Source organism: Podarcis melisellensis (assembly GCF_964234715.1).
Source record: "Podarcis melisellensis genome assembly, chromosome: 3".
NCBI classification, from domain to species: domain Eukaryota; kingdom Metazoa; phylum Chordata; class Lepidosauria; order Squamata; family Lacertidae; genus Podarcis; species Podarcis melisellensis.
In genome coordinates, this window is record NC_138530.1 from 80,582,609 (window position 1) to 81,117,331 (window position 534,723).

Consider the following 534,723-nt stretch of genomic DNA (forward strand, 5'->3'; position numbering starts at 1 on the left):
CTAGGTATTTTCAAGACAATGTGGCTTTTGCTGTCATTAAACAGTGGATTAGGCCTATAATTATGCAGCCACTGAAACTGATTAAACTTGGGCAGAGTTGCAGTTGGGTAATCTTAGGCTCTGGAGTTAATAGTCGTATGGAGGGCTGTGTGGTATTTCACTTATTTCGAAGTGCAGAAACTAATTCCTGCTGCATTTGGGGATTCTAATTTTTGTCTGAGTGAGCCAGAAGCACTTCTAAGTCCTGCCTGGTTAGGCAGCACTGACTGCAGTCATAAGCATAGTTTCTTGGAAGTATGTGCCAACACAGCTTATTTTTGAAGAAACTTGTTTAAAATCAGAATATTCATTTGGTCCAGCTTTTGTTCACCCCTTTCCTACTCTTTATATTTTACAATCCTGTCATCTGTTTGGCAATTGTATCGAACTTTTGTGGGCAGCATATCCCCAGAAGATTAGCAAAATTGTGACTAGTAAACCTTATTGTTGCAACCAAAATAACTCTGACTTGCTATAGGAAAAAAGCATTTTCTTCCTACAATGAAAAAGTGCCTGCTAAAAGTTCTGGAAGTAACAGACATGGACAAGCTGATATGTATGGTTTCATCAGATAAATGGACTGATAGATTGGACTTAACTTTCTTACTTAGTATTAAAATCAAAATACTTTGTCAACCAGATTGGAGTTCTTTGGGCAACATCCACATCTTCTACAGTGGTACCTCGGGTTAAGTACTTAATTCGTTCCTGAGGTCCGTTCTTAACCAGAAACTGTTCTTAACCTGAAGCACCGCTTTAGCTAATGGGGCCTCCTGCTGCTGCTGTGCCGCCGGAGCACGATTTCTGTTCTCATCCTGAAGCAAAGTTCTTAACCCGAGGTAATACTTCTGGGTTAGCGGAGTCTGTAACCTGAAGCGTATGTAACCTGAAGCGTATGTAACCCAAGGTACCACTGTATTTGTGTGATGAAACTTTGCTCTCCTCTCCCTTGCAGTACCCCCCCTTAAAATCTGTTCCAGAGGGTCCCCCAACCCTCTGAAACAGATTTTGGGAGGCTGAGGGCCTACAGAGGGAGAAAGAAGCAATCTATTCCACTGGTGGATGGACAGCTTTGGGTTTCCCCCTTTGTATTTATGAAAATATCTCTCTGTTGTGTGCTGCCCTCCCCTTTAAGCATTAACTTCTGCTAAAATACCTCAGGACTCTTGCTTGCTTTTGGTCTAAACCTCTAGTGGAGTTATAGGGCTTCTACTTGGTGATTCCAGCTACCTGGTGTGCATATAAAATGCAGAACAACTCATTTATATTTCCCACCCCAATATAATTATTTAGCATGATTTACTAAATATTCACTTTGAATGCTGAGCAAAAATAAGAAGCCTTCTTTGATTCTCATGAGCTTACCAAGAGCAACTGCAACAAGCCCAAGTTGAGCTACATGCTGAATATATACGTTTCACAGGCATTGTTAAAATGCTCAGCTTTCTAGAAACTTGAGCAGAAATCTCAATAGTCTTAATGTCTTCCCTACTTGCCTATGACAATTTTATTACATTATACATTATCCCATTCAAGATTTCCCCTCACAGTACTTTGGTGAAAGGAATAACACTAACAGATTATTAGGTTTATACATTAAGCTCATACAAAACACAATGGATCTTTCCTATCCATATTTAATTGTGCAAGAGAGCAATGATGCATTAATAAGGAAGAAATAAACAAAAAATAATACCTATGTTTCCTAGTTGAATAATTTACCTGATGCTTAGCAATAAGTTGATTCTGATGACAACATTGTGGTAATATTTTCCCATTTAATCAGTGAATGACTAGAAAATCTGTAATTGTTACTGTCAAGGGAAGGATTCTGGTTAGTGGGCCCTTATTATCCGTCCAACTAAGAACAGAGGAGCCCTTCAATGGCAGCTATACAGTTACGGATAAAGGTCTAAGAAGAAGAAGAAGAGTTTGGATTTGATATCCCACCTTTCACTCCCTTTAAGGAGTCTCAAAGCGGCTAACATTCTCCTTTCCCTTCCTCCCCCCACAACAAACACTCTGTGAGGTGAGTGGGGCTGAGAGACTTCAAAGAAGTGTGACAGCCCAAGGTCACCCAGCAGCAGCATGTGGAGGAGTGGAGACACGAACCCGGTTCCCCAGATTACGAGACTACCGCTCTTAACCACTACACCACACTGGCTCACCACTAAGGGCCATGGCTCAATGGTAGGGCATCTATTTGCATGCTAAAAGTCCCTGGTTCAATCCTTGGCATCTCTAGGTAGGGCTTGGAGAGACTTCTATCCTGAAACCCTGGAGAGCAGTTGCTAGTTAGTGTAGACAATGCTGAATTAGATGGACCTTTGTTTTCTGAGTTGACACACCTTTGATTCTCTGGCAAAGTAATGGAACACCAAGTAGTTTGGATCCCCAAAAGAGTGAAGCTACACAAGTAGCCTCCACTTCATTTACTAGCATACTATCTAGAATAAGGTTACCAGATGTCCCCATTTCCCGGGGACAGTCCCTGGATTTACAAATCAGTTCCCATACAAAATCCATTGAAGTTGAAAAGTGTCCCTGGATTCATTCAAAAAAATCTGGTAACCTTAATCTAGAACTGTGTGTGTAGCTTCTCAAGCTTTAACTACAGACTCATAGTCTCTTCCTGTTCTTTCATATCAACAATCTAGTTTTCAACCAGATTGTACATAAAGCCTCCTGCACTCTTAAATCAACACTTCTATCCACGGTAGGTCACCATTTAATTAAGGCCTCTAAACAAAATAAATATTCTCAGTGCTGGGGATATTGTGCTATTAATTATACACATTGGGTTCATGTTTAGTTTTTCCCACTAGTATTATATAACATCTTCAAGACTGCTGGGTTCCTTAATGGGAGAGAGATTATACATGACTGCTTTCTTACGCTGAAAATGGGCTAACCCCACGTCCTGCAGGATTACAACATTCAAATTATGTTAATTTAATTAAAAGGACAGTGTTAGGTACTTTAGGACCCAAGTGCAGACTTTGTTAATGTAGTACCATCATTTAATCAATCTGATTACATCATCTTCTAACAACTGGGCAACTGAGACTGTATGCATTGTTATGGGGTTAGGGTTGGACTAGATGTCCTCTTTGGATCTCAAATAGCCTTGTGATTCTTGACTGTAATATTGGGGCCGGGTGGTTAATAGAACCAGAAAGACCAGAAGACAATATCTTTATCATTCTGGCAAATGGCCAAGCATCCTCCTTTTGTTAGGGATATTGGGGGCCTTTAACAAAGGCCAGAGACTGTTAGGGAAGGGGGCATGTCTTTCTCTCTTCTCTTGAGGAATATTGTGGTCCAGGTGTCTGTGTGACGAAAATGAAGACAGAGTTCAGACTGACAGCAAGACAGACTAGGGAGTTGAGGAAGCACTGAGCTTTGGGGATATTTCTTAGGGTGTTTAAGCCAATATTACCAAATGCCAATAACCCACCAGTGAGCTCAATCAGTGGAAACAAAAACCAGAAGGTAGTATCCAGTATCTTAGCACAGTAGACCCACTGAAATGAAAGGACCATAAATTAGTCATTGCAATGGGTCTGCTCTGAGTAGGATTTGCATTGAATACAACCCAGTCTAGACACTGAACTCCTGAAATCTCTCACCACTCAAAGAATTGGTGTGAATGCATTACAGTATGATCATAATACTGGTAAAACAAGCAACAGCCATTTCTGGACTGCAATGGCCTGGCCACTGTCATCCTTGCACTGGTAACCTCCAGGGAGAATTACTTCAGTGTGCTCAGTATAGGATACAAAAAAAGAAATCCTTTGGTCTGCAGTGCTCCTCAAGACAAGGCTCAGCAGGGATGTTGAAAAGAAGCCTAAGCCCACACAATACAACCGTATACAACCAGAATATTGGGGGAAGGTGTCAAAGTGGCCTTGACATGCGACTTGACTGCTGCCAGGCAGGAAAGGTTTAGGCCTTTAAATGCTATTCTGCAACTAAAATTATTCATACAGCCAAAGAGGGATTCACTATAGTTTATGGATGGGCTCTACATAGTATATACATTGACCTCAATCTGGCTCTGTGTGTAGTGGCAACCTTGCATGTGCAGAGCTGATGTTTTCAGAATGCAAACCATAGGAAACCCCCTGGGACATTGCCAGATACTGCTGGGTGCAAGCACAATATCCTGTTTCAGATTGAGATGCACAAGGAGTGCCCAGGAAGCTCAATCGGAGTCCAAGCAGGACCATGGTCAGCTCAGTGTGGAGCTGGGTAGATGCAGGCTAGCTAGATGCACATTAACCAAGAATTTGTAGATTGTACTCCAACAAAATATGGAATTGAGTGAGACATATGTCAGGGGGAGCCAATGTAGTGCTGCCCAGATGCTGGGCATCATTCTCCATCAGCCCCAGCCAGCATGGCCAGAGGTCAAGGCTGATGGGAGCTGTAGTACTGTATGTCAAAACAAATTCAATACCTTACTATGCAAATACAGTAATCACAATACACAAAGCGCAACAGGCTGAATAATAATAACTGTAAACTGTATTGTTTATTCTTGTAAGTTCTTGTATAACACAATCCTTAGGTAAAAATAGAAAAGTCCTCAAGGTAACGAGAACAACACAGCTGATGTAGACTGATGTAGAATAAACAATAAGAAAATATAAGAAAAGACGAGAGTTGGACCATAAAGAAGGATGATCGCCGAAGAATTGATGCTTTTGAATTACGGTGTTGGAGGAGACTCTTGAGAGTCCCATGGACAGCAAGAAGATCAAACCTTTCCATTCTTAAGGAAATCAGCCCTGAGTGCTCAATGGAAGGACAGATCTTTAAGCTGAGGCTCTAACACTTTGGCCACCTCATGAGAAGAGAAGACTCCCTGGAAAAGACCCTGATGTTGGGAAAGATGGAGGGCACAAGGAGAAGGGGATGACAGAGGATGAGATGGTTGGACAGCGTTCTCAAGGCTACCAGCATGAGTTTCACCAAACTGCAGGAGGCAGTGGAAGACAGGAGTGCCTGGCGTGCTCTGGTCCATGGGGTCACAAAGAGTCAGACACGACTAAATGACTAAACAACAACAAGAAAAGATGAAATGTATTAATACTGGAATTAGTTTCATAGGTTATATACCATACATATGAACTGTATATGTTGCACATACTGGGCTAGACCTTTACGTTAGGAAATAACCAATAACATGTTTACAGTTGTTATTATTATTCAGCCTGTTGCGCTTTGTGTATTGTGGGAGCCGTAGTACAACAGGGGGACCATATTGGCTACTCCTGGCCTAAGTAGTCCTGTTATCAGGATGGTGTCTCCAGTTCTGCCCCCTTTGAGAAAATTCTTGGTACCCTCTTCCACAGCCACTGGCTCCTGTCGACCCTGGACATAGTGTGATTGCAGAGAAGGGCCCTTCTGAGGAGCAATCCTCCAAGGAGAGAGATAAGGCTATCTTTTCAGCCAGCAACCCATGCAGATAGTCATTGCTCCCCTGTGGCAGGCTTCTGGGCTGGTTCCTACACCTACAGTGGTACCTTGGGTTACAAACACCTCGGGGAACAGACTCCACTACCTCGGGTTAAGAACTTCGCCCCAGGATGAGAACAGAAATCACAAGGTGGCGGCAGCAGGAGGCACCAGAGGTACCACTGTACTCTTCTCCAGCCTCAGTGTTCTCAGATTGGTCCTCTAATAGTAGTGGGTTTGACTGCTGTACAGATGGCTCCGTGGATCCACTGAACTGTATGACATTATAGGTATGCATGACCGTGTTGTACACTAATAAAGGACATTGTTGCTGGAGATGTTACTGCAAAAAATATATACAATGTCCAACCCAGAATTATTCTACAGAAGCATTAGTTGATTGAGCTCATTTCAAAAACTTGCTTCCTCTAATTTCTAATGCTTCTCTCTCTTTTTTTCTATTCACTCCCCATTTTTCTTTTCCAATTTTTTGTTCTGTCCTCTTTTCTTCCACGTATGCAGGGAACAAAAACTTGGTGAATCCTACATATGGCAGGAAATGCTTTCCTGCCTATTTTTCAGAATGGGTTTCACATCCACATTTGATGTGTTCTTCCACTTATGCACATTTTTCCCCATGTGCAGAGCTAGCTGCACATGGAGCATGTCCATGGTATTTGTATTCTGGGAGTGTAAACCTACACAACAGTATTTTAAGTATCTCTGACATGACATCAGCTGAAGTCAGCAAAACTGCTGTTTTGATATATATTGTATGGCCACGTTCACACCATACTTTTACAGGACTATGGCACCACTTTAAATAATTATGTCTTCCCACAAAGAATGCTGGGAAGTGTGGCTTGTTAGGGGGGTCTGAGGGTTCTTAGGAGACCCCTATTTCCCCCTCAGAGCTACAATTCCCAGAGTTCCCTAGGGGTCTCAGGCCCCCCCCATAACAACTCTCAGGCCCCCCCCTAACAAATGACAGCCCCCAGAATTCTTTGGGGAAGCCATGACTGTTTAAAATGGTATTGTAGTCCCTTGTATGGTGTGAATGTGGCCTATGTTTCTTGTTGCTTTTTATGACTAAATAATCTGAGTATTAGAAATGATATATAAAAGGAGGGCACAATGGATGTAATATTAATCACATGGAAAGTTTGTCAAATACCAGTTTGCAACTCCACCTCACCCTTTCTGCTTCTTTTGGCAATTAGGAGGCAAATGTATCAATGTGACATGAAAAGGATTAACTGAAAAAAGGTGCAGCTGCAGGTCAAACAAAAACCACCAGAGCAATGAATGATACGAGAATCAAATGGCTTCTGATATCTGATATGCACCAGCCATCCTAAGCATCAATGGACAATTTATTCCAGGGAAATATATCAGTGGCACTGCCCAACTGTCACTGACTCAGCCATTTAAATCTTTCCTGATATTGAAATAATCCATCCCAATAAATCTAGTTAAATTGTTTTAGATAAGGGCTGCAAACTAATGACTATTGTCTAGTGAGTTTCCAAAAGCAATAGACTTGATGATGAGATAAATGCTGCTATGCCTCTCCAGAGGAAGGAGCAGGAATATATAGGCTCAGTTTGACTGGCATTACAACCGTAATGAATAATAGCTATGGCTCTGTGGGGAAACTGGAAGACAGACTGAATACGAGACACAGCAAATGCACGACAGTGCCATCCAACTGTGTGTAGTTTAATAGCGGAACTCGTTGGCATTTTCTGAGGGGAACAAAAAGCCACAACCCCTTCTCCTTCACCAAACATACATGTAGGGAACACAGGTGATTAACTGGAGAAACAAAAAGATATCTCATTCTCCAGTGGGTTTTTAAAAAAGAAAATATTGCTATTTTTGATATCATTTTGAGCATGAGCAGTTCTTTTTTTGGGGGGGGATGGGGACTAGGGAGAACAACCACTGCAGAAAGCTCTACAAAGGGGTGGGAAACCATCTTTGTTCATCCTGATTCCTGAGGGCTGCATTTCCTTCTGGGCAAACTTCTGAGGGTCACATGTCAATGGCGGATGGGGCCAGAGTCAAAAGTAGAAGAGCCACAAATATAATTTTTACCTATGTATCTTAGGCTAGTTGCTACAGATACTCATACACCCCTCTCTATCTTGCAAGAGTCATTGTCAGAGTTCAAGGATGCATTCTCCCCCTCATGAAATTGTTGTTGTTGTTTAGTCATTTAGTCGTGTCCACTCTTCGTGACCCCATGGACCAGAGAACGCCAGGCACCTCTGTCCTCCACTGCCTCCCGCAGTTAGATATGCCCAATAGAATATGTTGTGGCATGTGCTTGGTTGAGGCGCATGTGTGGTGCCCGCAACAGTTTCTCCTGTATACGCAAATGTGGCCACCGGTTGGCAAGTTCTCCACTACGGATTGCAGATTGCAGCAAGGTTTAGGAGGAAGAGAGGCAGAGTATTGAGACTGTTAGAGGAAGCGAAGGTGGGGTGGGGTGGAGGACAGCCTAGGAAAAGGGGCTGAGGAAGTGAGTAACCCAAAAGCAGCCTTCTCTGCTCTGGTGCCCTCCAGGTGCCCCCCCCCAGCTCCCACCAGTCCCAGCCAGTATGGTCAGGGAAGATGGAAGTAGTTGTTCAAAAACATCAGGAGGCCAGAAGGTTGGGGGAGGCAAGCTCAAAGGAACATAGAGGAAACTAGAGGGAGAAAATACCTTGTAGTCTAGTTGGCCTCTCAGCAGTTGTTCGGGGGGGGGGGGGATAACAGCAAGCGACACTTTGTATTTGGGAAGATGCCAGCACAAATACATTATATAGTGTAATAGTATATAAGGAGACATTAAGTAGATAATGTAGAACAAACAACATGCTGCAAAGGGGAATACGGCTTCAGAAGATTTATCGTAACTATGGTATTTCTGATACATATAACTGCACCTTAGATCTGAATGGTAATGCAGTGGACTTAATGCGTACTACACACTCCATTTGATATTTTCAGCGCCATTATCAAAAAGGATGTAATTTCTCTAATGGTTATTTGGCGCCATCTATAGACTGATAACGAAACAGTATCCCTTTGCTGTAAATTATATGCAGCCATTGTGACTTTTAGAAATCATGTGCCAAACTGTATCAAAAACGTTAGGGTTGTATCTACCTACATTCTACTCAGAGTAGACCCGCTGAAATTTACAGACTGAAGTTAAGTCATTTCCATGAATTCCAGTGTGTCTACTCTGAGTAGCCTAGCACTGGATTACGATTACAACCCATAACCAGGCTAGAAAGGGCCCCTGAACTCTGATAATGTTTCTTGCTTGTCTGGATGGGAAAAAGAGAGGAATGTGTGAGTAAATTAACATTTGTTGCTCTACACAATTTTGCTTCTGGCCCTGCCCACCACTGGCATGTGGTTTCTAGAATATGACCCTTGGGGTGAAAAGGGTTTCCAACCCCTTGTGTGCTGGAATGCAGCCTAATATATATATATATATTTGCAGGGCTGACATTTTGAAGAACTGTGGATTTTAGGCTGTGACTGTGCTACCTGCTAATCCTATACATGCATAGGATTGCACTGAGGAGAATTTAGGCACTCCCATGCTGTCACAATTGATATATACACCAATAGACAGCTAGATAGACAAAGATAGAGATATAGAGATATAGAGATATAGAGATAGATATACAGATGATACAGATACAGATGATATAGATACAGATGATATAGATAGATATAGATATAGATATATGAGAGGGATGTCTTAGCTGTCAATAAAAATCCCAAGATTAACTTGTCCAGAGTATTTCAAAGGGAAGAAATATGATAAGAAATCCCATTATCTGAAACACAATTAGCCATTTAATTTCTAAACAGCCCTTCATCCGAGAATCACAGGGTGGTTTACAATATAAAAACACCAAATTACATACCATAGTAACAAACAATACCTTCCCACACACAGTTTAAACAGCCATAGATTAACCAAAGGCCTGGCAGAAGAGGAATGTTTCTGCTTGGCGCCTAAAGATATGCAACGAAGGCACCAGTCGAGCTCCCTTGGGGAGAGCATTCCACAAGTGGGGAGCCACCATAACAAAACCAATTGCCATCTGTTTTAGTATCTTAAATTATTCAAAGTACTTTATATAAAGAACCAGGGTGACCTACCTCACAGGGTTGTTATGAGGATTAAATAGGTAGGTAGAGAACCATATGTGCCACCCTTGGTCTGCCTGGAGGAAAGGTGGGATATAAATGTGATAGATAAATAGATGCATCATCTCAGTAACCCGTAGAACAACCCCACAAGGCAGATGACATTTATTATATGTGGAACCTATAATAAAATGTTGCACCTCTGCCTATTTAGGGTCTACTTGGTCATTCCCTCCTGTTAGAACATTCCATTCCACTCCTCTTCCCTTTCTAGTGTTCCATTTTTCTTTTCAAACTCTCATTCTACATTGTGTAGCTGCTGAGCATGCTAAATCTTCTATTGGCTGGGCTTTTTTTGGTGGTGGGGTAGAGTTCCATCTTCACAACTTGGAGTCCTGAATACCTTGGAGTTCTATAAAGCATGGGAATAGTTCCCTATTGTTTTTCAGTGGCCCCATTCTGAATACTCACCACCACCTGAGCAATGAGGTAAAGGTAAAGGGACCCCTGACCATTAGGTCCAGTCGTGGCCGACTCTGGGGTTACGGCGCTCATCTCCCTTTATTGGCCAAGGGCTTCCAGGTCATGTGGCCAGCATGACTAAGCTGCTTCTGGCGAACCAGAGCAGCGCATGGAAACGCCATTTACCTTCCCGCTGGAGCGGTACCTATTTATCTACTTGCACTTTGAGGTGCTTTCGAACTGCTAGGTTGGCAGGAGCAGGGACCGAGCAACGGGAGCTCACCCTGTCACGGGGATTCGAACCGCCGAACTTCTGATCGGTGGACAGGCCAATAGAGTGAAGCCAGCCATGAGCTGGACACTGTCACCAAGCTAAATGGGGAACATAAGAAGGGCCCTGCTGAATCAGGCCAAGGCCTGTTTGTAGCCCTCCAGGTTTTGTTGGGCTTTGCATCGGCCCCTTCTAGCACAGCCAATGGTCCGAAATGAGAGGAGCTGCAGTCCAACAATATCTGGAGGGCAACATGCTTCCCACCCCGATACAAATGCTGTTGCAGTATGGAGCTTGGGCATGTAGAGCTTCTCCCAGCTAACCCTGAAACCACAGAGACCTATATAGGAACATAGGAAGCTGCCCCACACTGAGCCAGACCATTAGCTTAGGGATGAGGAAACTTTGGCCCTCCAGATGTTGTTGAACTACATCTCCCATCAACCCCAGACAGCATGGCTAATAGACTAAGGGGAGTTGTAGTCCAGGACATCTGGAGGGCCAAAGATTCCCCACCCTGGAACACGTCCATCTGCCTTGCTATAAACTACCTTGACTGACATCAGCTCTCCAGGGTTTGGAGCAGGGATCTCTCCCAGTTCTACATAGAGATACCAGGGATTGAACCTGGAAGCTTCTGCATGCAGAGCAGATGCCATGGCCCTTCCCAGTTTTGCATATGTGTGCACCCTTCACAAATGGCAAGAGTGCTTACTGTATTTCTATTCCACATACAAAACAATTGCATGAGTTCCTTCCATCTTAGAAATGGGCTTTCTTTTGTACAGATTAATTCAAGCACCCTGTCTCTGGAAGATGCCACTTTGGGTGAAGATGCTTCTTTTTGTGCAAATGGATTTTTTCTCTGTCCAAAAAAGAGAGGCACATTTGCAGACATGCAACATTTAAATGTGACTCTATTAAACAAAAGTAGCCCACAGCCAGAAGCTGCTCTGCTGGCAAAGCATCGAAATTCAGCTTTGCTAGTATGCCAGTATCTGAATTTAAAGCAGTAGTCAACTGTACTGAAGCGAAAGAGTCTATCATTTCATTTGGCTCTCTGACAAAGATGCAGTCATAAATGAAGTCTAGAATCATCCGGTTTATTATTCCTGTTTGTTTCTGCCAATGATGTCCTTTTTCTGCAGCACTCACACTGTGGCTCTCAAGTCCTGAATGCATATCTTTTAAAGATAACGAATGATGCCATCCTGTATGGCAATTTCCTCTCTTATTCCCCTCTGAAATTTAGGGGGAAAGAGTAAGATGACTTATACATCAGCTGACTTATGCATCCAGCAACGATTTGAGTACTGGGCTAGGGAGATATTTGTCACAAGTGTGTTATAATTAGAACAAGCCACACAGATGTGCTTCAATATGGGTGAGCAATTCTGACTTCAGAAATCATAGTTAGCATGATATACCAAATCCTTCACTACAGATCCTTTTGTTGTGCCGTAATGTTCTTCACTGCTGGGAAAAGAGCCATACAGCTCCTTCTTCAAAGGTTATAAAGCACAGGAAAATAGGAATCTGCCTTACACCGAGGCAGACCAATGCTCTTTTTAGCTCAGTACTGTCTACACTGACTGGCAGTGATTCTTCAAGGCAGCGTTTTCTCCCAGTCCTACCTGGAGATGCTGGGGATTGTACCTGGGACCTTTCTGCATGCAAGACTGATGCTCTATCACTGAGCTACAGCCTTCTGCAAGTCAGGTATGGGGAGTTTGTTGCCCTCCTGGTGTTGGACTACAACTCAAGTAATCCATGATCCTTAGCCATGCTGGATGAGGCAGATTCCCCATGCCTACTATGAGGCCTCAGCCCTGCAGGTGTACTTCAGCACATGTGAACACAAACATGCACACATGCACAACTTTGCCCCTTAGTCCTGAAAGAGGAGTTAATTGCAGCTATATAGGAAGCTAGCCAACCTAGCAGTTCGAAAGCATGTCAAAGTGCAAGTAGATAAATAGGTACCGCTCTGGTGGGAAGGTAAACAGTGTTTCTGTGAACTGCTCTGGTTTGCCAGAAGCGGCTTAGTCATGCTGGCCACATGACCCAGAAGCTGTACACCAGCTCCCTCGGCCAATAAAGCGAGATGAGCGCCGCAACCTCAGAGTCGGTCATGACTTTACCTTTACCTTTTTATATAGGAAGCAGGGATGTGGGTGGTCTAAACCACTGAACCTCTTGAGCTTGCCGATCAGAAGGTTGGTGGTTCAAATCCCTGCAACGGGGTGAGCTCCCATTGCTCTGTCCCAGCTCCTGCCAACCTAGATAGCAAGCACAGGGTATCAAAAAGGGACTCTGCACTTTTGAATTTGCCACTGCACTACTGAGTCAAACCATTGGCTTAATGCTAGCTCAGCACTGTTTACAAACAATGCAAACCCAAGCGCTACCCTCCATCTCCAGGATTTCAGCCCTACCTGGAGATGCCAGGAACTTTTACATTGCTCTGTTACTGTACAGGCATCTCCCCACTTACACGCATTTAACTCACACACAGCGCCGGGTAGTAATTAAATAAACTGATTTAAACTATATATAAAGTGCAAAAAGGGCCTCAAAACAGCAGGAAAACTGCGAAAATGACGGGAAAACAGCAGGAAAACAGCTAGCAATCCTAGGAGCCTTTGCAACTGCAACCCCATGAGGTTTATAAGGTGTTTACAGGCCTTTTAGATGGTGTTCCCCACTATATGCAATTTCACGTAAATGTGCGGTAACCCCGGGAATGTAACCCCTGTATAAGTGGGGAGATGCTTGTACTATGCCTCTTCCCCATACCATAAGGATTAAGTGTGCGCTACCAGCTTGGAGAGAAACTGCTTCTGGTAACTTTAAGTTTCTGCATCTATCTCTCTCTGTGTCTCTCCCCCCCCCCCCCCCAGCAAATACTTTACAAAGCCAAATGCTCAGCCAATGGCAAATAGTACTTATTGACTTAACTAAAATGGTGCCCATTTACCCCAGCTTAGAATCCTTTTTTTCAAGCAAGATGCATCCGCGAAAGATAAACTTACAAATCCATTAAAGAAACAAGTCAGTGATGTTAAGGAACACACGAGCTTTGAACTGTTTCCTAATCAGTATTTGAGTTGTAGCGATTTCCCAGTTAATTATTAGACCCTTTTTATTAAAGGTTTGTTACACAGGGGACATACAAGCTCTTTTCCTTTTAATTTTTTTTTTAAGCACACAGCCATTTCCCCTAGCGGCATTTCCTAGTGGCATTCACTTTCAAAATCTGTTCTTGAAGCTTTCCAGCAACAGATTTTTTGCAGTGTATGTTCTCTCCTGGCCTCTAGCTCAGGGTTCAAACCAGCCATTTTCTCCAAGTATGTAGGCCATTTTATCCCTTTCTTATTACCACTCTACATTCCATGCTAACCAAGCATGTTCAGTCCTTATCGGGCTGCTTTTGGTGGGGATGGGTCAGTTGCCACGATTTTAAAAAATAACTATGTTTATGGAGAACGAATGCTGATATTTCCCTCTTCTCAAATTTGGTTGCAATCCTTGTGGTACTCACCACCTGTATTTTTTATTGCAAGGGGAGAATGTAAATCCTTACTGATAACCAGTTAAATAGGAAGCTTTTCCTGGGGGATTCTGTCTGAACATTCAGCTGGAATGTGTTGACTCAGGCACCGCCACAGACTGTGTGTGTGTGTATGCGCACGCACACGTGACTTTGGAATAAAACAGTATTTGGATCATTCTTGCTTTCCACGAGCCAACTGTTGCAAGGTCTTCAAGGCATATAGTGGGGTGGGGAGAGAAACCCAGATAGAATGTAAATTACACAACTAAAAAGATTTTCTCACTTGTTATTAATTGAATCACTGTATCACCTTTGTTCTAGCATCAAAGTCAGGTTGCGTAAATATGTGTCAGATGAGTGGGATGGCTTTTTAAACTGACAGCTGGGGTTTAGTAGAACATCGCAATTATGGCTTTGCTTGTCTCTTCATCCAACTGGTGAAGGAACTAGTCCAAGCTATAGCTGTTTTTACAGCCTTTGTACTTTGCAAATGGTTTTACTCACTGAACGGTCTTCATTCATGAGTTTATCTGCATTTAAACTGGTGGAGATAGAGAAACACCAGAGTGGGCTGTAGCATTTTGATACCCCCACAATGCATAATCACTTGGAATCACACAAACAAACTTTCTGATTAGCTTAACAGAAAATGAATAATAAATATAGCAACAATAAACATCATCATAATAGTGTGATTTTAAAGGAAAGATGTAATTGAAGGATGTACCAGTTTAATGGAGATTCCACAGATCTGCACAGATTCAGTTTCTAGCAACAGATTTGTCCCATATGCTTAGGAAATGCCCAGTCATTCTGGGTAAAAATTAAACAGACTCTCTGTTCCTGACAAAATTAAACAGAATCCATCTTGTGTAATTTTGGATAAGATAAGATGAAAAATGATAAGAAGAGGTCCCCACTCTGGTTCCCAGATGCTGAACTTGCTGATTTAATAGAGCTCTACTGCAGAAACATATTCTGTCAGATGTTACCGCAATTCATTCCCCTGAAACACCCGCTCCCTCCCAGTCAACAACAAATCCTGCCAACTGAAGCAAGCCGGTGCTCCATACCTGAGACAGGAGCTAACTGGCAACTCTTAATAATTGAAAGGTTGGTTATCCCATAAATGAATAGGATGGCGACAAAGGAATCTCAAAATAGCATGACAGTGAACCAACATTACACAACTGGTCATTGAGCTTGAATTTTACAACACATATGCCTCATCTGTGTTGGCCGCTATGCAGGTGATGCCCCCATAAATTATTTACATTTACAGTTATTTGCAGCTGAGGGTACAATCTATACTGGAGTTATGTCGGCTGAAGGGCTTTACGCTGGGCTGCTGGCAAGGCAACTACACTGGTGGAATCAGGAGCAAATAGGACCATACTAGGTTTCCAGGAAGTGTTTGCTCTCCATCCTAGTAGAAAGCAGAAGGAAAAGGGGACAGGAGCAAAGGAGAAGGAACAAGGAGGGGATAAAGGAAGAGGAAGGGGGGAAGATACAGACCATGAAGGGGAAATGGGCTGCCCCATTGGGGATTGGAACCAGGAAAGGAAGGAGCAGAAAGAAGTCTGGTAATCCCAGTGCTAAAATATTACAAAAGACAAAAAAAGGACATACTCCTTCTGTCTTTTACGCTGCAAATAATGGGTTGTCTTAAAATTTGGCTACATCAATCTGTCAAAAACAACTCCCATTACTGGCCAAGCAGAGTGAGGCATTTGGTTTAACTCATTCATTTGGCATTCCATTTGGTTGCAACACTTGTTTGCTTATAATGCAATAACTCAGGTGCACATTGAGATATCAGAATGAAGTTCAAAACACACGTTCAGGTCATAACTACATTTTAAGTCCAAATACTGGCTTGTACAGAATTGATTGTAATGAGGCATTTGAAGGGGGGTTTCTTAGTATATGCTTGATGACATAGACCTGTGAAGACAACGTATGTGGTTTTTCAAAATGGCTCTTGAGTGGGATAGATGTGTTCCCCACTCTGATTTTCAAAGTCAAATATATTAAAGGTCTATTTAGAAATCTTCCTTTTATTCAGTTAACATAGCTGAAAACAATTTAAAAAACAATGTAATTCTGTTGATAAACTATCCTTATTAGCTACAGGATTCCCCATGCAGAAATGATTGCAGTTTTATCATAAACAAGGGTCATAGCTGTCAATGTTTCCCCTTTTTAAAGGGAAATGCCCTTATTCCGAATAGGATTCCTCGCAAGGAAAGGGAAAAGTTGACAGCTATGACAAGAGTATCAACCATAACAAGCCCCACTCAGATAATAGCCAGACTTCCAAGACCACAATGCAAAGAATTATTTGTATACAACTGTTTGTGGCATCCTTCATGTCCTTTCCAGTCATTGGCTGAGCTGCTGTGATTTCACAGTATGTTAATGATCATTCTAACAACTGTGGCAGAATATGACCTGTAGATTACTTATACAGGGTCTTATTTGGGGCTGCACCATTACAGCAGTTGCCAACATTCACATTTTGAAGCCCCTGAAGACGTATATGCTTTGTAGGGGATTAATGCAATGTGGGCAACTGTATCATGATGATGATATTTATTACACACACACATGCACATACACATACACTTTATGTATCAGAAGATCTCCAGGCAGTGTACAACATTAAAAACAAATCACAAAACATCAATGATAAAAACATAATAAAAGCATACTGACAAACAGCCTAATAATAAAATAGCCATCATAATAACAGTCCTTTCCCAAACACTATATATTTCCTACAGTATTGTTATGATTATTTTAAAATGTTATTTGATGTTATAATTTGTATATTGCAATGCTCTCGGCAATTTAGATCTGTTAGCTGCCCTAATGGCATCACAGATCACTGAAGGACATGTTAGAAATATACATAATAAAGACATATAAATGCATACATATTGCAAATTACAAAATGCATGCTAAATCATTAGGAAAGAGATCAATGCCTTTTTACAAATCAATGGTGTACGGTTCCAAGTGTGGCACTCAAGGACTTAACTGGTAGGATGTTCTGTTTCTTACTGTATTTTTAATATACTGTTACATGCTACCTCACTCTCTAAGCCAGGCATGGCCAAACTTGGCCCTCCAGCTGTTTTGGGACTACAATTCCCATCATCCGTGGCCACTGGTCCTATTAGCTAGGGATGGTGGGAGTTGTAGTCCCAAAACAGCTGGAGGAGCAAGTTTGGCCATGCCTGCTCTAAGCGGTGTGAGATTCCAGGGGTTCATTGTGGAAATGAGCCACAACAGAGACTGTGGTGGCTTTATGATATATGGTTTATTTATATATGGTCTTGCTTCTCCCATAGCCACAGCTTTGGATTCAAACAGAAATCAAACATTGTTCTGACACTCTCTCCAGCTTGCCATTTCTCTTCTGGCCCACATTATTGCAACTTCCAACTCCTAACTCAGGCTTTGTCCTTCTAACCATATATGAGTTGAAGAAGGAACACCACCATTTGCCCATCTCTCACAAAGCCCCCTTCCCTTTCCCCACCTTTAATGGCCCATCACCAAAGCTATCACCTCAACAAAGGAAGCTAGCCTGCCTTAACACTTGCTGGATCCAGGAGTTAGAAGAGTTCCACACACAGCCTACCGTACTTCCTGCCCCGCAAACTCAGAACAATTCATATGTATTTCTCTTAATTGTGCTCTTACTCCTAGGTGCAAATGGCTTCAAGACTTTTTATAGTGTGGAGTAATGTAGAAATTTAATAAACCAGACCTAATCAGCTGCTGGTGGTGGGAAAACCTGCCTTTTCCATCCCAGCACTAGAAGAACAGCCTCATGTTCTAGCTTTGCACTTCTCAGCGGAATAGGATTTTTCTTTGCAATGTGACTTCACCTCACACCTCGGCTCCTGCTCATTATAAGGACTGGTATTTTGCTAGTTTGTAAAATTAAGAGGCCACTGCAACTGTAAAATAATTCAACATTTACTGTTATCTTATAAGCAAGCTATACATCCTGAAACCAAGAACTCTAGAACTGAAGGATACCATCTCTGGATTAAATTCAAAGTGACTATTCAAGAGCAAAATTGTTTTGGGATTCTCAGACAACATTAGGGGGCCTATCCAGGAAAAAGTAAGCAAATATAAACCACTGCAACTGGTACCAGACTGACTCAGGTCTATTTAATAACGTGACTAATGAGATGCATCCACATCTTTCCAACATGCCTCCCTTCTGCAGCACTGCTTCACTCATGACTTACGAGCTCTTATTGCTGCTCAATTTGTCATTACAGGGAAAGATGAAATGTAGCATCATGATAGTGCAATTTCAGTTTCTGAGTTCTTAAAATACAGCAATTTTCTGAGTTTAACTACAATTGCAGGTGATTACAAAAGCAAAGACGTTTGAAAATAATGAGGAACTCTGTCATTATTATAATGCAATTTGAAGTACAACTTAAGTGGCTAGAAAGCATTTATAGTTGCACTGGAAGTTATAATTTGAAGCTGTTTCATATGAGAAGTATTTATGAACATACCTGCAGCGCCATTCTAAGCACCTTTACCCAGTCTGAAGCGATTCCCATGGAGCTCAATGAGTCCTATAGCAAGCAGCACACTTAGGACTGCAGCTTTATGTTAATTGTTCATCCATCTGGTTCCACAGCTAATAATGTTTATCTGTAATGGCAACAAAGAAGATGAAATGTGAAGGAGCCTGGTAGAGTCAGGCAAATCAGATATTAGCTCTTTATTTTTATTTTATTAAAGATTTTCTTGATTTACAAAAGTGTGTGCAAGGTCTCTCTTGTATTTCCCCCATGTAACTTTTTTTACAAATCAATTTCATTTGTTGAGACATTAGGAAGAAAAGGGGGAAAGAGGTGGAAGGGGGGGGGAAGATGGTTGGGGTTGGGTGGCATGTTTCTATTTTACTTACTATATGTAGCGTTTGGTGTTAGCGTTGCTTGTGCAGGTTCTTTGCTGTTCACTTGTGTTCCTTTGGCTCTTTACAAAATGGTTTGATAATATGCTAACTTAATTAGAAATAATACAGTCCAAAGGGGAGAGATCTTGCTATATTTTCACATATTTGAAGTGAAAGGTACCCCCAAACAAAAATACAGGTATGCTGAATAACACCGATGTACGTATATAGTAAAACTATTGGGCTGGTGGTGGGGAAGAAAGAGGGGCGCCGCCACCCCGGTTTCTCAACAGTCAGCAGCTGCCCTTCCCACGACTGGGCGCGCGCTTTTTTTCCAAGGCGGGGAGATTCCCACCGCGCGGCCCGCGAGGGGTGTCCCTTTTAAGAGCGCGGGGGGGTGTTGGGGGGGGGAAGGCCTTATCCGGTTCTTACGGCCCCCTAGAGGGCTGTCCGCTTCGTCTGCTCCGAGTCACCTGACTCCGAAGAAGCCACAAACCTGCGAGGCCCCGTGAGGAACGAGCAAGAAGAGCCGGCAAGAAAAGGCAAGGAGGGAGCGAGGTGTGTGTGCGCGCGCAGACACACACACACACACGAGAGAGAGCGCGCGTCGGGGGTTGCGTATTGCACGCATACATGCATCCTAGCAGTGGCACCACAGGGAAGGTTTGTGGCCGCAACCGGGGATTAGGCAACCGGGGATTAGGCTAGAAATAGCGGTGGCGGCGGCGGGCGTGGAGAGCTCCCCCGGCACCCGCTCCGGCCTTAGCGCATCCCTGCTCTCCCTGCACCTGAGGGCGCGGCGGCGTGTGCGCCCAGGGCGCGCCTTTCCCGCGCTCTGGAGCAAAGGGGGCCGCCGGTGCGGACTGAGGGGGGCTCAGCGCAGCTGCGAGCGGGCGGGGGCGAGAGAGGTTAGCGTGTTGGGTGGAGGAGGAGAGACCGTGGCCTCCTCGCGAGCAGGAGGCAGCGCCAGCAGCACCGCGAGGGGCAGAGCAGAGGCGCGGCAGTCGCCAGAAGGACGCGGACGCACTTGACAGGTCTGCTGCTGCTGCCGCTGCCGCCTCGGGCACTTCCACATTCTCCGGGGAGGGGACGGGGAGAGCAGGCCTGGCTGGGCGCTGCTTGGTAATCCCCGAGGCGAGGTGGGGGGACGGGAGGGAGGGAGAGAGAGATGCAGATATGCAAGACTACTAGCCAAACGCCGCCGCCTCTGCTGTCGTTCCTCTCCCCCCCCCCCGGAAAAAGGGGAGGGTTGCATTGCAGAGGGCGAGGAGAAGGAGACAAGCGGCTTGGAGAGGGTAGGGGGGAGAGGAGGGGGAGCGGGGTGTGAAAGATCGCCGGGGTGGGGTGGTTTGGGGTTGGGAACCGGCGGCCTGCGGTTGTCTTCAAGACAGAGCTGGCTGGGGGAAAGGCACCGAGAGGGCATAACATGGCGCAATGATATGATAATCTCCCACCAGAGAGAGAGAGAGGTAGAAACGCAGGGAGGAAGGCGAGAGAATCCCGTTGCTGCAGTAAGAAGCCCCGCCAGCAGCAGGAGGGAGCGGTGGGGACAGGGCCGTGTTGGAGACTGGCTAGATAATTCAGTTCCTGGGCCCTCTTGGGGCTCTGTCAGGAAGGCCCAGGGCTGGGAGATCTCCTGTGAGGTTGCGGGGAGGGGAGGGAGAAAGCTTCATTTATTCCCCACCCCCCATAAACAAGAGAGATGAGATACATAGTGGTTTGCAGGAACCGCCATCATACTCAAGGGAGGCAGGCAAGGGAAAGGACACCCCCCCACACACACACCCTAGGAATTCATATACAGTATTATTATGTGGGCATATTTCTGTTTCGTCTACAATGCCCCCAGAATCTCTCGGATATAGTTGCAATGCAAACACTTACACAACAGAGGAGGTGGCATGGGAGGAAGGAGGGAACCTGGAATGAGCCAGGATTTAGAAATCAGCTTTCGCTAGTTAAATAATTATCCATATATATAGATATCCTTTAAAAAAAGATTATCCTCCCCTCAGTTGTTTTTCTTTCCCCCTCCCCCTTGTAGAAGTGGTAGCAGTCCTAGAATTAGCCGAAGATGTCGGGTCAGACGCTGACAGATCGCATCGCAGCTGCTCAGTACAGCGTTACAGGATCAGCTGTAGCTAGAGCCGTCTGCAAAGCAACCACACATGAAGTGATGGGGCCCAAGAAAAAACACCTGGACTGTAAGCATCTTTTTATATAAGTGGTTCGCGTGTGGAGGGCTAGGGAATCTGTGTGGTTCTGTGCTCCTGGGGTCCATTGCCCTCTGGGTAATCAGTTTCTTCTGCCATTAGAATTAAATGAAGTGCTTAAAAAATGAACTTTTTATTGTAGCAATATAACACCTCAGAAATGACTTAGTCCCCTTATTTTGCTTCATTTTGACCTTCAGGTTTTAGGACAGGTGCATGTATCAGAGAGAAAAGGCCTGTGACTACTTGGAAACTGCTAAAGTATTCTGGCCATGCTTTGGGCGAATGAGTTTAGATGAGGGTGGATGTTGACTTGAGTTGCTGTAATGTGGAGATTATCTCTACAGAGAGGTTGGTTTGATCGTGGCAAAACTGAATGATTCTTGTTCATTGTAATGGTTCCATTGTGTATCGTTAATGAAGGGTAGGAAAGATGAAAATTTTAAAGTATGTCACATGCACCACTCATCCGAAATGAAATCGCTGTAGTGCTCTTAGTTGTGTTATTTTGTGCAGCCATCCTTAATTGTGTTAGATCTTCATTCTGCACTCATTTGGCCTTCATTCTATATTGCAGGGAGTGGTAGTCAAAATGGCTAGACCATGGTTGGGCCATCTAATCCTACTTTATGGCCCTCATATTACAGTTTGTAATCCTAAATACTGAGCAGCAAAGGACAGAGTAGTTCTGATCTTCTGTACTCAACACAGCAAAATAGAAACTTAAACAACACCAGTAGAAATGAGAAGGTCCACAGACATCAACCTGCACACAACATCTCTAGGAACTCCTCCCATCACCCATCCGTAATGAAGTTGCTCATCAGTACTGCCATAGAACCCACACAGAGAAGGCACCAACAATATATGTGAATGGAAGGGATGCCATGATGACATCACAGGGCCCTGTTACATCTTCCTGTGCACATTGCACAGGTGCATTCTGTAACTGCTGGCTGGGACTGATGGGAGCTGTGGTCCAAGACATTTGGGGGGCACCAGGTTAATGAAGGCTGGGTTAGGAGGACAAGCAAGCACACACACCTGCAGCCACAAGTTCTAGTACAGGGTCAGGAGTTCAGATGCCTTGGCAGCTGGTGGCAGACTGCAGATAACTCTTTTAAGAGGGACAATGTCATGGTTAAATGTGTCCCATTCCGTTCACACTTGCCACTCTCTATAGGGCTGAAGGAGGTAGGATCTGTAGAGCACAAGCTTCTCAGGGCAAAATATTCTGTTGCTGAGATGGATAAGTGTTATGACTCTGCACTTCCTTCTTTATTGTTGATTTTGCATAGCTGTCTGTGCAGGCCCTTCCTTTAAGTAATGAGCTGTGATAGAAAGAGAGCACTGTACACAAAGTTTTCCAGGTGTACATTTGTATCCAAGCAGGTCTCACTATTTGAACACAATGCATTCTCCAGGATTTGTTTGTTAGGTGAGTGTTCTTTTAATGAGAAGATGATTTCTTCCATTGATTCTTATGGGGGAATTTTATCATGCATTCCAACCATGGAATTCTGACCCCAAAATGACAAACAAAACAAAAAACAAAAACAAAATTGGGAAACCCAGGACAACCCTCTGAAAAAAGCTTTGTCTGATCTCTCCCACTCCCCACCATGGTTTCTGGTGAAACACCTGCTGCAAACCAGCAAAACATAAGGCTGCTTATTTGTTTACAGTACTACACATAAGTTTGGCTGTTTGGATATCTGAATCTGTGGTGTGTATAATGAGGTTTGGGTACTAATTCCTCATGTCAATGTTTCAATAACATGTGAATGTTTCAATAATAAGTGTTTGGATAGTGGGACCTGTGTGTGTTTTGATTCTTTGGGCAGAATAACATAAAACTTGTGTGCCATGCTTGTTATGTGATTGGTATTCATTTGCTAGGGCTCATATAAGTATACTGTTGTTGTTGTTATTATTATTATTATTAATTATTATTATTATAATAATTTTGTTATTATGGTAATCTGTCTTCCACAAATGTCACAAGGCTATGTAGAAAATATGATAAAAATGGCTGAAACAGCATAGAAAATGGCAGAAGCTGAAATTAAAAACAATACAAAGCAGAGAGCCATTCATCCAGCTGGGAAAGCTTGTCAGAACAAAAAATGACTTTTTTTCTGGAAAGTGCAGATAGAGGGTGTCTGTTGCATATTGACAGGAATGCTGTTTGACAGAACAGGGGGCAGCCACATTGAAAGCCCTGCTCTGGGTTATTGTGGAGTGGACTATTGTGAAGTAGATACATAGAAAGATGCCTTATGCCAAGTCAGGACCATTGGTTTCTCTAAATCGGCGTTTCCCAAACTTGCAGTCACTGGCAGCCAGAGTGGACAGTATGGATTTAGAGCAGTGTTTCCCAAACTTGGGTCTGCAGCAGTTTTTTGGACTACAGCTCCCATCATCCCTAGCTAGAAGGACCAGTGGTCAGAGATGATGGGAATTGTAGTCCAAAAACAGCTAGAGACCCACATTTGGGCTCTAAATCCATACTGTCCACTCTGGCTGCCAGTGACTCTCCAAGTTTTGAGGTAGACTTACCTGGAGATGGCAGGGTTTAAACCTGGGATCTCCTGCATGTAAGGCATGCGCTTGGCTCCTGAGCTACAGCTGTTCCCTGTGCCACATTCTGTTCTCTAATATGGGATGGGTGAGGGAAATAGGGGTTTGCATGCCTATTTCTGGGTCTCCATTGACTTGAAGTGTGTTTTCTTGTGGTGCTGATAGCATTATGAAATCTCTAGAGGTGAGACTAAATTATGCATTTTCCTAGAATAGTACAACACTTCTCACCATGCCCCTGACTCCAGCCAGACTTTCTCTGTGCAGCATAGGGTTATGCTGGTGTAAATTCACTATAGCATCGCCTTCTCTGGGTGCAGCAGAATATGCAGTAGCAATCCTATCCTCACTTAGCAGAATAGGATTGCACTGTTACTCTTTGGCATCCAACTGGGTTTTGTTTAGCTCCCTTGATGTAATCACTTTGTATAGTAAAGTTGCATAGTTTAATGATTAGCCTGACATTGTTTAAAAACCTAAAAAGCAGGGGCATAGTAGAAATAGTGACCACATCCTCTTTTTTTGCACCTGCAGATCTGTTTAGAGACAGAGGTAATTGAAATTGCCAGCTGACAACCTTATAGGCAGTGATTGATGCATTGGGACTTAACCTTTCCTGGCTATTGTCTGACTATCAGACCACATTTCACGGTAACTACATTATATTAGGAATCCAAAAGGCAGGATAATGTAATCTTTTAAGCAACTCCATCTAGCCTTATTGTTGTGACCTTTTTAACATATAAACATGCAAACATGGTGACATGTGAAGTTGTTAAGTTTCCATCCCTAATCTTCTTGGCCTAATATGTGAAGATAATAAGCTTCTCCCACCCAACCATTCACACATGTTTGCTGTGATTTTTAATTGGAAAGAAATTTTACTGAATTCAGTGAAGAATGTGAGTAATAATGCCTAGATGTGTAGCCTTAGAAATACTGAGATGGGTGAGTGGCAATGCTGTTGGCCCAGGGATACATATTCCCACTTCAACAGTTACCTTACGAGAGATGGTGCCCCCGGGTTTCTCCGTCCTCCACCAGTCGCGGACTGTGGGCCGGGGGGGAGGGGTGGCATTATTAATCCGGGAAGATTGTCCTTTCAGGGCTCTGCCATCGCCATTGATCCCCGGCATTGAATGTGTTGGCCTAGTGTGGGGCTCCGAGGAGAGCTTGGCTGTCTGGCTGGTGTACCGGCCACCTAGCGCACCAGCAGCCACCCTGTCAGGCCTATTGGAGGCAGTGGCCGGCTGGGCCTTGGAGTTCCCTAACCTATTGATATTGGGGGACTTCAACATCCATGCTGATGCCACTCCCTCCTCACAGGCTCTGGACCTGGTGTCTTCCATGGCGACACTAGAGCTCTCCCAGTTTGTTTCGGACCCCACACATCAAGCAGGCCACATGCTGGATTTGATCTTTGGCATAGGTATAGATGTGATCATGTCTCCTTCGATGAAGGTGCCATGGTCTGATCACTATGCTATGAAAGCCAGGATTGACTTTCCACCCCCACCCTGCTTAGGTGGTGAGCCGATTTGGGTTCGCCCGCGGAGGCTGATGGACCCTGATAGATTCCGCCAAGCCTTGCGGGACCTTGCTCCCCCTGGCAACTCATTGACTGAGCTTGTTGAGGGCTGGAATATCCAGCTCCTGGCAGCCATCGATGAGATCGCACCTAAGCGCCCTCTGCGACCCCGCAGAAACCGGGCTCCCTGGTTTACTGAGGAGCTCCGGAAAATGAAGTGGGACATCAGACGGCTAGAGCGAGTATGGCGGGGTGCCCGCGACAGAGCCTCAAGAACATCTTATAGGGCTTTTAGGAAAACCTACGAGATGGCGGTGAAGGCTGCTAAGAAGTCTTACTTCTCGGCCTCCATTGCATCCGCTAGCTCTTGCCCGGCGCAATTATTTAGTATAATCAGGTCTTTAACGTCCCTTGAGGGACAGCCAAATTTAAATAACAATTTGACACACAGCTGTGAGGCATTTGCGAGCATTTTGCGGAGAAGGTCTTGTTGCTCCGCCATGACCTCCCTGCCAATTTGGATACAATAAAGGAACTGGAGGCCCCTCGACTGTCCTCTGGTCCAGTATTGGACCACTTCGACCGGATATCCCCAGCCGATGTAGACAGACTCCTCCGAGCTGGAAAGCCCACCACCTGTCCTCTCGACCCGTGCCTGTCTTGGTTGATTAGAGCGTGTCCAGACGAGGTGGGGCACTCCTGGGGGATATCATCAATTTGTCCCTTGGCACCGGGACATTCCCAGGGGAACTGAAGGAGGCAGTGGTGCGCCCGCTCTTAAAGGAAACATCGTTAGATCCTTTTACCACCCGGTTTTGAATCTTCCATTCCTGGGTAAGGTGATTGAGAGAGCGGTTGCTGAACAGCTTGGTGGGTTTCTGGATGAAACATCGGCTCTGGATCCATTCCAGTCCGGCTTCCGCGCTGGTCATGGGACCGAAACGGCTCTGGTTGCCCTGGAGTACAGGATCAGGTTTAAGGTGCTGGTTTTAACCTTTAAAGCCCTATACGGCCTAGGACCCTCGTACCTACAGGACCGCCTCTCCTGGTATGCCCCACAGAGAAACTTACGGTCTTCAAATAAAAACATCTTGAAGGTCCCAGGCCACAGAGAGGTTAGGCTGGCCTCAACTAGAGCCAGGGCTTTTTTAGCCGTGGCTCCGATCTGGTGGAACGCTCTGTCACAAGAGACTAGGGCCCTGTGGGACTTGACATCTTTCCACAAGGCCTGCAAGACAGAGCTGTTCCACCAGGCCTTTGGCCAGGGCACAGCCTGACTCCCTCCCTCGGCAATCTTCGCGGAGCTCTGGCCCAATGGTTGCCAGTGGCTTGAATTAATTAATTTTATAATGAATGATTTTAGAGTGTTGCTTGTGCTGCACTTTTGTACGGTTTTATTGTTGTTAGCCGCCCTGAGCCCGGCTTTGGCTGGGGAGGGCAGGATATAAATAAAATTTATTATTATTATTATTATTATTATTATTATTATTATTTCATCTGCATTAAATAAATTAAGATGTATGTACTGAAGATTCATGTAATCAGTTACTGCTGTAGATGTTGGCCATGAGATTTTTGGGGTGGGGAGCAATATACTTATGGAGAAATGAGATTAACTTTGTAAGTAAGAAGCACCAGGCAGAACTGTAATCAAGTTATGGGGAAATTTATGTATGCTCTTGAACAAACTCCTCTGTTTTGTAATAGCAAAAAGGAGAAAGACTGGGGAGAGGCATTTGGAGAATAATATTGGTGTTAGGGATCTTGGAGCTTGCACACTGCTCTTTAAGGCACAGGAGTCAAAATTGGGAGAAACTACAAAGGTAGCCTTCCAATAACAGTAAGGTGGCAGCACCATTGGGGGTTCAGGTGTGAACAGTGGCAAGGAGCAGGGAACAGTACAGTATAGTGAAATAGGACAGGGGCTAAGAACTCTCGGCCAGCCACCACATTGCTGAGCTTATGGGGCCACAGTCGATGCCTCTTGAGACCCCAGAATGCCTCACAAGAGAATGATGTGTCTACATTGTGATTCCAAAAATGTAAAATGATTTTATTTTTCCTTGTAATCTAGTCACTGTCTCCTCCTCTTTTTTTTTTTGCTATCCTGCTCATTTTTGCCTTCAAAGGCCATTTTTATTTGCTTTTCTCTTTCCCTTGTTTCCTTTTTTCTTGATATACCAGGTTGTTTGATGTATAATGGCCTTGGCTACAAAGTGTAATAATGTGGTATTAATTAAAAAGGTGGGGAAGGAAAAAGTATGATGCCTCTAGGAGCAAATGTGACTTAAAATGCTTACCTTGAAGAGGCTTACCTGGTTCTGCCTTTACGAGCAACAGAATATGGGACAGAGTGGGGAGGTTCAAGATATTGTGAATGCCCTGACTTCAAAGGGAAAGTAAACCGAGATTCTCTGATAAGTGGAATGTGGTGTCTTCCATTTCTAGATGCTTGAGCAACATCTGTCCTGCTATAGTATGGATAGTGAAGCATCTCAAGAGACCTGCTTTGCAACCTAGGGGAAGTTTTTTTCTTTTTTAATGGTACCTGTCTATTTAATAGTCCTAAATCATATAGCATATTTCCTTATTAGAAATATGGGGAAAGATGCTATATGACTAAGGGCTATTAAAAGTGGCTGAATGTGATAGTTCAGAAAAGCACCAATGCCACTGGGGAAAGGGACAGACATGTTTAAACTTAGAGTGGTGATGGGAAATCTGAGACTTGCATTCCTCCCCTCCCCTTTTTACGTAAACACAAGCATGGTCCTAAATGTGCATATAGTAATTTGTGACCCTCTACAACTTTTTTATGTGTGCCCTAGTTTTTGTTTTTGCATTCCATGGTTTGGAACATGTTTCTCGGAAAACAATCCTTCAGAAGTTGAATTTTAATGGTTGCTGGCTGTTGTGCTGGAGAAGGCAAGTAAATAATAGAATGAATGTACATGTGGCAGAAGGCACACTACTGGGACTTCCACAGTAACTCTCCAGAGATAAGCACTTCCCTTGTAGAGGAAAGAAATGAGAGCAAAGCAAATAGGCTGTTAGGCTAGCATTTTATGAATGGTTTACTGTGGGGATGAGCACGATTAATTCAACTAGGTAGATCCCCCCTTTTATTTTTTTCAAAAAGAAGAGTTTGGATTTGATATCCTGCTTTATCACTACCCTAAGGAGTCTCAAAGCGGCTAACATTCTCCTTTCCCTTCCTCCCCCACAACAAACACTCTGTGAGGTGAGTGAGGCTGAGATACTTCAGAGAAGTGTGACTGGCCCAAGGTCACCCAGCAGCTGCATGTGGAGGAGCAGAGACGCGAACCCGGTTCCCCAGATTATGAGTCCACCGCTCTTAACCAAAAGTAACTGAAGGCAACTTACAAAAATATAGCAAATAGTTTAAGAGCAACATAAAGCAAAATCAGAGCAAAAGCTAAAAATGTACCCATATTTATACAAAAAGGGAGGATGAGGACACCCCCACTTAAGGAGACCACAGGTAATTAAAAGGCCTGCTGGAAAAGGAATGTTTTTGCCTGGCGCCTAAAGATAGGTACTGATGATGCCTGACATGCCTCCCTAAGTGGGGATCTGCCAATGAGAAGGCCTGTCAAAACTGTCCACAGCTCCCTCAGAGGGAGCACATGATGAATGCAGCGTCCGTGCTGGTTCGTGTGGGGAAAATGAGCCACATAAGGCTTTATAGGTCAAAGCCAGTGCCTTTAATCGAGAGCACAAAATTATTAGAAGCCACTGTGGTTATGCTGGAATGGATGTGATATGTTCAGATCATCTTGCATTGGTAAACAATCTGGCTGCTGAATCTGACCAGCTGAAGTTTCCAAACTACCCTCTAAGGCAGACAGAGATGGATTTAAGGGAGCGTGGCCAGTTTGCTGGCACTGGGCACTGAGTTGAGAAGGTGCCCCAGTGGGCATCATAACAGTGAAGAACAGTGGAAGGCAAGAGGCAGTGGGGTGCCTATGTGTAAGTAGTAATAGAACCTAGATGTCTGAAGGGTGATATGTTCATATCATCATTAAGATATCTCAAAATAGAAAACTCTTTAGCAGTGTGGATCCAAGACACGACGCACATTTTTGCCCTGGTGTGGAAACAGAGCCACAGTATGTACCCCTGTTGAATTTCTATTTTGAATCATTCCCACTGTTCTCTTTCCCTATTGCAAGTGGAATCAACAAACTATGAGCCTTGGCTTGCTGTGATGACTAAACTGGTGCTCATGATTTGTTTTTCTCCAAATAAACCACAATCTGGAGTGAAGGTTTCTTACTGGCTTCCTGGTTGTGACTTGTTTGGGAGAAACAAACCTTGGGCACTGGTTCAGATATCATGGTAAGTCAAGGTTTGTGGTTTGTTGCTCCTGCTGTTGCTTGGAGAGGAGTGTAGCAGGAAGGATTTAGCAGTTTTCTTGTTTGTTGCTTACCATGTCATCTTCATGATAATGATTGCTTATCTTCAGAAGAAGTCATAAGCTTGTTGCCCCTGGATTTACAAATGGTGGTGGCAGAGTGATCAATAATAATGTGTGGAGGTTTTTTTTGTTGGTTTGTTTTTGTTTTTTAAGATGCTGAATTCAAATTGCTTCGTAAGATATTTGGTCAGGGCTAAATTATTGAGATGGCCACTGAAGCAGTATGAGTAGATAATATCAGTGATTCAGATAGCACTTTGAGAATGATCACCTGCATTCTTTCTCTGTATGCTGTCTGCAAGAAGGAAAGAGGAGGAGGAGGAGGAGGAGGAGGAAGTTGGAGGTTAACTACAGTTTGAGGAGCATTTTAAACATTAAGGAACAGTTTAGTCAACATGATTTCAGTAGTGCATGTAATTTCAGAAATGACATGGTCTGGGAGTGCCCCCCAAATTCTACAATGTATTCGTTGGTCTGCATCCAGATACAAATGAAAAACATATATGTGTGTGCATGCAGCTTCTCACACTCTCAAACTTCTAATTCATAAAATCTTTAGAAGCAGTATGAGAGATGCTTTTAAAAGATTATAGTGAAAAAAAGCTCCACATATGCACAGAAACAAGCTTTCTAGACTCGGGTCTGGACTTTAATGTTCTAAGCGGAATGTGAAGCTAATTGCAATCCTAAGCATGTTTACCCTGACGTAAGTTCCACTATTCTCCATAGGACTTGTTTCCTAGCTGGTGTGCTTAGGATTGTAGCTGAAATTCACCATCTATGAAGAACTTTCTGGTAGTCCTGGGAACAAGCTTTAAATTCTGTTTGCAGCCAATCTGAAATTTGCAACTCTCCATAAATTATACAAATGGAGTAAATTTGCAAAAGGTAATTTAATTGATGGTCCTTAGAGGTTTAATTTGATATAGGTCAGAATTTTAGAGGCAAGAGGTGCAAACCATTATTTGAGGAGGTATCATTTGTCCCATAAATGAAACCCAGTTCTTGGGTTCATTCTTTGTCACAGGAAAGAGTGACCAAGAAGTAGACTCAAGGCTTGGGCTGTGCAGTTCTAGAAAGCACTTGTTGGCCTGTTTTGGAGTATGTCTCGGCTTACTAAACAGTGAGATGCATGGTCTTAATTTCCTGTTGGGTCTGAATTGGAAAACCAGAATAATTCAGGATATCAAATATAATCTAAAGTTGATGTTTAAGATACTGACTTGTTTCAGTCTTGGGAAGCATAGTTTCCCAATTTATACATAATAGGAAACTTTGGTTAACTGTGGCACACTGGGAAGGGGTAGTGCAAGGATGAAATGCATACACAAGGCTCTTAAACTGAAATACATACAGCAATTTAATTCAGTTGGAAAGAAAGTAAACAGTCTAGGATACAGTTCTGGTGTGCAAGCTGGGGGGAGAGAGATGCCCATATTATCTACCGCTTCAGTAGATGGAATGGGTATTGCCAGCAGGAGCTAGCTCAGTGATTAACTTCCTTCCACATGAATAAATGGTTAATATTCATTACTATAAAACATGGCAATTGTAGAATGGTAGAACCTGCCATTCTCTGAAACTGGGCAACTAGCCCTCCGTAGATAAGGATCCTGAAAAGCAAGGGGTCCTGTGTGTTGTGTGGCATGCAGGAGCACAGTGTTCATCCAGAGGCACCTGTAAAACACTTGATCTCCTTTGGTAGTTCTCTGCTCCTTCCATCCTTAATTATGAGTGTTTCACATTTTTGTCCCACAAGACTACCTTTCACATTGGTTCCACTGTGGGGGGCTGCAGTGCATAGATGACGGGTTTCTAGAAGGGACCAAAATTGGCTTAAAAGTAATAAGTACACTTGGTGCCAAGTGTATTTAATGTAGTGTGGGACGCCATCCTAACTGAAGAGGGAGCCTCCAGGTTGCCAGCCAAAAGCAGGGCATAGGATTGATACATGAAATAATGCAGTTGGCAGGAAAGGTCAGCATAAGGAGGCTTAGGAGAAGCTTTGCTAAACAAGGGAGCCTGGCTGATGTAGGCATTAGGCACTAAATAATAGCATGCACCAAGCAATACAGCCTTTTTGTAGCTCTCATGTTGGTTTAGCATGGAAGGGGCAGCTTCCTTGCATGAATTATTGAGAGAGAGTGCTACTGAAAGTGATAATTTGACAATATAAGTACCATGTGTTTGGGGTTCAAGACATGTTTCAGTCATGACACTTTAGGCTGTAATGGAAACTTGGCTGTCCCTCATAAATATGAGGTATGGCATCTAGGAAGAAAACCTAAGTAGAAAATTTCTGGGAAGCCTTTTTGTTTTAACAACTAAAATGCCAGTACGGTAATCAAGTTGTCATTTTCAGAATTTGAAGAGTTGCTTTAGAGGCCATAATCTCAATGGTTATAGTTTAATGGATAACTGTGTGTGAACACCTGCTAATAATACTTGAAAGTTCTTTCTGTGTACAAATGTGGAAGCATGCATGGAGCAGTTGGGTCCAGTTGCATTTCCCCGATTTTAGGAAAGAAGGGGCAGAAATGGATGACATCTCAACCGGGTACAAGCTTTAAACATCTGGTTTCTTGAAAAACTTTCAAGACTAAGAGAAGGCCCTTGTCTGTTTTGTATAAAGAACTCAAGTGCATTCTTTAAGGAACAAAATTTAAAAAATCCTTCCAGTAGCACCTTAGACACCAACTAGGTTTGTTATTAGTATGAACTTTCGTGTGCATGCACACTTCTTCAGATACACTGAAACAGAAGTCACCAGACCCTTATATATAGTGAGAGGGTGGGGAGGGGTATTACTCAGAAGGGTGGTGGGAATGGGTGATTGGCTGATAGGTGTGGTAAACCTGTTGATGACTGTTAAAGACTGCAATTGGTCTTACAAGGAAAAGCAAGGGGTGAGATGGCTTAAATTAGCTTTATCAAGTATAATGAGATAAGAATCCAATGTCTCTATTCAGACCAGTTCTCTCCATGGTTTTAAGTTTGGTAATAAGTTGCAGTTCAGCAACTTCTCTTTACCAATAACAAACTTAGTTGGTCTCTAAGGATCTTGTCTTAGATCAGGCAGTGATCATGTAACCTGGCAATTTTAAGAGTAGACTGTGGTAATAAGTTCTACATTTGAAAAGTGTTTACATGTGAGTTGCTATTGGTACATATGGTTTGAAGCCTTCATTGCTGAACTCCTGCACTTCTAGGTGCAATGCATGGTGTCAGTTGTGGCCTTTGTAGCCCTAAATGCGTTAGACTTTGTAGATTTGGAAGGACATATCTGTTGATAAGACTTTAATTTGGTTGACCTTGGGATTAAGTAAACTTTGATTCCAAAATCATTGTCCTGTGTCCACGCATACAAAAGCCTAGATTGTCTTAAATAGTGCTTACACTGCAGTAGTGTAATCTTCCAATTTCCTTCAACAAGCAGGGGGAACTGTATGCTTCTAGTGCTTAATACTTCTCCTGTTCTTTGGTTGTCTATAGATAACAACAACTTGTATTTCTGAACTCTTCTAGGGTGCTTATAATATGTAATTCAATTATCAAGTGGATTAATTTTTATTTCATGGAGACCTAGAATAGGTGGAGTAGCATCATCATTAGTAGCAGCATCATTAGTAACACCAACTAAGTCAGATTTTTGCAGTTAGCCACTTGCCTCATTATTTTATCTGGAACATTAGTTTGGGCAAGCATAGCTCACCAAGGTGCCTCACGCTATTATAAAAACAAAAACAAATCTTATCTCAAAACAATCAAAACTGACAAAGGCAGCAACATTCACAGATATTAAAAGGCCAGTTAAAAACAGGTTATCAAAAGGAGGTTCAGAAAAGATGAGCTTGTCAGCGAGTCTAGTTCTAGTCCATGCATTGGCAATGAAAGCAGTGCATGTTGTGCTCTGTTCTTGCATATAGCTGAACTCTTGACTATAAGTGTGGTTCGGATATGTATCTGAACTGTTAAGTCAGGCTCAAAGTGAGGCAAGGCTGAGAGAACAAACTGGTGCAGTGCAACGTGTTGTACTACTTTTGCATTCTTCAAGTTCAAACTATGTCCTACCACTACCACCATCTTCTGGCTTCAGTGGCAGGGCCTAGGGACAAGACAGAATGATAAGTGTCCAGCATGGGGACCTGATGGTAGACTGCTGCTCCTTGAATGAGTCCTTATGAGCTCTCTGACTTTAGATCTTGTTTGCAAGCATCACAGTCCTGACGCTCTTTGAAAAAGATGCTTCATACAAATCATTAAAGATGAATATTGTGTATGTCACCTTTTCACCATCTCTTACAAATCTTTCCTGCTGGGGATGGCCACAAGGGGTCTGCAGAAACTAGGCTGCCTGGGGAGTAGAGGTCTTGATCATTGTAAGGCCTTTGCTGTTACTTACAGTATAAAATGTTGGAATACTGCCAGTATAATTTTAGAGAGAATAAATGGGCTGCCAGGTAGTTGCTGGTGTCATAATATGTTAAATAATTGTCATAATAGCTAATCTACTGTGTAGGCTTTCTGGTCTAGCTACTTTACATATTGAAAAGAAGAAACCCCGTCCCCATCAAATTTAGTCCTAAAGCGCACTACTTAATGTTCTTGCTTTTGTCAAATGACTGCTCCAACCAAGTAATGCTGCTACTTTTGTAAATGTGAAGTAAAAACAGAAAGTACCAGAAGTACTTTGTATAAGTTCTCAATCTCTTTTTACATTAACCCTGCAAGTTAGGCTGGTATTGTCATCTACATATTACAGAAGAAATTTTCTGTGACAAAGGTCGGCTAATAAGGGTCAGTTTGTATAAGGAGCAGAACCAAGTGTTTAAGCTTTTCCTGGACTGTACTTTTTCAATAGGGCTGAGGTTGCATGTTAGCATACTTATCTCATGGAAAGAAACTCTTCATGTCAGATAATTAGTATTCCAGCAAGAAAGCTGTGCTGAATCCTTTTCACTAACATACCATTTCTGCATGAGGGAGTTTTTTCCATGGCGTTAGCTGGTAGTAGAGAATCTCTTCTGTCCCTCCCAACTTGCAGTCTGAAGTTGGGACAGTCATAAATATGTTTTGCCACTTGATTCTGTGTAATGTATAGACTGCTTTTCATAACTCAGTGATACTTAAACTGAAACCTATGTGGCTCATGGTGCATTAGTTTAACCAGCACACCAATTCTCACTCTAAAAATGGTAGACTCTTCTTCTACTGGCAGAAGAGTATTTTACATAGACCTTATGGACTTGTAGAAAATGGGGCACAGTTATTACTTTGAAAACTATAAGTGAAATATTAGCAAGACATGACTCTGTTCAGAGACCTGAAAGCCAATCAGTAACTAGCTGCAGGTGACTTAACTGTTTTGGACCTTGAGGCGTTTTGCATTTTGCACTTCTTCAAGCATAACTCATCAGTGTAGCCCCTGTTTTTTGCTTCAAGTGTTTTACAGTGCTTATTAAAGGGTGCACAAATTTTCAGGTGAAAATAACATTTCATTCTAGGTCTGATAGTTTACCTACTTAGATCTGCATAGGCGATGTGCTGCTAACTAGCCAAAACAAAAATAGAGTGGAAACAAATGCCAACACTAAAAATAGAAGCACTGTTTGTCAAAAATATATTAGAGTAAATGTGTGACACTGTTTCCATAAATTTACCTGTGTAAATTTACAGTGTTTAAATGAATATTTAAGCAGCATGAATATCTAAAGCAAATTAGGCAGGAAAACCAGAATATTATTCCTTCAAAAGGCAGTTATAATTTTCTTTTACAAGAATATTCACTAAATGTCCACTTAAATTGTGTTTTATCTTAAATTCCCTGAGGTGTTCAATGCAAGTGTTTAAAGTAGCATTCTGGTGTTTGTGAATAGCAAACAGCATTTATGTTCCTGCAATTAGGGGTCTGACCTTTGTGGCCCCTCTTCTCACATGCTTCCATACATATATGCCTGCCACACTTGTACTATTGCTGTTCTTTCATAGCTGCTCCTATAGCAGCTGAAGTTCTGCTGTTTTCTTCTGGCTTTAAAGACGTTCACATAGAATTAGATGGTGAGAATGGACCAGACATTTGTTTACATAGGCCCTGTATGAGTATTGTCTTCAGATAGCTGGTGAGCTAGTTGTTCTTAAAATTCAGAACTTAATACAGTGGACAGCTCCTGTGGCTGACTTAATAAGACAGCGTGCCTTTAATGACTGCAGGAGCTGTTTTTAAGCTATGAGTGCAACAATTAGAGCCCTTACTTTCCTAAATCTTCCCTACTAATTATGCAGCAGACCCTTGGTAATGATGGTAACGAGATCACATTTAGAGCAGATTGCACAATATTTCATCACTGTTAGCCAAGAAACTGCAGTGAAACAGAATGTCCTTTTTTAAAGACCTAAAATTGCCATTTGAGACTGTGTAATTAAGAGACCTCTGGTTATGAACTTAATTCGTTCCAGAGGTCCGTTCTTAACCTGAAACTGTTCTTAACCTGAGGTACCACTTTAGCTAATGGGGCCTCCCGCTGCTGCTGTGCCGCCAGCGCACAATTTCTGTTCTCATCCTGAGGCAAAGTTTGTAACCAGAGGTACTACTTCCGGGTTAGCAGAGTCTGTAACCCGAAGTGTTTGTAACCCAAGGTGTTTGTAACCCAAGGTACCACTGTATTGGTATGGGGAAAAAGATGTGAGGCACCTTCCTTTAGCTCCAGATGTTAGTAAGTGTCACTAGAATAAAATTATGGTAATGAAGGTGCATATTTAGTTGTTTGTTTTAATTCCTATTTCACAATAACATGTTACTCACCTAGTTCTTGCGATTAGGATATCAGTACATTTAAATCTGCTGTGTGGCAACTTCCTTTTCTTTTACAAATAGCCTAGTGAACAATCACACCCCTGTTGTCTCATCTACTTAATTTTAAAATTTACTATATTTACATAAGGGTTGCCAAATAACATTTGCTTTGGGCATCACACACAAATGAAATGATAAAATACAATTAGAATAAATAATAAAACAGAAATATCAGAAAATAAACTGCCAGCTTAAAAATTAGAGAGATGACTAAACCAAGGTGATTAAAAAAGAACTAGCACAAATAGTGGTTCAAAACGGTAAGATCATTTACCCCCTTTGGCATGGGAGTAATGAAAAGGTCCCAAAATGACCATAAAGAAGGTACTAGCCAATCCTCTCTGAATTAGAGGGATGTCTGTAATGCTTCCATTACGGTATATTGCTACATCTTTGCACCCTTACATTTGAAGGGTCACAGTTGTGAACTTGTTTGTATTCCTTGAGCAATATTATTGTTTTGTTTTCATTGGGTTGTTGTAAGCTGCTTTGAGTATTTCTGTTTTGGACTAGTGCCAAATTAAAGAAATTCTAATTTGTGTCTTAATTTGTGTATGTCTGTCTCTGGGAGGCTGAAAACAAGTTAAGCTTTTTGGGAGTAGGTGTGCCTGAGAAGAAACTTCCGTCACTAAGCCAGAGGGATGCAAAGTAGGTTAGACTAGAAACAACAACAGCGACAAGGACTGTGACCCCTAATCTCTGAGCACTGGTAGAAATGGAGAAGTACACTTAAGCTTACCACCACAAAGCAAAATACAGAAAAAGCATAAGAAAGAAACAGACTAGTGAGTGGCACTTTGTCGAGGTCAGCTGAGGTGACACAAAGCTATGCTTCAGCATTTAATGTGCTGGCTGCTGCTAGAGGCTTGAAAATTCCCATGCTGCTTCTCGTTTGCTCTGCTAGGGAAGAAGTATAAATGAAGAGTACAGTGACAATTTACATTCATGTGCCTTGTTCAAATATGGAGCTGAATTTCTTTCACCAACATCAATTCAGCCTGCCCCCTCTCCATTCTCTTGCTTACATATCTATGCCTACTTCTGTAACTGAAAAAAAAGATGTCATGTTAGTCCCAGAAATTGAGACTTAAATAAATAATTGCTGCAGCATTTCTCAAACTGGACATGGAGACCTTTTGAATGCAAGATTGCTCAAAAGTAGCTCAGCAACCTTCTCTGGAAGTTTAATTAATGACTGAATCCTGTTTTGGGATCTGTCAATGAAAAGCTAGACAAGCAATGTGTTGTGAGGACAGAACCATGGTGTATCTCTATCTGAGCTGCAGTTCCTGTGCATCTGCCAGTGCCTCTTGGCTATTACGTTGTTAGTTTCCTGAGTTAAAACATGAATCTCTTTGGTCAAGGTAGGGATAGGGACTCTTGCAACATTAGCAGAACAAATTTCACTGCCCTTAATAACTTGGAGAGACTGTCATGGGGGTAATTCTTTCCCTTGGCATTTCTGTTTGGCATTTCTAGATCAGTATGTGGGAGGAGTTGGTCTGGATCGCCTTAGGTTATGTTTTGTAAAGAAAAGTGACTAATAAATGATGATGATGATACAATCGTTGTGTTTTCTGGGGTATATTCTGCAGGTATAGCTGCAGCAAATAGCAATTGGACCGTGATGGATAGACTGGCTTTGTGCCCATTGGTTTATTTGGCTAATAATAGTGAAACTATTTATGCATTGGATGCTAAATTTGGCAAATGATACAGTGCCCAGTACATGGGTAAAGCTGCCTGAAATGTAGAAAATGGAAGGATTTTGACTTCATTTTAATTTTAGTCTAGCTTCAAAATCATGTCACTTTCCCCCTCTTCTTGCCCAAACTTGCGGAGTTAGAAATATAAATGCTTAATTCTGGGATGAATTCCCATCTTATTCACCTTCATAGTAATGTAGTGCAAGGAGGGAAGTTAGTTGTAAGTGAAGGGGGTGATAACTGTAAATAATTGTGCTTCATGTCCTCTGACTTCATACCACAGGTAAGTCAGCTGAGACTCATCTTTCAAAAGCAGGTCAATAGAGGCAATGGCAAAGGAAGGGATATTGGATCTTGTCCTCACAAATTAGGAATGAGGAGAGACTTGCTGGACAAGTGAGTGGAAGTGACTGGTGGAAGGGATACTAGGGGGAATGGTTAAGGAACACATCTCTGGCAAACACAGATTTCAGAACCCTGAAATGGCAAATAAAAAGAAAGATCCACAGCAAATAGAAGGAAAAGGAGGGAGCCTTTTGAAGTGCCTAGAAGGCAATTTGCGTCTTTTAAGCTTCAGTTATTATACCTCAACATGATTTGAATTGTGGACAGGGTTATTCCTCTTTCAGGCCCAGATCGTGCTTGTAAAGAACCACTCCCATTTATAGTCTCTGGCTAGCAGTAGTAGGCAGTCCAGAGGAAAGTTGGTTTCCTATCTTAATTGTTTCTGTAGTGATTGATCTTGGGTAATAAATATATTTTTGTTTTGATAAGCTTTCCTAGCTGGATTAAAAGGGCTTTGCCTTACATTTCATTTTGTATTTGTTTTTAAACCCATCTACTGTTTTAGAAAATATTTTTAGCTGTTTTATGGTATGTTTGCACATCCCCTTGTGACAATCATGTGTGAAAGGCAAACAATTATTTAGGAGGTTGCTCTAAATAAAGTCCAAGTATAGTAGTGAAATTGAGTGACTGTTACATCACTAAACTGCAATGGCATGGTCTTTAACAGTAACAAAACTGAAAGTTTCTGTATTTATCATTCTCCCTTTCCCAAAATAGATCTTATCCAAGCCACAAATGAGACAAATGTCAATATTCCTCAAATGGCTGATACACTCTTTGAGAGAGCAACAAACAGTAGTTGGGTGGTTGTGTTCAAAGCCTTAGTTGCAACGCATCATCTAATGGTTCATGGCAATGAGGTAAGTGCACAAAATTTTCTTAAAGCTATCCTTCACTCAAGCTTTTAGGAGAGGACTTCCAAGGAGGCCAAATCAAATAGTTGCATGAACTCCCACTTAAAGGGGCTTCCCTGTCCTTCCAAAGGAGCCCTGCATAGTGCCAGAGAAGCAGGGTTTCTGGTAACATCCTGGCTCCCACTTGGATCTTGGACTCTTGACTCAGTTGTTGGGATTAAAAGCTTTATTCCAAAATTCACTACAGTAAAAATATTATAGGAATAAATGCTGAGACAGATACTTATAAAGAAAATGGCAATACTCATGCCTGTACCAATTTTGCCCAGAAAGAGCCATTTTAGTTCTAGGTTCAGGGGTTTCCATGACACCAGCCAAAATCTTTGCACTGTTCTGGCCATGTGAAAAATGTGATGCATTGCTGTGTTTAGGGTTAAATTGCACAATTGACCATATGCATATTGGAACCTTATTTATATGAGTAGTGACATTTTAGAATATGTTCTTATCTCTGCATTGTTAAGCACACACAAAACCCCTGGATGGTCTGATTAAGTCTTTTTAGTGTAGAAGAAAGCAGTGCAGACTTTAGTTTTGAGCACTGGGCCATCTGTATCCACTCCAGGCAGAATTATTCAAATTGGCAAGAGATGTGTAAGGCATGGCATTTATTATAATATGATTATCATGGGTTTTCACCTAGAAGGAAACATGCTTGTGGGTTTGTCATGAAATAGTGAGAGGATGATGTTGAAGGACATATACAACTAATAATATCCTTTCCTCCCTTCCTCCTAGAGGTTTATTCAGTATTTGGCATCTAGAAACACACTGTTCAATCTCAGCAATTTTTTGGACAAAAGTGGATCACATGGTAAGAACCCTTTGCTGATAATGTTTGCCTGGTACAGTATATGTGCAATCGTTTAGGCAGAAATGCGTCCCTTCCCCCCCTGTGAAATATATTGGCAGAGGACAAGTGCCTTGTTTTCTTTATAGGAACTCTTTTTAATATAGCAGAAAGGAAAAGGAAACGTGTGCTATTTGGAGGAGGGATAAGGCAAGAATAAAAAAGGAAAGAAAATGAAGAGAACATGTTACGATGGAAGGACTTATTTAAGCTCGTGTAATTTCAGTGCTCTGTTCTTTCCCCAAAGGTGTCACAAGAAACCTTGTATGGGGATTGCGTACTTGAAAGCCTGGAACCATACACTTAAGCACTAAGCTCCTAATATTATCTGCTGCTTTATAATAACTTCTTTCTGATTCCTTGCATCATCTTAAGCCAAAAATCCATCCCTAAGAGCACACAGTTGTACTGTATGTAGGCAAAAATTAAAATCTCAGAACAGCAGAAGGAGTAGCCACTGGTGGTTGCTATCTGTCCTCCGTCCAGGATGAAGTTCTCATCCAGAATAGGAAGGTTACATTATCAAAGCAACATCTCTCCACCCCCTTCATCCCGCCCCCCTCTTGGCTTCTCTACCACAAGAAGAACTGAGACTTACAGCTTTTCACACCCAAAGCTCAAATTTGGCAAGTTATTGTCTTGATGGCTTTACAGTGGAATTCTGGGTAAACATGAAACTTAATTGCTTTTCTCTTAATCCTTTTATTTAAGCTTGTGGTAGTATATGAATTTTAATACTTTTGGGGGATAGGGTACACATGCAGCCAAGTTGTGCAATTTGATTTGTCTGCATCCTTTTCTTTGCCTGTCCATATCTTTTTGTTGTGTCTCCCCATGTCTGTTGCAGTTTGTGAGGACAGGGACATGTCTATGCCGCATCTGTAAGGCAGCATGTACACTGATGGTGCTACAGTATATAAAGAATAAATAGCAGGCAAATCTGCTTTCCACTAATGACTTCTGCCTGCACATAATGGAAGCTTTCAGATGTGCTATATGATAATGGCAGCGATCACATGAGAGTGGTAGAGGTTTTGTTTTACCATTTTTGGGGAGCCTAGGGTGCTTGATTTTTACTGGAATGATTCTTCAGTAAATCCTTAAGTCCTAAGAATAACAATTCTGGGAGCTGTCAAACAGGACTAATTAGACACTGGGCATGCCCATCTTTTATATGTGAAATATAGATGGAGAATATTAATGAGATTCAAGGCTGAAACATTCCTGAAATGCCTAGATGTTAAGAAGGTAACAGCTTTCCATGTAGCAGGGGGGATTCAGATTGAAGTTTAAAGAGGTATTTTGGCCCCAATATATGTTCAGCCTTGCTTGGAGCTTAGTCTCCAAATGCCTCAGCATGTTTAGTTTGCCCCTTTTCTAGATCAGTTTGTAGAACACATTAAAGCAGAAAGATATTTCTTTATACTATCAAACTGCAAAGTAGATCTGGATAGAACATTTTTTACTTCGGATTTTTCCAGCACAGCCTCTTAAATTCTGTTATTTGATTTGGTTGCATTTGGGATCCAATAGGCTGAATGTATTTCCATCTTCACTGTTTTCTAGACCAGGGTGCCTGTGAATATTTGTTATGAAGAGCTTATTTTAAAGCGCATTGCAATCTGTTTATCAAAACTACCTGTAGCTTCAAAATGATAGCAGAACAGGGTAACATGGTATTGGAAGATGGCAAGATGAGTGGAGCAGTAAAATTAATGAATAAGCAAGGTATGCTGTTGGCCACCATGGCTTATAAATATATCAGATTATATTTATCCAAAGGTCAGTTTGAACACCATTTTTCAGTTATTTCCAGTCACCCAAAAGAACAAACATATATATCACTGTAGATTACAGTAAGCCCACAACTTGCATGGGGGTTACGTTCCAGGGATCATGCCTAAAGCAAAAATCGTTGATAGCCAAAGCCCATTGAGTTCAATGGCAGGTGGGATTGCCAAAATCATTGTTCTCAGAACTCTGCCCCCTTCTTAATTTTTTAATATATTTTTTGCCACACAAGTAAAGCTGAATGTGCAGAAGTTAAATGTGTGTAAATTGCAGGCTTACTGTACTTTGCTTGGCACCTACATATATAGCTAGGCAGGTACATGTAGGGATTCTCTTACGTAGGTTTAAGTGAGATGAATTATTTTGCAGAATGTCACTGAAATCCATCAGGATGTCATCGTTTAATAAAATAAATCATTGAGTTAAAGATATAGCATTTGCAACCTCTCTCAATCCATTAGTAAAAGATTAAAAGGATTTTAAAAAAAATCAAAAAATTATGACATATTTTCTTCCTTGCTAGGATATGACATGTCCACGTTTATCAGGCGCTACAGTAGATACTTGAATGAAAAAGCATTTTCCTACCGGCAAATGGCATTTGATTTTGCAAGAGTGAAGAAAGGGTAAGCTTATCTAATATAAATACTGATGGTTCCTACAAGTATTGTTGGTTGCAATATATGTTGCTTTAACTGCTACTATTGCTGAAAGTGATTTAATAATGAAATTATAGCACTAGAATGTATATAGTGAGTGTTCTGGTATGCAAGTAGGTTTTTTTAGTTTTTGCAAATCTGCTGTAGGATCTGAAGCGGAGGGGGAGAGACTATTTCTACTTCTGATCAGCAGGTGAAATCTAGTGCTTCTGTCCTACAGTGGTTGCTTTATATATTGCAGGGATATCCACTGGCTTAAGAAAAGAGGAACTGATTTTCTCTAGTTCCTCCTTCCCACTTCAGCCCCCAGAAAATATTTCCTGGAGGGTTGGAAGAATCTCCAGAATAAGTCAAGGGGAAAGGAGGAATGTAAGAAGATCACTTCCCATTATCTTAACATAAGTGGATGCCTCTGCTGGATCACAATCTGTTTCGTATCTATTTATAAACCATACACATATTACTAGTAAAAGTATTTGAAAATGGGAAAGCTGCTGCATAAATTGCATAAATGAATACTGTTGTGGGTTTATTTGATTTCCAAATGCAATTGAACATGAGAAGAAATTTTGTGGTTGTCCTAGTATAGTTGGGGCTTCCTTTATATGGAACATTCTGTATTTTAACCTTGTAGAATAAACTGGGCTAAAAATAAAGGTTTGTATCTAGTGCTCTATACATGTAGCTCTGCTAGCAAAATGGAACATTTGTTTCCTTTGCTGCTCTCGAAATGTGCTCTAGGGTGTCGTCCAAAGCTAATTTTGAAGGCATGCATGAGGCTGTAGGGAATAGGAGAGGAAGAGGAAGCTCTGTTGCATGCATAGAAGTCTGTTGCACCAATGGAGGCACATCACTGAATATGGCCCAAATTGTCTACACTGGGAAATGTTTCCCTGCTTCTATGCCTTTAGTGACCTTGTCTCATCTCTAGTCTCATTATGTGTCCTGCTGATATATTAATACTGTAGAGAGGAGGTAGAAATGTGAGTTTGCTCCTTTCAGCAGCATGTTACGTATGGCCCTTAGTCCAAGTTTGTATTGGTTGTTGCAAAGCTACCAGGCAGTGTGTTTTTATTATTATCCTGTATTATCCTTATTATCCTGTAATGATCCCCTTGCTCTAGCCTGAGTCCCCAAAGATAATTCAAGGAGTTAATCAGAATGTGATGCCTGTTGAAAGTAGAAAAGGGACCAATAGTATATGGCTTAAAATATTCCAGAATTCATTATGGGGCAACCTTACAGGGCTCACATAATTTGTGTGACCCCTACAGGCACTTTGCTTTTCCCTTCCCCATTATATCTGGAAGTGCAGAATCCTTTTATGGCACATAAAGAATGTATCTTCAAATAAATGTTTAATGCAATAGAGAGAAAATATAAGCAATTTTTTTAAAAAACAACAACACTATGGGTGTCTTTAATCTGAAACACAGAACATCTGTACATGGTTGGATGTTCCGCTGTACTGCATCTTTTCCCATTATCTGTGGATTAATAGAATATTTAAAAATAGTGCATTATTCTCCACAGAGTGAAATTACAGTGTAAAACACAGTGCATGCTTGATTTAATCAGTGATGTAAAGGTTTGACCTTAATGAATCTTCAGTACTTCAGGTAAGTAGTTGAGACATTGGAGTGTGCTTTGTGGAAAAGCAAGTACTATCAGAGAAATATTGGAGCTACTATTTGTCTATAGAAGCAGGGTTTGATGACCAAAATCAGGATCATTTTTCCTACCCTGCCATCTTTTTTCAGCACTACATGTTTCTCTCATTCTATAATAAGGTGCCTCCTAATTAAACCTTTTCCTAGAATGAAATACTATCCACTTTAATTTGAATCTCAGTCTTCACTCTAAAGCAGGGAAACCCCAAGCTTGGATCTCCAGCTGTTTTTTTGACTACATTCCCTTCATCCCTGACCACTGGTCCTGCTAGCTAGGGATGATGGGAGTTGTAGTCTAAAAACAGCTGGAGACCCAAGTTTTGGAAACCCTGCTGTAAAGCTTTAATTTTGTTATTAGTTACCAAATAACACTTATGAGATTTTTTGGGTTGTAGCTTGATTTTTTTTCTTCCAGGGCGGAGGGTGTAATGAGGACAATGGTTCCAGAAAAATTACTGAAGAGTATGCCAATATTACAAGGACAAATAGATGCACTTCTTGAATTTGATGTATGTATTTACAGTTTTCTAAATACTTTTATGATAAAAGGAAAACACTTCCAACTTTAGATCACTGTAGAAACATAATATAACTTCAAACCTTATGAACTCGTACTGACTTCTTATTTCTTTTGGCAAGCTTCTCCAAGGTGCAGAAAGAATGTGGCAGAAAATTGTGAATTGAACCGTACTGAATAACATTTTTGCATTTAACTGAAGGTCCATAACAAAACTTGGTCTTCCAATCACTAGCAGCACATACACGTACATACACACAAAGTGTGCATTGTTCACAATTGTGCAAGATCATGCTGAGGATTGTTTGTCGGTGCATTTTCCCTTTTGCATCATTGTATTTTCCAACAGTTGAGAGAGATAGAATTTGGATATTTCTGAGAGGCAGAAATGAAGTTTTTCTCCAGCTCCTGTTGTTTCCTTGAAATGAGATGAACCTTGGTACTTTAAATTTGCTTCAGATTTGTCTGGAGTTTCACACATAATTTGTATATTCTGTTTATATGCATGAAACAGATTTCAGTCCTGCGTGCGCCTGAACAATGTACATATTCAATAGTATTTAACTTTGTTCTAAGATATGACATAGCTCCAACATTTCAAATCACAATTAACAACCATGGGTTCTAATTTTTATGTAGGTTCATCCAAATGAGCTGACAAATGGTGTTATAAATGCTGCATTTATGCTTCTGTTCAAAGATCTCATCAAGCTTTTCGCTTGTTACAATGATGGAGTTATTAACTTGTTAGGTAAGTAACTTGTAGCATGTTTTTAACGTTACATTGCTCCAAGAGAATAGTAGTTCTGCAGCTTAGTCTTGTTAAGAGAGGAAGAAGCCATCTTATTTTCCAAGCGCATGATTCTCTCACATTCAGCTGTGTTCTTTTCTATGTTATTACACACCACCCCAAATTCCAAAAGCGTTGCAAGGTTCCAGGGGTTCCAGGCACATACCCAGCGTTGTGTTTCCTTTGGGAACAGCAGAGGCTAGTGTCTTTAAGAAATATGGTTTATCAATACATATTTTCACTTGGAAACCCCCCAAGTGTTTCTCTCATTGCCCCTCTCATAGCTTCAGCAAACTTGGATCCAAAGCAGCAGTTAGTCATAGCTGCTGGTCTCATCAGGAGGTTTGGGCTGGGTGTTCATCAGTATGCAGATGATACCCAGCTCTACCTCTCTTTTAAATCAGAACCAGTGAAGGCGGTGAAGGTCCTGTGTGAGTGTCTGGAAGCTGTTGGAGGATGGATGGCAGCTAACAGATTGAGGTTGAATCCTGAGAAGACAGAAGTACTGTTTTTGGGGGACAGGAGGCGGGCAGGTGTGGAGGATTCCCTGGTCCTGAATGGGGTAACTGTGCCCCTGAAGGACCAGGTGCGCAGCCTGGGAGTCATTTTGGACTCACAGCTGTCCATGGAGGCACAGGTCAAATCTGTATCCAGGGCAGCTGTTTACCAGCTCCATCTGGTAGGTAAGCTGAGACCCTATCTGCCTGCAGACTGTCTCGCCAGAGTGGTACATGCTCTGGTTATCTCCCGCTTGGATTACTGCAATGCGCTCTACGTGGGGCTACCTTTGAAGGTGACCCGGAAACTACAACTAATCCAGAATGTGGCAGCTAGACTGGTGACTGGGAGCGGCCGCCGAGACCATATCACACCGGTCTTGAAAGACCTACATTGGCTCCCAGTACGTTTCCGAGCACAATTCAAAGTATTGGTGCTGACCTTTAAAGCCCTAAACGGCCTCGGTCCAGTATACCTGAAGGAGCGTCTCCACCCCCATCGTTCTGCCCGGACACTGAGGTCCAACTCCGAGGGCCTTCTGGCGGTTCCCTCACTGCGAGAGGCCAAGTTACAGGGAACCAGGCAGAGGGCCTTCTCGGTAGCGGTGCATGGAGTTCCGGAACAGTGAGAGATTGGGCATGGAAAGTCTGCAGCAGGACAGGGAAAGCCAAGGAATTGAGCAGGGCTGCTGAGCATATGCAGAAGTGCTTTTCTGCTTGTGCAATAATACATCTGCAGATGAAGACCTGGTATCAATAATGTAAAAGTTTTGTGGGTTAAAAATGAATGTGTCATTTATTCCAGAGAAATTCTTTGAAATGAAGAAGGGACAATGCAAAGATGCTCTTGAAATTTACAAGCGGTTTCTGACTAGAATGACAAGAGTATCAGAATTCCTCAAAGTTGCAGAGGTAAGTGAATCTTCCACTGTGGCATGTTGGTTGTTATGGTTGCTATCTAGGCATGTGATTCCCCCCACAATTATCTACTTGAGTTGTTGTTTAGACACACTCTTTGTATGTGTTTAGATCAAACGCCACGTCCATAAATAAACTACATTGTGTAAAATTTCTTTGACATTTATTGAATTTTGTGGAAAGTGATAGTTGTTCAGGATGTCACCAAAATGCAAATAAAATAACATTAGTCTCTGCTTTGGCCTTCTACAGTATATTCATGTTATACCAGTTAAGATGATAGTAGTAGACCAGCAGCCTGCTGGTGGGAATAGCTGCTGCATCATTATCTTTCTGACAGAAGTATCCCAAGTTAGGGAAAACCCATCTTTAAATAAATATGAGTTCTTCAATTTGAGGCATTCATGGAGCGGGTCAGAAGGACACAGCCTGGGACCAGCTCTGTGCACAAACGTTTTGCTGCTTCCATCTGTGTTTGAGAGAAGTTCTCCATCCAGAGTTGCTGTTCTGTAGGACAATGAATGTATTGCATATTTCTACAAATATGCATTAATTTTAAAGCACCTGGATGTGGATATTACAAATGGAGCTTCAAAGTGAGTTAAAATCACAGTTCAGATGCAGTAGTCAAATTGAGCAATTTAGTATTTCTGGACTTGTTAAGCATAAACAAAAGAACATTTCTGAATTATTATTTTTTCATTGTCCACAGCAAATTGGAATTGATAAAGGAGACATTCCTGATCTTACACAAGTAAGTTCCTAAATTATATTTAGCTTGGCAGTTGGTTTAACAATAGCAAAAATGACCTCTGTTCATTTAGCATGCAACCTAATGGCGTTACTCTTATTTTAAACATCAGCATATGCCTCCTGAAAACAGCAACTATTTTGACAGATGTCAATCCGCTTTTTGTTCCCAGAAGAGGACTTCATTTTTAAGGCCACATTTAATTAAGAGATAAGCAATGAAAAGACTGCATGTTTCTTCTCCCTTCCAGAGGTGCAGATTGATCCCAGAAGCTGAGAGTGTGAGTAATGCATCTGGGAGAGGAAATTCTTAAGTACTGAATCCATGCTTTGACCTAGTCCATGACATCACTTTCACTAGGTTACCTTTTGTCTCTAGACAAGAGACAAGTTTAGGGCTGCCATAATACGACTAAAGATAAGGTGATAAATTACTAGAAGCCAGAGAGCTAGTGTACTGGTCAAGAATTCGAGTTAAATCTCTATTCCCTGGATGACCACAGGAAAGCCTATCTCTCAGCTCCCATCTGTAATGTGGAGTAACATTGGCTTGCCTTACAGAATTGCTGCAAACATTTATGTGAGAATACATGTGGACCACATTTTAAAGGCCTAGGAAGTATGCTGCTAAGTCGTTACACAGAAATGTAATCAAGGGATCGAACACTTAAAAACATTATTGTGGCATCCCTATCCTTGAGATTAATCATTAAGACTCTTGCATATAAATGAGATTGCTTTACCTTCAACTGCACAGCAGCATGACCTCTGTTAGTTGACCTCCCAGATAATTAAACAGTTGGTCTGTTAGAACAGGGTGCTGTGATTACAAAGACCCAGCATGGATTTCTCAAAAATAAGTCATGCCAGATGAATCTCATTTCTTTTTTTGATAGTTACAAGTTGGGTGGATCAGGGGAATGCCATGGACTTAGTATGTCTTAATTTCTGTAAGGCTTTTGACACAGTCCTCCATGACATTCTTGTGGAGAAGCTGATAAAATGTGGGCTAGATTCATATCTGGTTAACTCAGCGAACCCAAAGAGTGCTCACTAATGGTTCTTCATCATCCTGGAAAAAAGTGACAAGTGGGGTGCTTCAGGGTTCTGTTCTGGATCTGTTGTTGTTCAATGTCTTTATAAACAACTTGGATGACACCAAACTGGGAGGGGTAGCTAATGCCACAGAAGGCAGAACTGGGATTCAATATGACCATAACAGATTGGAAAGCTGGTCCAAACTAGCAAAATGAATTTCAAAAGGGACAAATGTAAGGCTCTACATTTAGGCAGGAAGAACCAGCTTGCCAGTAGTACATGTGAAAAGGATCTAGGGGTCTTGTAGGCCAGTGTTTCCCAACCTTTGGCCTCCAGCTGTTTTTGGACTACAACTCCCATCATCCCTAACTAGCAAGACCCAGTGGTCAGGGATGATGGGAATTGTAGTCCCTAAACAGGTGGAGACCAAAGGTTGGGAAACACTGTTGTAGGCCACAGGTTTAACATGAGTCAACAGTGTGATGCAGCAGCGAGAAAAGCTAATGCTATTCTAGGCTGCTATCCTTAATAGAAGGATAATGTCCTGATCAATGGAACCACTGTATTCTAGTATTTGTCAGACCACACCTGGAGTACTGTGTCCAGTTCTGGGCACCACAATTTACAAAGGATATGGACAAGCTGGAATGTGTGTTGAAGAGGGCAACCAAGATGAACAAGGGTCTGGAAAGCAAGCTTTAGGAGGAGCAATTGAGGGAGTTGGATATGTTTAGCCTGGATAAAAGGAGACTGAGAGGAGATAGGAGAGCCATCTTCAAATATCTTAAAGTGCAGTGTGACAGGATGCGGAGGATGGAGCAAGCTTGTTTTCTGCTTCTCCGGAGGCTAGGACCCAAACCAATGGCTTCAAGTTACAAGAAACGAGATTCCAACTACATAAGGAAGAACTTTCTGACAGTAAGAGCTGTTTGACAGTGGAATGGACTCCTTCGGAAGGTGGTGGACTCTCCTTCGTTGCTCAATAAGCATTCCTGTGCTTCTGTAGGCTCTTGCAGCCCTTTGGAAGATTGCCTTAATAAAACTCATGACAGTTCAGTTAGGGGTGCTGGAATGCTGTTGGTTTTCCATTCTTGTAAACTTTTTGAGGATTTACTAATAAGAGAGCTGACAAGTTGATCATGCTCTTTGGAGCATGATCAATTCAAATATTTTATTGCACACACCAGTGTGTGTCCTCTGAAGAAAAGCAATATGTTGGCTAATCCCCAGCCTCATTGAAACAGTGTATGATATGGCAGAGTAAGAGATAAAAAAGAGTAAAAAATATACTTTTTTCTGCTGAAGCTTGTGTTTTTTTTACAGAAAAGCTATTTTAATATCCGGGGGTGGAGGGAACTTTAAATATAGCTCAGCAGAAGGAGTACCTTGAGACTGTCTTCCTTCATACCAAAGGTCTCTTGCTTAGCATTGTTTAATTTATAGATTGATGATGATGTTGTTGTTTACAATACTGCACCTGCAGATGAGGACTAACCCCTGAACCTACTTACCTGATTTATTTTTTCCTCTATGGTGTTTTCTCCCTACACATGCCCAGGTGATGTGTGCTTTCATAAAACAGAAAATATGCAAATGGCCTAGTCATATGTGAAAGTCCAATGAGAATTATTGTGCGGGTTAATATAAGTTGGTGCCTCTATGCTAGTCAAGATAGGGACAGCACAACTTTCAGTACTAGTCAGTAGCTAACTGAGCCTGGATATAGGGAAATTATATTCAGCTGCTCTTTGTGAGTCATTATTGATAGTTACATTATTGGTAAGTTACATGGTTCTCACAAGTATTCAAAGGGTTAATCTTCAATGGTTTTGCTCAGATTCCTGGTGTACATTTGGGGTGAAAAGTTAGCAAGGCGGTGATGTTTTGTCTGCCATTCTAGGCATCATTTCTATGAAGTATAGCCACCCAGCTTGCATTTTCTTGTCTTGACATTATCTTTCCTTGAGTAGTGCTGAGCTATGGCAGAGGAGTGCAAGTGGAGAAGCCAATGAGAGTAAAATTGAAACAGAGCCAAATTAAGGAGAGTGGATGGGATTTCCAACGTGAAAAACAGTGGATAAGAATCTATTATTTTTTTTAGTCATCGCCATCAGTGATTGAGCTGCACAAGCTACCAGCTTGTTTCTGGGCTCAAATTCAAAAACTGATCTTAACCTTTTAAGGCTGAAATGGTCTGGCTTCAGAAATGTTATGGGCCACATTCTTTGGTGCTCTGAACCTACTCTGGCATTCTGTTCAGAAGCTGAGGTCCTGTTCATTATTCCCCTCACCCAGTGTGTGAAGTTCAGTATGTTGGAATGCAAGAGAACATCTGCCCAGTCTCTGAAATGTCTTCCATAGAGAGGCTTGTGTTGACACCTTGCTTAGTCTTTTGACAGTCAACTGATTTTATTGATCCAGTTCTTGAAACTTTATTTTCACCACTTAAAATGACCTTGTTTCTTTATTTATATTAATATTTTTAAATTGAAAAACCATATAAAAGTTTTAAGGGGCCCCTTTAAAAGAGGGACACTACATTTGAACATAATACAAAGGCTATAATGACAGTCTCTTAAAATCACTTCTGTCTGAAAACATTTGCTGTTTTTCAGATAATTATAAGCCAAGGCTTGCTTTAGCCATAGTTTATTCAGTCAACCATGAGTGGTCATATCACAGATAAGCAAACAAGCAACAGTTTGTTCCTCCAGAACTTGTTTTGTTTTCTAGCTGGTCTTGCCTTGTACTTCTGTAGCTTGGTGAGTTTGTGCAATGATGTGACCAAACAAACCATGTTTAAACAAGGTTGTTGGCCATGGTTACTTTTCCTTGGTTTCAATAAACAATAAACTTCCATAATTGGGAACTCCAAAGGCAATTAACATCATGCCTATTCATAAAATCTGGTGTCACCCTTCTTTCTTAGCTGCTTGCCCATACTGCATTGTCAGGGAGATTATAAAGTTTTGGAATATGTTCCCAGGTAGTATAAAGGCCTAGTGCAATTGCAAATTGACATGCTTTAATTGTTTATAGCAACCAGTCAATTTGCATGCTTGTTTGGAAAATAGATGAATGAGGAGACTCGATTTAAATCATGCCGCCTTCTGGGTGACTGCATATTAATTCGTTGCATTTAGTGAGATGTGGAACACATTTTGTGGCTGTGAACTCAACATCCTAAAGATGTTCCTTGCTCCATTAACTACATTCGCAGTTTATGGTGGTGGCTAGAAATACTAATTAACTCTATCGCTAAGAGGAGGATTTGTTCTTGCTATCAAGTACTTTATTTGAGATTAGTACTTGGTATCATTAGTACTATGCAGGACATGGAGTGTTATTACTACAATGCATTCTAAGTGGAGATTATATTCTAAAAACCATTTTAGAGAAGGCTGTCATTAGTGCACTAAGAGATGAGATTGCACCTTTAGTGTAAGCCCCATTAATTTCACATTTTATAATAAGCATCTTATGGATATGTCCTTTGCTAACAGCAGAAGAGAGTTACATGTTTTTCCCCCCCTAGAATTAGCCTGGGCTGTTAGTGTTCCTAAGCCAGCTGTATCATCCTCACTCTTGCCCTTTGTTCCTTAATTATCTACAACCCAGGAAAAGCCAGAACCAATAGCACTGCTTCACACACCGTATTTATGTGAATCTAATGCACACTTCAGTTTTCAAAACCTTGAAACCAAAAAAGTATTTGCTGTGCCAGCAGTATTATTCAGGCTTGCAATCGAATCTAATGCACCATCAAATACTGTATTTTTCTGTCTATAAGACGCCCCATGCATAAGACGCCCCTATTTTTAGGGACTTGGATTTAAGAAAATGGGGGGAGATGGTCCAGAGTATAAGACGCCCCCTAATTTTTGACATTATTTTTTAGGAAAAAAACCTAGCCTTTTCCTTATACTTGGAAAAATATGGTATAATGTGCACCCTAATTTTCACAACGTAATTTGGCCAAAAAAAGTGCGTATTACATTCAAGTAAATTTGGTATTACAGATTAGAAGCAAGTAAGATGCTAAATTTGTTAACATATATATCTAATGCTTTCTCTTTTAGCAACATTTGAAGTTGACTTTTGAGGTTTGGGCAACTGCTTATAAACTAAAGCACTGCCCTGTGAAACAGTTCATCTGTTATATTGTAGAAGCCTCTGTTTAGGGTTAAGACTGTTAATCTCAAAGGATTTAGGGCTCTATGCATTGCTAATATAGTCCAAACAGCAAGTTTTTGCACATTGTTCCGGGTAACCTGCTTAATTTCTGTGTAAATCTATTTTATGTATGTAAAAAAAAACCCTTAGGTGTTGCTGACCAGAGTTCTATGTGATCTGAAAACCAGTGGTGATAATGAAAAGTCCCCATTTAAAGACTATACAATTGATGAACCGGTAATCTTGATAAAATATGGCTTGCATCCACTTCTGTACCTCTGAAGTTTTCTTCTTTCATCAGTGACTTTGTGGAAATCTGCTTATCTAGGCACTATTTTTATCCTGGAGGAGCTAAGGACACTGTTAGTCATTCTTACTGTACTTACCTTTCCTTTCTCATTGTAACAACAGCAAGCGCATGTTGGGAACTCTCTCTTAAAAAATAATATTGGAGGGATCAAAGGGGGGGAATCAATCAATCGATCAAATTGCATTATTCTGTAACTGCAGAACTAATACTTGTTTCAAACTTTTATCTCATTTTTTAAACTTCACTTTAGAATGTAAAATACTATATTCCCAGCCTTTTTTTAAAAAAAAAAAAAACAGGAAGAAGAAGAAGCAGCCTGGTTTCTGGTCTGGAAAAAATAATTATGTACTACTTCTGGGAAATATTTGGACCTGCAGCATAAACACAGTATTTATAGCAGAGACAAAATGCCTGCCATCTCTTGATAATACAGCCTAATGTGTGTTATTGCACTGTGAATCCCTCTCTCATATCACTGGTCAATGTTGGGAGAGCTGTGGCATGATGACAACATTTCATGCATTATATTAATGTTACAGAAACAAGAGATTAAAGACAGGGAGCAGCTGCACTTTCTGTCCATTTTTGTAATATGTAGTTCTGACCTATGTTACAGTTCTACTTGTGTGGAGGACTGGGGAAAATTTGGTTAAGCTAATTAGGTTGAATGCAGAAACTCTAGTTATGCATGCAAGTATCTATTTTAGATTTATTGGCAACTTTGACCTGTGAATGCCTGTGCTGTTGTTAATTTCTAATGCACGATGACTCATACTTTCGTTTTCTGACTAATAATAAAAACAATATTCAATGTACTCTAACCAAAGAATAATAGTTTCAATAGCAGCATGGAAGTGGTGTTCCTTTCTCAAAGATGTGTTTTGGAATTAAGATGATGGCATGTAAATGCATGTAACTGGTTATGACTAGTTCCGAGAAGAGATGGAGTTCATGTTGGACTTCCCAAGCTGCTGCTCTTTAGTTTTAAATAAGTAACTTCTTTTCCTTATCTATCTTAGGCTCCCAGTAGTCTTATGGAGACTCTTGAACAACATCTAAACAGTTTGGAAGGAAAGAAACCTGGAAACAGGTATGCAGAAAGGTGATAGAGCTGTATGTGACGTTGTTACACTGCAACTCTAATCCTATCAGCTTGGTTATCTGTACCTAAATACCCTTGTTATATTCAGACTTCACCAAAACCAGCACCTAGTTCTTCCTCATAAGAGAGCACCCCAGCCTAGCAAACAGAGCATAAGACCTGCCCATGATTACTTTATTTAGATTTGGGGTTATAGGATGTTAGGATAGCTCCAACATAAAACTGTGGCAGCAGAGCAGGGCAGTTGCTGAGGAGCTGCCCTGGCTTGTTTTGTCTCTTCCACTGTAACTCACCTGGGCTATCCACACCACTCACTCGTCTTCCCGGATGGCCTGTTGTTCTGTTCTCACTCTGCAATTCATGTGACTACCTTACCTTTTAATTTATATAGGAAGATATATAGATACACACAAATACCCTTTTGTCTAAAGAATTATTATTATGTATTAAATTTGTATACCACCCTTCATCCATAGATCCCAGGGTGGTTCCCAGCATAAATTGTAAGCTACACAAATGTAATGAAAATTATTCTCCGTTTTTTGGCACCTTCCTCTTAGCAGCCACCCAAAAATTATGCTATCCATGTCCTAAATTGAAAACACGGGTCTCCAGTATGTACTCTTGATGTGTCGTATTGCACAGTGTTTCTTGCGAAGCAGGACGTTCTGAATTTCATCATGCAAGCATAATGCAATCCAGTTAAAGATTATAGTTACTTGATTTAGATTACAACCCTACGCAAATTTTGGAGTAAGTCCAGTTGAATTCAGTAGGGCTTCTGAATGTACATGCTTAGGGTCAGGATGCATGTTTGCCACAGGCATTACATGTGTTGGATGAGGATAATGGATACCAAGCTTCAAGTCCCTGCTCAACTGTGAAGCTTGCTGTGCCTCACAAGACTTGTTAGGATAAAATGGGGAAGGGGGAGGGCGAGAGCCATGTCTGCCACCTTGAGCTTCTTAGAGGAAAGATGGGATATAAATGTAATAAATAAATAAATAACAATTACTAAGCATATTAATATTTCTCAGCTGTATGTATACCATGCATGTTCAGTAACAGTTTCCTAGTGTCTTGACCAAACACATATCTAGGCTATTTGTTTATCAAGCTGTTAATTAAGCTGTAATTAACAAATGTTTCTTTACATGTGCCTCCCTTTTGTTTTGTTTATGTACATGGCTGTTTTGCAACTTAGTGAGGGGTAAGTAAATATACACACTAATGTTATGCATGTATATATTATACAGCATGTGTCTCTTCTAGCATCTCTTAGTGAAGAGATAGGCCTTGCTTAACTTTAATTGTGTGATACAGACCTAGAACTGTGTTCAAAAATGAAATGCCTATGAATAACACTTTGAAACAGAAAGAAACACTTTGATTTTCATAATTAAAAATGCATTTCTGAACTAAAAGGATAGTAAATTATGTATTTCAATTCAAAGTCTTGTAGACTGGTGTGGGTTCAGTTTTAGTTGAGAAGGGCAGACTGAATTAGGAACACACATTTTATAAAATGAGAAGGGCAGACTGAATTAGGAATACACATTATTTTATAAAATGTTGATTCTTATGTGTTCTTACTGGAAATGAAAAAGTATGAAATACTGTATTTCTTTTTTAACAGAGTGGGTAACTTCTGTTAAATTTTAAGTTACCTTTTGATTCAAAATATCAATGTCAATTACATTGAATTTAGCTAATGCAAATTTGATTTAACTAGGCATATACCATTCAGCTGGGACGCGGATGGCACTGTAGTCTAAACCACAGAGCCTAGGACTTGCCGATCAGAAGGTCGGTGGTTCGAATCCCCATGACAGGGTGAGCTCCTGTTGCTCAGTCCCAGCTCCTGCCCACCTAGCAGTTAGAAAGCACGTCAAAGTGCAAGTAGATAAATAGGTATCACTCTGGTGGGAAGGTAAACGGTGTTTACGTGTGTTGCTCTGGTTTGCCAGAAGCAGCTTAGTCATGCTGGCCACATGACCCATAAGCTATCTTTGGACAAATGACAGCTTCCTCGGCCTATAGAGCGAGATGAGCGCGCAACCCCAGAGTTGTCCGCAACTGGACCTAACGGTCAGGGGGTACCTTTACCTTTTATACCATTCAGCTAAAGTCTTCACTGGGCTGATGGTTCTGGTTTTTAATGAGTTTCTGATAAATGCTGTTTAGATTAATTTGGAGAATTTGCTCAGGTGAACAATCGATAGAAATTTTGCAGGAAATCCCATGAAGGTGTCTGACATATCCCACGTTAATGATCAAAACAACTCCTTTTATGTCTGCTTTAGCAATGCATAGAGTAATATGCAAACAAGGAACCTCAGTTATACTAAAAAGGTTTTTTAAAATATATACAGTGCTACCTCGGGTTAAGTACTTAATTCGTTCCGGAGGTCCGTTCTTAACATGAAGCACCACTTTAGCTAATGGGGCCTCCTGCTGCCGCCACGCTGCCGGAGCACGATTTCTGTTCCTATCCTGAAGCAAAGTTCTTAACCTGAAGCACTATTTCTGGGTTAGCAGAGTCTGTAACCTGAAGCGTATGTAAGCCGAGGTACCACTGTATTTCCTAAGTAGTATTGAAACATAAGAAGCTGCCGCCTTATTTACAGAGGCAGATCAATAGCCCATGTTGCCCATAATTGTTTCCTTTGACACCTAGTGGCCCCATAAAGGGTCAGGTAGAGGTTTTGTCACTGCTATCTGAGGCTCCATACATGCTGTATGTTTAAAGCACATTCAAAACACATTTCCACCCTCTCAAAGGATTCTGGGCACTGTAGTTTGTTATGGATTGCTGGGAATTTAACACTGTGAGGGTTAAACTACAGTTCCCAAGATTCTTTGGGAGAAAGCTGTGTGCTTTAAAAGTATGCAGATGTGATTCTTTAACTGAAGGAAGCTGGGACTTTCTATATGCAGAGGAAATGTGCTTAACCACTGAGTCATAGCATCTCTTTGTACATTTCATTGACTGCATCTGATATTCAGGGAGAGTATTAACCAATCTTCAACTAAAGTTTTACAGACCTGAATTTTCATTTAATTCCTAAGCTTTTAGAATAGAAGGTATTATTGTTCTTTGCTATAGACTGTGGCATTATACTCCAGCCTTCAAGTCTGCTTAAGATATTCCTAGTGTATTGCATTCAAAAATTTTCTTACATTAATTCTTCTAGCTCTGGCGCTCCTTCACCCTTGGGCAAGGTAAACATTTTAATGTTATAATAGCTAGATAGAGTTACTCTCTTAACACAAGTGTTTAAGAAATGTAAAAGATTTGTTAGAAGCCCAACTGTATCTTGATTGATGTGCTAATTCTGTGTGCAGGAGGATTTTACATGAATGAGTAATCAAACCCAGACGTCTATAGCTGCATCTTCTCTCTTTCCCACAAACTTAAGTAGTGACTCTATTTACACATTTATTTGGATCATGTGGTAAAGGAAAATCAGGTGCTTTTATAGGCATTTGCAAAATTGGTGTTTTGTATTTATTTACTATAATTTATATTCTACCTTTCTGTCTCAAATATATATACTTGAGGTGGCTTCTAGAGAACTAAAACAATAAAATCAAACACAGCAATATAGCAGTGTATAAATATTTTTATAAATAAATGTTGTTGGGCTCCAACTCTTATCAGCCCCAGCCAGCATGGGCAATGTCCAGGGATGATAAGAACTGAGAGGGCCCAGGGACATCTGAAGGAAATCGGGTTGGCCTTTTAGCATGCCTTTTGTAAGGCATGCTAATAATTCTTGCTACCAATCTACCCAATTAATGACCCTGTAACTTTTTATGTTCCTCATCCCTTATTTAAAACTGGAATTAGAATGGCTATTATAGAATCCTCTGGTATTAGAAAGCTCATTTTAGTGACAGTTTGTAGATTTTTGTTGCTGTTGGGCAGTTCAGCAGCTTCGCATCTGAGTCTTTAAAGAACCTTCCATTGTTTGCCAGACCTGGTAACATGTTACAGTGGTACCTCGGGTTAAGTACTTCATTTGTTCTGGAGGTCCGTAATTAACCTGAAACCGTTCTTAACCTGAAGCACCACTTTAGCTAATGGGGCCTCCCGCTGCTGCCACGCCACCGGAGCACAATTTCTGTTCTTATCCTGAAGCAAAGTTCTTAACCTGAAGCACTATTTCTGGGTTAGCGAAGTCTGTAACCTGAAGCGTATGTAACCTGAAGCGTATGTAACCCGAGGTACCACTGTATTTTTAAATTTGTCAGTTAGCCCTAAAACTTCATCCTCTTGTCACCTGTTTCACTCTGTTTTTGAGAATCCGCACCTGAGAGAAACAGTTCAGGAATAGCTATAAACTCCCCAACAACTGGTACAGTGCAAACAATTCATTCAGCTTCTCTTCAATCTCCCTATCCTTTTCTAGTAGAACTTTCATACCATTGTCATCTACATCCCTGGTTACTTACCTTCTTCTGTTTAAAGCCATTTTTATTATTTTGTCTTAATACTTCTGGCAAGATATGCTTTCTCTGTATGTTTGTTTTAGACTTCGTACTCTTTGCGTTCTCTTTTGGACAGATGATCATTATTTAAGGGAAGGTTTCTTGCCTTTGATAACTCCCTTGGTTTTGCTTGTTGCCCTGCACTGACGTCCTCTTGAACTTATTTTTATTTGTTGGGCCTTTTCATATCATGGTGTTTAAAAAGTTGCAAGAATACTGCTGAGATTCAACTCCCCTTGCACTTCCTTTTTACTAATCCACTCATTTATAGGACGTTTCCTCTTCTAAAATGTAAATGTGAATATGTTGGATTTCTAGGACAGCTTCCCATTCAAACCACAGATTGGGTGCAATGAGGACATTGCAGTAAACTGTATTTAATAATTTTATCATTCATAAGCTAACTAATTGTGCCCACTTAGCTCCGCTTTGCTAGCACCGGGAAGAAACATTGTGTTCCTTTGCTTTTGCTTTTGCATTTTATCCATGGATTGTGTCTATTTTGCTCCCCAGAAAACAGTTTGTGTCCACCGTTTGTTCTTCGTTTACTTATTGTGACATATCTGAGCAGAACAAACTACAACCTCTGCTGTTAAGTTGGATCATGATTTGTTTCTACTCAGCACTAGTGGAAAGGAGTGAAAAGGGTGTGATTGGTTTGTGCACAGTAAAGTATTAATTATGGTTTACTGTGAATAGCTGAGATCCCTGTTCCAGAAGGCTATGACAATCTTGCACCAGGTTCAGGTTGGATCTCAGGATTAAGTCTAGACCTGCCTCTTCCTTCTGAGTAGGTTTTATTACCAATTTACAGCACAGTCATTTATCTTACCTAGAAATGTTGCAACTGGAACAGTTATAGATTAGGTTCTATTTCATACATCATGCAAATCTTGCCTTTATGTTTCTTTCTAAATTCTGGTGTCAAAAGCCCTATTCTCTGAAACCATACACCTGAACACAAAGAACAAACTATTCCAAGTCTCAGAAATGTCAAGTTGTTTTTTATACTTATAACAGTTTTGTCTGCAGAACTATTTGATAAGGGCACAGTTTCATATCAGATGAATGCAGTTGTCACATTCTAAATGTGAACCTGGAAAATAATGGCGTTTTCCTGCAAGGATTGAAGTGGGAGTTTAGTTTCCTCTGCCTCTGTTGAAGCTATTGTTGTTGGTTTTTTTTAAAAAATAATAATTTCTAAGCCATCAAATAGGGTGCCTAGTGTCTGGGGGCCATATCTTAAGTTCCTCCTAGACTGAAGATATACAAAGTGTTTTAGAAAAAACAACAACACTTGAGTACATGGAAGGGGGTGGGGGAAAAGATTTTACCCGTGGCCTTCAGCAGCAGAGGAACACCGTTGCCTTGAAGACACGCTGATGGAATCTTTTCCTAGATGGATGTTGGCAGGCTTCCAGCTTCTGTCATGGCAGTGAAATCTGAGATCTTGGTTAGCCACTGATCCCCAGATAGTATTGAGCCACTGTGAACTAGAGACCTAAAATTCAAAGGCCTTTTAACTCGCTGTTAATAAAGTAACTTCTGTATCTACTGAATTTGGCACTTTTCTTTTTAACACATGCTTATGATTCCTCTTTATGGGCTAATGATAGAGGAAGTGAAAGTTTGAGATGGACCTCTTTATTGGGAGAGGATTTAATCATGTTACGCTGCAAGCCTATTCACGCTTACCTAGTAGTAAGCCCCATTGAACTTCAGTGGGTTTACTTCTGAGCAGACATGCACAGGACTACACTGTTGACCTCTTTTTTTACATTGAAATACTAAAGATGCTTTTAAGATAGCAGCTGCTGAAAAATTAAGTGCATGTTGTGTACTTATGAGTTTTTCTTGTCCAGTCTTCTCCAGCCACAACTGTTACGTCTCCCAATTCCACCCCGGCAAAAAGTATTGATACATCTCCTCCAGTTGATCTCTTTGCAACATCATCTACAGCGGCTCCAGTCAGGTTAGTTAAGCAACAAATAAAAATACATACTCATTTATTTATTTTTATTTTTTAAAGTTGTGTTTAAAGAGTGATGATATGGGTAAAGTTGTCTTTTTCGATATATACAGGCAACGACCAACATGTCAGTGGAGTGCTCTTTCCTGTTCTGGCCCCTTTTCCACCAACTTCTGGGTTGCGGAGATGTGCGGATGCATGGTCATGAGCCAATTGGATGCACATAGATTGGTCATTGCCTGTATTTTATAAGTTCTCTACTTCTTTCACACTGTTGGAAAGACCATCTTAAGCTCATTGTGGGCAAGCTATTTCATAGTACCCAAAGTATGAGTGTGCACAACTCTTAATGCATGCGTCTGACACACACACACACACACACACACACACACACACATATGCAGTGCTATCTCCCAATGTCTTGCTTCTAGTTCCACAAGGCACTGATCAGGACAGAGGGATAGCGAAGTCTTCACAAGACTAGTACACCATTTCAAAACTACACCTACAGCTTTCATCCTAAAATTCTTTTCTGTCTTATTTCTGCAACAGTGCTTCGAAACCCTCCAGTGATCTTCTAGACCTTCTGCCAGACGTTACATCTACTACTGCGCAAGCAGCTTCAGCAGCTTCAGCTGGAGCAACTTCATGGGGAGGTAAAAACCTTCTGATCACAGACCTCTGAAAACTCCTTTTAGAATAATCCTTGACCCCTGAGCATTGACTGCACTCTGGCTGTGTTCCTACATCACACTAAACCATGGTTTACAAAACTGTGCATAAGCTGTAAGGAGCCTTGCACACACACACTCCGCCCCACTTCTTCTCACACAGCTAGAAGGAGAAGCATTTCCTCCAGTTTCCTTCAGTGTTGGATTGTCATAGCATGGGAACCTGGGATCACAATGCACCACTAACTCATTATTTTCTGGTCTATTGCTTCAGACCATTGGTTGTGAAACTGGTTTTCTTAAAATGACCATAGTGTGAAGCAACCTTTCCTAACCTGGTTCCCCCAATCAGTGTGGTCATAGGCCAGGAGTGATGGGATTTGTAGCCCAACAACATCTGGAGGGCACTAGCTTGGGGAAGGCTGGTGTAAACCGTAATCTTGGATTTTCGGGCAACAACAAGCCAGCTTTAAAGGAAGTAAATGTTGCCAATGTCATTGTCTTGCATACGCAGGATGGGAGAGCACATAAGCCTAAGACTTGTTGCAGCTCCTGGATACCATGTTAGACCATGGTCTAGCATGACATGGATCAGTTCTGCTTTCATGGTGTGCAGCACTGGAAACCTGTCAGAACTGTTATTCTGGGGGGGAAATGCTGAGCCACTGATTACTAGGAAAGGTTTTGGAGTATCTGGAGAAGGGCCTTGACTCACTCCCCTCCTCCCTTAATAAGTGACAAGAATCCTTCTTGGAACTAGCCAGCACAAGGGCTATATGTTGTGTGTGGTGGCATTTAACAAACCAAACCTTACTATTTTAAGAGTGGGCAGAAGGCCACATTAATTTTCCAACCCCTTGGATGAACACCAGTCACTTGCTGCTACTTCAGGTTTCTAGTTTGATATTGCATGTCAGAGTGTTGGGGGAGAGGGATGTAGCTCCCGAAGCTTCTGTGTTTGACCTGTCCCAGGTGGATCACGTGGCACATAGAAATATTAGTAGTGGCCAATTGGGCGGGGTATTGATAGGTAAAAGACTTTTGCCACCACTGGGTAACAGGTGTAGGAAGAGGTTTCTCATGCCAATGGGTGTCTTACGACATCACTTGGCATTGAATCCATTAGGTCTGCACCTGCACATGATATCCCTGGTAAGGGCGTGCAGTCATCCTTCTACATGGATCGTTGCTTATAAAAGAAATCCTGAAATAGTGCTAGATGTTCTCACTGGTATCTCAAACCATTTTTTAGAACCAATAGGTCCTTTGGAAATGAATATGGATAGTGTCACCATTTGAGAGAAGCATTCACTACTGTTTTTGGTAGCTTTTTTCTTTTCTTTTTAAAGAACACTATAGCAGCAGCATTTGCATGGTAAGGTCTATGGGATATTAAAAATCTGCCAAAAAAACCCACCCCCAAAAAACCACTTGATTTTGTTTTCATTTTAACAAGGAACTTTGAGAAAGCTCAGACTAGGAGGTCTGGATTCAGCCTATCTGTTCAAAGTTTTCATTATTTCATAGTGAATCCTGTTTCACAAAGAAAACCATGTTTTGAAAGCTTTCATTTTGGCAAATGTACAGCGAATGAGTGTGGTTGAATCCAAGGTGGGTCTCTATTTCTGCTGATCTCTGCATAGCCATTAGTGTAATAAAACGCGGATCCTGAAATGTGTTCTCATTTTACGTGTGACTTGCCCTATAACAAGAGCACTATATCCCTAGCTATGTTGAGCTTTAATTCTCTCCTTCTGTAGAAGGAATGTGACATTTAAACCCCGAATGCCTTAAATTGTCATTAAATATGCAGTACTCTGGAACCACAGTGGAGGCTGCCAGAACTCAGAAAACCTTCTTACATCTACTGAGAATATTAAACCTTGGGCTATATGAGCACCCAAAACAGGCAGGAGATGCAGAACTTAGGTATCACCTTAAAGGAGTGTAGATTTATAATACAGCCAATTTATTGCTGGGCAGGGAGTGTCTTGTTCAACTGTGTGAATTGAAATATAAATTGTGTTTATTTGATCTATGCTCATGCTGCTTCTTAATGACTTCCAGAACAGCAGCCATGTTCGTCTACTTGCAGCAAAAACTACCAAGAGTCTTGTAGCAACTTTTAAAAATGCTTAACAATTAATTATAGCATAAGCTTTTGTAGATTAGGGTCTGCTTCAGATTAAACGTGGTCCCTCTCTGGAAGTTGTTGTCCAGATGGAAGGCACCATTTATCAGTATAGAGCAGAAATCTAATCAATCTCATTTAGCTGATGAAGTGGACTTCAGTCCATGAAAGCTGGTAGCATAATAAATCAGTCTTTTAAGGTGCTACAAAGCTCTTTTTTGTTGTCGTCGTTGCTTCTAACTGGAATTTTAGGTCTGAAACATGAAAGTGGTTTCTAGTCATACCTATCAATTAAAAGCTGCCATTCTTGTCATGGTGATAAACTGGCTAGCAGATTATTGCGTCCACCCACTTGTGTAAGGGAAGGTCCACTTCACGGTGGAGCATTGCCTTGCACTGTTCACCTCTTCATCTCCCCTGTGCCCCCAAAAGGTTGGGCACTTACAGGGGCACTGGGGGAGTTTTTGGAGAAAGAGAGGCAGTAGGCATGCTGCCTAAGAGGAAAATTTAAAGTGAAACAACTTCTCCCCGGTTTAATCTACACCCAAAGTCAAGGCTGCACACTTTATGGCTTGGTATGCCCAGTGCAGCCCAGCAGATATACATTGTGGTCACCAAAGGTTCAAGGTTGTTTTTTCTTGTGTGGAATTGGAAAGCAGAGTTTCAGTGATGCACATGGCAGATAATACACACCTACACTGCAGTCTGTCTTACAGTGGAGCACCTATTGTTGTGACCTCTTGTTAAGCTTTCTTCTCTGTGCCTCTGATGCAGAGAGAAGAGACGTGTTTGGTCAGCAGCATGTTTTCTTCTGTTTGCTGGCTGGGGTTGATAGGAGCTGGAATCCAACAAAAAACCAGAGAGTACCACATTTCCTAGTGCATCACTGCTTACTCAGACTGCGGAATAGTTAGTGGTATGAGGAAACATCTGTATTGCCTACTTTTTCTTACATTTGCATCATTTCTATGACATGGCTTACTGAGTCAGAGTTTGACTAAGCAAGTTCTAAAAATCCAGGGCTTGTTCTTTAACTCTTTGCTCATTAACCATGAGCTATAGCCAAGAACAATAAACCTAGCTGTCTGCTTTTGTCCATTTAGACGGGAAGGGTCATTTCCAATTTGAGTCTTTCAAAGCTAACTCTGGTATCTAAAAGATTATGACTTAAAAGCCTGGGTTTCTTTGGGGGGAGGGGCAGAGCAGGGTCGGGACAGGCCTGAACTGTACACTTTCAATAATTTTTTTATATATGTTGCACTTGGCTTGATCAGTACTTGCACCCATCAACCTTCGCTGCCTGTTGGATAGTAACACTTTTGTGTCATTTCATGATGGACTCTTCGAATGTACTGTAGTTGGGTGAAGTGGTATTCATCTTCCCAAGGGTGTTGAAAAATGAAATGGTACATGGGGGATGATGCATCAGATGAGTCCAGATTATTTTTAAAGATGAAATGTGGTTGGATGAAGCTGTGGTAGAAATGGTTTCAGAGAAGTCTCGGCCACTTAAGTCTTTGTTTTTAGGAGCTTTGGAAAAAAGAAAGCAGACTGCATCCTATAAAACCATATGCAAGGTACCTGTGGCATGTCTGGAGTTAGAGCAGCGTCCTGTTGATTTGAAATAGTCCCACGCTGGCAGAGAATGACTTCTGGATAGCATGCATGTTGGCCCTGGCAGTTATTATTAACTCTTATTTCTTTACATTGCTATCTTCTAATGGACAATGCTGCAGACCTCTTGGGAGAGGGTGAGTAATGCTTGATTTCTAACCCCAGTTCCTCCAAATTGTTAATACACAATTAGCCTAGTCCTGCCATTTCACTCTTTTTTTGCAATGTAGTGTTAGTTTGTTTTCCCCTTCTCCCTTTCTCTCTCTTCTGCTCACTATTTCCGTTTGATCTTCATATATGGACTTGTAGACGGTCTGGCTGGGCTTTCCGGTGTTAGTTCTGAGCCGCAGATTTCAGATCCGTTTGCAACAGAGCCCACTCCAGCTGCTGCAGCTGCTGCTGCTACTACTACTACTGAAATAGCACCTGCTTCTGCTACATCTACAGCTGCCGCTGCTCCTACTTCTGCTGAAGTGGATCTCTTTGGAGGTTAGTTTCGTCACTGAGGTTTTTCCTCCCTCTCCCTCTCTCTCTCCCTCTCTCTCTCTAAAAAAAGAGAGAGAGAGAATGAGAAAACATTGTTGAAACCCATTGATTTTCATAGACTCGCTGCAGAACTGACAAAATGTAATACGTATACCTGGAAGCTTCAGGATAGCCCAATTTGCATATTAAGTTTTCCAAAGGCAAGGTTGCTTTTGGGAGTGATCACCATGGAAACTTGAAGTTGGGCCAAGGGATGACAAACACACAATATTAAGTTGCTTATATCGCTCTCTCTGCAAATAGCCATGGGAGATAGGAAGACCAGGCCACAGAGGAGTGGGATTCAACCCTTTTCTCCATGCTGTGGTCCTGACAAAAATCACCCCACCTCTGAAGCTGCTACTGCTATGGGAGCAAAGCTCCCTTGGTAGGCAGCATGTAGCTGCTATGAATAATGCTTGGGGAGAGAAAGGGAAGTGATAACACTGAAACTAGTTACTATCAAGCTTATTGTGGAGATTGCACAAGCTTTCCATGTTTGGGACTCTACCACAGACCCGCTGTTGACACAGTAACAGCAGCTGCTGCTACTAGTTCTGTAAATCCTATGGCTTGTATCCTAGTCTTGACACAGGATAAGTTTCATGCTAAAATGCTTGCACAGCAGGAAGAGGTATCATTGGTTTATTCCTCTCGTGCAACATCCCAAAGGCTGATGGAGTGAGAGGGAGGCTCAGCTATTCTGTTACCTCATTTTGCTATCTGCTAATCTATATTTCAAAGTAGGGCTAGGCGATATCTGGTTTTCAACATTGAGATATATCACCAGCCAAACATTGTGATATATTGATATCACAATAAGGATAAGGATGGAACGATAAATACAGATAGAACTATGTGGAGGTGAAAAGTTGAAGGTTTGTTTGTTTTTTTAAAGCAAGCTTTTCAGAAGAAGTACACACACACAAACACACACAAAGCATTGTGCAAAAAGAACAAATGGCTGATTAGGAGGTTGCTCATTTGAGCAAAACATGATACATACAGGAGCTAGGAAATTGTGTGCCATTTTCATCAATATTTTGATGTGGCTTTAATATAAAGCTTCTTAATTACTTTGTCAAATCAGAACTTTTGAAAATTGAAATGTTCTTGGTTAATTATTGGACAACTGCCATACAGTTTGCTGTAATGTGTTGAATGGAGACTACACAACTTCAGGGCAATGAGAACTTGGCAGATTCCATTTCCTGTTGCTCTTCTCTTCTTCTTTTGCTCTTCAGTAGTGTGAAATCAGCTTTAGCTTGGTTCTGTTGCAGTTCAGATGCATGTCAACGTGAGCTTTTTAGAATAGCTGGCATCAGTAACTTTTTGTGTGTGTGAAGATGTATATTTTTAACATGAAAATGCCATGCCTAAGTTAACTGCATGTAAAGCTTTTGTGTTCGGACAAATTGTAACTTAAAACATTTCCTTCCTTTTTAGGGGTTGCATGGTACAGTATTCAGATTTAGGAATGCTAGTTTGCAATTCATAACCCTCCTCTCTTTAATGTCCCCACAGCCATGGTTTCTTCAGTTCCTCCTCTTCTACCCTAGTCACTTTGCCTACCCATCCATTCACAGATGATGGATTAGGCTGGATTCTTGTATTGCCGTAGAGCAGTCTACAGTGGGTGATAGTACCATGAAGGGGAAGGTGGGAAGCAGCTGCCTCCTTCTTCACCATTATACTTAGGAAGTATCAAATCCAAAACCAGATGGGCAATGGAAGTCTTTGATGCTTGGTTTGTATCAAGACTTTAAATTAAATTGAAAACAATTTGAAATGGGACTTGTCCTCTGTCATTCATTCTGCATGGCGGCAGCAGTGGCGCTGCTTACAAAGGCTATCCAGATGGCACACCTCCTCTCTTTCTGTCACTGTGGAATTGGCAGTTGGGGAGGAAATGGTACCACTGTCAGTTGCTCTGTTGCAATCATCAAATGATCCAGATCATGTAGACAGAAGCCTTCACACATACAGTTATATGCATGTAGACTCCTTTCTTGCAGACACATTTATGTGCAGGTGCCAGGGACTTGGGCTAGTCAGCATGTGGGCAGAGCCAATTGGCACACCCACTCCTGTGACTTATAGAATGCATTAGTGTATCTCCCTGGATACAGCTAATAAGTTCCCCATACAGACGTACCTTGGATCCCAAACGCCCTGAAACTTGGACATTTTGGCTCCAGAACGCCGCAAACCCGGAAGTGATTGTTCCAGTTTGCGAACATTCTTTTGGAATCTGAACGTCTGGTGCAGCTACCAGTTGGCTGCAGAAGCTTCCTGCAGCCAATCAGAAGCTGCTATTTGGTTTTTGAACATTTTGGAAGTCAAACAGGCTTTTGGAACGGATTCTGTTCGACTTCCAAGGTACGACTGTATTAGATTAATCCTGATAATGGAAAACAGTCTAGGTTAGAAAATCCCACACTACTGCTGGATTATGACTGTAGAAATTTTTAGAGTAATTTCCATTATTGCACAAAGGCATTATTAGATACCCATGGTGTATGGATGATAGTATGTAAGAAAAGGGTGTCAAACTGCTTAGGACAGTATAACCAAAAACTGTAATTATATAATTCTAAGAAGATGCTATATGCTCGGTGTAAGATTATGATTATTATTTTTCTAGTAATTCATCTCCTTAGGGCGTAGGCTGTATATGTTGGAATATCAGTGTAATTCAAGACACGTTGCAAGAGCTATTTAGAGCAAGTGAACATCACTATTGCATTCCTATTGCCATAAAATCAGGAATTGTTGCAGTTTATTGTACAAATAGTTGAAGCCTGCTGGCACAGTTTGTTTCCTAAATCTTAAGAAATGCCCCAGATTTAGAATTATTGTTCAGATACGTATGAGAGAGCTTGACAGAATAGGACAACGTTAATGTCTTAATTACAATTTTTTATCCTAATTGTATACAGTCCATTATTTTGGTCCATTATTTTTTAAAAAACCTTATTTTGGTTGTTACATGAGCATGCTATTCAGAACCCTTATACAATGAATATATGGTCGCGATTCGCTATCCTGCATATCTTGCCTGTGACCCTCAGGCTGTCTCTGCATCCTCACCTACTACAAGTTGATTGAGCAAACAAAACTACCTGCAACAAAAAACCCAAAAAACTCAGGTGGGGCCTTCCCCGCCAACACCCTTGCCTTTCCAGTTTGTATAAGGGAATCTTTTCTATGCCATTTTTAACCTGGTTCTTTTTTTTTTTTTTACTATATTTTCTTCTTCTTTTAATCCTTCTTTAATTTCTGTTCCTAAAACTGCATTCAAGATGCCTTTGCAGCTTCTCCTGGTGAAGCCCCTGCAGCAGCTGAAGGGGCAGCAGCACCAGCTACCCCAACCCCTGTAGCAGCAGCTCTTGATGCATGCTCAGGAAATGGTGGGTTCCATCTCATTAGCTAGTCCGTCATTGTCGTGTTTGTCGTACTGTTGAAATAAACTACATGGCAGTATGTTTGTCTCTCTCTATTTCTCTCTCTCTCTCTCCCCCACCACCCTATGACTTCCTTTAATCTTTTCTCCAACAGCTTGGGAGGTAGTTCTAATCTATCAAGCAGCCCCCCCCACATCTGTAGACCCCCCCCCCAGAGCATGTGTAGAGAAAATGTGGTTAATTTTTTTCTTTTCCAGTGAAGTTCCCCCCACCCCCTTTTTAACTGAAACATCCTAACAATGCCGAACGTTAAAGGTCAGTCAGTGGGTTTCTTCCTGTGGTTGCTACCGTAACGTTATGACAGAGTTACTATAACTTTAGAAGCTTAAAAAAACCAAAACCTTATTTTTTAGGGGTGGGGGTGGGGAAAGCAGTGTTTATTTACCCCTTGGTAAAGATGGTGGAGGCTTAGCTAATGATCTCTTGTGTTTTGTGTTTATGCATAATATACTATATATTTTTCTCTCTCTCTGTGTGTGTGTGTGTGTGTGGTTTTAATCCACACTCTGTGTGGTTTCTCCCCATCTCCCTCCCTACTGATCCCATGTATATATTGTGCCCTTTCCTTTTACAAGACCCCTTTGCCCCATCTGAAGGCAGTGCAGAGGCTGCTCCAGAGCTGGACCTCTTTGCTATGAAGCCCACCGAGACCAGCGTTCCTGTAGTTACCCCTACAACTAGTGCAGCCGCTTCAGTTCCCGCAACTACTCCTACTCCAGCTGCTGCCGTGGCCCCTCCAACCCCTGCTACTACTGCTACTACTACGGCCACTGCCACTACCACTACTGCTACCACGTCTGCTACTACCACTACCACCACCACCACTTCCTCCTCCGCTCCTACTCCTGCTCTAGATATCTTTGGTGGTAATTTGTTTTTAACTCTTTTTTGTTAATTAAAAAAGAATGTTTCTGGGGGAATTGATCCTGGATGTACAGCATATGCAAACAATCTTTTGCACATGTACTGTTTGTGACAATTGGAAAGAAACAAAAAATTCCATGTTGGAGCTGCAAAAACTGCCAAGTCTTGTCTCCCAGAAATGAGTTAAAGACATGTGTGTTCTTGATCTTAGATTTGTTTGAGTCTGCACCCGCTGATGCCTCTGCAGCACCTAAGCCAGATGCTACTCCTAGCATAGACCTGTTTGGTACAGGTAAAGAATAGTACTATCCTTTCCCTTAAAAACCCAAACTCCTCCTTCTCTTAATTGCTTTTCTATTTTGACCAGTATTTTGTGTGAAGCATCTCTCTCTGTTTTCAATCTTCATTTGTTTTCTACTGGGTTTTTCTTTGTCTTCTGCAAGATGCTTTTTCTTCTCCACCAACTGGAGCTTCTCCTGTGCCTGAGAGTTCTCTAACTGGTGATCTCTTATCTGGTGAGTGTGCCTGTTGCTTTCTCTCACATGACTTATCACAACCCTTCCTTTGTTTCAATACAACTCAGTTTGAGCTGCTGAAGAGTCAGTGGTTACTTTCTTCATCGATACAAAGCTGATCTCTCCTCTGTATGCATTTTCGTCAAAGTTTGAAGCAACTTGTGCAACAACATTTCCCAGAGTACTTGGAAAATTATTTCCAGGAAGTCCCATTGGGTTTGAATCTTACCACCTGCTATGTGTGGCAAGGACAATAAAGGTTGCAAGGAAGTCTGGAGAACAAAGAAGTGGCAGTGCTAAGCAGGCTCCATAGAGACCTGGAACTCAATAGAACTCCTGATTTAGTGGGCATGCTTAAGATCATACTGCAGATAAGTAGTAGTGGTAGCATTCCCTTGGTACAGGGAATTTTGGGGGAAGGACTTGTATATGCAAAATTCTCCCTATGATAAAAAGTACTTTTTGGGTCAGTGAGTTGATTTCATAGATGAGACATTATCACAAGATGTTAGCGGAGTGATAAAATATATTTAAAATCCTTATGGGTATCAAGGAAAAATAATGTATGATAAAGTTTGTATGTATAGAAGATAAATAGAAATGGTCAAGGAACTGTGTATGTGTGTGTGGTGTTAAAATAGTTGCACTGCTTGCAAAATGCTTATTTAAAGTACTATAGTGGAAAGAACTAACTTTTGGATACTGCATGAGAAATGTAAAGGGAACACGTGTGCTGATATCTCAGAAGTCAATGTTTATTTACTGTGTTTTCATGGATCCAAGGTAGTTGGATCTCATCACTCCTGATTTGCTTATACTAAATATATCATGCTTACTGCAGTGGATGCATTTGCAGCACCATCGTCCCTGCCCACTGCCTCCCCAGCTAAAGTGGAGTCTTCAGGTGTGATTGACCTGTTTGGTGGTGGGTATTGTTCCTTCTCACCATTAGAGAACTTCACATTTCATTTCATTTCAGTTCCATTTCATTTTTCTTCACTAGAAATTAAAGTTCCTTAACAGTTTTGTTTGTTACAGTTTTTATGTTGTTACTGAATATGCATTTAAACTGTTTGTTATAAAATAAACCATTACCCCCTTTTTATTTATTCCATCATCTCTCCTGATTTCAGCAACATTTCATGCATGGAATTGCTTTCTTGCTTAAATAACTTGAATTATTACATTCTTCACCTACAGTGTGTATAGAGTGCTTTGCAGTGATGCTTTTATATTGCTTGTGTGGTTTCTATTTCCAGCTGCCTAATATCTTTAAGTAACTAGTAAGGAATGGAGTTGAGAAACTTTTGTTGATGTGTTTTCAAATGGGAGAGATATGTCAGTTGATCCCACTTCTGTGGAATTTGATACAAAAGGGCAAAATTGTGGAAGCTTATCATATTTTACAAATTTGAGAATCTGAATTTGACTGTACCTTAATTATGCTTTTTCCATTCAATGCCTGGAAAATATTTCCCTCTAAAATATTTGCATACATGTGTTTATTTTCTGTACAATCAAGCTTTCCGTCAGTTTGCCAATGATGGCAGGGAGGGAGAGTTTTTTTTTGCAGAAAGCTGAGCTTCCATTTAGACAGAAATGGTGAACCTATGGCCCTCCAGCTGTTACTGGACCAGACTCCCATCATCCCTAACTACTAGCAATGTCGGCTGGGGCTGATGGGAGTTGGAGTCCAACAACATCTGGAATGCCACAGGTTTCTCCTTCCTTCAGTAGACTGTACCTAAGTGATTTGCTTCAGATCAGCGAATGCAAACTGGTAATTCAGTAGGGTGGTATAGGATAGCTTTCTTTTGCTTTCTTCTGGAAGAGCTGTGATCAAAACTTACTAATATCCTTGGTGGTGGTTTTTCTACAGCCATGAAAAATGGCACTTGTCTTGTTTTGGTAGTCCAGGGTTGTGTGATTTGCCCCAAACTTGTACATTAACCTACTCATTGTTTAAACCCTCTTGCCTTTTATTGCTGTCTCATGGAAATACCTATAGATGCTTTTGGAAGTAGTGCTCCTGAACCCCAGCCTGCAACCCAAGCTGCTTCTAGCTCCTCTGCTTCCGCCGACCTATTGGCTGGTAATGAAAAACAATTATGTGCCATTCTTAACATCATGGTGGTAGTTTTTTAAAAAAATATTTTTAAATATTTCTTTACTTGAGCGCAGGTATTGGGTGATCGCTTACAGAAGCAGCAAGCTTCACTCCATTTGGTGTATTAGAAAACATGACTCTGAGCCAGGGGTGGGGAACATTAGGCCTCTGCAGTGCTAAATTCCTTCAGGGTAAGGGAAGTGGTTGAGGACCACCTGCTCAAGTGGGTGGAGTCAAAACACACACCACCTCTGTCTGTCATGTTCTCTCTCTCTCTCTCTCTCTCTCTCACACACACACACGTAGAAACATCTTAGCTTGCCTTTCTTGGAACGCATTGAAAAGAGGAAGTCATTTTTTTCAGTGCTAAAAGCTTAGCTGTAACTCAGTAGAATTTCACAGGGAAGTAGGAAGTAATGTGATGTGAGAAACCTGATATGGAGGCCTAGTAAGCCACTTTCAATCTACAGGCCAGAGATTTCTCACCACTGTTCTAAGCCAATAGAATTGTGTTGCTGCTAGTTCTGTTTAGCCAGTCAGGATGAAGAAGATATTTTTCTGTTCTACTGATGCAAAGCAAAGTATTTGCAGAGACATCATTTTGACGCTTTTCGTTAGCCTAAATTTATTCAATGAAACGTTTAATTAAATGAACTAGAGATTAATATCCTAAGAGTCCGCATGGTGCCATAGTTAGCATTAGACTAAGACCAGGGAGATCTTTTGGTTAAAATTCCCACTCTCTGATCATGGCACCACCTCCACTCACGCAGCACAGTATGTGTCACCCAGTTGTTCAGATCAAACGTGGTACATGTGCTTACAGGATTTTTGATGTTGCCCCAAATTCCTTGAAGTAAAAATGGGATAAAATGTATTTGAATGAAACAGAGAACATTAAACAACAACAAAAAGCCCTGACCTGAGAGAGGTTTGGCTGATTTGAGGCACACAAAATTAGGGGACGTAGTTATTTGCCTAAGATGAATGTCCAGAACAGAATTGTCTGTATTTGCACGCCTCTAAAGAGAACACAAGAAATGCTATTCCAAGGGTGCCTTCCTGACAAGAACAATATTTCATCAAAGCCAACCTATCATGTTTATAGTATGGAGGCATCCTTTTCTTGTGGAGGCAGTTCCACCTGGTCCTCTAAAACGTATTGTAGAAAGCCCTTTCCCACAATGCATCCATTTCACGGGCTGCTCAGTAGCAATGCTCTCTGTTACTCATTATTAGTAGCAATGCCATTAGTAAGTAGCACGTTTACACCATAGATGCAATTGTGCTTGCTTTTTTGTGACTTTGATTAGGCTTCAGCAATAACATAAGTAAAGGCAGAGCTTTTAAAGCATGAAAGCGGAGGTGCCAAACATTTAGTTCTTGATTCATGCAGCGGCAGATATAAAAAGTTGGAAGTGTAGAGAAATCCAGGCCCTGGGTCTGAATGTGTCCCTTCAGGCCTCTCTAGCTGCCCCCCAGAATTCTCCCTAAGGAACACCTCTCAATGGACCCAATAGACGTTCTCCTTGAGGGCTTTTGCACAGCCAGATAGTGCCCTTGAACTCTGATAGCATCTCTTGCTTCCCTGGTTGAAGGATAGAGAGGGGTGTGTTTAAGGTGTATAGAAACTAGCCTACTGTACAAAGCTAAAATCTGCATCCATTTCTCTGCCCACCACTAGCAGGTCTCCCCTGGAAGGCTGCCCAGAGGATAATGCAGCCCTTGGGTTGAAGGTGGTTTTCCACCCCTGCTTTGGCTTCTAGTTCTTGACGGCTTTTGTGGCTTTATCAGACCCTTAGTAATAAGACTGACTTAAGCCTTCTTAGCTGTATTATTTTGCCTTGCAGCCCAAAGGAAGCACATTACTGCTTCAGCCCTCTTCTCTTGCCTACTGCCAATTGTTTATTTTGCTCAAGTTAATGCAATGAGTGAAAATGGGGTTTATAATTGAAATGTGTGCACAAATATACCCTCCAGCTTAGATAATTGCTAACTAACTCATGGCTGCTACGCAGATGACGATGTTTACGAATTTCTCAGAACTAATGCACTAGAAGGGCAGTAAAAGGAGTAGCAAAATATTGGAGTGCTCTCTGATTCAGAAAATGTACCTTGATAGTACAGTACACAAATATGTCAAAAGAGCAGCATAGCCATGTGTACCATAATGTGTCCGATGAGATCATATGTCCTTCACTGCATTATTCCTAGCTTGGGACACTTGCAGGCTCCAAACAATGAATAAAGCTGGTCTATATATTTCGCAAGTGATTATATAATTATTAGAGTTTCTTTTTCCCTCTAATGTAGAATCACAGCAAATGGTCAAAAGTAACTTTTGAGTTGTTGGCAGTAAGTGTGCAAGCTCTTACATCAAACCTTATCTCAGCTCTAAATTGATCTTGCAGCAATTAAGTACCGAAGGGAAGGAAATGATACAGCAAGCCACTTTGATCCCTGATAGTTTGATCAGGACAAGAGGGGTTTTTTTAGTATTAAGTCCTACCATAAAGTGTTCTGAGAGGATGGATGTGCAACAGTCCCCAGTTGTTCTGCTATGTAAAGCAAGAAATAGTACCATGTATCCAAAAACTTGCTTCGCCCCTTAAGAGTATCCAGATCTGTGTGTGCTGGCCAGCTTTTAGTAGTTATCTAATTACTTTCTCATTTCTCCCTCTTTCATTTTTCCGCAGGTTTTGGGGGTTCTTTTATTGCTCCTTCTCCTTCACCTTCCCCTGTTACTCCAGCTCAGGCTAATATACTACAGCCCAATTTTGAAGCTGCTTTTGGAGCATCACCCTCACCTTCTCCTGGCGGCACTTCCTTTGATCCCTCAGGTGAGTTGGGGTGTTTTGTTTCTGTGAATTTCCAGAACAAAATGCTGATTTCATTTATGAGATGAGATGCTGTTACAACTCTACCTGATGTGCAAAAGGGCATTCAGAAGGATTTCTTTGGAGGCTTAAAAATTTCCTGCCTTGTGCTCCTTTGAAATGGGTAAACGTTTAGCGCAGTGTAAATGGAAGCAAAGTTCCTGTCACGCAGTTGTCTTTCGTAGGGTTTAAACACAGATCAAACCAAAGTCCTCTCTTTGCATGTGCATGTTTGTTTAAAGGAAACTCCTGAAACTGCAGACACTTTGTACTGTTTATTCAGTATATGGATGTGTGGTCTTGCTATTTTTGCTGAGCCTTTTCCAAGCGTGCATGGCACAAAAATGTTAGATATAATGGACTTCCAGGGTGTTCTTCCCTTGACATAAAGCTTAACCTTTCATCACTGCTCTGTCGTTTTCTGTTTGTATCTCTTTCATTCTATACTTTCATGCTGGGGCCTTGCTACAAATTTGCAATTTGGGTGAGTTCTGCAACAGAATAAATAAAAACAAAATATTTTAGTATTGCTTTGCTTTATTTGATCGCTTGTCGGAGCATAGTGCAAGTTGGCTTACTAACATTGGCATGCACATCTGATGTGAATAGGTGTACTCACCATGTAATGTTGGTCTGGCTTAGAAATTGCTACCTAATTAGGTATAATGGGATGAGATCCTCTGGGTTGTGGTATACTTTTCCAAATGTGATATTTGAGCTGGAAAAGTTAGGCCAATCCATGGCAATATTATATTCTTTCTGATACCTTCTAAAGCAAAACTTTTAAAGGAAAAAATATAACCCACTATCGTAGCTTGTAGATGTCAGAAATGAAATGCTTTTGTGGTTTGGAAAACTTACTGTGCAGTTAGTTTTCCAATGGACGTCACAATAGGCTTATTGATACTTCTGTCCCAGGAATTCTTACTACAAGTTATCTTCTCTGGCTTTCTTACCCTTGTTTAATGTTGAGCAGGTTTTATGTTTTCCAATTTTCTTTGCACCCACAACTATCCATTCTTCCTGACACACTTAATGTGTACTGTTACAAGAACTACCTAGACAATCCCAAGGAGAATTGGCCAGATGTTTGCCATAAAGTATGCTGAGATAGAAATTGGAGGTCAAAAATACTTGTTATAGAGAAAATTCAAGGAGATATTCTGAAACTTCCCATGTTTGCCTGCCAGAAGCAATAAAACCATTGCCATATGGTGTCCCTAATTTTCTCTTCGCCATATGTAAAAACTAAATGTGGGGTAGTTCAGATGTTTTTGAAAGGAGAAAGATTAAAAAGTTGGCTACAGAGAATTAAACTTGGGGATATCATAGTTATTGAATGTAGTTTATGAAAAGACTATCTGATGGCAATTCCTTCCACATCTGCAATTCTGCAGCAATCACAATTCATTTCAGTAGTTACCTAACTCCATGCTTTCTTTTCTGGTCTTAGAAAGCTGATTGGCAAGTGGACTGTGATACCTTGAATTCATACACAAATAGAGGCCTACTGTCTAGTTCAGTTGTTCTTCTCACCACAGGGAAAAATGAAGGGATGGAGTGTGCAAGCCTGAGACCTACTCCTAACCTCTCCCAAGGACTATCCTGGGGGAAAACAGTGTCCAGACAGATGCCCTGTTTGACATTTAAGAATGTAACAAAGACCCCATAGAAGATTCTTGTAGTATAATAATACGTGGTCTTGTCTTGATATTTTTTTAAAAACAACAACCCATAACTTCATTTCTCTTTCCATCTGAATTCATGGTAATGGTATTGGAAGCTAAGCAGTGTTGAAATGCAGGGTATTCTACATCTTAAGAGGTTTCCAAGGTAAAATACTAGTCATCATTTGGATCTCTTCAGATTATTCATTAGAATAAATTATATACAGGATTAGAGTAAGATTCAGTGTGTTAGCCAGATAGCTTGCATGCATGCCTTCCATTGGCATTACATTAACATTAAATCTATGTGATGGTGGTACTCAGATCTGTAGTGATTGTATGTGTTACAAAGTTCATGGTTTGACCATTTTGGATGTCAGTTGCCTCGACCCATGTTAACCCAGGCCGTGCTTTACAAAAGATTGGTGCCCTAAACTACTGCTCTTTTTTAATCTACAGTGTTTGATGGCTTAGGTGACCTCCTTATGCCAACTATGGTGCCATCTGGTCAACCGCTCTCTGCTTCAGGAATAGCTGCCTCTTCTACTTCAGCTGCAACCAAAGGCATTGGAAGTGATCTTGATTCCTCTCTCGCAAACTTAGTAGGGAGTAAGTTTGGGAAACTTCAGTGCTTGGAAGTGGGTTTCGCTTTGTTTTTTTCGGTGACCCATGGTGTATCATACTAATCAGTTGGACATGATTTACACTCATTGTGCGTCTGTTGTGTATCTCTTCAATAGTTATTGAAGAAGGATGTGTTTCTTCCCCTATAGGAAGACAAAGTGATGAGGTTTTCATTTTCTGTGTGACAGGAAATTCCTGTTCTCGTCCTGAACTTGTGACACTGAAGCATATACAACACTTTTTATATTGCTGAGTTGGCTCAATTCTACAAGTTAAGCAAATCACTTGAAGACATTTTTTTTAAAAACTAGATAGTAAATGGAAGAATAATAGTTCAAATAAAATTACTCACATTCCTAAGAGTAGCGTTTAAAGTGAGAAGTAGAAAATTAAATTTGTGGTTACATGGATGGCCAGTAAATGCTACCTAAAATAAGCATTGATTTCTGGCTTTACCTTATGCTTCAGAGATTAACACTCAGATGACAGTAATAAAGGCCATGTGTTTGCATGAAGATGCCCAGAACAGATAGGATTATGAAATTGCATCTCAGTGTTGCATCTGTCCTTGAATACTGTGAGAGTTTGATATATTGTGCGTTATTTTCATTTCAGTCACTTTTATATAGCTGAATAAATGCTGCTTAAGTCTGTTGACCCTTAATGATTCAATGAGCTCAAAATTGCATTCATTAGTCAGTGGTTTCATTAAGTCAAGAATGGAGAACCTGTGGCCTTCCAAATGTTGAATCCCCTTTCCAATCATTCCTGACCACTAGTCATGATAACTGGAAATGTTGGGAGTCCAACACCATCTAGAGGAGAGTTTATCAAACGTGCATCTCCACCTGTATTTGTACTACAAGCTAGGAGGACCAGTGGTCAGGGATGATGGAAATTGTGGTCCAAACCTCGATCTAGAGAGTCGCTGGTTCCTCAGAACTGCTGCTAGATGGCAACTGAACCAATTCTCCAACTCATAAAGCTGTCTTATACCATGTTCCTATGTATCAAATGATCAGGCATATTTTGGTCGTTGTAAGAACTGTTGAAATAGATGTTGATATTTTTATATGCAAGTTGGGCAAAACTGTTTTCAAATTACCTTTCCATCTTTGCAGATCTTGGAATTTCTGGTACAACATCAAAGAAGTAAGTAGCTAGTAAAATCAAAATTCCAGACATGAATATACTGTACTTTTTACTGACTGACTTTGCATTTGTGGTGCTTCTATTTATTAGTAGTATTTTTAATGAAACTTCTGCTTCCGCTTCCCTATAAACAGTGGCGGAGCTTTATGCTCTGGCACTGGGGAGCGGAGAGCAGGGCTGGTGCGTGTCCTGGGGGTGGGGCGCACCAGCCGCAGGGGCAAGGCGCCCGGGGAGGGGGGGGCAGCCACAATGGCACCCTACTGGGATTGCGCTGCTGGGGGCGGTGCACTCCCCTCACACTCCTCTTGGTTATGTATTCTTTTAAATCCATTCTTTGGAAAGATGACAAAAATAGAATGGTTCTTTCAGTAAAAACCTGGTCTCTTATGACAGAATGGACTGCTAGTACTTCTCTCCACAGTTTCATAAGTGAAAGCTTTATGAATTGCTGTATTTTCCATTGCATACTGAGGATTAAGGAACATTGTACAGGCATACCTCAGAGGTGTTGCGGGTTTGGTTCCAGACCACCACAATAAAGCTAATATTGTAATAAAGCGAGTCACACACACACAAAGTTGTTTCCCAGTGCAGGTAAAAGTTATGCTTGCATTACACTGTGGTCTATTAAGCCAGGCCCCCAAGGCTGCAGGGGGGGGGGAGGGAGGGAAAGCTGACTCCAGCGCTATGCCAGCTGCACTCCCATGGCCAGAAAGTGGCAGCGGTAGCAGGAGGCTTCCTTCCACTGGAAGTGGCAGCCTGCCTACAGCTGCACCTGTCTCCTTTTAAGGAGCAATATCTGCAATAAAATGCAAAGTGAAGCACAATAAAATGAGGTATACCTGTATTTCATTTTGTAATCTAAAAGCCAGTAGTAGTGCAAATCTAAACATTGCTTTTGTTCCAGCCCAAAATATTGCACTATTTCCAGTTCTGTCCCTTAGCTGGTTGGTTGGTTGATTGATTAGCATTCAAAATCATTGTCTGTTTTAGGGGAGATCTTCAGTGGAACGCAGGAGAGAGGAAGTTGACAGGAGGAGCCAATTGGCAACCCAAAGTAGCACCTGCAACATGGTCAACTGGCGTTCCTCCAAGTGGCCCAATGGTATGTAGTGTTGTTGATACTTCTTATTTTTAGTGAAATGCATATGAATTGATCAGCCGTTTCAATAGACTCTGCCACAAGCAAGAGCTTTGTCACCCTAGAAAACCATTATTACGGGCTGGATTGTCTGAAGTCTGTTTACGCTAACGTTAGAAAGTTTAGGAAATGTATATCCCATCCTACTATTGTTTAAATTATGTAGTTATCTTATCATTTGTTCCGGGAGCATAACACTTCCTTAGTGTTTGAATGAAAGCATGTTTTCAATTTATGCCTCCTGTACCTTTAGTATAAATGCTTTTGTTCACTATACCCAACCTTACTTCAGAGAATAATCCAGAGTGCTAACAAACCATGGGAAACTAGAATATTTGTTGAAAACACTGTTGTTAATAGTGTTGCTGGTTGTTGTGAAATAATCCACCACCTTGGGACAGCAGTCTGAAATATAAAAGCTTTCAAATTAAACAAGAAAATATTCAGCCAATATTCTAAAACAGTAAAGAGACAGGGCCTGGCAAATCTCAATTTATTATGTGGGGTAGGCACCATTCCATAGAAAGCTCTGCCTCTGGTTGCTGCCCACTGCCTGACTAGCCTCACAGGGCTGCATAATCTGAAACAGAGTGTCCAGTGATGATCTGGGGAAGAACATATGGGAGAAACCGTTTGTTGTGGTCCCCTGCCCCCAAGTCATTTAAGGCTATAAAGCCCCTTGAATTGAGCCAGGAAATGAACTGGCAGCCAGTGCAGTAAAAACAAGATAAGCATGGTGTGATCAAAATGCCTAGCTACAGTATCCTAGTGCCACATTTTGCACCTCTTGCCATCACATGGCGACAGTATGGCCAGTTCAAGACCCAGCATGTTTCAGAGTTCTAGATTGTGGCAGTTTAGTGGAAAGGGGTTGCACACAAGGCGGGAACTGGGGCCAAAGTCACTGTGTTCGGATCTGGCTATGAGCCTGTCTGCTAGAGAAACAAGTGAATAACGTAGAGAAGTTGAATATTTTCAAAGGTAGCTCTGAATAAACCCAGAACTTTGTAACATTCGACAAACTAAATTGATGACTGTATGTTAGGTTTTTTTTAAATTGTATAACTGTAAATCCTTGAGGGGCAGGGGTACCTTTACCTTTACCTTTAAATCCTTGAGACTTACGTGAAAGGCGAGTTAACAAGGAAGAGGAGGATAATTGCTAGATGACAGCTTTTAATACAATTAATCTGTCCTGTGTTGATTTAACTTTGGCAGGATGTGGAAATGGCAGGATGGGCTTCTGTAACGAGTGTTGAACAGTGACTTAATGTTGGAAGTGAGTGTGTGCGTGCGTTCATATCTATATAATCTGTAATAAGTGTCTGGTGTTTGTTATTCTGGTTTCTAGACAGGATCTGGAGCTCCAGCAGGTGCTGCCCCTCCTACATCAGGTGCCCCCCCTGCACAGCCTGCACCAGGATTTGGAATGGTGAGTGACATTTAATAATAGAGATTGCATTTGATCAGTCATTTTCTTAAAAAACAAAACAAAAAAACAATGACAGGAAGGATTGCCACCACCTGTCACTTAACCTTTGCTTCCTTTTTAAGTTGCTTATGGCCAAGACTTGTATATTTTGCCCTTTTTTAAAAAAAAAAGTCAGCATTCAGCAGGAGGAAAAACAGAAGTCAGCCCACATTACCGTTTTTGTAACCTTGCTTAACTTGGATATTTTGCATGCTTCTGGAAGGAGCAAGAAAACTATGCAGAACTCTGAAGCTCTGCCCCAGGAATCTTTCCTCAGTCCTGCCTTCTTAGTTTTCATCAGACATTTGTCACACACTGAAGTTTATCATTTGAACCTTGAAGAGCAGGAACATGTTCCCTTTAAAAAAGGATACATCTGATGCCAATCGATGCACCGAACACCCATTTCTATGCTTGTCACTGCACAATACACAGTGCACTGCATAAGGAGTTTGCTGGGGTTTGCTAACAGATTACAAAGGGTGTTGGTCTTCATCTGGTTGGTTAGGACTCAGTAATGGATTACAGCCTGATCTAAGGTGGCAGCACTACCACCATACAGATAGATAGATAGTAGTAGTAGTAGTAGTAGAAGAAGAGGAAGAAGAAGAAAATAAGTCCCACAATGCATGCTTGGGTTAAAGGTGAGTCCCAGGTCTGAAAAAGTTGACAACTACTGGCAATAGAGCATACAACCTACCTGAAGTGTGCATTGTTGTTGTTGAGATTTGATTTTTGTATAGTTGAAATCTGGCACACTCATTGCACTGTGCATACCTGAAAGGATAGAGGCTAGCAGTACCTGTCTTGCCAAGATGTTGTCAGCCAGCTAAGACTCAAGCTTGCCTTGTTTGTACTGCATGCATCCTTCATTGTTCTCTTAATACTTCCCAGCAACCTCCTGGATCAGGTGTCCCAATGATGCCACAGCAGCCGGTTATGTACGGACAGCCTATGATGAGGCCGCCATTTGGAGCAGCTGCAGCAGCTGGTGCACAAGTAAGGGCTAGCCATTTCTCTCTAGAAGGTCTTTATTATTATTATTTTTTGAGCAGCTTAGCTTTTATGTCTCCTCTTTCGTCCTGTGACCCTCTCCTGTATTTTCAGCAATTTACCTTTTAAACTCCTTTGAGTGTTTTAAACATTTAAATTATTACAGTCGTACCTTGGAAGTCGAATGGAATCCGTTCTGGAAGTCTGTTCAACTTCCAAAACGTTTGGAAACCAAAGCTCGGCTTCTTGATTGGCTGCAGGAAGCTCCTGCAGCCAGTGGGAAGCCTTGTCGGATGTTTGGCTTCCAAAAAAAGTTCAAAAACTGGAACACTCACTTCCGAGTTTTGATCGTTCGGGAGCCGGAACATTCGACTCCCAAGACTCCCCACGGTACGACTGTATTACAATATATTTTGGCTTCCATGCAGAGCAGTTGCATTTCTGCAGTAATACAAAATGCTTGCATGCCACTTTCCTTTAGCAGAAGAAAATGGGTTTATCGCATCCATTTTCTTTTGTGATTGTAGTTGCTATCCTCAATACAAGTTAGGTAAATAAATCATCAAGTAAAAAATATATAAATAGTAAAATGCATTAGTTTGTACTCAACATCATCAAACTGGAGAAGATAAAGTTCCTTTCTAAACAAAACAGCGTTCTGGGTCAGGGAGCTCCATGAAGCAGGTGCCATGTTGGAAAAGGCCCTGCCATCCTCCTAGATTATACTTCTATTACAAGGGAGCACTAAAGCAGGATCTCTGTTCCAACGGCTGGATTAAATGTAAACTACTGAAAACTTCTTCTGTTGGATATAAACCACTATCTCCTCATTTGTCTTCAAACTTACCTGCCAGTACTGACTGCAGGAAGCACAACTTAAGTGCAGAAGTATACCCACTACAGTGTGTTCCATCCCTAGATATGCTTAACTTAAAATGTGTCTAAAGTAAGTTACATCTGTGGGACAGGTGTAACATTGGAATGGTTTTCATCTTCAATCTATTGCATCTTAATTTTGTTCGTAGGTGAATCCTAATATTTATCTTACCGTTGTCCTTATACTCTGCTCTTCTCTTCTCTCTCTTTTTTTGTTTGTGTGTTTGTTTCATGCTCTTCTTGACTGATGGGAAACCCGTTAAGCTCTCTCCAAGTCCTACACCTGCCACTCAGAGTCCCAAAAAACCACCAACAAAGGACCCATTAGCGGATCTTAACATCAAGGATTTCTTATGAACTGTTTAAGGTATAGGATTGCCGGACCTATTTACTTACTTGAGCTTTCTTTTCTGGCATTTGCTTAGGTGACTGAAGTCAAATAACTAATTTTTCCTAAGTTTGGAAGGTTTGAGCAGTGGGCTTCCAAATATTACTGGTTTCTTGTGCATCAGCAACATTTGGTGTCCCCATGCCTCTCGCCTTCCTTCCCAAGTCATTGTTTATGTTAGATCTTACAATGATTTATGTGGAAATTATTCAGTTTGGCTGTGTATTTTTTTGATGTTTTATTTATTGTTTATGACTACTTTTGTTATGTTGTAAATGTATTTTTTCATGTTGTAAGCCGCCTTGACCATGGTTTGAACTATGGAAAGGCGGCATACAAATAAAAATTATGTTTGTATCCTGGTAATGCCAGATCATGAAACTAATTCAAATGCTTGTTGCTTAGTTTTTCTCTTTTGCTCTCTCTCTCTCTCCCCCCCCCTCCCAACTTCCACAGCTGTAGTTTTCTGTCAGGATAACTGAAGATGCAAGCTTGGAATCTACAAACAAGACTTTTGTTGCTCGGAGTTGTCCAAGTGAGCCACCACTACCAAACCCAGTGCTTACAGATTTCTCTCCTACTTCCAAAACGTGTAGCACAGCTGTGAAAGTGAACATTAGGAATGTGTACTATCTTAGTTGTTATCCCTCCTCTCTCTCTCTCTCTTTCTCAGTTTGTGTACTTGGGTTATTATTTATGTGTTTTACAACTTTAACAATGGATGTATGTTTCTGATGCCTTCTTAGTGCTTTTCTGAACCTATCCAATAGGGGCAGACTATGCAGCTGTTGTGTGGTGAGCCATTTGGAGCGATGTGTCTGTGTTTCTGGAGGTCTCCGTGTAAATAACTTTGGCAAACCTTCTAAAAATTTTCCCTTTTGAAGTCCAGTTTCTCTTGTATATCTGTTATACAAAATAATAGTGTAATGATACCAAGGTAGTAAGAAAAAAAACACTCTCAATCCTACAAACTCTTTTTGTGTGGAAAATGTCCCCCCCCCCCCAAATGCAGGATTCTGAATTTGTTGTGGAATATGTTTTATTTTTGTGGCACTGTACATGTTAAAGATAATTTTAAAAAGTAATATAAAAGAGAGCTCCCATTTAATACATCTTCTTTCAAGTTGATTTGCAAAGAATTTTTTTCAAAAAAATATATATTGAACATACCTTATCAAATTTATTTTAAAATATTTAAGGGACTTTTGTTTCCCATTTTAAAACCAGCTTATTTATCAGCTCTTATTTTAAATGCACTGAAAATAAGTAAAGGGCAAGTTCCTTGCCATGTTGCTAAGAGTGGGGGGGAAATCCTAGCTGGGCAGACATTTTAAGGATTGTCAGGTTAATTAGGTCGCTCAGTGTATCTGTTGGCAAATCATGAATAATTTTTATTTTATTTTTTATTTAGCTTTTATGTACATCAGTTAGTTTGGTGCTTTTCTGTACGAGCCTTGGACTAGTAGTGTTTTTTCCATTCCCATACACCGCTGTGTATCTTCCGTACTGTCTGTGATTAGAGGTTGCACTAAACTGGAAAACTGCACCCTTTACTGTAAACAGAGAAAAAAATTGTGTTCCTTTAAACGTTTTAGTTTGTTCTCTCATACTGTTTGTGCTGATGGCTTGGCTTAAGATTTTTGACTCCTTAATAAGGTCACTGTTGATCAGTGTTACAAGTGGCTTGGCAGCTCTTTGTAAAAGCATATTAGGTTGGAAAGATGTTCACCTAAGTCTTTCAAATTAACTATTTAATCAATATATGGTACCATTTTTAAAAAAGTGGTTGTATCTGAACTTATTGTGGGGATAACATACACTGTAATGACAGAGAGTTAGAGAGAGAGAATTTCAAAGTGGGTTTTCTTTGTATTTTGATTTGAGGAAAATCCCAGTGCATGTGTACCCTCTGAGATGCAATAAAACACCTTGATCAAAGTAAATTAAAACACAAAAGTTGTGTCCTTTGATTGTTGCTCTGACTTCGCCATTTGGTGCTTCTCGTAGGGACACAATAGCTGCTGACTACAGTTTGACATGCTTGTTCAGAGCAGGAGAGAGAGGTCTTGCTCTTTGAGTCTGCTGGCATTTTAAATCTGACAGCTGCTAGAGAATTCTCCAGCCTACTAAAGCAATTGTGACTGGCAGTACAACCATATGCCTTTTTTGCTCAGAAGTCAGTCTTGCTGTATTCAATGAGGCTTACTCCCAGGAAAGTGAACCAGAAGAAGGTAAGAAGGTGAGGAAAAGGGAGGTATATGAGCAATAGTGAGAGAGAGTGTGATCTATGGATGCATGGGGTGTGTTTTGAGAGTGAGAAGGAGCAACTATGGATTTGAGGGGCTGGGTCTGACCCAAATCCACTCTAGCTCGTGGATCACAAGGTTCTGTCACAAAAAAGTCCCATAAGCCCCCACCATCACCCCCCTTAAAACCCCGCACCTTGGTCTATAATAGTACCAGAGAATACAGTGGTACTTCGGGTTAAGCACTTACCATATTTTTTGCTCTATAAGACGCACCAAACCACAAGACGCACCTAGTTTTCGGAGGAGGAAAAATATTCTGAATCTCAGAAGCCAGAACAGCAAGAGGGATCGCTGCACAGTGAAAGCAGCAATCCCTCTTGCTGTTCTGGCTTCTGGGATAGCTGCACAGCCTGCATTCGCTCCATAAGACGCACACACATTTCCCCTTACTTTTTAGGAGGGAAAAAGTGAGTCTTGCAGAGCAAAAAGTACGGTAATTCATTCCAGAGATCCGTTCTTAACCTGAAACTGTTCTTAACCTGAAGCACCACTTTAACTAATGGGGCCTTCCGCTGCTGCCGCGCCGCCGGAGCACGATTTCTGTTCTCATCCTGAAGCAAAGTTCTTAACCTGAGGTACTATTTGTCAAACAATAGGATCAATACGGACCGTCGTGAATGACCTGTGAATGTAGCTTCAAAAACTAGCACTGGATATGAAGTAAGTGGTAATGTGAACATACCCATAGTGACCAGAATTATATATACATAGCTATTGTTCAGTCATACAATATATTATACAGACATTATGAGATCGATTGTTTTTGATGCCTTGCCAGTAGCAGCCACATATTGAGTCAACACTTCCATTGCACTCTCCACCACAACCCCAAGATACCTTTCCTGATTAGTCTCACTGCTAGCTCAGACCTCCCCCCTTCCTCTTCTCTGTGTATAAAATCGGGGTGGGGGTTAGCCCCATGTGCATCACTGCTCATCTCTTAAAGTATGAACACATCAAAAGATGTAGTCCCAATACAGATCCTTGGATGAACCCCAATTCTATCTTCTGCTTTGAGAAGTCTGCATTTATTCCTACTCCCTGCTTCCTGTTATTTAACTAGTGAGCAATCCATAAGAGGACTTCTATATTTATCCTATGACTTTTAAATTCACTCAGGAATCTTTAGTGAAGGACTTTAAAGTCCGGGTAAAGAGTATCCACCGGTTCGATCTCATCCATATGCTTGTTGACATTCCTAAAGGTTAGTGAGATGGGTCGTTTTATCTTAGCACTTTTCACCAAAGCTTTCCTTAAACAATATTTTTCATCAAAACAGGCCTGTAATTGCCTGGATCCCTTTTTGAAAATCGGCTGCTTTCCAGTCCTCTGGTGCAGAGGAGAATGTAGCATCAGAAGCTGCCATTCTATTCAATTGAATGATCCAGTAATGCGCGTCTCAGGCAGAATTTAATTTCTAGGTAAGTAGCTAAGGCAGCAACTCATTTTCAAGTGGGAAATTTTCTATAGGGTATAGATTATTTCACACATTCAAGTGAGAGATTATGTGACTGTAGTAACTATTGGTCACCATAGTGTTGCGGATATTTCTGCGTAAAGCTAAGCCATGCACAGAAATGGGAGAGTCAGTGAGCAGGAAGATTCCCAGGCCTGTGCTTAAGAACCCCATAGTCCAGGCTGTACCGTAAGAGGAGTTATTGGAGAAGAGGTGGGTTTGGCTATCCTCAGGGTGAGTCTGAAAATTGTATTTTCAGGCTGGTGATTTGGGGACAATTTTGGGCCTTGAAGACTTAGTTTAATGCTCAAAATTAAACAGGTCTGTTCAGGAACAAATCCCCTTAATTTTGGTGAGCCTTGGTTTCTAAGTACAGACACCTATGATTGACACCTTAATCTCGATTTTTCTAAATAATTCTGCACTGCTGGGCTATGTAAAAATCAAAGGGAAAAGTTATTTGTGTACGTGTTAGGTGAAGGATACTGTGGAGTTCTTGGACATTTAATCCCCTTGGTCAAGTCTGGACATGTTTAGGTTGCATTATTGGGAATTACTGCAAAGTGTTGAGAGCGGACCTTCTTAGCATACTTCTATTTTAATCTTGAGATAGGTTTTCAAGATACAGCTGGAGTAGTGTTTCTAAAAGTCTGGCTCCCAATGTGCTCCTGGTTCAGTCATGTAATGAGGGGCTCCCCCCTTTTCCTGGGCTTTTCACCCAGTCAACAGAAAACCATCGCGGTTGTGATGCCCCTTTAAAAGACTGGCTCCCTCCCTCTTGTCTTTTCCTTCCCTGTATGGTACTCTGTTTATTGTGTGCTTATGCGTATATTGACATTAAAAATGAAACATAAAATATAAACTTGCTGGCTGACTTGTTCTGGCGTTTTCTGCTGTAGAGAACTTGAAAGGGGGGTTAGTTTAAGTGGACAAGTGGTCCTGTTTCAAAATGTTTGAGAAGCAGTGAGCTCAGGACAGGCTTTTGGATCTAAGGCTGCCCTCTGCTGGCTATATGGATAATAAAAAATACCTAACACAGTTAAGGTGTGAATCTCCAGGTTCCTGGTTCAATATTAATCCTGATTTGCTTGCCCAAAGCTAATGGTTACAAAAAGGGGTGTGTCAACACGAGGGCCTTAGGCTGCTCTTTCCATGTGTGTGTTTGTGTGTCTTTGTGTACATAAGCACTTTCCATTTATGCCTCCCAAATCTTTTTTGATGGTTTCCTATTGACATTAGTGGCTGGTGTTTGAGGGGATATATTTCTGTGGTGTGGTATGGTGCGTTGTCACCTCCCCTAAATTAGTATTTCCTCCACCCACAAACATGTGCACAACCTTTTTAAAAAAAAGCTACCCCAAAACATGTTTTTTTTCTTTCTGAAATTCAAAGTTTTCACTCTATTAGATTTTCACAGGATCATAGAATTTCAGGGTTGGAAGGGTCCCCAAGTGCCATCCAGTCCAGTCCCCTGCAATGCATGAACTGCAGCCAAAGAATCCCAGACCTCTGCCCAAATCCTTCCACCACTCTCCAAGAGAGCCCCCCCATCACCAGCTCTCAGTGAAAGAACCTTCCCGTGTTCAGCCAGAATCTCCGCTTCCCCCTGGACCTAGTTTCACCCCTGCCATAAACTATAATACCACACTAAAAGAACTAAAAGAACAGTAAATAATAATTTTTAAATGTGTGCGTATTGCTCCAAGTCAGGAAACCTGAACTGAACAGGGAGAAAGTGTGGGACAACACTTCAGTGAGGAGGATGTTATGTGGACACCATGGGAAAAAAGAGAGACATGAGCAACTTCAAATCCACATTAAACTCTAGTGTGGATGAGCCCTAAGTCTGGTTTTTCTTGAGTACAGCAATACCTCGGGTTACGAACTTAATTCGTTCTGGAGGTCTGTTCTTAACCTGAAACCGTTCTTAACCTGAGGTACTACATTAGCTAATGGGGCCTCCTGCTGCCGCCACGCCACCAGAGCACGATTTTGTCGCGTATTCTACGCGAAGCTTTCAGCAGAGACGCTAAGAGTTCCAGGTTTGTCCAGTTCTGTCTTTTTTAATGTGAGCTATTTACACAGGCATGTACAAAAGAAACAGTCCATACAGAGTACTTACAAACGAATACTCTCCTCCACCACAGCTCTACAGCACAACCACCATACAGGACAACCACCACACCAACCACACCCACTGTTACACAGGCTCTCCTTTTAAAGCAGGTGATACCAATTACACTCCTGCTGAGTCACTCTGACCCAGCAGAGTATTGCATCATCCTGAAGCCTGCAGGCTTATCCAGTATCCTGCAAATCCCAACACTCCTCCTTAAGTCAAAGGCTTGAGACCTAATAATTCTCTTAAGTCTCGAAATTTAGGAGCATCCAAACATTTTGTATACAAATCTGCCACATTACATTTTGTGTTACAGTGCTGTACCTTTAACACATTTCTTTCCAAAGCATTTTTCACATTTCCGTATCTTATAGCTATATGTTTGCTCTTGCTTTTAAAGTTCTGTTGGTTAGCAAGCTGTTGTGCAGCCATGTTGTCACTTAGCACAGTGATTGGCATTTCAGAAGGTATTCCAAGCTCTTTTGTTAGGCAAGCAAACCATTCTATTTGTGATACACATTCACTTATGGCTGAGTACTCTGCTTCACAAGTACTTGTGGCAACAAATGTTTGTTTCTGGGATTTCCACTGAACCAGGGCATTTCCAATATATATGGCATAGCCAGTGGTAGACTTTCCATTTTCTCTGTCCCCCCAGCTGGCATCAGCGTATGCATACACTTGCTGATCACATCCTGTATCCAGCACCAGTTTGTAATCTTTTGTGCCTTTCAGATACCTTAGGATTCTTTTAAGTGCTAGCCAATCTCTCTGAGCCGGGTCTGCACTTCTTTGGCTTAACATGTGCACTGCCAATGTTATGTCAGGTCTTGTCCAACAACTTAAATATAACAGAGAACCCAACAGAGAATGAAACGCTGTTGCATTCTCACATTTTTGCCCTTCTGGTTCATTTTTGTACTGGGTAGTTATGGGAGTATCAACCTCATTTGCCCTCTCCATTCCATATGTCTTTAATAATTTTTCAATTTTTTCCTTCTGACTCAGAGAGTAGACGCCCTCTTCATTTCTCTGAACTTCTACTCCTAAGTAATTCTGAATCTCTCCCAAATACTTCAGTTTGTATTTGTTACCTAGGCTGTTCATAAACCAAGACACTTGCTTTTGTGCAGTTGTTATCAGACAGATATCGTCAACATACAAAAGTAAATAACAAACACTTCCTTGCACCACTGCTGAATATAAACAGGAATCAGCCAGGCTTTGTTTGAATCCCATCTTTTTCAAAGTTGTGTCTATGCATTCATGCCATAGACGTGCACTTTGGTGCAACCCGTATAGTGCCCTTTGCAGCTTTAACACCATGCTGTCTTTTTCCAGCTCATAACCTGGTATTTGCTGTAAATACACCTCGGCGTCTATAGGAGCATTTAAATATGCTGAGGCAACATCAAAATGATTAACTTTTAACCCTCTCAGACTTGCCATTGCTAAAACTGATTTTACTGTTTCAGCCTTTGCTGTTGGGGCAAACACTTCATCATAATGTATCATTTTCCTTTGTGTAAAGCCCCTTGCCACCAACCTGGCTTTCCTCTGACAACTACCATCAGCCAGCTTTTTCACTTTAAAAACCCACTTACAGCTTATGGGCTTTTTACCTTCAGGCAATTCTGTAGGGACAAACACATTGTTGTTTAGCAGAGAGTTATACTCTGCCTGCATTGCCTTTAACCACGCCTCTTTCTCTAGAGTAGGTAACTCTTGCACTTCTTCAAAGTTTTCTGGCTCAGTTACACAAACCTGGTTTATGGTGGCTGGGAACCCATAACGGTCTGGAGGCTGACCTTTATTACTTCTTGCAGACCTCCTTGGTTCATTAATCTCATCCCTTGGACTACCTTCAGGACTGCTTTTGGGGTGGATTGACTCTGTAGATCTACCTCCTCCTGTCCCTGTTGCACTTTCTTTTCTCCCCTGCTCCATACTAGCAGCTGGAGAAAAATGCTCAACCTTTACCTCCTCCCTTTCAGTTTCTCTGGGAGAGTTGCCAATTCTCAGCTTTGTTTCAACTGCCTTATCAGGTATGCTCGGCAGTAAAACTTTTTCTGGCAGCAGGTTTGCATGTATCTTGGGCCAATTTCTTTGCTCATTAAAGCTGGCTGATCGACTATAACTCAAAAGATTTTTATCATCTTCAAACCTGTAAGCTTTCGTACCACTTTCATACCCAAGAAATAGCAACTGCTGTGCCCTTTTCCCACCTTTTCTTCGGTTCTTTACAGGTATGTCAACCCATGCCTTTGTCCCAAAGATTCTCAAATGTTGCAAACTGGGACTTTTGTTATAGAGAATTTTATAGGGTATGTCATCTAGTACCCTTGACCACAAGCGATTCCCAATATAATTTGCGGTCTTAATACTCTCAGCCCAGTACTTAATTGGGAGATTTGCATCTGCTAGCAATGCTTTCATTTGTGTCTGCAAGACACCTCCCCTACGTTCTGCTACTCCGTTCTCCTGAGGCGTCGCCACATTGGTAAGCCTATGTTTGATCCCTTGGGAACGCAACCAGTTTCTTAGGGAGCTTGCCATAAACTCTCCTCCCCTGTCTGACTGAATAGAGCACACCTTTTCGCCAAGTTGCCGTTCTACCCTTCTTACCCAGAACTTCAAAGTTTGGGCAACGTCAGACTTTTGCTTCAATGGATAGACCCAGCCAAATCTAGAATAGTCATCCACTAGGATCAAGCAGTACTTGTTATGGGAGACACTTGGTGGAAAAGGACCAGTTACATCAGCATGAATCAACTCCAGTGGTTTCTTGGTTTCTCTCTGGCTTGCTCTTGCTACTGGGCAAGCCCTGCTTTTAACCTCCTTGCAGATATTACAGTCTAAGTAATTATCACAACTTTTTATGTTTTTCATCCCCCCACACAACTCCAATGTTTTGTTTAGCACCTTATAGCTAGCATGAGCCAGACGCCTGTGCAGGAGATGAATACACATATCATGGGTTGGGACATTTTGCACATTAGCAACCTTAGACTCACACTGCAGTACATACATATTAGCTCTAAGGTTAGCATTTGCCAACACTGCCCCATTTTGCTTTATCTGGCACTGGTCTCCCACAAAGTTTACTTCAAAGCCTGCTTTTGCCAAGTCAGGAATGCTTAGGAGATTGTTTTGCAAACTAGGCACACACAACACATTCCTGAATGTGTGTCCCAGTTGTGGGAACACAACCTCCCCCTCACAAACCACATTAGCTTTCTGGCCCGTAGCAAGACTTACATGTTTTTTGTTTGAAGCCCTAGCATCAGTTAGCAGTCCTTTTCTTTTACAAAAGGTTTGAGAAGCTCCACTGTCCAGAACCCACAGCTCTTCATTTTCTTGACCATCTGCAGACACCCAAGCGGTAGACTCTCTCTGCTGCCTCTTGTGCTTCTGCTGTTTTTGTTGTTTTCTCGGGCAGTCCCGCAGCAGATGTCCATTGGAGTTGCAGCAAAAACACCTTTTTACTTTGTTGACCACCGGCTGGTCTGCAGCAGCTCCTCCTGGCTGTTTCTCCGGCTCCCGACACCTCTGCTCTTCCCGGCTGTTGTTCCCTCTGGGATGCTCCAACAGCTGGGCTGAGGTCATCTTTCGCTCTGCACGCCTGTCCTCCTCTGCATACAACCGTCCGGTAACATATTCCAGAGTCAGCTTATCAGTCTCTACAGACTCGAGGGAGTTGACCAGCATATCATAGCTGTCATCAAGGGAACTCAGGACTATAAAGACTTTGTCCTCTTCCCCCACAGGCCTCCCTCTTAAGGCTAGCTCCTGGAAACAGCCTGTTAGGAATTTTAGGTGGTTTACCAGGGAGTCCCCCGGTTTCTTCCGACACCGGTACAGTCTCCTGGTCAGTGTTATCAGTGAGCCAGCTGTCTCTCGCACATGGACAGCCTTGAGCGCATTCCACGCCTCACTTGCCGTCACCTTATCAGCTATGTAGACTAGCTGGCTGTCGTCCACTCCAAGGATGATCGTAGCCAAAGCTTTCTCATCCTTTTCTAGCTGGGCCTCTGCTAGTGCCAGCTTTTCGTCGTCGTCCTCATCTTCCTCAGGGGGCTGCGGTGGAGTTTCCACCACCTTCCACAGTCCCTCACGCTTGAGGAAGTGTTGCATGCGGACCGACCAGATGCTGTAGTTAGTGGCCGTCAGCTTCTCCAGCAACACGCCAGTTCTGGACTGCTCCATCCCTGCAGCTCACCTCCAGCACCCACGGCTAGATATCTGCCACCTGTACTCTTGCGCAGCGGAAGCGTGCTGGGCCCATAACCCTGTCGCGTATTCTACGCGAAGCTTTCAGCAGAGACGCTAAGAGTTCCAGGTTTGTCCAGTTCTGTCTTTTTTAATGTGAGCTATTTACACAGGCATGTACAAAAGAAACAGTCCATACAGAGTACTTACAAACGAATACTCTCCTCCACCACAGCTCTACAGCACAACCACCATACAGGACAACCACCACACCAACCACACCCACTGTTACACAGGCTCTCCTTTTAAAGCAGGTGATACCAATTACACTCCTGCTGAGTCACTCTGACCCAGCAGAGTATTGCATCATCCTGAAGCCTGCAGGCTTATCCAGTATCCTGCAAATCCCAACAGATTTCTGTTCTCATCCTGAGGTAAAGTTCTTGACCCAGGGTACTACTTCCAGGTTAGCGGAGTCTATAACCCGATGTGTTTGTAACCCGAGGTACCACTGTATTCATTCTGATGTGTTTATGGAGTAGTTATACTAAGCATACATTTTGATTTGCTTGTGAGGTGTTTACATATCTTCTTGTTCATTATTTATTCACCCAGCACATATTAATGTAAGTAATTCATCTTGTCACCTTCTTGATTTCAAAAGGCTGTGGTATTTTGTTTGAAAGTGGATTTGTCTCTCTCCAGGGCAACAGAGCGTTCCTCCTACTTTAACTGCACAAACCTAAATTTCCAGTATGCGTTTGAATCCCCGCCACAAAGCAGTGACAGCCTCGAGGCAATCTGTATGTTGTGACTCTGTCTGTGCTTCTGTTTTACCAATGATTTTCTTCACAATACTAGAGTTACAAGAAATTCTGGAGCCAGCAGGTGGCAGTCTGGAACTTGCCTTGAAACCGAAGCTGCATATAGACAGAGCCTAATAACTCAACCCTACATGTAAATGTGAATGCAGTGGTACCTCTGAATGCGAACGGGTTCTGTTCCGGAGCCCCGTTCGCATCCTGAAGCGAACGCAACCCGCGTCTGTGTGGGTCGCGATGCGCCGCATCCACACATGTGCGTGACGTCATTTTGAGTGTGGAAGTAATGCGCTCTATTACTTCTGGGTCGCTGCGGAGCACAACCCGAAAATGCTTAACCTGAAGCTACTTCAACCCAAGGTATGACTGTATGTTTGCAGACTTTGTTTTAGTTGTTGTGTGCTAAACTCAAACCTCAGTTCTGCCCATGCTTGGATGACTGGTGGAAATCTGGTTATCTTGAAAAGATACGTAAAACTAAAATTGGAATCAAGATGTTACTTTGTGGTATTCTGCAAGAGAAATCCCAAGAACTTTGACAAGCAAGAGCACTAAGTCTAGCAAAGCGATAGGGAGGTATTACCATCTTTCTCCTTACCCTACGAAGACCTAGCTCAGCCTTCCCCCATCTGGTGCCCTTCAGATGTTTGGGATTTCATCTTCCATCAGCCCAAGGCAGTATGGCCAATTGTCAGGGATAACGGAAATTGTGGTCCAAAAATATCTGAAGGGCACCAGGTTGGATGATCTAGATGATCCATGAGCCACATTTCATTGTCTTGATCCAGCTAGGGGTTGTGTGCAGAAGTATATTTCTATACATGCATCAAAAAGAAGAGGGCCATTTTCAGTTATGCTCCATCCTGTGAAAAGCTCTCCCAAGTAAGGCCTGCCTGGTGCCAACACTAACAACTTACTTTCCTCTTCACTGGGGTATTTGCTGGTATTTCAAAAGGATTTGAAGCTGATTGTAAGTTGCCTAGAGACTGCCCTGTGTTAGATGACAAACAGATTTAAATCACCATCCTAATACAGGGGTTACATACGCTTCAAGTTACATACGCTTCAGGTTACAGACTCTGCTAACCCAGAAATAGTGCTTCAGGTTAAGAACTTTGCTTCAGGATGAGAACAGAAATTGTGCTGCGGCAGCAGGAGGCCCCATTAGCTAAAGTGGTGCTTCAGGTTAAGAACAGTTTCAGGTTAAATACGGACCTCTGGAACAAATTAAGTACTTAACCTGAGATACCACTGTAATCAATTAATAGGTGATCATCAGCTAAGTTGCTCAATAATTTCAAAGTCACTTAAGGACTTCCATTTGCTCAAAGGGGGTTTTCTTTTCACCCTCTCTTCCACACACATTACCTGAAATTGGCTTCATCATAAAGAGGAAGCAGGGAAACCAGAGCTTGCTGTTCCTGCCTCCTTTGGAGCACTGATAAGGGTGGCCCTTGGGTGTTGTAGTTTTTTCAAGGGCAACAGCAGTAGCTCTGAACAGCTGCTTAGGTGGAGAGATTAGTATTCCTGTTACTGAAGGCTGGTTTATAAATTGCTTGAAGGAATATGTTTGGTCCCTCATCATCCTTTCTCCTATTCCTCAAGTGCTACCACGATTTATCTTAGGTGGGCCATATGCATACAATCCCAACAAGAAAGTATTTTATTGCGTTATAACTCTGAGGTCACATCCACACCACATGTTTAAAGTGCAGTTAATTCACACGACTTCCCTCCCCAAGAATTCTGGGAACTGCAGTTTACAGCTCACAGAGCTACAACAGCAGCATGCTTAGCAAACTACCGTTCCCATGATTCTTTGGGGGAAGTCATGTGCTTTAAATGTCTGGATCTGGATCTGGATCTGAAACCAGCACAATTTCACCCAAGGTTTTTGGCCTGAAGTAAAAAGCGGGATTTTGTGAACCTGACACACAAAAACCAGATTTACTGTGCTATTTCATTATTCGGGCATCTAAGACGCAGCCTTTATAGCAGATTGGATTTTTCACCAAACAGTTGGTTTAAGTGTTGTGGCAAGAGTCCATATAACTTAGCTGTTTGTATATATCTCAGGATCTTTTGGACCTCATGTGCCTTTTGCTCATAAGTTAATATTATGGTTTACTTTTATCCTACCCTGTAATTTTAGTATGGTTTTCAATTTTTAAAAAAGTTTTTTTTTTTGGACTTTGCCAACAGCTAAAAGATGGATTAGGTTTGTTTTGAGGTATTTTTAAAAGCTGTTAAAGAACACATGAAATTCGCCAACATATTACTTACAAGCTTATAATTGTCAATTCTTTTTTTGGGAAGGGGCGTGTTTGCTGCAATGTGAGGACATCAAATATAGTCCTTGCTGTCCTTGCTGTCTCGTGTACTGTTCACATTCAAAGACAATTTGGTAGGCAGGGATGTTTGAACATGTGTCTGGATGGGAATAGTTTCCTTCCCTCTTTACCCTTTGACTGCTGTTTTTAACATATTCTGTGTTTTAGTGGTGGCACATTGTTGCTGCTGTTATAATGTTATTTGCGTAGCTAACAGCACCTAATAAAAAAATCACACCATTTGCTCCCAGAGCAAGCAGGAGAGGTTCTTGGAAAACAACCTATCCTTTCCTCTTCTGTAGAACGAGAACCCATGTTGTGCCCTTCAGACATTGTTGGACTACAAGTCCCATCAGCCACTGCCAGTAAGGTCAATGGTCAGGGGTAAAGGTATTCCAGCCACATCTGGAGGGCACCACTTTAGCTTCTCCTGAACTATACAAACAAGGGTAAAAACCAGAGGATTCAAAATACATAGGCCAGCAATATAGGTAGAAGCCATGTCATATGCAAGTTCTAACAAAATAAACTAAACAATGTGAGAAGTTGCCATGTGGATATTTCTGTATGTATGTATGTCAAAAGTGTGCTACAGGGTAGTTTACAATAGAAAGACGATGTAATGACTCAACCATGCTTTGAAGGTAGCATAAAAACCAGCCCTAACTCCTATTAAAATGAGCATGGCAAGCTGTATTGATTAAAATCATGTAGGCATCTGAAAGTGTGTTTGATGGTTCAGAGGGCTTTGAGACATGCTTACATTTATAATTACGCCCAAATGAAACTAAGCAATATTGGTCACTATTTTGAAGTTTGAAAATATTAGGAATGCCATGTTCAGAGTGTCAGACATTCTTTATGTAATCCTTGTCCCTAAGTGATAGTAAGTGGTCTGAAGGTGTGGACATGTGTAGTGCTTTGTGTTGTCATGGTCAGATCACCATCGTGAAATTTGGAATGGTTGTGGGAATTCGCTCAGCAAAGATAACATGCCCATTTGAATGGTGTGCATCCGGTGACTAATGGATTGCTCTGGTCTACCCATGAGGCAAGGTGAAGCAAACAGCCTTAGGCTACAGGATCCTCAGGGGCAGCAGATCCCATCTTTATTCCTCACCTTGTTCCTGATGTCAATTTTCACTCACCTCTTCTCCCCTGGTGGTGCCAAAATGTCTTGGATCGGCACTGCTCTGGGGATTTTCCAGCAGAGAAAGCAGTAATCCTGTCAAAGCCCTGGTCTCACTGTAGGACATTGAGATGAGATGGGAAGTTGACATAATTGCTTCTGAACATCTTCTCCAGCACTGTGTAGTCTTATCGTCTCCCTGGTATTCTGGGAGGCTGTGGGTTATGAAACTTACAGATATCCGACGACTGCAGCAGAAATTTACCCTTTAGGTGAGTGCCAACCATACTATCTATTTTTAAGAAATAAATAGGGGGTGGTAAATAACATTGTTTATGAACAAAGCTTAAATTACTGAGGCATATTCCTTGAAAGTACTTTCTGAATCTATATAGGGTTCAGATCATAGGAAAAGGATCGCGCTGCTATAAAACTATCAACAGATCCTTGCTTTCTGAATTATGCATGTGTTCTTCAGTTGTATCACTTAACATATTCTTTTTGAAATTACATTGTCTCTCAGGATGTCCATGGATAGTTCCAGACTCTAGCAGAAAAGTTAGCCTCCAAATATAGCCCCAAAAGCAGACTCCAAAATGAATTTGGCCCTGGGTTCTGCAGATGTCGCCTTGCCAGCTTGCAGCTGCTAAGAAGAGCTGTCCACTGTGGTCTTGACACAAGCAAAGTACATGGCTGCACCCAGCTGTTAGAAAGCCATGTCATTTTCAGTCCAAAGCAGCCTATAACTGATGTGGTTAGAGGGGCAGACGCAGGGCCCACTTAGACTTAGCCACTTGTCACGTGCCTACAATGTTGTCTCCACCTTGTATGTTAAAATTAAAGGCTGGCTTTTCCACTTTGGGATGAGTACTTCAATCTGCTGCCATCTGAGTTGCTTTCACTGACTTGGTACAGATGTAATGCTTTCCGAGATTACCGAACCATGGTTTGGTGACAGGGAGAGCCTTGTGGGCTTGGAAGTTCCATCCTTTCTTCCCTTTTGTGCAAAAAAATGATGCTTTAACAAGACTGGGATTTATTTGACTGGACTAACCAGAGAATGAAACTAGGGAACAGTCACCATAACCATACAATCAGAGGTGGATTTAGGGGGCATGTGATGGTTCCCTCAGTGGCGTGCAGTCATTTCACCTCTGCACATACAACCCTGAGATTCTTTCGTATGAGACCTTCAGGGCAGGGTAGCCGACTAAATCTCAGTATTGCACAACAGGTGAAAGAAATATGTTAAAATTTAAGTGACTTGTGGGATCTGTAAGCTGCTCAGAGCCAGTCCATATCTTTGCCATGATTCACATACAGAAGGCATAGCTGGAAGTGAAGCAAAGTTGCTTGGCACTGGGGGTGAGATAGCTCCAGGACATGTCCCTACCTGAAGGTTGCAGCAAGAGGAGCAATAAACAATTGGGAAGTGGCCTGGTCACTGCATCCATCTGGGAAGTGACTTCCTGTCTGATCTTTGCAGAGGTTAATTCCTGTTTGAGAAGTCAAGTGTGCTAGCTTGCCTTCCTCCACCACCGTAATCCATGACTAGGAGGGATATATTCTGAAGTAGGGAGTCTGCTGCACTCGTTTAGGCTTCAGAACGTGGACACTGAAAGGGTCTAAATTGCACAAGGAGCCTACACAATTACAAAAAGCTCCCCACTGCAGAAGTTGTGCCACCAATCTGTGGAGGGTTAAGGGAACAGCAATAAGGGAAGAAGGAAGGTAGAGCTAGCATGCTTGTCTTCACTCTTCACCTTTGCACAAGGCATTTAGGATATCCAAACAGGGCTTCGGAGACCTCTTGTTGATACAGACTACCCTACCTGTCTCTGTTGCACCCAACCTCAACTGCACAGGAGGCAGGCCTGACAATGTGGCTTCCCATTGAGAACCAAGCCTCTGTTGGTAGAAACAAATGGTTTCTCATGAGTTCTCCTTCCAGTTTATGAAGGAGCTGCTTATGCCTGCTTATGTCTGTTGTCAATATTGACTATTGTCGTATTGGAGGTTCTCTTCCTTTCTGCTGTATGTTTTTAGTAACAGTTTAGTAACAGCACAATGGGCCTAGCAGTGTAAAGGTTTGAAGTCTGAGGCATTTTATTGGTATATAGAAATGAAGGGTAGCCATTTAATGCCTGTTCTGGAACCTGTTTAGTTTCTTTTATTATTTATGCCAAAGTTTCTTTCTTTTTTTAATCACTCCTCTCCTCAGAAACCAGATCCAGATGTGGAGTAGGCTTCGGTGAGTAATCTAGAGCTGCCTTTGGCAAGCGTGTTCTGTACAGAAGTTTTCACAAGATTTATGTAAATCTAGAAAAAATAAACCAGCCAGTTTAAAGCCACCCCTTTTAAGCATTTATGAGGTCAGAGTAGACTCTCTGTGTACTGCTATTTCCCCATACAAAATGCTTAATCAATGCCCTTATAGTTCCATTAAATCTCTAGTTTTTTGCTGCCAAAAGCAGCAAGCTCTAAGGGATCAGGCGAGGTAAAGGCTAGTTAGTGTCAGAGGGCTGCCATTCTTTTCACTCTGTATTTAACAGCTGCATGACAGGCAGAAATCCAGCATCTGAACTTCCTCCCGCCAATGCATAATTGGATCAAAAATATTTCCTATAAACACACACAAACTTTCACATTCCCACACACACACCCACCCACCAAACTTTCAGTGCAAAATTAAAAATGTACAATAAAAATGTGCCTAAAATGGACACAAAATCCTGGCAAAATAGATTCTTATTTGAATCTACAGTATTTAAACATGCATTTTTATATTTACAGTACATGTTTGGATTAATATAATTCCTTGCCAGTTAATTCAAGGGAATTAAGACAGTCTTAATGTTCTGGTTAAGGCTCTAGACCATAATAATGAAATTTGTCTATGGATAAATGCATATCTACCAGTAAGAGAATGGCACCTTCAGACTGTACGGTCTGTGTCCATACCCCATTCCACCACTACACAAAAAAGAATATATTTCAAGCCTAAAGCATCAGTCTCATCTATGGTAAACTAATGCAGTTGCCTTCAGTAACACTGTGTAAACCTGTATACAGTATTTTTAACTCTTGACAAAGAAGAAAGATCAGAAAGGGGAAAGGCTTCTTTTCACTGATGAGTTTTTTTGTTTCTCTCAAATTAGACCTAATATTAATGAGCTTACCTGACAAAAACAAGCTCACACCTGTCACTGAGTTTGTAAATATACGTAGAGGCTCATTTATAATTATATTTTGGGAATAATTCACGTTCTTATGTGGCTGCATTGTTTTATACTTTCTGGGTGCCCCATTATAAAGCAGTTGTGTTCTTTGTTACAAATCCAACACTGCTGCGAGTTGTTTCTTTTTTGTTTCCCAGGGCATTTCTTAGCAATAAAATGTTCGGTGTGGTGCAAGCATATTTTTTATTCTGAAAGTGTGGCCCAGAGAGAAAGGTTTGAGAATCACATCTCTATGATTTCTTCCTGAAATGGCTGCAGCCAACCAGCAAAAGGGAGAAAAAGGCAAAACTGATTTGTTGAGATCTCTCCTGCTCCCTGATTTGTCTGATCTCTCTCCCCTTCCCCTTTCCCTTCTCTCCCTGCGTAGTTTCTGCCTGGAAATGGTTGCTGCCAACCAATGTAGTTACAAACAAGTAAGGAGGTATGGAAGTGGGAAAACTTGAGTTGTTTGGATATCTGAATCTGTGGCGTCTATAGAGAGATTTGGACATAATGGGAAGGCAGACAGTGGGACCTGTGTGTGAATTTTACATTGGTATAATAGGCTAATTTATGCACCACCACCTCAAATCTCCATCCTTCAAGCAAGCAAGATACGCTATCAGAGATCTCCCACTCAGGCAAAAACACTCAAGCAGGACAGGTGAGGGAGTATGGCATAGAGCATGGGTAGGCAAACTAAGGCCCGGGGGCTGGATCAGCCCCAATTGCCTTCTAAATCTGGCCCGCAGACGGTCCGGGAATCAGCGTGTTTTTACATGAGTAGAATGTGTCCTTTTATTTAAAATGCATCTCTGGGTTATTTGTGGGGCAAAGGAATTCATTCCCTCCCCCCAAAAAATATAGTCCGGCCCCCCACAAAGTCTGAGGGAGAGTAGAGCAGTCCCTGCTGAAAAAGTTTGCTGACCCCTGGCCTAGAGAGAGTCCTGAGGGCCAGACAAAGGGATCTGAAGGGCCGCTCTTGAGTAATCCATGATGGTGAAACGAGTTGGCAGAATTGTGTTGACCTAGTTGGAAGCTAACATTTTCCCTTCTGCACTTTATCTGCACTTTATCCAGCATTTGTAGGAAACTTGTATGGGAAATAGAACTTTATCTTAGTGCAGGATGCAGATAATGCTTCCACGTCGCCACATATTATCATGCAGCATCGGTGATTTCAGCCTGTCTGCATGTTGAAAGCTTGCGTCACTTGGCCTTTAATCCTGATATACACAGTTGGCTGTGCTGCAGCAAGTTATTATTGTTGAATATTTAAAATGGAAAGTTTGTCTTTTGCAGAAGATTATGCAGGAAATAAGTCTTTAAATTAAGCAGTGATAAAAGTGGGAGACCGATTTGTACTTTCAAATAGATGTCTGAATATAGGGTAGACAGAGGCCCAGGACGAAAACATGGCTCCATAGTCAGTAATGCATCAATTCCTAATAACCTCAGCGGCAATTTGCTTTTGGCACAGAACTAATTATTAAAAGCATTGAGTTGCTAATCAGAAATGTTATGTAGGCTTTCAGCGTGTTTTTTTCTGGATTTTTACTGGGATAGAAGGATAGCTTCCACTAGATCAAACTATTTATCCACTTTGGCTCATTATTATCTAACTGGCAACAACTCTCCAGGGGCTCAGGTGTTTCATATCCCTGGCTCAGTGGTGGCTGGTCCATTAGGGAAACTACAAAGTGAAATGGCTAGCAATTTTTTAACCCCCACACTGCTCCAAATGTCAAGGCTGCACTGTTTCCTGTCGCACACATCCATCTAGAGAGTCTTGGATACTTTTATGTCAATCTCCCATTCTCAGGCAGTCAACAATATGCACCACACAGACAATATCAGTCCAAAAGAATTGTTGTGTCTTGGAGGGTCCCATCCATCTGTCCTGGGGCCTAAAGGTTTATTTGTATCTTACCAGCAATTTGCCCTACTCTGCAGTTTTCTTCTCCCTCATGTTTTCATTATGTGAACCCAACTAATGTGGATAGCTTGTGTGTGTTGCAAGAAAATAAATCGGGGCTTTTAAAAAAACATATAAAATGTGCGATAAATTCCTCCCTGCTACCCTCATGAATCCACCCCCCCCCCCAAAAAATATATATTTTAATGGTTGTTTCTAGAATATAATAGAACTGTGAGTCAGGTACTCCATTTCTCACCAGGTGGCCAGGCTAAAACTTCCACTTTGTGTGCTCTGCAGCTTTAAGAATGAGTGCCTAATACTGCAGGGGAAATTAATTTAAAATAATTAAAAATGTTTCCATATAAACGCTGTGAACTTTGATAACAGATTTTAATTTTGTCTGGGATGCTTTCAAATGCACTTTTCAATAATAGAAACGATTAAAAAAAGTGGATTTGCAAGTCAATGCCAAATTTAATATCCCCAAATAATTATATACACAAATGGTGTTTTAATAATATCTCATTCACACAATATAGAGATGATTTGTAAAAATTTTGGCCATCAATATATATTTTAATAGTCATTTATTTTTTAAAAAAAATCTTCGTTCTTCCACACTGGTGGGGAAAAAAAATGATCAATACAAGTTAAAAACTGAATTACTGTAATGCTAATAAAAACCAAGCTTATATGGGCCTGGAGTATGCATCTTAATGTTACATATTAAACAGCATCCTGACAACCAGCTTTGTCACAAAGAACTTTCACATACACTAGTACATTTGAAGCAGGAAGCTCAGCTGATATAATTTTTTTAAAGCTACTGAAATGTGTAAATTTGCAATACTTAAGCTCATGTTAAATACTTTTCTAGTAAAAGTCGAGGTTCAGAAATGAACATGAACCCAGTTGATTTATTGCTATATAATAAGTCACATAATGTATTTACATAAGAATTTAACCTACATTTTCCAAAAGGTTGAAACATGACTCAGCAAACAATTGTCTGCTTTTGGTAATTCTTGATGCTGAGAATTAACACAACTACCCAACCCACAAACCCATCTGAGGAAAAGATAGTCTGTTGGATAGTCCCAATTCAATAGTCATCTCAACTATGTGTAAAGGCTTCCCCATTCACTTCAATGAATGGGCCAGAGTTTTGTATTGAAGAAAAGAGAGCTGCCCTACTCTCTAGTAAGGTGAATGGGGGCTGCCCTCACTCTCAAGTGCATATGGCCTCTTGGGCCTATAATCCCATTTTTTTTAAGACAACCTTATTCATCTTTGGTGTGTTTAGCTCTTTTTAACCATTGTTTTCAAAACTTGAATTAGTAGTTGTCATTGTTGCCTCTTGTCAAAAGTAACATCACTTGATGCTGATGATTATATTTTTAAGGCACTGATTTGTTCAAAATAGTGACAGGTTAAAACAAATACACATCTAATAATCTCACTTTTGCATATCTTCTAAAACTGAATTTACAGGCATTAAATTGTACTCATATGGTTCCTTTCCCCCCACAAACAGAAGACATGCTACATTCATTAAGTTCCACTTTGCTATTTTAGAATTCAAGGAAAAGGAATTTGTGGGTTTTGCATATGATCTAAACTAGGCCAACTTGGCAGAGGCATTTCAATGTGAAGAGGTATTGTCTACAGTAATAAGGGTTATGGGAGAGCTTTGTTTCTTGTCTTATCCCAGTGTTTCACAATTGGATTCTCCTTCAGATACTGTACAATAATGGGCATGAAACCTGTGTAACAGGAAGAATAGAAAACATACTGGAGCAGAACCCTGAGACAAGTAAATAAGTTGAAAACAAAACAATCACATAGTTTAATAGTACCAGTTAATAGAGAAGACGCTTCTCCTTAAAAATGCAAGCAAACGGAAAGAGCCATTAGTTTCTGTTCCATAATATGAATGACTCGAATTTACCACAATTTAAAAACAATAAATACAGTAATACAATATGGGGCTTTAAGTGCACGGTCAATTTAAACAACTCAGTCGAAAAGAAATTCTGCTAAATGCTGTGTAAATGTTTTCAGCATATCAGAAAAATGCTGGTTTCAAGTTCAAATAAAGTCAGATGCAGGTCATTGTACGTTCAGCATTTATTTTTGCAGGTTCTTCACTTCATAGCACTGTCAGATACTAGAGCTGATCTTGCACCGGGTGCCATTAGCCCTGTGCACAATTGTCATTGTTCCCATGTATCCAGAGGCAAATCTGGGCATATTTGGCAGGAGTAATTCGAACGGCCACATTGTAATCCTGCTCTTCCCCATTGACATCCACCCACTGGTGACCAGAATAAATGGCAATAATTTTGCGCTTCCACTTCTTCTTGTTGGGCTCTTTAAGGCGAAGGTAGATCCCCGATCCAGTAGAGCCAGACTCGGCATCACAATACTGGTAGAAGAGATCGCTGGATTCCTCAGATACGCTGCAAAACCGATAGACCAGTTGGCCAGATCGGTCAGTGTCGTATCCGGAAAAGTGGATCATGCTTCCAGGCATTGTTTTGCTAGCTGGGCTAATGCCCAGCTCCATGTATTTCTTCTTGTGAGGACGCTTGAGCTCCAGGACTGCGTAGTCGTAATCCACTGCAACATCTCCAGTTATGCCCCTCAGCCAGCCTTTGGGGATCTGTGTGCTTTTAACTCTGGTCCACTGGAAGGAAGGCTTACGCTCAGATTTCCTCTCATTCAACCCAGATGCCTTTTGTTTCCTGCCAGCTCTCTTGCTGGGACCTTGTTCCAGCTGTTTGGCATCAGTGTGGTGGTCCTCGACCTCTGACACTTCCCTCTTGCTCCTCTTGGCTCCCCTGCGTCTCTTGCCGTCCCCTTTGGATTTCAGCCTCAGCAACCCCACCCTCAGCTTCTTGCTGCCTTTGATGTAATCAGTGCCATCGTGCACACAGTGAGCAGCAGTGAGGACGTGCTTTGGTGAAATCAGGATGCCGCTGCAGCCCGTGGAGATCTTTACAGCGGTGTTGAAAGGGAAGTTGGTCAGGAAGCGCGTGTCGGAAATGCTGAACCTGCTGTCAGTGCCGTAGACCTGCCTCTTTCTCCTGGAGCGCACCTTGGCGGTGGTGTTTGCCACTGGGTCAAGATCCGCTCCCAAGACATTCACCTCAGTCAGGGTCCGTGTGCCGTTCTCAAAGACAGTCTCGTAGGAGAGGAGCTCCTTCAAGTCTGACAGGCGTGGCACCGGGAGAGTCCTTTGGCATTCAATCCCACACACTCCACTCAGCTCCAATTTGGCATTTGCTTCAAATTTAGGAGTGTCGAGGAGGAAAGTTTTTTCTTTCACTATCTGTGGTACTTTTCTTAACTGCCAGCTGAAATCTTGTTCTGCATCTATTCCATTCATGAGGCTCCAGACAGGAGTGGAAAACAGCAGTAACAGAAGAGCACGGTCCATTATGTCTCTTGGTTTTCTGTTAAAAACAAAACACAAGAAGTGTTTGTTTAAATGTTGTAGCGTCAGAGATGTTTCCATTTAAAGGATGACATAAGTATTATACTATTTTTGTAGCATGGTTAAGATATTTAAAAATAGCAACAGCACTCTTAAAAAGACAATAAACTGAATACTGTATGTAGGACAAGGTACTCAGACCACAATCATTATCTTTCTCTATTTATAGATCTTTGCAATTGTGTCCTGTATTTGTTTATAGAAACATTTAACAATATTGTCATTAATTTGGCTAGCAAAAGCCAGGAAGATTCATGAAAATATTTTTCTTTCTGTTCACTCTGCTTTTAACCACTTGACTTTGAAACTATGATAAATCGTTAAGTTCCTACAGAGCTTAAATTCCAGCCCTGCTCCCCCACACACAAAACAACCCTTTGCATGTTGCCTGAAAATGGCAGATTAGGGACATCTATGCAGCTCCACACTGCATTTCTATCTACCTAAAGGCCAAACTAGATGAGATATTACTTGGAAGATCTGTCACAGTTATCTTAACTTCTAGGGATCAATGACATGCTTGATCTATATGGCAAGGGGGTGGGAATTGCTTCTCACAGGAATAAATACCCCTGTTAATAACCTTCACTACAATCTGGCATGATTTTCAAGCAATGACTCCCTGATGCCATGCCTTCCTTGCCTAACTTCCCTCATTTTATTTCCTTTCCTTTTTCTATGCTAGGCTGCTTTGCTTAGGAATCTTGTGGAATCCTATTGTCTCCTCCCTTTATAGACACACACTCATGGAGACCCTTCCTTCCTTCCTTTTTACATCACACCAATGTTAATTACTTTCGGGTGTGAGGTCAAAAGCATTTCTTTTCCACTAGGCCTTTAACTGAGCAGCACCGGCCAATATTGCTTTTAATTTTATCTGCAGTAACCCATCCCACAACTGTTTTATGGTGAAGGGCAGGATATATATATTTTTAATGAATAGATGAATACCAAGGTATTTTCATGGACTAGGTGGGCCTCTGAGGGCCATATGCAGCACTTTGACAGGCAAGTGGAGCTGCTTGACAGTCGGTGGGGAAGGACTTAATGGGGGGGGGGATGGGACATCTTCTTTCAACTTTCTGTCCCGCCCACCCACACTTTAATCTGTCCCCTCCCCAGCTGCATTGGCAGTGCTGGAGAACACAAGCTTTAATGTGCATTCCCCAGCAATCCCAACATAGCTAAAATAGTTGTTGCCACATTGCCTATCAGGATGGGAACAGTAATGGCTAGTCATCTGGGCAGTAGGGGAAAGTGGACAGGGTTCCCTGGCACTTAGTGGGCCTACAGAGAGCTGGATGGTGCTTCCCATAGGTGGACTAAGAACATCTCAAGATATAAATGAAAGATAGGTTGTTTTGTAATAAAGTATGCTACAGTACAGTGGTTAGTACATAAACTGGTGGCATGAAAGGATAACTGGGCCTAGAGGACATACTAATGTTTACTATTGGTAGTGCCTAGAGTTGTCAACTTAAATGGGGTATTTACCGTATATCTTCACTGTTTCATTTGAACTTGGAGCACTAGTAATTTGTGATGTAAAAGAAAAATCAATGTTTTTAAAAAGAACAACTTCCCTGACTGGGCATCTAAGTACCATTCTTATCACTAGTGATCAGGTGAATAATTATTTGCAAGCCTGACCCAGGCATTCCAAGGAAGTTAAGGAAGGAGAAAACCCAAGGTATCCTGAAGTCAAGTAGCATTCTTAATAACTTAGAGTAAATCATGCCCACGCCTGCTGAATGCCAGTGAACTGTGTAAATGGAACAAACATGACTTTTTACAGGTTGAATTTGATGCATTACAATATTAACAAATGCAGTGACTTCTGCCATTTGGAAAACAGAGCCTGCTTTCCTCTCCCACTTTATACATTCACCACTATGGAAGCCTCAGACATGTGTGGAAATGGCAGTACCTCTAATTATACTTTAAGAGTTAGGCATTTAAGGACATGCATCTGGTTAGACTCTATGGTTCAATATTGTAATTAAAGTGCAGATCAGGATAAAGAGCTCCCTTTTGTTGTTATTATATATACCAGAGTTCAAAAAGGGCTGAAGTCTACATTAAAGGTTTTTTAAAAATAATAATTGTTTTCAGAATTAAAGGCTAAAGAAAAGGTGAAAAAGATGCAAAAGATGTGGCTCAAGTTCTAAAATAAAGAATAAGGAAGATAGTAGCTATTATTGAAATGTGGGTTTGATGATAGTTTAATTCTATGGCTTTTAAATTACCTGGACTATTTTCCTGGAATAGCAATACAATCCAGAAATGGTTTGTGTAGCTACAGCAGTTAGCAAAATCCCTTCTTCAAAACATATCTGTTAGTGCAGCAGGCCTAAGGATCTTGCTATGTGAATCGGGGTGTACACATGTCTTTATTTGATGGTAATCCACATGACAAGACAGGCCTCTGCAGGTAGATCTCTTGTAGCAAGGACACAGCAGTCAGTTGTGAAGCAACTCAGCTTCCCTCCCCCAGTCCAGTGAGTGGTGTTTAAATATTAGGCAGGGCAGGAGATCATTTTAACAAACAGCAGATCCATTCCCGCCCTCTCTCCATGCCCTACTAAAGACTCCACTTCCAACAATGTCAGCAAGGAGGAAGTTGTGGGCAAAGAAAAATGCCTCTATCCCTCTATCCGCAGGCACCAGGTCTAGGGGGCTCTGGGTGCCAGGGCACCCACAATGCAGGACTCCAACACAACTTCCGGTTTCTACCAGAAGTTGCATCAGAACACTGACGCGACCTCCCAGACCACGTTGGAGGCCCTTCCAATTGCGTTGGAGGTCTTGCGAGGCTTCAGATGTGACCTCTGAGACCCCATGAGGTCTCAGAAGCATTGCTGATGTCGCAGGCGTCACTGGGCACCCATAACCTGCGCCCCAAGTCAGAACCCCTGCCTATATCCTTGCCTTAAGCACGGAGGTCCAGCGCCGAGGGCCTTCTGGCGATTCCCTCACTGAGAGAAGCCAAGTTACAGGGAACCAGGCAGAGGGCCTTATTGGTAGTGGCATCCGCCCTGTGGAATGCCCTCCCACCAGATGTCAAAGAGAACAACAACTACCAGACTTTTGGAAGACATCTGAAGGCAGCCCTGTTTAGGGAAGCTTTTAATGTTTGATGTATCACAGTATTTTAATATTCTTTTGGAAGCCGCCCAGAGTGGCTGGGGAAGCCCAGCCAGATGGGCGGGGTATAAATAATTTATTATTATTATTATTATTATTATTATTATTATTATTATTATTATTTGCAGAAAATGACATGGAAAGGAGTGGGGATTTGAACTACAGTATACCAGTCCCTGTGGGACGTGGGTAGTGCTGTGGGTTAAACCACAGAGCCTAGGACTTGCTGATCAGAAGGTCGGCGCTTCAAATCCCTGCAACGGGGTGAGCTCCCACTGCTCGGTCCCAGCTCCTGCCCACCTAGCAGTTCAAAAGCACATCAAAGTGCAAGTAGATAAATAGGTACCGCTCTGGCGGGAAGGTAAACAGCGTTTCCGTGTGCTGCTCTGGTTCACCAGAAGCAGCTTAGTCCTGCTGGCCACATGAACCGGAAGCTGTACGCCGGCTCCCTCGGCTAATAAAGCAAAATGAGTGCTGCAACCCCAGAGTCGGTCACGACTGGACCTAATGGTCAGGGGTCCCTTTACCTTTATACCAGTCCCTAGTCCAATGCTCCAACCACTGTTCTGCACTGGCTCTAATCCTCACACAAACTTTACTCCAGAAGCAGCAGCAGGAACTTAAAGGTAACAAAAGTAAAGGTCCCCTGCAGCACTGGGTGCTCCATCCAGCTGGAAGAGCAGCTAGGTCTGCACCATACAGAACAGTTTCAAACTTCTGAACTACCCCCAAGTTCTTCCTAATGGGGGTGATCCTATTTGATTGGGGTTGTTAAGGGTTTATTTTCCCTTAGAAGGTTTTTATAGTAAAACAGGCTGAGTGTTGCAACTCTTTGAAACCAGCCCTGACACTGCCACAAAGACCACACCAGCTTCTTGTATTGCGTTGCGGTCTGTTAAATATATATTCCCTGCTTACAGCAAACTCAGAAAGGTAACTTGCAATTAGCTTCTGGCTGTTTGGTACATGTGATTTAATGGAGACTCTTAGTGTTCCTCAGCTGCTCTAGCTGTAGCTCCTGCCTCCCTCTTTGGCCCTCCTGAGTTCTCCTTCGTTTGGCCCCAAGAATGGAAGGAAAAAGCACCCAGATCTTCCTCCTCCTCCTCCTCAGCCTTGTCTCCCAGAAGCAAAGCCCTGAGCAGTGTCTTTCTTTGTCTCACACCCACACTTGCCATATCAAACAAGCACAATCTTTTGGAGAGTTCCTTAGCTTCTTGCTGAACCTCCTAGACTTTGTGCTGCCATGGCAATGGGGCCAGAGCTCACCTTGCCACTCACTTGACTCTGGTTTGCAGGTAGAGTGATTATACGCCCCATTCCACCGAACATAGTCCTCTGGTTGGAGGGCTGCCAGGAGGATAGTCCTCTTTTTCATGGCATCCTCTATATGAAGGGCTGCCCAGCCCGAGCCTGGTTTAAAAATAAAGAACCATAAGAAGAGAGACTGTCGGCCTTGAAGCTGGCCATCAACATTTGATACCTTGACAACAGACTGAGCTCATCTGGACATAACCTTCCCCACTGTCTTCCCCCATATTTCCACTTAATTTTCAGTCATTATTTCTAAATTTCAATCTGTACATATCAATTTGCATGAGCATATTATATGCAAATCTGCACCTGCTCTTTTTTTGTCATGCCTTTCCTCTCTTTTGGCAGTGGCCACTATAAGTAGAGGAATGCACAGCTTCTTAAAAGGGACCACACATGTATTCCTGCCCAGTTGTGGGCATTTTGATGGTGAAGCATCTGGATCAGCCCCACATGAATGGACAGAGATATGATATTGAAAGTTTTGCATGCTAGTAAATATTTAGTAGTTTATTATTAAAAAGTAATCATGGAACTTATTCTCCTTTGCAGTTCATCATCTGGAAACATTATAAGACTTCTACTTAAGGCAGACTGGGAATACATTAGAGGTAAACTGGGAGCAGGCTGCTAGTGTTTAATTTAAGATGTTTAACTAGATTATAAATTTGACAGTGTCTCTTATATTTGCTTTTCAGCCTATTCTTACTGGTTTTGACCCCTCCTGAAGGCTGAGTTGACTAAGAACTACAGTAAATAAATACTGCTTTTCTTCCTTTTAACTTTCCTTTCATATTTTTAAACATGCAAGTATGCTTGTGGTGCTGCCACCAGAGGGCAGAAAAATCTAGACATATCCAATAATAGACTTTATGAATTCCCTAGAAGGCTGAAACTTTTATTTTTTAGACTCTTACTGTACTTCATTTGAGTATACTATTACTGGAATATGGTATTCTCTTCCAGGTTAGCTTCTTGTCCCACATAGCTTGCTGTGTTGTTTTCTTTTAGGGGGCTACACTTCTTATTTTATATTTTGAAAAATGCTTAGCACACTTCAGACTATTCCACCCCCCCCCCAATGAAAGTACCATCTTATTTTTTCAGAAACTTACTGTAATATTGTTATAGGATGGCAGCTGCCTCCCTTAGGATAGGTGTGAAAATCCCTTCATCTTAAAAAAATAAATATTTATATACTGCCTACTGTAATTGGTTATGGTGCTACCCTATTCCAAGATCTTTGGGGAATTTCTCTGTCATATTATATAAATTTGCTCAATACACAAGAGCTCAGTACACAAAACACTTTACCTAGGTTTGCCCTTGGAAGATGGCATAAAGGTGTCGTGTTCTTTATAGCCACTCCAGTAGCCTAACTATACCTGATTCTCCTTTTATATTAGGGTACCTAATACTTGAAGGGACATGGGTGGTGCTGTGGGTTAAACCACAAGAGCCTAGGACTTGCCAACCAGAAGGTCGGCAGTTCGAATCCCCGCAACGGGGTGAGCTCCCGTTGCTCGGTCCCTGCTCCTGCCAACCTAGCAGTTTGAAAGCACCTCAAAGTGCAAGTAAATAAATAGGTACCGCTCTGGCAGGAAGGTAAACGGTGTTTCCGTGCGCTGCTCTGGTTCACCAGAAGCGGCTTAGTCATGCTGGCCACATGTCCTGGAAGCTGTATGCCGGCTCCCTCGGCCAATAAAGCGAGATGAGCGCCACAACCCTAGAGTTGGCCACAACTGGACCTAATGGTCAGGGGTCCCTTTACCTACCTAATACTTGAGTTTCCAGGTTACTGTGTTCCAACCCTTCCTTAGAATTTACATTCCATATTACAGCCCACTCTCATAAAACTACTAAGACTATACAGTGGTCCAGAGTATTCATAATTCTAAGCCAACCTATGACTCAGCAAGAACAAACAAGTATGCTGGTAACCAGAGTGAAAATCACAGTTTCTACACTCCTCCTCTAGTCCTGTGATCACTGCACTACCCACCCAGACCTAATCCAAGGTTTGGTTTGGTTATGTGTAAACTTGGGCCTGTGATAGTATGGACTATAACCAAGGTTTGTTCTTGGATTACCACTTGCAGTTGAAGGTGACAAACCAGATTCATATATAATACTTGTCCAAACATGACTCAGCTCTGTATAGCATGGTAGCAACAAGGCCAGAAGAGGAGCAAAGTGGCCGCAAACGTCTGGGCGCCCACTTGCTTGCTCTTGGTTTGGCTTAGCGTTATGTGCAAGCGAGGCTAAATTATTCTTTCTGCAAATTATCTTTGATGCCTACACTGCAAAACAACCTCAAAAGCACACCAAGTAGGTGGCAAGAAGATTTTGGGTTGTAAGCACCAGAATTCTACTCAGTTTCATATACATCACCTATGCACGAAGACACATTTTAGCACACACTGTTATTTTAAGGAATCAGTAGAATGGTACCTGTCACCAGACAACCACTCTTTTGACAGGCTTATGCATATAGTACTGCTAAATTCATGGCATGTTTTAGAGAGGAAGCATTAAACACTGAAGTCTGTACCAGAAGGTGTACTTTTTATAGTTTACAAGGTTATTTGCAGGGAATTCCTGGATCTTAAAAGCCTTCAAGAAAATTCAGTTACTTCCCTCCCTCCTTAACAACTTATGTTCCAAGTATAATAAGAGTGGTGAGTTTCCAAAACAGTGGCTCAAAAGCCACAGGAACCTTGTGCATGGGTCATCAGTGTCCAGTTATAAGCATATGCTACAGAGGCTGAAGGGGCAGGCATGGAAATTGCAACCAAACTCTCAGTTATGCAGTTGACAGGTGAGTCCCAAAGGAAGATGAATTTCCATTAGCAGATCCCTGAAAAAGTCTGAAACCACTGCAAGAAGAGAAAGAGTTGCTGTTGGCAAAGAAACTGTTATTTCTCTGTTTCTGGTGACGGCTTCATTACGTTCTTAAGGTTAGTGCTGTCAGCGCTAATCTCCTTACACTTTGCAATGTAAGAAGACCTGTGATGAAGTCTCTAAGGAGCATCCTTCATAGGTTACGAAGTAACTTTCTCTTCTAAATTCTTCCGCCTGCATCCACGGGAAGTAACATACAGCTGGGTAGTTGTTGAATTATTTACGATCCAAATGCTCATTTGTACATTATCTACTCATTTGTAAATCTTTATTACCAGCTCTATTAGAATAAAATATAGGAGACATATATAAAACATGGCACAACTGGACCCATTTTGAGGACTTCTTCAACTTTTGGAACACCATACTGTATAACCAAGTGTCGGTACCTAAGCACGAAGCTTATAAAAATGACCTTGCAAGAAGACATAAATAGATGGAAATTGGCTTTAACAATTCATATAATTCATTCTGCTTAGTGTTCTTTGAACTTGCAGAAACCACAACTCATTCCAGCCAAAGGCTCTAAGGAGATACACAGCCTCACATTTACTCTCTATTACAGACTAATCAAAATCCCTTTGTCATTTTTATTTAAGTGTAACCGCTCTTTAGGGTTTTCTCCCCCTCTTTCAGCTTCTCCATCTCTTTCTCCTGAGCTCATTTCATTTATTTAAACAAGGCTTCCGAGGCCGAAAATCAAATAAGTAACCTTAGTCAAGAGACTTTTGTGATTCCAACACACAGCTTGTCAGTGCTAGAAGCAGCAATCTGGATAAAATTAGTGTCAGTTTTCCAAAAAGGAAAGACATGGCTAGTTCTGCGGCTGGTTCTGCATTTAAAAGCTGGCTATTCCAGAGCAGCAAAATCGCTTGCAAGGACAAAGTTGCACAGTAGACACTTAAATCAAGGCTTTTTGGCTGTCAACTGCGCAAATTGTAGCTATTGATAAAAATTAGTGCCTCTCTCTTTACTTATGCATAAACCCAACTTAGGAGCACATGCAATATATACAGCTCCCAGGCTTTCCCCCTGCTGCAGTCTAAGGGCAAACTTTTAAATTCCTGCTCACTCTCCTCCCCATCGCCCTCTTAGGAGTCACAGAGCGATGCTCTCCGTTCCTAGAATGCTGTCCAGCAGCATCCGCTGAACATAAAGGATTGATGTCTAGCTCAGAGCCGCCACTCATTTGGGCAAACTCTAGCACTGCCATGAAGCGGAACTTTGATGTGTCTTTGAAACGTCCCTATTAATTTGCTGGAGGGTGGAGGGAGCTTTTAAATTAACAGTTTGCTCCTAGGCATATTGACTAGAATTCGATGGCACACAGAAGAAAGTGTGCATGGATGGGACTGCAACATCATTTGCTGATGTGCAATTTCATGGTATCCCCCGAAGATCTGGAAACCCCCACCTCCACCCCCCTTTTATTAAATATTGCTTCCCGATCAAGATCAAGTGTATATCCGTTTCACCATTGGCTCCAACAAAATCAAGAACTCATTCACCGTTAGTATCAACACAGAGAGACCATCCACACAAACGCAGCCCCAGAAGGTGTGCCAGTGCCAACGGGTTTAATCCGAAGCGAAATCCCTTTCGGCTCAGCGGGGCTTCCCTCCCTGCCAGGTGTCGCTTTGGGGATTCCACGCAGGAGGAACCGCTAACCTCGCCTTTCAGGTGCTGCAAAGAGCAACACGCCCTTGAAACGGAGCCCGGGCCATCGCCATACCTGCCCCGCTCGCCAAGCCTCTTGCCACGACGGTGCTCTTCGCGAGCCAACCCTGCAGCGAGCCTCTTCTGGAAGCCCAAAGCAGAAAGCCCAGGAAGCTGGAAAGGACTTTCAGCCCTCAACGGAGGCAGCAGCAGCAGCAGCCTCTCAGCTCTGGACGAGGCTCCTGACTGCAGGCGGCGGAGAGGGAGCCGCCAGGGTCTTTCCCTGCCGGGTGGGCGGGGAAGGGACGCGCCAAAGGAGGGGGAAGAAAGGCGGCCTGGAGGGAGGAGGCGCGGGAGAAAGAGGCGGGAGGACGGGCCGCGACCGCCAGCCGTGAAGGGGCAGCAGTTGCTGAGGGAGCAACAGGCTGAGAGGGGCACATTCCTCCCATACCAGCTCGAAGCCAGAAGAGGACAGGCGTGGCCCGCGCTTGCCGCGCCCGGCCCGCTTGGCGATGTTGCTCGAGGGTCACGAGGAACAGGGGGCGCCGTTTGGCGCGGGGCAAGATCGGTGGTGGTTGCCGACCCCCCCCCCCCCCGCGCCTCAAAAAGAGAAAAGTATTCCATCAAAATATCAGTCATATAATTTCCTTATGTTAAAAGTAACTTTCATTATTGTTGCCCGTAAACGACAAATGGCATTTTTATTACTGTGATTATATCTCTCCTTTCCTCCAAGAAGCTGAACGTGGCTCCTACTCCGCCTCTCCATTTCATCCTCACAACAAACCAGGGTGTGGAAGGTTGGTTGCTATATTTCAAAGTTGTTGAGCTAGGGTCCCCCCCCCAAGTTGTTGAGCTTTTTTTAGTTTTGGCCCCCCAAATGAAGTTTTTGAGCTATTTTAAAGGAAGGTCGCAAAAAATGACACTGCCAACATAGGTTGCCATACATCTGGATTGTCCTGAACATTTTATAAGAATTTTTGCCCAGACACTGCTTCCTAATGCAATATTCCAGATATGTCCAGGAAATTCCTCAATGTCACCCAGTGAGCTTCGTGGTTGAATAGATAGATGGACTCTGGTTGAACTCGGTGCTGGGATACCTTAAAGATCAGCAAATCATCTAGACCGCAATCTTACCTGAGAATAAGCCTAACAGAAATCAGTGGGACCTGCTAAAAAGAAGTTTTGCATAGAATTGAACTGTTTAAAGCTGAAGGGGAAAAGTGGTTTCCTATCCTTATATGCATGTCCTAACCTTTCTTGGTGAAGGGAAATATATTGAAAGCACACCTTTGCTCTTCAAAAGGCACTGAAGGCAGACAAGAAGTGAGTGGACAACCCAACGTGAAAAATGGAGTGTGAACGGTTGCCAAGTCCGTTGCCAGTATGGTCAGATTCTGCACACGGAATGTGACTGCATAGACAGCAAAAGGTACTGGGGAACAGGGCTGGCCCACATACTAGGCAAGGTGTGGCAACCGTCTCAGACGGCAGGATCCACAGGGGCAGCAGAGCCAGCCTCTAAGCAATGCATTGGTCATTGCTGCTTACTGCCACAGTTGCAGTGACGGTTGTGGCATGCTCTTTGGAGGCCAGATCTGCCTCCTCCTTAGCAACAACCTCTTCAGTGTTGCCTCTATAGGTGACACTGCTGGTCTCCTCCCACCCCTAGGGAGGAAAAGGCATGGGCTGCTCTCTGAGGTCTCCTGGGCTCTGCACTCTCCTGGTGTGATTCAGAGCAGACCCCTTTCTCCTCCTTTGATTCGCACTTCAACCATCAGGTGAGGTTGATTTGATTTCCCACTTTGTTCCCTATGTAGCTCTTGATTCCCAGCTTGTTCCTGGTATAGATCTTCACTCAAACTCTAATTCCCTAGCAGGTTGGTGCCATTTTGTGATTTGCCTGAGGTGTCAAAATGTCTTGAGCCAGCCCTGACTGGGGGCCTCCCTCATCTCTCTAAGTGACACCCCTGTCAACAGGGTTTCATTTGGAACGAGGTCCTTGTAAACAGTTTTTAATGTCAGAGCCAAGCTCAGCCTTGTAACATTTACAGGGCAGAACTGTGTTTTCCCCTCAGTAACCACAACCCACAAAGGGCCTTGTCACATCTGCTAAATAAGTCCCTAATGACAAGCTGGAATATTGAATTGGGATGAAGCTATGTTAAGCCATTTTAGGAGTATGGCTGAAGTGGTTTGAACACATATTCACAGCCTTAAAAATAAATGGCTTGCATTGCTAAAAATTATGCCCAAACCACCATCGATTTCCTTCTTGTGTTATATCCCAAATCAACAGTATCCATGCAGGTCACAAGCAGCGCAAGAAGCATAAATGCACTTTTTGAATATAATGTGAAAATGGAATCATATCACCATGTATTGGCTATCCAATGGGATGGAAGCCATTAAAAATCATATCCTTTGATTAGCAAGTTCCATCCTCTTGTTTTTACTTAGCGTATTCCAAGACTGATCTCTAGCTTCTGTTAAATATATTCTCAACACCCACACTATGCTTTATCTTAGCTTCGCTTGCATTTCACATTCATTGTTAATGTAGTGTTTTCTACAAGATTTTGTTATCAGTATTAGTATTATTAGTATTGGTATTATCAGTTTTAGCTTGATAGCAGACTCATCTAAGTGAGCCAAGCAGAATCCTCTCCAAGTGACATTCAGGGGAAAAATATGGCTGAGGTATGGCAGATAGGCAAAAAAAATTAAAATCATTTGCAATAGTATCTCTTTTGTCACCCATACACCCAAAAAGACACCAAAAATGAGTCACATGGAGATGGCTAAGCTGTAGACCAGGGATGGGGAACTGTAGCTTTCCGGGTGTTCTTGGACTTCAACACATATCAGCTCCAGCCAGCACAGCCTATGGTCAGGGATGAAGGGAACTGTAGTTCAATGACATCTGGAGGGCTATAGGTTCCCCATCCGTGCTATAGACAAATGATGTAGAGGCAGCAGCTTCAGTAAATGTTCTCTGCTTTTCTTTATCCTCACAGCTAGATGTTAGCTGAGTCCAGCACAGTAGAAGAGACAATTAGGCTCTTTTACTTGCTGTCTTATATTTGGTATTCTGTACACTTGAAGTTCAGTAATATGAAGCGACAGAATTTCCTCCATGTCTTTTCTATAATGCGATAAAACACAAGAAGTGTTAAACAACAAAACCATCACAATGAAGAGTTTCCAAACTAAACAAGGAAAGAAAGGAAAACATGTTAAAACACAGTGGTTGTGTTTTGGAAGTATCTGCTATGTTTTGTTATTTCTGTTGTGGGTTACTGACATTTTTTGGTTAACATCTCTTCACTGATGATACAAGAGTGCATAGTGAGTCATTCTTCCAAGTCAAGCTCATATATCTTTCTTGTTTTTGAGTGCCATAAGACTTACATAAGCTTCCATTATAAAACTGGCTGTGTAAATGGGAAGATAGTATGTAGTGGTCTCACCTTTATTGAAGAGCAGGGACATACCTCTCCATGCAATTTAGTTATAGTATCGCACACCACCCCATTCTCTGAGCAGTGCAAGATTCCAAGGGTTCCAGGAGTTTACCCAGGGTCTAGTTTCCGTGGAATGAGGGACAGCAGAGACTGTGGTGTCTTTATTATATATGGTTTATTTACACTTGAGCCTATGATAGAAGGGCTCACAGCATTAATACCCCAGAAGGTCTTGCTTCTCCCAGAAATCAAGCATGTCTCCCAATCTCATGCTTCTGCCGCCTTCTAGCTCAGCTCTCACACACCACTCCAGCTATTATCCTTCTCACTACCTGCCAGGTGAGGGAGGGAGCCCATCCATTGTCTCTCCGACCCAAAGCCATTTCCTTTGTTACCTTAACAACTCATACATAGGGACCATTAACTCACCAAAAAAAACTGGCCTGGCTATTCCAACAATTGAATCATAGAACCATAGAATTGTAAAGTTGGAAGGGACCCCCCCCCCCGAGCTTGTCTAGTTCAACCCCCTCCAATAAAGGAAAAAACCTCCAATAAAGGAAAGTCCACAAACTGCTTTAGATTTTAACCCTTGCTGGATCCAGGAATTAGAAGGGACTCCCTGACCTGCGCCCCCCTCCAAAGGGAAAAAAAAATAGATTATTGTATTACATGTAATGTTTTACAATCTTTTTAATAAGTTAATTTATAAAGTTACCTGTTCTGTGGCCGAGTGACTGATGTAATAGGAGGTATCTTGGTCCCCTTTGCTTCTGCCAGTGCCTAGTAATTCCATCTGTCATTTTTATATTAAAAAAACACAGTCCTGCCTTCATAGAACTTACATCCAAATAAGCATATGTAAGATTGCACTTTTATTCAAGGAGTAGCTAACCTGACATTATGCTAACATATATGTAAAAAAGAATAAAGTGTATGGTCATTGAGTATCATGATTCAGGAACAAGTAATTGTTTCTCAGTTTTGCATTTATAATCCATCTCCCCAAATGCTTGGGAATGGAGCAATGTGTTAAAAGGAAGCATGCCAAAAGGTTTTCAGGGAAGCAGATCAGAGGTTGGTATTAAACGTAAGTTTTACTTGGAATAGATCCATTGAAATTAATGGACCTAACTTAGTCATGCCCATACATTTCAGTGTGTCTACTCTGAGTAAATCTTAGCGAAATACTATCCCATGAATATACTAGTTAAGGTCATCCTCACCCCGGCCTTAAAATTGCTTCTTATCACGCCATGAATAGCTATCAAATAGAGGGGCACACGGTTGTGTTCTGGTTTCACCAGGAATACGCAACATACAGTAGTGCTTGCTATAAATATCTAATTGCCACTGGAATCCTTCCAGCATCCAAACCTAATTCCTTTGAAAGTAATTTTATCTCACTAGAAAGTGAATGAACCCTCATGCTATTTTAACATGCCCCCTGAAATTGATCTGACACTAATAAACAGACATTTGCTTTGTAGTGCATTTACACAAGCTGGTTATCTTTTCAGATCACCTAAAGAAACACAACCAAACAATTCACTCCAAAAAAACAAACAAAAACCTATTAACTTTCTCCTAACATTCTTCTTGTTTATTGCTTGGGACCTACACATGTTAATGTTCATGCTAGAAAAACCCATGCTACAAAAGCCACAGCGTAAAATAGCTCTCGGTTTTAAATTAACATGTGGACATTTGGTTTGAATTTTTAGTTACCATACTCCTATTTTGTTTTTAATAATTGTTTGGTTAGTGGCTCCCATGCTAAGACAACTTGCAAACAGAATTTCCGTCCTTTTTTCCACAAGCTTTAAATGTTTGGTATATACCCAGTTATATTTCCTTGGGAGCAGTGTTGTATTATTGATAAACTTAAAGGTTATTAATTGTAAATGTAAATCACCTAGAGATGTTTTGTATTGGGCAATAAATAAGCATTATTATTATTATTATTATTATTATTATTATTATCATTATCAATATTATTTAGGGGCGAATTCAACGTCACACACTTCTGAGTGTTTCATCAGCAAGCATTTCTACTTGCCAGATTGAACAATCCCCCACTTTCCCCGCCATGCCTTGCTCAGTGGGGGGCGGGGAGGTTTTCCTGACCCTCCAGAGCAGATTGGAGGGAGAGGAAGAAGATGAAGCCCACTGTGCTACCAGGAGCCCTTGCACTGGCTTCTGCTAGTGCACCACATTAGTTGAATCTAGACTAATAATAAGCTCTGTATTTAGGATTGCAGTCTTTAAGTCTTTTCAAATAACTCTTTAGCCCAAAGGACAAAATATTTTACCTGGTTCTTAAATACATAGGATTCAGAGCCAAGGAGTCACACCTTAGGGAGCATCTTCCAAAGCTGGGGTGCTACAAATTAAAATGCTTGTATTCGTCCTCTGCACCCCACTTGCCTCAACAAATGTGGGGGACTCAGAGGTGATGCTCCAATGTTTATCTTAATATTTGGGTTGATTGTTGTAAGAGATCATTTGGGATCATTACTCTCAAGTTAGTGGGCATAGGATTGCAGCTACATTAAGTTGCAGAAGCTGTCTGTGATATTTTTTTAAAAAACAAGGTATTATTAATGTGACAATACTAGTACATTCAGATAAAGTTCACATATATTTTTTGTTTTTTTACCTCATAATCCTCTTCTTTGTATGTTTTGCTTGCATTTCTTTATGTATGTATTACATTTATATTCCACCTTTTGTCCAAGTTGCTCAGTGTGGTGTGTCTGGTTCTCCTTTTCCTCATTTGATCCTCTCTAAAACTCTGTGGGGTAGATTAAGCTACAAGATAGTAATTGGCTCCAAGTGACCTAGTGAGCTTCATGGCTGAGTGCAAATTAGAACCCCGAACTCCCAGGTCTTAGTCCAGTGCTCTTATCTCTGGCTCTGTTTGCTTGTTGCTGTGCAATAAAAGTTGTATTAAATGCAATACTTCTCTTCTAAACAATCAGAATACAGTTTTGCAGCATGGATTTCAATGTTGTTGGCATGTTCCATGAATCTTTAATGACAGCACTGAGGAATTATCTTAATTGTGACGGTGGATGGTTGTTGTTGAATTTTTTGACAGAACAAAGTATGAAACAAACAATGGTAAAATTACAAATTGCAGATATAGTCAAAGGTGTCAGACGAGGTTCAAAGAATCAATCCAAAATGGAGAGTGATCAGAAGGAGGCAGAAGTGTCTTCTCCCTAAGATTTGCATGAGAAATAAATAGAAACCAAACCTCTTCAAGCTTGTACAGTATCTGCATTTTTCTCCCCAGCTTGCCTGCATTCTTGGTTTAACCTATCATCTAGTGCCAATTGCCAAACTCTGATGAAGCAGGTTTTAACTGAAAAAAACTTTCCAGTGTTAGGCAATCAATAGTTTTCAGAGCAACAGTATCAAGGAACATACTGATGTAAAATCAGGCATTTCAAGTTGTTCCCATGGAAGACTTGTGGCTATTATGCCTCCTTAAAGGATTTCAAAGTCTTCAAAATTCAACATGACCTTTTCCTACCACTACCACCCAGATTATTAAACTTGCATATTTAGGGTTGTATTCAGTGGCTGTGTAAGTGATAAGAAGCTTATACAACTGATCTTCCTCTTTCCCTTGCCTCCATGGCCCTCCTGAAGCCCCTGAAGACACACACCAGAGGATGGGGGCTTCCTTAGCATTGGGGTGTGTCATACAAGTCTGTGGTTGGGCAGTGGGAGGGGACAATCACCTGAATTTTGTGCACGTGAAAAATAGAAAGATCCAGCTACCTTCTGTTCATATAACCATTGGATACAACCCACAAACACTTAAAATAAGCATAATTTTCAGTAATTAATGCAAACCCAGATTCTCCATACTATTATGTGTTTAGTATCTCAAGAATCCAATTTGATCCTAGGTTTAATAGCATCAGTTTGATTGGATGCATGTTGTGATATTAAAAACAAACTTGGTACACAATTGAAATTCTGCACATACATCTTGATTCTAAACACATTTGCCCCAATATAGAATTCCATGTGTGCATTAATGCAAACAAGTAATACTTGCATGAGGGAAGACTATGTTTACCTCAGTGGAGAATAAAGATAAATTTGACAAGATAAATGATTGTACCTCCTTTTTGAGAGCCTCTTCAAATATCTGATAACATATAGGAATCCAATACTGGCCATATATATATATATATATATATATGTGTGTGTGTGTGTGTGTGTGTGTGTGTGTGTGTGTGATAAAATATTTAGTAACCTGATTTAAGTCTTCACTTATAACTTTGCTTCTATATTACAAATGCAACTTACACTGGAGCTTTTTAATTTTATTTTTTTCTGCAATAGAAGGGTGTTGAATATTGGCCATCCTAACAGCATAGTTGAGTGCTTAGCACTGTGTTAAAGAAATGAAATACTGTATTGGATTCTCTTTTCTTTTATGTATTCTTATATGTTTTCATGAGAACCTTTTATGGTACACATCTTTCAAACTGAATTCATTGTGTTCTCATATGGCTGATTGATAATAGCAGGAAAAGTGTAGCTCATTCTTCTTTCCACATGTTTTCCTTTGAGGCAACCCATACATTTCATAGTAGATATTGAAGTGAAGGAATATAACATATTGGTCATTTAAGCAGCTATGCTTTGTCCTTTTTTTGTACTATTTCTAACCCAACTGAAGAAAAGTATATTTACTGTTGCTGTTAATTGTCTGTGGTGAGACATCCCACTTTCTATACTTAATATGTGAGGAGTCCATCTTCTATTTAATTCTGCTGATTCGCCGTGTGTGGAAGGATTCCTACCTTACACAACTGTACATAAATTCAAAACCTAACTGCTGCTATCATATATATATCCTGTTTGCTAAAATGTTAATCTATAGCCTAGTACCAGTGGTATTTTAGACGTGGTGCAAAACCAGGCAGGCAGGCTTTTAAAATAAAATAAACGTAACAATATGTTCTTTATTATAAATTATGAGTGTGAAATAAGGTAAAAACTATACTATTGCTGTAGACTTGGTTTCCTTGAGTCAGGCTTTCAGGAAGTTCTCACTTTGGTCAGCTCCAGAAGATCCTTTGCCTTCTCCATTCTTGCCATTGTTCCTTCCCTCTTTTGCACAGTGAAGATTTGTAGGGGGCTTCTACACATATGTATCAGTGCTCCCATCAGAGTAGAAGCCCCCTGAAGGCCTTCACCATGCAATGAGGAGAAGTTCAAAGACTGGGGATGTGGCGAGAACAATGAGCTCAAGAATGTAGGGAATGAGATTTTTGTGCACGCCCAAGCACTGTTGCACACATCAGCATTTGCATGTTCATGCAAACACCTGAACATGCCTCATGTAGGACCCTCCCGGATGACTCTAGCTGGGCCTGAGCAATAATTGGATCCGATGTTTCTAGTTAAATCCTAAGAGTGTATATCTGTGAGTTGTTGTTGTTTAGTCGTGACCCCATGGACCAGAGCACGCCAGGCACACCTGTCTTCCACTGCCTCCCGCAGTTTGGTCAAACTCATGCTGGTAACCTCGAAAACACTATCCAACCATCTCGTCCTCTGTCGCCCCCTTCTCCTTGTGCCCGCCATCTTTCCCAACATCAGGGTCTTTTCCAGGGAGTCTTCTCTTTTCATGAGGTGGCCAAAGTACTGGAGCCTCAGCTTCACGATCTGTCCTTCCAGTGAGCACTCAGGGCTGATTTCCTTCAGAATTGAGAGGTTTGATCTTCTTGCAGTCCATGGGACTCTCAAGAGTCTCCTCCAGCACCATAATTCAAAAGTATCTGTGAGTGGGGAGGCACAAATCAGGTGTTTCTAACACCAGAACAATGCCATTGAAGTCAGTGGGATCCCTCCAGTAAAAGTGGCTTTAATACTTAAACCCTAACTTAACAAATGAGAAACAGTTGCCTTGAGTTCACTATGATTATCTTTGAACAAAGCAAACTCGGATAGGGCAGCCTCTTAACACTGCAACAGAGGTTTAAGAATCACATTGGTAGACCACCCCGTGTAACATTAATGTTTCCTGCGGGGTTTGTTATGTAGAATTTCCCTCATAATTCCTTTATGGGTCTAAATTAGGAGACACAGACATAGATTAAATGAATTCCAGGGCCTAAGAGAAGGCTGTTTACACACATTCCTTTCTCTCCCACGTGCAGCATGAAGAAAGAAAAGAATATCCCAACTCTACATTCTGAACAACTTCATATTGTAGTTTTTCAGCAAAGCGACAAGGAAGGCCAGACTCAGTGGAATTAGACCAGCATGAAATGAGTGGCTTAACAGGTTTGAGGAAAACATACTTTTATGAGTGAAAACAATTGTTTTAAAGCTACAAGTGCAGCAAAATCAAGACAGCTGCCCAACACAAACAAGTCACATTATAAGTCAGGTTTTATTCTTGTTTTTTTAATTTGCTTTGCCCTACCTCCCCTCAAGACCATACACAACGATTAAAAATACAGATCAAATTTAAAAATACAAAACCATAAAACAGTTCAACAACTGAGATACTCCAAATGTCTGCATCTCCACCCCCCCACTGTCACAGCTGGCTGGTACTGTACTATGTTAGCAACTTGGAAATTTTCACAAAACCAGTCCTATGTTAGGTAGGAGAGAAGGCAGTGACTGATTTATGCTAACAGAGACTTTGTTCGGGAGTCTGTCAAAGCAACAATCTACTATTGGGGTGCGGAGGTCAGAGAAAATCTACAACACCCCTGATAGTGGGCCGCTCATTGATGGATTTTTATATGTTTCATGTCTAGGCATATTAGCGCTTGCAGTTATTTTGATACTTTGGAAAGCCAAAAGATGTGCTCATATTAAGATTCCTGTCTGCGTTGAATAAAGACTACCACAGGTAGAAATGCAAATTTCCTAATACCGTACTGTGGAAACTTCAGTTCTTACCCTGTGAAGAATTTCAGATATGCCTAAGGCTACCCTCACAAGTCTTTGCATTAGAGTCTGGACTGTGGAGCCAAACAACTGGGAAAAGCTCCTCCTCTGTTGTTTTGCCAGGAGAGTTGAGTCATAACTGTGCTAACAAATAAAGTATGTTCAGAAAATTATCACATCACATTTCACCTCCTTAATACAACATTGGACATATCTTGTGTCTCATAAAACACAAGTAAATTTTCCATCATTAATATTATGGGGCCACAGGAATAAATTTTTGCGTGCAATCCTCTTATCAGTGACCTTTTGGGGGGTCACAGAACTAGTAAGGCCATTTAGAACCCCACCCTTTCCAAGACAGAGAACATCTTGTAGCTGGTTGTAGCATCACAACAGTAACAGTTATTACTATATTAACTGCTGGCCTTAATTTATCTAGTACAAACCTCTGCATGTCCACTCAGAAATAAATCCCATTGAGTTCAATTGGATTTACTCCCAGGTAAGTGTTTTAGGAGTTCAATCTAAAAGTTTAAATTGCAGATTTTGCACTCTAATTTTATCAGTCCTTTGGGAATTAATTTTCAAATTCTCAAATGTATTTTGCTGGCAATCCTAGACACACTTACTGGAGAGTAAGGCCTATTAAATTTAGAGGAACTTACTTCTGAGAAAGTATATTTAGGATTACAATGTCTATCTTTTATTTGTTGGCATTTATTGCACCCCTAAAGATTGTAGTGCTTAAACTATTTCTCACATCTATTAGAATATCTTTTTACTGTGGCTTAAATTTTAAAAAGCATTTCATGTTTTAATTTTTTTTTAAAAATCCTCTGTCTTGTGGAAAACGCTCATTGTTCTTGAGCAAAGGCATTGGTATAGGGAGCTCAGGCAAAGAAAGCTGTGCGCTACAAAACAGTGTTGTGCACTGTTGCTGATACTGCTTAAAGTTCTGCTTATACATGGTTTACACTTGAAATCAATGGGCTGTAAGAAGCCAAACTAGAGGAAAGATTACGGTCATTCTGAATAGGGAATGCACTTCTCCTTCACTGCCAAAATTAACAATCTGGTACATGTAACAATGGCTCAAGACAACTTGAAAAGAAGTCGCAGCTTTGTTAGATGCAGTTGTCTTGAAAATCAGACTTAGGCTATATACACGTTATCAGTTTATCAAGTAGGGCAGGCATGGCCAAACATGGCCCTCCAGCTGTTTTTGGACTACAACTCCTATAATCCCTAGATCAGTGTTTCCCAACCGGTGTTCCGCGGCACACTAGTGTGCCGCGAGACGTTGCCTGGTGTGCCGTGGGAGGGAGGCGGGTGAGTCGGGCGGCGAGAGGCGGGGCGGCGGCGAGGAGAGGCCGCCCAGCGCGGGGCTCTCGCCGTCTGCCTGCCTGGCTGCCTGCGTGGCGCTGACGTCACGGGGCTGTAACGTGCCCCACATAGGCACACGCGGGGCGGCGAGCGAGCTCCCTCCCACATCCCATCGCCGGCTCTGCACCAGGCGGTAGAGCTCGGCGAAGTCGCGCGCTGGAAGGCCAGCAGCGCGCGCGCCTTGGCCAGGCTCTCGCCCGCCTGCGCCTCCAGGCACGGCGCCTCGGCGTCGGGCGGCAGCGAGCCCAGGAAGCGGCCCAGCCGGCCGGGGTCGCCCGCCTCCAGCAGCGCCTCGCACCCGCACGAGACCTGCTCCGCCGAGAAGCGCGGCGAGCGCGGAGGATTGGGCGCAGCGGAGGCCAGCCCCGCGCTTAGAGAGGGCGCAGCAGCCGTCGCCAAACCCGATCCTCCTCCTCCTGCTCCGCCGCCGTCCTCTGGCTCTCGGCTGGGAGGAGCCTGCGGCGACGGGGCAGCCGCCGAAGTTGGCAGAAGTTGGCGCGCCTCCTCGGCAGCGCCTTCGTCCTCCTCCTCCTGCCTCTGCTCTCCTCCGGCCGGGGGGCTCGGCGGGGCCCGCGGGGAAGGAGGCCATGTTCGCGGCGCGCGGGATTGCGGCCCCCCTCGCCCGCCTCCGGCCCGCTCCCCTCCCCCTGCGCGCTGCCCTAGCCATGCGGGTCTCCTCCCCCTGCGCCGCCATCCCCTTTCCACATCCTAGGAGCCGCGGTCCGCCTACCGCCCCCGGGCCGCGGCGCGGCTCCCAGCCCGGGCTGGCCTCCGCCTCCTGGGACGCGCGGCCACCCCCGCGGCCCCCCAAACTTCGGAGCAACTCTCCAGACGCTTCTCCCCCGCCTCGGTCTCCCTCCTTTCCACTTCTCTTCCCCCCTTCCTTCCCTCTTTCTTTCTCTTTCTCTCCCACCCGCCTTTCCTTCTATTAACTTTCCTTTCCCCTCCCTTCGTCCTTCCTACTTTTACTCCTGGGCTCCTCCCCCCTTTGCGCAGCCACAAATCAATCTCTCTCTCTTTTTTCCCCTCTCTCTCTTCTTTGCTCAGACGCAAAAAAGCGCCGCTTTTTGGAAATCCGGACTGCTGTCCCCACTGAAACGATACTTTAAAAAAGGAAGAACCCACTGGCTCTTATTTCTGTTTAAAGCAGTAGATCCCAAACTCTTTTGGCCCACTGCCCCCTTGGTTCCACATCCCCCAGTGTCCCCTATGCTTACTCTATAGAAAGCATTACAGGGGTTAACGCGGCTCGCTAAGGAAGATATTAATAGAATTCTGCATTTGGGGGGAGACCCTAACAGTCATCTACCATTACCTTCTATGCTGTTACTATTTTTTTATTTTTTTTTTACATAAGTAAAAAGTGACCTTTCCCCATCTGGCATGGTGGTGTGCCTCGAGATTTTTTTCATGAAACAAGTGTGCCTTTGCCCAAAAAAGGTTGGGAAACACTGCCCTAGATAACAGGGCCAGTGGTCAGGGATGGTGGGAATTGTAGTCCCAAAATATCTGGAGAGCCAAGTTTGGCCATGCCTGAAGTAGGGCATACTTTTTCTCAATTTGGATTGAAGTTGCTTTGGGGGAAAACACAGCAAAGGCAGTATTTTCTGAGAAACAACGGGATAGATACAGGACAGCTATGGATTGTGGCCAGTGTGTATACACTGCTTCCCGAACCAATGGTGGGAACACATTGGAGTGTGTACATAGCCTTGGATTTAAAAAACAAAGAGAAGCAGAGTAATGTTAGCTTCACATATGTAATGAAATAATGGCTTTCTACTCTTAAATAAATTAGCAGTAGCCTTTGCTCACGTTCATTTCAGCGTCTTCAGAAAAATCACTTTCCTTGATGCTCTGCAATATGTAAATATATTCAAAATATAAAATGGCCGAGCCATTGATTTTGTGATTCAGATAACAGCAAAACATAGGATTACAGCTTGTTTTTGACAGTGCTCTGTGAACCTTTAACAGCTGCCTGATAGGGAAAAGAATTCAGCTGATGAAACTTTTCCCCTGGCTGCATCTTCATGCTGGGAAAGGCATTTTTGTCTGTCACGCCGGCTCTTAAGGACACAAGACCCCTGCCAGGAAAAAAGAGAGTTGCTCTTTTTACAAGGAAGCTGTTAAATTGTTTGGTACCCATAAAGAAATAAGCGATATCATTTCATGGTAACTTAAAAAACACACACACATCATCAGGTGCTATGTGACCTGGTGAGGATTATATCATTGCTGTTTGCTTGTCTAATCAACCTGTCGTGAAATAGATGCACTGGAGACTTACCCCACAATGCTTAATTTACTTCCTTGAGCTGTGCAAAAGAGTACTAAGAAGCAGGCCTTTGGTGATTTCCACATGAGTGGGGGCTGCAGAGACCAGTGTGTTAGCTGCATCCCCATTGCCATTCTAAGCACCCTCAATGAGTTGGGTGGCAAACCTCTGAAGTGGAGAGCCTTCCATGAAGACATGGGTTTTAGAACTCTGATTTTCCGGGGTTTTTTATTTGTTAACTTAAGAATGTATATGCAATAAACACATATTTGGCCTCAAAACAGCAAAAGAGGAGTGGGGATATGTTCCCAGTTGCTTCTACCATGTTTCTTGCAGAGAAACTCAGCTAGCTTGTGTTATTGTCCCTTTAAGGTGGCTAGTATGAGACATTACCAGAGGATGGGGGGAGGTTGTGGGAGATGGTTCCTGTCAGTCTACATCAGGGAGTAAGGAAGCTGCAGAGCATGTGTGGTGCTGAAGCTGATTTTATATAGCATCACCTGCAGGGCACAACCTCTTCCTCCAGCACAGTCAGTAGCTAAGAGAACTCTACAGAAGAGACAAGGCCTGTGGTGTATCGACTGGAAATGTTCCAGGCCTAAGCTGTAAGTAAAAGCTCTAGAGCTCCTCAGCATCACCAGCAGGGGGAGTTACATAGTGTTCAGAGGAAAGAAGAGCATCATGATGTCATGACTAAGGGTTTGCTCAGGACTTCTGTTGTATTTAGTACAGTCGTACCTTGGAAGTCAAACGGAATCCGTTCCAGAAGTCCATTTGACTTCCAAAACATTCAGAAACTAAGACGTGGCTTCTGATTGGCTGCAGGAAGGTCCTGCAGCCAATCAGAAGCCACAGAAGCCCCGTCAGACATTCCAAAGAACGTTCACAAACCGAAACACTCACTTCTGTGTTTGCGGCGTTCGGGAACCAAAATGTTTGAGTCGCAAGGCATTCGTCAACCAGGGTATGACTGTATACATAGTAACTGCTGCACTTTCATGTTTGAACTGGAAATAATTTCCACAGTGTCTGATAAAAGTACATCATGTTTGCATATGTGATGTGTCTCTAGCCTCTTGAAGAAGTAATTTTGTGACTTCATTATTAAAGCAGTTAAAAAGAATTTGGAGCACAAGAGTGAGACCAGACAGTGTCATTGACATCATTCCCACTCCTCCAAGAGGAAGAACTGGGTAATAACATGAGCTGTGAAGCCAGAGTCAGTCCAAGTTACACTTGCATCATCATGTGTACATTTCCCACTTAAACTTGAGTAGCTTTTAATACTTGACTTAAAAGTGTGAAGCTTTATTTAATCAGCTCTAATCAATGCACAAATACATGCTGGACCAAACTTTGCATTGAAAGGACTGGCTTTCGATAGGACTGCAGCAAGTCATAAATTTCTAGAGTTGGAAGTGACTCCGAGGGTTTTCTAGTCCAGTCACCTGCAATGCAGGAATTATGGTCACAGCTGTCCCTGGGTGGGCTCGAACCACCAACCTTCTGGTTAACAGCCAGACACAATGGTCCATTGTGCCACAGGAGGGTAAACGGATTAAAGTTCTCCTCCCTATTTGTTGCAATTCTAGTCATCATCACCTGCCTGTCCTGCATATGCTATTTGCATGTTTAAATGTGCATGGAAATGCAAATACACATCATGATGATTAGTCCAACAGAACATGCACCCTGGCTCTAATAATCGTTTAGCTTCTACGTGGCCCTCTTCATGTAATCAATTTGTGTGTAAATTCAGCATGAAGAGTAAGGTTCTTCTGAGATTCTAAATAATATGGGGATTCTCCACAAATGCATGTTCAGAAATAATAAACCCGCATCCCGATTCAGAAATACACCCTCCATGGTGCTAAGGAGATAGCTTAGCTCACTTATCCCTAACCATGAATTGGTTTTATGTATCAGTAGAACATCTGAAAATGGCTTATATTTCTGTTCATTTAGCTTCCTTTCTGAAAGCAGATTAGCCCTGCTTCCAGTTACTGCATATATGCTTTTCCTTCTATTTTAAGATAGCCAGTTCCCACATCCCCAAGTTAAATAGCATGGTGCAATTATTGAGAAGGAAGGACAAGGCTTTGCTACCAGCAATTGATGCAGTATGGAGATGATGCCCATGGCAAACATATGCCACATTTTTACCCCACAGATTACATTCAACAGGCATCTGGGTATTTTGCATACTTTTATGAAGTGCCACATTCTTCAGGGTTTTCCTATGTATTACACCATGTTTCTTAGCTCTGTCCCAAATGAAATGGATCCTATGTGCTCTCTTAAAAGTCAGTGAGAAAACCGATTTAAATGGAAGCAAAAACATAGCCTAGTGCTGAAGGGTTTTGCATTTCTACTTTGTTAGGCAGCCAAGCAGCTCCTTTATAAAATCTAGACATTTTACTAAATTGTTCAAGTCTGCCAAAAAAAAAAAAAAGTATAAGAGCTGGAACTTCTCTAACTTTACAAGTGAAAACTATGTGTGAAATATTTAATGGTGTTGGAATACAAGAGTACATCAAAACATTCAGACTATCTAGGGGATCAGGTTTCTAAAAAGCTGAAATATAAAGGCATAATTCTATGTAATTAGACCACTGACTGGTATTAATTGCTGGAACAATATAGGTCTTTATAGTCACAATGTTACACCTCATAACTGGAAGTTCTGTTGATAAAATGGTATCATTAGGAAATAAAACCATTTGGCAGGTGTTTCCTGGAAAACTGCTGTGTTGGAAATATTGCCAAGGGAAAACAAACTATTTGGAATCCTGTAGTAGAATAAATGTATCTGCTAGAATTTAGAGAAAGATGTTGGCCTGGTTTGCAGGCAATGCTGCACCTCGTTCTCATGCTATATGGGTGAGCATTCATAGGCTTAAAGGAAGCATCAGGCTTGCATGAATCCCCCTTCCTCCTCTTCGTCTGTTGCCAGTGAATTTTGCAATGATAAATCAATGCAACTGTTTCATTCTGATCCTTGGATAGTAGTTTTCAACTAAATCTTTGTGCAGCCAGAATGATTTCCACTTGTGCAATGAAATTCCTGCCTGCTTGCCAACATGCATGCTGTACACCATGCCCAAAACTACTCCAGAGGATTGGGGGAAAGCAAAATTTAGGGGGCACATAGGGGCAGGAGAGGAGGACTTAGTGAACACGTGGGCTTCTGAAGGGGAGCTTTCAGGCACTTTGTTCCTCCATTATCTTTTTTACTCCTGCACTGTGCCAGAGTTTGGTTCAGCATATTGTCTGAACCCTGAGCTCATGCTTAAGGTCTCTCCCTGCTAACCATCAGTTCTAGCCAAGATTTATTGAAGATATGAAAAATAAAAATTGCCCCACGGTATTGTCAACGGTTCAAAATGTATTCCAGCAGCTTCAGTGTGCGAAACATCTGGCTGTGGCCTGCACACTGACTTAATGCACAATCCACCTATATTTACACCAAGTTCATGAGAGCCAAGATGTAAATATTTCCCACTCAGGAGATGTAGGCTGCAATAACACCTAGGTGTAAGACTACTGAGCTACTTGAGTGTGTGTGTGTGTGTGTGTGTGTATGTGTATATATATATATATATCTTTAAGATGGTGCTGTTAATGGGGAAAGCATGAAGGAGGAGATGTGCCCAGTGGGGAATAAGAACTTTCAATAAACGTTTTAACAAGACATCCCCAAATAGCAAAAACAAGGATAAAATAGGCATGATATATCAGGGACCAGCTCCAGAAAACATAAATGTCCCTGGTAAATGAGAACAATTTGAACATACCAGAAGATTTGAAGCCAAATGTAGTCTTGGTAAGTTACCACTGAGAATTCAATCTAGAATTTATGTTTAAGTAATAACTGGACCAGATCCTAAAAATTCAGTGCCAAAGGAGCATTCCTATGTCCAACCAAAGGTGTAGAATTTATGCCCGGTTTTGTATGAGTGCAAGCTATTCTTTATTCTAAACAGAAGTTATGTCACAATTTAGAAATGCATTTTGTCATAGCAATTTGTGATGTGTTGTTTAGAATAAAGCAAGCGAGACTCAAAGTAGGATAAACATTACACATAATGATGTGTTGTATTTTTCAAACACTGGTTTTAGTGCTACTAGCATGAAGACATGCAATGGACAATCCTTAAAATGTTGCTGTGGGGCTGCAATCCAAAGTATACTTGCTTGGAAGTGAGATGTAGCTCTGATTGGGCTACAGTTTGGGCCCAATATATTTTGCATCTCAAGCAGCTGCATTACACCATCCAAGAGGGGCATCCCAGAATCCCATGCACTGTCACACTGGAGTGTGATTATTTTCAAACATTGTGTGCCCATGCATGTGTTGCAGCATCCTTTGAGTCTTGGGTACATCTCTTGGATCAATTGCTTTTTTGCTGCTCAGAGTGAGAGACTGGGTTGACATGTTCTCTGCGTTTCAAAGTTGCTTAATGCCGGTCTGTGTGAGAGACTGACCCAGTAGAGAGTACAGCTCTACCTGGGTGAGACACAGGGAGGGTGCAGTTATGCTGCTGTGTATATATTGTCCTAGTTAGAGGTAGGAGAATGATCTGGTTGTAAAATTGTCCTTTATGCATTTTTATAGACCAGACATTTGTGTTGTCATAAATGGTTGGGTGAGGATCATCTATTTAGGATCACCCTATTGCTAAGGGTGTATCTGGGAAAAGTCCTCCCCCCCCCCCGTGTGTGTGTGGGGGGGGGTAGAGGGGAAATGTGAGTGCAGCTTCTGTTTCAATTATTTTATGTAGTTGCCAGGGATGCTGCTTATTAGAGTTTGATTGTATTTTTGTATTTGTAATGGTTTTACGCTGCTTTAAATTTTGTTTTGTTTTGTTTTAATGTAGCCTTCATTGGTAATGGTTTATTTTGATATTTTGTAATGCTTTATTGGGGACGCGGGTGGCGCTGTGGGTTAAAGCCTCAGCGCCTAGGGCTTGCCGATCGAAAGGTCGGCGGTTCGAATCCCCACGGCGGGGTGCGCTCCCGCTGCTCGGTCCCAGCGCCTGCCAACCTAGCAGTTCGAAAGCACCCTCGGGTGCAAGTAGATAAATAGGGACCGCTTTCTAGCGGGAAGGTAAACGGCGTTTCCGTGTGCAGCTCTGGCTCGCCAGAGCAGCGATGTCACGCTGGCCACGTGACCCGGAAGTGTCTTCGGACAGCGCTGGCCCCTGGCCTCTTGAGTGAGATGGGCGCACAACCCCAGAGTCTGGCAAGACTGGCCCGTACGGGCAGGGGTACCTTTACCTTTTTACTAATGCTTTATTTGTTGTTTTAAGTTGGGTTGTAAACTGCTTTGAGATTATAAATTTTAAATGTAAAGTGGTGTAGAAATGCTTTAAAATGAAGCAGCTTTATAGAAGTCCCTAAAAATGTTGCTGCTTCAAGAAGCCACTTGGATTTATTGGACAGCTGAGCCAATCCTGGATGATTTTGCCTAACATTACGGGCCTAGCATAGCCCAGAAGAGAAGGCTGGAGTAAATATGTGCCATTTGCTTGCACCTTCCAGTGGGCTGGCGGGAGGGAAAAAACCACGTGTTTAGCTTCAAGTGTAGCAACTCAATTTAGAGAGCGAGAGCCAAAAAAAGCACAAACTGTAAGGTCAAATTCAGTCCATGCTGTGTAAGAGTGTGTAGTTGTATGTGTGGCTGCCATTGACTATAATGAAACTTGTGTAGACAAATTGTGAAAGCTGAAAACTATAGACAAGCTGGCCCCCAAAACCTTTATAGCGTGCCTTTTGTGAAAAAGCTTCTAAGCTCTGGAATGTGTTGCAGCCAAAAGGACTTTCCGTTCTCATAACCTGCTTAAACTGCTGCACATGCAGTTAGCTTAAATACGGTAATGCTATACTGCAGTTGCATATATACAGGCTAGGCAAGCACTTTCCAAGAAAATTTGTTATTGTTGATGCTGTGCTGTAACTATCCAAGTGAGGCAGATCTGTTTCAGTTCACACTTGCGTTGGGAACCTATAATGTGTTTTTAAAAGCAGAAACATTTCCAGCTTTAGATAATTTTTTTCAGTAAAGTGGGCCACATTGCTTGCCTAGTTTATTGTGACTAGTAAAATCTAATTGGAACTTTAATGTTAAAGAAATCACACATTGTTCTATATGGGTCATTTTTACCCTATGTTGTTGTTTTTAACAACACTTTGTAGCATTCCATTGTAGTGGTTTAGCATCTCTTTAAAACTTGAGGGTTGTCAGTGGGCCAGTTTTACCAAAGGCAAACAATTTTTTATTTTTGCAGGTCAGATGCTTTCAGCAGAGGTCCAATGCTAGATAGTAAAAAGTTTAAAATGTTAGCATATTCTAAAACATACAGTGGTACCTCGTGTTAAGAACTTAATTCGTTCTGGAGGTCCGTTCTTAACCTGAAACTGTTCTTAACCTGAGGTACCACTTTAGCTAAAGGGGCCTCCCACTGCCACCGCGCCACCACCACGTGATTTATGTTCTCATCCTGAAGTAAAGTTCTTAACCCGAGGTACTATTTCTGGGTTAGCAGAGTCTGTAACCTTTTCTTTTCTTTTGAAGAATCTCCACCAATGAAAGTTACAAGCAGCAGAAATGGATACTGCAAAGCAGTGCTCCCTTACGATCATCTTCTTAGAGCTGGGGTCTGCAAGGTTTATTTTGCCTGGGCCAGATTGGTCCTGCGGAGATCCTTCTGTGGGCCAGATCGCATGTACGCGACTTTTGTCATCTGCGTAGATGTGATTTTCGGCACAGTGGAAGCAAGAATGGGCAGCTCAGTTCGGGGGCGGCTCATGGGCCAGTCAAAGACCTCTGCAGGCCGCTTCCGGCCCATGGGCCTTAGGTTGCTGACCCCTGTCTTAGAGCATTAGGATCTAGAGGATAACAGTCTCCTGACAGAGAAAGAATACGATATTAGCACTGACCATATGGCTTACTTACAAACAAACAAACAATGCTTTTTTATATATAAAAAAGGTGTGTACTGGTTAAAAATAAATTAAAAAGCAATAATTCCAACAGAGACAGCCTAAATGCCATTAAAAGCAGGATATAAATAAATATTATGAATATTTTCTCTGAGTGGATAAAAAAACTCCACCTGTGGTGCTGAAAAGATCACAGAGAAGGGGCCAGGTGGTCCTTCCTTAAAGAGGCTGATCCTGGGAGGAAGTTCAAGAAAGCCAAGGTAGGAAGCTGTGCTGGTTTGTTGTGGAATTGGAAGGTAACTGCTCTTGGGTGAGAGCTTTAGGTGGGGGTCAAATCTGAACCTTTTTGGGAGGGAGGAAAGGTTCGACTGACTAGTTCTAGTGCCTCTAGGCAGAGAGCTCAAATGGCTGGTGAGTATCTTGTCTCCTCACCAACAAGAGAGAATTGGTTAGATCCTTTTTATATGTATACTGCATTTGTACTGTGGTGAGAAACCAGTGCATTTGTGATTTTTTTTATCATTGGTCGGGTTCAGAGAAAATGTACCGGCGTTCTTATGGTTGGTGGTGGTGCTGCCATCTCCAGGGTTGACAAGATATGGCACTTGCAGCCTAGTGGTGTTGCTGTGGAATGCCAGGCCTGCCTGCCACAATGAAGCATTACTCATTCCGGATTTCCTTGTGGATGAGGGCCTGCACTTCTCATTTCTGTTGACAACACAGGGACAGACCAGCATAAAATTTTATTTTTTATTTTAGTTGGCAATTATACTTAAGAACTTGAGAGTACAAAAAGTCCATGTGCCTTGGGATCTGGCAGCTCCCGCTGTAAAATATAATCACCATAAATATTTTGGTAACATTTGTCTTGTTCTCTCAGGACAAATGCAAAGTTACCATACCGTGAGCCTGGAAATAGCCCTCTGAAGAATATAGTGTTCGATATATTGGGGCAGGGAACCTGTGTCCCTCAGGGTTGCTGGACTACAACTCCCATAAGCTTCAACCAGCAAAGGAGGGTCATGGATTCTCCAGCCTGGGTTTAGAAATGGCTGGTGGGCATTGGGAGTTCAACAACACCTGGAGGGCCACTGCTTTAGAAACACTGAACTATGTGCAATTTTATAATATATATTATACTAACAGGAAGTGCTCAGCGCTGCCCAGAAATTCAAAGAAACCTAAAAATATTGTGATTTTTAAATGGATAGTGTAATTTGTGAGTTTTAGGCCTGTGTGTGTGAACACATGCATACCCCCCCCACCCCCTGCACAGAGACTGCCACCTTCACCATGGGAACTCTCATGTAGAGTTTAGAGATGATATCTCAAGAGGCATTCAAATTAGTGCAGGTTCGAACAGTCATGCTAAATTGGGCAACAGTATATTCAGAGCTGTCCAAATTGACACAAGCTGAAACCATCATGACAAATTTAGTGATATCCATCTCAGGAACCCTCGTGCGGAGTTTGGTAATGATCTCTCAAGCGGTGGCCAAACCTATAGAGAAGATGCAGACAAACCACTTTGCAAAATATATAGTAGATAATAAATACAATACAGATGTTATTAGTATTACAGTATTTTAGCCATGATGTGCCATAAAACACACACACTTGGCAACTGGATTTCTCACATAAGCAGTCCCACCAACACAGATCTAGAATCATGCAGGAGATTAAACACACACAAATCACTATAGCTCAACTAGGAAAAAAAGTTTGAGTATTATTTGCATTGCATTTGTTTAACACAAATAATTACACCTTGTGAAAGCTGCTTGTACTGCACATATGCCTCAGTTAAATATGTTGGTTGAGAAATAAATGTTTAAAGTAACTAAAGGTTGCCTGTGCACTGATGGTATGTTCCCACACAGATTTGCATGGAGGTGTGCTTTTTCTTCCATGTGTACAAATACAGGGCAGCTCTAGAGGTCTCCACGCCCTGTATCTTGGCCAACTTCTGGTTTATTTCCTTTACAACCCCATTAATATGTTCTCCTGGGCCTCCTTAGAAGAGTTGGAAATTATCTCAACTAGCATTAATGTGTTTTCTTGATTCAGCTATGCATGGAAATTTAAATTCTCTTGAAATGAATTTGATTTCAACCACTTCACTCATTATCTTGCCTACATCATTCAGCATGGGTGTTCTATTTACATACAGTTTAAAATGAAAGGTTGTGTATCTCAACAGCGGTGGCAGGATCTGTAATCCCTGTGGTACATTTTTAAACTCCAGAGATACTGTGTGCTCTTGATATGTTAGGAAGTCTTTGCACATAGTATAATGAGGTTGCTTTTTTCACCATTTGGGGGCCAGTTTGCCATTTCTCTGTGGTCATTGGCATTGGCTTCATGAGTTCCCACAAGTACATCAAGAAACATTAAGTGTGAACTGGGTTGCACATGGATACCCACAAGCAAACTGGGATGAACACAAGATTTTCATTGTCAATAACTGCCCCATAAACAAATAAAAATAAAGACCACACCCTTTCAAATGACATACTTATTGAACAGTCAAATTTATGCAGAAGTTAGATTAGATCCAGTCTTTATTGAGCATACATTTTGATTTGTTTGATATAACCGTGAGCATTCCTTTGCTTGCAGGTTGCTTACATGTCTTCATGTTAGTCATTTGCTGATCCCACACTTTCCAATTCATCTCTCTGTCACTTTCCCAACTGCAAAAAGTCAACTTTTATTTAAAAGTGGATTTGTTGTGTTGGGCGATAAAGTCCTTTATGCACTTGCTTCTGTCCCTGCAAAATACTGAAAGGCTGGACACAATTCTAGTCTACCACTGCTAATATTTGTGTAAGCAAATTAGGATGAATGCTGAATAAACAGGTTGTCTGGAGCAGCTCTGTAAAGTGACACTTACCCATGCCACCTTCCACATTAGCTTGACCAGAGACAATTGTGCAATTGAAATAGCAGCTTTGTCATGGCCTTTGGCTAGTACATTAAAATCTTATTTACAGATATAAAATAGCATACACAATTTGTGTCATGGACATGTGCCCTAACTCCTTTAAGTACTTAGCAATACTCCTGTACACACGAATAAAGACTCTTTTTGTGTACAAAGGCTACTTCCTGATCAGCAGCTCTCAAGGCAAACATCTGTTTAAAACTTAGCAGTTTGGATATCTGCTGTAGGAACTACTAATAGGGAAATGTCAAAAATAACTTCAGTTTATGGTAAGGTTACCAGATTTTTTTCAATGAATCTGTGGGCACTTTTCAACTTCAATTGATTTTGTATGGGGACTGATTAGTAGAAATGGGGACATCTGATAACCTTGGTGTATGATGCAAGCCTGTGCCTCTCCATTGCACAAAACACTTGAAATTTTTTCTATCTGTAATCCTGGGTGTAGCCTCTTGAGGTGCAGAACTCAGTACATTACAAATTGCTTTCCACCATGGAATTATTACATGTTTGTGAAATACTTCAAATAGGAACAGTGTTAGCCAAGTGCCAGTTGTTAGGTTTGGATAAGGTTGTGTATGGTCATAGGTTTCTTGATATTGCAACACTGCTAATCTGCTCAGTTCAATTGCTCAGCTGATGGGTGAAGCTTTTCACAGTGTTGAGAAAAGGATTATCACCAGCTAGTGTCTCCAAATCAAGCTGCAGATTCCGTTTTTTAAAGAGTGGTCAATCCATGGGATTACTAAGACTCTACAGGTGCAAGCCTATGCACACTTACAATTGAGTTCTGTACCTTCTGGGTAAAACATGGATAGCATCAAATTGCAGATTACATAGGTAGTAGTAGTAGTAGTAACAACAACAACAACAAAAATTATTTATACCCCGCCCTCCCCAGCCAAGGCCGGGCTGAGGACAGCTAACAACCAATAATAAAAACAAGTTGATTGAAATACAACTTTAAAAACGTGATTAAAATACAGCCTCAGCATGGGAGGAGAAAGGAAAAAAGAGGGGGAGGGAATCAAATGGCCAAAGGCCAGGCGGAACAACTCTGTCTTGCAGGCCCTGCGGAAAGAGATCAGATCCTGCAGGGCCCTGTTCTCATGAGACAGAGCGTTCCACCAGGCTGGAGCCAGTGTTGAAAAGGCCCTGGCTCTGGTTGAGGCTAAGCTAATTTTCTTAGGGCCTGGGACCTCTAGGGTGTTACTATTTATGGACCTTAAGGTCCTCCGTGGGGCATACCGGGAGAGGCGGTCCCGTAGGTACGAGGGTCCTAGGCCGTGAATAATAATAGTCCTAATAATAATAATAATAATAATAATAATAATAGTACCCCAACCATCTGACTGGCTTGCCCCAGCTACTCTGGGCGGCTTCCAGCACATACAAAAACATAATAAAACATTAAACATTTAAAACCTCCCTATACAGGGCTGACTTCAGATGTCTTCTAAAGGTTGTTACTTATCTCCTTGATGGAAGGGCATTTCACAAGGTGGGCACCACTACCGAAAAGGTCTTCTGCCTGGTAAGGAAACCATGCACTTACTGGGTGCCACTACAGAACATAGCAAATTTTTGGCTCCTGAGCTGTCCTCATAAGCAAAACAACTAGAGGTACATATTCAGTTTAGTAATGGTTTCATCCCTCTCAAATGATGCAGATAAATAAGTCAGTTAAAACACATACATAGGGTGGGAGCAGGTTAAACATAGATCAAGGATAAAAAGTAGAAGGCCTTGTCCTTTTTTCAGTGAGCTACCCTATGAAAAAGGTTTTAAAGGGAAAGCAGGGTGGGGATTTTCCCTTCTAGTTTCCTCTCATTTTTGTTAGCTTTAAAAAGAATTCTGCTTGTCCTTTTAAACCCTTTTCACAGTTAGATGTTTTTAAACTCCTATATCTTCTGCAGCTTGATCCTATGCCTATTTACTTAGCTTGTGCGAGTTTCTTGGAAAGTAATCCTCTGGTCCAGTATGAAGTAATCCAGTTGAAATCCCCTTCTGCCTTATATTGTCTCGGGGGGGGGGGCGGGGAGCAACCCAGGGTTCATATTCCACACTAAGAATTTCAGGTGGTCATACACTGGAGCGAAGGAGGTGGGTGCCTTACCTCTGGGTGTGCAAGATTCTGGGAACAAATGTCACTGTAGAATAGAGGCCTTGAACCATAAAACAGCAGTGCATGCAAAATTACTGACAAGAAGCATGTAAAGGACAAATGGAAGAGTTGTATTGTTATGCTCCTGCCAATTCTCTGAATGGTGAGAAATTCAGGCGTTGCCAGGGTTACAGCCAACGGTGATTTAAGTGGAAGGGGAAGTTGCGCTTTGGCAAGGGTTTCTGGGAAGAAGCAGGAAGTGGGCTAAACACCATGCGGGGCTGAGGAAGCCATCACCACGAGGTACGGGCAGTATATTGATTGATGTGCTTGTGGAGCTGGGCTGGCTGCTCTCAGGAAGGCAACAAAGGACTCTCTTGTGATGTGAATGCTCTGGACCTCTCCATCTAGATGCAGCTGTAAATATGTGTTAATTAACCATTGGCCTGATCCACAAGGCTATAATTACGTTATGTTATTACTGAGTATTCTTTTCATGTGCTAGTTTACACATCACATTACGTATCAAAGGATTATCCAGATTATGGGTGTGCAGTAAACAAATATATTAAATGTCATAAGAAATGTATCTGCATGTGCATGACTGGTACTAGAAGCTGAAGATCTCTATACTCTTATCTTTGTTAGCTGATGTTATTTTGGAGCGCAAAGAGAGCAAAACCTAATTTGGGAGTTTGCAAAAGCAGGTCATAATACTGAGTGACCATAAACAACCATTAATCCTATGGTTATTTACCACAGCGTACATGATACCATATGAGAAGCAAGACCCAAGTGTATGGCAGGATGGTTTTTATCCACTTGCACCCAAGCAAAATACTGTATGGAAACCAGGTGTCATAAAATGCCTTTGGAAACCAGTTTTCAATACCAAGTAAACAAGTAAGTCATCATGGGGGTAAATGGTTATCAGTAACCATTTTGGAGACCTATTTTTATCTTGTTCCATATAATGGAAATTGTACTGCCAAAGTAGCAAGACAAGCTCCCCCTCCCCTTGTCAGCTGGTAGTCGCGTTTCCTTCAAAACAAGGCAAACAAGATGAACCAGCACAGCTATTTGGCAGAAAAAGGCATCCAAATCCTGATTGAGCAGCCTCAGGATTGCATAAGAATGACTTTTAGTTTAAAGTCATTGGACTCCTTAACTATGAAGCGAGATAGTATCACAGCAAAACAAACAAAACCCCAAACCTACAAATAACTCACTAAATAATAATAATAAAACAAAAAAAAGTGTGGGGGTGGATCTAAGTCTCTACTTAATTCACTTAATTTGGAAGTAAACCACAACTGAGTTCAGTCCTTCTTTGTAAATGGTATTTAAAGTTGAAATATAAATTATTATTTCTTTAAAACACTTCTAGGGTGAGGTAAGGCAAAGAACATGCCTATTTTTGGTAGCCTCCATGCTACTTTATTTCTTTTCAAGTATTTATTCTTGATACAAGCAAGTGCAACTTTATTTCTTTTCGAGTATTTATTCTTTACAAGCAAATGCAAACAATATTACTCAAGTATTGTCCTTTAGGTGGCTAGAATATGTAGAATACATATCCTGACTTGCTTCATTATGAAAGTTTATATTTTAGTAAGTATAGACTTTCAGCTTCACTGACATAATAAGGTCAACACAGAAAGATTAAAGACATTGAACACTGCTCAAATTAAAAGTCCAAAGGAATGTTGTAAAGGTCTTGTACAAATCTTGCTCTTAAAGAAGACAAATGGATTGTTGTTTTACAAGGACCATTTCCCATGAAACCCATTTCTTTTATTTATTTATTTATTTTAAATATAACCTGTTCTGAAAAAGTTGCATGAAACATAATATGAAAGCATGATTTTAGGGTTGCTACATTATATAATTAATAGAACTATTGTTTATCATGCCTAATGCAAAGTGGCTAAATATTAAAAAGCAAAACATTCTACAAGCACGACTCTATGGCCAACTCAGGATTATTCATCTCTCCAGTGACTGCCTACACAGTCCCACAGATTTAACTCATCCTAATTTCTCTTTGTTTCCATCTTGATGTGGGGGAAGGTTATTCCACAGCCATGCAACAAATAATAATCAAGAGGATGTTGCATTTGAAAAGATCTGCTATACTGCTCTTAGGAAAAGCAGTTGTCCCATTCTGAATTCCATTATTTCTACTATCCTTTTATTGCTAGTAACCCTGTGAAACTTGGGTGAGTCTTCACAGTGCCCTTACCTCTGAAAGCAGAGGCACTTGGGGCAAAGCCTAACCTGCAGACCACAGCTGCTATGGGAACTCACACAGGGAGATACGGTCTGAAAACTGTAGGCCAAGATCGTATGGGATAGCCATTTCTTTTCTATGAGAAAAAAAATTAGGAGAAAGGAAAAGTAGTTTAATCTCAGGGGACCTTTTTAGGCTGTCACTAGAGAAGTGTGGTTTGAGTTTTGGAAAAGTGGTATTTTTCTAAAACGTAGGCAGAAGTGTAAGGAACATCTGCTTTCCTTTGCATTCAACTTTGTCTGGAAAATGGTCAGTAGCAGTAACAGTATCTCATGCTTTTCATTTTGCGCCTGTCAGCCATGCTAACTGCCTGATACAACGCCCCCTTTAATAATAAAAAAGTCTATAGTTTTTAGACATGGAATAGTGAGTGCAATCCTACACATGACTACTTAGAAGAAAGTCCCATGGAGTTCAATAAGACTTGCTCCCAGGTAAGCATGCAGCCTCAGAAATGTGCCAGCCTACTAGCTTTCTTGTGGCTAAAGTACCCTCAAGGTGCCTTACTGGTGGTGCAACACTGGTGAGTCGGGAGGTCTCAATTCTGGTTCCTGATATATCATCTGCTTCCCTAATTCTGGGCCTTGCAGTAGCTTAACATAGCACCTTTGAGGATATTTGGTGATGTTGGGTATGGTTTCTTCTTACTTTATGTAACCACTTTTTAACATTAGCTCCCCTGAGGAAGATTAGCTTTTATTGCTATTATATATTACACTTGAATTGACATTGCAGGATTAATAATGTAGAAGCCATTATTCAGATGAAATCTATGTAGACAAATTCCTGGACCTATTAGGAATGCAGGTGAATACCAAAGGGGCTGCTCAGGACAGCTGTGGTCTGGGTCTGCAGATATATTTGTGCAGAACTGTGCAAAATTGTCTGAAAACACTGTCATAAAAAAGAGAAAACACTTTGCTTTATTATACTTAAAGGTTAAAGTCTGTACAATGTGCTGATGCAGGAAATGTTTGATAGCATATGAACAACAGTGCAAAGAACTTGATATGGTCAGCTGCCTTTGATTTTCATGGCTCAATGGATAAGCAGCAACATTTCTGGGTACAACAGGAATGGGGGGAGTCCATAACCCTCCAGATGTTGCTGGACTACAAATCCCATAAGTCCTTGACCTATGTCTGTGTTGGCTTGGGATGATGGGATCTCATGTCCAAGAACATCTGGAGGGCCACAGGTTTCCCATTCCTGGAATTCAAGATTCAATTACTGCATCTGATGATTGCACAAGATTGTTTCCAGCTGTCTGCTGCTTTCCTCATGCTGCAGATACAAACCATTTGCTGCTACTGTCAGTGGACTGTCAGTGATGAGAGTGGGCACTCACACTGTCCTTGTGTGGCCTGAGCGTGTCAGGCTTGCTGGTCATTTTCAGAAGCACCGCTGTCACTGGGACAAACAGCTCTCCTGAAGCATTCTTAGTGTCTCACGTTGCTGCCAATGCTGTTCTCTTAAGAAAGCTGCCAAACAGGTAAGACACTTTATAAAAATGCAAATCTATTCTGTAGAAATGCTCGATCCATCAATACTCTCCTCCTTTGCTAATGCTAATCAGAAAAACTAGAGATTAATTGCTCAATTTACACAGAAACATCATTGTACCATTATGAAAGTGTATTTACAGGCAATTCATAAAGGACCAATGTTTTCCACATTCAGGGTGTGAATAAAAGCCAGTTAATTATCATTAAAGTACATTGCTCTGTCTCAAAATACTTCTGTGCTGAATGCTGTAAGATTCCGGATAGTCAAAAGCAAGTACTTCTTTGCACTGTACATAGTTATTAAACTATGGATCCACCCCCACCCCCTTATGAAGCAGTGATAGCTAGAAATTTGAATGGCTTTAGAAAAGGATTAGACCAATTCATGGAAGAGAAGGCTACTAATGGCTACACAACATGATGCATAAATTCATGATGCTGGGAATCACAAGTTGAAAGAGATTGTGGAGTGGGGTGAGGATGCACGGTTGTTGTTGTTTTTTGCCAGTATCCACATTTCCTCACCCCCAATTTAATTTGATTTGGAAAAATCTGTTAAAAAACAACTGATGCTGCTGTTTTTGTGATATTTAATTGATAGTTAACAGGGTCCTGTGTGGAAGCCCATAATATCTGAACAGATCTTTCAGATACCACAGAACAGATGTTGGCAACTGTTGTTTTTTTAAATGATCTGATTTTTCACAGCAGTTGGCACCAGCATAGTGGGGCCCTGGGTGTCACAGCACCCATGAAGGAGGCAGATACCCACAAATTCCGGTGCCAGGGCTATGCACTGGCACCCATGGGGCCAAGTTGGCACTCCTGTTAACCAGCATTAAATGGGGTGTGTGCGTGCGCTACCATTTTGATACCTTTGATGTGGCATTGATGCTGAAAAACAAATAAAGAAGCAAACTTGCATGATCCCACAAGAAGCGCCAGTCTAGGAGACTCCTCTCTCCCCAAGTAGGAGCTACATGAAGGGGCTGACCCTGGAACCTTCTGCCTGCAAACCGTGCTCCCAGCGCATGCTGTTGGCATTGACCTCATGTGGCCGGAATCAAAACCCCTGCCTGAGATGGGCCTAGCCCCGGCGAGGCCTCGCCACTTGATTTCGGTGCATGTCCAAAAAGAGGGCCAGCAGCAGTGCGTTGCCATAAACGGGCGAGGAGGTGGATGGGAGGGAGAGAGGCCTCCTTTACCACACACCCTCACAGGCTACGACTGTCTTTCTGAGCTGACCCGACCCGATTTGCCTTACAGCCCCCCACGCCCAGCCTCCCCCGCGCCCTCAGCGTGACTCAGCGGCTTTCCGTGCCCCGCTGACCCCTGCGAGGAGGCGGCTTGTGAAGGCAATTCTTCTCCTCCTCCTTCCTCCTCCTCTCCCTCACAGCCTGTCCTCCCAAGAGGCGTCCGCAGGCACAGGAGGAGGTAGCAGCAGCAGCAGCCACAAGTGAGCGCCCAGCACGAGCAACAGGCGTCACCACCAACCGCCCGGCCAACCGCCTTTCCTTCCCGCTGACTGACTGACCCCAGGGATGGAAGGCGCCGCCGCCGCCAGGAGTCCCCCCCGTGAGGGGGAAGACCTGCCCCCCGTGTGGACCCAGAAGAGGGGCTGCGAGGTGTTGAGGGACCCCTCTCTCAATAAGGTACCTTGAATGGAGTCGGCCTGTGTGGGGTGTGTGTGTGTCGGAGGGTCGCTTAACGAGGCGAGGCGCGAAAAAGCCGTGAGGGGACCGGTGTCAACTTACACATCCTCCCGCCACCCCACACCCTTTATGCACGAGATAAATATATATATTTCCCCCTCTCCCTCGGAAGTGAATCGTGCCCGGTTCAGTGGGCTGGGCTTCCCAGGCAGTTTGCAGGGCTTGCAAACGCAGCGCCGGGAAGTTTTTGCCGGCGGAGGGAGGTTTGTTGGTGTTGTTGTTTTCCCCCCTCCACGCTCGCTCTCCCTCTCCGTCGCTGTAACCGAGCCGGTTGGCCTTTTCTGCCTTGGCTCCGCCCCAGCGCTCGGCTCTCGCCTTTTCCTGCAGCCGTAGGGAGAGGAAGCGAAGCGGGGCAGCAAAACACCCTCCTCTCTCCGCGCGCGAAAGCCCAAACCCACGCTGGAGTCCCCGGGGAGTTTTATGCCGAGTTATTCGTCCCTTTAATCTTTTCACTCCCCATCTCATGTTCAAATGCAAGCTGGACATGGCGCGGTGCTGCTATTTGCTTATGCCTTATAATCTGTGCAAACACACACACTCGTACACACACACACACAACACACATACAAAAACACACGGGTCAAAAAGTTTCATAATTGTCTACACTCGCGCAGGGTTGCCAACTGGTCCAACAGCAACCACCCCAGTTTGCTTCTCTGTCCTTGACAGGTTTATGATAGGCGCTGCAATCAGAGGGAGATGGTTTTCTGGCAGAGCAAACTGCTGTTCAAGGGACAGCCACTTCAGACATTAAAGAGGTGTCTGCCCTGACCCTTAGGACACAAGCACCTTGTTCCTTTCCTACAGCCAAGCTGTTTGGGCCACTGGCCATAACGTGATTTCCTCATGTGGAGCAGCAGTTTGGCTCTAGTCAGCTGTCTGTTCCTGGCAGTAAAAATTGATTTTTTCAGCAAAATCTGCGAGTGCCTTGGTCATGATCAAGTGGTGCTATTGCCTTTCCAGAGTCAGACCACACTATTTAATAAGAGACACACATTAAAAAATCCCTGTGCCATTTCTCTCCATTACCTACTGCCGTCCAGGCAACACTCTGTATAGTGGCTCCAGCTCCACCAGCCTATTGGATATGAATGGTCACAGTTGTCGGGTAAGTTCTAAGCTTGTTCTAAGCTGAACAAGTTACAGAAAGAGAATTGTTTTAAAGATGTATGGGGTATGTTGTTTTAAATATACATGGAGTGTGAAATCACTAAAGGGACATGCTTCTCTCATATCCTTATTTTTGGGTGCATGTGTGCAAAGAGAAGAGTATGAAATGCACAGAAGCAGAAGCGTAGGACGTTACAAAAGGAAGAGAGAATCAAGTCCAACTTAGCTGTTTTATCAATCAAGAAGTTAAATATCTTTTCAAAGGTCTTAAACTTGTCTAAAACATTTAGAAAAGCACCATAAAGGAAATTAATACTCAGGAAAAGATGGGTAACAGCACATGGTGGATTGTAAAAAAAGGGGTGAGGAAGAAAAGAAATATATTCCATTGAATAGAAGTCTCTATGGAGTACTTTGGGGAGTTACCTTGGGGCCAGTTTTGTGCATTACTTCAAGGTGGTGGGATGTAGGATTATCAGCATAGTCTCTGCATGTTTTCTTGGAAGTCAGTAGTTCAGCTAGAGTTTTAGACCCTCGACTTACTAGTCTTATGTCCCCCTTCTGTTTTTAGACAGCTATGTGCATGGCTTTTGGAAGGGCTAGAACTGAAGCTCAGTGGTAGAGAGTCTGCTGGCATGCTGAAGGTCCAAGGTTCTTTTGTTTCAGATTGAACTGGGAATGTCTCCTCTCTGAAACCCTGGAGAGCTGCTTCCAGTTAGAGTAGACGATAGCAAGCTAGATGGACTAATGATCTGACTTGGTGTAAGGCAGTTTCCTATGTTCCTAATGGATGGCAAAATGAGTTGTGAAGCACAGATTTCGTACCCCCATTCTATGCTTTACAACTGCTTCTAAAGTCCAAATATGTTAGAACCAACCAAACAAAAGTTTATCAACCCTGATAAGAAAGATATACTTTGAGCATGTGCAGATTTGCATGGTAATCTCAAACCATAGCACTATCATGACTATAGGGACAGACTGGTGGTGAGGTTGGAGTCATGCAGTTGCGCTGACAGGACCTCCTCTGACCAATGAAAAGTTTTTTCTTATTTCACAACAATTATATACCGCTTGATCGTAATAAAACCTCAAACCAGTTTACTTTTTCCATGGGGATGCCTAATATAATATAGTTAATATAATAGAATATAGAATAGGACAGAATAAAATAGTAAGTGCTGTTTAGAATGTGGTTCTGCAATTCAGTACTGTCTATAACATCACTGGGAATGAATGGCAGTCTCTCATCCTCAAAATCTGTGCCATTTGATAAACACTTGGAATCTTCTCTATTTTATTTATACCTGTGTGCTGCCCCCACACCTTCCATTTGAAAAGGGTGGGAGTACAAGTTCCTCTTGTAGAGAGTTTTTAGCCCTCTGTGCATTTCATAGATATTACACAGGGCCAACCTTATTGTTAGGCAGAGTGTAGCAACTGTCTCAGGCAACTGATTTTAGTGTCATGAAAAGATGGCTAATTTTTAATTTGATTTATTATTACAGTACTATATTTTTACTGCAAGGAAAAGGCATTTCTAGAATTTTCCATCTTGGGTGCCAAAATAACTTGACTGGTTGACTGGGGCGTGAAACCATTTGCTGCTTGGGCTTATGCAGCAAATGCCTTGGGCAAGCGGTGTCTAGTTTGGATTAGAGCTGGCTCTACTATGGCAGTTAAGATAAAATCAGATGTTGCTGTTTTCTAGAAAAGACCTCTGTTTAAGATCCAAGAGTTACCATTTTAGCTATTTGTTGTGGGTTCATTAACTCGTGACAAAGGAAAGAACATTGGGTACTGGTTGTTCCCAAGAAGATAATGAGCTGCCAGTCATTTAGCCCTGACTGAGGGTTTTGGAGGGTAAGGAAAAGTAGAAATAACAAACCAGTATCCAGTAGAAAATTGATGAACCGGCCATTAAAAAAAATTCTCTTAAAAAAGTAGATGGTTTAAAACTCTTGATCTAAGAAGTAAACGGAATTCTATTTATGTGTAGTTTAATATGGGAAGCTATTGCATGAAAAGGAGTCATTTCAGCTAAAAGTCTTTGTGAAAAGCACACCTGCAGAGTTGCTCTGTTAGACTGGAGGACAGTTATGAAATTCTGGGCCCTGTTTAATTTTTGTTTGTAGAAGTGATTTATTTGACATACCGTACTTTTCCGTCTATAAGACGCCCTCATGTATAAGATGCTCCCTATTTTGGGGGGCTCAAATTTAAGAAAATGGGGGGACGCAAGCAAAATTGCCGAAGCGGCATCCAATCCAAAGCAGCCCTTGCCGCATCTGCTAATAACCCACCCATTTGACAAAGCAGCAGCCAATCCAAAGCAGCCATTGCCGCATCCACAAATAATTGATTGACAGCCCTGAAGGAGGTGAGGAAGGGGCACTGGGTGGGAGGGGGTAGGGATCCAGAAAGGCTGGCCTGGGGGCAGGGAGAGAAGCCAACTGGCTCCTCAGAGAGAGAACTTTTGCCTCCCTTTCTGCCCCCCCCAACTCTCCCTTCACGCACCCTGCATGCTCGTCCCTCCAATGGCAATGGGTAGATCACTGCCAGTTTTTTAAACTGGGTAGTAGATTGCAGCCTGGTCTGTTGCTTTCATTTTATGGATCAATGGTCTCGTTAGATAGTAAAATTCATGTTAATTGCTGTTTTAGGGGTTGTTTTTAATTGTCTGGAACGGATTAATCCATTTTGCATTACTTTCTATGGGAAAGCGCACCTTGGTTTTGGAATGCTTTGGTTTTGGAACAGACTTCCAGAACAGATTAAGTCTGAGAACCAAGGTACCACTGTATAAGTTACAGGTGCCTTAAAATCTGTGGACCTTACCTTGGGATAAGTCCTCTTCAAATGTTTTGCTAAAACATTACTGCCTCTTACAATTCCACATTAACTTGTGAAGTTGTTATTTACTGGATTATTATAGTGCCATCTCTTTGTAGGCCCCATTATTAGGGTCAAATTACATATTCATAGTAACCATATGTAATATTGACTACAAGACTGCTTTTCCAAAGTGGTCTCAGACAGGGAAGTAAACAAGAAGCCTGAGTGTGAGCAGGTGGTTAGACCTTTCTGACTTGCTGCTTTCCCCTTGAAATCTCCCCTTTTACCTTTTTTTTGCTTGGAAGTTTCAGGCTGGATCCACAGCAGTTGTAAAAGTGCCTGAGGGGGAAGTGGAAAAGGTGAACATAAGGCTAGTGTTCCCTGTACTGTAGATGTGTTGGCCTTAATATGATTATCAGGATTGGAGTATAGGAAGTAGCCTATTTTCTCATTTTTTCTTTCTTCTAAGACCCTCCCTAGGATCTTCATATACTGATTAATCTCTACTTTCTCTGTTTATCTTTGCTAGCTGCCAGGTTGAGATAAACAATTTTTCTAGGTTTTGTTTAAGACTTTACCTTTTTTTTTTTAAATGGAGGATGAAGGTATCCATACTTTATGATGTATTTCATATGAAATATGAGAATAGCATCTATCTACAGTACTGTGTATCTGTCCTAAGGTAACATGAGCGGCAGCCCTTGGTTGAACTTAGGGGGAGGCGTGGTCAGGGTTTTTGTTTTTTAAAAATTTGGGAAAGGTTTACAGAGTCTGACAATCCCAGGTCTAGACAGAATGTCAATATGTAAACCAAAAGCTCTGCAGAGTGGGACCTAATCTTCTTAACCTCTTTGTAAAATGCCTATTTTTCAGGAGGAATCTAAAAGTTAGATATGCTGAGCTGGCTCATGCTTCTTCAGGCAGGAAGGGAGCCTGGCCTTCAGTAATTTCTTAAGATAGAAAAAGTTCAAGGAGAACTCTATTTCCTTTTGGGAATACTGTAACAGGAAAGTAGTGTGATACTGCTTCAATAAAATGCTGTTGAAGTGGTATTGTAGCTTCTGTTTCTTTTGTTTTTTTTTATAAATATTTTATTAGGTTTTTAATAAACAAATTTCCACTTTCAAATACAAACTTCCATAGATCCAATGGACTCCCCCCATCTCCCGAGCACTGCATTCCCTGTGTAACCAAAACCTCAGCAATTTGTTAACTTATTTTATACATAACAATATATCTTCCATTTTATCGTGTTATCTGATGTAAACATTTCAGTACAATTGCATTAATTTTTAATTTCCACACAATAAAAATATTTCATTATCTCACTTCTGTCTTATAGTGTCTTATTTATCAATTCAGAGATTTGCCGATACTGAAGCTATACCTTCCTAGAAAGGAGCATTTTTTAACATTCATACAACTTATAATGCTTTTTCAAGTAGTCCTTAAAATTTTCCCAAACTTCCTCCGTTTCTTCTTCTCCCGAGTCTCGAATTCTGCCAGTCATTTCAGCCAACTCCATATAGTCCATCAGCTGCGTCTGCCATTCTTCCAATGTGGGTAGATTTTGTGTCTTCCAGTGCTTTGCCAACAAAATCCTCGCTGCTGTAGTAGCGTACATAAAGAAAGTTCTATCTTTCTTGACCATCCTCTGGTCTACCATGCCCAGAAGGAAGGCCTCCGGTTTCTTAGGTAAGGTGAATCTCAGCACCTTTTTTAGTTCATTATGTATCATTTCCCAGAAGGCCTTCACTTTCGGGCAGATCCACCAGAGGTGTAAAAATGTCCCTTCCTCTTCCTTACATTTCCAACATTTATTATCGGACAGGTGATATATCTTTGCAAGCTTGACTGGGGTCATGTACCACCGGTATATCATTTTCATAATGTTTTCCTTCAAGGCAGTACATGCCGTGAATTTCATTCCGGTGTTCCATAACCTTTCCCAGTCTTCAAACATAATGTTATGCCCCAAGTCCTGTGCCCACTTTATCATAGAGGATTTGACAATCTCATCCTGTGTGTTCCATTTAAGCAACAAGTTATACATTCTCGAAATTAGCTTAGATTTTGGCTCAAGCAACTCTGTTTCTAGTTTCGATTTTTCCTCCTGAAAACCCACTTTTTTGTCTGCTTTAAAAACTTCCTGGATTTGAGCATAGTGCAACCAATCTCGCACCTTGTTTTTTAACTTTTCCATACTCTGTAGCCTCCATTTATCTCCAATTTTTTCAATTATTTCCCAATATTTAGGCCAGTGGGCCTCCATATTGAGTCTTTTACGTGCTTTGGCCTCCATCGGTGAGAGCCACCTCGGAGTTTTACTCTCCAATAAGTCTTTATATTTTGACCAGACCATGAAAATTGCCCTTCTGACAATATGGTTTTTGAACAATTTATGAACTTTAACCTTGTCATACCACAGATATGCATGCCACCCAAAAGCATTATCAAATCCCTCCAGGTCAAGGACATCGGTGTTCTCCAATAAAATCCAATCCTTCAACCAGCAGAGGGCTGCTGCTTCATAATATAACCTCAAGTCCGGCAGGGCAAACCCCCCTCTTTCTTTCGCATCTGTTAGTATTTTAAACTTTATTCGGGGCTTTTTGCCCTGCCAGACAAATTTAGATAAATCCCTCTGCCATCTTCCAAAACATTCCACCTTGTCCACGATCTGGAGGGCCTGAAACAGAAATAACATTTTCGGCAATACATTCATCTTTATAGCAGCTATTCTACCCAACAAGGAAAGTTTCAGTCTTGACCATGTTTCCAAGTCTCTTTTGATCTCTGACCAACATTTCTCATAATTGTCCTTAAACAAATTCAAATTTTTGGAGGTCAAGTGCACCGTAGCTTCTGTTTCTTTTGGAGGTGAGTGCTTATTTTATGTCTCTCCTGAAAATGTTTCAGAGCAGGGGTACAAAAAATTAAAACTTTGCATGGGCCACTGTGCATGTTTTATTTCAGTTATTGTATTATGTGTGAAGGAGAGAAAAAGCAAAACAAACCTAACCTTCTAGATTTTCTTAATGAATGTAAAATAATGACTTTTACTCTTTGAGGATCATCCGCCTATACCCTGTTCAAGGTCATAGTTAGTAAGAAAGTGCAATTTCAGTTTCTATCTCAGTTTTGGTTTTCTGTTTTCATCATTCACAAGGGTGTGAAATGGGCCATGAATTATTGTTGCTACAGCTACAATTGATGCTACAGATTCCAGTATTACTGAAGCTCTAAAATTGGGATGCAGTTAAGGAACTTTGCAAATGTTGCTATTGGCCATGCTGGCTGGGGCTGATGGCAGGTGCAGTCCAAAAACAACATATGGAGGGCCACAGGTTCATAAGAAACAAAATCCCAAAATACCTTACTGAAATAATACTGAAATAATACTGAAAAGATGTGTGTGAGGTGCAATAAACACCAAAAGCACTATATAAATGCTCAGTGTTTTATTCACACTGTAAACATGCTACAAAAAGTCATAACACAGGCAGAAGGCTAGTAAAAATGGTTGTGGTCATACAATTTTTGTGTAAAATGTCTTAACGTTTTGAGGTGCATGTAGGAAAGCAGGAAGAAGAAGGCTAGCAATAATAACTTGCAGACAACTGTCTGGGAGTGCTCTTACCCAAATGTGACATCTAGTTTTGCCAGATATATGTGTAAGACTAGTATCTGACCCATCCTACGATTAAATATTGCTTCTCTCCTGTATCTTAATCACAGGGAACTGGAAAAACTGAGTAATAATTGAGTTTCCTCTTCTTAAGAACTGCCCCCAGCGGTGGCCCTGATGGCCACAACACTCCTTTGTTGTATTGCCACTACATAAGGTCAGCTAAGGATGAGGAATGATTCTCACACTTTCTGACTGTCCACTACCTGGAACTTGTTTGGCTATTACTTTGCCCATGCCCTAGCTGCTTCTACAAGGCATGTTTCCAATCATACATTATATTTGGTCTTGTGAAAATTGTGTGTATGAAAATTAGTTTGTTGATAAATTATCAACATTATTTCATTTTTTGAACGATAAAATTAGTGATTATATGCCATCATATTCTCTGTTTATGTCTAATAAATTACTCTAGGTTTGTTAAGATGCTACTGCATCTGAATTTTTAAGAATGCGGTAGAATGTGTAGTATTGGTTTTTAATTATTTGTGTGTGTACATATACATTGTGAATTTTAAAAATCGAATAGAATAATGAGCTACAATAACTCATGCTTCTTATGTTGTCCTGTAATACACTACAAGTTTGTAATTTGTGGGGTGATGACACCATGTTTTCTCCATGTGTGTAGACATGGAAGGATGGACTATTTGAGTGACACAGACTAGAAGAGTTGGAGAGTACTGTCTGACAGCTTTGAGAAAAACTGAGAATAAGCCTTGGTTTTTCTCATTTGTTTCCCTATGCTGTTTAAAACAATATTACCAAAGTGGCCAGGAATTTGTTCTATGTGATTGCGGACTGACCTAGATTCCGGATGCCTGCATCTCAAACAGCCTTCAGTTTCCTGAAGTGGCTTTATTCTCTAAATAATTTTGACATAGTTTTTAGATGCCACTTGGGTCTTCAATATGGTAAATCATACCAGATATAAAACGGCTGAGAAACTATATTCCAACATGTGACAACAGCTACCACTTATATAACAATAACCATTTATTCCAACTAGTTAATAATCTGACCAATTTATTCCTACTTAGACCCCTTGAAGTAATTTGGTGTGTGTGAGGGGTAATTAAATAGTACTAAAAAGGGCCAATTTTACATTTTATTTTTTCTATCCACAGAACAGGAAAATCCAAATGAAAGTGGGGTATCTGTGCAGTCTGCCACTTAGATGAGGACATAATGTGCATGTCATGATAAACATGCACACAAAACAATTTTTCCATTCTAAATTGCCACATGTACACAACCTAAACACCAAAAGTCCCTTAAAAAGGCAAAAAGAAGGGACTGGCCACTCTTTTAAAAATATAATCATTTTCTAGGCAAGGGCACCCGTGAATCCTTACAAGTAGCTGTTTGAGATTTAGGGGTCTGCCACTTTTCTTGCCCACCTCTCTGGCTGCAGCAAGTAGAACCTTAATTCTACTACACAACAAGAGGTAAGCAAAAGTACAGAAAGCAGAAAAAACTGCCCTGCAAAATATCTTGAGCCATTTCAGTTTGAAAGAAGGGTGTCACAGAGCTCAAGTGGCATACATGATTTCCTTACCTCCAATTTTATCTTTACAACAACCAGCAATAAACAGCCCAGCAATTTCCAGCAATCTTCTTGGGTGAGCAGAGACTTGAAATTAGGCTGTAAAAGTACAAATCCAAAAAATTAGCCACTAGAACATACTGCTGCTGCTGCAGCAGCAGCAGCAGCAGCAGCAGCAGCAGCAGCAGCAGCACAGTTTCACTACAGACACTAAACAACACACACACACACACAATGATGTATTTCAAGATTTTAAAAAAACTGTACAATAGTCAAAGATATTAAATGTGAAAAGATTGGCTACATAGCTAATATATTTCTCTACACATTGCAACATCTACATGCTAACAGAAACTAGAATTCCCACTAAATCAGAGATAGCCAAATTGGTGCTCTCCACCAGTTGTTTGACTCCAATGAACTCCAGCCAGCATGTTAGCGGTAATGAGAAATTAATCCCTGTTCTGCTTTCGAACTGCTAGGTGGGCAGGAGCTGGGACCGAAAGACGGGAGCTCACCCCGCCGTGGGGATTCGAACCGCCGACCATACGATCGGCAAGTCCTAGGCACTGAGATTTTACCCACACCCACAGTGCCACCCGCGTCTACTATCCAACAATACAGTACGTCTGACCTATGGTATAGACACACCTTCAAACATGGCTCTTAGGCTGGAGCCAAGCTTTTTATGGGTTCCCTCGCCCTTTCATAACAGTTTCTAACTAGTTCTCTTAGTGGTGCAGCAATAAAACTGCTAGCACATTTGCAAAGCTAAGCAGGGTCCAGTATGGTTTCAAATTGGATGGTGCACCGCATGATGAGATGCCTGCATTGCGGGGGGTTGGACTAGATGCCCCTGGGGTCCCTTCCAACCCAACAATTCTATGATTTTATGACTTTTCTTTGCAAACATCTGTTTATTTCAACGAAACACTTAACATTAGAAAACTTTACCCACTTCAAAAAATCATCATAAAAACTGAATGATATTCTCTTCTCTGTTTAACAGCACTGGGGGAAATGGCTAAATAATATTTTATGAACTGAAGATACACCATTTAGATTAACAGCTCCATTGCTTATTTAGTTACTTATCTAATAAGAAAGCTTATATCCTGCCTTTCCACTGCCAAAGCATTCTCAAAGTTGGTAGACAACTTTCGTTCAAAATAATAGTCTTTCAACTTTTTTAGTTCTTTGTCAACTCTCAGAAGATATAATAGGATGATCTAACTTTAAGATATTCTAGGCGCCTGCTTGCCCCACATCATCTTACTAAGAATGGCAGGACTGGGAGATTTAAAGAGTCATACAGTTGGAAGAGATTCAATGCTATCAAGTCTGATCCCCTTTTGTGATATTAACATTGACTACACAGACGGTAGCTGACTTTAATGAGCTGTGCCAAAATAGAGGTCAGAAAACGCTGGGACCAAAGATTACAACTATGCTTTAAAAATAAAAAAATAAAAATCAGCACACTGTGGGGCAAAATAAAAACAGAATGCTCAAGAAAGAGCAAGGGGTGGCCAGGGGAATTGGATTTACTATGGAAGGAGAAAAAGATTGGACCAGATCTGTTGTTAATAAAATATTTCTGAAACTAAATGTAAATGGAATACAGTGGTACCTCGGGGTTACATACACTTCAGGTTACATATGCTTCAGGTTACAGACTCCGCTAACCCAGAAATAGTACCTCAGGTTAAGAAGTTTGCTTCAGGATGAGAACAAAAATTGTGCTCCGGCGGCATGGCAGCAGTGGGAGGCCCCATTAGCTAAAGTGGTGCTTCAGGTTAAGAACAGTTTCAGGTTAAGAATGGACCTCCGGAACGAATTAAGTACTTAACCCGAGGTACCATTGTAGTAGTTCAGCTCTGCAAATCTATCCAGCCATTTCTCCACTTCTATGTTGTTTCCACCAGACAACAGTGACTAAGAGACTGATCTATGAATCAGGACACCACTAGTATCATCACTAGGTGGTATTATACAAGACATTCACTCAGCCTTATTCCACCTTCTGTGATAGAGTGGTATTAATTCCGATTTAATTTACAGGGACATTAAAAGTTCTAAATAAAGCATTAGCATTATTCTTTTCTTGCTCCATGTGGCCACTGCTGGCAATGAAGAAACTCATATGGAACTGCTGTAATATGTGATACACATAGGACACAAATATAATATGTTAGTTTATGCATTACAGCTGTGTCACAAATCTTATAAAAACTATTCAGAAACAAGATGTGCTATTATCTCCCAGTATATGACATTTATAACTTTGTTGCTATCAGTTACGAAACATGAATTTGTCTCTAATTTATATGGCCTTCTTTATATAGCTGTTCATGTTGATGACAAACCTTTTATTTCTGATGGAAATCAGAGGCTAAGAGAGTATGTCTTGTCCAGATTATTGAAAGGATTTATGGCTAAACTGGAATTTCAGTCCTGGTGCAAGTCCTAGTTTCTTTCAACTGAACTAGATTGCTTTTCATTATTTTAAACATATCTCATAAGGAGGACATAATCATATGGAAGAATTACATAATATACCATAAACAGGAATTTGTCAATGTGGAAAATGGGTTTACTGTTTTTCTACCCAAACTGCAGTAAAATTTCTTTTATACGTGCAATTGAAAAAGAAGGATTGGTGATCAGCAGAAATTTGTCAGGTGGCGAAAGAGAAGGCTTTCTGAGCAGTGACTCCAGCTCCAGCACCTAGGGAACGCTCTTCCCAAAGACTTTTGCCCCCCCCCCCCATGAATATCTTTTTAGTGCCGGGCAAAGATTATTCTCTATTCAGGTTGTGAAATCTTTTTAGCTCTTTAATTTTTACTGGTGATTATGCCTGGGCTGACGGAGAAGGCAGGTTTGATTATTGTGTAATCAATTGTAGTGCCTCAGTTGATTATATGATAAATAAATAGAAATATTTATAAATTTATTTCATAACATTTATATAGCACTTAATCGTAGAAAAAACCCTCAATGCAGTTTACAAAAAAGAGTAAACAATAACATTATCACTGAAAAAATTCCAACCATAATTTAAAACATACAGAAAGTTAAAACTATGATAGAATAGACTAAAATAAATTTAAACTCCTACAGATTCTTTCAAAACACCTGGATAGGCTTGTCTAAATGGGAATGTCTTCCGGAACCACCAGAAAGAATACAGTGAAGGTGCCTGCCTGATATCAATAGGCATGGACTTCCAAATTGCTGTTGCTATATGCAGTTTGTTCTTGTTTAATTGCACTGTCTGCTTTTATTGATATATGGTGATGAATGAATAAATACTGAGTAAATAAATTCAATGAGTAAAACCAATACAGAGATATGTGTAACTGGAAAGAATTAAGGCAGCGTAGATTTTCCCTGCTAGTTTTAAAAATACACTTCAGGATAGGTTTATGGGAGACTGCAGAAAGAGCTACTCTGGCAATGGAGTTCTTCAGTTTTTTTATATTGCAGATCCCAAAATACTTCTTGGACCCTTGCCTGATTCACTGTCAACCAAGCAGATTTTTAGACCCCCCTGATGGTTAGTTTTTGGGGCCCTTATAAGAGACGGACAACTCCTTCTCCATCAAGACATTTCACGAGGTGTAAGAGCCAATAAAACAAAAAACATCTCTTACATATGTAAATGTTTGATCTACTATTGAACTTTTGGTGATGCTTATAATATATGTTCAGTACTTTGTGTCGTAATACAGGAATGTACACTGTTAAGTAAGGTTTTAATCTGGTCTAACAGAACAGATAATAAATCCAATTAGTATACTCTCAAATTAGAAATGCTGCATAGTTACAAATACCTTTCCAATCTGCTGTTAGTCTATGCTTTCCTTGATTGCCCTTATTTTGTCCTCTTAAAACAGACTAAAAATTGATTTTTGTACTAATTGCCCTTCCTTTAGCTCCTATGTGTTTATTCCATTAAGTTAAACATCCTCTAGTGATTCAGGAAAAATGGCAAGGTCTTAAATGAAAATAAAAGCTTGATGAGGCTTGGTGCTAACTTAATACTTAGAACTATGGCTGGTCTGAAACATAGTGGACTGTTTTGAACAACTTGTTGAGCCAAACTGTGGCTAATCATGAATATGTAGGGTCCAAGAGAAGAGATTGTGTTCCCTTTGCTCAAACCTGGTTGTACTACTCCTATGTTGTGCTGTGCTAAGCCATGATTTGTGTTGTGTGAACCCAGGTTCATGATTTAACTTTCCCAGACAAACCAGGAACTGTAAACCATAGGACAAACACATTGTTCATGGTTAGTGTGGAGAGAGCTAAACATTGAGCCTGGACTCTAGACTCTAGCATGCTTGCTTGTTCATACTTTTTCATAGTTGGTGTTACTTGTGAACCAGGCCCTTGTGAGCCAGTTAGTTCATCTTTTGATTTATTTGTTTCTCAAAGTTTTACAGCAGTATAGCCATCTGATTCTATGATAATTGAGATACATCAGATAGTTTCAGTTGGTAGAGATTCCTTATTATTAATTCTGATGTCCACTGTTGCTATTTTTTATAATAGACCTTGATTTCCAGACAGTACAACAAACAAGAAGAAAACCAGGCAGCACTTATGAAAATAGTGAATCAGCTGATTTGATTTCAGCAAAAAAACACTGCACATGGAGATTATTAGTGTGAACATAAAGCAGATTTGGCCTTTAAAAGATGTCTGGAACTAGTCCATGAGCAGCTCCTGAGGGATGCTTACAGATAAACCTTTCTCTCACCACATGTGTTGGATGAGATGTTTACTAGTTGGATGAGAGCTGAGAACTGGAAGAGATGAAATTTTAATTATTATTTTTACCTTGACTTCAGTTTCTGGACTTGTACCATGTGCCCTTTAAAAATGTTCAGATTCCTTATATTAAAAAATAGATTAAAGAAGCAAATGATAATAATTTGTGAGCAACTACAGTAGCTTGTTATATCATTATAGAGAACTTATATTGCTGTGGAGTCTTAACATTTAATATTTTATTTGTTTACATTCCTTACTGTGGTTTTCAATTAAATTAAGCATTATAAATATGACACATAAATGTGAATTTGTCCCCTGCATATAATCTACCAAGGCTGCTATTAGAATAAACTTTTAACCTGGCCAGTTGTACAGTTTTCAGTTTGGCATTTATCTGCCGATCTGTATTCCAGATTCTGAACAGAGACATATAACATCAGCAACTATATGGGAAGTGTTGAGACTATGCTTGTGTACACATCACCACCTTTAAGCACAGTGAATAACGTGTTTCAAATGCATTTGTATGTCATTGTACACATTGGCATGGTTGATGTGTTTCTTAGTTGCCTGCTGTCTGTCCACACTCGTGGGCAGAGAGGGTGTGTGGCTATGGCCGTAGCCAGAGGGGGCAAGGAGGGGCAGCTGTCCTCCCAATGAATAAAAATCAATATAAATAAATAGCTAACTGAGGTTCTGTCACCCTTAACAAAAGGCCTGCCCACCCCCAACAAAAATCCTGGCCATGCCCATGGGTGTGATTTATATTTTCAAATTGGATTGAAACTTGTTTGGTGGAAAACACATCAAATGCAGTATTTCTCAAACTACAGGATAGATGTGGATTGAATTTGTGGCCAATGTGTGTACATAATTTCACAAACCAGCTGTGGGAGCGCACTGGGTACACATTGAAATGGGCATGTGTACCATAATTGTGTGTGTGTACCATATTTTTTAAACAAGACCACTCACCCATGGTAAGTTTGTTTCATTTGAAAAGGCTTGGTACACAGAGTACTACAGGCCACCAAAGTAAATGCTGCTATTTGTTAGATTTATGAAATACACCTCTGCCCCACGAGGACTATAATCTTTTTCTAAGCTAGTAATAGTATAATTCTTGCATTACATTTCGACTTCACATCTGGAACCTGGTTAAATACGTAAGGCAAGTAACCCCCAGTGTAATGTTACCCAGAGCATGTTCTCATAGGTGATTTTTACAATGGTTGTTGCTAAGTAGAAATATTTCTTGTTGAACATGTTTTTCTGGATAGAAAAGTGTAAACGAACTCCACATAATATAACAATTCTTACTGTGAAACAGATAGACGTATGTGACATTATTCTTTGCTTCAATAGAAACATGTTTGAAGTGTTGTGATCTCCAATTTTTCTTCTTAGAGAAACTTACAAGACAAGTATTTCAAAAATACAAAAATGTGTCATTTTTGTAGGGTCAGGGCTCCACAACTTCCCATGTCAAATTGCCAATGTCAGCAATGTTCCCCCCCCCCCAATCCCATTTCAGGCAATCTGCCCTCTGTGGTGGAGAAGTGGAGGAGTCTGTTTTCCTTTGCACTAGAGAGGCAAAAGCAGCATGAAGACTCATGCTGCTCTTACTTTCTGCTTTTCCAAATCCCCATGAAAAAGGAAACCAGCACACAGGACTTGGGGAAAGGGCAGGGTCTTGTTTTATACCAGACAAAGATGATTCCAAGGGCTAACAGATGCTCCCTTGCAAATGTTTCTTGCTACTGCAGCTTTCTGTCACAATATGTTATAGCCCTATACAGTATTGCACTAATGAAAGTCTCCCTCCCTTTAATAATGGTCTGCAATTCTTTTGCCTCCTTTCCCCCCAAAATGTTTTCTAGGTCCAGGCTCTGTACATGACCCCAGAATAATTTCAGGCAGTCTAATTTCAAAAGCCCTCTACAAGTAATCAGTTCAGACCTTTGGTGAGAGTGTTCTGTCCCTGCCCTTGCAATGTGCTGAATGAGGAGATTATACTTAAAGTTCCTCTTTCTATGACTGCTCTAAGCTTTGCCTTGGATACCTTGCTAAAGATAACACAGGTCATCCAGTATTATCTGCTGTGAAACACACAAATTGTCAAGGGCTTCTATTTGCAGATTTCCTTTTATATTTCTTAGTTCAACCTTTCTGGCCTTTAAAAAATATTGCAAATGCCTTCTATGCATGCAGGCATTTCATAGCTAAGGATAAGCATCTAGGACAGTGTGTGACTGGAATATTAAGCTGTAACTCCTTCTTAAATATGGATATTTAAAATATTGACTATTTAAAAGTGGTTTTAAGCTGTCCTGTATTCCTTCGGAATGCGTGGAGGAACCCTTGAAATAAGGAAACACTCTGTTTTGAATACTTAGTTCAGAGAAGACAGAGGCCCCAACTTGGAACTTAAATATTTACCAAGGCAGTTTTCATTTTCATTCAAATGGAATCCTGTTTTGTTCTTCCCTTTCATTATTCTCTCTCATCATAGCAGATAAATTAAAAATAAGCAAGGTGTATATTTGCATGTTTGAAGATTCTGAGTTTATGACAAGCTGAACCATATTACAGTGGTGCCTCTAGATGCGAACGGGATCTGTTCCGGAGCCCCGTTCACATCTAGAAGCAAACGTAACCAGTGATGGCACGTCTGCGCACGCGTGTGTCGCTTTTTGCAGTTTCTGCACATGCGCATGACATCATTTTGAGTGCGCATGCGCAAGTGGCAAAACCCGAAAGTAACGTGCTCTGTTACTTCCGGGTTGCAGCGGAGCGCAACTTGAACGCGCTCATCCCGAAACACATTCAACCCGAGGTATGACTGTATAGATTTCAACAGGTTACCCTATCGAGAACAGCTGTTTATAGACAGATAATGGTGTGACCATGAGGAAGTTGACCAGGGAAACAGGATTGCATGCTCCAGACTTGAATAAGGTCAAGCCACTCACCAACTGGAATATCTGCATTTTGTCCCTTGTTGGTGAGAGGCTTTAAAAACTTCAGCACTGGTTCTGTGATATCAGGGACTCTTGGGGATAGCACCCTCAGTGGGCCCACTTAACCTGGAAGAGACAGACCTGCAAACTGATAATCTTAGGCTATATCTGATCTTCTTGAGTGCTCTGTACAAAGGGGAAATCGTTGCACTGTTTGAGTGGTGGGCTCTCTGCTGGTCTTGAAAAACATTCACCGCCAGTGGGGCCAAAAAAGCTTCATATATGGCTAATACATCTTTCTTTTCAGAGCTCACCAAGGCCTTGCCCAGAACCTGCTTTCAGGCCATTGCTAAACCCTGGGATATGGAAAGAACAGTTTGTGCAAAGTGCCTTCCCCACATTACTAAGTATACACAGCTCACTCCTTTGTGCAGGCTTAGGCCCCACATCCATTCCTTTTAACAAACTAGCAGTTACTAAACATAACATTAACACTGGTAGCTGGATATAAGAATAGCTACATTGTTATGTTGTGTTGATTATTAGTCTTCTGGTTTAACAGCTTTCTACATAATCTGAGATTTTAGGATTGAGTCACACTGTCATAGTTACAAAAAATATTATGGTCCTGATGTTCAAGGAGCCCTTCTACACCATTGGTTGGAGCCTGGCACTGATAATGCCAAGGTTGCAGGTTTGATGCCCGTAAGGGACAACTGCATATTCCTGCATTACAGGGGGTTGGACTAGGTGATCCTTAGGGTCCCTTCCAACTCTATGATTCTTTGATTCTACCTATGGCCCCTGGGGGTCACTAAGACAGTCACTCATGTCGTGCTTACCAGTCTTCACAATACCTGCTGTTAATACTGCTAGGTTAAAGAGATCTGAAGAGTAGGAACCTGCCTCTTTTTCAAGGATGGCTAACATATGACTACGACTCCCACAATCTCTTTCCATTGACCATGCTGGTTCATGGGGCTTGGAGTCCCGTAACATCAGCTAGCTCTATATTTTTAGTTGTGTATATCAACACAAGACACATAACCTAGTTTATCCTAAATTGTGTCAGTCTTTAAGGTGCCATAAGATTCTTTTTTTTTGCTGCAGCTGATAAATGTGTGACTACCTCTTTTGAATTTGTCATTATTGTAGTTGATGTACCCAAGTAGCACCATTAAACTCTTGGCAGAATCAAATATTTTGTTATCATGTACCAACATGCCTTCCTAGGAACAGAAAATACCTCAAAGTTCTAATTTCAACTTGTTTATGTTCCTCTTTTCTCTATTACTCAAATAGCCTTTGGAAATAAACATTTTTGAAAATTCAAGGGTTCCCCCAGGTTTCTACTTCCAAAGTTTTTGTTTATGTTGAAAATAGCTGCAGTCTTGGAAATCATAATCAACTTATGATAAAGAACACAAAGATTGAGAGGGATATGTGGTAATGTAATGATTTCCATTTTGCTTTCCAATAAATAGTATAGAAGCCAAGATACTAGCTTACAGCTTTATTCTCACATCAGTGGTAGCTTTCTGTATCCCGTTTATTTTGTCTGTATTTCGTAGGATGTTGCTTGTCTTGCACAAACTGTTTGCACCCTGATTGGCAAATTGTATTGGCAGATTTGCTTGTGGCAGAGGCTATAGAGCAACTAGTTTCACGACATCCTTATGTTATCTTTTCATCCTAAGCATGTAATACTGATGTATAAAGACTCAGGTTGGGCTGTTGGTCCCTTTTATAGGCAATATAAATGGTTTGTGGTTCAGATACTAAGCATCATCTTCTGCAACAACTTCAAACTCAGGGATGAAATATAAAGTTGAATCTATCTTGTAAAAAATATAGGAACCTGATTTGGTTTCTCTGTGTTGTAAAGGCTTTCTGTGAGCAAAACTTTGCTTCTGCAAAAAGAAACGCCTTCCATTCCATTCAAAGAACAAAACATTTAGATCCAACTTACTGTGTTTAGAGAATTCCACAAAAAGTACACTTTTTAAAAATTCAGAATTGTTTTTATTTGAATTTCTCCTCCACCCGACCCTACTCCAAAAAAGTTTTGTACATTTGTAACGATAAATTTCTACTGTTGATATAAATGTGACATGTTAGTCATGGTGTGACTTGTTCGACAGACTTCAGTGGGAGTGACAGACAGCTAACTTAGTCTAGATCCGACCCATTTATTCTTTTGTTTCATATGTAAAATGCTCTTTTGCTTCAGTTGCTGCTGTGCTCTTGGAAAGGTTGTTGTAGAATTTCTGTCTTTCAGCCCAGTTATCTTGTTTTATATCTTAACCATAATTTGTATTTTTTTAAAATTTTCCATAATTTTCAGTGTCAGAATATTACTTTATGCTTAAATCAGGAATCATGTCTTATAAAAGATTGATGAATATGTGACTGTGGAGAGCACTTTAACCATGTAGGTTGTCATGCTGTTGTTGGTTCTGTACATTTTATGGATGCAAGTTTCTAGTGAAATATGAATGTTACACAAGTCACTTTTAAATAGTTTAATTGTATTTGTATATGTAGTATTTGTTTACCAGAAGACTTCCATAAATATGTTTTCTTTAGTTGCTGACCAAATCTAATTTATGTACAATGTAGGTGGCTTGGAATGTTCAGTGCCCACTCGTACGTTGAGCACTTCAGTCTATGGGAAGTAGAATTGGAGAAGAAATGCTAGATTAGAGAGAGAATATAATTGTCTTTTTCATAAAAGTGTGCCTATTGACCATTGCTGTATTAAAATGATGCTTTTAAAATGGCAAAAAAATGAGGCAGTGTGGGGATATATTTAATTGTGTTTTTACATATTTATGCACAGTAGTTAGTTTCTAGAAGGGCCAAAACTTGGTTTGAGGAGGTCCTGAGTAAGATGCCTTCTGAGGGAACCCTGGACCAACCTGGTGGGCTCTCTGCATTACCCTAGTGACAATGTGAATGTTTTTGTATCAAACTAGTATATATTTTATTGAATGACATTGTATACATTGCAACAGCCTTTGGCTATAAGCAGTAAACTTGACTGACTGACTGGCATTAGCCTAGTGGCTCAGTTTCCAGGTTTGTCAGAGGTGGTGGTGGGCTGTGATTCTTGTTTTGGTTTTTTTGCTCATTTTTACTATGGCTGTGGTGTATTGCAAAGCACTGGCCAAGACTGCAGTCACCCACTTACTACTTTCCCTCAGAATGCACTGACGATGTAGGGCCTAGAGGCATTCTGGGAAAAATTGAGAAAGGGAATGAAGGGAATGGAGCAATGCTTTTTAGGACTGAACCTTTGCCGATTCCCTCTCATGTGTCCTGTTCCAGACAAGCTGTTTATTGAGCATTTATCATGACTTGTGTCCCCATTATTTGCTTGTAGATTATGTGATGTTGCTGTTTATATAACATTTCTTCATTGCTCTGAGGCTATATAATGCCACCTGATGTTGTTGTTATTCCACACTTTCCTATCAGTTTTCTTATTACCACTTTTTAAAAAAGCGGGTTTGTTGCACAAGGGCATCAAATCCACTTTAATTGCACAGCCTAAATTTGCTGGTATATTAATTTCCAGTGACAGTCTGGAAGCAGCCAAGTTCATATAATCTCTCAATAGGTAGTAAAGCATTCATCAAACTTTGTAAGAAGAAAATTCATACTATTTACACATACATTTTTATGCAGAGTCTCAGAAGCAAAAGCAATGTATATCTCAAGTTCCCCATATTCATTAAAAATGTGATGATGTGAAAGTAAAAAATGTGCAGGCCAAGTAATAAGGTGCTCCCATTCCATATACAGTACAGTATGTAGATTTAAAGTCTGTCTGGAGCTGACTAAAATAATTGAACACTAGACATAAGAACTGCAGTGATATGTGGAAAATATGTTCACCTCTGAGACCTCTGAATATTTTTTAATAACATGATTTGGCTGCCTGTGGTGCGAACCTCTGTCATACTCCAGGAGTTAAAATATAATTTCCTAAAAGAGTTTTAAAAATTATGTTATTATTAAAACTATGCTAAATAATTTTAATATCTGAAATTTTCACATTCTTTCCATTTTCAATATTTGGTCATCTTTGGGATGCTTGAAAAAAACATGAAATAAAAGATAAGAAAACTATTTTGATATTCCAGATGTTTTGTATTAATATGAATGTTTTTCTCAATTGTCTTGCTACAGCAACCTTAAGCCAGTAGTTTATTCTAAAACTAGGATTTAAAAAAAATGTTTTTGAGAATATTGGTCTTCATCTTACATGTTACAACATGCAAAAGATTTGTGCAACCATAGCTAAAGTGGATCTCTGCAGCAGCCTAATCTTCTCCAAAGGAATAAAAAGAGGGAGGGAGAAACTGTATGCTTACAATTTGATCAGGGGTTCTCAAAATTCTTGTAGTTCAGAAAAGTGATGGAAAAATACATTGAAAATGGTGAGATGAATGAATGACTAACAGGAACACATGTGAACGTCCTGCAAGGAAATCAGAATAAATGCAGGATAAATGATCTTTGTCGTATAACATCCAAACAAACAAATCAAAATGAATGGCCAATAAAACTGGCAGTAATCTATTCTCTGCACAAGCTTTGTGAAAGGAAATCAGTATGACTCCTCAATAAACAGGAGTCATTAGTAATCACCTGCCCATAGAGACTACAGTATTTTTAAAAGTAAAATTTGCAGTGTTCCATCTCACTGGGCAAAAATCCCTTTTTGTAACTCAGATTCTATCATACATTGTTTTGGAAAACAAATGTAACTATCTATATTCCATTATTTCTTGTGCTCTGGAAACATTGTGAATGATGTATGTGAGTGTATTCAGTTCTGAATTAGAGCCTGACAAGCAGCATCCGTGCAGCAGGTCAATTATGCATAGGTATTGCAGCTTTATGTAGTGAAAGCAGGGTAGGATTGTATGCACTTTTCCATGGTACCTTGACAGTTTCTGTCTGGCATACAACATATGTACCTGCTTTACAATAGAAAGGGTAAAATCTTTACAGGTAGGTGTCAGCTGTGTTTTATAATAGATCTTTTATATCTTAGAGTTTCATTATATTATCTGGACACATTTAAACTGCAAAAAGGATCCATTTCTATAAGTTTGGAGGAAACATTTTTATACAGTGTTAAGGGGGGAAATATAGGTACTTTTGAAAGGATGTATTATAAGCTCATATCATGAAGCAAGTTTAATAATATTTAAAAATTTGTTGGCTTCAGATTTTTAAAACTTGGGCGTATATAGAGATGCATGTATGTTGTGTATTGTGGTTCTCTCTAACAAACTATCATTGTATTTTAAATGTATCTTCTTTTCAATAAACACTTTTCTCCTCTCTGTAAAGGGTCTGGCTTTCACCCTGCAAGAGAGACAACAGCTGAATATTCATGGACTGCTACCTCCTTGTTTTCTTAGTCAAGAAATTCAAGTTTTAAGGGTTCTTAGAAACTTTGAAAGACAAGCATCTGACCTGGACAGGTAAAGTCTTGAATCATTTTTAAGGGAATCAGATATTTGTTTTTTAAAAGTGCTTTTAGGGAAAATATGACAAATGCTGACATTCAACCAGTTATACCGTATTGGCCTGAATATAAGCTGCACTTTCCCCCCCCAAAAAAATTTCAACCATGAAAAGTTAAAGTGTGGCTTATATTTGCAACCATATAAAAATTATCCAGTATGTAGCCAGGAGCTTGGAGCAAAAAGTGCCAGGAGTGTGGCGTAGTCCCCTGTCATCTCCCCCAAGGCCAGGAACGGAGAGAGTGAGGAAGGTGGAAAGCCTGCTGGCAACACAGTGCAGCCCCCCTCCCCGCCCAGTATGCAGCCAGGAGCGCGGGGCAAACAGCTCCAGGAACACGGCAAAGCAGCGTAGTACCAAGGCCAGAAAGGGAGAGAGTGAGGAAGGGGGCGGCTTATATTTGGGTATTGACTCCCCCCTCCCTAAGGTTTAAATGTACAGCTTATATTCAGGTGTGACGTATATTTGGGCCAATACGGTAAATTTCTTCATACTTCTGTTATCCATATTGGCCTCATGTGCAACTGAGAGATGACACCCTTTGTTTATAGTTTGTACAAATATAATGCAAGATAAATTAAAGAGGTCTTCACTTTCTGCACATTTACAAAAACAGCCTCTCTTTGGTCAGCATAGCTAAACAAGGATTGATACAATTTATTGGGTGTTCATCTCAACACCTGAGCTCACACAAAAGAACTTAAACCAGGGGTCAGCAACCTTTTTCTATATTTTGGACTATATTTTGGTGGGGGGGGGGAATGAACGAGTTCCTATGGCCCACAAATAACTCAGAGATGCATTTTAAATAAAATGACACATTCTACTCATGTAAAAACACACTGATTCCCGGACTGTCCATGGGCCGGATTGAGAAGGCGATTGGGCCGCATCCGGCCCACAGACCTTGGGTTGCCGACCCGTGACTTAAACAATGATTTATGCTGCCATAATTACCAGGTGGTTGACAGTGTGATCTACATATACAGACATTTGATTTACAAATCACAGTGGCCAGTGTCCTCATGTTAACTTGATAATTATGCAATTCTTCAGCACAATGGACTGTTTGAGGAGGTTGAAAAGAGCAACATGATAGGAACAGAGAGAAGCACTGCATGCTTGGGCATTTTCCAGAGTGTGCTGAGCACCTCTTTCTGAACAAGAACACTACTCTGAGCATGGAATTGTATGTGCACAAACAGCCGCTCACCCTGATTTGTAGCCAATTATATTGTAATTTATGTCTAAACATTGATAATTTTGTTGAGGGGTTGACAGAACTGGTGTTTGCACTAAAAAATTAAAGCACCATTTGAAAAATATGTGTGAAATGCTTAATTATGGAATAAAAAAGCATGTATTGGCTTGTTTGGAGGTGTTTTTAATATTGCTAGTATAAATGTAAGAAATATAGGCATGTAAAATCTTTGACATGCCTGTAAAGGGTACATCCTGATGCACACTCCAGTGTCTGTCTGCACTGCAGTGTTTTCAGTGGAATACACTCTTTGTCACACATACAAGGGCACATTTCATTGTATGTACTGCAGTGCAGATATAGCATCCACAATGGATATGGAAGTGCATCTTATTTACTCTGTGCTCAATTCTATGTGAAGCTGTTTCCCTTTAGCTTAATTGACAGGCTACACCAGTTTTGCATTAAGCTGCTCACTGCTCTCTGCTGCCATCATTTGGTAGGAGTTTTGGAGTAACATGCATATGTAACTATTGGTTCCTGTGGTTTTGAAGGGGATGATGTTTCCCACAAGTTCCTTCATACCCCCACCCACCCACTGGGAGTAGGAGAGGCCTGACCCCTCCTCTTTTTCTCCATGCAGCGCATCAGCTTTACTAGTAGAGGGTCTTTATGATATATGCACAGCACCAGTACGGAACCATTTAAATTAAGAGTCAGGTTTGCTTCTGTTCTTAACATGAAGGATTATATCCACTTGTGGCAGCCTGCTTGTTCAACAGTGGTTTCATAAATGGGAATTTTTGGTTTAGTGAACCAACCAAATCCAGTGGGAGTTTTGTGCTTGTGAAAGATGTTGCACGACCACTTGGCACAACTCGTATAATTATATTTGGTGGCAGTTAAGCTGGGCACAACAACTTCAAGTCTCAACCTTCTTGTGCTAACATTGTGTTGGATGTCACTTTATTTCTGTAGTTGCTTGCTTATTTTTTATTTGGTGGCAGATGAGATATGGGACAAAAATCCAAACTTTTCTTGCATTTATATTTTTAAAGGGTATTCCCTAAAAAAGCAAGCAGACAAGAAAAAAGAATTCCACTAGTCTTTTCCACATACTTTGCTGAAAAGATCACTTTTGCAGGATCTGCAGTCCCAGTTTTTTTCCTAAAGAAATGCATAGGAGAATGAAATATTATTAGGGGTTTAAATAGAAGCAGCTGGTTTTGGAAAATGAAGAAATAAAACGAAAGTGGGCAACTGTTCAGAAAAAGACTGTGTTTCAGCCCTCTCCTCTGGCTGCTATGCATGCCTGAACTGTCTGGCATAGTCTGCATTAGGTTATGCATAATACATTCTCCACCTGTCATTTTCCTATAGAAATGAAATGGTGTGTCCAAAAGGTTCATCCAGAAAAACTATATATCGTTCAGAATGAAAGATTATTAACTTGGTTGCTTTAGAGAGGGAAACCCTCCTGGATTTCAAATGTGTCTAAGACAGAGATGGAGGGGAGGGAAAAGTATTCATTGGACATGAAATAATGCACGTCTGGCAAACAATTCTGAAAATACCTAGGAAAAAATGAATGTGCAAAATGTTAGTTATTTTCCCATTTGATGGATAAAATGTTTATAATGGAAATTTTACACTGCAATTATATACCTTTATTATCTGACATGTCTGGCCAGTGTCCAAATGGGCTTCTGCATTTGCAGTGGATATGATATGAAAGGCACAGAAATACAAGCAGCATCCTTGTTGAACATAAATGGGTTTGGGTCTGATCATTTTCTGATGGGGGACCACATGAGAAGCCTGTGTACTCGTCATCTTAAATTCTCTTGGAGAAAGGTGGGAGAAAATGTAATCAATGAATAAAGCAAATGAAAAAGAAGCTTTAGAGGACCTTCCTTTAGGTCACAGCTGCCAAGTACTGCTAACAGGTTGCTTCAGAAAGTCTCAGGACCTTTTGGAGCAACTTCTCCAGCAGCCTGAAGATCTGATGGTGATGTATGGTGGGGGAGGGGAGGAGGTCAGGGTAAGCAGAAGCTCCATTATGACTACTGAAAAGTGCTTGTGTGTGCACTGGGATCTTTGGAACCATTTTTTATTGTCTCTTTTTCTCCAAAGCATTTCTGTTTGAAACTGAATGGACTTAAGTATTAGTTGGGGGAGGGGGAGGTAAAAAAAGAGGTAGCAGAATCATCATAGCAACCTTCTCAAACTTAACAGAGCAGTAGACACAGACAAATTATAGTTTCCAGGGGTGGCTAACCTGTGGCCTTCCATATATTGTGGGACTGCAACTGCTACCAGCTCCAGCCAACATGGCTAGGGGTCAAGGATGATGGGAGCTGGGATTCCAGCAACGTTTGGAAGGCCAAACCACTTTCCAAACTACTGGTGAGCCACCCTTGGTTTATTAGAGTATATAATTGTGTAACAATTTGCATTCAAACTAGTGTTATTATTTATTTTCTGTCACCAAAGATATACTGTAAGGGGAATAAATTAAAGATAATAAAAATAATAAAATTGTTATGCCACATAATGTCACATTTCTTGAGGCTTTTATTTCAATATGTGTTTTTTTCATTTCAAGTCTGGTGGTGATATGGTATAGTTTATGTGCCTTGAACTTGAAAGAGACATCCTTTCAGAGATGAAAAATAGCTTTAATTGAAAAAATACCTATGTATATCTAATTCACTTTTGGTCTACATCTAGATGACTGTATAATTATATAATTCATTTTTCACAGATATATTCTGCTGATGAGCCTTCAGGATCGAAATGAAAAACTATTCTATAAAGTGCTGACTTCTGATATTGAAAGATTTATGCCTATTGTTTATACTCCCACTGTGGGTCTGGCATGCCAACAATATGGTATAGCATTTCGGAGGCCAAGGTATGTAAGGCTATCCTTCACATACAAGTAATTGTATCTTTCTTCCTTTTGGCTGGTTTCTGCTCCCCCCGCCACAGCATAGTTGAGTGTAATCCAAAACTGGAATCATTAGGATAATTCAAACTACATTAAGTGTACTTTTAGCATAGGTAAACTGTAATTTGTATTGCACTACAAAAATAAACTGGTACTTCAGTGTTTTAATCATTCCTATTTTTTTTAAACATTGCCTAATTGAACTAGACTTGTTGAAGGACCAATATTGTATGTTAATAAAAGGTAAAATAAAATATCCAACATTGATTTGATAATTTGAAAAATGTTAGCACTGTTAATGACAAGGGTGGATTACAGTTTCAAAATAAAAATTACAAAGGTCTGATTTTTGTAATTTATTTTTCTGTAAAAATGTTGAAAGGAGAACTCTTAAAATCACTTTAAGATGCTATTATTGCCCTTGGCAACATCAGGCAGCCTCTGCAGTTCACATTTATTTTCCTTCCAGTTGTGTTGGTAGCCAAGTTTTTTCTTTCTTTCATTTTATCAGAGTTTTCTCATAGTATATTTATACAGTATCACTGTTTACAGTGATTCCCTTGGTTCTCTTTTAAGGGGCTATAAACTCCACTACTGAAATGTTTGAGCAACACAATGCGTAAAATGCTCAGAAGTCAATATTTTTAGACTTCATCTTAAAGGGAAAGATCTGCTGCTGTTTATAAGTTTATAATCACTTCTGAAAATAAGTGAATTCATAATACTAATCGTAATTGTAATTCCTTATTCTAATCAGGGTTTTATAATTGTTGTATTAATGCTAGAAATATGAGGGAAACAACCCTACAAAGCACCCTTTCATTTTTGACTCTCTGATTGGTAACCTGAATCAGTTGAATTCCAGTGATGTGTGTGATATTATTGTGTTAAAATAATTTGCATAATTTGCACTATATTGTCCTGGATAAATATGTATTATTGTTTTAAATGCTGTGATAGCAATAATTTGATAGTTGGGTGAATGAGGGCAGGGCTTTGGAACATTTTATGCTTCTTTGAGAAGAAAAAAAGTGCCACATGGAGCAGGCACTTTCCAGCACTGAAAAATATTTTGGTTAAGAACACCTTTCTGCCCCACATCACTGATCAAGGGAAAGGAGTGCCGAGATCCAGGCCAGCTCTGCGAGCTTGTGTTTCTGGAAGTGGCAGGCTCCCAACATTCTGTGCATTATTGGCCTTGGAAGGAGCAGGAAGCCTAGGAGGAAGCACTTTCCTGGTCCATCTGATCCAGAATTGGATAGGACCTTGGAGACAGTCAGATTTCCACCCCATGATCAGGATCTAGATGTGGTGTGAAATAGCTAGTGCTTTTCTCATCCTCTTTTTGAAGTCACCGGCTCTCATTTGTCTCCTTCTTTGAGTAAAATATCTTCCATTGAACCTTATGATGTTAAACTACCCACAGCCACTATATCTCCACCATTATGTTGATTTGCACAGAGACAACATATTTCAGGCTAAACTCCCATGCCAGTCCTGATAGTGAGAGGATTGCAAAAGGCTGTGCTTTCTGCCAGTGCTTTTTTCCCCCAGCTGGAACTTGGTTCTGGCAGCTCTCAGATGGGTGCCATTGCCATTATAAGAGAACAAGGGAGGCGTTCATGGTGAGTTTTGGCACCTCTTTTTTCTTGTAAAATAGCACTGCTGTCTGCTCCAAGGAAATGACTGCTGTGGAGCAAGTACTCAGATATCTGAGGTCATCAGAGTAGAGCATGATTGTATATTTCTAAGAGGCCAGTGGACTTTTCCTTTCCCAGGGCTACCTCCTGTGCTTAACTAGGATTGTTATTATTTATTATTACTTTTATATCCCATCTCTCCTCCAAGGAGCTCAAGGTGGTGTACATGATTCTTCTCCATCTCCATTTTATCCTCATAATAGCCCTGCGAATTAGGTCAGGTCAGCATCATGCTGTGCAAATCTGTCTATTGTGTACAGTTGTACACTGAGTTTTTATATAATCAAGTATGGTGTGTTATGTTGTTCAAAATGTGAATGAAGCTGCATATGTAGTGTTTAACTGAAAATATAGGTTAGTTACTAGCATGTTTTTGAGCATTTAGCTTTATTGAGGGCTTTTGACATAATAGAATTTATTTCCAGCTTTTGCCTCATGCCCATATTATTTTTTAAATATCATTCCCCCCTTCTCACGAACCTGTTTTAACTGTCCATCCCATAAACCAGTACTGTATAATAAAACTGAAGTCCCTCCTCAGCATTATTTAATTACCTCCGAATAGAGTAAATTGATGTTACCAAATGGGCATAATAGGTCGTCTAGATTTTTCTTTAAGTCTTATTTGAAGGGGGGGACCCCATCTTACTAAAATGGAAACATAAGCCATTTCCTTTCTGTATTAGTGTTTCAGGAAAATAGTGTAAAATATAGTATAAAAATTACAGAATAGCATAGTTATGTCATTAGAAAGCCTCTAACTTGGGGATTGCTGTGGTATTTCTGGTATTAGTATCCCAGCAGATCCACAACTCTTTATAGATTTTTGCATTGGTAACTTATCTGATATTGAGATAATTCCTGCTTTCCCTGTGTTTCATTAAAAAATGATTATATCACAAATCAACAATAAACTTAGGTATTTTCCCCCATCTACCGGTATGCAATAATTACAGTTTTGAAAACTACATATGTGTTGTGTTTTGAGCCAAATTTTCCAAACCCAACAAATGACAAGAGGTGTAATGTTACACTAGATTTCAGTTACATTCCCTTGCTTGTTAAGCTTTTTTTTTTTTTAACCCATTTAGGCCAGGTCATAAAATATTTGTAATTCTTTACAATTTTGCTGTACTCAGTCTGGCACAAATGCAGTTGTGATCTAATGAAATGAAATCTGCTAGGGAAGCAGGCCCACCCCCCACTACCATTTCATTTATGGGACACAATCTGTCTCCATGCAGGAACAGCAAAGTCCTGCTGTCTTCACTTCGTTCCTGGTCTGCATGTCACCACTGTGACAGGCCATTACAGGGAATGGGAAGCCTGCTCCAAGCTTCTGTTCACCTGACACTGTCACTGATCAGACACCTTGGGACCCACACCAGAAGGTATTCCAAGTAGCCTAACAGAGAGTGGGGGTCCTAACTGTTGTTGGGCAAGTTCAGGGCTCTTCTTACTTGAATGGGCAGTCTGGTTTAAAGATAAAAAAGAGGACTGTCCTATACAAAATAAGATGCGTAACCACTAAAATTGGGTCATAAAGGAATATGGAACGTGTTCACATGCATCCCATTCTCTCTAATATTTTAGTGTGTTGTACATATAAGAGGGAAAACAGGCCTCTGTTGTGTCTCTTAAGTTTCTTCCCTGCCACAGGTATTCAATAGTTCTTCCTCTCAAATGGTTTAAAGATGTAGGCGTAACACTTAACTTAATTAAATATCCTTACAGGATGTTAGATTTGTAGCTTCCTGACTTGTCTCTCCAAAGCTGCTAGACAAAATTATAGACGCAGACTTCTGCACTAGATTCTTTCCATCCAATGTTTTTTGATATACTATTTATTTTATGTTCTTGAATGGCAGTGAATTCTTAGATATGAAACATGCAGTAAATACATCAAAGACAAACTTTGTTTTGTTCACAATGTGGTTTGCATACGTAGCTTTATTTTAACACTATAAAAGATCCTCATAGGAGTGCATCTAACATTATTGTTCTGTGATTTCCTTTAGCTTTCTTTTTCTTTTTAAGTTGTAAACCTGCAAGAAGGGGACCATAATCACTGCTGTACACTACCCAGTGAATAATGATGCCTTTAACATAAAATATACTGATAGCAGTTGCATCTTAAAGGTTTGTGTGGGGGAGTTTGGCAGGACACTTTCACATGTGTTCTTTTCAGCTCCTTTCTCGTGTTGTTAAGCAAGGAAATGTAAGATCAGAAGCAGCTTTCTTGTATTTTAATTTTTCTAGATGTTAATATACATGCATTTCTTTGACTAAAGAAAGATACAGGTATTTAATTTCATCTCTATCAAGAGCCAGACCAGTAGTACTGAACTTGTCCCAATATTTGGCTGTACTCTAATAACTGTGACTGTGTACTGTTAGAATATTTAACTTTATCTCCTGGCTGTATATTTTTGTGTATCCTGTTGTAAGGTGCTTCTATAGTTTACTAGCAATCACAGCTTGATTTCTGCAAGCATGAATGCATTTCTGACTACTGCAAATCCATCTTTCTCCCAATACCATATTCTGAGCCTGGTGTGTGAACAAGGGACTCCCACAGTCCTTCATTTCCCCATGTATAGCTTTTTCCTTGTTTTCTGCCAAGTGCTAGCCAGTATTATGAGGCAGATTTTGTGTTCCAAGTTTTGAGTGAAAGGTATAAGATGCTTTATTTTAAGATCCCCCCCATTGTGTCTTGGACTATTTATGAACCACATTTTAAATTTCTATGTTTTGTGAGAGAACTATATCAATACCTGACTATGGCCTCCTCACCCTGGAAATATTCACTGAGAGCTTTGTATTTTGTCAATTCTGTTTTTACTTTGAAAGCATCTTTCAATGTGAATGCTCCCATTGATAATCACTAGGTAGGTATTACATGATACCTCAACAGGTCAGTAGCCTTAAAATTTCTCATAACGCACAAGTTCAACAGTACAAACTATTTCCCTCCCAGTATACAATGCACTACCTCTGTTTCTGTGTGTGGTCTACTATATAGAGTTCCCACAGCTGTTGGTTTCAGCATCTTGATTGTCAGTAATGACATGATTTTTAAAAATACACAGTTCTCTGGTTACAAACCAGAAATCTCACGGACTCTCTGTCACAGTGAACGAGCTTTCATAGTACAACCTGGGTATATTTCAAACACAAATAACTGATTTTGTTCCAATTAACGTTCTACATGATTTGTTTAAAGGAGATTAAAGCCAGTTGTACCACCAAAGTGTTAGTGTGCACCTGTCAAACAACATATCCTTTGTGTCTATAAATTGATGCTGGTCTCGCAGAAAGCTATACTTCCTAATTTCAGTGGTACGAAGGGGGGAGGGGGATGTCAGCTAACCTAAAATACAGTCTTGTCAGTATTGAGAAATATAAGCCAAGTTTTTGTTGTATAAGCAAATACTTGCTGGTAATTCATGCTCAAAGGTATATCCTGCTAATAGTCTAAAAAGTAGTAGTATAGCAGCTTCTTAGGAGTACAGGCAACTTTCCTCTTATGCTTAGCCCCCCCTGCCTAACAGCTGACACATGGGGTAATGCAGCCACCACCGCTTTGTAGCATCAGCAAAGCCCAGCTGCCCCTCAGGCTTGCAAGAAGATCCTTCCCACAAGTCCAGCCCCTGCACTGCAGGAATCTTTTGCCCAATGTGGGGCTCGAACCCATGACCTTGAGATGAAGAGTTGTGATTATTTTTATGATATAAAATGGAAGTCGAAAGCAACCACGTATCCACCAGTTCCTGGGTTGTAGGTTATTTTTGTTCACTCAAGTACACACTTAAGGGCAGCTAGCTTGTGGATAGTAGTTAAACCTACAAGTTGAGCTATGTTCCCTTCCAGAGAAATTGTCATGTTGCCATTAGGTAAAATGCTTCTGCTGCTCTGTTTATGTAACTGGAAATTATATAGAAAAACTTTTGCTGAGAAAAGTCAGGAGGAAAGAAACCTATAGAGTTTCTTTTGGACTTCTTTGGGGAAAGTGTTGATGATGGGCAAGATCAGTTTGAATAACGTATGAGTGAGCATTTCTTTCTGAAGTGAGTAAAACCTTTGCCTCTATAATCTTTTGCATAGCGGCAGATATTCTGCCTGAGGAAAACCAAGCATATTCCTACACCTGATAGAATGACCTTCTTGAACTTGCCTCTCTTGATATGCCAATAAAACGTGATTGTCTCCATGGCATAATCAACTGATACTGGCACACATTTTATGTGTACCTCAATATTATGGAGCAGGTGAACAGCACTAGTGGATCCTACTTAAACTTCTATATAAAAATGGTTGGAAATAGCTGGGGTGATTTACTACCACCACCACCACCACACAATTTTTGACATCAGTGCAAAGGAACTCCAGAGGAGATGTTGTGTGTTTTCTATGTGAATATATGATTCTTGCAAAATTCCTTTTAGATTCCTATATACTAATCGTGGACTTAGAACTTCGTATGAGTGCAGATGCTCATGTAGCTAAAATGACATGATCTTTGTGCAAGAGGGAGGGTATTTGAAGGCTTGGAGGAAGTCACAGGTTTACAAAAGTACAAAAATATTTTGGGAAAAACACCTGAAGGAGAAGAAAACCCAAGAATGCCCTAAAAGGACTGAGCATCCATTATGACCACAGGATGGTGGCTGGCTGTTGGAGGCCTGAGCATGTGTGTGTATGTGTGTGTATGAAAACTGGAGGAGTGAAATGTACCGGTAATATCCTGGAAAAGGGCCTGGTTGAATGACTGAAACTCTGAACAGGAGGCACTCTACATTTCAGCATATATATATATATATATATTTGCTTTCGTAGATTTTCACGGGTACAGGAATGCAGGTTTTGGTGTCCTCGGGTGTCTTCCCGTGTAAAAGTTGGGGTGTCTAGGCGACGTTTCGACGAGGTCTCACTCGTCATCTTCAGGCTGGTGCTTTCGGCTTCTTGTTACTGGAACAGAGCAGGATCTCAGTGTTTGAGTTCCTATAAATACTGTTGAGGGGGTGTGGTGTATAGCCTCCAATGTTCTGGGCAGAGAGGAAGTTCCCAGGCTAGTGTGCCTTTTCTTCTTTTGTTCCTTAATTACTTGAGGGATATCTTGAGTGATTTCTTGAGTGATATCCTGAGTACCACTTAGGTGGGTCATTAGGTGTGGATTAGTTGCTAAAGTCTTTGTGTCTTGACCTCTTGAACTTTGTGAAGAGTTTTTCTGAGAAGATGGCTGTACTGCACTTAGTTGTGCTCTGGCTTGGCTTCGTGTATAGGGGCGAGCTGTGGTTTTGTGGCCTGTGTCAGCCAGATCTGTGTAGGGATTGCAGGGGGGTGCAGCATCCGGAGGTGCCACCATGGTTTGGCTACTGGATGGTGTCTGTAATTTATCTGTGGAGAGGGTCTGGGTTTGGGTCTGGTGTGGTTGATTGGTGATGGCGTTCTGTGTGCCTCTGGATCTGGTGTCAGTTTTTGTGGGGAGGGCTAATTTCCAGATGTCTGGCAAGCGGGATGTGTCGTCACGCTTGTTCATGTTGTGAGGGTGTTTCTCTATCTCGATGGCTTCCATGATTATTCTCTTGTGGTGATGTTCCATGTTAAAGAGCAATTTGGAATCTGCAAAATTAATTTCGTGTCCTGTTTCTTTCATGTGTTGGAAAAGAGAGGAAGTTTTTTCTTCTTTTTTGACGGCATTCTTGTGTTCTGCGATACGTGCATTTATTCGTCTGTTTGTTTGTCCAATGTACGTGGCTGGGCAGACTTTGCAGGGTATTTCATAGACCCCTTGGTTTTCCAACTGGATTTTATCCTTGGGGTTTCTGAGGATATTGGCTATTTTTTGGTTGGTGCAAAAGGCTGTTTTGATATTGTGTTTATGGAGGATTTTGCTAATTTTATCTGTAGTGCCCTTGATATAAGGAAGGAGGGCCATGCCATTGTTTTCTTCTGTGTCTTGGTTTTTGGGGGGTGTTTCTTTTTGGATTAGCTTCGTAACCCTGTTTTGCTGGTATCCATTGGCAATTAACACATTTGAGAGATTCTGTAACTCAGTTGTCAAGTGGTCTTTGTCAGCCAGGCGTTTGGTTCTGGAGATGAGAGTCTTGGCTACGGAGTTTATTTGTGCAGGGTGGTGGTGTGATTGTGCATGTAAGTAGCGGTTGGTGTGTGTTTTTTTCCGGTAGATAGTGTGTCCTAGGGAGCCATCAGGTTTTTTGTAGATTAGGACGTCAAGGAAGGGAAGTTGGTTGTTGGCTTCTATTTCCATAGTGAATTGTATTTTGGGGTGTAGGCTGTTGAGATGTGTGAGGAAGCTATCCAGTTTTTCCTTCCCGTGTGGCCAAATTACAAAGGTGTCGTCAACATATCTGAGCCAAAGTTTGGGTTTGTGTTCTGACTTGTCTAAAGCATTGGTTTCAAAGTGTTCCATGTACAGGTTTGCGATGACCGGTGAGAGGGGTGATCCCATAGGTGCTCCTTCTATCTGTTTGTATCTTTGTCCATTGTGGATGAAGTACGTGTTGGTTAGGCAGTGGTTGGTCAGGTCCAAGATGTATTCGGGGGGATTGTATTTGTTTTGAATGGCTGTCAAGGCTTCATTAATGGGTACTTGTGTGAAGAGAGATACAACATCGAAGCTCACAAGTAGGTCATTAGGATGTAGGTTTTGCTTCTTTATTGTTTCTATGAACTGGAAGGAGTTTGGAACGTGTGAAGAGATGGATTCTGCATAGGGCTGAAGTTGCTTGGCGAGAAATTTAGCGAGATTTTGTAGAGGTGAGCCTATGGAGCTGACTATTGGTCTGAGTGGTGTTCCTTCTTTGTGTATCTTGGGGAGGCCGTAGAGTTTGGGGCATCTGGATGATTTTTCTCTGGGGATGATTCTTAGCTGGATTTCTTCACTGATAGGAGAGGCTTTTATTTTGGATTTGGTGGTTTTTTCAGATAGGTGGTGGGATCTGTTTTTATAGGTTGGTAGGTAGGATCTTGGAGTAGGTTTGATAGTTTTGCTTGGTAGTCCGATGTGTTCATCACAACAGTGGCATTACCTTTGTCTGCTGGGAGAATGATTATGTTGTTGTCTTTCCTCAGGTTGGTGAGTGCTTTCTGTTCTTCTTTGTGTAAATTGCTTCTGGGTGGTTTGCTGGAGCAGAGGATGTTGGTGACTTCAAGTCTGATTTTATTGGCTTCATCTGGGTTGATTTTGGTTAGGCTAGCTTCGACTCCGCATATGATGTTTTCCGTGGGGATGCGTCTCGGGGCGACTGCAAAGTTGAAACCTTTGGAGAGTACTTTGGTTTCAGTTGTGGTGAGGATCCTGTCTGATATGTTATGTACTGTTTGTTTCATGGGTTGTTGTGGAGGGTGGCTGGGCTTCTGGCGTTTCTCTAGTTTGTGGAGTTTGTTGGTGTGTGTGTCTGTCTTATGTGAGGTCTCCGTTTCAGCTCTCCAGACGGCTAGTTGTTTGCATTTGTCCCAGAGTGCAGGGTGGATTTTGTTACAGAGTTTGAGGTGAAGAGTGAGCAGATCTTTGTTGGTTTGGTTTAGTAGGTATCTTTTCTTGTGTAGTTCGTTTCTGATTAGGGATAGTTCAGTTCGTTTCAGGATCCTTTCGGTAGCTGGGGTTTTAGAATGGAATTTAAGTTGGAAGCATGTGGGAATTAAGTTGTTGTCTCGGCAGTTGCGTAGGAACAAGAGATCACATAAGATGGTGGCTCTTCGGACTTCTAGTTTCTCGTAGGTTCTTGTCAGCTGGAAGGTTTCCTCCCCGTAGAGGTGAGATATTTGCTTTCGTAGATTTTCACGGGTACAGGAATGCAGGTTTTGGTGTCCTCGGGTGTCTTCCCGTGTAAAAGTTGGGGTGTCTAGGCGACGTTTCGACGAGGTCTCACTCGTCATCTTCAGGCTGGTGCTTTCGGCTTCTTGTTACTGAAACAGAGCAGGATCTCAGTGTTTGAGTTCCTATAAATACTGTTGAGGGGGTGTGGTGTATAGCCTCCAATGTTCTGGGCAGAGAGGAAGTTCCCAGGCTAGTGTGCCTTTTCTTCTTTTGTTCCTTAATTACTTGAGGGATATCTTGAGTGATTTCTTGAGTGACATCCTGAGTACCACTTAGGTGGGTCATTAGGTGTGGATTAGTTGCTAAACCCCAAGGATAAAATCCAGAAACCCCAAGGATAAAATCCAGTTGGAAAACCAAGGGGTCTATGAAATACCCTGCAAAGTCTGCCCAGCCACGTACATTGGACAAACAAACAGACGAATAAATGCACGTATCGCAGAACACAAGAATGCCGTCAAAAAAGAAGAAAAAACTTCCTCTCTTTTCCAACACATGAAAGAAACAGGACACGAAATTAATTTTGCAGATTCCAAATTGCTCTTTAACATGGAACATCACCACAAGAGAATAATCATGGAAGCCATCGAGATAGAGAAACACCCTCACAACATGAACAAGCGTGACGACACATCCTGCTTGCCAGACATCTGGAAATTAGCCCTCCCCACAAAAACTGACACCAGATCCAGAGGCACACAGAACGCTATCACCAATCAACCACACCAGACCCAAACCCAGACCCTCTCCACAGATAAATTACAGACACCATCCAGTAGCCAAACCATGGTGGCACCTCCGGATGCTGCACCCCCCTGCAATCCCTACACAGATCTGGCTGACACAGGCCACAAAACCACAGCTCGCCCCTATACACGAAGCCAAGCCAGAGCACAACTAAGTGCAGTACAGCCATCTTCTCAGAAAAACTCTTCACAAAGTTCAAGAGGTCAAGACACAAAGACTTTAGCAACTAATCCACACCTAATGACCCACCTAAGTGGTACTCAGGATATCACTCAAGAAATCACTCAAGATATCCCTCAAGTAATTAAGGAACAAAAGAAGAAAAGGCACACTAGCCTGGGAACTTCCTCTCTGCCCAGAACATTGGAGGCTATACACCACACCCCCTCAACAGTATTTATAGGAACTCAAACACTGAGATCCTGCTCTGTTTCAGTAACAAGAAGCCGAAAGCACCAGCCTGAAGATGACGAGTGAGACCTCGTCGAAACGTCGCCTAGACACCCCAACTTTTACACGGGAAGACACCCGAGGACACCAAAACCTGCATTCCTGTACCCGTGAAAATCTACGAAAGCATATATATATATATATATATATATATATGGTGCCTCATTTAGCTGCACATTAATGATATTGCTATTGTAGAATTGTGCAATAGTTTGAGCTGGCAGAGTATAGAAGAGAAGAATCTGTGTTTAACCATGTATCTGGTCTGAAAAATGCAAAAATACTAGCTGTTTTAACTGAAATCTCCAATGTGCAAGAAATGCTGTCATGTGTGGGACAATTCTTGTTGCCTTATTAAAAGGTTATCTTTTCCATAAATCAAGTTGGGGGGAGAAAAGAATTCCCCTATAAAATAGCAGCTCTTTGAGGGAGTCTCCCCATCACCACCTTTTTCAAGCTGCAAGTTTAGGTGTGAGAAAGTTCAATGGAACGTTTTCGTTAAGATGCCAAAAACAACTTCTTTGCCCCGTCTGTGGAACACCCAGGTGTTTCAAGTTTATTAGCAAGCTCAGTGTAAGGAAAAATCATGACCAAGTATTCCATTGCTTAGTTTTGGAAACTTCTGAAAAGCGAGGAGGCTAAACATTAGGATTGCATTTCCATTTGTAATATGGAAAGCAAGTTCAATTATTTGCACCAACGAAATCTTGAGCAATAATTGGAAATCAGCAGGGCAGGGGGAAACTATCATCATTTGGAACTTAAACTACTGAAGAAAATATATTCTATTTTAGAACAATCCTTAAATTTTATATTTAATACCTTCTGCATTTACTGAGTGTGAATCTGTAGACTGTAAACCAAAAGATAGAGCATGTTCTGCCATCCCTTCCCTGTTGAATTCTGCTAAGATCAGTAGCAGATATGTGGTTCACAAACTTCCTCTCCTAGAAAGAGGGATTTCTATTGTGTTTTGTAGGAGGTGATCCTATGTTCAAATAAATGTGGTATCTTTCAGTTAGGGAATCACCTTATATACATGAAAGTGGTGTCTGAATTAAAGGCTAGTATCTGTTCCTTATCATACTGCACACAAAAGTGAGGGAGAATTGCATCTTGGACTGATGAATGAGTGCAGTATAATTTGTTAAGCTTGATCTATGTTGTCTTGTTTAATGTATCCTTGCCATTGGATGAGACCCCATGTAGTGCAATGTAGCATCATGCAATGGGGCTTCTCCTTCCTCTCTTCCCTACTACAGCCTCCACTTGCTCCACCCAAACAACTTGGGGAGAGTGGGGACCCTCTGGAGGAGATTTTGGGGACATGTGGGGAGGGAAGAATAATGGAAAGACCTGTTGCACAAGTGGATTTCTGTTGCATAAGTGGGCAATCATATTTTAATGTCACCCTGCATTCTGAGAAGCCTAGCAAGGTAGCATGACTTTTGGGATGAATCATGTGGCTAGGTCTCTCTCACCCTCCCCGAAAAGGCAATTTGGGAATGCTTGTGTGCATTTTGCATAAATTATTGCATCAAAATACATAGGCCTGGTTTGCATGTCACATTAAATCATGGTTAAGATAAAACTATGGTTTAATGTGAACAAGTGGCATGCTTAGGATTGCATCGTTAGAATATAATTACAAATCAAGTAAAAACACTGCATGAGGCGTCTTTGTTAAAGGGATAAGGAACCTATGGCTCTCCAGATTTTGGACTCCAACTCCCATCATCCATGACAACTGTCCATGTTGACAAGGGTTAACAGGAGTTTGAGTTGAATATTTGGAGGGCTACAGCTTCCTTATCTCAGCTCTTTTATTTCCCTTTTTGTTTTCTGATATTTTGTTGCACCTGGTTATAGGGGATGATCATGTGTGATGGTTGATATTTTTCAGTTTTCATCAAACGTTTGTGGTAGGTACAGATGAAGACTATACAGAGAGAGATGTTTGGAAATTTATTTGGAAAAGTATGGAGTATAAGTACATTATATTCTCTAATGAATTAGGGTTGATTTTTTATTGACTCTGGGCCAGATAAAGTCCAGATGCTTAGTCCTTTCAAATGTTACCTTAGGAATTCATCCAATTTCTTTTTTAAAATTTCCATGGCAAGGTTTTGACAGTCTATTAGGTCAATGACTCACTAATATATTTTAATGAAGTCATAATTAAAATATACTCTGTGTGATAGCCAGCATAAAAATCAGCAATAAAATGAAATAATTTATACAATTTATAGAGTTTTCTACCTGCTCATGTTACACATATTAGGTGGATAAGGGGAATTATGTGAAGGAAGCAGGACAGCAAAATCTTGAATATTCATCAGTGGCTCAGTGTGATTCCAGAAGACTGAATATTTTATAAATGCCTCTGAAGGAGCAGTAGTTGGTGGATGGCATCCTGAATAGATTAGTAATTTTACTGTGACTTAAAAATAAAAATGAAGGCAACTGATGGGATGGCATTAAATTGTGAATGTAGATAAAAGTTCATGTTTTTGTCCTGACATATTTCCTGCCATGCTGACATATTGTCTCTGTAATAATATGTCATCATGGGGTGTCCTTAACACTGTCAAGCATAAAGTTTAGGACTGATTTATTTCTATAACTTTTTACATATGCTAAGTGTTACATACACTACACAGCTGTCCCCATGCATGCTGTTGTGAACTCTGTCATTCATATTTCAGAAGGAATAATCCATAAGGCAAGCAATGGAGAGAAGCTCTTCCTTAGACTGCCCCTCTTACCCTTATGCCAGACTGGGCTAGGTCAAGTAGCAGAGGCAACAGGAATAAGGTGGTTGGCTATGTCAACATACTTCTGGGCAAACTTCAAATGATCTCCAAGGCCAGTTTGTAACACATTACAATGCAAAATGAAACAGGACCCATCCAGCAGCCCTTGTTCCATTTGCTTTTGATGGCAGAGCCCAGAGGTTCCTTCTCTGTGCTTTTGTAGTTTCAGGATAACTTCTTTGCTTGTATCATTGCCACAGCTTACATTGTTATACAGTGGTACCTCTGGTTACTAACTTAATTCGTTCTGGAGGTCTGTTCTTAACCTGAAACTGTTCTTAACCTGAGGTACCACTTTAGCTAATGGGGCCTCCCGCTGCTGCCGTGCTATTTCCGTTCTCATCCTGAGGTAAAGTTCTCAACCTGAGGTACTACTTCTGGGTTAGCAGAGTCTGTAACCTGAAGTGACTGTAACTCGAGGTGTCTGTAACCTGAGGTACCACTGTACAGGAGAAAGAGCTAATTCAACAGAATGCTGTTCCGGAGTCCTTTATCTGCTACTCTATCCCCATGTTCTTATTTGCCAGTGGGGTCTTTTTGCTGTCCCTGTTCAGCCTTCCAATAGTGTCCTAACTTCCAAGATTATCCACTCAGGCCCTCAGCAGCACATAGAGTTCTGGATTCAGCTGTCAGCACATTCTCAGACTCTCACTCCAGGGGTTGCCCCAGGTCCTCAGCAGCTTGGAAGATTTCCAATGAGCCTCTGTAGTAGAGAAAGGTCCTAGCAATCTGGGCCAAACTCCAAGACCTGTCAGCACTAGTTCCTGCAACCTCTCTTAATAGCCTCACCCCCTCCTTCCTGAAAAAGCAAGCATCAGAGTCTGTCTTTGTTGTTTTCTAAAGACAAATGTCCCCCTACCTTAACATCATGAGTCTAGATGTCCCAAGGAAGCCCCTGCTCCTCAATCTGTCTGATTTCCTTTATCTCCAGTCACCCCACAGTCAGTGTTTACTTTGTGCCTGCCTCTGGGAGCTCATATTCTAATAGAGTTCAATTGCAAACAGGTTGTCTGAGTCTGTCCATTATGGAATGGCTTTGCCAGTTAATAATGAATAGTTAGTATAGTATTCACTGTTTTCATGTACCAAGTTTACTATTTTGAAACAGATTGGTCTTTCCAGTATTGCTTGGGGGTTCCAGTACTTTGTCTCTGTGTCCATCTTGCTTATTGCCACTGATGAGCAAACAAAAGAGATGGACTGTTCTAAACCTTCCTCATAATTATGTCACATACCACAGCTTTGCAATTTAAAAATTAATCAAACACAAAGTGTTGTTTGTCTGGTGCCCAGGTTTGATGCTACTGGAACAAAATGTAATAACAGTGTTTGACCCAAAAGTGATCAGACTTGTTTAATTTGGAGCTCAAATGTTATTTCTAAAATATATTGAAAAATATGTTTTTACTTAAATTGCAAAGTAGGCTTTTTTGTTTTGTTTTCTGTGTTAAAATAAATGTAAACCACAGCTAGCAACTGAATTAATACTGTGATTGTGAGTTACTTCCACAATGATGTTAACAATACAAAATACACTGCAGTGGTACCTCGGGTTACAGACGCTTCAGGTTATAGACACTTCAGGTTACAGACTCCGCTAACCCAGAAATAGTACCTCGGGTTAAGAACTTTGCTTCAGGATGAGAACAGAAATCGTGTGGCGGCAGCAGGAGGCCCCATTAACTAAAGTGGTACCTCAGCATAAGAACAGTTTCAGGTTAAGAACGGACCTCCAGAACGAATTAAGTTCTTAACCCAAGGTACCACTGTACTTGCCTCTGGCTTTAATTTGGAACTCTTGCTACTGGAGCGTGGCTTTGCGGCTCTGCCCCACCACAGTGGCTGCTACTGCTAAACCAGAATTGGAGATCATAGTGTGAAATGGGTTTGGAGGCAAAATATAGCTTGACTATTGCATCTGAAGTTCTAAACCAACATGTGTATGCTACAGGGAATGTTCACAGTTCTTCTTTTGATTCAATCCTAAAAATATGTACTCTTCAGTGAACAGTAGAACAGGTTTCTTAGTAAATATGTTTAGGTTTGAAGACTAGTAGCCCTATCCTATGTATTATTACTGTCAAGTGGACTGACATTATTTAGCTTTCAGTGGACTGATTTCTTCATTTTTATTGCATCATGGGATCCATTTTCTTGTGGCTGGGTTGTATGCTGTGTAGGAGCCAGATGGAAAAGGCAAATTACTTTGTTACTTCTCTCAGCAGTAATGCCTTCCTGGTAATGCATAAATCAGACTCAAGTTCTAGAGGTGCCAGAAAGAAAGGTTCCAAGGATATTTCAACATCACTGATGTCCTGCTCCTTTTTTAGTGCAATTTTTGTATTAGGAGATCTACCACAGCATAATGTGCAAGAGCAGTTATCTTCTCTCTATGCCAAGATTGTTTTTTCCTTCTCATGTCAAAATGAATTGATTACAATGATCTGCTGACAAGCACAAATAACTACAAGTGACCCCCAACCATGCCATAAAAGTATTAATACCAATAGATAGAAGAAGATAATTGATTAGAAACAAAACTAAGGGTAAAAAATACACTGGAAAATGATAAATTATCATCAGTTTATCATCACCTTCCATGTAAATGACCTAATTGGCTCATTTTGAGGTTGTTTGTTTTTTAAATTCCAGCCTGAAAAGTCTTCTCCAGATAGAATTACTTCTTAGCAGAGAAATTGCAGATTGCTTTAAAGGCTAATGCAGGCTAAAATGTTACAGGAGCCACCTGGGATTCTCTTTTCCCAAGAGCTGCCCAAACCTGAGTTGTTAATCTAGAGGACAGAACAATTTTACTTCCAGTGGAATATTCTGAAAATAATCTAAAAACAACAAAGAATCCTATAACACTTTAAGGATTAACAAGTTTATTAAGGCATGTTTTTGTGGACTAGAATCCATTTCATGAGAAACAAGATGTGTTTTGTGTGTTTATGATAGATACATGTAATCTCCAAGTTAGGAGCCAGCGACAGAGCATAGATTATAAGAAGCATTTATGAGTGGAGGCAAATGTGGCTTGACAATCTTGATGTTTGATATCAAATTTTCAAAAATAGTTATTATATTGTGGCAATTTTTGATCCTGAGACAATAAGACACTTAACTTTCCTCCCCCACAAGTGTATACCTTGTCCTGTTTGAAGTTGTGACTCCAGTGAGCACCAACTGATGCTATGGATTTTTTTGTTTGAAAAATTTATTGTATTTGGGAAACTGTTAGATACTACAAGAACATAGGAAACTGCCCTATACCAAGTCAGACCATTGAGCCATCTAGCATAGACTTCTCCATAGGGTCTTGTACAGAAGTTTTTTCTAGCCCTACTTGGAGATGTTGGGTATCAAACCTGAGATCTTCTGTGCAAAGCACATGCTCTGCCAACACTGAGCTATGGCTTTCTTGCCTTTCATAACTACGGTACAGTGGTACCTCCAGTTTGTGGACGGGATCCATTCTGGAGCTCCGGTCGGATCCTGAGGTTTCTGCAACTGGAGGTGCCTGTTCTGCGCACACATGCGGCACCATAGAGTGCTTCTGTGCATACATGTGCGCCGAAACTCGGAAATATACTTCCGAGTTTGCCTCGTGCATATCCCGAAGGGTACGTAACAAGAGGGGCACATAAGTAGAGGTACCACTGTATTTCTAATAGCTATTTTTTCATCACATTTCTTATACAGTAGTACCTTGGTTCCCAAACGGCTTAGTTGACGAACAAATTGGCTCCTGAACGCTGCAAACCTGGAAGTAAGTGTTCTGGTTTGTGAACGTTTATTGGAAGCCAAATGTCGGTTTTGGCTGTTGGCATGGTTTCTGGGGCCAATCAGCCAATCAGAAGCCATGCCTTGGTTTTTGAACGTTTTGGAAGTCAAACGGACTTCCAGAACAGAGTGATTTAAAGAACCAAGGTAAATATTTTTTCCTTACTAGCATCCAAGCAATTTTTGTGTGTGGATGATGATGATGATGATGATGATTTTATTTATACCCTGCCCATCTGGCTGGGTTTCCTCAGCCACTCTGGGTGGCTCATAGCATTTATAAAAACATAGTAAAACATCAAACATTAAAATCTTTACTTGATCCTTGGAATGTTGTATCTAACATGATTATCTCATCTCTAGCACATTTTAATTCTAATGCCAGCTTGAACGTTTTCCTAGCTAAATGGGTTGCATTGTTTTAACCTCTTTTCATAAAATAGATTTTCAATTACTGGGAGGATATATTTCATATTTTACATAAAAGAAAAGTTTTTCTTTATACTTGTTTGGGTTTGAATTCAACTAACTTAGGTGCCCGAAGCAGGACACTGTATTTCATATAATACCTCAGTAGTGTCTGGGCAGTGTGATTCCCCCCCCCCTTTAATTCTAGAAAAACCTAATAATTTCATTGTAACAATGTGGGTTAGAAATCAGGGTGGAGGGGTCATGAGAAGTTTAATTTTAAACACCCAATAAAATCTTATGTATGGAAGTGAGAGCTGGACCATAAAGAAGGCTGATCGCCGAAGAATTGATGCTTTTGAATTATGGTGCTGGAGGAGACTCTTGAGAGTCCCATGGACTGCAAGAAGATCAAACCTCTCCATACTGAAGGAAATCAACCCTGAGTGCTCACTGGAAGGACAGATTGTGAAGCTGAGGCTCCAGTACTTTGGCCACCTCATGAGAAGAGAAGACTCCCTGGAGAAGACCCTGATGTTGGGAAAGATGGGGGGCACAAGGAGAAGGCGGCGACAGAGGACGAGATGGTTGGATAGTGTTTTCGAGGCTACCAGCATGAGTTTGACCAAACTGCGGGAGGCAGTGGAGGACAGAGGTGCCTGGCGTTCTCTGGTCCATGGGGTCACGAAGAGTCGGACACGACTAAACGACTAAACAACAACAACAAAAATCTTATGAATTTTAGAAGATCCTGCGGTAAATACTCACATTATGATGCTGTAATGATAAATTGTATTTATTGCTGTGACTTACTTAGACAGTCTAAGAAGATGCATGGGAATATTCCCATGAGAATGTCATGAACACAAACTTAGCCTAATATGGTTTGGGTTCTCCATTTCTGGCACAAGGCTGAAATAAGGCTGCAAATATTAGTATCCTACAAAAAACAACAGAAGTGTTACTACCTTGCTAAGATATTAATGGCTAGCACTTTCATGGACCCCCTTTTAAAAATTGGTATTACATTTGCTACTTTCCAGTCCTTGGGTATATTTTTGTTAGAAGACCAGCAATTTCAGATTTGAATTCTTTAAGAACTATTTAAGTGGATCCTGTCTAGACACAGTCATTGGTATCAAAAACCCAGAGAGTTTGCAAGAGAATCAGCAGCATTCCCCCATCTCACTCCTGACAAACACATATAAATAGCTTTAAAAATACATACTGTATAATGAAGATAAGGTCAAATTCAGGTTCCTGTATCTGGAAAAATCATGATAAAAGTTATATTTAGGCTGCAATCCTATACTCGTTTACCTAATAGTAAGTCCCATGGACATCAATAGGGTTTATTTCTGAGGAGTCATATAATGGATTGCATTGTTAGCCTACTAACTGCACTGTAGAATTTATGGAAATACGTGTGAGCATTTATATTTTTACAATGAATCACCTACATTTCCCCCTTCATTTAAACTGGACCCCATATTTCCCATATGCATACATCCTGTTATATATTTATCTGTTGAGTTAAGTTTGTTATCAAAACACTAGGTTAACTGAAGTCATGGTCTTTTCTATTACAGTGCAGGGGTCCCCTTGTTTTTTTTTCTGGTTGTATAAAATTCATTGCATTTTGCATACCGGGTTACAATCACTCTTAACTTTAGTTAGTTTTTAATGTTGATAAAAAGTCTCCAAAGTTGGAACTCTTGCTATTTCAGCTTTCCTGTATACAGATGTATACAGTTATTAGTTTGGTTCACAGAACACATTTCCAGATTGTTCTTAGGAGTTGTATTTGCCACACTTATTTGCAATCTGTGAACTTTTTAAAAAGAAAGGTAAGAATTTTGAGTTTTAAATGATATCGCATAGCTATTCATGCCAGTTTGGGTGGGGGAAAGAAAAATAAATTGAATTGTCTTTTATTTTCCCTGTCGCTTCTGAGCCTCCCACCTACTGCTGAGTAGGGGTGTGGCTAGGCCTGTTTTTAAAAACTGTGTCCTGCTCACTGTTTTGCATTGCCTTCCTTGCTTCTTGCCACTCTCTAATCTTGTTTTTGTGGGATGAGAGGAAGTTTCAGAATCATATTGGCTCTCCCCTCCAGAAGAGTGGCATTGCTTTTTAGGGTTTCTCCATGTCACCAAGTGCCATGGGCTAGTTTGCTCTTGTAGCAAAGTTGTTCCTAAGTGCAACACATTATGGGAATAAATGATGTCCATTCACATATGTAAAAGTAAAGGGGTAGACTTTTGGGGTACGGGCTGAACCTATTTCTCTTCTGGTGATCTCAGTGCCTGAAGTAAGAAGCAAATATTGCCTTAGCTATGTCTCAGATTACAGTTTCTTTTATGTTGTCCATGGAACTCAATGAAATTCACAGGGAACCATGCCATCCTTAGTCTGTGTAACCCCATCCTGGGCTCCATTTTTTGGTCATGCTGTGGGAAGGAATGTTGGGAACTTGTGTTTCGTCTGTAGCCTATTGTCATGATGTGTGGGTATCTGTATAGGAAGAACAGGTAGACATGAAATGCATTTCTGTGTGATCTGCACAGTCACATCCCTGCTACAGAATTCCTGACATTGTTAGGCTGGGCTATCCCATGCATACTGACCTTACTGCAGTAGTGTCCCTGCTTGCTATGTCTTGCTTTTCCACATAGGAGTGCCAACCACTCACTTATATGGGAGAAACAAAATAAATAAATTCCTTCCAGTAGCACCTTAGAGACCAACTAAGTATGTTATTGGCATGAGCTTTCGTGTGCATGCACACTTCTTCAGATATGGGAGAAACAACCTAGATGTACATCTGTCTAAATTCATCCTCTGACTCTAGTGATATTCTGTGGAACCCCCCCCCCCCCCGTGACAATCAAGTCTGCCTAGCCATATTCTCGGTTCTTGGTTGTTTGTGTTTCCAGCATGTGTACATTGTGTATGTGTGCATATGATACCAATGATTTTAAAAGGGAAAGCTTCATGTCTGAAAAGGCTAGTTTTAAATTTAAATCATTTTCTTACAGAGGACTCTTCATCACTCCCCATGATCGAGGACATGTTGGAACACTGCTTAAAGCATGGCCTGAAGCTGTCATCAAGGTAGGTTCTTTAGCTACAAGTAATATGTGTCAGGTCTCTGGATGACTAAAATGATAATATAAGCCAGAGCTGAACTATATGATTAGCAGAATGATCTGGTGTAGATTGTGAGTAGGTAGAGGACTGTATATTTGAATACCACCAAACAAAGTATTAATCCAAATGTATGTTATGAATCATTGGAAGTAAATTGAAAATCTAATCTATTACAAGTTTGCCACAAGTCCCTTACTACTACACATGAAATATTCATAAAAAGTGGCCACCTCGAATAGTACATAGTTACTGATCTATGCAGAATACTAGTTTGCACAGTAGTCATTTTACTGTGGTTTTTTATGCCTTAAATCTTTAACATGGACTCCCTCACTTTTTTTCTTTTCACTATTGGAATTGAGGTCACTGTAGTATTTACACATTTGATAACTATTTATTTGTTTATTTAAAATATTTATATACCACTCTTCACCTAAATGATACTAGTGTGGTTTACAATATATATACCTAATGCAATAAAAGCCATGTATTATAATATTGAAAAACATAATAAAATTCAAACCACTGTAGCCAGTAGTTAGAACCAAGCAAGGAATTAAGAGCCAGCAACACTTGGGTGAAAAGTTGAGTTAAACAGGCACTAAAAACTCATCAAATTTGTTGCCTGCCTTATTTTAGAGGGAAGGGAATTCCACAGGCCTGGCATCACGATGGGAAACTCTGTCCCCCAGGATGCTGCATAATTTGCCTCAGCAGGCAGTGGTACAACCAACAGAGCTTCCTATGAATATCTCAGCACGTGGGAAGACATGTATGGGAGCAGGCATTCTTTCAGATATCCAGGCACCAAGTTGTTGTAGAGGGGCATATGTGTTGTCTTCAATTTGGCTTGGTAGCAGTTTGGCAGCCAGTGCATTTCCTTCAAGACTGGTGTAATATGATCATGGTAGTTGCCCCACTTGGCAGCCTAGCTTACCTCAGTTTGAACCAGCTTCAAGAGAAGCTGTGCATAGAGCATATTACAGTAATCCAATCTTTAGGTTACCAACATGTGGGGTCATTGTTGCTAGGCCACAGTGGTAGCTGCTTGGCACACCAGCCAAAGCTTATAAAATGTTCTGCTAGCCACTGAATTCATTTGTGCCTCCAGCTACATTAACTAGTGCATCTTTCCATGTTCTGGCTACTGGGAGGTGGTAGTGACAATAGCCAATGGGACTTACACCTCTTTCCAACTTATATGTTGTTTCCTTGTGGGGCCAGAACAGAATAGAACAGAAAATTTTATATGGAATGCAGCACCGAATACTTGATTTTTAAATAACTATGACTGCATTCCTCAAGAATTTAGCAGAAGAAAAATTCATTAAAAGAAACTGAAACTGTAGCACATAAAGAGCACAGAGATTGTAATTTCCTGGGCCTTAATGGGCCTGGTCCCCTTCTTTTTCACCAGTAACGACGTCTAATGGCTTCTCTGATATTTAAGCAATTTTCTTGTTCACATCATCTTATACAGTTTTTAAAAGGTTTATCCAGAAGACAAACCCAGACTTCTTTTGTCAGCAAAACAATCCTTACATTGGAAAATATGAGTTGCTAGACCATTACAGTGTAATTATTCAGACTTGCTATAGCAGTATGTTAGTCATGCATTGGTGCAAGTGTTTAGGATCAGGGTGCCAAGCTTTCTTTCTATTTCAATCACAGAAGCTGATTCAGTATCAGTGTTTGAGCAATTAATTAAGAGTATCTGATTTTGGGGTGGGGACGACTGTTCAATTAAAAATGCTGCACCAATTACTTGGGCAGAAGTTTTTTATAAATAGAAATAGAAACAAATGGCAGATACTGATTTAAAAGAGGCATTCTGGCCAGAATACCTTTTCCAACATTACTTTGCTGCAGCACATATTTGCATCACCTAAGAATACTGAAAAATGTTAACCAGCGGTTCCACTTCCATTCACAGAATTCTCTTTTGTCTACTGGAGGATTCTTCAAGTGGAAGGGGAAGTTGTGCCTGCAGCCTCTTGTGCCCCCCCCCAATATCTGCACTAGGGGAGTAGAGAACCATCTAGAATAACGTGGAGGTGGCCCAGGCTTAGGGGTCTGCAAGAGGAAGGGAAAATGGTGAAAATCGCCTTCTCCTTTCCATTTGTGGAAACCTCTGTTAGATCAAAGACCCATGAATGGCAGGGCAAATTCATTTTTTTATGGCATTTCTATCCCACCTTTTTTCTTTAACATGCAACTCAGAACATGGGATTCTCTGACAGTTTCTCTTCAAGACATTGACCAGACCTAGATCTGCGTAACTCAGTGTCCCCCCCCCCCCCACTTTGCATCTATTTGTTTCTCATATGCAAATATAATGGACACATTAATCAACTACGCCTCTTGCAGTTACAATAAACTAAAGATTTGTTTGCTCAGATAACAGCCCTAGAAAAAATGTAACACACCAAAGCAGTATGGAATGCTTTGCCACTGTTCTTAATTTGAATCAACCTATTTATGAACGGACATGAAAAGAGCTTAGGACACGTTTCCAATTTTACACTGCTTATACTACTTTCCCTCTAGGCTATTGTGGTGACTGATGGAGAACGTATTCTTGGCCTTGGAGACCTTGGTTGTTATGGAATGGGCATCCCAGTGGGCAAACTAGCACTTTACACAGCATGCGGAGGAATGAAACCCCAGGAGTGTCTGCCTGTTATGCTTGATGTGGGAACTGACAATGAGGTAACTGTTGTTTCATGCTGTCATGAACATTTGATATATTTCAAGGAAGAAATGGACAAAACTGTGTAATAGTATTTGCCTGTTCAGCTGAAAGGGTATGGTTAACATTCTTTCCCAGGAAAAAAGAATTCTCACTTATTGCATGACAGTAGTTCTGATGTATATTTTAAACATTCTATTACAGTCCAGGCAATCAGTCTGTCTTCGTAGACTAGCCATTCTTCAACTTGGGTCTCCAGATGTTGTTGAACTACAAATCCCATCATGCCTTACCTCAGCTTGGGTTGGTGGGGTTGTACTCCAATAATACTTGGAAAACCAATGTTGAAGAACACTGTCCTAATGCAAATTTAGAGGCTTTTGCTGCAGCAGTGCCCTGAGCAAGCTCCATGGGATACGGAGTGCAACACAAGGGAAGATACAATGTTTTGTCAAAGTCAAGTGTGCCAAGGACAAGTTGGGACTGGTGATGGCACACCTGCAAAATTCTCCTTCATAGTGTGCCTGCAGTAGTTTAGTGCATTAGTATTTGGGATGGGCTTAGCTCCTGGCACAAGAGGAAGGCTCAAGGAATGTCTTGTGCAAATAATAGGAAAGCAGCACTGCATTCTATACTCTAGTTCCATCCATGTAGTTCCTGTACTGAAAATAAATTTTCTAGCTGTTGCTGGTATTAGTAGTGACCTTATAATTTTATGAGCGGCACATTAGGAAACACTAGTTTGGATCCTAAGAACTGCAAATGTAGTTCTCACAGAATGGGATTTCCTTGCTGTTTCTTTTGGCTACTCCAAAAAATTGCACCTGAAGATTGTGGAATGCTTCCAGAATGGCATGCAATGTGGTGTATCAGGGCCTTCAACAAAATAGGGAGGTTGGTGGAAATGAGAGACATCCTCTAGCGCAAGCAGAAGAACTATTCACACTAAGATTTTACCGGATACAGACCACTGTATATGTGCAGTAATATTATATTACTCTTGCTTGAAACATTTGTGAAGGTTATTTAACCTTAAAATCTGTCCTCATGATTGTATCCATTAAAAGAAAAATCCCCATGATTAGGAATGCCTGGGTACATGGCAATTTCTGTAAAGTGGGGAATGATGTACATTATTGCAGAGCAAAACTTATGGAAATGATTTGTATAAGGCTGTTTTAATAAACTCAGTTGTAGAAGGGGAATAGTGGAAATAGGATGTGATGAAATATTTTGGATGGTTTAAACAATGTAGTGATGAAAAGGAATGCAAAAAACATCAAATGCTTTTGAAAACAGATCTGACCATTTACTGTCATTGTTCCAGAAAATAAGGAAAAATATAAAATTGCATGCAGTGGATTTCCCAGCCATTAAGACAGAGAGAGTCTTGGAATTCAATTTGAAACAGGGAACAGATCATTACAGTATGTTAGCCTGCTGTCACTGAAGCAGATAGTCTTAGAAGAGACTGAATTTATTAAAGCTAGTTGGGAATTTCCTGATGGAAACTATTTTGATTTCTTAAAAATACTGTGTTTCATCGAAACTGGAATGTTGCAATCTTATTATGCTGTGAAATGGAACTTCCAGTGGCAGGCAGAGCTGTCTAATTCCTAGTCAAAGGCTGCAAGCTTCAAGACTGTTTCTACACAGTTTCTTTCACAGGGTTCCGATTATATTTTATTAGATCTTCCCAAGCCACAGACAAGTCCATACAGATAATTGTTATTTTAGTAGGAACAAAATGTTTCTGCACCGGAGCTTCTAGCTAGAGCTGGACATACATGAATCACCTTCTCTAGGTGGTAGATTACATAAGAGGAGCAATTTATCTGCCTCCAGCCTCCATGTACATAATTATTACTTCCAGCACAGGATGTGTGAAGAGACCTCCGGCTCTAGGGTGGTATATAAATTCAATAAATAATAAAAATAATTATGTGTGAAAGTATTGAAAGGCAGCCTAGACCTGTTTCATGAATGTTGGATTTGGACCGAAAGCACCAAATCAAAAGTATTTCTGTGTGGAAGCAGCCAGTAAGATTTGAGGCCAGGTAGCAACTGTGCACCTGTTTGGATAACGTGAAGAAAAACCTAGCCACAAGGGACTTAAAGATTCAGGTGTAATGCAGTATTCTTTTTCTACTCCCAAGTCATAAAGGTTATGCAAAACACTGCCTTGCTTCAAATGCTGCATTACAAACAACTTTTTGTCTTCTGAAAATTAGTATAGGGATCAAATGGAGAATTTCTTTTTGAAATCTCTGTGCTCAAGGGGAGAGGTTTTGGTAGTATGTATTACCTCTTTCTTGGAGGCTGAGCTGGTATTAGAATTTAAAACATAAGAGTTGCAATGGGACTCAGCATACCAAATTTCATTCCAGTATCTCAGTTGGAAGAGTTATTGCATTACAGCCAAATAACTGTAGAATCAAATGGAATGCCAAGTGGGCATGTTCAGCCAACAATTTTGATTGAACTTGGAAGTTTTGGTCAGAAGGCAGTTGAGAGACAGTAGTCTTGTAAACAATCATCTCAAGTAAGAGAGTGCATGTGTATTTTTCAAACTTAGGACTTTATAACTCAGACAGCTGTAGTAGTAGTAGTAGTAGTAATTAAATAATAATAATAATAATAATAATAATAATAATAATAATAATAATAATAACAACAACAACAACAACAACAACAATATCATTATTTATACCCCACCCATCTGGCTGGGTTTCAGATATTAAAAACTTCCCGATATAGGATGTCTTCCAAAAGCTGCCTTCAGATGTCTTCCAGAAGTTATGTAGTTCTTTATCTCCTTATCTCCCCACACCCTGTCCCCCTAAAACAGTACTTCTGTTTTATAAGGATTCAACCTCAATCCATTAACCTCCATCCACTCTCCAACCGCCTCCAGACACTCACATAGGATATTCACTGCCTTCACTGGTTCCAATTTAAGAAAGAAGTAGAGCTGGGTATCATCCGCATCCTGGTGAACACGAAGCCTAAACCCCCTGATGTTCTCTCCCAGCAGCTTCATATAGATGTTGAAAAGCATGGGGGAGAGGATGGAACCCTGAGGTATCCCACATGTGAAAGCCCAGGGGACTGAACACTCATCCCCCAACATCACTTTTTGGACACGACCTAGGAGGAAGGAGCAGAACCACTGTATAACAGTGCCCTCAACTCCCAACCCTTCTGGCCGGTCCAGAATGATACCATGGTCAACGGTATCAAAAGCCACTGGGAGATCCAGCAGAACTAGGAAACAGCTTTCACCTTTGTCCCTAGCCCACTGGAGATCATCGACCAGCGCAACCAAGGCAGTTTCAGTCCCATAATGAGGCTTGAATCCTGATGGGAAGGGATCCAAATGGAATCCTGATGGGAAGGGATCCTCCAAGCATGCTTGGTATTGTTCAGCAATTGCCCACACAACCACCTTGCCCAAGAATGGAAGGTTTGAGATTGGGCAATAGTTGGCAGGTCTAAATATGTTTTTTTTAAGAAGCTGCTGCTTTCAGCAGGTCTGGAAAGACTCCTGCACAGAGGGAAGCATTCATCATCCCGTGGAGCCCATTGCTCAGCCCTTCTCAGCTTGCTTTTATGAGCCAGGGTGGGTAAGGGTCAAGGAGACAGGTGGTCAGTTTCACTCCTCAAAGCAGCCATGCCCTCGGAGGTAACAGATTAGAATTGATCCCATGCAACTTGACTAGTCAGGACTCTAGCACTCTCCCACCCCAGCCCTACTCCCACAGTCTACCTCTTTCCGAATCTGAGCAACTTTAACTGCAAAGAAGTTTGCAAAATCATTGCAGGAAATCTTAGGGTCCTCATCAGGCAAAGGTGGTTCCATTAGATTGTGAGCCACCTGAGAGAGTCTCCTGCTGCTGTTTTCTGCAGATGCAATAGATGCGGCAAAGAAGATGTTCTTCTTGGTAGGCTCAACTTTGAGCTCTAACCCATGTTTGCTCGGATTCAGAATGAGTTTTCCGCCACTGGTGTTCTAGCCATCTCAGCGATTGTTTCATCTCCCTCAGCTCTGGGGCAAACCACAGGGCCGTCAGGACTCCATGCAATTGGAGAGGGCACTTCGGAGCCAGACAGTAAATAGCCCTGGCTATCTCTGTATTCCAGTGGGCCACCAGGGAATCAGCTGAGAGGCAATCAACATGGGATAAAACATCCCCAACCACTCTCTGGAAAGCATTTGGATCCATTAAGTGTTGGAGATGGACCATTTGAATCCGTCCCACCTCCCTGTGAAGAAGAAGTTGCTCCAGGAAGTCATCTGATCATAGCACTTCTTGTATTTCACTTTTACTTAATGTCAGATCACCCATGTCTATAAAGCTGAACACCAGGGCTAAGGCATGTCTGAGGCTATGGGTCGGGCCAAACTTATTCAGGGACAGCCCCTTGGAGGCCATTCTTTCCAAGAAGTCCCAAGCAGCCCCTTGTAAGGTGGTGTCGGCATGGATGTTAAAATTCCCTAGGACAACCAAACCAGGAGAACAATCACCATGACCTGAAGCATCTCAGGCCGGGAATCCGTGGTGCAGCGGGGAGGTCAGTACACCAATAGGAATTCTATACTGCCCCTGTTGCCCAACTTCCAGAACATGCACTCTGAAAACTGAGTCTCCCCAATAGGATGCCTGGTGCAAAGTAAAGACTTCCTAAAGATCACTGTAAAGACTGTTCATGGAAGACAATCTTACTCAGCTACGAGTGATCACCAAAGAAGAAGAAGAAGCTCCTTCACCCACTGCGCTAGGATTGGAGTGTTAAGATGCCACCCTCCAAGACCCCTCACTAGCTGAGTCAAGTAAACAACGACCCCAAGTTTGGATTGTGGTTTGCTTCTCCTGTGCACTAGGAGACAGGAGCAAAGGGGGTGCAATAAGCACATTTATGGTAAACCATTAACAGTAGTTCATGGTGATGTCCAAATACATTTTACTGTTGTTTCCTCATGGGACTGACAGATAAAATTGATGTTAAAGATAGCTGTTATTTTCTTTAGAAAATAGTGTATAATTTATATAAATTAAACTTCACAAAATTTGGAACTTCTTAATGTAATGCAGTCTTCATACCATGTATGTCCAAATACATTTTTTACATTGAATTAGGTCAGAGTGTTCATAAACCCAAGAGTGAATCGTTCCAAAGAAGAAGAAAAATAAAAGGATATAAAATTACAATGAGTGTTATCCAATTGTGAATGTACTGAGTAAAATAGTACATGGAAATGCCAGTGCACATATTACCTGGAATGTGTTTTATTACACATGTGTGCAGCAGGGAAATGTAGACTTTAAATGCTTCCCTAATGTATTCTCTCTCTCTCTCTCTCTCTCTCTCTCTCTCTCACTCTCACTCTCACTCTCACTCTCTCTCTCACACACACACACACACACACCCCTCTGAGATTGCTGGCTTTGTGTTTTATTTAAACAAGACAATATTTATAAAGAATCTACATGTTCTAGAAATGTGGCAAATAAAACATGTGTGAATATTATCAAGTCAATGCACGGCCTGCACTGTTATCCCTTCCCCTCATTGTAGGACTTGTACCGTGATACTCATATCTGTATGCATGACTGAGATGGTGCAGTTTTGAAATAAAGTGCAGGTATAGCTGTGGATTGGTATGGATATGCCACTTCCCACACTCTTGTTTGTGGGTGTAGCAAGTATTCTGTTAGGCCTGTTTAACACAATGCTTTTAGCTTAAGCGAACTACTAGATGTGGCTGCTGGAAGCATTTTATATTGAGGAGCCTTCAAAATGATAAACAGCAGAAGGCTGCTGTAGTATGAGGTGTCACTGGACCATTTCCATGCACAGACGCTGCAGTATTCTAGGGATGGGAAGCAGGAACCTATCATGGGGACCTCTAAAATGAAGAACCAGATACATACTACAAGCTGCCACGTGTTTTAATCTGGTTTTAGCTTTTTAGTCATTTTAATTGCTTTTGAACATTTCAAATACTTGTTTTAACTATTTTTTCTGATAATTTTGTTGTCTTATTTTTTTTATAAACCACTTTGAGGTTTTATTATAATCAGGCAGTATATAAATGCTGTTGAAATAAACAAGAACAAAAATAATAAATAACATACTTCAAATCCTTTTAAGCAGTTTTCACCCAAGAGACCATTCCTTCCCTTTGAAAATCTTCCTTTGTATGAAATACATGTGGAATAAAATGGAAAGCATATAGTTTTTGTAGAAAAAATATACTAGAGCAAAAACTATGATCCAGGAGGTTTCTATATTTTTAAACTAATACAACTTGTCATTTATATAGCAATAGCAGACGCAGTATATCAACAATGCGTATAACAGGTGTGCAAAGTATTCTCCTGTTGCAGAGGGGGTTTAGTGGACTAAGGTTTCGAAAATAGTGGCTTGACAGAAGCCACATACTGAGTTGATAACTAAAATGACATTTCAACCAGGGTTTCCCAGATTATGCTGAAAATTTAGCCACTGTTCCACACCACCTCTCAAACTACTGTAGCAACATATTATCACTACATTTGAGGCTTCATATGGAGCAGACTGAAGTGATAGACTACTAAGGTGGTATAATAGATTATGCCATTTCAGACTTCAGGTGGCAGATAACACTGTTAATGTTTGTTGATAGAAACCTACTACAAATAAAAAACCAGCACAGCTGCAAATAGAATGGCTATTCATGCACCACCCCAAAAGACAAAAATGCATCACTAGAAAATCAGCACAAAGGGGGACACAAAGGTGCATAAAATTCACATCTGCTAATTTCTGTATAGATATAAATTCAGAAATAATTACTGTAATTTAAATAGTAATATAATACATCTCATAATAATGGAAAAGGCTTCAGCCAGCTATCCTGTGTGCCTGCTCAGTCTGCTGTTTAGGTGTTAGCTGTGGATGAACAACTGTAAGGCCCCATTTAATTCATCTGTGTGTGCAGACCAGGCTACTGTTTAGGAATAGTTATTTATACTTGCCACATGCCAGCATAATGACAAAATTGGTAGGCGGTTTCTAACTTTCAGCTGCATTATCTACATTATGCTAATACTATTTGTTGCTAACATAGAAGACCTTTGGCTGACTTACTTTGTTAGCTGCTAACTTGGCAACTGATTATTTTCAGTAAACTGCCAGAGATTTTACAAATTCTTCTTGATGTTTATTAATCTCTTATTTTTGATGCTCTTTTTTGAAGAGCTCTCAAACATTCACAACTGTAATGCAGTAAATGGCAATTTCTGTATTTCTTTTAGCTCAGGGGTATCGGGAACTTAGAAGCTTAGTGATAAATCTAGATTAAACAACATGCATATGTATCAGTTTCATGTTAACTCTACTATAACAGCCAGCCTTTTATGAGCAAAAATGTAGCACTGAAAACAGTCTTTGAGCAAGTTTGGTTTGCCTTTTTTTTTAAGCATCAAAGTATGTCCTATGAATTCATAGCTTTCAACTTCTCAACTACTGTAAGTCTAATGTAACTTACAGCGCATTGCTGCTAAAGCATATAAAAAGCGATCAAACAGAAAAGGGCAAATAACTGAAACTGCAGATCTCTGAATGGAAAAGTCAAATTCAGTAGCAACAGATCCTGCTGTTTTAAAGCAACATTGACCAAAATATAGTTTACTTTCAAGGAAGACAACTTGTGTAAATCTATATCATAAAATTAATATATTATCAGAATTTTTTCCATGGCCACCTGGTCATGGCCAGGTCTGCTTCACCTTTATACCTTGCATGTTGATTGCATTATCTGGGCTTGACAAGGCATGTTACCCACACCTACTCACTGAGCTAGCAGGCTCCACCTGGGCTGTAAACGGAATGTAATTAGAGTAAAGGAAATGTGTGTGTGTGTGTTCTATCACACAGGAACACACCCATGTGTCATGTCCAGTACTTGCCTTAGACTAGTGAATTCCTAGAAAGAATCAAGACACCTTGAGTCAGACAGTGGTCGTTGGGCCCAATCTGTACTGAATGCCTCAGCATGAGCTGGTGACCTTTTTGTCTTGGGCTCTGATCTTCATGATGTATATAAGGTAATTTTTTTTTACAAATCTGCCCTAAATGAGAGTTCATGTAGTAGTGAAAAATACCCATACCGCTGTATACCTAGCAGAAATCTGAGTGAGGCATGTGAGCATGAGAGCATCTTGACATCTGCCCAGACTGTGTATATGTGGTGGACATAGGGAACATATGGTTGTGGTGGGCTATGCCCAGTCTGCATGGCGTAGCTCACAGCATGCATAGAAACCTGGATAGCACTTCCTTGTGTCATCATTGCAGCAAGATTGTGAATGAAATCTGCCTGCCCAGGAGCATCTAGTGTACAGCAAAATTATTTAGATTTTGGTTAGTTGGGTTGCTGTACTAATGTGCCAGAACCCTCAGATTTTGAGAAGCAACTCAAGATGTAATAAAATGTTAGGTGTGCCGATAGATGGCTGTAAAGATTTGGAAGTTGGGCCTATTTTGAGCCACAGGCTTGCAGTGGGCATTGGAAAGTTAGCTTCACATCAGCACAACTCTGAAACATATTGGCAGCTTTCATGAGAAGATTCAAAGGGGACTTGTGTTCTCAGGTTTTCCACAGAAACAGCAAGAGTACTCATGTTGCTTCAATTACTTTGGCAGTACTTTACAGGCAATGTACAGTAAATGTTGGAAGTCTCCACTACTAAATTCAAGTCCAACTACTTATCAAAGTACTTATACCTGGCAGGAGCCTCAGCTGGACTGTAAGCTGGCCATCCTAAAATCACTCACAGTTCTATTGGTTACAAAAACTATTTAGGATTTGGACCACTGAAATCAATGGGTCTGCTATTCATGAAATGTTTATAAGTTTAGCTTTTAGAGTCTGACACCAGAAAGTTGTCAACACTTTAGTGTGAATAAATGAGCACATTTCCTAAATGCTTTCCTGGAGCTTGGCTTCAGTGCATTTTGTTCTTTCTCTAGAAAAATAGACCACTAGAAAAGCAACATGGGAAGAAAAGGGACTAAAGTTTGTAGTTCAGTAGTAGGAATAGTTGGAACCTGGGGCTGTCTGACCTAATTAGCATTGAAACCATGAGTGTCTTTGTTGCTGCTGCTGCTGCTGCTAAGACAGTGCCAAGAACCAGGAACATATAGAACATTGCTAGGTTAGGTAAATCTGCCCCCGTGAGGTCATGTCAGCTGCTACCAGGTGAGATGCAGCAGTAAACCTCTGGAGTGGGGTGTGATACTTGCTTAGAGAAGATACTGCATTGAAATCCCAACTCATACAGTGGGAATTGTGAATCTAAGTAGTATGAGATTGTGAGGAAACATGAGTATTTGATATTGTTGGCATAGGATTGTATATCAGAGTTCTGTGACCTTGTAAATACATGATACTGGTTCAGAAGAAGTATATTTTGACAATATTTGGCTCTGGTTGCTACTATCAAGATTCACTGTTCAAACCATCTGTGTGTTTTAGTTTAAAGTGTGCCATATATTTTCAGTTATTCAACTTTAAACGAGAGCAATAGAAAGAGGGCCTTTGTTACAGCTATCCTAAGTCTTGATTTGAAATAGTAGCTGCTAGTTGGCGGCAGCTTTAGCTCTGAGAAGCAGATTTATTAAAGACAATGCATTGGAATACTCAAAAAGGAAAAAAACCAAAAACTTTACTCCATAGTTTATCCTGTACTAACTACTAGAGCAACAGATACTGCCATGAATACTGAGACTATGAGTAGGGACAGAATACATATTTGTGTCTTCTTAAACTGACTTGTCGTAGTTAAGGGAGAGGTTATTTTTCCTTGTTAAATAGTATAGCCAGATTATTTTCTAGATCACTTTTTGAAAGAGGGACGAGCAAGACTTATTGCGGACAGCTTATTGCTGATGCAACAGCTCCATGATATACCTACAGATTTAGCCTGTTAGTTCCACGCTCCTCGTGGGACAGCCCCCTTATCAGTGCTTTTCTACTAGAAAAACAGGGTTCTGGTACTCACCATGAAATTATTCAAGTAAGTGCCACACTTTTAACCAGTGCTTATCTTTTAGAAAAACAAGGTGCTGATACTGTGTACCCTTGAGTACCCCTAGAATAAAGCCCAGCTCCTTGCGCTGCGTGAACAGGAATTCCCCAAGTCTTACTGCATTCTAGCCCTTGCAGTGGCTTCAGAAATGAAGGGCAGGTCATTGCATGTTAGCCTGGTACCCAACATGGCAGTTTTGCTAAGTTGTGGAGAAGGTAGGTTGAAGGTTTGCACCTGCACCTTGCTCTCTGCTGCCATGGGAATATTTATTGGTAGCCTGAGGGCAGCACTGATACACAACTTGCCCAGTTGCAGTCTGGATGATGAAAATGACCCCTTGCTATTTTTCTGAAAGGCAGAGTGTATCACTGCAATGGGAAGAGATTGTCGCCAGCTTGTTCATGAAGTTGCAAGTGATGTTTGAAATAGCTATAATGCATCCATACTTGCTGATGGTTAGGCTTCAATAACAGTAAAAATGCCAGAACAGAAAATGCATTGGCTTCTTGGAATGTTCTTTGCCTGAACATTAGCTCAGTTTTGACTTTAGCTCAGTTTTGACGTGAGCAGATAAATGCTTGTGTTGTGTTTTTTTTAATGCTATGGGTACTGCACATATTGGGATCTGTAAATTATAAGGTATGATTTGACATCCGCAACTCAAAGCCAGCCGTTATGCTGAAGAAAGAACATAATATGTACTCTGTAATTGGCATCTTCATTTTTTCCTTCCTCTATCACTATTTGAAAGGCGTTTCTGATCTACAAAATTTGACTTTATAATTTTGTGAATTTAACTTTTACTTCATCATCTAAGAATGGCAGAAAATGATCCCACACATTACGCTTTCAGTAATTTTGCCTTTATAGGTTAATATATGTATGTATCTATATTCTAATCTTGTTCATTCTCATGCTACAGGCATATCTACTGTACAAACGTGTATCAGTTTTTTACTTTCAAAACTTCTCACAAAGAATCTTGGGAATTGTAGTTTGATGAGGTGCTGAGAATTCTTATTAGAGATCAATCACTCCCCATAATTCTCTGGAAGGATGTGACTATAAACCAGTTAGGCAAAGCAATCCTACTTGGACAGGGGAGGAAGAGTTAAAGGCGGACAATCTGCCCAATCCAAACCTCTGTTTAGTTTGTGCTGGCAGGGCAGAAGGAGGGTGTGGAGAGGCAATTTTCCTTTATTCAAAATCCCCCCTCCATTGGTTGCAGTGCCCAAGGGCTCACCCCAGGGCTGGCATACTTTTCTTCCAGTGCTCTGAAACATCTTCTTTCTACTGTTGTAACATTGATATCTAAGGAGGGGCAGCCACGGAGGCTTCTGTTGCTGCAAGAAGGAAGCCTTTGTGGATGGTCCTCTTGCTCTTCCCACAGAATTCCTTCTCTATCCATGAAAAAGGAGAGCCACAAAATTCTATGACCGCTGGGACAACTTCCCTAGGACCATAGAATTGTGCCCTTAATTTCCAGTTTAGAGATGCCAATACAGTCTTCATTTTTGGATTAGAAACACTCAAATGATAACTTGTCTGATATTCTTACCTTATTGGTTTTTATTTTATTTTTTAACAGGAGTTGCTAAAAGATCCTTTGTATATTGGGTTGAAACATAAACGAATCAGAGGCCAAGCTTATGATGATCTTCTTGATGAATTTATGCAAGCTGTGACTTCCCGGTAACTGATTTTATTTGTGTATTTTACATTGTTGAATGCTTCTGAACTTCATGGTACTCAAGGAGGACTAATTAAGAAGAGATGACACGTTTCCCTTTTTTGCAGTTCTTAAAAACTTTATAAAATGCAGTTCAAGTTCATATATTTATAATGATGAGCTGCCATAAGTTTACTCATGCAGAATGGCAAAAAGTTGGTGGAGGAAGACATAGCTATTCTTACTATACTGTATAAAACACTTAATTTACATTGAAGAAAACCAGAATGAGATGAGGCATTCATTTCTGATGAATTCCATTGCCACAGCGCTGTAGAACATAGGGATCTGTCATTATGTGAAATGGCCAGACCCTGTGCGCTACACAACCAAATAAGGATCATTTCACATGTTGCCAAGTTCCTGGAAGGCACTATTCTGTAGGGATTTGTGGGAAAACCATACGTAAATCACACGGAGAGATGGTTGTGCATGTTGAGCTTTCCACTGCGTAGAATCAGGGTGGACCTGCTTTAGGGAATTCATGACTGATGAGAGCTTTGCTCACATGTACACACGAATAAATGAATGAATAAATAAATAAATAAACAAATTTCAATCATTACATGTTGCAGGTTCCCTACAAACTACACAGAAGGCTTGTATAGAGCTTTAAAAAAACCAAACATATTATGCATATTTAAGTCTATAGGTGAAGGATTGCTGTTCCAATGCTATAAAACAATCCTGAACAGCACACAGTTTCAGCAGCTGGAATCAATATTAGAGTTGTGCCATACCCTGGCCCAGACATTTCAGGTATTACTTTGCTCCCCGCCCTCCACCCCAAGAGAGGCAGTTGTTGTTCTAGCTCCTTTTCCGGGGACGGAGGGAGTCAGAAATTTATGTGAGTGATGAGGTTTAGTACTTAATAACATTACAAGGTGTGTTCTTCCTTGCTAACTTAAAACAAAAAACAAAACAAAACAAAGTCCTTGCCTGGTATTGCAGCTACCCTTGGTTCCTAGAATATGATTTGACACCCCCATGTATAAGACAACCCCCTTTTTTGGGGGGACTCCGATTTAAGAAAATTGTGGGAGATGGCCCCAGGACAGCGGCTTAGAGACAATAAATAACAATAATATAATAGAACATCACAAATACAGCACAAATCATATATGATTTAAATCAGGGAATGCCTGTGGAAGGACATTACATCATGAACTCCTCATGAGCATTCCTTTTAACTTAATTGTAATAATAATTGTGCTTCTCTCAGGAATTCCACAAGCAGACTTCCTGGCTGCCTACGCTTTGACATCCTCCCATGGATATTCCAGAAAGTGCAGGCAACCAAGGAGGCTTCCGAGTGCCACACAAGGACTGTTTTTTAAAAAGTTAACAAGGAAAAATATACTGTTGATTTGTGTTCATAGACTGATAAAGATGAAAAGAGACATAAAAGCCATTTTGCAGAACTGTTGCCTTCCTCTCACTTTGAGACAGGATTAGTAATTTCCATCCTCAACATATTATAGTATGCCTTAAGTATTGAGTGATCTAGACGAATGCTGCCCATAGCACAAAGGGCATGTTTAGTTAAAAACCAGATGGCTCAATCAAGCATGCTCCATGGAACATAAAAAGTAAAATAAAATTGCTCATGAGTAGAAATCTTATGATCTTTGGCCTGGAATTCTTAGCACATAGTTCATGCTTAACTGAGAGGGTTCAAAAATTTTTAGACAGAAGACCTAAGCTTTACTATGGTTCCACACTGTGGCATTTACTTTGCAGTGGGAAGTAACATCAAAAATTGATCACAGTTTCAGTTTCCAATTTTTAAGTATACAATATCTCATTTATTATATGTATTCTTTCATAAAAGCACAAAAATATACAATATCTCATTTATTATATCTATTCTTTCATAAAAGGACAAAAATGCAGAGTTATTTTAAGCAGGACTGCATAAAATGTAACTATCATATTTTTAACAAAGTTTCTCTGTTTTACTTCCCTTGAATCAAGGCCAAAGTATACATTATATGCAGCCATGTGTATCTTTTCTCCAGCATTTTCTTCTTTTAAACAGAAAGCCTCCTGGATGAAAAACAGGGGTTTTCTTTGAAGGGGGGGGGGAGTGGGCAAGTGACCAGAAGAAAAAGGGTTAAGAAGCCTCTCCCATTATGTCCCTCCATGGAGAAACTCACAGTCTTAGAGGCTGGTTTCTGGATTCCAACCCCCCCCCCCCCATTATTATTATTAAAGAAAATGTTGTATAAAAATACATGTGGCTGTGTATAACATGTACTTTGTCCTTCAGCTGAAATAAGACACACACACACCTACTCTCGTACCCTTTTCTTAAATGCGTACTATTCATTGAGACTATATTATAGCTTTAATGTTGTTACTCTTTGACACCAATCAGATCTGAAATTTTTACATCTGTTTAGGTGTTCAAAATTTAGTTGTGCTGACATTCTATGCATATAACATGTGCAAAATCATTTTTCCTTAACTTTTATGGGCTCTGATGATCAAAGTGCTGGTTTCCATTCTTTGCAGCAGATCATGTGACATAGGCTTGGCTGCAGATTTAAGTCAAAATAATTAAATTAGTTGATCTAAATGATGCGACTTCTTATGCAAACCATGAGTAAGGGACACTCTGTGCTGGTTGAGCTGTACAACCATAGTCTATAGTAGATCCAACTTCACTGTAGTACCACTTTACCTATCCTACATAACCCCACAAGCCTCATTTCTACAGCAAAAGTTGCCAGTATCCCTTCTTCATGAACCTTTCAGTGATACCTGGCTCCTAGGCTTGATAGCTTAGTACTACTTAGCTAAGCAACTCATTTTGGATGTTGCACACTTGATTTCTTGCATGCCTTTTTTAGTCAACACTATCATTCTTTACCTATTCCTAGTTCTAATGCCATGTTTTGACTTTGGTTAAACCCAAAAGGCACAGGTAAAAATCAAATTTCAAGTGTCAGTGCAAATCCCATGTAAAAGTAATCTTAGGGTATGATCTGTTCACAGGCTCTGGATGTGAGCTTGCAGAGAATTATCAAAAGTGCAGATTTCTAGGAGAGTTGGGTCATATTTTTTTCTTGTTAGAAGGTTGCAATAAGTAAGTAAGTAAGCAAGCAAGCAAGTAAAGAAGGAAGGAAGGAAGGAAGGAAGGAAGGAAGGAAGGAAGGAAGGAAGGAAGGAAGGTTGGTTCCATTGCAGGGGAGTGTTTGAATATTTGATTCTCATTAGATGAACAGGTTATTCACCCTTACTTTGCAGCATTCTTCCTCAAAGATAACCGAATTTCTGAAACTTTGCATCTTTCTCCACTGTGCTCTCAAACTGCTGTTTGAATCTCAACTTTGAATTCTTTTCTTCTTTTTGATTAAGGACAAGACTATTCTATAGGCACATAATTTAAATAGAAAAGGTACAGATTTTGGAATGGTGGCTTTGTTTAACATTTCATTAGAATTATTACAGGACTTGCCATTAATTTATTCATTTGGCACAGTCTTTTACTTCAGCAAGGGAATGTATTGGCAAAAAATCAGCTAACGTGACTCTTACTGGAAATTGTGAAGGAGTGGTTGGGCCGCACAGCACTTTCAAAAGCAATATTTAAATACTATTAAATTCTAGAGTTCTCTGTTTAATCAGATCTTGGGGCCATTCTGTATTCATGGTTACCATAAGCCCCATGGACTGATTTTTATCCAAGGAAATTATCCTGCAAGTTACTCCTTTGATTATAATCACCATGTTGGAAGAGCCAATTCTCTTGCCTACTTGCAAACCTAGCCATCATGAATATGGTGAGACTTCATGAATGGGATGGAATTATTAAACAGTAGACATTCAAGGTTCTAAAGCAGATCTAAATAAGTTTGGTTTCATATGTACTAGGAGTTGTAAATATACCTCTGTCCATTTCATCTTACCTGGTGAAGTTGACTTTTGATTCAGGCTGTAACTACACAGATTACACAGTCAATCCCACAGGACTGTGTTTTTCCTATTTCAGCAAAGTATTTGCTGTGTGAAATTGGTGTGGTAAAATCACCTCATGACAACAATTTTGCCAGATTAGGTTGGAGGACATTCTGTTGTGAGGATGATGCCTTCTGTGGGACTTGATAGCCTTTCTCATGGTAGTCCAGGAGAAGAATTTATCATGCCCTTCAGATCCACCCTGCCTATGGCTGTGTTTGATTGTCCCCCCCTCTCATTAAAATCCCTTTATCTAAGCCCTTTCTAATGATCTGTTAGTGTCCCCCCCCCCCACTCCTTCCATCCTCTGCTGTATGTCTCTCTGTGTTGGGATATCTGGGTTTTTCTCTCTGTCTCCCTTCCCTTGCCACTGTGATTTTTCATGCATGGCTGTTGTCCCTGTGGCTTCCTTCTTCAGCTTTATACTGGCCAATCTCAGATGGTGCTAGGCATTAGCTAGTATTGTCAGTGGTGGCATGAATACCGCCCCCCACCCAGTCCTTGGGTTTCTTCCACACTGAGGGGGTATTTTCCCAAAAAACTCCAGGGGGAAGAAGGTGTAATCCTCTTTCATTATTACACTATATCAGTTTGGGCTGATGATTCAACACAAGTAGTGCTGTCTGTGACAAAAATGTTTGACATTTGTTTTTCATTGCAGCAGCTGTAATATGTCACATTATTATTACTGACTCTCAGGACTAGGTTTTTCATTTGTGCTCCCTGCTTCTCTCAAAATTATTTGCTGTGTTAGTCTTTATGCATCCTTTAGCAACCAAGCAAGACATTTATCATAAATGAATGACAAGGAACATACATGGCAATTTAGAAAATGGCTAGCACAGCAAAATATATATACACAGAACATCCCCAAGCTGTGCATTATGGGATGAACAAGCCAAGCAGTTGTGCAATATTTTGTCTTTGACAAATTTAGCTGCCTAGTGTGCTTTCCAGCTAGAGGTTTTTTTTTAAGTGCAAGCAGATAAGTAGCCATTGACGTGTCTAAACAACGGGTGCATTTACACTTAAAGGTAAAGGTAAAGGTACCCCTGCCCGTACGGGCCAGTCTTGACAGACTCTGGGGTTGTGCGCCCATCTCACTTAAGAGGCCAGGGGCCAGCGCTGTCCGGAGACACTTCCGGGTCACATGGCATTTACACTTAGAGAGTACTAATTGCAGATGACACAGTATGGGGGTTCATGTGCATTGAATAGTTGTATGGAACAGGGGTGGGCAGTCTTCAAGTTTATGTTTCAATTTTTTAAAACTAGAACCCCAAGGTTAATGTTATGGAACCAGGTGCCAAAAGAGTGGCTCAGAGGTGTATATTATACCCTCCAAGTGTCCTGTTTTAAGTGGGACATTGCAGATTGACAGAAGCCTCCCAGGCTTCTGATCCGAATCTGGGATGTGTGCCAGAGCATGGGACCAAAAGACAAGCAATTATTGGTTCTGTGCTATGGCAAGAATCTATGGGCTCACACCAGAGTGTGGGACCAAAAACAGGAAACAACTTAGGTTGACCTTGCCACTCTTCCTCCTTTGCGGTGCCAAAGGAGGAGTCTGTGTCATCCCCTAAGCTGTGCCAGTTGGTGCAGCGTCTCCTGAGGCAACAGAGACTGCAGAGGAGGAGGAGGCTAGTGGACAAAGGTAGGAGGGGGGAGGGAGGGGGCAAGTGGGTGAGCAATGAGGTCAGCGGGATGGAGGTATGGTATGTGTAATAGATTATTTGAATCATTGAATTGTACAGTTGGAAGGGACATTGAGGATCATCTAGTCAAGTCCCCTGCAATGCAAGAATATGCAGCTGTCCCAGGATCAAGCTTGGACCTTGGGGATCAAGCTTGCAACCTTGGCACCATACATGGTTAGGATGACCTGTGTACATATTCAGCCCAGAAACTGAGTGTTCAGTTTCACATACAAATTATAGTTTGTCCCCTGTTTTCTTTATTCCAGTGGCTTAATTTAGGGAGAAACAATGCTCTTTTTCTTCTTGCTGTGGTTAAGCAAGTGAGAAGCCCTTTGGTGATATATTGCAAATCACTCAGAGATCTGCTTGTGGGTTTTGACTGATGTTCTGCCTGCCCTGGGTGAAGAAGAGGGAATTGGGGGCAGGAGGATGAAGAAAACTATTACAGGTTCTTGGGAAGATGGAATAAAAGATTGGTTTAAATTAAGTTACCAGGCAGCCTTCGCAGTGATGCAGAGTCTTTCTTCTAATAGGTCAGATAATTACTTGGCTGAGAAAAGGATAGCTTGATTTCTGAACTGCAAGAGTTAATTAATTATTTGACTGATTTATTCCCTAGCTGTGCTTGGCATCTGTAATATTCATGACACTTTTTAGAAAATCCACACATCGTTCCCAGCTTCTGCATTTATAATCACTGTGATTTATGCACAACTGTAAAGTAGATTAGATTGGAAACACTGGAAAATGAACTGTAGTCATCATCATGCCTGCTACACTATATATACTTGGGTAACTGACACTTCATTTGACATCCACTCTGAAGCCAGCTCTAAGTTAAGTCTATAAAAAGCCCACATACTGTCTTTAGCGATTGTGTTTCATAAATAAAGCTTCCTGGTTCCTTAATATGAAGTTGTTTAAATTGAAAGAGCACTAAATTTTTAAGGCTCTAGTCCTGAACATGCTTACTAGGGAGTAAATTCCATTGAACTCAGTAGTTCCATTGAACTTACTTGGAGTAAACATACATAGGAATCCACCAAATACTAGAATTGCGTATGACTGGTGCCCACATAGCACAGTACTGTTAAGAAATTAAGTATGGACCTAGTTACAGAAATTAAGTATGGACCTAGTTAACTGTCAGAACTTGAAATCAGAATTTGAGGTGGGTTTGCAAACTCTGGTTAATATGGAACCTAGTTAGCACTGTCCATGGTGGAGGTTTAATGCTACACAATGCTGCAGGTAGACTAGTAAATTAAGAGAGAATTCAAAGTACACAGCAAACACAGGAGCACTCAATCCCATATACTGCTCCCAGGAGCTTGCCATTTTAAGACGGGCAGTATAATTCTTGCTTCATTTTTTTTTAAATGTTGTCTTTTCTCAGCATTTTCACTAGTGGCTGCCCCATGCTTTGTCTATGTGAAATTATTGTGTGTGAACATGAGAACTGAAAGGTGAAGTGGTTCAGTTATATTTTTATTAAAAGCAAATTTGGGTTAAAGAAAGGTTTGTTCAGACTGGGGGCAGGGGAAGCAAATTTGGGCTCCGTGACACTGATGCAGAGGTCCTATGTTTCTTCCTTCATAATACCAATAGTTCCATTCAGCAGTTAGAACAATATTGGTGCCTATTATTTAACTGATCTTACCAGAGGGAAATTATGGCTTTGTCTCCTACACAGTATAGTGTATCATCCCCTACACGAAAGCAAAGTATTGCATTAAGTTTTTTAAAAGGAACTTACTGTGGGTTAAACTACAGAGCCCAGGACTTGCCGATCAGACTTGCCAGTTCAAATCCCCACGACGGGGTGAGCTCCCGTTGCTCGGTCCCTGCTCCTGCCAACCTAGCAGTTCGAAAGCACCTCAAAGTGCAAGTAGATAAATAGGTACTGCTCTGGCGGGAAGGTAAACGGCGTTTCCGCGCGTTGCTCTGGTTCGCCAGAAGCGGCTTAGTCATGCTGGCCACATGACCCGGAAGCTGTATGCCAGCTCCCTCGGCCAATAAAGCGAGATGAAAGCCGCAACCCCAGAGTTGGCCACGACTGGACCTAATGGTCAGGGGTCCCTTTACCTTTACCTTTTAAAGTTAGTATATTTTGGTAATAACAACAGAAATCTCACTTAACTGCCTGTACTTGTTTTATCACTGATGGATAACTTCAAAGTTAGTAAAGCAAGTTAGTAGCCTTTCCCTATTGCCAGTTTTATCATACTTTGAGCAGCAACTGGAAAAACGAGTAAATATATATAGGGTTTGATCTATACAGATTTTAATAAGAAAGCAAGTTAAGAAATTAAGAGTAGCGGACATATGGAAATACTTCGCAAAGCAAATCCATCTGGAAAAACCAAAATATTCTTTTTAGAAACGAATTGAAGAGTCCTATACAATTTAAACTGCTTCTTTACATTATAATTGCTGTGTCTGTGATCATAACATTCCTTTTTTTTGTCTAAGTCAGTTATAATAACTTGCATAAGAAAACTGCCAAAGCTCATTCTTTATTACTTATATTCTGAAAAATAAAGTTGTAATTCCATTATTTTAAAGGCTTTAAAAAAAAATTATACAATGCAATTTGTATGAAAGCTACAATTTGAAAAAAGAAAGAGATACTGACAAATTCAGTTGTTTCTTTGGGCTGCTTTCACCCTCAACAACTTCTCTTTAAGTCCTGATGTGGAAAATTTACAAGGATCCCTGCCCACTGCTCATCTTCCACCAACAATAAATTACACCTTGTGACCCAGCACTTGCAACTCCCCTCCCACAGCATCCCAGTTCATACTTTGAGAAGAACCTAGGCCAGGGGTCACCAGCCTTTTTAGATCCACGGGCACATTTGCGAACTGCAGAAAGGGTCATGGGCACCATATAAACAATGCAATCTAGCACACACTGCAACCTATTCTATTGGCTACAAAACAATGCGTCTTTCAAGCCAAATTTCATCAGGAGAAGGAAAGCTTGCAAGTGTTAGGGAAGGCCTCTGCGGGTGCAGGTGTGCCTGCAGGCATTGTGTTGGCAACCCCTGACCTCAGCACTAACACCAAATTTCACCATATGTACATGGTTGTAAGAGTCCTGAAATAAAAGCATGCATTAAACTATGCGCTGCCAATTATTACTTTCATCTTCTCTTGTACTTCCAGCTGTATAGAAAATCCATCTTTTTCTTAATTGTATAGTGAAAATCAATGTTTATGGCGCTGGTCTTGTCCTTTGACATTTGCTGCTTTCAGTAGCCTTTTCATGGCAGTATTTTGTGTTCCCTTTTATTGTTATTTTATTTTTTTATTATATTCCATCTTTTAATACTAGCTAGTTTCTCCAATGCAGCATACAATCATTTTAAAATACAAATATGGTCTACTTAGTTAAACTTGTAAACATGCTAGAGAAAGGAGATAGCATGGGAATATATTTATTGAGCAATTAAGGGTTAATGGAATGACAGAATACATGACAAAGTGTGTTCCTATTCTATGAAATTAGTGATGGCATATTTTGTGGCGGTCTTTTGAAGTTAAAGCACAAGAAATTTGTTCTCCTACTGGTGGTGGTGCTATAGTCATTTTTAGGTTGCATTCCTTATATTACTAGTACACTGAATGTTTGTTGTTGCTTTAGTCCAGGGGTCAGCAAACTTTTTCAGCAGGGGGCTGGTCCACTGTCCCTCAGACCTTGTGTGGGGCTGGACTATATTTTGGGGGGGGGGGGAAATGAATGAATTCCTATGCTCCACAAATAACTCAGAGATGCATTTTAAATAAAAGGACACATTCTACTCATGTAAAAGCACGCTGATGCCCAGACCGTCCATGGGCCACATTTAGAAGGCGATTGGGCCGGATCCGGCCCCCAAGCCTTAGTTTGCCTACCCATGCTTTAGTGTATTCTATTTAATTCATTATCATGTTCACTGTTTCTTTTCTCCTTGTATTAATATTTTCTGTAAGACTGTTTATATGGATGACAAAAAGAAAATGATAAATGAATCAAGAAAAATGTGCTGCTTTCTCCTATATTAAGTAATTTTATAGGGTCAGGCAGGCCTTGATAGCACTGCAGAATAATTATCAGGGTGAGATTGGGAGGAAGGAGACACAGCACTTGCTGACATTGCTAATTTTGCTGTATAAAAAGACTCAAGGCTACTTTTTCACTGCAGTGTTTGAAAGTTCCCAACTTATTTTACCGAGCAATACTACAGTCATCATACTGGTAAAGGGTTAGCATCTTCTGGGCTGAAGCCAAACTGACTACTCAGCATTGGACTTTTTTTTAAAAAGAGCTTGCCAAGAGACCACAGAAGCTGTAAATTATGGATGGAAAATATTTTTAAAGGACAGTATTTGCAGACTAAATTTACCAAGTGCAGCTGGTTTGCTATATTTTCCAAATCAGATTTAAAAATATGATCCAGCTGCTTGCATTTTGCAATTAGCTAACATCCCGACATTATGTCAAAAATCCTAAACTGACTTCCTGGCTTACTAGACGCAGGGGACAGTAGGCATTAGCCTGGAGTCAGTGGTAAGTTGAACTTTACAATATTTGGGGAGGAATTCAACACCTCACAAAGTTGAAGCCCCTTAGCAGTGTACAAGTTGCACTAGCAGAATGGCTTATGCAACAAAAGGGCAGGACCCCTGCATGGTTCTTGTGGTTGCGCAACACATTGCTGTAATTTGGATGCTTCCTCTTGCACAGTAAATTTCTGCCAGTGCAAGTGTTGTGCTGAATTTCATATTGTGCAGCTATTGTTCTCAACTTCAAACTGGTAGTCAAGGAACATTGAATCCGGACCTTTGTACCAGAACACAAATGCATAGGTTCCTTCACATGCTCATTTTTGTTTAGTATACAGATCTCATGAGAAACTAGTTGAGATATCTTGTATTGGAATGCCCATTTCATATTTTAATTAATGTTCTGTTCTAGCAGGGTAACTATGTCATTCCATTAAGCTACTAAGGACTTTTTTACCTAGCCAATCTATTTTCACCAAGTGATGCAAGTTGGTCAAATCTTTCACATGGAACTTGAAGCTCAGAAAGCAAAAGGCAATTCATCTTAACATAATACAGAGTCAGAATTGTGGGTCTTCCAAGATTCCATTTAGACCAATCACTGCACTGACACAGGGACCTGTTGTGCCTATGTAGAGTAGTACTTCAACTACTAGAATAATACTACCTAGACTTGGTCTGCTTCTAGGGAACCATCTGATCGGAAAGCAGGAAGGACCCAATAAGTGCAGTGGCTCAAGCATGTCTGCCATTGTTCCTTCCCTTCTCAGTTCCCTACCAGTTCTGCATAGGATTGATCTTTATTTGGGCTTTCCAAGATCATTCCAGTGGAAAGTGTGCTGCTTAAATACTTGAACACTTGTAATCAAATAATCCAAATGCCAGAAAAAATATGGGCTTTGGTAATATTCTAACTTTGACATTCTACAGAAGTGATAGGCTACAAATTCAGGGCTTTGCCAAAAGAGACAAATAACAAACAAATAACATTTTACTTCATGAAGTTAAATATTTTCCTTTAATTTGGCTCCAGTATTATAATAAATCAGCATAATCTGAAAGCCCAATTCAAGATCAAAGCCTTATTGCACACTGAATACCGTTTACTGAATACTATTGTGCACTGAATAGTTTACTTTTTTCATGGTAACCAGTTTATCTTAAGACTGATTAGCTGTATTTTCTTAATGACAACACAGAACAGCAAGCATATTTAATCATATATATAAAGTTTCTAATGAACCTTGTAGGTATGAGAAACAGCTTTTCCCAAAATCATGTTGTGATTTCCAAGGGTGAACTTTATTTTGGCTTTCAAATTAATTTTTTTCCATGAGCGTTCACCAATGTCTAATGTAAAAGAGAAACATATAAATCAGCCAGTGTGTGTCCTAAATCAACTTTACTTTCAACTTAAATTCTGCAATAGTGACTTTATACATAACCTATAACTTGCCCTTTCATTTGCGAGGTGATACTTGGAAGGGACAAATGGTGGCTTTCACTTAACCTTAGTCAATTAAGTTTGAAACATGATTGCTATTTACATTATAGGCTCAGGAAATGACCAATGAGGGAAGCAGCTTTATTTAATTTGTTTCATTCCATGTCAAGTCTTTGTAATAAGTTTAACTTAGCTAACTCCAATGAGGTTGGAAATATTAAGAGGAGACGAGCAACCGTTCCTACCTACATCTACCCCTGACTGGTGCACAAGCAAGGCTGGATTCCAGATACCTGGTTTTCTGATTGGTACCCAGTTCAAGAACATGCTTCTTCTCATTTTCACCATGTTACAGCATATGTTAAATGTGTTGACCTTAACTGTACCTTAACTGTGTTGACCTTAACTGACCTTAACTTAACTATCTACACTGACATGAACCCAGGTTCCCATCTTTACCAAGGATTAGGGTTAAAAGCGAAGACAGAAGTGCCTGGTGTGCTCTGGTCTATGGGGTCACGAAGAGTTGGACACGACTAAACGACTAAACAACAAGGGTTAAAAGCATACATTTTAAACACATTCAAAGCACATGACTATCCCCATAGAATCCTGGGTACTGTAGTTTTGTAAAGGAGGTGGAAATTGTAGCTCTGTGAGGGGAATACTACAGTCCCCAGGTGTGTTAGGGAGAAAGTCATGTGTTTTAAATGTATGATGTGAATCTACCTGCTGTTTCATTGGGTAATGTGTTATGTGGCTATAAATGCTGATGTAATAGTTATAAAAGTGATAATTCCAGATGTAATGCTGGAATGTGGTGAGCCTTATAAGTTTGAGGAGTGGGGAACAGTGGAGGCAGTTTGTGTTCCAGTGTCTACCTCCAAAACTTGATCTCAGTACAGATGCCTTACTTGCCAAGTGGTATAGTTTTCTACCTCTGGTGCGCTTGGTCTTTTCCATCGATGAAAATGTGGCAACCTTCAACCAATCGAAAAAGTAGCACTAAGTTTCTGTTTCCCAAGAAAATGTTTTTTGTTACATATTCCCTGAGAACCTTGTTGGCCCTTCTGGTTTCTGTTCTGCTGGATTACTTTTGGTTTCTGTTATTGGCCTCCCCCTTGGCCCTCAGAAAGGGTTGGGTTCAGCAGTACCCGCGAGCTGCTCACCTGATCACAAAAAGGCACTACAACTCTTTTGTTTATATTATCAGTGTATTTTTAGGGTTTCGAAATCATGTAACATTTGCAGAAGCATAATAATTAGATCAGAATAAGCAGCATAATTCTGAGCTGCCCACTGGCCCAGAAAGGCTTTCCTCCAAGAAAGTGCAGGCACTCTCAATAGAAGTACTCTCAGAGATCACTCTAAGCCTCTTGTTGACTGGCTGGATGTGCATCTGTTTGTGTACATTGAAATAAATAGGTTTCAGATTCTTCCCCGTGGACACCCATGAGTGGAGAAAGAGAAAAGCTGTCACAATCTTCTCTTTAGCACCCTGAATGTGCACACATTCATGGTAAGCCATGGTTTGACCTAGTGTTACATATGAACAACCTCTTTCTCTCTCTTTGTGTGTGTATATGTATGTGTATGTATATTTATACTAAAAAAAATATTTTGAAATAAGTCTTCACTACATAGCAATAAAACAAATCATTAACTAGGGGTGAACTACAGCAACCACAAAATAAGACAAACCAGGCACAATCATTCAAATTACTTCAGGTTACCATATTTTGAAAAGCAAAACACATTCTACTTGTAACTATGGATCACTGTGATGACTCTACCCAGGAAAAAGAGGACATATGACAATCCTACATGCCAAATGTATTAAATAAACAAGCAAACTTACCCACATTAACCATATGGTAGCTTGGTTAGCTTGGTCATCTGTACTGACAAATTCTTCCCTTATTTTTTTTTCTACTGGAGGCTATGGTGCATGGTGTGTTTCAGCAGCTTTTCCTTTGTGCAAAGGCTGTTGCTCTGTAAGTAGGGAACAGAGGCAGAAAGTAAATGGTTCCACAGTCCACCAGTTTAATGGTTAGAAGATAATGGTTACTGTACAATGTGGATGATTTGGCAGTTTGCACATCCAGGACAGGCTGTTCATCTGTGATAAGAGTCAACTTGTTCCCTGTTTGTGGAATTCTATTTCGAGCAAGGTTCACCTGGTGCCTTCATTATATATTTTTAGGCACCAGGAGAAAACATTCTTCTTCAACCAGGCCTTTTCTACAGCCTTTTAAATGTGTCTGTGGATGGGGGGGGCATTATTGTTTTGCTGTTTTGTTTTACTTACTTACGTGTTTTTAGCCTGTGAACTGCCCTGAGATCTTATGATGAAGGGCAGTATATAAATCTAATAATAATAATAATAAGATACTTGTTGAGTCAACATCTAATTGGGGTTACTGATTAGCCACATTTCACGTCATAAGCAATAGTGAGTAACCAAGAATTCAACTGTCTTCAGGGTGAATTCTAAATTGATTGCATTGAATTAGCCTTGCTTAGTGCAAAATGCAAAGATTTTCCATTCCATGTGCTAATAAGAGCTGTGGGTGCTCGGAAAGGCACTAATCACTGGCACCATGGGGTTAATAAGCGTTTGGCTAAAATAGTTGAAAAGGTTACTCTCTTAGTTGATATGTTTGTTCAGTTGAGACTTGTTGGCAGATGATTTAAGTAAAGCAACAGAGGCTGTGTCAAATAACTGTATTTCACAGAACACATGGCATGATGAAACTCAACATAGCCTGTGCTCCAAAGAAAACTGCAATGACTAGCTTTAATTTTAAATGGGTGCTGCCATAGCTTAATCTGCAACAAAAAACAACAACTGTTTAAAAACATTTGAAGGGTGTGGGCTTTTGTTCAGGTTTTTTGTTTGAGTGGAAGATTCATCCTGAGAAAAGCATGCCTTTTAAGTTGTTAAATACTGCCACTTTTATGTGGGGGGATGTTGTAATGCTGTAGTGTTCATGAGGAAAATATGTGCTTACATTTAGCTGTTCAATCCCTTCTTAAGGAGTTAGTAGAACTGTGATATATTGGGAGTGGTGCAGTATATATAGAACTTCTATGGTGTCAGAGATTTTTGGCTATTTGCTGATTGAATAATGTTGTGCATGTATTTTGTGTCTTATCTGTATATGTACACATATAGTTGGGACAATGAAAAATGTGTTTGCTCTTGTTATTGATAGTAATAGGCAGACCCTCTCCTGCGCTATGTTCTGCTTAGAAGTGATCCAGTGGAAAAATAGCCTAGTGGATGTCTAGTGGAGTACATCTAAACTCAATCCATTTTTTAAATGAATTAGATTTGAATTGGCGAGGCCCTAGAGATATCCTCTCACTTGTATAGGTACATGTTTGAGTCGCTTTCTTCCAAAGAATAAAACGTCAAATAAAATAATAATCACGGGTCCATTTTCTGTCTTTTTGTATTCTGATCTGTTGTAAATCATGAATAGGAACAATAATGAATTCAGAGTTAGGTACTGAATATAATGATAGAATGACAACACGGCTGTATTTTTCCGCTTAACTCAGTATGATCCCTGAGCCTTTAGATGAAGGCTTTAGATGTCACTGAAGATTTATATACACAATCTCAGTGTGAAGTTTTTTCTTCCCTAGAGAGTGGAAGATTTTGGAACAGTAAGCATGTCTGGTATGTTGTGGTCTTTAATGTTTCAGTTTGTTCTAACAACTGCTCCCGTCCTACCTGACAAGTAGCACAGAAACTGAACCAAGATGTCCCGGAGGCTGCTTTGATTATAACTTGCATCTTCTCCTCAAACATGAGGAAGTGAAATAGGTGCAAAAAGGAGTTCATTGAAATTTTCTTTTGTTTTTATTCCTGGTTAGAACTGACCCCAGAATAATACAGAAGTGGGGGGGGGCGTAATTGGCTGAATACAAAGGACTCAGCAAGATGTTATCTTTGTCGTTTATTTTAGAGCAAAGTGATTAATACATTGCATGTGAGAAAGAGAAGGCCAGACATCTTTCCACAGACATCTGTTTATAATTTAAATACTGCAAGATATCTAAAAACACACACTGTATGGTGATTCTGACTCAGATCTGTAGCCACATACCCTGCTGTCCAAAGGATTGCTCCTATACTATTTTTTTCTTCTTGTATGTTCCCAGTGTCTTGTGTTTGGTTGACAAGTGATTCCCACCCCCATAAAGGCTCCCAATGAAAAAGTATAATGAAAACCTTGAGAATTTCTGTAGTTCTGCTGTAACTCTTTAATCACGTGACTACACTGGCTAACTTTAAAGTGCCAGCAGAACTTTGTGCAGGAGTTTGTGTGTGTGTGTGAGAGAGAGAGAGCGAGAGAGCGTGTGTGAGAGAGAGATGGCCCCTTGAATTGTCAATCATGTAGCCATTTGTATATTCTGTTCCTTTCTTCGGATTTCCTCTTTTTTAGCTACTACAATGGTACCTCCATTTACAAACATAATTAGTTCCAGAGGTCCGTTCTTAAGCCGAAACTGTTCTTAAACGTAGGCGCGTTTTCCCTAATGGGGCCTCCTCCGTTCGGATTCCGTTTGTCTTCCGGGGCAAAGTTTGCTAGCCGGAACACCTACTTCCAGTTTTGCGGAGGTCATTCCCCAAAGTGTTTGTTAACAGGACTGTTCTTAGACCGAGGTACCACTGTATTGTCTAATGACAGATAGTATTATCTCTACATATATACCTCAACAAATACATATTGTAGTAACACTGCTGTACAACTTGCAGGTACAATTGCCCAAGTCAGCTGTTTAAATTTAATCTACATGGTTCAGGGTATTGAAACTGCGCTTATGGAACTGATTTGTTCCCATTGCAATTAATTATCTTCCTTTGAATCTGTAAGTGCTTACTTTGGATATCTCTGAAGGGCTGTTACTTGCAAAATATTACCTCCTCTCTACTGAAATAAATAAAACATTTTTAGTCAAAACCTATATTTTGAACAGCTTTATCTCTGCACAGCTTTGTCCAGATGAGATCTAAGACAGCAATACTTTACTGATTTTTGTAACTGTTATCACATTGTTAAAAATAGGACTGCGAGGGCAAAATGTTAAAAACATCTATGTATCTATGAAGTTTAAAATGTTAAAAACAGGGAATCTCAGCTAGTGATTACATTCTTAAATAAGGAATATCTATTAGGTTACATAGGGTTTTAGCATCCTGAAATAAGGAATGTCCATTAGGTACCATGGACTAATACTGGTCAAGAACTAAAAGACACCCCCTTGAAATATGTAACACCTTTAAGAGCCTTCGTTTGCTTCTTATTTAATGCCAGGATAGTATCCATATAACTTAAACCTAAATAGTTTCATGCACATTGCCGGTTTTGCATCACTTTTATCTCATATTGTAAGATCTGGTTTCCCCTTATGCCGGCAGGGTTGCAAGGTACAAAGAACATGTTGGCATATGTACATATGTTCTGGGAACCAGTTGTAATGAAGATTGGTATAATTGTTGGCAAATAGGCTACTCTGGATGATAAGATAAGTCTTTTATCCATTTTTGTTCATGCCAATGCTGATCTTACTTCTCAACGTTCAATTCTATATCAGTTGGTTGCTACTCATCTAGTGATCTCTCAAGGGTGGAAGGATGCATCTTGTTATTTTGTGGATCTATGGTTTAAAAACGTCATGTTCATTGTTGTTTCCGAAAAACTAACTCATAAAATATGTGTCTCCAGGACTGATGCAGAACCCTCTGACTTTGCTTCTTCTTAGAGTTCCATTTGGTTTATATGAGCAAACCATCTCATGGTTGGCACGTTCCCATTAAATAGGAGTTTATTTGGCAACATTCATGAAGATTTGGTATGTTTGGTACAAATATGAACCTTGTATTTCACTATAGAATATATTTTATGTCACACATTTTTTTTAGGCTTTGAATGATTATTATGATTACTATTTTATTATCTTGTAATTTTATTTGTCTTGTTCTTTGGCTGTTTTTAAGTACAGATAAGGTACTTAAGTACAGATAAAGTACCCACAAAATCAGCATTTAGCAGCCATCACCCCTTTGGAACCTTCTTCTTTGTTAAGGCTGCTTTTAAGGAAAGGGCTGGTCTTGTGATATTTAAAAAAAAATAAAGAAAAAAATTAATATCCACACTGCAAAAATCATACCTGCTTTTGCCAAGTATTTAACACTTATATGGAATGAGAAAGTCAGTGAACAATTTTTATACATCTTACATCTACAGAATTTTTATGGGGCTCGGTAATCTTCTGTTGAGCTCAAAGTTGAGAATGGGGTACCTAGTGAGGCAGCCCCCGGTGCTACTTTGCCAAAAGCCAAGTCAGCTAAGCCACCATCACTGTCATGTTAAATGAGGATGGGAGGTGACATTTAGGCACATCTCACGGTCCAGGTTTTTAGAAAATTGCTGGTCTGTAATAAAATAAAATAAAGGCCCTTGCTCTCTTGGTTTTTAGTTTGCTAGGAAGCATACCAGATTCTAATAATATCCAGTAATTGTTACTACTTTCATTCTGTTCCAGAAGCAGAGGGATGTTTAAATGCTTTCTAGGTGAAGGCACAACAATTTCAGCAATATAAAATTGGCTAGATTCCTAGTTTTGCATTGAAAAGTAATAAAGCATGAGATACTGAGTGGAATCGTATGTCAGTAAAATTGTTCTACCTGAACAGTGTTGGAAGATTTTCACATCTACTAGACTGAATGCACTTCCAAGATCTCATTAACTCAATCCCTAGGGACAAGCCTTTCTGGACAGATAGATACAGTTACTACACATCTTTCCAGACCACAGTAGGGAGGAGGCATTTTAATCAAGATGTTTCCTTACTATTGTCTTTGATAATTTGAATCTGTGTTTGGAACAGTGGTACATTTTAAGCAGATTAAAATTAGCTAAGGCTGCAACTCTATACACTCTTTCCTGGAAGTAAAGCCCCACTGGAATGCCCTGGGACTTGCTTCTGAGGGAAAAAATGCATAAGGATTGTACTGTGAATGGCCATTCTGCTCATTGCCTATAAACAAAGCAAATGAGATGTAGGGGAAATAAATAACTGAATTCTTTCACTGGTATCATTGTAAAACTATTCTGAAATTGAGTAAATTATTGCTCATAACAGTATTAAGATTCTGGCGACAAAGCAGATAGCCTAATTAGCTCAGTAATTGGTTCCCTGAATGGTACTGCTGGAAAGTTCTGAGCTGCCTATAATTCCACCTTTGGAAACAAAGGATATCAAATACTACCATGTTCCGCTCCCTGTGGGGGGCTCGGGAGGGGATCTTTTTGTATTTTTGAAAACAGGCAAAAGATAAGAGTATGTTTTCAGTGCTTTGGGGGAAAATATATTCTATAAACATTTTGAAATAGAGACGCCCCAAAGATTATAATTTTATTTTATGCAACTGCAGTCATTAACCCTCCCCCTGCCCCATTTTCTTAGCACAAAGGAAAACTAGATGACTGAGATTTCTAAACCTATACTTGAGCCTCAACATTACATTACTTGATATAGTGAAGTCACACATGCTTGCTGTTAGACACATAATGAAATATTTACTATTATGTATACAAACATTGATTGATTTTATTATTTAAGATATATTATGATTGTATAAAATGGATCCAAGTGCTACATTTTGCAAGCTAGACATGGCATGGTTTTCTAATTTTAACACATAGTCCATATGTATGTACTCTCTCAGAATGCCTGATATAAATTGTTAGCTTGCTTCAATTAATTCCCAATTTAGTAGGCCTTGTGCAGATGCCACAACCTTCATCAAGAGCTTTTCAAGGCTTCTCCCCCCTTCTGAAACAAACCCCATTCCCTTTTCATTGTTAATGGTTCAGCTGCTTTCAAGCTCTGATTGTAAATCCATAGAGCCAACAAAAGTTGGCTTAGCTTAATAGCTAACTGTGATTTGTGGTTGTCCTGACACTCCCCGCCTCACACTTCTTGTAGCTTGTACAAAGAATTTGGAAGGCTTGCTTTTTGTGCATTTGTGCTGTGCTTTTTGCCCTAGACAATAAGACACTTTTTTGCCTCTGTGAAAGCAAAAAAGGCCCAAAACAAACAAACAAACACCACCCTGTTTCTCCTCTCATAGAGAAAGGGTATTTTCCTTTGCCATTGCATTAGGCTGCTTCAAGAAAAGCCCATCATGGAGGCAGCAAAACCATTTCTCTTGTTCTCCAAGAACTCTGCAGTTCACAAAGAATTCAGGACAAGGAATGGGTCTTTGGGTTAGGAGTCTGGGGCAAGATAGTGACCAAAGGGGATAAGGATGGTTCCTAATCTCTTTACCATGATGAAAAGGTTGGGACATATAACAGCTACACCTAGGTGGAGATTCTACAGCATGTCTGCTCCATTCACATAAAAAGCATAGGAAACATATGCAAGAAGAAGAGAAGGCTGTAGGGAAAGGGACACGCTCGCTACTAGATTTATTTATTAAATAAATACTTGCTGCATTCCACTGCTTTAACCAATTTTATGCTCGTCTGTTATTGGTGAGGGAAAACTTCTCAAAACAGTGGAACATAGTGAGGTATGGAGATGGAGGGCTGGGGTTCTCTTTCCTCCCTCATATACTTCTTTGTGTACAGGGTAGACTTCCCACCGCTTTACATGTGAACGGAGAAGTATCTAGGTTGGCTGTAGGCCTTGTGAAAGAAAAATTAAAATATGTCAGTTCTGAAGCTGACAAACACACCTTCCTTAATTAGACAGTTTTCCTTTCTTCCTATCTAGTCTAACCTGTAGCTAGAGGTAGTCATGGTCACTGAGAGAAAGAGAAGGATGGGACTGCTTTTACCACATATGCAAATCAGTCCTACTGTCGGAAGAAGAGTAGATTGCCTCCAGAACACTGAGCTGGATACAAGTGGGGTTTTGCTTGGGTGAAGTACCTGGGTTGTGTCGTCCCCACCTTTGAGTGTGACAAATTTTGGTTAAACACTGAGGTATCTATGACAACTTCTAAGAAATATTTCATGTATAGGTTTTGATTTACTAATCCGCACTTTTAGAAAACAATCTTAACATTCAGAGTCTTCATACAATATGTAGATATGTTTGGCTTGTGTCCAGAAACATAATACTGGAGGAACGTATTTTTATCCTGCTCTGATGGTCTCAAGGGCTTACATTAATAAGAAATTACTTGTCTGAATCATAAGTTAAAATTCAATACTTTTCAAAATAAGGGATGGCAATTAATCCAAAACAAATAAGCACCTTGGGTGAAAACGAAGTAAGTCATGCTGTGAGTAGACCCATTGATCTAAATAGGTCTATTCTGAGTATGATTATTATTGGATATTACCCTTTATCTATTGCAGGCATGTTTTATTTTAAAATAAATAATGTAAACATATAAGGGGATTAATCTTCAAATAAGGACAATATGTTTTAAGTGGCAAATATGAAACAATATACTTATAGTTTGATCCATAATAAATGGGTCAAGAGTGCATCTTTTCTTAAGTTTTTAATTCTTGTAGATGCAGTATCAGAATAGTCTTAAGAAAATGAAAAGGAAAGAAATTGGCTGGCTATTACGCCTGATATTCCTAATCTTAAGGCTATAGTTTTATCTGATATTTTGAGATGTCTAATTCTAGTCTTCAGGTTACTTAGCTTTGGATGTCACCATAACTGACTTTGGCAGTCTCCTGCTTAAGTCTGCCAAACCTGCAGTTTAGTCCCATGGCTGTATGCCAAGGAGCGGTCGAGCCACCCTTTGTGAGGTCTGCTGGCCATGCAGAATACAAGAAGGCAAATTCACAGGTTGATAAGTAAAACCTTAAGCTTACTAAAGGGTGGTTTGTTTGTTTTTAGTAAGCCTGACTGTACCTTATTCACAGCTGATATAACTGTTACAATTTAGCTTGGTCTGTTTAAAAAATCAGTACTGTATGGTAGTACTGTAAAATACTTAACAATAACAATCTCCATTTTGAGGATACAACTACCTTCTTTAATTTCCATGGACTTTGCAGGAGAACTGATACACAATACCTTTGCCAAGTCATATTGTGGCGGTGGAGAAAAGGAAGGCATAGAGAATGCATGCAATCCCAGAAATCCAGACTGCTTGTGCAACTTTTACACGGGAAGACACCCGAGGACACCAAAACCTGCATTCCTGTACCCGTGAAAATCTACGAAAGCAAATATATATATATATATATATATATATATATATATGACATGTTTATAACCGTTGTTATTAAGAACTTATTTTGCTCAAGAGATAATAAGCTAATTGCAAGTGCCTCTAGCTCGGAAATCCTGAAAACCAAGGTTTCCTCAGTTAAAATCTTATTTTCTGAATATCATACTGTTTACAAAGAACATATGGTGCTTATTTAATATTTTTCTTAAGCCAAAATTGACTTCACTGTAGCTCTGCTGTCTTTCAGCATCATAGCCCAAAATTGTATTGTGATAAAGGAATGAAATAATAATTATTAATATAGTATTGAAAGAAGGAACTTTACAAGAGATTTAGAAGGTCCTTGCCAAAACAGATTATAAAAAACAAAATAAAACAAAATGAATAGATATTGCATTAGTACTTGGATCATAGCAGTAACAAAAAACTGAGAAAGGAAGCAAAAAGGACTGAAGTAGAGAAGGGAATATAGAGTAGACTTGTGCAAATAATGGTACTTCTTAGTATAGATGGTAAAAGGAATGCCTATGAAGTGCCTTCTATTATATATCTACAATACCATTTACATAATGAAATGTGAACTTCTCCTAAGGCTATTTAAAGCTGTGAGGAGAAACCACACATCTTCACAATGTCTCATGTATGGCTTTTAATGCTTGCTGTGTATAACAGTGCTGATTGCTATGTTGAGGTATAGCATAGTGTATATCCTGTGTTCTGAGTGAAAGTTACAAAATTTCCTGTTTTCAGATTTTTCTTCTTCATAATTTGAATTACTTGGACAATGTGTCCACAACATTTCAAGTTTCTGTTGTGAAAATGTATAAAGTTGCTTGAACCCAGAGAAGTGTGAGCATTGTTCCACACATTGAACAGGGTTTTGGCTTGTCTCTTTTCCGCTGCAACAGTGTGTGATGTGATGAGAGAGGAATTTGTGGAAATGGGGATCCCTCCTTGAACAAACTGAAGTGCCTTCTATTAAATATCTACATATTATCTCCAGCCGTACATGCTAGGGGAGTGCACTGGATTTGGACAAAGGCTTAAGACAAGTTGGAATGTATTTGTGGAAAACTGAGCACATCTGAGGTTAAAAAGGAGCTTTACGAAGCTGCACAATTCAAAGCAAAGACCCCTGAAGTGTTTCGTCCATCCAGGTATCAAATAAATGCTGTGGACAGTATACAAAAAAAAACACCCTCTTAAGTTTACTATGTATATAAGGAAGATGTTGGAATGTGAGGTAAGAGGGAGAATCCAACTTTAGGAAAATACCAGGATCAGGAAGGTGCAGAGGGAGTTCCTACATAACTTGCAATCAAGGTGATTTATTTTATCTGGTCCTGTGCTTTGGGGTCCAAATATGATCAGTGCACACCCCTAATACATACACACTTAAAAATGTAAAATTTAGAATAGAAGACAAGAAGTTAGTCATGAAACAGTTCTGGGTGTAGTTCATTGCTAGCACATGTGTGCTGTGTGCAGAAAGGTTCTGGACATCTCCAGTTAAAGCATGCCATGTAAAATATAGCTATGATTGCCAAAATATTAATATTAATCAGGCTGGGGAAGGTATCTGCGTGAGACCTTGGAAAGTTTAGTATTGAATTTGCTGAAACAATGATTTGACTTGGTGTATAGCAGCAACTTATGTTTAAGAGAGAAATTATGGTTATGTTTAATAAAAGAGATAAGGGGCTTAACAAGAAGAGAACCGGATGAATGAAGACCCTGCATTGAAGAAAATAGAAATAATAGATGGGGGAAAATATCCTGGACTTTTATTACTGAGATTCTTTAGTAATAGCAAACCCCTCAAAACATGGGGTGGTGGACTAAAATTGATTCATTGAAATCTCAGTGAACCTGAAGGAAGCAGGAGATCACAGCACCAGATGGGAAAGAGGACAACAATTATGACTAAGCAGCAGTGAGGATCAGGGAATCCAGATGTTCTATGACTCATACCGCTTCCTAGGCTTTGGGGCAGCAGAAATCCAATTATTGGTAGCAGCTTAGAACACTACTTCGTAATGGAAAAAATTATATTGCAAACTGACCCAAGTTTATGGTGGAAAGAGCTCATTGTTATAGGGATGGTTAGCTCTAGGCAGAGGCTCAGTGAGGAGGAGTTGCTAGGGTAAGTACATCAGTAATCCCAAGGGCAAAGAGGGTAAGTGTTTCTTAGAACAAGGATGGCTACTCCCCAGTTTGCAGAGTTTTCTGGCAAAATATTTTGTTTGTTGGCAAAATAATAATCATATTACTACTACTACTGGACACAGTGGTGGGGTGGGTGGAGCTCAGAGGCCTGCTAGGCATGTAAATTGCCTGATCTCATCATCAGGTTGTTAATTTGTTGACTGGAGAGGGATCAATAGCCCTCTCCCTAACTCATCTGCACCAATCAGCTAAGAAGGAGGGAACTATGTGTCTGTGTGTATGCCTTGTTGGGAGATTCTATTCCACCTTTCGTTGCAGACGTGGGATTGTTGCGTGCCACATGTCTGTTTATATTCCAGCACAGATTGCTGGGTCCCATGAGCGGAACTTACGCTCTGTATATTGCTTTTGTTTTGAATCTCTCTCCGAGAAGACTGCAAGGAGAGACGACATGTTTCTTTGTTCTGATTTATGTAAAATAAATCCATAGTTTTAGTACGTATCCACAGCCTCAGCCTCTTCTGTTGTGCAGTTACACTGCTACGTATAGTGTGCTCAAGGCAGCAAGCTTGAGTCGCTGATTTACGTTAGAGCCAGAGGTCTATGAATCTGCGCAGCGTGACGGCTGAGAGGGGACGATCCAGCTGGGGGCTAGCCAGCTGGCCTTTCAACCCCTGGATGCCGACATGCCTGCCTTGTGTGTGTGCATCTACATGTGTGAGTGTAGGGTGGCCATACCCACTTTTAGACCCACCCACTGCTGGTGTGCAGCCTCCAGAACATCAGGAATATCAAAATACCTAAAGTTGGTCCTATGTGTTAGAGAATGTGCCCCTCAAACATGGATTTTATTGTTTTATACTGTTTTAGGCAGCAAAGATAGTCACAGTGGGAGAGAAACTGAACAGACTAAATTCAAGGTTAAGATTTTCAAAACATTTTGATTTGAAATTCAGAGAAATGTTTATGTATTCTTGCTTGGTTAAACTAACTGGTTACCTTTTATGGCACTGTGAAAAAGGGGGTTTCATTCACAGATATTGCTCCATAAAACGTATGGGAAATCTGCATACCAGGAAAGTACTCTAAGTTGATAGTTCTGTATAAATGGAATGTAGTGGGGCTTATTCCAGAATAAATGTACATAATATTGAGCTGTGATCCAAAAAGTATGAGAAAAGTGGAAACTGTTTGATTCTTTACACTTCCAGTCTACTATATATTTTAGAAAGTTGTCTGTCCTCTCTGTATTTGGGCACCTGTTAAGATATTGTAACCAAATGTTTGTTCCTGAGATGAAGGAGCAGGATTTTGTCTGTCTTCAGATATACAATGGGACACCATTTCAATAAAGATGTCAGACAGCACTGATTTTAACCACTGCACAGATTTTTTGGTTTCTTAGAGTTCTTGAGCAGTGCTGGGTATGAGGCTGCTAATGCTTTAATAACACCCACATTTTTATTTCAAGGAATAATTCACAGTTATGTAATACAGATCTTATAACATTACTAGCATTTTTAGAAGATTATGTGACATTTATTTCTCCCCAGCATACTCAAGTAATAGTAAAATTATAGAGTGCCTCTAATATTCTTGGAAGAGTTTAACTTTTTTGGTTTGACCCTTCCAAGAAGCCATTGTGCTGCAAATTTTTAAAAGGCAGAGTGACGTCGATGTTATTTCAATCTATTTATTATAAGATGCCTTTCTATCTCTTCATTATAGCATAAGTAGATGTTGGAAAGTGCAGGTCTGCTAATTTGGGCTCTATACTATTTTTGTTATCTGGTGGTACCATGTTATTTAATTATGAGTGGTGAAAAGCATCACAAAATGTAAAAAAACAAAACCAGATGAGGATAATTTGTTGAGAAGTGCTGAAATGGCATGACAGCTGAAGAGCCATACAAATATTTTGGGAAAAACCTCGATTCAGAAGCTAATTTGAGGCCTGCTTTAGATATTAATTGAAAGCTCTAACTTTTTGGTTATACATGCATTTCCTCTGAAGCAAAAACAGATTGCTAAAGGTTACGGTAAATGTTGTCTTGGTTGTTAGCTCCATAGGGAAAGTACCCATGCCATTAGTAGATTGTAGCCTTAGAACTCAGTCTACTGAGTGTTGACACTGCAAGATTTATTAACTGCTGTAAGACCTACTGGGATGTGGGACTAATTAGATTGTACTGTTCCCTAAACCATCTTTACAGTGTTATTTAATATAGGAGGGTGTGGATGATTATACTGGAATAAAATATGTGTATAACCAGTGAATGTAGCATTTCTTCCCCATATAAAAGTAATAGTATAATGTGTGGGACATTTTGAGTGAGAAGGATTGCTAGTATATCTCATGATGCTGTAGGCATAATGGGACTGTGTGTTAATGTACGTATCTACATAGGTGCTATTTCAAGTGATTGTATATCATAGGTTCCAGCTTTGTTTCCTCATCTGTATAACTATAATAGCATAGGTTGTTCCTCCACAGAAATAAAATCCATGCAAATGATTAACAGATCTATGTAGAGGATTAATAAGAATAACCAATTTTGCTTTTAATCCAATCTGAAAGCAGTAACAGAGTTTGTTTGGTGATTTTCAAATAGATCTAGCTGCAGTAGGTGACCTAAGCCAATGATCTTTCAATTTTAATCCTAGTTATTGCAGGTCCAGATACCATATTCTTTCTAGGAAAAGGTGCAAGAAGTTAATTGAAATGAGTAGGAATGTTTTAAAGCACTTCTTGAAAATTAATAATAAGGGAGACAGAGCTCACTAGGAAGGCAGTCCACAAACTCATTGCTCAACTATAGCATAAGGCAGGTGACCAGCATATTACAACTTAAGTTTGTTATTTCTGTTTTAAGTTTATGATATTTTGTATCCCTAGGTATGGCAGAAACTGCCTCATTCAGTTTGAGGATTTTGCTAATACAAATGCATTCCGTCTTCTGAATAAATATCGCAACCTATACTGCACTTTCAACGATGACATTCAAGGTAATAAAATATATCTATTGTTCTAATTAAAAAGAAAAACTGTCAACTTTAATAATTTTGTATGTAAATAAAATATATATCCAGTTAGGTTATTCAGTTGTGCTTGAGGAGATTCATAGAATGACCATTTAAGGTCAGAGGCCATCATTAGTTTGGTTGAGGGATGGTATAACTGCTTGCAATGTCATTGAAATATTGTGTCCAAGTAATATTGTGGGATTTTTTGTTTGTTTTTATTCTAAGAATATATGTGCTGGTACAGCAAGATTAAGGATTAGATTGTTAGTCACATATTCCTTCTCTGCTTCAACATTTTAAAGCCTAACTCGTGTTAATTTTGTGTGTTTGGGATTTCTCCAGTTTTAGTTAAGATGTGAAAAAGGCTGAAATAAAATGACCTACCCAGCTCAGATGTAGAAGACATTCTTCTACAGATCCTGGGTGATGACACAGTAAAAGAGCAACACGAAGGTTGCACATAGGTTAATGAGCACTTGAGGAAATTGCAATGTCCCAAACTCTGGCAATAAAAGTAGCATCAATTTAGTGATGTGTGACAGATGTGCACACTAAGACATCTTTGATAACTTTCTTTTGCAGACAGTGGACTGCACAGTGTCTGGAAATCAAGATACTTTAAATGTGTTACAAAGTATAAATGGATACTGAGGAGTCATGCCTATTCTTACAGCTCAGTCATGAGGAGAGAATAATGATTATTGTTTGGGAAAATGTGGGTTGTATTCAACAACAACTACAACTGTGGATTGTATTCAACTTGTGCAAGTGCAACGGAACTTCCCCTCCTTTTCCTCTCCCTGTGTGGACACCAAAGCTGCTCTGAGGGTTCCTTCAACGCACTGGAGCAGATCTGAAATGTGTGGGGCGTGTGTAAGGGAGACAGGGGGGGGGAATCCTGTTGCACTTAATTTTTGTACAGGCAGTGATTTAGTTGGCTATAAACCTAAAATACCCATATACACTGCATTTCCCATTCTACTGCGCAAAATGCAATAAATACTGCAACCCCATGTGGAGGGCCAATCATGTGGGTCTTTCAAGAGCAATGGGGAAGATGCATTGATTGGTTCTGCCCACAAGGTTGCAATATCTACACAATTTCCTTACTGGCATGAGATCTCTCACAAAAGGAAAGTGGCTCCCACGTGACTGCAAATGTGTGAAAGGAACTGGAATGATTTGCTTTGAACAGTAGAGACCCAGATTTGAATTTGTGCCCAAGGACTAAAGCTTGAGCAAATTGTTGCCTCACAGCATAACTTTTGTGCAAGAAGGTTGTGCAAATAAGTATTGCTCAGCAACTTTGAACATAGAGAAGTACCATGGAAAAAGCTATTTGTCTAATCCTATATACAAATGGACTTGAATGCTATTGCTAGCAGAAACAACTGTGCCTAGACAATTGCATGTTGGTGGTGGTGGCAGCAGCTTTCTCTCACCTCTGCCTCAAATATGCTTATCTTCATTTGCATATTTGTGTATGCTGGAGGGGCTGGAGTATAGAGATTTGCTACAGCAAATGTATGCCTGGTAATAAGTGAACAAGGCAACAGAACCAGATTGTCTGGGGATATCTGATGTTTCCAGTCTGCTTCTCCTGGTATTTATTAAGTGGTGAATGGCAGTGTCTGGTCCCGGCAAAAGAACTGATTAAGTTTGAAAGGTTTGTTTGGGAGGAATTCAATATCATGCAGTTACAAAGCTTCCCTCAGTGCAGGCATTTCTGCTTCCTCGATGGAACAATCTCCCCTCTCCTCACCCTATGTGCTGTTCTGGTGGTTCTCCCACCAGAACCAATTTCTGAAGATGCAGGGAACACATGAGGGGAGTGGGGAAAGCCCAATTATGCTAGCTAAGTCCTTGTGCAGGCTTCCACTAATGGAACCAGTTAGTTAGTTAGTTAGTTTATTTTATTTAAACTCCACCTTTCCTCGTATGAGCTCAAGGTGGTATAAATAGTTTTCCTCTCATTATTTTTTAAGTAAAATATCTATACTATTATTACAGAACAATTCTATACATCAATTAGGCAAGGATGCCCACACCTGTGCTGGTGGAAAAGCCACTATATACAGGCTCAGCTTAGGAGGGAAGAGGAAAGCTGTGTGGTGTAGTGGCTAGAGTGCTGGTTTGGGACTGGGGTACCCCAGGTTCAGATTCCCACTCATTCATGAAGCTCACTAAGGGACATGGGCCACCAGTCTCCATCTTTCAGCCTGATCTGCCTCCTGGGGTTGATATGTAAATTAACACACCACATAGTTCCCCAGAGAGGAAAGGTGGGATAAATCAATATCCCAAAATGGTGCATCCTTGGGAAAACAATCAAAACCCACTAATCAAGTATTGTGCTAACCACTGCTGTTTTTCTAGAAAAAGAGGGTGCCAGAACTCACTATGAACACCTCCCTTGTTCTCTTAGAATGGCAAGGATGCCCACCTGAGAGGTGATGGAACTGAGTTCCCATAAGTTCCCCCTGTAAAAAATGCCCTGGTGCTTGTGATGATGCTTGCATGCCACTCACTGATAGAGAGAGCCAGTGAATGACAGTGATTCCCCACCCTCCAGCATACCACCTGACACCACCACATATATAGCAAAGCCACAACAATGCAGTCCATCAGCCTTGGTTGTACTACAGGCAGGGTTTGGGTGCTCTTCACAATTACTGTATGGCAGCACAACACATGAAAAGAAAGAAATGGAGCCCACGCAACACAGCACTCAGGTAGTTGCATCTGCAGAAAGCTCACATAACCCTTTAATAACAAGGGTTAAAGACCTACCAAGGAAGGGGAAGCCAAGCAGTCAAAGGGAATGGTCAGGATATGGAACAAGGGGCACCAGCACATACTGATAGCAGCATTCTCTAGTGACTCATTGCACAAGGTACAAATTTGGGAAGCATGAGATGAGAAACTGAGACCTGCTGGGGGAAGAGGCAACATGCTGCCACTCGCTTTTTGCATGCTTGGTCAAAAAACCAAAAACAAAACCCACACACATAACTCACAACGCCATGTCAGAGACAAAAGAGAACAGTAGGAGGAATAATTTTGACAGCGGAAGAGCTCCACCAACATAATATGGTGGTGTCATATCTTGCATTCTGTCATGTAGCTAGGCTTCCATTAAATTCCTCTGATTCCTCTGCCAAAAGAGTTTATGCATAGGATTGCACTATTAATCTCTCCCGCTACCGGTTGCAATAATTATTGGCTGTGTAGTGTGTTAATTTCATTTTCAAGCAGAAAAAGTTTGATAGCCAAGATGAACAATGTTTTTTGTTTCTTGCCAACTCTCATAGTGCTTACTGTTGATACAAGTTTTGCTTGCTTTAGAATTACAATATTTGTCTTTTAGGAATGAACCTGAAGACACAATTAGGTTGTTTTATATAAACTGTTTGCTATTAATAGTAGTCATATGGATTTTTGTGTGCTAGTAAAATGTTTACTGCAAATGTTGAATTCTTTGGCTTGCCTGCTCAGCTGTTTTTATTTCCCAGGCTCTTGTCTCATAACTTATTTTCAGTGTTTCTTACATCTGTCTTTCAAAGTGTGCAGATTGCAAGACTATGCCATGGCCAACAGCATTCATTGCCCAATATACTGAGTAGTGACAGACAGAGCAATCCAAGGTTCCAGAAGAGACTAAAGGAGTGGAATCAAGCAGTGAATCCACTGCCATGTCTGAAGCCCTGCTATTCTTGCTGCCTAGGGTAGAAGGGGAGGGCAATTTTACAGTTTTTGCCTCTATTTGCTCCAGGCTACTGGAAATGGTGCTCACTTTGGAAGCATCAACAGCTCTGCTCCACACTGCTCCTGTTTTGCAGCCTTGTGATAGTTACTGCCATTGGGAACACCACTGGTAGTAGTGTGTGCTCTGCTACAATTTTGGTGGATGTATTGGGGGATGCCCTGTAGAGATGGAGCCCTGGCCAGCAGAATCTGGTGGAGCAACAGGTTGACCTCATCCTAACCCCACCCTGTGGCGTGGATCAGGGGTTACAATGACTCTGTTATTGTAGCTAGTTGGATGCATGTCTCCTAAGAAACTTGACATTCTTATCTCAAAGGGCATTGGAAACTATTACAGTCATACCTCGGGTTGAAGTAGCTTCAAGTTAAGTATTTTCGGGTTGCGCTCCGTGGCAACCCGGAAGTAACAGAGTGTGTTACTTCTGGGTTTCGCTGCTCGCGCATGCGCAGACACTCAAAATGATGTTACGCGCATGCGCGGAAGCGGTGAAACGCGACATGCGCAGTCGCATCTTACGTTTACTTCAGGATGCGAACGGGGCTCCGGAACGGATCCTGTTCGTATCCAGAGGTACCACTGTATTTGCTTTTACTTTAGCCACTGATTCTACTTTAGCTCCTTAATTTTAAACATTTTTATTTAATTTAATATTATTGTACAATAATAAGGACTAAAGAATAGTAATAGAAAAAGAGGGGTCATAACAGATAGCAATAATACATTGTGATAGAGAGTTAAATGAATGTAAATGAATTACATCGTCTGCTACTTTTGAGAGGGAAGAAGGCAACTGAGAGCAGGGAAATTGCACGGGGAAGGGGGTGTTTAACGCTTTCCTATCAACTATTTTCTGCACTTTAAGTCGTTCTTCACCAGCAGATTTTCCCACTGTGAGGTTCCAGGTCCATGCTTGCAAGGGAAAACAGAGTTGAGAGAAAGCTCTTTGCAGAATTGTGTTCATTGTGCTGTATCTGTTGAATTAAATTAACATGAAAGCAGTACTTTTATGAAAGCAGTGGCCAGATGACGTATATGACAAATTAAAGAGCAAAGTGATCTGCCATGTCAGACATTTATAGCTTTTTAATAAAACCTAAAATAAGGTTTGCCAAGGACACTGTGACACCTGTACTCTTAGAAGGGAGTCTACTGCCCCATGAGGCTTAACAAGAATCCAGGTTGTTTCCACTGAGCATGAGATTTTATTACAGAGCCACTCCCATCCTTTAGCCAGAAGCAGCTAAAAATTCAGCAAGGTAAATGCAAAACTACTATGGTGAGGAGATGGAAGACCCACTTTAAACATCTGCTACTGTTGCAACATTCAATCTACATGTTTCCTTTTTTTAAAAAAAGGACAATGATGAAGCACATAGCCTACCATCAAAAACATATCGAACATTCTTGGGAGTAGAGGGGAGATGTTAAAATGTGTGTGTTTGGTTGAGTTGTTTCCTGTCCCGCACTTCAGTGGGCTGTATACTTTGTGCACACTCACACTTGTGATAGGGGTGTTATAATCACTTGCTACTGGTAATGCAGCTGATATCCATTAGGTCCATGAGACCTTTGCACATTTATACTCCACTGACAGTTGTAGTTGCTGTGCTACTTAAATTTTAAGTCGGGTGGGGAGGATGTTATTTGTGTGCAGAAGAAACACAATAGCTCTATGACAAAAGTGTGAGCTAGAGAGGAGCAAGATGTTTGAACCCCAAAGTAACTTAGTAGAAATTTCATGGTTCTTGTATTATTCTTTTTTAAATAATCCTCCAGAGACTGCTTAGTAAGGCTTTAGCATTCTTAATTTTTACAGCATGTCATTGCCAGTTTGTGGCATGTATAACTTTAATCTGGTCTACGTTGTTTATACTGAAAACAACTGGGAATATTCACTGCCCAGGTGTCACACATGGAAGTGAGGGAATTCTGTGTTGAAGATCACAATGGTCTAGAGAAGCAGATTTTGCCTACTAAGCATTTGAAATGTATGTTAACAGAAATCTTATGATTGCCTTAGGTACGCGGGTGGCGCTGTGGGTTAAAGCCTCAGCACCTAGGGCTTGCCGATCAAAAGGTTGGTGGTTCGAATCCCCGCGGCGGGCTGCGCTCCCGTTGCTCGGTCCCAGCGCCTGTCAACCTAGCAGTTCGAAAGTACCTCCGGGTGCAAGTAGATAAATAGGGACCGCTTACTAGCGGGAAGGTAAACGGCGTTTCCGTGTGCGGCTCTGGCTCGCCAGATGCAGCTTTGTCACGCTGGCCACGTGACCCGGAAGTGTCTCCGGACAGTGCTGGCCCCTGGCCTCTTAAGTGAGATGGGCGCACAACCCCAGAGTCTGTCAAGACTGGCCCGTACGGGCAGGGGTACCTTTACCTTTACCTTTATGATTGCCTTGTTGTCCCCATTCCTCCTCCTTTTAAAACAAAATAAGGTTTTTGACTAGAAGTCAAATTTCTTCATGACGTGTGGTTTATAGAACACTTTCTTACATGTTATGCAGTTTGCATAACCTTATTTAAGGACATATTTAGTAATATTTTATTTAATGTGTTATTTTGATGTGGACATCAGCCTTGTGGGAATAATATGTAACTAGTAATTCAATTATCATAATATGTAAAATATATAATTCTCCAATAAATACAGTATACAGTAAAATACCAAACGTTTGATGTGTGTGTGTGTGTGTGTGCATGTGTGTAAAAGAGAGAGAGAGAGAGAGAGAGAGAGAGAGAGAGAGAGATTACTTTAAATACATTTGGATTCAGTTACAAGTTACTTCATCCTTTAATTCTTATCAAAACAGTGTGTTTTCTCCATTGTTTTTACAGTAAGATATTGTTTCACAATGGGATTACTGTTATTTTATGAGTTGGACCATATTGAAACTATTTCTTGTGTACATCAACTTTCCAGATATCTTTCCAGTGTATGTGCCCTCTAGCATTCTTTCTATTCCATTATGTAATATTACCCTACACCATAAGCTCAAATCAACATTTTAATGCCATTACAATAATTTTGTAGCCTTTGTAAGACGACTTCCACATGTTTTGTGCCCTGAGGACACCTCTTCTAATTTCAACAGGTGTGCTATTGAAATCTATTAAAATAAGTCTTTTAAAAGGAAGTCGAATACATAATTTCAGATTGTTATTACATTGTAGTAGTATAATTAAACAAACGTTAATTTAACCTTGCTGTGTTTGGTACTCATCCTGCGCTTAAAAAAAATATCAATGTGTTGCAATTTAGTAGCAGAGGTTAACATAGCCATTAAGAACAGGATTATATTTTTAAAAATCACAAAGGGGTGGGTACTTGTTGGTAATCATTAGCAATGACACAAGTTAATTTTAAATTTGATGAAGTAAGTTCCATTTTATTTTTCAGGAACAGCATCAGTGGCTGTTGCAGGACTTCTGGCTGCTCTACGGATTACTGGCAACAAACTGTCAGATCACACAATACTGTTCCAGGGAGCAGGCGAAGTAATACACCATTTATCCAATTATTATTTTTCCTGTTATTTAACTTATTTTTAAAAGTGAAGGTACATATAGCAGGTGGTGCTGTGGTCTAAACAATTGAGCCTCTCAGACCTGCTGATCGTAAGGTTGGCAGTTTGAGTCTTCATGACAGGGTGAGCTCCCGTTGGTCTGTCCCAGCTCCTGCCAGCCTAGCTGTTTGAAAGCATGGTAGCACGAGCAGATAAATGGGTACTGCTGCAGCGGGAAGGTAAATGGTGTTTCCATGCGCTCTGGCTTCCGTCACAGTGTCCCATTGCACCAAAAGCAGTTCAGTCATGTTGGCCACATGACACGGAAAGCTGTCTGTGGATAAATGTCAGCTCCCTCAGCCTGAATGTGAGATATACGCCACACCCCAAAGTCAAATTAGACTGGACTTAATCATCCAGGGGTCCTTTACCTTTACATATAGCTTTACTATTGACTAAGGCTAAAAGCACCTAATAAAGTTATATTCCTGAAGCTAAACAGGTCTGAGTGTCTGGATGGGGGTTTGCCTGGGTGGGAACCCTATGTACACCACCTTCCAGGATGAAAGAAAGGAACAACAGATGCATAACAATAAACAAATAAGCTGGCCAGTTAGTACAGTGATACCACGGGTTACGTTTCAGGTTACAGACATTGCTAACCCAGAAATAGTGCTTCAGGTTAAGCACTTTGCTTCAGGATGAGAACAGAAATCGTGCTCCGGCGCTGCGGCAGCAGTAGGAGGCTCCAAGTACAGACCTCCGGAATGAATTAAGTACTTAACCTGAGGTACCACTGTATATAGAACCCAAAGGCTCCATTGAAGCATTTCCTTGTTAAAGATTAACTCTGATACAAGCATTTGGCCCTTGCTGCCCATTCAACCCCCTCGCTTCACCCCCCCCATCATCATCATCATCATTTTTTGGTATGAAAATAACTTCAGTTTAAAATTTATAGATTGTGTGTATTAAGTTTTCTTCTTCACATTCACATACAATACATCCCCTTGCAGTTACCTTCAGTCCTTCCCGTCATAATATTTGAAGACTATCACCCAAAAGAATCAATTTATTAACCAGATGCAAGGTCAATTAGTAAAAAACAATAATGACTACCACCACACAAAAAAATATTTTTCATGGCATAAAGCAATTGGTAATCTAGTGTTACCTTCATATAGGTTTAGAGCACTGAAAAGCATATCTATATTGTCTGAAGTTCTCAGTCCTGCTTTTCCTTTCCCCTACCTGAGATTTGTTGTTGTTATTGCTGCTGTTGTTATGATGATCAAGAACTGTATGCAAGATGGAAACTAAATGGCTATTGTCCTTTGAGCCTTACCATTATATGTAGATAGATAGATGTCAGTCTTATTGAGTAGCCTGGGAGCTTTATGACTCAACAGAGTTGTCAGATATTGTTTATGTCTACTTGTGATCTTTAATGTTGTATTCATCCTTTGGAATTTTTGGAGCCTGCTACGTGTATGGCACATAACCTTTTTAGAATGTGGCGGGAGGAGGTCCATTGGGTGCCATGTCACAGTTATTCTAGGACATCTGTTTGAAGAAACATGCTTCTTGCCTAGTCCAGCTTTCTGTCATAACTTACATGATAACTTTCTAGCATGTCTCCAGAGATGCCATTTTCATTGGACACAGAATCAGAGAAACAGTAAGCGGTTGTTTCAAATTTAACAGAAATGAATTATTCAGGCATCATGTTTGCTTCTCACTCTTCCTCATATATATCTCCTATATCGGGGTACCAAACTGTGGTCTGTGGACCACCAGAGGTACAGGAGTTTTTTAAGGCAGGCTGTTTCTACAGTTATCATTGTTACTGTGGCTAATAGGTTCTAAAAGTGTAAAGATAAGCTATACAACTTGAATTTCATGACCTAATTATTTTTTCTCTCCTTTTTCTTGTTAAGGCAGCTCTGGGGATCGCCAATCTGATTCTTATGGCCATGGAAAAGGATGGGACACCGAAAAAGGAAGCCATAAAAAAGATATGGATGGTTGATTCCAAAGGATTAATTGTAAAGGTGATGCAGATTTTTCCTTATTCTACAAATGCTATTTGAAGTATTCTACTTTTTCTCTACATTATTGGTTGAAACAAAATATATTGGTATCAATCTATATGTTCTTAGGTCTCAGCGATGTCTTCTTTTACTTACACTTACATGTGTTAGAGGTGGCTAAGTAACCGAGTAAAAGTGAAACTGGGTCAGTTTTTTTTGGAAATATAATTATCCCCATAATTTCCTTAGGTGATATTATTTGACCCTAATTCAGATTTTTTTCAGCAAGCAGACTAACATAAAACACTAAGGGGAGTGTTGAACTTTGTTTTTATCTTCCGTGAACATGTCAATTTATGTGTGTTCAGCAATGTAAATCATATTGTGTTGTATCAAATGTTAGTCATGCTCAGAGAAGACCCATGAAAATTAATGGGCATGGTTAACCTAGGTCCATTCATTTCTATGGGTCTAGTCTGAATAGAACTTAGTTTGATACAGTCCCTTGAGTTTACAGTAAACACGAAGTTATTTATCAAAAGGAGAAAAGAAATGCTCATATAATAGAGAATTCCTTGGGCCACCAGATGCCATCATGATACAACTCGGAGAAAAAGATGTGGCTGATAGGAAGGGCATCACCCTCATATTGGCAGGAACCACAGATCTCGTTGCCCTGTGGGCAACACACCCTAGTTTGACCATCTTCTGGTCTGAGAACCTGGAGCAACACCACTGGTGAGGTGCAGCACTGCCTGTACATGTCAGCCAGTCATGGGAGAAAGTTAACTGAGCTATGTCCTGCATAGCACAGTTGGGTGGTCATATCACATGCCACCCTGGTAACACATTTAATAAACTGGACTTATACCAGCCTGACAGAGTATACTTATCACCAAGTGGCAATGAGGCCTGGCTGATGGATATTTACTGGGGCCTATGGGCTTGGTTGCAGATGTGATTGGTTTGTTGTTAAGCTGGCAGGGAGGGGCTTACTCAGATGGCAGAAAAAGGTATTGGGTTGGATCCATAGTCCAAGTGCAGGAGAGCCTGTCTGGTGGTCCAGACAGGGGGCTATCGGACTATAGAACATCCTACTGGCATCCTGGTGGGACCGTCCCATTTGATTTGTGTCATGGGGAGACACAGGATCGACCCTGAAGGAGCAATCAATCAGCAGGTGGGTTGATTGATTCAGGATGCATACCCACTGACTATGCCATAGCCTACTATATCAGTAATAAAAAAAAGTTACAGCCAATTTCAGTCCCATAATATTGTCTTGTCATCATTTCTATCATTATAAGATCACCACTCACATCACCAGCCTGCTGGGCTTAGGCCCACAAACATGAAGTTATTTATCAAAAGGAGAAAATAAATGCTGATATAAGAGATAATTTCCTGCTGATATTTTCCTTTATGTTTGCCAGACTTCTACTTAAAGTTCAGCTGTGTTGCCTCAAATAACTCTATTGCATAGTGATGGAGAGGAGATCATGCCCTTCCTACATGCTGTGGTTTGCTATGGTATCAGCAGTGGTTAGAAATTCAAAGCTGCTGGGTGACTACATCAGTTACTTTTACCTCATTTCTTCCCCGTGCCAGAGCTAAGACAGAAACATATATTGCAAGAACCAAAATAAAAGTGGTCAGTTATGTTATAGTTTTGAGATTCTTAAAATTAACAAGAAAAACAAAATAATACAGCTGATTTATTCAACTTCTTCATATGCTGTTTGCATAGTTTTTTATGTTTGGACTTAGTGAAAAGAAACTTTGATTTGCTATTGTATTCTCATCCTTCCCTCAGTTGATGTCTTTCTCTTGTCACCATGTGTGTATAAATGCATTCTACTCCCCTGGGTCTTTAATGCCTGGTGGATTGGAATAGTGAGACTTGAAGTGGAGTGTGCTTTCACATAAAACTGTAAAGTTTAAAGAAGCTTTATGATGCAGTTGAGGAACCCTTGTATAGTTGGCCTCACATGGTCACTGAGGTTGTGTGCATTGATTTTGTGCAATCACTATAACTTCTGGCTAGATGGATGACGTTGCATATTAATGTTATTATAATATTCCTGGAGTTGGATGAGTTTCTCTATCCAAAAAGAGGCTGGGATGTTTGTTGTTGTTTCCTCCACAGTTCTATGCAGTCGTTAATATTACATGGCCCATATCTCTACCAAAGAGTTAAGGTAAAGGTAAAGGGACCCCTGACCGGTAAGTCCAGTCGTGGATGACTCTGGGGTTGCAGCGCTCATGTCGCTTTACTGGCCAAGGGAGCTGGTGTTTGTCCGCAGAAAGCTTCCGGGTCATGTGGCCAGCATGACTAAGCTGCTTCTGGTGAACCAGAGCAGCGCTACCAAAGAGAGTAGCATGTAAATACAGGAAATCCCAGCAGATAATATTACTTTTCTCCTAATTTATTTGTCTCTAGATAAGTCTGAATTAAAGGAAGCAGAAAGTATCGAATGTTTCTTTCTGTCTATCATTCTCATTTATATTTTGCCTTTTCGCTAAATAGTTTAAAGTGGCATGCATGGGATTATCACATTTAATCCTCACAGTAATCTTGTGAGGTAGTTTAAGCAGAGTTAGTGATGTGACCAAGGACATGCAGTCAGCATCATGGCTAAGCATGGACTCTAAGCCAAATCTTCCCTAATTCAACATCAATCCAGAGTGTGTGACGAATGCAGTTTGCCATCACCCACAGCCAACAGTGTGGGATGCAGATATGGGAGTGAGTGCTGATGACCTGTTGTCAGTGGAAGAGGAGACTTGAAAGACATGGATAGTTAGATGGGCAGGATGTGTAGGGACAGCTGTTTTGCCATATGATTTTGGAGGGCAACCAGTTTGTATGGGGAAGGGGATTTAGACAGTAAACAGTTTGGAACTGTTGCGGTGGAGCTGGCAATTAGATAAAGTGGCAGTGGAGGTGGTATTTTTAAAAAGTAACCACTAGCATCTTCCAGAATCAAAGTAAATGTTTTTTCTGTGACAAAGTTGGTTGAGGCCCCTAAACATCTGCTATTTTGAGAATCTGGCCTTTCAGCCCAGTTGAATTCACTTTTCAGGGAAAGGGGATGAGAGTAATCAAGTGGCTTAAATGTGCCCGAGCGTCATTGGATTGCATTCTTGTGGTCAGGCTGTTAAAAAATAGATGCCATGTTTTTAAATTGATTATAAAAGAATCAAAGTGGAATGGAATGGGAAATGGTAATAAAAAAGGAAATACCTAAGGCATGCACCAAGGTGGTATGGTTGGGAAAGTTTCTTTGCCTGAAAGTAATCAGAATTTGGTGAAACTTAACGAAGTTAGCAAAGGGAGAAACAAATGGATTCAGCCTTAGAGATACGGCAGGGGAGACTTATATGCATAGTTAAAATAGATTAGCAGTTTTTAAATTTAAATTATTTTGCACTGTGATAGATAAGATTTGTGCTAACTATAGTATAACTAGAAAAAAGACCTTTTTGCATTTTTACATTTATAAATTAACTGTGTTTTATGCTAGTTTTTTGTTTTTGTTTTTTAACTAATGTTTTATGTATTTTCTTAAAATCCCAGTGACACCTGCTGGAGTATTTAAAAACAGCACTGTACTTAGTAGCCTAGTAATTTTCCCCTGAAATTGGCCTTCATGAGTATGTCAGAAGGGGACCAAAGGTACTGTGGTCTGGAGGGACTATGAATTTTTCATTTTGGTCACAAAGGGGGCCAGGTACAAGTTTCTCAGAATAGTTCTGTGGTAGCAATACTAAGAAAATTTTTATAACCATTTATTAATTAAAGGTAAAGGTAAAGGTACCCCTGCCCGTACGGGCCAGTCTTGACAGACTCTGGGGTTGTGCGCCCATCTCACTTAAGAGGCCAGGGGCCAGCGCTGTCCGGAGACACTTCAGGGTCATGTGGCCAGTGTGACAAAGCTGCATCTGGCGAGCCAGAGCCGCACACGGAAACGCCGTTTACCTTCCCGCTGGTAAGCGGTCCCTATTTATCTACTTGCACCCGGAGGTGCTTTCGAACTGCTAGGTTGGCAGGCGCTGGGACCGAGCAACGGGAGCGCACCCCGCCGCAGGGATTCGAACTGCCGACCTTTTGATCGGCAAGTCCTAGGCGCTGAGGCTTTAACCCACAGCGCCACCTGCGTCCCTGCGCCACCTGCGTTTATTAATTACATGAGTACATATTTATATCAGCTGAAAACCCAGTATTCATTCTCTAAAGAAAACTTTATAAGAGAAGAGGGGGATGAACGATAGCTATCCCCAAATAAATCAAGGGTGAGTTGAAAGAAGCTGGCATGGTCTAGCATACAGCAACATATTTATTGCTAGCCACGTGACAGATCTATGCTATGTCTTGTGGTCACCCTGAACCATATACTGCTGGTGATAATATATTGCTTTCCATTATATAAATACCAAGACTTGTGGTTACCGACCAGGGAAGTGAAGAAGAAAGAGAACAAATGCAGTGAGGTAATTTGTACCAAAGCACAAACCTGGGAACGTGTGTTTATAATAGATTTTCTAAATGGAAAAATGTAGTTGTGTTATGACAGCTTTTAAAACCCTTCTTCTCTTTATTCATTCTGGACTTACACAGGTCCCTGTATATACATTATTATACTTTTGCCTAATTTTGGGGGTGGGGTGGGGCAGGGAACCACAACACCAAACCATATAATTTGCCACAAAACGTCAAAATAGGCATTTGAAGTAGATGCCCTTCAGTTGTATGCACTTTTGCATATTTATTGGACAGTAGTTCTTCAGTTTGAATCATGATGGCTCTAGGGGGCTGCTTTTGTAACTTCCACCCCCTTCAGATTCAGAAGTGAGCTCTCACTGACATAGAGCTTTGCTGTGGTTGCTTAGGAAGGCCCACCTTCTGGAGGCACAAAAAGCATGCCTTTTCCCACAATGCCATTTAAGGGCTCCTGTTCTATGTAATGTAAGTGATAACTGGCTCTTCTTGAGTGCTGAATTCCAGTTCCTTCACACAGCTGCAGTTACTCCAGGTTTGAGACCTGGAATGGTGCATATCACCCCTGCTAGCCAGCTTATGGTGGGAAATACTATACTCATGTTTTTGAATTTCAGAAATCTAGCATACCTATTATCAGTTAAAATGCATTCCTTTTATGTACTCAGTTGACCATGTTCCTGTTCTACCGTTCCATGCCACACTCACTAATAGCAATGGACCTCAAATCTTAAAACCCACCTTCTGCCTGCTATTCCTCTCAGAAAAGAAAATTCTCTCCATAAACATCCTAGCTAGGCTGCTGATAGGCATTTTAAGACCACCTAGTTTTAGAGAGAAAATCTTGGCTTTATTATATGCCCTTCTCTAAATTCCGTACAATTTCCTCTACTTGAAGCTTGGAAAAGGATAGACAAGCCTCTTGTGAGCTGTGTAATTAATTACTGGAGAAGTGCAAGCTGTTTCTAGTCCTTCATTCTGTATATTAATTGATTGAGGGGGCCAGGTGCCAACTTTACCAATCAGTGGAATACAAGAGGCAGTTTGCATTTTTCATTTGTCAGTAGTTTCTGTTGGTGGGCAAATGGGGATACCCATTCACAACCATTTAAGAGAGTTTTGATGCAAGATCACTAAGCAGATAAGACATTCAAACAAGTTAAGGTATTTCAGGGTAACATCGCTCATGAATTTTGATCAGAAGGTTTGGTTTCCCCCCCCCCTGAAAATGAGTGCAACTACCTTCTCCCCAGATCTAATGCATTTTCACCAAATGGACTTTGGAAGGTTTTCTCACACAGGTGTATGATAACGATTTCCCAGAAGTTGTATGAACACATCTCTCTCAAAAATCCTATCTATTGTTCCAAAGAGGTACAAAAATGCTTAGTAAAACCTACCTGCTCTTAATTGGGGGAAGTGTAATATACTATCAGAGAATGGTTGTAGCAGGTTTTGGCACGTGGCCGGTATTGACTCGTAAGATGAGAGAAGATAGGTGTGCTTTTGAGGACAAGTTGAGTCCTTTCATTGAGACAAAAAACACAGAATGGATGCAAATCTATATTTCTAATAAATTAATTCTCTTTTTAAACTTAGGGCCGTGCCTCACTAACAGCTGAGAAAGAACAGTTTGCCCATCAACATGAAGAGATGAAAAATCTAGAAGATATTGTTAACAGTTTAAGGCCAACTGCTCTTATAGGTAACACTTACATCTCTATTTGTCCAACCACCTATACTACCTTTGCCTCTTTGTTTTATTGTGTGATATAGACGCTGTGAATATGCATGCAATGTATAAAAATAGGTTTTGAGTATGTATTATTCTTACTAATTGAATTTGTATATTGTCCTTCATCCAAAGATCACAGGACAGTCATCTAACCCCCAAAAACCATCCTCAGGAAGCGATGTTAGCAGTTATAAAATAGCTTTGTTTTGTTTCCTTCAGAGGTTGAAACCAGGTGAAGCTCTAGAAAATTTTGAACTGTAGTGTAAGTAATGGATAAGCGATGCATTACGTCAGGAAGAACTCATAGCTTTAGGTCAATGTATACCTTTTTAATCCACTCCCGGGGTTATGTCCTTCCTCTCATTTGCTGCCTGAGGCATAATATAATCAGAATAGTGTGTAATTTATCCTTCCCCCATCTTTAAATTCTTTTCCAATAACTGCATTATGAATAAAAACGTGCACATTTGCCTGAATGTAGTTACATTGTTTTGTAGTGAATGGAATTTAGAAGGGATTATTCTGTATGCTTTTTCTGTGAATGAAATTTAAGAGGGATTATTCTGTACCCTATTTTGTACAGGATACCTTACAGAATAATCACTACTAAATTCCATTTACTGAAAAAGGGTATAAACAGTTACATTCAGGTAGCTGTGTATATTCAAAACGTAATGTATAGCATTGAGTGTGGAACATGAAAAGAGTTTATATAAATACCATGTTTATCTGCTGTGTATCTGCTGTGTAGCAAGAAAGACTGATCAAATTTGAGATTATTTTTTTCTGTATGGATGATTAATTGTTAAAAAATCTCTCCTTGCATGACGGGGATTGCTTTGTTGTCTGATACTTTCCCAAGGTTTTTTTTAAAACAAGTCTCAGCAAATGCCATATATGGAGTCTTGCTAGACACCGTTCAGGAAGACGACTTGTTATTGTTGGACCAGAAACAATTATTTTAATAAAAGTAGCCATAAAGAATAAGTGAAATTATGTTTTCTAATTTATTATACCCTCTGGCTAGAAAAGGTTGACATTCTTATGATTAACAGTCTAGAAGCAAAATTGACATAAACTCTACAAAATGTAAATCAAATGCCAGTACTTTTTGTTTAGACCAATTAGCCAATAAAAATTATAGGAGCCAGACTTTGAACTATACTTTCTTTGAGAGGCCTAAGATATCAGAAGAAAAACAGGAAGATTATATGTTAAACTGCAGCTCTTTAAGACTCAAGCATCTATCTGTTCGTACAGCTTAATGCAACTCAATTGAATATGTGTCAATATTACAACTACTTAAGATCCTGAAGTGTCTCATTCTGGGCTGGAAATATCTCAAGCACCAGCTTCATTGAAATGAAATGCCACAGTGGCACATTTCCTTTGCATATGAGTGCAACAGCACAGGTTATGGTGGATTTTGCCTTTTGTCTATGAATCAAAACAGTTACTTCATCCAAATTTCCCATTGTCTTCCTCAGGAGTTGCTGCTATTGGTGGTGCATTTACAAAAAAGATTATCCAGGATATGGCTTCCTTCAACCAGAGGCCAATTATTTTTGCTCTCAGTAACCCAACTAGCAAAGCAGAATGCTCTGCTGAGGACTGCTACACTCTAACCGAAGTAAGGAAAGAACCTTGATTGATATTGAATGGGTTGTACTTAATGAACGTTATTTTAGCAGCAAGGTAGAATAATTAGATTCTTGACTTATATGTTAAAAATGAAAGTTTCTAACCCCTCATGCTTTGTGGGCAATATTTAAAAAACAAACCTTGTTTGTTTGTACTCATGACACCTCGCTTCAAACCTCACCCAGGAGCTCCAAGGGGAAATGGAGTGGCTAACCTTTTTTGGCCAGCCTTCTGGAGGCCACATGCCAACAGTTTGTGTGCCTACTCCACACTTTACATCAGGTGTGGTGACCCCACACACTCTTGCATGTACACATAGACAGACATACATGCGGCACATACCCTGCCACAGGTACACAGAGGGCTTAGAGAGAAGACATGGCTGAAGGTGGGGGTGGCAGGTAGTTTCCTCATCCTTTTTGCTATTACATCTCTAAATTGGCAGAGGTGCATGGGACCAAGGAGCTTTCAATCCATTGGATCCAAAGCTGCCATTGCACCAAGCTGCCATTGCTCCACCCATAAAATATCTCATTTTGGGGGGTTATATCTTGCTATTGCTTCTGCTGCTGGCTTCTTTTTACCTGGTTCCAGATGGAGCCTCCACTGTAGCAGAGCTCCCCCAAACTGGTGGCATTTCTTCTTGTTAGAGGAGAGGCACAAACCCATTGCTCTGATCCTCTCCAGCCATCAACCTGGGGATGTTGGAGCAGCAGGACTGTTCTCTAAGCCATATAACTTGTCTTTTAACTGGTCCATTGACTTGGGAGGACGTAGCTGGAATGAAATGATGTATAATCTAAATCCCGCTGCATATGAATTGCAGTCTTTATACTTTCTCTTTGGGTCAAGTACTTTCCCCTTGGAATTTCTCTACTGATGCAGGACAAATTTATAATTCTATAAATAGAAAACAAATATTAAGCATGTCCTATTTGCCTACTGAAATGTATACATTGGAGTGAATGCAGGAATGAAACAGGAATGCAAATATTTTAAAAAATATGGTTACAATGGGCAGCTCCACCTGGTAACCAGAGCTAAAAATATACTGAAATACCTAATCATCCAGCAAAATGTATAAAGCAGGCCATTATAAATCTACATGACACCAAGCTAAATGATATTCTTTTGAATAACTATATAGTGTTCTTGTTTGTATTCCATGCATATTTGCAGTTCTGTAAGTTAAACAAGGATCCTTCTGTTTAAAAGTTAAATATAATCATGTAGGCTGCAATCCTATACCTGTTTACCTGGGAGCAAGCCCAACTGATCTGAAAGGGAGTTATGTCTGAGTAGACATGCATAGAATTGCATTGTGAATCCTTTTAAGAAGGATGACAAATAAGCATTTACAGACCTTATCTTCCAATGCTGGCAGTTTCATGCACATTGGACTAACTATTTTACTTGTTTCACTCAAACCTCAGCAGATAGCAAGTTAGCAAAGAAGGGCTGTTGGATTTGTATTTGTTTCATGCCACTTTTTACCTTAGCAGGTAGAAGCTGTGGCCACGAACTGCATTAGAGATTATGATGGCATCACTGTGAACTATTACGGTTTTTCCTAGAAGAGCGGTTATTTATACAACCCCCCCCCCATTTTATGCATGTTCAGTATGTGAGCAACTTGCACACACATTCATCGTGTCAAACCCAGAAGCAACCCAGAAACATCACAAAAACGGGTAGAATGGATGGGGGTGGGAACAGGATATTTGCAGACTTCTTCAATTGTGTTTCAGATATACACAATTACAATTAAATGTGTGGTGCCTTGGAACGTAACCCCCACATAAATGAGGGGTTGCCTTTATATATATCTCACATAGTCATAATGTGAGTCTCAGTTTTGCATACTTGCATTTATGTGGATGGCTGAAACTAGTTCTGAAGATACTAAATTCCAATTCTTCCTAAACTGAAAAGTAAAGTAATAGATATCATATGAAATAGACATAATGCCATTTTGTTATCATATGTCTCAGCAAGATATCAGACACAAAGAGACATTATGATACAAAAGTCTACTGGGTTCAGATTGGTTTGGAACTTGCCTTCATGCTGACAATGCACCGACCGGAGAGAGACATACAGTGGTACCTCGGGATGTGAACGGGATCCGTTCTGGAGCCCCGTTCATATCCCAAAGCGAACGTAACCCGTGTCTGCGCATGCGCGGGCCACGTTTTGGCACTTCTGCGCATGCGTGTGACGTCATTTTGACGGTCTGCGCATGCGCATGTGACGAAACCCGGAAGTAACACGCTCCGTTACTTCCGGGTCGCCGCGGAGCGCAACCCGAATTTGCCTAACCCGAAGCGTATTCATCCCGAGGTATGACTGTAGTTAGAATTGCAAAATTCTTGTTTTGTGACTTTTGTGTAGGTTTCTGGTATACTGTAGTTACTTTATGAAAACACTTTTTTATAGATATAGATGTAGGTTCTGATTTTCCTCCATCTACTAACATTTGCAAAACATTTGTTTTAGGGACGTGGCATTTTTGCAAGTGGAAGCCCTTTTGATCGTGTCACTCTTCCAGATGGACGCACATTTTTTCCTGGACAGGGTAACAATGCTTATGTGTTTCCAGGAGTTGCCCTTGGAGTTGTTGCATGTGGAATAAGACATATAAGTGAAGAAATTTTCCTCACAACTGCAGAGGTACTGACTGTTATATACCTGATAATGTCTGCCCCGAAAAAGACATGTATGGCACATCAGTTAATGATAGCATGTTGTTGTAGGGCCTTCAGACTGGTAGTTTGGGGTGAGGGACCTCAGCCTGAGGACTGAATGTGCCCCCCCCCATCCTGACTCTCAGAATCTGGCCCTCAGAACTCTCTCCAGACCACACCATCTTCCCTGGCCACACACACCTGAATACTGTCTGAAACAGTGAAACTGATACTTTCTGTGTAATGGTCGCAGTGTAAGGTAATGAGACAGGAATTCATCAGAAATCTGATGGATTAAACCAGCGCTGAAACAAAAGCAGTACTTCTCCTATTACATAGACTGAATGTGTATTGAGGGACACATGCCTATGGTTAATATACCAAAGCCTCTGAGTCCTAATTTTGGTGATTCTCTTACATTGTTTTGAGGGAGGAAAGAGTACTGTTGAACCTTTTATTTATTTCAGAATGTAAAATCATGCAGAACTGTGAATTTCTTCTAGCAGAGAATTGGCAGCAATTGCTCTAGCAAGTAATTTGTTGCTGTTCTCTCTCTCTCTCTGTGTGTGTGTGTGTGTGTGTGTGTGCGTGTGTGTTTGTTTGTTTAAAGAATGGCAAGATTTCCTCACAGAAACCCCAGGTGTTACAATTTTCCATCAAGGTGTTTTTCCCTAGGGAACCATTTGGACCTTCCATGTGCCAAAATCCGGAATAAGCTCAGACTCTCTCCACTAGCTTTGACCAGCCAAGATGGGCAGTGATCCTTCACATAGGAGGTGACTGAGGATAAGTTGGTTAATTTTATCCTCATGGCTAAAACCTTTCCCTGTAATTTCAGTTGGATATGGCAAGTCTTAATTCTCTGCCCTAAACTGCCATGTCTATTTTAAAAGACATGGCTTCTTAAACTTTCTAGAATGGGCTCATATGTATAGTTTGTAAAGTACTTTGGAAACTTCTTAAATGAAAGGTGGAGCATGCAAAGCCTCTCAAATGTCAAAATTGAGAGGAAGTCAGCAAAAATTGGTTTCTTTTACAGACTCTTTTAGCAGGAGTGGAAAGTACTAGAAATGATAGCGATACTTTAAAATAACTTCTTCAGGCAGACATCTGTTGATGGTGACACTGAGTGCAGATTTTGCCATCTAGGTCTTTAGTTAAATGTTAAGGTTATGCACTTAACTGTGAGTGAACCCCATTAAACTCAGTGGGATTTATTTCAAAGTAGGCATGCTTAAGATTACAGTGTTCACATATGTCTGCCCTGCACATACTCTCCTAATGACTCAAAGTCTGATTCATAGTCATATTGAAGCTACAAGAACACTTACGTCTGCTCTCAATTATGCTCTGTAAACTTTAGTGTCAAGTAATGGGTTTGACAATTGTGTCTGACCTGTGAAGAAGTATCAGGGGCAACTCAGTCTGATGGGTGGGATAAAGTATGAATGTATGAATGAATGAATGAATGAATGAATGAATGAAGCATTTTATCTCTTCACACAATGCATAATTGAGAGCAGGAGATGCTACCTGAATAATCCTGGCACCATAGGAATACCCATGCTTTCCAGATAGCAAACTTGAATGTATTTTTTAGTATGAGAATCTTTTGTAACCTAGCTTGAGATCCCTGGGATGAATGGCTTTTGGAACGGGCAGATTCACTGGCTGAAGTCCCACATCTGGCTAAATTGGAGATTCTCCAATCTAAGTCCTTCATCCTGGACTCAGCCAAGGCTCAGCAGCTCAACTGGGACTCAGCTGGTTGAACCAAGGCCCTGAAAAGGGGCAGGAGCAGGACAGGATGGGGGAGACCCACCCCATTCCAAACTCTGTTCTGCTCAATCATGCAACCTAGCAACCCAGTGGAAATTACACTAGCAAAAAGGGTAGTGCAAATCAAACTATTTTAAAGGCTTGCTTTCCCTCTGCCAGGCTAAGGAGTAGACCTGCTCCTGAAAAGAGTTTGGAATAGCGGTAAATTACATTGGCATGATTTACTCCAGCATAAATTATGCTGGCTTCCGATAGTTTGGATTTCTCTACCCATCTTGATCAGGTCCATGGAAAAACAAAAGAAGAAACAATATAAAACCAGCCTGTACAATGGATCTTAACCAAGGAATCTTTTAAAAAGATAACCTCTTGCCATGGCCTTGCTAGAGGAAGAGTCAGTAATGAACAGGGATAGGAAAAGTTTGAACATGAGTACCTATTTGTAACTGGGGGTATGTGCACACTGTGTGATCATGTGGATTCAGTGCTGGATGCAAGCACCTTTTTGGGGTGCTGTGCACATGACATCATCCTCATGTTGTCTCTGCCCCATACTACATGTCAATCGAAAGCACTCTCTGCTGTAACAGCTATAATCCAGTTTGTGTCGATAATGCACTTCACAAGCATATGTGCCTTCATGTGTACACAGAGGACACTTCCTCAGGTCACTTCTTACTGGGGCAGAGCTACTGGTATTGTGGAGCTGTGACTTGTCTGTGAATAAAATAGACAAAAGGAAGCAGTACAGTAACTTAGCCAGCTTTCTGTTCCAGTATATATCTTCTGTATGTCAAATACACACACACACACACACACACAGAGAGAGAGAGAGAGAGAGAGAGAGAGAGAGAAAAGGTCTGTGAAAAACACTAATAGAAGGAAGAGGAAGAGAGAACACTATTTCACTCTAGTTTGAAAACATTCCCAACTATGTGTACGTAGCAGTTTGCCATACTTCAATATGGATAGTAGCTGCTACTTTAGATGACGTTATCATGCAAAGGTGTGTACAACTGCAAACTGCTACGTACAGAAGTGCACTATGAAAAAAACTCATGTGCTTTTACAAAGGCTAAATGTGTACATAGCCTATGGGTCTCTTAATTTGTCACCTGTCCCTTTAAAACTGATTTTTTAAACAATAAAAACACAGTTTAGTCATTGTAAAAACAGCAAGTCCTGCTTTCAGGTGTTCTTACTTGCATGCCAAGCAGAGTTCAGCATTGATTTATGGATAGTAAATCTAGGGCCCTGTAGACTATAATGCCATAATTGTAGGCAATTTTAATGTGATGACAAGCGGCATTCTTCTAAGCCTGATGAAGCAAAAGTAAAATGTCAAAGGATTATGAGCTGGTAAATTATTATTGCGACTGCCCATGCTATGCTTTAGTCATTCCAGAGATCACCCTATTAACTTTTCAATGATAGAATATGTTATCAGAAGGGCAAGGTGTTCACTCTTGGACAGTATCCATGGAAAATCGAGTAGGTATTGTCTCATTATAGTGAAACTAACAGCACAATAAATTAACATGTTTATAATTTGAAGTTTAGTTGCACTGAACATGATGTTGTCCTACCATTAAATGTACACTTGGTGGGCACAGTAAGAAGAGTGTTATCTGCTATCTTTCAAGATTTGTCTGCATCTTTAAAAGTATGGCTGAAACACTGGCCAGGAGCCAGATCCTTAAAAGTTGGGGAATCTACCAATGAAAAGTGTGTGTGTGATCAGAAATTCCACTTGCCTAGCACCATCTTTCATGAATTCATGTAGCAATTTACTGCCTGCCTCTAATCTTCTCCTTTTTTTTAATATGATTATAAAGGAAAGTAAGAAAAATATTTCTCCAGTTCAGAAATTCTTATTATTCAACCCTGCCACAGAGCAGGCACCATCCTTATGTTGGCTTTTCATTATATGGTAATGGATGTTGCCACCTTTTTATGCCTAAATGTATGCAACTTGATGAAAATCAGTACATGTCACGCAGCAGTATGATTCCCTTTGCACCAGTATGCAAATGTAACTATGAGTCCTGACCTGTGAGGGGTAAGAAATCCTAGGAAAAAGCAATCCTACTGATTTGCCGCAGGAAAAACAAACAGGTTTATATCTCCTTTTCTTTTAGCTCCCCCTTGTGGATTCATAAATAATAAATGATTATACTATAATGATTGCCAGTAGCTTATTTCGCCATTCCCTTAAAAAAAGAAAGGAAAAAAAAGACACACAATCTTTATCGCCTATTAAGCCTGCCTTGTAAATTAGCCCAAAATAATAGCCTGGGGGGTGTCTCACAGAGGAGAGGGAGAGCCCTGTCTTTTCTGCATTAGCCTGTTACATTTCTAGGCTTGGGTGCAGAGGAGAAACAGAGGGCTCTGCCTTGCGCACCTGAATGTAATTCCTTGCTGTCTATGGCTCCCAGGCTGCAAGTCTCTGTTAAGAGGAGGTGGGAAGTACAACTTTCATAGTACTAGGCAATTCTTTCTCAGAGTAAAAATTCTGCTGCTTGTTTGGGTATTGATGCATTATGTCCTGACATATGGTAACTTTGCTTTTCCTCATCTTTTGCTCATCTTACTTGTACTAGCTACTCTGGTTTGTTAGAATTTTATTCTATTTTAGCTTTTTTAGCGTTAACAGTGGTACCTGATTATTTTTGTACTTTGATTGTAATGTCTTGTTCCTGCTTTTCAAGAGTGTTTGTGTGTGTGTGTAATCTCAAAAGTATCCCTGAAAGAAAAATAACACTGAAGGAAAATCAGGATCATAGAACTATCTATTATAGGATCAAATCTGAGAATAAAACTGTATATTTTAAATTCTCAACACTAACCACCTCATAGTTTGCGAAGCTTTCCTGCAGATCTTCTCTTGCCAGTCAGTTCTTGGCATCTCTTCCATCGTGTGTCTGTCATCACTGCTTGCGCCAAAGGCAAGGTGGCTCCTCCAGTTCCTTGGGAATTACTTAGATGTGGATTAGAAGTAAAATAGGGGAGATTGTCTCCGTTTTATAACCTTATTTAACTGGTGGGGTCAAGCACTCTGTCAAGCAGATTCCAGTCACTGTCTACATATTTGTTGTGGTGGTTAATGATTTCCCACAGTACTTTCTGTGTCCAAAGTGCTTTGCTATTTCTGTCTTCTTAGCTCGGTGTCCTATCTAAATAAATAACCACGACAGACAAGTATAATCCCACTTCCACCCATGCTGCATACATTGGCCCTCCACTCATGAGTATTGGTTTCTATATGTCTCAAACTTAATCTCTTTTAACTCTCTAATAGATTTTCAAATGTAGGTTCTCAGGATGCATGTAGCATGATTACTGAGAAGCATTTTGTATGCTCTGGAAAATTGCTATATAAATGCTGAGTAAGACTAAGAATGTCTTTTTAACACCCCCCATGCCTATGACTAATTATTTACTAGTTCCATCCTTTTCCTTGTGTGCCCTATCAGAGACCTTTTTAAAAGAGGTGTGCTCATGAGGGCTTTCTGGGTGATGAACATGGTTCTGTTTGACTTATCCTATGCTCCCATTTCATTACTGAAGCGGGATTTGGTAAGTCCAGAAGTTTATTTCTGTGAACACGTTCATATGAAATTTGAAAAAAGCTGCCCACAGTGCAGATTTGAGGGGGTGCTGGACAAAGTGCCCTCTGGTGGGCTCCTTCCCCTTTGGTGGGACCTGTAGGGTTTGCTTTGTGACTTCAGCAGACACAGGGTGCCAAGCAATGCAGAGTGGCTGGATCTTGTTGCCGTTAAAATTCCCCAGTGCCCTGGAGCAATGCTGTCAGAAGCATTGTGGGAAATTAAAATGGTGGCTTAGAGAACAGGGCTCGGGAAAATAAAGAGAGGGGACAGCTGCTTAGGGTCCTGGAACTTGCCTGAGGATGTGGCTGCTGCTGCTGCTGGCCATAGAAAAATGGTTGCATACATCCAATTTTTGGCTGTGGGTTTTCAGATAAAAATACCTGTTTAATGAGAGCTTAAAAGAACATGTCTTATGTTTTCTTCCTAGGTCATATGTCAACAGGTCTCAGATAAACATTTAGAGGAGGGCCGTTTGTATCCGCCTTTAGTTTCAATTCGAGATGTCTCTCTGAAAATTGCTGTGAAAGTAAGTACATTTTACATTTCCTAATTAAGAATAGACTTATTATGTTTTGTCAAAGACTGAAGGTGGATTTCATTATTTAATACATTTATATTTTCACCTTCTTCCAAGGATCTCAAGATAGGAATCAGTTTTCTCTCTTCCTTCCCCCTTTATCCTCAGAACAGCCCTATGAATTAGGTTGAGAGGAAGTGACTGGCATAGTCATTTGGTGAGCTCCATGGCTGACTGGCAAGTTGAACCCAAGCCGTCCTAGGCCAATATTCCACTACACTGCATGGCATATATGATTTCCCTGATGGGGTGAATAGCAGTTGCAGGGGTTTGGAAAAATGTCACTGGAGGAAAGGTTAACCAGTCCAAATTCACGAAAATGGAAAGGGACAGCAGACCATGGCTGAAACTCTAGTTTGGTCCTTGTGTAGTTGTGTCCTTGATCTTTCACCCTCTGGGCCTCATTTCCTTTTTATCTCCCAGGAGGTTGGTTTATTTTTATTGCTGAGCTGGATAGAGATAATCTTTCATGTAAAGATCAGTCTTTGTTGTCAGTAAGCTTCTAATCATGAACTCATTCCCTCAGGCTTATGTAGTAATTGGTTCCAACTGCATGTAGAAAGAGTTGTCATATTTCATCTCTCTTCAAGTTTATAATATATATATATATTATAGATGTTAAAACACACTTATGCAAGTTTCTCTGCGTAAATTCTCCAGCATTCTTTGTTTGGCAATAACGTTTGTGAACAGCTCTAGAAAATTTGTTTCGTTATAGGAATAATTTTGTTTAAGTTAGAAACAATAGTCAGTATAATTGATGGGTTTGTATTATCCATCTAGCTTCTAGTCTCCTGGTTTTTATCTGAATTGGAAATATTTAACTTGTAATACTCTCCAGCCTAATAACGCAAAAAGACACACTAGAAACACTAACATTTGACTTCATCTCACCTTCATATGTAACACAGAAATATTTACAAGAACATATTCAGATATATTTTAGTAACCTACATTTATAGGGATATGTTCTTAGATGTGAGAAAATGAATGCTTATTAACATGTATATGGAAAAGAAATGAGTATGCAACAAACTCCCATCAGTATTTCTGATCTAGAGTATTGGCGCTGTACCAATTGGAGGCAATTTCCTTCTCTATAAATTTAGCAGTTCTGATTAATTTTGAAAGCAAATTTCAGAGCAGAATATGTTGGGTTGATGAACTGGCATGACAGGATTGAAGATTTTCTCTTAAGTCAGCTCATGTTTGGTTTCTTAGGCTTTCCAAAATCATTTTGGCTACAATAAATATGTTTTGGTAAATTTATCAAGGTGCAGAGAATTGAATGCTTTCATACCTTGCTGTAGGGGGAAAGTATCCATTCTACTTTTTAAAAATGTACTTACAATGGATCCAAACTTGCCCCTTGTTTACAAAGAAACCTGTGCCTTGTGCATTAGAGATCTTTTTGCTAGAGTCACTATGAGGTATACTCTTAAGCATGGGTAGGCAAACTAAGGCCCGGGGGCTGGATCCAGACCAATCGCCTTCTAAATCCGGCCCGTGAATCAGCGTGTTTTTACATAAGTAGAATGTGTCCTTTTATTTAAAATGCATCTCTGGGTTATTTGTGGCGCCTGCCTGGTGTTTTTACACAAGTAGGTGTGCTTTTATTTAAAATGCATCTCTGGGTTATTTGTGTGGCATAGAAATTCGTTCATTCTCCCCCACCCCCCCAAAAATATAGTCCGGCCCCCATAAGGTCTGAGGGACAGTGGACCGGCTCCCTGCTGAAAAAGTTTGCTGACCCCTGCTCTTAAACATACTCTCTTAGAAATATGTCCCAAGGAAATCAGTGGCAGTTACGTCCACAGGCGGGGGTGGTGAGGACTGGGCTATAAAGAGCCAGTTCACACATTATATTACCATTTTTCATCTAGAAAATGAGGCATGTGACCATGGCAAACATGTATTCAAACACTTATCATATGTGAACACTCATCAGAAAGCCCAAATTAACAGCAGCTCCCTGTTGAGAATGCATTCTGTTACAAACGTGGGGTTGTTTCTCCAAGTGTGAAATACAATCCAACCAAGAAAAAGAATCTAAAGCAGAATTCATTTCAAGATGTATATTTTGCCAATCTCTTCCAGAAAATTGGGTGCATATTTTCATCTTTTCATGGCTAGATTATAGCTTCATTGGTATCAGTCTGATAAGAATCTGATACTTGATATCCAAAAATTGAACTTTCTTCATTATACACTATGCTACCTCTCAGGTCAATGTAGAAGTCTAACAATGAGGGATTTGTCTTGCTCTCTCAGATTGCAGAGAATGCCTACAGCAACAACACAGCCACTTTCCACCCTGAGCCAGAAGACAAGGAAGCATTCATCCGCTCCCAGATTTATAGCACTGACTATGAAAGCTTTCTGACAGACTCTTACACCTGGCCCCAAGAAGCCATGAAAATACAGACTGGGAACTTTTAACAGAAAGACAGCAGCACTGCAACAATACTGGAAGCACTCAGATATTTGGTAGCTTTCAACTTTTGTCAAATCATAGCACAATTTGTCAGAACTCAGGATATATTTCTTTTCTTTTCTAGCAGCACTGAATACTTTCTAAAGCCATGAAATTTTGGTAGAATTGTTACACTTCTTTCACTTTAAGCTAATTAATTAAGCTAAAATAGCACATGCCTAAGAGAATAAAAATCAATTTAGGCAGTTTTTAAATATTTCTTTTGAAGGGACTCTGCTAAATTTACTACAGAGCAGTACTGTAGAAGCACATTTACAATGTACTTTTCATATACTTAGACATCTGTATGAAATTATGGTCATATATTACAGTTCTGTGCTTAAGTTCAGATGAATTTTTTTTGCAAACAAATGACAAAGCAATATATCATCAGTATGATAAGTTTAAAAGCGTCTCAGCTATTTCTTTTAATATTTTTCTGGTGACACCTATAGAAAAAGCAAGATAAAAAGCTAAGTACTTCTAACTATAGGTTTTTTCATGCCAGATCAAATGTTCCTAATCAAGGAAAAGTAGTTTGAGTCAGTAGTTTGCTAGGCATGTGCACATTCTTAACAGAGAAGCCATCCGGTAAACCAATGACAAAGAGGCATCAGTCAGGAAGGTTACTGGATGTTCCGTAGCGTAACTACTCATGCCTTAGTGAATGAGCATGTGAAATATGCAATGTCTGGTACAACATCCTAAAGAGGTGCTCATGTATCTTCTAATATATAGCCTTTGTACAGTTTGGGCCTGAGATAACAAAAAAAAATTTGTGTGTGAACTTGCTACTACTTTGTGGCTCAGCTTCAATATCTGCAAACTTTAGTTAATGGTGCTGGAAATTATTTGTATTTGAAATGCTAGAGCACAGATGGACAACCTGTCTCCTACAACCTTGTCCCCAATGCATCCTTGGCATCTACTGTGAGCTACCAGTGGTGAAACGGATTACTCAATTCCTGCCCCAACTGTTTCCTTTCCTTCATTTCTAGGCTGGAAAAAAAGGAGCCTCTTTCCCTTCACCCACCTTGGAAGGAAAACCAAAAGGAAGGTGTGTGAATGGGGGAGATGGTGATACAAGGGAAATGGGGAGTGAATGAATTGCTGAGAGTGCATGTTTGTGAGAAAAGGGATGGAACTGATGATGGCTTAAGGAAGGACATAAAAAAGAGGTGTGCCCACTCACTTTGGCCCTGGCCACTGCTAGTGCCCTCAACCATTTCCCCCTTCACCTCAAAAATATTGTCCACTCCTTCCCTAGACACCTTAGATTGTGGGGAACAATGCCTATCAGGATTGGACTTAGATGCGGCATTCATCTGGCTCAGTACAAATCAAGCTCCCTTACTCTTGCAGCCAAATTGAGAAGTTTTGCTCTGAACAAAATTACAAACTGATGTGCTAACTGTTCAAATACTAAACAAAGATTCTGTACATGCCCTTTTAAGTTACTTGTCACATTCACTCATCCATACTTTTATTTTCTTGCGGCAAATTCATAGATGGATTTCATTTCTATTAACAGAGACAAGAAAATTAAAAACATAGCTTATTGTTAGTTGTCAGAACATTTGCCTTCAATGCCAAACAAGATCTGAAATACATGTTCACTTTGATGACCCTTAAGGAATTCTAGGAACTGTCCAAGGTCCATGTGATAGTCATTTCTCAGGCCGTAGTCACCATGGGCTTGAAACTGTAAATCTTCAAAAGTCTGAAAGAGACGCAGGTTATCCCCATTTCCGTCAATCTCTCTATTCTCGACATGTTTGCAGGAAATGTGTTTCCAGTTGGGATATCTAATAATGTGCCAAAATTCTTCACAGTTTTCTTTGACACCTTCCACACAAATGATTCCAGGCTTGCCAGTTAGGCAGAAACCAGTCAGATTTAATTTCTTTGCACAATCAAAAATCTTTTTCCTTAGTTCTTGTCTATAGATGTGGTGGCTGTAAATCCACATCCGGCTGAATAACGTTTTAACTACGCTCTCCCTTGGCACATTTTCGCAGTGGAGTTTGCTGTTTTCTAAGTAGCTTATGCTGTTGTCTCGCAACCATTGCACAGCAGCACATACACAAAGTTCTCCTGGCTCCAAAGAAGCAATGTAAGAAGCGAGATCCTTGTTGAGCTGCAGTTGTTGCTGCCTGTCTACAGCACTTGATCTTGCAAAAAGGTGTGGTGGCACCTGGGGGTAGTCATGAGGTAGGGCTACCTGCAAATTTACTCTTGCCTAAAATTAAAAAGCACACACATGTTCACAAAACTTTCCAGTCTTCAGTGACTGCTTTGCATGCAGCACATCACAGTACAGTCATACCTCTTGTTACCTTTGCTTCAGGTTGCGTCCCAAGGCAAACCGGAAGTACCAGAAAGGGTTACTTCCGGGTTTCACCGCATGTGCAGATGCGCAAAATGACGCCACGCGCAGAAGCAGTGAATCGCGACCTGCGCAGACGCGGGCTGTGTTTTGCTCATGTTGCGAACGAGGATCTGGAACGGATCCCATTCACAACCAGAGGTACCACTGTATTGTAATTTAATACAGAAGTGACTAAATGAAGCATGAATGGCTAAGGCTAACTCCAGCTGTGGGCATGCAATATAGTACACTGGCTTAAGTTGATATATTGGCTCAATACAATACATGTTGGCTTTATGGAAGGTAGAAATGCACAAATATTTAATAATTAAGTAAAATATTATGTTTTTTAAAAGCAAAGAAAAACATCCCAACCCAAAACAGATTATCTCACCTTTGGTTCATCAATAGTAACGGCAACTGAATATTCAATTATATGTCGTAGATTTTCACTTGTATTGTTCAGATATTTCTGAGCATTAAGGAAATTATTTTCATCCTGAAGAGTTATTTCTCCTTTATCAGGAAACATAGAAAAAAGCATTTCTAATTCTGCCATTTGAAGTTCAAGTCTTTCTTTTATTATGCTGGACATTGTTACAGATGTGAAGTCAGCCACCTGCAGGTGGGAGAGATCGTATCAATAATGTTGTTCTTATGTCTGCTAATATTCTCTCCCACCCACCCCACAATACAGATTGTAAAGTAATTGATAAAAGTCGTCCAAGCCGGAACAAAATAGTTTTGAACAAATGAAACACTCCTTTAACTTTGTGATAACAATGAAGCCTATAATCCTCAACAAGATTTAGGTTTTGGGTCCAAGGAGTTCAAAGAGACTAGTTGCACAAATAAAACCAAGGCCATAAATGCATCCAGTTCTAACATTAAGAAACACATGAAGTGAATTACAATGGATATGAAGAATCCCAACAAGATGTGGAAGCAGCTGAAGAGCTAGTGCTAATATTATTATTGATTCATGCATTCAATTTTGCACGGGTCATAAAATTACAAACATTAATGACTATCCAGTTTCCACAGTGAAAATCATATCCATGCAAAGTATCCTGAGTGTTCTGTTTGCAGTGGAAACACATTGTACTTTTAAGTGGTTCTCTTACTGCTTTCTCTTCCTTCTTAATGTATTGTCTTTGGCTGGAAGCTAAATAACAGTTGCTGGCCAGGTTTGCACAAAATGGTAAGTCAAACTATGGCACATTGGGATCTCATGAATGTGCAGGTTCTTGGAGATGAGCTTGCGGCCACTTTGCTCCTACCTGTTCATTTTTGCTGCCAAGTAAACAAACCTAGGCTACAGATTGTGCTTAGTGAGGAGGGAGGTTAACAGCGAGTCCCAGTTCAGATGACACACTAACCAAAACCTTGGCTTAGCTCTGTACACTGTGGCAGTATGCCTCTGAATGCCACTTTCTAGGAATCATTAGAGAGTAGAGTGTGTTACACTCAGGTCCTTTGGGGCTTTCCATAGGCATCTGGTTGCCCTCTAAACAGACAGGATGTTGGACTAGATGGGCCAATGGCCTGGTCCAACAGGCTCTTTTGTTTTAAGTAAAAAGGACCAGGAAAGAGCAAAGCAGCTGTAAGCTTATATCCAGCAGCTGGTGCCTAGTTAAAGACGTCTTGGTTTGAAGCATTGTTAGGAACTCAGATATATAAACTAGGCGCCAAATGGCTCCTTAAACCAAGGTTACTGTCGCCTAAAGGGAATGTCTAGTTGCTATTTTTGGGCAAGACGGCTCTAGTCTTATTTTTCAAATGATGGATTGACTGTGATGGCTTATCAGTTAAACATATGGCTAGTTCATATGGTGACCTTCAGCTAGGTTAAGAATTTTGAGAACTTAAAGAAAAATCACTTGATCCAGGGACAGTCCACATATATATTGGTCTATTCCTACCTCTTTTTCTCAATGGCGGCATGGACCATTCATAACATAAGGATATTCTTCACAACCGTGAGCAGGGTGGTGGGGTAAGTGAAGACAAACTTTAACAGTTAACTACAACGTTGATCACTGCTCTTGCTCAGGCTGCACAGGAAAAGCATTTTGGTTCCTGAAATTAATTCTGATTGTGCAGATAAAATATAACTGATTCAATGATTCCCAGACATGCATCTCCAAATGGTGAAGATGTCAGGTGGCATCCTTCACTTGGTTGCGAACGGCTGATAGTCAGGTACAAAAGGCACCTGGCAAATTTCGAACACTGGTTAGAAGATATTAACATCCACATTTGAACAACATATGCCTCAAATACCACTTTCAAGGTGGGCTCCCCAAACCAGAGAAGTCAACTGATGGGTTTTCACCTTAACTCCTCTGTAATGTATTGTAAGCTGCTCACATTTGTTCTGAGAGTCCAATACAAACAATGAATGTTCCATAGAGGCTCAGCTAGAGCGCTCTCCAGGCAGGTTTGACTCAGTTTTGTCAGGCTATCATATGTGGCTATAACTTGCAAATCCCACCCAGTGAGTTGTGATGCAAGCACATCATCACATAGTAGGCAGATGTTCTGTAGAAGGTAGGTGGGACCAAACAATAGCAGATGAAAACTAATGTACCACTTGCTTTTGTCAGCAATTCCCCCCACCCAGCTGTATGATCTTACTGTTTTTATGTGGCAGTTCCAGTTGCAATTTAAAAATGTAAGATTTGCCCTTCTGGGTCAGATCAAAAGTCCATCTAATTTAGGAATGGGAGTATGTAGCCTTTGAGGTGTTGTTGGACCAAGTCTCATCAGCCCTAGTCAACCTAGCCATGGTCAGCAACAACAGATGTTTAGTTCTGCAACAACTGGAAGGCCCCAGGTTACCAATCCCTGATCTAATGAAAATTCTCCCTGCTGGTGAACAACCAAATGTCTCAAGAAGTACAATACAATGTATTCACCTCTCTTTTAGACCTCACAGTAATATGCAGGGTTAGTAATCTATACCGTGTCCAGTTTAGAGTACCCCGCCCCTTCTTCACCTTAGATCCAACATGTATACAATCCGTACAACTGCATACATGAATAGTTCAGGTGTACACTTGTAGTTATTAAAATATAACATTCAACTCACACCAACTGTATACCTTTATGCGCTACAGTGGAGCTGTACAAAAATGATCAAGGGCACACTTTCAGACAAAAACGTGTACGCACGTATACACAGCTTGGAACGTTCAGCTTAACGTGTGAACAAGGTTCCAAAGCGGAGAAATCAAGTGGTGCACACTGGGCACAGTCCCCAAACGGCTAAGCAGCAGGCTGCCCTCTCTTGAAAGCCCTTGCCGTGGGATAATAATAATTGCTGAAGCCAGGCAAGAGGCTCCACCAGCGGTATCTGAGAGCGGGAGGCACCGGCAAATCCTCCAGCGGCCATTACCCGCCCTTACAGCCATCGGTGCGGAATTAAAATGGCTCCGCCCCCTCCCTCCAATAAACACGTGGCGGAGGACATTGCGAAGCCCATCGAAAGGAACCGGCCGCCAGATCTCTCAACACCGGGAGCAAAGCCAATCAGCCCACGCTCTTAGGGACGAAGAGAGTGATTGGCTCGCTCCTTCAGAGGCAAAGGGAGCGCAGCGTCACGCGGCGGGGACCCTCCGAACCAACGTACCTCTTGGAAGGCCCGCGCATGCGAACGACCACGCCCCCTCGCGCGCATGGAAACACCTGAGCAGCCACGTGATCCCAGGAGGCGAAATGTTGGCGGCGCGAGCGCCTTTCTTGGGCATGCGCGTCGCTAAAGGAGGGCTTGGGCTTCGCACGCGCGAAGGGAGCCTCAGTGGCAGACGCAGCGGAAGGAGGTTTGAATTCAAATTCTATATGAACCGCGTTGCCTGCGGTTAAGATACGTTACTGTTTCATTTTATTTTTTCACCCTGAGCTCACTGGGAGGCGGGGCCTGTTCGTTTTAAGTCTTGCCGCTTCCTAGAGGGGACAAGTAGGCCCTCCCCGAGCACAGCCTTACTTCTGAGGAAGCCCGCTTAAGGACTGGCCAAAGCTGCCCCGGCCGAAGCTCGCGGGCGGGCCTGGCAGGGCAGTCGCGCTCTCTCTCCTGCCAAAGGCCCACCTGCCGGCTGGAAACCGCGAGAGGGGAGAGGGCCCTTGGGCTCCGATCCTGCTTGCGCGCTTCCCACAGGCCTAATCCAGCGGGGCTGCTCTCGGTGTCCTTATGGCGCCGCGCGCACGCCGCTTTCTAGACCGCTATAGCAGCGCGCGGTGCAGCTGCACGTCTGCCAAGGCGGATCCAGCCAAGCTCGGGAGACGAGATTTTTGCCACGCTCAGCTGAGGAAGAAGGAAGCCCCGCTCGAATGCCACGAGTCCAGTGAGCCCGAGTTGCGCGACGAGGCTGCGCGGGTGGAAGCGGCTCCACCCCGCCCAGCGCTCGCTTCGCCCGGCCCAATGGGAGGCGGAGACGCCCGAAGCCCCGCCCCTGCGGCTGCCGGCGAATGTGATAGGCGCAGCCGGCGAGCGAGGCTGCTTCGGAGCTTCCCGGAAGGGCGAGTTGGATGCTTCCGAGGAACAGCCACGTCCGCTCGCAGAACTCCTCCAGGGCGTTGCAGGTCGGTAAGTGGGGTGGCTTCGTTTGTTTGGGCTTGTTCAGGGCGGTAAAAAGAAAGGTGTGTCCCCAGACTGGGTGAGTGGGCGTTAAAACGGTAGATGCCGTTTAGCCTAAGCAAGAGTTAAGTAATGCACTTTGGGGTAAGTATATTTGCTAGGTCTTCTGAGCTGGCAGTGACCGACCAGGAAGGAGTTGTTGGGCTTGCAAGTGTGAAGCCCCCCGCAGCGTGCAGGTGGTATGAAAAAAAGAGAATTCCATATTACAGATCATTATAAAAGTCTATAGTGTGATAGTACTTGGAATACTGTGTACCACATCTCAAAAAAAATAAATGATACCATAGTCCTGGAAAGGGTTAAGGAAAGGGCTTTCAAAATTATCAAGGGGCAGGAACAACAACTCTCTGAGGAAAGGTTGCAGTTTTTGAGGTTTCTTGTTTAGTTGGGGGGGGGGACTAGTGGTGTAGGATTGAAGTGCAAAGCCACCCTCTGGTGTCACTGCTGCTTACATGGACATAGGTGGGTGGGGCACAATGGAAGCAAGGTTGGTTTTGTCGGGATGTACCAGCTAGATGGTCATCATGACTACTAGAGTCATAGGCTTTTTAAAACTAGCTTGTTTAATTCCTCCAGGTGGGCCAACTACCCTTTCTACACACTCTTCCATTGCTTAAGGTAGTTGCATATTGCATTCCATGTAAATACATCCCTTGGTGGTTCGTGATAAGAAATTGCAATACTGTAAAATACAAAGTAAACCTACAGTTAAAGCAAAGGTACCTCCAATATCACCACAACTACAACTAATCACTCTGAAATAATCAGTGTTGGAATACAGATGCTGTTGATGTTGCATTTAGGAGTGTGAAAACAGAAAGTTAACTCTGTCTTGTAACCAATTTCTTCCAACCCCTGATACTTTGGACTGGTTAGTCTGAGATAGTGGGATAGTTAATTCAGTGTGCTAGTCTATGTGCAAGCCAGGAGTTGTTGTTGTTTAGTCGTTTAGTCGTGTCCGACTCTTCGTGACCCCGTGGACCAGAGCACGCCAGGCACTCCTGTCTTCCACTGCCTCCCGCAGTTTGGTCAAACTTATGCTGGTAGCTTCAAGAACACTGTCCAGCCATCTCGTCCTCTGTCGTCCCCTTCTCCTTGTGCCCTCCGTCTTTCCCAACAACCTGATGCTGTTGTGCTATCACTTCCACCATCCCTGACCATTAGCCATGTTGACTGGGACTGATGGGAGTTGGATTTCATTATCATCACCATCATAGTAATAATAATTTTATTATTTATACCTTGCCCATCTGGCTGGGTTTCTGTAGACACTCTGGGCGGTTTCCAGCAAAATATAAAAACATAAGCAAATGTCAAACATTAAAACTTCCTGATACAGGGCTGCCTTCATCTGGAAGACATCACTGGTATAAGCAAGTAATTGTACTTCTGTGCACACACGCCCTCTCTCTGTTTTTAAACTTCCTCATCTCACATAACTTATTCTGGTGTAAGTTAAATCCTATTATCTCCCCATCCTCCTGGTTTTGGTATTGCTGTCACAATACAATACTGTCACATTACAGTATTGCTGTAATGTTAATCATAGCTGTATCAATTTATTCTGCCTCTTACAGAGATGGATTTTGAAGCAGTTGCAAAGTACTCAAAGCTCCATGCCAAACCTCCAGGACTTACCCTTCAGTATGGAACAGCTGGTTTCCGTACCAAGGCAGAGGACCTTGATCACACAATGTTTTGCATGGGCTTGCTGGCCGTATTGAGATCCAAGCAGAAAAAATCCACCATTGGTGTTATGGTTACAGCCTCTCACAACCCTGAAGTAAGTGAATGAATATTTCAGATAGGAAAAAAGAAATTGAGCTACAGATTAAGGGGGTGGGGGGTGCTATACGGGTGCTGTGACTTAACCATTATCAATATGGTGGAATCTCTACTTACAACCATAATCCGTTCCGGAGGTCTGGTCATAACTAGAAACGTACATAAATAGAGGTGCACTTTTCCATAGAAAGTAATGGAAAAGTGAATTGATCCGTTCTAGATGATGAAAAACACCCCCTAAACAGCAATTTAACAAAGATCTTACTGTCTAACGAGACCATAGATCCATAAAATGAAGGCAATAATCAATGTACTGTACTATAAAATAAATAAGACAGTATTGTAGATGAAAAAAGTTAACTTTTTTCTTATGTGCACTGAGGGTGGGCGGGCTTACCTGACTACAAGCTGGGGGTGGGGCAAGGGTCAGTAAAGAGCTGATTCACTTCGGCCAGGGTCACTTTTTTTTTCTTGCCAGGCCAGGTTCTTCTCTGGACTTCCTCAGGTTAGTTCTTTGGCAGGATTTGGGGCTGCAGTGCGCCCTGCTGTGCCTCTTGCAGGCTGCACCTCTTCCACAGCTTCATGGATGGGATGGGGGCCCTCTCCCCAGCAGCAGAGGCCTCAGCACTGCTCCGCAGCCAGTGGGGTGAGCTCCGGCAAACTGGAGGTCTCTCCCTGGCGGTGGATGCCCCACAGCTGTTCCGGGCTGCCGGCAAGGCGAGCTCCGGGCTGCTGGCAAGGCCTCTGTTCGTAGCTAGAGGAAAGTTCATAAGTCAAAGCACCTACTGAAGGTCGTAACTGGAATTGTATGTAAGTATAGCCGTACGTAAGTCGAGATTCCACTGTATGCTTTTAGAACTGTAGAACTAAAAGGATCATTTAGGCTGATTGCTCTTTTCCGAAAGTCAAGATAGCCTATGTTTAAAGAAGCTTTTACATTGATGTCTTGTCTTTTTCCAAGGAAGACAATGGTGTGAAGTTGATTGACCCATTGGGTGAAATGTTGGCACCTATCTGGGAAGAGCACGCCACACACTTGGCCAATGCAGAAGAACATGAATTGCAGGGAGTGCTGACTGACATCTGCCAGAAGGAAGCTGTAGACCTTCAGCAGGAGGCCTTCATTGTTATTGGCAGAGACACCAGGTAAAAATAAACCTGATAGACATCTTGGGAGTGACTAGGTAATATACACATTAACTCTTCCTGTATATTTTTTCAAAAATGTAGGTATCAGGGCAAAACTTTTTCAAGGCCAATATATGAATTAAACCACAATATAAAGCTAAGATATTAAAATAAATACATAATTAAAATATATCAGATATTAAAATATACTGCACTAAAAAACCAGCTGTTAAATAACAGTTGGAAAGAAAAATGTTTTCAGGGTTTGTTTAAAGGCCAATAAAGTAGAGGTCGCTAAGGGAGGGAATTCCACAAACGTAGAGCAATAGTAGAAAAGTCCCTGTCTTGTGCACCTCCAATCTAATGATGCCTGTCGGTCTTTCCATGGATGTTCCCCATACAACATTTTAAACATTTCTATTGGATAATGCAGCCACCTTGCTGAAGCCAAGCAGATTTGGGCCGGTCGTGGTTTGGATAGGAGACCTGTGTAAGGAGTTCTGTCGTGGAAGGAAAGTGCAATATAAATGTCCTAAAGAAATATAATTAACAAATATAGCATAAGGCAAATATTTTTAAGTTGCTAGGAAAGTTCCGAGTATGTCCTATCACATCCCTATTTCTTTGGCTGTTGTGATTTATTCCCTCTAGAGACGTAGATCTCACTTGTGTCCTGCATGTTGATATTGTTTGTCTGTTCATGTGTCAAGAATGAATTGGGGTAAACTGGTGTGCTTGGATAGCATTTCAACAAAAGTAACCTTATTCCTGTGTCTTGCATCCAGATCTAGCAGTAAGAAGCTTTCACAATCAGTGATTGATGGCGTGTCTGCTCTTGGAGGTCAATACCAAGGTATGCCCTGTGCTTGCTTATTTAAGGATTGATGATGTTCCCCTTAGATCCATAGTGCTTGATAGGAAACAAATCAGTGATGACGTATTTCATTTAAAGCATTTTTAAAAAATCTCTCCTTTCTGCACCTTTACTTGAGCAAATGTAATAAGGTACTGTGAAATATGTCCCTGAAGCTTAATAGTGTCAATCCTTGACCAGTGTGTATGCTTTAAACTAGATTATGGCTTGGTAACAACACCACAACTACACTACATGGTCTGCTGTCGAAACACTCATGGGAGTTATGGGACTGCAACCGTGGAAGGTTACTACCAGAAACTCTCCAAGGCTTTTGTGGAGCTTACAATGCAGGTGAAAGAGCTGTTTTTTCAAGTCTTGGCTTGCATTCTTGAATATACTTAATGTAATAGTCCTAAGACGCCCCCCCCCTCTGCCCATATGAACTTCCTATGAAGAATGGCAACAGACTCTTCATATGAGTGTCAACTCTATGCTGTTACGTTGCTGTGGACAAAGAGCAGGGCCTTTATAGTGTTGGCTTAAGTTCTTTAAATGCTTGCCCTAGAACAGTTTGCTGTTGCTGGACCTTTCTTTCTTTTAGGATAATATTTTGATTTAAGCAAGCTTTTAATGCCATAGAAGTTAAAGGTGATCAACTGTGATTTTGTATATAAATTATTCAAAATGGTATTGGCTTTATGAGGAAAATTGGGATGTAAACCCTATGGAAAACAGTGGGACTTTTTTTAACAGTAACCATGATTAAGGTTGAGCTTTTAGCATTTCATTCATGTAGACAACTGAACAGGTTTATAACTTTAAAGTATATGATAGTTTGCTTTAGCAGAAAGAAATGAGCGGTAGCAACAAAAGTTTTAAGAAAACAAGAGGCAGCCTAAAACTAGCAGTAGGAAAATATATATTACATATTGCTGCCATCATTGTAATAGTAAAGGTAAAGGTACCCCTGCCCATACGGGCCAGTCTTGACAGACTCTGGGGTTGTGCGCCCATCTCACTTAAGAGGCCAGGGGCCAGCGCTGTCCGAAGACACTTCCGGGTCACGTGGCCAGCGTGACATCGCTGCTCTGGCGAGCCAGAGCCGCACACGGAAACGCCGTTTACCTTCCCGCTGGTAAGCGGTCCCTATTTATCTACTTGCACCCGGAGGTGCTTTCGAACTGCTAGGTTGGCAGGCGCTGGGACCGAGCAGCGGGAGCGCACCCCGCAGAAGGGATTCGAACCGCCGACCTTTCAATCGGCAAGTCCTAGGCGCGGAGGCTTTAACCCACAGCGCCACCTGCGTCCCTATCATTGTAATAGGGCAGAGCAAAATGTGTTTTGCTCCTGATAAAGATGAAACATTGAAATAATTGAAGGCTGGTCCAGTAGAACAAATTGGGGGGGGGGCACTGCTGCACCACCTTCTGTGTACCCTCAGCCTCTGCCTACAGTCAATCCAGCAGATGGTACTACCTGTGAGTTTCCTCCTCCTTAATCTCACTGTCGCCTGTGTAGAACAGAGCAGGGAGGAGGATAGGGACAAAACAAATTAGCTAACTCTATTTGCCACCTACTGCTGGATCACTCTCCCTTCAGCCCTACCAGTCCCAATGGGCTCTAGTAGTCACTGGTTGAAATAGAGAGGAAGTTGTTCCAGAATCTACACATTCAAACACCAATTTGAGTCCTGTTTTTCTTTTCATTTGTGTTTACTTTGTTTTGGCTGTCTGCTTCAGAACACAGTCAGCGTTGCATATGAGCAGGTGGTAGGAGTTCAGAGACAACTGTTAAAGGACCCTTTTTTGCTTTCTTGCCTGCAGGCTACCAGCCAAAGGGATGGCCACATTTGCCTGAAGGTAGATTGTGCAAATGGCATAGGTGCTCTCAAACTCAAAGAAATGGAACGCTATCTTCCAAGCTGCTTCGTAATACACTTCAGCAATGATGGGACTAAAGGAGAACTCAATCACCAATGTGGTGCCGATTTTGTAAAAGTTCATCAGAAGCCTCCTGTGGGTATGTAATGACAAATGTATATTCCCTAATTACACTTTCGTGTTTTTTTAAAAGTCTGTCTCAATATTAACTTAGAACAGAGAACCCTAAAGTTCTATGATGACATCACCTCATCATAGTATCATTCTTTTCTACTAATACATTCAATCTTAAACCAGCTCTGGGCTAATCCCCGGACTAATTGTCTCTGGAAGTTTGGAGAGGTAGGAGGGTTTCTCATTCATTTATTTTTTGCCTTCCACACACTTGTCTTGGGTCGTTGTATGATATACATTTAAAAGAGTTTAAACAATCCAGAAAATTAGATATTTTGCAACAGTACAGAGTAGACACCCATGCCAGAGATTGATTAATGAAGCTGGGAAAGCTTGTCAGCTTTATTGACACGATCAAACTGCTTCCCTGTTTTCTCAGGCAGACACCTATCCAAAACTCAGCTTGTCTCACTTTGGGTGATGGAGATGTTAATATATGCTTAGATAGTTGGATACCAAGGCATATGAGTTCTTTAATAATAATGGAACACACTTCCTAATTCTGTCTGTCTAGCTAAGACTAGATGAGACTATTTTGCAGATACACCTTCTGCATTTGTAATGTATAATGTAATGTATATTTTGAAGTTTCACTTTCTCATGCTGAGCCCTTCTCTATCTATTTTTTATATACTGTATTTTTCACCCTATAGGGCGCACCTAGTTTGGGGGGGGGAATAAAGAAAAAAAATTATTCCCCCCCGGGGCTGAGGTGGGGGAAGCCCGAGCTTCCCCAGCCCCCAGAACAGGCTGCTATCCACAAGCCTGGGGAGCCCGGCGGGAACTGGGGCTGGGCTCCATAGGCTTGTGAATATCTGCCCGAAGCCCGGGGCGCGCTGCTCAGCGCGCCCCAGGCTTCAGGATGCAGGCTACTATCTGCAAGTCTAGGGAGTCCAATCCTTTCCACTATTAGTCTTCTTCCCTTCCTGTTTTATTTCTAGCTATCCTCTGTTCCCTCTCGTCACCCTTGGGGGTGGGGAGCCTTAATGTCTGTGCCTATAACCATACTCAGCTTAGGGACACTGCTCACAGACTCAGTCCGTATCATTAGCACTTTGGCTCTTTTATAAATAAAAGATTTTAAAGAACAAGTGGGAAACTAGATGGTACTGTGAGGAAATCCTAACAAAATGGGTAGTTCATTTCTGTCTGTTTCTGCTATCCTATTTAATCTGTAGGTTGCTCTGAAACATATTAAGAACACTGAATGCCTTGACTTTTTAAGTGTCAGTATTCCTGAGGCCAAACAATTATTTTTTGTATTTACTTTGTTTACTCTGCTTGTTAGGACTGGAAATGAAGCCTGGTGAGAGATGCTGCTCGTTCGATGGTGATGCTGACCGAATTGTTTACTACTATAATGACACTGCTGGCCATTTTCATCTTCTTGATGGAGATAAAATAGCAACTCTAATTAGCACTTTTCTTAAGGAACTTCTGGTTAAGGTAATGGAATTATTTCACTTGCTGCATGGTTAAATTGAGGAAATTAACAGTAGAAAACATAATTAGCTGGAACTTTTAACAGTGTATGATAGTGTCAATAATGCAAATAATTCACTGAGCGGTTCTTTGGCTCATTCCCACCCCTTTTTTTGGAACAGTTTGGGTTTTTTAAATGAAATTAGATCAGGGAAAAATAAAAGTAATTGCAGCTATTTAACATAGTGGTTTTTAAAGGCAATTGTCTTTAAGTAGAAGGGATTTTTGGAATACTTGCCATCATCAGTTTTGGGCTGGGATATCAAGTGTACTCTTGACTTTCACCAGTAGCATGCTTGCCCTGTTTTTAAGTGTGTGAGTTCTGAAAGTTTGTGAAGAACACGTCCTATCCCAATGTGAAATGTTAACATGTCTTTGCCAACTGGAATTTAGGAACATCCAAGGCAGAGATTTTTTAATAATAATAATAATAATAATAATAATAATAATAATAATAATAATATTATAATAATAATGGTTTCATACGGTGTTTTCATGAAGATCTGATTATGTGAATAGCATGCTTCTCTTCCTTCAGGCTGGGCAGACCTTATCATTTGCAGTCATACAAACAGCCTATGCCAATGGGAGCTCTACACGTTATTTGGAAGAAACCATGAAGGTACTAATTCAACGCTTGCATGCCCTGCCATCTAACATCTGTGCTTAAAAATAATGTAAAAACCGTCCAAGCCTAATCACACATGGTTCCGTGGGAAACAACAACAATGCAAGTGAATCTTTTAGTAACCAAGACTTGTGTGCAATTGCCCTAACCTAGAGGAGGAGATGTTACAGAGTTCCACCTTTTTCTCCAAAACAGTAATTAAAATAATAATTTATTCTGGCCCTCATATTAAGAGCTTTGGAATCCATGGAGATTAGTTGTGTGAAATAGCTGGCCAGTGGTGCCATCAGGGTTGGAGTTCAGGGGTCCAGGACCCCTCTGCAGAATGAACAGGAGGGCCCCTAAATGCAGCAGGGTTGGCTTAACCTATTTTGAAATAAATGACATAATACACATTACCAATTATGAAGCCATTAGACCAGTAAGTCTGAAGTTTAAAATTACCTGGTTACTGTTGTGTATAACATTTTTCAAAGTAGCATTCCCACCAATTTTTTGGTCAGACATGTGGGTTTTAGTTATGATACAAGCAGGAAAAGCTTGCTTTTAAGGTGCAGCCCTACAGCTCCATCCCACCACAAATGGTTCGCTTGGTCTTCCTCTCCTAGGTGCCTGTCCACTGTGCAAAAACAGGAGTGAAACACTTGCATCACAAGGCCCAGGAATTTGACATTGGAGTTTATTTTGAAGCAAATGGTCATGGCACGGTAAGCGTTTTGCACTTGTAATCTCTCTCTCTCTCTCTGTTCCTTTTTGTTTGTAATAAACTTCATCCTCAACCTCAAGAAGAGTAAATAAAATTCATTGTGTCCCCTATCTAAACTCATAACTGTTCCAGCAGCTCCTTGCCCACACTGCTGTAATATTCTCTGATCCTTTCTCCTCTTTTCTCATATCCCATCCCAGTTATTCTGGGATAAAGAACCCAGAATGAGTTTCAGCCCTTAATTTGTTTACTAATTCCGAAAGTCAGTCAGAGGCTGAAGTAAGTGAAAGAGCTTGGCTTTTGCCTAGCTTTTGCTGCACTTAGCATGGGGATAAGAGAGTTTGTAGTCTTAGGATGGGTCACCTTTTTCTGTCAGGAGCCACATGCTGATCGTGGGTGGGGCTATTCACTGTTCTCTCTTTTTGCAACCTCTTGCTTTAAAAGGATTAGCCTTATCATCCACAAATTTGTCTGTCAATGGATGCTAGCCACAATGTCTATATTCTTTCTCTACTTTCCGAGGCAGTATGCCACTGAATGCCAGTTGCTGGGACACACAAGTGAGGAGAGTGCTTTGGGTTCAGGTCCTAGTTGCAGGCTTCCAATAGACACCTGGTTGGCCTCTGGGAGAACAGGATGCTGGGCCAGATGGGGTTTGACCTGATCTTAGCAGATCTCTTCATATGTTCTTATATCCCCTCGGCCATCCCTTCTCGGCCTGTCTGTCTCTCTCTTTCTTCCTCCCAGCCTAGCAGGCTACTACTGGGGAGAGCCAGGTCACTTTTGTCCAAGGTCTGAACTGATCACTTGGAGACTGATGTTGAAATTAGCTTGAGGGCTGCATAAAACTAGGCAGAGGCAAGTAACTAATAGCCAGGTTGTTGCTTACAATGGGTGGCATTCAAAATTCCTAGAAAAATACTGGCTTGGTTCCAGAACCTGAGCACCACATTCCAGGGAGACACTATAGGATGTTGGGAGGGAACTTTTGCCCTGTTCATGAGCTTCTCAGAAATAAGATTTGGCCGACTGCTATTGGAAATGGAAGCTAGACTGCATGGAGCTTTGCAGACCCTACCTTTAGGGATATGTTTAGTCGTTTAGTCATGTCCGACTCTTCGTGACCCATGGACCAGAGCATGCCAGGCACCCCTGCCCTCCACTGCCTCCCGCAGTTTGGTCAGACTCATGTTTGTAGCTTCGAGAACACTGTCCAACCATCTCGTCCTCTGTCGTCCCTTCTCCTTGTGCCCTCCATCTTTTCCAACATCAGGGTCTTTTCCAGGGAGTCTTCTCTTCTCATGAGGTGGCCAAAGTATTGGAGCCTCAACTTCATGATCTGTCCTTCAGTGAGCACTCAGGGCTGATTTCCTTAAGAATGGATACGTTTGATCTTCTTGCAGTCTATGGGACTCTCAAGAGTCTCCTCCAGCACCATAATTCAAAAGCATCAATTCTTCGGCGATCAGCCTTCTTTATGGTCCAGCTCTCACTTCCATACATCACTACTGGGAAAACCATGGCTTTAACTATACGGACCTTTGTTGGCAAGGTGATGTCTCTGCTTTTTAAGATGCTGTCTAGGTTTGCCATCGCCTTTCTCCCAAGGAGCAGGCGTCTTTTAATTTTGTGACTGCTGTCACCATCTGCAGTAATCATGGAGCCCAAAAAAGTAAAATCTTTCACTGCTTCCATTTCTTCCCCTTCTATTTGCCAGGAGGTGATGGGACCAGTGGCCATGATCTTCGTTTTTTTGATGTTGAGCTTCAGACCATATTTTGCGCTCTCCTCTTTCACCCTCATTAAAAGGTTCTTTAATTCCTCCTCACTTTCTGACATCAAGGTTGTGTCATCTGCATATCTGAGGTTGTTGATATTTCTTCCGGCGATCTTAATTCCGGCTTGGGATTCATCCAGTCCAGCCTTTCGCATGATGAATTCTGCATATAAGTTAAATATCCAGGGAGACAATATACAGCCTTGCCATACTCCTTTCCCAATTTTTAACCAATCAGTTGTTCCATATCCAGTTCTAACTGTAGCTTCTTGTCCCACATAGAGATTTCTCAGGAGGCAGATGAGGTGATCAGGCACTCCCATTTCTTTAAGAACTTGCCATAGTTTGCTGTGGTCGACACAGTCAAAGGCTTTAGTCAATGAAGCAGAAGTAGATGTCTTTCTGGAACTCTCTAGCTTTCTCCATAATCCAGCGCATGTTTGCAATTTGGTCTCTGGTTCCTCTGCCCCTTCGAAATCCAACTTGCACTTCTGGGAGTTCTCGATCCACATACTGCTTAAGCCTGCCTTGTAGAATTTTAAGCATAACCTTGCTAGCGTGTGAAATGAGTGCAATTGTGCGGTAGTTGGAGCATTCTTTGGCACTGCCCTTCTTTGGGATTGGGATGTAGACTGATCTTCTCCAATCCTCTGGCCACTGCTGAGTTTTCCAAATTTGCTGGCATATTGAGTGTAGCACCTTGACAGCATCATTGTTTAAAATTTTAAATAGTTCAGCTGGAATATCACTTCCACTGGCCTTGTTATTTGCAGTGCTTTCTAAGGCCCATTTGACTTCATTCTCCAGGATGTCTGGCTCAAGGTCAGCAACCACACTACCTGGGGTGTACGAGACATCCATTTCTTTCTGGTATAATTCCTCTGTGTATTCTTGCCACCTCTTCTTGATGTCTTCTGCTTCTGTTAGGTCCTTTCCACTTTTGTCTTTTATTATGGTAATCTTTGTACGAAATGTTCCTTTCATATCTCCAATTTTCTTGAACAGATCTCTGGTTTTTCCCATTCTATTGTTTTCCTCTATTTCTTTGCATTGCTCTTTTAAGAAGGGATAGGACTTTTAGGGATAGGAGCCTTTATTTCTCATAGGGTATGAATAAAATCTAGTGTACTCCCTTGTGTCCCAATCATATGCTCATCATTTGGGGGGAGTACCAGTCTTTCTTTCAAAGCATCAGTGATACACCACTGTCACCATGTGGTAATTGGGAGATGGTGGTGACAGTGGCCATGCTGCATTCCCTCAGACTGTCGAATATGTTCCTCCTTCCAGGTACTGTTTAGTAAAGCTGCAGAACAGAAAATAAGATACCAGGCGAAGGAGGAAAAAAACAACCAAAAAAGAGAAGCTGCAAAGATGCTTGAAAATACTATTGACTTGATAAATCAGGTAGGAATGTTGACAAAGAGTTAAAGTTTGTCTTTAAATTTCTTAATACCAAGAGTTTCAAAGAGGTTACATGATGACACCTCTGTGTTGAAAAAGAGAGCAAATTACCATTGGGAAACTAATAATCTGGGATACATCTGCATCATGTAACTGGCAGCACCATTATTTCCTGATGGGAAAATGTCACCACAGGGTGAGATGTCTCCGTGGACTCTCCAGTCTACATGTTTGTGCTGGTGGGATTGTCAACTGGGGATAGAAGAACCAGCTGACAAGGCATGCAAGTGTACTCAAGGTGTTCTACTTTGATTGTTGCTTGTTATAATTTAGAGCAGAAGTGCTCACATAGTCAGGTACCTCCTCTTTGAATTCTTGCTCCATCCCTAGTGACAGATTGAATCTGATAATAATGGGTTAGTTATCTGACCTGTAAAATGACTGTGGGGGATGGAGGCTTATTTTATGGTTTCCAAGAGCCAGATAATGTGTTTGTATTTCCAAATCCCTTTGCTTTACACTGTGAGATTGGGGGGGGGGGTGCTCCCTTACCCTGCTTTGAACATTGATATATTCTGGGGCAGAAGGTAGCTTAGTGGAGAGTACTGGGACAAGTCAAGGGCTTTAGGCATTGCCTTTTGTCTAATTACATTGGTGGTGGTAGCTGCTTCCTGGTGCCAACACAAACACCCTTCAGTTTAACTTATGGCCTCTTCTCTTAAGCAGCTTCTTTACCTACTATTGGCTTGTCTTAGTTTTTGTTTTATTGTGTATTTTGTGTTCTCATTTTGTACTTTTATGTTGTGAACCACCCTGTGATCTTCAGATGAAGAGCAGTAGACAAATTTAATAAATAATATTTTTTTAAAGGATGTAGGCCATGTGGCAGTTTTTAGGCTCATTGAGTGTGAGAATCCAGATTATTAACTGGAATCAAGGCTGCCTCTGCCATACTGGTTTTATTTACTGGTTTTCTCTCCTTTCTTCTTTTTTGCTGTCTATGCCAGACGATTGGTGATGCTGTCTCAGACATGCTGGTGATTGAAGCCATCTTAGTGTTGAAGAATCTCACAGTACAACAGTGGGACTCCATGTACACAGATCTTCCCAGCCGGCAACTCAAAGTGAAGGTTAGTGGGAAGTCAGTGGTGGACAGAAATGCTACTGGTTGCAGCAGTGGTTCATTTCAGTGAGCTACAAACTTGCTTGCTTTCCCAACTTGCCTGCAAACACAAATTACTGTGTTGGGTCAGAGACAAGGAGGGTCTTTTTCATCCCCGTGGGTCTTCCTTGTTTGTTGGGCAGTCGTTGAGATGCTGTAGCATGCTGTCAGCTCTCTGTTGCCAGGAGATGGGCAGGATCCATGCTGGCCTGAGGAAGCCCAGATCCAGTGCTTTCTGGCTGCCTCAGGCTTTTTTAGTCCTCTCTGGCTGGCTTATTAGTATTTCATGGCATGTGAGCTTAAGCCAGAGACGACACTATCGATAACTGCACCTTTTTGAAAATGGGTGTCTGCTACTTTACTGCACAGAATCTCCCTCCTTAGTGGAAGTTTTATTTATAAAAGACTCAGGATAACCCTTTTTTAAAAAAAAAACAGAATACCCCAACTACTGTTCACTGTAACAATAACCCATTAACTTTCTGGCCCTGTGTTGGCTTTGGACAACACATTGCAGGTTCAAGGGCATTTCTGACAACGTACAGTGGTACCTCAGGTTAGACGCTTCAGGTTACAGACTCCTCTAACCCAGAAATAGTGCTTTAAGTTAAGAACTTTGCTTCAGGATGAGAACAGAAATCGTGCTTCGGCGGCGCGGCAGCAGCGGGAGGCCCCATTAGCTACAGTGGTGCTTCAGGTTAAGAATAATTTCAGGTTAAGAACGGACCTTTGGAATGAATTAAGTGCTTAACCCGAGGTACCACTGGAAATTGGCTTTTGGAAGCCTTCCTGTAAGCATGCATGTCTGGAATAGTTGCACTGGGTGACCAAAGGCTAAATTAACTAGAGTTTTTCCAATGAACCAAAACTTTGCACAATGTGTCATTAACCTTGAAATTGGGGTGTAATGTTGGTCCTCACTGCCTCCACACACCCTTTCTTAGTTATGTATTCACATAGAATTGAGTTTCATCACAGCACAGACCGGAGCTATAAAACATTCCTGGTGCCTGGGATATTCCAATGTGTGCATGTTAGTGCAACTCTCACAAGAGGTCAAGATCTGGGAGAGTGAGATAGAAACCTTGGCATAACCCAGCAGTTTCAGTGACTGACAAACACAAAATGTGATTTAGGTCTAGTTATGTATAAGTGGGAAGAGACAATCATTGACAGCCAAAAATTGAAAAATGTAGATGGAGAATTGTGCAGGAATGTCAATATCTTATGGGCCTTGCAGAGCACTCAATACAAATCCGTATCAAAACTAGGTCTGTGTTCTCTCTCTCCTCTTAGTGTTGCAAAATTTGCAGGTAAAATTAGAGCTTTTAACAAGTCAGATTGTATCACTTCCTTTACTTGGACTTGTAGGTTGCTGACAGACGTGTAATTAACACTACGGATGCTGAAAGGCGAGCAGTTACACCCCCAGGGCTGCAGGAGAGAATTGATGAGCTCACCCAGAGGTTTAAATTGGCTCGAGCTTTCGTTCGCCCATCTGGAACAGAAGACATCATCAGAGTCTATGCTGAAGCAGACACACAGGTCAGAACCAAAGTAATTCATATCCTTAACGCAGTGTGGTAGAGAATAATTTTGAATCCAGATAGTAGGTTCCCACCCACCACCATGCAAACTTTGTTTGCAAACACTGATTATTACATTTATATACAGCCAAAGGTTAAGCAATTAGCAGCTTGGGCACAATCTGACTTCAAGAGCATATTCCCCTTTTGCACCTCCAAATTATCAACTAAGTGTCCTCCCTAGTCTTTTTACTTAGGGGAGACATGGATATTCTTCTTCATGTACACCCTCTTCTTAGGAGTTTCCAACATGGGGATAAAATAGTATGTAGAATGGGTCTTTTGTGTGTTCCTCATTCCATCCTCTGCATAAAACAGTTGGAAGAAGCAAGAGGGAAGAGAGACAGAAAGCTTTTGTCTCCTATGGTCTTCGAAGATGGGGAAAAAACTCAAAGGAGGACCATAGTAGTTTGCTTGGAAGAAATCTCTGCTTGCACTTCCTCTACTTCTCCTTTTTCTTACTTTTGAAGTTTCTTTGGCCCAAATTAAATACGATGTTGAATGCATTTAATCTGCAGTTAACTCGCACATTCTTTAAAAAAGTGAGTCCCTCTTTTGTGTAATTGTTGCCATCTAGAAGCTGGAAAAATTGGTTAATCTTAGCTGCACTCAGTGTCTTAGATAGGTACCTTAAAATTATAGGATCACTATAGCAGCCTCGGTTTCTGGGTACAGCTGTCCAAAGCATCCACACTATGAAGAAATGACTGAGTGTTCACTTGGATTGCAATCTCTTTATGCTGCAATTATTCTTCTTTCCAGGAAAATGCAGATAAACTTGCACATGAAGTTAGCCTGGCTGTCTACCATATAGCTGGAGGAGTTGGAGAACAGCCCAAGGCTGTAGTATAATGAAGTACCATCCTTCAAGGTAAGTCATAAACCATACCTTCCTGCTTTTGCTTTACTAAATGAAATGCAAAATTAATTTATAATTAAAAGCAGTTCCTTTAGAAGTGAGTTAACTCCTCATTGTCATTTCTGTTAACTTTATTAGGTCACTGTAGTTCTTAAGTAATTTTTAAATTAAAGGTACTAAATTGAATTTTGACAACTATATTGTTGGACAAGCAAAGCTTTTCAATTTTTCATAGTTAGGCAGCATTCATCTGCCCCTTGCAAGAAAGCATGTGTGAATAAGTGTCCTCTTTGCTCCTGCTAGTAGTAGCGAGGGAAGGACTTTTTAAAAATTTAACATGCAAAAACTTTGAACCATATATTTAGGAGTAATGTAGTTGTAATTCTATATAGAAGGGTCACTTAATTGAAAATGTGGAACAGGAAGTTGCCATGGCAGAGACAATGTTAATTGAGAGGAGTGAATGTTGGGAGCAGTGCGGAGTCACAGAACTGCTCTGATAGCCAGCACTTTATCATGCTTTCGATTAGAAAAGTGGCTCCCTGTAAGATGCTGCATAGATATCTAGACAAAAAATAAGACACAGCTAGAAAAAATGTGCAACTTGTATTGGTAATTTTCTTAAAGACATACCTCAAGATGACAAAACAAATGTACATTTAATAGTAGGCACCATAATCGATATGAGCCAGCGATATTTCAACTTGATTCAGGCCACATCCAGAACTTATTTACAGGTATTTAAATTAAATACACCCTGAAGTATACATTACATACAAAGTATGAAAAAGGAAACTATACACACTGGAAGGATGGAGTGGTTTCATTTGAAGTTACATTACTTAAGATAAACATTTTACCATGTACACTTCATGTTTTTATGACACCTTCCAGAAAGTCCTTCTCAACCATTTCTTCAATTTTTTGTCTTGCTTTGCTGGAGAATGTCTTTTGACTTTCCATTTTTATGTCCTTGGTAGGGAAAGAATTTGGGTAAAGCATGGGGCTCCCTGAATGACCAATGCTTCTGCTGGTGATTTTGCTGTTAAATACCTGGCTCAGGACGTTGAAGAAAGGCAGAAGCTGTTCAATGCTGCGAACAGCACAGATGGTCAGGAGCAAACTGCCAGGTTCCCAGTTTAGTGTTTTCCCTGAGCTGTCCTCCTCTGGGTTTTTCTGTTAATATGTGGGGGAGGGGGGAATAGAGGAGAGGAGAATTTCAAGACAAAGCAGTGTTGTAGGAGACTTCAACAATTAGCACACTTACATCACCCAGGCCTAGTAGTGACCAGTGTATGTCAGTCATGGGAGAAGCAGTCACTCCACCCCCATGGATAGGCAGTTTCTTTAAACTTTTCTGCTGAGGGTGCGTAGCTGCCCACACTCCTCAGCAGAGAAGTTTAAAGAAACTGCTGCCTTTGCACAGGGGGGACAGCAAGCTACCTCTTTCTCCTGGGAGGAGGAGACAACCCTCCGCCCCATGCCAAGGCGGCAGCTGCTGGAGGTGGTGGCTTCACTCTGTGCCTTGTGAGGCCAGGGCTCTGTGTACCAGGCACTGGAGGATGTGGCAGCTTTTTCCACCTGGCCTTGACAGGCAGAAGCTGCGCATGGTGATGCTAATCCTTGCTGCGTGGCTGGCAGCTGTCTTCTTCCTCCCTGCCTCTGTTCTGACATGATATACCACCAGCTAAGCTTTGCAATATGGTGGTATATTACGATGTTGCAAAGCAGATATCTCCCAGCCCTAGGCTACTAGGCCTGGGTGATGTATCAATACGTCACCCCAGACCAGATCATGAGGGGGGTATATTGCAAGTAAAACCACCACCGCTGTCGAGTCCCTCTGGCCTGGAAACCACAGGAGGAGGAATAAGCTTCATTGGCAAGTCACTGGAGTCAATGCAGCTTGTTCGTCCCTCAGCCACCTGTACAGGCAGGCGGCTTTTTTAAACTGCTCCACTGAGGGGCACAACTGCCCGAGTCCTCAACATGCTGGAGACAAGTACATGGCATTCTCCTGGACTTTTGATCAAGAGGCTGAAGACACTATGTGCACAGATGACATAAGTTGGCTTGAAGGCTGAACCCCACCTCTGATAGGTGTTGTTGCCAGTTTAAACTAGCTAAAGCCACACATGGTTTTAAGCTCCTGTTGGATTAGAGCTTAAATGTGTAGTAGTAATAATTTATAAAAAGAGAAATGAAATACCTTTGCTCTCTTTCGCAGCAGTTTTGCTAATCGTACTACGTATGGTTTGAATTCCCTTTGGTGTGTGCCTTGTCTTCGCACCTCCAACCCTGAATCATCAGAAGCTTCTGGAATAAAGGCCCAGCGATACCTGTTAAAGAAAAAGAGGACAAAGTCATCACATTCAGCAAGTTATATTTGGCAAGAACACACCAGCCCTCCCTAGTTGAGTCAATTTATATCCAGGCATGTCTTGATGTAGCCAAAATCTGCTAAGAAAAACCAAGATCCATGGGAGTAAAATTAGATGCATAAAAAGCAATTTGTTTCACAGAACCCACTTCTAAGAAGAAATATTTTGAAAGCATTGTTTGCTCTGCCCACCCCTTTCTGATTCCCTTTTGTATATATTTGCCAAATGGTAATAAAACACACCCCTGCCATACGTATTGGGACACAGTCTTGGGCACCCTGACAGAAGTATTCTGTGAAACATGATAGCACATGGGCTGATGTTGGACACATTTTCACTGCCATAACACAAGGTGAGGTGGCAGAAGGCCGTAAAAGCACCTGCCTTGACAGTCCATAAAGAAATACTTGCCGCTCAAAGAGAAGCATCACTCTAAATATGAAGGTTTTCTCACAATGAAGTGTTTCTACGGCACACTTGGATTTGAATGAGATGAAGTGTACTTACATCTGAAACTGAGGAAGATTTTCAGAGGGCAATGCCAAGGCTAAATCCAGAAATTTACAAGCTGACAAATAAAGATTTAACCATCTCTGACTGTTGTAGGATGTCGAGAATCCATTGCCTCCAGTGTATGTAGTTTCTAGGCCAGCAACAGATGGTCCTGAAGTTCTACAATTCAAATGAATTTACTACAGGTTATTCTTAATCAGTTATGTCCACACTTCACAAATAAATGCTCTTCTTTTAGCGTATACTTTAAATGAACTGGAAGAATTCTCTATGAGGATAACTTTTATATTACCCTTCTGAAAACACCAAACAATTTTAACAAGATAGCTGCAGCTAGTGGTTCTAAATTACACTTCTGCTTTGTTCGTATAATTTAGCGTAAATAGTACTGATAAAGAAGCAAGACCAAAGTCTGATTTACTTTTACAATATAGGGTCCTGTCTGACTAATTTGATCTTTGTGAACTGATTGCCGTATTAAACATGAACTGGAATGGAAAAAAATGTACTGCTGCTTATTGGCACCGATTATGTTCCTGTTTTCATAGCAAGACTGGGGGGAAAACCTTCCAAATGAATAATATAAAATAATTGGACTATCAGCCAGTATATTTCAACTATTATGCAAATAAAATGAGAGAAGAGAAATTGACATTACCTTGAGATATCTTCATCAGCTGTGAGTTCCTGTTCCATCAATAAAAATACTTGGACCTGAAGTTTGTTTGTTTTATTTAAAAAAAAACACAACACACCAAATTTTAAAAACAGTATTAACAAATGGACATTCCAATCCTATCCCCCTTACACATTGACAGTGATGTGGTGGTAGTAGTATGCATGTGAACAAACACCTGATCTTCTCCACTCAATTATTGTCCTCCTTCCAGGCTAATGATCAGGTGGAAAAGATCCATGCAGGTTGCTCAAAACATGTGACTTCAGTATCCTTATGCATGACATAGCATGTAAGCTTGCACCCCAGCAATGATATATGCCCATCATCACTAATGGCTGGAAATCGCATCCTAGCAACATCCGAAGGGCACTGTGTTGGCTAACCTTGGGCTATAGAGAGATTGAATTATTGGCTTTTTTTAATATATAAAAAAAGCTTCCCCATGTTCCAAAGTCAGTTGCAACTCACCAATTCTGTGATCATGGTAGGCCAAAGCGAGGTAAGATGCTGTGGAGACATTCTCAAGAGCAGAACTCGGAAAAAGAGGAACACTTGGGAGTGAAGAGTGGGCACTTGCGGCAGGCGGAGACTTTCTACCAGCCTTTCTGAAACAGAAAAATCAACACAGATTTGGTAGCTCAAAAATCTGCAGCCCAGTTAATGAAAAAACAACCGATTAATAGTATGAGCTTTAGTTGACTTGTATTTAGGAAAGCTACGCTAAACTCATGCGCACACAAACCTCCCCTCAATGTAGAATATTAGAAGTGCTGGGGGAAGGAGGGAGAGATGTACCAGTTTTCAAGTAAACAGTTCACAGTGTTTCTAAGAGACAATCATAACAGCCAATGGTATGATCCAGAGGTTAGCAGGATTTTTTTTGTATGCTTTGTTCTGCTGGCTCCAAATTATGTGCCAATGCACAGAGCAGAAGATTTAACTACTGTTTAAATCAGGGGTGGGGAGTCCTTGGCCCTCCACATACTAATAAACTCCAACTCCCATGTGGCCCAGCTAGCATGACTGGTTGGCATGCTTCCGTCTTGAGAGACAATGGGAGTGTGCCTCCAGAGGTGAAGACAAACCACCGCATTAGCAACACTGAAGTGACCTCCCTGGGGTGCAAGCTAATGGTAAGGAATGATGAGAGTTGTAGTCCAACATCTGGAGGACTGCAAATTCCCCATCTGTGATTAAAGTGGAAACTGCGGGAGGTCAATGATAATAGTTAAGCAAAGGACACTTGTATTAACTTTACCCCTACAAGGGAAATGGTAAAATTCTTATTCACCTTGTATATCTGGAAGGTATTTCTGGTATTGGTCCACTTCACTGCTAAAAATGGCAAAGGCCAGCCTCTTCAGAAGCATAGCACGCTGTTCCAGTTCTACATCCCGATTGGCAAACAGATTGAGTGAACTGCTCTGGGCCACAGCCACACGTGCTAAAGAAGGAATCATGCAGCAGAGAAGGTGCTTTTAGTGAAGACAGAAGTTCTTGGCTCAGAGACAGGAGTAGTTCAAAACAGGCACAGGACTCCAGGTTGGAAAAGGCTGATTTAAAGTATGTTATTAAAATCGCTAGTCGAGTGCCATAAATCAGTGCCCAGATTGTATTCTGCACTTTAAACATATATGCCAGGTACCACATACACTACATGGATCCTATTTATGAGCTAATTGCACTGTCTGTGTGCATTTCTCTTAAGAAGGCCCATCTAGTCCAGCATCCTGCTTCTCACAGTGGCCAATGAGATGCCCAAAGCAGGACATGAGAGCCACAGCACTCTCCCACTGTTCCCTATATTCATGAGAGCAAGGGAACTATTCATAGGATAGACCTGGCACTAACACTCACACTTCAGCAGTCACTTAGTCTTGGTGTTCAATACTCTAGAATTTTCTCTGAATATACTTTTTAAAAAGTGATTTTACATTCTTTTTTTTCAAAAAAAGGGATGCAACGCATTCCGAGTTAAGACGCACTCTTGTGGGCTATTTGGCAGGTGGATCTTGCATACAAACAACAAAGCCCTAGGTCAAGGCAGAGAGAGCAAGGAAAAATTCAAGATATTAACGTAACAAACATTAAATTTACAAAACAGAAACAAAATTAATGTATCAAAATTACTCCAATAGCAAAGTCAATGAAAAAGTATCAATCATGTCTATGCTGTCTTCGCCAAAAAAAACAAGCTTTCTTGGCTTAGATTAGTTGTGATTTGGACCATTATGCCAGGCATCCCCAACCTTCGGCCCTCCAGATGTTTTGGACTACAATTCCCATCATCCCTGACCACTGGTCCTGTTAGCTAGGGACCATGGGAGTTGTAGGCCAAAACATCTGGAGGGCCGCAGGTTGGGGATGCCTGCATTATGCAAACACCAGAAGAATCAACCTTTACAACATGATGGCTAATATTATTAAAATGGATTCCACACATGCAAGTGTCTGTGGATCTTGTACAAAGAGTTAAAAGCCAGAACTCACTCATCAGATCTCTGAACGTGGTTTTGTCATGTGTCATCAAATTATCCATGATTGCTCTCCAACTAAAAAAGAATTTAAAATTATATTGTCATTGCAACTAAACGCATGGCATTTTATTTTGGTTTAAATAAAAAGGGAAAGTGTCAAAAGTTTGACGCCCCTTTCACAATTCTGCTCTGTACGTCAGAATAAGATCCCGCAGTATATGAATGGTACAGATCCGTAAGAACCAAGCAGCTGCCTTTGTTGACCAAGGGAGTCTTGGGGTTAGGGGGTGGGGAGAATATAAAGAAAAGAGACAAGAACTTGAGAAGAACGCTGCAGGATCAGGCAAAATGAAATCTAGTGCAACATCCTGTTTTCACAGTGGCCAACCAGTGCCTAGGAAGTCCACAAGAAGGAACTGAGTGCAACAGCACTCTCCCCAGCAAGTGAACTGGTATTCTGAGGCATACTGTCTCCAACAATGGTTGCAGAATATAGTCACTGGTAGCCCTTATCAAGCTTGAACCAAGGCTATTTGAGAAGCTCTTTCTGGAATCAGCAACCACACTATCCAAGCTATGGGTAGATGTGCATGGAATTGAGTAGAGGCAGTGGATGTGCAGAACCAACAAATTGTGGGAACTTGGAGAAACAAGCTCTGTAAGAACTGGAGAGAAAATAGCAGAGGAACGAAGTTCAGCTGTACCTTATGCAGAAGGCATCAGGTTTCACCACTAGGATCTGCAGGTGGGGTTGGTGAAAGAGCTGCCTGAAACCCTGTTGTGAAGTTGCTATATAGTGTAGACCTCACAGCCATCAGAAGATTATACAAGCAAATGAGAGTATCTAGTCATCTGGAAAGTGCAGATTGCTAGAATTTTGTCAGTATGCTGTCTTAAGACTGGGGAGCTGATGTGGTGCCTTCTAGACATTGCTGGCCTTAACTCCCATCATCCCTGAACATCAGCCATGCTGGCTGGGGCTGAGAGGAGTTGAAGACCCAAAACATCTGGAAGGCCCCATGTTGACAACTGTCTTGGGGAAACAATTCTATTCCCTCTGCCCCTTGGTACTAAAATCAAACAGGAGCAACAAAAAGCCTTACTGATTAACACAGGAAGCATCCATTTGAAAGAAACTGGAATCCATAAAGAGGTCAAAAGCTTCCTTTTTCCACGCTCTCCTTGTGTACTGATAGCCGCTCAGGCTGCTCAATAGCTGAACACACGCTCGGTAGCTGGGCGCGTTATGGGCACTGGAACAAGGAAATAAATCCAATTCAAAAAGATTACAAGTAAGAAAAACCCTGCACAAAAACAGTCAGAATGCATCACCTTTAAATCAATTTGAAATTATTTTTGCTTGGATCCCAAAACCAGATCCTGGCCTACAGCTGCCCACTGAATGCCCCATCCCCTTCAAATGCTGCTCCTGGATGTTAGTAAACCCTCCAGAGCAGACTTTAGCACCACGCAAGGGGGTGCACCTAAAAGGAAAATTCATTATTAGAAAATCACCACCCTCTTCTGTGCACATGCATAATCACAACCATGATGGTACTATTGATGTGGTTAGTCAACACCTCCCATCAGCAATGTTGGCTGCTGGCCTTGTTGGTTGGGACTGATGGGAACTGGAAGTTGAATGATATCTGGAGGGCTACTCTTTCTTTGCCTCCGTACTGGATGAAGCATTTAGAGCTTAATTTGTCAGAAACATGCCTTATTCATTCAAGCAGCTCTGTGTCATCTGTAGCCTGAAAAGTCCTCCTTCTTCAACAACTAGCCTGAAGCAAAGAGCTGGAAAAACCAAGGCATCTTACACCAGAAAGTTACGCCACATAAAGAGCAAGCCTGGTAATGCAAATCTAAGTGGCTGAAGTGAGTTACACCTCTGGCGGGGAGGTCAGCAGAGACTGTCAGCCACACAGATAAAATTCCTGCCATTGGTATTGCACAGCACAGAATGTTAACACTGTGATAGGCTCAGCGATGAAGCTTTTGTTTGGTGAAGCTTTTGACAGAAACTGACTTGAGTTACTATAATATCAAGGGCTAGTCCTGAACACTATCTGCGAAATACAGAGTTACTGTGCAAAATCGGAATTTAGGCTGCTGAAATGCAAAATGTCTCACAAATGCCAACAAGCAGGAAACGTTGGGGACTACAGATTGCTACTTTTGCTACCAAACTCTTTCAATAGTCAACATGAGTTCATACACATGCACTCAGAAGAGCAGTTGGGGAAGTGGCAAAAAAGACTACTAGGGGAGCAAGGATGTAATCATTGCCAGATAGGACCTTAATCTACTATGAAGGGAAGTGGGGCAGATGAATGGGATAGCAGGAAATATCTGGCGTGGGGGAGCACCAGTCTTGGAGTCGTTCCTGCAGATTAGGGCCATATGTCACTGCAAGTATTAGGGCTTCTTATATATAATTGCTCATTTCAAGACTGCAGAGAAGGACCACATTCAAACAACAGAATCTCATTTTAATAGGCAGAGATATAGATGAGCCTATGGCACAGCCTTTTCACAAGAGCCAGCAAACAAACCAGAATGTATATAGTTAACTAACATGAATTATAGCTGTTTTGTTCAAGCCTGGAAACTATGGCAGACAGCTTTTGAACACGTCAGGATATTAAGCTATTAAGTTGGCTAAGTATCTTGGCTTGTTCTGAAGCAGTTAATCATCATTTCCTTGTTTGGGAAACTTGTTCAGAGAGTACTTTATGTAAACTGTAATGGTAAGTTCAATGAAAGTGTACATCATAGTTAAAATAAGTTGTACATGTGATTGTAGAGGTACCTGTGATTGCGAAGATAAGGCACAACATAGTGCATTATATTTACAAGAAGTGGAATAACTCGCTCTTTTTCATCACTGTAGAAAACCATATCCAAAAGATGAGCCAAGACCTACAAGAGAAGAGAAATATTGAAAATGTCAATTTTCTGCCCTTACAATCTTTAAGGACTTCTGCTTAAAATATATAAATACTGTACTATATATCCTTTCAATGGATGACTGCCCAGCTTCCAGCTATATTCATTATTTTCAAAACGTCACAAAGAAAACATCATTTAACAAGTTCTCTTTTAAATATCATCTTACCAAAACTAAATGGTTGTTTAAAAAAATCCACAAATTCCTTAAGTATAGCACCATAAAATATAGATGATTTTTCTTCATTCTCTCAAAAGCAGATAAGAATTGTATACTGACAAATGTGCTGCATTCCATAGCAGAGAAATCCTGTCCGAGACTGAGCACATGAACATGACTGTTTTAATACCAAATCAACTTCCAAATGTAATGTGTGCTTTTGTGTGTGTGTGTGTGTGTGTGTGTGTGTGTGTGTGTGTGTGTGGAGCCAACAGCTATATTATCTTTCAGCACAATTTTGTTTCTGCTAAAAAGGAAAAAATATACCCCAAAGTACATGCATGGACAATTCCCTTCTCTACTATTTCCAGCGACATGGGCTTGGATGAAGATTTGCAAGGCAATCCTAACATGTCTTCTCAAAAGTAAGTTCTATTGAATTCAATGATGCTTACTCCAAGATAAGTGGGGTTAGGATCTTAAGTCATGCTTATAGTAGGCCCATTAAGAGCAACGGGGCGTAAATTAGCCACAACAAAATTCAGTCCCACTGAATGGTAGCTTTGTGCTAGCAAAAGCCCTTCTGTGAGCCTAAGACGGCACGCCACTTATACTGCTCCAAAAGATCCCCGGAACCTAAGGAGAAGCTTTTGGGAAGCACCAGAGCCTGCCCTGCATAGATAATTGAAAATCAGGTTCCTTGCTTTTCACTAGTGCAGGTGTGAGGAACCTCAGGTCCAGGGGCCAGGTGTGGCCACCAGGCTTCTCACTGCTCAAAAATATGTGCTTTCTTGTACATCTGAATATTCACCTGCTACCAAAATTCCAGAAGTGCAAGTGTGGTGAAATAATGCTCTGTTCTTTTCTGTGTTAACTCTTATATTTATATACAAACAAATATCTTAAAGTCTAATAAAAAGGGGGGAAACTTACTTCTGACAGCAGCGTTAAGGCATGGACACTATAAACGGATGGAGTTATGCTTGAGGTTTCCAAAGCTGGAGACAACATATCTGAACATTATTTTTTTTGAGGGGGTGGGGAACAAAAAATGAAGACATGAATCCATGTGTCAGTATCTGTCAAGCCGTTTTAAAAGAAGCCACAGGTCTTTAAATATGCAGTACATCAAACAAGTTAGCACTGGGATGCATGCTGCGAGATAAAATCCCACCAGTTTCCCTTTTCCCACCTGAAATTTGACTAAATATATCTGCATTCAACTATTGATATTTTAAATCCTGCAAAATCCTGTGATATTAAGCTGAGCTAAAATCTCAACAAGTTGTCTTAATTATTTTGCATAGAATGGATGCTTGTGGTTCAATTAAAATAAAGAATCATTATAAAATCAAAGAGAAATACTGTTTACGTAGGCTGTGTTCATATGCAACACAGACAGAGCAATTCAAACTCTGTCAGGCTGGGGTGGGTTTGGAATGAGCAGAGGTGTTCCTCTACCCAACTCTCCTAGACCAACCAGCTGACTGCCAAACATGAAAGTGAGATCCCAAGACGGTCTCAATGTGGTCATGCAATGGCATTGGGGGAATTTATCCTGTTCTCACCCTATCTTATAATGTGGCCACAAGCAGCAGGGCTGCAGATGCGGCAGTGGCCCCAACTGGAGGGCAGAATGGGAGATAAGGTATAATCCTAAACCATAAACAAGGGGCAAGGAATCTTAGCTCAGCAGGTGAAGATCCTTATCTGCACATGCCCTGCAGACCACATTGGACAGGTAGGTGGCACAGTCACCTGTCAGTCAGCTGGCATCATAAATCTTTAAAATGCACACCCCCCCAAAAAAAAATTGGTTTCAATAAAAACTGCCTGGAAATGCCATTCAACGTGATTTTTTTAAAGGGCTGTGTGACCATTATTCTGGTTGCTGGATTGGACAAACAGATATAGGACACGGTTTCTTATCTAGCCAGGGATACACAGGTAGAGAGGTTTGCAGCCCTCAGCTAGATGTAAAATGAATTTAAATAGCAGGAGCCTTGCTCAGCTGCAGCAGTGGGGCATGGACAAGACGCATGCCTCATCAGGCTGGTTTGGAGAAGTCAGGCTCACCTGTCCCTCAGATGATGGACAGGTGGCTGTAGCTTGCACAAAACAGCCCTGTTACGGTTATGTTAGAATAAGGCCCTCAGGGCAAAAGTGTTTCCCCATCTCTGCTCTACTGTTATCATCAACAGAAGCAATTTTGGATACTGATTAAATATGCTGGGCGGAGGAAGGGTGGGGGGCAGGCAATCACCTTCAACATCAGACTCCAAATTGTTTCCATCAACCATTATCTTGGGGGATGGTTTAACTTCCAAATTGCGCCTTAGCCACGTAGTCTGTTCCAGGGACGAGCCAGCGATGGCTCCAATGGCATCCACTATTTTGTGGGTTACATCCTGAAAGAGGCAAGGGAAAGAAATGCAAGGTGATGAAAAGAGTCTTGTGCATAAAGAGAAATAGTAATTGATTTTTCTTGCATGGTCGATTTCTGCATGAGGGTGATGGAGAGCATGCATAAGGCAGTGCCGCGGTGCAAGAGGTCACTTGATCAGTGTATTCAGAGTGCTCAGAGTTTATACAAAGGTCAATGGCGCAAGGATTGCACCCGCCCCTTTGAGGAAACCTGTGCAATGGGAACATGCAAAAGGATCCTGATGCATTGATGTGTCAGGATTGCGCAACAGATTGGGAGAATGAAAAGAGTGACAATGGGAGGGGCCTATCAGATGAGGATAAACAGCCAGCATGGCAACAGACAAGCGGGTGTCAGATCAGCTCCCCATAAGTAGTGACTGGCCAAAGGTAATCCAGAAACAGCTGAGGTGGCCTCATTTGCTGGTTCACTTCAGATAGCAAAACATGGCACATCTAAGCAACAACACCATCAGATTCAAGGTTCACATGTTAAACATGGAACTCGCACCACACATTTCCTAGAAATTAAGTGTACAAAAATCTGACTGAAATCAGAGAGCATTTTTTAAACTAGTTCAATAATTAAACTGATCTCTTCTAAAGAATGTATCCCTTCTAAAGAATTGGAAAGCAACCCAGGTAAAACCCAGCTTCAGTGTACTACACAACAAAATATTACAATTACGAAGGTGCTTTCCTTTTATTTTATTTTTTAAAAAGCACATTTGTACTCAGAAGTAACTAAGGACATAAATTTCTTACCTGAAGATCACGCTGGTCTTTCTTATTATCCAGATTTGGGTTTTTCATTATAAACTCATTTAAAACGCTTTTAAAAAAAAGAAGAAATAAACTTTCATATGATGGCTTGAATAGAACAGATGGACCAAATATTTAAACAAAGGGGACAACAACTGCAGAAATGCAAAGATGCTCAAGACTATCTACATGCAAAGAAGGACGAGCCTAATTTCCCATGTTGGCTGCATCTCTCTTGTCATTGGAGGCAACTCCAAAAGGTCACGCAATTTTGGGAAGAGGCTTCTCAAGGGCAAGTGGCAGGGCAGGTGAAGGGAGATTGTTTGAAGAGGAAAGGGAAGCCTTCTGGGAAATCCAGTTACTAAGCAGAAGATCCTTATGTAGCAGTTCGGATTTCACTCCATGTATTTATCCAAATGATAAAACAAGTGACTGTTGATACTTTCCACAGCAATGTATACCAACGCTGTGGTTATCAATGCATTGAAACAAAATATGTGGAGTTATCACCTATTATACCAAATGCATCAAAACAACACGGGGGTTGCATGAGGTTATGGTGATATTATGGACGAGGCAAGCTGACACAAGGGTTTAGGTCTGGCATAACAAAGTTTTGGATTACAACAAAATAATATTTTAGCAGATTCCTGCAGATTTTTAGGTCATCTCTACATGCACACACCAAAATGGGCAGTGGTGGTCCAAAATGGTGCAAGCTTGGTGTTTTTGAGCCATGTTTCATATTAATAAGAATAATTTTAATCAAAAGACAAGATTAGGTTTGTTAATTCTGATCAGAGAACTCTCATGCCCACATGCTGTTTGATAAAGGTTGTCATCTTCTGATAAAAAATGCTCCTCTATAAAAGAGCTCTGGTTCATAACACATTGTGCACTGAGCTTGCACTGTTCTGGATTTCCTTCCCTGTTCTGATGTTGAGAGCGCTTTAAATACATGTTTAACTCTCACATTCAAATACATGGGATCTGAACTGAACGAGGCCCCAATAAATTACTGTGGTGCAGTCAAGGTTTGCTCACTGTCGCCTACGTAAAGCTGTGCTGATGGTTCTTTTTTAGAGCCAGTTACAGGGGTTGGGTTACACATGACATTTGCTGGATTTCAGCCTTGCTTGCGAAGGCCAAGCTACCTCTCCAAACGTGAAGTAGCAACATGTCCCCCAAATGCAAGAGATCAACTTCTCTCTTAAAATCATCATGGTACTCCCTATCACTCATCAAGAATGTTTTAAGGTCTCTGAAAAATGATCTTGGCATTTCTCAGTAGGAAAAATTGATGGTGCTCATGCAAACAAAATAGCTCACCCAAGTATGAGAAATTGCCCTGGAGCTGGAAGGCCAAGTTGTATGGAATCCTTCAGAAGCAGCAATAATGAGGCCCAGCTGTCGACTACATTGGACACTGGGATTCTGCAAGGGGGGGGGGGAGAGAGGGGGTCATATGGGTTTCCAAACACCATTAGAGTACTTCTTCACGCTACAGCCTAGTATCAAACAAATGGGATAAACACTGAAAGCTAACACTGGTGTTTTCTCTCAGTGAACGACCCAACAGGTAAGATAAAAGAACTCTAGAGGAAATGGGACACCAGAAAATAACCCTGCAGATTTTCCAACTTGAGAAAGAGATTAATTTCCCAAAAGCTGGAAATAGGTTCCAGCTTCTCTTCTGACACTTTTAACCTTAAGTTCTCAAAACCTGCTTTAAAAAACTGAATGGAACCACTGCACAAAGCACACAGCAAACACCTCATCTGGTGACACAGGAGAAAAGAAAAGTCCCCATAACCACTCACTGTCTTACCTCTGAATGTACGCAAAGAAAAACTGCAGCATGCAGACTTCCAATGAAAGGTGCTTCTAGAAAGATTTAGAAGCAAAGTATTAAAAGAAAACGGTTATATTTTTTTCCCAAGGCCACCAAAGTGCATCAAAAGCCAGGAATCAAAATAATAAAGTAAACCTTGCTCAATTTAACAAACAGTGATTGCTTGACAGAGTGCTACATACAGTCTTTCTTAAGGTTTTCCCCTAAATATATTTCCTTGGTTTCTAAGCTTAACTGGAGCTTGGAATGCCAGTTGCGGTAATCTATGATAAGGAGAGGTGGGTTTGGAACTCAGCCCATTTCAAGTTACCATTGTTCCTGGCATTTGAGAACTGGGTGTGTGTGTGCAAAATGGGGAAATTTAGAGCCACCAACTTTTTTAATGGAAGCTGGAAATAATGTTCCTATCAAAGGGTTGCACCCAGGTATGTTATATTCTGAGTAAACCTGCTGCAATCAATGGGCTTAAGTAAGTCAACTCAATTTATCTTTTAGGTTCAGAACTGCCATCTATTTTCATTTCCAAAATTAAATGAGGTTGTGTCCACAACTATCTAGCGTGAGTTATTACAGTAATCAAAGCAAACTGATTAATTTAGTTACTCATAAAGAAGCAATCCAACACATTTCACCTGTTTTAATTGAATGCATTGGATATGTATGTTTGTTTGTTTGTTTTACAGTCACAAACGCCAGCTCCCTCGGCCTCTAAAGCGAGATGAGCGCCGCAACCCCAGAGTAGTCTGTGGCTGGATTTAACTACCAGGAGTCCTTTACCTTTAACGTTTGTCAAACACAGCCTAGCCATCGTAACATCAACTTCTTTTGTTGGAAAATGCAAGCTTAAGTTCTTTCCATACCTTGTCCTTGGCTATTGCTGGTGGTTGCTTCAAGACTTCTTTCACTGTTTGCATAACAGTCTCAGTTCTCATAACGCTGATAGAACGAACCAGCTCCACTAACAGAAGCTGTTCTTCACTAGCTGTAGGAATGACCTAAAAAGTATTATACATTGCTATTGAGTCCAGCACTGAAGTCCTGACAGTTTCAAAATTACATGGGTCGTATTGTGTGGCCCTGCACAATGTTCCATGGACTCCACCTCCATTTTGCATTGGCTCCACCCACCTCTGGCATGGAGTTCCCAGATAGTTAGCTACAAGAGAAAATGGCGTTTAGGCTGAAAAGGATACCCCTCCTTTCCTCTAGGACATCTGATCAATGAAACTTACCGGGCTGACTGACAGGTTCCCCACTTGCCTTCCCAGGGATACAAAGCACCTGGCCCCCAAGAACCTCAATCTGGACCTTAATACTTTAAGCCATTTGAAAAGAAGATGGGAATTATTTTCAAATGGCTGCATTACTTAACATACCTTAGTCCTTGAAGTGTTTTTGTGTTGCCTCCTTTCATTCCACACAAATGCAATAGCTGCCATAAAATGAACGCCGTGATTCATTGAGATAGGGCCCAGCAATTCAAGAATCTGCTGCCTCAGGTTCTGAAATTTAAAGATCATCCTCATTATCAAACTATGCACCCAGAGTATTTTGCTACTGTCCATTGACTGCAAAGATATGGAAATGCAACCTAAATAATTCCTTAAATTTAGTGGGTTTTTTTTTTTTAAGGTTGCTTTTGTTCCTCAAACAAAACAATGTATAACATGACAAGTAACGTTTAGTTAAGAACACTAGTTGTATCTGTTTTACTGTAAAGCATGTTTTCTTCTTTACTCATCACTGGAATTCTCCCTTTTTGTTTACTGTGTGATCTTACACAGTCATTCCACTGGAGGCTGCGTGTGGCCGGTGGTTGCCAGATATGCTCCTTGTTTGTGTATTTAAAAAAGAGAAATCACAGTGCTTGAAACTTTTCTTTTGCCTGTTATAAACTGTTCCTGTCTTTCACAATCTGTGTCAGTTTTTCCATCAATTCAAAAGTCCAAGTTTGTTGGTACCATTCAGAGAAATTGTTGTCACCTAAATCTATCTTCAAGCTATTGTCAAACATGCTGCTTACCGTATTTTGCACCCCATAGGACGCACCGGCCCATAGGACGCACCTAGTTTTTTGGGGGGGAAATAAAGAAAAACATTTTTATTCCCCCCCCCCAGGTGCAGGGCTGGAAGAACCAGGTCGGGGAACAGAAGGAGGGCGCGCTCCGCCTCCCCGCTGTCCCTCGAGCTTGTGGGGCTGGCGATAGGGAGAAGTGCGCTGAGCCCAGGACTGGAGGCAGCTCTGCGCGGCCATCGGGAGCCGGGCGGGACTTCGCGCCCCGCTCCCGATGGCCACGCAGAGCTGCGCTGAGCCTGGGACTGTAGGCAGCTCTGCGCGGCCATTGGGAGCCAGGTGGGACTTCGCGCCCTGCTCCCGATGGCCACGCAGAGCTGCGCTGAGCCCGGGACTGCAGGCAGCTCTGCGCGGCCATCGGAGCCGGTCTCCCGAGGGTTGCGCAGAGCTTCCTGAAGCCTGGAGAGCAAGAGGGGTCGGTGCGCACCGACCCCTCTCGCTCTCCAGGCTTCAGCGAAAGCCTGCATTCACCCCATAGGACGCACACACATTTCCCCTTCATTTTTGGAGGGGGAAAAGTGCGTCTTATAGGGCGAAAAATACGGTAATTTAAGTAAGTTCTTATTTGTAACATTTTGACTTCTGTCATCAAATATGGATAATGCCATCCTGAGATCTAAGTCTAGCATCAGATAAGTCTCATTTCATATATCCATTTATACAGAATTCCTATATCATCTCACATGACCACCACATTTGAAAGTAAGTACCTGAAAACTTAATATATGTTACAATCACCTAGAAACTGAAAGAACTACAGCTGAATATCTGGTAGAGAAATGCCCTGCCTTTGAAACAACAGAAAATAGGATGCCTGCATATGATACAAAGAGACACCCTGGGATTATTTTCTGTAGGAACAGCTAAGCGGTATATATTTTTTGAGGGAAGTTAGTGCTGGTTTGTTTGAAGTGTGAACAAAAGCAAGTGTTAACAAAAAAGAGAGTAATGGGCTAGATCTTGGGTAGGCAAACTAAGGCCTGGGGGCCAGATCTGGCCCAATCGCCTTCTAAATCCAGCCTGCGGACAGCCAGGGAATCAGTGTGTTTTTACATGAGTAGAATGTGTGCTTTTATTCAAAATGCATCTCTGGGTTATTTGTGGGGCATAGGAATTCGTTCATCCCCCCCCCCAAAAAAATATAGTCCGGCCACCGACAAGGTCTGAGGGAAAGTGGACCGGCCCCCTGCTGAAAAAGTTTGCTGACCCCTGGGCTAGATCTTTCATGCTGAAATGCTGTTAACAAATAAAGAATTTGTTTCTTCATTTGTAGCTTCTATCATAACAGAATTCCCCTCAGCTTATTCAATTCCCGAATAAATATTATCATTGGAGAATGTAAGTGATGATGATATGAAATGAAATAGGGCTTGCAAGGGATACCTTCCCACTGCAAACAGAAGTAGAATAAAATCTGTGGATGTTTGGTATCAGTGGCTAAGGCTGGATATGGGGGAATTTTATGAGGAACTTGGAGTCAGAGTTTGCCCTCTGTTAACCTGCAAGGTTGCTGGTGGTTCTTTAGGTTCTGTGCTGGTGATTTACTAAACACTTTGTAGGTTACATTCAAACAGACACAACTCCATCTAGTCTGACAAAGTCATACACACAGTACGCAGACACACACAGCACCATTCATGCTCTTCTGACCTTTGTTGATCCAAGATTAATGGTGGTAATGGATGCAGCAGCTGCAGCAGCTGTTTTCTCTGAAGAGTCTGCCTGGTGCAGGATGCTCCACAGAAGAGTCACAGATGACATGATCATGTGAAGGATAGACAAGATCCCACTGCGTGCTTCTAGCATATGCTTTTGGTCTACAGTCACCAGAAGCTGGTACCAAGAAGAGCAAAATATATCAATTACTCTCAGTGATACAGGAAAGTGCCTACCTCCTCCACACATGTACAATTCTGCCCTTTCTCACTTTGGGTCTCTCCTCTCCCTCTTAGTGTGCACTGAGTCGAAGGCTTAGAACTTTAAAATAGAGGCTTAACACTAATAGTTTCCTATGCTTCATGGCAGTGGGTATACTAGGGCCGACCCTATCATTAAGCACCTGCACATCAAAAAGGGGTAGTAAATTGGCATTCATTTCATTTATTATTATAGTGTTTTTATTTCCAGGGATGGAGAGATGCTTGTGTCACTTTCAGCCTCAGGTGCCAAAATAACTTGACAACCATGGGTACTATATTCCTCGTCCTCAGGTGGGCGCCAAGTCCTGCTCTACATCAAGAAGCAAATGTATTGGGCTGGCCCTGGGGGCTGTACCCAGAATTAGCGCTGCTGTTAAACCAACCCAATGCACATGAGTTGTAAGGAAACCATGCAATGTGCAGACTTACTGGGTGCCACTACAGATCACAGCAAATTATGGGCTCCTAAACTGTTCTCATAAGCAAAGGATCTATAGCAGGGTTTCCTAAACTTAGGGTTCCAGTTGGTTTTGGACTACAACTCCCATCATCCCTAGCTAGCAGGACCAGTGGTCAGGAATGATGGGAACTGCAGTCCAAAAACAGCTGGAGACCCAGCTTTGGGAAACCCTGATCTAGAGGTATAGTCAATTCAATAATGGTGTCCTCCCTCTCAAATGACAAAAATAAATGTTACAGTTAAAACACATGCATAGACGAAGACACGGTCAAATCCTTGAACATGCTTACCTGATGATACTGTGCAGTTGGATCCAGCAAGCAATAGTGAATAACAGTTGTGATGCCTTCCAGCAGAGTGAGCATCATATCTGGTGGAGTAACTGATGCCATCCAAAGGGGCCTAAAACACAACATTGAATTTGTTGCAATTTTCAAGGGAACAAATTAAACATTTAAAAAAATGGCCAAGAGAAAGAGAGACACATGCCTGCTGCTGGATAATCCTGTTTCGTATCTGTACTGCTGAATCAGGTTGTCCAGGTTCCGGCAAAGCTGGAGGGTCACAGAAACCACCACTCTTTGGAGCACCTTCCCCATGTAAGGCAGGGAAGCAGTAATGAGTCCTATCCACTGGGGATGCATTTTACAGGCACAGTGCTGGTGCAACGCTCTTATCACGGCACAGAGAAACATGCCTTGGGAGGTGATTGGCTGAGAGTGCAAATACTGAAGGGAAGTCATTGGCTGCTGGGGGTTGATGTGCTCCAAGTCCGTCACAACAAAGTCAAAGCCTGCCTCGTTCTCCTCGGGCACAGTCATCACTCTGTGCTCCAGGACAATGAGCCGCTGGAGGACTTTCAAGAGCTGCGACTGCAGGGTGCTGCCGTTGTCCAGCTCGTCCTCGGAGAAATTGATGAGGCTGTCTTCAGAGTAGCCTTCCTCAATGGCCACCATATTTTTCCCAGCGACCTTCTCGCTGTGCCACTTCTGGGCGCTGAAGATGGAGGAGAGCAAACAGTGCAGAACCACTTTCTGCACCTTGCATTTGGACAGCATGTCCGAGATGAAGCTGGGAAAGCCCTTTGTGGAACTCTCCACCACTTTGGACAGCTCGGCGAAGAGAAGGGTCAAAATCTCAATGCTCATCATCTGCATGTTGCGGTTCCCTATCAGGTCTTGCGGGGAGACTTTCACGTGGGTTGGATAGTGGCTCCGCATGTAGTACAAGCACAGAGAAATGAGGATCTCTATGTACATGGAGCTACGGAAATTATGGTTTGAGTCCACTGGGATATGGCTGTAGAAGTCTTTGCCCATAACCGATATGCGATGTCTGGCCAAAAGATTCTGAAGTAAGGACAGCTGTGGGGTATAGGCATTGTTGACGCTGGTGGTGGAGATGGCATTCACAAAAGCGGAAGGGTTTGTTTTCAAGATGGCTTTAATGGCAGAGAAAGCATAGAGAGTCCTTGAGGAGTCATACACCTGAAGGTACAACAGCACATGCTGGTATAAAGGATGGATATTAAAGTGGGGCGACTTTCGCATTCCTGGTGACCCTGCGTCACTCTCGATTTCCGAGATCTCTCCCTCTCCGCAGCTGTACCAATTTTCCAAGTCGAGGCCATCGGTGAAGAAAACACTGGTTTGTTTAAGCTTCTCGGCTTGCGCCTTCTTCTTCTCGTCGTCTTTCTTCTTGGCTATTTTGACTTTAGGCTTTGCTCCTGGCTGCTTACCGGACTCTTTCACGATGGTTTCTTTCTCTGATGTTTTTTCAGGGAATTTCCCTTTAAAGCTGAACTGGATGCTGCTGTGACTTCTCTGCCTAGACTTGGTTTCCGCTGATGCGGAAATCGGGTCACAGAGACTCTGCTCGCTTACTGAGATGCAAGGAGAGGAATTGTTTCTGGAGATTTCATTGGAAATGCTGTCCAGTCCTGTCTCGGTCGAGGCAGATAGCAATTGAGAACTGTCGTTGCTAAGCAAACTGCTCTGGCTGTCTTGAATGTTTGGGTCTTCAGTTTTAGCAGCCTCTTCGGAGGGATCCAAAGCATTTAGCTTAGTGGAGGCATCTTCTGAATACAGGTAATGCTTACCTGGTTCGATATCTTCTCCAAGCCCGCTGACAACCTTGCATATCAAGTCAGTGACCACCTGCTGGACAATTTCATCCGGTGAATCTCCCCTCAAATGCTGAGAACTGTCTGTTGCCATCAGGCTTTCAGCTTCTGCCTCAAAGCTTAGGTTATCCCCAGCAGATGACTGGGAACAGCCAGAGTCCGAACTCTGCATTATTTCTATCTGATGGTCAGGAAGATCAAAATCAGATGCAACCATAGGAAGCGTTTCACTGCTGGTACTCAGTAGGGAGATCCTGTCACTTAATGGGTTGACTGTAAGACTGAAGTTCTCCATTTCATCCATGCCAAGTTGCTTCTCGTTGTTCTCTTTAGCAGTAATGTCTTGTTCCTGACTTACCGGCATGTGGGCAAATGCTTAAAAGAAAAAGGGAATTTAGATGTGATGTTTTTCTTCAGATACTGAACAATTAGTTCCCTAAATCACGTAACATTCCTTCCTTGCTAAAGCAGCTTTACAGACGGTTCACTCTGATCGTTTACAAGTTAATATACAAGAGTCCTATTCAGAGGCTGTATAAATTACATTTAGGTAGCTATCCCTCAGTTAACTCTAAATGCTCTGTAGATGGGTTTACAGACCCAACAGAGCTCTGGATCAGGGCCGACCTGTGTTGCAAATATGAGCAATTACTAACAGAAGTACAAAAAGCACTCAATGCGTATTTTAAAAAAATGTTCTAAATCTGCAAAGCAAAGCATTTGACCTCTGATTAAATGTTGCTATTGGACTTTGGCATCTGTAATTGATCAAAAAGTCAGAAGATAATGTATGGGGGGAATATACAGACAATGTGCTTGGTTTATGGTTTAATCAGGTTCTCATCTGGCATGTCCACATTAAGTTAGAGAATAAATTACATTGTGGAGTAGTGCATTGTGGATGAGTAATAAACAGAAAACAATCCATACCAGAATTAATTTTTAAAGGGTTGGTTTAGTAAAACACAGAAATTATAACCTGATGACCAGATCTATCATAAATGTAACTGAATAACTTCCCAATTCATAACATATATACTTGAACTAAATTCCTCTTGATAAACAAGCTTATCAATAATCCATTAATTCTAAAAATAAGTTAAGACTCTTAGACTAGATGACAGTCCACAAAATAGGAAAGAAATAATGTTTAGAGAAGACAGTATCTGCTTCGGCTTGTGGCATTATTACCATTATTGGCGAGTCCCTTCTAAACCAATACAGTGGTACCTCAGGTTAAGTACTTAATTCGTTCCGGAGGTCCATTCTTAACCTGAAACTGTTCTTAACCTGAAGAACCACTTTAGCTAATGGCGCCTCTTGCTGCCGCTGCACCACCAGAGCACAATTTCTGTTCTCATCCTGAAGCAAAGTTCTTAACCCAAGGTAATATTTCTGGGTTAGCGGAGTCTGTAACCTGAAGCGTCTGTAACCTGAAGCGTCTGTAACCCAAGGTACCACTGTATGATGTCTAAATTGAGATGCTTCAAGAAAATGGTATCAGGACAGAATATTACCAGAGCACTCCTTTCATACCATTCTAGACTCCACGCCATCCTCTCCGGGATCAGTAATGGCATGGACAGCATTGGCCCAGCTACTAATTCATGGATATATTCCATTTGTGATATGACCCCATATGGAAGTGCAGGCAACCCCCGATTTGCTTGGGGGTTGCATTCTGGGTCATCGCACGAGATGGCGGAGTGTATGTATGCCCGCCCTACTCTAGGTCCGACCATGCTGTGCACGCCTTGAATGTGCACAAAATTGTCATTGTCTGTATGATGGAGTATTGTAAAGGCATATTAGTAAGGCAGATATGTGAAATTAGGGTTTTTAAACACAGTACTTACAATCACCACAGTTAAATTTCTGCATAAAATTATTTTCATTTTCATCCTCAGGATAACAAGATGGTTTATTCCAGTAGCATTCAGCCTGTACTCTCTGGACAGAAATACGCTGAGTTTTTGGGTGGAGGAGCAACAGAAGCAAAGGTTCAAGGACTCTTGCAATGTCGTGACGTTGGAGCACTTGATTTAACCAGGCCTGACCGACTGACCAGGTAGAACCATCCAAACTGTTAAGGCTGTCCAGCATGATAAACAAGGACCTGAGCGTGGGGAAAAAAATCCAAATAAAAACCATAATGGTTATAACTATGGGCATCCGCCGGTAGTTTCTTCAGCTGGGGAAACCTGGCTGAACAACTTGACAGACACTTCATCTACTGCATAATGGGAGGACTCTGCAGAGGTCTAAGAGATGGGCTATCTTTCCATTTGGAATTGGGAGGGGGGGGGCTGCCTTCTAGGTCAGAAAGTGATATGGCTCTTCCTGGGTAGAGACAATTAAACTCTGAATATCTTTGAATCCAACCAACCTGTCAAATGAGCGACCATACGATGAGGACTTGTTAATATGGAGGTCTCTGGTGAGGTGCCATAGCACTGCAAACTTGGCATGAGCTTCTGTCCTGATTTTCTGCAAAACAGACAGACAGATAACATGGTTAAACAATTCACTGAAGGAAGTATGGAGGGAAGTGGCAATCTAAATCAGAGCCAAGTCGGAACACATGGAAACGGTATAATCAAGTGATTGCTGCGGTTAAATCACAAGCTAGCTTTTGGTTCACAATTTTCCTTTTTGTACCTTTCCCTCAGTACAGTATCAGAATAGGAAAGCAGAAATAAGAGGGCAGAGCAGAATGAAGTTTGTTATTTATTTAGTGCCATCCAAGACTAAAGACACTACCTGAACAAAATTAGAGGAAGAGCAAGCCTGGTTGCAAAGAACCACACTGGAAAGGAGGAGCTATTTTTTATTATTATTATTATTATTATTATTATTAATTAAGACACTACTGTTAGGAAGGAAGGTTGCCTGCTTAAGAATTGCACTGTTCCTCACCAACAACACCGTGAGGCTCCCATGTCTTGCATTTTACCTGCATAATCTGCAATGATAATATAGGATTCTAAAATAGTTTCACTGCCTCAATTCCCAAATTGAGCACACCTCAAAAGAGCGTAATACATGTGAGCCAGTATTTACCTTGTCTCTGTGGGTCAACTGTTGACTGATAACATCCTCACAAATGCTAGATGACGGAACTAGATTGTGCAACTGGAAAAAAAGCTCCACACTCTTCTGGTGATGTTGAGGTGTTCCATCACCCAACTGGTCCCATAGTGTTAATGCCACATGCTTTGGAAAGGAACACAGGAGAAATACACACAGACACAGTTATAGCTGTCTTATCAGTGAACAGCTGGGGGAGATGCCTAGGTGTAGCCCAGCTGATGTAGAAAAACACTGAGATCCAAATGTGATGTGGGTGCTCCTCTACAATGGGAAGGCACTTCCGCTTTTACAAGGTTTTCCCCACTTTCTGCCAAGTCTATCCTCTTGCTTCCACCCCCAACACATCCTATATTCTTCCACAGGGTCCTCTACCCCTCAAAAGTGGCTTTTCAGGGGGTTGTGGGGGGAGATTAGCATGAAAAAGCTTCACTGTTCAAGCAGAGTTCCACCCATGATTTTTTGGGTCCAAGCCTTTATAAGGCCCAGAAAGAAATTTCTGTAAAATGCAATAACAACATCTGTTTTAACAGCAGTTTCATTGCAAACCGCATAGTGCCACAGCAGCAGCAAAGCCCCTTGTGCTGGGTTTCTCAAGCGCCCCATAACTAGCTGGCTGTCAAGACACTGGGAAAGTGCTGTGCAGTGGACTTTGACAGGGGTGGGGTGCTGCTGCGCTCATGTCCTGCTGGCAGGCTTCCAAAGGGCCACTGTGAGAACAGGATGCTGGACAAAATGGACCATTGGCCTGATTCAGAAGGCTGTTCTTATGCTCTTATCAGGATTGTAGGTAAAATGCTTAACAAGTAGTGTAGTGAGTAATGAGCTTCAGAGCAATGTATTAAGTTTCATTTAATCCAAAGCAGTGATAACAGTCTCGTAAGGTGCAAAGTTTGGGTGCAGTACTTAGAAATTAAGTACCTCTGAAGTTCAGAAGTGGGTCAGCAGGTGGACAGAACTGCTGTGCTAGTTTCCCAGTAGGCAGATCACTGCTGGAAGGTGGAAGGGTGAGGTATTAGGAAGGTCAGTGTGGTGCTAACACATTGGCAGGAGCACCAGACTGCCTCGCTGGTGCATTTGCACCATGCCACCCTCCCTGCTGCCTCATGAATATGCAACAACAACCCACCTGCTGGGATGCTAGCATAGTAGCTGTGCCCCACTTGTCAAGCTTCTGCATAAGTCCTGCCAAAAATCAATAGAATTTAAGGACATAACCTTGTCTAGATACAATTTTTTAAAAAAGAATTCAAAGTTTCTGAACAAGCCAACTTCAAACCATAGGTTATGAAGCTGGCTTACTTTCCCAGCTAGAACTTGCTTTATAGCACCACCTAACAACTAATCAGGCTTTGTAGAAAGTGAAAATAAACGCTGCAGTGGTTCTTCAGCCTGGCACATTTTTATCATTACGGAAGCTGTATTACTGTACCTTGAAAAAATCTGTCTTTTCAGCCATGTATCGGAGGTTGCCTTGAGTGAGAGGAGGTCTGATCACAACAGCCACTCTTCCTTGGTTTGGACTCAGAGGCTGTGGCGCGTCCACACTATTCAGATTTTCTCCAGTGACAACAGCAACGGACTGAGTCAATCCCACTAAGTCCATTATTAAAGAAATAGTGACACCTTGGATGCTGAAATCACTGGCTTGTCTGCAAGCACCCATAAGAGTCTGGAGCCACAAGGGGGGCTGCTCTTCTTCACAATCTGAAAGGAAAGGGCTGCTATTAAAAAAAAGCAGTTCCTCTTATATTGGAAAATTATATTTATTCCCACCCACCGCCCCTCCATCTTGCATATCTACTGTACCACCATCAGCTACTTCAAATAGGTTAAACTCTAATGGGAAAAGTAGAATGGGCGGGGGAGAAAGACTTTGCAGAAATGTATCACAGTTTACTTTGCATGTCTAGCTGGGCTTTTGATGGCCTATCTTCAAACAGCAGACCAGCCCTGTGCTACACCAGACAGGTAGGCTGCTTTTGAAAATCAGTGTTCAAAAGCAGTTTCAGATGTAGTATGGAGAGGCTGCTTTTTGATATTTTAATTTTTAAAAATCCTGATGCGTATATGCAGTAAGCACTTGGGCATACTGAAATGGATCACGGCCCCCATCTAAATTTGTAACGGATCTCAAGGGATCATGACAAGCAACCATATCACACAGATAATGTTGAACGGGAGGAATGAGAGATTAATTGCCATCTAAAAATGATAAAAGGAATGAAGGGAAGCAGTAATACAAATATGGTCCCCATCCTAGAACTAAGATGTACGCCTGATTTGCACACATGGGGTTGTATCCAACTAAGTAATACTCAAGTAGACTGACTGAATCAGAAGACATGACTTAAACAAGTCCATTGATTTCAATGGGTTTATTGTGTGCAACGCATGGACTGTTCCATTTATTTCAATGGAGATATCAGATCTGAATGTGCCTGCTGATCTGCAGACTCCACTGAAAGCAGAGGTTGAAGGTTCATGGGCTAAGTACACGCATCAGAATTCCCAAGCTTAAATGAATTAATTGCCCTCCAACCATGAATTAGCTGCTTTCCACAATCATCCCTTCTATTCCTGCTTCTTTATCTATATGCAACATATATATATAGGTCCTTAGGCATGACAACTATAATCTGTGCTAAAAAAACCCAAAAACACCTGACATGAAACTGAACATCAAAAAGGTGGCAAGATATAGTAGGAATAGCCAATGTCACATCCTCCAGATTTTGCTGGGCTACAACTCCCATCAACCTCAGCCAGCAAGGTCAATGGTTGGGGGTGATGGGAGTTGTAGTCCAACAACATCTGGAGGGAGTAGAATAATAAACCCAAACTCTAATAGTTGGGTAGTTAAGCACTTATGAAAGATGGAGTAGCAACTGCACAGCATCCGTGTCACATGTTAATGATATGGCTATTATTTCAACTACGTAAACCTCAGGTTGGCTGTGGGGGTGTGTCAGTAACCTCACACGGATTGTACAAAAGTGCTTCACAGTGGGCCCCTTGGGATGAGGTCTTGGGGAACAGAAGCTCAGAACCTTACACTGCACATGAAGAAGATTCTCAGGCTCAACCCCCAACATCTCTAGCTAATAGGACCAGGAGGTGGGAAAGGCCCAGCTACACCTGAGACCCTGCAGAGCCAGTGCCAGTGTGAGCAGACAGCACAGGGATTGATTGACAAATAATCTGACCTGGGGTAAGGCAGTTTCAATGCTTCCATATGAGACTTTGGATTTCAGAAAACAAAGCTTCAGAAGCCCCAGAGGAAATGAATGCCTGTTCTTTGAGACTAACTGACACAGAATACTACTACTGGCCCCCCAACCTTCTTTTGAAAGATGAGATACTTTGTATGCCTCAACAAAGCTGTGAAGTTTTCATATGTATTAGGTACTCAATACAGGAGCTTATTAACTGCAAACAACCATATCACACAGCAGATGTGAAGTGTAAGAATAACCTACACCAAAAATACACTGGAAGTGCATCAATTTACATCTGATGTATCCCAATGTCAAACATACATACTGATAGGAATTAAGCAGGATTGGTTTCCAAGTCTGAAGCAAATCCATTCCAACAATTACCCAAATCAAAACCCAGTATACCTCCCATCAAGCCCTTTTTTTACTAGGAACCATTTCTTTAAATAATAATAATAATAAAGAATAGGAGAACTGGGTTTGTGCACAACGAGAGAAAGAGAAACAAAAGGTAGTCAAAACTGGTTTTACAAAAAGTGAAAGATCAAACCTGAAAGGAAGTTTTAATGGGGAGGAGATTAAAATGTAGGAAATTACTCACCAATATCTGTCTGCTCAGCATGTATTTCTGATGTGTGGTTTCCCTCTGCAATGTAAACTGGAAAACTTGAGCACTCAAGGAAGAGCTGACATGCAGCAATGAAGGCAGAGAGGTATTCTTTTGGCGATGTCTTCTTAGTGGTCCTTTTCCCTTTAGCTGCATCCCCTTGTGACTCTCTGGTACACTGTGCAGCCTCTCCTTTCCCCCTGACGAGGTCCTCCTGAAGCTCAGCCGCTAAGGGCCGAGACAAGGAGTTGCTTGGAATGATGTACAGGTTGATAAATCTGGTTAAAAACTGCTGGACATACTCCAAACAGCACTGCATTGCAGTCTTCTGAACTGTTGTTGTCTTCCCACTTCGAGATCCTGTCCTCTGGGCCATCTTGGAAGACGGCTGAACAATCGTTTCCTCGGAACCCAGAGTGGAGACTGTCTCAGTCTCTGAAGAAGTGCTGCCTATAATGGGGAGGCCAGTTGTTCCAGACCCCCCACTCAGCATCCTGTCAATGTCATCAGTCGTATCTGCCTGATACTGCACAAACTCGGTAAAGCCACTTTCAGAGGACCGGCTGCTTGGAGGATTTTCACCATCTTCAAACACATCGTTTGGGTTCTCTGCAGAAACTGGTGGCATCTAATTGAGACAAGAGTAAGGAAGGAGCAAGAGCTGAATAAAATCAGAGGTGGAAAGCAAACCATGTCACCGAGAAGGCCCCATTCCTAGTAACGACTTGTCTCATTTCACTTGGCAGGTGCACACAGAGCAGAGCCTCTGATCTTATGGATCAGCTCTTTTACACTTCCAGAGAAACAAACAAACAAACAAAAATATGCATGTATATTCCTAACTTATTAAACCTTTCTGTGTTCCTGGTGCACATGGCACACGAAACTATCTTTTTTCTAATATAAAGGCCGCAAGGTGCATATGTAGCAGCCAGTCCATTCTTGAAGTAGGCCACAGGTTTTAAAGCAACAGAATGGGAGCTAAGCTTATAGCAACCGTTTCAAAAGTTGGAGCTGTTTATTTTTTAAAACAAAAAGTATTTTCTGGATTACCTTTCTTTCTTCCCATTCTTTGACGATGCTGTGCCTACTCGGAAACTGCAAGGCACCGTCAGTACCAGCAGACAACAGCGGAGGCTGAACTTTGCTAAGAATCTTTGAGCAGAGTTTCAAGGAATCCGCCAGCTCAGACAAGTGCAAAGTCTGCAGGTGGCTGGTCAAAGCAGAGATCATCCTGAGAAGCAGCTGAGGCAGATGTTCCGTTTGTATTTCAATATAGGTCTCCTAGCAACAAAATACAGTTAGAACTGGTACCAGTGGCTTCTGTAATTTATCCTTTCTACGGACTTTAGCTACAAGTTTTAAAAGTTCTATTTTTATGAAATTTGAAAAAAAGAAAGGAAATGAAGACTTGGTTAAAAAGCAACAACTTTTAAACACGGGGTGATAGCTAATTCTGTTTGTCCACTAGCAGGGAGGACTGCCAGTGGCGCAACGGTGGCTTCTCCTTCCTCTCCTACTCCCTACAGACTCCCAGTCTGCTTTTGAGGGGTGGGAGACATCTTGGATCAGATGGCAGGGGGAGCATGGAGTGCTGCAAAAGGGAGGAGAAGAGGAAGGGGAAACTAGCTTGGCACAACACTGGGTATCACTCATGTTACACGTATGAATTTATAATATTAAATCTTGATCACTTAACAAATTCAGTCACAATATGCAGGGGATAGTCATGCTGTGGGAAGATGGGTTTTATGGGGATGTTTAGAGAACCTCTGCTGCTATTTGCTAAATACAGACCTGTGTATATCTGTGTATCTATCTATCATGTGCATAGAAGCCAACTCTTAGGGGCCAGGGAGGCTTTGCCCCCCCCTAAAATATTTGAAGTGGCTGAGCCCCACCCAAGTTGATGGGCATTGCCATTCAAATGGTGTGCATGCACCATGTCATGTGATCAATTATGTGGGGCAGGGCATATCTGCCCCCCCTTTTTATTCAAGTTGGCACCCCTAAGCATGCCTACTTATCTGTATTTATAAATGAACAGGTTGCATGTATGTTCAAGCACGGAAGAGTAAGCAGCACATTCTTTAAAATATTTCAGGAAGGATGGTTATTCTCCCTGCTCTTTAATCTACATTTGACACAGTTGTTATAACAGCAAAGAAAGCAATATCCGGGGAACTGCATTAAGCTGTAGTGATTTGCGGGCTTGGAAAACGTGATAAAACTCCCAAAAGAAGTGCAACTTGGTGTGTCTGATGAAAGTGAGAAACAAATGTTGCATTTATTGTGTAAAAAAACGGTTGTTTGAAAACACTCTAAAACTACAAACTGATAACAAATCCACAGAGGGCAATCAAATATTCACGATTCTTTCACATTTAATATTACCAAGATATATACTGTCAGAAACATGTAAACGGATCACTTTTAATCAAAAGAGGAAAACAGTCTGAATGTCATACCTGACAAAGCACTCTCATACTTCTAGTAGGCTTTGAAATGAGAAAGCAAAGAGTTTGAAGACAAAGGAGAGATAACAGGAGGCAAAAAAACCAAAACATTTCTAAGAGCCTTCATTAAGATATACAATGTTGATAGAGAAATATGATTGCGGCATGCATAAAAAACAACTGCTATCTAACAAGTTTAATGAAAGCACAGCGCCACATATCCTGCTGTCAATTAGCATAGTAATAGACAAAAGAGGAGGGATGCAAGAGAAAGAGGTGGGGCTGAGCCCACAATCAAATAATAAACAGAAGAATGATCTCTGTGTGATAAAATCTCATTCTTAAAATTAAGACCCTACTGCAAGGGGAATGTCTTCTCCTCAGGGGAGTCTTCCAGGGGCCACGTGACTATGAGGGGGCCGAGGCCAGACGGAAAAGTGGGAAGAGCAATGTAGAAGAGTTTTAGCTCTGCAAGGTTAGCTAGTTTCTATACACACCAAGACATCCCTGTCTATCGTCCATCTAGACAAGCAAGAGTCATCGGAGTTGAAGACATTTCAACCATGCAAACACAAGCAAGGAGGGGCATGGCCTGGGGAGAGTTGCAAGAGCCAGACAGAAAGGACCAGAGGGCTGCATTTGGCCCCCCAGGCTCCCCACCCAGGCCCTATCATATCAATTTTGAAGCAATGCCTGCCCACTTTGCTGGATTAAAGACCTCTTTCATGCCACCTGGAGGGTTACCTAGCTTAGAAAACCACAGAGTAGTGGGAGGAGAACCAAGTTGTGAGCAGTAGAAATCTTACCAAAGATACTATATCCAACAAAAAATCAACTAGTAGGCAGAAATTGGTAAGGGGGAGTTCAGCAGGTTCACTACCACCTCCAGGCACAGTCTGTAGTCGGGCATGCAGTGTCCTCCTATGAATTCAAAGCATAATTTATTCATTGGTAGCAGTGTGGCTGTGTAACTAGTAATATTAGCAGGATATTCGGCCCTGCCGAAATCACTGAACTGCAACTCCCATTAACTTCAGCCAGCCTGGCCAACTGTCAGGGATGATGGGAGTTGTTGTCTAGCGAAATCTGGAGGGCCACAGGTTCTACATCCATCAGATAGATTAATTACCAGAGACAGATATGTAGCACCGCACATATCCTCAAAGTAATGATTTGCAACAGAATCAGCTCACGCATTCAGCTGCAAGTCACCTGGCACTGAATCATAAGACAACACACATGCACATGGAAACTGACACCAAGAGTAAAGTAACAATCTATGTATAGAGAGATTCCTCTTTCTAAAAGATCTATACAGCACACTTTGACAACTTAGAATCACAGTATACAGTTTTTTAAAAAAAACATAAGTGTATCAACTCAATTGTGCTCCTCTACCAGGACACAACAGTATACAAAACATCTTCAGCGAAATATAACTTACCTACAACATTCTTCAAACCAACGGGCAATGTAATCCCACATATAGTAAGGCTCAAAAGAATTGAACAGAAGATTGGCAGTTTTAATCAGCTCTGCTGTTTTCTTATTTTCCCTCAGTTTGCTGAAATAAAAATGTAACAACAGTATTCAGAAGAAAAGTACTTCTCCATTTGCAATCTTGCTCCAAGCCTACTTCCTGATTTCCCTCACAGCAGCCTCCCCCTTTGTTACTACATTTTCCCACCTTTATCCCCCCTCCTGCAATCCTACTGCCTCTTTTTTTTTTTTGCTATCATTGCCATAGAGAGGCAAAACCTCTGAATCTGGAATCGTTCAAAGCAATAGACAAGCTGGAGCTGCTCTGAATGAGCTGCAGAGATAAGAGAGAAGCCCATCCATTGCAAAGTCTGTGTTACTGGCTACCAAGCAAGGAGAACCTAAATCTGCAGTGCAGAAGCCTTTGAGCACAAGTCTTTCTGTGGCTAACTACAGGATAGTCTTTTTGAGCCGACATAACTACTGAATTGTGACCAGTATCAGGCTAGGCATTCACATCAACAGCAGAAAGAGAAAAAGGTCTTCTTCCTCCTCTGCTTTAACACTTTACTTGGGCTCCCTTTTCAATATTAAATCATCATCATAATCCGTTTCCACTGGCTTAGCACGTATTCTGAGAATTTCATGGATAGTAGGTGCTCACTGATTAATCACTAATGGGAAATATATATGTAAACTGGAAGGGGGGAATTATGTTTGTTTTTGTACTTATTTTTACCATGTACTCTGTGTTTTTTATATTGTATTTTATGAACCCCCCAGAGATGCAGAGCAGTATATAAATTTAATTAAAAACAAGAAACTAATTATATCCCAGTGTTGTCCTGTGGATAGCATGTTGGACTAGGACCTGGGAGGCTAGAGTTCAAATCTCCACTCAGCTGTAAAATTTATAGGGAAGTAACCTTGAGTGTGTCACCATCTCTCAACCTAAATATCTCACAGGGCAGGTGCACAAATAAATTGGAGAGGGGAAGAAGCATGTATCCTGCCATGAGCTCCTTGCAGGGAAGGTGGGATATAAATGTAACAAGAAATAAATATGCTACTTATAGCATGCACATTTTGTGAATGCTCTTCTTAAAAATACTCGCTCAGGTTGGGTATTTTAAAGGTAAAGGTACCCCTGACCATTAGGTCCAGTCGCGGAGGACTCTGGGGTTGCGCCAGCGTTTGTCCGCAGACAGTTTCTGGCTCATGCGGCCAGCATGACCATGCTGCTTCTGGCGAAACCAGAGCAGCGCAAAGAAATTCCGTTTACCTTCCCGCCGGAGCGGTACCTATTTATCTATTTGCACTGGCATGCTTTCGAACTGCTAGGTGGGCAGGAGCTGGGATGGAGCAATGGGAGCTCATCGCGTTGTGGGCATTCAAACTGCCGACCCTCTGATCGGCAAGCCCTAGACTTTCAGTATCTGATCCAATCCCTGACCCGCATGACATAGCAAATTTATATTGCAACGTCCCACATTCTCAATATACCGTATTTTTCGCTCTATTGGACGCACTGGACCATAGGAGGGGGAGAACAGGAAATTTTTTTTTCTTGTTCTCCCCATCTAAGTCAAGGTGCGTTCTGTGCGTTCAAGGTGCATTCACTCCAGTGGCGTAGCGTGGATTGTCAGCACCCGGGGCAAGGCAAGTAATTTGCACCCCCTAACCCGTGGATTTGCGCCCCCTAACCTGTGGATTTGCGCCCCCTAACCCCCAGATGTTGCGCCCGGTGCGGCCGGCCCCCCCTGCACCCCCCACGCTACGCCACTGATTCACCCGAAGCCTCCGGAGGCTTTGGGTTCCTTTTGACCTGCTCTTTGGGGCTGGTGGGGCGGGGGGGAGCACTGCTTTCCCCCACCGCCAGCCCCAAAGAACAGGTCAGGGAACAGCAGGAAGGCGGCGCTCCGCCTCCCCACTGTCCCCCAAGCTTGTGGGGCTGGCGGTGGGGAGAAGCACTGCTTTCCCCACCACCAGCCTCCAAACCAGGTCGGGTTTGGAGGCTTCTATCCGCAAGCCTGGGGAGCCCAGCGGGAACTCCCGCCGGGCTCCCCAGGCTTGCGGATATCTGCCAGAAGCCCAGGGCGCGCTGCTCAGCACGCCCCAGGCTTCGGGATGAAGGCTGCTATCCGCAAGCCTTGGGAGCCCAGCGGGCACTTCCGCCGAGCTCCCAAGGCTTGCGGATAGCTTCCTGAAGCCTGGAGAGCGAGAGGGGTCAGTGCACACCAACCCCTCTCGCTCTCCAGGCTTCAGCGAAAGCCTGCATTCGCTCCATAGGACGCACACACATTTCCCCTTCATTTTTGGAGGGGAAAAAGTGCGTCCTATAGAGCGAAAAATACGGTAATTTTGCACAAAAGGCTGCTGCTCAAGAAACTGGGCTGTTGGAAGGAATTTCTCTTTTTTCCTCTCGACATAGCCACCTGCTTAGCTGAGCATGGTCCTTGCGGAAGGAGGAGTCCACCTGCAGATCCAGCTCTGCTTTGCATTGAGTATATAATGTCCTAAATACTTCAATCAGTACATCCTCTAATATTACAGGTCCTAAAAGGAACAAGAGGAAAAAAACATCAATTATATTTAGAATTCCACTGGCTAGTATCTGAATTCATTTTATCTGCAGTTATGCCAATTGTACAATTCAAGAATGCACAACAAAAGACACACAACTTTATCCATGCTTTCTATTTGGCTGAAACACGTTAAAAGCACACTGAAAACTGTTGGAAAGGATGACGCTGCTACCACTAATTTAAGAAGGAATGTGATCTCCTGGCACTGCCAGTACAACGTAGTAACGCGTTTTCTACGGCTGTGTTGATTTCATTAAAACTTAATATGTGCATGCTGTCATTAAAGATTTAGGCTATGATCTTAACCTGAAAGACATCGTAGCAAGCTTGTTTTAAGACTGCGTCTGACCTTTCAACTGCAAGTGAAAAAGGCGAAGTGCATTTATTTCAAAAACTGTTGCTCAATTCATTCCCAGTGCCTGTTTTCTTTACATTGTCAGAATTGAGAAATTCTGGGCTTGCAATCTGACCTCAAACATGCCTGCTGACATATGTAGCAGCTACACTACAGTAACTCTTGTGTTATACTCTGCAATTCTGTTCAAGTGCAATTCTAACCACTTCTGAGGAGCATTTCTATCCCATCAAAGCAGCACCCTCTCTTTCTCCTGTGGTAATGCAACACTGCATTACCAAAACTCTGCGATAATGAGATAGTGGGTGATTTTTAGAACAGAGTAAAGGAGGTACAGCTGCATGGATCACAGACTGCTGTTTTAACTGTTACTAAGTTTTATTATAGCTGTTCAGATAGGCATATGAGAGAAGTTCAAGGTTACTCTTACTTATGGTGCATGCCTCATTTCATCATATGAAGTACTTTAGAATGTCTGGGATGCTTGTTTGTTCTTTTGCCCTCTGTTACTACTATATGAACTGTTACTTATTTAACAACAGACACCCCCCTCCATTGGCATGCAAGGACATTCATATAGCTACCTAGCTCAGGTTTGTCCAGTAAACTGATAAGAATCCGAAAAGGCTTCAGATCCTGCGTCAATGTGCTCTCCTCTCCACACACGTTGATCTGCAAAATTCCCACCATTGCCTGTAAGAAACAACACATTAGAATCAAGAAGTGAGATAAGAGTTTAGACTACAGTGACCAAAGCACCAGTAAGAAACCATTCATGGTGCTACTACCTGAAACGCTAACCTAGTTCTACAAAACATTACCCTTCCCCCTACTCTTCAGTGGGAGCAGCCCCTGGATCTAACTCCCTTTCATTCCCTGAAGAGGCTTTCAGTTTGTGAAAGGGACATTCTGGATCCAGTCCACAGTCTTCTCTCAAGTGTATTCCTGGCGTGTGCCATTAAGATTAAGACAAGGTAAGGCCACAACTATGGATCAGAAATTACTGGAAGTGTGAATGTACATTTGTCCGCCTGTCTGCCACATCTGGGTTCCCCATGCCATCATTTGAGCATCCTCTATCTAACCATTCTCCTCACCCTTCACAAAATCAAGTTAATTTTTGAAACAAATATGAATTACCAATGCATGTCGGAGCCAAAATTGCTATAAGGAAAAAAAATACCAGAAGACCAGGGGTGGGGGCGAAATACACTGAGTGTACTTAAAAGGACTTCTTCCTGTAATAACACTGCTTTGAATGATAATTGCTTGCATTTAAAAGTTATAATGCTACTGCTTTTAGAAGAAGAGTTGAAGAGAACTTTCTGGTTCCTTGCATAGTCAACCAAACTGCTTGCTTCCCAAAAATGGTACTAGCTTTGAACAAAATGCTCCCCTAGTATTTGCAAATGTGTAGTCTACTCCCAGTCTCACATTTTGCACAACACAATAAATCCTTTCAATATGGGTCAAAAGGTGCCCCACAAAACAGGCTGGGATTGGAGCCAGCTAATCAGGTGGCATGTTTGCCATTAGCAAGAGGAACCCCTATAGAAAAACTGGACAGCTTGTGATCTACCAAGCTGAACAGAGCCTACCAGCCATTTTTGAGAACCTACAAGGGACACACAAACAAGATATCGAAAGCATGACTACCTGAACTAGCATTTCCTTAGAGAAAGTATTGAAGTAGTATGTAGCATGTTCTTCAGGATTGCTATGCCTTGTGCTTCTAGGTCCTATAATGGCACCGTTGTTATCAAAACCTTCAAGCAAAAGGAAAAGGAAAAAGCATATGGCAAATTAACACAGTGTTTAAATAAGTTGGTAAAGAAGAACAAACAGTGAGAACAATGGCTTAGTTCTGATAACTTACCATTTTGCCGTCCAAATATTGTTGGCAAGAGGAAAGACCATTTTAAATTTAATTTAATAAAAGGCAACTGGTGACACAAAGAGCAAAACATCAAGCTACTTTCACTTCTACAGGAATTCTGGATGATGAATGCCACACTTAATTTTTCCAGTGATGGGAGGAAATATAAATGTAGACTTTACAAGAATTCAACTATAGTCATGGCACTTTTGAATGTTTACATTGGTTCACATGCATCATTTCATTCTAATAATTACAACCATCCTGTAAGGTAGGTCACTCTGCATTGCTGAGACCGAGAATGGCGACATGCCTAAAGGCTACTTGGCAAGCTCAGAGCTGGGCTGAGATTTCCACTAGGGAGATCCTGATTCACAGTTCAGTCTCTCAGGCTGCAATCCTAAACATACTAACTTCTGAGTAAACAAGCATAAAACTGCACTGTTAAGCATTACATCACATCAGTCTGTGGCCAGTCTGCATCAAAGAAGTGGAAATCTTGTTGTTAATAAAAAGACAATCTGGCTTCTGTATGCATATTTGAATCTGAGTTTTATTATTATAAAGCTAAGAAAACATTACCTACTAGCGCAAGGTTGGGTTATGAAATAATGTGCATTTTATAGCTGATTTCTATAGGCTATCCCAATTTGTGCTGAATGGTCTAGGTGGCAAATTTATTTATTACTTATATCCCAATGAATGGCTCAACGCTCTTCAATTGTAGTCTCAGATAAAGTACATTACAACAGTCTAGCCTGGAGGTTACAAAGGCTGGTTATCATAGCAACCAGGCTATCCTTTGCTAGATACAGTTGTCAACCGGGCCATAAAAGATGCTCTGGAAAATCCAGGAGCAATGTTGTGTCTCTGGTAGCATGCCCAAACTCCACACCCAAATTCTCCTTTAGGGGAAGCAGGAACCCATCTGGAACAGGAAAACCACGACTCTCGTGTCAAGCAGGCCCCCTTCTATTAACATCACCATCTTGTCTGCATTAAGTCTGACAAGGAGGAACAGAGCCAAGGACACTAATGAAGCTTACTCATTCTCACAATTTTTGAACAGCCTCTCCAAGAAGTTACATGTAGATCAGGGGTTGTCAATGGGATACCCTCTAGAGGTTGTTGAACTACAACTCCCATCACCCCGACCAATGAGCATGCCAGCTAGGGCAGGTGGAACAACTGGTCCAGGAACATGTGAAGGGTAGCATGTCAGCCATCTCTGATGTAGGTGATGAAAATGATGCCAAGACAATGCAGAACCACACAAGGCAAATTCCAAGAGCTGGAGCAGCAGTTCCCCAGTACCAAGTTTTATTCTCTAAAATGGCCGACACGGCTAGAGCTTGCCGATCGGAAGGTTGGTGGTTCGAATCCCCACAACGGGGTGAGCTCCCATTGTTCGGTCCCAGCTCCTGCCAACCTAGCAGTTCGAAAGCACGTCAAAGTGCAAGTAGATAAATAGGTACCGCTCCTATGGGAAGGTAAACGGCGTTTTTGTGCGCTGCTCTGGTTTACCAGAAGCGGCTTAGTCATGCTGGCTGTACACCGGCTCCCTCGGCCAGTAAAGCGAGATGAGCGCAGCAACCCCAGAGTCGTCTGCAATTGGACCTAACGGTCAGGGGTCCCTTTACCTTTATGGCAGAAATTTATACAGCATGTATGTATGTATATACGTATGTATGCATTTAGCTAGATGTGCTGGCGGAGATAAGCTGCTGGTTCAGTTACTGTTACTATTGATGTTTTAAATGGCATTTTTAGGTGTGCACTTAAAAAAAAAAGTTCCCTGCTTCAAAACTTCTTGTGAATTGAAAAGCAGATTATAAACTACAAATAAATTATAAATTTTCTGTATCTTTAGTCAGCCATAACACAACAGCAATAGCTACAGAAACATTCAAAATGTTCCGCAACAAACTTTAGTCCAAAATAAAACCGCACATACTAAAATGAAGGGGGGGGGTTTACAATGTTACAGTTACAATGAGGTACCAGCTGATTTTATAAAAATATAAATCCAGCACCTACCTAGAAGCCAGGCATAAAGCCTTCTATTGAGTGACATGTCTCTGCGCAGGACTACATGAAGAGATGCTGACAGAATTCTGATCATGTCTGGGCGCGTCGCCTAAAATTGGGAATGTTACATTTAAACAACAAACTGCAGCAGGTGTTACACTCAAGAGTTTTGTTGTATAGGAGGAAAAATATTTTTATTCACATCCCAGTACCTGTGGATTCATGCAGGCTGAGATCTGGAATCTGACAAAAAAAATCTAGGCTGCCTGTTTAAAATCAACCCCTTCTAATTGGCTTGTGCCTTTGCCGGCACCAGCAGAAAACAACCACATCTCTCCCTGCAGCCTATACCTAGTTTCAGGCGATTTAATCTGATGAAGTACACCAAAAGCAAACCCTAACATTTACATTGCAAAGATAATAAGATAATCAGTAGGGAGAAAGAAATCATGTTTTCCCCTGAACACACAACTTTAATGCAGAGTTAAATGTTGATCACTACATTGATCTAATATAAGCAAGAAAATGATCAAAGATATCAGAGGCAGTCTGGGCTGACCAATCTATTTTTAAGACCAATAAATAGCTTATATTCACTTGCTTACCTTCACAACTTTGCTGACACAGAATACAAGCCAGCTAATTACCAAGTTTCAGTCAATGCCAAGTAACGCTACTCGTTTGCAAAAGTTGTATATTGCTATTTCAATAACGTATTCCTGAGAGTTGCTGATATAATGCATGAACTCAAATGGTCTGCTCTAGTCATCTCTTCTCAAATTCAGAGCTCTGATATACATTTCCATCTGTGTGTGCAACTACCACACACATTACGTTACACACAGTAACAATGGTCTTAAACAATGCAGTTATTTGAACTAAGACATAAATTTCCAAATACAGCATTTCTTTAGCTTTCAAAGGCGACGAAAAAAACTTGATCAAAGAACAAAACTTTTCCTATGTTGTTATTTTAATACCAGGAAACATGATTAAATACCACAAGGGCCAAAATCATCTAGCAAAATCATGGCAGCAAAAAAAGCACTACCACCACCACAACACACAGTCTTTTTAGCCTCTCCTATCCAGCGGCCTCCTATGATGGCTGAAAAGCCACTAACCAAATCCAGGGGTACTTTCAGGACTCCTTGCAGGATTAGGGATTGCCACCAGAAAGAAAAATTGGCATTGTATGCATGAAGGGAACCCTCTGGAGTGAGTATTTAAGAGATCTTTTGGCTGGAGAGTTAATCTCTTACACCGGAACATGTTATTATTCACATCTTGGGGAGTCTTTTAAGAAATGTTGGTTGAAGACTGAACCCATGGGTAATACGCATATGCAACAGAGTGATTCGCAGAATACTCATTCAGCAGTGTTTTACCTGACTCATGTGGAATGGAAAACAGAAAAGTATCAGGTCCAGCGTGCTTCTCTGTACTAGTACACTGGAATCCTGCACTGAGGATAATACGCATATGCAACAGAGTGATTCGCAGAATACTCATTCAGCAGTGTTTTACCTGACTCATGTGGAATGGAAAACAGAAAAGTATCAGGTCCAGCGTGCTTCTCTGTACTAGTACACTGGAATCCTGCACTGAGGTGCTTACTGCTTCCACCTGAAATAAAATTACCATTAGTATAGGCATAATCAGCAATGTTGGGTTATTTTTATACACATGCACACAAACATCACAGACTTCTTTAACTAGAGGTCCAGTTAGGATGATTCTCTCCCTAAGCACATCAGCATAAGCATGACTGTGCCTTCATTTCCTCCACAGAATCTGGACATTGGCTTTTACACATGTTCATCCTATGTCTGAATGCCCAGTAGTCTTGGAGGGAAGGAAGAGGCACACCAAGCAAGCAAGCAAATGAGACACAATGCTCAGAGATTGTGAACTTATCTCTGAGGAATCTGACCTGATCTGAGTCAATATCAAGCAACATGGAAAGAACGTAAGTAATGTAGGGCTTGTAGGAATAAAATTACGAAAACACTTGGAAAATAATAGATAATATCAGATACTCAGTCCTATAATACCATGGCATCTCACAGAGTAAATACCAGGAAATCTAACTATTTCTCCACACAAACCCGGTACTCCAAATTTAAACACATTTTAGATATACTTGGCCATAGCTACGCTGTGAAAAAAATATTGAATGCTATTTTAGGAAACAAAACACAGACCTTCAGAAACAAGATTTTAAAAATGTTGATCTCATAAGTGCTAAGTGACTTAAAAAGTATCAAGGATTACTTGGCTTTTCAAGCAAAGTTCTCCAGCCAACGTTAAGCTCTTTTAAGTCCTACCAATTTCAATGAGAAATGCTTAATCCTCTCTCTGTGCCTTTAAAATGTGCTTAACTTTAAAGCAGGCTCGTTGGTTTGGTCTGATGGGCAAAGACATGCCATACTTTGAAAGTATTCTCATCATTTATATCAGCATTTTTAAAATACTTCTAACATGCAGATTTTTTGCAAGTTCATCGGCTGCTAGAAAGTAAACAGGATGTATTTTCTTACACAATAGCTATTTCAAAAGGTGATGAAGATAATAAACTGAAACTTTACCGACTCTTACCATCAGTTCAATGTCACTGCCTATTATATAAAGCTGGTCTTCCATTGAAAGCTTCCTGTTTAGATGGGAGAGGACATAAGTAATGCCAGGCAACCGAACAGCAGGACTAGTGAGAAGACTACCCCAGAGTGCACTGTAGAAAGCTGATTGGTCCACTGCGGCCGCTACCTTCTCCAGCAGAGTGTTGGTTCTGTGGCATGAGCAACAAGAGCGTGTGGAAGTAAAACAGCAAATAAAAAATCTGGAAGGCTCAGAAATCTGGGTTGATAATACCTGACTTACCTCAATTAAAACAGAAGGCCATTAAAAGAAAAAAACAACAGCTTGGTCATAGTTATACCTGCCACATTATATTTAAATTTCTTTCTTGGTGGTTTTAAATTGTTTTCACTGCTGTGCTTATACTGGTTTCAGTTTCAGTTTTGTACTGGAAAGTTTTGACTCTCTTGACTTACCCTTTCAACTTCCTTTTTTCAATACCCTCATTTTATAAAGGCTCTTTCTTTTGAAGTCAAATGCGACTTCAGATGTGTTTGATTCTCTTGGCAACTGTCCACTCACATCTATGTTGACGGTGATAACACTATGGTCACTTTACCTAGCAGTTCAACAATGGTTACATCTCAAACTGGGTCCCAGGAACAACTGACGATAAAGTACAGGGTTGCCATTCCTTTCACCTGTTCTCTAACAGACTGTTCTAAGGCAGTTCTTTAGCGTATCTAGAAATTTTACCTCTTTATTGTGACTGGAACATGGATGTGAGGGTAACTGAAGTCACCAATTACTATAGAACTTCCTCTTTTGGATGCTTCCTTGATTTCATTCTCCACCTCAGGAGATGACAAAACATCCCCAGTGCTAACATATTCTTAGGGGTCCAATACAGCAATTCTGTGGCAGAGTCTGGAAAGTCTGTGCTTTGAGAATGCCTAGTTTCTTGGACTATATACTATTTTGTGTACAGAGTGCCACCACCTCCACCTCTTCTCTGCCCTACCTATAGAGTTTGCATCGAGGGACAACCAGTTAAGATTAGCATCTTAGAAATTTTCATAGTGCAGAAGATTTTATAACAATGGTATTACATTAGCCCATAGCCTTACCTCTCATAATACTCTGAACCTTCCTCCAAGCCAGGAAGTATCCCAGTTAACAATCCTTGCAAGCCCGGTTTCAACGTTTTGCCCAAAGGAAGGTAATAAACTTCATACAGACTGAGTAATGCTGGTTTGACAGACATAGCAGCATTGGCAAGAAGAGGGAAAAGCCCAGAACTGTTTTGGAAAAAAACAGAGAGATACAAAAGGGTACTGAGAGGCTGGACTGGTTTATATGGATAATTTTCAACATATGAGGATAACCAACTAACAAAGAGAAAGGCTGCTTAATCTATACATTCTCCGGATCCATCTCACAGACTAGTAAGTTTTCCTAAAGAACATCACCGTTTCCCAAGAGATCCTACCCAACAAAGAGGCTTGTTTTGAATGAGACACTATACATTGAGTAATGGAATATGTGTCACATTTGTAGAGATTATCCAGTGAAACATGAAAATGCAAAGCTACAGTTTAAAAACATAGCTAAAAAGCTGAAAACCATTCATGCCTTTATCAATAAGCATGCTATTGCCACTCCATTCAAATTGAGCATCTTTACTCCTGAATTCAATCCTTGCCCTCCACATTCTGGTTATACTGGGATTCAGTGCTTCTGCCCTCTAAGAGGGCACTGACAAAGCAAAAGTGCAATACAAACAAGAAATGTTTTAGAAACATATGCTCAGAGTAGATATGTATCTCCTTTCATGCCCATCTTATTTGGTAACCAGATCCTCATAATCAATAGATAAGAGGTTTCAAAGACTTCCGGTTATGTCCATCTCATGTTTTTCATTTTATTATCACCTATGTGTGTACGTGTTTCTGTGTGTTCTGCAAAGCCTTTATTATTCTACTCCTCTAAAATGATTCCAATTTGGATAAATATATTGATAGCCTACGAATTTGTCTACAACTATGTCACACACCTCAACAAATAGCTTTGCTTCTTATCATTTATACTACCAAAGATAATTTAGCTTTCTCTGTTTTTGTTTCATATCTCCTAAATGGGCAAAACAATCCTAAATGGACCTGGATAGCAGAGAGGTGGAGCCATTGTCACATCCAAAGCCCTGCCACTTGTACTAGCCAGGATGGAAGGTGGTGGTAGTTTTTTCCTTCATATTTGCCGCGCCAACTCCAAGTTATCACAGCAGAGGCGCCCACAGCTGGCTATGTCCTGTCCCTAATCAGGGAATTAGGAATGCACTGCAAGTTAATTTGCCTTTAATTTTCTACTATAACATTAGCAACAGCCCACACTGTTAAATTTATTTACATTCTGACCCAAGTGAAATGTACTACAGGATTTATACTGTTGACTTACTCAAATAAAAACAATTCTTGATTACAGCAAGCTAACGCTCAGAATACAATATAAAGGCCATTCTTTTTACCTGTATAGGAAGAGATCTTTGGCCAGACGCTTGGGCCCAATGATTTTGAAGATGATCTCATACGTCTCAAGGGCCTTCCGGTGCACCCCGCCTGGCAAGGCAGGGTGAAGGCATTGGGCAAGGCGCTTGCCTATGGTCAGCTTTTTTGGTACCACTTGGTACTTCGCATTGTTTTGAAGAACCTGACAGAAAACATTGCAAGACATTCTAAGCCCAATTTCTGACAGACAGCAGTTTACAGAACTGATCGATTTGAAAGTTTCTGAATCCATTCCACTTAGCAGAACGTGATGCATTAGGAAAACCACCCTCATGCAGAATCCTAAACTTCTGATGTAACAAACTGACCTGCTTTATTAACTTGCTGCCTTATCTACATTACAAAATTCACTCACAAGAAGCCACAGCAGGTTAAAACAGGGGTTGGATCCGTGTGGCCCATTCAATACTGCTGGGCTCCAATTCCCATCATCCCTGACTGCTGTCCAGGCTGGATGGGGAAGATGGGAGCTGAAGTCCAACAACATGAGGCGGCCACAAGTTCCCCATTCAAAAGTTAAAGGCTCCTTTATTTTTCAGGCAATTAAGGTGTGTTTTATCGGTCAAAGCAAGCACACACCTTGTATGGCATAAACTAACACTTCGGTTATTTAAATCAGTAGGCATGCAACACTTCTAGGGAGTGATGAAGAATCTTGATTTACATACATTCAATTTTATTATTGTTTATTAATATATGTACCAAAATGCTTCCTCTAGTAAGAGAAAATGCTCCGTTTTAAAAGGGACATTTCCCCCCTCCACAGAATAAGGTTCTTAGAATGTGCACTCCTTGTGCCAGTAGCCAGACAGATGTAACAACAGTGACTTTTTAAAAACAGTGGCAAGTGTCAATCTCCTGACATCATTATGACAGGGTGTTCCACCCTCCTTCCCTTCATAATAACTCATCCCATAACCTTTATCTGGTGTGTAGCCTACAGTAAGTAATAACCTGATAATTAAAATGATCTCACAGTCCACTCCTTTTTTAAATAGTTTGGCAGGGGAAATCTAGATTCCAAATGCTTTATACTTAATTATTTCAATTCCCCTCTCAAAACTTTGTATGCATTTCACCCAAGCTTTCTAAGTCTTCTCATACCTTGTTAAGCTTTCCAAGGGATGAGATTAAATCAGCCCATTCACTGGAGTACTCGAAGCTTTTTAGAGCCTTGTCGACAGCTGCTACATAGTTCCTGTACTTGGAATCACCCAGTAGCTCCAGCTCCTCCGCATTCATCCTCCCGCAGAGTCCCACTAGAGACCAGATTGTAATTCATGTAAAGTTGTGAGCTGAAAAAGATGGAGCAACATGTTTTCCCTAATCCACAACTTTTAACTACTGTTGCATTCAGACAGTTAAGCAAATATATATGGCCATGATATGGTAACATGAAGTCTGTAAAAAATACTATCAAATTTCTGTTTTTGAGAAAGATACTAGTGAAGCTCATTTTGTTTTTAAAGAAATCTGGTGAGCTCATAAATAGTGATCCAATACACCAAGTAGATAAACAGTCTACATTTTATGTGAAGAGAATCTCATTAATTTTATACAATTTTAAGGCACAATTTGTGATTCCTCTTTTGGGGCTTGCCGTATTTGACAAATCTCTTCCTTCAGCAGTTCCAGGCAGACAACCTGAAAAGGAAGGAAGTTTCTGAAGCCTCTGATAGGCAACTGAAAGTGGCTTGGGCACTGCTTTTAGCTTGATGGGTCGCAAGTTGTGGAAACGTGCACTAAATCAAACTCCCAAGGGCAATGTATGCTCACGTTGCTAACTCAACCAATCAGATCTTTTCTCTTTCTCCAGTTCCTGGCATAAAACTCCTTTCAAATTTATAAAACAAGTTAGATGCTGCCAAAGTTTTCCTTTGCTTTTCTACCAAAGCTGCAACCAACTAAAGAACACTTCCAAAACAGATGTTGCAAAAACTAATTTTACACCTTGGTAATAATACTCAGATTAGCATTTGGAAAGCGCGAAACAGATTTAATTATGTAGCTATGAAGAACAAAAAGGTCGCATACGTATCCAAAAACACACGAGGCCCCAAATCTTCATTTGGTAATGCTAAAGATGAGTTCATGAGGTCAAGGAAACTCTAAGATGCAATAAAACATCCTGAATCACACTTAGCTGATAAAAGCTTTTTAGTTTTGAACTATGCTCCCTCAGAGGCCTCTCAGGTGCGTGCAGGACCTCCTCCCCCCACCTGAAATTCAGCTCGATAAAGCACTCGACTGCAGCCAACAGCGTATGTTTCAGTAGAATGCTTGGTGGCAAGTGTGTGTGTGGCTTCACTGGTTTGCAACTGTGCCCACAGCCCCCCAAAGGTCAAAGACTCCTGGCTTACATTATTTCCATCCGAGGGCATTCATAATTTGGGCATTGCAGCAACTAGCTCAATCAACACTGTGGAATCTTTCTCAATACTTGGTATTCCCTTCCACCCTGAACTGTAATTTTATAGTTATTGGGGACAGGGAAGCGGGCATAAACATATTGCTCCTACCCACAATTGTCTCTTTCTCACACATACAGTGACGAATTGGCCACCTAATGTCACAAACCATGGGCATTTTTTTAGCTATAACACAAAACGGTCCCTAAGCGAGGTACTCTACTCCCACTTTCCAGGAACGAATGCAGGTATTTACTTCTATGGGAGAAATTTCTGAGACTTTGTTAGCCTGGGCAGTGAACCCGATCTTTAGAAACTGGGAACACCCCAGGGACAGAATGTAAAGCAGGTTTTGCCATCTCTACTCCACCTTGAAAATGGCGGGCAGTTGTAGATTATGTCAGGGCAGACAAAAGGAAGTATTTTTTCCCCACACTGTGCGTAATTAATTTATGGAATTTGTTGCCACAAGGTGATGCAATGATCATTGGCTTAGATGGCTTTAAAAGGGGATTAGACAAATTCATGGACCGATATGGACTTCCTGTGCTCAGAGATAGCATGTCACTCCTTAGTACTTCAGAACATCATCTTTAAAGAAAGGAACTTTAATAATCTTCAAAAAACGAAATCATAAACAGAAGTATCTAGTGCAGAAACTGGTCTTCCAACTTTCCTTTCAGTAGCTCCAAAAAAAAAAACATTCAGCAAATGAAAGGTGTTATGTGGAGAAAGTTACTTTATCACACCTATGAGAATACAAAATAGAGAGGATTAAAAATAACAATGGTTCTTGCACTTTTTAAAATTTTATATACGGAAGATTAACCACATGGTATTATCCTCTTCATGGGTTGCCAGCTGGGGGAAAATGATTTCACTGTTACTTTACCAAAGACCTTGGAAAATTAATTTTTCTGCTTGTCATTTCAAAGCCTACACTGGAAAATTCAGCTTTCTTTCTATAAAGAACATTCCACTGACCTTAAGGCCTATGTCTGATCAAGCAGCAGGAAACAAAGTTTGGTACCCTCGATGCAGAACTAAAGAAAAAAGCTTCACAATACAAAACCTTGTTGTTTCAGTAAATGCAACATTGGACAGAGAGAAAACTAAGGAGAACACAGATGCATTGCATTTCCCCCCTAGCAAGGTAATGGTAATAGCTTTGAGGCTGCACAAATGGACTGCCTGCTCCAAGTCAGTAGCATAGCCCAATAAGCAAATGTTGAACTCTTGCCCTTGCCATGTCTGTCCCATAATCCATACATAGGAGCTAATCACTGGCCCATCTTAAGCTGTAGCATGACTGATGCTGTGAGCATTAGGGCTCATATAGCACATTCATTCCATGGAAGTCATTAAACAAAATGTTTCTGCTTTTGTCCTTTGGGGGATCTTTCCCATTACTCACATTTCCTTAAAGCTTAGCAATATAGGCCTGCATCCAGTCTTGGTCATACTTAGAGAAGACCCACTGAAATCAATGGGGCTTCAATCAATGACAAACTTAAGTTCAGTGATTTCAGTGTGCCGACTCCAAGCACAACTATCATTGCAAATCTAAGCCTACTACCTGGACGGAAGCCCTACTGAATTCAACAGAATCTACAACTAATCTGATACGGTCAGGATGTGCTTCAAGTCTGGATTCAAACCCATGTTTCTTAAAAATTAATGTTCCTTACTAAGGTTCTATATCTTCTGTTAGACTCATGATCCAATGAAAGACTGGCTATTCACACCATGAAGGAAATGAGCTTTATATGGACTTTGTGTATGGACGATTGCATTTATATGGACTGCTGCACATAATGTAGGAATGCATATTTTTTGGGTCTGTCCTTTTGACACTTATAGGATTAATTTGTGATCCTTGCTCTGCCCTGGGACTCACTTGGGAAGAGGGAACTCCACTGTGTATATGAGAGCTGGCATGTCCCTTGTCTCAAGGGCTCTATGGCTTCCTGTAGCCTGCAGGACAGAGCTTATGACTCGCAGGGCAGGTAGACAAAGTATTTATCTAGCCTGGAGGCAGGCAGTTCAAGGAGGAACTCACAACATCAAAAGACTTTTGTATGCCTGTGAGACAAAAGGTGGCAAAGAAATGTATACTGGGATTGCACAGGGGGCAACAGAGGAGTGTTGAGAGTTGGCTCTAGGATATATAATTAGACAGAGGGAGAAAGGTTCATGTTTAACCCTTGTTTGTTTATTCATTTGCTATACTGGGGAAATTGTTGGTTTTCTCTAACTTTTACATATACCATTTCTTAAAAATATTTTTTCCCCATCTTTGTATACTTTTTACCTTGCTCATAAACCTGTTGTGGCCTTTTATTTTAACACCCCCACACCTAGAAGCCATACATTAAGAAGCTTCAGGCGGACCCAAGGAAGGTTTGTAGGCTGATTAATAAAGGGCAGTCAGGTAGAACTACGGTAATTCCCCTTTATCTAGTGGCAGCAAACTTTTTAAAGGGGAAGTGCTGGCTGAACAGAAGGGTACACTCTGTGTTAGCGGCCAGGTCTCTTCCTTCAGACAGCACGGGGGGCGGGGCAGGGTAGTTAGGAAGTGACCCGTCACAAAACCCATCTATCCAGTTGTGCAAGAAATTGTCAACAGTCTACCTTTCAGACAAAATGTTGTCAATTCTAGTTACAGTGTTTATGTACAAATTCTCATTGCCTAATACTATGATTATCATTTTTATAGTTCTATTTCTATTGTGTTGTTGAATATTTCACAGTCATAGTTTTGTTCCTGTTGTAAATCCTATTGAAGCAGATAAATAAATGTGTATCCACACACTGGCGAGTATTTTGTAAAGCTACAAGCTTTCCTGGAAGTCTTATACCCTGGAAACGAAAGAGCCAAAAATATATGTTAAAAAGTAGACACCACAGTGTATTTCCTAAGAACTTACTCCATCAACCATCTTTATGATTCTTGAGTATGGAATAAAACAATGTTTTCAGTACTTATACTTGTAAGTAAATCCTAATGAGTTCAGTGAGGCTTACCTATGATTATGTGAATATATGAGTGCAGCCTCATGTACATTATTTAATCCTCGCAGCATGTAAATTGGGTTAGTACTTTTATTCCCATACTGTATTGAAGATAGTAGGTTTATACTGAGAGGGAGTAGCTTGCCTAAAGCCACATTTAGAGTCAAACTTGGGGAGTCCTGTACAGTAACAGCCCATGGATAACTCACCATCAAAGCATCTAATGCCCAATATTTCTGTTTAGTTACTGTACTTTCCTCATCAGCTAAAGGCAAACAATGCTACATTCTTCAAATGAATACAGCAGGGACATGAAGACAACAGGGTTTTTCAGAAAACTGGAATACCAGATCAAACAACGGACTTTCTGTACCCAGTATTTTCTAACTGAATATGAGTGGGTATAATTTTAGTATGCCTTTGATTTTTTAAACATAACAGCTTACGCCTGCCTTCTTTGCTATTAACAAAGCTGCAGATTTTATAAAACATTTGTTTGTGACAATTACTCTTAATTACACAATAATCAAATAGTGCATATTATCAATCCAAATAATTTGGTGTTTTTTTATTGCACAGTTTCTTCTGTTCTGACAAAAGTGTAATTATTTTTGCAAATCAGGAAATATTTAAGATTTGCTTGCTAACCATTTCTACTTTGAAAAATATTTATCTGAAGAATTTATAAACCACACATTTTAAAATATTGTGAGGGTATACAAAACAAAGAAACAAAGAAATAACAAATACAAAGTTAAAGCACTAAGACTGCATTAAATTCACCTGTAAAGTCAGCAGGAACAATATCCTACAAAGCTACCCTGAAAAAGGTAGGGGGGAGAGTATAAAAAACAAAAGGTTGGCACCATCCTAATTTCTGGGTGGAGTGCATTCCAAAGTCTTAGGTGCTTCTTAAATGAATACGACACACAGTGCACAATTGTTGCACTTACAGCTTAACTACTCTCATGCCAGATCCCTCAAGTAGTACTACAATTAGACACAGCCCTATTTATAACACAAGTTAGGAGGATAATGCCCCTTTATTAAACACAGCTTTCTTTCACCCATATCAATATATATATTCAAAGGCAAATTCCATCATAAAGTCCAAAGTGAGGATAAGGGTCCATCAAGAGCAACCAAAAACTTAACAACACACATTTAATATTGGAAAGCCTCCAATATACTCCACCATGGGAGTAAATGTTATTGTTACTTTCCGCATAGCTGCCAGCAACGCAAGGGAAGAATGCTGCCACTCTTTCAAAATGGCACCAGGCTGGGTAGTATTAGTTGCAAAGCCTCCTCAATAGTCAGAGGATACAAAATATGCAATTGTGATGTGGCCAACCACCTCAGTCATGTATTTTCCCCTGTCCTTTGACACAGGCAAGAGTATCTTTGCCTCCCTTCTCCTTTCATGCACCCCAGTTGCTAATATTCCCTGCCTGATTCAAGATGCAGGTAAACAACAGCAGGGAGCTGAGGTGCCTATGTGGAGGACTGTGACAAAGAACCTGTGGCTTTGCATGCTGGGAAAAACCCTTTGTATCCATTCTTGCTCAGTTCAAATCACAGTCCCACTGAGAACTCTAGAAGCTCTACAAGATATCAGAGTTGAAACATTAACTAAAGTGAAAGGAGCAATTGCTATTCTAGGAATTGCTGTGAAGAACCTCAAGGGATGAAATTTCCTTGTTTATTTTTCCCTTTCTCTAGGCATCCTGTCAGATTAAGAAGCCTTCAGTACTTGACTCAGCTTGTTTGGCTTCTTCAGCAATTGTACTCTGGAATGTCCTGTGTTGATGATCTTTAGAAAATGACAAACAGCATTTGAAAATTACTCATATAAGATGCGGCTAGGGTAGGGGGTAGGCTTTGGGGACAAAGAACCACTTCGATAGTGTGAAATGTCTGATGCAAGGGACCCCGATTTCTTTCATTTTGTGCTTTATTCTCTATAAAAACAAGTCTTCCTTCCTTCCTATTATTTTATAATTAGCAAATTCAACCAGCATCCTGTAACAGATGCTCTATCACTGAATTACAGCATTTGAAGGATTTTAAAGCAATTATTTCTAAATCCAAGGAAAGGGTCTTAATTGTTACTGTTCACAATCTATAGCCCAAGCATCATTTAACTTTTTTGAAAAATTAAGGAAAAGATACCCACATTTAAAACTACAGAAGCTTAATAATAGTATAATGTGCTGCTGATAAAGCACTTATACAATATGTTATTTATTTAGCATCCATTATGGTATTTCCATTATACGTATATAAAATTGAAGCTGCACTCCTGCGTGCACTTACCAAGGAGCAAGCCCCATCAAACATGAAAGTGCTTACTTCCACAAATTGCATTGTGGGAGACAGTAATCTGCTCAGTGATATCCAAATTGACAAACCACTGGCTCAATGCATGAGCTTCTAGTGCCTCTCCTTGGGACAGAAGATAGAAAGATGTGTAGATACCATTGTCAACCACTGCACTTTACAAGAGGCAAAGAAAATTGCTTACTAATGCAGTTTAGAATTACTAATCTACATAAACATAGCACAGAGAGAACAGAAAAAAGCCAATTTATTAGTTACTCAGATCTGCAAGTGGACTTTGAAAGACAATGTAGAAAGGGGTTACTAATCTGCATTGTCTTATGTGCTAAAAACCACACTTAACTGCAGCAGATTGAATTTGAAGAAGGGACACGAAGAAAAGGATGAGTACAATCCTATGCTTGTTTACTCAGAAATAAGTCTGACTGTATTAGAGCCTGCTCCTTTATGTGTGTGCAGCTTGAACAAGTGAAAGAAAGTAGAGAATGCAAAATGCCAACTATTAGAAGGTCACATCATACTCTAGCAGCTAAATCAAATACAGTGGTACCTCGGGTTAAGTACATAATTTGTTCCAGAGGTCCGTTCTTAACCTGAAGCACCACTTTAGCTAATGGGGCCTCCCGCTGCCGCTGCACGATTTCTGTTCTCATCCTGAAGCAAAGTTCTTAACCCAAGGTATTATTTCAGGGTTAGCGGAGTCTGTAACCTGAAGCTTATGTAACCCGAGGTACCACTGTAACCATTAACTCCTGTTCATTATTCACAGTAACTGGGGTTGGAGATGCATGATTCTGAAGGGTGGATTAGTTTATCCTTTAACAGAAGTTTTTAACAGTATCAAGACTCTAAAGGGGCGGGGCAGAGAGCTACAGGTGGCCGTTATTTAAAATAAATGAGCTCAGAGTGCAAAGGTGTGGTGTGTGCGCAGCAGGCAGATGATGAATTCTCACTCTTCCCCACCCCCTCATAACAAAATATAAGAAGACTGAGAGGATGTCAGGGAAGAGACATCCCCCTGTCTTCACACAACCAGGATGGCTAAGACATTGGCAATGAGGAGGCTAAAGGTGAACTAGTCAACATTTAGTGCACCTTGTGACTGCATCTGATAAAGATGGGAGAGGAACAAGAGAGGCACAAGAGATAATGATGGCTCTTTCTGATGGGCCCTGCTCCATTTATTTTCAGGCCCCCCCAATGGAGGGGGGGCTGTCATAAGGGAACGGGAGATAGAAGGAAACATCAGTGGCACAGGAGAAACTGACCCATAAGCATATTTGGAGACATAAAAGACCAGGAGGCATCTCCACGCACCCCTCCCCACCCACCCTATACTTCTGAATCTCGCCCCCAAGGAGGTGAGGGAGGAGACCCTCCAATAAGGGGTGCCCCCCTACCCCCCAACCTTAACGCTTATATACCCCCCCCGTCACAACCAGGCACCGAAAACGCGGAAAGCAGAAAAGGGTTGGGGGAGGGCGCGTCGCAGGGGGAAAGGGGTTACCTTGGCGTCCCAAGCCGGAAGAGCCCCCGCCGCCTAAACACACCGGAGAGGGCACTGACAGCTCCCAGCATGCAGCGCGGCCGCCTTCCTTCCGCCCTCCCTCCGGCTCGCTTCTCCTTGCGCAACAGCGCCACCTGCCGGCTCTCCAGAACGTTCCACCGCTGGAATCCTACCCCCCTCGCCTCGGCTTCCGCGCGCGCCGGAGAGTTCGCCCTCGGCGCTGCGCGTGCATCTTTCCGGGCCTCGGCCCTGTCTGTATCCGCACTCGCCAAGCGGGCAGTAAAGCCCCTCGGCCACGCGTCTTTCTTCGAGGAAGCCTGTCTTTATTAAATTTGTCGGCCGCTTTATCTTGCCCAAGGCGACTTACAACGACCCAAAAAACATGGGCATAGCCAGGGGGGCAGCAGCGCCCCCTCCCAATCAAGTAAATAAAAATACTTTACTAATTCTGTCGCAGATAACTCTGTTCTGCACCCCTCCCACACACACATAAAGCCTGCCCCCACTAAAATCCTGCCTACGCCCATGCCAAACAAACAAACCCCGCAGAAAGCCATTAAAACCAAGGGGAAAAGAGAAATACAATGAAATTCTGCCACCAGCAGATATATGGGCCCTGTATACGCGCACAAAGCAATTCTTGCCCTGTTCTGGAATCCAAGTGAGGGAATAGGAAGCGGCCCCTCTGTGTTTGCCTGCGCGACGAATGTCTCAGAGGGTGCAATTAAATGTATATCTGTCTCCAACAGAAGCGAGCCAATTACCCCTGGGTCCCGACTTCCGAAGCTCGTAACCGAAGCATAAAGGCGTTTGTCCTTGACTTCTGGTAGTCGAAGGCACGCTGCTTCCATACCTGGAGGCTCTGCATCAGGGCGTGCCTCCAGACGCTGACGACTCCAACTCCCACCAGCCCGATGGTCAGGGATATGAACACCTGGAGGGCCGCGAGTCCCCCATCTCGCTTAACAGCCATCACTAATAATACGCAGTTTGTGAATTAAGGCTCTGCTATCCACTAAGGACGCTTAGGTTGCAATCATATATACACACACACCTGGGATTAAGTCCCATAAAAGTTTTGCACCACTTTGTAGGAAATGTATACTTTTTTGTGCGTTCTGCAATTTTCCAAAGGAGACGTACTAGTATACACGTATAGGATTTCATTGTAAACCCGCAGTTATATTTTGAAATTGTTATTATGGCCTTAAGGCAATAAACCTTTTTGATTGTAAGCCTGGAACCCTGTATGAGCCAACCTCGGAGTAGGCCCAATGGTATCCAACGGAACTTAATTCTAAGTAGATCTGCAATCTCCTCCCCCAAGGCCACAGAGATTTTTTTTCCCTTCAGAGTCAAAAGACCGAGCCCTTTAAAAGAAACAAAAGGCCTCTTTGGATTGCAAGGTGGGACACTTGCTTGCAACGAGAGCTGGACTAAGAAATCCACACACCATTTTAAGCGGCATCTTAGGCTTGCTCCGAGCTATCAGTCCCAAATGACGCCACGTGGCGCACAAACGATTCCAAAAACGCAACCTTCCTGAGCCCGTTCAATTCGAAATCGGAGAAAAACCTGAGAAATCCTTTCTTCGAAGCTGAGCAATTGGAGGGTGAGCAATCGCAGCTACAAGTTTGCACACAAGAAGAAGGGACGCCGGCTCTTCTGTATCCTTAAAGCCAGCCACTGGTTGCCTGGCGATGGAGAGGGCGCTGTTGCGAAGACGGAGACTTTCTCTTTGCCGGTAGAGGCCGGTTTCGCTTAAGCGCTTCCTGGGCTGAGTTTGGCGTTTCCCCTCCTCCTCCTCCCCCACGTGGATCCGCTCCCCGGGCAGATCTGAATTTCGCCGCGGATACAATATTTGGATGTCCCCAACCCAGGATCTCAGTGGCACGCGCTGGCTTAATGGACGAGGTCGCAGTGTTTTTGGAAATCAGGCAGGGGACGCAGAGTGGGCTGCTGATTATCCGGTATTTATTTTAACTCTTTCCAACGCCCCCTTCCCGTTTTAAGAGAAGTGCATCTATTTTGCGATAGCCTCCTTTTCTCCCATGCAATTCGAGGCAGCCGCCGTAGGGTCTCTGTGCAATCTTCTACCCAGACACCGATTAGATCTAGGTTAGTTTCCGCCGCAGTGGCAATGGGAAGGTTCAAAGATACTTCACCCTCCTTCTCTCCCAGCCCTCTTTCTCCCTTCCTTCAGCTGGTTAAACCTCCCCTCCTCTGCCTCAACGATGATGAGGTTGATTGGCCCCATACTACTGCTAAGCTTTCCCCTTCAGAATTGTGGTAGGGAAAGTGTGACCATTTTCACTCCTTGCATCCCCCTTTGTGCTGATCAGCTGACTGGAGAACAGCTGAGAGTGCTTAAAAGGATGCCTGACTGCAGAAAAAGGCACTCCTCTGCAGAAAGGTTGGGATATGAATTTAATTAATAATAAATATTTATCATGTGCCTCCCCTTTCTTCCTGCTGCTTGGCTGACCAGTGGGAAGATAGTTGTGGGTCATGTGAGGTTAGGCAGTGGGCTTGAAGCTGCCCATGGAGTGCAGATTGCACATTTCTGAGCAAGAAATAAGGGAGAAAGGAATGTTTCTTATTAAGTATGTCTGTTGACCATAGACTGTGCATATTTCCCAGATAATTTACATAATGCAGTCAAGATATGTACCTTCTCTAAGACCTGTTGGGGATTATGCATTTTGCCTGGGAAATGTGAACAATTCCCACTTTGTGAGAGGATTATGTGCACATTGTCCATGAGGCCTAGTGAATGCATTATGGTCAGCTATTGTGCTCATTAATCACTCAGTTTATATTCCCCTTAATATATACTGTGCTTCCCAATTCAGGACTGCACTACATACATCTGATGATATAGTCTCCAGCCCATGCACGTTTAAGACACAAAGCTCTGTAAACTTTAAGGTGTAAGTTGTACTACAATACAGTGGTACCTTGGGTTACAGACACTTCGTGTTACGCGTTTTCAGGTTACGGATGTGCCAAAACCAGGAAGTACTGGAACACGTTACTTCTGGGTTTTGGCGCAGAAGTGCTAAACCGCACTTTGTGCATGTGCAGAAGCACCAAATCACGTCATGTGCATGCACAGGTGCGGCGCTGCGGGTTGCAAACGTGCCTCCCGCACGGATCATGTTCACAACCCGAGGTTCCACTGTAAACTAATCTGGCTACTCCTCTAGAATTTGCCATGTGGGTTTTAGTGACTTTATTGCAAGGTCAGGAAGTTCATGATATCAGAATACTAGGGAAACTACATTAAGACAAGTTTAGGTTTGTGGTGTAAACGTCTTCCTTGGTGATGTCATATGCTGGGCTCATGTGGAACCCTGGTTCAGAAATTCTCCAAGAGTTTGGTAAACAGACCCTCATTGGCACAGTGGCCCTGATCAGATGGAGCACCCGTGTGGCTTCAACAGGAAGAGAACTTTTGAGGACAGCAGCTCACTGGGCATCCAGGTTCCTTATGATCAGCTTCCCAGCCTGGACATCAGTTAAGTGTGACCCCTGGCTGCACACCACCTCCTTTTGAAACTTGGATCCTCAAACTCCTTCCATTAGTTTTTCTCTTTCTCTGGCTCAACCAGGACTCAAGATTGTCCCTGTGTGGCTAGCCACCTCCCTTTGTAGGAAATTTTGATGCCCCATCAAGATGGACAGTTGTGTCTGTTTTCTTTCTGACTTGTCAGGGCACCCTGCAGGGAGGGGAAGCTGCAAGTCTTTTCTGCCTGCAGGCTCTCCTCCCATCTACTTCTGCTAGCAAGCCCTGTCCCTTGTGAAACTGATATGGCATCACAGAAGGTATGTGGCACATTATGTGGCCATAATGAGTTTTTAGTGGCACTCTGTCCACACATACACACAAATAGCGAGTGACTAAAGTGCTCTTACGTGCAGGCAATAGGAATCCGAGATACGTGTTCTCAGTAGTGCTGTGTCTCACTGATATGTAATTGCTTCTTAATATTTATCGTTCAGACCTCTGGTTAAGACAATTGTTATTCTCCCAGACATTTTAATGAGTTGCATTTCATGGAACCTAAGGGTATGTTAAACAATGGAAATTGAATTTTTCACTTTGCTGTTCAAATCAATTGTTATTTAATTGTGTGTGTGGCTGGTTTTTCATTGTTTGGTGATTTATTATATATTTGGGGATATTCAGTGGTGTTTGTCTGCCAGCAGGATGGGCATCATTTGCAGAACAGATTCCCCCTCCCCTCTGCTTGCCCCTCAAATGTCCTCTGGGAACACCCTGAAGCAGATTTGAGAATGGCATGGCCTGGAGGTGGGGTTAGGAGAGGAAGGGGCAGTCTGTCCCGTTAATGTTAGATAATGTCTGTGGTTGCTTTCTTCTTTTTAATTTGCATTGTGTACATTTATGAAAGGCATATAAAAAATCAGGCTTTCCCAGGCCTATTAGTTTGTCCTTCAAAATCTGCTTTGAGTGGAAAATAATCGGTCTCTCTTAATCATCTTCAGCCAACTAAAGCCAGAAAGCTGGCCCATGGATATTACTGTGATGCCGTCATTGCTAGAGCTAAAAAATGATGAACACAGCAAGACCATCAACCTTCCACCAGAGGTCAGGATTGTTCCTTCTTCCTGTCGAGGACTGCAGTATGTGCTTGGGGATGGATTACATATGAGACTGCTAGTTCAAGCAGGTTTCAATAATACAAGTAAGAGTGACTTATATATGTATATTTATCACCAGCGTTCTGTCTAAAGTTGTAAAGCAAGTAGATCAAACTGTGAAGGATTAAGTATGTTTTCTAGAAAAACGGCAACTGAACCAAAAATAAAAAAGTGAGATGTGGGGATGGTTTAACTTTTAGCTGTGAGATTTGCCTGAACTGACTTCACAATTGGGCAGCTTCCCTTTTTTTCTTTCGTTAACTCCAGCTTGGATTTAACTGGATTTACTCCCTTTGCTGTGTCCTAATGAAAACAAAAGTTAGTAACAAACCTCCCTTCACAGGCAGAATGAATGCATGGCAAAGTAGCATTGCAGGATTAAAATAAGAATTTTCTATTAGCTTGCCTAGTTTTTTGAGTCCTTTTGAGATATAAGTCTGCCCTCAGATTGTGTGTTTTGCTAAGTTGAACTGAATGCTGTTTCTGAAATTTTGTCAGTTCACAATGCCCCATGTCTTTGAATTATTTTTATTTTCCTTCAGTAATGTTGGCTACAGTACATTCCCATAGTTAAGCTTAGCTTAGTCCCACTGAAATCCATGGGATTTAGGCTGAAATTCTATACCCACTTATCTAGGAGTAAAAGGTAAAGGTAAAGGTACCCCTGCCCGTACGGGCCAGTCTTGACAGACTCTGGGGTTGTGCGCCCATCTCACTTAAGAGGCCAGGGGCCAGCGCTGTCCGGAGACACTTCCGGGTCACATGGCCAGTGTGACATCGCTGCTCTGGTGAGCCAGAGCTGCACACGGAAACGCCGTTTACCTTCCCGCTGGTAAGCGGTCCCTATTTATCTACTTGCACCCGGAAGTGCTTTCGAACTGCTAGGTTGGCAGGCGCTGGGACCGAGCAGCGGGAGCGCACCCCGCAGCAGGGATTCAAACCGCCGACCTTTCAATCAGCAAGTCCTAGGCGCTGAGGCTTTAACCCACAGCGCCACCTGTGTCCCTATCTAGGAGTAAGTCTCCCTTAAATGAGTAGGATGCACTGTAAGTAAGCGTATTCAGCTTTGGACTGTTCCTTTCATGTAAGTGTAGATCCTGCAGTTTCTAAATGTCTTCCGGGGTGAATCTGGATCGTAATATTGCTTGCTTTTTAATGCTTAAAGTTATGTGGATTGCATTATTCAATATTCTTTCAGAACTGGTACCAGCTCTGGGTGACATCCTTAAAACCAAAAAGAATTGTACCTTTTACTGCCAGTCTTGCCGCGAGAGCGTAATAAACAACCGGTAAGTGCTGTACTCCCATTACAGTTTGCCTCTGGATGAATGGGTTTGCATAGAGCTTAAACGAACAAGTGAAGACTTCTAGAGAACACTAGTTTGTACTGACCAGGACAGAAAAACGTGTAGCTGTAGTGGTAAAATAAATTATTGGATTAGGTCGTTAGGCCAGGGGTGGGGAACTTTGGCCTCTCTTTCTCTGGCTCCTGGATCTCTCCCCACATCCCACTGGCCGCATTTTGCACTCCAAATCTTTGCCTGAGTAGAATGTGTCTTTGAATTCTGATAGTGCCTGTTACATGTCTGCATAGACCAGGGTGTCCAGGTTTTTTTTTGGACTACAACTCCCATCATCCCTAGCTAACGGGACCAGTGGTCAGGGATGATGGGAATTGTAGTCCAGCAACAGCTGGAGACCCAAGCTTGGGAAACCCTGACATAGACGATAGAGGGTGGATGGACAATTGAGACTAGCCAAATTTACAAAGGTAAAATTTATATTCCTTGCACTTTATGCCTCTGGCTCTGACTGCCACTGGCATGTGGTCCCAAGAAGTTTGCTCAGGAATAAATGTGGCCCTCAGACTGAAAAACTCAGCCCCCATGTTAGGACTCTGCTTCAGAAATTTGGAGATCTAGGAATTTATGACTTTTCTTTCTAATCTGTGTCAGTTATGAATAGCTCATTGTTCTCCCTGTCTTCTCCTCCCCTTATTGTTTCATTTTAACACAATTTCTTTTTGTTTGTTACATTTTTAATGATCCTCTACCTCTCTGAGAGCCTTCTGGCTGAAGAGCATGATATTAGATTTCAAAATAAGCAAATCACGTCTTTACGCCTAAGGAACAGCTCTGGAAAGCTAGCTGGCTGTTTTGTGATTTTTAGTTGACCTCAACAACGGTATTTATTGGAATACTTTTCCTCCTTGGTTTTTTAGTCACGGGCCACTGCAGTGCCATCCATTGCTTTGTTTACTACCCGTGTGTGGCCACATCTGCCCTATACATTTAAACACAATGATACCACTTTAGGGATGCGGGTGGCGCAGTAGGTTAAACGACAGTGCCTAGGACTTGCCAATCAGAAGGTCGGCGGTTCGAATCCCCGTGACGGGGTGAGCTCCCGCTGCTCAGTCCCAGCTCCTGCCAACCTAGCAGTTTGAAAGCACGTCAAAGTGCAAGTAGATAAATAGGTACCGCTCCGGCGGGAAGGTAAACGGCGTTTCCGTGTGCTGCTTTGGTTCACCAGAAGCAGCTTGGTCATGCTGGCCACATGAACCGGAAGCTGTACGCCGGCTCCCTCGGCCAATATAGCAAGATGAGCGCTGCAACCCCAGAGTCGGCCACAACTGGACCTAATGGTCAGGGGTCCCTTTACCTTTACCTTATACCACTTTAAACAACCATGGCTTCCCCCTAGGAACCCAGGGAACTGTAGTTTGTGAAGAGTCCTGTGAGTTGTTAGGATACCTCTATCCCCCTCACAGAACCACAGTTCTCGGGGTGGCCCAACAATCCTTCTTCCTAGGGAATTCTGGGAAGGGAATAGGGATTTCCTAACAACTCATAGCACCCTTAACAAATTACAGTTCTCAGGATTCTTTAGGTGAAGAATAATCATGCTTAAAATGTACGTTATGGATGTGACCTATGTTCCACGCTCTCTTGGTATCACAGTAGTGTGAGAGAGATTTTTTTCTTTCTTTCTCCCATATAGCTTGCTGAGAGGCCATGGCTGGTTTTCCCTAATCGGGTACGACCAAGGCTGTATTGGCACATGACTGGCAGGGAAGGGAACAATGCTTTTCATGGTATTGCTTCTGCCATTCAGTAGCTCTCTGAGATCTGAGCCAAGTGGCATTTAAACTAATTTTCCTCTGCTAACTTTTCTGACGTTGACCCTTCCTCATTAATCCCAAATATCACTGCACATTTGCAGTGCGGGTACGCTGAAAAATGAAATGCAGGTGTCATCTGTTTAAGCTTCAGCTTACTGCATTACATTTTGTGTCGAGTATTATTTTTCTAGCATACACAGAAGGCTTGGTTATTAAGCTAGGGAAATATATTGCTCCAGGGTCCAAGCACATCCACAGGATTGAGTGCCTTTTGCTTTATTTTACTGTCTGACAGAAATGGATTTGTAAATGCTTTTTTGCAAAAATAAAGAAGCTACACAAGATTGCAGAAGCAAGTACTGAAGGGATTAAACAAGACATTGAAATTAATGTTTTGTAACTATCACACTCTGTCTTTTAAGTGTGTGTGTGTGTGTGTGTGTGTGTGTGTGTTGGTATACCTATAAGGTACATTCTTAGGTCTGATATGAGTCTGGTTTGATGTGTGTCATTAACATCTACCTAACTTATTATGTAGACGCTCATCAGGCAGAGGATGGCAGGGGCACAGGAGTTCTGCTCCAAACACTGTTACATTAACTCCTTCCTGAATATCAGCCAAATAATTGCATTCTTGCCAGGCTCAATCTGTGCTGCATGAAATCTAAGACTATTCAGTGGCATGTAGTTTTAAGCCATGATTATTTCAACCATGGCTTAGTGTTGGGTGGGGATGGGGAGGCAATCTTCCTCCTTTAGCACAAGATCAGAGTGTCAGAAGTGGTATGAGAGACCTGCCATTTCTTGCAATGTTTACATTACATCACCACCCCCTGCCCTGGTCACTGGTCAGATTGGATTTTGCAAGACTCTGAAGAAGAAGAAAAAAACAAAATAAGCTCTAATAGTGCAGTTGGCACTGCTGGAATTAATGGGTGGTATTCCACTATTTTTTGTGGTAGCGTAAGTCCCCCCTCTCCTTGCCCCGTGCCATTCCCAACTGCTCTGGAGGGTTGGGGGAAACCCCAGACAGATTTTGGAAGCATGTGAAGGGAGGCAGGGGAAGAAATATTTGCTCTGATGTTCATTCACTTAAGTGTTATATTGAATACAACCCAGAATATGTAATATTTCAGAAGGCACCTATTGACTATGAAAGAGCTAATGAAGTTTAATATATTTTTCTCTCCCACCCTATCCTCCCAACTTCCTCAGACTGTCAAGTTTTTTCTTTATTTTTAGTTTTTGTATACACTTACCTGCATGACCACATTAAGCAGCACTTTTGAAGGAAAAATAAAATAATGTTAAGTCTACTGAATTCCCCACAGCAATGCCTCCACCATTTCCAGAACATTTTCTTAATTTCTAAGCTTTTGACCAGAATGTTCTTCTGCCCATGTTCAAAAAGAGCTTCTTTTCTTCTATTAACATTTCCTTCAGGAGTGAAGGTGACTCCCACCCAGAATCTACTTACTAACCTATATAGGCAATCTCACCTTTCTAGAACTGTGTTAGCCAAGGGCAGAGTTGGGGTACCTGTGACCTTCCAGATCTTGTTGGAGTCCAACTAACATCAACCCAGGCCAGCTTGTAGACCAACAACATCTGGATGGCATCATGATGACTCCTGCTTTATCAAAATGACTTGTCCACACACTAAGTCTAATTGGTCTGTGTCATAACAACTAACCCTTTCACTTTCATCCCTTTCAGGACGTTTCTCAGAGTTCTTTCCCTTCCCGGTGAGAACTGGGGGGATTTGGTGGAGGAATGGTGTTGTCACCCCAACCCTTTCAACGACAGCATGCTTCGGCCACAAAATGGAGACTGTTTCCTTGGGCACAATTATTTCCTGATTAGTTCAGGAAGTGAGCCAACTGGGCCAAGTTCTGAAATCCCTCATTCAGAATCCCTGGGTGCTACATCTAGAAGCAGTGACGCTGTCTTGGTGAGTACACTGGAGAAATAATAATGGACAAGCGTACATTTGACATTTGTTTTGGTTGTTAGAGGATTGGTAGAATCATAGATCTGAGTTGGAAGGGACCCTGAGGATCATCTAGTCCAACCATCTGCAATGCAGGAATATGCAGCTGTCCCTTATGGGGATTGAACCCATGACTTGGTGTTATCAGCACCATCCTCTTAAGCAACTGAGCTATTAGAGAGCATGCATAAGAGCCCAGGTTTGTTTCCGTAGTATCAGCAATGAAAACAGGCACAGGCAACCAGCTTCTCTTTGCGTATTTTTGCAATTAGCACTCTCTATTAAACGTACTTAAACCGTCCCTGTGATTGGAAACCCTGGCAGGCCAAGGTTTGACAGGGTTTACAGCACCTTCCGATCTTCCTGCTAATTATGTCAAGATCTCAAAATCTCTCCCTCCATCCCTAGGTTTAACCTTTCACATGTTCAGGTGAACATTGCCTTGGTAATTGTAATATTAAAAAGTAAATATTAAAAAGCAACCATCACAGAGAGAGCGAGAGCACCATAGGACGGCTCTTCCACATCACCTGAAGCAGTACTTTTCAGTGGAGCAGTTCACTCATTCTTCTGACACTCCACATGTAATACATTTTTGAATAATGAGCTGTTGAAGTATGCACTTGTGTGTTAAAAAAGCCAAAATAGCAGCCGGTCCTTTATTCTCTCTCTCCCCCCCCCCCCCACCTTACCTCTCTCTTCCTCTCTCTTTCTGTCTGGACCCAGTACATGACAACTCTTCTGCAAATCATCGTTTAATACAATTTTTAAACACCCTGAGGTCACACAGCATTCTAGCAGCTATCTCTAGGGGGAAGTATTTTCTTCCTGACTATGTCAAGGACCTTTTGGAGCAGAAGCACAGAAAAGATATTAAGAGAGTAGATTGCCAGGAGCTGAAAGTTGTCAACACAAGATACATTGATTTAATTTGTGTGGCAAAAAGTATTGCCACTTTTGTCCAAACCGGTGAAAACACTCTCAGCTCATTCCTCTTCTGCTACCTTATGTACTTCTAAGCAAAAGGGAAACATACATTGGGTGTGTAGCAATTGAACCTGGAATCTCCTACAGTCCTAGCCTTGTCTGCACAGAAGTAAGTCTCATTGAATTCACTGGGGCTTACTTCTACCTTTGTAGAGTTAGTATTGCTGCCTTTAAGTGCTTTGAATATTTAAGGAAGTGTGGGGGAAGGAGAGGGAGGAAAGTCCCAATATGCAAGTGGAAGTCCTCCCTCTGATGGACTGCATTGGGTGAATCCCACCCTGAGAAATTATATCCCCATTGCCACCCCTCACCAATTTGATAAAATACCAACAAATGAAGGTTGGTTTATATATATATATGGATATATATATATATATATATATATATATATATATATATATATTCCAATGCTTTCAATGTGTTTAACAGCTGATCCCTAGTGTTCTGTCTTTGGGATGGTCTTGACCAGACTTCCTCAACCTCGGCCCTCCAGATGTTTTGAGACTACAATTCACATCATCCCGGACCACTGGTCCTGCTAGCTAGGGATCATGGGAGTTGTAGGCCAAAAACATCTGGAGGGCCAAGGTTGAGAAAGCCTGGTCTTGACACAAATTTGTAACAGCTGGGACCAAGTGCAATAATTTTTAAAAGGTCGACTGGACTGATTAGTCTTTCTGGATTGGCAATAGTCTCCCTTAATGTGAATACGATAACTGAGGTTTGAAATCAAAATGAAGCCATTTGTTCTGGGATGCAAAGTGCAATCAAAAGCTTGAGTGAAGTTGTTTCAATAGACTTAACTTGGCCACTACAACAAGGTCCTGTACCCAGAAAGACTTTGTATTTGTGGTCAACCTCAGGTGGAAGACATCACTCATTATCTCTTGGCCTGCCCCTTACATAGAGACCCAAGAGACAGCTTTCTGAAACCTTTCTTCACACAAGCAAGCAGGTGAACCAGGCAGAAATAGTTCCATTTCCTTTGAGTGACAATAATAGCTTCCCAAAACACAGAGTGACCCTCTGTTCGCTGACTGCAAAATAAATCAGGATAAAGGAGTTCGACAAAATCTCTATAAATTGTTGTGGTGATTCAGAGGTGAAATCAAGCTGGGTTTGTTGGTGTGTCTGGTAACCTCTCTCTTACATCATGGATGATGGCTTATATTATGGGTGTATGTTCTGTATTATTAATACTATTGCCATATGTTTGTCATGGCCATTGGCTAGAACAGTAAACGTACGAGGTTAATAAACTTAACTCTTTGCTTTGATTGTGGCATAACATTTTAAAAATTCAAGTGTGTGTTTGTTTGTGTGTCAGTCTCTCTCAGTCTGTAAATGTTGCTTCTTTGCCCTACAGAATTCAAAGGCAAATAGAAGAGTAATTTGCAGACGCTGCAAGACATTGTTGGGAGAGGTTCACTCCTCAGGTACGGAGTATGTGAACAAAGAATCCCTGGGCTGTTTCAATCACTTGCAGCTTGAGGATGTTTTTGTGTGCTGCACCAGTTATAAAAACACTGTGTGACATCCAGTGATGGCCACCCATTTGTACAATAGAAATCTTGGGCTGTGGCACGGCACTACTAGTTTCCTCTTCTCCCTGCCCTGCCCAAATCTGCTCTGCAGGGTCCTCCAACACTCTGGAGCAGTTTTTTGGGGGGTAAGCAGAGTTTTCAAGAGGATGAGCGAAGGGGAGAAGCCCCGTTGCGTGTGCAGATAAGTTTGGTTAGATGTCACCATTATTCATAGTGATTTGCAGGCCAGTTTGGGAGAGGTTTTTTTTAATAGTATCAATCTGCTATTGGGATCCAATAGTCCCATTTAATGTCCTGTGTGGAAATGAAATTAATTATTTCAAAATGAACTCCAGTTTAATGTAAATTTTTTTTGGTAACTTATTTGTTCATTTGTGGCTTAGTTAAACATTTAAAATAAAATAAAAATAGAAAAGCAAGCAAATGTGAAACACTACAGGTCTACAGACCCTTTAATGGTTGAGAATCACATGGAGCATGAGGTGGTTCAGGACTTGTATAAAAATAATCTACAAAAATTCAAATGGCTGCTGGTGTCTACAGCAGCCGCTGGCTTGGGAGGATATATGAAACTTAAGACCTTTTCAAATATGTAACATGCAACTATTTTTAAATATGCTTTGATAACTGTTTTGATTTCTTCTGTTCTTTGTTTTTTGTTGTTGAAAGTGTTTTTGAAAAATTAGAGAGTTTGGATGTGAATATTTTAAATAACTTGAAATATTCAGTGGTTTATCAGTCAGTCTTGTCATGTGTTGTTTTTAGTCAGACCTACTCCAGCAGTCTGACATGAAATTTTAGCGGGCAAAGCTTGATCCAGATCTATGGACCAGACTCAAAATGGTTGCAATTTTTTGAGCAAGAGGGCAGTTTACATCTGAAGTCGCCTTCCCATTTGAATACACTCCCTCTCCTTGTAGTATAGGTGTGGTTTATGTATTAGTTATTTGTCCCACGCCTGTGACTCAGTAAGGCTTCAGCTCTGAGATTAATTCTGCATTTGGTAAATATAGTACAGATACTTATATTATTTTTACTTCTAGGTGCCACAAAATACTATTTCACTGAACTGTTTGTTCAGCCATCTGAAGAAGGTTTTGACATGGTACCAAGGTGTGAAAGAATTCTGCATTTTTAAGCTTTTCAACAGTTCTGCCTTTGTTTCATTTTTTCCTATACATTTCATGAAATATAACACACATTTAATGGTATTTGAAACCATGTTAATTAAGTGCATTCCTTGCTTTTTCTGTTCTTTCTCCTGCTAAGAAGTGTTGATTAGACTGTGGCATTAGCAAATGGAATTCTTGAAGTCAAAAGTCATCTGGCTGATTAAAGGATGCCAGTTTCTATGGTACTCTGTAGCCATCAAACTTCACAAAAATTTTAAAAGGTGCTTATATTTCTTCCCAGTAGAAGGAAATGTGCATTCTTCTTCCTTAAACCAAAAGTCCATTCCAGAAGCCTGAAGTATATCTAATCATGTATGGATAATCTATTCAGGGAGAAAAGGAAAAGAGAATATTTTTTATCCTCCCCTCTGTTTGCCCAGACAGATGTGATATGTGGTATTAGACACATTATGGCTTGAGTTGTTTGTGTGCTACTCAATCTCTTAGATTGGACTTCAGCTGTTGAATGCACTCTTTTGGCACATGTGTCTCCTCTCCATGTATCTTCCTTATAGATGATGAACTTATATGTTCAGGTCACACGCTAATCTGCTGTATTCTCTTGGTTTATCATCCTGCTACACCAGGTGTGGAGACCTTTGGCCTTCCAGATGTTGCTTAACTGCAATTCCCATTAGCAAGCATGGCTAATGGCCAAGGATAGTTGGAGTTCGGCAACATCTGGTGGGCCAAAGGGGTTTCCCCACACCTGTTCTACACTATCATTATAAGGCATAGTGCAAAGCCAAATTCACAATGTTACCGAAACAGTTAATACTTGCATCCCCCCCCCCCGACTGCTTTTCCTAGTATTCCTACTGGTTACCCTGCCCTTGAAAACCACTATTATTATCCTTGCAATGCCCTTGTAACATCCCAGTTTATGATGTGCTTAACACAGTATTAATAATCCCCAGCCTGAGCATTGGTTTGCTGTTGTAGCAAGTTTTAGGGTTAATCAGTGGCAAATTATGCAAACTTAAAAGTTGCTGTAATTAATTTCTGCCATGAAACATATAATTGCCAATTACAAGCTGATACTTGACCATCTTTTTCTAACCTGCACAGCAATCAGTTTCAATTAGAGCTTTCTTCCTTTTTTTAATTGGAGGGATGGCTTTTAAATAAAACATTTTTGAACAAATTTCATCAGCTGTACCTGTGCTGCAACTACCATAAAGTGCTGCAACTACCTTGCATTGTGATGACTATTATATGGATTGGTTTCTCTCTTTATGGAGGTGGAAGATTTTTCAGCACATGTTGTGTATGCACTATGCCAGGAGTCAGAAATTTAGAGATAGGAGAGAATAAGGATATGCTGAAGAGACAGTAGAGATTTGTGTTTATATGTTAGTCCTGAAAAGGGCCATAAGCTCATTTGGACAGGGTTGAGGTCTGGCATGTACATATAGTCAGGCTCACATTATAAGATGCTGGGGATTATTTGTCTTGAACCTTCTGGGATGCAGTACTGTATTAGATCAGGTGTGACATTTTATTGTATAGTGGGGGTGGGAATCATTGCTAAGGAAGAAGGTACAGAAATCTGGTTGATTACTACATGTAAAGAACCTTAAACTGCTTTTGTTTATGTATTGCAGAATAGTTAATGGGCCAGTTTTACCTCAACAAGGCATCTTGAACAGGACACTGTTTTATTCCTGCCCTTTGCATTCTTCATGCTTTGATGATACTTCCATGTCCTTCCCCCTCCCCTTTTTTTACTACTCTTGCTGTTTCTGCTGTCCAAAGCCCTACTAAATTTTGTGTGATTGGGGCTGAAAGGTACCTCTTCCATAGGTAACAATGGCACTGGAAAATGCAAATGTCTCATTTTTCAACAAGCCTTGCCCTGATTTTTTTCTCTCTTTTTACGTACTCATTTGCTTTTCACGCAATGGCAGTCATATTAAGCTATCTTTGCTTTTCAAAAAACAGGTCTCCCTTTATACAAAGTGTTGTTGCCCAGTGCCTTGAAGAGCTTTCTTTTGCTAGAAGCACATTTAGGTTCAGCATACAAGGAACTGATGGGACAACCTACATCTTGGTAAGTTGCAGACCTGTTAACTTTTTATACTGTGATATCCTACGACTTGGCTCCAAATCTTTCCATGCTGTTTAGCTTGCTCACCCTTGCTAAGTAGACTTTGTTAATTCTTCTAACAGTTAACAGTGCAGTCTGATGCACAGTCTACTCAGAAGTAGATCTGAGGGACAGTTAATCCCAGTTAACTGTCCATAGGATTGCACTCAAAGGCTGCAACCCTATGCCTGCTTACCTGAGAGTAAGTCCCATTGAACTGAATGGGATTTACTTCTGGGCAGACTGCATTCAGTGCCACTGATCCTCTTTAAGGGGCGAGTAGATATGTAGGGTTGAATTGTAGTTGCAGTTACAGAAATTCCAAAATGCAATTGAAATTATTGGCACAATTGCATTGTGTAAGGGAAGTCAGGACTTCATTCACCATTTGCCATGGAGTGTCCATTGTTACAGCACTTCCAGAATTTGTCTTCTATGGTAAATGGACAGGATTTGCATGGGCAGTTTCCTAGATTTGGGATCTAGGGCTGCAGCCATAGGGCCCAACTACTTTGGTGATGAGAAGCTGTCTATAAACAAATAATAAACTATAAATACACATACCTGAAGTAAATTCCATTTAACTTTGTAGGACTTACTTCTAGGTACACATGAATCATAATCATGGGAATGCTGGATTTGAAGTTTCATTGCCCTTTAACTCCATGTTTATAAGTGTGCTTCTGTCTGCGTATGCAAAAAAGTTAACCAGTCAGTGAAATGAACATAGCAAGAGGGCAGCCCGATTGTTCAAGGAGTCCTGGAGCAACTTTCCTATGAGGAAAGCTTACAGTGTTTGGGACTTCTTAATTAAGAAAGGTGAGTAGGTGGGGGCAGGGTGGGGCCAGGCACGAGAAAACTCTACAAGATTATACATGGTGTGGAGAAAGTAGTTAGAGAGATGTTTTGCTCCCTCATAGTACTAGAAACTGGGGTTATCCAGTGAAGCTGAATGCTAGAAGATTCAGAACAGACATAAAGAAGCAGTTCTTCACACAGCGTGTTCTTGAAACTATGGAATTTGCTGCCACTAGATGTAGCAATGGCCATTAACTTGGACAGCTTTAAATTGAGATTAGACAGATTTGTGGAGGACAAGACTATGAATGGCTGCTGGTCATGATGCCGCTGAATGCCAGTTGACAGGCAGCGTGAGTGGGAAGAATGCTGTTGTGCTCATGCTCTTCTTGTGGGCTCCCTGTAGGCATTCGGCTGGCTACCATGAGAACAGGACCTGGCCTAACTGGGCTTTCGTCTGACACAGCTGGCCTGCTCTTATGTTCTTAAACGGACTGGACCCCCACCCCACCCCTTTTAAAAAAACAAAACAAAACCCACAACTTGTAGGTTTGTCTCTTCATTCACAGATGTGGCTACTAAATTCTGACACGCTGCTGGTGGAATCTTCAGGAACACCGGCCTGCAGTAATATTTTTACAGTGTTTGAACATGATATGTCGTCTGATTTGAGGCCGTTAAAGAGTCAGAAGGCTATCAAAGTCCTTTACCATCCCTGTGTGAAAAGCAGAAATAAGGAGTAAGTACCTGCTGTTTATGTGGCTTCTATTAAAACACCGTAGCAGGTTATTATTTTATTGCCATTGTTCAAATCGCCAGTGTTTTTATTTAAGCCAGTGAATTCTAATACAGAAAGGTTTTATTTCACCTATTTGAAATGGGATGAAGCAAAGCCATCATAATGTTTGACTACAAAACAAGATATTGCACTATTTTATATAATACAGTGTGGGTATAATTGCGGTATGAGGATATCTGTCTATATTCTGCTGATGGCTTTAACTGATGATAGAGCAGAATTTGTTTTAGTACTTGCCCTGTTAAGGAATATGGGCTTCTTTAGTGTGCTTACTTTTTCATCTGTTGGCTTCCTGATCCTGGCTTTTATTTTGCAATATATAAGCAGTATGACGTTATAAAACATCTGTTCACCCCCCCCCCCAAATGCCATAAGGACATGTGAGAGCTAGCTTCACCCCTTGCCACCCTTATTTTAATATTCTGTTGGGAGCCGCTCAGAGTGGCTGGGGAGGCCCAGCCAGATGGGCGGGGGGTAAGTAGTAAATTATCATCATCATCATCATCATTATTCACACAGCCATGTCTCTAAAGGTCCATGCATTTAGCTGGTACATGAACATTTTTTCTGATAAGGTTGATTCCTTCCATATATTCTCAATGTAAAAGAAACATAGTTTCTCTTTGAAGTTATAGTCATTCACTTTTTATTAATTCCACATGTTTTAATGATTCCAAAGGTATTTTCTTCAGCAAGGAATTTTGTACAGGTGGGAAAACTTCATTTTTCATGAATAATTCCCATAAATGGAAGCAGAGTTCTTAGACTTAAAAGTAGCCAGGGAGAATAAAGGTGGGAATGACTTTATGCACATACTGATATTTATGTGTTAAGTATAAAGAAATCCTGTATGCTTAAACAGTGTTTTAATGAGTAGTGTGTAATGTACGATGTACGTTTGTAATGTGTTTGGTGAGGGAAGTCTTCTGCCTGGTCAGGTGAAAATTTGTTTAACCGTCATTTAGGGACCTTAAGTGACAGCTGAAGAGGGGTTGGAGATAGAACTCTCTGTGTGCAAATGAAGGATAGAAAGTATTCGAACCACAGTTCATGGCTCAGTTGGTAGAGCACGAGACTTGATCTCAGGGTTATGGGTTTGAGCCCCACATTGGGCAAAAGGGTTCCTGCATTGCCAGAGTTGGACTAGACGACCCTCGAGATCTCTTCCAACTCTACAACTCTATGATTCTATATTCTGATTGGTGGCTGCAGGTTTAGAATTCTTAGTTAGACAATGTGATTGGCTGGGGTTGGACTAGAGGGGCCAGAAGAAGTGTATATATGACCAGGTGCTGGTCAACAGTAGTTAGCTATTGGTTAGCCAGCCCGTGCTGGTCAGAGGGAGATGAGGGGAGAACCCTGCCTACAGCAGTAAGGGAGAAGTGGGGGGAGCCAGTTTAGAAAGCAAAGCTTTGGTATCCTGTAGGAGAGCCAAAGGACGAGAACAAGGCAGCAAAAACAGACCTGCATTTCAATAGGTCAGTAGGGTTGAAGCAGAGCTAATGCTTTTTGTGGTAAAGAACCAATTTACATGCTAATGCTTTTGTAGCTTTTGAAGCAGCAGATGCAATGGGGTGCCTTTAAATTTGTAGGACTGTTGGTTGACAGGGTTTTCTTTTATAAACACACCACCTGCACTCCATACCCCGGATGAAGTACTTTCTAGTTCATTTGTTTGCTCTTTTAAAACTTAAAGGGACATTTTAAAAGAAGCTTGTGTAGAATATGTGGTGCTGAATGGCTTGCTTTCTTCATAATTTTAAACAGATTGGCAAGTCTCTTGATGCACAGACCACATAATAGCAAGGGCATTTTTGTCTCCTCGGAGAGACTGAATGAGGACATAAGGCAGGAGGCTACTGTGGTGTAACTAGCATGGGGTTAGACTAGAGTGATGAGGTTCAATATGGGAAACTCATATTCAAATCCTGACTTAGTCACTGAAGCTCAGCAAGTGGTTTTGGACATTCACACTCTCTCAGGTTATCCTACATTACAAGTCTAAAATAAACTCCATGTTCACAAGCTCTTTTTGGGAAAGACAGGATACAAACATCATCAATATTTTTTCCAGCTTGTTTGGATAGGGCCAAAGGCAAAAACTGTGATACAAAGAAACTGAGAGAAACCACTTCTTTGTTTTTTGAGTGCCTTTACTCGAGATACATTTAATCACTTGCTTTAGGCTTCACTCCCTTCTAAAATAGAATCTTAAGTCCTCCGGTATAGAAGCTGGTGAACTGAATCATCAGTTTGTTCTTGATTGGTTTTTGTGTGTGTGTGACCTTTAAGTTTTTTGCTGTTAAAACCAAGAAACCCAAATTGAAACCCTGATTGCTTAATCATTTTAAGGAAGGTTTAGCTTTAAAACCATATAAAATTTTATTTTCAGTCATGCAGAGTACACTTGAGCATGGTAGCATATAAAGCTATGTTCTCATTCCTCTTTGTCGGTTGTATTTTGGTAGAGCTCAGTTGCAGTATAATAAGTTAGCTATCTGTTGTACTCCCTATCCATATCCAACTGAGGACATCTGAGCAACACCAGAATATTGCTCCGAGCTATGCAAAAATCAAAACAAAAAAGCAGTATGAGGTAAAGTTTGGTCCCACCACAACAATTTATTTTCTATCATGCAGCAGGCTCTTTGGATCTCGGCCCAGTACTTCTGGGTAATTTACATTTGCTCTCAGTTCTTAGCTTCTGCCTCATAGAAGTGTTTACTTGGCTGTTGAAGCTGCTTTGGGGTAGCTTGGGGACTTCTGTGGATTATCTTTATCCGTAATAGTCTTGGAGCACAATCTTTAACACCTGCTCTCAGAAGTAAACTCCGTTTGAAGTTGGTTGGACTTAACTTCCAAATAGTGTGTTTAGAATCATGGGCAGGTTGGGCCAAGTGACTCATGTTCACATGCAGATTATTCTGAGTTTACTCTTGTGTTCCTTTCACTGATGCCCACAGGTATAGATTGTAAACACACATCATCAATGTTCAGCACACTCATCAATGTGTATTTGCTTTAGACTCAAGGCTGGTCATGGAACTGTATTAGGAGCAAAGCTGCCTCACTTCTTAAACTTCTATCAGTCCCTTATACCCTGTTCTTCCCCCAAAGAGCTCAGAATAGCTGACATATAGTTGCCAGGCAATTCTGCACTGAGGTCGTTCTTTGGCTCAGAGTTGATTGGCTTTAGAAGTAGAACTACAGCATGTGCCTTCAGATCATTCTCTGAGGGGGTTGTTGCTTTAATTAAGTTACACCATTTCCCCTTTCTTAGTGCTTTTCTTTCCCTCATAATTATCTTGGCCAATGAAGAATCATGTAGTGAAGATAACAATGTTAAGACACCAGCTTGAGTTTCCTCAACTTGGTGCCCTTTGGATTTTGTTGCACCACAACACGTTATCCCTGACCATCATCCATGTGGCTTGGGAGGTGGGAATTGGGAGTCCAAAATCTGGATAGTACCAGGTTCGGGGAAGGCTGTACTAGTTAATCAATTACACCTGGGATCACTTAAATGAATTAATCTGGTTTTGGGTGATGTGGTGATATAGTCCCTTTAAGATTAGCTTGCGGGTTGCATGGGAATTTGTTTGAATCCCTGGAATAAGCCTAAACACAGATGCCTCTCATTAAGTCCTCAAGGCCAGTTTTGAATGGTAATTAAAGACACATACTTATTTCATTGAGCGGAAGAGGTGAACGCACGTAGTCAGTGTTCCCTTAAAACCTGGGCTGCAGTGACCATAACAAGCTCTCAGCATGGACGGTCAGTGACTGTTTGAACCTTAGAAGATACCGTATTTTTCTGTGTATAACATGCCCCCTATTTTGGGGGACTCAAAATTAAGAAAATGGGGGGAGAGTGCCCCCGTGTATAAGACCCCTTAGTAAAAAAAAACCTTGTCTTATACACAGAAAAGTACAGTATTTTGCTTTGTTGCTCAGCCTGCTTTTTACAGAGTTTTATTTTAATAAAGTTTCTTGTATGTTTTTATGGAAATTGGTCTCACTTGAGTTTCTAAACCTTCGATCTTGAATACATATTCAAAGTGGGTCATTCATTACAGATGAGTACAGGGGTTCCTGAATTATGTCAGCCAATCAGGGAGGTTGTTTGGGGCCATGCTTACTAGACAGACAAACATTCGTTGTTCTTTTAGCAGTAATCCATTAAAAGATTTCTGAAAGTGGTGACATAATAAACCACTTCTTACTGGCTCCGCCCTAGCTTGGATAGCATTGGTTGCTTTGACTCATTTTGTACTTTAACTAGCAGCCACTCTTTTGTGTCCAACTCATGGAGGTACACAAATGAAACCAGTTATGAGAAACATGTGACCTTTCAGATGTTGCTGGACTACAGTACCCATAATCCCTTGCCATCATTCTACCCATCATCCTTGCTGACTAGAGCTGATGGGTGTTGGAGTCTAATAACATCTGGAGGGCCACATGTTGTGCACCAATGGTTTATACACTGCAAGTATATGGAAAAAAAGATCTGTTTAATAATGGGTATTCTGTAGCTGCATAATGAAGGAAGTGGGGCCCTGGCCATCAAACTTGTCTCTTTCACTGCACAGCTATTTGCCCATAATGAAGCTGCTTCCAGAGACCCATTTTCTGCAGTACTGTGTACCATCAAACTCAATGACAAATCTTACATTTATTGCCCGTTATTATTGAGATACCTTATTAAGAAGGGAGTGTGGGCTTTTTGTTGTTCTTGGTGTTTGTATATCTCCCCGCGGTTAGTAATCACTTTCTGTAATTTGAAATATTATTGTGGATTTCATATATCAAGCTCTTAATCCATTGAAAGGCATAACTGATCTCCTGAAACATTATGTACTCAAAAGACAGAATTAGATGCTCTAATTAGAGTTCTGATACTTGTATCCCCCACCCCCAATCCCCTTTTTATATTGTCAAGAAGTTCGTTTGCACCATTAGTAGAAATTGCAAGACAAGACATCTCTTGGGTAATGGTGGGATAATAAATCCCTTAGTAATGTAGCTGTCAGAATATTTTTTTAAAAAATCATTTTAATTTTCATTCCAAATGCTAAGCTAACAAGGAAAGACTTGGGAAATAATGACTGTCTTCTAGTGGACAAGAGTACTATCAAAATACACAAGGACAAGTGAAAGTTAAGTTGGTTTTCTGGAGTTTTGTACATGGCAGACAAGTTCCCTCACCACAGCTGAAAGCTAGTTTTTGATGCAAGTTTTGTGCCTGTTTGATTAATGTGGGATGGGAGGGGGCGCTGCTTGGACAGAGCATTTTAGGCTATGGTTTTCTTGGATTATACCATGTCAGGCTATTGCAGAGGTGTGAGAAGTGTTTCCCTCCCCACCCCCCATTCTGAGAACTGTTTTTTCTTATATAGAACCTGTTGGGGACTATAAGTGGTGAGTGATACCAAAGGTGGAAAAACTGGGCAGAACAACAAAGGGGACTCTTGTTTTTGTACATTGGACTGTATTTTAGCTGCACAGAAGTTACCCCACTCCAAATTAAAGGCCCTTTGAAGTCTAAAGTAATAGGACAGGCTTTGCCTGGTCCTTTTGAAGATTATAATGGAGAGAACTCCATTATCCTCCAATATAGAGGACTATATTGTGGAAAGTGTCCCACAATTTTGATGTCATGCCTGGAAAAGCCCTCTGTCTCTCTCTTTTGATTCTCTAAAGATGGTGGCATGGTGAAGATCTTAATTGATAGCAGGTGAGAGAAGGCAGCATTTCTCCCTTCAGAAGCCCTAGTCTCAGACCATATAGCTTTGAAGCCCAAACCATCAACTTGAACTGAACGCCAGAATGAACTGGTAGTTAGCGAAGATACCAGCATAATATGATTGGGGTGCTCAGTTGCAATTAGCAACATGACTTCTGCATTTTGAACCAGCTGCAGCGTCCAGATTCTGCTCAACAGCAGCCCCATGTACAACACATTGCAGTAATCTGCCTAGGCTGAAATCTCTTGAGGTGCTAGTTTTTTACATGCAAGGAGAGGAGTATGTGCAAATGTGTGAATATTAAAGCATGTGCTCTCCCTTCCCACAACTCAAAGTAGTTCAGTCCATAAAAGCTAAACCACTGAAATATAAACTGGCCCTTTGGCATTTTGTTACCCAAGGGCAATGGGCTGAGTGTTGCAGGATGGGAGAAGTTTATACCCTTCATATTAGAAAACTCTGTTGAGGTTTTATTTGCCTCAGAGATGAGAGAAATGTGATTGCGATTTACATAAGTAAAATGGCTAAGCTCCCTGATAGTCGGACATTGCCTTTGTAATTTTGTTTACTTAAAAATGAGATTATTATGTCTGAAAATAATGTGTCATTAGCCACAGCCTGCAATGATTTATCATAATTGGCTGCTTTACATCCATTTGAAATAGCTAGGCACATGAATTTTCCCTAAGGCTACATTAGTCAGCGTGAGCTCAAACTGCTAGGTTGACATTTTTTCCTCTCCAAACTCATACGTGAGTGTAAAAATTTTATGAGGCAACTTTAACAAGGCCCTTTGGGATTTGGGATTATTTGTCTTAAGTTCTTATTAAAGACAAAAAAAAAAGTTTCCTTCACTATGTTTTCCAGGTAAAGCTAAGCTCCTTTTTCAGAGGCTAGACTGTTTAGGAATAAATAAGATTTGACAGAGAGAATCGGGAATCAAGGACAGGAGGTTTTCTTCTGTGCTAAATGTATTTTGCCAAGAGAAATGTTAACTGTGACAACATATCCCAGGTTTCTAAGGCTATTTCTCTAGATTAGAAGGTTTGTAGAAGAGAAAACTGCTTTTTTCCCCCCTGCCAGGAAATAGTGAGTTCTGATAAGTGAAAAGTGATGCGCATTGAGGAAAAATTGTCCCCATTACATGCATACAACAATGGATTTGAACAAGCAACTACTACTCAAGAAAGCAATGCTGGAATCACGATAAGCTCTGAAAAGGCTATCTAACGGAGTTGCCAAAAAAGGGAAAAGCTACAAAGGAATATATTTTTCTTTCTCTGTAAGGAAAAGTTAAAAATAATACATCTGTTATCCTACTGCCGCTGTATAAAGGACTGTGTACCCACACCTTTTTGGGTTTCTATCCAGTCCTGGTCATTCTATGGTGCAGCTCTAACATTGTTCCAAACCGTGGTTAAGGAAGCTTAAGTATTTTTTGGCATAAATTTGAATTAGCAAACCATGGTTTTGGGTCATCCAGCAAACCTAGATTTGCAAGTGGGTTTGTAAACCATGACTTGGGTTAATTCATGAGACCTAGTTATAGCCTCTCTGAAGCCAGCTGCACCATAACATCAGAAGTCTTGAACAGATGGCCAGTGAAAGAAGACATGGAGCACTAAACCATGACTTGCCTTTACTTTTGGAATGTCAAGCCATTGTATGCGTCCTAAACAACGGGTACCACAAACTGGTATGGAGTTTTTATCAGAAGATATATAATCTTACTAAAGAAAAGCCTAAATGAATTAGAAATCTGTTTTAGAAACGAGATAGCTCAAAAGAGGCAGCAACTGAATTACAAAAAATAGAGACCATCTTTATGTATCTCACTTTCGTTAGTTTCATTTAAGAAAAAGCAGCTTGGGTAGGTGGGGATCAGAAGGCTGAATCACTTGTTCTATGGCTTTTCCTCTTTTCTTTGTAGCCTATTCATAGCCAAAGGTTTATTATTTATACCCAAATTTTGAGTACAACGTGGTGCATATCTCCCAAAAGTAGTGCATTTAAATAACATTTATTATTTAAATAAAAGGGGAAGGGCTGTATTTCAGTGGCAGACAACATGCTTAGCATACATAAGGCAAGGGTTCAGTTCCCATCACCTCCAGTTTTTAAAAAAGAATCCAGTAACAGGAGAGAACAATTTCTGCCAGAAACTATGCAGAGCAGTTCCTGATCCGAAAGGACAATATTGGGGTTGATGGATCTGGCATAGGTCAGTTTCCTATGATTTAAAAGAAATGACAGTTCTATAAAATCCAAATAGACTGCCCTAGACTGTGTATTCACTAAACAGATTTAACCTACCCAAATCTTAAAGCTATATAAGTATCTAGCATTACCTCATTAACATCTACTGAGGTTTATAATGGGAATATTATTAGATGACTACATGGTTTAGTTGAATATATATTCTTTGGCTGGATTTTAGGTTCTCTTATCAATATCAAACTCTACTGGTGATGTGTTGGTATCGAGCAATCAGTGTTCACTCTGGTTTTAAACTGCATTGTGTTCTCATCTCTTTCTGTGGAAGATAATGTCCCTTTAGAATGTTTCCAAGCTAATATGAAGATATTCCTCACTGGGATGTATTAGCAGTCACAGTAGAGTAAGACTGTTTATGCTTTTTGTATGCTATATAGAAGCTACTGAAATAGCAAGGAATGTATTCTGGAATTTATTGAAAATAAGTACACCAGCCTTGATTAGCATAGAAAAGTGACAATTGGGTAATAACATTAGCTGGTCCTAATAAAGGTATCTGCTGAATGCATATAAAGAGCTGTAAACTCCTGGTTCTATTTAATGTTTCATGAATAGTATTCTTATTACTGTATTATGAAGCAACATGTGACCCTAATGAGATGAAGGATGGCCTATAAATTTTGGAATCAAATGAAAACAAAAATGTCACAAGCATGATCCCATTTCCCCCAAAGCCTTATTCAGTCTGGATATGAACCAATCTATTAAAAAAAATAGAAAAAACTAATTATTTAACTAAAATTAATCTCCAGCTTTGTTAATGTATCTAAGTACTTCTTGATGGGAGCAAGCCCTTTATCTCAGTAACTCATTATGAAACTTGCATTATTTTTTTTACTTGGCAAGATGCAATCCAGGAATTCCCCAACCATTTTTGGGAGGCACATTTGGAAAACGAAAGCTGTTGTGGGCCCCACAAAATGCCCATTTCAATAAAAATAAAAATTAGTGATGTTCGGATGTACCTCTGAAGTACACCATATGAAACCTCCTGCCATAATAACAGAGATAAAAACCAGGCAACCCCCATTGTCCTACTAAACCAACAATCCTCAATTAAAAAGAGGTGCAGGCCAGATCCAACCTGTTATAGCTGCCACAGTATAGCACCTGGGAATAAGCTCTATTGAACTCAAACAGACTTCCTTCTATAGGATCCTTGTATAGGATTTCCTTGATAAGTCTTCATAGCTCCTGCTGCAGACTGTGTGAAACTTTCATTCTGCACACTTCCGACCCCCAATCACATTTTTGTTGGTTTGTTTTGTGTGCTTGCTTAACATCCAGCCAGAAAAACAGTTCTGGTGAACTGCTACTATATTGTGAGAGTTGTTTCTTTGGGGTTTTCTTCTAATAAACCAGTATGGCTACCTTACATTTTTGGTTACTAACTTGGGCAGATTTCATCTGAAAGACCATGCAACAATATTTATTATATATTATTATATAATTCATTATATAATGAAGAATTATTTAATTCTTCAAGTTGAAGGGTTCAGGTAGCAGGCAAAGAAGAAAAAGATCCATAATTCTGCACAGTTGTTAGAAATCCCTTTAGGCTACAAGCTTTTCCAGGAGAGGTGAATTTTATAAAGTCAGTATTCGCTTATTTTCAGCCATGGCTATTGTGTCGTGCTTAAGCCCACCCTCCAAAAACAAACCCACAACACATCTCCTATAATGGGATCCTATTCATCAGTGTTTTCTTACTACATCCTTTGAAAGGCAGTGCAGTGAGCTGCTATTGAAAGATACTTTTTAAAAAATCCTATATCACTCTGTAGGGAATTGTATATTTAGGGCAGGCTGCCAGACTGTAAGAAACACAAAAGAACAGGCATGGTTTAGTGACTAAACTTCAGTCAAATGCTCCCAACATATAAACTCATATAACTGCCACACTTTGAAGTATTGCTATTATTTTATAGACTTATATCCTTCCTGTCAAGGGAGGCTACCTATGCAGTAGCAAAATACAATAAAAATGCAAATGGAAAAAAGTTCCAAACATTGGCATTAAAATAACAGAAGCAGGAAAATGTGTTAAAAGACACATCCATAAAATAATTCAAATGCAGATGGAACTTAAGGATCTGCTAGAGTATCCAGTTGGCAGAAGAATGAAGTTGCTTCAGTAGCAGTTGTTGCTGTAAGTCTCTGTGGCCCCAGAAGATTATGGGGTAGAGTTGTCTCATGGCTACAGGAAGTTATGATTGCCTTTTTCTGCACATAGCAGACCCTTCACATGACAGTAGGCTGTCCATCAGCTGCTTGTTATTTTGACATTTATCACCAGGATCATGCCATTATGACAGTCTGGTGACTTGAGATTATGGCACATGCAGAAGCTGTGGACAAGGTTTGAGAAGAGTGGGTTGGTCAGTTGCCCTCTGCCTCCAAATAATCCTGAGGTATTTGCATCAGGCTATTTGCATACTAGGAATAAAATACTGCTATTTATATTGAGATGTTCTCAAAAGGACTTCATAGTCACATAACATTTCTTTAGTGACCCTACCTTAAGATATGCTAGTATATTTACGTCCACATTGCAGATCAGGGTCTGAGATAGAGAAATAGTATTTTGCTCACGGCTACTAACAGAATCAGTGGCTTAGTGGAAATTTGAACCAAGGATGGTTTTTTTCATAGCTAATGTTCTTGCCAGCAATCAGTGTGCCAACTGCTTGATGTTTTATGTTCATGTTTTCATCCATGGTTATTGAAGTACCTCACAGAAATGCAAGCAAATGCTGCTTTGAAGTCAGAAGTGTTTCATACAACTGCCACGAACTCTATGGCAGTCCTAAGCGTGGGGTGCATTGTTAAACTGTGTGTTGATTCTAGGTACTGCACAGTTGCTCAGATCTCAACCAAGTAATCCGAATGCTTTCCATTTGCTTCTCTTTGCAGTGACTGTGATTCTGAGTAATCTATATTTATTACTCATCTTTCTGCCGTCCATTAGAATATGAATTTCATGAAGCTGTGGTTGAAGTGCGATAGACTGGCCGTTGTTCAGTGAACGGAGCAATTAAAAATGAAAGAAAACCCCCTTCAAGTACTTGCAAAGCCATTTTTTTCCTGAGAGCTATTTGGGTCTCCTTTTAATGAGACGCGCTCTGACTCACTGCTGAGAATGTTGTAGATTGCATTGTGCTCTGGACCTGAATAAGTAGCTTTTTGCATTCAGTTGGTATTAATAAGCAACTGCAACCAACTTCTCTTTATGCTTTAGAAAAAAACTGCACCTCTGCATTTCCATCCCCTACAACAGAACTTTCCAAACTGTGTGCCACAAAATGTTAGTGTGTAGGTTTGTCATGTGAATGCTCCCCAAGCTCCTCCTGGGTCTGGAAAGGGGTTAGTTTAACCTTGGGTCTGCTAGTAAAACTGAATTACTGTGTCACAGTATGTTTAAAAAGTGTGCCACCAACATGTAAAGTTTAGAAAGCTCTGCCCTACAGAATCCCCATATGAAAGCTGATGGAACTTCAGATATGATATTTGCATGTTTGTAAGCAAAAGGTACTGTACAGTTATTGGAACTTTGAATTTCCAGCATAATAATTAAACAACACTTCTGATTGTTTTCCAGCCTAGTTGATTCATGGGAAAGTGATATGGGAGTACATTCTCTAACATTTCCATCCAAAACCTGCTTGGAATTGCTGCTGATATTGTCTCAGAGTAATGCTTCGCTGCCACCTTCCCTTCGCTGGATGAATTCTTTCCAGGTAAAGAAATGATGGCCTTTCCCATAATGTACCAAACATTAAGAAGAGTATAGAATCCAGACCATTGTCCAAAACCATAGGTTAACAAACCTGAATATCAAACTACAGTTTGATCCTTGTTTGGTAATCTGGTTTGTTAAATAATTATAGTTTGTGCAACCCCTAGTTTGGCTTATATGGATGAAGTAGAAAACTGGTTTGTTACAAGGGCATCTATGCAAAAACAAACAAACAAAGAAACCCAAAACTACATCCATTTACTGATTGTGAGTTTATGGAGTCATTTATCTGATTTGAGATGAATGTGTTTACTGTTCCAAGCATAGATAACGTCTTCCTATTCTATTGGGCATTAAGAAGCTACGTGGTTATAATCAATTTTGGTGCCTATATTGATATGTCTGCAAAACGGGGCCTCTTCTGGCCTTATCTGGATATAGTGTTTTCTCCTGTGACTGAGTGTGAGCCATGTCCCTGCTGCTATCTCCTGCTATATTGCTTGTTTCCAGTTAATACACAGAAAGCGGCATCTTGATGAGTCAGACCATTGATCCCCCTATCCCAGTATTGTTTATAGTGACCAGCAATGGCTCCTCAGGGTTCTGAGAGGACATTTCCACCCCTACCTGGATATGCCAAGGATTGATCCTGGATTCTTACATGTGGAAAGCAGATGATCTGCTGCTGAGTTGTAGCCTTTGCCCTTAACTGCAGTCTTCAGCTAGTTTCTTGTTTTTACTTTGTTCACAGCCCTGGGCTTTTTGTGGGGGGGGGGGAGCTGCCATATTTTGGTGATGCTGTTGAAAGTGGCTGGGATCCAAATGGTGCAACCTCTGTAAAGTTAATTCCTGAAACAGTAGACCCCCCCCCCAGTCATGCTGTTTTTTGAGGCATCCTTAAATTTCAAAAACAGCAAAACAGCTGGATCTTTTCTTTCTTTCTTAAAAAAAATTCCAAGTCACCCTCTACCACTATGTATACTAGGGAAGCAATCAGTCTCCTGAATAAACTTGTACATTAAATCCAAACCAGTACAATTGTACCTTGGAAGTCGAATGGAATCCATTCTGGAAGTCTGTTCGACTTCCAAAGCATTTGACTTCCAAATCACAGGTGCTCCTGCAGCCATTCAGAAGCTGCAGAAGCCCCGTTGGACGTTCGGCTTCCAAAAGAATGTTCGAAAACCGGAACAGTCACTTCCGGGTTTGTGATGTTTGAAAGCCAAAATGTTCGAGAACTAGGCTGTTTGAAAACCAAGGTACGACTGTATTTGCAATTCAGCCCCTACCATCCCTTCACTTAGTAGCACCTTCATTTGTCTACTCCTTGCTTCCTTTTTCCCTCAAGCTTACTTTTCCTTCCCCTTCCATTGTTCCTGGTTTTCAGACCTGATTCCTGCTATGCTACTTACTTTGTATCTTTCCTTCAGCATATCTCTTGACTCAGTGCTCTTTAGTGTCACTTTTCAAGTTCTCAGCCTGCCCCTCAAAGCCATTCACTTCCCTAAGGAAGTTGCAATCTCAAATTAGCCTTTTTGCACAGTAAAGGACTGCAGAAATATTATGATGCTTTTGTTTCCTGAGTACTTAGAATGTTCACAAACATTCTGTACCACCGAATCTGCTCAGCCAGTTGATGTCAGAGCCTTCAGTACCACAGGTTCAGGACCATAGAAATTTCTAATGAGAAAAGAAATCCAAGATACACACACACACACACACACACACACACACACACACACACCCTAGGTCATATAATCTCTAACCTTCAGTGTGGAGTATTTATTGATAAGTTTTTATGCTCCATCCTTCCTCCAGATAAGAGCACAGGGTGACTTACAAAACAACATATAATATAAACAAAAATATAAAATATTTCATTTAACAAGATTTATGTACTGTTATACCAACAAAAAAACCTCAAAACAGTTTACACCAAACAATATAATATACTCATTGAAAATACTCATAAAATCAAAGTATTAAAAGCAAGTCAACACAAAATTGTATCAAAATAAAAATACAAACTAGCCAGCGATTTTAAAACACATATGTATCTTAAAATTGCATGTTAAAATAAAACAGAATAAAACCATGCATTCATTATGAAAATAGTGTAATAATAAGCCAACATCATCAGTTTGCCTTTCTTGATCACTCTCCTTCCAACGTGGTGTTAAACATCACAAGTCGTGATCCTCAGTGTGCTCTGCCATGATTAGCCTCTTTTACTTCAGTGGATCATTGGCATGCAAAGTGCTTACCATCTTCAGTGTTTATCTTCATTCTACACATATGACTGGGTACTCTATTATACTAGTAGAGAAATACCCTTTGTGTTGATGTGGAGGTTGCATGTGTGGAGGCTGGGTTTGTCAGATCTGAGAAGACTTTTCCCAAATGCCCTCACCTTCAGGGACAAGGACGGTGGCATCTGGCAAAGGGGGCCTTCTCAGAGATGGTGATTATCTATGGAAGATTCTTCCCCAAGAAGTTAGGGTGGCACCAGCACTGGTGTCTCAGGTGCTAGGCTGAAATGTATTTATTCAACAAGTTTTTAGCAGATATTTCATTGTGTCAATGCTGGTTATTACTCTTTACACTTTACGTTTTAATCTACCTCAGTTTTCTGTTTCAGGAATAAATTATTTTTACAACCTTCTTATAAACGTTTTATTGTTCCATTTTACTATCTTACGTTGTGAGTCACATTGAAAACTGGGAAAGTAGAAAAGCAGCATATAAATTCATGAAACTATATATAGTGGTACCTCTAGATACGCATTCCTCTAGCTGCGTACCTTTCAGAATACGAACATGGCAAACCGGGAAGTATTTTTCAGTGTTTCACCATGCGTGCATGTGCAGAGGCGCTCTACGCGCTGCGCACATGTGTAGAAGCGGTGCTCCGGTTGTGAATTCCTTGGGATGCGGCCGGACTTCTGGAATGGATCCCGTTCGCAACCGGAGGTACCACTGTATCTGTGTCTTTAAAAGTAAAATCCAGTACACCACACTTAGGATTAAACACTCTGGCAACAACATGGCTTGCTATAATCTAATATATAAAGTGAAAGTTGACCTTTGGACTACATTGGCTTCATATCTGTCGCTTGACTGAGCTTATGCACATGTAAGTTGTGAGCCTTGCTAGCTTTAAAGAGTGACAAAAATAGTTTTTAGAACATGCTCTCCTCCTCTTCTCTCTCTCTCCCCACCCCCAGTTTCAGGCACCCATAAAACAAAACTATGGTCTACTTAATTCCAGCAATCCTTGTTTTACTTCGCAACCTTCAGAATTGATGTCTGGTGGATATTAAAGCAAAATACTTGCTTTTCCACAACAGCAGCGCTGAGAGAAGTGTGGTAAATGGCATAATGTATCATCATAAAGATTCAGTATCTTAAGAAGTTGTGTGGCTTGGGTTTTGTTTCTGTTACTTCCTGTGTTCCTAGAGATAAGAAGAGCCAAGATAATGTTAGCAAATCACCAGCAGAGATTGCTTGTACCTTGGAAGTGCTTCTCTCTATAATCACTTTTGTACCAGAAGCTCAGTTTTGTGCCAGAAGCTCAATTCTCTTGAACCATTACCTTACCCTGAACAGCTTATTAAATGTATATGGGGCTGGTTAATAGAACTTGTAAGTTTCTGTTCATTTTGTCTGCTTTGAACAGAATAGTGATTTATAACTTTTAAAAAATTAATAGTGGTGATGGATAGTGGTGGTATTTAGCCTGTAACTGGGAGGAAGAACTATCCAGTTGTAAAGTACCAGAATTGTTTTTGGTTTTTTTAAACCCCACTATGTGCAGAGAGTTTTGGGTGGCTAGTTTTAACAGGACTTTGCTCACTACCCTGTTTTTTCCAAATGTACTTAATATATTCAAGGAAGACAGCCAGTGGCATCAAGTTAGGTTTGGACGTGGGTCCTGTGTCACAAGTCACATCAGTTGAAAGTGATCCCATGAGTGTAGAAGCCAGCATTTCAGAAGGAAAAGAAGGGCCCTCAGTAATCAGCATTGTCATTTCTGACAGTACTGATCACCAGTTTGGTAGGGGAGAAGAAGAGTCCAGCCATCTTCTCCTATAACCACCCAAAAGGTGAACAATATTCACAGAAATAACTTGCCCTGATGGGTGGTTCAGTGGAGATTTGGGGAGATTTATTGTCTGCACAAAATACTTCAGATTGGGGCCAATGCCTCAAGCACATGCAGACAGCACTTCTGTCTTTACTAGGATTTACATTAAGGGTGCTTTGAGGTGAGTGACTAGGGATGCCAAGGCTAGCGCTAGCTTGAACTGGAGAGAAGTTCCACAAAAATGTGCTGTGACATGAGAAACTGTTTTATGAAATTTGCAGCTCTCAGAGTAAAATGTTTTAAAGGAATAATGTGCACGTTAGTAATTATCCACCACTTGCTTTAAGCAGGGCTGGATAACATATAGAAGTTGCTGAACCACAACTTTAATCCACCGTGGCTGTTGGCCATGCTGGGATTGATGGAAGTCCTAGATCAGCAACATCTGGGGAGACACAGGCTAAACAGCTCTGATCAAATTAAACAAAGTAGACACTGTAATAAAATGTATCTGATGTACAGGGATGCAATCTTATTGAACTCTGGCTTTGTTTTCATAGCTGGACAAATACTGTTGAAGATGCTTGGTATTTCAAAAGAGGGGGCATGACCTAATTGGAAAGTTACATTCAGCATATGAAAATCCTTTACTTTATCACCAGATTTGCTCAGCATCCCATTCAAATGATGATCATCTGGTGGTAGGAAAACCGAGTGGCGCTGACATTCATTCAGAGAGGAAATGTACAAAATTACCGGGGCTCGCAGCCCATTACAAGATGTGGTTGTGAAACAGAAAAGCAATTTGGATGTGATGAAGTGTACTAGAGTGGAGAAGAGAAGTTATTAAGCTTGTCTTGTATTTGCCAATTGAAGTGTGAGAGGTGTTTTTGAGTGTGTTGCGGCCTTCCCTTCAAGAGGCCTTCAGCCAAATCCATAGTAGTTGTCTGTACTCTGAAATCAAAGCCCTTCATTTCATCATATTGATACTGGTGACTGTCTCATGTTCCAATCAAGCTATCCTTTTTTAAACAAATTATCCCAATAATTGGCTGATTAGACCCAGAGACATAATGATATAAAGCATCCATGGGATTAAGTGTACTCACTATAGAGAAGAGAGAGGTCTCACCACCTTGCTAGAAGTACGTTGGCAGGTTCTGTGGGGCCAGCTTGAGTGCGGTAGCTGAGCAGGCCCCACCACAAGTGCCTTAGGCTTTCAGATGGAATAAAGGGGGAGAATTGCAGCTCCAAAGTTGCCATGGACTCTTGGTTCTTAGTAACCACTTGCCCAATCAGAAATCATTTGGAGAAGGCACTGCTGTTGCTGCATCTTGTTTTGTTAATCTGTGAAACTATTCTGTCCTACCTTTTGGTCCTCAAAAGGGCATCCCCATTCAGTAAGCTTGGAAGATCATCAATTTTGCAACAGAATTCTTAGGTTACTATGTGCAGCTGTTTTTCTTCAAATTCTAAACTTTTCAGTGTGGAGCTCAAACTGTATATTTCATACCATTCTGGAGAACTACTGTCATTTAGTGTGGACTGTACTGACCTTGATAGATAGACCTGTGGTCTGACTCGGGATACGGCAGCTTACTCTCTGCCCCACCACCTCCACATGTGCAAGTGAAAAAGCAGTATGGACAGTGGATTAGGATGTGAAAACGATCAGAGGGGAAAGGATTAATCAGCTTTTCTTGGTGTGTGTTTTTTTAAAATGCAGAAGAATAAGGAAAAACACAGAACTCTGTAACATGTAGTTTGAGTCCTAAGAATAGCTAGTATTGAAATACACGCTTTTGTTTCTTCTCATCTTCCTCTAGTTGGTTTTCCAGAGTGGCACATTGCCATTTGCAGTTCTTCTATTTGAAGGATTGTGGAGTTATCTTATCAAGGAGGTTTCTCATAATGTGACACATGGTAATACGCCAGACAGATAAAGGAATGCTGTAACTTCTGTTTTAAGTTCGCCTTTTTAAAAAAAGAAATGCTCACATCGGTTGTTGGCATTTCTCATTCCTATATGGAAAAGAGAAGCCTGGAGAAATAATATGGTCCCCTTTTCTGTTTAAATTTGTGAAATAATGTACTTTGAAAGTTTTGGTAAAGAGTCCTGCTGAACAGGCTGAAAAAACCCCTGCTGTTTCAAGTCATTTTTTTATAGCCATGGTTAGTAAATGCACTTTCAGCTGTATTTCCCCCCAGCAAAGTGGTAGCTACTGACACCTTCAATTAATTCCAGGTGTCTGCTTCTTCTTGGGTGCCCTGGGGATATATCTCATTAGGAGGTGTATATCTTATTCTAAAGAATTATAGTTAGCATCCATTTTAGAATTATCAGTTTAAGAAATATGTTTTTATCTTAGTGCTAGATCCTTTTGTAAGCATAAAAAATCATCTGTGAAGTTCATGTTTTGCAACTCTAAAAAAAGAAGTTCAGAGTCAGGCTTGATTCTCACTGCATGCCTGGCTCTTTAGACCAGTGATTCTCAACTGTGGGCCATATGGTCCTCTGGGGGTCCCCAGGAAATTCCAAGGGGGGCAAAGATGAAAATTGTGTAAATGGGGGGCCACAGCATGAGACTAAGGGGCCACAGAGGGAACCAAGAAGTGAAGAAAACAGAGAAGTGACCGAGAAAAGAAAACAGAATATCTAAAAAGTTTCCACAGCTTTGGGATAAAGCAAAATTGTTTTTCAAGGCTTTTCCTACTTCATATTCAGTAGAATCAGGTTTCAGTCATGTGAATTATTTACTCGGCCTAACGTGGAATTGCCTTAACTGAATGGACAGAGGTGGTCTTCAGTTATCCCTCACAGCAATAGAACCGGATATAAAAAAGCTTGTTTCTGGTCATCAAGCACAAGGGTCACATTGATCGAGAAATACAAAGTATAAATTTTTAGGTAATTGTATTTTTTATTAATTATAAATAAAACATGATCTGTTTACAGACAAAACATTTAAATAGCTACCTTTCTACCGGTGGGACGGTGGGGGCACGGTCAGTAAAAGGCTGAGAAACAACACTGCTTTAGACAAATGTCTGCAACATTTAATGCCATTAAAATTAAGACAGCTTTTTCTGGCTTTGCACATTTTAGGAATAGACGTGTTGTGGTTTTAACCAAAAATGCTTGATGCTTTAATTATAGAGTCACCCTTCCATTTCTCTATACTGTACTGTATTAGAACGCCCCTTGTCTTCAACTGTCTACTCTGTTATCTTGGGCCTCAGGACTGTGCTGGTCTTGTCATTTGATTTCCTTTTAAACTGGAAATTACAGAGTTTGGACTTGGGGCCCTTATGAATGCCAGACATGTGAGCTGTAGCTTCTTCCTGGAACTCCTGCCTGGAACACCACAGCAGACTGTGATTGTTCCCATTTCTCACTTTTAGGTACTCCAGGGGGCAGTAGGTGGTCGCATGAAGTTTATTGTTAACAGCCTTTGAGTAAAGGCATTAAACTTCCAGACTTCTCAAGACTGGCTAGTGAAGACTAGCCTCTGATGGCTTTCTTAAAAAGAAATAAAAATGAATTAGGAACTATAGTAGCTGGTTAGAGCAGGTTCTTTTTCATCTTTCCTTTTGATTATACTTCAAACAGTGTTAGTGATTTAAAGCCTTCAGATGCTATGAAAAGGAATGAGATGCTTATAGTTCAGTTCTTGATTACACTGTGAAGTTATTATGATGGTGCAATATTTTATGCTTGGCTAAGTATAGATTTTGAATAAAAGAATTTAATTACACTGAATAAATACTGGAGAAAGTTCTCCAGTTACATTTCATTAATGGTTCATGCTTCTAGCAATGAACTAATTTAATTTCATTCCTGCTGTTAAAGGTCTGTGTGTGTGTGTGTATCCCAATGTTTTTATTGAAAATGTAAATCTGTTAGAACATAAATGCAAACGAAATGATACATATCTAACTACTTGTACATACTTTATGCTTTGCGCTTCTTGGTGCTGTTGGATGTAATAGTGTATAGCAAACTTCTAATTGCATTTCTATCAACTGTAAATGCATAAATTTGTTATATAATTTACCCACCAATATTTACAATTCTCTCAATAGTTATTGAGCTTCTACTTAGGTTACTTCTAATTGCCCTAAAGGCTGACCCATGATATACCGTAATTAGTGAGTTTTTCCTCTCCCTTAATTAGTTATCTTCTTGTATTAACTAAATTCTTTAGAGGTTCTAACTAAATAGGAAGAAATTGTATTTTACAATCCCACTGATGTCAAGTCTACAGCAGGGGAGGAGAAAATCAACATTTATTCTCTATCTGAACTTAGTATTTATTTGTAAAAACAAATTGCATGGAAATATTTCCATGTAAACATGCTGTTGTTACACAGACACCCAGCCTGCTTCAGTTTTGTATGGGGAGGGGAAGTAAAAAAGGGTTCTGGTATCATTTCCACTGAGTCTGCATTGCATGATCCTTTGTGTTTTCCAGTTCCCTGCATAGTGCATATTGTGAGAGTGAAAATACAGTGGTACCTCGTGTTGCGTAACCTCCAGCTTACGGAATCTTTGGGTTATGGCCGTGGCAAACCTGGAAGTGGATTTGCCGCTCGCGTGTGCATGCACATAAGCGGTCCTCTGATTACAAAATTTTCCGGATGCAGCCGGGGCTCCAGAACGGATCCCATTTGTAACCTGAGGCACCACTGTAGTAGATTGGAAGAAGCTATACATGAAGGTGCTTGCAGCCTATTTTTTCTTTCCCCTCCTCTTCTGCGAGAGAAATTGGGGCTATATGAGAAGAAAAAGGAAAGAGTAGATTGCCATGATGGTAGAATGGACTACTGCTGGATTAAACCCTGTGGAGGCCTCTAGGCAGTTGAAATCTCAGGGCTCGCCTCACAAATTATATAATATTATTTTGATCAGTTGTCATGAGGTCCCTAAAAAGTGTGAGGCCCATAGGCTGGTGCCTACTCTGCCTATTTGGTAACCTGGCACTGGAATGGACTATACTATTTTATACTGAAGAACCTCCTGCCCACAGGCCAAATGTAGCCCACCAGAAACTTTCTAGGCCACACTCCTCACCATCTGTTCCCTAGCTGTTGGGCCAGTGATGGAGCAAAGCCTATCTACTTTGTACTGGCCACTAAGAATGTGAAACCACAGCCAGTATGGAAGTAGATCAAGTTCATGAAGCAGGAACAAAGCACTCTGCTTCTCCAACTCAATCCGCTGTTGCTTCCATGCTGTGAGAAAAGGGAGTCTTATATGTAGTGTAGAAGTAAAGTGTGGTAAAATGTGTGCTGAGATGCAGTCTGGTATTTGTGTGTGTCTCTCCAACCCGGCATATAGATTGTGTGGGTGAATCCTATAACAGGTGGTGAGAGCAGTGTTGTTTGTATGGTGGTTGTGGGAGAAATGGGATCAGAAAAGTATTTAAAAACCAACACACGATGTCTTGCTTTAATAAATGAGAACAATTTATCCCTAAAAGCTGCTCTTCCCCCCTAGTTTTTTTGGAAATATTTTGTGTGACCTACTTGAGCAAACATGAAAAATGGTTTTTCTATCCTTTTGTGACAGGGCAAGCTTAAGGATGAGTTCCAAAGTCTCTTGGCGTAGGTAGCTCTAATAGAATGAGTATTAATTAATCTTTGACTGCTAATGCCTCACCTCTTCAGCATCTATATTTGTCTTCCCAACTCTTGCTAATTATAGGTAGTTTTTAAAGGGCAGCATTTCCCAAGGCTAATGCAGGATAAGTTCAAGAGGTCTTTTCAGTTTTACACACTAGAAGCACAGAAACTTACACATTTCTTGCCATAAGAGTTTCAAGAGTGATCGCCATAAAACAACAAGCAACTAAATTACATCCATGGTGTGAACAATACCAACATTCAGACATCTAGGTGTATAAAAAAGTATTAACCTGATGCTGAAAATATGTGAGACTTGAAGTCAGGTGCGCTTCACTGGGGAGAGTGTTCTGAAAGCACAGTGCTAATGCAGAAAAAGCCCTTATTGAAGAATCTGTATATTTTAGATTTGGAAGGTCATGATAATATTTTTTGGCTGGCATGCTTATTTGTGGTATGAAAAGGCAAAAGTAAATAAAGGTTTCACAAACCATATAATTGGGAAAAAATTGTATAGAATATGGGATAAATATAAAAACTTATTGGAGACTAAAACACCACTTTGGTTTTTGCCTTTGGAAGCCATAGCGGTGAAAAAGAAAAATACGACGGAAAGTTGAACGACTTATAAAAATTTGCTAAGAGAGGAGGGTGGAGAATTTAGATTAAAAGAGTTTAAGTATTTATCGGGGATGTTAACAACATGGTTACAATAGCATCATTTGAATGAAGTATTTAAAAAGGATACGAAGTGGATGTTTGAGGAACAACTATCACAACTAGAGAGAGACCTGTTAAACTGTAATTGAAGTGATATCTAAAATGTATAAGATGTTATTGGAATGGGAGACAAAGGACGAACAAGTGAAATAGTCAGTGATACATTGGGCAATAGATATTGGTCATAACATAGAAATGGAAGCATAGGAACAATTTTGGAATATGGATATACAATTTACAGCATGTTATGGTTTAAGAGAAAAATATATGAAAATGTTATATAGATGATACCCAACACCTAGTAGATTAGCAAAAATGTATTAATCAAAATCGCATAAGTGTTGGAAATGTAAAGAGAAAGGATGTATCTTTTCCATATGTGGTGATCTTGCAATAAGGTTAAAGCTTACTGGGAAATGATATATAATGAATTGAAAAAGATGCTTAAGATTCATAAAAAAACCCAGAAGCTTTTATCTTAGGAATTATGGAATCAGAACTACCTAAATAGAAATTTATTTATGTATGTGCCCTAACTGCAAAAATGTTACTTGCCCAAAAATGGAAGGAAGAAGAGGTCCCAGTGAGATAATAATGGTTACTGAAACTAATGGAGTATGCAGAAATGGCAAAACGTACCAGAAGAATAAAAAATAAAGATAATAAACTTTTTAGAAAGGAATAGAAATGGTTTATTGAGTATTTACAAATAAACTGTAAGCAGATCAAGATATTGGCAGGATTGTTATATATTTTTGAAACTGCAGGTTTTTATATGATATATGAGAATAGATGAATAAAAGAATAAGACAATTTAGAGTATGAAGGAGAGGACAAAAATAAATGTAAAGAACTGAAGAAAGGGAAGGGAGTCAAAGTCAGGTATGTTAAAATTATCATTGAATAATTGTAATGTATATAAATGAAAATTATAAATTATATAAAAAAAGAAAAGGTCCTTGTACAGCCTCTTTCTGCACCTCCCACAGAGAGCATAATTAAATAAGAGCATTTGAAGATGACCTGAGGGTCTGGGTAGGTTCATATGGGCAAAGAAACTCAATTAGTCAATGGGGTCCTGAGCCACATAAAGCTTTATAAGGATAAAGCTAGCACCTTGAATTTGACCTGCAAAGTTGGTTGCTGCTAGTTTGTTGATTCCATGTCACAAGCACTCCAGGGGACAGATTGATGCCTTCTGGGGAATAGTTAGTGCAGGTGACTAACCAGTCCTGATGTGGAAAGAGAGCATGGTCAATCCCCAAGGCTGGAGGGAATTATGGTTCAACAACACCTGGAGGGCCAGAGTTTGCCCACCCCTGACTTGATGCTTTCTGCTGCTGTTCCATGACAGCCAATCCTGTTGGATCACTACGGCAGAAGCCAAAGTACTACCTTTTGCTTCTGTTGAAAGGCGGAACTGTTCTGTTTCTAGGGCAACCAAAACAGAAGGCAGCAGCAGAATGAAAAGCTGGCGAGCTGGTAACTGGGGGAGACCCAATGGAGTATTAGTTAATTTTGTCTTTCCAATCTGTTTAAGTGTGCTTGCGCTCTCTCTCTCTCTCTCTCTCTCTCTCTCTCTCTCTCTCTCTCTCTCACACACACACACACACACACACACACACACACTGAGGCATTATCTTTCCTTTTTGTGTGTGCGCTGTGGTTTAAATTGCTTCATATGGAACATATGTGCCGCTATGTTTGCTTCATTAGCTGAGGCATGCAGATATTTGTGGTAATTGCCTTACTGCAAAAGGCAATATGGAATTTTTGTTGGCGTCTCTCTCTCTCTCTCTCTCTCTCTCTCTCTCTCTCTCTCTCTCTCTCTCTTTCAGTTATTCTAGATCACTGGCAGTGTTATTAGAAGCAACCCCAGTGGCCAGACTTAGACATGGTTGTACCTTTGGTGAAAAGTCCTAGTGACACTCTCACACTGTTTCTCTATTTGTTTGTTTTCATCAGTGGCGTAGCGTGGGGGGTGCCAGGGGTGCCGGCCGCACCGGGCGCAACATGGGCGGGGGGCGCACTCGCACTAGCAGCTCTCTGCCCCTACTAAAATCCACGCGTTAGGGAGCCCGCGCTCGCTCGGCTTGGCGAGGAGGTCGCGGAAGGGGGAGAGCGAAGCCTTCTGTTGCGGGCAAAAAAAGGAGAGGAAGCCGGGCGGGCGGGCGGGCTGGCTGGCTGGCGGGGGTCTGGCTGCGCCTGCTGCTGCCGTTGCCGCTGCTGCCGTGCTTTGACAGCTTGGCGAAGCGGAGGGAGAGGAGCTTTATGGTAATTTGAGCCGAGCCGAGCAGGGAGTCTGGCGAGGGGGCGGGAAGAGACTTTTCCCCCTTTTTCCCACCTCGCCTGGTCAAAAAGGAGAGCGGAGTCTCCTCAGGGCGGCCTCAAGCAGGGCAGGGCAAGGCAAGCAGAGCGAGGAGGAGAGAGAGGGGAAGGGGGGGGGAAGCAGCCAGGAAACGCCGCGGTGTGGAGGGGGAATCAATTAAGGAGAGAAAGCGAAAAGCCTTGGAGAAAGGGAAAAAAGGAAAGAAAAGAGGCAGCTCCGGCAGAGCGCGGGGGAAAGAGAAGCCTCGCTGCTGCTGCTTGGGAGAGTAAATTACTGTACTTGCCTTGCCCCGGGTTAGGGGGCGCAAATTACTTGCCTTGCCCCGGGTGCTGATAACCCACGCTACGCCGCTGGTTTTCATGGTACACAAATGAAAAGTGGCAGCAGGAAAATTATGCCCCCTCTCTAACCCGGCTACATGGCATTGCTTTGTGGTAAGGCCAGAAATGGATAGGCTTGTATACAATCCCTTATAGGTCTTTGTCACTCATAATCTGACAACAACACAGGATGAACTGTTTATGACTGCAAGGGATAAATATATACACATGCTCAGAATAAACTGGAGTTTTTACATGGCCATTAAATGCCTGTTTTTAATAAATCGATTGCCCCCCACAATTTAAAAGCTTTAAGCAAGTCGTGCTTTTGTTAATGCACACAGGTTCAGTTTCAAGCCAAATATTGCAGTTCTCTTAGTGCTGTTTTCATGTCCAGGACTATCCAGTATTCCTTTCCATCAATAATACACCTTTTTGACACCTGGAGAAATAAATTATTGCACAGTCTATTCAGACAGGACAAAACAGTAGGTGAATATGGAAATCCTGTCACTAGTGAATTGCACATTGAAAACTTAGGATTCCTGCTCCGTGTTTGCAGTCATGAGATTGTTGTCTTTCACATGATGGTGTATGTTCATTCCACAGTATGGGAAGTGATGGAGACAGGATGTTTTGGTATTACTGTATTCCGTGAAGTGGGATTATTGTCCTTTGTTTTCCTTCTTTGCTGTCTGATGAGAAAGAGGAAGGAGCAAAGTCAGAATGCTCCGAGTGTATTGTATGTAAATAAAAGTAGATTAGACAAAATGCTGTGCTACTGAGTTCTGTTATGCAAACTGCAAACACTCTGCGGATCCCTAAGTGTGCTAATGCTTCTTGGTATCAGTCGCTGTGATGTTCAGGTCGAAGAAAGCTTTTGAAGCTCCCGAACGACCAGGAGGGAGAGAACATGCCAGTCGGGCATGTGTCTCTGCCAGGGTCCTACACAAGAGTAGGACACTCCTAACATCGTAGTTAGATGATAACCATATTTGGATATTATTTGGGTGCTTATTCAAAATACCATAGTTCCTCACCCTGCAGAATTTCTGTTATTTTTTAGTTTGCTTATTCTATTGTTCTTAGGTCTCTTAACTGATTGTATCAGAAATTGCATGCCTCTTTGGGAAAATACCGCATTTTGACAAAATATATTAAAATGTAAAATTTTGTTTTATTAAAGAAACAAAATTTTAAAATGTATCTAAGAGTCAGACCATGGGACAGAAAGGCAGGGAAAGCCCCCCCCCCCACATCTCTGCTTTAAAGTAATAGTGTCCACCTTAAGAATTCAGTAACATATTTTTGAAAGGCTTCCTGTCACCCTATTTAAGAATTAAAGTCAGCAGCAATGTGTGTTTTGTCTTTGCTTTCCTTCTGGCCATGTCTTGGCATGCTTATGTTGGTATTAGCAAAAGAGGCAGTTTAAAGTAAACACGTGCAACTATTGATCTTCAAAGGAAAACTATTCTCCATTTTGCCTTTTACCTCATAGCAGCTGCCTAGGGTAGTAAAAGTGAGGGTGTCTTAATCCATAGACTTAACTTTGAAAAATAAAAATAAATGTTGTATGATGTGGTCTTACGCTGAATTGGTTTACTGATACCACCCAGCCTAGTTCTGCTGACTTTGATCAGCAACAGCAGCTCTCTGAAGTTCTGAGGGAGAGGTCTGTCCCAGCCCTCCTGCTGTAACTAGAGTACATGCTAGGGGATCCCTAGCTGGCGGGAGTTGTAGTCTAGCAACATCTAAAGGGTCACCGGTTCTGTTCCCTGGTCTACCTTATTGGTTAGTTAAGGTGCAGTTCAGTTAAAATTGCTTTCTTAATGGCAGACAGTATGAAATTTAAAGTGGGGTGCATCATATGCATTTCCTAATGATCCTACCTGGCCCTTGACATCAGCCCCAGTAGGATCAGACAGGAGTGGATCAAGGGCAATACTTTATTTAGTGGTGGAACTCCTTTACTGGCAAGCTCCATCATCATGCCTCCTCCTTGGCTACTTTTCAAAGGGCACTGAATACTTTCCTCTTTCACAAGGCCTCTTATGAAGAAATTCTGATTTCTGCACGTGTGATTTTTGTACTGTGTTTTAATATTTGATTTTTCACTGTATGATTGCTGTGAACTGCTATGGAAGGATTTGTGTTTTGAAAGGCAAAAGAAATCAGTAATGTGAACCCCTTTCCTTCAGTCTCTTACATTCATTCTTTCTTTCTTTCACTTTGAAGTAAATGTATATTTCAGGAGCTGTTCAAAAGCAGCTTATTTAGCTAATTGTTCACAGCCTGCCTTGGAAGCTTCATTGTTTTCTTGCCGCTTTGGTAAGGACCATGTGACTAATGTCAAGTCTTCATGTGTCTCCTCGTGAATTGCTTGCCCTTTTCTTAGGCAAGAGGGCAGTGTTGAAAAAATAAATCTATTTCTTTTATCTCATTCGAGCCAGGCATTCTATTTGCCACCACTGTTCAAAACTTTGGCTTTTCCTTTGACTTTGAGCTCTTCCTCACCTTCTCATTCATTTCTTGTATCAAAGCATCTCTATTGCCAACTCCAAAGAATAGTTTCTGTATGGCAAACTTGGAAAGCCTTGTTTTCTTAAAACACATTGCTTGTCAAGGGGAAGCTTTTGCTTCCCAGCTTTTCTAAGCAGAAGCGATAATGGCTATCAGCTTGCAAAGTTCTACTATTGCGAGTTATAAATGGAATTCACCTTAGAAGTTTTAAATGCTCTTTGGAACTGCCTTCCCCTTCCCTCAAACAACTTCAGTTAAATTTGCTTTACTGCTAGAATGCCATATTACTTTTTCTAGTTAGCTGCATCGGAATATACAGATCAAAAGATCATGAAGTAAATAGGAGTAGATGTTACCAGATGACTAGTTGTCTGAGTTAGAAACCACAAGTGTAGAAAGCTGGGGCCGTGAGTGTTGTAGACGTATTCTCTGCAATACAACCATTGCATTTTGTAGTGAATCCCAAACAAGAAACAAAACTTCATAAAGTAGGGGTAGCCAACATGTTGTTTATGTATATATATTGAATTATGCAAAAGGAGAACAACATAATAAATAACGTCAACATAGAAAAGTGAAAAAGCATTAGAAAATCCTCAGTATGCTACCCCAAACTTTCCTGTGTCCTGTTTGGTACTGCTAGCTTTTTGATTATTAATGCTTGAGGTCTTCAAGCCACAGGATTATGGGAATCCCATTCTGGGTCCTATGCAGTAGCACTGTGCTATATTCACTAACACCCTCCAGCTATACCCTTCATAACTAGCATTCTGCAAATCTTGATCTAATACTTTCATTTATAGTCACTATATGCATATTATTTATATTCACCATAGTCACATTCCGTAGTGTGTGTATATCTTATGTTCTTACTGATATTTATTTAAAAAGTGTATTACTCCCTGCTGGGATATGCAAAATACTGAGCTTTTGACTTTTGTGTTTTTTTGCATTTGCTTTGGTGTGCGCTGTGGGTAAAACCTCAGTGCCTAGGACTTGCTGATCGCAAGGTCGGCGGTTCGAATCCCCGCGGCGGGGTGAGCTCCCGTCGTTCGGTCCCAGCTCCTGCCCACCTAGCAGTTCGAAAGCACCCCTAAGTGCAAGTAGATAAATAGGTACCGCTTTATAGCGGGAAGGTAAATGGCATTTCCGTGTGCGGCGCTGGTGCTGGCTCGCCAGATGCCGCTTAGTCACGCTGGCCACGTGACCCAGAAGTGTCTTCAGACAGCGCTGGCTCCTGGCCTCTTAAGCGAGATGAGCGCGCAACCCCAGAGTCGGACACGACTGGCCCGTACGGGCAGGGGTACCTTTACCTTTACTTGGTGTGCTCATTGTGAATTGCAGCCTTGGTAGAGTTTTTATTTTTTATATTTAAAAAATATAAGCATCCAGGTGTTGTAAGAGCTTTAGGAAATCAGTATCATCATTGCATTGGGAAATGAATAGGCCATCAAGAATTATAACAGTACTATGTGCTGGAGGACCTTGTTTTTATGAAAGGAAGGAGATACTTAATTGTATTAGAATATATTTTGCTATGTTCTGGGTATGAGAGGCGCTTCCTTCCCTTTATAGTTCTTAGTTGGAGGGGGATGTGGTACTTCTGGTCCTCCAGATATTGCTGGTGTATAACTCACGCCATCCCTCACTGCTGTCTCTGTCAGCTGAGGCTGATGGGAATCTGAATCTAACAACATACAAAGGTTCACAAGTTCCCCATCCTTAGGAATTTGTGGAGTAACCTCTGAAGAAAACATTCCTTCAGTTACTGTCCTTTGCTTCCTTGCTTCCTTGCCCCCTCCCCCCTAATTATGGAGGCACTTAATAACATCCAGGACTTGTGGAGCTTCCCAGCATGTTCAGTGGCAATTAGAATAACATTGGCATAGGGGGGATAAACTTTCTGTGATACAAGGCAGTATTAGGTCTGTAATTGCCTGTGCAGATGACACATCACTGTTCCAGAGATCACGAAAGAAGGTGGCGGGGGGGGGGGGGAGGTCAGATTCCATGTAATGAGGCTTTTCCTGCTGTGTTACTATATCCCTATGACTATTCTTCCAATTCTTCCCCTCCCGCTTGTAGTTTCAGTAATCTCTTCAAAAGGCAATAAATTATTTGGACACCCCTCCCCCGGTGATATTATTCATTTATATAGATTTATCACCTGCCCTGTTTAGTAGACTCACTGTTGAAACTAAAGGCATGAAACTCTAGTGAAATGGAATAAAAAAGTTCATCAAATTTAAACTCTGCTGACTTGATCCTAAACCATTAAAGCAAGAGCAACCTGGTTGATTTTACATTGCTTTTGAAATGTCCTCAGGCTTGTTAGTACTCAGGCCACTTCAAGGTAAAGTCTGAGGCACCTAAGTCCAACAACTTGCTGAAGGTAAGCAGGTTGGGTCCTGTCAGTGCCTGGATGGGTGACCACCTGAGAACCACATGTATGCCACCTTTGGTTCTATGATAGAGGAAAGGAAGGATATAAATGCAAGAAAATGAATCTTATCACTGAAACTGCCAAACCATTTTCAAAGATCACTTGACCTACTTCAATTTGTCTTCAGTGTGCGCACACTTATTTTCCCCCACTTGGAAAATAGAATTATGATAAGTTTATAGTTGTATCCAAAAGACACCTTTTCCTGTGTGAACCTGCCTGTTCTGAGGTCCTTTTCCAGGTTCCCCCTTCCCATTTCAGAGTCTAGGGTGGTGACTACTGGTGAAGAGCACCCTGGCTGTGGAACTCCCTCCAGGTGCTCATTAGCTTGACCCTTTCATTATTATTGTTTAGGCACCATATTGTATGCTCTAGCCAAGGACATGTATCTCTGTTAACATCTGAACCTTACTCATATGTGTTCAGGACCCTGAATGTTTGGAGAGAATTTTGCTCTGGTGCTAGGCTAATCTCGTCCCTCTGTTTTGCTGGAGGATAGGCTGCTGTGAGATCAGCAGACTTGGCATGGGAACTAGCATGTTTTACCAATTATATAGGAAGACAATGTGGGTAACGCTAGAGACTTTGGCTTGGTATCAGAGTGCCCTTGTAAGTTATCCAGGAAGAAGGAACAGACGACTCCAGAAATTTTACAAGGGGGTTTTGTGCATAAAGGTAGATAGAAAATAAATTGCAGATCTAAGTATTTAAGGCTGTACCAAAGGAAAGGGGAAAGGAGAGAAAAGCGAGGGTGGCAGCAAGCTAAAGGCAATTGTGCACTGATGCTTCAGTGCTTGGGAGAAGAAGGAAGGGAATGTTGAAAGTTGATGAGAGAGGAGGATGAGAAGGAGAGGGATGTAGAAATATTAATACTACCGTACTTTCTTTATGACCTGTTGGAGGGTGAGAAAGTTGATAAATCCTCATTTTCAAGGCTTTGTTGAACAGAGATGGTGGCATTTGACACCCAGACCAGGGCTTCCAAGAGAATACTGGGGAGGCTAGCACCCTGTCGGACCATATTTAAGGAGTAGACACAGTCCAGAAAAGGAAAGTACATCATAAACAAGGGTTCAGATCTACAGGCAGGCAGAGAGAGAAACAGCTGTGGGCAGTGTGGATGCCAAACAGGATTCTCCTGAACTAAAAAGAACAAAGACTAGAGCAGTTATAGAAAACAAAAACTAGGGTGGCTGCTGAAGGGGGAATTTTCTGGAGAACAAAAGGGCTTTTCTGAATAGAGCTGCTCTAATCTGGATGGGTGTTGAAAGTCAAAGGATTACTCAGAACTCTCAGATGCCAATGGCAAGCAAATTGTTTTCCCGATTTCAGTAGGAGCTGGGGGAACCTTGGCTTTTGTGAGTCTAAGATGCTCCTTAGATTTGGGGGGGGGGGAGGGCCAGGATCCTTTCTTGCTCATGTCAAAAGAAGTTGGCAACTAGTCCTGCAAACACACCCTGTTCTTGCCAGTTGACTGTCATAGATGAAGGCTATAATAATAATAATAATACAGAATGAGAGATGTAGGAGACAAAATGGAGGCAAGCTAATGTTCACTGGCAACAGTGCAGTCTTACCTTGTCCGCCTGTGCTATAACTGCACTTAGCAGCCATCGGCTTTGGCTGCTTTTATTTGTAATTGTACTGCTGGTTTTTATTTTCATTTTAAGCCCTGCAGTTGAGTGTTTATTATGCTGCTTGTTTTATAAGCCAAGTTGTTTTAGAGAAGAATGGTAGGGCAATAGAGTGATTAAATCAACGGTGCTAAAATTCAAAACATTAAAATACTTTTATATTACCATACTTAAAAGACTAAACAGTAGATAATTAAGAGTTCCAATCTATTTGTAAATTCTCAGCTAGGCTTCTTCTGCAAAATCTCCTGCGATGCTAGGTCTTTGAGGCTTATTAAGTTGCAAAGTGGAACTTTGGCTAACTCAAAGAAAAGGGTTCTTTGTACTTTAGAGCACAGTTTGTCATGCAGTTCACATCATTTGCATGTGAAGTAAGAACTCCATTTCTAATCTATTTTCACAGAAAATGTTGAACCCAGTGTTTAATGGGTCATATCTCTGAGCAGAATGTTAGGAACAAATTAAGGGAGGGCAGGGAATAACATTTATTTGATAAGATCAGTTTGGGGCCATTTCCCCTTATACAGTCATACCTCGGGTTAAATATGCTTCAGGGTAAGCATTTTCAGGTTGCGTTCTGCAGCAACCCGGAAGTAACGGAACGGGTTACTTCCGGGTTTTGCCGCTCGTGCATGTGCAGACTCTCAAAATAACGTCACGCTCATGCGCAGAAGCAGCGAATTGCAACCCGTGCAGACGCGGTTTGAGTTCTGCTCAGAATGCGAACGGGGCTCCGGAACGGATCCTGTTTGCATCCAGAGGTACCACTGTAAGTGATAAAGGGACTTCTCTGCATTCTCTACGAGGCAATATGTCACAGATAGCAGCATTGTTAGGGGGAGCAGGGGGTGTCCATTTTTTTAAAAAAAAAATATCTTACTGTGCAGGAGCTAACTTCTTGGGTATGTTTTGTTTCCATTGCAGGTTGCATTTTTGAAGATGTGAAGGAACCTGGTCTGATCCTTTTGAAAATAAATTCCTGTCAAGATAACCTTCAGCTACAAAGAACTGTGGATCTAAGTTACCAAGTGGAGATGCCCCCCCCCCCGAAAGTGATTGTGAAGTTCCTAAGCCAAAGGAAAAAAGCAGTTAATTGTATATTTAACTTGCTGTTTGTTGACTTTGGAGTTTGGAGAAGTTCAAAGAATGTGATGGAGGCAAGTTGGTCAAGCAGAGAGGCCAATTTTGCAAGGCTTGAGTTCAGAGAGCAGCTTAATTTGGGATGTCTGGAGTCTTTGAGATCGCTTGTGAAGAACTACTAATTCTCCAAGGAGAAGTCAATTATCTTCTGCAGCAACTGAAGCTTTAAAAAAAATAAAAATCAAGGAACACACAGTGGCTGACTTGCCCTTCTAGGAAACAAAATCTTCAGAGCTTTGTGAGCCCTTGACCTAATGGAATGTGAGTGGGAAAGGGAGTGACAGAGGGTGGGGGAAGGAGGTTTGCCTGCCCACTATTTGTGGCTCAGATTCTCCCTCAAGGGAATCTCTCACCCTCAGCAGAAAAATGGTTTTCAATCCCTGCTTTTATGATAAATTTTTTTTTTGGTAAACTGTGAACCCTCATTGCCAAGAAAAGCCTAAAAGTTTTTAGATTTAACAGCAGATTATTCCAAGGTAATGTTGGTTAAGGGCTGGTCCCTGCATGTATTTACAACACTTGATTTCTGAGATTAATGTGTGAGCTGTCTGCATTTAAAAAAGCATTGACTCTGAGATGATATTGAAGTGATGGAGCTGAGACAGTGTGTCATGTGCTGGATCAACAGCAAATGTTCAGGGTGCTGGGTTGCAGAAAGCATCAGTGGGACTTAGTAACTCACAGAAACATACTTGCTGCAAAGAGAGGCTGAAGCGCCACAGGGCTGCTGTGTGATGTATTAGAGACCACCATATTAATAAGTGCCCAAACTACCTAAGGCTGCCCTTCTTTGCAAATTTGAATGGTTTTCTCCATTTCAGCTAAATGGGAACACAAGGCCATGTCTGCAGAAAGGTTGCAGTGTATTTTGTGCCTCGAAAGCGCAAGGTATAATGTATTACAGAGCACTCCAGTGCACCTCCTGAAGGCAAGCAGACCCCCCAGGAGCAGCACCGTATCAGGGGTTGTGCTGCATGGCTTCTCTGTCTCGGTTGCTCATGGGTCCAGCTGTAGTGTGGAATGCATGACTGATTGCTCATGAAAGCAGTGTGTAATTGACCCATGTAAAAATTCCAGTGCACACAAACAGATGCAAATCAGTGTGCATCCTTATCATCAACAATAATTTTCTGTAAATGTGCAAAGGACTACAACATACATCACACTATTAAGATGGCATTTTTCATGTACAAAATTGTGTCCTGACACTTGGCAGAGAATTCCATGGGAACTTTTTTTGGGGGGGGAAGTTTTACTTTATTTTAGCCCAGCACAAAGGTGAGTGTACACAGCAATTCCATTGCATGGCTTGTGCAGGCTGTTTTCTCAGATTACCAGACTTGCCCTTTAATAGACTTTGATTTATGTGGTCCTAATAAGAGCGGAGCAGGCAAAGGCCTTTATTTGAGCATTGAAAAGAAAGCAGATATGGGACAATTTACAGCTTGCGCTTAGCTGCAAAAAAGGTCTTTTGCCAAATGACTGAGGAAATATATTTCAGGCTGATGAAAAGCCACTAAATCTGGAGAGCTTTAAAAAATAAATGGCATTTTAAAGGGGAAACTTGAGCTGCTGTTGTAGCTCATCCTTACTAATTATTAAAATCCTATTTTGAAGCTGTGATTTACAAACATAGTTTGACTGTTGTGAGCTCTCTTCAGTTTGTGAAGAAAAAAATGTCAATTCCCATCCTGCAAATGGATATGTAGAAGACCTGGAATTTTTGCAACCCTCTGCTTACTCTGCCAAAGAGGAAATGGGGAATCTAATTTGTCATCACTCATGAAGCAAGAGGACGTCCCAAAATGATGCTCAATGTAAAAATAAATTTGCTATTTTCCTTGAAGGAAATAAATGATTGACCATTGTCAGAAATTCTTTAGATCTCCCACAAGATCTCTCAAAAGTAATGAGAAGCTTGTTTGCAAAGATAATAATTTTGCATGGGCAATATACAACAACAGGCAGTTTAAACCTTATAAGAGAGGTGCCATAATTTGCAAGATGTTTCATATCTATAGTTTATACCTATTACATTACATTATTACAGCGATGGGAGAAACCATAATTACTTAACTCTGCTTTGGCATCTCGGTAATGGTTGCCTGTTTGTGGAATGCATTCCCTGGTGACATGTGTATGTCTTCATTAACTTTCAATAAAAAACTTTAAAACATTTCTATTCGCTCAGGCATTTAGTGGCTAAAAGATACTGTTCCTGGAAACCTTGAAATTATTAGCTATGAGGGTATGTGTTAAAATGTTTAAATTGTTTTTAAATAATTGTTTTTAAATAACATTCTTACCTTATTTTTAATAGCACAGTTTTACTGCTTTGTGTCTGCTGCCCTTGGCTCCTTTGGGAAAAGGGATGGGATGGAAATTTAATAATAAATAAAACTCATCTCCTTCCTCCAACCCTGGTTCCTGTCTCGAGGGAGGTACACAACTTGCTGTCCCCTCCCCCTGGCTTAGCCTTGGGGGGGGGCTGCCTCTGCCACACTCTCCTTGAAACCATGCCAGTCCCTGACAGGTGCCTTATTATTAAAAAATTATCACCATCTCCACTGGGTGGTTACTATTTCCTCATTATTATTTTTTTCATTTTTGAAAAGGAAGGGGTTTGCAGAATTGCTTCCCTTCATTGTTCTCTCTATTTGTCAAAAAGCTGCTTCAGGAACTCTATACCCAAAGGCATTGAGGAACTTGAAGCTGTTTGGCCAGGGCTTCCACATGAGAAGGTTACAGTGAAAAATGATTCCCGTCAAACGAAAACTGATTTGGCATCATTAAATATGGGCAAGGTGATTCACATTGCGCAGGCAGTCAGCCACATGTCTGTGCGCCCATAACTTTCAGAGCAGTTACCTGGCAGAAACATCCCTGGACTCTCATCTGTGAACACTTGTTTCCTGTCAAATTATATCCAAATATGCTCTGTTGCATTGACAGTTTTGTCTTTTTATTTTTGGCCCTCCATCTCCTTGTGCCAAAATTTCTCCTTGAGCCTTAAGTAAATTTTTGAATCTTTTTCAGTCTTTTATTTTCCCCAGACCAATGTTGATGTGATGCAGTTTTTTAAGTTGTCAAATGACGGCTAGAAGATATTATGTCCCAGTTCCAAACATGCCTGTATAGGGTTGAAGCTTTGTTTATTAAGGATCCACAGTGATTATATACAGCAGACCCACTGCTCCAAAGGAAATTATTCTGTGCTAAAGATCTTGGCACTTTTTATTTTAAAGCAACCTAAATCCCTCTATCTTCTTTTTTTAATGCTGAATTTTAATTCTGATAATTCCAAATTCGCTCAAAATAGACAGCTCTTCCGAGTTTTTGCGCGTACATTGACCTTTGAGATGATCAATAATGGTTTCTTCTGTTACAAGTCACAAGGGGATTACCTGGTATTTAAAACAAATGGAGAGTATAGACCAGTCTAGTTTTACTTAATTTTAAGTGTTGTTTCCAATAGTGTCTCAAGATTAAAAACAAATAATTGATGAATAAGTAAACAGGATGGTTTAAAATGTGTTACTTCATTGAATCAATTTGTACGCAAATCCTTGAGAAGCTGTGCAGGTATGACTTTAACTGGACTGAACTAGTGCAGAGATGCAATGGAATGCAGTTGTTAAGGTTGGACTGTGACATTGACAGGCAATAAAAGATCCAGGTGGCTACAGGCAAACCAATTCAGTAGGACTTGGATTTAGAGTTTAAACATTTTGTAGGGCAAGACAAAGTCATCCTAACCTGTGATGACTGCTTGATGAATGCTGTAAGTTCAAAAAGAAGAGGGAAGAAATGAGTTAAGGAAAGCAATCTGTTATGCATACTGATTAACCAGATAAGTGGAGCTAAAGAAAATGTAGGGTTATGTTGTTGTTTTTGTTTGTTGAGCAATAATTCATTTCCAGTGGTTTTGTACCAGGGATAAAAAAGCAGGTAATAGATATATTTTCCTCTCTCCGACATAATCATGCCCCAGTTTCAGAATTAATGCTTTTGGTAAGCGCTTACTAATAACACTGAGCAACACTGTCTAGAAAGTAGGATAAAAATACACCAAAACCAGGAAGCATCCAGGGATGACGTGCAAAAAAGGGAAATGAATCTAAACAATTGTTAAACTTTTTTTGTGTGGTTGAACATCTTAGAATGTATTATAATAAAAAATTCTAGTGTGTCCCCTGGTAAATAAAGTTCAGACAGCTGTGTTCGCCATGAAATATTTAAAAGTACAGGTGGAGGTGGTCCTCCCACATGATTTTGCCATACAAGTTGTTTTCCAAAACAGAAACTTTTAGATAGGTTAAAAAACGAAGAAATGGGTACGGTCTTTGAACTTAGCTTTTTATTATTTTTTAATTTGCATGTGTCGTGGCTGTTTCTAGTATAAAATAGGTTTTATTATTAGATATCTGACCTGTTAGAATGTGTATTTTAATAAATGAAAGTTTTTATACTTTTATGTGTGAACAGTTATTATCTTTTTAGAGAAGCCCTTGACAAAGGCATTTTTGGCTGAATCATGTAGGGCACATTGTATAAATAAATAATCCGCCCCTTCTTTCTTTCTTTGGTTATCTGTGAGATTCATTTCTCTTTTTTTCCTGTTTAAAAACTGTATTTTCTGAAATGCACTCTCAAATAACTCATCTGAAACATTTTGCTTGGAATGACTTCTCAGGACATTTTTATGCTGCTACTTCTCTCTCCTCCACAAAACCCACCATAAAGTTCTTGGCACAGCCCGTTACTGTACTTATCCCCTGTTGAAACTACATACCTAAGTACATATGACTGAACTGAACATACATTCCTTCCCCTTTGTACCTTAATTCCTTATCTTTGTCAAATCATAGACCAGGAAAATACACATGGTTGGACTCCCATCAACTGCAACAAAGATTCATGAAAGGCACCATGTTGACTACCTATGCCTTAGACTATAAATTACTTGTGGAAGGGGCATGTCATCTTGCTGTTTAGTCTGCAAAATGTCATACACACAAATGGGGCTATATGGGGGGAGCTGGAGCTCAGTGGTGGAGCACATACTTCTCATACTGAAGGGCGCAGATAAAATCCCTTCATAGACCCTCGAGAGCTTCTGCCAGTCAGCATAATAGATAATGCTGAACTAAGGGGATCAACTGTATAAGATAGTGACTCCTATATGTACCGAACAATAAACACAGAAGCCTTGTGTACCTTGATGTCAGCAAAGCATTTCTAACCACTAAATACTTTCTGTCTGTTTGAGATCACCTAACTAAAATATGGACATTTGCAATATCTACTGTTATTTTCTATGTTCTTGAATTTGCTGCTTTTTTATTATGTGTGATAGACACATCTGTGCCAGTCACAAGACTCCATATTCCTATACCAGCTGGATCCTCATCCGATGAAATATATTACCTTACAAATTTTGTATCATTCCTACAGACTAATACAGTGATAAATTTTTATATGATCTTGAAAAGGAGGGCAGATTTGCAAAACAAAACATTTCTCTTCAACCAGATCTTTGGCTGATTAATATCCTTCAGCCTTTTAAATGTGTTTGTGTAATGTTTTGTTGCCTCTGTTTTGACTATTTGTTCTTTTATCTTGTGGTTTTATCTTGTGAACTGCCCTGAGATTTTTTTGATGAAGGGCAGTGAAAGGAAGGAAGGAAGGAAGGAAGGAAGGAAGGAAGGAAGGAAGGAAGGAAGGAAGGAAAAGTAAGAAAGAAAGAAAAGAAAAGAAAAGAAAAGAAAAGAAAGAAAGAAAGAAAGAAAGAAAGAGAAAGAAAGAAAGAAACTTTAAAGTTAATTCAGTACTGGATAACTCCTGACTTCAGGCTGAAACAGACCAATTTGTCTTTTACAGGGGGAGTACATTGGAGTGTGAATTCTGATTATTCAAGCATCTGCACACAGCCGTAGGGATTTCTTTTTTTAATTAAGAAATGCAGCCTGCAATAATCTTCTATGAGTACCGGTGAGTCGCATTTAACTCTAAAGTCATTAGGAATGTTAAAATACCATGTACAGAGAGAATCTTGAGTCTCAGAATGCACCAACACTGAAGTTACTGTTTTTGCTACTTACGTTTGTGATATAGTGTGCGACTGTTGTTCCAAACAGATCGTGCATGGAGAAGCATCTTAAAGAAATACACAACCAAAAAAAATGATGCCAGATGCCATATGACAATTTTTACAGGATTCAAAAAGGAAGAATGGGCTAGGACTGTCACTGCTCTTAAAACAAAAAGACAGGATCTCCAGGTGGTGACCTGTCGACTCATGACAGAAGAAAGACAGTTTATTTTATGGTTTATCAGTCTCCTTGTGCAATAAGCCTCTGGCTATATATACCAGTATATATATTTAAAGGAATTATGGTACCCAAACACAGCAAAATGCAAATGAAATGTGAGATTTTTATCCCCATTTGTATTGTAATGTGGGGAGCTAAGCTCTTTAAATTGGCTGTTTTCAGCACAGTTTCACTTAACTCTATTGCACACATGCCAACTTCTATATCTTCTCAGAGCTGGCAGGAGAGATAAGGTACAAATCAGATGTGCATTATAGATGTGTCAAATCCACACTGATGGCAACTGCAGAAATTTGCTAGGTACAAGACCCCCTCCCCCACCAATTTGCCATAACAGAAAATCACAAGGCCAATCACTATTGGAAGTCTATTAATTCAGGCTGTTTTCTCAGAAGAACCATGACAGTGGTGGTGCCCTGAGCCAAGCAGAAAAGATGTGTGAAGTCCAAACAAACACAATGAACCACCTGATCTTTCCTGCTTTACTAGAAGTTGCTCAGGGGGGCCTGTATGGGCTCTGTCTGTAAATATACGATGCAGGCTCCACAACTGAGAATGTGCTTCCAAGGTGACTCCTCCCCCCTTCCCACACACATCAGCTCCTGGTAGTCTCTAGGCCAGGATTCCTCAAACTCGGCCCTCCAGATGTTTTTTTGAGACTACAATTCCCATCGTCCCTGACTACTGGTCCTGCTAGTTAGGGATCATGGGAGTTGTAGGCCAAAAACATCTGGAGGGCCGAGGTTGAGAAAGCCTGCTCTAGACCTAGTGGGGCAGTTTGTGGCTGGGGCGGTTAGGTAGGCAGGATCAAAAATTCCATATGAGTAGGGTCAAGAAGGTCACGCGGGTGGGGCAAAGTTGTTCTGGTTTTCTCCCCATCCTCCTCCCTTGCAAATACTAAATATGGATACTAAAGCATTACAGTTGCACAAATAATTAGCCCCTAACTAAACTGAAAAGTGTATTACCTTGATTTAAAAGAGGCCCCTCCTGTCACAACTTCTAGTGTGGTTTAATGTGACAATAACCATACATATAGGTACACAAACACACACATACATATGTGCACATCACAAATTAGTGTCTGGTGATCAGGTAAGTCTTAAGACCTTCCCTTTTTGCCAGACCTCTGCAAGGGATCTAGTGTACAGTTGTATCTAATGGTATTTGAGTGGTGATCTGCTTGCACAATGGGGCTGCCTCTCCCCACCCCCCCCAAAACTTGTTCCAGAGGCGTTCCGAAACTGCTGCAACAGATTTTGAGGTGGGGGAGGGACGGCCAGAGAGAGAAGGGGACAGTTCCATGGAAGTTCCACTGTGCAAGTGAAACATCAGTACAGTGGTACAGTACCTTGGGTTAAGAACTTAATTCGTTCTGGAGGTCTGTTCTTAACCTGAAACTGTTCTTGCCCTGAAGCACCACTTTAGCTAATGGGGCCTCCTGCTGCCACTGCGCCACTGGAGCACAATTTCTGTTCTCCTGAAGCAAAGTTCTTAACCCGAGGTAATATTTCTGAGTTAGCAGAGTCTGTAACCTGAAGTGTATGTAACCTGAGGTACCACTGTATTTGATAAAACATCCATAGCCTCTGGCTGACTTGTTTTTGTTTATTATTACTGTACTAATTTCTTTCACTGACTAAGTTGGATTTTAATCATTATTCTAACTATTTTGATTGATGTCCTTTTCATACTTCTTGCTTCACTAAAATACCATGATTGTTACTTCATCATGTAACAGGACTGCAGTGGTTATATTTGCAGCTGTGGATAATTTCTAGCCAAATTAGGGTTGTCGTCTTTTTTCCTGACACAGTTTCTCTGTCAGCTGCTTGACAGCAATTAAAATGGGATTTTATTGATACAAGAATGTCCCAATACACTCCAGCCTATTCCAACCTATTTCTTTGGCAGATACTGTGCTAATGTAGCTGCATAAAACATTTCAATTTGGCATTCCTGCCTAAGGTGCTGGAGAGAATCCATATGAGCAAATTCTGGGTGATTTGATTCCTCCCAACAGCAAATAGTTTGGGGTGTTAACAAAACTCAACAAAAACTAAGCTCAGGTATGGCTGATGAGTAACTGAAAGTGTTTCCACAAAACTAACGGAACCTCAGCACTTATGTAAAGCTTCCACATTCTATGTGTGTCTTAACATAACAATTGCCACAAATTTCTCAGTAATGCTGGCAAAGATGCCAAGCTCTTAGCCAAGCAATATCCTCAGTTTAAAATGCAGGGCTTCTGCAAGGCTTCTACAAGAAGCAACATTCCAAATTTTTAAAAAATTAAAAATCAAATGTCCTTACCATATATTAATTTCCTTTATAAACAATGAAAATACATGAATATTTGTGCAGAAATGACTGCACAAACTTTATTTAATTTCAATACAGAAATAAAAATTGTGTTTAGAATCCCATACTATATTATTACAAATAACTTTTCTGTTTATATATTCATTGCAGATGCCTGACGTTCAAAGACTGGGGGGCGTTAACTGAACCAGCCCTCTTCCTATGTGTAATACAGTATTTTAACATAATATACAAAAGCTCTTGAGAACTGGCTCTCAAGAGTGCTTACTGGAAATCACATGGGTGACACACTTCAATCTATATCAAAAACACTTAAGTTGCATCTAAATGCATTTTTAGAACTATGTTATGTAGTCCTTGTGTTGCGACTTTCAAATGCTAGTATTCATGAGTTTTTCTCCAGTGGTTCAGTATGATAAATGATGTTATGCATGCTAATTGAGTCCATATATCTCCTTAATATCTAAACTGTTTTCTGGCATTTCTCTGACTCGGAAATTCATGACTCAGCATTTGCTCACACTGTGCACAACACAGTGCTTCCCTCCTATTAACACATCTCTCAATTCAGTTATCAGCTGGGAGTTTGGGTTTATGAGGATTTCTGATAAATGCAACAAACTATATCATTTTAATCATTCCTTGTTTTGTTTTTTGTGTGTCAGTAGTTTTTACTTAGTTATAAATTTATAAAACAAAGGCATTGTTGATAACTCTGTGAATATTTACAATCTGGATTGTTTGCTGATCTAAACTGAAATATTTTGGATTTATTTTGAAGATTTACTTCAGAATACAACTAGGAAGAGGGCACTTTACATACTCAAGCTGCAATGTTGTCATCAGTTGCCATTGCCACAAAAGCATCTCATCCATACTGCTCCAGAAGTATGCTGTTTAGACTATTTCCACCAGGGGTCAGCAAACTTTTTCAGCAGGGGGCCGGTCCACTGTCCCTCAGACCTTGTGGGGGGCCGGACTATATTTTGGGAGTTAAAAAATGAATGAATTCCTATGCCCCACAAATAACCCAGAGATACATTTTAAATAAAAGGACACATTCTACTCATGTAAAAACACAGTTTCCTGGACCATCCGCGGGCCGGATTTAGAAGGTGATTGGGACAGATCTGGCCCCCGGGGCCTTAGTTTGCCTACCCATGATTTCCACTGTGGCTGCCACAGAGGCATCTGATCACACCCAAATGGGTTATCGGGGTGACGTTTGGGGGAAAGACTTTTTTTTTAGTGTCAGTGATACAATTGCAGGATGAAAAATGACGGCGACTCCTTTCAGGACCTTGTAATCTTACCATCTTTATTGTAATTATTTTTTCATCTTATTACCATGCAAGCTTGTTGGCATAAACAGCTGGCATGTAAACATTTGAAATAAAATAAGCAAGTCTAGTTATCTATTTAAATCAATTATATGTGGGGTTTTCTTCACCCAAAGCAGCATTTAAAGATATAAACTAAGCACTTAAAAGGGGTATTTCCATTGCAATGCTTTTCATTCATGAAGAATGCAGGAAACTCCATTGTTACAATGCTGTAGTGCTTCTTAAAGCCACCCATTTTGCTTAAAAAAACATGAGAGTAAGGGATTAACATTCAAGCAACTTAAGTCCTTGCACCCCAAAATTGATCATTGTACAGTGGTACCTTGGGTTACAGACACTTCAGGTTAAAGATGCTTCAGGTTACAGACTCCGCTAACCCAGAAATAGTACCCCGGGTTAAGAACTTTGCTTCAGGATGAGAACAGAAATCGTGCGGTGCGGCGGCAGCGGGAGGCTCCATTAGCTAAAGTGGTACCTCAGGTTAAGAACAGTTTCAAATTAAGAATGGACCTCCAGAACGAATTAAGTACTTAACCCGAGGTACCACTGTATTGGTTTAGAAGGGACTCGCCAATAATGGTAATAATGCCACAAGCCGAAGCAGATACTGTCTTCTCTAAACATTTTTTCTTTCCTATTTGTGGACTGTCAGCTAGTCTAAGAGTTTTAACCTGAAGTACCACTGTATATACTTTACAGGCTCCCAACCCAAGCACCTTACAATATGAAATATTGCACAGGGAAAACAACATAGGAAAGGGGCTGAAGTGGAAATCAGTAAACAGGCTGGGGTAACCTGTGTGGTCATTGCGAAATTCCCTAACACAACTAGGCAATCATGTCCATTGTAAGAACATCTGTGGCAAACAACCGACTCCTGCAAAGATCTCCAGAGTTTCACCGCTAAATCCCCTGAGTTAGTGTTTCTGTAAATACATGTGTAAATTTCAGCGGCAACACTCAAATTTGGTGCCCCTTGACTTCTCACACTCCATTCTAAACAATAGTTGTGGCATCCCCTGTAGCGCCCCTGAGGCGCCACATCCCAGTGTGACTGAACCGCTCACACTCAACTAAATCCACCTCAGCTGGATTCCAACAACATCTGGAGGACCACATGTTCATTCCCACCAATAATGCAGTTTCCAGTCACCTGCGCAATATTACTCAGCAAGCATCCTGTTACCACCAAACTCTATGTATTTATGTTCCCAGCAACAATATAAACTTTTCATTTTCGGTTGTATTGGTTCAGAAGAATGTCATTGTATGCCTGTTATTTCTTCTGCATGAAGGCCAGTCAGACTGACAGTAGTGCCAGCTGCTGTCTATCAATGTGCATGAGACTCTCTTCAAAAGCCCACACTCCTTTTTGAAGCATCTCAAATTTTAGGAATGGAACTGACAGAGCAGCAAGAAAATCACAAGTCTTATGTCAGAACTGCAAACATGATTTTTTTTAAAAAAAATTTGCAGGGTCTCTCACAGTCTCCCTCATAGCCCATGCTTGCAATATATTTTTGGTGAAATTGAAGTTGTCCAAGGCTTATCACTGAGGTTGTTGATTGTTTAAAGGCAAAAAGAACCTGTATGAGAACACACACACTATGAAGCGAGGGTGAATAAGAGACAATATGAAATGGAAGGGAAGCTGGCTTTGTAAAAAATATTCAGAAGGCAAACATTCATTAGGAATAACATTTTACACAAATGCAGTCTAACGGTCATGCAGCGTGTGGTTCTAACTTCAGCCTAAACTTCCGAATTCTAATGACTATTGGTCAGGGTGTGCTTCTATCTGCAGCTGCAACTAGTCTGTCATGTCAGAGCTATTCCTACAAGAATTGGGACACTGCTCAGAAGCTGAGCTCATTATCCTTAGGTGTGAGATCCCTTTATTGACCTGTCCTGTTTCTGCAGCTAATAGAACTGTCAGCTCTGCTCTCAGTCTCACATCATCTTTACCAGAAACCTGTTAGTAGCTTTGAAGGAAGCATGAGAAATGGGACATTCCAAGGGCACAAAACTTCTTAAAGGAACATGAATTTTTATGCAAAGTGGAAGTCGTCTCATAATGAATGAAACTTTTTAGTGGATACCGACAATTAGAAATCTTAATTTTATATCTATGATGAGAAATGCTGGCAAGTCCATTGGCTTTTTTGGTGTTGTACTTAAGATTGGTATTTTCAACTTTTTTGTGAAATATGTTTTTATTAAATATACACTTTCAATGCAATGCAATCCATATCAACATAGAAAGAAACTCCATTGAGTAAGTGGTTATAGGGCTGCCACCTGCATCCATTGTTTTAATTTAAACAATATGTCAGAACTGCGCTTTCCACTTCGGATTGTCGTCACCCACATTACAGTATACTAGAATGTGACTGATGGTATATTTCATTTTACTGCTGGTGAACTATTTCTGCTATTCAGAGCTAACAAAGCAGCTCTCCTGCAGCATATTTGTTAGGCTTCTCATGCAATCTGGGTTTTTAAACAATAGACTAGATTTCAAATATTGCATATAAGCTTTTGAAAACTGGGGTGATTAGTCTTAGCCAAATACTCAACTAGTAAAGGTAAAAGGACCCCTGACCATTAGGTCCAGTCGTGACCAACTCTAGGGTTGCGGCACTCATCTCGCTTTATTGGCCAAGGGAGCCGGCGTACAGCTTCTGGGTCATGTGGCCAGCATGACTAAGCTGCTTCTGGCGAACCAGAGCAGCGCACAGAAATGCCGTTTACCTTCCTGCCGGAGCAGTACCGATTTATCTACTTGCACTATGACGTGCTTTCGAACTGCTAGGTTGGCAGGAGCTGGGACCGAGCAACGGGAGCTCACTCCGTCGCGGGGATTCAAACCGCCAACCTTCTGATCGGCAAGTCCTAGGCTCTGTGGGTTAACCCACAGCGCCACCCGCGTTCCTAATACTCAACTATTTGATATTAATTGATTTTGAAGTCGCATATAGGTTCTTTTAAAACAAATTCCTTATTAATCTTACTCTATTGGTGTCAGTCATTATTACAACAGTGCTGTTTTGTTGTTTAAAGTTTCTAGCATGCTTCAACTCCCTTTTCATAAAAATATTTGTAAGATGTAATTGCTTTTTCAGTCTTTGTTTCAGGAAGCCTTGTTCCTACCCACCTCCTGCTGCCACATTTTGTGTGTGTAAAATGTGCTGGTTTCCAGTTTTTCAGAAGCAATTTAATGCATCTAACTTCAAAAGACAGTTTAGTTCTGTACTAATGCTATCATCAGCATTTATGCATGCAATTTAGTTGTTCAGGTGATGCTCTGCTGCTCTGTTCAGTTTTGCAACTGTAAAGTTGAAAAGCAGCTTGTTAATAGAGGTAAGCAAATCACTGCTAAAATTGTAGAGAGTGCACTTCAAAAGGGTTTGCAAAATTTTGAGTGACAAGCTCAGCCTGCTCTCCTTTTGTAAATTTGACTCTCAGGCTTAATGTTATTTGGCATTTTTTAAAATAGTGAACATATGTATCTTTGACAGTAGGTAACCTCTATGCAGCAATAAATGCCTTTGATAAAGACAATGCCCCTTTTAAAATGACACACTAAATATGGTGTGTCCACTTCTGTCCTCTAAGTGCTTAACTGGAGTGACACTTGCTTAATAGTTACTGGGTGTGAGATATCCTCTTAGTCATCATGTGATGCCTATAGCAGCCTTGTCATCTTTCTAGATCTTTCTAGCATAGTTTTCTGCATTCCAAGGACACCCACAGCATTAAAAAGGACCTTAAGAAGCACAAGCTGTAAATGTCTCAAAGTGACTCTGCTGTGGTGGCACATGAAATTGCATGGACTCTTGAGAGAACTCCTAATGAAAATGTAATGTAAAATAAAATAAGCAGACATAAGGATATACTGTTTTTTTTAAGCTCTTGGGTTACTCTAGTGAGTCCTAAAACTGGGGTTGTTCCTTGGACCCAGTCCAAGGTTTCGTTTTACCCTCTGTGAATTGAAATTTTGCCCCATCCCAGTGTCTTATTTTAGACATGAAAATAGCATTGAAATTGAGAAGGCCCTGTTTTCTCACTTCAGTTTTAATTCCTGTCACTTCTTTAATCTTTTACAACTCTAGGCAGCCAAAGGAGATAGAAAAAGCTCTCCATCAGGTGGCAGCAGCTCAAATTATGCACTTCTATATGTCTTCCCCCAAAGTACAAGGGGTGGCTATCTCTCCCCAGTAAGGATTCCTGTTCTCTTTGTGTTTCTTTGTTGCGTATCTTTCAAAGCCTCATTTGATAGTGGGTCATATCACCTAGATAATGCTCATAAAGCTGTTTTTAAGTTGGTTGTTATGAGAGGAGAAGGTCACCATCCCATTTATGATGGATGTTTGGCTCCCTTATTGGGACGAGAGATCTCCTTTCTTCTCCCTGAAGTCCTGAAGCTACTAACATGAGTTTGACCAAACTGCGGGAGGCAGTGGAAGACAGGAGTGCTTGGTGTGCTCTGGTGCATGGGGTCACAAAGAGTCGGACACGACTTAACGACTAAACAACAACAGACAAAAGCTGAACAAAATGCTTATGGGCATGTGTTATTACTTTAATACATATGGGAGGGGGGAAGCCCCCCTCTAGACTCAGTCCTCTCTTGCCACAAAACCAGCTGATACTGTTCTTTGATTTGTATCGCTTAAGGCTCAGGTGTTTCTACTGGAGGCAGAGACATAGGGAAACATGAAGCAGAAAAGCAAAATTACTTGATCACAGTGCGTTAACAGAGATTCGTTTAAAAGACGGAATATATATTTGACTGAGAGCTGCTGATGCTCTGGCAGATTGAAAATCATGTTAGCAATGTGGGGGCATGTCAAGATAAATGAAGGGGGGGCACATTATGGATGCTTTTCAGAGTGATTAAATTTTTCATTTCAAATTCCAGCACGTTTGTTCTGCATGAAAGGCCGTTGCAAGGAGTCCTGGTTATCGCTAATTGATTTTAACCTCACAACTCTATAGGAAACCACAGATGTTAGCTGCTTCATTGCGGCACTCAAATTTTCTACGATTCTCACAAAAGGTTCAGGGTAATTGCAAGATATGTCTTGTAAAACCAGGGATTACTTAAAGCTATCCACTGAGATTTGTTGCATGGAAATCATTAACGTTAGGCGTCTAAGTCCATTAAATGAAATGAACCTTTTATATTTGTTCTGGCATCTCTGTCCCCCACCTCAGGTTGAGAAGAATATCGGATATTAACTTAGAACAAAGGAAGAATGAAACTCCCTCTGTTTCTTTCACTCAGAGCAGAAAGATGGCTATTAAAGCACTTCTCTGGGCATCGGTAATTTGTTTTCTTCACACATAATAATAAAAAGATGCTTGCAAGAACCTAAGAATTCCTTATGTGCATGCATTTAAAACTCATCTTGGTTCATACAAGAATAGTAATCACTATAATTCCAATGACATTTCACACTAGCCACTAATCCTGAAAATATGGTGTGTCTGAAAAGGCATGCCTGATTTAAATCTGCATCCCATGTTACAAACTTACTGAGATGGTCTAAATTTTTAAATTTAATTTAAAACTTTAAAACATTTTTACCTAGCATTAATTAAGCTACTAACATGAATTTGACCAAACTGCAGGGAAACTCCGTTAAGAAATTGTAAAAATCTAATGTTTCTATAATTTTTTTTCATAGGTTTCCCTCCAATTTTGCCTCGAATTTTACTGTGGAATTTGAAAGTAGTTCAGAAATATGTGAGCTCACCCTGTGCTCACTGAGAACACTGAAAGGTATTTGTTGTTGTTTAGTCGTTTAGTCGTGTCCGACTCTTTGTGACCCCATGGACCAGAGCATGCCAGGCACGAAAGGTATTTAACGTCCTTCAAAATAGTCAGTGGATATTTCACTTGCACAGCAAGGCTGCTACTAGGTCCCTAACAGGCTGCTTGCATAGGTCCATAACCCAAATTCACATTTCTTTGCATGTAAACAATACACATTTAGGCTGACTTTTGGAGGGAAGACTGCCAGAGCTTTACTTGAAGATAATCACTTTTAAAGGGTCTAAGAAATCTCTCAGAGTCTAGGACACATGGAATGATCCCCCAATGAGATGCATATTATTTTCTTTTAGGAAAGGAGAACCTCTTCCAGCAGGCTTTTGGGTGACTGATGTAATTTAGGAACTGTTTTCCTGCTGTTGCTTTTTTATTATGACTTGTATGGAACTAATTGTGTTTAATCATTTATGTTGTATGGCTATTATGTTTTTTGATGCTGTAAATCATTCTGTGACTTTTGGTGAAGGGGGACACAGAAAGGGAAAAAATATGTTTCTAGGTGACCAGGTATGCATTAATGACAGGAATTCAGCAATGGGGGCAAGTTGGGAGTGTTCTCCTTGTTTGGGTGCTCACTTGTCCCCCTTCCTCTGATGGTGCTGTTTATTCCTTCCTAACTAAAATGTGAGCAGGATACTTTATTTGCACATAACAAGAGGCATCCAGAAAACAAAACAAAAAGCCACCAGAGCCCCAGGCTCCATTTCAGATGATACCCACATATCTGTTTGAAACTTTAAAGAGGCTAAAGCAGTGCTCTAGTTACAGAGATATCCAATCTTTCTAGAGGTTGGAGGGCATTCTGTAAGAACAGCCTTCTGGAGGTCTGCTGGTCTGTTTGGAAGAAAAGTTTAATTATAGCTTCACTTTATAGATCTATTGTTTTCCCTAGGGCAGGAGAAACCTATCCAAAAAAGGCAACATATATTCAGAGGCACAGTTCAAAGAAATGAATTTTGTCATACCGAACTGGAGAGGATTAAATGTTTGCTAGAATGTTCAATCAACAACTAAATAGGGGTGAAATCTGTCCATGAAAATAGGGCCATGGTGAATTATCTAATAAAGGGGTTATAAATATTCCACTCTGAATAATGAGCCTGCAATCCTTACTTAATATATATATTCTATTAGAAGCAATTTATTCTAAGTACAGGTAGAGTGACCATCTGCCCTAGTTTTCCAAAGACATTGCTTTATTTGAAGAGTTTTAAAGTAAGGAGCCATTAGAGGGTAGAGCAGGGACTTTGAAATTGCCCATCAATGGCACTTGGGAAGCAGAGTGAGGCTGAGCACACAACTGTAGCTTTAAAGCACATTTGAAACACATTCTTTCCCTCAAATAATTCTGATCACTATGTTTTACCCCTCACAGAATTACAATTGCCAACAACCCTTGAGAAACTTCAATGCCCAGAATTCTTTGAGGGACAAAATGTGCTTTAAATTTATATTGTGTACACATCACAATTTGGTAGACAAGTCACTTAGTCACAGCTTTCCCGGCTAATGTGAGTTGTATTGCATTTTCTTTTTAAAGTGTAGTACTGTAATTATAAAGGTAAAGGGACCCCTGACCATTAGGTCCAGTCATGGCCGACTCTGGGGTTGCGGCGCTCATCTCGCTTTAATGGCCGAGGGAGCCGGCGTACAGCTTCTGGGTCAAGTGGCCAGCATGACTAAGCTGCTTCTGGCGAACTAGAGCAGCGCACAGAAATGCTGTTTACCTTCCCGCCGGAGCGGTACCTATTTATCTACTTGCACTTTGACGTGCTTTCAAACTGCTAGGTTGGCAGGAGCAGGGACCAAACAACAGGAGCTCACCCTGTTGCAGGGATTCGAACTGCTGACCTTCTGATCGGCAAGTCCTAGGCTCTGTGGTTTAACCCACAGCGCCCCCGTGTCCCTTACTGTAATTATAAAATTATGTAAATCTGTACATGCAAGATTTATGCAGATCTGTGTTCTCTTTGGTCAGTCTTTTTTTGTGTGTGATCATTTTCATATATTTTTTGGCGATGTGTAAATGGCCACATTAAGAAACAGCATTTACAGTGCAGTCCTATGCATCACATGTAGACAAACCCCCCCCCCCCACCTTCAGTGCAACTCCTGAGAAAGAATGAATAGATGTTAGATGAATGAAGAGGAGAGAGAGTGTTGTGTTCTTGTGTGAATAGATTGGGATGGGGGAAGAAAAAGAGAATGGATGGGGGAGCAGAAAGAAGGGGTACCCCCTCACTTTTTCCTTTGACCCCAATCATACTCCCCCAAACGAATGCAACCCTTAACTCCAAAAGGCTACCTACCCTTGTAGACCTACATGTCTACTAAGATGTGTAGGTCCTATTGAATTTAATGAGGCTTACTCTCAGGTGAATAGAAATAGGACTGCAGTCCTAAATAATTCCTCTTTGGTGAAGAAAATTTTATATAATTGCATACCACTGACCTCAGATCTTATCTGCCACTATTCAGATCCAGAGTGGAATTCCAACACAAGAACTAGGAATGCCCTTCAATTCAGTGTAAGTACACTATATGTCTTTACTGCAGTAAACATCTAAAACCTGATGAGTGTTGTCAGCACTCACATGCGATAGTCAACACCAGACAATTGAATTGAATGTCCAACAGCTCAGAGATACACTACTGAATGATGATTGTAACCTTGCTCACTGGTAGATGTTCAAAAAGTGAGGAGCTATATTTGGGCATTCAGAACATTCCGCTGGGATTATCAGCTTTTACATGGGATTGTCAATATCCAACAAACTCTTTATATTCATTGTAATATGCATACAAATTTTATTATTCCTGAAATAGCATTCAGTAGCAGCTGTGGCTTGTTTTTATGGCTTTCCACAAAGTCCAAAACAAGAGCTTAATGTTGTGGATACATACATACCACCCTGAGAAAGAAAAAACTTGTCTTTTTGTAGAGTCCTTATAACAATGGTTGATGAGGCAGGACCAGAAACCTCTAGGGCACATTGACGAAGCACAACTATTTCAAATGCCACATTAAGCTGGACTCATTAGCCGTATCTACCTACCCCTTATAAAATTCCTAATATCATTACAAATGCACTCTGCTTTTATTCTCCAGTTAAAGTAACTACTGTAGGTGTACCTTTCTCAGCCTGGTCTACTTGTACCCTACTTGTAGGCAACTGATGTTATTTCATTAATTATTATTCTTAGCAGCAGTACTATTAGCATTAGCAATAATATTTTATTTTACATTTCAGGACTCTCTCTTTCATTTACATTATTTTGTTAGGCAGCTGGAACATCCCGACCTTTGTGTCCCTTAATAATTATCTGGAAACCCTTAATAAATACAAAAGCCATTTGAAATCTCTTTGGACATTTTTGAAGCAGAAAGCATTAAGGGCCCTATCAAGTTCAGTTACTTACCGTTCATCAGCCTCACCTCCTGCTCATAATCACAAAATACAAAGTTCCCAATCTATATTTCCTGTCAACATCTGCCCAGCGGCTAATTAGGCAATTGCCACAGCTGTACTTTTTCTCTTTTTTTGCATCTGTGCCTGTCTCCAACCCCACTTCAAAGGTATCATTAAAATATGTAGAAGGACAGTATGACAGTTTGGACCCACCTTCCAGTCCGCTTTGCTTGTACCTGCCCAGGTCTCTAGACGTCTGCATAATTAGGATGCAAAGTCTAAGTGGCAGATCAACAGTCTTAACTTTCCACTGACATACATGGCACATTAAAGTCCTTATCTTTTGGCTAGATCAACCCCTGCATTTTCTTTCCTTTACAGTGAGGTCATGAAAAGACTTAAAATGATCAAAATATAGGGGAGGAGTTCATCTGAAAACCAGTACAAAGAAGCGGCACATCATATACATTCAGATGTCATCTGAGAATTGTAATGTGGTTGGGTTATATAGTTCACCTAATTCTGTACTGTTCTGTACTGCTTTTAATTGGGTTTTTAAAAAACCTTTTTACACTGATGTGCATTGCCCGCTGCCCTGAGATGTTGTGAGAGGGTGCTATATAAATGCATTAGTATAACAAATAAACTGGAAAAATCAAGCACATCACTTTAAAAATGAGGGTTACACACCTCTCGCTTAAAATTTATGGAAAACTGGATGAAGTTGGAAGAGTCAGAAAATTAGAATGGATTACTGAGAATCACAGAATCCTTGTTTTTCAACAGATGGCAGTAGTTAATGGTGAAAGTACACTAAAGACATTACTTGGGGTTATTAATGATGTGCATTCCTGTAAGTAAACACATCCATTTCTGTCGATTATAGCTGCATTTTAAGTAGTAAATCCACAGATTGGAGTGAGGACTAAAATAATCAGAGTGTGTATGTGATGCTGAGTTTTAATTAGCAGCATCATACTAGAATTATTTCTTAGAATTATATGTTAAACAGGCACTGTGCTGTACTTTAAAAAAAGTATATATCACTATAAGCCATTATGCTAAGTATTTAGAAAGCTGTGATAATTAGGGTAATGCTTCTAAAACCAAAGGGAATGCATATGATTTTCTGAGAATGGAAACAGGCCATAAATGTACTGTAAAAAGATAAAATGGTAATGGACATTTATGTTTACACTTGTATACAAACCACAGAGGGAGGTGCATATTTTGCATAATTCTTCATAGCTGTTCAATTCAAGAAAATCTACAATAGCAAACTACATTTCTGCACTCTTTTAAAAAAATTCCCCACTCCTTATTCCAGACTTTGAATGCCTAGAGAATTCCCACCATGCCCAGGCAGCATAGCCAATAATCAGGGATAATGGGAATAATCCACAACATCCAGAGGGTATCATGTTAGGTTCAAAGCTTCTGAGACAGCAATGCATTTTGCAAGTACAGCCCTGCTCTGGAACTGCAGAAATCCTTTCTCCAACAACCATCTCCTTATCTGTGTGAAGTACAACTAGGTACGTTTCTTGTTATAATATAATGAGAACAAAAAAGCAGCTATTCTCTCCCACATACCTCTTCATGGTTGTATATCACCATCCTATCTGATATCTTACCATCATATCTCACCATCCTCTGAGTTGTATTCAAGCTGCTTAGTGGGCAAAATGATGTTATCTTTATACATTAGTAATAAGAAGAGATGAGAAAGGTTTAGCAAGCTCTGTAACTATAATAACTACATCTGAGAGCAACATCTACTCTTAAGAACTTGCCTCACTTTGTAGGAAATGCTGTGTATAGATAACAATCCTGGCTGCATCTTTTATTTACAAAAGCCAAGTGACCTACATTTCACTTCATTAGATATGAAAAGAGCATGTTAAAATGAATGAAGATGGACTAGAGTAACATTTCCACAGGCAGCTATCTGACTAGAAGAAGATTGTGATTATGAGTCAATAGGTCAACTCGGGATACAACTTAAGTTAGTTATAACCCTTGGGTTTTATGACAGGGTTGGGAACCTCCAGCCCATGTATCAAGTGCAACCCACCAGACCATAGGAGCCAACTCCTAGGGGCCAAGGTCCCTTCGCCCTGCCAAAAAATGTTTGAGGGGACCACCCCCCCCCCCAAGTTGATGGGCATTGCCATTCTAATGGTGTGAGTGTGCTATGTCTTGTGATCAGTTGTGTGTGTTGGGGCTTATCAGCTGCCTCAGTATTTTATTCAAGTTGGCACCCCCCCACACCAGACTCTCTCCATGTCATACCCCTCACCAGCTGTACTCTACGCCCTCACGTGCTTTTGGCTGGCTAGAATTCTTCCTCAGACTTTGATATCGCTTCTTGCTTAAGTGGGTGGAAAGATGGGAGGCCATAGAAACCTCTGGCTTTGCATAGCTGGAACGGAGCCTACTGCTGACATGCAGCCCCTTGTGGTGGGGGTAGACTGCTTCCCTACTTGGGCTCAGAAAGGATTCCAGCTCCTGATTCAGTGGGACAGGCCTGCTGCAATGCTCCAAAAGCTCCGCCTCAATGGCACCCCAGCATGGAGAAAACTTAGCTGGGCAGCTGTTTCTATGACAAAGCAGTCTGCTCCACTCGTGCAGTATGCAGGAAATTGGTTGTTGAACCCCTCTTTCTCCTCTGCTGAAAGCAGTGGGACAACAAACACTTAACTTTTGACTAGATCTTGCCTGTTGTAATGAGGCTCACGACCATTGCTCAGTTTCTACAGGAAATGGTGCCTTCTGCTCATTCAGAAAACCATGATTGGGAATCATACATAGCTTCATTCAAAAATTAAATCGCAACAGGGGACCTGGGCTTAAATTGCTAAATGTGGCATTATAATGACAAAGCCACGGTTTTCACAGAAGTGTTCTCTATAGCTTTTACTTGCCATTGTGAAGGGAGGAGGCGAGCTTTTGATTGATTTAAAAATGGAAAAAACATACAAGGGGAAGGCCAACAGAACAGCATAGTGTAAATGTACATACACACACCTCATTTGTCAATGATTTTTTGCAGCTGCCCTACTTTCGCAGCATCTCCTGGAGGCTTGCCTCCGGCTTCTTCTGGAATAACCCCAAGGCCAACACCTTAAAAGTTTGACAGGCAAGTTATTCACTCTTCTTATTTAATTTTTCTTTGCTGGAAACAAAGAGAGAACTTTATAGCTATCTTTGCTATTTATGGTTTCCTACACTTCCATTAAATCCACCGTTCCTAAGATAGTGCTCCAATTTGTTCTCACAACTTATTTCCTCTAGTAATATAATTCTCTCCAACTTTTCCACAGTTCTCTCTCTATGTGTGCATGCATTTAAAAATTGCACTGTCAGAGCTTGCCAATTATAGTTCAACTTTTGCAAGGGTGGAGTTATGTGCTTGGTATTTAGGCACAGGCTTTTTGAATTTGGTTTGGTTGCACAACATTGCTCCCTGTGGGAAACCTGAGGGTGCTCCTCTGTTGTTGGACTACAACTCCCACCAGCCCCAACAAACTAGGTCAATGGTCAGGGGTGGTGGAAGCTGTAGTCTAGCAACAGATTTCAACCCCTCCTACTTGCTATTGACTTCTTGGAAACTTCTCGTGAAGTGCTACATTTGCTTTGTTTAACGGACGTATGAAATTGCTGCGAAGTTAGTTATGAATTTAATGAATTAGGCTGCTTTACTAAGGCTGTTACAGAGCAGCAGAGCAACTACTGTATCCACAGCCCTGCCATGCATGGCACAGCAATCAAGCCTGGATGGGGCTCCGTGCTATCTTACGATGCCAGTAAAACTTGCTTGGAATCCAACAGATCTTGGGCTGTTTCCCACTCCCAGAATGCCCTGTTTCAGGGCCTTCCACTGGTGGGGATCCTGCCAGAGGCCCTCCTGCCTATTCACATTTGACCAGCAAAAGGAGAAGGTTGGCATCAATTGAGGATTGCCAACAGAAGGCTGACTTAGCCAGGAGAGTTGGGCAGAGGGGCATCTTAACTTATTCTACCACCACCCAGCTGGGGTATAGAGATTTGTATTAAATTTGGCAAAAATAAAAACTTCTGCTGGTGTTGGGTCAGACCAATGCTCCAGTTTGTCCAGTATCCTGTTACCCCACATGACAAGCCAGATATGTATGGAAAGCTCACAGCCCGGACTAGAGAACAATCGCCCTTTCTCATTATTGCTCCTCAGCAGCTGGTGCTCAGCAGCATACTGTCTTTGAGTCACAAGGCTGTATAAAACAATCATGACTAGTAGCCACTGATAAGGACAATGTTTGTCCAGTCCTCTTTTAGACCTATCTAAAGCTAGTGCCCCTCAATCCATCTTCTGCAAGTGAGTTTCATTAATTAATTACGTGCTGAATCAAATAAGCATGTGACCATCTAAATACAGAGCATATGCTCTGTCATGCAACAATGCACACTTCCTGTCCCTGGTACTCATGGATTCTGGGAAGTATTATACTGTGAAACCAAACGGATGATGATGATGATGATGATGATGATGATGATTTATACCCCACCCATCTGGTTGGGTTTCCCCAGCCACTCTGGGTGGCTTACAACATATCTAAAAACCTAATAAAAACATCAGTCCTTAGAAACTTCCCTAAAGTGCCTTCAGATGTCTCCTAAAAGTCAAGCAAACCACCATTTTTAAAGGTCCAAAAAGTGTGCACATGGACATAAATGTGGATGGACACAAAAGAGCTTAATGTCTGTTGAGGAGAATGTTAGGAGAAGAAAGGGCAACATCAGGGGTTTATTTAAAATGAGGTCATTTGGTTGCAGCATGAACTGGGCTTGTTTTAGGCCATAACTGGGGAACTAGCAATCCTCCAGCTGTTGTTTGTGTCCAGTTCCCATCAGATCCAACCAGCATGGTCAAAGATGATATTAACTGTAATCTAGCATAGCTTCTGTGACCTTGTTTTAGGTGACCACTTCTAAATTGGGCCCCAGAAAAAACTGCCCATCAATGATTATTACACCATTTTTTTCTAATCTTACAGAATTTTCCAATTTTCGCCCTAAATCATTTTACAATCAATTTCACTTTTAAATAGCTGCATGAATTCCAGGCCCCTGGAACATCAGGAGCTGAATATTAAATTTGCTACCAGCAAAAGATGTATCTGTTTGTATCTAGATAGCAAGTAAAGGCAAAGCTTAAACATTATGGTGGCTACTGCTCTATAAATACCTTTGATAGATAAATCACAAACTGTTGTACCATTGAGCTGCTGTAACATATTCTCTCAACTCAAGGATATTGGAAACAAAAAATATTCACAGTAAGTAGAACAATAGGCGCTCTTTAGAAACAATACAAATAGCAGAAAGTTAAAAAGAACTTAAAGAGAAATGTATCATTCAATGTTCTAAAAGCAAATTGTTTCATTTAGTAACCATTGTTTTCAATGAAGGGGAGACAACTTTTACTGCTTAAATGGACACAAGACAACAATTTAGACTGGCTTCAACTGTGCCATTTAAAGCACCTCTTTCCAGCTCTTAGTGGCCATTTATGAAGGGCAGAAAGGTGCTTCTTGTGTAAGCAAGTGGAAAAAAATATTGGGGGGGGGGGTGAATGAAGGACAGAAAGACACTTCTATACCATTTTATACTGGTTAATGACCACACAATAAGAGGGATTAAAACTGCTATTGAAGCTCCCAGCAATTTAAAATACTATCCAAGCATATTTAAACTTTGAAGTGAATTTACCATCACCCCTCCACAATATTCTCCATGAATTGACATGCATATGGGCATAATTCCTCCAAAATTTTAACTTGGAACTCCTTTGGTCACACTGACACATGTATAGGGTGGTGGGCCCAGGGGGGGATATCTTCTCCTGCACTTAAAGGTATGTGTGGATGTTTTAAACAGAAAAAAGCATAGCTTCCGATTAACAACAGGAGCTGTATGTCTTGAACCGCGGCGTACCTGACAGCAAGTCCTGCTGGTGTACAGTTCCAAGGGTGGATGCTAGCAAGCAGTTTGGCAATCCAACAGGTTGAGAAAAACGGTCCAGGTTCGATACAGTGAGCCAAGTCCAAAATTCAGCAGTCAGGCCAGGCTCCCACTGCTGCAGCCAAGCCAGGGGCAGGAACCTGGAAACCAGTCCTGAAAAGCAAAGTCCCTTAGAGTTCCTGAAACACCCAAACCAGGGTCCCTCAACAGGGAAAGCTGAGCAAACTGAGAGCCTCTGCCTGCATCCCTTGGATCTTGAATGAAGCATCTGGGCTTGACGAGGCATGTGACCCTCCCCTGCCCTGAGCCTAATCCAGCTGAGGGGCCACAGCCCTCCTCCCAGAGCTAATGAGCCCCACCTGGTCAGTGAGCTGGGCTGTGTTCCCTTGCTTGCTTCAGTCTCTTGCTGTTCCTGACACCTCAGAGCCGGCGACGGGGGCCCCTCTGGCTCTGGTGATGTGGGGGTGATTTTAAAAAATCAATCCTCCTGTCAGACTGTGAATATCCTTTAACTCACCCAACTTGAGGATATTCCACCCTTCTTCAGCAGAGTTTCTTTTCTTTCAGCAACATAAGCGGCTCATGTATATTTAATAATAAAGAAAACTGTAACACCATAACACACTGAGAGAAACTAAAACAACATCGTGAGGTGAGAACGGCAGTTGGTCTCTCTAACTGAACTGAACTGAACACCCGGAGGGAGGGGCCAATTCCAGAGCACAGCACAGAAGCCCCGCCCACCAGATGCCAGGCATTCTACTAATCAAATTAGGCCCCAGTGTTTTTCTTAAAGTGTCGCCTTCCTCTGGCTCCTGTGAACTGACCACTGCCCCCTTGCCATCCTATGAGTACCTCCTAAGCCCCCAGCCTCCACCCCCTTTCTCCATCATTAGTCTGCACTGGTGTGTCCCAGTCATAGCTACACCCCTCGATGCGATACTCTTCTCCCTCCCCGCTGTCCTGTCAGTTCACAACATTGTAGGAAGTTCCATAGTGCTGTGAAAGTGGCTTGAACACAGATTCACAGCCTTCCAAAGCGTTTGATATGAGATGAAAGAATGGGTGATCAAACCAAAGCACTCCCACTACGCTGTGGTGAATAGATGTCATTCCAAGTCTCATCTGTAGCACCACTAAAGCAGTGCAAAATCCTCATCTTCAAGACTGCTAGCATTGAAGACATTTTACAGGCCCTGCTCTTCAGTTGGGATGGGCAAATCTGTAAAATTTGGTATCCCCCGGATTCTCATTCTTTTTACAAATGTTTTACAAAGGACGGCTGTGTTTCACTTCTTGTATAGCATGGGTAGGCAAACTAAGGCCCAGGGGCCAGATCCGGCTCAACAGCCTTCTAAATCCGGCCCGCAGACGGTCCGGGAATCTGCATGTTTTTACATGAGTAGAATGTGTCCTTTTATTTAAAATGCACCTCTGGGTTATTTTTGGGGCCTGCCTGGGTTTTTACATGAGTAGAATATGTGCTTTTGTTTAAAATGCATTTCTGGGTTATTTGTGGGGCACAGAAATTCAATCATTCCCCCCCCCCCAAAAAAAATATAGTCCAGCCCTCCACAAGATCTGAGGGACAGTGGACCGGCCACCTGCTGAAAAGGTTTGCTGACCCCTGTTGTATAATTTCGGAAAGTGCAAATTAGGGAATTTCAGCTTTAAATGCAAACTAAATCAATTTCCTCCCCCATCTGTACCCTTCTGCATTCAACAGCAAACCAACAAAGAGAAATTGAGCAGTTTTCCACATCAATTTACCCCACACCAGGAAAAGAGTTTCACCCACAAAATATCTGCTGCTAAAGGTTCAGAAACAGGATTCAAAAATAGAGGGGGGAAATTATAATTATGCTGGCTTCCTAAGTTCCTATTTTAGCTTGCAAATGTCAAATCAATAGCACAGAGAGCTGCCATCTGGATTCCATTTTATTCATTTTCCAGCAACATAATGCATACATATTGGCAGAGGAGTCAAATGAGCACAGAGGGTGCAAATACTGAAAACTGGAAATCGTATTGAGTCAAGACCATCCCTGCTCCTGCCAAGAGCTTCAGAGACACCAACAACACCATCACAACAGGCCCTGAGGGCCAAACTACATGTTAGTCTAAATGTGTAATTAGCAGCTGCATCTGGGATTTTTCTTAATTTAATTACAGGTGTGCCCCCCTCCCCAATCTTCATTAGGACAACAGGGTACAGGGAGGGGAGGTCTAATCATTCTCTCTCCAGCCTTGATCCTGATGAACTTTCCTTCCCACCCCTGTCCTCATGCTTCAGTAGTTCGGGGGGGGGGGGGGGAGGAGCGTAACTCTAGTGTAGTTATTGGGGTTTCCCCTAATATACCAATACAGGTACCTAAATTTTCCAAAACCATTCCGACAGACCACCATTCGACAGCAGTGATACTACTGCTGTTGGAGAGGAAGAAAGTCCCAGCATGTGAGCAAAGATCTGCCAGTTTCATGAGCTGCAAAGATACCATCATGAACCAAGCTCTGGCTGGCCCTCCTAGCCCCTTCCCAGGGGCACACTTTGGTCTTTCAGATTTCAGCAGTACATTGTACAAGGCCAAAATCCTCCCCCCTTCTCTTCTGCTCAATTCACCATGTCATAGTTGTGACACTCGGCAGCACCCCCTAGGCTCAGCTCCCAGTGTGGCGGAACCAGTTGCTCTGCTCTAAATCTGCCTCTGCTCCTGTGCTGATGATTACTTGGGAGACTAGGCAATGTAGTACAGTGGTAGCTTGGGTTAAGTACTTAATTCATTCCGGAGGTCTGTTCTTAACCTGAAACTGTTCTTAACCAGAAGACCACTTTAGCTAATGGGGCCTACCGCTGCTGCCACGCCGCCGGAGCACGATTTCTGTTCTCATCCTGAAGCAAAGTTCTTAACCTGGGGTACTATTTCTGGGTTAGCGGAGTCTGTAACCTGAAGCGTATGTAACCTGAAGCGTAAGTAACCCGAGGTACCACTGTATGTTGAATGGTGTGTGTATGACTTTGAATGTTGTGGAAGAGTTTACTTACAAGGATTGCTCTGGTGGTTCTGGAGAGTTATTTGCAGGTTGTTTCTTTGAAAATCCCTTTATGTTTTTTGTTTTCTTTCATTGAGACGGGGAAGCATTGTTGTTTTTTTAAAAAAATCTGGACAAATTGAAATGGCAGCTACTAGGGATTGTGGAAAAGAATGAGAAATATCAGAATCCAGATAAATAAGATCACATTAAGCTTAATCTATTTGTAAATTTGTAAAATTCTATTTTGGTTTTTTATAATAATTTTTATTAAAGTTTTCAGGTTTTACACTTCCATATTAACATCTTTCATTATACCCATGCGTTCAACGACTTCCCTTCTTCCCCTTCCAAGTTTCTTTTAATTTACCCATAATGTCTGCATATTATTGTATATCCCCCCTAATCTATTCTCCCCCCCCATTTTACACCCTTTTAAATATATTATACTGTTGAATTTACCTTAATACTGCCAGCGTTTTCAACTGCGTACAGTTATTTCCCACATACTCAACAAAAAATTTCCACTCCTATTTAAATACCTCCTGTTCTTACTCTCTTATTCTGCTTGTTAGACCTGCTAACTCCTCATGTTCTATCATCTTAACTTGCCAATCCTCCTTATTAGGGACCTCACTCACCCTCCATTTTGGGGCTAACAAAATCTGGGTTGCTGTTGTTGCATACATAAAAAAAAATTCTGACACCTGCGTACCTCCTTCTCAACCATTCCTAACAGGAATGCCTCAGGTTGGGGGGGAAATGTTGTTTTAAACATTTTTTTCGTCTCATTATATATAATTTCCCAATATTCTTTAACTTTTTTGCATGCCCACCACATGTGACAAAAAGTTCCTTCTGTTTCCTTACATTTCCAGTATGGATCAGATTCAGATTTGTACATCTTACCTAATCTACTTGGTGTTAAATGCCATCTATGAATTATTTTCATATAATTCGCCTTCAAAGTGTAGCATGCAGTAAATTTGAAATCTTTCTTCCACAATTTCTCCTAGAGGTCAAATTCTATATTACGCCCTATTTCAGTTGCCCAGTGAGTCATTGAAGCTTTTACCAGTTAATCTTTTGCTTCCTACTCCAATAATAGCTTATACGTTTTAGATGATAGTTTTTTATTATTCACTTATAAATGTATTTATAATTGTGTGCTTTGGTCCAGAAATCCATTTTTCTTATCTCATTTAAAAATATAATACAATTGGTGGTACTGTAACCAGTCTGTTACTTGACTCCTTGTTTATTCCATTGGTTTCAATCTGTGTTTCCTCCCTGAGAAGTCCAGTAAGTCTCTAAAAGTTGCCCACTATGTAAAATTCTATTTTGAATGTCCTCTTTTACTCCTCAGTGTGTGTAACCTCATGTGGTAAAGGTAAAGGGACTCCTGACCATTAGGTCCAGTCGTGGACGACTCTGGGGTTGCGGCGCTCATCTCGCTTTATTGGCCAAGAGAGCCAGCGTACAGCTTCCGGGTCATGTGGCCAGTGAGCCAGAGCAGTGCTCGGAAACGCCGTTTACCTTCCTGCCAGAGTGGTACCTATTTATCTACTTGCACTTGATGTGCTTTTGAACTGCTAGGTTGGCAGGAGCAGGGACCGAGCAACGGGAGCTCACCCCGTCGTGGGCATTCGAATCGCCGACCTTCTGATCAGCAAGTCCTAGGCTGTGGTTTAACCCACAGCGCCACCCAACCTGATGTGGAATGAACTCTAACTCTAATATGTGGCCCTCCAGATGTTTTTAGACTCCAGTCCCATCAGCCCCAGTCATCATGTCCAATGGTTAGGGATGATGGGAGTTGTAGTTGAACAACATCTGAATGTCCATGGGTTTGCCACCCATGGGTTAGCTTGGGGAGATTATTAATGTCATTAAAAAAAAAGTTGTTTGCGTAGAAATGATGAGATTGCAGAGCTACAATTCCGAACAACCTTAACAAAATACTGCCGCTATGTGTTTTATCGTCTGAGATGTGGGTAAAAGTGCAAGAATCAACTGCACCATCTGTCAGAACTTGTGATCTGTACACCTGCACTGTTTACAATACAACATTGCTTTTGTGTTTTGCCTTTACATACAGAAACAGAGCAACAGGCACCCATTAATTAGAAGCATTAGCCAAGATGCTGGTTTCCTTCACACAAACAAATATCCCCTCAAGCTTACCAGCATGTGAAATTTGATCTCTTTGGAAATTTCTAGGCTTTTTTCAGTATTCCCCTTATGTAACTCTTCTAACTACAAGAGTCACTGTGTTTGCAATTCACTCCTCCTCCTCCTCATACAGAAAAATCCCAGTAGGAGATTTGGCCTATTTACTACATTTTGCTTAGTACTGCATATTTGAGGGTTTGTTTGCCATTGAAAATCAGTTTGTAAATAAGGCCTCCAGGATCTGATATGTGCGCATAGCTTGATTTCCCTCAGCCTATCTATCATAGCCACAGTAATAAAGATTCTGCGAAGCCCAAAATGCTGTGCTCATTTACAATTAGTTTACTCAACAACTTAACAGACTTCTCAATTAATTGGTAAGTGGCAAAAAAGATATTTGTCAGCTGATACTCAAGCAGTGGATTTCGACCTTGTGGGAGGCTCACAAACCTGGTTGCTTTCTACAGAAAATGGCAGAGGCAATATCAAATCTCCAAGCGGGGGCGGGGGGAGGTCTGGAAGTGATTTAAAGAATCTGCAACTCTTGACGCCATCAAAACTGTTTTTAGAGTAATGCAGGCAAAAACAGTAGAGCAAATGTTTTCAGTGACCTAGCCAAGGTCCCGGTATCTTCAACAATGAATTTCAGCAAATATGAAGTTTTAATAATATTTCTGCTCCATTTTTTATTTATTTCCCTTTCTCTGAGACTTTTGTGTACGTGTTCAGTCTGGATCTAATCTTCACATTTCATTCTGGGTAAGTCAGCCTTAGATATTAATTGCCCCAAGTTCCCCAGGTTATGCTGCCAGAGTGAATAATTCAGATGTGCTACTTATATCTCACTTGATTAAACTTTACAACAACAACAAAATCACTTCATCTCTTAGTCAGGGAGCTTTTCACTTTTTCATTCTATGTACTGGGATCCTTGACTATGGCTAGCTTTAGTTCCTTATGTGTGGTTCTTTCTTAGTCTTGTAATAGGATGTAATACTGCATTGCACTTCACTCCCTCCAAAAACTTCAAGTCTACCAAGCCTAACCCTCAGGAGATAACATCCCCTACTTTCAAATCCTTCCTAAAAACTCAGTAGGAGTTGGATAGCCATATGGAAAGCTCAAGATCAGAATGTAAATAATGCTTCATTGGAGGCAGCACAGGTAACTGCACAGGAATGGAAAGGGTATTGGAAAGAGAAAAGAAATGAGAGCACAAATATTACCTATTCTGAGGCAAAGGGAGGTGTAGGGGATTTTTCATCAGGGTTGTAGAAAGTCATTGGAACACCAGAGTGTTAAACACTTGTAAATAAACATCTCCGGGGGTGGGGCAATGATGGAGACTGGGGGTGGGCTAAGCCCTTGTAGATTCCCTTATTTTATTTATTTACCCAAATTCTGGTCACCTTTAGTATAACACATCCTTAAACTTATAAACTTTTTATATGCCTGTTGTCTTTGTCCATGGAGTTTTCTTGGCAGGGATACTGGAGTGGCTTGCCGGTTCCTGCTCCAGGTGGATCACGTTTGGTCAAAACTCTTCACTATGACCTGTCCATCTTGGGTGGCCCTGCACGGCATGGCTCATAGCTTCTCTGAGTTATTCAAGCCCCTTTGCCATGGCAAGGCAGTGATCCATGAACTATTTAAAATTTTAAAAGATGATGCTGTTAAGGTGCCACACTCAATATGCCAGCAAATTTGGAAAACTCAGCAGTGGCCAGAGGATTGGAGAAGATCAGTCTACATCCCAATCCCAAATAAGGGCAGTGCCAAAGAATGCTCCAACTACTGCACAATGGAGGCAGTGAGAGATTTTACTTTCTTGGGCTCCATGATCACTGCAGTCACGAAATTAAAAGATGCCTGCTCTTTTGGGAAACAGGCGATGGCAAACCTAGACAGTATCTTAAAAAGCAGAGACATCACCTTGTCAACACAGGTCTGTATAGTTAAAGCCATGGTTTTCCCAGTAGTGATGTATGGAAGTGAGAGCTGGACCAGAAAGAAGGCTGATCGCTGAAGAATTGATGCTTTTGAATTATGGTGCTAGAGGAGACTCTTGAGAGTCCCATGGACTGCAAGAAGACCAAACCTATCCATTCTTAAGGAAATCAGCACTGAGTGCTCACTGGAGGGACAGATCGTGAAGCTGAGGCTCCAATACTTTGGCCACCTCGTGAGAAGAGAAGACTCCCTGGAAAAGACCCTGATGTTGGGAAAGATGGAGGGCACAAGGAGAAGGGGACGACAGAGGACAAGATGGTTGGACAGTGTTCTCGAAGCTACAAACATGAGTCTGACCAAACTGCAGGAGGCAGTGGAAGACAGGAGTGCCTGGCGTGCTCTGGTCCATGGGGTCACGAAGAGTCGGACACGACTAAACGACTAAACAACAACAAAACTTATAAACAGCATAGGCATTTTTAAATGGGTCTCTTGTTTGAATAGGATTAGACAACACAACATTTCCCACAATTCAGTTAAGACAGACAACTTGCAATTAAATTAGTGTGTTTGTTAAGCACCTCCAGCACATCTGGACTGAGAATTCAGCAGTGCTTGAAGTGGGATCTAACCCTAACCCTGCTGCCTTTTTTTTTATTCCATTTCCAAGTGCTTCAGAGTATAAAGGTAGTGTCTCATAGTGTATGTGTCAGGGGCTCAGGAGCAGAGGCACAGGAAAGGGAGGAAATGGAGAGCGAGGGGGAGGAATCCGAAGGAAATGTAAGCGATGACAGTGGTCCGAGGTCTCTGAGCCTTTCCAGCGAATCGGAAGACTCACAGAAAGGGGCTCCCATGGTCAGAGCAAGGGGGGTGCCTAGGGGGACACCCCAGGAAGAAGGGGCCAGCGGGGACTCCTTGAGCAGCAGCTGGAAATCAGGACCAGCTTCCCCACCAGAGCACAGTAGGGGGGAGGAGTCCCAGGAATCGGGAACAGTGTTCTCGGAACCAGCGAGAGGAGATGAGTCAGGGTTGACCACGCCCACATCGGAGAGCGGGGGAACGGTCAGGAGGAAGGTTACCGGCTGGGCGCGCGCGCCAAGTTCAAATGTACAGGCGAGCGGCACAGCAGGTAGCCCGGATGGGGAGCCAGGTCCTAAAGCCCGCCGGAAGGAAGGGCAAGACTCAGGAAGGTCAGCGTCAGAAGAGTCCAGAAGGGAGGAAACCCCAGGGGGCAGAAGGACCCAGAGGAGGAAAGAACAGCGGAGGAGGTGGAGCCGGGCCAGGATCTTAAACTGGTGCGGAAGGGGTGGTGATTCAGAGGGGACTTCGCCGATCTGAAGTCAAGACGTAGGGCTGCACGCTCTGGGGTTTGAAATGGAAACTAAACTTCAATAAATACTTTTGTACATTAAATCAACTGGGCGTTGGTCCTCTGTGAGCTGGGACCTGGAGGCAGTCCTGACAGTATGTTTTTAGGATCCACCTTATTTTTATGGTTGTTAATTCTTTTAAATAAAAGATATGTTTCTAATATTGTGTTTTAATGATATAACCCACCTTAGGGTGAAGGGCAAGAAATAAACAAACCATTAAATAAAACAAGTAAGGTCAAGCAAGATTAGAATGAGAATCTTAGGTGATGATTCCTCTTGAAGATTTTATTTTACAAAGGAGGGATTTTCCTAAAACAAGTGGGAAGGGATATCAACATTTTCTCTTTTCCCACCATGCACAAAAGTGCAAAGGTATGTGGGATGGTGCAATGGGCTCTGTGTGAACATTTTTGAGTGTAGGCCTCCTAACCTTTGATGGGTGTATTACTTGTGGGTTTCACAGTGCCTGATGCAGGGGGTCATCCTTCTTCAGAGTTCTAGACTGCAGGATCATTGGTGTACCTGGTTGACTTGATTGTGTTCGGAACCTGGCAGGAAGGAAGGTATCTGCCTACCTGCAACAGCCATGGTATGTTTGCTGACTTTTTTGGCCTGGGTGCCTAAGGCTTAGCCTAGTATGTCTTCACAAACAAAATGGAGATAGTCAAGGAACTAGGCAGAAGCTTAAAATAACAGGGACATTCTTCCTTGATGACAAGGATCGGATTGTTAAGCTGTCTTGGTTCCCAAGTACCAGAATGACTTTGGTATCCTTAATGGACCTGAAAACAAGTGGGATTATCACCTGATGATTACCCAGATGTCAGGTAGATGGAGGAAAGGCATGAGTGTCCACCACAATATGTATCCCATGGGACACTGTTATGTGCCTGGCTCTAAATTGCTGCTAGGCGGACTTTAGTTCTCCTGGACCCTTAAGAAACAGTAAAACTCTGATTTGTATTACACTCTCAGAAGTACAAACCCCAGATATACAAATCCACATTAAAACAAATTTAAAAAGCCATAAGGGTTGTTTTGACTGCTACACTAGCAGATTAATCTGATGAACTTATTCATTTAGTTTTAAAATGTAACGTTCAGTGAAATTGTCATGGAATAAGAATTGTGAAACCGAAAGTGATACATTTTTCTATAGCTGTGTTTATCCATTCAAGACAGGATAATATTCTACTTTACTTTTCTTCCATTTCTCTTCAGAATGGAAAGAGGCTTTCTTTCTAAAATCTAAATTAGATCTTGTGGAGTGGAAAAATGGCACATGAAACCCAGATGATGCCTCATATTTTTTTAAAAGCACATTCATTAATAACTACGATATGCCCATCTAATATTGTTTAGGAGACAGTAATATATTAGCAAGCATGACCTGCTTTTACAAATCCAATAAACCACCAATACATAAACATGCTATAGTTTCCTAGCGCTACAATAGTGTTGTAGGGTACTTTTCCTGCACTGGTCAAAAGGCAAATTTGGGTAATCTGGGTTATGTACAACTAAGTCATCACAGGCTGTGTACACACCATACATTTAAAGTGCACCCCCCCAAAAAAACCTGAGAATTTTAGGCTGTTCCCCCCTTTGTGTGGGGAGAACTACAATTCTCAAGATTCTTTGGGGGAAAGAATTTGCTACAAATGTATGGTATGTCTGCACAACCTCAGACTGGACCCACTGAAATTAATGGATAAAGGTCCATGGATTTCAGTGGGTCCACAATGAGTACAGTGGTTCCTTGGGTTACAGACACTTCAGGTTACAGACGCTTCAGGTTACAGAAGCTAACGCAGAAATAGTACCTCGGGTTAAGAATTTTGCTTCAGGATGAGAACAGAAATCGTGTGGCAGCAGCAGGAGGCCCCATTAGCTAAAGTGGTACCTCAGGTTAAGAACAGTTTCAGGTTTAGAACGGACCTCCAGAACAAATTAAGTTCTTAACCCGAGGTACCTCTGTATGACCAACAGGGAAGCCGTTAGTGAAAACTGTGATATGATTTAATTGGAGAAAACAACCCATCAAAAATGTTTTGGCATGAAAAGCTGTATAAGCTTGTCAATAAATCAACAAACCACTTGTCTCCATTGAGTGCTTTTCTTTATGCGTACAATCCAGGGCTCCAGATGAACAGGGAAGCCAACAGCTACCTTTGGTGCATCCATGCTGTCCAGTGGGGCCCCATTCAGAATTGCAATTCATATGTGCTACACATGAGAAACTAACTCACCAGACTGGAGGGTATATACTTTTAGGTCCAGAGTTGCCTTGGAATTCAAGAAACAGATAAATCTGATTTCTAATGGCATAGCCAGATATACAACATGCATTCTATAATTGGAGTGGCATGGATATGTACATTCATTTGTCAGCAATAGAATATTAAGAATGGCATTCTGAACACTGGATTATGATTTTAAAGTTATATATTGAGAGGGGGGAGTATTTGCTAAACGAAGATCTATAGCAGCAATGCAATTTCTTTAAAAAAAAATCCCCCAGAAAAGTGGATTAGGAAAAGAAGATTATATGCTGTACTCTATCACTTATAGATGGAGTTGCTCAATATGGATTCCTGCAGGTTTGTGCGATCTAATTGCTACCATGCCATAAACCATAAATATGTTCAGAGGGTACCTTGGCATCAGAAAATTTACGGTCAGCTTTAGCCAGTCTGGATTACAAACAGACTCCTGGTTTGACTACTCCATTAATTTTGTAGTGCCAAGGGACCCCAAATGCATTGTAGGAGAGGGCGGAGCAGGACATTTTCATGGACATATACCAAAAAAAGAAATTGAATATGGATCTTTATTCCTCCAAATTAGGTTTAAAAAATGGATGAACAATGAAGCAATATTAGCTTGGATAAAGTCAAAGCCTTTGATCTGGAGATTTACAAGAAGAGTAGCTAGCACTCATGAAACCTCCTCTTATCCAAATTCCTTCCCCTAACATAGAGACAGAGCCCAAGGGATGTTCTAGAATGGCAATGTGTGCGACCTCCTGTACATCTACTGCTGAGGGTTGGAAACATTCCTACAACTAGAGCTGCTAGATTCAGAGGATCCCTCCATCCATCCCTATGAAGTTCCATGAGCACCTTTTTATTTTTAGTCATGTATTTATTTATATACCATCATCTCAAAGTATCTGGGCAGTGTGCCGCAAAATACAGACAGTACAGTAATTTTCAGTAATGAAAATGACTTGAAATATACCTGCCTTTAGCTCGCATATGTACCTCCAGGGTTGGTCACAATAACAAAACACAATCTTGATTAAAAAAATATAAAAAAATGAAAACAGGTGAATCACTATGAAAACCGGAGTAAAATAATCATAGTTATTGCTAGCAAAGTCATCATACAATTCAAACTCATTAAAAGTCTGGTGAAATAAAAATGTATTGACTACTTACTTTAAAAGCTTCAATAAGATCTCTCCTGGGAGAGAAGTTCTGCAAGTGAGGTGTGGCCACTCAGGAATCCCTATCTCCCGCCCCCTCTAGCTGCACTGCCCTTGGCAGCAGAACCCAAAGCAGAGGCTGTGATGATGACGGTCAATGGTGAACAGGTTGGTTCATGCAAGAGGCGACCATCCTTTTACTCATAGCTTGGTGGCAGCAATCTGCCTATGGCTGTTTATCACATACACCACTAGACTCTGGATGATTAGAATATTGCCCTCAATTTTTATAGGGCAAAGAGTATTGCTCTTTCAAATTCATTACAAAGATGCATGTATGGTGCGACACAATATTGGTCTTTCTTTCATATAATGACATGTTCCAGAGTTGTTGTCTAAAGCTCTGTACAAAATGCAATTATAGATAGGTAGCCGTGTTGGTCTGCCATAGTCAAAACAAAAAAAATTCCTTCCAGTAGCACCTTAAAGACCAACTAAGTTAGTTCTTGGTATGAGCTTTCGTGTGCATGCACACTTTTTCAGATACCAATGATGACGGTCAAAAATGCAATTGAAACTTATAATAATGAAACGGTCGTTTCCTATTGTCCTTCTAAAAAAAATTAAATACTTGAGTCTAGCAATGACATATCTTCATTAAAATCCTAAATGGTATTTTTTGTTTTGCTTTTTAAGTGATAATCCTGCCTGAGGCAACACTTTGTAATCTTTGAGCATTGACCTTTGTTTGTCCTGTATAGTCTTGTGATTATTGAGCAGCTTTTAAAATGCTCCCCCATCCCACCAATTATGTGCATAGCTAAATAGTACTCATTTTGTGGGGATATGCATAACCTTTTGCAGAATGGAAAGCCTTTAATCAAGTTTCTGTAAAAAGAATACAAAACAGGGCAAATAGGTTAGTGCAGGCAAAGGCAGACAACAAACCCGCAAAGCTGCATTGTGTAACCATGTAGGGCAGGAACACGAAAACTGTGGCCCTCCAGATGTTGCTGGACTCCAGCTCCCATCAGTCCTTGTTAGCATGGAGCTGTTGTTTACACTGGCTCCTGGCAAGTTTCTGAGCAGAATTCAAAGTGTTGGTGCTGACCTTGAAAGCTCTAAATGGCCTTGGCCCTGTATACCAGAAGGAGCATTTCCACCTTCAAAATTCAGGCTGGACACCGAGGTCCAACTCCAAGGGCCTTCTGTCAGTTCTCTCACTGCGAGAAGTGACGCTACAGGGAACCAGACAGAGAGCCTTCTCGGTGGTGGCACCCTCCCTATGGAATGCCCTCCCATCGGATATCAAGGAGATAAATAACTATACAATATTTAGAAGACATCTGAAGGCAGCCCTGTATTAGGATTTTTTAATGTTTTTTATGTTTTTAATATGTGTTGGAATGGCTGGGGTATAAATAATAAAATAATAATAATAATAATAATAATAATGATGATGATGATGATGATGATGATGTCTAACTACATCTGGAGGGCCACAGGTTCCCCACCCATGATGTAGTGAATAGATAAATATATGCACTCACTAATTTTAAAAACAAAAATTAAAAATACACAATAAAGATTCAGGATACATTGCAATATCTCAATGACCCATTCCCAATATTGGGCTGCCACCCAGAAGCACCTTGAGTAAGTGGTAGCAGCAGCAATTTTTTAAAAAAATCATTATTAAAGGGGCTGAGTGCACTCACTTGTTGGTTAAAAACTTCCCCCAAGAATGAAAAAAAAGAGCTGTATGCAAATAGTTGCAATGAAATTCATATTAGCCGCTCTAGGGACCCTGAAGGACAAAAAGTTGAGTACAAATTGAATGAATGAATAATATATGAAATGAATTGTAACAAAAAAAGTTTTCAATAAAATCTGGAAATGCATGTGGTTAAGACATCTAGATGTGTAAATAAATAAATGAATGCCTCCTGACCTTTTACTGGGCCTTTCCAGAACCTTCTTCAACATGCAGGCTATTCCTTATGCAACTGGTTATGAATGAATCACATCCTCTTTTGTTGCAGGTCTGTTTCATATCCTCTACACTGCATTGTATTGGGTTACAAAAGGAAAAAAAACTAAAAAGTTTTTCCACAACCAAAGTGGAATAAATCACATTCCTTTGAGGTGGGTTTCAAAGAAACAATGACATCCTAACAAATATCTATGTGGAATTATCATTCATTTCTAATCTAGTGACAGGCTGACTTTTGTTGTCAGTATATCTCCACTGGTTTTTTTGTGTTACTTATTTAATTATTTTTAAAAAGCAACTTCTGAATGCACACTGGCATTTTGTGTGTGTGCGCGCGCTTTCTTTCTAATAGAAATGGAAATAGAAATAATAGAATGGTCGTTTTCCTCAGATAATTTAAATAAACGCCTTTTCATGAAATGAATAATGGGGACACGAAACTTCTTTTTTGGAGCTATTGTCCCTTCTGTCACATTGATTATCTTGCCTTTCCATTCTGCCAGCCAGGTGCAGCTGCTTTCAAGAAGCAAAGTTTTCCCCAGTGAGATTTTGGAATAGCTGCTCAGGAGCTGATTGGCTGGTACCACAAGGGCCAAAAATAGACACTCTGTGGGGGAGCTCTGTGATTTCAATCTCTCTAAAATGCAACTCAAGAAACGCAATGGCTTTCTCTGAGCAGCAGTGAGGATGGCAGGGGTGCCAACTTGAATAAAATATTGGGGAGGGGGCCCAGGTAAACCCTCACTATGATCAACTCCCACCTGGAAACCTATGTCCCCACTGTAGAAGGATGTGTGGATCCAGAATTGGCCTCCACGGTCCCTTACGTGTTTATGGAAGACCATCTTCCTCGGCTATGAGTGATCGTGAAGAAGAAGCCCTATCCTGCATAACCGATCACATGATGCAGTGCATGTGCACCACTTGAATGGCAATGCCCATCAACTTGAGGGGTGGCAGTAGTGAAGACCCCTTGGCCCCTAGGAGCTGGCACCTATGGATTGTGGGGGTATTTCACCCTTCTGCCCTGTGATGCTTTCCTAATCAAAAACTGTTGTTGGCCAGGTTTGTGCCTATGGGGAGATACAGGCATGCCTTCAGAGCAAATAGAAACCAGAGCTTGATTGTAGAGCATCTGCTTTGCTTGCAGAAGATGCTACATTCAATACCCAGTGCCTCGAGGTAGGACTAGGAGATACCCCTGTCTGGACCTCACTAGTGATCCATGCGACGGTCATCTCCAGGCTTGACTACTGTAATTCGCTCTATGTGGGGCTGCCCTTGAAGCTGTCCCAGAAACTCCAGTGGGTGCAGAATGCTGCAGCGAGGCTCCTAACGGGGTCTCTGCCATGGGAGCATATTCACCCAGTGCTTTTCAAGCTGCACTGGCTCCCGGTGGAGTACAGGGTCAGATTTAAGGTGCTGCTTTTGACCTTTAAAGCCCTTCACGGCCTAGAACCCTCATATCTGCGGGACCGCCTCTCCCGGTATACCCCACGGAGAGCCTCAAGGTCCATAAATAGCAACACCCTAGTGGTCCTGGGCCCTAGGGAAGTTAGATTAGCTTCAACCAGAGCCAGGGCCTTTTCAACTCTGGCTCCGGTCTGGTGGAACGCTCTGCCTCATGAGACCAGGGCCCTGCAGGATCTGATTTCTTTCCGCAGGGCCTGTAAGACAGAGTTGTTCCGCCTGGCCTTTGGCTTGGAGCCAATTTGATTCCCTCCCTCTCTTTCTTTTTTCTTTTCCTTCTCCTCCTGCGATGAGGCTACATTTTAATATTTTAATGTTTCAGTATTTTAATGCTGTATTTTAATTTTGTTTTTAAGTTGTAATAATTCAACTTGTTTTTATTATTGTTTGCAAGCCCCTCTGAGCCCAGCCTTGGCTGGGGAGGGCGGGGTATAAATAACAATTATTATTATTGTTGTTGTTGTTGTTGTTGCTGCCAGTCAGCAAAGGTAATATTGAACTAGATGGATCAATGATTTGGCACAGCACTCTTGTTCCCATCAATCTTACTCCAGAAACAACAACAATAACTCAAGAGACCTCAGTTGCTGCTGCTGAATAGTTGGAAGATCAATCATGGCATGACATGTCCTTTAGTTCTTAGACTGTCAACCACAGTTGGACACCTGGAGCTTTGGAATTCAGGGTCTTCTTATCCCTACTAACTGCCTTGGCAGATTCTTTTTTAAAATTCATACGGAGTTGATGAGAACATATGTTGTACTTCTGGGAAATGTGCGGCGATAGGGATATTTTTTTGCCTCACATTACAATTTGACGTGGCATAAGTCACTACAAGGTGGCTGTAGTACATTTGCTTCACAAGGTGACCATTTCCATGGGGGTGAAAGCTGTATCAATCATAAGTAGAAGTTGCATGGAAAATATCATGCGCTCACCATGAGAGGGTCAGTTGAAATGAATTCCCTTGCAGTTGTTCCTGTACAAACTGCCTCTGTGGAAAGCTAATGTGGCTCAGTGAGTAAAGTGCTGAACCTAGATCTGGAAGACGCAAGCTCAGGCTATATGTCTAGACTGGAAAGATAGAAAAGAGGGTCCCTAAGTTTACATAACAAAGGTGGATGCTGCACCTATAATTGTTGCAAAGAAGAGGGCACTACATCTGATGAAATACCCTCTTCTACACCACTCTTAAAAGCTTCAGTAGCCCTGTCCCTTTTTCATCTGTCCATCCTATTCATATTAGTCATAGGGAAACTGGGTACATGTGATGATATGGGCTATAGCCTGAGTGAAGGGAGACAGGCAAACAAGCTGTCGATTCTTGGTAGCAGTTGTTGTTGTTTAGTCGTTTAGTTGTGTCCAACTCTTTGTAACCCCATGGACCAGAGCACGCCAAGCACTCCTGTCCTCCACTGCCTCCCGCAGTTTGGTCAAACTCATGCTGGTAGCTTCGAGAACACTGTCCAACCATCTCGTCCTCTGTTGTCCCCTTCTCCTTGTGCCCTCAATCTTTCCCAACATCAGGTTCTTTTCCAGGGAGTCTTCTCTTCTCATGAGGTGGCCAAAGTATTGGAGCCTCAGCTTCACGATCTGGTAGCAGTAATAGTGTTTAAAGTCCTAAACAACACAGGCCCTAAATATCTGAAAGACCTCCTCCTTCCCTTTATCCTAATTGGGCTACAATTATTGGAAGGTACCCTCTTGGTTGTTCCACTGCCCTCAGAAGCTGGGGGTTGTGCTGGCTCGGGAGAGGGCCTTTGTCGTAGTCCCATGCTGCCAGCCATGGCAGAGCTCAGTGGAGGCAGAAGCCAGCCAATCAGCTGGCCTCAGGGGGGTACTTGCCTGGAGGCAAGAGTCCGTATGAAAGGTTCTGTCCAGTCCTAAGGTCAGGAATATTTCAGTTCACATAGTCAGTGAATCTGGGGTCAAGAAAGCTGAGGGTCCAAGGTCACGAGAAACAAGAAGCAGCAAGGTTTGGCCAGGAACAATGAATGTTGTTTCCAGCAACTGGCTGAGGCTGGAAACCTTGCTGGTTCTCATCAGGAGCAGCTGGTGAAGTCACTTTGCCGTCCTCTCCTTCAGAAGACAGGTGAAGCCAACTCCTGCCTCATGACAGCCTTCTCTGCAGGGCAGCCCCTAAATTGTGGCGCTTCCTTCCCAAACAGGTGTGTCTAGCACCTTCATGATACAGCTTCTGGAGGATGCTGACGACACACTTTTTGACCCTGGCTTTTGACCCTTGAGGTGTATCTTTTTGGGACCCACCTTATTTCTGTAATCTTAAATTGTTTTAAACTGCTTTTCACATTGTATAACATTGTTCTAATCTTAACAGCCTGTTTTAATTGTTGTGTAACTTGCCCTGTTACCTGAGGGTGAGAGCTGGGTAATAAATTGTAACGGTAGCAGTACTAACAATAACAATAATAATAATGATTATTTGAAGCATTACATTGCTTCAATTTAGATGAGGCTCTTCTATATGTCATTGTTGAACCAGCTTATAGCTAAAAGCGAAGTTATGCCAACTTTTTCGGGCTCCTCTTAGGTCTTTCTTGGTTCAGCATTCATAGCAAATATATTTATCTCAGGGGACTTGTTATTAGCATTTTGAAACTGGCTGCTGATTGAAAAGTATCCACATTAAGACTGTTTTTCAAGATGCATGGCAGTTCCAGTGGCACTGTAGCATCTGTTGCTCTGAGGAAGTTGACTTTAATTTTTATCCCCTCCCAGTTGTCATTGGAGTCACAGATATGATAAGAAAAGCAACAACCCACAAAGCAGCCATGAAGATTGTGAGAGAAATGAAGATGAGGGCCCTAATAATTCAATGGAGCAATCTTGTTGATATGCAAAGTGCACATACCATAAATACGGCCACATTAAGGTTGGCTTATTTTAAATGGACACAGTGAGTCTAACTTCTCATTAAGAGGTTGGATCACATGGGCCAAATTTTAAAATAACGAGTTAACATCTTACACTCCAAATTAGGAATATTGGTAACATACAGATTAGCTGTCAAAGGAGGCTCTTGCTATGAGGACTATGAGAGAAAATATGTTGCTCAGGTTCTTGCCAAACACAGCACTGTGTCTGTAATAGACAAAGTTCTTGGAAAGTTAATTATTGTCTTCTTCTTTTTAAAGACCGATGCTGTGGGGCCACTTGTAAAACCTTCCCTCTCATAAGTCACAGTCGACCTGCTAGTACGGCCTCACACAAAGCACTTGGTGAAAAATGAAGCAAAGTGATTAATTACATGTGTTAAAAATAAATTTGCAGTAGATAGCTGTGGCATTCCATTTTCAATCTCTTGTTCTGGGTACTGTTCACTTTTTGAAACACTGGCCACATATCTTCCCTTTGATGTGCATTACTTCCTTTTTGTTCTGGTTTTATTTAAAATGGAATGTGTCTCACCTTCCATGAGTGGTGCTTCATCATGGGCATATCCACTAGGGAGGGAGTGACTCTGGAAAGGTTTGAGGCACCTCAGATCAATGATTTGTATTGAAATTTAACCTTAAGATAAAAGGCTTACATTGAACTTGAAAATTTCAGAGTGTTCCTGCCGTCCACTTCTGCCTCTTTCTGCACCATACATGTAAAGCAGTATCAGACCACTTTAAACCGTCATGGCTTCTCCCAAAGAATCCTGGGAGCTGCAGTTTGTTAAGGGTCCTGAGAGCTGCTATGAGACCCTGGTTCCCCTTTCAGAAATACAGTTCCCAAAGCAACTTGTGAAGAGGAACTGATTGTTAAACCACATGGAGAATTGTAGCTCTGTGAGGAGAATAAAGGTAAAGGGTAAAGGGACGCCTGACCATTAGGTCCAGTCGTGACCGACTCTGGGGTTGTGGCTTTATTGGCCGAGGGAGCCAGCGTACAGCTTCCGGGTCATGTGGCCAGTATGACTAATCCGCTTCTGGCGAACCAGAGCAGCGCACGGAAACGCTGTTTACCTTCCCGCCAGAGCAGTGCCTATTTATCTACTTGAACTTTGAGGTGCTTTTGAACTGCTAGGTTGGCAGGAGCAGGGACTGAGCAACTGGAGCTCACCCCATCGTGGGGATTCAAACCACCGACCTTCTGATCAGCAAGTCCTAGGCTCTGTGGTTTAACCCACAGCGCCACCCGCGTCCCTTTGTGAGGAGAATAGGGGCCTCCTAAAAGCAATCTCTCAGAATCCTTAACAAACTGCAGTTCTCAGTATTCCTTGGACGGTAGCCATGACTTTAAAGTGGTAAGATACTGCTCTGTTTTCAGGAGGGTACCTTTTGCTTGCAGACGAAGTGAAAAGGTATCAGGGGATACAGTTGCAAAATGAGATTAGTTCCCTCCCAGCCAGATTGTTCTCCCAACTCACAGCAGTGGAGGTGAGCTATATTGTACTGGCTATCCACAGAGCAGAGTTCTCCAGCTCCTCATTTAGCCCAGGGGTGCAAAAGTTGCAGCCTTCCAGATTCTGTTGAGTTCCTACTCCCATCGGCCCCAACTAGCATAGTCAGGTATGATGGGACATAAAATCCAGCAGCATCTGGAGGGTCAAAGTTTAGCAGCTTCTGATTTAAGCAGTAGCTGACACATGGGTGTTTCCAGAGGTAATAACATCCAGTCATTGCTGTTCTGTTTTAAACTGCAAGTATGCTTCCAGAATTCTAGCATTCTCTAGCCCAAATAGTTTTCTTTCCTTTTTAAAAAAATGTTTCCCCCCAAACATTTATTTTCAATATTAATCACGGAAAATTGATTACAAAAGTAATTCTACAAACAGGAAACCCAAATGCAATAGGCAACTATAAAAAAGGACCAAGCTCTCAATTTCTCTCTATTTTAATGTTACTGGGAAAACTACCTTTCTTACATGATTTATTGTAAATAACTACCTTTCTTACATGATTTATTGTAAATAAATAAATATAGATATTTGACAAATATCATCCTACTGAGGAAACTGGTCCTTGGAGAAGTAGGCGCATAAAACAACATGATAAAGCTGAATTCTCTAAGCTGGGTCTATCTTTGCTCTTTTGCTTATAGACTTCCAGGTGTTGCTAGACTATGGTGCCCTTCATTCCTGATCACTGGCTGTGTTGGCTTGGACTGATGGGAGTTGGGAGCCCAAAATCATCTGGAGGGGCCACAAGCTTTTGTCTGCAATTCACAAGCAAAAGCAACTTATTCTCATGCCATAATTTGAAAGTTGCTGTATTTTTACATAAATTCTGAAGGGCATTTAACACACCACCACCACCACCAGGAAGGTGAACATGAAATTTCTAATTACCCTGCAGGGCCTAAGGGTCCTGAAACTGATGTTTGGGGGCTTTGCAAACATATTTTGTAATCCCTGGCAAACCAGGACCTTCTGAGCTGACATATGTCTGGAAGACTGAATTGATTGTTTCTAACTTCAGAGTCACTAGGCACAGATGGATAAGGGTCACATGGAGACCTAGAAAATGAGGTTACGAATGCACAAACAGGTTTCTGTGGATGGCAAACTAATAAACTAGGCAATTCTCTAACCACATTCTTTCCATTTTGCTTCTAATTACAGCTAGCTACAAAGTTAGTTCTTCTCTTTAGGTGCACTTTAATTACTCTCCTCTGCGTTGGCTCTCTGCATTATGATCTCTTTACACACACTGGAGGAAATAGACGTTTAATTAACCAGATGGCTCTCGATAAATCTTCACTGTTGCTCTCTGAATCTGAGAGCAAGCGCTGCCTATTACAAAAGGGGAAAGGGGCCTTCAGGTTTGGGGTTTGAGATAAAGCAAAAAGTAAAAACATCAACATCAGAATGATGTGTGCCTAAGAAAAGTGAAAATTACAAAAAGAAACCACTAGACTAGATGTAGAAAATTGATGTAGAAAATACTGATACATAGCCAATTCCAAAGAGTTTTGCCTGTCCTGTAGCAGCTACTGCTTGCCCAGGAATAAAAAATGGAGGAAGAAAAAACAAAAACACAGAATAGGCACAATAGGCAGTCCTGTGTAAATCACCTTGATTTTCCGAGGTGGAGATAAATATGGATATAAATGTCCTAAAATAAAACAGACCAAAATTAAAATAAAGTTGCCTGCTGCTGAACTCTCAAACTTGGGAGACTGTAGCTCAGAAGCCTCTAGTTAACTAGACTGCAAATACACTATCTGATTTTTATTTTTATTTTAAGTCTGTTACCAACGACCCATTTACAATATAAAATCCGCATCTGGAAGCACCCAATCTATGCCTGTGCTGGGTTACAATAGTCAGCAAGAGAATATGTCAGAAATGGGATTTATTCTGCATGGGATCTTAGATTAAAGGCAAAGACCTTATATTTGGAAGCTGCATTTGTCTTCTTGGCACTAGCCCTTTGAATATTGATATGCTGGCAGTGGAACTGCACAATATTCCTGTCATTTTTTTATAAAGGAGCAGGAAAACAAGCCACAAAATGACTGAAGCAGAGCTAGTATATATTTTTCTTTCCCAGTAAAAATGAACTGCTTCTGTTTTGCCTAGAACTGTTACATTACTGATCCCTGAAGTGGAACGGTGTCTGCAGAACCACCTTTAAATATCTATGCGATTATGATCCAGCATACAGGGGAACCAGAGCATGATGGGAAATGTATGGCATAGCCTTGCAGCTCCTCCACCTCACTTTCTGTGAATGTGAAAATGTATATAAAAGTTTGTGGGGGGTTTTAAAGTCGCTTTTTGTTTACAAAAGAGAAATACCAAAGCACTACACATTATAGTAATACACAACAATATCCAGTAAATGTTAATAGTCACGAGTAAAATATCATCAATATCAAAAAGAGACGTGGGTGGCGCTGTGGTCTAGAGCCTAGGGGTTGCTGATCAGAAGGTTGGTGGTTTGAATCCCCATGATGGGAAGAGCTCCCATTGCTCAATCCCTGCTCTTGCCAACCTAGCAGTTCGAAAGCATGTCAAAGTGCAAGTAAATGCCATTTCCGTGCACTGCTCTGGTTCGCCAGAAGCAGCTTAGTCATGCTGGCCACATGACCTGGAAGCTGTACACCGGCTCCCTCGGCCAATAAAGCGAGATGAGCGCCGCAACCCCAGAGTCGGCCACGACTGGACCTAATGGTCAAGGGTGCCTTTACCATTACCTTAAATATCATCATGGCAACCAAGAACATAAAACAGGAGTCTCCAGTGGGATAGAGCTGCAGCAATAGCCTTGTGGCAACAGTGTAGCTGCAGTTGCTTACCAGGTTGGGGAGAGTGGGGGCTGTGCAGTGCACTGCCAGGAGCACCAGATTGGCTCTGCGGGTGCACTGTGCAACCTTGACCTAACCATCAGCTTGCTCCTCACCATCCCTGTAGGGCAGCACTGACACTGTCACCAGGAGATTATTGCTTAGGCTCCACTATATTGGACAAGCTGCTCCTGACATCAGGGAACTGGTATCAATGACCAGGAATCACCTGGGCAAACAGGTACATCTCCAACTGTTGGCAACACACATGGTGCCTTCCGGACCTCAACAGGGAGAACATTCCATATAGTAGGAGAAACGTGATCATACTCTTGAGTTTTTGCTCAGTATAAAGTAGGGAGAGGGGTGGGACAGAGAATGACCTGCAAACATCAGGTGTGGGTGTGCTGGGGTGTGTATCTGAATGTAGGATAACATATTTGTTGCTTGTAGGAGAACCTAAGTTACCTACTTCCACCTTGCTCAACCCAAATATTACAAATTCTGTGTGTCTCCTTCCAAAGGTAGCCAAGCACAGGTATCTATCTATCTATCTATCTATCTATCTATCTATCTATCTATCTATCATCTATCTATCTATCTATCTATCTATCTATCTATCATCTATCTATCTATCTATCTATCTATCTATCTATCTATCTATCATCTATCTATCTATCTATCTATCATCTATCTATCATCTATCTATCTATCTATCTATCTATCTATCTATCTATCTATCTATCATCTATCTATCTATATCTATCTATCTATCATCTATCTATATCTATCTATCTATCTATCTATCTATCTATCTATCTATCATCTATCTATCTATATCTATCTATCATCTATCTATCTATCATCTATCTATCTATCTATCTATCTATCTATCTATCTATCTATCTATCTATCTATCTATCTATCTCTATCTATCATCTATCTATCTATCTATCTATCTATCTATCTATCTATCTATCTATCTATCATCTATCTATCATCTATCTATCTATCTATCTATCTATCTATCTATCTATCTATCTATCTATCTATCTGTCAGAGCCACCCGTCTGGTCCCAGCTCACAAGAGACCGAAATCCGATCCAGTTTATTTACAAAAAGTCATTGCTCCATTTACATTCCATCTTTGTGACTCTACGTCTGTAACGTTAGACCGCTGAAGTACCCTCTGAATCCGTCCCGCCTCTACACCAATTTAAGAGGCTTGTGCTGGACCACCTCTTCCTCTCCTTCCTTTTCCGCAGGGTCTTTCTGCCCCCCTGGGTTCCCCCTCGCCGGGACTCGCCCGAGGCTGAATCCTCTGACGCCTCTGCCCCCCTCCTTCTCGCTTTGGGGCCGGGCTCCTCCCCAGGGCTCTCCTCACTTCCGCGCGCCTCTACATTTGAACTTGGCGCGCGTACGTTGCTTCTGACCTTTCTCTCGACCGCTACACTGCTCCCGGTGCTGCTCTCCACCCCTTCCGGCTGAGCGCCCTGCTCCGATCTCCTTCCCCTGTCTCCTTCTTGCTCTGCTCCCTCTGACACACTGGTAACTCCACCCCCTTCACTCCGTTCCGGCTGAGAAGCCGGCTCCGGTGTCCAACTCCCACTGGGGCTTCTCCCTTCGCTCCCCTGCTCCTCACTGCTTCCCCCTTGGCCTCCCTTTGGTCTGACCAGGGGGGCCCCCTTTTGGGAGTCCTCTGACTCACTGGTCAGACTCATGGACGACCTTTGGGCACCTTCATCCTCCTCCTCATCTCTCTGGGATTCTTCCCCCTCGCTCTCTGTCTCCTCCCCCATCTGCTCTTCTCTCCCTGAAACCCTGACATCCATCCCCCCCTCGAAGCCCCCCCTTCCCCCCTCCCGCTCGGCGGGTGCCGGTTGTGGAAACTGCGGCTCCTCGGGAGTAGGCTCCGGATACAGGTCGTCTACGTCAATGTTCTCTGCTGGCAGTTCTGTGTATGTGTGTTCGAACTCGGGTTCTTCACCCAAAGCCATCTCAGTCTCTTCTTCCATTGCTACTTCCTCTGGTGCTGCCCGCCAAGGCCCCATCATCCACCTCTTTCGCCATTCCTCCTCTGGTTGCTCCTCCCACCAATCCGAAGGTAGTGTGTCCACTCCCGAACACGATCCCCTGGGCGGGCTCGATTCTGCTGTTCCTTCCTCGGAGGAAGAGAAACCCCTGAACGTGCTATCTGACAATGTGGGTGTGAAAAGCCAGTCATCAAAGTACTCAGCTGGCATGGGTCTATGTGGGAAAAGTGCATGGAACTCTTCTTTCAAAAGGGGTTCGTCTAACGCGTAGCCCGGCACCCAACTATTGGCAGTGGCTGGGGTGCCCTCTCTGGCGAGAAAGTATTCAACCCCCTCTGCCCCCCATCTCGAGTCCAGTATCTCTGTGACCTCGTTGAGGGGTTCGGCCCTAGGCGACCCCCCCCTCTTGGGTGACTCTTTGCGTGGGTCTGGTACTGTTTCTGACTCTTGAAACCTATGCGGGGCCTTGTAGGGAGTGAGCACCGACCTATGAAAGACCGGGTGTACTCTGGAGCCTTCTGGAAGGGCCAGGCGAAATGCTACAGGATTGATCCTAGCCTCAACTTGGTATGGTCCTAGCTGCCTGTGTCCTAGCTTCTTCTTGGCTAACGATTTGGCTGGCATCGCTTGGGCCGCTAACCATACCCAGTCCCCCACCTGGATGTCTTCTCCCGCCCTTCTGTGTTTGTCCGCCTGCACCTTATAGGCTTGTTTGGCCAGCTCCAAATGTCTCCTCAGCTCCTCGTGCACCTCTTGCAACTCTGCTGCAAACTGGTCGGCCTCTTGCGGCACTCCCTCTCCTGGTGCTATAAGCCTCGGAAAGGTTCTGGGATGACGGCCATTGTTCGCGAAGAACGGCGTCACCCCCGTCGATGCGTGCTTCGTGTTGTTGTAGGCAAACTCAGCCATCGGCAGGTAGTCCACCCACGCTGCGGGTCGCTGATTGGCGTAACACCTCAGGTACTGCTGCATGATCGCGTTGACCCTCTCTGCTTGGCCGTTGGTCTGTGGATGTCTCGCCGACGCTAGGTCGATCTTGACGTGCAGGATACCCAGAAGCTTCTGCCAGAAGTTGGAAACAATTTGGCGCCCCCTGTCGGACAGGACGGACTGCGGTAGTCCATGCACTCTGAACACGTGGTCGATGAAGAGTTTGGCGGTCTGTTCTGCCGTCGCCACCTTGGCACAAGGAATGAAGTGCGCCATCTTGGTGAACAAGTCCACAACCACCAGTACCGCCGTCTTGCCCCTGGAGCTGGGCAGGTCAGTAACAAAATCCAGGGCTACCCTCTCCCACGGCTGCTGCGGCGTCTCCAGCGGTTCCAGCAATCCCGCTGGCTTCTGGTGTACTGGTTTGGACCTCTGACAGGTGTCACATCTGGCGATGTAATCCGCCACCTCTCCCCGCATCTGGGGCCACCAAAAGTCCCTGGCCACTAATTCTATTGTCTTCTCCTTGCCGAAGTGGCCCGCACTGGGGGCATCGTGCAATTGCTGCAGAACCTTTGCGCGAAGCTCGTCGTTTGGCACGTAGAGGGCACCCTTGCGAGTCAAGAGCCCGTCTCGCAACTGGAACTCATCGTCTCTCTGCGACCCGCTGCGCAGCTCCTCCATCTTGGATTGTGCAAATTGATCCGCTTGCAACGCGCGTCGCACCGCGTCCAGATCAACTGCGATGGCTGCGCACGCCCACGCCTGCGGTGCGAAAATGTGTTTCGCTGCTATTGGTGCCGTCTCCTCAAGGTATTGCGGTTTCCTGGAGAGTGCGTCGGCTATAACATTGGAGTCCCCCGGGATGTATTCTATTTTGAAGTCGAAATCCGCAAAGAATTCTGCCCAGCGCATGTGTCTTTGGGTCTGCAGCTTCGCCGTTCGCCAATACTCTAAGTTCTTGTGATCCGTGCGCACCTGCACTGTGTGCTTGGCTCCTATGAGGAAGTGTCGCCACGCTTTGAAAGCTGCATGAATGGCCAACAGCTCCCTGTCCCATATGGTGTAGTTCTGCTCCGTCTTGCTGAGCTTCCGGGAGTAGAAGGCGCCCGGCCTCCAATTGCCTTGCGGATCCTCCTGCAGAAGGACGGCTCCGACCGCTCTGTCTGACGCGTCGGTTTCTACCCGCATGGGCCTGCCGGGATTCACGTGCAGTAGCTGTTCCTCGGAGGCGAAGAGGCTTTTAAGCTTCCGAAAAGAGCGCTCTGCCTGTTCCGTCCAAGCGAACTTCTTCTTCTTGGAACTGAGGGTGTCCGTGATTGCTGCCGTCTCCTTTGCAAAACCTTTGATGAATTTGCGATAAAAATTGGCAAATCCGATGAATCTCTGGACTTCCTTCCGATTGCGTGGGCTCTTCCAGTCCAACACCGCTTGGACCTTGACTCTGTCCATGGCCAGCCCCTCGTCGGACAGCTTGTAGCCAAGGAAATCCACCTCCGTCACATCAAACTGGCATTTCTCCAACTTGGCGTACAGCCTGTGCTCCCGCAACCTCTGTAGGACCTCCTTTACATCCTTCTCGTGAGCTTCCGGCGATTCCGAGAAAATCAGGATGTCGTCGAGAAAACATACACACTTCTTGTATAGGAGTCCCGCCAGCACGTGATGCATAAATGCTTGGAATACGTGGCTGCCATTTTGGAGACCAAACGGCATAACTCTGTATTCATACGTGCCCAGAGGCGTGAACATGGCAGTCTTCCACTCATCGCCCTTCCGAATGCGGATGAGGTTGTACGCTCCACGCAAATCCAACTTGGTGAAGATCTTACCCTTCCTAACGGTCGCTAGGAGGTCGTCAATCTTGGGCATGGGGAAGGCCTTGGGCTTAGTCAGTCTGTTTATGAACCGGTAGTCCACAACGAGTCTTTTTTGGGGCGTGTCTTTCTTCTTCACAAAGAAAACAGGACTGCCTCCCACTGCTTTGGATTCCCGGATGAACCCACGCTTCAGATTATGCTCTATGAACTCTCTGAGCTCTTGCATCTCGTCCTCAGACATGGAATACAGCTTTGCAGTTGGCAGTTGCGCCCCCGGCACCAGGTCGATCGCACAGTCGTAAGGCCTGTGAGGCGGCAACTTGTCAGCTTCTTTCTCGCAGAAAACCTCCAAGAATCCTTCGTACTTGTGAGGCACTGCCTGCACCATGCCCAGTTGCAGCTGCTGCTCAGCCCCCTCCTCCTGATTGGTTTGGATGCAATGCTGAGCACAATACGATGAGCAGAAGGTGATTTGCCGCTGGTACCACGCTACAGCGGGACTATGCCTCTCCAGCCAACTCATGCCCAACACAATGGGCGTGTCTGACAGGTGGGTGACATTGAAGCTAATGACTTCTCGATGGTTTCCAATCTGCATCACCATGGGAGGCGTCTGCTGCACAACTTGCCCTCCCAGCAATTTCCTGCCGTCCACCGTGACCACGTTCAGAGGCGTCGTTGCAGGCAGGAGCGCTATGCTATGCTGCTTGACAAATTGTATTCCCACAAAATCCGCATTGCTCCCTGAATCAATCGTGATGGGAACTTCCAGGGAGTGTCTATTCGGCAGCTGAAGGGTTGCAGTGAGTTGCACTGCTGGCTTGGGTGGTAAAGGGTCTGTGTGTTGCAAGGGTGCTGGGGACTGTTCTACAGATCCGCCTGGCTGAGCCCCAGTAGCTCCGCTTCCAGCCAGGCACTGTCGTTTCCCTGAGGCTGCTCTCTTTGCACCACTTCCGCTGCCACCGTTGCTAGAGCTGCAGTGTGTTTTTGGAGCCTCTGGGGGCACTCTTTCGCCATATGGTGTGCACTGTCACAGATGTAACATTTCCTGGTTCCTCTAGGAGGCTTCGCCTTCACTGCACCGGAAACAGGGGCTCTGGATGGTGTCTGAGCCCTAGCACCACCAATTTCCATCGGCTCTTCTCCCTGCCTCCCCAAGGGCGAGGGGTGCGTCTGGCTGAAGTCCCTGGGGACAAAAGGGGGGGTTCTCGCTGGTGCACGCGCCTGGGGTCCCTCCCCCTCGTGCCACGGGCGTTCCTCATGTCGTATTCCGATTGCCAAAGCCCTCTGCACTACGTCTTCTAGGGTCTGGGGTCTATCTCCTCTGGCGATCTCATCCTTGACGGGGGGGCTAAGACCTTCCCAGAACAGATCTCTTACTGGTTTACTATCCTTCTCCCAGCCCAACGCAGTTAGTAACGCAAAGAATCTGGAGTGATATTGACGTACAGTGGCTTTGCCTTGCCGCAGTCTGTGCATCTGCCTACGAGCAATATCCACATCCACAGATGACTGGAAACAAGCATCCATCGCTTTAATAAATTCATCAGAATTGCGGCGGGCAGGGCCATCTTCGCGCCACAAATTGCGCAACCAAGCTCGGGCCTCCCCATGCAAAAACGAAATTATGAACCCCACTTTTTCCTCCTCATCCTTAAAATCATGACGAAGCAAATGCAGTGCATACACGACGTCTGCTCTGAAGTTAGGGTAGTTTTGCAGGTTGCCATCAAAGTGCGTAACTAGGGCGCCCCCCCGCCGTCCAAGTGCAACTCCCTCCGATCTGGAACCCGGGACCCCTGCCCCTCTTGCATGCTCCCACCTTGTTCGCAGGTCCTGGCAAGCCTTCTCCAGTTCGTCATTCTTCTTCTGAGATGCAATGACTGCAGCTGTGAGGTCGGTAACCTGCTTCCTCAGCGTAAGCAGCTGTTCCTCCGTGCTCATGGCTGCTCCCGTTGGTGAGCTTTGCGAAAAAAAAATTTTGCGTTCTTGGGAGGGTACTTACTGTCAGAGCCACCCGTCTGGTCCCAGCTCACAAGAGACCGAAATCCGATCCAGTTTATTTACAAAAAGTCTTTATTGAAGATCATTGCTCCATTTACATTCCATCTTTGTGACTCTACGTCTGTAACGTTAGACCGCTGAAGTACCCTCTGAATCCGTCCCGCCTCTACACCAATTTAAGAGGCTTGTGCTGGACCACCTCTTCCTCTCCTTCCTTTTCCGCAGGGTCTTTCTGCCCCCCTGGGTTCCCCCTCGCCGGGACTCGCCCGAGGCTGAATCCTCTGACGCCTCTGCCCCCCTCCTTCTCGCTTTGGGGCCGGGCTCCTCCCCAGGGCTCTCCTCACTTCCGCGCGCCTCTACATTTGAACTTGGCGCGCGTACGTTGCTTCTGACCTTTCTCTCGACCGCTACACTGCTCCCGGTGCTGCTCTCCACCCCTTCCGGCTGAGCGCCCTGCTCCGATCTCCTTCCCCTGTCTCCTTCTTGCTCTGCTCCCTCTGACACACTGGTAACTCCACCCCCTTCACTCCGTTCCGGCTGAGAAGCCGGCTCCGGTGTCCAACTCCCACTGGGGCTTCTCCCTTCGCTCCCCTGCTCCTCACTGCTTCCCCCTTGGCCTCCCTTTGGTCTGACCAGGGGGGCCCCCTTTTGGGAGTCCTCTGACTCACTGGTCAGACTCATGGACGACCTTTGGGCACCGTCATCCTCCTCCTCATCTCTCTGGGATTCTTCCCCCTCGCTCTCTGTCTCCTCCCCCATCTGCTCTTCTCTCCCTGAAACCCTGACACTATCTATCTATCATCTATCTATCTATCTATCTATCTATCTATCTATCTATCATCTATCTATCATCTATCTATCTATCATCTATCTATCTATCTATCTATCTATCATCTATCATCTATCATCATCCATGTTTTCTAGTTGTCAGCTGCCTTGGGGGTTTCCAGCCAGGACAGAAAGGCAGGGCATAAATATTTTAATAAACAAACAGTGAAATCTAAAATAGCTAACAATTTAGAATTTATGTTATGATTTAATATGTTCAAGCTCCAGCTCGTTGATAGAAGAAAAGACCATTGGTGAGTTTCCTTCCCCCTTTTCTCTTTTTGTTCCCTTTTAAAGTAGCACCTTAGCACCTTAGACCCAAGTTAGCTTCAGATAATAAACAAGCATATTGTTAACTTGCAGCTCTCATGGCAGCCGTTGCTGCTTAATCAGTTAAAACTTTGGTTCATTCATCTACCGATTTAAATAAATTAAAACCTAGAGTCTTAACTTTTGCTACTGACAGGTAAAAGAAATAATCATATGTCATCCATGCTGTTCAGTGAGTATGGTCATGATTTCCCCTCGTCCATGAAACCTTAAAGCATTAGTCATAAATCCTTTATTTTCTATTAGAAAATGATGAATGCCACCTTTGTATAAATCACAGTGTAGAGAACTTAATAATCGGAAAACCTATATTTCTGCAAACCTGCACAATATATCTGCCCCCCCCCCGAGTTAGGGACCTTTAAATAAAGTAATATTTAATTCAAGGCAGTGGGGCTTCTTGGAAATCTAATAATCTGAGTCTTCGCTCATACTTTAGGGTCAAAGGAATACACATGCTCTCAAGTGCATCAACCTCATTTTGTTTCTTAACGGCCTTGCCAAAACCAGTTTGAAAACTTTGCATGTGCTTCAAAGAAAGGATTATAGGGAAGAATTTTCAACAGGATGTCATCTGGTTGTCCGAGGGAGCATACTCATGAGAATAAATACAAACTCTTCCTCTTTCCTTCTACTCCAGACAACGTAACATTAACTGCTGTAACCTCTAGGTACGAACGCAATGCCATTATTTCAATGTTAGTTATTTACAGTGACTTCCCTCTCTGACAGCTGCTGTGCTGTATATTACAGAAATCACTTGCAACGAAGGTACTTGGTAGGAGACTACTTCAAATCACCAGCACTGACTGATGTCAGAACTTCAGGTACAATAAATTCACTGCAGTACTAATCTAGCTAGCAGACATGCTTTCGTGTTCTGTTTCAGAATGACGAGAAAGAAATGTGTTGACTGCAGAGCACCAGTAAATCCAGTGTGTTAGTTCTACACTGAAATAGACTTAATTCCCAATGAAATAGTAGGGCATCACATAGTTAGCAATAACTTTTTGGGCTGATTTAGATGGGACCTAAGTCTGACTGAATCAGGCTGCAGTCCAAATCCCACTTACCTGGGAGTAAGTCCTGTTGAATTTGAGTAGATATGGTTAGGAATGTGCTGGTACTGTAGATCCAGACCAACAGGAGTAAATCAGCTGAAAAGTTCATGCCTTTGTGTTGTGATTGTATTTAGGATAGAGCTTAAAGGTGACAAGCGAAAGGATGCAGTATAAATAAATAATGAAATAACAGCCAGTGCTTTTCAGTATCAATTGACACATGACAGCATTTGACATGCAAACGGTATTTGATTGCAGCTGACAGCTAAGCATCAGTAGCAATCCACTTAGAATCCTGAGCTGAAATGTAACTGCAGTCAGTATTTAGCAGTTTACTTCCAGCAGCATTAAGTAAATTCAACCAAACAGGAAATATTATTAACACAACGGGACAGGCAGGTAGCACACACAAAGGAATGCTAATATAAAATTTCAGTCCCAACAGTTGAACGCTAGGTTTTTATTTTAAAATGCAAACTAGAATTCCTAGATTTCATTTTGGGAAATTAGGTGCATTTTATAATTACCGAGGGGGGGGGGTAACTTCAGCTCTACTATTCACGCGGCACATTTAAAGATAAGCAGGAGTCTTGGTACGTTTTGAGCTGTATGTTTTCTTAGGCAGCTCCTAGTTCTGTTTTCATTTCTAACTTTTTGTGCTATGGAGCAATGCCTTTCTTGCCTATATGAGTACCCTTACCTTTCTTGAAACTCAGGTGTGATTGTTTTGTGAAATGAAAATACTTTCACAGAGCCCAATGGGCGTTTCAAAGCTGACCTTATTTTATTATATTTTGCTCAAGCGTCTATTCTCCGTGGAGTTCTTTGCATTGCCATTCTCCCTCAGCTGCTTTATCGCCTTCCAAATCACGCTGTCTGAGAATTTCAGTAATGTGTTTACGCCCTCTTCTAGATCATCAGCAAATGCTTCAATAAGCCTGGACCTCAGGGTGATCCCATTATAGACTTTGAGCCATCCAGCAGGCAGAATTGTTGTTCTGTCTGCTTCCTTTTTTCTTTTTCTTTTAACAACTGTGTGCTCCTAGCCAGAACTCCATGAACTTTTAAACAGATATCAAGTTGCTTTATTTTTTTCCATTTGATGAATGTGAACAAGGGTGGGCCCTCTCACACTGGCACTGCCTCAAATGTTGTCTGTCATCCCCATTAATCAGGTAAGCACAAAGCCTTTATGCAGTGCTATTTTTTTCCTAGAAAATAGGTGCCGGAACTCACAACGAACGCCTGCCTTGTTCTCTTAGAATGGCAATGGCGTCCACCTAAAAGGTGCCAGAACTGAGTTCCGGTGAGTTCCAGCTGAACAAAAGCCCTTCCTACCTACTGGTAGGTAAGCCATCCACATTTATTTTGTTTATTGATTACTAACCTTTTCTTGCTGCTGCTGTTACTCAGCTAATTATGTACCGTATTTTTTGCTCTATAAGATTCACTTTTTCCCTCCTAAAAAGTAAGGGGAAATGTGTGTGCATCTTATGGAGCGAATGCAGGCTGCGCAGCTATCCAAGAAGCCAGAACAGCAAGAGGGATTGCTGCTTTCACTGCGCAGTGATCCTTCTTGCTGTTCTGGCTTCCGAGATTCAGAATATTTTTTTTTCTTGTTTTCCTCCTCCAAAAACTAGGTGCGTCTTTTGGTCTGGTGCATCTTATAGAGCAAAAAATACGGTATTTCCCAACTTCCCACTACCTAAAGAGTAAAAACCTTCTATAATTGTTATTGGGTTTATTTGCTTGGTAAATAATGACTCAGGACCTTGCGTGGGGTGTTTGTGTCTCATTTTAGTTGAGCAAATCTGTCTTTCTTATGTTTGTCAACTTTTGGTTGAATCCAAAAGTTATGTGAGAAGAACACCACTTACTTGGGAGAGCTTTTCCTTAACCTCCTACCCATTGCTGCTTCTTGTACCCCATGTAGGGCCTCTCCTGGGGAGCAGGGATCTTTAGAAAAGGCCTGTGAGGGCAGGGAGAATTGCCAAAAAACCAAGCCGAGGCCACTTCTAAGTTCCCCATCACACCCCATGAGCTTCATAGCTGAGTGGGGATCGGAACTCAGATGTCCCCAGTCTAAGTACAACACATTCACTAAGCCACACTAGCTCTTAATAATTCACAGAAAAGTAATGATTGTGGAAGTGAATTGCCCTTACAGGGATATATCCGTTATCCATCCTACCTTTCCTATTTCCTTACTTTGTGGGAGCCTGAGATTTCAAATCTATGAAGTGCAGATTATTTCCCCATGGAATATTACATGCTGTGCTGCTGATGTGATTGGCCTGTGAATTCTTTCAGCAATGTCTTCAGACTTGTCATAGTTATGAATGCTTGTGCTGCTGAGAACAGCAACAGATCAGATGGCAGTGAGGTAGGGTGGGGTGAGGTGTCCACCAATGAGACAGCCGACGTTAACCTTCATTGTTGTCATATGTGCTGGCTATAGGTCATTCCTCCCCACCCCAGGCCCAGTTTTAACTAATGAAGTACAAAAACGAGCCCAGCAATTTGATGCAATGACAAGCGAGGATGACACCAGACAAGAAGATCTGGGGCTTCCTCAAAAAACTTTGGTGCTTTGAGGCAGCAATGTGAACCTCTATGGGGTTGGAAATAAGGAATAAACTGAAGACCACTTAATAAGGTGAGTTACCAGAAGCAGAAGCAAAATTCTTCTCACTAACCCCCTTTCCCTGTATCTGATCATTTGTAGGTTCGCTGCCCCAGAAATGTCAGGTAAAGAGGTGATTCCAGAGTTTGCTTCCTCCATTGTTACTGAAATGTCGGGTCTTTCACACTGCTAATTAAAAGCTGTTGATGAAAAGAGTGTGATGTAGCCTTTTGGCCTGTCCCTGAATACCCAATCATAAAACTGCTTGAAGTCTGAGATCTAGCACCATTACAGCACAGCTGATTCATACTTCCCTTTTCAAATTAGTACAGGAGGAACCTGACTTTAAATGGCAAAACTCTGCTATCAAATGTTAATGGTGAATATTTATTTAAATGGTCAGATTTTTTGACAAGGAACACAGAAGCAAGGCCCCAATCCTTTTCCAATTGTCCTTTCCAGATCATTTCTGGGAAGCTCCACCATTTAAACCAATTACATTTCAGAACTGATGATGCCTTGCAAAACATTTTGCTATGTAAACTCTTTTATTTTTTCCCCTCTGCCACATACAAAGTGGGTACTCTTGGCCCCCTTGCAATGTTAGGTAAATTAAGCGACATTCCACCCCAAACATTTCAGAGAAATGTCCCCCTGCTCCCTGATTTCGGCAAGGTTTTCATTTCAACCCCTCTCAACAAATGGTCATGACTAGTACCACTTCCAGTGACTCTGGAAAGTATCTCTGGATTTCCATCAGGAAAGATGAGAATGTGAACCCATAGTCATCCTGTACAGGGATACCAAGGATCACCTATCACTGGCCTAATGCATGTGGAGCTCAACATATAGGAATCCATTCATTTTGACAGATCCATGCTCACATTGCTGAATGTCCTTAGTCTTTAACACTATGTCAAGGAAAGAAAACCTTATTGGGCTCCAACTCCCATCAGTTTCAGCCAGCACAGCTAATGGTCATTAAAGCTGTGCCAACCTTTATGTTTGGGGTGGGGGTTGGTATCTTGGGATCTTGTTTCATACATATATAGTGGCATTTGATGAGAGTTCCTTTGTACATTGCATAAATCCCTTACTACAAGGGCAAAACCAACTTCTGAAATGGAATGTTTGTTTCTCTTCTCTAGAAATGTCAGTCAATCCCTTTACTTCAGGACAACCAAGTCAGATGGGCTCCTTCCTAATGAGTCTGCAAATAAACCTTTGTGCAATATGTTTCATGAATATGGCTCCTGTGGTTTCTTCTTCCACTAATTTCAATCCTCTTCAGGCGTAGTCAGTGTGATGGCAGCCAGTTGTTGTTGGACAACAATGCCCACCGTTCCTAACTATTGGCCATGTTGGCTGGGGCTGATAGGAGTTGGTGTCCAAAAACATATTGAAGGGACCAGATTGACTACCCCACTCTAACATTATTATTTTTTCATATCCCATGTGAAAAGTTTCTAGTAATTCTAATTGGCTTGCAATATTTAAGATTTAATGATTTGGTTTTGGGTCCCCCCCCCCCACCTTAGCATGATTCCATGTGGTGATTCTTAACATCAGATAGGAGAAAAGTCATTTCATTAATATTTTTTGCCACTAACGTGTTTCTAATTAATGTAAGTGTAGCTGTGAAACTGAATATCTCCTTAATCTTAGAGAGCTCAGGTCTATAATTACCTGCTTCACCCCTTGCGTTCTTTGTTTAAGGTTCATTGCCAGAAAGGGATTTTATGTTCTATAATGCTTAAGGAAAACTCATTTTTTCTTCATAATGGAATTTATAAAATACCATGCCCTCAACTGTGCATTTGAAGGGATCTATTATAGAACTAATTCCATAGAGTTTCCCATCCAGAACACCAAAAGCACCATCCAGTTCTATTAAAATTTGTTTTGCTTGTTTTAAGAGGGCCGGACCCCTGGTGGAATTGACTTTTATGTTGTGAATAGTGGTAGAGGAAGGTTGTACAGAGAATTTTGGTTGAGAATTAAAGGACCAAGCCCTACACTGTGACTAGCCCACCTGTACATCAAATGGAGTCTTTAGTTTGATAATGATTGGAATTACAAGGACAGAATAAGTAAAGTGGCCATGTGCTCCCATAATGGTCAGATCTGGATGTCTCCAGGTGCTGCTGAAATCCCCACCTTCACAATTTTGCTGGACTACTAATATCTTGAGGTTACGTTAAAATTGAGGCTACGTTACGTTGGTTTGAGCAATGGAATGTACATGCTGACTCATCATGTCATTAAATCAGTGAGGACACTTTCTTAAATATGCTGTCGTGGAACTGTCATGCAGATAATTCCCTTCGGTTGCAGAGGCTGATGCATTTGAGAGCATTGGCAGCTACCATCTGCATTCAGGGTGCAAGCTGACATACCCTTTATGTCAAAGTTGCAGAACTTGTGGCTCTCCAGATGTTAACAGACTCCAGTTCCCATCTGATCCAGCCAGAGAGTTGGGATGACTGGAGTTGTATCCCAACAGCATCTTCTCAGGAACTTCATTCCTTGGAGCCATAATGAACATTTGCAGTTAGTTGTTGTACTAATTAGCTGAGCGCACAACTCTGGGCTGTTTTACAAACTGAGCAGCATCCATTTCCCCAAGATGTTCTTTTCTGTCTTGGAACGTTAAGAGAGATTCTGTACAAATGTGGTCAGGATTCAGGCGCTCAGATGCCCAAAGCCACTTGCTTTGTAGATACATGCGCTGGAGTTCTTTAATGTTAAGTCCTGACTTTCAATGAGACCTACTGATTTGTGTGAACCTTCAATAAATACTAAGCTAGGTGCTTTGAAAGCACATGTGCGGAAGTTCTTTGTTGTTAATCCCTTGTTCCTGACGAAACTCTCTTTGATTGCAATGAACAACTTGATAAGATCATCCTGACTATGCAGCCTATTCTTCTATCTTTTCTATGTGAGCCATTAAAAATGAAATTATTGCAAACATTCTGCACTGTGATTTTTCAAGGATGGGAGGAGAGCAGCAGTGCCTTCTATTTGCCAAGATGCTGGTGTAGAGGCAGTACTGTGGGGGCTTTTGAGGTGGTGGTAGATCTAGCCTCTAAGGAGCAGGCCACAGCCATCACTGCAGCAGTGGCAGCAGTGGGAAATGCATTTCTTGGAGGCCACAACTGCTGCCCCTGTGGATCCTGCCACCTGAGGTGGTCACTCAGCTTGCCTCATGGGTGGGCTGGCCCTGACTGTCAGAATTTGGCCACAATCCTGCACCTAATAATTGCATTTAAGGCCCACTGGAGCCAACATACTCACTTCAGTCAGCACAAGATTGCATTGTGTAGTATTTGGACACAATCTGTTGAGGATTATGGGGAAACAAGTGTCACTGAAATGCGTAGGAATGCAATAAAATCACTGTCGATTTGAGGTCCAGCTACATCTTGAGGGCACAATGTTGGCTACCCCAGCTTTGGAGTAATTCAGTCAAACATTTCTTGCTCATATGGCACATCTATTCTTTGTTCTAAGTGAAATGACTGATTAAGAAAAAAAAATCCAATAGGTGGCCTTTTCAAAATAGAAATAAAGTCAAGATTATAAAGGTTAAGATATGCATCCATACAAATAGCACCTGGTTCCATGGGAGTTGAAGCTATTAAGAGACCTGCTCCGTATGGTGTTGAACAAGTCTGCACAATTTGCTCAGGCTTTTGAGCCACACTAAGATTACTTGGCTTTGGGGATTTCACAAGAATTGTCAGCACACTTTTAATACCATATTTGTAGGAAGGTCTAGAAAATTGATTTCCCTCCACCTCAAAACTGAAGCTGAGATTTTCACAACATTGATGCTGCAATCCAATGCATACTTACCTGGGGGTAAGTGCCACTATACTTAATGGAGCTTGCTTCCAAGTAGATGCAGTGCTGTTTTTCCTGGGGAGGGTGCAGGGGGACGCATACCCCTAAACACTGTGTGAATCTTTGTACTTTTTACTGTATTTATTTTTCCTGATTTGAACTATTAAATGGTGATTTTATTGAGTCAAAATGAGAGTACCCCTAAATATGTTTTTAAGGGGGGAAAAAGCACTGGGTAGATGTATAGGATCCCGCTGGCAATGCCCCTTTGTGGAATTACAGCATATAGCCTTTGTGGAAACTGTATGGCTGATATCCAGTGTGAGTCATAACCAAAGTAGTTCCATTGAAATAAGTGGAGTTAAGTTCATTGATGTCATTTAGCTGGATATCAATCTATGCGAATAGCTTCTATGGTGTGTTGGTACTTAATGCAGCACCATATATTTCAGTTTATCCTACCTCATAGAATTGTTCTGAGGATAAAATGCAATAATGCAATAGAAAATGCATGTATGTTCCCCTGAAATATACATGCATTTCTGCATGTATTGCTAAGAAAGAAGTAAGTAATTATACACAAGGAAATAAAATACAGTGGTACCTCGGGTTAAGTACTTAATTCGTTCTGGAGGTCCGTTCTTAACCTGAAACTGTTCTTAACCTTTAGCTAATGGGATCTCCTGCTGCCGCTGCACCGCCAGAGCACAATTTCTGTTCTCATCCTGAAGCAAAGTTCTGAACCTGAAGCACTATTTCTGGGTTAGCGGAGTCTGTAACCTGAAGTGTATGTAACCTGAAGCGTACGTAACCCAAGGTACCACTGTAAGTAAGAAAGGTTATTGCAACTGCAGGTATAAAATCACATCATATTTTTATGGCATTGGGCTTGTTCTGCACACCAGTATTTGCATATGGATATATCAACAAAACACAAAAATCCAGACATTGGGCCAGGGGCAGCTTGCACCCAACTTTATCTCTATAACAGGGATGAATCTCACTAGTTATTGCTAGACTAGTTTTCCATCCTCCCTAACCTTTGACTATGTTGACTGAGGCTAAAGAGAGCCAGAGTCCAACAATTTCTGCAGGGCCACAGGTTCCCTATTCCTGCTCAACAAGGATGTGATCCCTATCACTGTCTGCCCTATGACAGCTCTGAAAATATGTCGATGATGACATCTTTATTTTAACAAGTTTCATTTTCCCAGTGAGAGACAGAGCTGCTATATCGCTGGAGACTAATATATCATTGGAGATGCTCTGTATTTCATTGTTGTTGTTTTTCAAAAAACCCATAGCTAATTCTATCCACTTGAGCCAAACAAAAGAAACACTCTGCTGACTTGGGCTTGTTCAAAAATACCAATTATGTTCTCAAGTGGCTGTCAAAAATCCTTGCATATCATGGAGGCAAAAGGCAACATATTTTGGTGAGTCTAGCAATGCATCACCATCTTGCTGGTTCACGTAGTTGTTCAGACACTACAATTCCACTGAATAAAAGTAGCATATAAAATGGACAGGGTGTAAGGTATTGTCATGTTTTCAATATTTAACTTATTATAATCTGTTACATTTGTGTTCATCTCACTTGCATAGAAAGGGAAGTGTAAGCAATGGACCAACTGGGTTGATTCATGAGCTCCTGCTCAGAAGTGACTTTTCTTGGGACCAATTAACTGGAGGATAATGGACAGTTTTATAGTTCATAAATGTGGTAACCTTGTCCTATGGGTGGTGCTGGAGTGGGGGGGGCATGGGGGCAAGGACACCCCCCAAACCAGGACTTCACCCCTCACTTTCCTCCATTGATGGACTCCTGTCATTAACATATGCAGTGGTACCTTGGTTCTCAAACTTAATCTGTTCTGGGACTCCCGAAACGGTTCAAAAACCAAGGTGCAGCTCCCAATTGGCTGCAGGAGCTTCCTGAACTCAATCTAAGCTGCAGAAGCCACATTGGATGTTTGGCTCCCAAAAAACTTTCGCAAACCGGAATACTCACTTCTGGGTTGGTGGTGTTTGGGAGCCGATTTGTTGGGGAGCCAAGCTGTTCAACAACCCAGGTACCACTGTACTGCTATTTATCTTGCAGAGAAGAGACACAACTCACTCCTCTCAAGATAAACTTTGTTCCTCTCACCCCCTGGATTTTTTTTTCTGGTGCCACTGCTGCCTTTGGATAGGAATTGTGTCCATTGCCCTACTTCCCATCCTGCTGTGGTAGCATATGCTATTGTATCAGATGCCCCCTCCTTCAAACTCCCAGTGGACAACAAAACCACATTTATATTCAAAAGGCAGTAGCCTGTGTTTGCTTTCTGTGAGGAGCCAGAACGTTGGGCCTCAGCAGTTTTGGGGCGCTTTCAAGAGGACAATGGCAGTGACACCTCAATGTGGAAGATAGAACTGATAAGAATGGCAAGGGCTTCCGGAATTTCAAGTCTTGATGGGGAGTTGTCATAAAGTCAGTGGTTTCCATTACCTTGTCGCAGAAGGTGAAGAGGTGCAACAGGAGTGGGGAGCCTCCTCTAGGCCTTTCTTTCTGACCCTCAGGATTTTTCCCAGGCCACACCCCTCACCAGACCTTCTTGAGTGTTCTTGCCTGGTTAGAATGTGACTAGACTATGGTCATATGCCTTGTTTGCCTGGATGGAGGCTAGAGAAGGATGCATGAGTGTTTATAGAAACAAACTTATTGTACAGAGGTCAGCTTTGTATTAATTTTGATTCTGGCCCCACCCAGCACTGGCCCTTGGTTGCCTAGAAAGCAATGTGGCCCTCAAGGTCAAAAAAGCACCCCCACCCTTGAGGTAGAGAGTCCCACCAATGAGGCAAGTATTGGGACTTAGGCAGCACTGTCAAGATCACCACATAACCAGGCCCTCCAGCAAACTAGATTTTCAGAGGGTAAATCCTTCATATTGTTGTGATCTCCAACAGGGGCGCCAACTTATAAAAAATATTGGGGGGGCGGGGGCCCATACCGACTTATAAAAAATATTGGGGGGGGCCAAGACCTCCAAACCGCTGCTGCTGGGGGAATGAAAGGGGCGAGCCCCGGGCTGCCCCGACCTTAAGTGAACCTGTGAGGGCCCGCCCTTTGCGGCAGCCGATTGGCTGCCGCCGTGGGGGGTGAATATTAATGAGCTAGGGGGAATCCCCGCTTCTCGCGGGGCTGACGCCAGGCCCGCGAGATTGTTGATGGGTTGAGAGCCCGCAACCCCACCCCCTCTCTAGATCGGGAGTGGCTTTGTTTTAACTCATTACTGAATGTATTTTAAAAGGTAACTATCGTCAAAGAAGGAAAATAAAAAATACCAACATAATTTTGTGATTTTACAAAGCATAATATAACTAATAATTTTCTTAAATTATTGGGGGGGCGGAGCCCCCCAAACGGATTTTTGAGGGGGCTCGGGCCCCCTCAGGCCCCATGGAGTCGGCGCCTATGATCTCCAAACACAGAGAGACTCCATTTCAGGGCTGCCAGCATGGAATTTGTTGACAAGCACAAAATTAATTAGATTAAACACATTAATATAAATTTGCAAGCAAGCTCCAACTGCTGCTGCTCAAGAGCTGTGTGTTCCATCTCTGAGGATTTTGAAATCTTCCCTTTTCTTCACTCAGCATTTTCTTCATTCTGGAATAAACAAGGGCTGAGCATGAATGATCAGTGTTGGCCACCGAGTTGCAGCTTTTCAGTTATTTGATGCTGACCATGTATATAAACAGAATCATTTTATTTGTGTTTTGCCAGATAATTTCTAACGAGCACTAAGAACGTATTAGTCATTATACCATTTTTTTAAACAGGCCATTAAGCAATACAAATTTCACCAACAACTACTTAAACTAATAACCCCAATTATTTCCTTTAAAGGAAAAATTGCTGAATGAACATTAACAGTGCTTCCTGCCAAAGTGAGAGAAAGAAGGGTCATTCTGTGTTGGTAAAAAGAAACACTGTTTATAAGTGTTTGTTACTGCGGGTCTAGTATGTCATAGCTTAGTTGTGTAGAATCAGTTGTAGAATATTTAGGATATTCTCATGAGTAATAGGTAGATTAACACATTTGATTTGTCCAGTACGAAAGCAACCTTCTGTTCAACAAACAACCTGAGCTAGTACCAAGTTTCCCCATCCCCAGGCAGCTGCTGTGCCCTGTGAGGACCCACCACTGACCTCTGACCAACAGCTGCTGTGAAGGAACAGCTACAGCCACCTCCATTGGCCACGAGCACTGGCCTTCTCTGGATCACATCTGGGTTCAATGGCAGTGTCAACAACATCTAGGGTGTCTTGATGGCACCCTGCTGGAACCAGCCATGACCCAAGTACTCTGGCCCTAAGGTATGGTCTGAAGACACATGAGACCATCACCTTGCTGAAGCAGGTCTGGGCCTGGTCAGTGCCTGGAAGGGTGACCCTGATCACCACAACTCCGTTTTAGGTTCCATGATAGAAGAAAGGCAGGATATGAATGTATGAAAATATGTAAATAAATGGGGGGGGGATGACCCACGTGAGAGTTCAAACAGGTGAGAGGGAAGGGCTGCATGTGCTCAACATGTCACCTCTACAGCCAATCTTCCTGAGTGGAGACTGTAAGGAGTGGAATGGGAAAGCCTGGTGCATGTGGAGACATTGGTGTTAGGGGCACCAATCCTGCTCCCAGTTTGTATTCCTTCTGAATGCCTGAAGAGGATGCCAGTTGCTCCATTCTTCTAGGTTGGTCTAAGTATGACATTTTGTGGAATTACTTCACCCTGTGGACTTGTGGCAATAGTTAAAAACAAGAGCTTGATACAGCATATTCCAAAAGACATTAGAAGACTAATAAACAGTGGATACTGGAAAAGAAAAGAACAGTGATGAAGATTGTTTTACCAGCCTCTTTGGTATTTGAGTGGATGGCTGTCATTTGTTTTGCTACTTTAACCCCCCCCCTCTTTTTGCTTACAGCTACAGCATGCTAAAGCACAGATATTTCTCAGTCGGTTTGAAATTAATTATTGGGGATCACTGATCCCAGACATTAGAGTCTTTGAAGCAGACAATATTTTCATTGTGCAGAGGCAGCCCAGTGAGCCGGATCAGCACCTTTAAACCCTTACTGCAATGTTAGCAAATAATGGCAGCAATCCCAAGAATGTGAAGGCTGCTTGCTTAGATTGGATTTGTATGGCAATTCTTATCATCCATGGTGTTTTAATGCTCTTCCTCCCCCCCCCCCCCATTCACTCCTCTGTAATCAGAAGGTGGCCTAAACTGGAGTTCCTTGGAATGCTGTGCTGGTTTTCCTGAAGGATCATTTTGAGAAGGGAGTAGGAAGGGGTGGGAGCTGCAGGCAGTGTCTGGTGTAGGCAGGATGAGGGCAAGAACAGGACCTTGGACAGTTCCAAGAGGGCCCTGTTGCCCAAAGAGTTCTCTTCCTAGGACAGGTTCGTCCAACTTTTGATACTAAGTGGGCCACAAGAGATGCAAGCACCTTCACAACAATATAATGAAAAATATAATGGAACTCATCTACTGGGTCAGAAAAGTGTCGTAGGGCACCACCCATGAGACAAGGGACTTGCTAGGAGGGCCTCATGTAAGCTACCAATGGATCTCCATCTGAAGAAGCAGCTGAAACTGTCTGATACCGCCACCATGCACTGCAAGGTCCCTGGGTCATGACACCATGCAAAAACTTGCTCTCAAATCCTTCAAATAGACTGCCAGGGAAGTCCTAGTGCCACTTTTTATTTGTAGCTGGGGGCAGCAGGTAGAGCATATGACACCGTTCATTTGGGAATAGTTGACCAGGTGTCTTCTACACTGAACTCAAATATTCCCTCTACAGCAGGTTTGCTTGTTTTGGGTACTCTGGTTCAAGAAAGTAGCAGCATTTTTCATGGAATCTGGTCTTTTTTTCTGCCATGCCAGCTGGATATGTTGAACACAGTGTTATAAAAGGGAAGGAAGCCAAACACAGCATATTGTGGCCCATGGCCTATAGGCAATTGTTGCCCTCACCAGATCCCTGTTACTGAGTATGCCTTTGTGTTTTGAAAAAGGAAACACAAGCCTGAGTTATGCCCTTAGGGTGAGTGTGTGAGGGGGCAGGGGTGTGCTAACAGATCCCACCCTCAATAACCCAAGACACACCAGCTCCACCACTGACCTTCCTGAATTCAGGACAAAGGTCTTAAGGGAGACATGGGCAGAAAAATCCAAGCAACCTTTGCCAAGCTGGATGCAGGTATCCCTCTCACTAGCCACCATCGGTGGAGTAATGCCAGCATCATTCTGCTGGTTTAGAGTAGGCATCCCCAAACTCGGCCCTCCAGGTGTTTTGGGACTACAATTCCCATTATCCCTGACCACTGGTTCTGTTAGCTAGGGATGATGGGAATGTAGTCCCAAAACATCTGGAGGGCTGAGTTTGGGGGTACCTAGTTTAGAGCATTCTTTCCCACCTGCTAAAACAAGACTTTTAGGGAGCAAGTAAGGCATGGGGCTGAGTTAGTCTAGGACGGATTACTACACCAACTCCAGGCAGGCTCACCACTCCTCTGTCCTTCTCAGCTTCTGCCCTGGCCACCATTTGGGACAGTGCTGCAGACGGAGTGGTGGTCTCACCACCACCTCCTGAAAGTCACACTGGGTTGGGAGTTAGGATTGCTCCCTAAGTGTGTTTGAGTGAATGCCTGTAGAATCCTGTCCGTGATCAGGAACTCTGACAACGCAGGAAACAGGCTCAGTAGGCAAAGTTCAGAAGTGGAGCTGATGCACATGGAGATGTTGGGAGCAGGGCTTGAGTCCATGTCCCCTCCCTACTTGATGCCTGCATGCATGATAGGGAATAATAATTCTTGATCAAATAACACTTCCATGCAGCAAAGAGGAAGGATGTAAAGGCCAATCCATTACATAGTAATGGGACCACAGTGAGATGTCACACATTGAGGGCAGAGAGGTTGCAGAGATAAAACACGTTGTTTTTGGTCCAAAGGGGGCACAAAGCATGGGAAGGAGGAAGCTGGATGGTGGTGTTTGTTTGTTTTTTTAAAAAGTATGTGATACTTGTGGATGGCCACTGATCTGTGTGTCTCAATAAACTCATTAGAAGTGGGTTCAAGGCACTGTATGCCAAATTTCAATCTGCGCTCATTTGAATCACTGGGTTGCTTCTAGCATTGTTCCGTCTAATATTTTACAAATTGGCTAAAGCCCAGCAGGAGGCCATAGTACCAGGCCTGGTATCAGCAGTCAGTCAGCATGGTCAAACATCTTCCAGGGCCCACATACTATGGTCAAATTCACACAATATATATAAAGCACATCCTGAGAATTACGGTTTGTTAAAAGTGCTGGGAATTGCAACTCTATGAGCGGTAAACAACAGGTCCCAGAAGCCTTTGGAGGAAGCCATACACTCAATGTATGGTGTGCATATGATCTCTCAGAAAGCCTATCACTGACTCCTAACCTGACCACAGCTGTGCCTTGTCTGGGACTATTATTGCCTTTTCACATTCCTGGGGCCAGTCAAATTCATTTTCTTTTCTTCTTTTTTTGAAGAAGAGTTTGGATTTGATATCCCGCTTTATCACTACCCAAAGGAGTCTCAAAGCGGCTAACATTCTCCTTTCCCTTCCTCCCCCACAACAAACACTCTGTGAGGTGAGTGGGGCTGAGAGACTTCAAAGAAGTGTGACTGGCCCAAGGTCACCCAGCAGCTGCATGTGGAGGAGTGGAGATGTGAACCCGGTTCACCAGATTACGAGTCTACCACTCTTAATCACTACACCACACTGGCTCTCCAGTCAACTTCATTTTCAATTTGAATGTTGTGAAACAGCAATTTTACACCCCCCTCTTCCCAGTTGCTTCAGTATGTTCAACCAAGGTAACCATTCTGTTGACACATGAAGCCCAGGGGGAAGAAAGAATATTAACCACCACCACCTGACCACATTTATAGACTGCTCCCATATTGCAACTTGCATTTCACACAGGAATATTTATCCCTGTAGATGTTTAGGGAATGCATGTACAAATGACCTTGGTTTAATGGCAGGGCAGGAATTTTAGATTCCTGCAAAGGGACTGTCTTCCTCCCACAAGAAAGGGTGAGTAATTTCCATTTGTGGAGCAGAAAGATCTTTCAGGGTGAATTGTCCCCTCCTCCCTCAGGAAGCCAAAATACAAATTCCCCAGTAAACCAGGCTGCTGGCAGGGATCACATTAAGTGGGAAATTAGCGTACCTAATAGTAAGGGGAGGGGGAGGCAGACCTGCTGAAATCACAACTTGTGCTTCTAAATTTAGAAATCAGCAAATAACTTGCTTGTATCAGTTTTCAAATGGCTTTCATTTTCATGAAATATAATTAAATTCAGATTTGGTTTTTTTTTAATGGAGATCAGGTCCTCTAGGTAAGATCTCTGTCATATCATTCTTTCTTTTCTTTTAGAGTGATATTTTCCTGTATAAAGCCAGTCATCTTCATGTTAAGTACGAGCCGAATGATGGGAGTGAGTTGTAATAAACAGAAAAATATTATCAGCAACAATACATTATTGCCACATCTCAGAGCCTAACAACTAAGTGTGGAACAGGGAGCTTTAACATGACAGAGAGAGAGCAGAAAAGAGAGAAAATGGTTATTGCACACATTCTTGTACAACCCACCGTAATTTAAGATTACAGCTTTTGTAGAGATGGAGGCAGCACTGTTATTATAGTGCGTGGAAACCCTATTTTGAGACCCTTGCATTATTTGGTCAACAGTGCCATCAATTGCCAGGGTCCTGGTGACTCACAAACATTGCTCCTGGGACTCACAGCAAAGATTCTGCAACCTGCCTTTTGAGAGTCATTGTCATACCTCTTGCTCTGTACAAAAGGGTAAGAAACTGTTATGACATACGGCTATACTTTTGTTCCTACTGGCTAATGGAGCTCAGAAGGTACCTCTTTCTCAGACTGAGAAAAAGCGAGCTGGGTGTGCATGATAATTTATTAACCTATAAAATACAGACATCTTGGTGTTAAACAGCTTGACTTGTAGTATACTGCTGCCTGCTTCCAACATCCCTGGGCAACAAGAAGTTCAAAGGGCAGAGCTGCTGGGTTTGGTTTCCTTTAGAGGAGAGAGCTCTGGAGATTTATAGTGTTTTGGTAACGGTTGCCTTCTTTACTAAAATACAGGCAGAACATAAGTGGAGGAAAACAGCTGACACTCATACGAGACAGTGGATCTGCTACCACACTTCATATCCCCAAACAGAGACCCTGTACGCCAAGCAGTCAACAAACAAATCCACAGCTTCCTTCCTTGTTTGGTGTGCACCTGGGAGATAATAGTACAGGTAGCAGGGGTGTAGACAATACCAGCCAATGATGTAGTATCACTTCCTTCTCGATGGAAGTTCTGGTTTTCTGCTTTGCTGAGCCTACTCCAGCTGATGTTTACATGCTCCCTGAACTGTGACAATGAGGCCTAGAAGCATGCTTTTTAAAAGGTCTCTTTCATTCGTGGATATCAAGTTCTCAAGCAAATATAGGAGACCATGCTTGCGCAGTGAAATTGGAGGCAGGTGGATTAAAGCAGCATTGTATCCCTTCCGTGGAAAAGGCATGGGAATATTTTGTTCAAGATGGCGCTTGGGCAATACAGTGAAAAATAAAATATGATTATTTCACAGCAGCAGGTAGCAGCTTGGTTTTATGTTTTGTATACAGTGTCCATGAAATTTCCTTGACATAAATTTAATTGTTAATCTCTCTGTAATTAGTTTAGGGTGTGCATAATGTTATCAGAGAAGGCCCTCCTGAGGTTTTTGGAACCGAACAGCAGCGCTAAAGCTATTGCGGTAATAGCCAAAATTCCCAGAAGGCCTCATTCTGACACACAAAAAGCAATGCACATAAGCTTTTTCTTTTGCAAATAGCCGAGTGGGGAACACACAATCCCTTGAACATTTTCAACAATATTCTCTTCCAAGTACTTACGCAGGAGAAAAATCCCACTACATTTATCTGTCTTCGGGAACTTTCACTTCTGGGTACCATTTTTAATCACTTTGGATCCTGGTAGCAAGCAACATATTGAAAGACATTTTGAATACTTCTGCTACCATAGAGAATTTCATTTGCCTGCCCTTTCTCCCCTTTCAAAAACTAGGTAAAGTATAGGGACACAATTTCTCCAATGTAGAAGCTGTGTAGTAGCCAGGTGATAAAAATTAGAGCAGTGCAAGTACCAGAAGCCTGTTTCATGAGCTATAGAGAGTACCAGCTGACCAGGGCACACAACTCTGCCCCTCTTTTCCTTGGCCATCTCTTCTGAGCATGCCTCTTGACTGGCAGAGAGGGACACATGCAGAGATGAAACATGTAACCTCCCCTCTGCATCAGGAACGACTGGGTGATGCCATTAAATCCCATACAGAGATGTGGCAGAACCATCAGAGAAGGCTGATAGGGAAGAATACAAGGAAGGAGCAGTAAGCCTGGCAGAACCATCGGGGGCAGTCTCCTCAGCCATCACATATTTTGGCCTTGCAAGAGTCTTTGCTTGTTTCATTCTCAGCAGACAAACAGGAAGTAGCTAGGAACCACAACCTGGTGTTGCCCAGCAATCACTGGTGTTCCTTCCCAGTCCTCCCTCAGCTTGGCAGAATGGCCAAGGTGGAGCTTTCATGTGGATTCATCTAGTCCAGTATTCGATCACTGGTTTATCTAGCTCATTATTGTCTGCACCAGGTGTGGCCCTCCCGATGTTGCTCAGCTACAACAATCCATCATCCCTGGTCACTGGCTACACTTGCTGGGGCTGAGGTCCCCACATCTGGTCTACTCTGCCTGGCAGTGGTTCTTCAGGGTTTCAGACAGAGGTCTTTCCCCACCCAGCTGGAGATGCTGGGGACTAAACAGGAGTCCTTCTGCCTGCAAAGCAGATTCTCTATCACTGAGCTCTGGCCTTTTGCCAGCTTGAGACAGGCATCTGTTCAGGTATCCTGAACAGATATACTATTACACCCTGAAAATACAAGCACAGGCAAAGTGGAACCCAAACTGTTTGCAGTTTTGAAACTGTTTTAGTTTCCTAAGCCCCACTCTTTTCATTTGAGCTTGGACTATAATACATGGTTAGGATCTTTGAGAAGATACATCATACAGTATGTGAAATGAATGCTCTCCTCTGTGCGCCTGTCTGCATTTCCTTTATGAGTTGGGTATAAAAAGCCATTCTCCCAACAGAAGGCGAGACTTGTACATTTCAACACCATCTGCTGAACACATGTTTTGTGAACCAGACATTTCTTTTCTGACTTTTTTTTTTAATTCCCAGGCTGGCTGTACACATTTTCATCTTGCAAACCATTTACATTTTAAAACAGAAGGAAGAAGATGCATCGATGTCATGTGCCATTGCCATTAAAAACAAACAAACTGTAAAGGAAAGATTTGGCATAGATCTTTTAAAAATAAAAACTACAAGAAGAAAATAAATAGGAGGAAGAGAAACAAATCATTCTGAAGCCACATTTTTAAAAGTGTAACAGCAGCCAAAACCAGGTCAAACCCAGCCAAACAAAGGGTGGTCATTTGTTATGGCCCTTGAAATTGACCTATCCTCATACTCTATTTTCCAGAATCTTGCAGATTTTTTGTAAGGAAAAAGTTCCCTTTCTGTTTTTGCTGTTAGGAAAGTGATGGAGAAATTTCGGCCACCATGATGGCCAGAATTACTGTGGTTTCCCCCATGTGCTGTCCAGTTCACATTTATGTTTCTTTGCATGGTTGCACCAGCTTTTGCACCATGAAAATGAGCTAACTTTGTTTGCATGTGTGAACAACTAGCCTTGAGGGGAAAGGCTGTGCCTTTAAAATGTTCCTCGGGTGTTAACAGACTTCTTCTACATTTCTTCTCCGAATGCAGCATCGACACAGAGGCAGCTGAGTGCATAAGCAGCTGCAGTGGCCTTAAGGTCTCAACACAGAATGTGCTGGCAGGGAGCTGAAATGCTAAGATTCGTAGAATACATCAGTGCCACCCAAGCTACAAAATCTGGAAAGAGTTACAAGGATCTTGAAAGGAACGGTTTCCTTTTTAGGCAAATTATTATTGACCATGAGAGAGGAAAAGTGATTTGATAACAGAAACATACTAAGCACCAGCTGTTCTTTAGAAACGGTTTGAACTCAACTGTAGCAGTCACAGAGAGGTGCAATTACTGTGTCTTGCTCAGTTCCAAGGAAAACAAGGTTAAAACTTTGGCTTGCATTTCATGGTGCTATGTCTCTCTCTCTCTCTCTCTCTCTCTCTCTCTCTCTCTCTCTCTCTCTCTCACACACACACACACACACACACACACACACACTCTCACACACTTACTTAAAGGGGACCCTGTGACTACTATCAGTTATATAACCAACTCAAAAGAAATCAGGCACAGACTACTTTCTGAGCCAGGAAAGACCAGCACATTGGTCTTCAAACAGTTGAAAATACAGCAGGGAAGGCGTGACTCCTTTCTAGGGAAACAAGATATATGAAACACATTGTGAACATATTCTTCACCTTATGAGTGACAAACATTTTGGGGAAACCCAATTCCAGGACATGGTCTGAGGGTACTAGGAGACCACTACCTTGCTGAAGCTAAACTGGTCTAGGTCTGGTCCATGCCTAGGTGACTGAACATATGGGAACCATATGACTACTGTCTTGGGTTTCAAGGAAGAAAGATAGGATATAAATGTAAGAAAAGAAAATTTTAAAAGTGATATGGGCTTAGAGGGGGATATTTCAAAGGTCAAATAACCTATATTCCCACGCTTTACTTTGCTGCATGTTTTGTGATTTAAAATCTCTGCTGGGGCTCTCTCACCAAGGAGTACTTGGCCCTAACCCGGATCTAGGCATCCAGGGAGTTCTCCTTTCTATTTTACCAAACAAGCACAATCAACTGATGGACTTACCTTTTGCACCTGGGGATACAGGGTCCAAATGGGAGTGCTGAAGATGCCTGCCTGTTATCCACATTTTATATAGAAACACTGGTGTATCCACAATGACCAGGATTGCCATGAACTCTGGGTAGTCATCCAAAGAGAATAGGCAGAGAGGACTGAAGAACACAGAGCCAAAACCTAGAGATGTGGGGAGGGATGAATTGTAAACATCCAGATCTTTAGTTGCAGGTTTAAGTCACACCCACACCAAACATTTAAAGCACATTTAGCACATGGCTTCTCACAAATAATCTTGGGAACTGTAGTTTACCTCTCATAGAGCTGCAGTTCCCAGCACCCTTAACAAACTACAGTTCCCAGGATTCTTTGGGGGAAGCCATGTGCTTTAAATGACATGGATCTAGCTTTAGTTAGACTTCTTCTGGGAGAGAAATATTTACTGGAAGAGCTTTCTGAGGCTCTTTTGACAAATAAGAATTGGTCATCAGCTGTACTATATTGTATTAGTGTGTGAATCTCAGGTTAGAAGAGTGACTGCAGTGGCACTTAACTATACTTGGAAGTAATAAAACAGAGCAGGAAGTGACCAAAGTGACATAACTGATATAAATTACCCAGCAGGGAAGATTAATAGACAATTTCCTTACAAGCTGTGGAAAATGTAAGCACAGGCAAGGCTGCTGAAGAGAGCACTTGGTTTATGATTCTTGGATTTATTTCTGTTTCGTATGCAGCTGGTGCAGCCAAGTCTACAGTATGCTTTTCAGATAGTAAAATGTATGGAATAGAAGGAGAGAGATGGTCAGACAGATATGGTATAAGATCTGCTGGACCACTTCAATGCACCTCACCTCTGCAAAATCTGTGGCACTCCACAGATAAATTCTAATCAGCTTGATGTAATCAACCAGACCTTGGAGATCTGCCGACTTTCTGAGTCCCCACTAACAACACACTCAGCATAACAGAAGGTTCTTCTGGGTGGTCTTATCCCACTTGGCTTCCATGTGTGCAGAGACATCACTTTTTTGCATCAAGCTGGGACGAAGACTGCTGATTGGGTGCTAAAGACACACATGATTAGCCTCAGCCATGTGGTTGGAGTATTCAGAGAGAGAAAGAGGAAAGGGCTGTATAGCTCATTGATACTGCATCTGCTTTGCATGCAGAAGGTCACAGGTTCAATTCCCAGTAGGGCTGGGAAAGAATTCCTGCCTGAAACCCTGGAGAGGCACTGCCAGTCAGTGTAGACAATATTGAGCTAAATGGACTAATGTTCTCATTCGGTATAAGGCAGCTTCCTGTTTTCCCGGCAGTGTAGGCACTGGGCTCATGCTACTGAGAAACAGCTCCCAAGCTTGTGTGTGGACCTGAAAGTCCTTGACATCTACTAATAAAAGGACTAGGTACCCATTGATGCGAAATCCCATCTTCTGTCTGAGATGCTGAAGAACTGCTGCCACACTGAAGGTGGGGAACCACATGTCCTGCAGGAATGAGATTCATCGAAAGGGTCCAGCATATCTCTCTCTCTCTCTCTCTCTCTCTCTCTCTCTCTCTCTCTCACACACACACACACACACCCATGTGTGGGGGCATGTCCATTTGACAAAGCTATGGTAGGACAAGGTCTTTATTAGGTCTGCTTAAATGTAAGGAGAAAGCTTTCAGGCTCTCCAGAATTCTTCTGCAAGCAGATTCGTAAGCGAATCCCATCAGAATAGGATTGGGGGAGCTGGGTGTGTATCTAAAGCCCCAGGATCTCCAGTTTGCAACAGTCTTAGGATTCAGTAGGGGTTATGCAGACTGCATTCAGATCAATCTCATAGGACAGGAATTTTTACGATTAGCTATGCTGCCTCCTGTTTTGAAACATCCCACTTGGTTTGACTTACCTGCTTATACCTTTAAATCTTCTTGCAATCTTGGTTGATTCATAACAAATGAAAGTGAGGGGGAAAACATACCCGCTGAGTTTCATGCTTCTGCTAACCCGGGACAAAGGGTCTGCATTCCCCCCATCACTTTTGAATGGGAAACTTAATTGTTCTGGGATAGTTTTTTTTATTCTTACACTGAGTTCTTTGTTTGTTCCTTGAGTTCCCCTGTGACATCATTATGTAGCTCTTTCCGCCGGTCGTTTCCAAAGGGACTGCTGGAGACAGGCGGGAAGGAACGTAAATCCAAACAAAGCACACACAGTGTTGATCTTCAAAAATAAGCAAGGCATAGGTGAGCGCCCAGCTCTTATTATAGGAGGACAGATGGTTATTTAAGAGCATTTTTAGGATTCTCTGAAGAGCTTTCTTCCCAGTTAAAAATATCACTGTTATTTAATTCCTGCTCACAAAACCCCTTGTCAGGTATTCAAAAAGAATGTGGGGTGTGGGGACGGAGGTGCATATACCAGGCATGCCCAATTCCCCTCAACCTTTCTGCATTAATTTCTAAGCATGTATGGCTGAACAATCTTAAAAGCCTTTTTCAGATTTTCCCACTTAACGCAGGAATATTGGTGTGGAGAGGTATCTCAAGCACACCTGGTGATATTTGGGGTGGGGCCACCCTATCCTTATCCCTTCCAAGCCCTTATGTGTTCTTTTTGAACACCTGGTGATATTTGGGGTGGGGCCACCCGATCCTTATCCCTTCCAAGCCCTTATGTGTTCTTTTTGAACACCTGAAGAAGGCACTTTAATCTAAGGCAAGAAGCAGCCATTTTAAGCACCAGACATTTGACTGGAATACTGGATCGAACTTCTTAACTGTGCTGGTTATAAATATATGCAAATCCCATGGTCTTCAATGGGACGTGTGCATGAGTAGCTTATTGCCAGGGCTGGGATGTCGGCAGCAGTCCGGAGCAAATCATGAACCAAGGGCAAAGGGACAAAGCCAGGGCTCAGGATCAATGAACAAGCCAGGGACAAATACAAACCAGGAGACTGGCTGGAGGAGCAAACTAGGACAAGTCTGACCAAGGAGCAAACCACAAGGCAGAACTGAAGAACAAGTCAGGACCAGATTTGCCCAGAAGGCAGAGCTAAAGTGCAAGTTGGACCAAACAACTAGCCAAGAAGCAGGAGCAAGGACAATTTTGATAGGAAGTAGGTCCATCATATTACATATGGAGAACCACAGAGTTATTAGAAATTCAAGTGTCCCTGAGGAATGAAATATTGGAGTGATGGGGGCAATGCCCTCCCCTATAAATGCTGCTCCTGCTACAAAAAAAACCCCACCCAAATTTACTCGGTAAATTTGCTTGGTGCTGTGCTAGCTTTCTTCTTTTACCTCAGTTCGTCTCTTTTCAGTCACCTGAGAGTATGTTCTTGAGATTGCCTTAAAGAAAGAAGAAGTGCTTTTAATTTTCCAAGGGAATGAGTCCTTGGTTTTATGAGCCACCAAACATGTACCTCACACACGTAATTTATGAAATGACTCAGAATTACAACTCTCTGAGGTAATGATACTGTCCTCTTTTTGATCTCGAGTTGCAAGTCCTGCAAGACAGGACACAGAGCTGTGTGACACATTTCCCTTGATGTTTCTGACAGGACCGAATATCAACCAAACCAGCAGGGGGAAAGAAATTGCCATAGTTGCAGCATCTGTGCTGAGAAATTGATCCGGTGAAAATTGCTGTGGTTATTGGATCACTGCAAAACTCAGATTATATTGTTTTGGCCCTGAACTGCATTTGGCACAAACAGCTGATTTAATTACCGGTATTGTAATTATGTGCGTAGAAAATGTTGGTTTTACTGAGCTTAAAGGCCAGACTGGCATGCATTAGAATTCAGTATACTGTACATAATGGGATTATGTAAAGGCTTCAGCAATTTGCCCGATAGACAGTCATATACATCCTTTGACTGCTGGCTGGGCTTGCCAAAATTAATTTGGAGTCATTTCCCCCTCTTCTATTTTTTTTTGGGGGGGGGGACACACATTGGTGTTGATGATGGTCCAGCAAAACAGCACATGCAAGAGTTCAGGGAGTAGGGAAAGGCCTCTGCCCCCCCTATCTAAACATAAAAATGGAAGGGGGAAGCTGACTGAATCAATCCCTGGAGAAAACTTCAAGAACATGCTGTTTTAGCTGGCTCACAAAGGATCCTTTCAGGGTATCTTGCTTTTGAGATGGATGATGCAGCTGGCCTGAATGGGAGGGGAGAGAACAAACATAAGCCAGCATCTCTCTCCGTGAAAACACTCTGTGTGGCAACAGCTATTCCCTAAGAAGATCTTCCTTTCATCAACACATCCAAAAGAACACCCAAAAAAAAAAAAAAACAGATTCACTTAGAGATGCTCTACAAAAATGGCAGCTTCTGGGCTGCATTTTTGTACATAAGGCTCCATCTCTCAATGTAAGGTTTGCATCTGGAATGCTGTCCACTGCCCCCACCATGATGGTTATTCTGTACCTCCATGGTTTGAGGACATAATATTTCTGAATACCAGTTTTTGGGCACCGCAGGAGGGAGGGTGCTGTTGAGCTCCGGATCTGCTTTCAAGCATCTGGTTGGCCCCTGTGAGAACAGGATGCTGGGCTAGATGGGCAGTTGGTTTGATCCAGCAGGCTTTATTTTTGTTTGCACAGTAGGTCCACAGCATTGATTCATTTGTTAGAGTAATTGATTAAATGATACGTGCCTACCACTCAGAACAGAGTTTTGTTGGCATAGTTCCATTCTGGCAATTCAGGGGTAGGGTAGAGCCTGAACGTTCTTTTAAATTTTCAGGATGGGCTTACTTTATTGTTTTAAGAGGTGGCTGAAATCTCATCTCCATATATATATATATATATATATATATATATATATATATATATATATACAGTTAAGAAGATCCTCAATGAATCTCCTCATAGGAGCTGATGAGGTTCTCCTCCCCGGAACCTTCCTTCCAGCTCATGTTTCCTGAGGGTTTGGCTGGATGCACTTGGGTTGCCATGAGCACTCTTCCTACCTACGTTTCCTGGGGGATGAGCCAGAAAAATGTTCATGAGAATGTGCGTCCTTCTGACCCAGCCCCCAAGAAATGGAAGAAGGACGAATGCTGAGAGGAAAACATCTGATAGTGGAGGTAGTACACAGCCACCACGACTTAAGTCCATCACGACATCTTATGGTAGCTAATTCCATCATTTTAACACATCTTTAATTACAAGGACCTGCAATAAGCAGCTACTTGTAGAACTTAAGTCAACTTTTTCTAAACACTGCAGACTGTTACAGCTGTAAGGGCAAGGAAGTTGTGCCTCCCACTGTCATCCTTACATGAAGAATTCTGCCTTTTGTTGTTTAGTTGTTTAGTCGTGTCCGACGCTTCGTGACCCCATGGACCAGAGCACACCAGGCACTCCTGTCTTCCACTGCCTCCCGCAGTTTGGTCAAACTCATGTTGGTAGATTCCAGAACACTGTTCAACCCTTTCGTCCTCTGTCGTCCCCTTCTCCTTGTGCCCTCTATCTTTCCCAGCATCAGGGTCTTTTCCAGGGAGTCGTCTCTTCTCATGATGTGGCCAAAGTATTAGAGCCTCACCTTCAGGATCTGTCCTTCCAGTGAACACTCAGGGCTGATTTCCTTCAGAATGGATAGGTTTGATCTTCTTGCAGTCCATAGGACTTTCAAGAGTCTCCTCCAGCACCAAAATTCAAAAGCATCAATTCTTTGGCAATCAGCCTTCTGTCAGTTTCAGTTTCTCTCTGTTTCTCATCCCCCCCCCCCCGGTTTTTTCCTCTCCTCATGTCAGACAGTAGTTTGCAAAAAGCAAAAAACTAATAATTATTTTATTTTATTTTTAATATCTCCATGAAAATTTGTTGGCATTTTAGTGTGAATTTCTCTTAAGAAATACATTTTGGGATGAAGTTTTGACTGCTATACACATTTTATGCTAGCTATTTCTCCTAATATAATACATTTCTGTATGTTAATTTCACTAGCACGTGCATTTTAATGCACAATCCCCACCCCCACATATGCATTTTTTCACTTGTTTTGGCTGGAGAACTGCATTTGCAAAATGTTTATTTCAGTTTGCATATTGGTCCAATAAATATAAATTAAATGTAAGTGCAAAGAAGATCAAATCTCTCTCCTCTTGATTGAAAGAGGCTGCTAGAACTGGCATATGTTGCTGGGAGCCAGGCCAGCAGTGCAGCCAGTTTCCTTTTGAGCACATGAGTGACCTACATCCAGGTAAGGCATAAACAGGGCTATGATTTAGCCTTAAGTGAAAACCAAAACCAAAAGCCACCCAAAGACTTTGTGTCTGTCAAGGAGAGGACAATGACATAGGAAGAGACTTCTGACTCTTACTGTGATGCCCATAAATTATATTTAAAAAGACTGGTACTTCTCCCTGAAGTCCTCCTGAGTGCAAATAATATTGATCGAACGAGGAGAAGGCAATTCCCTGTTTGTTCCAAGTGCTGCTGTGTTTTGACAGCACAGGCTTAGCATGGTGTCTGTTACATGGGAGCTTGCAGATGCAGGAGTCTAGTGTATCAATCTATACTTTTGCTCTTTTAGGGACAAGGGAAACCAAGACATGAGAGACGGTGGAGACCTAATAGATCATCCTGCTTGCTCTGCAGTCCCCATAGCATTGCATTGTGTAGACTAATGTACTGTGCCTATATTGACCTCCTTTAAGAAAAACAGAGAACATAGCAAACAATTAATCAGGCTGTCCTTAAAGTTTCCCCCCTCCAAGGCATGCACATGACCTAGTGTATTGTCTCACTTTTCACAGGAGAAACTGAAACCCAGAAGTGTGTGTGTGTGTTTAGATTATTCCTTATCAACTCATTAATACAACAAACACATCAAAAGCAAAGAAAAAATGGCAGATACAAGATGCAATTAAAATGAGCAACAACACATAACACTGATGCAAACTCCCCACACACCATCTCCCCCAGTACCAGAAGATAGTTTACACAACAGTCATGGAGAAAAAAACCACTGGTGGCAAATGGATAGGTTCCTTAGTCTCACTTAATCAGACTCCTGCGGAATATTTATAAACCCATATAAATGGGATCCATTGCATGAAAAATACATTAATTAATTTGCGTAATAATGTCCCACCCTTTAAATCACTGTTACAAATCCATATATATATATATATACATAAAATCAGGATTTGCAATCAATCCATGTGAGCGGTAGCATCTTTGAGATTGTGATTCATTAGTGCATCAGACTGAGCGATCATTTCTGCCACACTTGGGAAATCATTTAATTGCAAGACTGAATTTTGCCTACAGGTTAGATTTATGTTGTGTTCTTTCCTACCCATCTCTCTCCCTCTTGGCCGCCTACAGCAGTTCTTTATCACTTCTTATAAGTGAAAACGTAATGGTTGATGACTGTGCTCTACAGGATACTGTTACTGTTAGGTCTATCAAAAAGTCCTATCCATCATTTTACCACTTGGGAGTACTAAGCCTATTACCAGCGAATTCAGCTCTTGTTAAATTTTAAGTGTGCATTTGAAAAATAGGCTATTAAAATAATGGATGAGTGCTGTAGAATGTTCACCTTTGGATTTCAAATCCAGGTGTGCTAAAAAAAGAAGAAAGGTTCCAAATGAGGGTAACTGCGCACAATTAAAATATTGTGAGTTTGATTAATCCTTTTCAAATTTATTTTTAGAATTTATTCATAAAACCACAGTGTTGAGTAAGATGCCAAGGGCTAATCTCTCTTTTTATTATTAAATAGCCTTTTGTCAAAAGAAGGAGAAAAATAATGCCTGTGGAAGTTAATTGCGGCATTATTCAATTTTGGAGCAGAGTTGTATTTTCCCTCCACCAGATACCTGTGTATATCTCCTACAAATATTTTACAGGTGTGGACCTGTGAGCATATGCCAAATTGAGGTTCTCAAATATTTTGTATGATTTGCCAGTATCCTTTCTCCCTCTGTATCTGGAATAAATCATTTAATTCTAGAAAGCAAATAACTGCAAGTAACAGAAAGATCCATCCATTGTAACTTTTAGGACACAAATGCGCACACACCCAAACACCCAGGGCCTTCCTGTTTAGGCTCTTGAACCCAAAGACTCCAGTTCTGAAACACTTCAGTCACTTCTTTTGAGTCAAGGCACAGGCAAAGGGATCTTTAACCGCTTCTGGTTTAGTGCGAAGAGTAGCAGACATTCTGTTTGGGGCCTCTCCTTATGTATATTAGATGCTGACTTGTGTATGTTAATTATGAAGATGCAAGCAGCTAGGCGTGAATGAGAGTTGAGGTAAACAGAGGGAATAATAGAACTGTAGGATTGTAGACTGTTCATAGAATTGTAGAATTGTAGAATTGTAGACCCATCTACTCCAGGGGTCAGCAAACCTTTTCAGCCGTGGGCCGGTCCACTGTCCCTCAGATCTTGTGGGGGGCGGGACTATATTTTGAAAAAAAATATGAATGAATTCCTAGGCCCCACAAATAACCCAGAGGTGCATTTTAAATAAAAGCACACATTCTACTTATGTAAAAACACCAGGTAGGCCCCACAAATAACCCAGAGAATGGTTTTAGATAAAAGGACACATTCTACTCATGTAAAAACATGCTGATTCCCGGACCGTCTGTGGGCCAGATTTAGAAGGCGATTGGGCCGGATCCGGCCCCTGGGCCTTAGTTTGCCTACCCATGATCTAGTCCAGTCCCCTGGAATGCAAGTATCTTAAGCCCAACGTAAGGGTCAAGCCCATGACCCTGAGATGAAGAGTCTCATACTCTACTTTTGTTGCTGTGAAAATGGAAGCGTGGGTTAAAGACACAGATGGGAGAAAAAATTCAGTTTTGCCTGCATTTTAATGAGAAATCACTCCATTCACAAGTTCCAAAAGGATATGCAAAACGAAACACAACTATCCTTTAAAATTCAAACTACTCTGAATTTTGCAATATAGTTCTGCAATCAATAGGTACACAAATACATATATTAGTGAAAATTGACAGTCATCAATCTTTACTTGGTTGATACTCTTTTCTGTGTATCAGCTTGTGTGGGCAGTCAATGTTGCTGGCCGTTTTCAGCCATTTCTCTTTTCAAAATATGGTCTAGGGTTTATTTGCTTCCTTGGGGCAGTCAATGGAGGTGAACTCCAGATGTTTCAGATGACAGTCTAGTAGCGCATCTCGGCATGGCAAATGGTCAAGGTCCAAAATATCTAGAGGTCACCTCATTGGCTAGCATTCTCCCCAGTTTGCTACTTTTTTGCAAGCTGGGAGGGAACATTCAGACATACCAACCTCGGACCTGTGGCCTGAAGTGTGTAAAGTGAAGAATAAAGTTTATAATTTGATTTGACTAAATAGATCACCTGGCCTTAATAAAAAATAAAAGAAATGCTCTATCTGCATTTCCTACACTTAAGACTGCAATTGTATATTTTACACACCGATTTTGGAGTAAGCAACAAGGTTGTGCTATTAGGCTGCAAACCACAAACTACTTACTTCTTACTATTTAATTAAGTTTATTAGTACCACTTTGGCATAAATAGTGTGCAGGTTGCTGTTTTAATGTAGAAAATGCCCAACATTTTAGAAAGTTTTGGAGGAGAGTGAAAGCAAATCTTCCTAACCACTCTGTCCTTTAAGTGGCTTTTATGTTCTCCAGATGAGGCCAGCATACAAAGGGTTTTTCACTTCGCAAAGAATTAATTAATTTGATTAATTAAAATGGAGTAATATTTTAGAACAAGCTGAATTCATGTTATCACAGCAGAACAGATTTTTGAAACATTCACACCCAGACAGCCCTTCTTGCGGACATAAAGGGTTTATCAGTAGGGCCAGGATAACATTAACAGCAACACTGACCTACTTAACAGAAATAAAATGCATAATTGCTTCTGGTTCACAGAAAGGAAGCTGGACTCCTGGTCCGGGAAGAGGCAGAATGGGGGACGGGGGAGAGCAAGATTTGTAGCTCTTTCCTCGCTGCAGCAATGAATGTTCTGCCAATCAATCATAAAACTCGATAGGTGCACAAGGTCAAGCGCATACTGTAGTCTTTTGCTGGTAAAACATGAGCGACGTACAAGTTGGTCAAAGTATCTTTTAAACTTCACTACAAAGCAGCATGGATTATGTTTTACAGAAGTAGGGATTGCCGTAAATGAATTCACACTGACTTTTAAGCTCCCATTTTATTTGTAGTGCCTTGTTAATATCAGCAAGATTTGTTGCCTGCTAAAATAAATTGGAATAAACTGGAGCCTCACAGACCCTTCAGTGAGAGGGAATGTTCCACTTGCACATATTCAGGAAATGAATATTTCCTGTTGTGTATACAGTATTCCTCCCTCTTTCAAAGCAATGGTCTTTCCCCTCACCTGAATCCTATGCTCCTATTCTATGTTTTAGGATTTCAACTTAATTACACCAGTGCTATGCTGATATCACTGTACTGGGTTGGACTGTGCCTTGTTCTTTAGGGATCAGGTCTCTGAAATACCTGCTTTAACTATTTCCTCTGATATTATTTTGTGCATTTTATCCTAAGATGCGTATTAGAGAAGGCATAACTTTAGGGGGTTTCCTGCATTTCCAGCAGAGAGGTTTGGCGTCAAGCAAGAAATGCCGAAAGATGTTCAAGCACAAAGGATATAATATGACCTGTGTGGACAGTCTGCCATCATGTTGCTGGGCATTGATGGGCAGGGCCACATCAAAGGAACCTGTCTCCATGTTCACTGACCCACTCTTCCTTCATAGAAATGGAAATGCTCAACTCAACAGCTCTTTATTACGCACCTGGTTCAGGATCTTTCTAAGGAAAAGCCTCTTGCAGTTCCTTTCCAGGACCTTCTCACATTTCCAGGTAAGCAAACTCTTATGTACTGAGTTGAATAGGATCCAAAATGCAGCAGTCTGATTGGTCCTAGAACAATAGGATCCAAAATGCAGCAGTCTGATTGGTCCTAGAACAATGCAGCAGTATGATTGGTCCGCAGGAGCCACCCAATCCAGCTCCAGGTGGAAGTGAATCCACAACCTAATTGGCCTGCAGGAGAATACCGGAATTAGCCAATCACATGCAGCCCATTGTGTAAATAATGTATATAAAGCAGATATTGTGGGGGAACTTCCATTCCTCCTCACCACTAGGAGCTGAATAAAGAGCATGAAGTCCACTCTCAACTCTGAATATATTTCACAAACCCTGAGGTAAAGGGGTCCACTGCCCGAGGTCTGTTCCGCTGCCCACACTTAACCCCTTCAGGGACTGAGGATGGCTCCTTTCTTCACACAAAAGCCACATCTCACTGAGGACACAAGTTCCTTCTCCAGGAATCTCCCCATTGTCCTGATATGGACTCTAGACAGTCTCTTTCTCACTTCCTCCAGAGCTCCTTTGATAAAAGGATCAAGAGGATGTTCAAGGTCATTCCCAACAGCTGCATCTAACTCCAGCTCTTAGTCCCTACCAGCAACCTCTGTAAAATGGGACCCGAATTCTCTATTCAAATAGTTTGGAGACATAGGATGCAGCAGAGTGGTCCCAAGAAGTTCTTCACCCACATCTTCAGTACTGATGGTGATTAAGATCATGCCAGGAGAAATGTGATGCTTTAGTTAACTTGGCTCAAATGGGAAGTGACCTTGAGCTGTGTTGCATAATCTTGCTGAAAATGTGTACACGTGAACAAAAAAGGATATTGTGGCTATTTCAGAAAGATTCTTGAAATATGCATGGAGTGGGAAACTAGCTTTGCATGAAACTGGGGCATGACCCTTATTTAATTTTCATGTTTTGTCCTGGAAAAATAGATAAGCAGCAAAAAACAGAAGTCTCTTAAAACCTAGAAATCCCTTTGTCAGAGGTACTATATAATATTCACCCAGGCTAAAGATGTGGTTTGCTGGGACTGGCTGTGCTTACACAGGGTGGCAGACAGGCTGCTGAATACCTTCTGATTTTTCATGAAAGGAAGCTTTGGATAAACTATATTGAGCCTTTCTGAGCCAATTCTCTCTCTCCCTCCCCCGCTCCCCCTCTCTATTTTCTCAATCTTCCTCCCAAAGGAGCCCAGGATGGGAAACAACCAGTGATAAAACAATAAAAGCATATTAAAACAATCTTTTTAAACAATTCTGAACCAGTAGTAGGTTGAGGACGATGTCAGCTCAAAAGGCTTGTTGAGAAAAGAAGGTACAGTCCTCAGGAGGATGCTGGAAAGACAACAGAGACGTTACCCGTCTAATATTCGAGGGGTGTAAATTCCAAATTAACTCGGGGTCATTCAAAACACACACACATACACACACTATTCTATCACATTCTGTAACAGCTACATCATAATACTTATCATTCAACTAGTTCAGCTACTCAGCGTTATGGAAAGCTAGATGTTGGATTTCAAACAAGAACCTAGTCGTATTTCTGTTCATAAAAATAAGACACTCTACAAATGATGTTTTGAGTATTTTAACACACATTTCAGCAGTATCTGCATGCCCTACATTCTTCTGCTTCCATTCCTTATTCACAATGGCTATTTTTGCACTTTGTTTATAAGATTGCTAGGTGATGCACGCAGCCGTTGTTTACTGGCTTGTTTGGGAGAACTTTCCATTCCAAAGCAAGAAACAGTTTTTTGCACATTCAGTTTACTCCTAATTGCTTTCAAATTTTGCTTTTCTCCCCCCCCCCCATAGCCAAAGGTCACAGCAATTAAATGACCTTACTCAGAAACATTTAGACTGACACATCTAATCACAGGGTAAAAAATACACACTATTGTTCATACAACCCACCTCTCCTTCAGTGAGTCAAGAAGTATTTTGGAGTCGGTGTTCAAAAAAGAAAAAAGAAAGTTCTTGTCAGCTTATTCATTTGCTCCTGCCATTTTTTTCTTTTCCAATTCAGTGGTGAAGACCACTTAGTGATTAAAGCCAGGTATTTATTTTGGTTCTAAGTTTAGAACATTTTGAGACATTCTAAACTAGAGGTGACAAAAATCTGATGATCAGTTTCATGCCATCATTTGTATTTTTAAGATTTGATTACAAAATTGTTGGTTGAAATATTTCCCAGTGTGGAAGGTGGAAATGAGCAGCACTCTTCTCCTCTGTAATTTATTTAAAATCAGACCTTCAAATTGTGTGTGTGTGTGTATTTCTAGCCAACATTTCTATCACAAGACTGTCAAGTGGCAATAGTTAATGCAATGCTTAACTCTTGCCAAAAGGAATCAGCTGTGTTTATCTAGTAGGAGACGCCATAAAATACGATCATTTAAATTTTAATTAAAGGTTACCAGGAGCTATACTTAAATCACCCCCATCCTTTCATTTGAATTTTAAAAGCTGGATTTTAAGTATCGGTATATAGATAATAATGTCTACTTGGTGTTCTTGGGAAGAATTATGTTATTACAAGGCACACACATAAACAATATCTTGATAGTTGTATACAGTTCAGAGGAACACATTTTTAAAAGTGATGGTTCAACATTTCATGAAGGAACTGTCCATGATTGGGTTGTTACACCCCCTTAATCTTTGGATTAATCATTTTAGTGCAACTTCTGGTTCGTATGTCAACTCCAACTATTGTCTCAGACCTGACAATTCTACGTTTTTCAGTTCTGCCTGCACTGACATTCGTTGAAGCAAGAAGCCAAGGCAGGCTGAAGGAGCATCAGCTTCTCATTCTCTATGACCTCTACTTAAATTTAAAGAATTTAAGAGTTTTCCATTCTAAGGTCTCTGACTGCAAAAATATGTGCATGCTTTGTGTTGCTTTGAATTTTCTTGAACACACCAAGACACATGCAAGATGTTCAGTTATGAAGCTTGACCACTAGGTGTCTCTAAGCAGAGTTCAAAATAACAATCAGTTGTGGGTTTGAGGTCACACAGAAAGATGTGAATTGATTTGTTCCTTGATTATGTCTTGAAGAGCCTAGAAGTATTCATAGATTGGGCTAAAAGCTCTTGGCAGCCCCTCCTCTTTATTCATCCAGGCTAGCCTGGTTCTTTTGCTTGTTGAGCCCCCTGATGGGACCTCCTTTGCTCCTCTCAGGGCCTCTCACTTGTGAAAACTCCTCAACTACAACACTGTTTACTATTCTTGGACATTATACTGCCAGGATTAAGGTTGCCTGGAGACTGGATAAAATAGCCAATTTCTGCACTCTGCAGGCCTCTCCTTGATACCCGGCAACTCGAGGCTTTGATAAAGCAGATCAGAAAAAAAGATCCCATTCTGTAGCACAGTGGTATATCAAGTCCAAACACTGTGGAGAGGTAAAGCAGCTCACCAGAACTGGAAGGCCCCTGCTGACACAGCCTGCCTTCCCCTTCTCCATAATCTTTCCATCTCGTGCAGATATTCTCTCTCTCTCTCTCTCTCTCTCTCTCTCTCTCTCACACACACACACACTCACACACACACACACACACACACACCTCTTTGATTATTGGAACTTATTGTAACAAGGTCACATCCACACATACATTTAAAGCACATGGCTTCCCCAAAGAATCCTAGCAATTGCAGTTTATTCCTCACAGAGCTACAATTCCTAGCAATCTTAACAAACTATAAGTCATGAGATTCTCTGGGGGAAGTCCATACCCTCCAAGGGTCCCAATTTTCCAGGGAATTACAAAAGCTTCCCAGCTTCTGATTTGATCCTGGAATGTCCTATTTCCCTGCTGAGCTCAGGGAGGAGTATGAGCCAGTGATTGTTCCAAGTGATGGCGGTGGCTGTGCCTGCATGGGGACATCCCATTACCTCTCCATGGTTGCTGCTGCCAGTCTCCTCCCTCCTAGTACGGCCTCCTCTGATCTAGTGCCCTCCAGACTTTGTGGATCATTATTATTATATTATGGGATAATGAACACTACAACTCCTATCATCCCAGAAAATTTGGTCAGGTGAATTGGGGCTGATGGGAGTGGTGGTTCAGAACATCTGGAGGGCAACAGGTTGAGAAAGGCTATCCTAATGGATGTTACAGGCCTTCCTGAAAAGACGTGTGTTTGGGAGATTGAATGGCAGGCAAGGACAATGCCTTTACCTTTACCCAAACCCTCTGACATGAAGAAGAAGAAGAAGAAGAAGAAGAAGAAGAAGAAGAAGAAGAAGAAGAAGAAGAAGAAGAAGAATAGTAGTAGTAGTTTGGATTTGACATCCCGCCTTTCACTCCCCTTCAGGAGTCTCAAAGCGGCTAACATTCTCCTTTCCCTTCCTCCCCCACAACAAACACTCTGTGAGGTGAGTGGGGCTGAGAGACTTCAAAGAAGTGTGACTGGCCCAAGGTCACCCAGCAGCTGCATGTGGAGGAGCGGAGACGTGAACCCGGTTCCCCAGATTATGAGACTACAGCTCTTAACCACTACACTGCACTGGCTCCAGCTATTACTGGAGACAGCTAACTTAGGTCCATTAATTTCAATATGTCTTCTCTGAGAATACGTTTGTTACTCGAACGGCTTGGCTCCCAAACAAATTGGCTCCCAAATGCCGCAAACCCAGAAGTAAGTGTTCCAGTTTGCGAACATTTTTTGGAAGCAAACTTCTGACGCAGCTTCTGCTTGAGCTCAGGAAGCTCCTGCAGCTCCTGCAGCCAACTGGAAGCCACATCTTGGTTTTTGAATGGTTTTGGGAGTCGAACGGACTCCGAGAACAGATTAAGTTCGAGAACCAAGATACCACTGTACAACCCTCATATCTTTCAGCCACACAGCAGACAGGATCTGCAGTTAGAAACACTAAATTGCAAATGAACTTTCTGTTCTTTAATTTAATTTAATTTAATTAACTGAGGGTTTTTTAGGATATATTTTTTAATAACATAGGAAATAGATGGAAGTGGAGAGAGTGTCTAAAAATATATAGAGGTGAATGCCAGTTTTGATGATTTTGGATCCTATTTTATCACAAGATGGAGCTAACTGAGACCCAGATAAGGTTTCAGCTCTCCTTAACTGGCCTGAACTGCCTACTTGAAATGAGCTTTAAAAAAAACAAACCTGTCCTGGAATTTTTTTATTATGCCCAGGGACTTGCAAAGAATTCTGCTAGCACTGTGAAGCCCCTTTATGATCTCATGAGAAGAGACCAAACGAACAAGGCCAAAAAGAGGTATTCTGCTGAGAAGGATCTTCTCCACCAGATTAATGTGATCATTTAGAACACTTCTGGTCTATGCAGAGTGAAAATTGCAAGAGGCTGTTGGAAAAGATGGTTAACAGCTGGACTCAATAGTGCCAGGACATTTTCACACGTGAGGCACGTAATCCCAGAAGGGTAGCCATGTTAGTCTGTTATGGCAACAGCATAGAAATAAAACATATTTAAAAACTGGTTAGATAGTGCCACTCTTTTTTGTTTTTGATGAGCCTTAACACGATTAGGCTTGCTTCAATTGCTTTGCAACAGAAGCATGAGACCCACACTGGCAAAAAGATCACTTACATTGCCTGAGTGTCTACATTAACAAAGCTCAAGCATCTGCATAAAGAGGTCCAGGTGTGCTGAATGGCAATTTAACAACTTGGCCACTTGGCTGTCCTCGATGGGGCTGCACCCTCCCTGAAGTATGGGGCTGCTTCTGGATCCAGCTTTTGTCACTGAAGGCTCAGGAAGCCTCTTGGTGGCGAGAAGCATCTTTTGCCAGCTTCAGCTGGTACAACAGCTGTGGCCATTCCTGGACCGGGAGAGCTTAACCACAGATGTCCAGGCACTGTGGATGTCATGACTGGACTACCGCAGTGCACTGTCTGTGGGGCTTCCCTTGCACTTGATCCAGAAACGGCAGTTACTGCAGAATGCTGCAGCACAATTGCTAAGAGGACTGAGATTCCATCAGTATATTACACCCCTGCTGAAAGATCTGCAGTGGCTGCCAATTTGGCACTGGACCAGTGTTTTTCTTTTTCTGGGGGCACTCAAGGGTACGCAGTACCGGCACCTTTTGTCCTAGAAGAAAAGGACTGGTTAAAAATGTGGCACTTGCTTTAACAACTTCATGGTGAGTACTGGCACTTTTTTTAAAAAAAAGAAAAGCACTGCACTGGACCAAATTCAAGCTGTTACTATTACAGTAATATATAAGCTCCTGTCAGCTTGGGACGAGTTTACTTCTGGGATTTCCTTATCCTGTATATGCCCATTTCATTCTGCACTTTTACAAGTGCCACACAATGCCTATTCCACACTTTTAACTACTGATTTTATTTATGCTTGGAATTGTTTTAGGCCAATTTGTTTTTAACTTCTGATATTTACTGATACTTTTAAAGTATATTTTATGCTCTGTGTAAGCTACTGAGAGGTTCTGACAATTAAGTAGTGTGTGTGTGTGTGTGTGTGTGTGTGTGTGTGTGTGTGTGTGTATATATATATATATATATATATATATATATATATATATATATATATATATATTGGCACCTCTAGTCCTTGTTGAGCCAGGCAAGATGGCTCGCAGGCCTCTTCTGTAGGGAGTAGGCAAGGAAAAGCAATGAGGAGCTGTTAGAGGTAACTAAGATACAGCCCTGTCCATCCAAATTCACTATCAAAATTAGACAGTCCAGCTTGTTTCTTCCTCTGTTTACACCTGCATATCAAGGTGGGAAGCCTTTCTCAGCCTGAGGGCCACATTCTATTCTGGGCAAAATTGCAAGGGCTGCTGTGGGGCCAGTCAGAGGCCAAAATGTGGGTAGGGTGATGGATGTGATTGTCAATTGTGTGCAGTAGGCTGTATTATAGCCACACAAAAGTCAAGAGTTTTACACAAACACCTCCACCCAGTCCTAACAAGAGGTATTGTCACAGTTCAAGGATTCCAGCCAAGCAAAAGTACCTGAGGAGGTTGCAGATGAGGGCCAGTGAGGGCTTTGGCCTGAGGAAAGTCCTGATGGTGCAACAGAGAGGATATGTTTGGCCCCTGGACCTAAGGTTCCCCATCGCTGCTGTATCTGAACAAATGACAGGATGTGGTTTAAACAAATGTTTGTTGTGCCCCCAGACCCCAATACTGTCAGAGTATTCTAGGTATGGGTGCTCCACACAATATAGATTTCAGGAAGCTGAGGTAATACTTCAGCTGTTCAACTGCAGTAATTTGAAATGTATTGTTCTAAGTACCATATTTTTCACTCTATAAGACGCACCAGACCATAAGACGCACCTAGTTTTTGGAGGAGGAAAACAAGAAAAAAAATATTCTGAATCCCAGAAACCAGAACAGCGAGAGGGATCACTGCGCAGCGAAAGCAGCGATCCCTCTCACTCTTCTGGCTTCTGGGATAGTTGCACAGCCTGCATTCACTCCATAAGACGCACACACATTTCCCCTTACTTTTTAGGAGGGAAAAAGTGAGTCTTATAGAGCAAAAAATACGGTAAAAACTGACAAGTAGCCCTGCGGAATCTGGAAAGTGAGCTCAGAGTTTCAGTCAAAACTTGGAATTTGCTTGTTAAATTCCTGGTAGATCAGGGGTGCAGTATCTTTCTTTAGATTACTATTTGAACTAATGAAAATGATGCCTCATTACTCACAGAACCCAAACACAGGGAAACCATTAGGTTTCCTTTCTCCTCATCTCCTTATTGTTTTATCTGTACAGTTATGAACTTATTTTTTCTCTGCAGTTCTAACACTGACAAATAACATTATATTGCCTCCATGCAGTGGCGTAGCGTGGGGGGTGCAGGGAGGGCCCGGCCGCACCGGCCGCAACATCTGGGGGGGGCGCGCTCGCACTCGCAGCTCGCACTCGCAGGGGGCGCAAATTACTTGCCTTGCCCCGGGTGCTGACAACCCATGCTACGCCACTGCCTCCATGCCACACAAAAACCAGACTGAGGAACCTGTGGCCATCTGGATAGTGATGGACTACAACTCCCTTTATCCCTGACCATTGGCTGTACTGTCTTGGTCTGTTGGGAAATGGAGTCCAAGGACAGTTGGAGGGCCACAGGCCTCTCTTCACTTTGTCTCTCGTATTAAACTACATGCATGCATCGAAGCTTGTCACTGGGTCAGAAACAGCCCCACATTTAGACATGAGGACATTTCAGCTGAATGTATTGGTTCTGATCCAGCTGAATTTTGTCACGACTAATTTGATTCATTGGACTTATAGTGCTATGCTATATATATATATATATCTACTCACCTGGGATGGGGGTGGAGAACTGAATTTGCTTCACATTTAAAGGTTAACCTACCTAATTCACACTTTCCAAAGCAACTTATTAACTGAAAGACAACCATCCCTGAAAATCAAGAGTTTTTCGAGGCAGTTCTCTAGCCAAATAGTGTGCGTTCTCGCAAGCTGGGGCAGGTGGGAGTCCAACAGCATATGGAAGGCCTCAGGTTACCTACTCCTGACACAATGGCTGTGCGACTCTTACCTTTTTAGAAAACACTACATTCCAGCTGTGCAAGTCTTACATTCCAGAGAGGTTTCTGCACACCTCTCTCTCCACCTAGGCAAGCAAGAGGCATTATTAGAGATGCATTCCATCCAACAAAAGTGCACAAGAAGGTCCAGAACAGGGCCTGCCAGAGAGGGGCATAGCCTAGGGAGAACCCAAAGGGCTGCACAGAGAGGCCTTGTGGATGCACACCCCTGGCTTAGCATATAAAAAGATCCAGTGCCTAGTTTTCATTCCACATGGGGAAATGGGACAGGTGGTAGTTCTGCTGAATTTCAAGAGGCATTATCAGAGCTCAAGGACACATTCCAGCCAGGCAAAAACACTCCAAGAAGCTGCTAGGCAGAGCCACTATGGGGTATGGTTTGAGGGGAGAGACTCGTGGGCCAGCTAGAGATGTCTCATGGGCCTTCCACTCAAAGGAGGTGGGGAATCAATGGGCAAATCCCTTAAGAAAAACTTCGGAAGCGCCTGTTGTAATAATGCCATGCTACTCCTAAAATCAGACTGTGACAACATATTTCCACTCTCTTTCAATTTTAATTTTGTGCTAATGACACATCTCACTGATTTCTTTATTAGTTCATTTAAATATCTTTGTGGCACCATTAAGGATTAAATGGCTTTCTTCTCTATCCTGCAGGATTCGTACTCGGCATATTTTTCACCGCGTACCATATAAGGAGTTTTATAACAGCTGCAGCAGAAGCGACATGAATCAAATTGTAGGTAATGTGCATGTTCGTTTGCTTTGTGTAGCCTGCGGTTTCTATGGCTACTGCACATCTGCTTAATGCAGTTTGCCATGCATTTTTGGGTAGCTGTCTCAGACCAGATATTTAAAGCACACCGTGCCCATTTGACTAAGTGCAGCAACTTTACCTGACAATAAAACTAGCACGAGGATTGTTCCAAGATGTACTTTCTAGAAAGCTCATGTTGAATATCCCAAATGCTACTTCTGAGCCACGAGACAAATCCCAGAGTTCCTCTCTCGTCTTCTGTCGTTGAGAGACTGAAGCTGCTTCCATACTAGGGTTCTTCAGCATTGCTGAAGCATTTTTCTTCCACAATCAGCTGGAAAGTGAAATTGCAATAGTGTTCTGCAAGGCACACAATACAACAATTTATTCCCCTGCAAGAATCCTAGCCATGCCCCCCATCCCGGCCAAGATCTATCATTCCTGTTCAGCAAAGGCCTAGCAGCTTCTCCCAGAAGGCAGTGCTTTCATTGGTTGTTCAATTCTTCCTCATCCCCACCAATGGCTGTGGAATTAGTTCTTTCATAGCAGCTTCCTGTTTCAATTGGTCCTTTAACTGTTCCCTCCTTTCTTGCCCACACTGCTGGTCTCTCCCTAAACAGTACCCGGCCACAACTTATTCTTTCCTATTTGCATTTTAAGCAATCTGTTTAATTATTTTGCACGAAAGAAGAGTGAGAAGCCTATATAGGACGTTTTTCAGAGAATTAGAGAGTATTTGAGTGTGTGTGTTTGTTTTAAAAATAAATAAATATCCTTTGGGGAAAAAATGATACATATATTACAAATTAATTACTGCTACTGGTGCTATTCTTGCTGGGAAAGTGAGGGACTGCCCCGGCAACAGATTACTTAAGATGGGTTTTAAATGTTATGCTACTAGTGCAGTTTTTCAGGTAGGAAATTAAGAGATGTGTTTATTCGTTTTAATTGGCGCAGCTAATTGAACTAATCCTTTCTTTTTTAAAAAGGGATTTTAAAAAGAAAAGCAATTTATCATGATCCAACAATTACAATGCAACAAACATATATACAAAGCAAGGGAGGTTGTTGTGAGTTAGACCATGATCTCTCATGGCTTGCCTGTGCCGTTGCCACCGGTCCTGACTCCTGAGCCAGTGTGCAGTCATGTCAAGAAGGAAAAGGAAAAGCCAAGCGATCCAAAACATTCTATAGCAGGCCAATGGACACCTTGCAGCTCCACTTTTTGCCTGCTTGCTTGTTTATATATTTATAGACCACACTTTTCAGGAAAAAAAGAGAGCAAGGTGGTATACAACATACCAAATTATAGTAACATTGATAAAAGCATCAATAGAAACAAAGTATTCAGCTTTTTCTTCTGCATGAAATAAATGGATGACAAGTGGCGGAATGAGGTTTTGGTATTTTATCATCACCATGCAATCCTCATGTTGCTGTTGAGTTTCTCTAATAAGGCCACATTGCAAAGTTTATTCTACCAAGCAGCAGATGGTGTGGTGGAGCTGCACCTCTCACATGGCCTCCATCCAGCTGACTTGCTGCAGCATACCAGGATGGGGAAAGGATGGTGCACAGCAGCAAGGCTGGTGCAGTGCAAACAGCCTGGCAGCACCACCAAATGGGCTCAGCTGGTGTGCTAGCACTGCACCAACCATGCCAAGCCATGTCCCTCCTACTCTCTGTTCTGCAGCAACACAGCTGGAGGGAGGTCAGGTCAGGAGCACAGTCCAACCAAACTGCCCACCACTGATTGTACCTGAAAGATTGATTTTGAATATTTAAAATGTTTTAATTAATGGTGTAAGATCTTTATGTGTGAATTGCAACTCTGTCTGAGCCACCTAGCAGTTCAAAAGCACGCAGTGCAAGAAGATAAATAGGTACCGCTCCAAAGGGAAGGTAAACGGCGTTTCCGTGCGCTGCTCTGGTTCGCCATGGTTCCACATGACCTGGAAGCTTTATGCTGGCTCCCTCGGCCAGTAAAGCGAGATGAGCGCCGCAACCCCAGAGTTGTCTGCAACTGGACCTAATGGTCAGGGGTCCCTTTACCTTTACTTTTTGAACCATCCTGAGGGCTTTGTTGGTTGGGCAAACAATAGATGTTCAAAATAAATGAAATCATACACAGAAAAGTCAAGCCATAGCCTTTCTTCAGGAGACTACAGTTTATTCAAAGAGTCAGCAGCAGCAGCAAAAGGATTTCCACAGGCCTCATCAATCTGGGATCTCCTGATTAGCCCGTGGAAAGCCCTGTGAGATCTAGTGGAGATAAAGTTTTACAAGAGGCAGATTGCGGTCAAATTTTCATTGGCTCTATGCTACTTTTATATCGCAACAAGAGATGACATGTGTTTTATTTTTAAAATTATTTGTGATGCATTTTGGAGAAGCAAATTTGTTCATGTATGAGTAGTAAACTTTGATCTGGCAACAAAACACAAGAAAGAAATTGCTTTCTTGCTCCTTGCAATTTTTCAAAACTCTCCGATATCTCTCGGTGCTTGCTGCTTTGCCACTGAGGATTTATAAAATTTTGTTTAATGTTCTCTTTCTAATGAAATTCACTGCTGGTTAATGACTTGCCTTGTTCATAATGTGCATGCATTCCTCTGGCTCTGATGTTATATGTTCTAACATTCTCTAGTGTCTCTCTTGAGCATTTTGTAAATTCTGCAAAGCACACTGAAAAGATGAACCCGTTAGGGAGTGTGGAGATAGTAACCAAACCCCCCCACCCCCTTTGCTCCCTTGCCTTAGAAACATTAAACCAAGTAAGATATAGGATGCAATCCTAACCCCACGTACCTGGGAGCAGAGATGAGGGAGAATTACAATTCAGTTCACATGTGTCAGGGTTTCTGGGAGAGAGGAGGAGATGACAGAGGAGACGGAGAGCGAGTGGGAGGAGGGGCAGAAGGATGAGGAAGAAGATGACGGAATTCTAAGGGAATCCACGAGTCTGAGCAGCGAGTCAGAGGATTCTCAAAAGGGGGTTACCTTAATCAAGCAAAAGGGAGGAGAAGGGAGAAGCGGAGAGGAGCCCAGTGGAAGACAGACGCAGCAAGAGGCGTCTCAGCTGGAACGGAGTAAAGGGGGTGGAGTCGTCAGCCTCTCGGAGGGAGCAGGATTAGGAGAGAACAGAGAAAGGGGGTTGGAGCAAGGTGTTCAGACGGAAAGGGTGGAGAGCAGAACAAAGGGTGGTGTAGCGGTCGAAAGAGAGGTCAGGAGCAACGTACGCGCGCCAAGTTCAAACGTAGAGGCGCGCGGAAGTGGAGAGAGCTCAGGGGAGGAGCCCGGCCCCAAAGCCAGAAGGAGGGGGGAAGAGGCGGCAGAGGATTCAGCCTCAGGCGAGTCACGGAGAGAGGGAACCCAGGGGGGCAGGAAGACCCTGCGGAAAAGAAAGGAGAGGAAGAGGTGGTCTAGAGCCAGGCTATTAAGTTGGTGTGGAAGAGGGGAGGAGTCAGAGGGGACTTCAGCGGTCTAACGTGACAGACGTACGGCCACAATGCTGAACTGTATGAGAAGCAGAAATCTTCAATAAACTTCTCCTGTAAATAAACTGCAACGGAGTGAGGTCTCTTGTGAGCTGGGACCCATCCTGGGTGGCCGTGACAACATGTAAAAGTGAACTTACCAAATTCACACTTTTTAAAGCAGTGTGTTAACTGAAACACAGTCAACTTTCAAAATTTGAATATCTCTGAATGTTACAGTGCTGTTATCCAACTGAGTAATGTGTCAAAAATGCATGTACTGGGGTAAATCATGCTTATAAATGCATATATTAGTGAAAAAGACATACAAAAATGTGCTGTGTTAGGGGAAATTGCTTTGCCAAAAAATGTGAACTATAGGAAAAAATGCATACAAAAATGTGCATATTAGGAGAAATTAGCACTAAAATCCTGGTGATTTTCATGAGACCTGGGAAAATGACAGAAACAAAAATTGACATATTCACCCATCTCTGCCTGGGAATAAGCCCCACTGATTTCAACAGGACAGAATAGATGGGGATTAGGATTTACCTGTTCCTCCTGTACAGCAGATTCAGATTCAGATGAGTGTGTATATCTGTAAATAGGAATCTTTTCAAACCAAGGACCCACTTGTAGTTGGAAACATAGGAAGCTATTTTATACTGATCCACCTGGTCCATCTACACTTACTGACAGCAGCTCTCCTTGGTTTCAAGCAGGGTTGTCTCCCAGCCCTCCCTGGGAATCTGCATTGAAAGTGCTCTGCATTTAAAGCAGATGCTGTGCCACTGAGCTGTGGCCGCTTCCTGATATTTTGCTACTATATTAAGGGCAGGACTTCAGGCAGGAGTACTGCAAAGGCAAGTGATTTTTATGTGACTGTTAAAATCTCCTTCTTCTTCCAAAAGTACATCCATGCCATGAAATCTTGTGCATGTTTACTCAGAAACACACCCCACGGTGCTCAAATAGGGTTTATTCCTCGGCAAGTGTGCAAAGGATTGCAGCTGTGACCCTACCAGACCTTTATTCAAGAATAGTCCTCATACCTACGCACTTTGTTCCATTGGCTTAGGTGAGGGCCGTTAGCCTGACAATCACTTTGTCGGAGTGGCAATAACACAGAGAGCAGCATTGTTGCAGCGGCATCCTGTAGGAGGCAAATGGCACACGGCCGTCTCACTAGCCTGTGTTTTGACTGCATCCCTTCGAAAATACCCCCGGTGCCAAATATTGCCAACATGCTCAGCAAGGCTTAGATGGCTTTAAGACAACAGAGGAGACAAATGTAACAAGAATTCTGCATGGAGATGGCTAGCTGGGAATAGACATACAGTGGTACCTCGGGTTACAGACGCTTCAGGTTACAGATGCTTCAGGTTACAGACTCCGCTAACCCAGAAATAGTACCTCGGGTTAAGAACTTTGCTTCAGGATGAGAACAGAAATTGCGCAGCGGCGGCGGCAGCAGCAGCAGCGGGAGGCCCAATTAGCTAAAGTGGTACCTCAGGTTAAGAACAGTTTCAGGTTAAGAACGGACCTCCAGAACGAATTAAGGTCTTAACCCGAGGTACCACTGGAGATTTTCTTTCTGCAGTGTTTCTTTCTGCAGTGTTTCTTTCTGCAGTGGGGCCTTGAGAGCACCCTCAGATTTTTCTTGTTCCAGGCAAAGAAAAACCTAGAAAATCCTTCACGTGGGCCTGTTGGCGCTGTCAGCACCAGTTACCTGCTTCAGCCAGCCTGAGGCTGGAAGGACAGGAATGATTCCAGGCAGCTCATTTCACTCTGCTTTCAAACAGCTGGTTGTCGCTGTCTGAATGGATGACCTGCTGGAGTCGGGGTTGCTGGTGTGTGTGTATATGAGCATAGAAAGGTGCCTCAGACTACTGTGAGCCAGTGTGGTGTAGTGGTTAGGATGTCCAGCTAGGACCTGGGAGACCAGGGTTCAACTCCTCTTTGGGCCAGTCACTGCCCCCAGCCTCTCCTACCTCACGGGGTTGTTGTGGGGATCAAATAAGAACCCTGTGTGCCACCTTGGGCTCCTTGGAAAAGAAGGCAGGATGTGAATGAATGCATTTTGGGCCATTTAGCACAGCATTGTCTACATTTATTAGCAATGGCTTTCCAGGATTTCAAGCAAGGGTCTTTCCCCCAGAGATGCCAAGGAATGAGTTGCTCTGTGCCTCAGCTGCAGCCCCCTATTCCCCTATTCCCAGGGCTTTTTTCAGCCGGAGCTCAGCTCAGCTCCACTTCTCAGATGGGCACCATTGCCATTCATGGTGAGCTCTGGTACCTCTTTTTCTAGAAAAAGCCTTTCCCCCTTCATGGAATAGTGTGCTTACAGCCCAGGGCTGTTTGCTGAGATCTCTGAATTGGGGCCCAACTTAGGTAACAAAACCCCAGCTGGCTGTTAACCAGCCTAGATTCCCCCCCTCCTTTTTCTTTTCTTTTAAAGGAAAACGAGAAGTGAAATTGATCATGGCAAAATAGACAGGCAGGCATGACTTCCACTGTATACAACACCCTGACGGAATAGATGATTGATCATTTTTTTCCATTTTGCTCTGAAGAGCAGCTCATTTGTCATACGCGAGCGGCTCGGCGGCTCCTTTCCAGCCGTTTAGAGCCTTAATGTGGCAATAAGTGTGTCACTCACAGGCTCTCTGTAGTAGGGCTGCTGGCAAGGAGCGCATGAAATGCCCCGTTCCCCAGAGACTGGAGAGGAAGCCTGTTGTTGCATGTAAAAGGCAAAGCTATCCTCCTGCTGAGAAGCGGCTAAATGGCTCCCCAGATCACAGTGGATCACCCTTTGAGATGGGAAACGGCTAGGAAATATTTAACAGCTCTCTCAGATAAAGCTTTTGGGGGGGCAGTGGGGGGGGGGTTAATGCACAAATAAGCGAGGTCCTCTTAATTACAGCATACTGGCAAATGTGCTATTTTAGGTTTCGCACAACTCTCTTGAAAGGTAGTCGTTCTAGGGCGAAAGGTGGCAGCCATTGTTGGAAAGCATTTAATAACTAGGTTGTTCACAGACCGTGATGAAGCACAGCTATTCTTCCATCTGCTATTTGAAAAGAAAATACAAACTGTTTCACTCTTGCCATCCTTGACTGTGCTAATATAGGGCAGGTCAACCAAGTAGGGCAGAACTTGCTGGTCAAAGTTTCCATCTTGCATGATAGCGGTAACTGCAACAGGCTGCCCTTATAACTCTTTGGCAGTTGCAGCTTGGAATAGACCCTGCTGTCCACCTCTTGCGAGGGATGAGAGTCTTTGACAGTGGTACCATCTCAGAAAAATTGGCTGCAGGTTAGCTTCTGGCCACAATTCAAGAAGCTTGAATTATTACCTACCGTATAAAGCCAGTGTGGTGTAGTGGTTAAGAGCGGTAGACTCGTAATCTGGGGAACTGGGTTCGCATCTCCACTCCTCCACATGCAGCTGCTGGGTGACCTTGGGCCAGTCACACTTCTCTGAAGTCTCTCAGCCCCACTCACCTCACAGAGTGTTTGTTGTGGGGGAGGAAAGGAAAGGAGAATGTTAGCCACTTTGAGACTCCTTTGGGTAGTGATAAAGTGGGATATCAAATCCAAACTCTTCTTCTTCTGCACAGTTTGCTGGTGATGAACCATCCTCCTGCCCATTGAGGATTATGGAAGAGGTCACACTCTACTTTGTGCTCCTTCTCCCTCTCACAACAACCCTGTGAGGTAGGTTAGGGCCTGGTCCAGGTAAAGGGACTTTACCTGAAACTGGTAAAGCTGATGGTTGTCAGGATAAATGCCAAACTTGACCCATTCCCCCCCCTTTAAATGCTGCCACCACCCCTAAGTTTAGGTCTAAGGGGAAGGCCGTTTCACTCACTAGAGATTCCCAGGAGAGCCAAAAATTGCTCATTGCCTCCAGGAGCCTCAGATAGACGGCAGCCCCACATAGGTTGATGGGTTTGGGCACCTCAGTAAGCACATCAGCTTTTCATAAGACAAACACACACATACACACAGTTAAAAGAATTTAATAAGTAGCTAAAACAGACTCAATAACATAAAACAGATCCCATTTAAACAGGGTAGTTCCCCTGGCAGACACTTCACTGAGAAACTGCAGGCACAAATACTCAATCTAATTTACCTGCCCCAATATTTTCCTCTTCCATCCCCATCACACACAGAAACAAACAAACACACCGCTTCAAGCAATGGCATCAAAATTCAGTTTCTCCAGGATCAGGCAAAGGAAGAACGAAACTGCAGTCAGAAGATGGCCAGGGGATCCAAGGATTTATGGCACATATTTCTATACCCCCAACAACTTAGGCCATTGCTACTCCATGGGTGTGGGTTAAACCACAGAGCCTAGGACTTGCCGATCAGAAGGTTGGCGATTCGAATCCCCGCGATGGGGTAAGCTCCCATTGCTCGGACCCTGCTTCTGCCAACCTAGCAGTTTGAAAGCATATCAAAGTGCAAGTAGATAAATAGGTACCGCTCCGGCGGGAAGGTAAATGGCGTTTCCGTGTGCTGCTCTGGTTCGCCAGAAGCGGCTTAGTCATGCTGGCCACATGACCTGGAAGCTGTACGCCGGCTCCCTCGGCCAATAAAGCGAGATGAGCGCCGCAACCCCAGTGTCGGTCATGACTGAACCTAATGGTCAAGGGTGCCTTTACTCCTTGAACCAACAAATCCAAGGCTTCTTAGCTATGACTTTTTTCCCAGCCAGCTCAAACATGAGGGGGAAATAATGGGAAGGAAGGGTCTCCTGCTTCTGCAGCTGACTAGTGTTATATGTATTCCATTTGTGTGCACTGAAAAGAAGAAACGCTTAGGCTGTTGTGAACCAAACACAACACTGTCATGCTTGCGAATCCTGGTGGAAGTCTGAAACCTGTAGATAAAGGTTTATCTAAAAGGAAGATAAATCTTCTCTGTTTGCTCTCCGAAAATCATTATTTTTCTTCTATGTGGGGTTGGTTAATGGTTTTCCACGAATAAGGCTCCTAGCGCAGCTTGTGTAAATGTATAAGGTTGATGAAAACAGTGATGGGGGACCTTTGGCTGAACTGCAATCTCCATCAGCCCCAGCAAGCATGACCAATGCCCTGGGATGATGAGAGTTGTAGTTCAGCAACATCTGGAAAGCTATAGGGAATTCTCCACGCCTGGTCTAATAGATTCACAGCCATTACCTGTTTTAACCACAGCAGTGGGAAGAATCCCTTTACATTTTTTTTTAACCTTCTTAGAACCCCTGGAATCTCATACCACTCAGAGTTGGGTTGGCATGCAACAATACTAATTAATTACAATTATTATTTCCCCCTTTACTGTACTTTGTTTAGTGACATTCCGATTTTTCCGATGTTTGCGGTGAGGTGTGCCACACTTTCTTACCGCTCAGGATCCACATAAGTTCATGAAGCACACCAGTTCATGCTTCAAATATGACTCACAAAGGCTAGCAATTCATCATGGGTTCCTCTGCAGCCCTATTTTGGGTCTGCTTTCAATACACAGCCTGACTGAAAAATCCCAGGGTGTCCTCGCTCGGAGAGCAAAGGGAACGTGCAAGGATCGCCCTGCAAAGGAGCAAATGTGCTCATTAAAAAGGATTTCTGGGAAGCGGGGAAGACGACTTGGAGGTTTGCACTCCTCCTCGCTGTAACCTCAGGCAGCACCAATGCACCTGAGAATGATGAACATTGGATCACCAGGGACAGAGAGGGCGAAGTGGAGACAGGCAAAGGAATTGTGGGTTATGTGAACAGCGCACTTGAAGCAGTTCTCCCAAGTTTAATTAGTCACAACCAACTGATGTTTTGCAGTCAGGTTCTGTACAGGCTGACAAGAAAATTGTATTTGTGAACACCGGCTAATTAATCAAATTAATGTTAATCCTGACTGCACATTACAAAAAAAAGAAAAAAAGAAAAAGACTATAAGCTTCTCTCCCCTGCCCCTTATCCCTTTATAAAAAAATTTCTTTCTTTCTTTCTTTCTTTCTTTCTTTCTTTCTTTCTTTCTTTCTTTCTTTCTTTCTTTCTTTCTTTCTTTCTTTTTCTTTCTCTTTGCCTAACAAGGTGACCAGATGGAAACAGGGAAGGGCTTCAGTGTGCTTATGAAAAAGGGGACTTCGCTGTAGGAAGTCCATCATCCTGGGATCGTGAAGGGGTAATTTTACTCAAAATAATAATAAATAAATTGGGGGGGGGGACCTTTTAAAACAAGTTCCTGTTCTGCTGAAATGCCTATTTCTAGTGGAGGCTGGTGTCTGTTGGAGCTGGTAGGGCAGAAGGCAGGGAGTTCAACAGTAGGGGGCGCCAGAGCCAATGATGGGCAAAACCAATTCTAGGTTTGTCGCCGTCTCCTTCCTACTGAGTTCTGCAGGGGAAACACTGAGTCTAAGGAGAAGGAAGCTGAAAAGCAGTGCCATCGCCTAGATTGGCTGTAAGTAAGAAGGGTGGCTAATGGGAGCTGGCTGAGGTTGGTGGGGGCTGTGTCCTATTTTGCCCTAATGGACAAGCCTCTACTGTCCTTTTCTGTACAACGTTGCTCTTCTTTTCTGGAGGAGCTCTGTTCTCTCACACACACATCTGGTCACCCGGTTGCTAACCATTTTACTTGTTCTTAGCTGGGCAATGTGGGAAACAAAGGAGCCTTCAAAATGGCATAATGACCAAAGCCAAGGGCCTTTTTGATATGGGATGAGAAAATGAAGTGTCAGGGTGTGAGTATTGACATTGTTTGATCAATATACACACCCTTGTATGCCTTTGTCTCCCCTGCAAATTACAATCTCTATGACGAGATCCAAGTGGCAACAGGAATTGTCATCTTGGATGGACGTTTTAGGATAAAAAGCCCTTAGACATGGTAACTGAGAAAATTCTACATGTGATTGGTTACTTGCACTTTGCAATCTCTCCTTTTGTTTGTTATTATTTCTGAATTTTGTATCACTTAGAAAACTTTAATACATAGATGTTTCCCCACACAAATTGGTTGTGTTGCAATTAGCATGGTGTTTTTTTAAATGGCGCAAAACACACACACACACACACACTGTTATGTACTGAAGTTTTCACCCTGGGCCAGCAGGGGGATACTGTAGATAGTTTTCACTCAGGTCCACATATGCAAATAGGGGATTGAAAGTGACATGCAGTGATTGGATAGTTACAGAAAGTTGTTACAGTTGCGTTGTACTGGAGCACTATATAAGCAGGCTGCCTGGACCCTTCAGTTCAGTTCTGGCCTGGCCTGTGAATAAACAAGAGCTGTTTGAAGAATCGCTGTGTCGTCTGATATGTTCACCCACAACTTAACATACACTTTTAAAGCAAAGAAACAAAGCAACCAACTTCTAATTCCCCAGCTCTACAAGTTTTTAAGTGCATTTAAAGCTGTTGTGCAGAACAAAGCAATTACTCTCCTTCCATGATTTTCCTTGACTTGAGTTCACATGATACGTTTTTTACTCCCAGCCAAATGCAGAAGATGAAATGGACTCCAGAGGAACAATTCTTCCAGGGAAAGCTATCAGAGTTTCATATTGTGTCTGAAGACATTATGTTGTTTCATCAGGAGGCCAAGTCCACGGTGCATGATATCCAGCATGCTGTGTGTCACCTCCCTGCTTTCTCATTTTACTGCCTTCCTCAGTGAAACCTTCTTTATGCTATCTATAAAGTAATGAATGTTAATGAATGCAATTAATACTGTACCAGGAACACACATGCTTGTAGCTATGCTGACTCCTGGCTCCCAATGTTTTCCTGGGGATAATGCGCATTCTTCTGCTAAGTAGGGCTAGCCTTAAGAAGTGTATTATATTTCATTTTGAAAGCTCTCTAATGGGTTTTTAGTTAAAGAACTAAAATTAATACCCCAGTAGGCACATACTTGCTTACAAATGTATTACTATTTGTGCAAGGCTAGAGTTTCTTTTGTACCGAGGTGCTCAGATAAAATACTATTCATGCAGAAGTTGGGAGTTAATCCTCAAGTGTCTTTTCATGGCCCAAGAAACCTCCTTGGGGCTGATACTGCAGCTCTTTTTCAAAAGAATGGTGCACACGTGCAGGAAATGTGCTCTGAGTCATAGGTTTTTCTTCTGTATCAGAATGGAGGCCCTTGCATATGTTCTGCTCAAACAATTCTCTCTGGACAATCTAAGCAGAAGCTTTGACAAGATCCAGATGGAGTTGCTGTTAAGCCCTCCTTTCATCCCATACCACTGTGTTTGTTGCCGTGTGATCAATCCATCTCTAACCTCTCAAGACTTGCACCAGGAGACTTACACAACACGCTTAGAAGATCTGCTTGAGAAGCAAAGTTCCAACATTGCTGGATTCAGGGAGTAGCAGGTTACATTTGTTTATCATACTTTAGCTTTGTCTTTCTAACATGGTGCTCACTGAGGCCTACATGAAACTCTGAAGCAGTCTCCTATCCGGTGGTGGCCAGGCCCAGAATTGTAGAGTTGTAGAGTTGGAAGGGACCCAATGGTCATCTAGTCCAGCCCCCCTGCAATGCAGAAAACTCAGCTAAAGCATCTATGGCAGATGGCCATCCAACCTCTGCTTAAAAATCTCCAATGAAGGAAAGTCCGCCACCTGCTGAGGGAGACCGTTCTACTGTCAAACAGCTCTTACTGTCAGAAAAGTTTTTCCTGATGTTTAGTTGGAATCTCATTTGTTGTAACTTGAAGTCATTGGTTCGATTCCTACCCTCCAGAGCAGAAGCAAGCAAGCTAGCTCTATCTTCTATGTGACAACCCTTGAGATAGCTCTATTATCTCCTCTCAGATTCCTCTTTTCCAAGCTAAACATACACAGCTCCTTCAACTGTTCCTCATAAACCTTGATTTCCAGATCCCTGATCATCCTGGTTGCCTTCCTCAGAACATGTTCCAGCTTGTCAACATCCATCTTAAATTGTGGTGCCCAGAATTGGACACAGTGCTTACCTTTGACATTGGTGTCTGTATCAGGAGCCTTCAAACCCTTACAGCAAGAGGGAACCTTTTTTTTGCAAAACACCACATTCCCTCATGAGCAGCTTTGGGATGAAAGACATACGAGTGGTGTACATGGCCAGAAGCAAAATGTGGGTGGATGTGACTCTTGCCTTGGTCCTCCTTTACCAGGTTTGTTTCAAGTGGCTACTTTCCATATACATTTCAATTAACTGAAGACCAAGGCCCATCAAGACCTGTCTCCAGGTTTATGTGATATCACAGATGTTTGACCAATGGCCAGAGAGGACCTGCAGAATGAAAGTTAACAGTTAGCCCCTAAAACGGGATTAGCACATTTACTACAGATGTTGAACAGAGTCAATAAAATAATTTCACAAAATGAAGAGATAAAAACCCGCAATTACTTTAAAACATGCCTGAGGACACACAAAAAATAAACTATGATGTGAAGTAGTTGGTCAGGGAAAGTGAGGTGGGGGTGGGTGGCATTTAGCTGAAGAGGTAAATGAAGACGTTACTAGCTTTCGGAAAAGAAGGGAAGAATGCCAGGAGAGGAAAGAAGTTTGGGTAGCAGTTGGTGGAGCTTGGGGAAAGTTTAAGGCAAGAACTATAACAGAGCAACTGCAAAACTTAGGGGTACCTGAATTTAAAAACTTCTGCTTCTGCAAAAGAGCCAGTGCAGGTGGTTATGACTGTTGAAAGAAGGGGCACCTAAAATTGTGGGATGGGACAACATACCTACCTACACACATACAATAAAATAAAATATATGCTTGTGATCAACTTGAGAAAGTCTCGTAGGTTTGAAGGCTGAGGAAGAGATATTTTAATGTTTTGAGTTGGACACTTGTTTAATGAGAAGGCACATGGTTCAACTGTTGGTTGAAGAGTGCCAGAATAAATGCATCCCTCATTAATTTAACATGCAGTAAACTAGATGGAGATAGACCTGTCTCAGAGAGCAGGAGCCATATGCTAGCAGTACCTTGGGTAATGCTCAGACATATGCAAAGTATTTGCACATGAAACAGTAACACCAGATGGAGGTTTTGTGGCTTCACCATCAGTCAACTGCAGTCCTTTCTACTCCCTCCCTCCCGCAGACTTGCTCTGTTTATCATCTAGCCTGATGAAGAGTTCTGGAGAAATAAAAAATTTGCACACTATTTTGGGGACGTTTCCGTTGGCCTAGTAAATATATTGTCCTAGTATGGAATTTATTTTTTGTTACACAAAAGGATTGCGTTTGTGTAGACAAAACTATTAAAAGATTTCATGCAAGAGTTTATTTAGCAAGATTTAATATACTGCTTCATCTGAAACAAGCAAACAAAAATACTGTTTACATGATAGCATAAAATGTTAACTACAAATTTGGATATAGACTTTAAAAAAGTTGGCAATAAAATGGTCAAAATACAGATAAAATCAACAGTATTAAAAACAATTATACATAGGATCATAAGATTCACAGGAATCACAACTAAACAGATGGCCAGCCAACCTCTGTTTAAAAACCTCCAATGAAGGAGAGTCTAGTGACATGTGGTTGAAGTTGAAGTTAAATCCTTCGAAGGCAGAGGTCCTTTGGATGGGTCAAGACGATATGGATTGGGGGGCCAACTCCCATCCCTTGCAGGGGTGCAATTAGTGCCGGCGCCTTCCGGCAGGAGTTTGGATGTAATCTTCAACGCCTCCCTTTCTATGGAGGCGCAGGTCACAGCTATAACAAAGGCAGCATTTTTTCATCTCCGCCAAGCTAAGCAGTTGGTCCCTTACCTCTGTTGCCCTGACCTTGCCACTGTGATCCACGAGACGGTCACCTCCAGGCTTGATTATTGTAACTCACTCTACGTGGGGCTGCCCTTGAAACTGACCCAGAAACTCCAGCGGGTGCAGAATGCCGCGGCGAGACTCCTTACGGGGTCCTCGCTGCAGGATCACATTCAGCCAGTGCTCTACCAGCTGCACTGGCTTACAGATTGCCTAAATCAAAAAAGGGTTTAGAGTTCTTTTTACACTAAAAGCATCCGTATCAAAGACACAGTAATATTATGGGGGGGAAAGGTTAAAAAGGGAGGGAGAGAGACACACACATAAATATGAACACACACACAGTAGTGATGACCATAGATTTAAAACACATTTAATGCACATGGTTTTCCCCATGTGCATACACCCTGAGAAATGTGGTTTGGAGGAAGTCATGTTCTTCAAATGTGCATTAAATGTGCCTTTATTGTATTGTGTGGAGGAAACTACACAGACACACAGACACACATACACAGACTGCCAAAGGTTGCCAGCAGCTGCCTGAAGTGAATCTGCAGACATTTGCGCTTTATTTTTCCCCATGGAGAGGATAGGAGAAATAAAGGGTAAGGGCACAAAGATTGATATTGATATTTCCGAGTGAGCTATATTAAATAACTAATTGGGCAATTGCTGAAGCTTGAGTCAAAAGAAAACCCCAGAGAATATAATAAACCGACATCTTCCATAATAAATTGTTCCATCCTTAACCTTTCCAATTCATTCTCTAGTGATCGAAAATTGTCCAAAGACTTTGCTTCTCTTTATTAGAAACACACACAACCTTTTAAAAAATAAAATTTCTTTACCTTCCTTCTGCTCACTTGTATATATAAATAAATGTTTTTTATTCAAAGATTTTCCGTAAGTAACAAAAGTACATTTATCAAATAGCTACTCTAATGAATCAGTCAACTAAGGCATTATCCAGACTTCCACCCCAGCACTGCTTTCCACAAGGAAAACCTGATACTGTATTTACCGCTGAATCGGGGTCGCAATATTTCATAAAGTAAAAATCAGGACGCCCAAATTTGTTGAGCTATCTTTAAATACAAAAATTCCCGCCCCCCCCCAAACCTACGCTTTTTCAATTTACTTGCCTAAGATCCAGGACAAAGTACTGCCTTTCGGAAATTCCCCCCAGACATCAATTCTGCCTGATATAAGGGTCAACCGGGTTTTCTGTTGATTGGTGTTTGCAAGTTTTCCCTGGGGGAAGCGGCAGAGCAAATAGAAAGGTGCTCAGACTCATGTTTTCTAGGAATGGAGCAAGCAGAAATGTAGCCCCACATTTTGATGCTTTCAGGATAGTGCTGTTAATTCTTCTTAAAAAATAAAAAAGTAATAGCAGAATAGCCAGTCCATATGTAATGAACATAGGCAGCAGATAGCCATATTGCAGTTGCCCCATTCCAGTGACTTAAAACCTCCAGTATGAATGTTCACTCCAATACTGAACAGGGGAATTCAGAGCCTTCAAATAATAAAAAGGTGTATTATATCTATCTATATCTATCTATCATCTATCTATCATCTATCATCTATCTATCTATCTATCTATCTATCTATCTATCTATCTATCTATCTATCTATCTATCTATCTCTATCTATCTATCTATCTATCTATCTATCATCTATCTATCTATCATCTATCTCAAGGGGTTGTTGTGAGAATGAGACTACACTGGTTTTTTATTATTATTATTATAAAACAACAGTAGGGCACTTCATGATAAAGTTATACAAGAGCATCTTGGCTATAGCCGCTTAAACAAGAAAACCAGCAACAACTTCCCAAAACAGCATTGGGAATATACATTTGGCCTAAATGTTCACATAAATTTTTAGTGTGTATAATTTCTCCCGGCCCAGCAATTTCAGCAATGGATGGGCTACGTGGGTGAGAAAACTGCTTCTTCCCAGGCACAAAATAAAATTGATTTGAATGCTAAGAAAAATGCAATATCCCCTCAGCAGAAATGAAACTTTGAGGGAGGGAGTGAACCACATGCATCAAATGAATGGGCCACTGAGTGTTGCCAAGCCACTCCTTAAAAAGGTGTCTATTCAGGAGCAGATGCTGAAAGGGAGGACCAAACACTTCTGAGAGACAATTCTCCCTGTACCAAAATCGTGTTTGCAGTGTGTATGCTGGTATTAGGTTGGTGAACACAATGTGTAAAGGAGAGGGGAGGGGAGTGTGAAGAGAAATGGCTCCCTAGCCCTAGTACACTACAAATGTGCCCACCCTGTAACAGGTCAATTGGCCTTGATACTGTTCCGAGGAAGAACAGCAAACTAGCTCCCTAACAGGCTGATATTCTTGCACAGAAGTTGTTAAGGAGAAAACAAAGGAACACTTTCCGCACAGGAAAATCACGTCTCTGCTGGATAGATTGCTTAAGAGATATCTTCTGATACAGTATATTTCTGTATCTGCTCCCCAAAGCCCAACTAGGATTAGATTTAATACACATACTGAATCTCTTATGTGATGCAGGCCAAACAAACTAAATAATGATTTGAAATACAGTACAAATGAATTTGCTTGTAACTAACCACCCACTGATCCAAATACTAACAAACATCATGACCGCAAGAGCTTTTGTTACAGGAGAATTGGTTAATTAGTTAGACCTGTATCCAATGAAGGACTTCTGCTTAGGTCATGGAATTTCCTTTCTCTTTCCTCTCCTCACATGGAGGGTTGGAGGAACCTCTGATTTAGGGGGCATGTGGGAAAAGAAGAATATGAGGAAGTCCTCTTGCGCCACTGGACCACTTTGTTGGATACACTTAGGGCCCCCAAGGCAGTTCACAAAAGTTAACATAAATACAAAGTTCAAGCAATAATATGTAATTTGCAAAAACTGGAGACAACAAAATCCCAACAGCTTAGAAAACAACAAACCCTCCAACATTTGTATGTTGTATCCTCCAACATTTCTCTGATGAAAATAGGGACATCCATTGTAGTAGTAGTAGTAGTTGTAGTTGTTGCTATGCCTATCTTGCCCCACAGCCATTCTAGGCGGCTTCCAACATATTTAAAAACACAATAAAGCATTAAACATTTAAAAACTTCCCTATACAAGGCTGCCTTCAGATGTCTCCTAAAGACTGTGAAGTTACTTATCTCCTTGGCTCGGGGGTTGCATAACTCCATACCATGTGGGTGTCTGTTGCTTACCAACAAGGAGAGAGGGAGGGGCGGGGGTGGTGGGGAGAATTGCATGGTGCAAATGCACCAGTGGGAGCACTGGATTGGATGTGCTATTGCATTTGCACCACAGCAATCTCCTCTCTGGACGTGCCCCTCTCCCCTTGGTCTGCAATGACAACCCACCTGCTCAGAAGTTATTGCAGCAGCTCCAGCTTGTCTCTTGAGCACTGGGTGCCGCTGCAGTAAAATTCATGAGGAAATATCTAGTTCTAAGCATGCTATTCTCTGGCAGACGCATGGAATGTTTAGACTTTCCTCCGTTTGCTTGCAAATTAGTTTTCCTCTTTCTTTCCACTCACTGGACTGAATAGGAAACCTTCTCAAATTAAATGCAGGCTTGCTCAAAGGCATCTATTCCTTGTAGTTTCTGATTTGAAATGGTAATGCATTGTTTTCATGTTTGGAGATTAACTAAAGCTGCAGTGAGAGAGCTGATTTCATAGTTAAATGAGAACGCGCCAAACGATAACCTCTAAAATGAATATTGTTTGAAGCAGACCCATACTATAAATAGTTTCATGTAAAGCGAATGCAATACAATGCTGCGACAAAAGAGCGTTGGAAATGTGTGCCAGACAAGTGCACAAGGGCTCGGGATGACTTGTTCAAACATATTTGTTCATTTTCTATAGCCCTCAAACTGGGTGCTGCTCAAGAGATTGGAGCAGAACGCATGACAAATCGCTGATAGCTTCTCGCTATACAAGAATGAACCTGTATGTTTATAATCTTAAACATCTTGCATGGCCTAAGCCAAGTGCTGCCAAGGACCACCATCTCCCATATATTTCTCCTTGTTTTAAAGTGCTCTAGATCAGCCTTTGTCAACCTGGTGCCCTCCAGCTCAGGTTGGGGTTGATGGGAGTTGTAGTCCAAAACATCTGGAAGTAACCATGGCAAAGACTGCTTCAGATTATATATTTTCAGGAAGCAAACTCTTGTGCTATATGAGGTCAGGCTTTCTAGATCCTGGTGTCTTCCAGATGTGGATGGACTGCAATGTCCATCATCCCTGACCATTGACCATGCTGACTGCAGTTGTCAGTGAAAGCATCTGGTGGTACCCAGATTGGGGAAAGCTGCTGATGGTGTATTGATCCATTGGTATCTGTATTGGGTTTGAGTTGATTTTATGTATTCACTGCATGCTATGTTGCTGTTTTAAACTACGTGTCTCCCTCTGTATATAATGCACTTGTTTTAACAGTTTTTACATATGTAACCGTTTTATATATACTTTTATTACATTGTAGAAACTTTGAGATACCTCAAGGAAAGCTATTCATCAGTGAAAGAAATTGCCAGGATATTACTTACAGTAATATCCTGTTTTTCTTCCATTGTGAAACTCAAGTTCCCCATCCAGGCTCTGTCTAGATCAAGACCTACTTAAGGTCTCAAAGATCCTTTTTTCACCTCAAGAACAGACCTTTCCAAACTTCTGCTTTAGACACAGACACAACTTATTTTCCAGGCTCTGTGTTTAATAGAGTGGGTAGAGAGCTAAAAATACCCAACAGAAGCTAACAGAAGCCCCTTTGTAAATCAATATAGCACTGTTTTCAATCAAGAACTGAGTTCTCAATTTTTCTTAAACACACTCCCCCCCCCCTTCCATCTTTTTCCATATCCAAAGTGATTTCTTATGCCCGTCCTAGGGTTCCCCAATACAAATCACAAATAATATTTACTGGATGTAGCTGAAGACATTCCAAAATAACAAAATACATAAAACAGAATGAAACACATTACACAGTTAGAATAATTATTGAAACTGGGTATTATGTCAGAAAAGAGTTTCCTCCCCTGGATAATTTAACTTATCCCCACTAACATTTCTCTTTAAAATTGCCACTCTAAAAGACCTGCCCCTTAATAAAAAGTTTATCAGATACCCAACTGATCTCTCAACTGGGAGATGTAAATCTTCGAACAAGACTGTCCTTAAGTCCTCGTAGATTGGGCAAGTCAGTAGGCACATTACTTCCACATAGGCACATGAGTTCCCAATTGGATCCTTCTCCCCTCTCTTTCTGCCTCTACTCCACCACTTCCCCCTGAAATGATCCATTTAGTCTCTGCTCCACTTCAAATGAAGCTAAGTAATAAATACCTCCTGTAGTCCAGATTCTTCAATCCACTCATGTCTTCATCAGTCAGTTTTCTCCTTGCCTCCTCAGACTTGCTTGAGAAGAACAAAAAACCATCCAGGAGTTGGTGCAGGCAACTTGGGTCCCACTGCTGTTCCTCATATGCTCCACTTTCTTCTGTAGCCCCATATTTCACATCAGATGCCCACGTGTACACATAACCCTCTCCTCATCTAGAACTCAGTTCTTTTTCTTCCTCTGCACTCCCTTCCACTACTGAACCCTGGGGATGGAAGTTCATTGGGAGAGAGGCAGAGGGAGCAGAGGACAACCCTCTCTCAAGAGTCTACATGCAATAATTTGCAGCCAGTTCCTGCCGGGCTGAATTTGCAGCCCTTACATCGTGGTGTCTCGGTTCTCAAATGCCTTGGTACTCAAACACTGAAAACCCGGAAGGAAGTGTTCTGGTTTTTGAACATTTTTCAGAAGCTGAACGTCCGATGTGGCTGTCGGCTATTGTTTCTGGGGCAGCTGCACCAATCAGATGCTGTGCCTTGGTTTTTGAACATTTCAGAAGTCAAATGAACTTCTGGAACAGATTAAGTTTGGCGCTTTTGTTTTTGCTATTTATTTTGAGTTTTTGTTTTTGAGGCTTTTTCAGTTAATTTGTTTTTGTGACTGTGTGATCAGTTCAGCTACTGACTGATTGTGTGACTGCGGAAATGGATAAAAGCTCCCAAACAATGACTATCATCAGTGCTGGTAAGAATTTTTTTTCTTTTTTTTTAATCATCTGCAATACTGTCTTATTTATTTTATAGTACAGTACATTGATTATTGCTTTCATTTATGGATCAATGGTCTCGTTAGATAGTAAAATTCACATTAAACTACTGTTTTAGGGTTGTTTTTAAAAGTCTGGAACGGATTATCTGTTTTGCATTACTTTCTATGGGAAAGTGTGCCTTGGTTTTGGAATGCTTTGGTTTTGAAATGGACTTCCGGAATGGATTAAGTTTGAGAACCAAGGTACCACTGTATTTTTAAGGCACTCTTGCCTGCCTGGAGATTCAAGTCCTCCCTCTGCCACCTGGAGGGAAACAGACAAACCTGGAGACTTCAGATCAGCCTGGGAAACCTGGAAAACGTCCTGTCCCCCTCCTCCCACTGAACACAATGAGAGGGAAATAATTTTCCTGGCTGCGAGGCTGCATGTCAGGGGAAAAGTGGTGTTAGAAAGCTGCAGATCTGTGACCTCCCCCAAAATCCTATTTGGAGCCCCACTGCTGGCAGAACACAGCAAGTAGGACGTCCATTCTTGCAGAGCTTTCTGGTGCTGTGTTGGGGGCCATTTTGTGGTGTGAGTGGTGTCTTGTAAGCAGGCCTCCCTCTCTGCTGATGGAACATCACTAATGTCACTTCCTATGGTCCTTCAGCCAGGCAAATGCTGTCTGCAGGCTTGCAGCCTAAGCAATGCAAAGCCATTGGTCTTGCCATGGCCTAGTGATAATCAGCATGTGACATGGAGGTGAAACCTTTCATTGGTGGAACAGGCTCCCTGCTGAAATAGAAGGTGCCTATCAGTAGTGGAATCCTTTCAGCTTTTGAAGATGCACCTGTCTACACAGGCTTCCCCTTCATCTTGTCACTGGAGTTTCCTGTTTTAAGTGTTCTGTTGTTTTAATATGAATGCTTTATTTCATATTTTAATTAAGGATGTTGTTGTTATTATTGTTTTTATTTGTTACATTTCTATACTACCTTTTATATTCCAAAGATTATGTTTAAAGGGTTTGTTATTTGTGTATATTTTAATTATGAATCCTTCTTTTTAATGTCTATGTACAGGTAATTGCTTTTTATACTTGGAAACAACTTAGAAGCCTACTTTAGCATTAAACGATATATAAATTAATTAGTTCATTAATAACAAATATGATTTTAATCTTTTTTAAAAAAAATCTGTTTTTCTCAATAATATTATAAGAAGGAGTTAAAATCTACTTCTTTAAGATTTACTATGCTTCCTGCTGTTGAATGATACACCCATTCTGTCTTTATGCAGAGCACGAAGTTTAGTAACCAAAATTGATCTTGGGATAAGTTTTAAGTAAGGTTCAAAATCATTTATCTGAATTGCTCAGAGGCACATATAAACTATTTCAGTTATTAGAGGCTGGATAAATAGAAAGGCTGTTTATTCAGGGCTGTGACCACAAGAAGAACACACAGTGAATTCAAATAATTCGTAGGCTTAATAATCTTGGATAAGATAATCTATTGTATTATGTATATAGAGACACTATCTTCTGCTCTGCAGATTTTCCAGGTGTCCCCCCCCCCCAGCCTTGGGTTAACAAGGTTTTGCACTCCAGAGATCTAAGCTAGAACGACATCCCTTAAATATTTTTGGCATTCTGAATGCTTGAAAATATTAATTGTAGGAAATCAAAAGTGCCTGACTTGAAGACAATGTAAAATCTGCAGCTTTATTCAATGCACCCTTCTTGATAATTTTTGTACTGTGTTGCAAATGTCTAGGAACAGCTTTATGATTTGGCCAGAACTCTGAACTCTGGGCAATTTACTGCTAACAAAAGAAGCATTTAGGAAAAATTTAACAGGTTCAACCATATAAAAAGAAGCATAAAATAGCACTTAAAATGTTAATTCAAATTCTTTTCAGATGTCAAATAGCATTCCTCTCTTAGGCTGCAGATTCTTAGTTACCTCAATCGTTCCAGCACAGAGTGTCAGCAGAGCGTCTCTCAAGAAATCAGTGAATAACCTCAGCAAAGATGGCTGACCTTGAGGAAAGCTGACATTGAACAATATCATCTGAAGGTGAGGTGATATCACAAACCCTTGTGCTACAATAGTGTTTAGATTCTTCTGAATTCCTATCCTGTAATGGACATTTCTATTGCATCTGAATAAGGAGGATGTCCTCAGAAAGGGCAGCTACTGTTTTCAGAAGTCTTTTTTAAAGATAAGTAGTCAGTTTCATCTGGTTAGAGGCTTCAGAAGTCCAGAAGGACTTGTTCAATATACACTGGGCCACACAGGGCTTATGTCTAAACAAGCACACAGAACAGGAGTTGCAGCATATAGTGATTTGCTGTCCATGACTTAGCATAAGAAGCTGTATTAGTGAATCAATGGTCCAGTTAGTTCTGTATTGTCTTAACTAACTGGAATCAACTTTCTAGGGTTTAAGACATGGGATGTTCCTAGCTCTACCGGGAGTTGAACCTGGCAACTTCTGCATGCAAAGCAGACGTTCTGCCTTTAAGCGACGGACTTGCATTCCCTCTGGCAGCCACTTTTCTACAGGTGTCCCAATTCAAAGGAAGGAAAGGCTCTGATCTTTTCTGATTGCATTTGCTGTACAACAGGATTCTGATTTGCGAGTACTTGGCTGTGGGGATTAAAAAAAAAGGAAAATATATCAACACCCCACTCCACCCCAGTTAAACTGGTGAGGGCTGAGAGACTCTTGTGTTTGCCAGCAGGTAATGGCTTTTCCCACCTGCCTTACTCCAACCTCCAGCCCTAGGAGCCTTCATAATGGAGCTGTTTCCAGAGGAACAAGGGGAGAGAGATTGTTGGCCATCGGAGGGTGTGTGTGTGTGTGTGGAGTGCAAGATTATGAATCATGGGGGTGCAGAGCAGGGGTGCCAACTTGAATAAAATATTGTGGGTGCCCAGGTACGCCCCACCCTGCATAATCACAATTGACACAGCGCATGCATACCATTTAAATGGGAATGCCCATCAACTTTGTGGGGGCCTGGCCCCCTTCAAATATTTTATTGCGGGGGCCGAAGCCTCCACAGCCCCTAGGAGTTGGCTGTGTATGTGTGAACTTAACGGTCCTTAAATTATCTTTTGGTTGCTCTTTTGTTAATGTTGTTAATATTGTTATATAGATTATTTGTTGTTGTTTAGTCGTGTCCGACTCTTCGTGACCCCATGGACCAGAGCACGCCAGGCACCCCTGCCCTCCACTGCCTCCCGCAGTTTGGTCAGACTCATGTTTGTAGCTTCGAGAACACTGTCCAACCATCTTGTCCTCTGCCGTCCCCTTCTCCTTGTACCCTCCATCTTCCCCAACATCAGGGTCTTTTCCAGGGAGTCTTCTCTTCTCATGAGGTGGCCAAAGTACTGGAGCCTCAGCTTCACGATCTATCCTTCCAGTCAGCACTCAGGGCTGATTTCCTTCAGAATGGATAGGTTTGATCTTCTTGCAGTCCATGGGACTCTCAAGAGTCTCCTCCAGCACCATAATTCAAAAGTATCAATTCTTTGGCAATCAGCCTTCTTTATGGTTCCAGCTCTCACTTTATAATACAAGGCTTTTTTTCTTGTCTGGAACTCTGTTCCAGAATCTCTCAGGTAGGCACCATTGCCCTTATAAGAGAACAGGAGAGGCGTTCACGGTGAGTTCTGGCACCTCTTTTTCTAGAAAAATAGCACTGAGATTATAAATGCTGTATTGATTTGTTAATCATATACTGTGACTTCTGCTTTGATTTTGACTTGCTTATTTCTTTAGTTGTTGCTTTGTTAAAAGTGTTTTATAGACTGTATTTGTTTTACCAATGATTTGTTACTTATTCTATATGCCTTATGCTGTATTTGTGATGTTCTATAATGTTCTATTATGTTGTGATTTATTGTTTGTAAGCCACTTTGGGATTCATTTGAATGAAAAGTGGCATAGAAATATAATAAATCAAATTGAACTGATCTGAAGAAGAAGAAGAAGAAGAAGAAGAAGAAGAAGAAGAAGAAGAAGAAGAAGAGTTTGAATTTGATATCCCGCCTTTCACTCCCTTTAAGGAGTCTCAAAGCGGCCAACATTCTCCTTTCCCTTCCTCCCCCACAAGAAACACTCTGTGAGGTGAGTGGGGCTGAGAGACTTCAGAGAAGTGTGACTAGCCCAAGGTCATCCAGCAACTGCATGTGGAGGAGCTGAGACGCGAACCCAGTTCCCCAGATTACGAGACTACCGCTGTTAACCACTACACCACACTGGCTCTGGAGGTTTCAGGAGAATGCAGCCTACTTCGGCCAGCATTCATATTCTGTTTTACTTCTTGTTTTGTTCTACGGAAAGGAAATTCGTCTATTAAAATGTAAATAGCCCACAACTTACTTGTGGGCAATGAGTAGAGAATATTCAATAGAATTAAGCAAGAATCTACAGGGACCAGTAGCAATTATCCCTGGGGTTAATGCCATAAAAATATAATGCACGCGCCAGTCCTCAGGGGATTACAAGTTCAGATAATTTAGGAGGCTTAATTACATGCAACTAAGCAAGGGAACCTGAATTTCAGGCAACTGTAAATTTAGCATTCTGGTATTAAATATTGTGTTAAATGGGATTTGCTTTTACATAATGGACCCCATCTAATGAGCCCCTTTACACAAGCGTGTTAGCACACTGTCAGCAACCTCCCCACACAATTTAGGGATTTTTCTTTTAAACCAGCAACTTTGAATCTGGCGTGGGGTGGCTACCTTTGTGGAAGATAAGGAAAAGCTGCACTGTCTGTAAGGCTCCCACTCTGTATCTTTCAAGATTGCAGTCAGTCATCCCACTAGTGAGGTGTTTACAGTGTCAAGATGGGGGAGTTGAAGAGGCCCAGGTTCAAGGCCCCACTAACACATGAACCTCGGGCTGTTGTAGAACGCAGGAGATGGGGGAGAAGCATGTTTGCTGCCTTGAGATCCTTGGAAACAGGGAGCCTCCTTTCCTTGCTGAGGCTCCCCATGCAATTTGAAATCTTGATTACATAGAGGAGAGCTTTCCTAAGTGCATACAAAAGACATCCAATTCCAGGCCTTCACCCTCAAATTCTTGGAAGGCTCTAAAGCAACAGCTCTAAAGACATGCCCTGTGCCCCCACTTCTCAAGTGCTCATTTACATGTTTGTCTACATCGAACACCCAGACAGGATGTAGAGTGCACGGGGTGCCGGGTTATGAGAGAAGTCCATCATCCTCTTCAGGCAGTTATCCTTAACATGTGAAGGGGGAAGTGTGTAAGAGGCTATGACTGATGTGTCCGTCCTGCTCCAACATTCCTCCCTGCCCTCTCCACTCCTTGTCTTCCTGTGTTTAGCATGAAGGTGTGATGGGATCTTCTAAGTTCTAAGAGTGTTTGGCTGAACATAGTTGGAAGCCTGCAATACCAGGGTTCCTGATCATGAGGTTTGTAAAGTGGAGCAGCTACCTGCCCTCGCATCTTCAAGCTCAACGCCTTAAGAGGGTTTAGGGCCTGACAGAAAAAAGGATCATAGGTCACTTGAGGCAGCATGTTTGCACCAGAGATATTAAACAAAAACCACCTAGGCCGCAATTCCATTCTCAATTTTCTGAGAGGGAGTCCCACTGAACTTGGTAGGTCTTTGTTTTGAATAGACATGTAGTCGATTGTACTGTGAGGTTTGGACTCTACTGCACTTCTTCATAAAAGGTAAAGCAGTGTAAAAATAAAAGACAACCAAGTCACAGTCAGAAAAAACACACACAATTAGGCTGCAACCATTCAGCCACTTGCAAAATTTACTTCTAAAAATAACTCCAGCAATCCATCTGTAAAAGTTATCAGCAACAACATGCAACAGGCAACAAATATTTTATTTCTATCACTAAAAATACATTTAATTCAAAACTACAATCCAATGTAACCCATGATGAAGTGGCCCATTCAGGAAAGTGATTATAAATATAGCATTTCTACTATCTTCCATAACCATCCTCTCACACATTTAACAGGTCCACATCTTAATATTATTACTGCACTTTGCATGTACAAGAGTTTCTCAATGAACATTACGTAAACACTTAGAAACTCTTTTAGTACTGATATTGGCATTATCAGTGTCACTTGGTAGTTGCAGCAACTCAGTGTACATTATCATGCATAGTTTTTAAAGGGGTACAAATGTTTAAAAAGACACACCATTTCACAAGCATGCTAATCAAAAATCCAATCAATCCAATTTCTGCAAAACGTGAAGAGGGCTTTGGGCACAAGCTCCTCTGAAACGAACATGTGTAAAGCTATGTTAATGCAACTCCCATTTCAACTGGCCTTTCTTGTTTGTTCAATCTTTAACCAACTTCTCAATTGCATTTTTTAAAATTTAAAAATACACTATTTCTGAAGTATACACTTTAGGTTAGAAAGTTATAGGACTTGACTGGGACATCTGAAAACAGGAGAGACCTGCAAGAGCTGATGAAAGGCCTATTTAGGCCAATTTTCTGTTTCCCAGGAACTAGTCACCAGGGTCACCATGCCTATGGGAAGACCACAAGCCGGACATGAGTGCAATCGTCATTTCCTGTTGTCCCCTGGTGAGTGAAATTTGGAAGTAGGCAATTTATCCTCTATTAATATTTTGCCTGTTTTTCAAGCAATACATGTCCAGGTCCAATGGAACTAGAGAAAGCTTGGATGGGCAGAATTATGTGCCGGTTGCAACATAAACAGAAGAAAAATAAGGACAATAAAGTTTGCAGTTCAGTGCCCTTAAACATTCATATTAAGGCAGGCAGAAGCCCTACACATACTTACCTGAGAATAAGCCACACTGAACAGTAGTCACCAATATTAGGCTGCACAGGACTTAACTTTATAATTACTTTGGGCATATGCCTGGCTCATTAATCTGTGTAGGAGACTTCATGAATACTCTAAATTAAATGCTCCACTGCAGGAGTGACTAACCTATGGTAGTCCCAGCTCCTCTCAGCCACAGCCAGCATGACCAATGGTCAGGGATGATGATGATCAAGTGTCTTATCTGTTCTTTACCATAAAGTCTCAGGGCATGTGACTTCAATTTAAAAATACAATTTTAAAATATGTTAAAACAATTTACAAATCAAAATAGGGTAGGCCCTAAAAAGATGGGCATCAAAAGGCCAAAGTAAAGAGGTGGACTCATGGAATTGTAGAGTTGAAAGGGACCCTGTGGACCACCCAGTCCAACCCCCTGCAATACAGGAATATGCCATTGTCTCATAAAGGGGTCAAACCTACGACCATGGTATTCTGAGCACCACACTTTTACCCAACTGACCTATCCAGAACTGATAGATATTGATGGAAGATGTCTTGTTGATGGTCTCCTCAGACAAGGTCCTAGTTAGATGACATGTGCAGGAGGAGCAGTTTGCACATGAACATTAAAATGGCCTGCCATAAACCAACAGACGAAGAACAACACCCCAACTTTCAAGGGCTGCTTCAGTTATCTCATATGGGCAAATTCTTATTTTTTTAAAAATCTTAAAACACCTTTCAAAAGTGCATTATCTAGGCACTTCTGGAAAAGTCCCACCCCTGCCTTTGCATGGTTGCTTGGGGATAAGGCTGCATATGATAGTGGCAACAATCACAGAGCCAAGAGGAGCGGTGGAAGCCCTCCTGAAGTATCCCATCAGTGAGCCAATTGAAGCCTTCCCCTTCAAGTAGTGTGACTCACAAGTCTCCACTTGTATTCTTCTCTACTGACTAGTCTTATTTAATGGCAGGTACAGTGCAACTGAAACTTTTGAATGAAAAACAAATCCCGAAAGCATAGTTCTTTTTATTTTGTGCAAAAGCTCAGAGATTTATTGTTACAAATGCATCCATAAAGACGTGTATAAAGTTTATCATCCACTCCACAGCAGGTCACACAACAGGTCAATGGTGGTGCTAGGAATCTTGTGTCAATCAAGTAATAATTATTTCAGTTAAGCATGTCGTAATCCTCATTGCTGATAAGGACACTGTCAAGGGCTCCTTTGCAACAGCAAAAACGAGTTCAGTCTTTCTTCTGTAGTATATAAAAAGTAACTCAGAAGCTTGGAACTGAGAATGTTCTCTTACCAGATCTTATTTTCCTTCATCACATGTACAGAGCTGCTGTTGTTGCTTGCGACCCATTCAGATGCTGAAGAAAGACAAAAAGACAGTTAAATTTTGATCCCATTGCTTTGGCTGAGCTCCTTAAATGCCGTGACTCAAGAGGAAATTAAAACAATATGCATAAACATCTAGCAGCGGTCAAGCCAAAAGCTTATCCCGTTCACTAGCAACCAGATTGAGGGTGGGGAATCAAATTCTGAGCTGGAGATTGAAAAAAAATTAACTGAGAAGTTTCATATTGCAAGTTTATAATGAAGCCTTATTAGAAATCTAGTGCCACGAGGGTTTTATTTCTAAGTACTAGAACAGTCGAGGAGCATATGATGCATGGCAGAATCCAAAGGCAGTATTCCTTTGATCTGAAAGGCTGAAAGATTACTAGAAACCTCTAAGTGGAATAAAGATGTGGGCACAATCGCTGTGTGTAAACATGACTTCTATATGCAGTATCTATTATATATCTATTAGGCACCTCTAATTTAGAGATCCACTTAGTAGTCAGGTGGGTTCAATTACCACCCATATGCTGGAAAGCATATGATCAAAGGCTTGGAATGCAAGTCATTGGCATTGCTCTGGTTACAGAGGAACAAACCTGGGGAGTAAGCCGTAACTCAATAACAAGTTTTGCCTTGTTTTTGGCCAGGGCTTCTAATATAACAGGAGCCGCCATTTCCGTCAGTCCTCTGCTTTCTGAGACTATTCTGCAGCAGAATACACAAAAGGCAGAGAAAGCAGGGCAGAAGCATAGCTGGCGATGGATGCGGCTGCCTACAGGTTATTGGTGCAGCCAGGGGGACCCCATCATTAGAAAGCTCTGTGCCTTTGCATTGCATGGAGAGGGCAATGCACACCAAGTGTGGCAAAGGACACATCAACTTTGCTGACTATAGGATGTCCCGTGAGCTACTGCATCAGCTAAGGAGCTGGTGCGTTCAGATTGCGGCAAAGATTTAATTTGAAGATCCAGATAATGTCTACTAAATGTAAATAATTATTTGGCAAACAGAACAAGTTGCTCAAATGAACTGCATGCTCCAAATGTTACCCTAGCTAGGCTGAATTCTAGTTGGCCTCAGATATATTTTTCAACTTTATAGCACTGTGATTATAGCATCCAGTGCCCACCGCATCAGCGGCATAAGTGAGCATATAATAAGATCCACAGATTCTGATGCCTTGTAAGTTAAGAAGCGCATTGTATTTGACAATTCCAAATTAGCAAATGAACCTGATTTAAGTTCTCCCGTATAGATGAAATGGTATAAATATTTTCCGATCTATTAAAAAACCCCACAACTCAGTCCTTTGCAGAACTGATGTTATACACCTTATAATCCCTTCTAAGCTCTGTCATCTGTCAAAGAACATTCCCTGTGTCAAAACACACTGAATAGCTACAGCATCAGAAAATACAAGCTCCAGGGGAAGGGGGAAGAGACGAATAAATAATTTCAAATTGTACTTTTTTTGTGTGGGAACTACAAACACATTTTCAGCTGCTATGGAAAATACTGGTATATGCTGTAAATTGCCATTCTGCTTCATAGTGAGATTTTATCTTTTTTTAAAAAAGGACCTCTTTGTTACTCCTCTAAAACATGCACAACACACTAAGCTCAAATATCAGTCCACCTATTGCATGCCAAACAATTCTGGGTGCATATCATTTAGGAAACAATAAAATAAGCCCATGTGCCATTTTATAACAGATGCACAGCAAAGCAACCAACAGAGCTTAGCTTAAGTAAAACAGAAAAGTGAACAAGTTCTTTTATTAAACTAACATTGCAGGTTATTTTGGTTCCTTTTGAGATGGCCATTCTCACTTCAGCCAATAAACAGATACAAGAGCACTCTTTATTCATTAGACACTGTAAATTTGCTTGGTATTTTAATGGAAGACACATTTGATTCAAGTCGGTCCAAATCACATATGCATTCTGGAGCACTCAACACTATTCAAAGCCTTCGAACAAACTCATGTTTCACTGTATTTATTTTCAACATCTGTTCACATATGCTTTTGTTTGGCTGGTACATGCTTTACATAGAACAATCTAAAATTTACATGACAGTATTGCTTGAGAGAGGAGTGGAACGGAAACCCAGTAGTGCCAAGTGTTCTCCGTAACAGTTTCTGAAAATAGCCCAGGCTTGTCTCAGGAAGCATAGCAAAGCCCTGTTCTTAGAAGCATAGATGTGTCTGTGAAAATCCCATAGTGTTTCAAATTGGCCCACCAAATACACCATTATTAAAATTACTTTAAAATTGGTACCTCCTGTATTCAAAAATTCAATTGCTCTTCTCATGCACTTGTAATCTTTAAGTTACATTTAGCAGGACGTGATTACAGTTAGAGCAATTATGTCTTCAAAAGCTAACAAGCAAACTGTAGTATAGTTTTTATTTACCCCTGAGCCTTAAAATAGGGGGTTGACTTTTAAATAGGCAAGTGGGGGGGAAAAGCTTGAAGAGACTTAGCTTTACCTAAAATTAGGTAGGGACACTTTAAAAACACCAGAACTGAGGACAACTGTAAAATTAAGTTCTGCAGGATGCTGAACGATGATAACTAGGCTTCAATCCCTATGCTCACCTACATAGGAATGAGGGCCATTAACACACTGGGATCTGTTTCCAAGTACCTCATTTTTTGCACCATAACACTCACTTTTTTCCTCCTAGAAAGTAAGGGGACATGTCTGTGTGTGTTATGGAGCGAATGCCTGCGGGTGGTGGTGGTGGTGGATCTGCTGCAGTCGTGAGCAGAGGATCCATGGTTCCCCTTCCTTCCCTCCTCCGTGGTTACAAAGCATGGATCCACATGGATCCTCAGGATTTTTGCATTGGGCTACTCCAAACTCACTGTCAGATCACATGTATGTGGCCACAGCATGAACCACAAAAATCATATATCCACTATTTCATTTAGGATATTTTTTTTCTTGTTTTCCTCCTCTAAAAACTACGTGCGTGTTATGGTCTGGTGCGTCTTATAGAGCGAAAAGTACGGTAAACATGCACAATATTGCTTTGCTAAGTTGTTACAGTATTTTATCAGACCTAGCTGAAGTAATTAGATTTCACAAGCAAAACTAAGCATAGAACTTACTACGTGGATTACCAAGACCTGATAAAATAGCTTCGCTTAAAATTAGTTTATTAGAATTCTGTTAAGAGCCAGTTTAGAGAGCGGCATCAACATTCTGCGCAGTTTCCTTTTGCTGCTACTTAAGTTACTGGCCAGAAAGAGCAACATATTCACTTTTCTTTCCTGCAACCCCGCAACATCTCCAGCATCCAAAGTAAATGCGATGGTGTGCGTTCAGAAACGTTTCCGCTTATAAATGTGTGTGACGCAGATCACGTTAACAATGTAAAAAAGAGAGCGATGCAACACATGTCCCAGGTAGATCTGAAATTTGCCCCACATACCTGCCTCTGTATTTACAGACTTGGCTTCCTCAATACTGCCTTTGGATCAACACTGAGATTACAAGCGACTGCCCAGCCGCAAAAGCTAAATGCATTAATTAGAAACTTCCTTCTTGTTCTCACAAATGCGTGGAGGTGGCAAATGGGCTTCTCAACTGCACCACTTGAGAAACGCTAGCGGTGGGCTCACAGCATTGCATACTCCTCCATACCCTAAGCATAAAAAACCAGGCATTTTTGGGAAAAGGCTGCTCCACACTTACGCACCCACCAGCGCCAACATGCCAGTTTTCTGTATGAAGGGAGTGAATCAAGCAGCACTGATGTGTTTGTGCACATTCACCACCAGCTTGTTTGCTGTTTGTGAGAACTAAGACACAACAATATTTATTTTCAAGCCAGGCTCCAACCCTGTTTACTTAGGAGTAAGCCAGTGTACTCAGTAGAACTTACTTCCAAGGAAACATGCGTGGAATGTGTCTGTACGTGTACTTATCACAGCAGCCTATCGCTCAAAGCTTTAAACACTTTACCCAAGAATAAGCCCCTTTCAGTCCAATTCATTTCAAAAGGAATGGGCTAAGCAAATGCATGAATTTCCCTCCCACTGAAATCCATGGAACTTGTAAGATTATGGACAAAGTACCTGGGAGTAAACCCTACTAGCCTATATATGTTTTTAATTGCATCACTTTGGAATAATAGTTTTTAATAGTTGCATCACTCTGGAATACTTTGGGAAAAGCAATTCACAAATGAAATTAATACATTAAACAATCCACCCACTGGAACTTACTTCTGAGCAAATATACTCAGGATTAGACTGCAGGAGTGCATAGTTCAGCAGCAATTCCCACCCAATTTCAATGACTGTCCTAAGGATCAGATTCAGAATTGTAGCGGCAATTTAATGAGCCCTCACCGGCAGAGTTATGGCAGTTGAACAGCTGCCACATTCTAGGAACAGGATATGAAAATCAACATTGCTTATCGAAAGAGACGGTTGTTTGCATGCAGTTTAAAATAAAGAAGTGCAAATCAGTATAGCTTTGTACATTCCTAGTCTCTCTGAAAGGTAAACGACAGCAATGGGGGAAAAAATGAATTCAAGCAAATATCTTAACATATGAAGGCTCCACCATGTTTTGTAATGGGGAAATATTCCCCCCCCCCACACACAGAAGAAACTGTGTCCATTCCATACTGTGCTTCATTTCCAGATCAGAGCATTAAAAACAGCAAACTTCAGCAAAACAAAAGTTCCTGTAAGAGCATTTATTGAATTATTTAAAAGTTCAAACTCAGTTCACATGCAGTTCATAGGGTCCCCCCTTTTTTAAAAAAATCCTGTTTTCATGTAAATTGCAAACACTTGTACTGTGGTTTTCAGTTTCTCCCTGCCTACCATGTAAATTTGTCAACTATTTGCATGCTCACTATTTTATGTGCTTCTTTATACAAAGAACTTTCCTTTCCCCTTTTTAAAAAAGCATGTTCTAAATATGCATGTGCACTACAAGGATTCTTCACCGTTCAGGATGCATAAAAGCAACATGGGTACTGATGGATCAAACATTTCTCCCAAAAGAAGTTGAGGCAGCCTTTGTTGAATCGTACTTTTTAATAAGCCCTGGTGGTTTGAGAACATCAGAGTGGGAGAAGGTGGAGGTGGGGGGAGTGAAAATGTCCTTTTCTTTTTTAGGTGCCAAGAGAGAGAGAGAGAGAGAGATGTTTCCAAGCAAAGGCTGGTAGCAAGTTGCAAAGCAAACAGGCAGGGAGGCGGCAGCAGCAGCAGCATGTTTTCGTACATATAGCCTGATATCATGCACAATCGACTGTGGATAATAATAATGGCAACTTGTACAGGTAGGCATAATTCTCTGTATGGCGCATGTCAAGTCTGCAATGCCTCGAAGGGTGTATGCCAGGAGCAGAAAGCACACACATTTCAGGGGAGTAAAGCTAAAGTCTACATTCCATGCATAGCTATTGCGCCCCTTGGCCTGCTTCCCTGCAACACATCTTCAGACATCAGAATTGGAGCTGAGGTTGGTTAGCCGGGGATCTGCGTTGATCTCATACCTGTAGTGATAGCCCTCCATGTGGTCTCTACAGGCGTCCCTGATATTGTACATCCACTTTTTGATCCCTTTGCGGTTCAAGTACAAAACCAGGAGGAAAATGGCACCGATGAGGGCCAAGACTATCCCGAGGAAGACATAAGAGGTCTGCAGCTGAGTCTGGTTATCGGTCGGCTCTGGGCAGCTCAGCTCTGAAAAATCAATGGCCACCAAGGACCTGTTCTCCATCCCTTTGGGGTAAGAGCACTTGAGGGACGACTTGGCCTCCACCAGGTCACTCTCCTTGAGCCAGCTGACCATGTCCTCGATGCCACAGTCGCAGACCCAGGCATTGTGGGTGAGGTTGAGGCTGGTGAGCCGAGGAAGGCCCCGGAGCTGCAGGAGGGTGCTGTTCCTCAGGCGCTTGAGGGCATTGCCGCTGAGGTTGAAGCTCTGGAGCTGACGGAGGTTCTCGAGTGTCACACCGTGCAGACTCACCAGGGAGTTGTTGTGCAGGTCCAGGTGCTGCAAGCTGTGCAGCGCAGCGAACATGCCCTGGGGCAGGTAGAGCAGGGTGTTTTCGGACAGGTCCAGGCGCTTCAAGTTCAGGAAGGCTTCTTGCTGAAGCAGCTGGGCCACGGCCGTCACATAGCTGTTGTTATAGAGGGAGTTGCGCAGGTTCAGCTCCTCTAGGGGGCTGCTGGTGTTGCCCAGGGCCATGGGGCTGAGCTCGAGGAGGCAGTTGTCGCTGAGGTCCAGCTGCTTCAAGCTGGGCAGCCCGGCAAAGGTCCCAGCCTCCACCCACTGCAAGCGATTACCGCTCAGGTTGAGGCTGCTGAGTTCTAGAAAGGTCTCTGGGGGGAATGAGGCGGACGAGACATTCTGGATGTGGTTGCCCATGAGGAAGAGGTTCCGCACATAGCGGGGCAGGCCCACGGGCACCTCCGTCAGGTTCCTGTTGATGCACTTCACTGTCCTGGCTGCCTCGGAGCAGTCGCAAGTTCCGGGGCAGTCAGCCGTCTGCTGAGCCAAAACCCAACCGGAGAAGACCACCACCAGCAGCAGCAGCAGCGGTTCAAGCCACCCGGCTCCTCTCTTCTCCCCAGTTGGTGTGGGGGGTGCAGAGCCCCAAAGAGAGCACCCCAGCATCACCGCCTCTGCCAGGGGCTGCTCTTTTGTGGCACTCACACAGCGATTTCGGCTGCTTCGTGCAAGCTAGGGAAAGCTGTAGAATGCAAGCCTGATAATAGGTCAATCCCGGCACAGTCAATGCTCCTGGGAGATGTGGGAGCAAGGCAAACCCCTCCTATTCAGCACAACCGACTCAGATCGTGTGGCACCAGCACCCGGGTGTGAGCAGGAGCCCAGCCAACAATGCAGAGCAGCTCCTTCCTGTCTTGTTTCGTGGGGGAGCTCTGGGGGGGGGGCTCCCAAAGTCCTCCGTTTGCTCCTTCTCACATCCAGCCACCCCTGAAAGAAGCCACAAAGAGAAAGTATGAAAGTCACGGAAGCATCGCATGCCAAGCCACTTTCGCTTGCAGACACTCTCTTCTCCTTTCTCCAGCCCACCTCTACACAGTCCTTCTCGAAAGCTTTGCCCCTACTCATCCACGTCTAGCCACAAAACCAAGTAGAACTTGAGCATTACTGCAAAAGACAGTCTGGGCTTGTCTTTGGTTTTACTACATTGTGAAATAGGTTGGGAGGGGGACACCTCACATCTGAAGAATTTTTATCAGCAGACCATGAATCTGCCGTTAGGTTCATTCTGTCTCCTCCTCCTCTATGGAGAGTCACCTTCCAGTCAGAAGAACACATGCAAAAAGCAGCAACTGTTTGAATTCTAGAGGCTGCAAACAAGAGAGGATTGCCACCACTTTTTACATCCTTCTCGCGATCTTTCCCAGGCATCTGACTGGACCCTGCTGCAAACACACCAACCCAACGGGACTTCGCTCTGGTCCAGTTTTTAAGCCACCTCGCCCCCCCCCCAAAAAAACTTCCCACCACTTTCCAAGGTCACATATTTCATCCACTCCGTGAGACCAAGTTTCTTTCCTGTGCCTTTTTAGAGACGTGACATTTTAATCCGCGCAGCTTTTTGGAACTACGGAACTACCCCCCCTCTCCCTACCCCTTCAAAGCGCGCCTTCACCATCACGTTGTATAACCGGGCGATCTTGCAAGTTTTCTTAATTCCCGCCTCTGTTGGAAAAGCGGAAAGTCCCTGCTGCCCCTGGGCTCTTTTCTCAACTTCTCTCTCCCCTTCCACCAGATTCCCGCCAGGAAACCTCGAGATTCCGCAGAGATTCCACGCTCACAAAAGAACCCCCCCCCTCCCGCGGCTCCTCCACCTCCTTTTCTCCCTACAAAGACTCACTTTGAGAGTCCATCAATCCCATCGAATTTAGTTGGGCTTCACTTTGGAATCTAAAGATGCGCAGTGTCCGGCCGCGCGTCGGGTACCGAGCAAAGCGCGCCGGCTCTGGGCGCAGGTACAGTACAGACAAGATCGCGCCTGACCTGGATCCAATCCGGACTCGTCTCTCTGTCTGCTCCTTTTCCTGCGCGGATGGGCGACGAGGAGCAAGTCCTAGCAGCAGCAGCAGGATGGGCCCTTCTCGCACCGCTGGCCGCCCCTCCCCGCGCCTCCTTACCTGGCTGCCTCTCCTGGCGCGCGCGGCTCCCTCTCCAGCCAGTCCCGTGCAAACTCCGCCGCCGAGTGCGAACTACATGGCGCAGGCAGCAACTTTCCCTCCCACTCCCTGGCCGTGCCTCTGGCCCAGCCTCCGCTGCCAGGAGAAACCAATGGCAGGCGCGGCCGCGGGGGGAAGCCGCGCGCCACGCCCTCGGCCGACGCCGGATCCTGCTCGCCGCCTCTGGGCGCGCGGAGGCTGCTGGAGCCGAAGCGGCGGCGGCGGCGGCGGCGGCGGCCGCTGCTGGGCTAGTGGCGAGCGGCGTCTCGGGAGCAGCGTTCCGCTCGGAAGCCTCAGTCCGTGTGGTGGAAACGCCTTCGCGGTTAGAGAAAGGCACTTGGCTTGCTTTTGTTCGCGCCACAGATCCTAGGATTGAGCCGTACCTGGCTGGCACTGAGCAAGGGCGCACGCGGGGGGTGGGTGGAAGGGGATCTATTTGCATTACAATCCTAGATGTAGTAGGTAGCCGTGTTGGTCTGCCGTAGTCGAAACAAAATAAAAAAAATTCCTTCCAGTAGCACCTTGGAGACCAACTAATTTTGTTATTGCTATGAGCTTTCGTGTGCATGCACACGAAAGCTCATAGCAATAACAAAATTAGTTGGTCTCCAAGGTGCTACTGGAAGGAATCCTAGATATGTCTGTTCAGAAGTTAGGTGCATTGAATTGAGTGGTGCCTTAGGTCACATCCACACTATGGCTCCCCCCCCCAAGGAATCCTGGGAACTGTTAAGGGTGCTCTGTGCACAGGAGGGCATCCAAGATGATCAAGGGTCTGGGAAGCAAAGCTTTATGAGGAACAGTTGGAGGAGCTCCAGGTATGTTTAGCCTGGAAAAGAGGACACTGAGAAGAGATATAAGAGCCATCTTCAGGTATCTCAAGGGCTGCCATATGGAAGATGGAGCCAGCTTCTTTTCTCCTGCTCTGGAGGATAGGACTTGAACCCCTGGCTTCATGTTACAAGAAAGGAGATTCCGACTAAACATCAGGAAGAACCTCCTGACAGTTAGAGCTGTTTGAAAGTAGAAAGTAGATTGTGGATTCTCTTGGAGATTTTTGAGCAGAGGCTGCATGGCCACCTGTCATGGGTGGTTTAGTTGAGATTCCTGCATTGCAGGACAAGACGAACCTTGGGGTCCCTTCCAAGTCTATGATTCTGTGAGGGTGAACCTCGGCTCCCAGGATTCTTTGGCAGAGGCCGTGTCTATTGAAGCTGTATGGATGTGTTTTAACTGTATGGTGTAGATATGGCCTTACTCTAAAGGTTGCAGCCTTACTTGGCTTTTTGTACCTTGCTCCAGGAGCCTCAGAATGGCACCCATTGCCCGCCACATTGATCCTCACAGCAACCCTGTGAGGCCAAGAGAGAGCTGGCGCTCGCAGGCATATAACTAACCCCCAGACAACCGGCCAAGGTTCATATCTGAGCAAGAACATTAGCCCATGACCAGGGTTTGCTGATCATACTCTTTCCACAGTATCAGGCGCTAGCATCCACAGAGGCTGAAGCTGAAAGAGCCCTGCCTTAAACAGTGCCCGCTCCTCCTGCTGCTGCTTCGCAGTGGGCACAAGCTTCATCTTCGTGCGGGGATGGGGTGGGGATCTTTTTTTGCCCGAGAGTCACATTCCCCTTCTAAACAGCCTTCCACGTTTTGCACTTGTACATCCTTCTCGGTCCTCCACCCCAGGAGGCAAGAAGCATTATCAGAAGGACGCTTTCTAGGGAGGCATAGATACTCAAGAAAGTTGCAAAGTAGGGCCATTGAATGGCGAGGTGACCAAGAAGAATAGTCCTGAGGGCCAGATAGACTCAAATGCCAAAGAAACTAAATCTATGTTGTTCTGCATATAATATGGGTCCGATTGCCATGTGTTTTTACATACCTGTTGCAGTAATATATCATTTTCTATTAATTATATTTTTCATCTTTATTCAGTCTGCAGACTTTGTGGTTTGTGTGCCACAATCTGGGGGTGTTTGTGCTCTCTGTCACTTCACCCTGTCACCATCTGTTCTGAAGTCTTCAGTCTCTCTGGATCCAGCACTCCCAGCCTCCTCACCAGGGAATCCCTGCCGTTGCTCTCCCTTGCATTTTAATGTTTCTCCAGTGGTAAAGGAGCACCTGAGCTTCAAAAGACAGCAAAGGATCCAGGAGTACCCCCAAGCTATGGACCTTCAGAGGGAGTGTAAGCACATCAAGAGCAGGCAGTCTCCCATCCATCCAGTCTAGGGAATCGCCCACTAACTGTGCCTCTGTCTTACCTGGATTGAGCTTCAGTTTGTTGGCTATTTGTTTCAGGTGTTTGCAGCTAGTACCTCCCAACCCTCCCCTCGCAGGCTGTTGCTTGGGTTGCCTACCCCCCATTCCACCCCTGTCCTATAGGCTTCTTTGTTATCCCCAAGTAGCCAAAGTGGAAATTTATATCTTAATCACGTTGCTCAGGAGGTCTATTTCTGCTGCCTGCGAGCTTCTGAAAGATGATTTGGCCATTCATTCATATGCCATTTCATAACAGGGTTACAAAACAATTTTATTGACCAATCTTAAGGCCGTGCAATTGGCAGTTTACTGTTCAAGGAAGCACACTTGAGGAGTTAGCTGGTTGTATGCTGACTGGCTACCGACTGAGCTATCCCCCCACCCCACCTTGTTCTGGTGGCGACCTTTAATTTTGATCTGCCCGTCTGTACTCACAGGCTGGATTCCCGGTTACACAGAAGCCTGTTAAGGCTGCTCTGGCAGGATCCTGGCCCACTGATAGTACATTTCTGTACTAAGGGCCTTTCGTGGCTGGCACAGAACTGACGCCGGGGAACATCTGCACTGGCAGATTGGGGGCACAGCCTTTGCGGACTGCATTACTCTACTCTTTTCAGGTCCCATAGGAACGAATGAGAACTAAGTTGCAAAAGGCAGCACTCCAGAGAGGAGTGACCAGATGCAGCTTAAAGCAGGGGAGGAAGCAGATCAGGATCAATTGGTAGATCTCTGGATGAGTTGTATTACGCCAGCCAGGATTTCTCACTCCCAATCGTGGGAGCAATGTGCCTTCCTCCACCTTCTAAATTAGGCTGCTAGAATACTTGATAAGATGTACGCTTATAATGATATAGACAGGTCATCCTAGTGCAGCCATCGCTAACCTGGTGCCTTACAAATTTTGCACACTGCAACGCCCATAACCTCCTACTGGCTGGGGCTGTTGGGAGTTGTAGTCCAGAGGATGCCAGCAAAGGTGGATTTGGGGGAGTATGACTGATTTGGTAGTACTGGGTGTGGAGTTTCCAGGGGCACTGCAGGAGGCGCCACAGCTATTATGTAAAATTGAAAGTGAGAGGTGTGTGCGCCAAATTTTGTACAGGGCGCCGCTGAAATTTGAGACCCCAGGGTCTGCCACTGATGCCAGATGGGTGGAATGCCGAAGGGAACTGGCTTTACCACCTGAGCCACCATTATGTATCAGGCTCCGACCCCCACACCCTCTTTTTTACACCTGCCTCCAGTTGGTGGACTTGGGGGTTCTAAAAACAGAAGCAAAGGGTCCCCCACAAGCCTGAAGACTTTCCACCTGTGCTTTAGAGCACAGGCCTCCAATAGTTGTGCAAAGGAAGGCATTTAGGCAGGTATGCTTTTTCTCCCCATGGTATACCAAGCAGGACTTGCTGAGATTTCCTCTTCTAGATTCCCATTGAGCAATAATTTTCTTTCTATCTGATTCCAGGGTCCTCTCAGGCTGTCACTATTTCAGGGTGGGATTCAAGCACGAACTGGCAAATTCAGGTTGCACGGTTGAAGCTTATTTGGAGCTCTTGTGCAACAAAGCTACTTCTTCAAAAGACTGAAGTTTTAGAGATATGGAAAGTGACATGGAAGGGAAAATGCAGTGGAAAGTGTGAGGTATTATGCCAATAAAGGCTGAATGAATGAATGATGAAAGTGTGGGGTTTACACAGTCTCATCTAGCCTTCCTGCAAACAAATCAGAATGAATGCTCAATATCTCAAATATCTCAGATCAGTGTTCAATAAGCAGCTTGTCTGGAAGGGCTCAAAATATGTCAATGAAGTTTGTTTCTTTTACAGAAATAGAGTGGAAGAGGGTCAACTATAAAGGAAACACAAATGTACTTTGAAAGTAGCACAGGGGTATGATTCTGTGTCAAAACTGTTTCAGAAATCCGCTGCAGTTTGGAACACTGCTGCTCTTAAGAAAAAGGACTATGTTATTTCATTTAAAATGCAATGAACAATTTCTATAAGAATATATATATATATTTAAAGAATAATTCTGTTGTATTCTTATAATTTGTAGACTTAGGTTGCAGCACTTTATTGTTTTCTTGGTGTCTCTTTACCTGAGCATTTATGTGTTTTATGTGAACTCTCACACAGTGTGAAAGCCATTTCTGGAAATCTAGTGGAATCTAGTTGAAAGGCTAGCATTCATTTCTGTTTTAATTATTTCCAGAAAAAAAATCTGTTTGCAACCCCATTAACTTGGAAAATTGTAGAAATTTTACATTGTAATTCCATGTGCTGAAACTTGGGAAACTATTCTGGCATACAGTAATTTCCCACCATTTAAAATTTAGCATGGCATGTTGGTATAGGGATCAAAAAGCCCACTGTGGGAAGTGGATTTTGGAATTTGGATTGAGCCCTCAGAGTCCCAAGCCAGACAATGCAAAACTACAGAAAAATAAGATATGGGTGCCAGCGCTATCTGTTAGTACTAAAATTCAACCTAGCGCTGCTACTGCTGCATTAGCAAGGGAAGAGGAGCAGAACAGCCATTTGGGTGCTACCAAGACCAGTAGCACACACACTTCACTAGTCAGCTGTCCAAAGGAGGAAACTGCAAAAATACAATTCATAGCATCCAACAAAGACTCTTTGCATCAAGAAGCCAGAGAGCATGATGTGTATATTTTTACTTCAGTTTTTAAAAACTTGAATATATTTACTTGTCCTCTGCAGATCGGCGGCCTTAGATATCTGTCTTCCTGGTCCACTAATGAGAGAATAGTAAATGATTCAGTAGGTATCTGAACTAGCTTAACAAATGCCAATATATGCTATAAAAATAGAAAACTATTTCCCAAGTATTTAATGGGGCTTGCAGTATTTACTATGAATAACTTAATTCTGCTGTACATAAATAGAATATCTACTGATTTAACTGTATCTTTGTTTACTGTATAGGTTTGAATAACCGTAAAATACCAGGGATGGCTCATCCAACTATAATTTACTTTATAGTGAGTCATTATTTACTCCGTGACATGATAGGGTACAAAAATAAATTTCAGATGTAATATGAAAAGGTGCATTTTAAATGTAATTTAATTATCCTCAAACTGTTGCATTCAGCTAAATGATACTGTATAAAACAGTTATAACTGGGTCAAAGCTAATAGACCTGAATCTCTTGCCTTGTTAAAGGTAATCATTAAACAGAAACCAGCAATAATTGACACACTCATTTCCCATATAGTTTTATCTGAAAGAAATGAAGAACACACATTTCAGCCAAAGCTGAGCACTATAAATCCCATTGTGTAGCTGTCTTACTTCAGCTTATTGGGTGTGCTTCTGATCCAGATGTTCCCTAGATAGATATCTACAAAAATCCTTAAGGGGATTTTGTTGGTGCCATAAAACCGTTTTGGTTTCCCTAAAACTTCCTTCAAATATTTTGTGTGTGGCAGAACAACCTATTTTGCTTTTTTTTATATAGAAAAAGGTGGTGTTTTGGCTGGATGGGTGGGGAGTCCGGTGACATTGTACAAGGGCCTCATTCCTATCTGGGTGACCTTTTGGTAGGTGGGGAGATATGCCAGTGAGGGGCAGAGCAACAAATGTCAGTTTTTCTTCTTTATTGTTTGCTTCTTTCTACATCCACACCCACACAGCTTTTTTGCCCTTCATCCAGGCAAACAACAGGCATTACCAGAGTTCAGGGACATGTCACATCCAAAAAACTTCAAGGAGGGTGGGAAGCAGGGCTGGTAAGGAATGTGGCTGGGGAGGAGATCTGGTCTAAGGAGAGGCTAGATTGAGAAGCTGGAGAGATAGGGTGGGCAGTTTTGGTCCCTGGGCTTGAGGTTCCCCACTCCTTTGGCAAGTCTTCAGTCTTCACAGAACTCTAGTCCAATGATTGCCATTAATCTGATTTGAACTGATTTTATAATGAAATGATTTTAGAATGTTGTATCATTTTACTGTTGTTAGCTGCTCTGAGCCCGGCTTCGGCTGGGGAGGGCGGGATATAATTATTATTATTATTATTATTATTATTATTATTATTATTATTATTGCAAAAGTTAATCAAATAAACAGCAAATAATCTGCACTTTGTAACTGTAATAAGGTAATCATAATAAGAGAGACTTGGGCCCCACATTTAAAACAGTATCATACGACTTCAAGCAGTCATGCCTTTCACCCCAAAGAATCCTGGGAGCTGTAGTTTGTTAAGTGTGCTCAGAGTTGTCAGGAAACCCCAATTCCGCTCCCAGTACTACAATTCTTCGAGTTCCCTTGGGTTGATTGTTGAACCACTCTGGGAATGCTAGCTCTGAAAGGAGCTCTGGGAATAGGAGTCTCCAAATAATTCTCAGTGCCCTTTAACAAACTAGATTCCTCAGCATTCTTTGAGGGAAGCCCAAACTGTTTAAAGTGGTGTGATACGGCTTTCCTTGTCTAGTGCAGATGGGCCCTCAGAATGCTAGAGAGTTCTAGTCAGCATGTCTGTTAAGGCACTTGTTTTATTCTGCTGTGTTTAGGAACGCAGGGAGTTAAACTGGACTATTTGTCAGGACTGTTTGTCCCAGCCTTTGTCTGCTTTGACTGACCAAGGTCTTTCATAACTTCTCCCATCCTATCCTGTGAAACAAAACTGCCAGGGATTAGAACCAGGAATCTCCTATGCGCAAAAGCATGTGTTCTGCCCCTGAGCTACTACAGTTCCTGCCCCAGTTTTTGAAGTCCCAAACGTCTTTTTTTCAAATCCTGTGTTGCTCTTTCAAGTTCCATATAGGGACAAAGTGCTTCATCAACTGTTTGAAAGGCTACGGTGCCAGCCACCTCCACCAGTGCCTCAAAACATCTTGTCTCCGAGCTCCTTGAAGATAGCCTTTTGTGTTCATTTCAGAACATTAAACTACCAGATTTATTTTTATCTCACTTTGGGGCCTGTCTATTTCTAACATAAAGCCTGCAATTACGATTTATTTGTGAGGTCTCTCTCATTTTTCCTTCTTATTTCTTTCTCTCTTATAAGGCATGACTGCAGGGAACAAGCAGGTCTATGCTTTTTAATTAATTTATTTTAAATGAGTGAACTTTTAAACCTCTGCATGCTGTCTTTTACTGAGTATAACAGAAATGGAAGTTTTCTTATAGTGTAACTACTCAGATTGACATTTTGTGACCTCCAAAAGTGATGTACTCTGTCAGAGGGCCAGCAATAAGGACTGTGGCCGCTGGCACACTCTCCGTAAGCTGAATCACAGGCAGAATATGCTCCTTAATTTCCTTTACTGTGGACAGTAAGAGTTTTTGGTAGGGCAGTTTTTTCTCTACGATTTCCTTATATGCAGGGACATTGTTTAAAGGACTCAGGGCCACAGGCCTGCAATGCAAATTTACACCTTCTAATTTAAATGCATACAGGCCACTTTTCAGATGTAGAATAAACAAACGCTAACTCTTATTTATTATTTGTAATTTAATGTATGTAATTTCAGTATGTTCGTATGTTTCAAACCTTTGTATCTTTTACCCTGTATTTTGAGAAGTTTTATGTTCATCCATTTTAAATGTTTGATTTTAGCAGTATTATGTACATTTTGCATTGTTTTATATAAAACACCTATGGCGTTTTATGGATTAAGTGCTATATAAATCTGGTTAAAATAAATAAGTAAAGAAAATTTTAAATGTTCTTAGGCTGCTTTTCTAGGCAAATGCCCATTCACACTGGTTTGCTATCAAAAACAAAAGATAGATAAAAAGAACAATACAAGAATAAAAGTACAGTCGTACCTTGGTTCTCAAACGGAATCCATTCTGGAAGTCTCCTTGACTTCCAAAACGTTCAGAAACCAGGGTGTGGCTTCCAATTGGCTTCCAAAAATAGTTCTCAAATCAGAACACTCACTTCCAGGTTTGCAGCATTCGGGAGCCAAAACGTTTGAGAACTAAGCTGTTTGAAAACCAAGGTATGACTGTACAATAATGCAAATAATACAGATCTTTTATAACTTGGAACTACAAGTTGGCAACACTACACATTATTATTATTATTAAAACTATTTGGAGCTTAATTCTTTTCAACAGTTTCATGCCATCAGGAGTGACTCAGAACAATGTGGTGCCACTTTGGGACCAAGCAGACCAGCACAACCATCATGATAGAAAATAAATAGGAAAAGCATCTCTTTCCTGAGCTACTTTAATGAAAGGTACAAGCACTCCACAGCAGACACTAAGGTCCAAACCTTTTCCTGTCAAAATTGGTTCACGTAGTTCAGTATTAAATACACTGAAAGGCAGCGGCTCTGCTCTTCGGGGTTTCAAGCCTGAGTGTTTTCTCAGACCTACCTAGAGATGCTAGGGATCAAAAGTCAGGCTTTTTGCATGCAAAGCCTGCACTCTACCTCTAAATGATGGCTCCAAGGGTAAACTAAGAATCTATATGCATTGGTACCAAAATGAAAGGGGCCACTGTAGGTGGGAGAGAAGGGCTGTCTGTGGCTCATTACCTCCACATATGGGTTTGCATTCTTTGCTCTTTTTAAATATAGCATGTTTGCAAAGACCATTTATCATGCCCACACTAATTAAGCCATTTTTTTAAAGCTCCATCTCTAACGGCAGCCTGTTGTTCCATGTGCTGAAGCAGCGTTGCTAACGAGCTGACCTCCTGAATTTAGTTCTGCCGATTCCTTAATTCTGAATGGTCTTGCTTCTTGGCTTACCTGTGCAAAAGTGCCAAAGGGATTTTTCTAAAACCCCTTTCTACTGCAGCTACCTCCTATGCCCCAAACACTCCGGGAAATGAGAGTAAATGCTCTTGCTGAAAAATCTTTTTCATTGGGCAAATGAGGTAGAGACAAGGAATTAAAGTAATTGATAAAAGAACATTTCACTGAAATGAAAAAAATACTTTAATGCATGACACATTCTACTTGCATCTGGGGAACCTTGTAAGAGTGGGAGGTTCTTGCCTTTTATTCTGTGGACAGGAGAGCTCAGGAAATCACAGAGGACTGAATTATGGCAATCATAAATCGGAAGCATTTCCCCCCAGATTCCTCTGAAGTATTGGTAATTAAAGCTTTAACACTCGCTGTGTTAAAATCATCATCATCATCATCTTATGCTGGCATCTAGTTAATCAAACCATTATTCCAGCTTGGATCTGCTCTAGATAATGTGATGACATACCTACCTATATGTACAAATTTTGGTCTAGGTGATTAAAGGAATCAACCCATAATCTTGAATCACATAGTGTTTTCCTAGTATTGTTATACTGATGACAAAGTTTGTTTCTCTCTTTGTATGGTATGCAAATACACACACACACACACACACACACAAACCCTATTTCTCAGCTGGGAATGTGTGTTAGTAATAATACCAATATTAAGCAATTACACACCACTTTAGAGTATATGTACAGTGTTTCATGCTATCTCAGTTTTTCACACAACAGTCCCTCCTTGAATATACTATTATTATCCCCATATGGCAGATGTTTGTGACACAACATCCCATTACTTTATGGGACTGACCTTTACTGCAGTAGAGTCAAATTTTAGAAAGGGTATTGTTCTTGCTTGAATATTGTCTGTGTTTTTATTCAATAAATTCTCTACCTGGGGACAAAATTAGAGAGTGACATAGGTCAACTCCCATGACATTATTGTTTGTAGTCAATGGCTATTACAATGTAACTTTCAGAAACAAACAAGATAATCAAAGACCTTTGTTCAGCAGATACATTTTCACATTTGTTAAAAACTTAAAATTGCAGAGTTTCCCCATACCATTTAAATAATAATAAATCCCTTTGGCAGTTTCAGTTCAAAACAATTAGTCTATAACTTACTCACTGCTAGAACAAATAATGGTTCCCTGTTGGTAACAGACTTGCCTATATTGACCAGCGGCCATTTAATTTTGAAATCATTTGATTGACCACCTAGAAAATTCTGAAATTAATAGAAGAATCTATCCTTACATGCGATGTACAAAAGGCAATACCACAACGTTGTGTTTTTTTTAATCTTGCCTGATCTGCATATACGAAGACGGTTATTTGTTAGCTTATTAAAAGCATTTAGTGGTCAGTTATTTCTGTGGGCATAAAGTTGAAGCTGAGTGAATACGTTTAACGGGGGAGGGCAGGATTAAAATTATCACAGGTAAGCAGCCTTTTTATAGTAAGATTTAATCTTAATACAGTAATCCTGATATTTATGCATACTTTTATTACGTGATAGCAACCTCATGTGGGTGTGGTGATGTCGCCCATTTAAGACTGGTTTATGGGAATGTCTTAGAATCTCAGAAATAATGAGCTTACATGCAGCTGTCTCCTGTTAAGGCTTCAAGGCCAGTGTCACAAGATAGTTGGGTGGAGGAGGTGAACACCCATGGTCTAAATTCCCATAAAACCTGGATTGGCGGGAAAGCCGAGGTCATTGTCTATTTGGGCTTTTGACAGCATCTTGTTCTGTTGCTCAGCCTACTGAGATTTAAGTGTAAGCGTTTATGTTAATTAGCTGGATAAGTTAGTGTTTGTTGTTTTCTTACCTTCTGAGCTATTTTAATCTGTGTACCGTAATTATTTGGAGCTTTTCCCTCCTGTAGAGTTTAGTTTTAGTAAAGTTTGTGTATTTCATGAAATTTGGTCCTGTCTGAGTTCCTGAACCCTTTAATTTTGACCACGCTTTTCGGAGCAAGGGTCATCCACCACAGTGGGTGATCGAAAACTAAATTTTAATTGCCTCAAAATGAACGTGCCATAAAAGCATTTTTGCAAAAATTAAGCCGTATGTACTTAAATGAATGACACTCTTTGATGGTATGATCACCCAGGATCATGTTATGTCCTGGAACTTCCCTAATTCAGTCCAATTCCAGCTAGGGGCACAACACAGCAGAGAACAGGTGAAATATGAATGGTGCAGAGAGTTGATGGAAAATTATTCAAGACTCAACAGCATTCCTGGGCAGATGTTCAGCAAGGAGTAATTAGAAAGACGAGCATGCACACTATGCCAAAAGGGTCAGGAAGATCACTATGTATCTTGTTACAGCTGGGTCCTAAACATATGCAGTTGAAAGTTGTTAAAATGGACCTTGCTAGGCCTCTAGAATCTGAAACTACAGCGCACTTCAAGCACACAGTACAGCAGCTATGAAATAGATGGCATGTGTAACTCTCTGTCACTTTTGT

General features: G+C 41.7%; 8 protein-coding genes and 5 long non-coding RNA genes across 43 annotated transcripts; 7 read left to right on the forward strand and 6 right to left on the reverse strand.

The window, feature by feature from the left end:
* Window positions 1-3,255: 3,255 nt before the first annotated feature.
* LOC309366397 lies at window positions 3,256-19,420 on the reverse strand. Its single transcript, XR_014166688.1, has 3 exons — window positions 18,892-19,420; window positions 18,491-18,632; window positions 3,256-3,368 (listed from the first exon to the last, which is right to left on the reverse strand). It is a non-coding gene; the product is annotated as an uncharacterized lncRNA (long non-coding RNA).
* A 23-nt stretch (window positions 19,421-19,443) lies between these two features.
* SNAP91 (synaptosome associated protein 91) lies at window positions 19,444-86,019 on the forward strand. Its single transcript, XM_081904950.1, has 30 exons — window positions 19,444-19,542; window positions 20,924-21,083; window positions 39,263-39,405; window positions 40,198-40,273; window positions 42,624-42,726; window positions 44,845-44,938; window positions 45,586-45,697; window positions 47,039-47,145; window positions 47,864-47,905; window positions 53,263-53,358; window positions 54,442-54,524; window positions 57,719-57,746; window positions 60,878-60,987; window positions 61,537-61,640; window positions 65,523-65,537; window positions 65,710-65,889; window positions 69,228-69,335; window positions 69,965-70,255; window positions 70,465-70,545; window positions 70,697-70,768; window positions 71,610-71,693; window positions 72,777-72,860; window positions 75,572-75,715; window positions 77,878-78,027; window positions 79,164-79,194; window positions 80,188-80,299; window positions 81,687-81,767; window positions 82,701-82,805; window positions 83,940-84,042; window positions 84,520-86,019. Exons 2-29 carry the CDS (start codon window positions 20,954-20,956, stop codon window positions 84,030-84,032), a joined length of 2,859 nt encoding a protein of 952 aa, XP_081761076.1. The 5' UTR covers window positions 19,444-19,542; window positions 20,924-20,953; the 3' UTR covers window positions 84,033-84,042; window positions 84,520-86,019.
* An 18,123-nt stretch (window positions 86,020-104,142) lies between these two features.
* Window positions 104,143-262,350, reverse strand: PRSS35 (serine protease 35). 8 transcript variants are annotated; one of them, XM_081904883.1, is made up of 4 exons: window positions 261,168-262,350; window positions 226,169-226,218; window positions 223,134-223,267; window positions 104,143-107,027 (listed from the first exon to the last, which is right to left on the reverse strand). In XM_081904883.1, the coding sequence occupies exon 4, from the start codon at window positions 107,009-107,011 to the stop codon at window positions 105,767-105,769; it is 1,245 nt and encodes a 414-aa protein (XP_081761009.1). In that variant the 5' UTR covers window positions 107,012-107,027; window positions 223,134-223,267; window positions 226,169-226,218; window positions 261,168-262,350; the 3' UTR covers window positions 104,143-105,766. The 8 variants fall into 8 exon arrangements, 5 of the variants coding, with proteins under 5 accessions (XP_081761009.1, XP_081761008.1, XP_081761007.1 ...); XM_081904882.1 differs by lacking the exon at window positions 261,168-262,350 and adding an exon at window positions 239,088-241,219; XM_081904881.1 differs by lacking the exon at window positions 226,169-226,218.
* Window positions 105,307-112,594, forward strand: LOC309366392. The gene is made up of 3 exons (XR_014166682.1): window positions 105,307-105,385; window positions 112,076-112,134; window positions 112,222-112,594. It is a non-coding gene; the product is annotated as an uncharacterized lncRNA (long non-coding RNA).
* On the forward strand, window positions 121,556-122,128 carry LOC309366214. Its single transcript, XR_014166580.1, has 2 exons — window positions 121,556-121,648; window positions 121,713-122,128. It is a non-coding gene; the product is annotated as an uncharacterized lncRNA (long non-coding RNA).
* ME1 (malic enzyme 1) lies at window positions 146,793-265,773 on the forward strand. 2 transcript variants are annotated; one of them, XM_081904888.1, is made up of 15 exons: window positions 147,761-147,844; window positions 148,685-148,749; window positions 169,921-170,054; window positions 174,060-174,209; window positions 195,025-195,100; window positions 197,684-197,845; window positions 209,487-209,590; window positions 236,561-236,670; window positions 243,849-243,946; window positions 245,892-246,005; window positions 252,082-252,187; window positions 253,705-253,847; window positions 256,355-256,528; window positions 262,357-262,455; window positions 264,778-265,773. In XM_081904888.1, the coding sequence occupies exons 2-15, from the start codon at window positions 148,729-148,731 to the stop codon at window positions 264,943-264,945; spliced, it is 1,659 nt and encodes a 552-aa protein (XP_081761014.1). In that variant the 5' UTR covers window positions 147,761-147,844; window positions 148,685-148,728; the 3' UTR covers window positions 264,946-265,773. The 2 variants fall into 2 exon arrangements, with proteins under 2 accessions (XP_081761013.1, XP_081761014.1); XM_081904887.1 differs by lacking the exons at window positions 147,761-147,844; window positions 148,685-148,749 and adding an exon at window positions 146,793-147,581.
* A 672-nt stretch (window positions 265,774-266,445) lies between these two features.
* RWDD2A (RWD domain containing 2A) lies at window positions 266,446-271,737 on the reverse strand. Of its 7 annotated transcripts, XM_081904935.1 has the most exons (4): window positions 269,683-269,821; window positions 267,742-267,966; window positions 266,597-267,218; window positions 266,446-266,500 (listed from the first exon to the last, which is right to left on the reverse strand). In XM_081904935.1, the coding sequence occupies exons 1-4, from the start codon at window positions 269,755-269,757 to the stop codon at window positions 266,463-266,465; spliced, it is 960 nt and encodes a 319-aa protein (XP_081761061.1). In that variant the 5' UTR covers window positions 269,758-269,821; the 3' UTR covers window positions 266,446-266,462. The 7 variants fall into 7 exon arrangements, with proteins under 7 accessions (XP_081761061.1, XP_081761063.1, XP_081761062.1 ...); XM_081904937.1 differs by lacking the exon at window positions 269,683-269,821 and adding an exon at window positions 271,435-271,737 and having other exon boundaries at window positions 266,446-267,218; XM_081904936.1 differs by lacking the exon at window positions 269,683-269,821 and adding an exon at window positions 271,333-271,737 and having other exon boundaries at window positions 266,446-267,218.
* A 20-nt stretch (window positions 271,738-271,757) lies between these two features.
* PGM3 (phosphoglucomutase 3) lies at window positions 271,758-290,044 on the forward strand. 5 transcript variants are annotated; one of them, XM_081904891.1, is made up of 14 exons: window positions 271,758-271,932; window positions 273,561-273,766; window positions 274,730-274,914; window positions 275,682-275,749; window positions 275,970-276,103; window positions 277,576-277,771; window positions 279,095-279,252; window positions 279,827-279,910; window positions 280,525-280,623; window positions 283,690-283,806; window positions 284,811-284,933; window positions 286,337-286,510; window positions 287,314-287,422; window positions 288,391-288,528. In XM_081904891.1, the coding sequence occupies exons 1-13, from the start codon at window positions 271,875-271,877 to the stop codon at window positions 287,401-287,403; spliced, it is 1,692 nt and encodes a 563-aa protein (XP_081761017.1). In that variant the 5' UTR covers window positions 271,758-271,874; the 3' UTR covers window positions 287,404-287,422; window positions 288,391-288,528. The 5 variants fall into 5 exon arrangements, with proteins under 5 accessions (XP_081761017.1, XP_081761015.1, XP_081761016.1 ...); XM_081904889.1 differs by lacking the exon at window positions 288,391-288,528 and adding an exon at window positions 289,638-290,044 and having other exon boundaries at window positions 271,759-271,932; XM_081904890.1 differs by lacking the exon at window positions 288,391-288,528 and adding an exon at window positions 289,641-290,044 and having other exon boundaries at window positions 271,759-271,932.
* On the reverse strand, window positions 287,998-341,875 carry DOP1A (DOP1 leucine zipper like protein A). 6 transcript variants are annotated; one of them, XM_081904784.1, is made up of 38 exons: window positions 341,735-341,875; window positions 332,119-332,309; window positions 330,975-331,156; window positions 329,578-329,748; window positions 328,472-328,661; window positions 327,401-327,499; window positions 325,883-325,982; window positions 323,626-323,735; window positions 322,554-322,662; window positions 321,465-321,585; window positions 318,995-319,114; window positions 318,357-318,471; window positions 317,563-317,592; window positions 316,148-316,378; window positions 315,089-315,722; window positions 312,702-312,976; window positions 311,243-311,395; window positions 310,569-310,669; window positions 310,039-310,298; window positions 306,550-308,557; window positions 306,351-306,462; window positions 305,332-305,514; window positions 302,984-303,109; window positions 302,468-302,602; window positions 301,584-301,639; window positions 301,085-301,189; window positions 299,759-299,825; window positions 298,833-298,977; window positions 297,503-297,582; window positions 296,273-296,382; window positions 294,564-294,713; window positions 293,474-293,535; window positions 292,275-292,427; window positions 291,452-291,588; window positions 290,963-291,018; window positions 290,299-290,463; window positions 289,620-289,749; window positions 287,998-288,586 (listed from the first exon to the last, which is right to left on the reverse strand). In XM_081904784.1, the coding sequence occupies exons 2-38, from the start codon at window positions 332,254-332,256 to the stop codon at window positions 288,281-288,283; spliced, it is 7,425 nt and encodes a 2,474-aa protein (XP_081760910.1). In that variant the 5' UTR covers window positions 332,257-332,309; window positions 341,735-341,875; the 3' UTR covers window positions 287,998-288,280. The 6 variants fall into 6 exon arrangements, with proteins under 6 accessions (XP_081760910.1, XP_081760909.1, XP_081760911.1 ...); XM_081904783.1 differs by lacking the exon at window positions 341,735-341,875 and adding an exon at window positions 340,282-340,398; XM_081904785.1 differs by lacking the exons at window positions 317,563-317,592; window positions 341,735-341,875 and adding an exon at window positions 340,282-340,398.
* Window positions 341,876-342,084: 209 nt separating this feature from the next.
* UBE3D (ubiquitin protein ligase E3D) lies at window positions 342,085-390,202 on the forward strand. Of its 2 annotated transcripts, XM_081904916.1 has the most exons (10): window positions 342,085-342,251; window positions 344,788-344,987; window positions 346,142-346,232; window positions 349,781-350,015; window positions 352,408-352,477; window positions 353,629-353,698; window positions 355,699-355,807; window positions 357,211-357,380; window positions 369,060-369,198; window positions 389,794-390,202. In XM_081904916.1, the coding sequence occupies exons 1-10, from the start codon at window positions 342,187-342,189 to the stop codon at window positions 389,812-389,814; spliced, it is 1,170 nt and encodes a 389-aa protein (XP_081761042.1). In that variant the 5' UTR covers window positions 342,085-342,186; the 3' UTR covers window positions 389,815-390,202. The 2 variants fall into 2 exon arrangements, with proteins under 2 accessions (XP_081761042.1, XP_081761043.1); XM_081904917.1 differs by lacking the exon at window positions 369,060-369,198.
* LOC309366387 lies at window positions 357,241-415,927 on the reverse strand. Of its 4 annotated transcripts, XR_014166674.1 has the most exons (7): window positions 415,770-415,927; window positions 415,226-415,367; window positions 414,477-414,588; window positions 412,280-412,427; window positions 378,808-378,893; window positions 372,532-372,649; window positions 357,241-357,356 (listed from the first exon to the last, which is right to left on the reverse strand). It is a non-coding gene; the product is annotated as an uncharacterized lncRNA (long non-coding RNA). The 4 variants fall into 4 exon arrangements; XR_014166673.1 differs by lacking the exon at window positions 378,808-378,893; XR_014166675.1 differs by lacking the exons at window positions 357,241-357,356; window positions 372,532-372,649; window positions 378,808-378,893 and adding an exon at window positions 404,543-404,695.
* A 31,969-nt stretch (window positions 415,928-447,896) lies between these two features.
* LOC309366219 lies at window positions 447,897-450,777 on the forward strand. 2 transcript variants are annotated; one of them, XR_014166585.1, is made up of 4 exons: window positions 447,897-448,084; window positions 449,368-449,565; window positions 449,860-449,911; window positions 450,681-450,777. It is a non-coding gene; the product is annotated as an uncharacterized lncRNA (long non-coding RNA). The 2 variants fall into 2 exon arrangements; XR_014166586.1 differs by having other exon boundaries at window positions 447,898-448,084; window positions 449,865-449,911.
* A 61,976-nt stretch (window positions 450,778-512,753) lies between these two features.
* Window positions 512,754-523,329, reverse strand: TPBG (trophoblast glycoprotein). 3 transcript variants are annotated; one of them, XM_081905623.1, is made up of 3 exons: window positions 523,213-523,329; window positions 520,578-522,025; window positions 512,754-515,081 (listed from the first exon to the last, which is right to left on the reverse strand). In XM_081905623.1, exons 2-3 carry the CDS (start codon window positions 521,702-521,704, stop codon window positions 515,075-515,077), a joined length of 1,134 nt encoding a protein of 377 aa, XP_081761749.1. In that variant the 5' UTR covers window positions 521,705-522,025; window positions 523,213-523,329; the 3' UTR covers window positions 512,754-515,074. The 3 variants fall into 3 exon arrangements, with proteins under 3 accessions (XP_081761749.1, XP_081761747.1, XP_081761748.1); XM_081905621.1 differs by lacking the exon at window positions 512,754-515,081 and having other exon boundaries at window positions 518,079-522,025; XM_081905622.1 differs by lacking the exons at window positions 512,754-515,081; window positions 523,213-523,329 and adding an exon at window positions 523,079-523,206 and having other exon boundaries at window positions 518,079-522,025.
* Between the last annotated feature and the right edge of the window lie 11,394 nt (window positions 523,330-534,723).

Excerpts from the sequence above, each read along its gene's own strand:
- SNAP91 (XM_081904950.1), top strand. The coding sequence starts at position 20,954 with ATGTCGGGTCAGACGCTGACAGATCGCATCGCAGCTGCTCAGTACAGC. Across the intron at positions 72,861-75,571 it reads TTCCGCCGACCTATTGGCTG|GTTTTGGGGGTTCTTTTATT; the intron begins GTAATGAAAAAC and ends ATTTTTCCGCAG. Across the intron at positions 78,028-79,163 it reads TCTCGCAAACTTAGTAGGGA|ATCTTGGAATTTCTGGTACA; the intron begins GTAAGTTTGGGA and ends CCATCTTTGCAG.
- PRSS35 (XM_081904880.1), bottom strand. The coding sequence starts at position 116,719 with ATGACTGATATTTTGATGGAATACTTTTCTCTTTTTGAGGCGCGGGGG. Across the intron at positions 107,028-116,156 it reads AGGCTTGGCGAGCGGGGCAG|AAAACCAAGAGACATAATGG; the intron begins GTATGGCGATGG and ends TGTTTTTAACAG.
- ME1 (XM_081904887.1), top strand. The coding sequence starts at position 147,471 with ATGGAAGGCGCCGCCGCCGCCAGGAGTCCCCCCCGTGAGGGGGAAGAC. Across the intron at positions 243,947-245,891 it reads TGTTCCAGGGAGCAGGCGAA|GCAGCTCTGGGGATCGCCAA; the intron begins GTAATACACCAT and ends TTTCTTGTTAAG. Across the intron at positions 256,529-262,356 it reads TTTTCCTCACAACTGCAGAG|GTCATATGTCAACAGGTCTC; the intron begins GTACTGACTGTT and ends TTTTCTTCCTAG.
- RWDD2A (XM_081904934.1), bottom strand. The coding sequence starts at position 269,757 with ATGGAACATTCATTGTTTGTATTGGACTCTCAGAACAAATGTGAGCAG. Across the intron at positions 267,967-269,682 it reads TACATTACAGAGGAGTTAAG|GTGGCTGACTTCACATCTGT; the intron begins GTGAAAACCCAT and ends TCCCACCTGCAG. Across the intron at positions 267,219-267,741 it reads TTACTATTGATGAACCAAAG|GCAAGAGTAAATTTGCAGGT; the intron begins GTGAGATAATCT and ends TTTTAATTTTAG.
- PGM3 (XM_081904891.1), top strand. The coding sequence starts at position 271,875 with ATGCTTCCGAGGAACAGCCACGTCCGCTCGCAGAACTCCTCCAGGGCG. Across the intron at positions 279,911-280,524 it reads ATTTGGAAGAAACCATGAAG|GTGCCTGTCCACTGTGCAAA; the intron begins GTACTAATTCAA and ends TTCCTCTCCTAG. Across the intron at positions 284,934-286,336 it reads GCCGGCAACTCAAAGTGAAG|GTTGCTGACAGACGTGTAAT; the intron begins GTTAGTGGGAAG and ends TTGGACTTGTAG.
- DOP1A (XM_081904784.1), bottom strand. The coding sequence starts at position 332,256 with ATGAATGCGGAGGAGCTGGAGCTACTGGGTGATTCCAAGTACAGGAAC. Across the intron at positions 322,663-323,625 it reads CTAAGGAAATGCTAGTTCAG|GCAATGGTGGGAATTTTGCA; the intron begins GTAGTCATGCTT and ends TGTTTCTTACAG. Across the intron at positions 288,587-289,619 it reads TGCTGCGAAAGAGAGCAAAG|AAAAACCCAGAGGAGGACAG; the intron begins GTATTTCATTTC and ends ACATATTAACAG.
- UBE3D (XM_081904916.1), top strand. The coding sequence starts at position 342,187 with ATGGACGAGGTCGCAGTGTTTTTGGAAATCAGGCAGGGGACGCAGAGT. Across the intron at positions 350,016-352,407 it reads GAAGCAGTGACGCTGTCTTG|AATTCAAAGGCAAATAGAAG; the intron begins GTGAGTACACTG and ends TTTGCCCTACAG. Across the intron at positions 369,199-389,793 it reads GCTGGATGAATTCTTTCCAG|GTTGCATTTTTGAAGATGTG; the intron begins GTAAAGAAATGA and ends TTTCCATTGCAG.
- TPBG (XM_081905621.1), bottom strand. The coding sequence starts at position 521,704 with ATGCTGGGGTGCTCTCTTTGGGGCTCTGCACCCCCCACACCAACTGGG.